Source organism: Eurosta solidaginis, chromosome 4 (assembly GCF_040869045.1).
Source record: "Eurosta solidaginis isolate ZX-2024a chromosome 4, ASM4086904v1, whole genome shotgun sequence".
Lineage (NCBI taxonomy): Eukaryota > Metazoa > Arthropoda > Insecta > Diptera > Tephritidae > Eurosta > Eurosta solidaginis.
In genome coordinates, this window is record NC_090322.1 from 117,690,171 (window position 1) to 118,266,886 (window position 576,716).

General features: G+C 39.0%; 7 protein-coding genes, 3 long non-coding RNA genes and 1 pseudogene across 28 annotated transcripts; 5 read left to right on the plus strand and 6 right to left on the minus strand.

The window, feature by feature from the left end:
* Positions 1-23,882: 23,882 nt before the first annotated feature.
* On the plus strand, positions 23,883-324,392 carry LOC137250204 (uncharacterized). 10 transcript variants are annotated; one of them, XR_010952848.1, is made up of 13 exons: positions 52,247-52,682; positions 126,204-126,494; positions 195,975-196,159; positions 204,953-205,132; positions 211,473-211,642; positions 213,996-214,606; positions 237,220-237,516; positions 259,796-259,914; positions 259,986-260,313; positions 261,473-261,574; positions 294,481-302,365; positions 319,805-320,028; positions 324,188-324,392. XR_010952848.1 is itself a non-coding variant. In XM_067782619.1 (12 exons), the coding sequence occupies exons 3-12, from the start codon at positions 126,380-126,382 to the stop codon at positions 294,996-294,998; spliced, it is 2,625 nt and encodes an 874-aa protein (XP_067638720.1). In that variant the 5' UTR covers positions 52,247-52,682; positions 52,751-52,891; positions 126,204-126,379; the 3' UTR covers positions 294,999-298,080. The 10 variants fall into 10 exon arrangements, 7 of the variants coding, with proteins under 7 accessions (XP_067638723.1, XP_067638722.1, XP_067638726.1 ...); XR_010952851.1 differs by lacking the exons at positions 294,481-302,365; positions 324,188-324,392 and adding an exon at positions 260,367-260,908 and having other exon boundaries at positions 52,243-52,682; positions 319,805-322,442; XR_010952850.1 differs by lacking the exons at positions 319,805-320,028; positions 324,188-324,392 and adding an exon at positions 260,367-260,908 and having other exon boundaries at positions 52,243-52,682; positions 294,481-294,620.
* LOC137250205 (uncharacterized) lies at positions 41,912-50,731 on the minus strand. 5 transcript variants are annotated; one of them, XR_010952855.1, is made up of 7 exons: positions 50,524-50,731; positions 49,497-50,065; positions 49,052-49,428; positions 48,814-48,981; positions 46,351-48,627; positions 44,058-44,440; positions 41,912-43,998 (listed from the first exon to the last, which is right to left on the minus strand). It is a non-coding gene; the product is annotated as an uncharacterized lncRNA (long non-coding RNA). The 5 variants fall into 5 exon arrangements; XR_010952854.1 differs by having other exon boundaries at positions 50,207-50,731; XR_010952856.1 differs by having other exon boundaries at positions 46,351-46,722; positions 47,010-48,627; positions 49,497-50,731.
* Positions 80,641-89,791, plus strand: LOC137250202 (trichohyalin-like). Of its 2 annotated transcripts, none has more exons than XM_067782616.1 (3): positions 80,641-81,064; positions 81,127-81,328; positions 82,358-89,791. In XM_067782616.1, the coding sequence occupies exon 3, from the start codon at positions 86,011-86,013 to the stop codon at positions 87,019-87,021; it is 1,011 nt and encodes a 336-aa protein (XP_067638717.1). In that variant the 5' UTR covers positions 80,641-81,064; positions 81,127-81,328; positions 82,358-86,010; the 3' UTR covers positions 87,022-89,791. The 2 variants fall into 2 exon arrangements, with proteins under 2 accessions (XP_067638717.1, XP_067638718.1); XM_067782617.1 differs by having other exon boundaries at positions 82,358-89,785.
* LOC137248141 (uncharacterized) lies at positions 160,029-160,592 on the minus strand. The gene is made up of 3 exons (XR_010952090.1): positions 160,530-160,592; positions 160,404-160,463; positions 160,029-160,335 (listed from the first exon to the last, which is right to left on the minus strand). It is a non-coding gene; the product is annotated as an uncharacterized lncRNA (long non-coding RNA).
* Positions 324,393-328,153: 3,761 nt separating the features above from the next.
* LOC137250206 (uncharacterized) lies at positions 328,154-333,769 on the plus strand. The gene is made up of 3 exons (XR_010952857.1): positions 328,154-329,011; positions 329,099-329,328; positions 332,232-333,769. It is a non-coding gene; the product is annotated as an uncharacterized lncRNA (long non-coding RNA).
* A 7,074-nt stretch (positions 333,770-340,843) lies between these two features.
* On the plus strand, positions 340,844-350,782 carry LOC137250203 (pharyngeal muscle protein 2-like). The gene is made up of 2 exons (XM_067782618.1): positions 340,844-347,643; positions 347,718-350,782. Exon 2 carries the CDS (start codon positions 347,790-347,792, stop codon positions 348,354-348,356), a length of 567 nt encoding a protein of 188 aa, XP_067638719.1. The 5' UTR covers positions 340,844-347,643; positions 347,718-347,789; the 3' UTR covers positions 348,357-350,782.
* A 62,687-nt stretch (positions 350,783-413,469) lies between these two features.
* LOC137250218 (protein transport protein Sec24C-like) lies at positions 413,470-414,722 on the minus strand. Its single transcript, XM_067782640.1, has 4 exons — positions 414,575-414,722; positions 414,285-414,514; positions 413,888-414,227; positions 413,470-413,834 (listed from the first exon to the last, which is right to left on the minus strand). Exons 1-2 carry the CDS (start codon positions 414,718-414,720, stop codon positions 414,343-414,345), a joined length of 318 nt encoding a protein of 105 aa, XP_067638741.1. The 5' UTR covers positions 414,721-414,722; the 3' UTR covers positions 413,470-413,834; positions 413,888-414,227; positions 414,285-414,342.
* A 10,614-nt stretch (positions 414,723-425,336) lies between these two features.
* LOC137248659 (T-complex protein 1 subunit eta-like) lies at positions 425,337-428,453 on the minus strand (annotated as a pseudogene).
* A 2,887-nt stretch (positions 428,454-431,340) lies between these two features.
* Positions 431,341-479,739, minus strand: LOC137250219 (T-complex protein 1 subunit eta-like). 5 transcript variants are annotated; one of them, XM_067782642.1, is made up of 11 exons: positions 479,429-479,739; positions 439,361-439,955; positions 439,070-439,296; positions 438,801-439,009; positions 438,405-438,744; positions 438,061-438,351; positions 437,822-437,995; positions 437,645-437,778; positions 433,296-433,679; positions 432,476-433,236; positions 431,341-432,092 (listed from the first exon to the last, which is right to left on the minus strand). In XM_067782642.1, exons 7-8 carry the CDS (start codon positions 437,985-437,987, stop codon positions 437,687-437,689), a joined length of 258 nt encoding a protein of 85 aa, XP_067638743.1. In that variant the 5' UTR covers positions 437,988-437,995; positions 438,061-438,351; positions 438,405-438,744; positions 438,801-439,009; positions 439,070-439,296; positions 439,361-439,955; positions 479,429-479,739; the 3' UTR covers positions 431,341-432,092; positions 432,476-433,236; positions 433,296-433,679; positions 437,645-437,686. The 5 variants fall into 5 exon arrangements, 2 of the variants coding, with proteins under 2 accessions (XP_067638743.1, XP_067638742.1); XM_067782641.1 differs by having other exon boundaries at positions 437,822-438,005; positions 479,429-479,647; XR_010952870.1 differs by lacking the exon at positions 479,429-479,739 and having other exon boundaries at positions 437,853-438,005; positions 439,361-439,943.
* On the plus strand, positions 477,659-502,885 carry Hsc70-3 (heat shock protein 70 cognate 3). Its single transcript, XM_067782638.1, has 3 exons — positions 477,659-477,816; positions 483,089-483,243; positions 500,468-502,885. The coding sequence occupies exons 2-3, from the start codon at positions 483,128-483,130 to the stop codon at positions 502,308-502,310; spliced, it is 1,959 nt and encodes a 652-aa protein (XP_067638739.1). The 5' UTR covers positions 477,659-477,816; positions 483,089-483,127; the 3' UTR covers positions 502,311-502,885.
* A 13,118-nt stretch (positions 502,886-516,003) lies between these two features.
* On the minus strand, positions 516,004-535,063 carry LOC137248660 (uncharacterized). Its single transcript, XM_067779560.1, has 4 exons — positions 535,022-535,063; positions 516,913-517,206; positions 516,817-516,860; positions 516,004-516,391 (listed from the first exon to the last, which is right to left on the minus strand). The coding sequence occupies exons 1-4, from the start codon at positions 535,061-535,063 to the stop codon at positions 516,004-516,006; spliced, it is 768 nt and encodes a 255-aa protein (XP_067635661.1).
* Positions 535,064-576,716: the final 41,653 nt, after the last annotated feature.

Consider the following 576,716-nt stretch of genomic DNA (forward strand, 5'->3'; position numbering starts at 1 on the left):
AATAAAACACAAGTTCATTAGGCGTGTATTTTGTTACCTCATTACGTTGGGAATTAATCGTCCATTGAATGTTTGGAAGCATTTTATCCCATGTTTTGGCCGTTTCGCTCATACATTTCAAAGCGTTGATAACTGTTTTATTTACGCGTTCGGCCTGTCCGTTAGCTCTCGGTGTTCGTACTGCAGTTTTGTTGTGTTGAATACCATGATTGGAAATGAATTCTTCAAATTGCCTCGAAGTGAACGCCGTACCTCGATCTGATGTTATTTTAAGTGGTTGACCAAAAATGGCCATGATTTCTTCTAGTGCTTTTACGACTGGTTCAGTTTTCGTAGTTCTGACTGCCTTTAGGATTACGTACTTACTGAATCCGCATACAACTACTAATATGTACGAAAACCCTGATTTGCTGCGTTGGAATGGACCCACATGATCAATAAAAATGTGCCTAAATGGGATCGGCAACACATCGCTTACGTGCAATTGGCTTTGCGGTTTACCTCCCGTCATTTTATTTAAGCAACACTCTTCACAAGCTGCTATGTATGATTTGACATACCTCCTCATGCGTGGAAACCAAAAATGTTTGCATAGTCGCTGTAAGGTTTTTTCTAAAGAAAAATGACCAGAGTCATCATGACATGACTTAACAACTCGCCATCTTACTGCCTTTGGTACTGCTAATTTCATTTCGCCCTTAGCTTTTCTAAATAATCGACTGTTATGCATCGTATAATCGGTTTTGATTTGCTTAATTGTAGCTTCATCTGCCGTTTCTTTCCCTGTAATTATATCGCTTATTCGTTTTAAATTTTCATCTTGGAGTTGCATTGAGTAAATCCAATCATCCATCGTATTGCCTCGGTTAAGTTTCAATACCTTTTCTGCAACAGTGTTTGTACCTTTCGATATTTCAACAGGCGCTCGACTAAGTGAGTCTGCGTGCTGCATTTTAGACCCAGGTCGATATGTACATGTAAAATCAAATTCTTGTAGTTTTAGCCACCATCTGGCAATGCGCGGCTTCAACGCTGTAGTGGACTTAGTTGTTGCAATTGCATTGCAGTCCGTTCGTACAACAAATGGAGTACCGACTAAATAAACTCGTAATCGTTCAAGCGTCTCTACGATCGCCAATACTTCTAATTCATGTGATGGATACGTAGACTCAGCTGCATTACATCGTCTGCTGTAATAGTGTACCGGCTTCCAATCCTCGCCTTCTAGCTGCAACAACACTCCAGATAGCCCTATGGAACTAGCGTCGGTGTGTACTTCGTGGCTCTTTGTTACGTCAAACAAAACTAACACCGGCTGAGTGCAAAGTGCATGTTTTAATTTTTCAAAAGCTATGGCATGTTCGTCTGTCCACACGAATGTTTGTGCTTTCTTTAGTAACGTTGTTAGCGGCATAGCGGTACTAGCATAATCTGGTATAAACTTCCTGAAAAACCCTGTTAAGCCAAGGAATCGACGGACTTCACTTACATTAGTGGGTTGAGGAAAAGCTTTAATTGATTTTGTTTTCTCTTCACCAGGCTTAATACCATCTTGGCTTACGACATGGCCTAAGAATTTAACATTTCTTGACATAAAAGTACATTTACTTGGTTTTAGCGTGAGACCAGCATTTCGTACTGCATCCAAAAACTCGGCTAGGACATCAATACCTTCACTAACATTCTTTGTTGCAATTATAACCTCATCAACGTAGCTTATAATTTTATCTCGGTTTCTCAAACCACGTACAAGTTGAATAATCATCTCCTGAAAGACCATTGGTGCATTTCGCAGTCCAAATGGCATTACATTATACTCATATAATCCCTCAGGCGTCAAAAACGCTGTGAACTTCTTGCTCTCCTCATGTAATAGAATTTGATAATATGCTGCAGTCATATCAAGGGTGGTAAAAAACGTATTACCCCCAAGCTTTGACAACTGCTCTTCTACTATTGGCATTGGGAATTATTTTTTTATGGTGACCCTAAAGTCAACGCACATTCTATCTTCCCCGTTTGACATCTTCACTATTACAACTGGAGCTGCGTAAGGTGATGAACTCTGACGAATTATATTGTGCTTAAGCAATTCGTCAATTATCGTGGAAAGTACAGGTCTTTGGATAAAAGGTACCTGGTACTGCCTACCTGTAATTGGTTTGTCGGTGCTGACAACGATTTCCATAGTTGTTGTTTTACAACGTCCAAGCTTTCCTAAATCTTCTGCAAAAGAATCATCGTATTTTTCTAGTAAATGAAGTACTTCATGCATTTCATCATTGCTTAATGATACATTAACATTAAAACCCCATGCCGTATTTTTCTGTATTTGCATATTTCCCGACTGTATAACCAGTGAACAATCTTTTCGACACAAAACATCTCGTCCAATGAACAGATCGTATGGCATAAACTCGTCGGGTACTACATGCAATTTCGTATTCAGTGTGCTTCCTTCTATAACTAATTCTACTTCAATCTCTTCTTTGCTTTCAACGCTTGCACCCCCAAATCCCTCTAACTTTCTAACACATACTTTCTTTTCCACATTGGTTGGTACTTTGGATTCGAATATGATTGATGTGTCGCTGCCAGTATCGATAAACGCCGAATACTGGTCACCATTCAGCAAGACTCTTGACATTAAAGGTGGATATAAATTTTCACTAACTACCTTTGCAACCGTTGATTTTTCATAGCGGCAAGACTTAGAATCGTGTCCCACTTTGTTACATTTTGCGCATCTTTCCTTTCTTGCAGGCTTTGGACATTTTGCTGCAATGTGTCCATACTCGTTGCAATTAAAACATTTTGTATATTTTTTTTCTGTAGTAACATTTCGTGTTACCTCGTTTACATTTCTATTACCACTATCTGTACCTTTGAACGCACAATATACATTTGCTAAACTATCAAGAGATCGCAATAAATCGTTACATGTTGATAATTTCATTGCCATAAGGGTTCGTGTTAAATTACTGTCATTTAACCCCCCAAAAATATATGTATTGATTGATTCTTCATCAACCTTACCTCGCCTACCAATATTTAACATAGCGTAATAGTATTGACTATAAGTTTCATTTGTTCGCCTCTTTCTTCGTGATAATTCCGTGTGCACTTCTGCCGTACACATTGTGAAAGGAAAATCTGTTTGAAATGCTGATACAAAAGCTGACCATCGTTGAAATACGGTTTGTGCATCGAGCCATTCTTTGGCCACCCCTTTCAACTTTGATTGAGCGGCTAACAAAATTTCTTGCTCAGACCATCCGTATGCTTCTCGTAGCTGTATAACTTTATCAACAAACTGTTTCGATGTTAAACTCCCTTTTAATGGATCAAAATCCGGTAATATTGCGATGATGTCGTGTACTGCACTTCTTTTCCATTCACGTTGCGTCATTGGGACTAACAATGGACGAACTGCTATTGGTGTACCATTAAAATCATGTTCCGATGAACTCCTTGGTATTTCAGCATGAACCTCTGTTGTGGCAGTTGAATAGTTGTCATGGCAACTTGCTTCTGCTGGAATCGTTGTGGCGTTCGACGGTGTTAACGTTTGCCTTGTCTGTACTGTCACCAAATCGTTTACAGACTTAGCTAGCCCCGCAATAATGCCACGCATTTCTTCCATTTGCTTCTGCATAGCTGTAACTTCGCTGCTTACCTCCAACTCTTCAGCATCAACTTCATCAACGCCGTACATTTCTGTCAATTTAATAATTTTTGTTGCTTTATTGCCCATTACCGTCGCACCTTGGTTTTGTAGCAATTTGTTGATTTGATCAACCTTTAAAGTGTTTAATTTGATCATTTTTCCCATATTATAGTGCAATTAACTTTTCTGCATGCAATTGTCATCCACAAATATGAAAAAAAATTGTCTTGCCTCTTTTTTTTCCAGTTCTGCCGAAATTCACTTGTAATCACGTTGGTTTTTCTTGAACGTCTCGCCGTTGTTCAGCCCGTATGGCTCACAATAATTCTCCTCCATAGAATTCCAGAACGTTCTTCAATATTGCAGCTATAAACACCACTGCCCCTTTTACGTTGCTCTTAAGCCGTTTCCAAAAACACAAAACAAAATAAATCTACTCTTGCTGTTGTCTTATGTTTTTTTTTTTTTTTTTTTGTTGCTGCGTTCTCGTCGTTTTATTTGTATCGAAGTCGTTGCAAACACACAAACTACCCTTCTGCTTGTGTTCTTACATTCGCTACTTCGATTGTTGATTTGTTTGCGTTTACCTTTTGTTTTGTACGTATGCAAAGTCACTTGCCGTTGTAACTTTTCGTATGTAACTGTTGCAAATGATCTCTTAAATATGTTAAGAGACGTTTGAAGCAATTTTGTTTGCTCTTTTTCTTTTTAAACTTATTCGTTCATTCGCTTACTTGTGGTATTTCCCCTCGCTTGTATCGCTGATTGAAAATTCAATTCGTATGTAGGAATGGATGTAAAATATGTTCATATCACTTCTGAGATGTCAGGAATGTCCAAATGGATTAAAATGAATAGTCTCACCACGTTTATAAAAGTAATACATGTATTTGTTTATTTAATTAACAAAAGGTTTAGGTTAAATTATAATTCAAATGTTAAGGAAATTGATTGTACCACGAACTGACTACCGTTCTGCTTCACAGTCAACCAGCGAATGCCCTCAATGCTCTCACAAGCAAACTGTCGGTGACAGGTGTTTTTGCATAAAACTGCAAACGGTCAAAAATTAGCGCACAAAAGTTTACTAGGCAACTTTGTCTAGTGAGAGAGCGATCAGCTGACACGTTCATACGGAAAAAATCAAAATTGTTTTGATTTCTACGTTCCGGGCTACGTACGTACGGGCGTTGCACGTCGGTGAGTTTTCGATTACATTGCACACTCATAAGATAGGTCGTGTCAGCTGACACATTTTTTCTACGTACGTTCGTGAGCAACCACGGCTTCACTCACCAATCACAAAAGAAGATTTGGCAATCCGCATGTAAACATTAGATCACCTTTCAGGCCGCGGCACAATGAAATTTTTTATATAGATGCGTTTAACACAAGCTTATGAATTCCAGTAACATCGCCGCAATCAACCAAGAAGTTGCGTTTATAAATATGAAGGAACTTCAGACTTTGGCAATTGAAGTTTATTTCGCCTTGCCCATTCACATACAAAATTTCGCGAAGAACTGTTATAAACATTCTCCCTATAAAACAAAAACACTTGCTGCCATATTTTGTGTCGTATACATTTGTTAAATTGCAGGTTTTAATTACGAAAAATGTTAGAAAAGTTACCAACGAGTGGGAAAAATAATAATGTGCCAGCACCCTCAGCCGTAGCAAATGTCAAATTCTTCTTCTTATGCTTACAACAAAATTTGAAAGTTGGCTACTTTTTCGTGTCAGATGGCACCAGTGTCGTTCAATCTACCGTTCTCCATAAAAAACGTCCAATCTACCCATAATGCATAAGATTGAGCTAAACGCATCTATATGCAAAGCTTATGTGACAGGGCTTTTAGATGCCATTTGATATACGTATATTTGGTGTTACTTGTAAAAGTTTTAATTAAATAATCATACTAGTAATGCTTTGTGCAGTGTTTGGATGTAAAAACAACAAGAAAACCAGTGAAAAATGGAAATTTTTCATTTTCCGAAGGACGCAGTAGTGCGTAAGAAAAGGCTCCCATTCCAGTAAAAATGTTACTCGTCTTCAAGAAAAGTACTTAGAGAGTCTTTTTCTATTATTTAAAAAAAATTACTTAATAACTTAATTACATTCATTTAAATAAATAGTCTCATTATATAATTTCTATTTAATGTCAATATTTTTGTCGTATATATCTTATAGGGTTCAAACACTATGGCGCATAGTCATAGTCAATATAAAGTAGGTTTTAAATTTAGTTGGAGCTTTTTTGACAGATAGCTTGTAGAAAATTATGTCAAAGCTGCATGTAAATTTAAAACGTATTTTATTTTGGCTATGACTACCCGGATTACGTGTTCCATTTTCTTCATGTTGGAGTACTCTAACAATACTCCTTTGCAATGCGTTTGCGGACCACCATCAGCCGATCATTGCTCGTTTTTTAACGACCGTGATCACGACACGATGACGATCGAACAAAGTTGCCAAAAGTAAAATATTGCATACAAATAACTGATAATAAAATTTTACTATGGCAACTCTGATAAAATGCAACCGCGCACTGGTATTATGTACACATACTATAGTATAGAGAAATATTAGTTTCTTTATTCACGCAAATGCTAAATAACATAAGAATATTCGTAGTATAAAATATAAAAGTTGTATTGCCCCTCTTCATTTACTTTCATTTTCAATTAAATTCACTCCGATAATTCTTTCCGACACAATTCCTCTTTAGTACTTTGGCATATGATCCTCTGTGGGTGCTCCATGGAGTACTACAGTGAAAGTACTTTGGAAAGTACTCTCACGTATGTACTCTATGGAATACTCACAAACAAAGCGAGAGTGGGATCACCTACTCCTCTCCTAGGACATCGCAATGTTCCATGGACACACTTCCCGCCGTATAACTTCGTTGTTTTCGATCAAAACTTTTTGTTGGGGATCGTAAGACGGCCCATACATGACACAAAAGTCATGCGCAAACATAAAACGACGGAATTTGTGCAAATGATAATTTTGACATACACGGCTCAAAAACACTGCATTCATTTTTAAAGTAACGCAACAAATGAAACATGTGTTTTAATTGTATAAAAAAGGCACTAATTGTATAAAAAATTACTATTTACTTTCCACAGTGCTGGTAATTCACGGTATAAGTCGAAAAACTCGCACCAGAAGCGTTCATTTTCCATTGTATTTATAAAATATATATTTTAATTGCAGGACCAACTCAACTCATTGCAGCACTGCGCAATGTTCATTTTTCAACTAGCGCAACAAATGAAACATGTGTTCTAATTGCATAAAAAATTATTATGTATTATTAAATTTGTGTAAATTCCTGTTACAAGCTAGAGATGGTCCTTACGCCTTCGATATTAACATTTTTAAGCAATAATTTCTGATGTTATATTATCAGGAACCTGTCAGGTCGTGGGTCGTCCCCGCGTTGGGCTTCACTCACACCTTGGCCCGCTCGGATGTATAGAGCCTCATATGTTAGGGTGGAGTACGCTGTTAAAACAGCAATATTGAAATAAATTTTTTTTTTGCTCGTTCAAAATATATGAACAAAAAAACCGAAAAGTTACCAGCGGGTCGCCTAGGTGACTTGCTTGTGTATTTCTGACAAAGTTTAATTGCACCAGTAGTTAGGAGCAAGCCCACCAGATCTGATACAATAACCCAACGGTGGCATAGACACCAAACATGAGGGTGATCTAGTTGCATCGACATTTTACAACACAAAATTTTATTTTAGATTTCTTTTTCTTTTCAGTTTGTTTTATAGAGAGTTTTAGTTTCAGAAATATGGCTACAAATGTGGAAGCCAAAACAGAGATTTTTGAGTTTTGTTGTTCCATAAGTAGTAGATTTTGTGACCACAACTACATCGCGAATGGTAGGTGTTGTGAAGCATAAAATAGTTTTTTGGAATTGTTTCGTTTATTTAGTTATCAGTGAGGATTCACATGCCAACCCACACAGGAACGAACAACTATGCTCCAGAACCCTGAGCCTCCTCATGTAGTCAGGCCATCCGAACACCCGCCAACTCATAACATTCTAAATTATTAAATTTTCTTTATACTTTTTATATCGGAGATAATTTTGGTATTGGTTTTTTGGAGTCAGTTTTTTACAAAGGTTTGAGTTTTTTGGTGTACGTGTTACGTTAATACGTCATCATAAGTTTATGAACATTCATTTAGCATAGGGGTTAACCTACAGGTATACTATATTCACACCTCTTCATCAATACAAATATTTTTTTATCGATATATATATATATATTTTGTAGAATTTTTTTTTTTTGTTGATTTCGTATGAAGCGCTAATACAGGGGTGCGTGTTCGTAGACACTCAAGGTTTATAGCATTTAACACACATATATTTCGCTTTGTCGTATATTCTCCTTTTTGAGATTACATCGAGATTACGTGGCTACCTGATATTTTGTTTTACATGAATATTGTTTTTATACCAATAGATATATATTTTTTTTATAAGATTCATTACCTATAGGATTGAACATACACATATACAGATGCCCTCTTTTATAGTTTTTTTTCTATATATAAATATTTGTTTTTTTTTAATACATATTCAATTTTTTTTTATATTACACGGTTTGCAAACATACGCGAGCGAAGTTGCGAATAGTCATTTCAGAGGGAATTTAACGTGCATCTACTGTCCTTAGATCGTATATTTTTTTCTTTTTTTGATACATCCAAATTTTTTTCTCTATTTTATTACTGAAATAATTGGATTTTTTTTTACTACGAGTGATACAGTGGTGTGCGCTAGCCGAGATAAAATTTTTGTAGGATCTAATATACATACATACATACGCAGTCATCTCGACTTATATACATGGTCTTTACACTTGCTTTATTACCAAAAAAAAATTTTTTTTTGATTAATACGTGTTATACATATAATTTCGCATAGGGTATAACCCGCACATACATATATTTTATATTGATTTAAATTTTCTTTTATATAAATTTTCTTTTGATTTTTTTTAAAAGCGCTAGTACGTAAAGGCGTGTCTGTAGACACGCAAGGCTCATAGGATTAAACACACATTTCGGGTTTTATACTATAATTTTCTCTTTTAGGGTTACATAAGGATTTTACATACATATATACATTTACAGTGTGTCTTTTTGGTGCCTCGTATACAAAGATTTTTTTTAAGTCCAAATTTTTTTTTGAATCATTCGTATGAATCACTCGCCACCGGCCCATAATACACGAGCAAGAACAAAGATAGCCAACATGCCAGCAGAAGACGCAAATAAGCAAGTGAATGAGAGTGATCCCGCATTCATCGATCTTTCAGATAGGTTCGTAGGTACGAAAAATAAAGGGGATGAAAATGTAGGCGGTAGTGGGCAAGGCGCACCACGGGGTATTATGCAAGCAATTACAACTAGTACTGGGACAGTGCCCAAACAATATGGTCAAGCCCAGGTTACCCAATCGGTACTCATCCGGCCACCGTCTTTACCCTTTCCGCGCCCCCCTCCGGGTCACAATTTCACGACTAATGTCGTGGCCAGTAGGCCTATAACACCAAACATACGCGAAGAAGTAACCCCAATAATAAAAAGTATGATGGCAGAAACTCAACAAGCCCTTTTAGTCGAAATGCGTGCAGGCATGCAGGCGATGTTTGAAACTGTACGCAGTTCCAGTGTCGAAGTGGGAGCTGGCCGTCAGACAAATAGGCCACGAATACAGTATAAAAAAAGGAGGCATAACATTAGCAGCGAGTCAGCAGAATCGAGGCGTTCGATACCTGAAAACGAAAGAGTTAATGAAAACGTCAACAACAATCGTAATGCACATAATAATATTCCTGTTAGGTCGGCGGTAGGTCCGTTACCGGCGTTCAATAATCGGGCGAATCAGCGTCCAATCCTAGGCCCTGCAGCACCGGACCATCGTTCTTCCTCACAAAGATCACCACCTGAGCCTCAAGACAGAGCTGGTACCTACCGAGCTGAACTGAATATAGAAAAGTGGGGGATCAGTTACCAGGGTCACCGCGATTCCATGACCATAGAGGACTTTTTATTCAGGGTGGAGTATGTGAAAGAGCAGTATGGGTGTTCGTGGGCTGAGATCATTAGAGACTTTCATCGGCTGCTGAGTGGAGAGGCCCGTGAATGGTACTGGTTGTACATCCGAACGAATCGCAACCTAGACTGGCCAAGTTTACAATTCGCGTTACAACGGCAGTTCGGATCTCAGCTAACGGATTTCGATCTAATGAGAGAGATCACGGAACGCAAACAAAAACCCGGAGAGACGATTGATGATTTTTTTCACGCTGTCGGCATACTGCGTTCGCGTCTAAGGAACCCCATACCTGAATACGAAATGGTTCGGCTCGTCAAAGGGAACTTGCGGGAATCGTTGGCCAAATTAGTATACCCCATTGCAGTTTACTCCATAGAGCAACTCCGTATGGAGTGTAAGGAAGTTGAAAGGTGTTTTCCTCGTAGGGATCGAGTTCCTCAAGGTGGATTCGTGCCTCGTTCATACCAAGTGAACGAAATAGTTGATACATCGCCGGAAGAGCAGGAGCCCCCGGAGATGAGGGTCAAGTCTCCGTGGAGGAGCTCCGCTATCAGCGCGTTACCAAACACCCATCATCTCGCGACCAAGCAAATCCTAAAAACCTGTTGTGTTGGAATTGCGGTGCCGAAGGACATGCATTCACCGATTGCATGTCACTTCAGAGGCGCATATTTTGTTTTAAGTGTGGGAAGGCGGACGTCATCACGCCGAAGTGTCCAACATGTAGCCTATCGGGAAACGCGAAACGGAACGCGATGACAGCGGGGGTATCGCGCTCCACACAATTCCCGCTAGAGTAGACGCGTCGACTAACACAGTAGATAAAGACCTCGTGAGAGGGGACGATCAGCAGATATCACGGATAAAACCAAAACTAACAAATTGTACTATGAATAACAAAACAAATAACCCGGCTAGACTGTCCCTTGAAGAACGTATGAGGAGGTACAAAGAAGCCCGCGAAAGAATCTTTGCAGACGGCGTGTTACTAGGTCGTCGCAGGGTGTCACGCAAGATACTGAAGGCAAGGGATCGATTTCGAAACCGGAAGATGCTACGTCGAGCAGTTGTTGCCACTGTTAAAAGGGCAGACCGAGATGACCCACGGGTGTACGCGGACATCGAAATAAACGGTGTCCAAAAACGAGGGCTACTGGACACAGGTGCATCTGTTAGTCTATTAGGTAGAGGATGCCGTGAGTTAGTCGAGGAGTTAGGGGTACCTATCGAACGTTTCATTTCGAAGGTTACAACTGCAGGTGGTGGCGCACATACGGTATTAGGAAAGATAACTATACCTGTCAAATACAAAGATTTAGAGAATAAAATAACGTTTTACTTATGTCCATACCTGGAACAAAACATTTATCTCGGGATAGATTTCTGGCGCGTTTTCCAATTGGCCCCGAATGTCATAGATGTAAATGAAATCGATTTGTCCAAGTTAGAGCAGCAGATGGTGACGGCGGAAGACAGGAATGAACGGCGTGTGCTTCATGACCTCACGGCTGAACAACAACAGCGCTTAAATCAGGTCGTCGAAAGTTTCAAAACGTTTGAAAAGGATGGTTTAGGTCGTACACCGCTGGAAAAACACTCCATTAAACTCGTGGAAGATGCAGTCCCTGTGAAAGATCGCCATTACCCACTATCACCTGCCATGCAATCTATAGTTTACACAGAAATAGACAAAATGTTAGAATTGGGGGTAATTGAAGAAAGTGAGAGCCCGTGGAGTAATCGGACCACTATAGTACGTAAACCCGGTAAAAATAGATTTTGTTTAGATGCCCGAAAATTAAAGGATTTGACCATTAAAGACGCTTATCCGCTGCAGAATATAGAAGGCATAATTAGCCGCATAGATGATACCCATTTTATTAGTAGCGTGGATCTCAAGTTCGCCTTTTGGCAGATAGAACTGGAAGACAAGTGTAAACCATACACCGCTTTCACAGTCCCGGGGCGTCCCTTATATCAGTTCGTGGTCATGCCGTTCGGGCTATGCAATGCGGCGCAACGGTTATGTCGATTGATGGATCGAGTCATACCACAGAGATTGAAGGCAAATGTCTTTATATACTTGGACGATTTACTTATAATCGCTCCCGATTTTGACTCGCATCTGCATACGTTGCAAGAAGTTGCCATGTGTCTTAGAGAAGCAGGATTAACAATAGGATTAAAAAAGTCAAAGTTTTGTTTCAAGGAGTTGCCTTATCTAGGATACATTGTGGGCGGGGGCATGCTAAAAACCGATCCCGAAAAGGTAAAAGCAATCGTGAACATCCCGGTACCGAAAACCATGAAGCAAGTTCGGAGCTTCCTAGGAACAGCCGGTTGGTACAGACGGTTCATTAAAGATTTTGCGGCGATAGCGGCCCCGTTGACCGATGCCCTTAAGAAGACGAACAAATTCGAGATGACACCTCAAGCAGTCGAGGCGTTCAATAAATTGAAAAGGGCACTTACCTGTGCGCCTGTCCTAAGACACCCGGATTTTACTAAACGTTTCTGGGTTCAATGTGACGCCTCTGATTATGGCATAGGAGCGGTGTTATTTCAAAAAAATCACGATGATTCCGAAAACCCTATTGCTTATTTCTCTCAGAAACTAAACGATTCCCAACGCAAATATAGCACTACCGAGAAGGAATGCCTCGCGGCTGTGATGGCGGTGCAAAAGTTTCGCCCATATATTGAGCTGATGGCGTTCACAGTGGTGACAGATCACGCCAGTCTTAAGTGGCTCATGTCGCTAAAAGATCTGAGTGGTAGGTTAGCGAGATGGTCTTTGCACCTTCAAGCATTTAATTTCGAAATAGAGCACCGGAAGGGCTCTGAAAATGTGGTTGCAGATACACTGTCACGGTGCATCGAGGAGTTAGCTCAATCATCGATAGCGGGAATGGATACGGTAGAGTTTGAGTCGGAGGAATATTTAGATTTGATAGGCACGATACAAAATAATGCTGAACGGCTGCCGGACCTGAAAGTCGAAGACGGGTTTGTTTTCAAAAAAATGATTGCAAAAGATGTAGAACTGGAGGAAAACGAATGGAAGTTGTGGGTGCCGGCGGCATTGACATCGACCTTAATAGAGAATGCGCACTGTTGCGAAACTGCTGCGCACGGTGGTATGGCAAAAACTTTGCATCGCTTGCGACGTTTATATTACTGGCCAAACATGGTAGTACAAGTCCGAAACTACATCCGCGACTGTCAGATTTGTAAGGAAAGCAAGCCCTGTAACGCTATTTTGAAACCTGGTATAGGATCGGAGGTAGTTACCGAACGCCCCTTTCAGAAAATTTATATAGACTTTTTAGGCAAATACCCTAGGTCCAAACGAGGCAACGCCTATATCTTTGTAGTTGTGGATCATTTTTCCAAGTTCACATTTTTAAAGTCAATGCGTGAGGCTACAGCCACCAATGTCGTGAAGTTCCTCACCGAGGAAATCTTTCATAAGTTTGGGGTACCGGAAATAATACACTCAGATAATGGGCAGCAGTTTACCTCTAAACATTTTGCCAAAATGATAGAAACGTACTGCGTTAAACACTTGAAAACCGCGTTTTACTCGCCACAATCAAATGCCGCTGAGCGGGTCAACCAATCGGTCTTGGCTGCTATCCGCTCATATTTAAAAACAGACCAGAGGGATTGGGATTTATATTTGCCAGAGATTGAGTGCGCGTTGCGCAGCGCCATACACTCCGCAACGGGTGTGTCGCCATATTTCGCCTTATTCGGCATGAACATGTTCACCAGCGGTGCAGACTATAAGCTGGCTCGGAAACTAAGTTCCCTCAATGACAACGAATTACTGTTGCTGAACGACAGCGACAGAATAAGATTAATGAGAGAGAAAATTAAAGAAAATTTACACGAAACCTATGAGACAAACGCGGCTCGGTACAACAAAAGAACCCGTGAAGTGCGCTTTGTACCCGGACAAGAAATATATAAGCGCAACTTCGTATTAAGCGATTTTAATAAAAATATAAACGCGAAGTTTTGCAAAAAGTTTATCAAGTGCAGAGTAACGCGAGCGTTAGGTAAAAACATGTACCTGTTGGAAACGTTGTCGGGAAGAAGCTTAGGTGCATGGCATGCCAAGGACCTCAAACAATAGTCCTCCTTCATTCAATCACTATCTCTCCGGCGGCGAGGGTCAAGTCGTCCGGAGAGCCACAACCGATCCATTATGTCAGCCAACCTGAAAGAAAGATAAACAAAATATCCATAAAGTAACTCGCTTATATGGCAGTTTTATATATAATAATACTTCCCGTAAATCTGTCTCCGGCGATGAGGGTCAAGTCGTCCGGAGAGGTCCAATATCCAGTATATACACAAATGCCCGGCATAGCTCGCGAAGCAGGAGACAGTGTCAGGTCGTGGGTCGTCCCCGCGTTGGGCTTCACTCACACCTTGGCCCGCTCGGATGTATAGAGCCTCATATGTTAGGGTGGAGTACGCTGTTAAAACAGCAATATTGAAATAAATTTTTTTTTGCTCGTTCAAAATATATGAACAAAAAAACCGAAAAGTTACCAGCGGGTCGCCCTCCTAAACCAGGGGTGGTATCCACAGTATGTTTGCGCGAAACACTTTTCTACGTTAGCAGCCTTCGGCCGCGCTTATAAACAGTACCCTGGGTGGGTCCAACATCGGTTTGGAGACCAAAACTATATCCACGCAAAACACTTATGTTGACAGTTTTTTTGTTGGGTACCCAACATAACAACAATCACATGAAAATCACCAACTTCCACTGCAAATATCTCCGGACAGAGATACAATTTTTATTTTTTTCGCCTTCGTGGCCGTGTTCTCGAGATTAATACGCGTCGTGGAAACCTCTCTCGATATTTTTTTTAGTAGCACATCAGCATTTTAACATAATGAAAATTATAGAAATCGTGTTTACCAAAAATGTAAACACGAGAAACGTCAAATGAAAATGTCCCAAAAAAACACCATTGTGAACTCACGTAAATTCACAATGACGAAAAAAGCTTTGTTGGTAAGGTTGCCGGATGGGTGTGCATGATATGTTGAGAATAAGGACAGGGATAGATATAGGGTGGTTATGATTGCAATAGACAAAAGAAAGACCGTGGGAAACGGCATAAGGAAACGGTTCTTTTCAGCGGTTCGGATAGTATAAAAGGGGGTAACTGAAGGTGAACAAGAGGAAAGTAAAATATAGCAGCATATCGGGCTAAAGTGGCTTATAAAAAGAAAAAAAAACATTTGTGATTTTTGCGTGTGATAAAGTTTTAAAATTCCCTGTGCGCGAAGATCCAGAAAGGATCAGGTTAGTGCCGATAGCAATAATTTTTAAGTTTTGATAAGGCAAATTGCCTTCAATAAAAAAAAAGCGGTTTCGGTCGATAATTTTTAAAGAAAAAGGACGACGCTGCATCCAACCATCAGGACAGGATTTCCTTGCTGCATAAGGAGGTGGAATATTTGTTTACCTGGTGAGTGTTTAAATTATGAAGATTTTTTTTTTTATCATATAGACTTTCGCGCCGTTTGGGGTTCACGCGACCTCAATTTCGACTTCGGTCACCAGCCTCTTCCTGGGTGAAGATTCCCACTCAATCATTGTTTTTTTTTTTGCGTAATCCCAAATTCTAAAAATTACTATCTTTTTGCTTTTTTTTTTATTAAAATACTAAATTGTTGTGGATACTCATTTTATATTGCGAGTAGGTATGAGGGCAATATAATATGAATGTATGTGTGACATAAGGCGCGTGAACGCCAAATCGGTTTTGGGAGCCTTAATGAAAGAATTTAATTGGCGCTAATTGAGATTTCATTCTCGTAGTTGGAACCGGAGGTGGCCAGTGAAGCCTTTTTAAAGCGCCAGGGAATCACACTTTTTGCGAATCAAATTTTTTGCGAATCACATTTTTTGCGAATCACAATTTTTACAAATCACGAATGTCTACCAATTCGATATCAATTTTTTACAAATTCAACAATTTCCTACAAATTCGATAGCATTGGCTACATATTCAATCTCCAATTTATCAGATCCATACAACATTTTCATCAAGTAAATCGTAATTGCATCTCATCACTTTTTTTGGTATTGCAATTTCATCACCAATAAATCCTTTCATTGCATCTCGGAAAGCTGCGTCCAATTGGATTTGTTTATTCACCTAGCCATTTACCCTAACGTTGGAGCGACCTACCTCATTATAGCATTCAGCAAAAAAGTTCACCATAATGTAATTTGTACAAAAGCTTTTTATGGTAGATAGAAATTAACAAACGAGTCAGGGTAGTCTAAGAATTGTTTTTTTTATCCCAAATTTTAAACTGTATGAAATATGAATTTTACATTGATGTGCATGGACATATATCCAAGTCACTATAAATCTTTTCCGTTTTAGTCTTAAACGTAGTATTCGATTAAGCCAAAATTTATAAAATTGTAAGGCGTCTATGAGTCACAAAATATACCAGAACGATTAATTAAGCTGTTTTTTTTGTCTTACCTTTTTTTTTGCAGGGGGTATGAACCCTGCACCAATGTGCTCCCCAATCCCCACATAAAAGAGCTCTTTTAGGCAGGCATTAGGGTGTGTTTAAAACTACTTTTTTTATATAACCCCACTTGAGTAGATAAGAGTTTGGTGATTTTGGCGACAGAAAGACCCAGAAATATATTTGAACATTTGTCATACAGTTTTTTTTTATACGGAATTCAGGTGCGCATTTTGATTCTTTTTAGGTTGATAATATTTATAGGCCTGTTTACGCGTGCATAAATACTGTTTGTAATACGTTTATTTTTACTTTTATATGTTTGCATAAGGATATACATTTTTTTTTTGCGAAGAAGGAACCCATATGTGTTAAATTAAAATTTACATATATGTATATATATAAATTAAGGTGTTTGAAGAAAAATATTATTGAATATAAACGAAGCTTGATTTTTTGTATAAGATTTTATTTCATATCGTGTATAGATTTTAAGATTATGTTTATTAAAAATGCGTTATTGAAGTGAAAAGAGAAGTAATATGGCTGGCTAATTTCTTTTGGGGCGGGATGTAAGGATGGAATGATGAGGAGGTAAGTAGGAGTATGGAGCATGGCTTTAGGGTGACCGCAGAGTAGGTTGCACGATGCGAGCGGTCCAAGGTTGGGTGGGATTCCTGTTGTGCGGTGGGTAAGTGAATCCGAAGAGGTGAACGGAAGTAAGTAAATATATGTGTGCGTCCGGTTCCAAGATGGCGGGTTGAGAACCACGGCCTGCCAAACGTACTGAGCTAGCTAGGGCCACCATCTGGAACCAAAGCAACGTGTACGTGACAAACCACAGGTAAACTGTGTAAGATTCACCACACACGAAGAAAAAAGCATGTGCAATATTTGCAGACATGCGTAAATATCAAAATCGTTTTGATTTTAGCGCAGTTCTCTGCGCAAATAGCATAACCAGTGCACACACCGGGCAAATACTTGCGCAAATTGGTAATTGGCACAAGGATACTTGAGCCGTGCAATTGGCGTATAAGTGACGCCTGTTTGTATTTTGTATGCCTAAATTTTGACAAAATATCTGTTAAAGTTTGTGATGTAGTGAAAGTGTCCTACAAGAATTTCGGTACGTTCCGCTGCTTTCCACTGAAGTTCGCGCTGTAACAGAAGCCTTATAATCTCACCCTGTTTCCTTCTTGGTGCAACCCTGTTGTCTATGGTGAATGGACAACAGGTGTTGAAGCAAGTTGGAAACGGGGAGGTCGGAAAAAAAGAAAAGGCGGCTATCACTATTAATTTGGCAGATACTTGGCGTGGACGAAAAACTTAAAAAAAAAGGAAAGAAACTAAATCTAAGTGTACATATAAAAACTAAGTGCTACTACTTAAAAATACTATTATACTACAGTAAATAAAACTAAAACTAAATTTAATGAAATAAAACTAAAACTAAGAAAAATTCGTGTTCATTGTTTTTGGAGTTTGGAGGAGTGCGTGCGCTAGTAGGGTGCGCGCAGAAAAGTTTTTATAAGTTCCGGAAAAATGGAACTTCACGAGTGGCACTCAACGAGGCCACGTTCACATGGCGACCGTGAGCAAGGTAGGTGGTGCGGAATTTTTCTATAAAACCGTGTTAAGTGGCAGTGGGTAAACGAAAGAAAAAACCAAAATTATAATAAAATAAACCTAAAACTACGACTAAAATAAACGGAAATAATGCAAAATCTTTTAAAATAATTAAAATTCTAAAACTTGCAATTAAATACAGCGGAAATAATACAACTAACTAAAACTTACAAATAAAAAGAAACAGAGGTAATATAATCTCTGAAAAAAATAGAAAAATTTCGGAAATCGTAACGGCATATAAACCCACGCCACAGAGTACCTATTCGCCATTTTGCATCCACCGCCACCACCAGCGAACATCAACGGCAGCAACAATGCCAGCACAAGCGAACATAAGCGGCATGCATCAACACCAAGAAAGCAAAAGCAGCAGCAGGATTAACCCCAGCAGTGATGCAGAAGTAGCAGCAGAAAAATAAGTATACACATATATATGTATGTATGAAATAAAATTCTTTTGTTTAACACATATACGTATGTATACCAAACATAATAATTCCATTAAATACGGTGCTTTCGCATTGCATACCATATACTTACAGATTTTTTTTTCTTTCAATTACAACGCACAGTGTTTCGTGTAGAACAAGCTAGCTGGACAAAATTATTTTATGAGATTTCCGTTTCATATGCAGTCATTTATTACAACTACGTAATTTTTTTCAGCCATATTTTAATTTTTTTATTTTTTTCCAAAATTTTACTGCATATGCATACATTTGCTTATTTCATATACAGTAACTCATGTGAATAAGTGACATAGGTCCAAAAAAATTTAAAGGACTTAAGAATATTACTTTATTGTACTTAAATTGAATGGACTACAAATCTCAATACTTTAAAAAAATTAAAATTTTTTATGAAAAAAATTGCTGATTTTATAATATCAGTACTATGCACTAAGATTTTATGAACTGCAACAGGCATATTAAACCATGGATAGAGATCTATATATAGTTTTTTAGTCTCCACCGCAAATTTTTCAAATCTTTGGGTATTTATATTGTACACAGATGCTAATGCGCGAAGGAGAGTGTCGAATCTTTTGATGAGCATTACATCCAATCCCGTATTCTCAGCACTAGCCTCAGAATTTTCGAACAACCTACGAGCAGTGTTGCCGTCATCGGTATTGCCGAAACCTGGTTTTGGTTTATCTACTATCAATCCAAGTACACTTTTAAATTTATTCTGGATTTCGTTGGAACGTAGCTTTACACTCTCTTTATCTGCCTCATTCATAAGCTGCCATTTTTTTACTTCGAAGCGATAACTTATGTGAAGCAAGCATTCAAAACATCTTATCCATGCATGGAGAGTAGACAAACCAAAACCAAGATTATCTAGGTTAGGCGTAAAGTCCCGTAACTCATTATTCATATCTTTTGGAGTGGCACCACAAATGTACCACTTTTGTGCGGAAGAAGTTTCAGTCAAAGCATTGCAAACGTTTCTGTCAATCATTGTAAGAAGCATATTGTGATTTACGGAAACTTTGTATTCTTCGAGCATGTACTTTGTTGGCAACAACGCACTTATATCCTCTAAAACTTTGTTCGTTTCAAAAAGAATAAAATCTTTTGTTTCTTTAGAAAAAACAAATTTAATTGGTAGAAGAAGGTCGAGGATTCTGCAATGTTACCTTTTTCATCCTGCAATTGAAGAGGAACGAAAAGAAAATATAAACAAAAACTCATCAGTGTCGGAACTGCATGTAAACTTTTGGTCCAAGCCCGACCATCTCGGGAACGATTTGGTTTGAACACACGCGACCTTCCAGGCCGTCCTCCCACCCCCTAGATCCACGAGAAGTTCGGGGTCGCCAGAGCCTCGGCTGTGTTAATGAAACAGGATTCGCCGCGGGTGGGTGAGGTTAACAATTGGGTTGGAGAAGCTACATATATATGAAAGTGTTGCGCTACACAACCCCTTGAATCGATTTGGTATTTTAGTCGCCTCTTACGACAGGCATACCTACCGTGGGTATATTTTAACCCCTTAACCCGCGGGGATGTGTTACTTTGCTCGCTTGAATCCTTGATGGGCACAGAGTGGTACGTAGATGGCACGTTGATTTGCCAGGCTAATTTCAGTTGGAACGTGCACTCACATATCAATTAAACGACTTAGTTATTTCAAGACCGCACGAATTGTGGTCTTCGACACGCGATGTTGTGGCACGCACTTTTCTTGCCTAATGTAATGAATTTCGTTTACATTTGCGGATTCTAGCTCCGCAATGCACCCAAAGAAGTGTCTGTGGAAACATTTGCACCTGGTCTTCGACAGCGTAAGACAATGGCATAGATAATGATCTATACTTTCTATCTTTTCCTCGGCCCTGCAGCTGCGGCAGAAGTCATTTGTTTGCAGGCCCAAAGGAGCCCCATGGGAAGTTAGAATACCCACTAATGGGCTAATAGAGAGGCGATTCAGAAATACGGCCGATTGCGAATGGCAGATCGAGCGGCGGCACTGCGCCATCTGACATGAAAAAATAGCCATCTTCCAATTTTTGTTGCAAACAAAGCATAAGAAGAAGAATTTGACATTTGATTTGACTAAGGGGTCTTTCACACTTTGCAGGTGAAATTATTTTTCCCACTTGTTGGTACCTTTCTAAAATTTTTCACAGTAAAAAGCTACAATTTAACAAATGACTAGAACACAAAATATGTTAGCAAGTATTGTTCTTGTTCTAGAATGTTTATAACAGTGCTTCGCGAAATGTTGTATGTGAATGGGCAAGGCGAAATAGACCTTAATTGCTCCTTTATGTTTACAAACGCAACATCTTAGTTGATTCTGGCGATGTTACGGGAATGCATAAGATTGCGTTGAACGTATCTATATGAAAAACTTCATTGTGGCTCGGCCATTACGCTACGCAAAACACATGTGTCACTCACAAATCACAAAAGAAGATTTGGCAATCCGCATGTAAACATTAGATCACCTTTCAGGCCGCGGCACAATGAAATTTTTTATATAGATGCGTTTAACACAAGCTTATGAATTCCAGTAACATCGCCGCAATCAACCAAGATGTTGCGTTTATAAATATGAAGGAACTTCAGACTTTGGCAATTGAAGTTTATTTCGCCTTGCCCATTCACATACAAAATTTCGCGAAGAACTGTTATAAACATTCTCCCTATAAAACAAAAACACTTGCTGCCATATTTTGTGTCGTATACATTTGTTAAATTGCAGGTTTTAATTACGAAAAATGTTAGAAAAGTTACCAACGAGTGGGAAAAATAATAATGTGCCAGCACCCTCAGCCGTAGCAAATGTCAAATTCTTCTTCTTATGCTTTGCTTACAACAAAATTTGAAAGTTGGCTACTTTTTCGTGTCAGATGGCACCAGTGTCGTTCAATCTACCGTTCTCCATAAAAAACGTCCAATCTACCCATAATGCATAAGATTGAGCTAAACGCATCTATATGCAAAGCTTATGTGACAGGGCTTTTAGCCGCCATTTGATATAGGTATATTTGGTGTTACTTGTAAAAGTTTTAATTAAATAATCATACTAATAATGCTTTGTGCAGTGTTTGGATGTAAAAACAACAAGAAAACCAGTGAAAAATGGAGATTTTTCATTTTCCGAAGGATGCAGTAGTGCGTAAGAAAAGGCTCCCATTCCAGTAAAAATGTTACTCGTCTTCAAGAAAAGTACTTAGAGAGTCTTTTTCTATTTTTTAAAAAAATAACTAAATAACTTAATTACATTCATTTAAATAAATAGTCTCATTATATAATTTCTATTTAATGTCAATATTTTTGTCGTATATATCTTATAGGGTTCAAACACTATGGAGCATAGTCATAGTCAATATAAAGTAGGTTTTAAATTTAGTTGGAGCTTTTTTGACAGATAGCTTGTAGAAAATTATGTCAAAGCTGCATGTAAATTTAAAACGTATTTTATTTTGGCTATGACTACCCGGATTACGTGTTCCATTTTCTTCATGTTGGAGTACCTAACAATACTCCTTTGCAATGCGTTTGCGGACCACCATCAGCCGATCATTGCTCGTTTTTTAACGACCGTGATCACGACACGATGACGATCGAACAAAGTTACCAAAAGTAAAATATTGCATACAAATAACTGATAATAAAATTTTACTATGGCAACTCTGATAAAATGCAACCGCGCACTGGTATTATGTACACATACTAAAAAAAAAAAAATGTAAGGCGCGATAACCTCCGAAGAGGTCTAAGGCCGAGCTTCTCTTCCAATTTGCGTCGTGCTCCTCTTGATTTTTCCCTACAAATTGGCCGGACGGGACCTACATGTTTTATGCCGACTCCGAACGGCATCTGCAAGGCAGATGAGTTTTCACTGAGAGCTTTTCATGGCAGAAATACAATCGGAGCGCTTGCCAGACACTGCCGAGGGGCGACCCCGCTTAGAAAAATTTTCTTCTAATTGAAAAATCTTATTTCTAAAATTTTGATGTTGCTTTGCCCGGGAGTTGAACCCAGGGCATACGGTGTGATAGGCGGAGCACGCTACCATCACACCACGGTGGCCGCCACATACACATACTATAGTATAGAGAAATATTAGTTTCTTTATTCACGCAAATGCTTAATAACATAAGAATATTCGTAGTATAAAATATAAAAGTTGTATTGCCCCTCTTCATTTACTTTCTTTTTCAATTAAATTCACTCCGATAATTCTTTCCGACACAATTCCTCTTTAGTACTTTGGCATATGATCCTCTGTGGGTGCTCCATGGAGTACTACAGGGAAAGTACTTTGGAAAGTACTCTCACGTATGTACTCTATGGAATACTCACAAACAAAGCGAGAGTGGGATAACCTGCTCCTCTCCTAGGACATCGCAATGTTAATTGGAGCACATTTTTTGTATGAATACATATTAGTTTTGGAACACTCCTATACTCCTAAAGGGTATTCCTTACACTATTTATGGAGTACTCGCGGTATGCGTCTGACTCACCAATAATTTTTGATGTATTGAGAATATGTATGTATAAGTTCCATGGACACTCTTCCCGCCGTATAACTTCGTTGTTTTCGATCAAAACTTTTTGTTGGGGATCGTAAGACGGCCCATACATGACACAAAAGTCATGCGCAAACATAAAACGACGGAATTTGTGCAAATGATAATTTTGACATACACGGCTCAAAAACACTGCGCAATATTCATTTTTAAAGTAGCGCAACAAATGAAACATGTGTTTTAATTGTATAAAAAAGGCACTAATTGTATAAAAAATTACTATTTACTTTCCACAGTGCTGGTAATTCACGGTATAAGTCGGAAAACTCGCACCAGAAGCGTTCATTTTCCATTGTATTTATAAAATATATATTTTAATTGCAGGACCAACTCAACTCATTGCAGAACTGCGCAATGTTCATTTTTCAACTAGCGCAACAAATGAAACATGTGTTCTAATTGCATAAAAAATTATTATGTATTATTAAATTTGTGTAAATTCCTGTTACAAGCTAGAGATGGTCCTTACGCCTTCGATATTAACATTTTTAAGCAATAATTTCTGATGTTATATTATCAGGAACCACAGGTAAACTGTGTAAGATTCACCACACACGAAGAAAAAAGCATGTGCAATATTTGCAGACATGCGTAAATATCAAAATCGTTTTAATTTTAGCGCAGTTCTCTGCGCAAATAGCACAACCAGTGCACACACCGGGCAAATACTTGTGCAAATTAGTAATTGGCACAAGGATACTTGAGCCGTGTAATTGGCGTATAAGTGACGCCTGTTTGTATTTTGTATGCCTAAATTTTGACAAAATATCTGTTATTAAAGTTTGTGATGTAGTGAAAGTGTCCTACAAGAATTTCGGTACGTTCCGCTGCTTTCCCCTGAAGTTCGCGCTGTAACAAAAGCCTGTTTCCTTCTTGGTGCAACCCTGTTGTCTATGGTGAATGGACAACAGGTGTTGAAACAAGTTGGAAACGGGGAGGTCGGAAAAAAAGAAAAGGCGGCTATCACTATTAATTTGGCAGATACTTGGCGTGGACGAAAAACTTAAAAAAAAAGGAAAGAAACTAAATCTAAGTGTACATATAAAAACTAAGTGCTACTACTTAAAAATACTATTATACTACAGTAAATAAAACTAAAACTAAATTTAATGAAATAAAACTAAAACTAAGAAAAATTCGTGTTCATTGTTTTTGGAGTTTGGAGGAGTGCGTGCGCTAGTAGGGTGCGCACAGAAAAGTTTTTATAAGTTCCGGAAAAATGGAACTTCACGAGTGGCACTCAAGGAGGCCACGTTCACATGGCGACCGTGAGCAAGGTAGGTGGTGGTGCGGAATTTTTCTATAAAACCGTGTTAAATGGCAGTGGGTTAACCAAAGGAAAAACCAAAATTATAATAAAATAAACCTAAAACTACGACTAAAATAAACGGAAATAATGCAAAATCTTTTAAAATAATTAAAATTCTAACACTTGCAATTAAATACAGCGGAAATAATACAACTAACTAAAACCTACAAATAATAAGAAACAGAAATAATATAAAGAACTTTTACATAATAAAAATATACTAAAACTTACAAATAAAAAGAAACAGAGGTAATATAATCTCTGAAAAAATAGAAAAATTTCGGAAATCGTAACGGCATATAAACCCACGCCACAGAGTACCTATTCGCCATTTTGCATCCACCGCCACCACCAGCGAACATCAACGGCAGCAACAATGCCAGCACAAGCGAACATAAGCGGCATGCATCAACACCAAGAAAGCAAAAGCAGCAGCAGGATTAACCCCAGCAGTGATGCAGAAGTAGCAGCAGAAAAATAAGTATACACATATATATGTATGTATGAAATAAAATTTTTTTGTTTAACACATATACGTATGTATACCAAACATAATATTTCCATTAAATACGGTGCTTTCGCTTTGCATACCATATACTTACAGATTTTTTTTTGCTTTCAATTACAACGCACAGTGTTTCGTGTAGAACAAGCTAGCTGGACAAAATTATTTTATGAGATTTCCGTTTCATATGCAGTCATTTATTACAACTACGTAATTTTTTTCAGCCATATTTTAATTTTTTTATTTTTTTCCAAAATTTTACTGCATATGCATACATTTGCTTATTTCATATACAGTAACTCATGTGAATAAGTGACATAGGTCCAAAAAAATTTAAAGGACTTAAGAATATTACTTTATTGTACTTAAATTGAATGGACTACAAATCTCAATACTCTAAAAAAATTAAAATTTTTTATGAAAAAAATTGCGGATTTTATAATATCAGTACTATGCACTAAGATTTTATGAACTGTAACAGGCATATTAAACCATGGAGAGAGATCTATATATAGCTTTTTAGTCTCCACCGCAAATTTTTCAAATCTTTGGGTATTTATATTGTACACAGATGCTAATGCGCGAAGGAGAGTGTCGAATCTTTTGATGAGCGTTACATCCAATCCCGTATTCTCAGCACTAGCCTCAGAATTTTCGAACAACCTACGAGCAGTGTTGCCGTCATCGGTATTGCCGAAACCTGGTTTTGGTTTATCTACTATCTATCCAAGTACACTTTTAAATTTATTCTGGATTTCGTTGGAACGTAGCTTTACACTCTCTTTATCTGCCTCATTCATAAGCTCCCATTTTTTTACTTCGAAGCGATAACTTATGTGAAGCAAGCATTCAAAACATCTTATCCATGCATGGAGAGTAGACAAACCAAAACCAAGATTATCTAGGTTAGGCGTAAAGTCCCGTAACTCATTATTCATATCTTTTGGAGTGGCACCACAAATGTAACACTTTTGTGCGGAAGAAGTTTCAGTCAAAGCATTGCAAACGTTTCTGTCAATCACTGCAAGAAGCATATTGTGATTTACGGAAACTTTGCATTCTTCGAGCATGTACTTTGTTGTCAACAACGCACTTATATCCTCTAAAACTTTGTTCGTTTCAAAAAGAATAAAATCTTTTGTTTCTTTAGAAAAAATAAATTTAATTGGTAGAAGAAGGTCGAGGATTCTGCCAAACAATGTTACCTTTTTCATCCTGTAATTGAAGAGGAACGAAAGAAAATATAAACAAAAACTCATCAGTGTCGGAACTGCATGTAAACTTTTGCTTATATGTGCTATGGCCAGAGCTTCCATCGCAACCCCACTTGCTGATTAAATTATACGTCAAGTTTGTAGGTAATAAACTAACAAAAACTTCTTGATTTGCTAAAACTAAACGCTCAGCAGTTTTATCTAATACGGACTGAACTTTAATTTCCGCACGTGTTTCACCCACATCAATTTCATTTGGATAGCATTCTGCCTTAGCTTTTCTTAGACTATAAAATGATGGATAAACCTTATGACCTGCCTTGATGCTCCACTTCCAAGTCGTTTTGTACCCATGAGTCGTCGACTTGCTATCAACATAGTATGCTAAAGCTTCTACATTGCTCAATTATCTTGCATCTGGCTCACATGTCATCTTTTTGCCGGATATTTGAGTGGTTCCCTGTGATTTTTTTATAATGTTAGCAACATTTCTGTTGCCGGACATACGCGTTGATACTTCTGCCGCATAAAGTAACTCACCAGGACTTCTAGATTGCAAGAGGTCATCCACTCGACGCCGTTTGGTTTTTTCACTGCAGCTAACAAAGTCCTTCTTTCGTTTTCCGGGGTCGGAGTTACCTGAAGAAGTGGTTGCTTGGTCTGATGGTAACTTTGAATCCACCGTTATTGTAAATGTGAAGTCTGGACTCGAAAGCCACTCCGAGTTTTTATTCAAAAATCGCTCCTTATGTCTTCCAGAAGTGTTCCACTTTTGATCCAGCTTCGACGAATATGCCGATATTTGTAAGCTTAAACTTTTTATCGAATACTCGCTGCTTCGCTTAAATCGTACTTAAGTACAACAAAACTCAATAATTCTTAATATCTGGTTTCCTTCGAATGTTGAACCCAAATGTCAAAAAACTCCGTTCTTGGTACGGTTATAACTAAACTGCTTTGTGTTGTTGATTTTCCGACAGGGTGAATAGCTGATGATTGTTGTGCTGCCATCTTAAGTGTCGTTGATCGTTCTGATTTGTTATCAGTTGTGCAGTATTTATATAACATTCAGGTATTGGCGTAGATGCTACCAAATGGGGTTGTTTTGTGTATCGTTCCTGTGTGGTTATACCTGCATTAGGATTGTTTTGTATGTACCTGTTTTTATGCCTTGGTGACTGGTGCGGTAGGTTGTGACAGGTTGAAGTCAGTGATCTTCGCCTTTTTGCTTTTGGTGTGCTCTGGTTGACCTTGCGCGTTTATTTTTGTGTGTTTTATGGCTACGTGTTTGTTCCCTGTACCTGGGAATTGGTTTTACCATTTGTAGATCAGCTTTAAAGGTTCAAATATCTCGTCGGAGCTGGTACGAACATACATCCTATTTTATATGTGGAGATAACAAAATCTACAAAAAAAAAAATGTAAAATAGATGTGCAAAGAATTCGCAATGGTTTTTTCTTTCTACTATTAGAGAATACTTCCGACTATAACATATGTAAAATTTAGCCCGGATGTCCGCGGATGTATGTAACTTTTTTGTTCCTAAAGTTAAAAATATAGAGAAAAAATACCCTTTCTTATTAATAACGGAATGTTAAATATATTGAAAATACTCTAATTGCGAAAGAATTACTATTAAAAAATTTTACTTACCTTCGGGCTTAGAATGCATCAAAAAAATTATATAAAAGTGTTCACTTAAAAGAAATATGAAGCTTAATACTCAACAAGAATTTTGCAAATTAATCAATGCATTTTACGGTCACTCCTGCCTTCTTACTTCAATTACTCAATATATATGAGCAAAAATATCAAAAAAAAGCAGAAATCCCGTTATTTTGTTTGCTTTCTTTCATTTCTCATTACACTTTTCTTGGAATAAGAACTTTGTTTTTGTCCAGCTAGCTTGTTCTACACGAAACACTGTGCAACGGTCCGAACATTTTAAACTTAAATTGAATTTTGAATTTTTCAAATTTTTCAATCAAAAAATTTTCTACTAAAATTTACAAAAAAAAAAAAAATACAAAAAAAATATATTCAAAAATATACAAAAAAAAATTCAAAAATACAAAAAAAATTCAAAAAAGAAAATGAAATTGGTCATATATAAAATTTATATTTTCCAAAAAAAAAAAAAAATATGCATTGATTCATAACAAAATACAACATTACATACAACGTCTATTTTGCAACATTATAAATTTTTATAAAGTGGGTAGGTATATACATATACATTGATACACTTTGTGGAAATTTAATTACTTTTGAATACATTCAATACTTTTAAAACACTTTAAAAATTTACTACATTAAAAACTTTATTAAATTCTTACTACATTCTATACCTTGAAAATACTTTAAAATACAAAAAAAAACAAAAAAATGGTAAAACAAAATAAAATTTAATACAAAAAAATATATACAAAAAAAAAACATTTTGCTGTTAGACGGTGCGGCCGACACGTTAAATTATGAAAATTTAATAAATTTTTACAATTACATACTGAACATTTTGCTGTGAAACGGTGCGGCCGACACGTTAAATAAATAAAACACATTTTTGATGAAAACGGTGCCTCCGTAAAACCTTAAAATTTAATTATATTTTTTTTTGCGCAACGATGCGGCCGTAACGTTAAATAATATTGTAATAAATACTATATTGCAACAAACATATCACGTTTAAAATTAATATTGTCTTGGAAAATTGAAAAAAAAAAATAGATCAGTCTTCTCTCGTGTATACCGCATATGGTAGCACATCCGGAACAAAACAAAATTTTTCAAAGCCAAAACTTAATTGACGGTTCATCCGGAATACAATTCAATCCACTTTCAAGCAATTCTAACTTCAAATAACCCTAACAAATTTATGCCAAAATTCAATACACAGTTCAAGTAAAGCGGTTTCAAATTAGATTATAAAATCATTTAGAATTTCTCATGGTTCAATTATGTACAGGTTGGCTCATCTCATCAGCTGATTTTATTTATGTCATTGCATGGTCGAAGGGATTGTCAAAAGGAGATAGCAAACTCAAAATGAAACCAACACATTGGCAACATTTTACTTACACATACAAAAACTGATAAGTTTATGTTTCCATTCCATACCATTCGCACCAACACCAATCCACAGATTTTGACAATTTGAACAGACATATTTTGTTGCTTTACAGATGAGCCAACCTGTATATAGTTGAACCATGGAATTTCTCTTCCATTAAAATTATTTCACATTCATAACACAAACTTGCCACTTTCTCTAATTCAACTTAGGTGATAAAACCATTCCAAATTCCCTTTCAATTCAAATTTGTTCAAATTCATGTCTCAAATCTGCAGCAACAGTTCAATTTAGGTTAATACAATTTAGGTTACAAAACCATTTGAAATCTCTCTTCCATTCAAATTTGTTCATATTCACAACTCAAACAATTTAGGTTATAAAACCATTCCAAATTCCTTTTTCATTCAAATTCGTTCATATTCATACCTCAAACTTGCAACATTTTCACAATTCGATTTAGATTATAAAATCATTTCAACCTTTTTTTCATTCAAATTTGTTAATATCCAAGCATACAAAGCTGCAAGTGTAAGAGTTTTACTTCTGCTAATGTCAAATTTCGAAACAAAGTTCAAAGAAATGAGAGAAAATATCTTTAAAATTAAAAAACGCGTTTTACATACAGGTAGTTCTTTACCGACAAGGCAAGAGAAGTTAGATGAATATAAAAATTCTTTAATTGAGGCATATAATAACATTTTAGTAGAGGTAAATGGTCATTTTGAAAACCGACCTAGGCCAATTGCTGTGAATAAAAGTTTATCACGTTGTAGGGAAGAATTAATTAATTGTTTTACAAAACTCAACTGCACAGCTAAAGTACCAACTAACTACAGCGACTTAGTCCAAGATAATATTTTTGTATCATATACTGATCGGGAAGAAAAAGAATCCTTCGACGCATACAAAATCGATTCTGAGGAAGAAGAAGAATTCTCTGACTCATCAGAGCCGGAAACACTCGACAGTCGTATCGGTGAACGAAGTTGTTCTTAACTCATACTGAAAATATTTCATTACAAGAAAACTTCTGTGGTTTCGATAATCCAGTCGTTAAATCAAACAATTCTTTAGGGCTTTTAACAACTTTTTCAAATTCCAACTAATCTCGTACTAATTTTCTAGAACCAACAATAATGGCTACACCAGAGCAAAAGAGACAGTTTATTGGGTCGTGGGCGCCCTTATTCAGGGAAAACTATAACGGTGACCCCTTAGCGCTAGACTCCTTCATAGATAAAATTGAACTAGTGGAAGGCAGTATAGATCTTATGCCAACTTTCATTTTATTGGTAAAATCGAAGCTCGAAGGGAAAGCAAGAGAAGCAATTCCGACAAATATAACATCTATCCAAGAAATTAAAGATGCGCTTAAAAGTCGAATAAAGCCAGACAATTCAGAAGTCGTTGGAGGGAAAATAGCTTCACTAAAAGTTACAAACAATAATTTAACCGAGTTTGCTAAACGAGTAGAGGAATTATCTGATGATTTAGAGAGGTCTCTAATTATCGAGGGCATATCAAAAGCCAAAGCGCACGAGATGGCAGTCGAACAGTCAGTAAACGTTTGTAGGCTAAATTCGCGCTCAGACTTAGTCAAAGCAATTCTGGCACCAACCTCTTTTAGTGACGCAAAAGACGTCGTAGCAAAAATGATAGTCGAACAAAACAATCAGGCTACAGAAAGACAGGTATTAGCTTTTCGATCAAGGTTTAACAATCAAAATAATTTTCGCAATAACAATAGAGGCAATAACTACTACAACAACAATAATAGATACAACAACAATAGCAATTTCAATAGGTTTAATAACAATAACAATTTCAATAGGTACAACAACAATAACAACGGTAGATACAACAACAAAAATCAAAATAGGCAAAACAACAATTATAGTCAAAGTAACGACAATCGAGGCAATGGTAAATCCCGTAACACTAGCAACAGTCAAAATAGGTTAGAAAACAGAACCAATACTAACGCCGGAAGTTGAAATACGAGAAATAATGCAAACGTTCGCTCTTTAAACTTGGACGCCCCTCAGCAGCGAACACTAAGGGACGAGGAGATAAGTGAATAAATACTAAAAATGTTTTCTGTCTGAATTTAAATTACTTAGATTTTATCGAAATTTATATAACCGGATCTAACAAATTACGTACATTTTTACTAGATACACAAGCTGATATTTCGCTGATTAAAATTTCAAGCTTCAATAAGCAAATTCCAATTAATTCTGACGATATAGTTAATATCACTGGTGTAACATCAAACTCAGTTCCTACTTTGGGTAAAATAAACATAGACCTAAATTTTTCTAATAATCTAGTCGAACATAGCTTACATGTGGTAGACGATAACTTCAATATTCCATCAGACGGTATACTGGGCAAAGATTTTCTTCATTATAACAAATGTGTAATAAATTATTCAAATTGTAGCATCTCATTCTGGGCAAATAAAGAAAAAGTCATTATGCCAATCCTACACGGAACAGAAAGAGATATGTATATTATACCACCATGAGGCGAAGTTTTTCGAATTTTCGACTTAGGTCACTCAACAACTCCACTTATCGTTGAATCTCAAGAAATACAAAAAGGCGTATTTACCGCAAGATGCATTACAAATTCCAATAACCCAGTCATAAAATTAATAAATACCACAAGTGATGTACAATTCGTACACAAAAATTCTATTAAAGCAGAAAACTTCTCAAATTATCACGTCTATGTAATCGACAAAACTAAGTCAGATGAGAAGCGAATTAACGAAATAACTTCGATTTTAAATAATCAAATTCCAAAAGATGCACCATCTGAACTTTTAGATCTATGCATACAATATGCTGACATATTCGAGCTTGACAACGATAAAATGACGTTGAATAATTTTTATGAGCAGAAATTGCGGGTAACTGACAACGAACCAGTGTATATAAAGAACTACCGTCTACCCTATTCGCAGCGGGAAGAAATTAACAAACAAGTTACAAAATTATTAGAAAATGATTTAATCGAAGAAAGCTATTCGAACTACAACAGTCTTATCCTAGTTCCTAAAAAGAAAATAAATGTCAAAAAAGCATACAGAATGTGCCTTCATTTTCGCGCAGTTAACAAGAAACTAATAGCGAACAAATTCCCATTAGCACGAATCGATGATATTTTAGACAATCTTGGCAGAGCCAAATTTTTCTCAACCTTAGACCTTTTTTCGGGATTTCACCAAATACCATTACACGTAGATTCACGCGATATAACTTCATTTTCTACTGATCGCGGAGCGTATCGATGGAAGGTGTTGCCATTTGGTTTGAACATTGCACCAAACTCGTTTTCTGGGATTATGACCATCGCATTTACAGGAATACCACCTAACGTAGCTTTTCTTTATGTAGATGACATTATAGTCATCGGCTGTAGCGAATCCCATCACATTAAAAAATTGTCTAAAGTATTCAATACTTGTAGATCATTCAACCTTAAACTCAATCCAAATAAATGTAATTTTCTAAGACCAGAAGTAACATTCCTAGGACACAAATGCTCAACTGAAGGTCTGTCACCAGACGAATCTAAAATAGGAATTCGTAACTATACTAAGCCAACAGACAAAGACGCTGTAAGACGGTTTGTAGCTTTTGCCAACTACTACAGACGCTTTATTCCAAATTTTGCATCTCTGGCAACACCTCTGAATAGACTGAATAGAAAAAGAGTAGAATTTAAATGGGACGAGACATATGATAAAGCTTTTGATGTACTAAGAGCATCCCTAATGTCACCAAAGATATTACAATACCCAGATTTTTCCAAACAGTTTACCATTACAGTAGACGCTTCTAAGACGGGATGTGGGGCAATACTCAGCCAAGAACATCAAGGCAGCGATTTACCTATATGTTATGCGTCAAAATCTTTTAACGATGCAGAACAAAAGAAAGCCAACATTGAGTTGGAACTATTAGCCATTTACTTTGCCATTAAACAATTAAGACCATACGTTTATGGAAATCACTTTATTGTAAAATCAGATCACAGGCCTTTAGTCTATTTATTTACTATGAAAGACCCATCTTCAAAACTTTCTAGAATTAGACTTGAGTTGGCAGAATACAATTTCACAATAGAGTACATAAAGGGGAAATCCAATGTAGGAGCTGATGCACTTTCTCGTATAACAATTGGCGAAATAAAAGAATCAACCAAAATATATTTGCAGTTCAGACTAAGGCTATGAGTAAGACAAATGTAGTTCTTTTGAAAATATAGACTTATGTAAAAATATACTAACATTAAACGTTTATGATAAATTCACTCATAACTTTTCAAAAAAAATTCCTCGTATTAGATCAGAAATATTTCATGATAAAAACAGTAAACAATTTTTAAGAATGTACGCGCATATAAAGCATAAAAGAACAATTTTACTTGATTTTGAATTTTCCAACGAAATAAAGAATTTCGATACTTTACTTTCGAGGCTAGAAAAAGAAGCCGGAAAACTTAATATTAAGGAAATAGAATGGCCAAAAAACGATTTAAGTTTCAAATACATTACAATTCCAAATTTTAAAGAAAGAGGAAATAAGCTTTTACAATTTTTAAAAATTATTTTAATGGATCCAATTGAAACAATCACTGATCAGGAACAAAAATCAAAATTATTAGCAATTTATCACAATGATCCCACCACAGGAGGTCACTGTGGAACGAAAAAACTATATGCCAAATTACGAAACAAATTTTACTGGAAAAGCATGACAAAAGACATAGCTAGTTATGTTAGGAAATACGAAAAATGTCTTTTGAACAAAGTCAAAATAGGAAATAAAGAAGAACTCGTTCTAACTCCTACTCCTAATAAACTTTTCGATATTGTTGTAATTGACACAATAGGCCCATTGCCAGAATCGAGATATGGTAATAAGTTCACACTTACCATAATTTGCGATCTGACAAAATACTTAGTTACAATAGCAATACCGGATAAAAGTGCAAAAACCATCGCGTCAGCACTATTTGAAGGCTTTATTTTAATATACGGTGCTATGAAATCTATTAAATCGGATTTAGGCGCTGAATTTAAAAATGAAATTTTTGCAAATTTAACCAGTTTATTAAATATTGATCACAACTTTTCTACACCATATCATCACGAAATCATAAGAAATGTCGAAAAAACCATAGTCTTCAATGAGTACATACGTGCGTACTTAAATGATTCCTTTGCTGATTGGGATACATATTCTAAATATTTTACGTTTTGGCATAACACAACGCCAAATACGTTATTCGATAATAAACTTACTCTTTTTGAACTAGTTTTAGGTAAAAAGGCCATTGTGCCATCTGAATTGAAGAACGAAACAATCGAACCCATTTATAATATCGAAAATTATTCAAAATAAGTAAAGTACCGAATGCAAAAATGTCACGCCTTGGCTAAAGAGTTTGTAGAAAAACACAAAATAAGAAATAAAGATGCATACGACAAAAATGCACACCAATAGTAATAAACATAAACGATATGGTTTTAATTCAAAAAGAACCACGTGAAAAACATATATCAGGGCCCATATTTATTAACAAATATAGACGGTGTAAATGTAACCAATTTTGATAATGAAAACAAAAAATATAAAACGGTACATAAAAACCGCATAAAAGGAGTACCTAGATAAATAAAATCGGATGTACCCAATTTCATTTTGAGATAGTCAAACATTTTTTTTTTTATTATTTCATTACGCTAATAAGGCAAATTTAAATCAAAATTTATCATACTTTAAAACATTGCTCAATTTAAGTAAAAGCAAATTTAAATAAAAATATGTCAAACCGTGAAAACAATACATAATGTAAGCAAAATAAACAAATAGAAAATGTACGTATAAGTTAATACACAAAACCTATTAAAATTAATTTGAATTACAAACAAACAAATTTTTTTTTACAAGTTATTAATATTTATACATGTAAATAGGTAGGCTTACGATAAATGAATAAATAAGCATAATAAATGTAAATACCATTAAATCCAATTAAATTAAGTAAGTTAACTTACACAAAAAAAAAAACCCAAAAATATGTAAACTACTACTATTCATATATGTAAATATGTAGGTTAAAATATAAATAAATGTAATTAAATCAACTAAGATAACTTAGATATACCGGCACCAAAGTCCAAATTTTTACCATTTTGTTCATTTTTCATTCACCACCCAAAAAAGTTGAAGCCAACAAACCTGATCAACTTGTCGACTTCAACCTTTTTTCGAAAAGGGGGATGGTGTAACAGCAGCCTTATAATCTCACCCTGTTTGCCACTTGGAATGAAAATGAAAAATTATGTAGCGAAATAGAAACAATAGTGAAAGATAAAGGCAGCGTGACGCAACAGAAAAAATCATATGCAAATGCATTGAAAATGAGTGATAATATGCATACAAAGAGGGACGTGCCGGAATTTAAGAAACGCACTCCTATCATTGTGAAGCCGAAAACAAAACAAACTAGTGAAAAAACAAAAAAAGATTTAAACAATAAAATTAACCCTAAAGAGCTAAAAATCACAGATATCAAAGCAGGCCAAAATGGTGTTATGGTGATTGATAGAATAAATGAAAGTGAAAGAGATAATCAAAGAAATGATGGACAAAAACATAAGTGATGAATATTTATAACTGGTTTGCACTCTGAAAAAAATAATTATGAATTATAGAGTGTATAAGGAACCAAAACAAATGCCTAGAGCAGGGCGAAATAAAAATTACTAAACAATACAATGTCAAAACAGACAACAAAAACTACTATAATGCAATTGTAGAGGTGGATGAAGATATGTTTACCAACATTATGCAGTTAGATAAACTAAACGTAGGATGGGAAAGATGCAGGTTTTACGATGGTGTTAATGTGACAACATGTTTCAAATGTAAAGGATACAACCATAAAACGACCGATTGTAAAAGTGAAGAGGTGTGCAGCAAATGTTTGGGTAAACATAAAACCACGGAGTGTAACGAAACGCCTATAAACAAGTGTATAAATTGCATAAAGGCCAATGAAAAATTAAACTTAGGGCTAGATGTAAATCACTTGTGTAATAGCCGACAATGTCCGGTTTATTTAAAGCACTTAAGTGCAAAAAAGCATAGGCTTGGATATTAGCAACTAACGCACTACTCAGAAGTTACAGATCAACTTGAGGATTATATTCCCGCAAAAGTTAATCGAAAAAGCAAGTCTGCCAAAGCTGATAACAATATATTAAAATGTATTTACCTAAACATTAATAGTATAGTTTCGAATAAAAGTGAATTGGAAGTGACGGCGGAAGTTCTCAAGCCGGCAATCATATTATGCTCTGAAACGTGTACAACAAAAGATATTGAAGATAATGAATTAGAAATAGCATCTTTTAATATGATAAGATGTGATTCCCACAGTAGGCATACTGGCGGAGTACTAATATATGTACATAGAGAAATAAATTTTAATATAATACATAATGGTAGTGTAAACATGAATTTGTGGTGCATTACAATAAAATTGAAAAAACTTGGAAAAAACTGGCAAATAGGGGTGCTCTACCACTCGCTCAGCACAAGTGATGCAACCTTCCTAGACTATTTAAATAAAATATTAATTTATAAATATGAAAAAGTTAACCACAATATACTAGTTGGTGATTTTAATATCAACATGAATCACATATCAACATACAGTACAAAACTGAATGAAATATTTTCCGTGATTGGTATGGTTCAAAAAGTGGATTTTAATACACGAATAACGGATACAACTGAATCTAAAATTGATCTCATATATTCAAATTCTGAAGAAATAAAGTGTAAATCTTTGCAAGCATACATAATTTCTGATCATGAAACAACAATGTTCAATGTTCAAATATCTAAATCATATAAGATGAGAGTGATTAAGAAAATAATTGCTTGGGATAAATATAGTAATGACAGTTTATTAAACCTACTTAGGTACTTTAATTTTACTTTCAATGAAAATTTTTTAATAGATGATAAAGTTGAACTAGTGAACCACATTTTAACGCAAGCGATGGAAAATTTAACCTATGAAAAAGAAGTACATATAAAACTAATGAATAAGTGATACGATAGAGAACTTGCACAAATAAATAAACATAAATTTTATTTGTATACATGTGCTATACAGTCAGGACTGTGGGAAGAATACAAAAATATTATTAAAATGTATAAAAACCTAGTTAAAATAAAGAAAATGAAATACATGGAATTCATGAAATAAAGTTATAATGAATGAAAACAACGCCAAAGATATGTGGAAGTACCTTAAATCGACGGTCTGCTTGGCGCGGGATAACGATGGTATTAATAAAGCGGTCATCATCATCATCATCACCATCCTCCTCAACTCCTATTGGAGCATAGGGCCTCGACCACCGACTTAAATCTTATTCTGTTAGGTGCAGTTCTTGTGATGTCATTCCACGTATATCTTGCGTCTTCGAGTTCTTTATCCACAGTTCTGCGCCAAGTTTTCGCAGGTGCACCAGGTCGTCGGCTTCCTTGTGGATTCCATCGCAATGCTTGTCTGGCTATATTTACTGGAGGTCTTCTGAGAGTGTGACCAATCCACGACCATTTACCCTTGTTTATTTCTGTGGCAGCCTTAGGTTGATTTGTTCTAGACCATAAGTCGTCATTTGAAATTCGTTCCGGCCATCGAATTTTCAGGATTCGGTGCAGACATTTATTAATAAAAACTTGTAGAATTGAAGTTGAGCTTTTCCACGTCTCCCAAGCATAAAACAGTACTGATTTAACATTCGAATTAAACAGTCGAAGCTTCGTTTTTAAAGATATTTGGCTGGACCTCCACACGTTTGCCAGTTGCCCAAAAACCATTCTTGCTTTGTTTATGCGAGACTGAACGTCCTCATCTGCACCGCTCTTATTTAAGACAATACTACCAAGATAAACAACGGACTCTACGCCTTCGATTTCATTTTCGTCAACCGTAAGCATCAACGGCCTTGATGAAATACTATAGTCGCATCTTATGACTTTGGTTTTCGCTGTATTGATGCTTAGTCCGGCCTCCTTTGCATGTGTGTTGACAGCTTCTAAATTGTTTTGAAGGTCAGTACTTCTGTGGCTTAGCAGACAGACATCGTCTGCATATTCTAAATCCCCTAGCTGAGTGAAAGGGGTCCACTGTACACCGTGTCCACCATTTTCTGCATTCCTCATAATCTCGTCTAATGCCAAGATAAACAAGAGCGGCGAGAGTATGCATCCCTGTCGCACCCCGCTTTTAATTTCGAAGGGTTCTGAGAGGCACCCATCGTGACTGACCCGGCACTTAAATTCGGCATACATTGCCTTTATAATGTTGATTATTTTATTGGGCATCCCTCGTTTTCGTAGTATTTCCCAAATATATTTCCTGTCGAGACTATCAAAACCCTTTTTAAAGTCGATAAAAAGTAAATAAGCTGATGTTCTGTACTCACAGCATTGTTCAACAATGATTCGGACGGTATTTATTAGATCAACACAGGATCGGTTTTGTCTAAAGCCAAACTGATTTTCTCTTAGAGTTCCGTGCACCGCCTCTTGAATTCGGGACAGTAAGATCGTGGAGAACACTTTGCTAGGAATCGAGAGTAAGGTGATACCTCTGTAGTTGTTACAATCAGAGGTATCTCCCTTTTTTGCGACTTTTACAAGTATGCCTTCATTCCACTGACGAGGGTAGGATTCTTCTTCCCATACCTGACGGAAGATTGGAAGTAAGGTTTCAGCTGCGGTATCAGGATCTGCTATGAGGTATTCAGCATATATGTCATCAGTTCCTGGGGCCTTGCCCTTTTTTAAGGACTTGATTGATGAAATTATTTCATTTTTCGTAGGGGGCGCGCTGTTTACCCCATTGAAGTGGGGTTGGTTGTTGTAGTTTGCAGCAATAGTGTTGGAATTTAAGGTCGCTTCACCTACGGGATTATTTAATACTTTCTTGAAGTGTTCCACCCATACACTCATTTGTTGTTCGCTTTCAGTAATAGGATTTCCGTTTAAGTCTTTTACTGGTTTTTGACCACTCCTGTATTTTCCGGTGAGTTCCCTACTAATCTCATAGAGTTCCCTCATATTATTTAATCTGGCTGCCGCTTCAGCTCGACTTGCTAATGTGTCAGCCCATTCTCTCTTGTCTTTTCTAGCATACTTCTTAATTAGATTGCATTTTTCTTTATACCTTGCGGATAACTGCCTTACTACCTCCGTGTCATTGTTGTTCGTCCGTCACCAGACCGTTTTCACAACAAAATTCTATAAGCCTACTACCATTGTCATTCCGGGTACCAGGGCTGTGTTTACCCATGTATATATCTAGACCATCATTGTCAGATCCAACTTTAGCATTAAAGTCGCCCACAATAACACATATGTCCCCTTGATTAACGTGTGAATTTACGCAGCTGTTGAGCGTATCGAAAAATTCGTTTTTGATTTCGTCATTTTGGCTTTCTGTTGGTCCATAAACATTGATGATGACTAGTTTCCTTGCTCTAGTGCGGAGTTTAAGTATAATAATTCTGGGGCTTATCGGCACCCATTCAATGATACTTTTTGCTATTGTACTTGTTATTAAAAAACCTACGCCGCTGGTGTGACTCTCTCCTTCATTTCGGCCCGAGTATAGGAACGTTATTCCTTGGTCATTTATTCGGCCATATCCTGTCCATCTGCACTCTTGTATGGCTAATATGTCTATTTTGGATGCTGCATTTCCCTCCGTAGCTGTTCATGCTTACCACTCTCATAGAGAGTTCGTACATTCCATGTACATATTTGTGTTTTATGCTTCATGCCGATTCTGTGATGTTGGTTACTTTCAGGAATATGATCTTGGTCGGTAGTTTCAGTTTCATTCATCCTAATATTAAAGCGTGAATTTGGCACCTCCACATCCGATGTGCCAGCTGCCGAAGCAGAGGGATTGTGTCGCAAATGCTGGTTACCCCGTGGAGAATAGTTTCCGTTATCGTTTTGATCCAAGCTAGAATATTATTTAAATTTCAATCAGCGAGTGATGAGTTCACAGATTGCTCGAAGCAGGCCGCTCCTTACATGGAGAACAGACGCCCACCTGCCGGCTACTCGGCTCCCAAAGAGGCGACAGGATTTTTTTTTTTTTTTTTTTTTTTTTTTTTTTTTGTACTTTGGTTTATTAACGAAGTGTCCTTCTGTGTGGTCCGCGGGAGATATTTGATTTCTCTCCTACCACCCATATCTGGGAGGTATTCCCCTATCCGCCACCTGGGGACGCGCCCTCTAGGGATTTCAGGCTCCCCCCGAAGGCGGTAATCGATGGTATATTGGTAGAAGATGAACTTGCCTTGGCAAATGGCCTTAACAAATTTTTTATATATAGTGTGATAGAAATAAATAGCAATATAGAATATTTCGATATAGCACTCAGTGGTAGTCAATTAAGTTTCCTAAATTTCTGAATTCTGAATTTAAGTTTCCTAAAATAACCACTGATGAAGTTATAAAAATCCTGCAAGAGTTTAAATACACAATAGGCGACAGGAACATTCTGTCGGATGGCGTAATGAAGGACTCTATAGTGTATACAGGGTTTTCCTATGCCCAAATAATTAATAGCAGTTTGGAAGATGGTATTATTCCAGAAAAGTGGAAAATGTCAACGGTGATTCCAGTTGAAAAAATTAAAAAGACAATACAGCCAGAAGAGCTTAGACCCATAAACACCATACCAAGTGACGCTAAAATCCTTGAAATTTATGTTAAGAATCAATTGGTAATATATCTATACTCAAACAAAATACTTGTCAATCAACAGTCGGATTTTAGGAAAAAACATTCGTGTGAAATAGCTCTTAACTTTGTGATATCGGAGTGGATAGATGATCTAAATAATAAGAAGGTGGTGGTTGCTGTCTTTCTTGAACTTAAAAGAGCCTTCGAAACGGTAGATAGGGAAATCCTTATCAAGAAACTTCAACATATTGGTATTAAAGACATAGAGCTTGCTTGGTTCCGCAGTTATTTAAAACATAGGAAACAGCGAACAGTTATAAAAACAGGCTCGGTCCTAGCACCAATATTGTTCCGAATATATGTAAATGATATAGTTAATGCGATACAAGACCGTGATATCAAACTATATGCGGATGATGCATTACTTATGATCAGTGATAATAATATTACTACTGCTGTATTAAAAATACAAAATGATCTCAACAACTTATACACATGGCTATGTGCGAATAGGCTAAATCTTAATATAAACAAAACCAAATATATGGTCATAAATATTAATGATGAGAACTTTAGTGCAATGAAATCTTAGTTTTTAAGGCAAAATTATATGAATTTTGTAAAACTCTACCTATAAGACTATTTGTATCTTGAATTAGGCTTTAAGCCGTAATAACCCTGCAAAAACGCTCCACGTCATTTTACTAGTCATTTTACGGTCATTGTGACTTTCTGCAGCGGTTATATTCATAGTCACGTTTGCATGGGCGTGATGAACTTTTGTGACCAAATTTTCCGTTTCGTTCCTATTAATGTGATCGTGCATTCCGCTCCCACTTATAGGATGTGAGCATAGCACTGTTCTGCTCACACACGGCACAATGCTCGTCAAATGGCGGTCATTTCTTTAGTCATTTCACTCAACATTTTCGAGCCTTTTGACAATAAAGTTTACTGCGGTTTTACCATTTATATAACCGCCATATTGCATGAATTTTACCTGCAGATTTACTTTACCTGGAGCAGCCATATGAATAAAATATGAACAAAAAAAATTGAATTTTCAATATTTATTATTTATATTATATGTACATGAAATTGGAACTTATATTAATACAGTTCATATAAAAAAGAAGTAAGTACTTTAATAATAAATAAACTCGCTTAATTGGTTTTTGTTTTCCAATTGAAATCTTTTCTAAGCGAGCCGAAAATTATTTTAAGCTTTAGAAAAAACTCCAATTATTTCAATAATCTACAACTTAAAGCTCAGTAGAAATTCAGATTAGGTTTACTCTTTTTTCGGATCAAGAATATTCAAAGGTGTCGTGGAATCCGATTGATGTCGTAATTGATGAACTTAAGAATGTACGTCTAGTAATTGAGTCAGACTTATTATTGTTCTAAATCTAATCATTCAAGCACTAATACTGCAACCCTTAGCAGGAGTATTGATTGGTTTCAAATCTAATTCCGACAGCAATCGTATTACGACATCCCTTATTATATATGCACATGAAATTGCAACTTAAATTAATACAGTTGATATACATAAAAGTAATTATTTTAATAGTAAATAAACTCGCCTTATTGGTTTTTGTTTTCCAATTGAAATCTTTTCCAAGCGAACAGAAAATAATTTTGAGCTTTAGAAAAAACTCCAATTATTTGAATCAATTTAAAACTTAAAGCTAAGTAGAAATTCAGATTAAATTTACTCTTTTTTTCAGATCAAGAATATTAAAAGGTGTCGTGGAATCCGATTGCTGTCGTAATTGAATTTGAAAGTAATAAAGTAAAGTATGAACTTGAAAATGTAGGACTAGTGATTGAGTCAGACTTATTATTGTTCTAATCTAATCATTCAAGCAATAATTCTGCAACCCTTAGCAGGAGTATTGATTCGTTTCAAATCTAATTCCGACAGCAATCGTATTACGACATCCCTTATTATATATTTACATGAAATTGTAACTTAAATTAATAAGTTGATATAAAGAAAAGTAATTATTTTAATAACAAATAAACTCGCATTATTGGTTTTTGTTTTCCAATTGAAATCTTTTCCAAGCGTACAGAAAATAATTTTAAGCTTTAGAAAAAACTCCAATTATTTGAATCAATTTAAAACTTAAAGCTAAGTAGAAATGCAGATTAGATTTACTCTTTTTTTTCAGATCGAGAATATTCAAAGGTGTCGTGGAATCCGATTGCTGTCGTAATTGAATTTGAAAGTAATAAAGTAAAGTATGAACTTAAAAATGTAGGACTAGTGATTGAGTCAGACTTATTACTGTTCCAAATCTAATCAATCAAGCAATAATTCTGCAACCCTTAGCAGGAGTATTGATTGGTTTCAAGTCTAATTCCAACAGCAATCGTACACGACATTCTTTGTTATATATGTACATGAAATTGTAACTTAAATTAATACAGTTCATATAAAGAAAAGTAAGTATTTTAATAATAAATAAACTCGCCTTATTTTCCAATTGAAATCTTTTCCAAGCGAACAGAAAATAATTTTAAGCTTTAGAAAAAACTCCAATTATTTGAAAAATCTACAACTTAAAGCTTAGTAGAAATTCAGATTAGGTTTACTCTTTTTTCAGATCAAGAATATTCAAAGGTGTCATGGAATCCGATTGCTGTCGTAATTGATGAACTTAAAAATGTACGACTAGTAATTGAGTCAGACTTATTATTGTTCTAAATCTAATCATTCAAGCAATAATTCTTCAACCCATAGCAGGAGTATTGATTGGTTTCAAATCTAATTCCGACAGCAATCGTATCACATCCCTTATTATATATGTACATGAAATTGCAACTTAAATTAATACTGTTGATATAAAGAAAAGTAAGTACTTTAATAATAAATAAACTCTCTTAATTGGGTTCAATTGAAATCTTTTCCTGTGCAAGCACATCGCTAACCTGTGTTGGCAAAAGATATGATTATACTGTCTTCGATAGATAGTCGGACGAGCCGCTACTCGGCGATGTAGAGATGACCGTTGTGTCGGTGGCAGCAGTTACAACAGCAGTTTCTAACTTGCACCATCCGTACAGTGTGATGAATGCTTCACTGCCTTTTCCAATTGCTTGGCGCCAGCAATTTTTGCTGTTTGTAAAGCTTTAGCTGTAATGCAAATATATAGATGGGTTAAAGTGGTTTTCGTATGTTATTCAACAACTCACCCTATACCATCATCACAGCCTCCTCATCGATTGTGAATATGTGTACTGTTTCAGTATTCAGACCCAGTTCGTTTGGTGCAATATTTTCGATTTGATGAATATGTATACTATCCGTTAGGCAGACAATTAGGTGCAATCGATTCATTCATATACTGTGGGTATTTGAGCCGTAGACGCAATGGCAGATATTTTGATTCTTTTTGAAGTGTAACATTTGTAAACAGTTGGGTTTCTCTGCTGTCACCATCACCACTAGAGAGCTATTGAAGAAACGCTCGACCAAGATTTGTTGCGATTTACGCGCATATATTTTTTCCACCTTGTCACAGTTATTGATGGAGAAAATGCGAAAGCCATATTTACCATCCAATACCGAAATAGAACTGTAGAGGAAGAAACATTTTATAAAATTTAATAAAATCAATAAATGATAGTTGTGTTAATATGGGTAAAGTATCGTATGTTAAAGTATAGCGAAGTTTGAATAGGTCTCATTCTTCATTCTTAGAAACATGTACGAAGGTACCTCGTAAGATATTAAAAATCCTCAGCGCTTTTTTGCAATAACTTAAAAAAAACTCATATTCATCAAATTTCTGTTTAACTTCTACGTATCAATAGCTACCTTTACCACCAGAAAGAGTCACTATTGCTTCTACACCTATGCTATTGTTTCCTACACCGATGAGCTTTGTAATAAAATAAACAGCTATCTCCCCAATCTCTCCAGTTTTGTCGCCTCGCGAAACCTGATATTGTAACCAACCAAATCATCGGTGATCTTATTTAAAACATGGCCGCGCCAAATGTCGACCATATGACATTACCCTACCGACTGTCTTACACCTTAAAATTTTTGGTGTGACTTTCATCAGGATCTACATTTTGGTGAGCACGCAGCCGCAATTGTTCCGAGAATTCAGAGCCGTACCAAAATCCTCAAATCCCTCGCTGGCAGTACCTGGGGAAAGGATAAAGAAACGCTCATGACTACACACAAAGCAATTAGCCAGCCGATTAAGTGCTATGCGTCACCCATATGTTCGCCAAGCCTAAAAATCCCACTGGAAGAAGCTACAGGCCTGCCAAAATACTGCTCTCAGAATTGCCACGGGCTGTTTTTTATGTCCCCAGAATACCATCTGCATAATGAGGCGAGAATACTCCCCATCAGGGAGAGAAATGAGATGCTGACCAAACAGTTCCTGTTGAATACCCAGAAACCTGAGCATCCCAACAGACACCTGATTGGTCAACCAGCACCGCCTAGGAGCCTAAGGAGTCATCTCCGTAAGCATTTTGAGGAAATACGGCTCCTGAGAACCCAGTCGTATGAAGCGAAAAAACACAAGCAGGTCCTTGGTGAACTCCATAAACAAGCGTCGGACCTTTATGCAAGAATTGCCCGGTGAATCCAGTACTCAAAGAAAAGTATCCAAACCTCGCAGAAGAGGAACGCATACTCCCCAGAGAAAAGCGAGTCACTCTAGCTCAACTTCGTTCTGGATACTGTAACAGGTTAAACTCTTACCTATCCAGAATCAACCCCGACATACAAAATGTATGTCCAGCTTGCAATGTGTCCCCACATAACACCAACCATCTCTTTAATTGTAATGTGGAACCCCTTTCATTGTGGTCCCTCTGCCGAAACAGCAAGTTTCCTTGGACTCCCGTTAGAGGATATTGATGATAATTTCTGATCGGTCGCACCTATTGGATGGGGCGAAGCACTGCTACAATAACAACGTGTGAAAGATGGTTGCATCATTCGTTTGTTGCTCCCTGTTGCTTTGCTTATATTTTTTTTCTCAATTTTAAACAAATTCGCAACAATAACTAAACTTTTAATTTGTTAACAAAAATAGAAATGCGCAACAAAATTTCAATTGGAAAATCAGCTGACTTCGAAGATTCGAAATTCCTATTCCCCAATTATTGTTATCTCTAGGAGAAAAGAATTGGAGGAATTTTTCTGCGGTGCTATTAAGGCAATGACCTTTTTTTTTAGCTCGAATAGGATATATGGGGACTTTTAATTTTAATATTTTTATGGTAAACTAAAGGTCCTCACTAAAGTTTGTCTTTGTAGTAATTTTTGTTATTTTAATTGTCGAAATTAGCCGTTCTAATATTAAAATCGCCACTCTCAATACAAATCAAAAAACAAGTATGAAAAGTTGTTAACGTTACAGTGCTTATGGATTCATTTTAAGAGTGCATTAAAAGAAAAAAAGTTTTGTTAAGCACATTTTTAAAAAGGAAAGGAAAGGTCGGTAAAAATGAGACTTACCATATATTCATATCGGCTGCTGAGTGGAATATCACCAAATCTCGGCTGCCGTTTCAAAAACTTCCTTTCTCAGAATTCGTTTGAAGAACGCCCTATCTTAGAATTTGTTTCATAAACACTCCAGCTATTGTCAAAATGTGTTATATTTGAGCTCAGATCGGTCATTTTTGAAGCCAAATCTGAGTTAGGGCATTCTTCAACCGAATTCTGTGATCGGGCTTTTCTAATATACGGGGTTATTCAAATGTTTTCTGAGACAGGTGCTTTTCGAAACGGCTTGCGCGTGCTTCTAGCAAAGTTTGTAGATCCTCCTCTAAATCCAAGCTAAAGCGTTGGCAAGATACCGGCTCTTTAGCAGGCGTTGTAGCCTTTCTAAATGTGTTCGTGAATCGAGAAAAAAATGTTGAAGATATTGTTTGTATTAATTTTTAATAATAGGTATATATTACCATGCTAAAGTGATTTATCTTTTTAAAAGTAAAGTAATAAAGTTCTACAAGCTAGTAGCTACTTTTTAGTCAAAGATTTGGAAAAATTTCAAATTCTTATATAGTAAGCTAATTTACTCTACAGTATTTAAAACATCCATCTCCATGCTCACTCGAATGGCTCATCATAAACAAGCATACAATTTTAATGATATATTTATAAGCATTTACCGTTGCATGACAAGTAATTTCTTGACTTTTGCACGCCAAGCTTTATTTGCTTGAAATTTTTCCAATCCAGACATTTGTATTCAGGAAAATTGAAAAAGAGCAACAAACATCCAAGTTATATTTTGTTGAACCACAGCAGACAAGGCGCGGTAATCTTCCAGGGTTTTCGTTACGAAATATCTTTTCCAGATAAGCTTATACCACTTCCCTACAAGAAACGCTGATAGTTTTACTAATACACTCACACTTTTAATTGACAATGCTGATCCTGCGATGACGTAAACATTGATACTCAAATTTATGTATGTTCCTTTGTTCGCTCACGCGTGTCCGCATGTTCCCAACGACAGCCTATAATCATGAAAAAGGACTGAAGCTGGGAAGGCTTCGGACACCTGGTACAGAACAAAAGAACATACAGCAGATACCATAATGCATGTGAGACAGATACATAATTCTTAACGGAATTTTATGTATGCGAGAACAGATTATCCGATTTAATCATGTTGTCACTACTGACTGTCATATGACAATCAAATGATTATCACGGTTGTTTTGTTATTTTTTAAATTCCGCCATTTTCAACCGACGAAAACCATATAAAAAATAAGTTTAAAAAATTAAAAAGAGAGCATTTCAAAGCTCCATGCTAAAAGAAAAAAAATTCGAAAATAATATTAAAAAATACCAAAAGCTGGCGGAATGTATGGGGCGCACTCAAAAAATTGATACGCGAAAAATAATAGTGGTTAGTGGTGATTCATTTTTAAATGTGTTTCCGCATGAGGAAAGCGCTCTTCTGTTGTTTTGTTATTTTCTGAATTTAAATTGAACATTTTGAACTCGAATTCTTATAAAACTATTTATTTTAAACAAATAAGAAACACGTATGCTTTTATCACGTAAAAAATTAAAAACGTAATGAAATAAAGTAAATAAAAAGCAAAAAGCATTGTTTCATTTTTGGCGGAATATAACAATGGTCATTTATGATAGTATAACAGTCAAACCTGATATCTACAGTAAACTATCATTTATGACACTTTTTGATAGTTAGAGTGAGCAGTACGGCTATATACTTCATCAGTAGGCCATTTAGTGTATAAGAAGGAGACAAAAACTCACACGTACACAGTTGTTTACATCACATTTGCGCAAGTCCCCTTAAGTTTGTGATAGAAAGTTTGTATGAGGCGCTGATCGTTAGGTTGACATTGCTGACAATCAGATGATAGTCATATGATAGTCAGTGTTCTTGTAGGGTTGAGCACGCTACGTTGTGTTATTATTTTATCCAATAGTTTCTTAATTGTTGCCCCATCATTTGAAATTGTGGCCTTACCACTGGAATCAACAATATGCTTGTCCATATTACGTGAACCCAATGTAGTGCGTACAGCGTCCACAACTGAATGCGAGGTATTGATGTTGGATATGATGAATATTTTTTACATAAAAACTCATGTACCCAATACAAGTTCAGGCATACCGCCGATAACACACCTTTTAAACGACGTTGTGTGTCCAAATCACTTAGCGGTTTTTCTTCTATGATTTGTAGCAATTCTTCAACAAACGTTGGATTATGTATGGGATGCGACCAAAGTGGACCGCCCATCTATATTTGGGAATATAAGAAACAATTTGGTGTGAACAATTGGTGCCAGTTAACCCTCTGAAAAAGCGACTGACGCGCCTTTTTGAACGGACATAACCGTTTAAACGGTTAATCACCAATTAAGTAAGAAGGAAATAATTTGATTTATTCGAGTTTAAATACTTAAGTGGGATAGTTGAAACTTACATGATGTTTATCACCGCAATGCGCACAATTTGTATTAACATTTGGTCCTGTTGGTATACCGAATTTTACTTCCGCATTGCCTTTATTGAGATCTTGCTTTTTACAATACCCATAGGCTGTAGTGTATAGGTATCACAACCAGTGCATTGAAATACCATTCATTGTTTGCTGTGTTGATAATATAAAGATATGGTAAGTAATTGGATTGTGGTAAAAGGCCAAAATGCTGTATACCAACCTCATGCTATATTTACACTTCGCTTGACTACTATGCATACGCACAAATACGCGTATATAAAAATTGGCAGAAATGCTCAAAAGTGGCTCAATATATTTTCCATAACGATTAGAGTGCGTTTCAATGCAATGCAATAGTATACGCAATCCCATCTCATGGCAGCATTTTATACGCAAAGGCACAGAACTATATTTGGCATTGCAGGCTTCAGGCGTATTGCCTGCCAGACAGCCATATCATTCGCAGTTACAAGTAATAAACCCCCACTCGTCAGTGATTGTATATCCCCATCCAGAAAGCGATTCGGACAACCATAAGGATCTAGGTCTATAACATCGAAACGCTTCTCATATGAAGTTGAAAGGTACATGAGAGTCCTATTGCGAATTTTATTATTGATTATTACAGTTAAATCACTAGCTATTGATTCGTATATCAAACCTACATTGCATCCCCTTCGCTTGGCACAATTAAATGTTCCACTCCATTGTGTCGCATATTTACGCTAATGGAATCTACTGCCACCTTAGATAGATCATTTGCAACAATTTCACGCACGCCTGCTACTTCTTTTGCATAACTTATGCTACGTAAACCTGTTGCAGCAAGCGCTTCCAATATTCGCAGTCCATCGTCGTATTTTACACCACCAGCCGTGTATGGTTTCTTGTCATTAGCATTGCTTGCTTTCCTTTGTATTTTGTGGATTTTTATGCGCCGCCGCTTCCCGCTCTCTTATCAACCGCTTTGAGTATACATTAAGTACTGAAATACTTAAATCACGATTAAATTCTTGTACTGGATTGTAGAATACGGCCCCGCCGGCAATAATTTCTGTAGTGCTTTCTTTGATCACACGTGCTTTGTCGTTCGTAGCGATCTGTTAATTCATAAAATTTAGGGCGATTTTGTTAATTTTGGCTTTAAACTGCTGTGCATCCAAGTTTTTGTTATCAGCTGTTCGGTGGTGGCATACGCTGGCTGCTGCTTTCGTTGAACAGTGAATCGTGGAAACTGTTTCAACAGAGGAAATATTTAAGCATTACAGATGCACAACACTGTTTTTTTATAAATCAACGATGATAGCCAGCCTTGGGAGATTGTTGCTGCTGCTATCGTGGCCTTGCATTACCCGGTTGCTGTTGTGGTATATACCTTGGTATAACTGGATGTGGCGTCATTGCCCCACCTGGTCCAGTTGATGCGGACCACGAACAACAACCACCACGACCTACACTGTTTGGGTTCACTTTTCTGCTGCAAACACACCTCCGTCACAATAATTAATGGAGACCATGGAGGGGTATCTCAACAAGAGAGGCTATTTTATTGCACACATAGCCGTTTTTTTACACCGAATTTTCTAATCTTTTTTTTTCAATTTTGGATAATAAATCTTAATGGTAACAAGAATTTTTTTCTTGTATGTATGTGGAAATCAAAATTTACTATTCTGCATTAGAATTGCTCACGATTATTTATACTATGCAATTACATATTTCACTTTCTTTCTTTATAAACATGCACACATTGATATGAGTTTTTTTTTGCTAAAACACACTTTAGTAGACCAAAAAATATTAAAGAATGCGTATATTAATTTCTGCAAAATGTAAATCACACAAATTGAAAAAATTTTCCACTTTTCTGCAGAATTAGAAATGGCAGATTTTTTGCACGCAAAAATTACGTATTTTGCTATCCCTATGAAAATAATAGGTGCGAGAGAGCACGATACATTGTGGGAAAGCAAAATTTGTCAGCATGCTATTTCATTTGCACAATGTTTCATTCCAAATCGTCACCCCTGTCAAAAATTCGTGTGGCTGTGTGCGTTTTTGGTCACACGATTTTTGCAGGGAAATAAATAGCTAACTAACTAACTTGGTGCAACCCTGTTGTCTATGGTGAATGGACATCAGGTGTTGAAACAAGTTGGAAACGGGGAGGTCGGCAAAAAAAGAAAAGGCGGCCATCACTATTAATTTGGAAGATACTTGGCGTGGACGAAAAACTTAAAAAAAAAGGACAGAAGCTAAATCTAAGTGTACATATAAAAACTAAGCGCTACTACTTAAAAATACTATTATACTACAGTAAATAAAACTAAATCTAATTAAATAAAAATAAGTAAAATTCGTGTTCATTGTTTTTGGAGTTTGGAGGAGTGCGTGCGCTATTGGGTGCGCGCAGAAAAGTTTTTATAAGTTCCGGAAAAATGGAACTTCACGAGTGACACTCAAGGAGGCCACGTCCACAGCGCATACCATATCTTTGTATTCTAACGTTATTGATTGATGTACCTTTAGTTTGGACATAAAACCCAAAACATAAGTGCAGAATTGCTGCCTATTGAGATTTAACAAACACTCGTTTACTCTACGCAAAACACATGTGTCGTGCTAAGAAGACGCTGCATGACTTTTTGGGTAACAAAAAACGTTAGCAATCACCAACAAGCACAAATAAAATGCCAAATAAATAAGTATCCTAACGTCTCAGTTGTTTTACTTATTCAAATTCAAAACTTTAGGTCCAAAACATTTTTTTTAATTATAAAATTGATTTTGGATAAATAAATTTAATATTTAGTGTGATTGAAATGTAAACAATGTTTATAGCACTTGAAAATTATTTTATATTCTTCAAACTATTCTATGACACAAGTCGTTGCTTAGAGCTGTCAGGTAATTATAACTGCACTTGTGTTTACAAAGCAATCAAGCAGCAGCGCTACAAGCAAAATTGCTGTACATGTAATTTGGGTGTAAGGCAAAATAAAAATATTCCTTTGACTAACGTATATCATGCTGCATGGTTCAACTATATACAGGTTGGTTCATCTGTAAAGCAACAAAATATGTCTGTTCAAATTGTCAAAATCTGTGTATTGGTGTTGGTGCGAATGGTATGGAATGGAAACATAAAACTTAGCAGTTTTTGTATGTGTAAGTAAAATGTTGCCAATGTGTTGGTTTCATTTTGAGTTTGCCATCTCCTTTTGACAATCCCTTCGACCATGCAATGACATAAATAAAATCAGCTGATGAGATGAGCCAACCTGTACATAATTGAACCATGTCATGCTGTCTACCCGAAAGTGTTCTTTTAGGCTCTTTAATTATTGCCTTTAACACACTGGCACCAAACACACATTTTTGGTCTGGCAGCATCGAACCTAAAAATATTAGTATGATAAATGCCAAACAAAAGTATCGCAACGCAAAGTAAAAAATATCAACAAAAACAACTTGCGAGATATTTTATATGATGGCGAATGTGTAATAAATTCTTTTGATTGTGTGAGATAATAATTTATTTAGTGAATATGCGATTAAGAAAATGTGCGCACATGATATACGCGTGTTGTAAATCGTTCTTAATTAAAATCGATTAGATTTGCGTTCATATGTGAAAAGTGACCATAAACACAAAAAGTGAAATGATTAAATCTGCATAAGTAAAAGTAAATATACATGAAAGTTTTTACTAACAGCACAAGCACAGGTTACCATTAATGGTTTTTATATCGCGTTAATACAAAAGTTTCGGATCCATAAAGGTGAAATTGATATGTTTCTCTATTTGGTTACTTGCTCATAGTGATACGCATTTCGCGATTGCATATAGGGTATGTATAAATTTGGCTTAGTCATAAATTGATTATAATGTTTTTATCAGCACGTTTTATATAATTAGAATGAAAGAAATATGTACATCTCAAAACATCAAAACTCACACTTACTGTACAGCCTCAGGTCCACTTTGTCCTGGAGTACGGAGTTAAAGTAAATTAATGCAGGGTGGTGGCAGTGCCCCCCTAGGCAAATATAAAAACAGGTAACGTTTTACAAAACGGTTCACCACCTAACTTTTATCAAATGTATCAAAAGACACGATTCGCCCTTCTGTTTTAGAATCCGAAAGCGGAAATTAAAACTGTCATTTCTGTCAAAAGATATAAGCAAATAATCGCTTCAAATTTTCATGTGGTTGTTGTATTTTGTCAGATTTCTTGTACACACACACACACTAATGCAGAAAGGTGTTTTGCAAGCATTTAATTTTGATCCCCAAACCGGTGTTGGACCCACCCAGGGTTATTTTTTAAATCGCTGCCGAAGGGTGTTCTATGGATCGAGTCCCATATTTCGGAAATCCTCGGAGCCCTTTTATAATTTTTTGTAAATAGCTTTCGGCAGAAATAAATTTCATTTCCTTTCGGAGTCTAATAACGGAGGTCGAAACTCGTTCTTTGATACCACCTTTGATAAAGATTAGATGGTGCACCGTCTTGTAATACTACTGCAGCCCAAAACACATTATTATATAAGGGCCTTAACATATTTAATTCGTTACCTGATTATATCAAAGGAGAGAATAATATTATGAATTTTAAACGGCTATGTATAGATCTTATTCGAGGCTAAAATACTATTTATTACTTTTTATTACTTAATATACATATATATATATGTTGTTGTTGTTGTTGTTGTAGCAATGCTCGCCCCACCTAATAGCCGCGACCGATCACAAATTGTCATCAATATCCTCTAACGGGAGTCCAAGGAAACTTGCCGTTTCAACAGGGGTGGACCATAAGGAAAGGGGTGTTAGAGGCGTTGGTTCCACATTACAATTAAAGAGATGGTTGGTGTCATGTGGGGACACATTGCAAGCGGGGCATACATTTTGTATGTCGGGGTTGATTCTGGATAGGTAAGAGTTTAACCTGTTACAGTATCCAGAACGAAGTTGAGCAAGAGTGACACGCGTTTCCCTGGGGAGTATGCGTTCCTCTTCCGCGAGTTCTGGATATTTTTCTTCAAGTACTGGATTCACCGGGCAATTCCCGACATAAAGGTCCGACGCCTGTCTATGGAGTTCACCAAGGACCTGCTTGTGTTTTTTCGCTTCATACGGCTGGGTTCTCAGGTGCCGTATTTCCTCAAAATGCTTACGGAGATGACTCCTTAGGCCCCTAGGCGGTGCTGGTTCGTCAATCAGATGTCTGTTGGGATGCCCAGGTTTCTGGGTATTCAACAGAAACTGTTTGGTCAGCATCTCATTTCTCTCCCTGATGGGGAGTATTCTCGCCTCATTATGCAGATGGTGTTCTGGGGACATAAGAAGACAGCCCGTGGCGATTCTGAGAGCAGTATTTTGGCAGGCCTGTAGTTTCTTCCAGTGGGTAGTTTTTAGGCTTGGCGACCATATGGGTGACGCGTAACACGTAATCGGCTGGCTAATTGCTTTGTATGTGGTCATGAGCGTTTCTTTATCTTTTCCCCAGGTACTGCCAGAAAGGGATTTGAGGATTTTATTACGGCTCTGAATTCTCGGAACAATTGCGGTTGCGTGCGCACCAAAATGTAGATCCTGATCAAACGTCACTCCCAAGATCTTGGGGTGTAGGACAGTCGGTAGCGTAGTGCCATCGACGTGGATGTTCAATATGGTCGACATTTGGGGCGTCCATGTTGTAAATAAGGTCGCGGAAGATTTAGTCGGTGACAATGCCAGGTTTCGCGAGGCGAAAAAACTGGAGAGATCAGGGAGATAGCCGTTTATTTTATTGCATAGCTCATCGATCTCTGGGCCTGGGCCTGTGGCGATTATTGTGCAGTCATCGGCGTAGGAAACGATTGTGACTCCTTCCGGTGGTGAAGGTAGCTTAGATATGTAGAAATTAAACAAAAGTGGGGATAGGACACCACCCTGTGGCACCCCTTGTTTAATTCTCCTTGGTTTTGATGTTTCGTTTCTGAATTGCACCGATGCCTGCCGACCACCCAGATAATTTGCGGTCCACCTTTTAAGACATGAGGGAAGGGTAGACCCTTCCAGGTCTTGCAGTAATGAGCCATGGTTGACCGTATCAAAGGCTTTTGATAGGTCTAGCGCTACGAGTACTGTTCTATGGTGGGGGTATTGATTCAAACCGCAATTTATCTGGGTGCTAAGGACATTTAGCGCGGAGGTAGTGCTATAAAGTTTTCTGAAGCCATGCTGATGAGGGGCTAGCTGCAAATGTGCTTGGAAATAAGGGAGCAAAATGGCTTCAAGCGTCTTTGCCACTGGCGATAGGAGAGATATCGGACGATATGACTCACCTACGTTAGCTGGTTTCCCAGGCTTTAGTAGCGGGACCACCTTGGCCATTTTCCATTTCTCGGGTATGGCAAAGGTGGAGAGAGACAGGTTGAAGACATGCGCTAAATATTTGAAACCCTCTTTCCCTAGGTTTTTAAGCATCGGCATGGCTATGCCGTCTGGGCCCACTGCTTTGGATGGTTTAGCGCGACCAATGGCGTCCTCAACCTCTCTAGCGGTGATGGTGATTGGTGACGCGCTGAATTTGTGTTTATGTGCGTGTCTATTGGCTCTCTGTCTATCTTTGTCGACCGTAGGATGCATTATATATTGTCGGCAGAAAGCGCTCGCGCATTTTTCCGCATCCGACAGCACCTTATCGCCAAAGGCGATGGAAACTTTGTCTTTGTGCTTAGTCGGATTCTATAGGGACTTTACGGTGGACCAAAGTTTACCTACACCGGTAGAGAGGTTACAACCTCTTAGGTGCTCTTCCCATTTCGCCCGCTTGTGTTCGTCCACAAGCAATCTGATGCGTTGGTTTATATCCCTTATTTGGGGGTCGCCTGGATCAAGCTGTCTTATAAGGTCGCGTTCCCTCGCTAAGCTCGCGGCCTCCGCCGGGAAGTGGGGCCGGATTTCGGGAATTATCCCGGCGGGAATGAAATGTGCCGAGGCGGATTCAATGACCTTACGGAAGGCACGCTCCCCTTGGCGGGCATCAGTCGGGATAGGGAGGGCAGCAAAGCTGCTGTCTGTTGCAGATTTATATTCTTCCCACTTTCCTTTTTTGAAGTTTATGAAAGTGCGTTTTTCGGTGACGATGAAGTCGGCGGTACGCTCGAACGAAATAAGTATGGGCAGGTGGTCGGATGCCAATGTTACCATCGGCTGCCAGTTGATGCAGTTTACGAGTTCTGCGCTCACGATTGAGATATCTGGCGAGCTATGACAGCTTCCTACCATATGTGTGGGGGCGTCTCCGTTTATTGTGCAGAACGTCGTTTCTTCTATTTGATCCGCCAACATCTCACCCCTACTGTCCGCCCGTAAGTTTGAATGCCATAGGTCGTGATGGGCATTGAAATCGCCTAAGATAATGCGATTGTTGCCAGTGAGTAAGGCCTCGATTTTAGGGTGGTGTCCACTGGGGCAACAGGTGACAGGAGGGATGTAGATGTTGATGATTTCTAGATTTGCATCGCCTGACCGGACAGATAGGCCTTGACGTTCTAAGACATTGTCCCTGCGGTCGATGCCAGGATCAAATATATGATATTGCACAGAGTGGTGTATAATAAACGCGAGGCCGCCTCCATTTCCGCTCTCGCGGTCCTTCCTGTGGACATTATACCCAGAGCAGGTCTGCAATGCAGATCTTGCTGTGAGTTTAGTCTCTTGAATCGCAGCAATGCGGATGTTGTGCCGCTTCATGAAATCGACTATCTCCGTAATCTTCCCAGTTAGTCCATTAGAGTTTAACTGCAGAATTCTGAAGTGCATGAGGGGTGACGCCGCCACTCTAGGGGTAAGTGACGGGTGACTACGCCTAGGTTGTGGAAGGCCAGGACGCAATAGCTGTTGTGGCCTTGGGAATGGGCGCCGTTGGGCAAGCATTGGGGTACCCAGATGATTTGGGTTTGCGACCTGGCAACATGGCGCGATGAAACCCGTCGAGGGGTTGCCGTCGCGGACACCAGAACATCTAGGAAAGTGGCACCACCCAAGGCAGGAGCTGCATTGAGCGGATGTCGCAAACCTATATATTCTGTGCTGGCAGACGGTGCAAACGGAGGGAGGGACTAAGAGTCTGTTTCCCTGACCTGCACGATTGCTGCCAGAAAAGAGGGGGGGGGGGGGAGAAGAAGACGGGGTAGGGGCTGATGCTCAGCATTGCTACCAGCTCTACTACGAAGGTAGTAGTTATGAGTGGTATCAGCTGTTTGAGTTGTTGGCGCCGTGGGGCGCGAGCAGCAGCGGGTACTTGTTGTGGCTTGCTGAGCAGCGAGGCTGCTGGAAGGTAGTGGAGGGGCACTTAGGCGTAGACTACGGGACGCCCTTGGGCGTGAGCAGCAAGGAGCCACAAAAGATTTATAAAAGTTACGTGGACGTCGGGTTTTGGGATCAAGCCCAGAACAACCTGTCCGATGCAACCATCCCTTGCACCAGACACACTGAACAGAGTATGACCGTCCAAAAAGATTCTTTTCTGGCAAATGCAGCAAAACCATTTCTCAGGACCGGGGTCAGGAGACGGACCCGGATTGGGTTCGATACCTTCCCGGAGTAAGAGAATATGTAGCAGGCCTGCTGCAAGGAGCTGCTGGGAGGATGACAATTTGTGGGAGGGACGAAACAAATTAAATGGGGTCACACTGAAATGACAGTCCTTGGTCGGGAAAAATTCCGAGTCGCTCCGGTACATAGAACCGACTGCCTTGGGAAGCGAATATATATATCATACACGTCTGTGAATTGAAAATGAATTTGTGATATTTAAAACTTATTGTGAAATCAAAAAATATGTAAACATATTAATAATAAATATCAATATATCTATCTATCTATCATATTTATCTACCATTTTACAAATACTTTTTTTGCTGTTATGTAATACAGCGATGATTTAATCATTTAAAAGAGGTTAATTGTTTACTTTAGCTCACCACTGCTAAAACTCATCCAAAAATAAGGGAGACGGGTAAAAAGACGGACTTTATACCCAGGAGCACGAAACCGAAACCGGAAACTGAAATGCGCATAAACACATCGTTTCGGAACGGTCCGAGGTCGTTTTTTGGTTTTTTTTTGTAATTATGTTTTGACAGATATGAATTGTAATCCCGCTTTCGGATTCGTGATCCTGGGTCCAAAGCGCGTCTTTGATATCTCTTCTGATATTTTTGGACGAGCTTTAGCAGTTGTGAGCTATTTTCTAAGCCCCTAATCCGCTGGCGAATAGGGGCTACTTATTAGACTTGCGTTGCATCAACGGATCCATTCTTCTTATTCTAAACTCAAACATATCAAGTTATGTAAGTAGAATCAATAAACTGAGCAACGTAGATACTGGAAAAATTCCAAAACATATTTATTTATTTATTATCTACCGGACATAGTCCTCACAGATATGTAACAACTTAGACAAAAATTATCGAAATAGAAAAATATATGGTAACAATTTATAATTACTATGACATTATAACAAAAAAGTTTGTAAAAAATTCGTTACGGCTTAAATAAACATATATGTACAAACATTTATATATTAATAGAAATACTGGAACATATTAATTGAAAAGAAAGTAATCAATAACATCAGCTTTAAAATGTTCTTTACATGAGTTAAAATCGGCATGATTGCAAACAGAGTTACATAAGGAGATCATTCTGTGAATAGGTTCATTATTTGCAAAATTCGTTCTACGCGTTTGAACGAGAAAATGTATTGTCCCTTAGACACCTTTCAGGTGCATAGAAGGGGAGAAGACAAAGTAGTTCCGGAGAATCGATTTTGTTGTCGTAAATGTCTTTGATAAAGAAAATACCACAACTTTTCATTCGAATATTAAGGCACTGAATATTTAAAATTCTACATCTTAGTTCATAAGATGGCATCGATTCAGAACATCCCCAAGATTTTCATACATCCGCTGTTTACTATTTTGATTTTTTTTTTAATATTCGCATGTATAAATTCACAGTGGCTGCTACAATCGCAAACATGTTGTAGGCTGTTTTTTTTTTTTTTTTTTTGATTTCGAATGCAAAACTCATTGCGGGCATATTGTACTAGCAATATAGCAGTATTACATACATATGTGGCAATATGCCATTCTACAAAAATGTTTGAAAAAACTTTTGAACCATGATGCAATTACAAGGCGAATGACGTTGGCAGCTCCTCTTTCTAATCCGCCATGTTGTTGTTGTTGTTGTTGTAGCAATGCTCGCCCCACCTAATAGCCGCGACCGATCACAAATTGTCATCAATATCCTCTAACGGGAGTCCAAGGAAACTTGCCATTTCAACAGGGGTGGACCATAAGGAAAGGGGTGTTAGAGGCGTTGGTTCCACATTACAATTAAAGAGATGGTTGGTGTCATGTGGGGACACATTGCAAGCGGGGCATACATTTTGTATGTCGGGGTTGATTCTGGATAGGTAAGAGTTTAACCTGTTACAGTATCCAGAACGAAGTTGAGCAAGAGTGACACGCGTTTGCCTGGGGAGTATGCGTTCCTCTTCCGCGAGTTCTGGATATTTTTCTTCAAGTACTGGATTCACCGGGCAATACCCAACATAAAAGTCCGACGCCTGTCTATGGAGTTCACCAAGGACCTGCTTGTGTTTTTTCGCTTCATACGGCTGGGTTCTCAGGTGCCGTATTTCCTCAAAATGCTTACGGAGATGACTCCTTAGGCCCCTAGGCGGTGCTGGTTCGTCAATCAGATGTCTGTTGGGATGCCCAGGTTTCTGGGTATTCAACAGAAACTGTTTGGTCAGCATCTCATTTCTCTCCCTGATGGGGAGTATTCTCCCCTCATTATGCAGATGGTGTTCTGGGGACATAAGAAGACAGCCCGTGGCGATTCTGAGAGCAGTATTTTGGCAGGCCTGTAGTTTCTTCCAGTGGGTAGTTTTTAGGCTTGGCGACCATATGGGTGACGCGTAGCACGTAATCGGCTGGCTAATTGCTTTGTATGTGGTCATGAGCGTTTCTTTATCTTTTCCCCAGGTACTGCCAGCAAGGGATTTGAGGATTTTATTACGGCTCTGAATTCTCGGAACAATTGCGGTTGCGTGCGCAACAAAATGTAGATCCTGATCAAACGTCACACCCAAGATCTTGGGGTGTAGGACAGTCGGTAGCGTAGTGCCATCGACGTGGATGTTCAATATGGTCGACATTTGGGGCGTCCATGTTGTAAATAAGGTCGCGGAAGATTTAGTCGGTGACAATGCCAGGTTTCGCGAGGCGAAAAAACTGGAGAGATCAGGGAGATAGCCGTTTATTTTATTGCATAGCTCATCGATCTCTGGGCCTGGGCCTGTGGCCATTATTGTGCAGTCATCGGCGGAGGAAACGATTGTGACTCCTTCCGGTGGTGAAGGTAGCATAGATATGTAGAAATTAAACAAAAGTGGGGATAGGACACCACCCTGTGGCACCCCTTGTTTAATTCTCCTTGGTTTTGATGTTTCGTTTCTGAATTGCACCGATGCCTGCCGACCACCCAGATAATTTGCGGTCCACCTTTTAAGACATGAGGGAAGGGTAGACCCTTCCAGGTCTTGCAGTAATGAGCCATGGTTGACCGTATCAAAGGCTTTTGATAGGTCTAGCGCTACGGGTACTGTTCTATGGTGGGGGTATTGATTCAAACCGCAATTTATATGGGTGCTAATGACATTTAGCGCGGAGGTAGTGCTATAAAGTTTTCTGAAGCCATGCTGATGAGGGGCTAGCTGCAAATGTGCTTGGAAATAAGGGAGCAAAATGGCTTCAAGCGTCTTTGCCACTGGCGATAGGAGAGATATCGGACGATATGACTCACCTACGTTAGCTGGTTTCCCAGGCTTTAGTAGCGGGACCACCTTGGCCATTTTCCATTTCTCGGGTATGGCAAAGGTGGAGAGAAACAGGTTGAAGACATGCGCTTAATATTTGAAACCCTCTTTCCCTAGGTTTTTAAGCATCGGCATGGCAATGCCGTCTGGGCCCACTGCTTTGGATGGTTTAGCGCGACCAATGGCGTCCTCAACCTCTCTAGCGGTGATGGTGATTGGTGACGCGCTGAATTTGTGTTTATGTGCGTGTCTATTGGCTCTCCGTCTATCTTTGTCGACCGTAGGATGCATTATATATTGTCGGCAGAAAGCGCTCGCGCATTTTTCCGCATCCGACAGCACCTTATCGCCAAAGGCGATGGAAACTTTGTCTTTGTGCTTAGTCGGATTCGATAGGGACTTTACGGTGGACCAAAGTTTACGTACACCGGTAGAGAGGTTACAACCTCTTAGGTGCTCTTCCCATTTCGCCCGCTTGTGTTCGTCCACAAGCAATCTGATGCGTTGGTTTATATCCCTTATTTGGGGGTCGCCTGGGTCAAGCTGTCTTATAAGGTCGCGTTCCCTCGCTAAGCTCGCGGCCTCCGCCGGGAAGTGGGCCGGATTTCGGGAATTCTCCCGGCGGGAATGAAATGTGCCGAGGCGGATTCAATGACCTTACGGAAGGCACGCTCCCCTTGGCGGGCATCAGTCGGGATAGGGAGGGCAGCAAAGCTGCTGTCTGTTGCAGATTTATATTCTTCCCACTTTCCTTTTTTGAAGTTTATGAAAGTGCGTTTTTCGGTGACGATGAAGTCGGCGGTACGCTCGAACGAAATAAGTATGGGCAGGTGGTCGGATGCCAATGCTACCATCGGCTGCCAGTTGACGCAGTTTACGAGTTCTGCGCTCACGATTGAGATATCTGGCGAGCTATGACAGCTTCCTACCATACGTGTGGGGGCGTCTCCGTTTATTGTGCAGAACGTCGTTTCTTCTATTTGATCCGCCAACATCTCACCCCTACTGTCCGCCCGCAAGTTTGAATGCCATAGGTCGTGATGGGCATTGAAATCGCCTAAGATAATGCGATTGTTGCCAGTGAGTAAGGCCTCGATTTTAGGGCGGTATCCACTGGGGCAACAGGTGACAGGAGGGATGTAGATGTTGATGATTTCTAGATTTGCATCGCCTGACCGGACAGATAGGCCTTGACGTTCTAAGACATTGTCCCTGCGGTCGATGCCAGGATCAAATATATGATATTGCACAGAGTGGTGTATAATAAACGCGAGGCCGCCTCCATTTCCGCTCTCGCGGTCCTTCCTGTGGACATTATACCCAGAGCAGGTCTGCAATGTTGATCTTGCTGTGAGTTTAGTCTCTTGAATCGCAGCAATGCGGATGTTGTGCCGCTTCATGAAATCGACTATCTCCGTAATCTTCCCAGTTAGTCCATTACAGTTTAACTGCAGAATTCTGAAGTGCATGAGGGGTGACGCCGCCACTTTAGGGGTAAGTGACGGGTGACTACGCCTAGGTTGTGGAAGGCCAGGACGCAATTGCTGTTGTGGCCTTGGCACTGGGCGCCCTTGGGCAAGCATTGGGGTACCCGGATGATTTGGGTTTGCGACCTGGCAACATGGCGCGATGAAACCCGTCGAGGGGTTGCCGTCGCGGAGACCAGAACATCTAGGAAAGTGGCACCACCCAAGGCAGGAGCTGCATTGAGCGGATGTCGCAAACCTATATATTCTGTGCTGGCAGACGGTGCAAACGGAGGGAGGGACTAAGAGTCTGTTTCCCTGACTTGAACGATTGCTGCCAGAAAAGAGGGGGAGAAGAAGACGGGGCAGGGGCTGATGCTCAGCATTGCTACCAGCTCTACTATGAAGGTAGTAGTTATGAGTGGTATCAGCTGTTTGAGTTGTTGGCGCCGTGGGGCGCGAGCAGCAGCGGGTACTTGTTGTGGCTTGCTGAGCAGCGAGGCTGCTGGAAGGTAGTGGAGGGGCACTTAGGCGTAGACTACGGGACGCCCTTGGGCGTGAGCAGCAAGGAGCCACAAAAGATTTATAAAAGTTACGTGGACGTCGGGTTTTGGGATCAAGCCCAGAACAACCTGTCCGATGCAACCATCCCTTGCACCAGACACACTGAACAGAGTATGACCGTCCAAAAAGATTCTTTTCTGGCAAATGCAGCAAAACCATTTCTCAGGACCGGGGTCAGGAGACGGACCCGGATTGGGTTCGATACCTTCCCGGAGTAAGAGAATATGTAGCAGGCCTGCTGCAAGGAGCTGCTGGGAGGATGACAATTTGTGGGAGGGACGAAACAAATTAAATGGGGTCACACTGAAATGACAGTCCTTGGTCGGGAAAAATTCCGAGTCGCTCCGGTACATAGAACCGACTGCCTTGGGAAGCGAATATATATATCATACACGTCTGTGAATTGAAAATGAATTTGTGATATTTAAAACTTATTGTGAAATCAAAAAATATGTAAACATATTAATAATAAATATCAATATATCTATCTATCTATCATATTTATCTACCATTTTACAAATACTTTTTTTGCTGTTATGTAATACAGCGATGATTTAATCATTTAAAAGAGGTTAATTGTTTACTTTAGCTCACCACTGCTAAAACTCATCCAAAAATAAGGGAGACGGGTAAAAAGACGGACTTTATACCCAGGAGCACGAAACCGAAACCGGAAACTGAAATGCGCATAAACACATCGTTTCGGAACGGTCCGAGGTCGTTTTTTGGTTTTTTTTTTGTAATTATGTTTTGACAGATATGAATTGTAATCCCGCTTTCGGATTCGTGATCCTGGGTCCAAAGCGCGTCTTTGATATCTCTTCTGATATTTTTGGACGAGCTTTAGCAGTTGTGAGCTATTTTCTAAGCCCCTAATCCGCTGGCGAATAGGGGCTACTTATTAGACTTGCGTTGCATCAACGGATCCATTCTTCTTATTCTAAACTCAAACATATCAAGTTATGTAAGTAGAATCAATAAACTGAGCAACGTAGATACTGGAAAAATTCCAAAACATATTTATTTATTTATTATCTACCGGACATAGTCCTCACAGATATGTAACAACTTAGACAAAAATTATCGAAATAGAAAAATATATGGTAACAATTTATAATTACTATGACATTATAACAAAAAAGTTTGTAAAAAATTCGTTACGGCTTAAATAAACATATATGTACAAACATTTATATATTAATAGAAATACTGGAACATATTAATTGAAAAGAAAGTAATCAATAACATCAGCTTTAAAATGTTCTTTACATGAGTTAAAATCGGCATGATTGCAAACAGAGTTACATAAGGAGATCATTCTGTGAATAGGTTCATTATTTGCAAAATTCGTTCTACGCGTTTGAACGAGAAAATGTATTGTCCCTTAGACACCTTTCAGGTGCATAGAAGGGGAGAAGACAAAGTAGTTCCGGAGAATCGATTTTGTTGTCGTAAATGTCTTTGATAAAGAAAATACCACAACTTTTCATTCGAATATTAAGGCACTGAATATTTAAAATTCTACATCTTAGTTCATAAGATGGCATCGATTCAGAACATCCCCCAAGATTTTCATACATCCGCTGTTTACTATTTTGATTTTTTTTTTAATATTCGCATGTATAAATTCACAGTGGCTGCTACAATCGCAAACATGTTGTAGGCTGTTTTTTTTTTTTTTTTTGATTTCGAATGCAAAACTCATTGCGGGCATATTGTACTAGCAATATAGCAGTATTACATACATATGTGGCAATATGCCATTCTACAAAAATGTTTGAAAAAACTTTTGAACCATGATGCAATTACAAGGCGAATGACGTTGGCAGCTCCTCTTTCTAATCCGCCATGTTGTTGTTGTTGTTGTTGTAGCAATGCTCGCCCCACCTAATAGCCGCGACCGATCACAAATTGTCATCAATATCCTCTAACGGGAGTCCAAGGAAACTTGCCATTTCAACAGGGGTGGACCATAAGGAAAGGGGTGTTAGAGGCGTTGGTTCCACATTACAATTAAAGAGATGGTTGGTGTCATGTGGGGACACATTGCAAGCGGGGCATACATTTTGTATGTCGGGGTTGATTCTGGATAGGTAAGAGTTTAACCTGTTACAGTATCCAGAACGAAGTTGAGCAAGAGTGACACGCGTTTGCCTGGGGAGTATGCGTTCCTCTTCCGCGAGTTCTGGATATTTTTCTTCAAGTACTGGATTCACCGGGCAATACCCAACATAAAAGTCCGACGCCTGTCTATGGAGTTCACCAAGGACCTGCTTGTGTTTTTTCGCTTCATACGGCTGGGTTCTCAGGTGCCGTATTTCCTCAAAATGCTTACGGAGATGACTCCTTAGGCCCCTAGGCGGTGCTGGTTCGTCAATCAGATGTCTGTTGGGATGCCCAGGTTTCTGGGTATTCAACAGAAACTGTTTGGTCAGCATCTCATTTCTCTCCCTGATGGGGAGTATTCTCCCCTCATTATGCAGATGGTGTTCTGGGGACATAAGAAGACAGCCCGTGGCGATTCTGAGAGCAGTATTTTGGCAGGCCTGTAGTTTCTTCCAGTGGGTAGTTTTTAGGCTTGGCGACCATATGGGTGACGCGTAGCACGTAATCGGCTGGCTAATTGCTTTGTATGTGGTCATGAGCGTTTCTTTATCTTTTCCCCAGGTACTGCCAGCAAGGGATTTGAGGATTTTATTACGGCTCTGAATTCTCGGAACAATTGCGGTTGCGTGCGCAACAAAATGTAGATCCTGATCAAACGTCACACCCAAGATCTTGGGGTGTAGGACAGTCGGTAGCGTAGTGCCATCGACGTGGATGTTCAATATGGTCGACATTTGGGGCGTCCATGTTGTAAATAAGGTCGCGGAAGATTTAGTCGGTGACAATGCCAGGTTTCGCGAGGCGAAAAAACTGGAGAGATCAGGGAGATAGCCGTTTATTTTATTGCATAGCTCATCGATCTCTGGGCCTGGGCCTGTGGCCATTATTGTGCAGTCATCGGCGGAGGAAACGATTGTGACTCCTTCCGGTGGTGAAGGTAGCATAGATATGTAGAAATTAAACAAAAGTGGGGATAGGACACCACCCTGTGGCACCCCTTGTTTAATTCTCCTTGGTTTTGATGTTTCGTTTCTGAATTGCACCGATGCCTGCCGACCACCCAGATAATTTGCGGTCCACCTTTTAAGACATGAGGGAAGGGTAGACCCTTCCAGGTCTTGCAGTAATGAGCCATGGTTGACCGTATCAAAGGCTTTTGATAGGTCTAGCGCTACGGGTACTGTTCTATGGTGGGGGTATTGATTCAAACCGCAATTTATATGGGTGCTAATGACATTTAGCGCGGAGGTAGTGCTATAAAGTTTTCTGAAGCCATGCTGATGAGGGGCTAGCTGCAAATGTGCTTGGAAATAAGGGAGCAAAATGGCTTCAAGCGTCTTTGCCACTGGCGATAGGAGAGATATCGGACGATGTGACTCACCTACGTTAGCTGGTTTCCCAGGCTTTAGTAGCGGGACCACCTTGGCCATTTTCCATTTCTCGGGTATGGCAAAGGTGGAGAGAAACAGGTTGAAGACATGCGCTAAATATTTGAAACCCTCTTTCCCTAGGTTTTTAAGCATCGGCATGGCAATGCCGTCTGGGCCCACTGCTTTGGATGGTTTAGCGCGACCAATGGCGTCCTCAACCTCTCTAGCGGTGATGGTGATTGGTGACGCGCTGAATTTGTGTTTATGTGCGTGTCTATTGGCTCTCCGTCTATCTTTGTCGACCGTAGGATGCATTATATATTGTCGGCAGAAAGCGCTCGCGCATTTTTCCGCATCCGACAGCACCTTATCGCCAAAGGCGATGGAAACTTTGTCTTTGTGCTTAGTCGGATTCGATAGGGACTTTACGGTGGACCAAAGTTTACCTACACCGGTAGAGAGGTTACAACCTCTTAGGTGCTCTTCCCATTTCGCCCGCTTGTGTTCGTCCACAAGCAATCTGATGCGTTGGTTTATATCCCTTATTTGGGGGTCGCCTGGGTCAAGCTGTCTTATAAGGTCGCGTTCCCTCGCTAAGCTCGCGGCCTCCGCCGGGAAGTGGGCCGGATTTCGGGAATTCTCCCGGCGGGAATGAAATGTGCCGAGGCGGATTCAATGACCTTACGGAAGGCACGCTCCCCTTGGCGGGCATCAGTCGGGATAGGGAGGGCAGCAAAGCTGCTGTCTGTTGCAGATTTATATTCTTCCCACTTTCCTTTTTTGAAGTTTATGAAAGTGCGTTTTTCGGTGACGATGAAGTCGGCGGTACGCTCGAACGAAATAAGTATGGGCAGGTGGTCGGATGCCAATGCTACCATCGGCTGCCAGTTGACGCAGTTTACGAGTTCTGCGCTCACGATTGAGATATCTGGCGAGCTATGACAGCTTCCTACCATACGTGTGGGGGCGTCTCCGTTTATTGTGCAGAACGTCGTTTCTTCTATTTGATCCGCCAACATCTCACCCCTACTGTCCGCCCGCAAGTTTGAATGCCATAGGTCGTGATGGGCATTGAAATCGCCTAAGATAATGCGATTGTTGCCAGTGAGTAAGGCCTCGATTTTAGGGCGGTATCCACTGGGGCAACAGGTGACAGGAGGGATGTAGATGTTGATGATTTCTAGATTTGCATCGCCTGACCGGACAGATAGGCCTTGACGTTCTAAGACATTGTCCCTGCGGTCGATGCCAGGATCAAATATATGATATTGCACAGAGTGGTGTATAATAAACGCGAGGCCGCCTCCATTTCCGCTCTCGCGGTCCTTCCTGTGGACATTATACCCAGAGCAGGTCTGCAATGTTGATCTTGCTGTGAGTTTAGTCTCTTGAATCGCAGCAATGCGGATGTTGTGCCGCTTCATGAAATCGACTATCTCCGTAATCTTCCCAGTTAGTCCATTACAGTTTAACTGCAGAATTCTGAAGTGCATGAGGGGTGACGCCGCCACTTTAGGGGTAAGTGACGGGTGACTACGCCTAGGTTGTGGAAGGCCAGGACGCAATTGCTGTTGTGGCCTTGGCACTGGGCGCCCTTGGGCAAGCATTGGGGTACCCGGATGATTTGGGTTTGCGACCTGGCAACATGGCGCGATGAAACCCGTCGAGGGGTTGCCGTCGCGGAGACCAGAACATCTAGGAAAGTGGCACCACCCAAGGCAGGAGCTGCATTGAGCGGATGTCGCAAACCTATATATTCTGTGCTGGCAGACGGTGCAAACGGAGGGAGGGACTAAGAGTCTGTTTCCCTGACTTGAACGATTGCTGCCAGAAAAGAGGGGGAGAAGAAGACGGGGCAGGGGCTGATGCTCAGCATTGCTACCAGCTCTACTATGAAGGTAGTAGTTATGAGTGGTATCAGCTGTTTGAGTTGTTGGCGCCGTGGGGCGCGAGCAGCAGCGGGTACTTGTTGTGGCTTGCTGAGCAGCGAGGCTGCTGGAAGGTAGTGGAGGGGCACTTAGGCGTAGACTACGGGACGCCCTTGGGCGTGAGCAGCAAGGAGCCACAAAAGATTTATAAAAGTTAGGTGGACGTCGGGTTTTGGGATCAAGCCCAGAACAACCTGTCCGATGCAACCATCCCTTGCACGAGACACACTGAACAGAGTATGACCGTCCTAAAAAGATTCTTTTCTAGCAAATGCAGCAAAACCATTTCTCAGGACCGGGGTCAGGAGACGGACCCGGATTGGGTTCGATACCTTCCCGGAGTAAGAGAATATGTAGCAGTCCTGCTGCAAGGAGCTGCTGGGAGGATGACAATTTGTGGGAGGGACGAAACAAATTAAATGGGGTCACACTGAAATGACAGTCCTTGGTCGGGAAAAATCCCGAGTCGCTCCGGTACATAGAACCGACTGCCTCTTCCGCCATCTTCCACTCCCCCTCTGAAACTCAATTTACCTCTTTGTTAAACTACTTTTTCACACAGAAGAAAGTTGTAGAAAAAACCATACAAATTAATAAGTATGCAACGGCATCACTTTTTTCCCCAACTCTGTTTTGTGTTGACTTTTCTTTCAATCAAATTGGTGACAATTCACATAAAAATAATTTTGAAATCTGAATATTATCCACGCAAAATGAAGATAATTTGTTTAAAATAATAACCATAATGAACATCTAAATTCTTTTACCCTTTCCAGGTACTTTTTTCCTGGTTTTTGGCGTTCCGAGTGTTTTCCAAAAGCATTTCTTCCGCCCGTCGCAACATGGTCGACGTGGTTGGACGAAATACAGGATAATGACTTTGCTAATGTTTCGAAAGTTTGGAAAATTGATTAGCCTCTAAAGCACATCACTATACTGATAGTCAGTGTACCCGTAGGGGATTCTACGGTGAATGAAGTTTCATACTTGTGTGCGTTCTTTCTTACTGAATCTCGGATCGGGTTGTAAAAGGTACCCCATAAAATGCAGCAGTCACACGATTCGATGTTCTCACGCTGTTACAGGAGCCAGCTTCCCGAATAATTTGGTTAATGCCTGGTAACCGCATAATAGGATAGCCGGAATTATCTGATATTTGTTTGTACTCTGCAGTAACTCATGCTCCGATCATGAAAAAGGCCTTAAGCAATTTTCAAAACCACATGCACACATATTTTGTGTGATCTTCGGGCATAGGGATTTTTGGCTACTCGAGTAATATCCAGGTAACCGGATTCCCGCTACCTGAGTACCCGGGTATCTCATTACTCAGGTAAAATCACCAGCGCTACCTCCCATCAGGCTTTTAAAAAACTATAAGGGCACATTGGAATTTCAATCGTCAGCGCATGCTTAGTCAACTGTGTTAACTGGCTACCGATCCACACTTTGGCAACGAACCCTTTTCCCTCACTGCGTCTACATACAAAACGAGCTCTCGGGCTCTTAAAAACGCCCGAGGTAGCGAAAGTAATTTCAGCAGGGTAGCTGCTTTTACTACACCTAGCTAAGTACATATGTATATCAAATATAATAACAGATATTATCACTTATTATCTCAAAGGCTGCAGCCTTAGGCAGATAGTGTGGCCGTCTTAATTCAGGATTCAAGATCCTTATTGAGAAACCTTGTCTCAAGGAATCTACTAAGTCTGATGAATTTTTTTAGAAATTTACTCGAAGGGCTGGTAGAGCTATTTTCTAGAGACAATCTCCTTAAAAAAACTGTTTGAAGTCTTTCTACAGGGTCCCGATGATTGGTTTCCCTGGACTTCATTAATTACTCTCGAAAAACATTCAATTTCGTCACCATTAGTGTATTTATCGCATTGATACAAAAAAGTACTTTATTCAATACTATTTCACAAAACGTCCTTTTTTCTTCCCCTTCTCTCATAATTCGTATTGTGTGGGAATTTTCAAAAAGAGCTGTCACTACATAGACCACCTTGTCGTTATTACATCATGATTGAACATTGTGAATTCATACAAGTTAAAAATCTTTATATTCCTCAATTGCCATACCTACCTGTCAAATAATTGCTGACAGAGAACGGCTGTCGCGAATGGCCAGAGAATGGAAGAAACTTTTGTTTTTTGCTCGCGGTTAAGAAATTGAAGTACAATGAATTGCTCATTTGTGTTTCAAACCAACTTTTGTTTCAAATGTTTCCACAGAAAATTAGACTGCAAATTAATATGAATTTTTAAAATGGTGTTAATAGATAAAATATGATCAGCCAGTTAAGCAAACATTTTAAAATATGTAAATAACGCAATGTCCTCAAAAATTTTTGAAGAAAACTATTGAGCAAATGATTTAAGTAATCTAACAGTGATTTAACAGGTGATCCAGGCCATTAACTACTGTGAACGTTTTTTGTATTGCATTCCCAATGCTATTGAACAAATGATTGAAATAATCGAACGGCGATTTAACAGGTGATGCAGGCTGTTTATTAATGTGAATGTTTTTTTTTTTCAAACATTTGCCGCTTTTATGCAGGGCCGTAAAGAGAAAATCCGGGCCCGGGACTAAACAACTTACGGCCCCTTATAAAAAATCCACTAATACGTTTAATTTCAATTAATGACGTCTCATTCATGAATCATTATTGATGGATTACATCAAAAAAAAATGTTTGCCACATCAACTAATTGATTTTTGGACTAAGAGCTGACAATAAAATTAACACAGAATATTTACTATTTATACTATTTTATTGTAATGTAGAAATAAAATTCTCTTTTAACAGCCACATATTGTTTCAAATTTGTTATTATTGTTTTCTAGTTATTTGGTAACATTTTAATCATTTCTGGTAAATTTAATGATGATTATAAATTTTAATTATTCAATATAGAAAGTTCGGATATCAAAGAGTGGCTTTACTTGCTTTTTTCGCGGCAACATTTTTATAATAATATTGTAACGATTTTACTTGCAAATCCTCTTATTTGCAATCCTCTGCTAAGTTCGAATCACTAAACTGTTGAATAAATAACTCCAATTTGTAATAATGCAAAATGGCCTTTATTAAAGTACTTCACAATAACACTCAAACTGTGCAACGAATAGCTTGCTTAATAACCAAACTGATTGATAGCTCAAATGAAACTCTACTATTCAAAATAATACTGCTCTTGCTCGCTAGATAGCGTCTTAGTCGAAACTGCTTGACAACTCAAATCAAACTGAAATCCAGCGCCTCTACAATTGCCGCCTTTTATACTCTTTGATTTCAACCTTCGCATCTTCTAAGCGCTTCCAGAATCTACTAGTCCAGTAGCTCTCAAACTTCTCAGCTGTAACTACAATTGCACAATTTTATAGTTTTTCTCAGTGCATACTTATAGGAGTATCTCAGATATATGCATGTGTTTGTGCATTGACTCTCCGCTGCTCGTATACGTACGTGGTACATATATGTAGACGCAGTTATTGTTTCATTTATGTAGATACATAATGATTGAATTATTGATGTGCATTCACGTCACTGCTTAGCATCGGCTTAGAGACGATAGCATCGCTCAGTGCTGCTAACATTCGTTACACTGCCCTCCACCTAAGTCTGATCGTCCCGATCAGACAAATCTCTCGATCTAAACGCTGCTAGCATCGCCAAATGTACCACTCTTCTATTTCGTGATTTCCTAAGTGCTTGTATGCGGTAGATGACATCACTGATCGTCTTCACAACTCTGTACGGGCCTTCCCAACTGCACCGATATTTGGATGGAACACCTTTCCGCCGGTGAGGGTTGTATAGCTGTTCAAGCAACCTTGAACATTTTTTCTTATTTACAAGATAATATTAGTTAACAGATTTTTAAATACAGTCCACTATTAGAAACTATATTTTAGCGATTGAGCGACCTATTTAAACAAAGATAAGACAATCACGCACAAACACATGTATATAGATATGTAGCAAATGAACCTCTGTAAATATGAACTACTTACACAAACAAAGATAAGATAATGCATACGAGGTCGCTCATATCAACAAAACAAATATATGTAAATAAATATAGTTAAAGATAAGACATTCACACACACACACATGTAAATGAACCTTTGTAAATATTTATGTATACAAAAACAAATTATAAGAAAGCTAGGATAAGACAAGTGTATATAAAGTAAGATAATTTGTAAATAAATCAGAATTCTTTGAACTCTCAAACCAAGCACTTCTTATTTTAATACAAACTGCTTCCCCCACCAGAGGTAAGGGGCATTTGTTTAAGATTTGAGAACGCATTAGCTTCTCATTAAAAACATTGTTTTGCTTCTTTAAAGTATACTTTGGTTCCCCCCACCAGCGGTAAGGGCCAAAAAATTACTTTTGGTATATGGCAATTTACGACTGCCTTATATTTGAGACCCTTACAAAATCTCAAGGAAGCTACTCATCATTCAATAGCAGTACCAAATCTCCCTCCCGGAAACCTTCCGAATTATTTTCCTTGTCGTGCCTGTGTTCCATCTTACTACTCATTACTCTGGATCGTCCTCTCGCACTCTGTTGCTTGGCCAATGAAGAACTACTTTGTAGAGCTTGTTCTTGACGGATTGGCTTCACATACTCAGTATCGTTCCGACGTTTCCCAACAGAAGTGCGCGCTGGCTTGAAACCATCCTTGCATTCTTTCTGAAAAATTCTTTCAGTCGTTTTAGTGCATTCATTAGGTTTTGTCGATGCCGGTCTTTTTCTCGCAAGTACTTTTAATTTCGCTTTATTTGGCACATTCGATCCATCAACCTTTCCTTTTGACTTTCGCGGCCTTTGTCGAGTCTTCTCCAACAGTACTCGCTTACTGCTGAACCCTTTTTCCAAACTGAAGTTAAGTGGCACATCTTGGTTCTCATAATGCATCACCCTTCTCTGCATATCGATCTTGATGTCATGGTCAACCAAGAAATCCACTCCCAATATAACTTCATCAACAATCTCCGCCACAACGAATTTGTGTACAACCATGACCTTCCCAATTAAGACTTCACAGATCACTTCTCCCCGGACTTGGTTATACTCGCCAGTGACCGTACGCAACCTCGCTCCAGGTAACGGTTTTACTCTCCTGTTGACCAAGTCAGATCGGATCAAGGAATGAGATGCGCCCGTATCTACAGTCAGTACACGCTCCTTGCCATCCACATTACCTCTGACGGTAAGACTGCTTGATTTCCTTCCAATTTGCGACACAGATATCACAGGACATTCAATAGCCGGGGCAAGTTTTCGTTCTTTACATCCGACACGCTCTTGGTCATTTGCTCCAGCTTTGCGTTTACGGCCACCCCCATTGTTGGAACTATTAGGACCAAGATCGCAATGACGTGCAATGTGACCGGACTTCACGCATTTGAAGCATTTGATAACTTTTTCACTCCGCTTTTGCGATCCTTTCAGCGCCTCCAATATTGCGTCTACCCACTCTGGCCTTTCTACTTCCGCACGGCGTGCTTTGAAAACTGGCTTACACAGAAGCGACGCTGTTTCCTGAATCAGAGCTTGCGATGCCGTTTCAGTAAATGTTAGTTTTGGATTCGCATATGTAGCCCGCTTCGTTTCCACATCTCGTATGCCATTTATGAAACTCTGGATTTTTACCCTTTCAGTGTATTCCACGGGTGCGTCCGCATTTGCAAGATGAGCCAATCTTTCAATATCTGAAGCAAACTCCTGCAATGTCTCATTTGCTTTTTGGTAGCGGTTTTGTAACTCAATTTGGAATATCTGTTTTCTATGCTCGCTTCCATAACGTCGTTCTGCAGCAGCCATCAATGCTTCATAATTGTTCCGCTCTCCTTCGGGAATCGTCTGTAGGATTTCCGCAGCTGGCCCCTTCAATGCCACGAACAGTGTAGCAACTTTATCTTCCGCATTCCAGTTGTTCACTGCTGCGGTCTTCTCAAACTGTAGCTTGAAGACCTGGAAAGGAACAGAACCGTCAAAAGATGGAGTTTTCACCTTCGTATTACTCGCTGAAACTGTTGGGCGATTTATTTGCAACTCCTGTATACGACCTTTCAAAGCTTCTATCTCGGCATCCATTTTGTCTTCGAGCTGTACAATTTTTGTATTCTGTGCTTCTAACTGAGAAGACATTTGTGCCACCTGCAATGATAAGCGCTCCTCTTGTGCTTCCATCTTGGATGTAATCTGTGTCGACATTTCTGAAATACGCGTTTCTTGTGCTTCAATCTTCGATGTTATTTCTGACGACATTTCTGCAATACGTGTCTTCTGTTCTTCCATCTTGGATGCCAGTTGAGATGTTATATCTGTCTTTTGCGATTCCAGTTGAGATGACATTTGTGACGACATTTCTGAAATACGCGTTTCTTGTGCTTCGATCTTTGACGTTATTCGTGTCTCTTGGGATTCTATCTTGGATGTTATACGGTTCTCCTGCGATTCCAGTTGGGATGCCACTGTTGATGTTTGTGCAGATATTGCAGCCAAAATCATGTTCAAGTATGTACTCGTAACTGTCTGCGATGTTTCGTTTTTCTCTTAAATTTTTGTTGTTGTCTCGTCTCCATCAGGATAAAAGACATACTCGTCCACATCAATTCCTTGCGACTCCATTACCTCTCGTAGCCGTGCTTGAAGTTCGATCTTATTGCCGGTTGTATTCAATCCACGGTTCTCCAACTCCTTTTTCAGTTGCTGGATCTTCAATTCACTGAACTTTGCCATGTCCTTGTTGTCCTCTGGAATTTATTCAACAATTCCTCTTCTGACACCAATTGTAACGATTTTACTTGCAAATCCTCTTATTTGCAATTCTCTGCTAAGTTCGAATCACTAAACTGTTGAATAAATAACTCCAATTTGTAATAATGCAAAATGGCCTTTATTAAAGTACTTCACAATAACACTCAAACTGTGCAACGAATAGCTTGCTTAATAACCAAACTGATTGATAGCTCAAATGAAACTCTACTATTCAAAATAATACTGCTCTTGCTCGCTAGATAGCGTCTTAGTCGAAACTGCTTGACAACTCAAATCAAACTGAATTCCAGCGCCTCTACAATTGCCGCCTTTTATACTCTTTGATTTCAACCTTCGCATCTTCTAGGCGCTTCGAGAATCTACTAGTCCAGTAGCTCTCAAACTTCTCAGCTGTAACTACAATTGCACAATTTTATAGTTTTTCTCATTGCATACTTATAGGAGTATTTCAGATATATGCATGTGTTTGTGCATTGACTCTCCGCTGCTCGTATACGTACATGGTACATATATGTAGACGCAGTTATTGTTTCGTTTATGTAGATACTTAATGATTGAATTATTGATGTGCATTCACGTCACTGCTTAGCATCGGCTTAGAGACGATAGCATCGCTCAGTACTGCTAACATTCGTTACAATATCAAAATTTAACTGTCTTGCCAAAACGGAATCAACACAAAGCGTGGCAAGTTCTGAAACTCGCTCTTGAGATGAACACGATCTATGAAAGTTGTTGATTATTGAAAGGACGCTGAAGGAACATTCTGCACTAGCTACAGTGACAGGTATAGTGCAAAAGATACGTAAAGCAACACAAATGTTGGGGAATGTTGTGTACAGATTTTGAACATACATATGTAGATGGCATTTAGCAATTCCAATTGTGGCAGACCTTTACCAAATTTGCTTCGTATTGAAACACAATTGAATTATTTTGCATCTAAGCTTTGAGAAATGTCCGACTTGTATTTTTCGACAAATTTTGCTGAGCTCGCCCGAACCGTAGTTTCATCCATGTCTTGAAATTGTCACAAAAAGGAAAACGTCTTTCTAATTTCTCATAGCTACAAATCGTTCAGTAATGCCAGTGATTACCTAATCAACGATCACCAGGAATGTATTGTTTTTAAAATCAGACTGAATCATCCGTAATCATCTCATTTAAATTATCTTCAGAACGTCTTTTGGGTTTGCTCTTTCGAATGTCCGGAAACTTTGGCGAAATGTTCCATTCAATAGCAACTGTTTTGCATTCGTTTAAAGTTGTTTCCCATTGGTTCCTGATCAACTTCAAATCAGCTAATAAGGCATCTAGATGTCGGACCTCAACATCTATGGAGCGTCTCTAGCTTGGAGGACAACGTTTCTTTCATTAGTGGTAGTCAGTATTTTGAACCAAATTGAGGACAGCAAGATACATTCGAACTTGTTGATGTATGTACTTGAGAATGCCGTTAACATCTCCGTATACTTGTGCAGTCAAGTTTAGCTTAAGTAATGCGTTTAGTGCTTGTGTTAATCCTGGAACATGGTTTGCGAATGGTCTGATTGCCTCCATTCTAGCCGACCACCTAGAATCTGAGACTATGAAGAAAGCTCGGTACATTTTTTTTTAGGATGTCCCATCGTTGTGGAGTGCTGCTGAGAATAGTAAAACATTTTTGTACAACTCCGAAGAAAGTAATTGCAGCCGTACAACATTCTGCAGCATCAACACCACATAAATTGAGACTTTGAGATGCACAAGGCGAGTAATCACGATTCGAGTTTTTGTCGAGAATGTGAAGTAGTGCTCCGTTGTAAGCTCCTTTCATATTGACACCGTTATCGTACCCTTGTGCACGACAATCTTTTAATGGGATTTCATGTTTACCTAGAGTATGGCAAATTAGATCAGCGATTTTCTGACCAGTTTTTTGGTTACAATTCACGAAAGTCAAAAACCGTTCTTGAATTGTAAAATTTGTTGCTTTCGAATTGAAATGGAGCTAGCGCAAAATGAACGTAGTTAACGTGACTAGCATCAGGCATAGTATCAATGATAATAGCAAAATACTTGGCTTTCTTGCCTTGATCTAATGCAGTTTCTCTCTCGTGTTTTGCACAAATTTCTATAAACTCGTTCTGAATGTCTGGGGAAAGATAGTGAACTTGTAAACATTTGTGCTGCTGTTGTGAAATCCTAACTTTCTCCAAATGATCTCTAAGTATCGGATCATATTGGCTTATGAGATCTTAGATGCCCAAAAAATTATCATCGTTTCGTTCACCAAGATATATACTTTCGTCTTTGAAAGCTAGGCCTCTTTCACCCAAAAATAAAATAGTGTCCAAAATTCTAAATAAAATTTCTTTCCACTTTTGAGTTTCATTGAATAGCTGGTCATTGATAGGTGTATCAATTGTGGCCTGCTTTTGAATTAGATTTTGTAAAGATCGCCATTGAATATAACATTTAATGTAATATTGAGTATTTTCGTGTGCTGGCAGTTTATCGTATAGCTTCTTCCATACCTCGAATTTCGAATATCCGCCAGGACAACAAATTTTAGGTCAATTTAAAGTATTGGTGCTTAACAGATGACATGGTAGGCAATAAAAAGCATTGCTACTGGCACTCCACACCAACCAGTCACGCTCCCCTTTCTCTCCATTTGGCAAGATTCTGTTTAACAACGAGGAAAAGCCTCGTCATGACAATCACGTGGAAAAATAGCAGAACACTTTTGATGACCTCGACGAATTATTTCGTTGACTTCTTCAGATTGCAAAACCTCATTGTTCACGGTACCGATATCGAAGTCGTTTAAATAATGTGGACTTTGATACAGAGTTGGTGGTATTGTTCGAAGACTTTTTAAAGATGAACCTTCATCAGTGTCACCACGAAAACTTTACGATTTGGGATTCATGTAAACTTACATTTTTGTTTGATGTTTTTATTGTCTCCTTAGGCCCAGGCAAAAATTATTATCAACATTCGTTGCTTTTAAAATTCGGCTTAAAATTTGCACATTGAGCAACTAAATACTCTCCTGAATTAAAAAAAATGCCTTAGTACCTCTAAATCATGGGCCCCTGGGAAACCCCGGGCCCGGGGGAACGCACCCCCCCTCGTCGGTCCTCCTTGTATGAATTCACAATAAACTCAATATATTTTTTAATGAAACTGTTGAAGAATGCTATTAATCCAGAAGAATTTCGAGGTTGGCTATACATTAAGGGTCCATTTGGTTTTAATCGGAAACCAAAGAGGTTTGACACCTTTGAAATTTTGCATATAGGTTCTCAGGGAGTTTCCCACCGAGAATTAATCAGTAATTTTAAATTGTTATTAACAATTTATTAGTAAATTGTTGTTAAAGTTACTAACAACAACAGTGTTGCCAGCTCAGCAGCGATGGAAATTATTTTTGTTGTTCTCTGTTAGGATTAATAAAAGGCGGTGGTGGATTTTTTTTTTATTGCGTTCAAAAATTATGGGAAAAAAGATAAAAATGCTTCTTTTAGTGTAAATATATTTAGTTCGAAGGCGGAGGGTAAATATTATTTCCCATTCAAAAGTTATCGGTAAAAAGAGGTTTTGTAAATATGAAGTCCCGATGCAACCAGGCGATTTTGATCACATAACCGGAACGTCAGACATGTAAGATAAGCCCTATCCACTAATTGATGTTTTATATTCTGATTTACTCAAACTTCAAAAGAAGATTTGGTTTTCACTGTGAATTAAAAGCGTTACAATATTTGACTAATTAATTTAATTAAAATGTAAATTTTACTTAGATTTGTTTATATTTAACTCTAACTAGTCGTATTATTGTAAAATAAATTTATGGAAATTAATATTTTTCGACAATCATTTTATTAAATTATTGAAACTATAAAATCGCCGAAATGTATGTAAAAAATCCTCATATTCAGATTTATTCATTTTTGTTTAGAGTGGCAAGTTGTACCGGCGACGTACGGTGGGGTATTTGATCAATCTAGCTGGCCAAAATTAAAACAGCAGTTATTTTTGTTCAACAAGTGATTTTCTTACTTCATTGTTATGAAAGGAAATGTTTGACATTAAATTCACGGTGTTCCGCCCAGAATCACTATGGATTGAGCTCCCGGTTTCGGATAGACCCGGGGTCATTTTCTGGCATTACATGAGGTATGTCAATATGGGTATCAAACGAAAAGTATTTTACTCACCATTTCCACTGTGATTTTTTAGAAGGGTTGCCACCTCACCTTTTTTATATTTATCTATATATCCACTACCATCTCGGAAACAGCTTAACCGATTTGAATCAAATTTGGTACATCGACATAGTATTACATTTTAAGACTTCACCTAGGTGTTCCCACTGAGGTATTTTCACAAGGTTGCCACCTTTCACCAATAAGGGTCACAGTCTCTTACAAAATTGATCGCTACTCAAAAAATCGCGGGTATGCGCAGCCGTTTTTGTTATTAAACTTTGAAAGAAACACAAGCTTATGTATTGCCAAAAAATTACTGATATCTGTTTGTTTGCTAGGTTTTTAAAAAATTTAATAATGAAATAGTAGTATTACAAGTAGAATGACTCAGTTAAAACATGCGGTATAAAAAATCTAACATAAGAATTAAAAACACATTTACCTGTCCTAAAAGAAAATGTAACTGGATTTGATTAAGGCTTAACAACTGAACAAGAATTTAGGTTAGAAAAGTATATTCTGCCCGATTCTAAACGAAAATTCCGTGCGAGTTTTTCCCTTCTCCCCATTCCTCGTATTCTAAATAAAAATTCCTTGTGAGTTTTTTTCATTTCTCTCTTTCCTCCTATTCTGAATAATGTTCGAAAAAGCGGAAACCTGTTACGGGAGAAATGTGAGGGAGAGGGAGATTTTTCTGCCATTTCATAGGAGTTTTTTCACTTGTTAAATTAAAGGGAATGCATCGAAATAGTTAAAGGAAATTGATTCTGTTAAGAAAGAACACTCATTTGTACAAATTTGTGCTAAAATATTTATTTACATTCTACCACAATATTCTCACTGTTAATACAACAACAACAACCACAATATTCTTTATTTTAAGTCGAAAAGCATATCATAAGCAACGGAAGAGCTGTTCGTATATTTGATGCAGCCATCCAGAAATTGCGCAAGGATTTTTTAAGAAGGCTTAAATAGATTTTGGCATATGAATTTGCTTTGCAGAATGAATGCAGGCAACTCCGGCGGATTTGTGTTATCCCGCCGGTCTTCTTCTTATGCTCCTCTGTTGATGTTGCTGTGGCACCAATTCATTACTCATTTCAGTGAATACCACATGAAATGCAATAATGTGCATTGTTTATACCTTATTTCTTAATTTCAAACAAATTCGCAACAATAATTAAACTTAAATTTTTTAAACAAAATAAGACATGCGCAACGAAATTTCAATTGACAAAACAGCTGACTTCGAAAATTCGAAATTCCTATTACCCAATTATTCTTCTCCCTAGGAGAAAAGAATTGGAGGAATTTTTCCGCGGGAATAAAAAAATCCGCGAGAATATTTAGAATTGGTCTGATTGCTTTTTAATCCAAAAATACATCGAATTGCACACAATTTTCATACAACTTTAGATGTGCGCGGTTAGCTCCGTTGACGTTGCAGGTGGGTTTTGGGGTATGTATACTATTCAGTGGACATCTAGGAACGCCAGGGAGGATAATTAGAAACAATTGTAATATTTTGAAAAATCGACTTTTGGCCAGCTGATTGATCAATTACCCCACGTGCGACGTATATTATGTAAATTCAATCTTGTACCGTTTGGCACACAGCTGCCGTAAATACCGAGTAGAAAAATCGATAGTGAAATAATCGTTTCTGGCAAAAGTTTAATCGATATGAAGGTGTCCGTCACTATTGTCAAATATTCTTATTCTGCGCGTATAGGTAAGTTTTGCCGTATTATTGCAATTATTCAAGTTTTTCTTGCTTGTTCCAAAATAAATGAGTGACTTCGGACAACCACTAACAAAAAGAAAGAGGCAGCATCCTAACAAAAAGTGGACGGATAGAGATGTTCTGCAGATCATCGATTTTTTGCAGGAGGAAGAAGAAATTGAGGTTTGTTTACATTTTTTGTTCAAATGATTTGTATGCTAATTTATTTTGCTTCAACTTTTTAGCAACCCACTGCACAGATCTACTACAGACGTTTTTTAGAAAAAAGTCAGCTAGATGCGACGTGGGAATTGGTCAGGTGGAAGGTGCGCCATTTAAAAACACTTTTCAACAAAGCGAATGAGTGGCTTCTACAACAACAACAAGACCTGTGCCTGATATCTGCAGACGCAGAATTGGCGAATGAGCATGGCATACTAATCAAGGGTAAGTACCCTACTTCCTTTCTACTATCTACTTGTTGGAGTGTATTGTACATCTTTACCAAAATTTTAAATGTCTTGAACAGGGGTCGACTGCTAATACTCCTCCAAAAATATCGAGAGAGTAGTCAAAAGACAACAATAATCCAACAAAAATTGTATCTCTGTCCGGAGATATTTGCAGTTGAAGTTGGCAATTTTCATGTGGTCGTTGTAATATTGTTGTGCACTGAAAAAAATTTTGTGTACAAAGGGATTTTGCACGCATTTAATTTTGATCCGACTCCATTGATGGACCGGGCAGAGTAATTTTTTATAAGCGCGGCCAAAGGCTCAAAAATACTATGGATTTCACCCCCGGTTTCGGAGGAACCGGGGGTAATTTTTCGTTAATACCTTTTAAACGGCTTGAAATTTTTATTTTCCGCCTTCGAGTTATTAATACTGATGTTGTTGTTGTTGTGGTGATAAGGACACTCCCCGGAGGCCTTGGGGAGTGTGATCGAGTTGATGGTGCTTTGCCGGATGCAGATCCGGTACGTTCCGGTACCAAGCCCGACCATCTCGGGAACGATTTGTTATGACCACATGCGACCTTCTAGGCCATTCCGCCCTCCCACCCCGTAGATCCATGAGAAGTTCGGGGTCGCTAGAGCCTCGGCTATTAATGAAACAGGATTAACCACGAATAGGTGAGGTTGACAATTGGGTTTGGAGAAGCTATGTATTGCGCTGACAACCTGAAAGGGCTGCGCTACACAAACCCCTTGAATCCGGTATTTTAGTCGCCTCTTACGACAGGCATACCTACCGCGGGTATATTCTAACCCCCTAACCCACTGGGATATTAATACTGATGTCAAGACGCGTCGTTTGACATCTCTTCCGACATTTTTGACACGTAGTAGCAGTCGACCTGTTCTAGACTTTTACCCTTTTTGTATTATAGCTCAAACGATGTATCAATCGATGAGTTTGTAAAATTTGTATTTATATTTATATAAATGTGTGTATAACAAGAACATTTTTGCAGACAAATTGGCGAGAATGTGTCCACACTTTGAACGACTGAAATCCATTTTCGGTCAGCAATTTCAAACATATCAGGAAGCTAAAAAGGAAGTATTTATAATTGATGAAACCCAAGACACATTAGCTAGCGATGTACAAGCTAGTGATCCACCACCTAGCGACATACAAGAGAGTGACACACCAACAAGCGACCCACTTTTCACCATAAAAGAGCATTCAATTGCAACGCCAAGAGTCACATTCGATACACAAAAATCGTCCCGTCCCATAAACCAACAAACGGCTATTCAAAGAGAAAGATTGCATCTGGATCATCACAAATTCGAAAGAGAAAAAGAAATAGAACAGAGAAGATTGGCTATCGAAGAAAAAAAATTGGAAATAGATTTACACAAAGCTGAGTATGAAAAGAAGAAATATGAAAAGGATAGGCAGTTAGAAGAAAGGAAGATAGTTATTGAGGAAAAAAGACTAGAGTTAGATTTAAGAAAAGTGGAATTAGATGCAAAAATTAGGGAGAGTGAGCTGGAGTTAAAAAAACAAGAATTGGAAATGAGAGAGAGAATAGCAAAATACGAAATTGATCAAAAATATAAAGATAAGTAAACCAAGGAAAGCTTTTGTCGGCACGTAAAGCTAAACATGTACATATTCGATACATAAAGCAACACAGTGAAACTGTTTAAGCAGGATTTTATTTTAATTTGACCACATTGAACCTTCTAGGCTAGCGAAGATAACGGCAAGGCGTTTCATTGTTTTCTTATGGCGCTATCAAAACGTGTGCACGCGAACAAAGGATTGATGTAAATCCGCCTTTTGTTGCGATGTTTCGCCAGACAGAAGAGTTCAATTAATGGGCGCACCTGTTTCTTACCACACAAAGCTTGTAAAATGTAAACGGAAAAAAAGCAGGGATGCACCTTAACGTTAAGCTAATCGTTTATCAAAAAATTTCCACCGTTTCCGTTGAAACACTTCGAAATATTATCGATAAAGAAATTATCAAAATAAATTGTATCTCGTTTTTAACTGAAACGAAAAGCTTTCGTTAACGTTAAAAACGTTAACAAAAACGTGATACTTTATGTTTGAATTGTGCTGGCAATGCTATAGCAATGGTGAAGCCGTAAGGTGGCAACAACGAGCGCACATACACACACAAACTCTATGTAATTTGTTTGTGTAATTCGTTGGTGGTAATGTCAAAAATACCTTGAGAAATGTTCGTACTGTCAAAATTCATGAGAAAAGTTGCAATCAGCTTGGCTAATGCTTTCACCTTTAATGACTCCGCCATCAATCAGCTTTGCCAGCATAGTTTGAAATTAAAAATCAACATAAACGATTTGATTTCGTTTTGATATGGCAGAAAACGAAACGAAATCATTTCGTTAATTTGACGAGTCATTTCGTTTCGTTTATTAACGTTGATTATCGTAACGAAATGATATCGTTTCGTTGGTTAAGCATGCCTGAAAAAAAGTTAAGATATTGTCAAAGGAAGATTTACATCGCTTCAAGGCGAAGAAATGGCAAAGCGTATGTGTAAATCCGTTGTTGTAGTTGTTTTAGCGATAAGAACACTCCCGAAGGCCTTGGGGAGTGTTATCGATGTTGATGGTCCTTTGTCGGATGCAGATCCGGTACGTTCCGGTACCTAGCCCGACCATCTCGGGAACGATTTGTTATGACTACATGCCACCTTCTTGGCCATTTCGCCCTCCCACTCCCTAGATCCATGAGGAGTTCGCGGTCGCCAGAGCCTCGGCTGTTAATTTCATTTTCATTTCATTTATTGCAAAAAGAGTATTAGTACAATAAGATCTAAGATCTTTTATAGTACAACAAAAAGATAAATAGCAGTGATAAAAAACAAAAAAGGAATAACAGAAGGCTATGTAGGTTAAATTATCATATTAAATATAGAGGAGTAAATTACGAAAGTATCTAAAATAAACAAATAATTAAATGTAATAATAAAACAATGTTTACACTTATACATATTGATGGCGAAAACTCAAGAAGTATAATGTTTTCCACTAAAGTGCGCATAAAGAACATTTTTAATGACACAGGATTCGCCACTGATAGGTGAGCTCCTCATGGAACTTGGGGCTGAGGAGGGAGGAATGTCCTGAAGGTTTAATTTGGAATATAAATCATTCCCGAGATGGTCGGGCTAGCACCTTAATGATGCTGTGTTCTCGGAGCGTACCGGATCTGTATCCGGCAAAGGACCATCACATCGATAACACTCCCCAAAGCCTTCGGGGACAAACACAACAACAACAACGGATACTTGAGGTTGACAATTGGGTTTGGAGAAGCTATATATTGCGCTGGCAACCTGAAAGGGTTGCGCTACAAAATCCGTTGAATCTGGTATTTTAGTCGCCTCTTACGGCAGGCATACCTACCACGGGTATATTCTGACCCCCTAACCCGCTGGGGGTATGTAAATCCATCTTAAATTATGGCGCTGTGAAAGTCTCCCGCAAATAAAACGGTTTCAGTACTGCTGTAAGTGTATAAATCAACCAAAAGAGCAGGCAGAAATATGCATGTAAGAAAAGTTTAAATATAAAATATGTTTTTGCTGCAATCACATTGGTGGGTTTTCATTAAAAAATATTGTACACATTTGTCATGTTTTTGTGATTGTTGTATGAACGATAAAGACATTCCCCGGAGGTTTTGAAGGGTGTTATGGATGTTGGTGGTTTTTGCCGGATATAGATCCGGTACGTTTCGGTAACAAAGCACCACTAGCCCGACCATCACGACATTATTTTCGCTACATTACCTCAACGTGTTTATTCGGCTGTTTGCCAGTTCTTTAACATTTTAAATTGTTGGTTAAGCATCCCATTTTCCCTCTTAATATTATGTGTGTAAGTGTAAAATATAATTTAAGAACAAGCACTCTATTTATATCTTCAGAAGATATATTATTTAAAAACTGTAAAAGCATAGTATATGTACCTACGGCCGGCCGGATCCCACAATTCTGTGCGGTTCACATCTATTAGCCGCTAATTGAATATATGTCGTTTTCCCAAAAATGTGGAAGGAATCTTTTCTTATTTCGCTTCATAAAAATGGAACCAGGTCTTCCCCTATTTCCCCCATAATTGCAAGCTCGTAACATGGATGTTTTAAGGGCAAATCAACTATCATCATTTTACCACTGCCGTTTCTAATGGTTTTAGTGAAAATCTTCACACCGATGTAATTTACACCGACTTGGTTTTCAACCAGGCCTTACATGTTGGTTTTCTTTGTATCTTTGTAATCGTACACAGAAAGTAATCTTAAAAAATACGCTTTCTGAGGTCATCAATGTTTCTTCTGGTGTTCCTCATGACAGCCGTCTGTGTCCGATTTTGTTCTTGTTGTTCATTAAATATTCAAAAATCTTACTGTATGCTGACGATGTAAAACTTTTCAAGTTGTTGTTGTTGCTGTAGCAGTGCTTTTTCAAGTCATATGCGTCGGTTGAGGAACATTCCTTGCTTCAAACGGATTTAAATCACTTGGTTACCTGGTGCAATGTAAATTAGTCAGCTGTCAAAGAGTGAAGACGTGTTTTTTTACTGGTCGTATTCTTTTATTGTTTTTGCGTTTAATTTATCGTTTTGCTTGCTATAAACAATGGATGATTCCTGTGGAAAGTGCAATAAAGGTTTCGGTAGATCTGATTCTATGATTGTCCCATGTAGTGGCTATTGCAAACAGCTCTTCCATCGCGCCTGCTGTGCAGGGCCTATTGCCGAATATGACGTGAACCTGATGAAATCTAACCATAATATTCGGTACCTGTGCCCAGACTGTGCTAACGGGCCTGAAAAACTCTGTAAACTATTTGAGTCTGTGATTGCTACACAAAAAAGTGGGTTAGAAGCACTGACGACTGCCTTTGAAATTAAATTCAAAGATTTGGCCGCTCAAATTGATACTCTGAAAGCTAATATGAACATAGTGCCGTTGCATTACAACGACGAAACCAATCAACGTAATGTGACTTACAATAATGGTGCAAAAAATAGCAAAAAACACCAAAAAAGAGCAAAACAACACGAAAATAATATTAATACGGCTTTATTAGCCGCAGAAATAAATGCCCCAAAAACAGATGTAGTTAGCTCTCGTACTTTTAGTGCTAAAAGCAATCATAATATTAATTGTGATAGTTGTCGCTCTGCAGATGTCGATTTCTTGGCATTCTCGCCTTTGCCCAGTACCTCACACACTCTCCCTACTCCACATCTGGTTACCACTCCTGCTAATAAACCTGTTAACACCGATCCTAAAATTAATGCTGCTACAAATACAGACAATACTAATACTGCCGCGATCAGTAGTGCGCTGTCAATTAACCATGCTACTAATACGGTTGAATCTATTTCTGCTGCTCCGTCTGCAGGGCCTGCTGCTGTTTCTACTGACGGCTGCCCTGTCTCTCCGGCTGCGTCCCGACGAATAGACTCTGCAAACATCATTGGCATAACTGCTGCTGGCATTTTGGGCCAAGATCTTAATCATTTGGCCTCCATTTCAACACAGCCTGCTGTTTTTCAGAATGTTCGAAGAGAAGTGACGGCCGTTCCGCCTCGTAAAGTGATTTTTCCAAAACTGGACTCTCTAGAGGCGGCGGAGTTTTAATTGCCATACGCCGGCACATCAACTCGTCGCTTGTGGAGCTGAAGGATCAAGACTCGCTTTTGGACCAACTGTGTGTCTCAGTTCGCGGCATCTCTGAAATTTTTATCTGTGTGTCATACATTCCACCATCTAGTCTAGACTCACTTTATAAGTCTCATATAGATAATATTACTGATTTAGTTCGTTCTTGTGATAGTGGTAACTTTTGCATATTGGGTGACTTTAATTTACCTAATATTGAATGGTCTTACGTCGATAATAACTACTCATTAGTTCCGAACAATGTAAACACCACTTCTGAGATTTACCTTATTGACAGTTTCTCAAGTGTTAGTCTTTCTCAGATCAACGGCTTCACCAATCAACTGTCGAGAATTCTTGATCTTGTCTTTCTTAAAGATAATTTTAGCTGTACGGTCACCGAATGCCTGGAACCGTTGTCGTGCTCTGGTTTGCACCACATTCCGCTTATCCTCGAAGTAGAATTCTATAACTTCGAAAGTATTGGAACTCTGAACGAGGATCCTACTTTTTCATTTAGACGTGGAAATTATGACTGTATATATCAGGAAGTTTCTTCCGTTGATTGGGAAGCCCTGTTTTGGGGATGTGATCTTGCTCGATGCTTCAGCTTATTTAAAAACGTTGTAAATCAAATCTGCAAAAACAATATACCTCAGAAAATGAAGCGGTGTTACAGAATACCATGGTATACTAGAAAACTAAAGAGGCTTAAGAATCAGAGGAATAGGTTTTACAAAAAGGTCAAGGCCACTAAGCTAATGGCGTATAAAGAAAAATACCTGCGTTATTCCAAATCGTTCAAAGCGTTAGGCAAGAGGCTCCATGGTAACTATGTTCGTAATTTTGAATCCGACATTAAGGAAAACCCTAGGGCATTCTGGACTTATGTAAAGTCCAAAAAACGATGCTCAAGTATCCCTGCCTCAGTCATCTACAATTCTGAGCATGCTTCATCAACAGCTGAAGCGGCCAACCTTTTTTCAGCCTTCTTCTGCTCCAATTTCGTGACACCACCGGAAGACCCGCAGGAGTTGCCCACTGTGGTTGACAGTCCCATTAACTTTGGTTCGCTGACTCTATCAATTGAAGATATGGTCGATGGAATCCAGAATATTAAATCATCTACCCATACTGATATTGACGGCTTATCGTCTTATCTTTTGAAAAATTGTTTGGCTCTGGCATTTCCCCTCCTTTTAATTATCAACAAATCTTTAGAGTGCGGCGAATTTATTGATGCGTGGAAGATAACCTTCATCAGCCCTATTTTCAAGTGTGGTAGCAAGAACAATGTCGCGAATTATAGGCCCATTGCAAAATTATCATCTGTTTCAAAATTATTCGAGTACATAGTGAAACAAAAAATGTACTTTGCTGTTAAACCTCTAATCACTGAAAATCAGCATGGTTTTATGGCCGGTAGATCCACTGTAACAGACCTATCTATCTTCTCTGATTTTTGCATATCTTCTTTTAATGACCGTTGTCAAGTTGATACTGTGTACACCGACTTCTCAAAAGCATTTGATAAAGTTAGTCATTCTATCCTGATTTCTAAATTGAAGCCCACGCGTCCACTCGATGTTTTTATCATGGATTAAATCATACCTCCACCAGCGTAGCTGTGTTGTGGTTATTGACAATAACTCTTCAAACACATTCACAGCCACCTCCGGGGTGCCTCAAGGTAGCATACTTGGCCCATTACTTTTTGTAATTTTTATAAACGATATTTCCACCTGCTTCCAGCACTCTAATTTTCTATTATACGCTGATGACCTAAAGATTTTTAATACCATCGCAAACTCAGACGACGTGAGTAAAATACAATCTGATTTAGATAACGTTGCTGTTTAGTGTTGTGCCAATAACTTGCCACTAAATGTTAGCAAATGCTTTCTTGTAAGCTTTTCTAAATCACGTGGCCTCATTCCCACTTCCTACTCTCTCGATGGTACCCACCTTCTCAATAAATTCTACTATTGCTAAGGCGTATTCACTTCTGGCTTTTATTAGGCGTTCCTGCACAGACTTCACGGATCCCTACACCCTCAAGTTTTTGTTCACTGCACTAGTTCTTTCGAAGATGGAATATGCCTGTTTTATTTGGAGGCCGTATCATGAATGCCATATTGTTAGGCTTGAACGTGTGCAGAAAGCGTTTGTTCGGTACGCGCTGCGCTCGATGAACTTTTCTGAACCGATTCCATCTTATGAATCCAGGTGCTCACTTATCAAATTAGAGTCCCTGGAATGCAGAAGAACTGTCCTATCGCTCACGTTTGTTTATGATATCATTAATGGTGTAGTTGATGCACCTTGTCTCCTCAGGAGTCTCCAATTCCATATCCCTATAAGGCCTCTTCGCAATATACCGATTTTCTATACGGATTGTGCCCGAACCCTCTATGCCTCAAACGCACCTTTGCTTAGGGCTATGACCGACTTTAATCGCATCTCTGATTCTTCAGCTATTGATTTTGCTCTTTCTAAGTTTACTTTTAAAACTATACTTACTGATATCTTTTCAAACAGATAAATGTACTGGTCAATCTCGTTATAGCATGTAAGTTTTATTGTGTCTATACTCAACTTATGTACTATACTATTAAATAATTATCTAATTTTAATTCAACATTGTTATCTAGTCTGTAAGGGCTTTAAATGCCATAGACTGAAATAAAGAAATAAAGAAATATGAAATTAGAATTTAACATTACAATACGGCTCAGTTGTCTGGAACCCGCGTTTCAAGTCCATGCAGAGAGGCTCGAATCATGTTTTACTATTTGCCCTTATATAATATTCCACCTTACACTAGTCGATTAAAGCTTATCAATCTCCCACCCCCTAGATGCATGAGGAACTTGGGATCGCCAGAACCTCAACTGCTAAAGAGGATTCGCAGCTGGTTGGTGAGGCCGACAATTGGGTTGGAGAAGCTATAAATTGCGCTGACATCCCCTTGAATGCAGTTGGATTTTAGACGCCTCTTACGACAGGCATACCTGTCGCTGGTATAATCTAAGCCGCCTAGCCCGCAGGTGGGATTCGCCGGACGGTTCCAATGCCTTCGCTACTGGTGAAAGGAGTGTATCGGTCGATATAACAGGGCTTCGTTAGCTGGTTTACCATGCTTTAGTGTGGAATTATCCTTGCCATTTTCCATTGTTCGGGAATGACAAAGGACTTCACCATAGGTCCAAAGCATGTGCTAATTAGTTTATTCCTTTAACCCCAAGGTGTTTTGCCATTGGCATGGCTATTCCGTCTGGGCCTATTGATTTATAGGACTTGGCCTTTTGGATGGCGTCTTCAACCTCTGTGGGTGTGATGGTCATGGGTGACACGTCGTGTTTATGTTTATATGCCCGTCTGTTTGCCCGACGTATGGCCTTGTTTACTGAAGGATGAATTAAAAATTTTCGATAAAAGGCGCTCGCGCATTTCTTCAAATCCGATAAAGGTCTATCACCGATAGCGATGGATACTTTAACATTGTTTTGTTGGATTGGGCTTGACGGTTTACCACAGTTTACCAATACCCGCAGAGAGTTTGCTGCTCTTTAGATGCTCCTCAAATTCGGCAAGTTTGTGTTTATTTATCCGCCGCATAGTATCTAAGTTGAGATTTCTAATATAGGGGTCTCTAGGGTCGAGTTGTCTCGTCAGGTCACGTTCTCTTGCTAAGTTTGGAGCTTCAGCCGGAAAATGGGGTATGATTTCTGGTATTCCACTGGCCGGAATAAAGCGTGCCGAATCTGAAGCGATGACCTTGCGGAACGCTCGCTCGCCTTGCCGGAAATCAGTCGGCATGGGGAGAGCAGAAAGTATTCATTTGTGAAGGTTGTGTAGCCTTCCCAGTTAGCTTTTTTAAAACTAATAAAAGTCCGCTTTTAAAAGACGATAAAAAAGAAGGTCACTGTGTTGAAAGGAGTATATGCAGGTGGTTAGACGATAAAGTAAGCCCCGGCTGGCATTCGACGAAGCTTATGAGCCCAGCGCTGACGATGGAAATGTCTGACGAGGTGTGACAGTTACATGCAATTCCAGTGGGGGCATCGCCGTTTACGGTGCAGAAAATCGTATTGTCTATTGCTGTTGTTCTTGTTATTGTAGCAGTGCTTCGCCCCATTCAATAGGTGCGACCAATCACAAATTGTCAACAATGTCCTCTAAAGGGAGTCCAAGGAAACTTGCTGTTTCAACAGGGGTGGACCATAATGAGAGGGGTGTTAGAGGCGTTGGTTCCACATTACAATTGGAGAGGTGGTTGGTGTGCCCCAGCGGGTTAGGGGATCAGAATATACCCGCGGTAGGTATGCCTGTCGTAAGAGGCGACTAAAATACCAGATTCAAGGGGTTGTGTAACGCAACCCTTCAGGTTGCCAGCGCAATATATAGCTTCTCCGAACCCAATTGTCAACCTCACCTATCCGCGGCGAATCCTGTTTCACTAACAGACGAGGCTCTGGCGACCACAAGCTCCTCATGGAACTTGGGGTGGGGAGGGGGGAATGGCCTGAAGGTTTAATGTGGCCACATAAATCGTTCCCGAGATGGTCGGGCTAGCACCTTAATGGTGCTGTGGTACCGGAGCGTACCGGATCTTTATCCGGCAAAGGACCATCACATCGATAACACTGCCCAAAGCCTTCGGGGAGCAACCTTATCGCTACAACAACAACAACAACAACAGGTGGTTGGTGTCATGTGGGGACACATTGCAAGCGGGGCATACATTTTGTATGTCGGGGTTGATTCTGGATATGTAAGAGTTTAACCTGTTACAGTATCCCGAACGAAGTTGAGCCAGAGTGACGCGCGTTTCCCTGGGGGTATGCGTTCCTCTTCCGCAAGTTTTTGGTACTGTTTTTTGAGTACTGGATTCACCGGGCAATTCCTGGCATAAAGGTCCGACGCCTGTTTGTGGATATCACTGAGGACCTGCTTGTCCTTTTTTGCTTCATACGGCTGTGTTCCCAGATGCCATATTTCCTATTAATGCTTACGGAGATGACTCCTTAAGCCCCTGGGTGGTGTAGGCTCATCAATCAGATGTCTGTTGGCATGCCCAGGTCTCGGGATATTCTACAGAATCTGTTTGGTTAATTTCTCTCCCTAATGGGAAGTATTCTCGCCTCATTATGTAGATGGTGTTCTGGGGACATAAGAAGACAACCCGTGGCGGTTCTGAGGGTGGTATTTTGGCAGGCCTGTAGCTTCTTCCAGTGAGTAGTCTTTAGGCTTGGCGACCATCTCGGGGACGCGTAGCATGCAATCGGCTGGCCAATTGCTTTGTAAGTGATGATGAGCGTTGATTTATCTTTACACCAAGTGCTGTCGGCAAGAGATTTGAGGATTTTATTACGACTCTGGATTTTCGGTAAACTGCGGTTGCATGCTCTCCAAAATGTAGATCCTGATCGAACGCCACACCCAAGATTTTAGGGTGTAAGACAGTTGGTAGCGGGATGCCATCGACGTGGATGTTCAATATGGTCGACAATTGCCGCGTCCATGTTGTAAATAAGGTCGCCGATGATTTGGTCGGTGACCATGTCAGGTTCCGCGAGGCGATCAGGGAGGTAGCTGTTTATATTGTTACAAAGCTCACCGCTCTCTGGGCCTGTGCCTATGGCCATTATTGTGCAGTCATCTGCGTAGGAAACGAAGTGACTCCTTCTGGTGGTGAAGGTAGCTCTGATATGTAGATGTTCAACAAAACTGGGGATAGGACACCACCCTATGGCACCCCTTGTTTAATTCTTCTTGGTTTGGATGTTACGTTCCTGAATTGAACCGATGCTTGCCGATCAGAGAGATAATTTGCGGTCCACCTTTGAGACTTGGGGGAATGGGAGACTCTTCCAGGTCTTGCAGTAACGTGCCGTGGTTGACCGTACCAAAAGCAATTTACCTCAGTGTTAATGGCGTTTACCGCGGTGGTGGTGCTATGTAATTTTCGGAAGCCATGCTGATGATTGGCAAGTTGCAAATTTGCATTAAAATAGGGAAGCAGAATGGCTTCAAGTGTCTTGGCTACTGGCGATAGAAGAGATATCGGACGATAAGAATCTCCTATGTTAGCTGGTTTCCCAGGCTTTAATAGCGGAAACACCCTGGCCATTTTCCATTTTTCGGCGATGCCGAAGGTGGATGGGGACAAGTTGAAGACATGCGCCAGGTAATTAAATCCCTCTTTGCCTAAGTTTTTAAGCATCGGCGTGGCTATGTCGTCTGGGCCCATTGCTTTAGATGGTTTAGCATGAACGATTGCATCCTCAACCTACGGTTATGGTAATTGGGTACGCGCTGTAGTTATGCTTGTGTGCGCGTCTGTTGGCCCGCCGTCTAACTTTGTCAACCGTATATGTAATCATATTGTCGCCAAAAGCGCTCGCCCATTTTTTCGCATCCGACAGCACTTCGTCGCTAAAGACGATGGAGATTTTGTCATTGTGCTTAGTCGGATTCGGTATGGACTTTACGGTGGACCAAAGCTTACCCACACCGGCAGAGAAGTTACAATTCCTCCCATTTCGGGTGATTGTGTTCACCCACAAGCAATCTCATGAGTTGGTTTATATCCCTTATTTGAGGGTCGACGAGGTCGTGCTGTGTTATAAGGTCACGTTCTCTCGCTAAATTTACGGCCTCCGCGGGAAAATGTGGCCGGATTTCCGGAATTCTTCCGGCGAGAATAAAACTAGCCGAGCCGGATTCGATGACCTTGCGGAAAGCACGTTCCCTTTGGCGGGCATCAGTCGGGATAGGGAGTGCAGTAAAGTGATTGCTGTGCTAGCTGTCTGGTGTCGACCGGCAAGATGGAACGCCAGAGGTCGTGGTGAGCGTTTAAATCGCCAAGAATAAAACGGGTTTCGCCACACAGAAGCGCGATGATATCAGGGCGATAGCCACTTGGACAGCAGGTGGCAGGAGGGATATATTTGCTAATTTTTTCTAAGTCAACATAACCTGACCGGATGGTTATACCTTGACTTTCTAAAGTTTTGTCCCTGCGGCTGATGTTGGGTTGAAATTCACTATATTGTATGGTGTGATGGGTGGTAAAGGCAAGGCCACCACCACTACCCCTTGTGCGATCTTTCCTATGAATGTTGTAGCCACGCAAGTTCGGAGGTGCGATCTGACGGTTAGCTTTGTTTCTTGAATTGTAGCTATACGGACATTACTTTTATTCAACTATCTCCGCGATCTTTCCCGTTAACCCGTTACAATTTAGTTGCAGAATTCTGAAACGCAACGGGGGTAGGGAAATAGTCACTCTGGGAGTTAGAGATGGGTGGATACGCCTTGAAGGATTAGGCCTTGTCGAGTGTGCTGTCCGACTGCTACTGGAGTACCTGGTGTCGATGGATTGATAGTTGTGTTTTGGCAGCACGGTGTAACGAATGCGCCGTTCGGACGGTTGCCATTTATAACCCCTGACCATCTATAAAGGTGGCATCGGCCAAGGCATGAACAGCATTGAACAGATATCGCGATCATAAATATTCTTAGCTGGCATACGGAGCGCGTGGTGTAGGGGACCACAAAAGTTTTGTGGAAATTTCGGGGACGACGAACGTTGGGTTCTAACCCAGGACAACCCGAGTGCTTCAACCATATTTTACACGTGACACACTGGCAAGAGTGCGAGCGACGAGCGGGATCCTTTTCCGAAACATTCAGTACAACCAGAACCTGGGGTACCGGGGTTAGATTCAATACCTTTCCGGAGCAAGAGGGTATGAAGCAATCCAGCCGAAAGGAGCTGCTCCGAGCATGACAATTTGTGGGTGGAACGCAACAAATTAAATGAGGTTACACTGAAATGATAGTCGGGGAAAAAATAGCGAGTCGCTCCGGTACATAGACACTTTCTAACCGTTCAAAAGTTATTTGAGATAACAGGCGATTTCAAACACGGACTTTGCATCACCGAATTCACCAAGTTATTAAAACAAAAGACTTAAAGAAACTTATATAATAAATTGAAATGCTCACTTCGCATAATTTTTTCAAAAAATTAATAAAGTACAATGAATTTAAATAAAGTGTCCCAAGTCAAACATATTTTCAAATTGTCCTCAAGTTGTTAAAAAAGCAAGTTACCCGAAAAAGGTGGCGAATTTTATATCCCGATTGGCTGAAAAAATAAGCGAAATCAAAACTCTTTTAGTAGGTTCTAGTGGTTTAAATTCTCCTTTGAAATGAATCTCAGCTCATACTTAAGTTGCATATATCTTCAACACGTATGAGAAGGGTTTGAAAAATCGCTTTATTTAAAAAAAAAAATTAAAAAAAAAAATAAAAAGCTTTATTTGCTGAACTATAAAATAGGGTCTGAAATCTTAATTTAGATTTTGACACTTCATCATTCAACACCCAAGTCTCCCAGTCTGAGCTCTGTGAAGTTGGCACCTACTTGGTCGAATAATTAAAAAAACCATATCTCATTCGTTTTTCCACCGTTTGTCCATGTTTGTCCAGGAAAAATTTTCGTTTGTCCACCTTTTGTTAAAAAGTTATTTCAAAAAAAAAAAAATCCCGTGTGAAGTTGGCACCTCCATTTACGAGTAATTAAAAAAACCAAATGCCATTCACTTGTCCATCGTTTGTCCACGTTTGTCCAGGAAAAATTTTCGTTTGTCCACCTTTTGTTAAAAAGTTATAACAAAAACATTTTTTTTCGAAAAAACCCAAACAAATTTTTGTTTCGCTTTATTGTGCTAAATCGTATGTCCGTCGTTTGCCTATCGTTTGTCCATGTTTGTCCTGGAAAAATTTTCGTTTGTCCACCTTTTGTTAAAAAGTAATTTAAAAAAAAACAAAACTCGTGTGTGAAGTTGGCACCTCCATTTACGAGTAATTAAAAAAAGCAAATGCTATTCGTTTGTCCACGATTGTCCAGGAAAAATTTTCGTTTGTCCACCTTTTGTTAAAAAGTTATAACAAAAACATTTTTTTCGAAAAAACCCAAAAAAATTTTTGTTTCGCTTTATTGTGCTAAATCGTATGCCCGTCATTTGCCAATCGTTTGTCCATGTTTGTCCAGGCGAAATTTTCCTTTGTCCACCTTTTGTTAAAAGTTATTTCAAAAAAACAAAAATCGTGTGTGAAGTTGGCACCTCCATTTACGAGTAATTAAAAAAACCAAATGCCATTCGTTTGTTCATCGTTTGTCCACGTTTGTCCAGGAAAAATTTTCGTTTGTCCACCTTTTGTTAAAAAGTTATAACAAAAAAATTTTTTTCGAAAAAACCCAAAAAATTTTTTGTTTCGCTTTATTGTGCTAAATCGTATGCCCGTCGTTTGCCCATCGTTTGTCCATGTTTGTCCAGGAAACATTTTCGTTTGTCCACCTTTTGTTAAAAAGTTATTTCAAAAAAACAAAAATCGTGTGTGAAGTTGGCACCTCCATTTACAAGTAATTAAAAAAACCAAATGCCATTCGTTTGTCCACGATTGTCCATGAAAAATTTTCATTTGTCCACCTTTTGTTAAAAAGTTATTTCACGTTCACTCGTATTGTGATACAATGTTTAAATGCTTTATTTAATAAAGTTATTTTTTCAAAATATAAAAGAGGCGGACTACACTTATATGTGTATATTTAATTCATTTCTTTTTTTTTCGTATTTTCACGAGTGCAGGCACGACCGGTCAGTTTCAATGCGAGGAATTAATTGGCTTCTTTTCATTTTACAGCTAGCCCTTATCGTGAATGTGTTGTTTTGACAGGTAACCCTTATTGTAAATTATGGTTATGTTTAATAAGCATTGCTTGACTTTATGGTCACGCAACACTTGCCGTAAGGGTTACCTTACATCATCCCCCTTTGGAAAAGAAGAATTGGCCAAATTCTTCTGTCCCAAAAGCGATGTAATTAATTTTAAAAGTTTAAGACTGTTAAACTAAATTTAAATCTACATCTATGTTTGATCTTAATTAAAAATTAAATTCTAAAGTCTAGTTCTAGAGTAGGACTTAAATTTAATTTTTATAATTAGAAAACAAATTTGTTTTTGTTTTAATTCTACTGTATGAATTAAGTTCTTAATTTTTAATAATTTTTTAAATTTATTTGATTTCATTATTTTCTTTTTTTTTCAAATTTGTAAGAACAAAAAATATTCTAATTTAACAATAGAAATAAGCTTTAAATAATCTTGAGTTTAAAAATTTTATTTAGTTAATTTTTCTTATCCTATTTTTATGTACTATTTTTTTCTTTTTCGTTTCGTCATCAATTAACGTGACGTTTACACCATCAATACCTATTACGGTATAAGGACCAATATAGATACTACTATGCTTGTCGCGGGGTTCTTTTTCAAGCAATACCTTGTCAAATACTTTGACAGATATTGGTTGTGAACTTTTGTTATATCCGGTTTGATTTTTTAATTTGTGTTCTGTAACTGCTTTTTTGCTAATTCGTGAGTTTTTTGAAATCGAAATTTAACCTCTTTCGAATAGTTTTCTATGTTATAAATCGGGTCTATTTTATCGGTTTGCAGTTCCTTTGGTAAATTAGCTGCTTTGCCAAAGACTAATTCATATGGTGAGAATTTATTATCGAATACTGTGTTTGTTGTTGTGTTATGAAGAAAAGTGAAATATTTCAAGTAAACATCCCAGTCGGAAAAATTAGGATTCAGAAAAGATCTTAAATATTCATTGAAAACTCTGTGGTTTCGCTCTACTGTGCCGAGAGTTTCATGAGGGTACGCTGTGGAAAATTTGTGTTCGATTTCTAATAGTTTTGTTAACTCTGAAAAAATTTCATTTTTGTATTCGGTACCTAAATCAGTTTTGATTGTTTTCATAATGCCATATATTAGTATGAAATTTTCAAAAATAGCTGATGCAACCGTTTTTGCACTTTTATCAGGTATCGCAATCGTTACTAAGTATTTGCTGAGATCGCATATAATGGTGACAGCGAACTTGTTACCATTATCGGATTGAGGTAGGGGTCCTATAGTGTCAATTACAACAATGTCGAATGGCTTACAGGGTGTTTCGGTTAGGACTAAATTTTCTTTTGTTTTTGGCTTAACCTTATTCAAAAGACATTTTTCACAGTTTTTAACAAATTTCGCTATATCGCGCGTCATGCCTTTCCAATAATATTTGGTTCTGAGTTTTGCATAAACTTTTTTGCTACCGAAATGTCCTCCTAAAATTGGGTCGGTATGGTATATTGTTATTAATTGTTGTTTTTTGTCTTCGTCTGTCACAGTTTCTACGGTTTCGGTTAGGATGATTTCTAAATGTTTTAAAAATTTTATTCCCGGTGGTTTTCAGATCTGATATCGAAAAATATTTAAAAATATTATCATTTTTTTTCAATTCGATTATATTAATATTGCGCTTGCCAGCTTCTTTTTGGAGCTTCAAAAGTAAATCATCTAAATGTATTATTTTGTTAGCACACGCAACCTTAATTAACTCAATTTTTTTGTGTTTAAATGCGCATTTATCTCAAAATTCGTAATTTTACCACTTTTATCATAACTTATTTGGGATTTTATTCTAGGTATTTTCTTTGAAAATTTGTTTGAAAAATTATCATAAACTTGTAATTTTATGTTTTCCTTAACTTTTCCTTCTTTGACTATTTGTTGTTGCGTTAATTGTTCTTGTTTTGTCTGTGATCCTGTCTGTACTGCTAAAATTGGTTTGCCTAAATTTTTAATTTCATCTATTGTGATGCGAGAGAGTGCATCTGCTCCTACGTTCGTTTTACCTTTTATGTATTCAATAGTGAAGTTGTATTCTGCCAGTTCAAGTCTGATACGCGAAAGTTTTGAAGAGGGGTCTTTCATATTAAACAAGTAAACTAATGGACGATGATCGGACTTGACGGTAAAGTGTGTGCCATAGACGTATGGTCTGAACTGTTTTATTGCAAAAAATATAGCTAAAAGCTCTAACTCAATTATTGATTTCTTTTGTTCTGAATTATTAAATGATTTGGACGCGAAACAAATTGGTAAGTCAATGCCATCTTTATTTTGACTTAAAATGGCACCACAATCAATTTTTGAAGCGTCGACGGTAATTATAAATTCCTTTTTGAAGTCTGGGTATTGGAGAATTTGAGGAGAAATTAAAGATTTTCGAAGTTTTTCAAATGCTGTATCACATGACTCATCCCATTTAAATTCTACTCTTTTCTGCTAAGTTTATTTAAAGGTGCTGCTATTGAAGCAAAATTTGGTATAAACCTTCGGTAGTAATTGGCGAATGCCACAAATTGTCTTACTGCATCTTTATCGCAAGGTTTCGGATATTTCTTTATTGCAATTATTTTGGAATAGTCTGGAAGTAGACCTTTTGACGAACATTTGTGTCCTAGGAAAGTTACTTCTGAACGCATGAAGTTGCATTTTTCGGGATTTAAACGCAAATTAAATTTTTTGCATGTTTGAAAGACTTGTTCTAAATTTTTAAGATGGTGAGCTTCGCTACACCCAATGACTATAAGATCATCGACATATAAAAAGGCTTGGTTTGGAGAAATTCCTGAAAAGGCAATTGACATCATTCTTGAGAATGAATTCGGAGCTACGTTTAAACCGAATGGTAAAACTTTCCATCGAAAAGCACCACGATCAGTGCATAGCGTGTGTGTGTAGACCGGTGGGAGCAACTACCGAATTTGGAACAGCATCATACTTGTGGCGAAGCGGCATGTCTGCAGCGTGTGCAATGGTAAGGGTAAAAGAAGAGATGACCACGATGGTCTTCTTACAATATGGTCACTCCATAATAGCTTCCTATGCAGAATGACTCCCAAATACTTGACTTGATCGCTAAACGCTAAGAACGTACCCCCAATTCTTGTCGGTGTAAGATTTGGTACTTTGTACCTCCTTGTGAAGAGAACAAGCTCGGTTTTATCCGGGTTTACTTCCAAACCTGTGGCGGGTTGTACTCCTGGAGCAGCTCCAGGATGTCAATTGGGTCCGTTGGCGTCACTGGAACCCAGGCTCTACCCCTTGGTCGTGAGGGGATATCACGCGCCGCTACTACTTTGAGGCGCGCGCCCGGATATACCACCCCTATCAGCGTGACGGCGGCGCTATAGAGGTTGACCGACCTGGCGTCGTCACAGGCAATTAGCTTGACATTGCCCTGGAACCACCCTGCATCGGTGTAAGATGGCGGTGGACCAGGGTTGTCTTTTTAACATTAACGGCCACCGTAGCGAGCGCGGCCTCGATCAACTTCCACTGTTGTTTCGGGATCCTGCCATTTTCGCTGCTCTCGTCTATAATTGGCAAATTTCAGCGAAAGACTGCGTCCAGCCTCCCTGCGTCTTGGCCCTTTTCGGTGCCGTGGGGTTGGATTCATCCATGGACCGCTGGCGTTTCGAGGTTTCATCACTCTCGACTAAAACTTTTAAAATTACTGGAACTAAAAAATTAAAAATAAATAATAGTTAAAAAAAAACTAAAAAAACAGGCTTTTATAGCAAACCGAACTAAAAAATAGAAAATAATTTTCAATTAAAAAGAGTTTATATAACAGTAGTAGGAGGTCAAACAATCGTTATTAGTTAATCACCTCAAACTAAAATTATAATAAAATTTAAGTTATTAACAGAATAATTTAATTCACAGTAAAAAGCGTGAGGTGCTTGATATTGAATGTTACAATCATTCTATGTCAACTATCTGAGAGGAAAGATATGAAATGTGGTCAAATGCACCCCACGATTTTTACTCTGAATTAAATTATTCTGTTAATAACTTAAATTTTATTATAATTTTATTTTGAGGTGATTACTATAAACGATTGTTTGACCTTCTACTACTGTTATATAAACTCTTTAATTGAAAATTATTTTCTATTTTTTAGTTCGGTTTGCTATAAAAGCGTGTTTTTTTAGTTTTTTTAAACTATTATTTATTACCCAAATCATACCTACACTGGTTATAGAAATAATAGTTCATTTTCATACAAAAGCAACCGTAACGGTAACAATAGTCAGCGATATCGATATGACAATAGAAATAGAAATCAAAATAGTAACAACAGTAATACGCGTTCAAATTCAAATTCAAACTCAAATAATAGTAACAATGGAAGCAACAATTCAAGATCGTCAAACGGTAGAGGTAGAAACGCAAACGTACGCGCTTTAAACGCGAGTGCCCCTCAGGAGCGAACACTGAGAGAAGACGAACTAAGCGAGTAAGCGAATTTCCTTCACCAGTAGGCATATACTGTTTAAATTTAAATTATTCAGATTTCATAGAATTACAACTTAACGGGTCACAAAAATTTGGTTCTTTCTTAGTAGACACTCAAGCAGAAATTTCTTTAATAAAAATATCATGTCTAGACAGTAATATTTCATTAAATACAAACGACATTATCAACATTACCGGTGTCACTTCAAATTCAGTTTCGACTTTAGGTAAAATTACCGTAAATTTAAATTATTCAAACTTCTCTTAAACATACTTTACATGTAGTAAATAAAGACTTTAATATTCCATCCGATGGCATATTGGGTAAAGATTTTCTGAAAATTAACAAATTCATTATTAATTATGAAAGAGACAGAATTTCCTTTTGGGTAGGTAATGAAAAAGTCGCGGTACCAATCCTACATGGAACAGAAAGCGACAGTTGTATCATTCCTCCCAGATGTGAAATATTCAGACTTTTTGATTTAGGAGATTCACCCGAGCCACTTTTCGTGGACTCGCAGGAAATTGAAAAGGGCGTTTTCACAGCTATGTGCATTGTAAATTCCGGTAACCCAATAATTAAAGTCATAAACACCACGGATGATGTCAAGTATGTGAAAAGAAACAGTATTCGGACAGAAAAACTTTCAAACTACAATGTTTATACAATTAACAAGACAAAAGCAGAAGACAAACGTACAAAAAAACTGACTTCAATTTTAAAAAATCAAACACCTCAACATGCTCATAGTAAATTAATTGACCTTTGCATAGATTATGCAGACATTTTCGCTCTTGACACGGACAAAATGACTTTAAAGAACTTCTACGAGCAAAAACTAAGATTGACAGACAACGAGCCGGTGTATGTTAAAAACTATCGATTGCCATACTCTCAACGCGAAGAAATAAATTGCCAAGTAAATAAACTGTTAGACAACGATTTGATTGAACCCAGTTATCTAATTACAATAGTCATTTGATTGTAGTCCCAAAGAAAGATACTAAGGGTCAAAAAGCTTATCGTATGTGCGTAGATTTTCGCGCAGTAAACAAAAAACACATTTCTGATAAATTTCCACTAGCTGGAGTTGACGATATTTTAGATAATCTCGGTAGAGCAAAATATTTTTCCACATTAGATCTTTTTTCTGGATTTCATCAAATCCCCTTGCATCCTGACTCACGTGACATTACGTCTTTCAGCACTGACCGAGGTGCATTTAGATGGAAAGTTCTTCCATTCGGCTTAAATATAGCACCAAACTCATTCTCACGAATGATGACAATAGCTTTTTCGGGTATACCATCCAATGTCGCATTTTTATACGTCGACGATATTATCGTCATAGGTTGTAGTGAAGCACACCATATTAAAAATCTTTCAAAAGTATTCAATACTTGTAGGTCTTTCAATCTCAAACTTAACCCAAATAAATGCAACTTTTTACGACCAGAAGTTACATTTTTAGGTCATAAATGTTCAGCCAAAGGTTTGTTGCCAGACGACTCCAAAATAAACGCAATTAAAAAGTATACAAGGCCAACTGATAAAGACGCGGTACGACGATTCGACGCGTTTGCAAACTATTAAAGAAAGTTTTTTCCAAATTTTGCGTCTCTGGCAGCGCCTCTAAGCCGATTAAGTAGAAAAAGAGTTGAATTCGTTTGGGATGTCGAGTGCGAAAGGGCATTTTTATCTTTGAACCAAAATTCACCAAAATTACTTCAATACCCAGATTTTACAAAACAATTCATTATTACCGTTGATGCTTCAACAACTGGATGTGGCGCTATTTTGAGTCAAGAACAACAAGGCAGTGACTTACCAATTTGTTTCGCTTCTAAAGCATTTAATAGAGCCGAACAGAAAAAAGCAATAATAGAATTGGAACTTTTAGCTATTTACTTTGCAATCAAGCAATTTCGACCATACGTTTATGGCACATATTTTATTGTAACAGATCAGAGACCTCTAGTATACCTTTTCAATATGAAAGACCCATCTTCAAAACTTTCAAGAATTAGGCTAGAATTAGCAGAATACAACTTTACTATAGTTTATATAAAGGGCAAATCAAACATTGGCGCTGATGCACTATCGCGCATTACAGTCGATGAGATTAAAGAATCGAACAAACAAATTTTAGCAGTTCAGACAAGATCAATGACAAAACGGCAAACCGATGTAAACGTTCTTAAGAAAACAGACAAAAACGACGAAAAACAACTTACTTTACACGTTTATGACAAATTTTCATTTAATTATTCGAAAAAATAAGAACCACAATTTTTTATGACGATAAAAGTCAAATTTCTAAAATGCATATAAGCGCATATGTGCGACGTAAAAAGATCGAACTACTTAATATAGAGATTGGTAACGAAATAACAAACTTAGGAGAGTTACTTTCGAAGTTACAAACAGTAGCTAACAATCACCATATTAACAAAGTTGAATGGCCAAAACATGATCTATTTTTCTAATATTGTACAATTTTAAATTTAAAACAATGCGGAAATAAAATTTTAAAAACGTTAGAAATACTATTTACAGACCCAGTAGAAACTATAACAGACGACAATACAAAAATCAAAATCATGAGAATTTATCATAATGACCCTATATCGGGCGGTCACTGCGGTGTAAAAAGCTTTACGCAAAAATTTGCACTAAATACTTTTGGAAAAACATGACTCGTGACATTGCTAAATTCGTCAAAAATTGTCAAAAATGTTTAGTAAACAAAGTCAAACCAAAAAACAAAGAAAATTTAGTACTGACTCCAACGCCGAGTAAACCATTTGATATAGTTATTATTGATACAATCGGACCTTTACCACAATCGAGTTACGGTAACAAGTTCGCAGTTACCATCATATGCGATTTAACGAAATCCATCAGGTCAGATTTAGGTACCGAATATAAGAATGAAATTCTTGCACAACTTATGAAACTTTTGAATATCAAACATGACTTTTCAACAGCGTATCATCACCAAACAGTTGGCTCAATAGAACGTAACCATAGAGTATTTAACGAATACCTACGGGCATATCTTAACGAAATCTTCTCTGATTGGGATACATATTTAAAGTATTTTACTTTCTTACACAATACAACATCCAATACTGTTTTCGACAACAAATTCACTCCATTTGAACTAACATTTGGTAGGAAGCCAGTGTTACCAAATGAACTAAAGAAAGAAACCATTTATCCAATATATAATGTAGAGAACTACGCAAAGGAAGTGAAGTACCGTATGGAAAAATCCCATGTAGAAAAATCGTATGTAGTTAAACAAATGGATGGTGTAAATTTTACAATTTATAACAGAAAAAGTAAAAAATCAAAAATAATCCATAAAAACCGTGTACAAAAAGTAACATAGACCATTTTTCATCCGTACACTAAACGGTACAAACAAATTCTATTTTATTAACTTTCAAAAAAACAATCCAAATTATATAATTATAAGTTTTACACTTTCTTATTATTATCATAAGCATATATTTGCACAACATACAAAATAATTATTATTAAAAAAAAAACAAAGACTATATTATAGTTTATAATACGTAAAACTTTACAACAAAAATTTTAACTAATAGTACAAAATACATTAAAAAAAAAAAAAAATGAACTGAATTTTGTATCAAAATTGTATACATAATCTGTATATACAATATATTATATTATCATATAACTAATATTTGAATGGTGCAATGCAATGCAAAAAAAATATCTTTCAATAGCATTGTATAAATAGATTTGTTGTTGTTGTTGTTGTAGCAATGCTCGCCCCACCTAATAGCCGCGACCGATCACAAATTGTCATCAATATCCTCTAACGGGAGTCCAAGGAAACTTGCCCTTTCAACAGGGGTGGACCATAAGGAAAGGGGTGTTAGAGGCGTTGGTTCCACATTACAATTGAAGAGATGGTTGGTGTCATGTGGGGACACGTTGCAAGCGGGGCATACATTTTGTATGTCGGGGTTGATTCTGGATAGGTAAGAGTTTAACCTGTTACAGTATCCAAAACAAAGTTGAGCAAGAGTGACACGCGTTTCCCTGGGGAGTATGCGTTCCTCTTCCGCAAGTTTTGGATAATTTTCGTTAAGCACTGGATTCACCGGGCAATTCCCGGCATAAAGGTCCGACGCCTGTTTATGGAGTTCACCAAGCACCTACTTGTGTTTTTTCACTTCATACGGCTGGGTTCTCAGGTGCCGTATTTCCTCAAAATGCTTACGGAGATGACTCCTTAAGCCCCTAGGCGGTGCTGGTTCATCAATCAGATGTCTGTTGGGATGCCCAGGTTTCTGGGTATTCAACAGGAACTGTTTGGTCAGCATCTCATTTCTCTCCCTGATGGGGAGTATTCTCACCTCATTATGCAGATGGTGTTCTGGGGACATAAGAAGACAGCCCGTGGCGATTCTGAGAGCAGTATTTTGGCAGGCCTGTAGTTTCTTCCAGTGGGTGATTCTTAGGCTTGGCGACCATATGGGTGACGCGTAGCACGTAATCGGCTGGCTAATTGCTTTGTATGTAGTCATGAGCGTTTCTTCATCTTTTCCCCAAGTACTGCCAGCGAGGGATTTGAGGATTTTGTTACGGCTCTGAACTCTCGGAACAATTGCGGCTGCGTGCTCGCCAAAATTTAGACCCTGATCAAACGTCACACCCAAGATTTTGGGGTGTAGGACAGTCGGTAGCATAGTGCCATCGACGTGGATGTTCAAAATAGTCGACATTTGGGGCGTCCATGTTGTAAATAAGGTCGCGGAAGATTTAGTCGGTGATAATGCCAGGTTTCGCGAGGCGAAAAAACTGGAGAGATCAGGGAGGTAGCCGTTTATTTTATTGCATAGCGCATCGATCTTTGGGCCTGGGCCTGTGGCCATTATTGTGCAGTCATCGGCGTAGGAAACGATTGTGACTCCTTCCGGTGGTGAAGGTAGCTTAGATATGTAGAAATTAAACAAAAGTGGGGATAGGACACCACCCTGTGGCACCCCTTGTTTAATTCTCCTTGGTTTTGATGCTTCGTTTCTAAATTGCACCGATGCCTGCCGACCACCCAGATAATTTGCGGTCCACCTTTTAAGACATGGGGGAAGGGTAGTCCCTTCCAGGTCCTGCAGTAACGAGCCATGGTTGACCGTATCGAAAGCTTTTGATAGGTTTAGCGCTACGAGTATTGTTCTATGGTGGGGGTATTGATTTAAACCGCAATTTATCTGGGTGCTAATGGCATTTAGCGCGGTGGAGTGCTATGGAGTTTTCTGAAGCCATGCTGATGAGGGGCTAGCTGCAAATTTGCTTATAAATAAGGGAGCAAAATGGCTTCAAGCGTCTTTGCCACTGGCGATAGGAGAGATATCGGACGATACGACTCACCTATGTTAGCTGGTTTCCCAGGCTTTAGTAGCGGGACCACCTTGGCCATTTTCCATTTCTCAGGTATGACAAAGGTGGAAAGAGACAGAATGAAGACATGCGCTAAATATTTGAAACCCTCTTTCCCTAGGCTTTTAAGCATCGGCATGGCTATGCCGTCTGGGCCCACTGCTTTGGATGGTTTAGCACGACCAATGGCGTCCTCAACCTCTCTAGCGGTGATGGTGATTGGTGACGCGCTGAATTTGTGTTTATGTGCGTGTCTATTGGCTCCCGTCTATCTTTGTCGACCGTAGGATGCATTATATATTGTCGGCAGAAAGCGCTCGCGCATTTTTTCGCGTCCGACAGCACTTTGTCGCCAAAGGCGATGGAAACTTTGTCTTTGTGCTTAGTCGGATTCGATAGGGACTTTACGGTGGACCAAATGACCTTACGGAAGGCACGCTCCCCTTGGTGGGTCGGGATAGGGAGGGCAGCAAAGCGGCTGTCTGTAAAGGATTTATATTCTTCCCACTTTCCTTTTTTGAAGTTTATGAAAGTGCGTTTTTGAGTGACGATGAAGTCGGCGGTACGCTCAAGCGAAATAAGTATGGGCAGGTGGTCGGATGCCAATGTTACCATCGGCTGCCAGTTGACGCAGTTTACGAGTTCTGCGCTCACGATTGAGATATCTGGCGAGCTGTGACAGCTTCCTACCATACGTGTGGGGGCGTCTCCGTTTATTGTGCAGAACGTCGTTTCTTCTATTTGATCCGCGAACATCTCACCCCTACTGTCCGCCCGCAAGTTTGAATGCCATAGATCATGATGGGCATTGAAATCACCTAAGATAATGCGATTGTTGCCAGTGAGTAAGGCCCTGATATTAGGGCGGTATCCACTGGGGCAACAGGTGGCAGGAGGGATGTAGATGTTGATGATTTCTAGGTTTGCATCGCCTGACCGGACAGATAGGCCTTGACGTTCTAAGACATTCTCCCTGCGGTCGATGCCAGGAACAAATATATAATATTGCACAGAGTGGTGTATGATAAACGCGAGACCGCCTCCATTTCCGCTCTCGCGGTCTTTCCAGTGGACGTTATACCCAGAGCAGGTCTGCAATGCAGATCTTGCTGTGATTTTAGTCTCTTGAATCGCAGCAATGCGGATGTTGTGCCGCTTCATGAAATCGACTATCTCCGTAATCTTCCCAGTTAGTCCATTGCAGTTTAACTGCAGGATTCTGAAGTGCATAAGGGGAGACGTCGCCACTCTGGGGGTAAGTGACGGGTGACTACGCCTGGGTTGTGGAAGGCCAGGACGCAATTGCTGTTGTGGCCCTCGGACTGGGCGTCTTTGGGCAAGCATTGGGGTACCAGGATGATTTGGGTTTGCGACCTGGCAACATGGCGCGATGAAACCCGTCGGGGGGTTGCCGTCGCGGAGACCAGAACATCTGGGAAAGTGGCACCACCCAAGGCAGGAGCTGCATTGGGCAGATGTCGCAAACCTATATATTCTGTGCTGGCAGACGGTGCAAACGGAGGTAGGGACTAAGAGTCTGTTTCCCTGACCTGCACGATTGCTGCCGGAAAAGAGGGGGGGAGAAGACGGGGGCAGGGGCTGATGCTCAGCATTGCTACCAACTCTACTACGAAGGTAGTAGTTATGAGTGGTATCAGCTGTTTGAGTTGTTGGCGCCGTGGGGCGCGAGCAGCAGCGGGTACTTGTTGTGGCTTGCTGAGCAGCGGGGCTGCTGGAAGGTAGTGGGGGGCGCTAAGGCGAAGACTACAGGACGCCCTTGGGCGTGAACAGCAAGGAGCCACAAAAGATTTATAAAAGTTACGTGGACGTCGGGTTTTGGGATCAAGCCCAGAACAACCTGTCCGATGCAACCATCCCTTGCACGAGACACACTGAACAGAGTATGACCGTCCTAAAAAGATTCTTTTCCGGCAGATGCAGCAAAACCATTTCTCAGGACCGGGGTCAGGAGACGGACCCTGGTGCAAGGAGCTGCTGGGAGGATGACAATTTGTGGGAGGGACGAAACAAATTAGATGGGGTCACACTGAAATGACAGTCCTTGGTCGGGAAAAATCCCGAGTCGCTCCGGTACATAGAACCGACTGCCTTGGGAAGCGCATTAATTAGCATTAATTAAAACTCTTTTTACATATTAAATAAGTTCAATAGCATTGTATAAACAAATTGAATACCACAAGTTAAAACTATTTTACATATTAAATAAGCTCAATTGCATTGTACAAATAAATGTACTTATTATTAATTAAAACATAAGCTGATGTATGCTTGAGTTCACCAATGTAACATAATTCACATCAAACAATGTCTGGTAAGAAGAAGCCAGCAAAATTGATCACCCTGCTGACTTCTTCTTGCCAAAGGAGGGTGATGTAACGACGCCTTAAACTCAATCACACCACATCAAAAATACATCAGCTGATGAGATGCTAATTGACCGAACTCGCTCGCACGGGCGAATGCAACCTGGCGCGAGCGTGGCTCGGCCATTATAAACTTACAGCTGAAAGGAGTAAGAACATTTTGTGAATGGTGAAATTATAAATTATATTTAATAAAAGTTGGAAAATAAACCAAATAATAAAAGTAAAGAAAAATTGTATCAAGTTGCGCTTGACCAACATAAAATTGTAAAAAGGATATTTCAACATTTGTGCCTATTGGAGAACAGAAGCTCACGGCAATCTGTAAGTGTGGATGGTACAATCGCAGCAATGCGGATGTTGTGCCGCTTCATGAAATCGACTATCTCCGTGATCTTCCCAGTTAATCCATTACAGTTTAACTGCAGAATTCTTAAGTGCATAGGGGGAGACGTCGTCACTCTGGGAGTAAGTGACGGGTGACTACGCCTGGATTGTGGAAGGCCAGGGCGCGACTGCTGTTGTGGCCCTGGGACTGGACGTTCTTGGGTAAGCATTGGGGTACCCGGTGTATTTGGATATGCGGCCTGGCAACATGGCTCAATGAAACCCGACGGGGGGTTGCCGTCGCGGAGACCAGAACATCTAGGAAAGTGTCACCGTCCATGGCAGCAGCTGCATTGGGCGGATGTCGCAAACATATATATTCCGTGCTGGCAAACGGTGCAGAGGGAGGTAGGGATTAATAGTATGTTCCCTGACCTACACAATTGCTGCCGGAAAAGAGGGGGAGAAGACGGGGGCAGGGGCTGATGCTCGGCATTGCTCCCGACTCTACTACGGAGATTGTAGGTATGAGTGGGAGCAGCCGTGTCAGTCGGTGGCGCCATGGGGCGCGAGCAGCAGCGGGTACTTTTCATGGCTTGCTGAGCAGCGGGGCTGCTGGAAGGTAGCGGGGAGGGGGGGGGGGGCGGCGGCGCTAAGGCTCAAACTACGGGACGTCCTAGGGCGTGAACAGCAAGGAGCCGCAAAAGATTTATAGAAGTTACGTGGACGTCTGGTTTTGGGATCTAGCCCAGAACAACCTGTCCGATGCAACCATCCCTTACACGAGACACACTGACAAGAGTATGACCGTCCTAAAAAGATTACTTTCCGGCAGATGCAGCAAAACCATTTCTCAGGACCGGGGTCAGGAGACGGACCCGGATTGGGTTCGATACCTTCCCGGAGCAAGAGAATATGGAGCAGTCCCGCTGCAAGGAGCTGCTGGGAGGATGACAATTTGTGGGAGGGACGCAACAAATTAAATGGGGTTACACTGAAATGGCAGTCCTTGGTCGGGAAAAATCCCGAGTCGCTCCGGTACATAGAACCGACGGCCTTGGGAAGCGTTTTTTTTTTGTTTTTTTTTGATGTAGCTCGGAAGCATAGCGCGAAAAAAACATCCGTCAGAAAGTTTTCGGAGTTACACTTAGAGCTTCGAGGAAAGTGATGTCGCCGAAGGTATCAGTTCGAAGTCCCAGTCCTACAGCTTCTGTGCTGGCATATGTTAAAAGTGCCAGGATGCGTGGTAGCGACTGGTGGTCGGGATTGCTACTGTTCGCACTTTGGGAATTGTAGCTCCTAGAAATAGCCGAAAAACTGAAGGCGCCCTTTGGCGCGATCAACAATAGGCCAGCATTGACGCTATCGTTAAAACTGTGCCACGAGAGTCATAATTATTAGTAGATAATTGATAGCAGCCGTAAGTCGCCTTTGTGCGTGACCAGCATGGAACCACAAATGATTTAAAGAAATCGTGCCGACGACGAGTATTAGAGTTAGCCCAGAACATCTCCTTCCGTGAAACTACGCTACAAAAGTGTGACCATTTTAAGTATTTCTCCCTCTCTCCGCAAGGAGCTACTCCCGAAATTTTTTGATCGATCCGCAAGATTTTGAGGCAAAAACCGCGGATCTTTCCGATATGGCCGAAACGTCGATTTCCTTAAATACATATAAATAAAACATTTCCCAATATTATTTTTTTAAATTTTCGCTTTACAAGCCTCATAGATACTCATCCGCAAGTTAATGATCCGCAATAATTGATCATCAAACATACCATTCACGTCAGCAGTATGTTTCCATATTCATTAGTTGTGGATAATGTGATACTCTGAAGTCCAGCCATTAAATTCAGAGGTTTACGCCGATCACTTTTTCGGCGCGCTGGCCACGCCGCCGCTGCCGGTATATAATAGAGCCTACGCCGCCGCCGTTTAAGTGACCGGCGCAAACCTCTACTGTGACAACCGGGGAGAGTATATATCACACACATAGACGGCAATAAAGCATATGGCCTGACATAACCCTACCAACCATGAGTGGATAAAAACTTGATATTTGATAGGATATGGTGAAATAGGATATTTCGTGTACGTGTGAGCTGTCAGTCTGCAACTACTGCATACTTTTAGGTGCAAATGACAGCTTTGAACGTCAATGTGCAGTGTTGCCAGACCGTCCTTTAAAAAACCGTTTTTCTAATAACCAAAAATCCCACATGCTCGAAAAATGCTCCAAATTTTTAATTTACTTTTTATGTACAAAAAAAATCCCAACAAAATGTTCCATACTTTTTATTAATTTTTTTTAATTTATAAATTTTATATAATTTACATCTATATATATAAAAAGAAGTGTACATTTTAATTGTCACTCCATAACTCGAAAACGGATAGAAAGATTGCCATGAAATTTTTAGGAAAGATACAGGAAGGAGAGATGATGGTTAGTTGATTTTGAAATCCCAAATCGGTTTTGCCATTCTTGAGTTATAATTTTTTTTTAGAAAAAATTCAAAATTTGAAAAAATAAAATAAAATGAGGCTTATGGACTCCGAAACTACCACGCCGATTTTATTCAAATTTTCAGGATGACTTAGTAGGAACCCGGAGAGTATTTGTGAAACGTTTTTTTTTTCTGGTAGTGGACCAGGGACCGATTTATCCTAAACTATCGTATATATGGCTCGATTTGCCTGAAATTTGGTGTGTAGGTAGCGTTATATCTAGAATAAAATGTCGGATAATTTTTCTTCCGGGAAGTGGACCAGGATACATATTGGTGACTAGGGTCTCGAGATATAGGACAAAAAGTGGACCCGGGCACCCCTAGAATGTGTTTATACAATATGGATATCAGATGATAGCTGTTGATAAGTGCTTTCGTACAGGGTAGTTTTCATACCTATTGGTGACTAGGGTCTCGAGATATAGGCCAACACGTGGATCAGGGTAACACTAGGGTGCGTTTTTACATTATGGATATCAAATTGAAGCCGTTGATGTGTGTTTTACTACAGATAATTTTTTATACCGCTGGGTGTCTTGGGTCTCGAGATATAGGCCAAAACGTGGACCCGGATACCCCGAGACAATGTTTATACAATAAGGATATCAAATGAAAACTGTTGATGAGTGCTTTACTACAGGGTAGTTTTCATACCTATTGGTGACTAGGGTCTCGAGATATAGGCCAAAACATGGACCCGGATACCCCTAGAATGTGTATGTATTTTGGATATCAAATGAAAGCTGTTGCTGAGAGCTTTTAAGTAATTTTCATTGTGATATTCGATTTAGTCGCATCAACCTGGCAAAACTGATAAATATGCATGCGAAGCCGAAATAAAGACATGAATTAATAATACCCACATACCTATTTACATACGTCCTATTCGATTTGCCTGAAATTTGTTATATAAATTTGCCTATATAAGTATTTACGATGCTTTTTTCCGGGAAGTAGGCCAGATACGGACTGGGACTGGGATTAAGACTGGGACTGAGACTGAGACTCGGAGTGGGACTGGGACTGAGAATCGGAATGGGACTGGAACAAAATACATACCACCCTCTGGGACTGGCAATAAGATATGAAGGAGAATGAGAAAAACTTGAGAGAAGAGAAAAGAGAGGAGGAGACTGAGAAAGAGATAGAATGAGACGAAGATGGAGATAGATGAAGCGAAAAAAACCGAGGGAGGAGTGAATACAAAGATTAGGAAAAAGTGTAGAGGGGCGAGGGCAGAGTTAGAAGGAAAAAGCTTATTAAAATGTATGCAGATATACCAAATTTAGGGCAGAACAACGTCTGCCGGGTCTGCTAGTTTTTAATAAAAAAAAGTAAATACAATAACAGTAGAATAAAATGAACTAAAATTGAAAACAATAAACAAAATTACATAAAATAAAATAAATAAAGTAAAATTAAACAAAACAAAATAAAGAAAAGAAAATTTAATTGAAGTAAATAAATGAAAAAATACAGCAGTTTCTTGATTTTACGAACATTCAAAATGTTTACATTGAATAATTTATAGTACGAAAAAACGTGCATCGACAGTACTTGGTTGTACGAACAACTAACAAATTTTGTGTTTTGTATCATAAAAAATTTTAATTGAAGAGCCAAGAGTTCAACATACAGACGGTATTGAAAGTTTTGGCACGTGCATTCGGTGGGCCAAGCAAAACAGTGTTGAGGCTTCAGATTTGGTTGTTTTGACGGAGCTTCAAAAAGCTGAAATATTTCTGTCAAACAATCAATGGTTAATCAATTTCAAAAACATTTTAAACATTAAATACTGTCTTACTGAATTAAGCACATGAAATGAATTTTTTCTTTTTGTTCTTTTTTTTTCATTTGTTATTTGAGTAAAAGAAGTTTTAAGAAACACGTGTACTTTCTCTGGTTATTTTAGCTATTTTAATAATAATATATGAAAAATGTTATGGTACTCGATTTTACGAACAAACCCTTCGTAAAATCAAGAAACTGCTGTAAAATAAAATGAAATAAAATAAAGTAAAAAAATAAGTTGGAATGAAACTAAAGAAAATGAAATGGAATAAAATTAAAGTGATTTCGATTCGGTCAGCCACGAGCTATTGTGCTGGAAACTCCGTCACTTCTTTGCCTTTTCTGATAGTTCCATTAAAGTCATGGCTAGTTACCTCCAAGGTAGGGAACAAAAGGTCAGAGGAGAGAAAGCTTCGTCAGAATTCAAATCCATTAAAGCAGGTGTTCCTCAGGGATCAATTCTTGGTCCTCTATTATTTAGTATGTTTGTCAATGATGTGTTTTCCGTGTGTAAGTATGTTAACGTCCACGCATATGCTGATGATATTCAGTTGTACCTTTCTAATCGTGTTGGCCTCGTTGAAGACTTATGCTTCAAAGTAAACTGTGATCTGTCTGCTGTTTTCTGTTGGGCTAAAAACAATGCTTTATGTCTTAACGCTGCAAAATCGTACGTTATGCCGAATAATAATAAAGTTATAAAATAAATTATGCCTTAAACACGGTGTCATTACTTCAAGAATGTGTATATAATGAGTATACATAAATGAGTTTGTTTAAATTTTTTTGTATTATAAACTTTTTTGAAAATACATTTTTAAAAAATATACATAGATATATCTTGTGAAATTTTAGCTGACACGTTTATAATATGATGTTATTTCCTAGGATGTAAATAATGATGATTTATTATGTATTCAAATTGGTTTTTGTAATCAGTTACAACTTGTAATAAATATTGTTTTTCTTGTTCGTCATTTGTAAGTATTCTGTTATATTCTTCCACTAGCAGACCCGGCAGACATTGTTCTGCCCCAAATTTGGTCAATCTGCATATATGTATTTTAATAAGCTTTTTCCATCTAACTCTGCCCTCCCCCCTCTTCACTTTTTCTTAATCCTTTTATTCACTCCTCCCTCCGTCTTTTTCCCTTCATCTATCTCTATCTTCGTCTCACTCTATCTCTTTCTGAGTATCCTTCTCCTTCCTTCTTTTTTCTCCTCTCAAGTTCTTCTCATTCTTCTTCATCCCTTATTGCCAGTCCCAGAGGATGGTATCTATTTTGTTCCACTCCCATTCCGAGTCCTAGTCCCACTCCGAGTCTCAGTCCCAGTCCTAGTTCTAATCCCAGTCCCAGTCCGTCTCTGGCCTACTTCCCGGAAAAAGGGATCGTATATACTAATATAGGCAAATTTATATACCAAATTTCAGGCAAATCGAATAGTACGTATGTAAATAGGTATGTGGGTATTATTAATTCATGTCTTTATTTCGGCTTCGCATGCTTATTTATCAGTATTGCCAGGTTGATGCGACTAAATCGAATATCACAATGAAAATTACTTTAAAGCTCTCAGAAACAGCTTTCATTTGATATCCATATTGTATAAACTCTGTCTAGGGGTACCCGGGTCCACGTATTGGCCTATATCTCGAGACCCTAGTCACCCAGGGGTACGAAAAATTCCCCGTATCAAAGTACTCATAAACAGCTTCCATTTGATAGCCATATTGTACAAACATATCCCAGGATTATCTTAGCATAAAAAAGATATTGAAGAATTAAATTTCCTTAGTGCACAAATATTAGCATATACATGCAAAAATACCAAAAAATAAAACTTCTGTTTAAGGATTTTAAGGAAATGTTAAATATTTTTAACGAAAGTGTATTTTTCAAGAGATGTTTGCATTCTTAACCATTTATGTTGCATTAACTTGGCAACAACGCATAAATATGTATGTACCAGTGAGCTGCAATTATTCATGTTTTAAGGTTATTAGTGGACTAACCAAAAAATTAGTATTTGTGTGTACACAAACAAAGAATATCAAGCACTTATATCAGAGCCGGCCAAAAGTTGAACATTGTACAATCTGAGTTCGTATATTCACACAGACACTAACAATGTGCGATCACGATCGTTTGCTTTCGCTGGTCACTCACTAAAATCAACAGTGAATGCAAAAGGAAAAGTCCATGCTACTTTTTGGGCACATAATAAAAACAATATGCTGCAATGTTAAAGTGACTTTTAATACGTTTTAGTTAGTATTATTAAGTTCCTTTGAACATACATATTAATATTGACAATTTAAATATTAATAATTAATAATAATTAATTAATTACTAATAAATATTGACAATTTAATATAAGTAACTTTTTATACGCTCTACTTAGTTTTATTAATTTTTATACAATTTTTTTTTATTGAATAACTTTATGTTTTGAAAATGTATATTTCTATCTTTACATTTATTTTATTTTATAGTTCTTTCTTGATGAAAAAGTGATTTTTTAAGTAAATTTTGCAATGAAGAAACACCATACCTTCTTTTATAAAAAAGTTTTATCTGGCTAGATCGACCTCCGCGTTCTTAGTTATATGAATATAAGTAAGTATTGTTAGGATTAGCTTGAAATCAATAACCAGAGTCCTTTTTAATTTCGAACTTCACAGTCCACATTTTCTTTTAGCACACTGTTGCGATTTGTCACTCAATTTTTACACACACTTATGCAATTGTTTTAGTATTTGTGTGACCGGCTCTGACTTATATCCACTAAAACACATTTACATAGTCATGCTTCGTAAAATGAATAACCGCTCATAAGCCACGAAGCAGTTCAGTACTCAATTGTCTTATTGAGCAAGAAAGTCAACTGTGTTATACGAAAACACTAATTTGAATCAGTATGACTAACTGTACAATAAAATGAATATAGCCATATCAGTCTTCTGACGCTAGCAACACAACGATGTACACGAAACTAAACTTAATACAGCGCTAAAGAAAAACCGATAATAAACGAAGTATACAGTGTATTACACACGAAACCAACATGCTACTGAGTTAAAGCGACTATGATTTCAGTTTATACTCAACAATGTCATATATGTAAGGGACATATGTGTTGCGGGGCACTCGTATGTATTTTCTATTTTATGTGCTAGTCACTCATAGTATTTGTCTGTACTTGACTAAGTACACATTTAGACACACATTTTTGGCTCATGACTAAGTGCACTAATTTTATTAGTACTCAAAGCAGATCTCTGGTATGTACATACATATGTCAAGCTGATAGGATATGAAAATACATACATACATTCATACATATAAATTTACTCCCGAAGTTAAATAACGCAGCGAATGCTACATACATATGTGTCGCCTCACTCAAAAGCAATTTGCGCGCACAGGTGACACCGAACAACCACACACGGATTTTTTGGTAAACATGTTACTTTGGTTTAAACAGTTTGGCTGATATAAGAAAGGAATCAAGTATTTTTTTATATATATATATATATATATATAGATAAGTTTTACTCCCCATTCTGCTGTGTCGTTAACTACTTTTATATTTATAGCAGTATCCTTAGCTTGTTTTATCTGTATCCCCCAGTATAGTGGATATACCTCCAGAAATTTAGATGATATCCCAAACCGACCAAAAAAATCAATTGTATTTCCTGTTACAAAATCGTGTAGTTCTTTTTCTATTAATTTATTGATTTCACTTGGCCTCAAGTGTAACCTCTTTAACTTTCCTGTTTCCTTGTCGCAGTTGTCTATGCTTTTGATTTTTTCCACAATCTTTTCTTCATGGTACAAGAGACGTCATCATCGAACAATGCCAATGCAATACATTCTTCAGACAGGTACCATAGGTTACAAAACTTTTTTATTGCAATTTTATTAATAAAAGATAACTCTTGAAGAGGTGCTCTATGAGGATTGGTACAGTTAAACCAAAGCTTAATATAGAATTGCATAATAAACGCGCATATACTTGATATCGAATTCTCTTCATACTCCGTTAGTTTAAAATGTTCACGAAATAAATAGATGTTTAAGCAATACAATGCCTTAGACATCCACCGAGCATGGTGAGTGGGTCCTGGTGCACGAAACTTTATGCCATCACTTGCTCCTAGACATATAGACGTTAATTCCAATAATTCCCCATAGTCATCTCTTACTATTTTCTTTTTCAACTCTTCCTTAGAGAAATTTAGAATAGTATTTTTGCTATCGCTTAAAAGTAATTTCAATTCGTTATTTTGTAGCAAATCTTTAAAACTATTTTCCGATGATTTTCCAATATTCTTGAAATCGCCGAAATAACTGGACGTCCTTACTAGTATTTACTGGAAAATAACTCTGAGCAAAACTTCATAAATATGATGACGACAAGGCAGATACAAAAGTTTTCTCTCAAGTTTTTTTTTCTAATACCGTTGCAACTCCTTTTATAACGCCTGTGTTAACCGATGTCGTATCAAAACAATAGGCCACAATATCATCCTTCAGATCCCATTCAAATAACAGTTAATACAACATATCAGCTATTTCCGAGCCTGTAACAGCATATATTTTTGGAGCTCCTATTAACTGTTCGCCATTCCTGTAAGTCACAACAACTGGAAGTCGTTCCACCTTTTCACGACCTGTTATTTCTGGAAGTAGTTTTCCATCCCAATGCAAAGTGCCGCAATTTATCTATTTAAAAAAACTACAATTCAAAATTTGTTCATTCAAGAGCAGTATACATAGTTTTAATAAGATAACGTCAAAGAATTTTTTTAGTTGTTTGCAATTTGAAAATATATATTTTCATTTCTTTATACTTTTGTTTTTAATTTCTTTCTTGTTGCAAGAACAAGTTGCAGTGCAGGCTTAAATTTGTTGTGGTATCAGGCATTTCGAAAGAAAATTTGTAAAAAAAATATATGTTTATACTTTTCTAAATAAATAAACTTCAAGTTTGTGTATAAAAAAGTTTATTTGAGCGTTTTTTACCCGAATACCACGATTCACTCATCAACACATTTGCACAGACTTAATTTACTTTTCATATTTTTTTGTCGAAAGCAATATATATGTATTTTGCCCTGTAACTCTGTTATTGATCGACCGATTTTGTATTACGGTATGGAAAAGCAGTACATTTTCGTGGGGTTTAGAAATATGGAAGCCTGAAACACCTAATTGTAAAAATTCGTAATTTTTCAGGATTTCAAGCCCTTTGCGCTACCTCTAAATCTTTTTTGATTGGCCTAAAACTTTGCATATATTCGTTTTAGAGCTATTCGCATACTTTTAGGGGGTGAGATCAAGATTCCAAATACTTTTTTTTCACTCCATACACTGAAGGGCCACCCTAATATACATACATACATACATAAGTACCTATGTACATGACATGATTTGGAGGTCCAATTTACTACTTCTGTAATCGCATACAATTTGGAGGCATCAAAAATTGCAGCTCCCAGTGTAAGGTACACGGCTATTTATTTTAGAATTTTTTTTTATAATTATAATCCACATACTTTTAGCGCGTATGAATTTTTGAAAATACCCCACAAAAGTGGGTGGGGTGGTGTTAATATTTTTCAGAAAAATATGAGCTTGTGTTGGAATTCGAGATGAAAATGCAAAAAGCGGTTAGCGTTGGTTGGCAGGGAAACTACAGATATACATGTATATAGCTAAATAACCAAGCATGAGATACAATCAGTTTGATTTTAACTCGCTATACGTGAAGAACGCGAGTATTATAATTGTGAGGTACTACTAAGTACCCAAGTAGTGTAAATAAAGAACATCTTGCCCAGTGTTGCCATTTTGGTGCTTTTGGAGCCAGATCTAGCCCTTTTTTTTCGTTTAGCTCCAAAAATTCCGGTTTAGCTCCTAGCTCTTTTTTTGTCCCTTTTTACAATGTTTGCCTCTTTTTGGCTCCAAATCTGTGAAATTTGTAATGTGTTTTATGTGTGTCGAAGTTTTATTTTATTTGTTTCGTTATGTATGAAGTTGCAACTCAACTGATACCAAAAAATTTAATCGATAAACTGTGTCATGAGGTTGTACATTTACTTTTCCAGCTTTAACTTCAGATTATAATAAATTTTTGTCTCTCGTACCTTATTTTCACTATACCTTTGAAGAATATATACGAATTAAAAGAGATTATAAATGTATAGACGAATTTATTGAAAGAAAGATACCTAAATATGTCCCGACTTCATAATTAAATTGATAGAACAATTACGGCAACGCTTGTCACAAAATATAGAAACGCTTAGCAAAATAGACATCTTTTCCGTTGAAAACACATTGAGAATTGTGAAACCTCAATTGTTTTCATATTTCACAACAAGTATAGCACCGACGAAATAACTAGGTTAGAAATGCAGTGGAAGAATATCTATATCCAAAATTGGAAAAATGTGACTTCAACTTTAAGTTTTTGGTTAAAGAGTTTAAGAATGCGTTAAATGAAAACCCTTTCCAAGAGCTTGTCGATTTTGTGCTTACATTTCTTTTGCTGCCAATAAGTAATGCTGAAGTTGAAAGAACGTTTTCTGACAATAAGAAGTGGTCTTAAACGGCTGAATAAATGCTGTCATGACTTTGAAATAAACAACGATCTCTTAAAATTAATGAAACAAAAAATATTTATGAATGTAGCAATAATAATAATTCATCTTCTGAGGACGAAATCATAGATTTTGAAGTCTAGGGCCCTTCAAACATATCTCGTCCCAACATAAACTTAAATATCATTTTCATTTTTCATTTCATTTCATTTATTAATCATTTTCTTAATGCTATGTACATATTTTAAATTTCCATATTGTATTCAACACATTAACTATAACATAGCTTAAGAAAGGTAGATGGCAATTATTATTTTAAGAATTAAAATAGTACTAATGCCATTTTCAATAATTATATACTGTTTTTGTTTTTGTGTGGGGTGTACATTAAATATTTACTAATACTAAAAAATTTTATTAAAAAAGAACTTCAGGTAAAATTATTTTTATATTTTTAATTTTTTATAATATCGCCCTCAGCAGGGATTCCAGTTCATAATGATTATGTCCAAGCAGATACAGTTTAACTGTTTTTTGAAAGAAGTTAAAATTTCTAATAACCTGTACAGTGTTAGGAAGGGAGTTGAGGAACTTGCGCGACGTGTAAATATAAAAGCTTCTAAAGTGTGATGTTCTAGAATACGGAATTTGTACAGTTGGAAGTATATTCCTACGTAAGTTATAGACTTCTGAGGGAAAGCTTTCCAAGTAACCTGAACGAATAAAGAAAATACTCATGACTTTATATAAATACAAATGACGGCACGGTAGTATATCCAGTCTCCTAAAAAGCGGCATAGAGTGTGATCTATATTTTGCACTACAGATACGTCTAATAATTCCCTTTTGAATCGTTACAAGTGGTGACAGTTTATTTGCCGAGGCGCCACCCCAGCAGCTGATACCATATTGAAGTTTAGATTGAAATATGCCGTAGTAAACAGTTTTTAAAGTAGATACAGTGCAACACTTTTTGAGACGATAGAACTGCCTAGTAGTATAGAGAAAATACTGTTTCAATGTATGGATGTGCGCAGACCAATTCACACGATTGTCAATTATTATACCAAAATATTTAAAATTATCAACAACATCAACTCTGAAACAGTTGTCGCTGCATTGAATATTGCAATCGAAAGAACTTATCGCAACATTCTGAGTGCACTCCATATGGTGTAAGTTAAAACGGAGGCATTCTTCGGCATGAAATATAATATCACAGCTAGGTAGTTCTTTGGCAACATGGCTAAAATACATAAGTTTCGTTTTATTACTAACAAGTAGTTTCTGTGAAGCAAACCAAGCTCTCAGCAAATGCAAATCAAAGTTAATGTCACATATTAATTCAAGTTCACTAGTTGTACTGTACGCAATGGCCAGATCATCTGCAAACGCAGTTGTTTTGCCCTTAAATGGCAGGGAAAATATTTAATTGATGTATATTAGGAACAATATTGGACCAAGAACAGAACCTTGGGGTACTCCCAGATTTACAAACAGTGGGCTACTGTAACTGCTATCTACTTTTACTCTTTGTATTCTGTTAGAAAGATAGGATTTAAACCAGTTATGAATAAAGCTTCGGAAGCCTGCATGGTGTATTTTATCCAAGAGAATATCTTTATCGACCATGTCAAAGGCTTTTGTTATATCAACAAATAGGCCGGCGCAGTTTCTTTTACCGTCTAGAGCTCTGTAAATATTTGTGCAGAAACTCAGCAGAGCGTCTTCTGTTGATAAGCCGGAACGAAATCCAAACTGCATAGGACTGAAAAAGTTTGAATTGTCTAGAAAGTTTAAAATTCTTTTTTTGACTGCTTTTTCAAATACTTTCGATAAAGCTGAGAGTAGCGATATGGGTCTATAGTTGTTTGCATCCCTCTTGTCCCCATTTTTGAAAATCGGAATAACAACAGCGCTTTTAAGGATATCAGGAAAAATCCCTTGAGTAATACTGGCATTGAATAAGTATTTCAATATATCAACTATATTAAGAGATATTCTCTTGAGTAGTATATTTGAAATACCATCCTCACCACACGAACTCGAGTTTTGCAGTGTGCTAATAATTTTAGTAATTTCAAAGCTTGAAATGGTTTTAAAAAAGAAGCTATTTTGAGCACAACTATACGAGGTAGGAGACTGACAATCACAGCTGCGTGAACTTAGATTACCAATCGTGGTAAAGTGTTGGTTAAATTTGCCAGCTACTTCTACAGTGTCTCAAATTAGCTGATTTTCAGTACGCAATACAACTGGCTCATCACCCTTAATGCAGTTTTTATTTAGAATAGTGTTGACCACTCCCCATTCTTTTCTTGAGTTGCCAAGTACTGATTCAAGTTTTTTACGAAAAAAGTTATCGCGTATCGAATTTATTTCCTTGTTGGCCTGTTTACTAATTTTATTGTATCGGCACCGAAGCCTTGCATTACCGGGACGCTTAGCACACCTTTTCCTTAATTTATTTTTAAGCTTTATTTTATTTAACAGATCCCGAGTGATCCAAGGTTTAAGTCTAATATTTTTCTTTGAAATGCTTAAAGTATAAGTGCAACTGTTAATATGAGCTTTTAACGTTTTTATGAAAACGTCATAAGCTAGCGATATATCATTTTCAGCGTATACGGTAGCCCAACTTTCAAAACGTAGCTTTAAGTTCAACTTGGTAAAGTTAACTTTAGTTAGGGATTTACGAGTACCCTTAAGATTTGGTTTGCTTAACGCAATTCTTTTTATCTGTAAACCGGTCATCGTGTGATCGGTCACTTGTAAGTCCATATTAAAACAAGAACAGTCTCTGCATAGCATTGCAACGACTTTGAGATCAGAACATATTTCCCAATCATGCTCTTCATATTTGATAAATTTGAGTAGTTTTTGCGTTTCCTCGTAGGTTTCCTTTGTATTTACTGCATGTACGATCGGGATAGAAGGCTTTTTGTTACAAATATGCAATAATACAGCCTTCAAACTCAGTTTATGGCTGTCTATGAACAATCGCCACTCTTTTGAATCATATGTTTGACCAAACTCTTTGAATAAACCAGGAATGTCGTTGCAGTAGCATGTACTCTCTTTCTTGGTATAGTGTTTGGAAAATGGTTCGTGACGAGTTCTACAATATATCACCTTAACATCGGATGACACAAATTTAAATTGATGCATACGAGAAGTGTGGATCTCGGCCTTTTCCTTGGTCAGTTCCAAATCTCTTATCCAATCATTAAGTTGTGCTTGTGACAAAAAGTTTCTCTCGTTTCCCATGCGAAATTCAGTACAACTTGATTCCCCGCACTCAGATATTACTGTTGACAATGGAACTGGATCCGCAACTGCCATTGAATGTAGTACTGGTAATGTCACTGTAGGTACGCTGGCATAGGTTACTCTTCTTGATCTTCCAACGCCAAGTACTTTTGTTTGACAAATATAACACTCTATTGAATGGCAAGTAGGTTCTCTCCATATCATTGGTGTATCAAATTTTATTTGTTGTCCTGATTCCGACTGAATCAATTCTACTCGACACGATGTACACAAAGTGTTCGGTGTCCATGGTTTTTCAGCATTTTTAGGCTCAATGCCAAAATACTTGGAGTATAAAGTTTTGATATGATCTGAGAACACTCGCCGTCGCCTTATGATAGTATATTGGCCACACATGAAACAGAACATATCTGGATCGTTATTACACTCAAATTCTCGCGTCCTTTTACTCATTTTATTTTTTTTAATAAATCACGGCTTTGAAATATGACTTATGAACTGAACTATCTCCGGCGAGCCTTGCAGATGTTATGAAGTTTCAAGGCGCATTAACTCATATTTATACTCGGAATAAGAATAAAATTAAAAAAATCAAATCTTACCTAGACAGAAAGGTTCCTTTTTATACGAAGCCGGGAAAAGAAAATACTACTTGCTTTATATGTAGGCTTTACAAATTTTCTGTGTCTTATAATTTTGAAAATCTACCTGCATACTTACCCATAAGTGACGGAAATACATGTTTATAACTACATGCCTACAGCAGGTTTCGAACCCAACCACTCTTCCTTTCGATGCAACCACTCTACCTACTATAAAACAATTGGAGTATTAAAAGTACTATTTGATTTATTTAAAGAAAAAGTATTATCTTTGTTATGGTGTTATTCGTTTATTCGGATAATATCCCATTTGCACTTTATACCTTTAATATATGTATGTATACATTAGGGCGGATCGATTTAAAAATCGCTCATTGCTCTGTGAAAGTCGTATTCTAGGGATCAAAATAAGAAACTTTGCCGAAGGAACCATACCTCTAAAACGAATTCTGATGTCCTCCCTTTGGGTCGAACTTTTGGGTACGGGCAATTTCAATTCTACCTGCTGTGTCTTGTGGTGGCTTAAAAAAACAACACAAGCAATTTTACGATCTGCAATTGTGTCACAGTGATACCTTCATTTTTTAAAACGGTTGAATAAAAAACCCACACAACTATGTTTACGACATGCAAATACATCACAGTGATACCTTGGTTTTAAAAGGGAGTTGTAAAAACGCTAATTTCTAATAATTTTTTTAATTTCTTTTCTATTACTAAGTTAAATTCATTTTTTCATTTACATATGTTCTGACTAAATAAATTTCTAAAGAGAAAAATAAACTCCAAAAAGAAAAAACATAGGCATTTCAAAGTGGGATTTTTCAAAATTTGCCCCTACGACCCAAAGGGGGGACATCAGAATTCGTTTTAGAGGTATGGTTCCTTCGGCAAAGTTTCTTATTTTGATCCCTAGAATATGATTTTCACCGAGCAATGGGCGATTTTTTTGCCTCCCCACAAATCGACCCGGCCTAGTATACATACATTGAAGTTGTGCAACCTGGGTATTTTTATTTGATCGCGTATAACTTACATAGTTTTGCATCGATTTTCTTCGCTGATAGCCTATCTTTTTTCTAATTAAACAAAGCTTTACGTATAGAAAAAATATCTGGAAAAAAGTTGTGGTTTTGGAATGCTGCCCTCGCAAAGAGTAATTTTTTTCATATTTTTTCACAAAAAAAAACAAAAATCTGAAATGATAAGCTAATATCTCGAAAACTATCTGGTTGAGCAAAAAACAATGTATGATGCATTTATAGCAAATGTGTAAACTTTTTTGCAATTGCTTGACCCGTTCGCGAGATATACGTAATTAAAGGGAGCCATCTTTTTGGTTTTTTCGAATAACGGTAAATTGCAAATATCTCAAAAACGGTACCATAGAATCAAAAATGAACTCAATTTTCGAAATCAGGGGGTGATTTTACATACGAATTTCATAACGGCGTTTCTGGTAAAGAGAAAAAGTTGAAATTCGTGGTCCAGTGTAATCAATGATATTTCACTTATCAAGTTCTATTGTAAGAGGAAATGGGGAGATATTTTTCTTTTAAACGGGCGGTGCTACGTCTTATGTAGAAAAGTAATTTATCTGAAATGAAATGTACAATTGAAGCTCACGCTGAGTATATAATGTTCGGTTACACGCGAACTGAGGCACCTTTACTTGTTTTCCAATAGGAATGTTCTCTCCAGACTGAAAATAGTTGAACTGGGTACCTGGCAACTTTCTTAGGTCCATTTTAAAAGACGACTTGTCGTCCATAATAACACAAATATTTTTGCTTGCCAATTTTTTCTCATAGAGCTTACGTGCAGGAAAATAATCAAGAACAAGCAATCAGCTGTTGGGATAACAACACCTGGTACTGAATCCGCCTTCACCAGACGTCTATTTTGCGGCATCATAAAATCTCGAAATATGAAAATTTTGATTTGTATTTGTTAACAATAAAACGTCCTATATGATGATACGATTAAAATGTTAATCTAATTCATAATTATTTTATATTTATCTTTGCAGTAATTGGTGATGTATGATCAATAATAACCAAAAAAAATTTACAATTACCGAGATGATGAAATAAGGAAAATTTTACGGGGATAAAAAAGTGTTGGTGCCCAAAAAACAAACAACAAAGCCCAGCTGTGCATCAGTCCTGATAGGTTTTCCGGTACAAGGGCGATAAAACTAACATAATGCGGGTGGTTGCGATGGTCAGCGGAGGAAAGGACAGCTGCTATAACATGATGCAGTGTGTCGCTGAAGGACACGAAATTGTCGCTCTTGCAAACCTGCATCCGAAAGATCGAGGTGAGTGTTTTAAGTTTTTCAATGCTTTTTTTATTCACATTTCGATTAAACAACGTAAACGCATTTTTTTAACTCGGGATAAAAAACAAAATAATGGCATCGTAGCAAGCACCAATGTGTGTTACGTCAATAACATTAATTCTAAACTGTGAGACGATTTTCTATTCAGTACCACTACACAAGTTGTCCCAATTCTCAATAATTTATGGGCTGATTCTGTATAGACCGCACATCAAGAAATTAATTGAAGTATGCAATTCTGTGTTTGAAATGCGTCATATAATTTTTTTTATAATACGCAATTATCAACTAAAAATTAAAATAAATAAAAATGAACAATTTTTGGCCAAAGTGCCGTTTTAATAATAAATGGTTAAATTGCGATATACACGAAAGCTTGCTTATTGGTTTTATAATTTAGATTTTTTAAAAAACCACCAAATTGCGTGATACGATAGCAAGACACATTATTTAAATTTTTTAAATAATAAAGTGGTCCTTTAACAGTCGCTGGCCGGCCCCCGATTTCCTGAAAATCTCAGAAAGTATCTCTACTTTAGAATTTGGGAGCAAACTTCAACTTTCAACTTGACATACTTTGAGTATCGAGTTTTTTTGATTCGATACTATTGAGTACCTGATACTTTAAGAGCGATATAGGTACCCTATCGATACTTTGCATGCGATATCGTGTCCCGACTAAGCTGTCCGTTAGAAAAAAAGCTCGCTTTGTGGGAAGGAATATAATAAATACTAGTCTAAAAATAAACTGTGCGAAATTTTACTCGACTTGGATAACTTTTAAAACTACCATGTTACATTTGACAATTTTCAAAACCATATGCATTCAGTGCGGAAGTATATCATAGCACTAAAATAATTGAAAAAAAAATTAGGTAAACGGTTTTATTGAAAACAATACTTACGTGAAGTAATAATAATACTAAAAGCTACAAAATAATTAGGTAGGCCCTAAGTACTAGTTGTGGTTGTAGCAGTACTTCGCCCCACCTAATAGCTGCGACCGATCACAAATTGTCATCAATATCCTCTAACGGGAGTTCAAGGAAACTTGCTGTTTCAACAGGGGTGGACCATAATGAAAGGGGTGTTAGAGGCGTTGGTTCCACATTACAATTAAAGAGATGGTTGGTGTCATGTGGGGACACAATGCAAGCGGGGCATACATTTTGTATGTCGGGGTTGATTCTGGATAGGTAAGAGTATAGCCTGTTATAGTATCCAGAACGAAGATGAGCTATGTAGTATAAACAGCCAACAATTTCAATGCCAAATGAGTAAACCAGTTAATGTGCTACCCTGTAACAAAAAGAGTCTAAATTTTAATCAACACAAAAGGGGCATTTGCTAATTGTTGCTGACAGCGCAATTCACACGATTTAATACAGATGTGTGTACAACGCACGACTAAACCAAATTTGCATTTAGGCAAATTTGCTGACATTGCATTTCCCACAGACGTCACAACTCAACACAAATATGTAGGTACATATTTGTGTCGATTTGTATGTAGGTATGTAAGTATGTATATTTAAAGTAAATATGTATGTAAAAATATGTTTAAAATAATTTAGTATAAATAAGCTAACAATATTTTAATAAAGATTCATTCACTCATTCACACTTACACCTCACAAACACTCTATTCACTTTCCACCTTTTATATGGCGATCCTGCCTTTGATACTGCCGGCTGATTTTTCAGCCTAAGTTCATTACTGGCAAGGATACGCCTTTTATATGGCGATCCTGCCTTGATTATACTGGCTGATTATGCAGCCTAATTCATTGATAAGGATAATACTGGCTGATTATTCAGCCTAAGCGATACATATATATTTACACATACTTCACATATCATACAACAGTAACAACAAAAAAAAAAAATCGACAGTGCTAAGCGGTACTCCAAATTGCCAAACATTTTTCCGAGTGCAGCTGCGGCAAGCGAAGTGGAATAATTTTTGCTAGATAATTGGGAAGAAATTAACGAATACCCTGAAGAAAAAGGTAAAAATACTACAAGGGCAACAAATCTCAAAACAGCAGCGAGAAATCGACAGTGCTAGGCGGTGCTCCAAATTGCCAAACATTTTACCAAGTGGAGCCGCGGCAAGCGCAGTGGAATAATATTTGCCGGATAATTGGGAAGAAATTAAAGAAAGCCGGCATCACAAATACACAGCAAAAAATAAAAAGGACAAAATTCAACAAAGGCAGCAAATATCTATTATAATAATTAACAATAATAAATATTTTTAAGTAGGTAACAATAACAATATTCCGGCAACCTAACGGCTGCCTATTGACAAGCAAAAATTATATTTTTGCTGTAAAAAATTTTTTTTCTCTCCTAATTATTGAATTATGTTCCCAGAAGAGGACATACAAAATCAAAGTCAATTTGACCAAATTTTTGATAAATTAGTTAGATTAAATTTAAATTTGCAAGGAGGTGAAAACAAAACAATCGAGGAGTACAAAAGAGAAATAGGATTAAAAAAATTGAGGAACGTAAAGTCCCAAAGCCGGTAAAATTGGAAAGAAGAAGAGGAGGAAAACAGCAAAGCTATACGAAACAAGCAATGAAGGCTAATTTCGGGTGTAACCGAACATTACATACTCAGTTGAGAGCTATGGAGACAAAATAAGGGAAAATCACAATGTAGGAAAATGAACCTAGGGTAACCCTGGAATATGTTTATATGGCATGTGTATCAAATGGAAGGTATTAAAGAGTATTTTAAGAGGGAGTGGGCCATAGTTCTATAAGTGGACGCCATTTAAGGATATCGCAATAAAGGTGGACCAGGGCTGACTCTAGAATTTGTTTGTACGATATGGGTATCAAATGAAAGGTGTTAATGAGTATTTTAAAATGGAGTGGGCCTTAGTTCTATAGGTGCACACCTTTTCGGGATATATCCATAAAGGTGAACCAGGGGTGACTCTAGAATTTATTGTACGATATGGGTATCAAATGAAAGGTGTTAATGAGTATTTTAAAAGGGAGTGGCCCTTAGATCTATAGGTGGATTCCTTTTCGAGATATCGCCAAAATGGTGGACCAGGGGTGACTCTAGAATTTTTTTGTACGATATGGTATTTTAAAAGGGAGTGGGCCTTAGTTCTATAGGTGGACAACTTTTCGGGATATATCCATAAAAGTGAACCAGGGGTGACTCTAGAATTGATTGTACGATATGGGTATCAAATGAAAGGTGTTAATGAGTATTTTAAAAGGGAGTGGGCCTCAGTTCTATAGGTGGACGCCTTTTCGAGATATCGCCATAAAGGTGGACCAGGGGTGACTTTAGAATTTTTTTGTACGATATGGTATTTTAAAAGGGAGTGGACCTTAGTTCTATTGGTGGACGCCTTTTCGAGATTTCGCCATAAAGGTGGACCAGGGGTGACTCTAGAATTTGTTTCTACGATATGGGTATCAAATGAAAGGTGTTAATGAGTATTTTAAAAGGTAGTGGGTCTTAGTTCTATAGGTGGACGCCTTTTCGAGATATCGCCATAAAGGTGGACCAGGGGTGACTCTAGAATTTGTTTGTACGATATGGGTATCAAATGAAAGGTGTTAGTGAGTGTTTTAAAAGGGAGTGGGCCTTAGTTCTATTGGTGGACGCCTTTTCGAGATATCGCCATAAAGGTGGACCAGGGGTGACTCTAGAATTTGTTTCTACGATGTGGGTGTCAAACGAAAGGTGTTAATGAGTATTTAAAAGGGAGTGGGCATAAGTTCTATAGGTGGACGCCTTTTCGAGATATGTTATAAAGGTGAACCAGGGTTGACTCTAGAATGCGTTTGTACAATATGGGTATCAAACGAAAGGTGATAATGAGTATTTTAAAAGGGAGTGGGCTTTAGTTCTATAGGTGGACGCCTTTTCGAGATATCGCCATAAAGGTGGACCAGGGGTGACTCTAGAATTTGTTTGTACGATATGGGTATCAAATGAAAGGTTCTAATGAGTATTTTAAAAGGGAATGGGCCTTAGTTCTATAGGTGGACGCCTTTTCGAGATATCGCCATAATGGTGGACCAGGGGTGACTGTAGAATTTTTTTGTACGATATGGGTAACAAATGAAAGGTGTTAACGAGTGTTTTAAAAGGGAGTGGGCCTAAGTTCTATTGGTGGACGCCTTTTCGATATATCGCCATAAAGGTGGACCAGGGGTGACTCTAGAATTTGTTTGTACGATATGGGTATCAAACGAAAGGTGTTAATGAGTATTTTAAAAGGGAGTGGGCCTTAGATCTATTGGTGGACGCCTTTTCGATATATCGCCATAAAGGTGGACCAGGGGTGACTCTAGAATTTTTTTGTACGATATGGGTAACAAATGAAAGGTGTTAATGAGTATTTTAAAAGGTAGTGGGTCTTAGTTCTATTGGTGGACGCCTTTTCGAAATATCGCCACAAAGGTGGACCAGGGGTGACTCTAGAATTTGTTTCTACGATATGGGTATCAAACGAAAGGTGTTAATGAGTATTTTAAAAGGGAGTGGGCCTTAGATCTATAGGTGGAGGCCTTTTCGAGATATCGTTATAAAGGTGGACCAGGGGTGACTCTAGAATTTGTTTGTACGATATGGGTATCAAATGAAAGGTGTTAATGAGTATTTTAAAAGGTAGTGGGCCTTAGTTCTATTGGTGGACGCCTTTTCGAAATATCGCCATAAAGGTGGACCAGGGGTGACTCTAGAATTTGTTTCTACGATATGGGTATCAAACGAAAGGTGTTAATGAGCATTTTAAAAGGGAGTGGGCCTTAGATCTATAGGTGGACGCCTTTTCGAGATATCGTTATAAAGGTGGACCAGGGTTGACTCTATAATGTGTTTGTACGATATGGGTATGAAATTAATGGTGTTAATGAGTTGTATATGTAAAGGCGTTTTCGAGATATCGACCAAAATGTGGACCAGGGTGACCCAGAACATCATCTGTCGCGTACCGCTAATTTATTTATATATGTAATACCACGGACAGTATTCCTGCCAAGATTCCAAGGGCTTTTGATTTCGCCCTGCAAAACTTTTGCATTTTCTTCTACTTAATATGATAGCTGTCACACCCATTTTAAAAAGTTTTTTTCTAAAGTTATATTTTGCGTCAATAAACCAATCCAATTACCACGTTTCATCCCTTTTTTCGTATTTGGTATAGATTTATGGAATTTTTTTCATTTTACGTAATTTTCGATATCGAAAAAGTGGGCGTGGTCATAGTCGGATTTCGCTCATTTTTTATACCAATACAAAGTGAGTTCGGATAAGTACGTGAACTGTGTTTAGTAAAGATATATCGATTTTTGCTCAATTTATCGTGTTAACGGCCGAGCAGAAGGACAGACGATAAACTCTGTATAAAAACTGGCCTGGCTTCAACCGATTTCGCCTTTTTTCACGGAAAATAGTTATCGTCCTAGAATCTAAAGCCCCTACCAAATTTCACAAGGATTGGTACATTTTTGTTCGATTTATGGCATTAAAAGTATCCTAGACAAATTAAATGAAAAAGGGCGGAGCCACGCCCATTTTGAAACTTTCTTTTATTTTTGTATTTTGTTGCACCGTTTCATTACTGGAGTTGAATGTTGACATAATTTACTTATATACTGTAAAGGTATTAAATTTTTTATTAAAATTCACTTTAAAAAATTTTTTTTTTTAAAGTGGGCGTGGTCGTTCCCCGATTTTGCTAATTTTTATTAAGCATATATATAGTAATAGGAGTAACGTTCCTGCCAAATTTCATCATGATATCTTCAACGACTGCCAAATTACAGCTTGCAAAACTTTTAAATTACATTATTTTAAAAGTGGGCGGTGCCACGCCCCTTGTCCAAAATTTTACTAATTTTCTATTCTGCGTCATAATTTCAACTCACATACCAAGTTTCATCGCTTTATCCGTCTTTGGTAATGAATTATGGCAGTTTTTGGGTTTTTCGAAATTTTCGATATCGAAAAAGTGGGCGTGGTTATAGTCCGATATCGTTCATTTTAAATAGCGATCTGAGATGAGTGCCCAGGAACCTACATACCAAATTTCATCAAGATACCTCCAAATTTACTCAAGTTATCGTGTTAACGGACGGACGGACGGACGGACATGGCTCAATTAAATTTTTTTTCGATACTGATGATTTTGATATATGGAAGTTTATATCTATCTCGATTCCTTTATACCTGTACAACCAACCGTTATCCAATCAAAGTTAATATACTCTGTGAGCTCTGCTCAACTGAGTATAAAAATAAACTTGAGTACAAGTAGGGAAGAAAAAATTAACTTACAGAAGGTAATAAAGAAGTTAAGGAATATAAAAGCAATAAGAAGCATCAAATAATAGTAAAAGAGGACATAAAAAACCAAGGCCAGTAATATAAACATTAGGGTGTCGAAAAAAAAATATAAAATAAAATTTTGTAAAACTATTGATTTTAAATTATTGAAAGACCTAGGAAGATTAAAACTTATGTAAAAGGCCCACTTGAGGACCTTAAAAATGAAATTGAAATTGTAGATGAGGAAAAAACTCTAGTATGGTTGAAAAATTATTGGAAACTTATTGATATGCCTGGGGAACCAACAATATGGAATGTAAGGAACCCATTTGCAACAACACCTGTGGAGTTATATAAGTCGGAAGTCAAATTTTTAGGAAGAACAGACTAATATACTGACAAAACATTAATAAAGAAAAAAAAAAATGTTTCTTCATATTTTTTTTACGATGGGAGGCCAATAATCAAAAATAGAAAAACCAACAGCAAACGTTGTAAACTCAGTCCAAGTAGTAGACCATACTGAGGCACTAGATACTATTAAGGTCATGCTTCTAACTATCTGTGTAGCTAGTTGCATTAATTTGTTTCTGAAGCGTTACTCAACCCATAACAAATTGCTAAAAAAGCGATATGCCAGCCACGCCGACGGTTTAGATAAGGTTTAACAAACTTTTTTATCTATCATCCCCAATGGGCAAATGGGAAGATATCGTTAAACTACTCATAGAAGAAAAAACGATAGGAGAAAAATCTTACAAATGTATTAATAAAAAGGCAAGTAGTATGGAAATACCAGTTCTAGCTCAATTTTGTATGGAAAAAATGGTGCAAGGAAAATGGTGTGTGTCCTGGCTAAACTCACCACAGACCGATCTATACACCGCTAGGTGTCGCATCCGTTCTTCCGGTTTGTGTTCTGGCTGAGCTCACCTAGAACTGGTATTTCCATACTACTAAGGCAGAAACAGTAGTAAAGCATCTCAAAATAATAGTTGAAGCATTTAACCAAATAGGAAAAAAAATACAACAGTTAAATGGTAAACTAGACGACAATCGAAAAGGCCAAGCATATCGAATTTTTACCAGCGTTAGAGACAAGTTGGTGTCCTCACTTACAAGATATGATATAGAATTCATAGTACCAACGAGATTCAAAAAAGAAATAGAAATAGACTAGCACATTCCTGCTGGAGTCATCCTCCGATTTAGAAGAGGAACCAAAAGTAGAACAAAAAGAAGAACAAAAGCTAGAACAAAAAGAAATTTTAATAGAGACATTAAACTACCAAACAAGAAAAGACAAAATGGCACAAACCACAGTCGAATTTTTAAAAACGGCTTCGTCAATTCTGCCTGAGTTTGATGGTAAGCCTGAAAACTTACATGGTTTCTTAGACGCACTAGATATCTTAGAACAAATTAGGGATACTCATGAGACCATAGCAGTCTCCATGATAAAAACTAAGCTCAAGGGAACAGCTAGAAACCTTTTGAGCACTGAAAATTCAATACTAGCAATAAAGCAAAAATTGAGTTCAGCAATTAAAGGTGAATCTGTAGAAGTTTTGACGGCAAAACTCTTAAACTTCCAACAGCGCAGTAAAACAGCTAACCAGTACACTGCCGAAATCGAAAAATTAACAAAATCGTTGGAGGGTGCTTACATATCTGACGGTCTTGCACCTGATTTGGCAACCAAATATGCCACACAATCAGCTGTAAAGGCTATATGTAAGAACTCGGCTAACGAAAGAGTTAAATTGATAATGCAAGCAGGAACTTTCACATCTATGAACGGGGCTATACCAAAATTTACGAATAGCTGTACTGAAGCCACGGGTAACTCAATTACAGTGTTACGCCTGACGCGCTCACAAGGTAATTACCGAGGTAACTTCCGAAGAAGCTACCAAAAAAATAATTATCGAGGTAACCAAAACCGAAGATATTATAGTAATTCTAACAGGTATAATAATAATAATAGTAATAGAATAATTGGCGGCCACCGTGGTGTGATGGTAGCGTGATCCGCCTATCACGCCGTATGCCCTGGGTTCAACTCCCGGGCAAAGCAACATCAAAATTTTAGAAATAAGGTTTTTCAATTAGAAGAAAAATTTTCTAAGCGGGGTCGCCCCTCGGCAGTGTTTGGCAAGCGCTCCGGGTGTATTTCTGCCATGAAAAGCTCTCAGTGAAAACTCATCTGCCTTGCAGATGCCGTTCGGAGTCGGCATAAAACATGTAGGTCCCGTCCGGCCAATTTGTAGGGAAAATCAAGAGGAGCACGACACAAATTGGAAGAGAAGCTCGGCCTTAGATCTCTTCGGAGGTTATCGCGCCTTACATTTATTTATTTTTTTTAATAGACAAAATAATAATTTCCCAAGACGCAATTTTGGAGGCCAGTCAAGATCATCTATTCAGAGTAACACGAGCAATCTCCGTAATATAAACCAACAGGAAAACCAGCAAACTCCACTCCAACAGTAAACTCCAACGGTAATAAAGTATGTACATTCAACTTGCATTTAAACAGCTACATATCTTCCAATACCACTCTAAATAAGTCAACTTCAACGTCCTGATAGATACAGGAGCGGATATCTCAATAATAAAGAAGGGTCAAATTGACAGTAATGTCACGATAAATAACTCACAAATCACAGATTTAAAAGGTATTGGCCGGGGCATAACAAGCACACTTGAAACTGTAAAATCAGATGTAACAGATGATAGTCTTTTAATACGACACAAATTTCACATAGTAGAAAATGATTTCCCTATCCCTTGTGATGGAATTTTGGGACTCGACTTCATTAAAAAATATAATTACATTTTAGATTATAATAAAAATGGGGACGACCTAATACTACGACCATACGATTACCCAGAAGATATAGTAATACAAATGACAAATAAACCAACAATCAATAGCATTACAACACCCGCAAGATCCGAAGTAATTAGACAGGTTCATGTCAATAGTTACAATTAGGAACTATTAGTACCTCATCAAGAATTGACTGATGGCATTTTTGTAGCCAACACGATAGTAAACTCAAATCAAGCTTTAATAAGAATAATAAATACAACAGATAAACATGCAATCATTCAAGATTATGACATCAAAACAGAAAGTTTAGAGAATTATGTAATAATTGAAAATACACCTCACTGTAAAGCTAATAATAAAGAAAAGTTAGAAAGATTGAATAAAAATTTCCCGCCATGCGCTAGTAAATCACTCAACACATTATGCTCAGAATTCGTTGATATATTTTCATTCGAAACAGAACCAATCACGACCATCAATTTTTACAAACAAAAGTTGCATATGAAAGATAACACTCCTGTGTATATTAAAAATTATAGACTACCTGAAGCACATAAGAATGAAATAAATAAACAAGTAAATAAACTAATTCAAGATGATATTGTGGAACCATCAACCTCAGAGTACAACAGCCCTATTTTATTGGTACCTAAAAAGTCCCTTCCGAGCAAACAAGAAAAAAGGTGGAGATTAGTTGTTGATTTCAGACAAATAAATAAAAAATTAACAGCTGATAAATTCCCTTTGCCTAGTGTTTGAGCGACTGTCGTAGTCGCCAACAACCAACCCTTTTATTTTAAGAATATTGGACTTATAAACAATTTTGAATTATACGCTTCAATATGTATTATTGCACATGTTCTATTGAATTTAAACATATTTTGAATTTAAGCGTATATTTATGAATTAGTTAGAATACGTATAATTCTTAACCGTAATACTCATGTTAAACTCGGATTATCACTCATAAAATTGTAAAATGAACGCTTGAGCATATTTCGCCCCTCTGGCAACCACAACCATTGGTTTACAAAAATATGCACATATCGTTAGCTTAATGAGAAAATGTGCTAAGTCAACTTTTATATATGAGTGTTTATTTAATTAATGAAATAAGTTAATTGTTACATTTTAAAGTTAATGCGTCAAAGTATATCAACTGAAAGATAAAAAAGTAATAAAGAAGAAGATAAAGAATGTTCTGGCAAAACAGTTGCCAGATCTAATATACATATATTATAAATGGCAAAGTTTGGATGTGAAGATGTTTGGATGTTTGCCCAGACGTTTGTCTTTGTGACTCAATCACGCAAGAGAACGGCTGGACCGATTTGGATGAAATTTTGCACACATATAGCCAATAGTCTAGAAGGATCTACTAGCTATATATTTTTCAAAAGGGGGGAGGTCCCCGCCCCCTAGGAACAGTTATAATTTAATTATTATATTTTTTAGTCTTTGCGACTGAATCACGCCAGAACGGCTACACGGATTTTGATGAAATTTGGAACACAGACAGTAGTCTACTAGCGAAATTTTTTTCGAACATGGAAAGAGGGGTGGGGGTCCCACGACCCCTTCGAGCAATTACTTTTTAATAATTTTTACAGATTATAACTTTACGTATACTGGCCTTCACCAATATCACAGACTCAAGGGGTCAAATAAGTCGAGGGCTTACAAAGTGAGCAGTGACACCCTCCGTCTCCCTCCCCCCTTCTCTCCACCTCTGGTGTAAAATCTATAAATTATTATAACTCAAAATAAATTTTCTCCAAAATCAAGAGTTTTTGGTATCTGGCACATACAGATCGAGATCTAAACAATTTTGGAAAAACGATCAGTGGTCCTCTCCTTCTCCCCCCGCCATCCGCCCTCCTTCAATTGTTTTTATTAGCACGCTTTTATTAGCTTTACCTGTATGTTTCTTTGCAACTCTTCATTCGCTCCAACGCGCCTGCTGCCTTATTAAAATGGTTCTACAATTAGCTTCGCCTTATTTGTAATCCCGTTGGGGTCATATTGAGACCCTTCCGGGAAAATTTTTGGATGGTTTTCGGGATCCCGCCGGGGTCATTTCGGGACTTTTTCGGTACTATTTCGGGATCATTATGGGACCCTTCCGGGATCATTTCTGTATAGTTTTCGGGATCCGTCCGGGATCCCGTCGGGGTTATTTTCGGGACTACTCCGGGATCATTTCGGGACTATTTCGCAATAATTTAGGGACCTTTCCGGCATCATTTGGGGTCCCTTCCGGCATCATTTCTGGATGGTTTTCGGGATTCGTCCGGGATCATTTCGGGACTATTAGGGGATCATTTGAAGACCTTTCCGGCATCATTTCTGCATAGTTTACGGGATCCGTCGGGGATCATTTCGGGACTATTAGGGGATCATTTGAAGACCTTTCCGGCATCATTTCTGGATAGGGTCCGGGATCCGTCGGGGATCTCGATGGGGTCATTTCGGGATTTTTTCTCGACTAAAACGGTATCATTTGGGACACCCTTTCGGCATCATTTCTGGATGATTTTCGGGATCCGTCAGGGTCATTTCGGGACTTTTTCTCGATTAATAGGGGAATATTTGGGGATCCTTTCGGCATCATTTCTGGATGGTTTTCGGGATCCGCCCAGGATCATTTCGGGGCTATAAGGGATCATTTGAAGACCTTTCCGGCATCATTTCTGCATATTTTCCGGGATCCGTCGGGGATATCGACGGGGTCACTTCGGGACTATTTCGGCATCATTTCTGCATAGTTTCCGGGGTTCGTCCGAGATCCTGTAGGAGTCATTTAGGGACTTTTTCTCGGCTAATACGGGATCATTTTGGACACCCTTTCGGCATCATTTCTGGATGGTTTTCGGAATCCGTCCGGGATACCGTCGGGGTCATTTCGGGACTTTTTCTCGACTAATACGGGATTATTTGGGGACCCTTTCGGCATCATTTCGGGATGGTTTTCGGGATCCGTCCGGGATCCCGTCAGGGTCATTTCGGGACTATTAGTGGATCGTTTTAGGACCTTTCCGGCATCATTTCTGGATAGTTTACGGGATCCGTCCGGGATCACGTCGCGATCATTTCAGGTCTTTTTCGGGATCATTTGGGGTATTTTCCTGCATCATTTGTAGATGGTTTTCGGTATCCGTCCGGGATCCCGTCGGGGTTATTTCGGGATCATTTGCGGTCCCTTCCGGCATCATTTCTGGATGGTTTTCGGAATTCGTCCGGGACCCGTCGGGGTCATATTAGGAATTTTTCGGGATCATTTGGGGCACCTTCCTGCATCATTTCTAGATGGTTTTCGGGATCCCGTCTGGGTCATTTCGGGACTTTTTCGGGATCATTTTGGGTATTTTTCGGCATCATATCTAGGTGGTTTTCGGGATGCGTCCTGGATCCCGTCGAGGTTATTTCGGGACTTTTTCACGACTAATTCGTGATCATTTGGAGACCCTTTCTGCATAATTTCTGTATGGTTTTCGGGATCCGTTCGGAATCCCAGCAGGGTAATTTCGGGACTATTAGGGGATCATTTGGGCACCTTTCCGGCATCATTTCTGGATTGTTTTCGGGATCCGTCCGGTATCCCGTCAGGGCAATTTCGGGACTATTAAGAGATCATTGGAGGACGTTTCCGGCATCATTTCTGGATAGTTTTCGGGATTCCGTCCGTGATCCCGTCAGGGTAATTTCGGGACTTTTTCGGGACTATTTCGGAATCATTTTGGGACCCCTCCGGGATAATTTCTGGATGATTTTCGGGATCTGTCCGGGATTCCGTCGGAACTTTTCGGGACTATTTCAGGATAATTTGGCGACCCTTCAGAGATCAATTCTGGATGGTTTTCGGGATCCGTCCGGGATCCCGTCAGTGTCATTTCGGGACTTTTTCGGGACCATTTCGGAATCAGTTTGGGACCCCTCCTTGATAATTTCTGCATGATTTTCGGGATCTGTCCGGGATCCCGTCGGAGTTATTTCGGGACTATTTTGGGATAATTTCTGAATGAATTTTGGGATTCCTCCGTGATACCGTCGGAGTTATTTCGGGACTTTTCCGGGATCATTTAGGGATCCCTCCAGATTCATGGATGGTTTTCGCGATCCCGTCAGGGTCAAATCGGGACTATTTCGACATCATTTGGAGACACTTCCGTCATTATTTCGGGATCCATACGGAATCCCGTCAGCGTACTTTCCGAACTTTTTCAGGGCTATATCGGGTTCCGTCAAAAACATTTTAGGACTTTTTTGGGAGTATTTTGGGATCATTTGAGGATAGATACTTCAGGGATAATTTCTGGATGATTTTCGGGATTCCTGCAGGATCCCGTCATGATTATTTTGGGTCCCCTCCGGGATAATTTCTGGATCCTTTTCGGGATCTGTCCGGAATCCCGTCGGAGTTATTTCGGGACTATTTCGGGGCTTTTTGTGGATTATTTCGGGATCATTTTGAGACCCTTCCAGGATAATTTCTGTATGAGTTACGGGATCTGTCCGGGATTCCGTCGGAGTTTTTTCTGGACTCTCCGGACTATTTCGCAATCATTTGCGGACCCTTCAGAGATCAATTCTAGATGGTTTTCTGGATCCCGTCAGGATCATTTCACGAATTTTTCGGAATTTTTCGGAACTATTTCGGAATCATTTTGGGGTCCTATGTAATTTCGGGACTATTAGGGGATCATTTGGGGACCTTTCCGGCATCATTTCTGGATTGTTTTCGGGATCCGTCCGGTATCCCGTCAGGGTAATTTCGGGACTATTAAGAGATCATTTGAGGACGTTTCCGGTATCATTTCTGGATAGTTTTCGGGATTCCGTCCGTGATCCCGTCAGGGTAATTTCGGGACTTTTTTGGGAGTATTTCGGGATCATTTGAGGATAGATACTTCAGAGTTAATTTCTGGATGATTTTCGGGATCTGTCCAGGAATTTTATTATCATCTTGGGACCCTTCCGGGATCATTTTAGGTCTCTTCGCAACCGGTAGTTCTGCACACATGCCTTTTAAATTATGAGCTTTTATGGCCGTGGATTTGCTGGCTAATTATTCGTAATTAAAATTCGGTATATTTTATCTTCAATCTATCACAGCTTTTTCGTTCTATTTTTGAGTTTTTTTAAATAAATCGTGTAAACGAACTGTTATAACTATAATTACACTTTTTGTAATATTTTAACCAACTAAATACCCGAAAAAGCAACACTATTTTGATCTAAAAAATTCTCTTTGGTTTTAACTAATTGTAGTTTCTATGAGTAGTAATTCTTTCACCCCTCTCATATCAGTTAATTTAATTTAAAAACAAAATGTATTTTTTTTTTTCGAAAAACTGTATTGTACTATTCATGAAAGCGTGTCTTTCAGCTTATCTTCTAATTTAGTTCTTTTTTTTTTACTAAATTACAAAAATAAAATATATTAGACAAAAATAATTTTTAAACAGATAAATTGATAAGCAGGCTAACGTGAAAGCACATATATTTTATTTTCTCCTTGCGGACGGGGCCGCGGGTAAAGGCTAGTCTAATCTAATCTAATATATATTATAAATGGCAAAGTTTGGATGTGAAGATGTTTGGATGTTTGTCCAGACGTTTGTCTTTGTGACTCAATCACGCAAGAACGGCTGGACCGATTTGGATGAAATTTTGCACACATATAGCCAATAGTCTAGAAGGATCTACTAGCTATATATTTTTCAAAAGGGGGGAGGTACTATTTCGGGATCATTATGGGACCCTTCCGGGATCATTTCTGTATAGTTTTCGGGATCCGTCCGGGATCCCGTCGGGGTTATTTTCGGATATTTTCGGGACTACTCCGGGATCATTTCGGGACTATTTCGCAATCATTTAGGGACATTTCCGGCATCATTTCTGGATAGGTTTCGGGATCCGTTCGGCATCCCGTCGGGGTATTTTTGGGATCATTTGCGTACCTTTGAGAGATAAATTCTTGATCGCTTCCGGGATCATTACGGGAATTTTTCGGGGTCATTTTGGATCCCTTCCGCCATTATTTCTGGATGGTTTTCGGGATCCGTCCGGGATCCCGTCGGGGTAATTTCGGGACTTTTTCCGGATCATTTGGGGTCCCTTCCGGCATCATTTCTGGATGGTTTTCGGGATTCGTCCGGGATCATTTCGGGACTATTAGGGGATCATTTGAAGACCTTTCCGGCATCATTTCTGCATAGTTTACGGGATCCGTCGGGGATCATTTCGGGACTATTAGGGGATCATTTGAAGACCTTTTCGGCATCATTTCTGGATAGCGTCCGGGATCCGTCGGGGATCTCGATGGTGTCATTTCGGGACTTTTTCTCGACTAAAACGGTATCATTTGGGACACCCTTTCGGCATCATTTCTGGATGGTTTTCGGGATCCATCCGGGATCCCGTCAGGGTCATTTCGGGACTTTTTCTCGATTAATAGGGGAATATTTGGGGATCCTTTCGGCATCATTTCTGGATGGTTTTCGGTATCCGTCCAGGATAATTTCGGGGCTATTAGGGGATCATTTGAAGACCTTTCCGGCATCATTTCTGCATATTCTCGGGATCCGTCAGGGATATCAACGGGGTCATTTCGGGACTATTTCGGCATCATTTCTGCATAGTTTCCGAGATCCGTCGGGGATCTCGACGGGTCATTTCGGAACTATTTCGGAATCATTTGGGGTACCTACCGGGATCACATCTGGATGGTTTTTGGATTATTTCGGACTTTTTCGGGATCATTTGGGGTCCCTTCCGGCACCATTTCTGGATTGGTTTTCCCTCGGGGTCATTTTGGGACTTTTTCGAGATCATTTGGGTCCCTTCCGGCATATTTCTGGATGGTTTTTGTGGAGTATCCCACAAACACGAACTGTTACTCTTATGTTCACACGAACTGTTACTCGTATGTTCTCTTTAATAGATGTAAGCGATTCACTCTGTGACTTATGTATAACAATGAATTGAATTAATAAACCAGTCTTGAATTAGAACTTGTGTACATAACATGGTGGCAGCGGTCGGTTTTTAACTTACGCAAATACAAAAACGCGGTTTAACTAGCAAAATTCAAGTCCAGTGGAACACTAAATTACAAAGTATTTTATCATGACGGGTCCCGCTGAATCCCACACAGCACCTGCAATGGGAAACAGCAGCTTTACAGTGCGTTCTCCAGACCCTTTTACATTTAGTAATCCGGCGGAATGGCCCAGATGGCAGCGACGGTTCGAGAGATTTAGAATCGCCTCTAAACTCGAGAAAGCTTCAGAAAAGGAGCAAATAAACACGCTAATATATTTAATGGGGGACCAGGCGGATAATATTTTCTTATCCTTTCCCTTATCGCAAGCAAATAAGGAAAAATATGCGGAGGTAATGAAAGCCTTCACAAATCATTTTGTCGTCAAAACGAATGTCATATATGAGCGGGCAAAATTTAACCTTCGGAGCCAACTGGAAGGCGAACTTATCGAAGACTTCATCACGGATTTATACATACTTTCCGAAAACTGTAACTATGGTACATTACGCGATGAAATGATTAGAGACAAAATTGTTGTTGGGGTACGCGACCGCCGATTGTCCGAAAAATTACAACTAGTGACCGATTTGACATTGGAAAAAGCAATCACCGAAGTAAGGCAGCATCAAGCAGTAAGAAAGCAGCAGGTAGATCTCACCAACTCTTCTATACATAAAATCAGCGCAGAGGCAAACACACAAAAAAACAGAAGCACAGGCAAGAACATGGGTGGTAAAAAGGGGCAAAGCAAATGCATTTGGTGCGGTTCTCAGTATGTACACGTGAATCAGAACAATTGTCCAGCGAAGGGTAAGAGGTGCAACAAATGTAAAAAAATGAATCACTTTGCAAGCGTATGCAAATCAAGCGAAGCAAAAAGTAAGCCGAGAGTCAACCAACTAAACACCTCACTTCACGAGCCACCTTCAGGAAAAACGGAATTTTTAGGAATGCTCTCAGTAAATAACATAAACGAATGCCACTCTTGGCAAGTAAAAATATACGTAAACCAAGGTAATATTAATTTTATGATAGACACCGGGTCGCCGATTGATGCGATTTCATACGAAACGTATGGAAATACTTTTTCAAATACAAAGCTATACAAATCTGACAAAGCTATTTCGGGACCGGACGGAAAATCATTAGTAGTAAAGGGAATGTTTCAGGCAGATATGAAATTTCAGCAAAATGAAATAAAAAGCAACATTTATGTAATCGAAGGTCTGCAGAAACATTTGCTTAGCTTGAGTACGGGTATGAGGTTAGGGTTGATTACAAAAAATACCATATCATACATAGGCGGCGAAGATCGTACGCAAATAAAAACACAAAAATCATCAGTTGACATCAATAAAGAATTTCCATCACTTTTCAATGCGCTTGGTTGCTTAAAAGACTTCCAATGTAACATCAAATTGAAAAATGATGCTAAGCCCTTTCAAATATTTACGGCACGGAGAGTACCGGTAGCCCTACGCAATGTTTTGAAGTCCAAGCTAGACGAAATGGTTAAGATGGGGGTAATAAAAGAAGTGGACGAGCCCACACCCTGGTGTTCCCCTATGGTAATTACTACAAAAAGTAATGGTGATATTCGCCTATGCGTTGATTTAACTAAGCTAAACGCATCCGTTGAAAGGGAAATACACCCGATGCCGGTGGCCGATCACACTCTGGCACAATTAGCAGGAGCAAAACTTTTCTCAAAATTAGACGCTAATTCGGGATTTTGGCAAGTAAAGTTAAACGAGGCATCCCAATTATTGACAACATTTTTAACACCGTTTGGTAGGTACTGTTTTTTGAGAATGCCTTTTGGTATTACCTCGGCACCCGAGATTTATCAAAAGCGGATGCAGTATATACTGCGCGACATTAAGGGGGCAGTCTGCCAAATGGACGACATATTGGTGTTTGGCTCGGATGCCAAATCACATGATGATATTCTACGTAAAGTTCTAAGAAAATTACAAGAGAATGGCGCTACATTAAACAGGGACAAGTGCGAAATTGGTACTAGTTCCCTAAGGTTTCTAGGTCACGTTGTCGATGCCAGCGGAATCCGGCCAAACAGTTCACGAATAGCGGCCATCGAAAACTATCCAACCCCAACCACAGTAACAGAATTGAAAAGGTTTTTGGGAATGGTAAACTTCCTTGGTAAGTTCATTCCATTATTGTCAGACTGGACACAAGCGCTCAATGAGTTACTTCGAAGTACAACAGAATTCCGATGGGGTCACAGCCAAGAAACATCTTTTCGGCAGTTGAAAAAGATGCTCACCAAATCACCGGTGCTCAAGCTTTACGATCCAACACACAAAACCATTATTTCAACAGATGCGTCGTCATACGGCCTAGGTGCGGTTTTGCTACAAATAGACGAAGGGGACGTTATGCGTCCGGTAGCGTACGCGTCAAGGTCGCTCTCGCCGGCAGAACGAGGCTATGCACAGATAGAGAAAGAGGCGTTGGCGATCACCTGGGCTGCAGTCGTAAAGTTTCCAGAACTACTCACTGGAATACAGTTCAGCATAGAGACCGACCACAAGCCGTTGATACCGATTTTTACTTCGAAAAATCTGGACGAACTTACACCAAGACTACAAAGATTCAGAATGCGGATGATGAAATACCAATATGAAATCTATTACACTGCAGGGAAATTCCTAGTTGCGGCGGATGCACTGTCACGTCATCCAGTCGAAGAAGAGATAGCAGCAGACGAGGGCTGTCTTGAAGAAGACGCAAGGACATATGTCAACAATGTTGTTGCCAGTTTGCCCATGACCCAAGGCAAATTAAATATTTATGAATACTCTCAAAAGGAAGATGCTGTTTTACAAAAAGTAGTGAAGTATTGTTTAGAGGGTTGGCCGGACCGATACCGAATTGAATCACAGGTCCGTCCATATTATAACGAGAAACAAAGTTTATCACTGAATAATAATCTGCTTATGCATGGCTGTCGCGTGGTAGTTCCGGCGGGGCTTCGTCAGGAAGTCTTAGAAAAGATACACGCGGGCCACTTGGGAATCGTAAAATGTAAGACAAGGGCCCAACAATCGGTGTGGTGGCCAGGCTGTGGAAAAGATATCGAAAACCACATAAAGAAATGCTCTATCTGCATACAAAATACCATACCGCGACATGAAAGCTTGATGGGCACCGCAACACCGGAGCGTCCTTGGCAAATGGTAGGGACTGATTTATTTTTTCACAATTCTAACAGCTATTTAATAGTCAGTGACTATTTCTCGCGATACCCAGAAATAGCCAAACTTGAGAATCAAACCACAAGCTGCGTCATAAATCATCTTAAATCAATTTTTTGTAGACATGGCATATCAGAGATAGTCCGATCCGATAACGGACCACAGTTCCAGCATATTAATCAATCAGCTTTTGCGATGTTTGCCAAACAATGGGGATTTCAACATATAACTTCGTCACCACGATATCCGCAAAGCAACGGCTTCATAGAGTCTTCGGTGAAAACCGTAAAGTCACTGTTGAAGAAGAATAAGGACCCATATTTAGCGCTGATGGAATATCGAGCAACGCCATTAGCAAACGGCTTTTCACCGGCAGAGATGTTAATGGGTAGGAAAATTCGCACCACTTTACCCATTATTCAGCAACAATTGGTGCCAAACTATAACCTTGACAAGCAGATAAAAAATGAGAGGGAGCTAAAGAGCAAGCAAGCTAATAACTATGACAAAAGACACACTGTTACCCAGCGAGAACAATTTGAAGTGGGAGATGTAGTGTGGATTCGTGATTTATGCTCGTGGGGTCGCATTAAACAGTGTGCAGGAACACCTCGCTCATACATCGTTAGCACAAGCAACGGAGACTTTCGCAGAAACTCGTTCCATCTTGTGTCCGCTAGACGCAAAGACGTTCCATATGAACCTGGGGAGGTAAGAGAGATTCCAATGAAAAGTACCAAGAGTGCTGCTGAAGTTTCGGAAACCGAAAATCTCAGCTCCAATGAATCAGATGCACCTACGACGACATCTCCACGCACCATACCGAGATATGTAACTACTACGAAATCTGGTCGCATAATTAAGCATCCCGACAGATATCAGATCTAAGCAAATATATTATGATAATAACTTTAATTGAATTAATAACGTAATATGTAAGCAGAGATAGCCAAAGCTTTATCCATCCATAATCAAATATTTTAAACGATGTGCACTATTTTATATTGTAATATTTCAGGTGTTTTTCCTTAAAGGGGGAGATGTGGAGTATCCCACAAACACGAACTGTTACTCTTATGTTCACACGAACTGTTACTCGTATGTTCTCTTTAATAGATGTAAGCGATTCACTCTGTGACTTATGTATAACAATGAATTGAATTAATAAACCAGTCTTGAATTAGAACTTGTGTACATAACAGTTTTCGGAATCCGTCCGGGATCCCGTCGGGGTAATTTCGGGACTTTTTCTCGACTAATACGGGATTATTTGGGGACCCTTTCGGCATCATTTCGGGATGGTTTTCGGGATCCGTCCGGGATCCCGTCAGGGTCATTTCGGGACTATTAGTGGATCATTTTAGGACCTTTCCGGCATCATTTCTGGATAGTTTACGGGATCCGTCCGGGATCCCGTCGCGATCATTTCAGGTCTTATTCGGGATCATTTGGGGTATTTTCCGGCATCATTTCTAGATGGTTTTCGGTATCCGTCCGGGATCCCGTCGGGGTTATTTCGGGATCATTTGCGGTCCCTTCCGGCATCATTTCTGGATGTTTTCGGAATTCGTCCGGGACCCGTCGGGGCCATTTTAGGACTTTTTCGGGATCATTTGGGGCACCTTCCTGCATCATTTCTAGATGGTTTTCGGGATCCCGTCTGGGTAATTTCGGGACTTTTTCGGGATCATTTTGGGTATTTTTCGGCATCATTTCTAGATGGTTTTCGGGATGCGTCCTGGATCCCGTCGGGGTTATTTCGGGACTTTTTCTCGACTAATTCGTGATCATTTGGAGACCCTTTCTGCATAATTTCTGTATGGTTTTCGGGATCCGTTCGGAATCCCAGCAGGGTAATTTCGGGATTATTAGGGGATCATTTGGGGACCTTTCCGGCATCATTTCTGGATTGTTTTCAGGATCCATCCGGTATCCCGTCAGGGTAATTTCGGGACTATTAAGAGATCATTTGAGGACGTTTCCGGCATCATTTCTGGATAATTTTCGGGATTCCGTCCGTGATCCCGTCAGGGTAATTTCGGGACTTTTTCGGGACTATTTCGGAATCATTTTGGGACCCCTCCGGGATAATTTCTGGATGATTTTCGGGATCTGTCCGGGATTCCGTCGGAGCTTTTCTGGACTATTCCGGACTATTTCAGGATAATTCGGGACTATTTCGACATCATTTGGAGGCACTTCCGGCATTATTTCGGGATCCATACGGAATCCCGTCAGCGTACTTTCGGAACTTTTTCAGGGCTATATCGGGTTCCGTCAAAAACATTTTAGGACGTTTTTGGGAGTATTTCGGAATCATTTGAGGATAGATACTTCAGGGATAATTTCTGGATGATTTTCGGGATTCCTGCAGGATCCCGTCAGGATCAGTTTGGGACCCCTCCGGGATAATTTCTGGATCCCCTTCGGGATCTGTCCGGAATCCCGTCGGAGTTATTTCGGGACTATTTCGGATTTTTTCTGGATTATTTCGGGATCATTTTGAGACCCTTCCGGGATAATTTCTGTATGAGTTACGGGATCTGTCCGGGATTCCGTCGGAGTTTTTTCTGGACTCTTTCCGGACTATTTCGCAATCATTTGCGGACCCTTCAGAGATCAATTCTAGATGGTTTTCTGGATCCCGTCAGGGTCATTTCACGAATTTTTCGGGACTATTTCGGAATCATTTTGGGGTCCTATGTAATTTCGGGACTATTAGGGGATCATTTGGGGACCTTTCCGGCATCATTTCTGGATTGTATTCGGGATCCGTCCGGTATCCCGTCAGGGTAATTTCGGGACTTTTTTGGGAGTATTTCGGGATCATTTGAGGATAGATACTTCAGGGTTAATTTCTGGATGATTTTCGGGATCTGTCCAGGAATTTTATTATCATCTTGGGACCCTTCCGGGATCATTTTAGGTCTCTTCGCAACCGGTAGTTCTGCACACTTGCCTTTTTAAATAATGAGCTTTTATGGCCGTGGATTTGCTGCTAATTATTCGTAATTAAAATTCGGTATATTTTATCTTCAATCTATCACAGCTTTTTCGTTCTATTTTTGAGTTTTTTAAATAAATCGTGTAACGAACTGTTATAACTATAATTGACTTTTTGTAATATTTTAACCAACTAAATACCCGAAAAAGCAACACTATTTTGATCTAAAAAATTCTCTTTGGTTTTAACTAATTGTAGTTTCTATGAGTAGTAATTCTTTCACCCCTCTCATATCAGTTAATTTAATTTAAAAACAAAATGTATTTTTTTTTTGTTCGAAAAAACTGTATTGTACTATTCATGAAAGCGTGTTTTTCAGCTTATCTTCTAATTTAGTTCTTTTTTTTTACTAAATTACAAAAATAAAATATATTAGACAAAAATAATTTTTAAACAGATAAATTGATAAGCAGGCTAACGTGAAAGCACATATATTTTATTTTCTCCTTGCGGACGGGGCCGCGGGTAAAGGCTAGTGTATATATAAATAATTTATTGTCGTGGCGCTGCCGTCTCGTTTCATACATAACATTTTTCCCTCCTCTACAAGGGCTAAGGTGAGTATCCGACAGGTGCCCTTCTCTGCCTGGTTGATCGCCGTGGAATTTGAGGTATCCTACTTGTTTCGGGTGTTGTATGCGGTGTAGATGTAGGATTTTTCCCTATTGTACTATTGGCCGAAGCAAAGCCTTCAAAATCTTCCGATCCCCACAATTCGTTTTGCGCGGTTTCCACCGGTCGCGTTATTGCTTCAGTGCTATCTACTTCAGCTGATGCCTCGGTTTCATCAGTGTTGTCTTCGGTTGACAGCCTCGCCTTGTAATAATCAACTTCCCGAGCTGTTTTATCAGGTCCAACCGGGGCTTTGCGTATTTGGTCCACATGCCGTTTTACCCTTTTCCCATTGAAGAGTATTTCATAGTGCAGATCACCTAGACGTGCGTTTATGGTTCCCCTGAGCCACTTACAAATTCGTGGATTTCCAGACAAAAAGTAAACATTTTGATTTGGTTCAAATTCTCTAATAGTTTTCTTGGACTTTACGTATTGCTTCTCTTCTACCTTCTTTGAAATTTCCTCTGGTCGAATCAGATTCAACCTTGTGCGCAACTGTCGCCCCATAAATAGTAGTGCTGGCGATGACCCTGTGGGTGCATGCATTGCGTTTTTGTATTGCCTCAAAAATTCATTCAAATTTGTCTTTAATGAACTACTCGTAGTACCCATCGCTTTCAATGCTTTCTTGACTGTTTGTGTGCTACGTTCTGCTTGTCCGTTAGTTGCTGGGTGATACGGCGCTGAATATTTGTGATATTTAACACCAACTGCTGTCAGAAAGTTGTTAAATTCTGCAGAAGTGAAATTTGTTCCATTATCAGAAACGACAGTTAGCGGCACGCCGTAAGCCGCAAACACTTCGTCCTACAACGCAATTGTCGCCGTTGCTGTTATAGATTGAGTAACTCTCACTTCTAATCACTTACTGTATGCGTACGAGATTACCAGCACCATCGCTCCCTCGAAAGGTCCCGCATAGTCGATATGAATACGTTCCCATGGTCCCTTGGGGTATTCCCAATGATGCTCCTCACTTTTTGCCGGTTTGTTTGGTTGTATTGCACATGCATCACATTGGTTCGCAATATTCTCGATATCATTGTCTATGCCCGGCCAGTATATGAATGAGCGAGCAATCCCTTTCATCTTAACAATTCCTAAATGCCCCGTGTGTAAATTGTCAAGCAGTTTGTTTCGATATTTTGGTGGAATAACAACACGATGTTTGAACGTCAAACATCCGGAGGACAACTTATAATTGACTTCTGGGGATTTGTATCCTGCCCTTTTCAAGCACTGGCCACTTTCCAGTAGTTTAATTATTTTACCCATTCGTTCCTCTTTTCTGGACTCTCTTGCTATGTGTTCTGAACTTAGTGGTAATTGGTTGATTTGGCGAATCATGTAGTGGTCGAACTCATCATATTCGTCTAGATTCGTCATGGCTGTCTGCTGCAACTGCTTAATTTGTAATGATTTCGGTGGCCGAAAGTGGGCGCGTGAAGGATAGTCGGCATTCGCGTTCGCCTTTGAGTTCTTGTACACTACCTCGAAATCAAATCTGCTTAAAAAGTCTGCGTAGTTCGAGCTCTGTGAAGTTGGCACCTACTTGGTCGAATAATTAAAAAAACCATATCTCATTCGTTTGTCCACCGTTTGTCCATGTTTGTCCAGGAAAAATTTTCGTTTGTCCACCTTTTGTTAAAAAGTTATTTCAAAAAAAAAAAATCGCGTGTGAAGTTGGCACCTCCATTTGCGAGTATTTAAAAAAACTAAATGCCATTCGTTTGTCCATCGTTTGTCCACGTTTGTCCAGGAAAAATTTTCGTTTGTCCACCTTTTGTTAAAAAGTTATTTCAAAAAAAAAAAATCCCGTGTGAAGTTGGCACCTCCATTTACGAGTAATTAAAAAAACCAAATGCCATTCGTTTGTCCATCGTTTGTCGACGTTTGCCCAGGAAAAATTTTCGTTTGTCCACCTTTTGTTAAAAAGTTATAACAAAAACATTTTTTTTCGAAAAAACCCAAAAAATTTTTCGTTTCGCTTTATTATGCTAAATCGTATGTCCGTCGTTTGCCCATCGTTTGTCCATGTTTGTCCAGGAAACATTTTCGTTTGTCCACCTTTTGTTAAAAAGTTATTTCAAAAAAACAAAAATCGTGTGTGAAGTTGGCACATCCATCTACGAGTAATTAAAAAAAACAAATGCCATTCGTTTGTCCATCGTTGTCCACGTTTGTCCAGGAAAAATTTTCGTTTGTCCACCTTTTGTTAAAAAGTTATTTCAAAAAAACAAGAATCGTGTGTGAAATTGGCACCTTCATTTACGAGAAATTTAAAAAACCAAATGCCATACGTTTGTCCATCGTTTGTCCACGTTTGTCCAGGAAAAATTTTCGTTTGTCCAACTTTTGTTAAAAAGTTATAACAAAAACATTTTTTTTTTTGAAAAAACCCAAAAAATTTTTCGTTTCGCTTTATTATGCTAAATCGTATGTCCGTCGTTTGCCCATCGTTTGTCCATGTTTGTCCAGGAAACATTTTCGTTTGTCCACCTTTTGTTAAAAAGTTATTTAAAAAAAACAAAAATCGTGTGTGAAGTTGGCACCTCCATCTACGAGTAATTAAAAAAAACAAATGCCATTCGTTTGTCCATCGTTGTCCACGTTTGTCCAAAAATTTTTCGTTTGTCCACCTTTTGTTAAAAAGTTATAACAAAAATATGCCTATAACAAAAATATTCTTTACAGCGTAGGTAAATGCAAAACTCTAATTCTACGAATCTTCAAATGACTTGCGCGCAGGATTTCTGATCTATTGAGAGCTCACCAGATACAATCCGTCACGACTTACGCCATTTTCCACATCACAACGTAACATTTCAGCCATAAGTCATTTTGGCAAAGAATATTTCCATTGATCTCTAGTGAAAGTTGTATTGTGGTGCTACCTCCATTAAACAAAATTTTACAGTTCAACGAAAATACAATTTTTTTAAACTACACGGAAAGTTTTAAATTGTACATAAAATTTACGGTGTTAGCATGAGCCAATAACGTTTGCACGATCACGTATCGAAAAGCAATTTCACTCATACGATAAATATAAATCTGCCAAAAAAAATCGTAAAAATTATAATAAGTTATAGATCTTATGAGTACAGGTAGCCACCATTTCACATATTTTCCTAATCCGATTAACCAATTCAGTGCTATTGCGATTTAAAAAAATTATTTGAGTCATGGATCATACAACACGATACTGGCCTAGCTTTACATTGTATATCTTGTTTCTTTTTTTTTTTTTTTTTGATCTTAGCACTTTTCTTCAAATTTATAGGGATCTTTACCATAAAACACGAAGGCTTGGTTGCATTTAGGAAATGTTTCGTTTTGATGTGGACCTCAAAATGTATGTTATATGGAATAATGTTTTATATTTCCAAACTTCATTTACATTGGTTTTACCACGTATTGACACATATTGTTATAGAAAAAAATCGCCATAAATTTAGCTGAAGTATTTATTAGTGAAAATTGTTAATAAATCAATTAAAACTCTGGAGAGTGGATGTGTATTTGTATATTATTTTCATAACGAAAGTACGAAAAAAATTAAATTTGTTTGCGTTTTCTCAAAAAATAAAATAAATTTTGAGTTACATACATCACATGGACAATAATTAACAACAAATTAGTTCTAAATAATTTTTTTTATTTTTGATGACATACTTTTAATGAGTATGAGTTAGAGGTTTACGCTGATCACTTTTTTGGCGGCGGCGTAGGATCCACAGGGTATACCGGCGGCGAAGCTTGCGATTTTGAGGTGAAAGATGTTAATGGTTATATGCTCAGACCAAACTGTTTTTTCCCGGCCTTATACTTTAAGAGTCGTTTTGTGTCTCAATTTCCACCACGCACGTGCTGTCAGTGGAAAATGGCGTACGTCGTGACGGATTGTATCTGGTGAGCTCTCAATAGATTAGAAATCCTGCGCGCAAGTCATTTGAAGATTCGTGGAATTAGAGTTTTGCATTTACCTACGCTGCAAAGAATATTTTTGTTATAGGCATATTTTTGTTATAACTTTTTAACAAAAGGTGGACAAACGAAAATTTTTCCTGGACAAACGTGGACAAACGATGGACAAACGAATGGCATTTCGTTTTTTTAATTACTCGTAAATGGAGGTGCCAACTTCACACACGATTCTTGTTTTTTTGAATTAACTTTTTAACAAAAGGTGGACAAACGAAAATGTCTCCTGGACAAACATGGACAAACGATGGGCAAACGACGGACATACGATTTAGCACAATAAAGCGAAACAAAAATTTTTTTGGGTTTTTTCGAAAAAAAATGTTTTTGTTATAACTTTTTAACAAAAGGTGGACAAACGAAAATTTTTCCTGGACAAACGTGGACAAACGAATGGCATTTCGTTTTTTTAATTACTCGTAAATGGAGGTGCCAACTTCACACACGATTCTTGTTTTTTTGAATTAACTTTTTAACAAAAGGTGGACAAACGAAAATGTCTCCTGGACAAACATGGACAAACGATGGGCAAACGACGGACATACGATTTAGCACAATAAAGCGAAACAAAAATTTTTTTGGGTTTTTTCGAAAAAAAATGTTTTTGTTATAACTTTTTAACAAAAGGTGGACAAACGAAAATTTTTCCTGGACAAACGTGGACAAACGATGGACAAACGAATGGCATTTGGTTTTTTTAATTACTCGTAAATCGAGGTGCCAACTTCACACGGGATTTTTTTTTTTTTTGAAATAACTTTTTAACAAAAGGTGGACAAACGAAAATTTTTCCTGGACAAACGTGGACAAACGATGGACAAACGAATGGCATTTAGTTTTTTTAAATACTCGCAAATGGAGGTGCCAACTTCACACACGATTTTTTTTTTTTTAAATAACTTTTTGACAAAAGGTGGACAAACGAAAATTTTTCCTGGACAAACGTGGACAAACGGTGGACAAACGAATGAGATATGGTTTTTTTAATTATTCGACCAAGTAGGTGCCAACTTCACAGAGCTCGTAGTTCGGCATTCTACTTATGCATAATACTGGAAGGGATTTGTCAGGTTGTAATATTTGTGACAATGGCTTATGATCGGTGATTAGTGTCCAATGACGCGCGTATAAATGTTTGAAAAATTTCTGAACCGCCCACACAATTGCCAATGCCTCTTTGTCAATCTTTGAATAGCGTTGTTCTGTGGCATTCAATGTTCGACTTGCGTATGCAATTGGTCGTTCGGTCCCATTCTTTCAACGGTGTGAAAGCACGGCTCCTAGTCCTGTTGTACTCGTGTCTGTTGCCAGTAGTACAGGTAGTGTTGGGTCGTATGGCATCAACACTTGAGGTGAAACCAACGTATCTTTCAATAGGGCAAACGCTGCGTTTGCCTCCTTAGTTCAGTAAAATTTCTCTCTTTTCAGCATATCCCGCAATGGTCGTGCACTTGTGGCCAAATCTGGAATAAATGCGCTATAATACGTGGTTTTTCCTAAAAACAGCTGTAACTCTTCGAAAGTCGTTGGCTTGGGAGCGTTTAGTACCGCTTCAATGTGTTTTTCGGATTTAAGTACGCCCTGTTCGTCGATGCGGCGGCCAAGGAACTCCACCGATGTCGTTTCCAAAACTATCAGTAGCTGCACGAAATTTTCAGCAAACACCAAGATATCATCAAAAAAATTTAAAACATTTGGGACTCCCTGTAACACAGTCTCCATTTTTCTTTGCCAGATAGCTGGAATATTTGCTGCTCCATATACCGTACGAGTAGGTCGTATTAACCCATGCGTCACTGTATTTAATGTCAATACATGCGCAAACTCATCGTCAATTGTTAAATGCGTATATGCATCTGTTATATCTAAGTGACAAAATATTATAGCGTTTTTCATTTTATTAAACAAATCTTCTGCTTTTGGAATCGGGTGTTCGTCGATGATAATTTTTGGATTGACAGTGGGCTTATAATTACCGGTAATGCGAATACCCTCATTTTTTTGCTACTACGTGTGTTGTTGAGGCCCATTCTGAATGCTCCACTCTCTTGTAAAAACCTGACTGAATTTTACGATCTATTTCCTGGGCATACTCCTCTCTCATCGCCATCGGTACATTGCGCGCTCACGCGAAAACTGGTGTTGCTCCAGCTTTGAGCTTTATTTTTGCAGGTGGCCCACTCAACTTCCCAGCTGTCGTACTGAAGATGTCCTCAAAACGTGTAATGAGTTGTTGCAGTCGCGTTTGTTGGTTTATTGATTTGCATTCTTTTCTAAGGTGCTGCCCCCCACATCCGTAACAATTGGACCCTTTCTCTTTTTTCTTACGCATCGGTTTTTTGCCACTCGGGTTTTTTAACTGGTGCGTATCCCAGCTCGCTTGTTTGTATCACCTCTGTGCACTTTAGGTCTGTTGTGGCGTTTTGTGTTAATTCGATTGTATGCGCAATTTCGTATGCTTCAGCAAAATTTTTTGGTTTCTTTGCAATAACTTCATTACAAATAACTCGTGATTCTACGCCATACAACAATTGCTCTAGTAGCATTCTATCTAAGAATTCTCCATACTCACAGTTTAAAGCCGCTTCTCTTAACCGAAGTGCGAACTTGCAAATCGGCTCTCCCTTTTCTTGTTTCTTTTGCCGGAACTTGATACCTTCTGCATACTTATTCCTACAGCCATCAAAATGGCGAATCAAGATATTTTTTATTTCGCTGTAGTTGAGCGAGTCTGGTGTTTTTGGGCTAACAAGAATTTTTAGCGCTGTACTAAGCTTTGCCCCCATGTGTACACGTACGAAATTGTGCTGTTCCGCTTCTGGAATCTTGCTCAACTGTAATGCCCAATCTACTCGTGTGAAATAATCCTGTACTGAGGATTTATCTTCTGATGTGTATTCCGTAATACTAAACTGTGGCGGTTTGGGTGACACCGAACGATTTACGTTTGTATTTGCCGCAGCATTCTGTGCAGCCTCCTCCACAGCTCCTCGGATTGCTCCTGCTAGCGCATCCAACACTGTTTTTAAATCCTCCGGTGTAAGGCTCATTTTTAAAATACACTTCTGACACCACTTTTATATATGAGTGTTTATTTAATTAATGAAATAAGTTAATTGTTACATTTTAAAGTTAATGCGTCAAAGTATATCAATTGAAAGATAAAAAAGTAATAAAGAAGAAGATAAAGAATGTTCTGGCAACACAGTTGTTTCATACATAACATCAACTTTTACGAATTTTACAGGAGACGAAAAAAACTGAATAATTTTTGCAATACCCTGCTTTTTTTCAAAACTGTGAATGAGGATACCTTAATTGCAATGCTTTTGGGTGTAGAAGCTTTGAAAAAGATAAATAAAAATCATGTATGCCAACCCAGCACCTATTTTATGACTTAGCACAATTCCACTCAAAACAAATTTTTTCTCCTGACTTAGCACTTTTTACTCAATATGTTTTCCCATCACTCCTCCCCTTAATGATTGAAATATAACACTAAAGCTATATATTTGACAAAAAATATTATTTGCTTGTCAACCTATGTCTAACGGTTCTGATCTGGACTCTTTTGCCGGTTGGTGCCCAGACAATAACTTATTTTTAAATTCAAACAAATGCTGTGTTGTGTCTTATTCCAAAAAGACAACTGCCACATACTAAATGCTAAATCTCCTAATCGTTGTCAAGAGAGTAAACACTTGGGTGTAATTTTTGACTGCAAACTCTCTTTTTCTAGTCACATTGACTTCATTGTTTCAAAATTTGTTGCAATGGTTGGATTCAGTAGACATAACACCAGTGACTTTAAGGACCCTATGACGTTGAAACCACCACTACCATGAATTATGAAAATTTCAAAATGTGATATCTCAGCGAAAGAAAATTATATTTGAGCAAACTCAACGCCATTTGAAAGAAGAAGACTTGTACTTGAAGATGCCATCCTTTAATTTTGGTGAAAGAAAACATAACCTCAAATATGGGCAAAAACGGTGTATCTCAAAAACCAGAGCTGATAGAGCAAGGCCAGATTTGGATTCAGCGCATCAACAACCTTAGGAAATATAAAGTTTGGTTTCTGGGTCTGAATAATCAACATCATCATCATTTATTTAAGAGTTCGTTATTAGTACAGCAAGATAACAGAATCATTTATCGTACAACACGAAATTATTACAAGTCAAGTGAATCGTATTCATTTATAAATATACATACATAAAATTAATTTAACAAATTTTAAACAGAATAAATAGCTTAAGTATAAAAAGCATAGAAAAAGGAAGGTAAGAAGTCAGTAGAGGATAGGTTGCATTATGCTGATAGTTGGTTTATGTGTTATTAGAGGAAAAACTATAAAGAACACGTATATAGTTTTTTTGGTTTAAAGAGTTTCTCACAGTAGACGGAATTGAGTTCCAGAGACGTATGGTGCTGACGAAGAACAGCCTAGCCTATGCCACATAATTAAAACTGGGTATATTCAGAGTACATGACCTGGTGGACCTATTAAACGCAAGTTTGTCATACAAGTATGGGGGAGACTTCGTTAAGATTAGTCTGAATAAAAATATGCAACTCCTTGCCCTTTGATACTCAGTTATGTGGCAACCTAATAGACGAGATCTCCATGAAGATACATGGTCAAATTTGTGCAAGCCATACACATACCGAGTGACGTGGTTGAAAGCAACCTCCATTTTATGGGCAGAGCTCGAGTGTAATGCATTGTATACCAACTCTGAGTATGTTATGATTGGCATAATGAGCTGTATGGCTAGCTTTCTCCTAATTTCAAAGGGAGTGTAGGGCGCGGACTGCCTCAGATTACGCAAAGTGCCATAAACTTTACCCATCACGGCGTTAATTTGGTCCCTGCCATTAAGACTGGAATTAATCACTATACCAAGATTCTTTACTTTATCGACGGTCTTCACGTTAGAGTTGCCAAGAATTATTGCAGGTATTTGAAGGCTCGATATGTTTTTCTTAGCAATAGGTAACATGTATGATTTTGAAACATTGAGACATAGGCCCTTGTCGTTCGCCCAACATAATATGGATGACAAATCACATATATCAGTAAACTCACTAGACAAATACAACTGAATATCGTCAGCGTACGCATGCACATTAACAAATTTACACACATTAAACACATCGTTTATAAAGAAACTAAATAGCAAAGGACCAAGTGTAGACCCTGTTAATTCCTTTGGCTGCGATACATCAGCACCGTTGTTCACGAATTGTGACCGGCCGAATAGGTAACTTTTTATCAAGTTGTGAGCGTTTTTACCGAATCTAAAGTATCGTTGCAACTTGTAACATAACAATGAGTGGTCGAATGCCTTGGAAAAGTCGAGTAAGCATAGAAGCGTTAGTTGGCCTTTGTCAAAGGGCACACGTATGTCATCCAAAATTTTTATTAGGGCAGTTGAGCAGCTATGTCCAGCTCTGAATCCGGACTGACATGGAGATAATAAGTTATGTTTAAGCACGTGTGTGCTCCGCTAGTAAACCTTCAAATGCTTTAGACAAAATTGGTAAAATTGCCTTCCTATTTTTAGGATGAGGTAGAACCTTGGCCACTTTCCATACATTCGGAAAGCATGAGGTTGTAATAGAGTGGTTGATGATATGAGTTATTGTCCCTATTATGAACGGAAGAATAATTTTCAAAAATTTGATAGGGATTTCATCCACTCCTATAGCCTTGGTTTTAATTTTGAGGATGCACCTTATGACATCAACTTCTGTCACCGCAGAGAACTCAAGCCTCTCCCCAGGTACATAATACATGCAATTCACAGGACTTAAACTACACATAGGACCACTAAGAAATGCATTATTAAGGACATCTGAATTCAAGGAGCATTCGGAAATGGCCTTACCACAAACACGCAAACTTTTTAAATTTTGCCACAAAACACTGGGTGGAAGATCTGAACCCAAACGTGACGAGTAGAACTTGCACTTTTCCATTTTAATAATCTTTGTGGCTGTATTTCGCGTATATTTATAAAAGTCCCAGTCTGATTCCCACCTTTTCTTTTTCCAAATGGAAAAGGCCTTATTCCTCGTTTTAATTGCATCTATCACTTTCCTATTAAACCAGGGGCATGTTAAGGACTTAACCTCTCGAGTGCGCATGGGGACATGATTCTCAAGTGCATCAGTTATTTTGTTGTTAAGAAACTCCAGCTTCTCATTTACGGTTGGAAGACGCCAACATTCACACCAATCGACACTAGACAAGTGGGAGAAAAGAGCGTTTTGGTCAAGTGAGCGGTAGTCTATATGTAGAGTAAAGTAGGCAAATATGGACCACCAATCTTTTCTTGGTAAACAATTCACCAAATACATGAGATAATACAATGAAAATAATTTTATGGACTTTAAAAAACAATTCATTTTTATTTTTTATTGCAATAGCATAAATCCAAACTCAAAAAATATAAAAAAAATGTAAAAAGTTAAAAATACCCAGAAAGGCGAAAAAAAAAATTAGGGGGTAATATGGACCAGGTAGTTCATATTAGCCGCAGTGTTTACTGTGTACACATGTCGCATATAAATAGATCTTGTTCACAACCAGCACATTCTTCATGGCTCCAATTGTTGCAAGAGACGCATTGAACCCATATCTCACCAGATCGATCTTCCGAATAAAAAGTAGAGCAATATAGGCATTTCGCATCCTCTTTCTCAGCGGCGTTTGCAAATTCTAAAAATTCGTCAGATTCGTCCCGGACGCTATAACTATCATCCAAATCCGAAGAGGATGATGAATTTGTCTTCTTCCTTTTTCCTGAAAAGAAATAAGAAGAAGACGATATTATAAATACTAAATCAAAACCTTTACTTTAATAACTTTACCTGGGCATTTTTCTCTTGCGGAGTTCATTGTTTTCATAACTGATTTGGAAGTGCTGGATTCTTGAATGAAAATAGAAAACGAATGTTTTACAAATTTCATCAAAATTTTTGCTTAAGCAGTCTTACCTGCGAACTTTTCTTTTGCAAAATTAAATTTTTTAATATTTTTCTTGGAGGTGCTGGGCTTATGAGAATGACTATCTTGAGGTTTTTTGGTTTCTCTTAGAGGTTTGCTTTCAGCTGCTTTTTCCAACGAAATTTGTAGTGATTTCTTATACGGAGAAGACGTTAATAACGTCGACTTTCCTGTTGGTCTGCACGATTAGAACGCTTCGTTTTTTTTTATAGGAACCGGAGATATTTCCATCGGTGTTATTACCCGAGACGTGGTTTCTGATTCTGATACTGTGCTTTCGTTATTCAGTATTTCTTCGGGTGCTTCGCAAGCGCTTTCACAAATTCGAGGAGGAGAATGTGGTTCTTCCTCATCGGCAGCTAAAAACTCATCATCACGAAATATATGCCTGTTCAGGGGAAATATACCGGTGGTGCGAAATCCTTTGATTGCGATTTCCCCACTCTGAACTCGCATATACGCCTTTCCATATAGGTCTGCCATATCGAAGTGCGTCAAAGCTCTGCAATTCGAACGCATCCAAACACGTATTTCCGAAAGATATCTTTTAAGAGACCCCATGAAAGTTTTATCTAGAGGCTGTATTTTGTGGCTTGAGTGAGGAGGGATGGATACGATAGATACGTGGTTTTCTCTAGCCAAATCAAGAATCTCAATATTTCTTGTATGACTTGAATGACCATCTAAGACGAGCAATATTGGTGAAGCAGCTGATGGTTTGACATGTGTTATGAAGTGCTTAAACCATATTGTAAAAATATATGTTTGCACCCAGCCGGACGGATGACATTCGTATATTGATCCTGGCGGCGTTCCTTTTAATAACAAGTCTGAGCGCTTCTTGCGTGGAAATATAAATAGTGGGGGAACAAATATTCCACTTGCAATCATACAAACAATAGTTGTGATCGTAGATCCCCTCTCTGCAGATGTTAGGCTTCCAATCTGCCTTTTACCCTTCCTTGACAATACTTGGGGTAATTTTGACGGGACGACGATTATGCCTGTTTCATCAACGTTAAAAACATTGTTGGCTGAATAAATAAAATTATCCTTTTCAAGAATATCAAAAAAGGTATTCACATTATCTTTTGTGAAGCCTCGTGCTCTTGCCAAAGAAGTTCCCGTTGGAGAGCGGAACGCTAAATTTGGGTTCCTCTTTAAAAAACCGTGCAGCCAATCTTTACCCGCAAGCTGATTTTCTTTTGAAAATGGGTGCATAATATTATTTTTTTCAGCCAGTTGATAGGCTAAGTACTTAACATCCATTCTGCTTAGTCCAAATAATTTCGATTCCATCGTCAGAACGTAATCCACCAGCATCTTTTCAAAATGTTCTGGAAAAACTGGCTTACGCCCTAGTTTTGTATTTACGACTTCTTCGATTTCGGAATCTTCATTTAACACTAGCCTTATTAAAGTTGACTTAGGAACATTGTGCAATTTAGCTGCTTTTAAATAACCACAGGTATTAGATCGTACCGCTTTAATCGCTTTTTTCATGTCCTCGGTGTTCCAGTTTTTACGCTTTCCAGGAGCCATATCCTACATTAATAAAATCTTAATGAACTCAAGGATAATAGAGCGAAAAGAGCAAGAATTTTTTCTGCGGGTTATATGGACCACTAGTCCATATTAGCCCCTATAGTGGTAGTCCATATTACCCACAACACGTGCTGTCGAAATAACTGGGTTTAATTCGAACGCTAACGATGTTTAATAAACTATAGCCATTTAAAGTTAGCAAAACATATTTATTAAACGCATGTTATTCGTCCATTTGTTCGTTGCACTTAAATAAAAACGCAAATTCCACTTACTGACATATAATTATCAGCAAACACTATTTCACAAAAAATACTTTTACTCGAATACCCGCACTTGCTGAACGACAAATTCAAACTGAGGAAACTAGCGCGAATAGACAAAGAAATTAAACGAAAATAACGGAGGATGTGACGTCTGAATTTCAAGATAACTGGGTGGACCATATTACCCGCGTGGTCCATATTACCCCCCTTTACTCTAGTTCCTATGCTAGGTTGGTCAAATTTGAGGTCAAGTGAACAAAATATAAGATCATGGTTTGAAATAAACTATAACTGGTCAAATTTTAGGACAATTGTAGGGTCAGCGATAATAAAATAGTCCAACAGGCTAGGACTACAGTTATGGCATATCTAGTAGGTACACTTGTGTTAACAACAGAGAGACCTGCTCCAGCTACGTTATCAAGGAGCCTAACACTGGAACACGCGCGAACAAGAAGGTTGACATTTAGATCTCCACATATAATCAAATAATTATAGTCGACTACGTATGAATCCAAAGACGAAAATAGTGCGTCAAGGTTCATCGACTTGTGGGGATTGTACACACATGAGACAAACATTTTAACAGAATTACTATACAATTCGACAAACAAATACTCTACCCCTGTACCCTCAGACATCTTTATACATTTCATTTTGATACTATTTTTGCAATATATCGCAACGCCTCCACCTTTTTTATCCTTTCTGTCATTTCAGATTAGGCTATAGCCATCGATGGTAGCGTGAATGTCATCCAACTCTGGCGTAAACCAAGTTTCTGAAACACAGATTACATCCACAGCAGAAGATTCAAACACATACCTGGCGTAATCCATCTTTTCATTGCATAGACTTCTAGCATTGAAGTGAACAATGTTCAATCCCGTTTGTTGTTTACACAGCAAGTTTACCATCGCAAGGCTGTTATCGACAGCACCACTTACGCCTCTGCTAGGAGACATAAACAAAAAACAGACAACCCAAAACAACTATAACAATGAATCTCAAAACATAGATATTGAGTATCCCACTTAAACTGACCATGCCAGTACTTGATATTAAATGTCGAAGCTTAAGAAGAGAATAGGAGAAAGGAAAGGAAGAGCATAAAAATAAACTTATAAAATAAATAATTTTAGTTGAATTTTGTCGGCCTGTGTTCCTCAAACCTCTACAGCAGCGAAGCAAGGTCCAAAACCGATAACTATAGAAGAATATCGGCGGCGGAACAAGCGGAACAAGAAAGAAGAGCCTAGAATACCTGCCCGGTTAAAAGAAAAAGACAAAAATGGGAAGCAAACAATTTCATTTCATTATACAATTTTCATGTAAATAAAATATAAATATATAATAAAAGATATTTTTTTTGTTCAAAAAACTGTTATCGACAACGTTTTTAGAGCACATTTTTGGGCCGGGTAGGATATACATATGACAATTTTTTTAGTAGGTCATGAAAAAAACCTTAAAATCAAAGTCGAAAAAAGTCAAAAAAATGAAATTTCGCAGGCTCGAAAATTAGTTTTTTGGGTATGCGTAACGACCCGGGAACGCTAGCCGTTCCAAAAAGAGGATTAGGAGAAACAGTGGCTGAATTTTGCACTAAGTGCTTATCAACTGGGAACATTCTGGAGGATTCTGTCTAAATTCTGTCTAAATTGCTTAGCGCTATCGCACGCCACAGATGAATGCAGCTCGCATGATCGCTGCCGAACTTGCGGCTTACGACATCACTCTCTCTCTGCATCGACGGGATGCAACCCCGAGCATCCCACGTCATACCCAGACACCCCGGCCTGTTCGCTAAGTAGTACCACCTCAGGTACCCTCTGCGCCCACCGTGCCACCTCGTTCTCGCCCAGTTCCCTCTCGGTCTCGTCCAGCTATCGTCGCACCACCGTCGGCGTCTACTGCCGCCCGACGCACCGTTCGGTGCACTGCTCAAGGGCTGCAGACTGCGAATTTCAGGGGAAAGGTGTCAGACCTCCTCGTACGCGATGCTTTACGGACACTTCAAGAGCTGCAAGAGGCTCTAGCCGCTGAACGCGCCTAGGGCGGGGACGATGTTTGAGCGACTGTCGTAGTAGCCAACAACCAACCCTTTTATTTTAAGAATATTGGATTCATAAACAATTTTGAATTATTATACGCTTCAATATGTATTATTGCACATGTTCTATTGAATTTAAACATATTTTGAATTTAAACGTATATTTATGAATTAGTTAGAATACCTATAATTCTTAACCGTAATACTCACGTTAAACTCGGATTATCACTCATAAAATTGTAAAATGAACGCTTGAGCATATTTCGCCCCTCTGGCAACCCCAACCATTGGTTGAAAAAACATATGCACATATGTATATACAATGTTTTGACATTTCATTATTATTCGAAATTTTCTCATCGTGGTGTGCAACCAATTCTTATGAAATTGTCTTTAAAATTGAAAAAAAAAACCCCTCCTTAAATTAAGGAAGTTAGTTTTGTAACATTTACAAAGTGCGAATCTTTATTTATCTCGGTTCGGAGTCTTTATAAAGGAATCTCGTTTCCACGGTCAATAGTGCCAAATCCAGTGCGATTATCGGCTAATCTTTTCGCGATTCATTTACCACTTTAACGTAATCCTTGCCCAATCCCCTGCTGACCAAACTAACCTCTCCAGTGTACATCAAAAGAGCCATTCGCCACCAGCAAATCACCATCACCATCGTGTCCAGCAACCACCGTACAACCAACTGCAGGATTCTTCCATCCCTCAAACAGTGCACAGCACCACCGCCATCACCGCCACTTCAAAGCGCCATCACCGCCGTATATAACCCCCTAGACACCTAGAATAGATGATATTCTGGATCAATTAGGAAGAGCGAAATATTTCTCATGCCTAGATTTAATGTCAGGATTTCACCAAATAGAACTAAGCCCAGAGTCAAGGGATATCACATCCTTTACAGCGGAAAACGGTACTTATCGTTTCAAAAGATTGCCTTATGACCTCAAAGTAGCTCCAAACTCATTCCAGAGGATGATGACATTGGAATTCGCAGGTCTGAAACCATCACAAGCATTTTTATACACGGACGACTTAGTCGTATTAGGCTGTTCCGAAAAATATATGATACAAAATTTAGGAAATGTCTTTTCAACTTGCAGAAAATATAATTTTAAATAACATCCCGATAAATGTTTATTCTTCAATCAAGAAGTTACTTATCTGGGACATAAATACACAAGTACTGGAATTTTACCAGACCCAAATAAATTTAAAATTATTCAAAATTACCCAACTCCCAGAAATGCCGATGAGGCAAAAAGATTTGTCGCATTTTGTCATTATTATAGAAGATTCATACCAAATTTCGCGGAATACGCCAGGATTCTAACAAGGCTTAGTAAGAAAAATGTAATTTTCAATTGGACAGACGACTGCGAGAAATCTTTTAGCTATCTAAAAAATGCATTAATTAGTCCAAATATCCTACAATATCCCAATTTTGATAGAGAGTTCTTTATTACAACTGACACAAGTAGTTATGCTTGCGGTGCTGTGCTAAGCCAAGAGTATGAAGGAAAGCAATTACCCATTGCCTACGCCTCATGATCATTTACAAAAGGCAAAATAAGTAAAGCCACGATCGAAAAAATTGGCGGCCATACATTGAGCCATTATATATTTTAGACCATATGTTTATGGCAGAAAATTCACAGTGAAAACGGATCATCGACCTTTAACATATTTATTCTCAATTTTTGTTGTTATATCGGCCTACTGATTTTAAGATCGCGGGTTCGAATCGAGCTCAAGGCCTAACAATAATTGTTTATCATTATTATTGTTATGATAAATTTTTTCTTAATTGAAAAAATTTTTTAATTAGAATAGAAGAAAGAAAAAATTTAGACAACTGCCAAAGCTCGTTGTATAGATCCATTTCGGGAACTGCTAAATTCCTTCATCGGCAACGTTTAGGCGCCGCTGCTATAACCATTCAGCCATCACAGCGGTTTTTTGTTTGTCTTCATTAATCCTACTTCTTTTCTGGTTCGTGCCAATTGATATTCACAACACTGCGACATCTGTTGCAGAATGGATGTGAAAATTGGACTTGTTTGATGGCAATGCCGCCATAGTGTCGTATTTTATTGACACTTTTTCCCCGTGCTCTGGGATGTATTAACAATTTTTGTTGTTATATCGGCCTACTGATTTTAAGATCGCGGGTTCGAATCAAGCTCAAGGCCTAACAATAATTGTTTATCATTATTATTGTTATGATAAATTTTTTCTTAATTGAAAAAATTTTTAAATTAGAATAGAAGAAAGAAAAAATTTAGACAACTGCCAAAGCTCGTTGTATAGATCCATTTCGGGAACTGCTAAATTCCTTCATCGGCAACGTTTAGGCGCCGCTGCTATAACCATTCAGCCATCACAGCGGTTTTTTGTTTGTCTTCATTAATCCTACTTCTTTTCTGGTTCGTGCCAATTGATATTCACAACACTGCGACATCTGTTGCAGAATGGATGTGAAAATTGGACTTGTTTGATGGCAATGCCGCCATAGTGTCATATTTTATTGACACTTTTTCCCCGTGCTCTGGGATGTATTAACAATTTTTGTTGTTATATCGGCCTACTGATTTTAAGATCGCGGGTTCGAATCGAGCTCAAGGCCTAACAATAATTGTTTAGCATTATTATTGTTATGATAAATTTTTTCTTAATTGAAAAAATTTTTAAATTAGAATAGAAGAAAGAAAAAATTTAGACAACTGCCAAAGCTCGTTGTATAGATCCATTTCGGGAACTGCTAAATTCCTTCATCGGCAACGTTTAGGCGCCGCTGCTATAACCATTCAGCCATCACAGCGGTTTTTTGTTTGTCTTCATTAATCCTACTTCTTTTCTGGTTCGTGCCAATTGATATTCACAACACTGCGGCATCTGTTGCAGAATGGATGTGAAAATTGGACTTGTTTGATGGCAATGCCGCCATAGTGTCATATTTTATTGACACTTTTTCCCCGTGCTCTGGGATGTATTAACAATTTTTGTTGTTATATCGGCCTACTGATTTTAAGATCGCGGGTTCGAATCGAGCTCAAGGCCTAACAATAATTGTTTATCATTATTATTGTTATGATAAATTTTTTCTTAATTGAAAAAATTTTTAAATTAGAATAGAAGAAAGAAAAAAGACAAACAAAAAACCGCTGTGATGGCTGAATGGTTATAGCAGCGGCGCCTAAACGTTGCCGATGAAGGAATTTAGCAGTTCCCGAAATGGATCTATACAACGAGCTTTGGCAGTTGTCTAAATTTTTTCTTTCTTCTATTCTAATTTAAAAATTTTTTCAATTAAGAAAAAATTTATCATAACAATAATAATGATAAACAATTATTGTTAGGCCTTGAGCTCGATTCGAACCCGCGATCTTAAAATCAGTAGGCCGATATAACAACAAAAATTGTTAATACATCCCAGAGCACGGGGAAAAAGTGTCAATAAAATATGACACTATGGCGGCATTGCCATCAAACAAGTCCAATTTTCACATCCATTCTGCAACAGATGTCGCAGTGTTGTGAATATCAATTGGCACGAACCAGAAAAGAAGTAGGATTAATGAAGACAAACAAAAAACCGCTGTGATGGCTGAATGGCTATAGCAGCGGGCCTAAACGTTGCCGATGAAGGAATTTAGCAGTTCCCGAAATGGATCTATACAACGAGCTTTGGCAGTTGTCTAAATTTTTTCTTTCTTCTATTCTAATTTAAAAATTTTTTCAATTAAGAAAAAATTTATCATAACAATAAAGATAAACAATTATTGTTAGGCCTTGAGCTCGATTCGAACCCGCGATCTTAAAATCAGTAGGCCGATATAACAACAAAAATTGTTAATACATCCCAGATCACGGGGAAAAAGTGTCAATAAAATATGACACTATGGCGGCATTGCCATCAAACAAGTCCAATTTTCACATCCATTCTGCAACAGATGTCGCAGTGTTGTGAATATCAATTGGCACGAACCAGAAAAGAAGTAGGATTAATGAAGACAAACAAAAAACCGCTGTGATGGCTGAATGGTTATAGCAGCGGCGCCTAAACGTTGCCGATGAAGGAATTTAGCAGTTCCCGAAATGGATCTATACAACGAGCTTTGGCAGTTGTCTAAATTTTTTCTTTCTTCTATTCTAATTTAAAAATTTTTTCAATTAAGAAAAAATTTATCATAACAATAATAATGATAAACAATTATTGTTAGGCCTTGAGCTCGATTCGAACCCGCGATATTTATTCTCAATGAAAAACCCTTCATCTAAATTAACTAGAATTAGATTAGATTTGGAAGAGTATGACTTTGGAGTGGAGTACACAGCCGGGAAAGAAAATTACGTGGCAGACGCTCTGTCACGAATAGATATCAATGATTTGAAAGAAATGTCAGTACAGGCATGTAAAATAATGAAAGTCACGACAAGATGAAAACTAAAAAGAATTCCAGTAATAACAGTAATAGAAATAAAGAGAAGAAAAGTCACAAAGAGAACCCTATAGTATACGAAGCGCTTAATAAATGTGAAGTAGAAAGACTAGTCCAGCTCGTTATCGATCCTCCGAAATTATATTTCAAAAAAGGAAAGAAAATTTGTAGTGAAATAAATGTAGAGAATCAAATTGTTGAGGCGAAGATTGACTTAGGCCAATTCTTTACCAGTCTTATGGAAAAACCCGGCAATTTGGGAATTAAGAAAATACAGTTGTCCTTAGGAGACAAATTGTTTAATTATATTCGAGTAGACACATTTAAAGAAATAGGTACCAAAATTCCCAAAATTTAACAATTGCATTAACTCCGGAGGTTGTGCATGTGACGGAAAATGATAAAATTAAAAAGATTCTTCAAAAATATCACGATGATCCTGTTAATGGTGGCCACCCAGGAATCAATCGTACAACTAATAAAATAAGACAAAAATATTACTGGAAAAATATGAAAAAGGATATAAGAAAATATATAAATAAATGCGTAAATTGTAATAAAAATAAAATTAATAAAAATTTAAAAGAACCAATGATTTTGACTGAAACACCACCGAAGGTGTTCGAAATAGTACAAATAGATACAATTGGACCTTTACCGAGATCATTAAATGGAAATGAATACGCTGTCAGTCGGATATGTGGTTTTTCCTATACAGAGCAAACATGCACAAACAGTAGCCAGAGCTATATTCGTAAATTTCATCTTAATTTATGGAAGTATGAAAACAATAATAACGGATACGGGATCTGAATATAAAAATAGCTTCTTTGGGGAACTTGTAAGCTTCTCAATATTAAGCACACAAAATCTACGCCTTATCACCACCAAACTTTAGGCACTGTTGAACGTAGCCATAGAACTTTCAATGAATATCATAGATATACATTAACAAAGGTGATTGGGATGAGTATCTTAAATATTTTGCATATTGTTACAATACAACCCCATCTACAGTCCATTGTTATTGCCCATTCGAATTGATCTTGATAAAATACCCCAGACTTACGAATTTTTACAAGAAAATACGGTAAGCCCATTATACAATTATGAGGCTTACGATAAAGAAATTAAATATAGGTTACAAATAGCACAGGATAGAGCCTTTAAATTAGTAAAGGAAGCTAAAGAAAAACAAAAGATAAGTGATGATAAAAATATTCAATATAAGGAAATAACTATAGGAGATCTAGTGTTAGTAAAAAAGGAAGCAGGTCATAAGTTAGATAGAAGATATAAAGGGCCCTATAAGGTAGAAAATATCGATAAAAATAATAATTTTACTCTGGAAAATATCGATAATAAAAATAATTACACTTTAATCCCGTCTGGAATAGGAAATAATGATAAGCAAAAATTTCCCAGTAACACACAAAATAGCATTATCATAAACAATAAGAAAATAATAATACACAAAAATAGACTTAAATTAATAGAATAAGTAAATTTTCAACCTATAAACATAAAATACAAAATATAGAACTAATTTATATTTAATTAAATAAAAATAGAATGCTCATGCATTCGCCAAATGCATATGAAAAAAGGGAGATGTAGTATAAACAGCCAACAATTTCAATGCCAAATGAGTAAACCAGTTAACGTGCTACCCTGTAACAAAAAGAGTCTAAATTTTAATCAACACAAAAGGGGCATTTGCTAATTGTTGCTGACAGCGAAATTCACACGATTTAATACAGATGTGTTACAACGCACGACTACACCAAATTTGCATTTAGGCAAATTTGCCGACATTGCATTTCCCACAGACGTCACAACTCAACACAAATATGTAGGTACACTGTTGTTGATGAGTGCTATAATACTGAGTGACTAGAGTCTCGAGATATAGGCAAAAACATGGATCCGGATACCCCTAGAATGTGTGTGTATTATGGATATCAAATGAAAGTTTTTGCTGAGAGCTCTAAAGTTCATTGTGATATTCGATTTAGTCGCATCGACCTGGCAAAACTGATAAATATGCATGCGAAGCCGAAATAAAGACAAGAATTAATAATACCCACATACCTATTTACATACGTCCTCTTCGATTTGCCTGAAATTTCGTTTATACAATACGGATATCAAATGAAAGCTGTTGATGGGTGCTATAGTACAGGATAATTTTCATACAACTGGGAGGCTAGGGTCTCGATATATAGCCCAAAACGTGGACAAAACGTGGACCCGGGTACCCCTAGAATGTGTTTATACAATATGGATGTCAAATGAAAACTGTTGATGAGTGCTATAGTACAGGATAATTTTCATACAACTGGGAGGCTAGGGTCTCGAGATATAGCCCAAAACGTGGACCCGGGTACCCCTAGAATGTGTTTATACAATATGGATATCAAATGAAAACTGTTGATGAGTGCTATAATACAGAGTAAGTTTTACACCGCTGAGTGACTAGAGTCTCGAGATATAGGCAAAAACATGGATCCGGATACCCCTAGAATGTGTGTGTATTATGGATATCAAATGAAAGCTTTTGCTGAGAGCTCTAAAGTTCATTGTGATATTCGATTTAGTCGCATCGACCTGGCAAAACTGATAAATATGCATGCGAAGCCAAAATAAAGACAAGAATTAATAATACCCACATACCTATTTACATACGTCCTCTTCGATTTGCCTGAAATTTCGTATATAAATTTGCCTATATTAGTATTTACGTTGATTTTTTTCGAGAAGAGACGGACTGGGACTGGGAATAGGACTAGGACTGGGACTGAGACTCGGAATGGGACTGGAACAAAATACATACCACCCTCTGGGACTGGCAATAAGAGATGAAGAAGAAGGAGAAAAACTTGAGAGAAGAGAAAAGAGAAAAGAGAGAAGGAGACTAAGAAAGAGATAGAATGAGACGAAGATGGAGATGAAGCGAAAAAGGCGGAGGGAGGAGTGAACAAAAAGATTAGGAAAAAGTGTAGAGAGGTAGGGCAGAGTTAGACGGAAAAAGCGTGTTAAAATATATGCAGATAGGCCAAATTTAGGGCAGAACAACGTCTGCCGGGTCTGCTAGTTTAGTATAAATAAGCTAACAATATTTTAATAAAGATTCATTCACTCATTTACACTTACACCTCACACACACTCTATTCATGTTCCACCTTTTATAGCTACTGTTTTGGGTACTGTTCTTTGAGTACTGGATTCACCGGGCAATTCCTGGCATTAAGGTCCGACGCCTGTTTGTGGAGTTCACTGAGGACCTGCTTGTATTTTTTTGATTCATACGGCTGAGTTATCAGGTGCCGTGTTTCCTCATAATGCTTATGGAGATCACTCCTTAAGCCCCTAGGCGGTGTTGGCTCATCAATCAGATGTCTGTTGGGATGCCCAGGTTTCTGGGTATTCAACAGGAACTGTTTAGTTAGCATCTCATTTCTCTCCCTGATGGGGAGTATTCTCGCCTCATTGTGTAGATGCTGTTCTGGGGACATAAGAAGACAGCCCGTGGCGGTTCTGAGAGCAGTATTTTGGCAGGCCTGCAGCTTCTTCCAGTGAGTAGTTTTTAGGCTTGGTGACCATATAGGCGACGCGTAGCATGCAATTGGCGGGCCAATTGCTTTGTATATGGTAATGAGCGTTTCTTTGTCTTTTCCCCAAGTACTGCCAGCATGGGATTTGAGGATTTTATTACGGCTCTGGATTTTCGGTACAATTGCGGGTGCATGCTCACCAAAATGTATGAATGCATTGAACGCACCTATATAAAAAAGTTCATTGTGACGCGGCAATTAGCTGATGTCAATTCAATTTGGGAGCAAGATGATCGCAACTGTGAAGCATTTTGTTTACCGAGAAAACCTCTTGTGATTGAATCATGGAATTAAATAATGTGGCAAATATTTTTACGTAGCTAATCACCACCCAGAGCTTTAACTGTTAAGATTTACCTGCACTATCTCCACTATAGTTTTATTTGACGTTTTATTTTTTCGTATTGAAAAAACTATAATGTGGGCACGTGTACAGTTTTAGCTTTTTCATATGTTCTACATAGCAAATACACATTTGAATATTCTATATTGATACATTCCTTTATTTTACTCACGTTTGGCAATAAACCTTTACTATGGTAGACACCTTTTCGTTGGTGTGAGGGCTTAGCCGAACTCCATAGTGCCTGATTATGAGGCGAAGCGGTTTGGGACTGACATCTACACCGTTTCGCCTCATAGGAGGGTGGCGCTATGTCGGTGACCGTGCCTATTGGACGATTTGCAGCCAGGGGATATATTCGGCTGTATTCGTACGGAGCTTCCCGATACCGGGCCACCTCGGGAAGTAGTGATGGCCTTACCACAGCAAGAACGCTGCTGTGGCGGGAGGTTATTTCCCCTTATTTAATACTGGACCGCTGAACCCGCCTTGGCGGGCAGGTGGTCGTACGACCAAGATGAACGGCTCAATATCTAATTGTAATACGGACGATGAAAAGGGGAGGACTGATTCGCAAGCCAAGGACGACGAAAACGCATTAAGCGATGCGTCGGACTCGAGACAAAATAAGACAATTAGGCCTAAAGCTGTAGGACATATGGTCCCCAATAGCGAGGTACCAACTACCTCGAAAGCTGCAAGTCAGAGGGCGGACGTGAAAAGTGGCGAATTGCCAACCAAGGAAGTAGGAGATAAGCCAAAGTGTGAAGATGATAGCGTGCGACACATTCGCGAGCTTGCGGTGGCTGGAGGTAGTGGTTCCAAACCTTCAAAGGCAAGGAACGAAGGCGTGGTTTGAGGTGGTGGATAAAGCGCAAATCCCCACGGTACCAAAATTTAAGCATGGATACCATGCGTGATGAAGTCGGAGGATACGCTGCAACTTCTGCAGAATCAGAATCCGAATATACCGACACAGGATTGGAAGGTACTTACTCTATCTCGGCCTACGGAGGAAGGTCAGTTCTACATCTTCCAAATAAAGGAGCAATGGGAGGATATATTGTATAGGCAGCTTGACAAAATGTTATGAGGTGCAGGCAAAATTTACATGCGACTCAGGAAAAAAGTCCCGAGGATAACAATCCCAACACGATAGAAGTGAGGGAAGTTAAAAAGGACCTCAAAAGCCTTAGAGAAAACGGACAGGTGGAGGACGCGGGCGTCTCCACGAAGGTGTTAGAAGAGGACCAACAGCCAAATGGTGCTGCGAGTCGCACAGAGGACGCTTCCCAAGGCAGTCGGTTCTATGTACGGGAGCGACTTGGGATTTTTCCCGACCAAGGGCTGTCATTTCAGTGTAATGTCATTTAATTTGTTGCGTCCTTGGTCGCACCTCTTGGATGGGGCGAAGCACTGCTACAACAACAACAGTCGCACAGAGGAACACCCAGCACAGCATTTACGACCCGATAAAATAAGTCCCTCGGATAATAATCGTAATTTGCAAGAAGTGGGAGAGGCTGAACAGGGCCTCGAAAACCTTAAACCAAAAGGGCAAGGGGGGACGAAGATGTCACGACGAAGGTGCTGGAGGGGGAAAAACAGTCCAATGGTGCTGCGAGTCTACAGATAAACCTCCAACACAGTAAAGTCGTCTAGCGAACTCCTCTTAACCCTGGAGGAGGGTTCGTTTCACGTGGCGCTGGTCCAGGAGCCGTGGCTCTCCACGGGAGGGAAGGTTTCTGGGCTCAGCGTACGCAGATTTGGCGTTTACTACGCGCAAACGGAAAGGAGGGTGTGATCTGCAGTCATGGTAAGGAAACAGCTGCATTCATACATATATGCTGCGTAATTACACTACTGAGGACCTCGCGGTGGTGGCCGTTGAGCAGGCATTTATCCTGGCATCCTGCTACATGGCCCATACTTCGAAGATTCCACCGATGGAGTACAAGAGGCTAGTACAGGACGAAGGGCGCAAAGTGCGGTTAGTCATAGGCGCGGATGTAAATGCACATCGCAATGCTTGGGGAGTAGAATATACGAATGAGAGAGGCGAATCTCTATTTTAGACCATCATTCTCCGGCTATGCGTATATCAGCTTCCATCCCCCTAAAGAGGGTAGAGAAAGGAGGATCCTTTAGAAACCCTAGGTCAACGAACTGGACAAAATTCCAGAAACAACACTGGGATAACCCAAAGAGGTTGCCAATATGGCGGAACTGGAAGAGTCCAATGATTTCCTAACAAGGACGCTTATCAGTGCGTATAATAGAACCTGCCCTCTAAGACGATTCAGAGGAAAAGCAAAGCCGCCATGGCGGAGCAATCGGCTGAGTCTTCTAAGAAGACAGGTAAAGAAAAGCTTAAGCTAGCAAAGACCGCGGAAAGCGAAGCGTGCCGGGACAAGTATAGGGATCTATTGAGGATCTACAAGCGTGAAATTTCCAGAGCGAAGGGAATCTCATGGTCAAATTTCTGTGCGGACATAGAGTGCTCCAGTGAAACAGCAGGTTTGAAAAAAGTCCTAGCAAGGGGTAACATAGTCCAGGGACTTGTAAAGAAAGAACTGGGCATGGGGAATGGTCACGTAATAGTGAGCACGCCCTTGAGGTGCTTTTCGATACACATTTCCCATCGAGAGATGATCCAGAAGAGCCAGCAGACAGCACCCACACTTAGATCACGGAGCGGGTAGTGCCGGGCCTGGTGACCTATACGAAGATCGAATGGACGGTGAAGACGTTCTCTAAGTTTAAATCGCCGGGCCCAGATGGTATATTCCCGGCCATGCTACAAGAAGAGCGATCGAGGAATGGCTTAAAATAATATTCGATGGGTGCACCAGACTGAATCATGTACCACACTCTTGGAGAACTGCTCGTGTAGCTTTCCTACAAAATGCGGGAGAGATCGGGCACATGTATCCAAAGACTACAGACCCATTAGCTTAACATCATTTCTGTTCAATAACTTTGAGAGGCTGATAGATGTGTACATAACCCTCTCCAGAACACAACATGCGTACACCAAAGGCAAGTCGGTAAGAACTGCACTGCATAGGGTGGTATTAACATAGTGAAAGCCTTGGAATAATTGAAGTATGCTTTGGGAGTCTTCTTAGACATTGCCGAGGCTTCCAACAATGTTTCTAAATGGGGGATCATGGATGGTATTCTAATTATATTAAAGTGCATCTAGCCATAACCATATAGGGCCACGAAATCAGTGGACAGGGGTACGCCGCAGGGCGGGGTACTATTACCTCTACTGTGGACGCTGGTCTTCATCCAACTGCTCAGGCGGTTCGATGAGGGACCCGTAAAACTTTCGGCTTACGCAGATGACGTTGCAGTAGTCATAAGTTGAAAGTGCCTTCCAACGCTTCCAACAATTACTCTTTTATGGATCGGGCGCTTCGGGATATTCATACTTGGGCATCTATTGTCGGGTTGACAGCCAACGCAGAGAAGAAGGATATGGTCTTGTTTACTAAGAGGTACAAGGTCCCAAATTGAACCAGGCCTAAGTAAGCAGGGGTGACCATACAGGAGAAACCTTGCACAAAATATATTGAAATCAATATAGAAAGTAAGTTGTCGTGGAGGCTCTACGTGGAAGAGATGGTGAAGAAGGCCTCGGCGGCACTTTATGCATATAAAAGTATTCTGGGGTGTACGTGGGGTTTATCGTCCTCCCTTTCTTATTGGGTATTTACAGCGATTGTAAACCCTATCCTATACTATGGAGTTGTTGTTTGGTGGAAAGTCACACAAAAAAGAACCTACTTCAAAAAATAGAGGGGATATGCAGGCTATCAATGCTGAGCATTACGGGAGCCCTGAAAACAACCCCGACGGCTGCACTGTATGCCATTCTGCACATTCCACCTGTATACCTGGTAGCAAAGAACATGGCTTTAACAACTGCAACGAGACTCAGTGCCTCGGGGCAGCTGAGCGCGGATCATACGGCCACAGTAGTATAGCGTGATAAATTACAGGATAAACATACTACCTGATTCCCTATCTGCGCTTGGAGGAGGCTACAATAGAGGTGGATGGTTGGCGCAAGGGTGCTCCAATGGCGGACGAGACGATACATGTTTACACAGATGGTTCCAAAGTAGTGGAAGGAGTAGGGTCTGCTGTATACTGTGCTGATCCGGAAATAAACAGATCCTACAAGCTGCCAGATCACTGTAGCGTTTTTCAAGCGGAAGCGTAATCAAAGCAGTAGAAACACTGGAAGAGAATAGCTTAAACTGCAGCCCTGTTGACTTTTTTATTGACAGCAAAGCAGCAATTAAGGCAATAATCTCACAAAGCACAGCATCTAAAAGTGTGTTAGAGTGTAAGCAATCCCTGGAAAGAATCGAGACGGGAAAAGCATACATCTTTACTGGGTCCCAGGGCATATGGGAATAGATCGGAATTAAAAAGTGGATTGTTTAGGCCAGCAGGCTAACCCCAAAGGAAAATCAAGGGCCGGCCACCCTACTGCAATTTGATACAAAACCGCTTATTTGTTACAGCCGTTAGCACTTACACTAAAAGAAAAATTGACGTTTCGTTAAGTTACCCCGCCAAAGGCCTGTTAGCTTTGGGGGTAAACGGAATGCGTGGAAAGGAAACTCGTTCACTTGGATTAAAGCCGCAGCCGTATACGCACGCCAGCTCAAGTTTTCATGGTCCATCAGCGCCAGTAAAGGAATCAGAGATACAGTCCACTAACAAAAGCGATACAATTTATCAAATCCATTACTAGCAAAGCACAAATATAAGCGTTGACTACAAAGCCATTCCGGACACCAGCAACGGAATTTGTACAGCGTCAGAATTCATCACATCAATATTAAAAGCGTTTGGTTAAAAGGTATGTGCTCAAATTAAAAGTGACACAAAGAAAAAAGTGGTTAAGTTTTTTTTTCATATAAATCACACGCGGTGATAAAAAATTTGCTAAAAAAAGTGACACAAGAGAAAAGTGTAAAAAATTGTTTGTTCATATTAATCACATGCGGTGATTAAAAAATTACTGAATAAACAGTGGTATTACAAAGCCTTTTGTCTATCCAATACTCTCCCCCACCCGTGGTAAGAGGTATTGGACACAGCCTAAGGCTAGCAGTCAGTGGCTTGAAACTTCCCTTGAAAACGTTGCACTGCACTGCACTTTCGGTTCTTGTAACATTCGCGGTTATAAATTATTACAAAAATTTTGAGCTTATTCGTGACAAAAAGGTGCTTGTCCAAAATTTCTATAACACCACTTTGGTCGTTATCTGAATATTTAGAAAAAATCGCTATCACAGTGCTTTCTGCTCGTTTAAAAATTTAAACGTGCACACACACACGTTTTATTGCAAAAGACCATTTATTGGCTATAGCTACAAGCGTTAATTTTGTGGCAAGCAAATTTTCCTTGGACACTTAGCACCAGCAATATACATTTTATTAGAACAGACATAACCTCACTCCTCATATTGCACACCGGTCACACATGCAGGCTCACTGTTTTGTCAATTTAAGTATAATATCTTCTTTTTTTAAAAAACAATATAAATTGGGTTTGAGTCGTTCAATCCTCACATTTATATTCGATTTTTTTCACTGTATCTTTATATCACATATTTATTATATTATATCACACACGTATATAATTATTTTTCATAAAATCTGGTATTCAGTGGCGAAGAGCTGAAAATAACACTTTATTGCATATATATACATATATATTTGGTTATAATAAATTTTAAAAGATCATAAAGAGGTGATTCCAAAATTTTTCTTTTGCGTGAAAATTTGTTTTTGAGTGGTGGTGTTAGGTTACTGAAACCCTTCCCTTTGCTTCTGAGCATCAAACTTAAATTTTCTAATTAGGCCCTGCATAATAGCTATTCTCTGTTAAATATCAAACGATATGGAGAAATTCATTAAAGCAGCTGATGAGGTGGCACAGTTTGAGGCTGAGTTCAACAACAGACCTCAAGCTGAACACACAAAATATACTCTAGCCATTCACCAAGAAGAGTTAAAAAATAATTGGAGAAAGGCAAAGCTAGCTTATGAGGATCTCTTGTACTCTGAACCGGCAGAGAAAAAGGTGTTAGCGCAGGCCAAACCGAAATACTAGGCGACGTATTCCGTATATGTACGCGGCAGTTCAACCATGGCTGAATTAATAGCAAAACTACATAAAGGCGATAAGGAGGGAGAAGATACACCTGACCCGGAACACAGCATGCGACTACCTCCGTGCGATACGGATGTATTCAAAGGTGACTACCTCTCCTGGCCAACGTTCCGTGACATGTTCACGGCAATATACATACGAAATAAGCGCCTCACCCCAGTTGAGAAGTTATTTCACCTCAACCAAAAAACTCAGGGTGAGGCAAGGGATATAGTTAAAAAATGCCCCCTTACAAATGATGGGTTTGACACAGCGTGGAAGAATTTAGGGGAAAGATATGAGAATAAACAAATTCTCGTCAATACCCAATTAAAAATATTATTCAATCTTGAAAGCGTAGAAAGTGAGTGTGGCACCGCGATTAAAACACTTCAGCGGGAAATAAATAACTGCATCTCAGCTCTAAAAGCTCATCAAATTGAGATAGGCAATTGGGATGCGATATTCACATATCTATGCTCCACCAAACTACACGAAAGCACGCTAGCTTTATGGGAACAGACCATAGAGAATAAAACTGAAATATCAAAATGGGAAGATATGGATAAATTTTTATCGAATAGGTTCCAGACCTTGGAAACAGTCTCGGGATTAACAGGTAGCAAAAGTACCAAAGCTCCCAAACAACCACCACCCAAACATAATAATGATTCGCCTCAAAAGAAAGTGGGCGCCTACCAAGCAAATGTAGCTAGAAACACTTGCAGATGCTGTAAGAAAAATAACCACAAGCTGTCACAATGCCAAAGCTTCCAACGGCTCTCTGTCGTAGACAGAGTGGCGTTTATAAAAGACAGTAGGGGGTGTCTGAATTGCCTCTCAGGGAAACACACAGTATCCAAATGTACGTGCTCCTTTAATTGTAGCATTTGCCATCTAAGGCATCATACACTCCTGCATATTCAACAAAATGCGGGCACGAGTGCAAGACCAACCACAACCCAACAAACACAGTTAGATCAAATACCATCTACTTTGGCACAGGCTCAGGCCCAACGTCAGTTTGCCACGGCAAATAATCAACCAACCAACTTCAATTCCTGTTTCGCGAATACAAGCAAAGGGGTTCTATTAGGTACTGCGCAAGTCAATATTTTTTATGATAATGAAAATTTATCGGCCCCCGCCCTAATAGACTCCGGATCAGAGTGCTCGTTCATTTCGGAGCGACTTAAAAGAAGAATAAATTTGCCCTGTCGGAAGCTATATGCACAAGTGTCAGGGATAAACAACACGGTGTCAGCCCAAGTGAAGGAGGCATGCTTCATTCAGGTGCGGTCATCAATAAACCCGAATGTACGCATACACACTACAGCATTGGTTTTAGCCCAGCTAACCGGCAATCTGCCAACCTGTCAAATTGACCCCATGACATACCAAGTTTTCCCGGACTTGGTGCTAGCAGATCGGAGGTTCTTTGTAAATGAACAAGTAGATCTTATTCTGGGTGGGGATATTTACGCACAGATAATGCTAGGCGGTATACGAAAAAATGTTTTAGGCACCCTCCTTGCGCAGGAAACAGTATTTGGCTGGATATTAACTGGCCAAACGGAAACGGCCAGCCCAGCCGGCAGGTGTGTGTCGTTTTTTAATGAGGTATCGCTGGACAAACAAATAGCGTCATTTTGGGAGCTGGAGGAGTTGTATCAAAAAACCACCAAAAGAAATGAGGATGGCAAATATATCGTGTCTTTGCCTTTTAAGCAGGATTTTAAAAAGGGTATCTCATTAGGACCGTCGCTAAAGAGCGCGTGCTCACAATTTTTCAGAAATGAAACCCGGTTAGCGAAAAATCCCGAATTGCAGACGGAATATAACCGAGTCGTATCAGAATATGAAACATTAGCTCATATGGCACGAGTAGAAGAGCATGTTCCGGCAGATACATGCGACACCTATTTTTTACCCCATCACGCAGTAATTAAGGAAGAAAGCACCACCACTAAAGTGAGAGTTGTTTTTAACGCCTCCTGTCCCACTGCTAATGGAATAAGTTTAAATGATGTCCTTCATTCAGGCCCAGTCCTTCAGAGTGATCTAACAATTCTCATACTCCGTTGGAGATTGTTCCGATACGTATTCAACAGTGACATCGAAAAGATGTACCGGCAGATACTGCTAGAGCCCAGGGACACCAGGTATCAACGCATCGTCTTCAGGTCATCCACCAGCGAACACATCGGCATATACGAATTGAAGACGGTGACCTTCGGAGTAAACTGCGCGCCCTACCTGGCCATAAGGACCCTTCTTCAACTAGCAGAGGACGTAGAGGAAACCTATCCCATCGCATCGGACATCCTACGACAGTTTATGTATGTCGACGACGTTTTAGCGGGCGGACACACCATCGCCACCGCCACCAAGGCACGGGACGAAATCCAAGCGGCATTACACTCAGCCGGCTTTTCCCTCAGGAAGTGGACATCAAATTGCGATCAACTACTGGAAGGTATTCCAAGATCGCACTTATTAAATGAAAACTTTTTAAACTTTGAGGATGCTAGCATGGTTAAAGCCTTAGGGATCAGGTGGAATGCCCACTCTGACTATTTCTATTTTTCTACGAAACCCGTAGACAACCAAGTCGTGTTCACAAAGAGAACAATATTGTCTGCTATAGCAAAATTATTTGATCCGCTAGGTTGGCTAGGACCATTCATTATTACCTCGAAAATCATAATGCAAGGTATTTGGTTGGAAGGCACGGGCTGGGACGAAGCCGTATCTCCCGCTATATTAGACAGATGGCATGATTTTTTAGAAAGCTACCGACATATTGAAAGCATTCGTATACCCCGTTGGGTACAGTTTTCCCCGGCAGCGATCAGCGAACTACATGGCTTTTGCGACGCTTCCGAGAAAGCATACGCAGCCGCAATATATGTACCTGAGGGTACAAATCGAGAACCATGTGTTCGTAAATCTGCTCTTCGCAAAAATCCGAGTAGCCCCGGTCAAGACTATATCTCTACCCCGCCTTGAACTATGTGGTGCGGTTCTGCTAGCAGAAATAGTAGAGTCAGTCGCAAAAAACCTCAATTTTAACATTTCTACAACCTATCTGTGGACGGATTCGACAATCGTCCTGGCATGGGTTCGCAAACCCCCATGCTCGTGGTCCACTTTCGTTGCCCATAGGGTGACAAAAATAATTGACAAAGTAGGGAAAGAAAACTGGCTTCATGTCGACTCGGCATCAAACCCGGCAGATCTCGCAAGTAGAGGTATACCCGCTGAATATCTTATCAACAAAGCCCTGTGGTGGGAGGGCCCTTCTTGGCTTTATGAAGATAGCTCAAATTGGCCTACCCAAGAAACAGAATATACCACCACGTCAGAAGAAAAGCGGGTCCAGGTACACTCGTCAATAGTAGACACAGACTCTGATATCCTAACAAGATTTTCTGACCTCTCGAGAGCTTTGAAAGTACTATCCTACGTCTGGAGATTCTTTCAAAGAACTAATCCAAAAACAAGAGCCTCAGTTCAGGCGAATTCTTGCTCAATTTCGTCGAGCGAAATAAAAGCAACGACCTAACGTCTGATTGTTATCTACAAAAAGAGGCATTATGGGGAGGAGTATTCAGCTTTAAAATCTAAAAAACTTATAGGAGCAAAGAGCGAGGTACTACCACTGAACCCATTCTTAGATGAAAGGGGGGTTATGAGGGCAGGCGGCCGCCTCGAAGCTTCCGAAGATATCCCGTACAACGAGCGACATCCAGTCATTTTGCCGTATAATTGCCAGTTGTCGCGTCTTATTGTAAAGTTTACCCATAGGATCTCATTCCATGGTGAAAACCAACTTATGCTACGCCTCATCCGTACGCAGTATTGGATACCACGGGTCAAGAACATGATAAAATCGACAATCCACAATTGCAAGGAATGCACGATTTACCGAAAACGTGTTCAAACCCAGCTAATGGGAATTTTACCCAAGGAGAGAACTACGTACTCACGGGCATTCACAAACACAGGAGTTGATTTTGCGGGACCCTTCGATATAAAGAACTTTCGAGGGCGAGGTTGTAGAGTGTCGAAGGGGTATGTGTGCTTGTTCGTTTGCTTTGCAACGAAAGCGATTCACCTGGAACCCACCTCCGACCTCAGCACCCAGTCTTTTTTAGCAGCATTTGCGAGGTTCGTTTCGCGAAGAGGCTGCCCTAGTAAGATGTTTTCCGACAATGGCACGAATTTTGTCGGGGCTTCGAGAGCACTTAAAGCGGAAATGAGGGAATTCCTACAAAATGCCCGCGATAACACCCTATCCAAGTATTCCCATCAATCCTTATCGTGGCACTTCATTCCCGCATCAGCTCCTCACATGGGGGGACTGTGGGAGGCGGGAGTGAAAAGTTTTAAAAGCCACTTCACAAAAATCGCTTCAAGTTGCAAATTCACCTTTGAGGAATTTGCGACTTTGCTATGCAGGATCGAAGCCTGCCTCAACTCCCGACCATTGAGCCCTGCGTCAAACAATGCATCAGACCTGGAGCCGCTAACCCCAGGTCACTTTCTGGTAGGAGGACATCTCTTATCTCCACCAGAACCTGACGCCAGCGAAAACTCTGCCTCAATCATAAATCGATGGCAAAAGTTAAAATCCCTACATCACTCCTTCTGCAAGAGGTGGAAATCGGAATACCTCTCTGAACTGCAGAAAAGAAACAAATGGAGATTTCCCAAAACGAACCTAAAAATCGGGGACTTGGTCGTAATAAAGGAGAATAATTTGTCTCCAAATGAATGGAGACTCGGACGGGTGGCCAAATTACACCCAGGACCTGACGATCGCGTCAGAGTGGTCGATATAATGACGATGAAAGGCCAGATAACCCGACCCTTGGTAAAACTCATCATCTTGCCCTACCAACGCGATGAGGCAGAAGAATCTGCTGCATCCAATTAAAACCCTTGCCGATAGTATTCCACTTCACGAAATCCCAAAGCAATGTTTCCACACCGTGAACATAGGCAATCTAGTGAAATTTGAATCGAGTAATTTCACACCACTTTGTTTCAGAACACATGTAGATTGTATATTAACGCATGTTGTTTACAACACATCTCCAAAACCAGCATGCCTTTTACCGAATGGAATCCTCATCTGCCTTTTAACAAGATTTAAGCAGTCCCACAACAAAATTTACCGAATTATGGAACATACAAAAATGTTCGCCAAAGGAAGTGTCAATGTATTGCCAAATTTTAAAACCATTTTAAATATATGTGAAATCGATACTCTACGCTGGACAAAGTAACATTGCTCTTAAGCGGGATGGGACTTTTCTTACATATGTAAATGAATTCCATAATTTTTTAGAAGAGTATATGACTAGGTACATAACAAACTCAGCAGCTAGAATGGATAAAAGTGACCAATATTTCGATTGCGTGTGCCGGACTTGTATGAATGAAGTAAACGGATCCTCGTATGACAATGATGTTAAACCGCAAAAACAGTGGCAATATATATTTGATGAGATTGAGGAATGTGGATCTATGCGAATAGTTGAATTGATATCCAATACAATACCACAAATTTGCATGCAGCTAAGTGGCGAGCTGCCGAAGAAAATTTGTTTTGAATACTGCAGCAACTACTAAGCGCATATCACTTCCAGCAAATGGGTGTACAATCCGAAAAACAGATCCGTGAATTGCTTACTGAAAAACGGACTAGTTTAAATATTTTGACGATGGTGGAGCCAGCAATTAAGGTCGAAACAGAAACAAACAAAGAAGGTGCAAATCCAGAGAACAATTTTAACACAGATAGCATGCATACCATGCATAATTTACATCATACAATTCAACAACCACATCGTGCAGCTACAGAGCCTGGAGTTGAACTAGAAAAAGTACAAGTAAATTCTGCTTTACATTTAGGAAGCATAGACAAATTACTGGAAGATAAAAATTCCGAAGGCGAGCCAAGCGAATTTATTAAAAACGAGCCAATTGAAGGTGATCAGCCCACCATTGAATATAGCGACCATGACGCAATGCATTCAACAATCTGTATGGAAAAAGATAATGAATTATCTGTAGAACCCGAGGAGCTACAAATACCCATGAGCAACTGGAGGTGCGTCGTCGTGGTCACGATGGAGATAAGCCTTATAAATGTTCCGCCTGCTCGCGAAATTGTTCTTGTAAAGAAACTTTGTTGATACACAGAAAAAGTCATGAAAGGTTCAAACGACAACCATGTGATATTTGTGGAAAGACTTTTTACAAAAATAATTTGAAAGCACATAAACTAGTTCATAATCATGAAAAGAAGCCTCATATCTACGTAGTCATATGCTTTGTCACTCGGATGAAAAACCTTTTAAATGCAAATACTGCGAACGGGCGTATACTTTAAAAACTCGACTGGCCTACTCTGTCTACGACTATCATTTACATACTCAGCTGGGAGATAAATGTTCATAGATGTGAGTTATGTTCGTTAGCTTTTCCTACAATTTCGGAGCTACGTTTACACCAAACTATGCATAAAGACGAAGACCTGGAAACGCGTGAGCGTAATATCAAAGCCTTAAGGCAAGAAGAGGCTAAAATAAAGAATCAATTGGCGATGAAAGCAGCGAGACCCAAAACAACTCACGAAGGAATTAAACAATACGAGTGCGAAAGTTGTGGTAAAAGATTTCAACGAAAATTTGATTTGAATAAACATAAAATAATTCACAGTGAAGTAAAGCCGTTTAAATGCGACTTTTGTGAAATGCGCTTTGCAAATATATATAACCAAAGACGACATATGCGCCTCCATACTGGTGACAAGCCATTACGGCGATATTTGATGCCTTCACGACGCCAACCAATTTGTCCAATAACTTGTGAAGTTATTTGCATTTGCTCTTCTTTTGTAGCTGATTCTATACCTTGTTGTGTGATAAATGGTTTCAATGTGCCTGAATCGGTGTTCTGCGGGTAACCGAAATCGAGCATCTCATCGAGCAGCTCATATATAAGAACAAAATTATTCTTGATATCCTCCTCGGATATTTTACCAAAGTATGATTGCATTACTTCAATGATTTTCAATAGGAATTCGAACCCCATCGCAGCATTGACATTTTGTTTTGTGACTGCAGCCAACCAAATATTTGCGCGCTTTATGTAGAAAAAGCTAGGTCTTGCAATAGTTGTGACTGGGGACCGTACTTGCTGCCTTGACACGGAAGACATCCACAGCATTACGGCCAATATCGTCGCGATATACGTGACTAATTAACACTTCTCCTTTGTGATTGTACACAAATAAGCCACCAATCATTTTTAAAACAAATTTAATCTATTTTATTCAATTCAAATACTTTTATTTCTTATCAACACCCAATTAAAATAATCTGATAAAATTTTCACTTTTCTGCGAATATCGATCAACCCCCCCTTTTTTCAGCCTGTTTGACAACCTGGTTTGCAGACACAATGATTACATTCTCAAGTGCCATGTTCTGGACCAGAACACAAGAAGTTCCTATGACGTTCACATGAGAAACTATCACATTCACAGAATTTACCCGAAATAATTCATCAGGAATCTTGACGTTTCTCACATTCGCATACATTGATTATTACATTTGGATGAATGTGCCTCATAACCAATAGCACCAGGGCGTTCACATGGACATGAACACAGTATGTGTGAATGGAAAATTAAACTTTCATTCACTATTCTGCCTTAACTACATATGTATAATTTTGGATCGAATTTTGGAATTTGCTTGGTTGGTTTGGGTGTAACAAGCGTGCCAGCTTTCCAGCCCATTCCAAATTATGATTGTAGGAAAATTCTTGTGTCCGGCACAAAATGGGAACGTATGGTTGCCAAACTACCCACTGCCAGCTAAAGTATCAATTAATATTTGTTGTAGTATCAGCAAATTGCGACAAATTGAATACTTTGTAGCAGTTGTTTGACGCACTGGCTCCGACAGCAAATACATGGCCAAATAGATCACCATTCGAAGCAGGTATACGTATGCTACCACCAATGTCAGTACCCAAACCGAATGCGGTACATCAGGCGCTGCCTCACCACCAGACGCGCCACGATCGGAACGTTTATGATCATCGGGATATGTAGTTGCCCTATTAACCTATTACGCATCTCATCATCATTTGATGTTGCGCACCACTTTCTTTCATCAAACGGATACATTCTGCATCCGGCAAGCTACACTCCTTTGGGCAACATTACACCATGAAGTGGACAATGAGAAACACATTGCCATTGTCAGGAGACTGGCATTTCAAAATAGCAACAAAACGTCTATGGAAACCGCGTAAACATGCGGCGAAACCATCTACACCACGTAGCCCTAGCACACCTAATTCATCACGGCCACATACTCCATATACACCAGTGCCGCTTTACTGCGTTTCTTTGTTTCGTGTATCTTTACCCAACTATTATAATATACCAGCTAGAGGTGTCCCTTTATTATGCATTTTTGTTTCCCAACCCTGCACTTGAGACGTAGTATTGCGACTGAATGCTATCTTTCGGCGTTCTTGCTCGATAAAGCGAGAATTTGCCTGAATTTTATCTAATAATTGCTTTAATTTTCGTGAATAATTACCATTTCGACACTCCTTAAGATATCTCTTCAGTGCCAATACTGTTGGAACAATTAAATCGCTGAAAGCTAAAGATGATGATTCATGTGCCAAGTATTCTAAAATTAGGCTGCATACATGTTCAGTCGTCGATGGCATTAACGGGCAATTTTGTGTGACCATACGGTTGGCTATCCTATTATTGCTTCCGATAATTTGTATGCGGCAGAAAACCTGAAATTGAAAAGAAAAGAGGAAAAAATTCATTAATAGTAATAATAATTTAATACATTTACGACACTTACCGCTCTGCTACCGTACAACCATTGTACAGGTTTACAAGTATGATATGTATGAGAGGGAAACAATTTCTTTCCCTTTCTAACACACGGCAGTTTGACATTTCGGTCAGTGTCAAACTAGCGTGGAACATGAGTTTTGACACTGAACGAAGTGTCAAAATTACCGGTGTTGCTTCGTCGAAAGCGACACAGGGAAGCAAAAAAGGGATCGGAATATCAGATATGGGTTGCTGTGATGGTAAATTTTTTTGAACGAATTTAGTAGGAAATTTTAAGTGCACCCATATGGGTCCTTCAGAAAATTATAAAAAAGTCTTCAATTGGGGTATCTGAGGACGCATAGTTATTCCAGTATTAAGAATAGAAACACAGGAGTTAAGTTTTTCTACCCGTTCAAAAGTTCTCCGCGAAAAACAGTTTGAAACCGAGGTCGACTGCAATAACCCGTCCAAAGAAGCGGAAAGAAAAATGAAAAGACGCGTTTTGTCCTGTTATCAATAGTCCAAAGGCGGAAAAGTATTCGAATTATTGGAAGCGAGGCAAAAATGCGTCTATTAATACCTCCCCGACGGTTTTGGTCGTGTTTTGGCAATCGTCCCCGGTAATAAAGTATCACAATTTGTTAATTATAATTATCCAAAACATATGGATTTTAAAGAGAGATGTAATTAAGTGCTCCTTTGAAAATAAATAAGGATATTTCTTTGTAATTTTGCAATAAAAATTTTACACAGTTTTCGTTAGCGGCTACTACACTTTTCTTGGACCTAAGAAGTACAACAGTGCCAAATAGCATCCACACAAAAAACTAACAAGAACAAGCATTTTATCAGGTGAGCGTGGCTGTGTATGTGCGCGCTGCTACATATCCTACTTGTAGACCTGTACTATGCGTACAACCTCGTGGAATTTTTCATTATGACATTTCTCATTCAGGAAATGCCTTTAATAACTAAAAAACAAACAGTGATGCCAACACCCATGGCCGCAATTAATGAGCACTTGACTCACCCTGCACCATTTTAGCCCAAAAAGCCAAATGTACCAAAAATTCCGGTAGATCGTTAATAGCAAATAAGACGTTTCTATTCAATGAAATACCAATTCAGAACTTAGACCAACTCGTTTACGAGTGAATGTATGAGGTGAACAATTAGTACAAGGGAAGGGGTGATAACCGATCTAGCCACCAGTGAAATAACCCTGCAAAAACGCTCTCGTCATTCCACGTCATTTGACTAGTCATTTTACAGTCATAGGTTATATTCATAGTCACATTTGCATGGGCGTGGGTAAGTTTTGTGACCAAATTTTTTGTAGGGAATGTCCACACAATAATCCAGCAAAGTTTTGCACCTTGTTGGTGGGAGCCCAGGGTGGTTTATAGTAAACATCACCACAATTTATAGCGAGTTACTGCAATTTAAAATACATTAGGGGACACAAAGATAACCCCAAATCTTGAACCTTGTTTCTAGATTTTGTATACCTAAATTTGTATACCTGTTTATAAACTTATATACCTGTTTTTTAATTTTGTATACCAAAGTTCTAAATTTGTATACCGGGTTCCGAAAAATTTTATAAGTCAAAGTTTTGAGGTAATCTCGTCACTCAGCCACAACCAGATATTTTTTTTTTGAAAAATAATCAATACATATATAATATGACTTAATGAGTCTAATTGCAGGCATCATGACCCGCTACGGCCAATTGCGCAAGGCATATGAGAAAAAAACCAGCTACTTCAAGGTCCCATGCCATTTGTGTTCGGCTAGGCATCCGATCCGTCTATGCCCAGTCTACCGTTCAAAGACGCCTGAGGAACGGATGCGCGAAGCTCTTTTGGGCAATTATTGCGGCAATTGCCTCTCAATGGCGCATCGCACGGCTGGTTGCACAAGCAACGGGAGATGTCGGCGATGTGGCGAGAAACACCACACCACCCTTCACGAGGATGAGCATACCAAAGCCTCACGTGAGCCGTACAAGCCATGGAGCGTACTGGTAGAGGAGGAAGAACGCGATAACCTTGAAGGGGCGTTGTCACTCTACGCCTCCGATATTGAGACGGAGGAGATCGACCGAGGAACCCCCAAATAAGGGATATAAACCAATGCATCAGATTGCTTGTGGACGAACACAAGCGGGCGAAATGGGAAGAGCACCTAAGAGGTTGTAACCTCTCTACCGGTGTAGGTAAACTTTGGTCCACCGTAATGTCCCTATCGAATCCGACTAAGCACAAAGACAAAGTTTCCATCGCCTTTGGTGATAAGGTGCTGTCGGATGCGAAAAAATGCGCGAGAGCTTTCTGCCGGCAATATATAATGCATCCTACGGTTGACAAAGATAGACGGAGAGCCAATAGACACGCACATAAACACAAATTCAGCGCGTCACCAGTCGCCATTACCGCTAGAGAGGTTGAGGACGCCATTGGTCGCGCTAAACCATCCAAAGCAGTGGGCCCAGACGGCAGAGCCATGCCGATGCTTAAAAACCTAGGGAAAGAGGGTTTCAAATATTTAGCGCATGTCTTCAACCTGTCTCTTTCCACCTTTGTCATACCCGAGAAATGGAAAATGGCCAAGGTGGTCCCGCTACTAAAGCCTGGGAAACCAGCTAACATAGGTGAGTCATATCGTCCGATATCTCTCCTATCGCCAGTGGCAAAGACGCTTGAAGCCATTTTGCTCCCTTATTTCCAAGCACATTTGCAGCTAGCCCCTCATCAGCATGGCTTCAGAAAACTCCATAGCACTACCTCCGCGCTAAATGTCATTAGCACCCAGATAAATTGCGGTTTGAATCAATACCCCCACCATAGAACAGTACTCGTAGCGCTATCAAAAGCCTTTGATACGGTCAACCATGGCTCGTTACTGCAAGACCTGCAAGGGTCTACCCTTCCCCCATGTCTTAAAAGGTGGACCGCAAATGATCTGGGTGGTCGGCAGGCATCGGTGCAATTCAGAAACGAAACATCAAAACCAAGGAGAATTAAACAGGGGGTGCCACAGGGTGGTGTCCTATCCCCACTTTTGTTTAATTTCTACATATCTAAGCTACCTTCACCACCGGAAGGAGTCACAATCGTTTCCTACGCCGATGACTGCACAATAATGGCCACAGGCCCAGGCCCAGAGATCGATGAGCTATGCAATAAAATAAACGGCTATCTCCCTGATCTCTCCAGTTTTTTCGCCTCGCGAAACCTGGCATTGTCACCGACTAAATTATTTACAACATGGACGCCCCAAATGTCGACCATATTGAACATCCACGTCGATGGCACTACGCTACCGACTGTCCTACACCCCAAAATCTTGGGTGTGACGTTTGATCAGGATCTACATTTTGATGCGCACGCAACCGCAATTGTTCCGAGAATTCAGAGCCGTAATAAAATCCTCAAAGCCCTTGCTGGCAGTACCTGGGGAAAAGATAAAGAAACGCTCATGACCACATACAAAGCAATTAGCCAGCCGATTACGTGCTACGCGTCACCCATATGGTCGCCAAGCCTAAAAACTACCCACTGGAAGAAACTACAGGCCTGCCAAAATACTGCTCTCAGAATCGCCACGGGCTGTCTTCTTATGTCCCCAGAACACCATCTGCATAATGAGGCGAGAATACTCCCCATCAGGGAGAGAAATGAGATGCTGACCAAACAGTTTCTGTTGAATACCCAGAAACATGGGCATCCCAACAGACATCTGATTGACGAACCAGCACCGCCTAGGGGCCTAAGGAGTCATCTCCGTAAGCATTTTGAGGAAAAACGGCACCTGAGAACCCAGCCGTATGAAGTGAAAAAACACAAGCAGGTCCTTGGTGAACTCCATAGACAGGCGTCGGACCTTTATGTCGGGAATTGCCCGGTGAATCCAGTACTTGAAGAAAAATATCCAGAACTCGAGGAAGAGGAACGCATACTCCCCAGGGAAACGCGTGTCACTCTTGCTCAACTTCGTTCTGGATACTGTAACAGGTTAAACTCTTACCTATCCAGAATCAATCCCGACATACAAAATGTATGCCCCGCTTGCAATGTGTCCCCACATGACACCAACCATCTCTTTAATTGTAATGTGGAACCAACGCCTCTAACACCCCTTTCCTTATGGTCCACCCCTGTTGAAACGGCAAGTTTCCTTGGACTCCCGTTAGAGGATATTGATGACAATTTGTGATCGGTCGAGGCTATTAGGTGGGGCGAGCATTGCTACAACAACAACAACAACAACCGAGGAACCAGGAAGAGGGACATCTATTCCCAACCAGCCAGCATGGCCAAAGAGAGATCGCAACCACTGCCCTTCCGACTCTCCGAGAGATCGGAAACACTGCCCTTCCGACTCTCAGGGGGATCGGAACCACGGCTCTTCCGACCCCTGCTACAACATGAGCGCCAACAGTCAACCAGAACCCCTCACCGTCGCCACCGACAACGACAACGCCCCCAGATGGCTAACAATAACACAAATCGCCGTCACGAAGCCATCGCGACCATCCTGCCTCGCTCTACGTCGACGTGACGCAGCTAACGTTCCGCAGTGGACGTACAGGGCTGGGACCGGTACTGCGGCCCATGATCTCGCTTTCGCCGACCGCTATCGTCAAAATTGAATCTGGAGGACGACTTCACCTGGTGCGAGCACTAATCGATGTTTGTTCGCCGTCAACTGTTATATCGGCCGACTTGGTCCGGGATCTGCGACTGGACGAAACTCGAGTGGGTAGCCAGACAGGCTGTGTGGTGTGTTTACGGGGGAAGCACGGCGAAAACAAACGCATTGCGACCCATGCCGTCGTCACACCACATTTCCACCGAGTGGCGCCTAGTCGCAGCCATCGCGACTGTGTACACGCACATATATCTCGCCGATCCAAAATTTTATGTCGCGTCGCCAGTTCGCCTAATTCTCGGGGCAGACGTATATGCCGACATCATGCTCAACCAAGTGCTGCCAGCGCCATTCGGTCCACTCTTGGCGCAAAGCACAATCTTCGGATTTGTGCTCTCTGGAGTATCCCGCGCCTAAAATGTCGTAGATATACATAAATATCCAACAAAAAAAGAATTAATTTTGAATTTGAATTTAAATTATGAATTTTGTAATAAAGAATGTTTTGTACTGTTGAACTCATGCGTACAGTCTGTCCATCCACAAATCTCTTATCTTTTTCCCTCTAGATGTTGTCTACTCCAGCAGCATGGCAAGGCGAGGTTGCGTACCGCAAGGGGGCCGGCATGTTTAGGCCAGCAGGCTAACCCCAAAGGAAAATCAAGGGCCGGCCACCCTACTGCAATTTGATACAAAACCGCTTATTTGTTACAGCCGTTAGCACTTACACTAAAAGAAAAATTGACGTTTCGTTTCCGCCAAAGGCCTGTTAGCTTTGGGGGTAAACGGAATGCGTGGAAAGGGAACTCGTTCACTTGGATTAAAGCCGCAGCCGTATACGCACGCGGTACGTAAGTTTTTTGTTTATACCACAAGTTTTTCCAAAACCATAAAAAAGGTCACTCCAGCGATCATCACCGCCAGAACACAGAGTCCCCGAATAAATTAAAGGTAACATTTTAGCAATTGCATGCTTGCTCCTTTAAACTCTCTTTCTGTGATTTTCCACTGCATATTTGTGAAATAAAGTCTATTGAAATTTTAATATTAATCACCGCCTTTTCTTCCTAACTGCCATCGAGAGAAACTAGCCTGGAACCCGCCAGCTCAAGTTTTCACGGATGAACTAGCTAAAAAGGGAGTATCCCTTCAAGCTTACTCCGTAGACGTTCCAATTAGATTGGGTGAGATTAAGAGAAGGCGAGAGGTGCACATGATCGACCAAGCGAAAAAGGCATGGACCCAAGCGCGGGGCTATAAAGTGTTGAAGATTATGTGTAGGTTTTACAACTTTAGACTAACAAAGTTGCTTTTATCATTAAAAAGAGAGGACTGTAGACTCATTACGGGTATTCTGACTGGACACTGCCTTCAGGTGTCACATACCTTTAAAGTAGGCTCGGTGAGTGATGGCAGATGCAGGATGTGGGGGTTGGAGGAGGAATCGATTGAGCACGTTTTGTGCTCGTCCTCTGCGCTTGCCCGGCTAGGACTCCAGCTATCAGGAGTGATACAGATGTCAGCTCGAGAAGCAGCAATTGGCATAGGTCCTAGAAGGCTTCTAGTATATGCCAAGAGGACAGAGTTATTTTATAATAGGGTTTTTCAGCTTGGTCGTTAAATAAAGTTCTGGTAACACTACGGACTCATTCAGTCTATGTGAGGTCCTCATGGACCGGCCAGTTCAACCTGGCAACAAAAATAGAAACTTGAATATCTTCAAGAAACTTCTGTCATACATGAATTAAAAACCTGTTTCTACCTTAAAATATTTTCCTATCAAAAAATTGTATGACATATGAGTTGTAGGTTGTCATATCGGAAATATTTTAATGATTGAAGATTTAGCTTAAATTTTCTGCGTTTCGAGATTTATTTTTGTATGATAGGAGTAATAGCATATCTCCACCTAGAGTTTTAACTGGGAAGATTTAATAAATCTCAAATTTTAACCTGCACTGTCTCCACTGTAGCTTTATTTGACGTTTCATTTTTTCGTATTGAAAATTTATAAAGTGGGGCCACGTGCACACTTTCAACTTTTGTGAAGTTTTTCAGCCACTAGAAAAATTTTACATTTTCAATTAAACACATAGCAAAACATATCTAAATATTCCATCTTGGTACATTTTATTATTTTACTCACATTTGGTCATACAAATTTTAACTTAAAAAACTCAAAAAACATTTGTCATACATGAATTTAAAAACTGCTCCAACCTTTAAATATTTTCCTATCAAAAAATTACATGACATATGAATTGTAGGCTGCCATACCTGAAATATTTGTAATGATTGAAGATTTAATGGAGATTTAACTTAAATCTTCTGCGCTTCGAAATTTACTTTTATATGATAAAACGTGTAAGATTTAACACTAAGTCGTTTCAGATGGCTAAATCTCGAATAAAGCTTTATGCTATAAAATTAAATATAATAAAAAAATGTATCATCCAAGTTTTAATTTTTAAACAGTTTGATTTAGTTGTGAACGAATTTTGTAATTAAAATATAAGTAACTTCCCGATAAGCTACAAGCTTGAAACTTGGAATATAGTCAGAACCCAATGACAATGCAATAATAAGGAATATTTCAAAAAATCGTATTTGTGGTCCGATTTAGTCCATATTTGGAACACATAATACATGCATGAATAGAAAGCGACCTAAGATGTCCGATTTGGCTCATATTTGGTTCCGGTAGAAGTGACATCAAAATATTTTAGAGTTCGAGGAGGGACAAGCATACGTGGCGCAGAGTCGAGTAAAGTCTTTGGAAGGATTATGTATTGAGGACTTAGATTGTAACAAATTGTCAGGAAATAGTCCTTGTAATAATGAGTCACTAAATGAACTAAAAGAATGAGAAATAATAGGCAATAAAATAAAGACTAAATACTTGAAAATAAAATAAATATAAACAAATTTTTAAGTTAAACGGTTTTATTGAAAACAATACTTACATTAAGCAATAATAATACCAGGGCTAGAAAATAATTAGGTAGGTCCTAGGTACTAGTCATCACACTCTTCATCAATCTATTGCGTTAATCAGACAATTAAATAAAAGCGTTGGACGCTTCAAATTTCTATTGATAGTCATAAGTAAGACCAACTGAACCTTAATCAGCTTATGCTACGCCTCACATTTTTAGAAATTTCACGCGTCGAACGCTTTTATTTAATATTCTGATCAACGCCTTAGATTGATGAAGAGTGTGATGACTAGTACCTAGGACCTACCTAATTAGTTGTATTATTATTACTTCATGTAAGTATTGTTTTCAATAAAACCGTTTAGCTAAAATTTTTTTTTTTAATTTTTTTATATACCCATTTAAATAACTTGTTTCCTCATATAACGATTACGTAGAGTTATTGTTGGATTTTGTTCTGAACTCTTCCATGAGCCTGCGCAAAGTAAATATGTCCTTTTTAATTGCAGATGAACTCGATAGCTTTATGTACCAAACTGTTGGACACATGGGAATTGAAATTTTGGCCGAAGCGATGGGTTTGCCACTGTATCGGCAAGAAACTAAGGGCAAAAGCAAACAGACTGGAAAACATTATGTGCCCACGGATGATGATGAAGTAGAGGATTTATATAGTCTCTTGGAGCTGTGTAAGGTTAGTATCATGTACTTAAACGATACGGGGAATTCTCTACAAAGTGTCATATTCTCGCCTTGCTTGTCTATTATCGATCAATGGTAACAGTAATGGTCAATATATTTTATTGATCGGTGTTCCAATCACAAACAGTAATGTAGAGCTCATTTGATTTCAGACCCCAGAGTAATGTACATTTTTTCTATGTTTTATTTTTTCTTTTGTTATTGTCATTCGCATGGTGGAATAACCGGGTGAAGTAAGACGTCAGTTGTCTTGCTCTAAATTATATTTGTTTTGTCATTCGGCTATCTGAAAAGTGTTTACCAATGTTGTCCCGTCAAAGTGTTGTTTTATTTTTTTGGCCTTTTCAGGATTAAAATACGCAATTTTTAGTACTATATACATGACGGCAATTCTCTAAGTATAGGAAGCGTAGTAAACGTATAAAATATTCCACGTCTTCTAGACCAAATATGCAACACTCAAAGAACGCACCATTTACAAAAGTAATATCTTTTCGATGTGATCCTGCATTTGCAAAAAAATGCATATAAAATATTTTTTATATATGGAGTAGGATGGGTCGAAAAACAATTTTTTTTTTTCGGAACGCTTTAGTAGTAGGATAAAAATTTGGAGTCCCTTCAAGTTATGCCGAAAAACGTGAAAAAGAAGCATGTTTTTTTTAATTCAGAAAAATCTGAGGATTGATAGAAATTAATTTTTTTAAAAATTTGACGTGGTACAGACATTTCCACGAGTCTGCCTGCAAAAATTCAGCTCGATTGGATTACGGAAAAAAGGTTAAAAATCAATCCAAAGTCTTTCACACAGGCAGACAGACGGACACTACGAGCTTTATACTTTATACATAAAAAAAAAATTCTGACGTGTACATGAAAATCGTCGATACACGTGTATTTTTATTTTTTCTCCCCTTCCCAAAAAAGTATATTTGGTTCATAGGACGGACTAAAGCTCGTTTTTGTAACGCAATGTAATCAGCAACAAAACTTTTTGTGTAATGCTATAGGCATAACGGAGCTTTTTATTGCTTGGCATTGGTTCTCGTCATTCAAGCAATGCTACTGGAATTCTAAATTACATCTGCAGTAGTTTTGCCTGCAGCGCTGCTGTTTGATTCTTTTGTAAACACACGTGCAGCTATATTTACCTGGCAGCTCCATGCATCGACTTATGTCAATTCGCATTATGTTTTTTAAACACACTTAATATTCATTTTGTTAGTGCAAATTCAACTTTAAAATACAAAAAAAAATTTGTTGAATATAAATTTTTTATTTTAATTTGGTAAAACAACTGACGCAAATATTTGCTTATTAAACATTTTGTTAAGTTTTTGAAAGCTTTTGAAAGGAAGAGAGAGCAAGAAGTGGCTTTCCAAACATAGAAAGACCGTTTGTACACTGCTCCAATGTTTGCATATCCGATTCCAGGAGCAAAGTTTGTTCTAGATACAGACGCGAATGGATATGCTATAGGAGGGGTTTTGTCACAACTTGTCGGGGGATAGGACAAGGTAGTTGCCTACTACAGCCGATCAATCGGGAAACCAGAGAGGAACTATTGCTTTGCACGGACACAGCTGTTGGCATTGGAAGAGTGCATTAAACATTTTCACCTCTACCTCTACGGGCAGCGATTCCGCGTCAGGAGAGATCACGCAGCGCTGAAATAGCTCCTACAGCTCCATAATCCAAGAGGTCAATTGGCAGTGTGTATTGAGCGACTACAAAACTATGACTTCCATTGAGCTGAGCATCGAAAAGGTAATACCCATGGGAATGCTGATGCAATGTCACGAAGACCATGTAATTTGGAATGCCAACATTGTTTGAAAGCCGAGGCTAAAGAAGACATAATAGATGTCCGTCTAATGACAACAACGTGTACGGATGAATGTTACACAGAACTAGAGGTTTACGCCGATAACTTTATCGGCGGCGCGCCGGCGCATGCCGGTGTTCTTACTGTTACTTTACTTCTATTTAAAAAAATAATATTTAGGAAAGGTTTTGTTTATATGTATGTATTTAGGGAAATCAACGTGTTGGCCATTTCGAAAAGATCCGGGGTTTTTGAATCAAAATCTCGCGGACCGTTCAAAAATTTTCAGGAGTAGCTCCTTGCGAAGGGATTGTCCCTCGTTCGCATGCTCCAGAGAGGTTTCGAACCTAACCCCGGTCTTTGGAATTGGTACTACTGCGTCTGCTGAAAATAAATAGAGATACATAAAATAGTCACACCTTTGCCTGTATATCTCGTGCAAAGCGTAGTTTCATCTAGGGTTAACTCCTAATAATCGTCGTGAACACAATTTCTTTAAATCATTTGTCGCTCCTTGGCGGTCACGCATAAAGGCGACTTAGGGTTGCTATTAATGGTCTATTAATACTCATGACTATCGTGGCACAGGGCGCCTCCAGTTTTTTCGGCTGTTTTTAAGAGCTACAATTTCCGATGTGCGAACAGTAGGAATCCCTACTACCCGTCGCTACCACGCCTCCTAAGCCTCACACCATATGCCAGTACAGAAGCTATAGGACTGCGACTTCGAACTCATACCTTCGTCGACGTCACTTTCCTAGAAGCTCTAGGTGTAGCTGCGAAGACTTTCCAACGGATGATTTTGTCGCGTTATGCTGCCGAGCTACACCTAGAAACGTTAGGGAGTGACTATTCGGCAAAAGATGCCACCCTCGAAATCATAAGCTGTCTAAGTGGATGTCATGTGGATGGATACAATTTTTAAAATGTAGACCAAAGATTGCAGATGTTTGTGTTCACAACATTGATTTCAATAGTCTTCGTTAAATCAAATTTAGAATGAAAGTCGACGGATTTTAAGTTTAAAGTTGTTAACTACTGTTTTCCGGCCTTACGATATAGGAGTTCATTATGGATGACCGCGTAGCTTCAGTTTCAAAATGATATTTAAGAATGAAAGTCAACCGATTTTAAGTTGAAAGATATTAACTGCTGTTTTCCGGCCTTATGATATAAGAGCTCATTATGGATGACCGCGTTTTCAAATTAGTTCGACTGTCCACTACGTTAGGGTAGTAGCACACACGTCATTAGTTCCACTGTCTTGGGAAAGCTTTTGCTTCACCACTTTGAGTGTTCTTGCGAAGGACAAAGCTTACCTGGTAGATATATGTGCCTACGTATTCACAATTGTAAAAGGAGCCGTAACGTGTAGGTGATATTTAAACTTGGTTGATAGGCTATAATCAATATGATTCACTCCAAGGGACTAGTTTTGGATAGGGCTGCCAACTTTAGGAAATTTCAAGTGTCAGTATGAAAATCAAAATTAACATTTCAGACGCTATTGTATAGTTTCGCAAATAAACAACAGATGTTTGTATGCAAGACTTAGTGATTTTTTTAAGTATATATGTATATCCTCAAATTAAGTTGCGTCCCTCTCACAAATTTGCTAGCGCGGAAACAAATACATGCTGGCGGTTATGGATTATTTCAGCAAATGGCCAGAGGTATCCAATCCCAAATCAGGAAACGGAAATAGTAACAGAAGCGTTTACAAACAATTGGGTTGCAAGGTATACCAATGGTGTTACATTCTGAGGAATTTGGAATCAGCTGTATTCCAAGAAATGCGTAAGACATTGAACATTCAGAAAACTCGAACAACTGCATTGCATCCTCGGCTGATGGTATGGTGGAACGATTCAATAGAACCTTGGAGGAGCACTTATGGAAAGTAGTGGACAAGTCTCATAAGGAGGTGGATACATACATATCCTTATTGTTAATGGCTTATCGATCGGTAGTTAATGAGACAACGGGCCAAACTCCCGCGAAGGTAAGAACGATGTTGTTCACCGCATACAAACCATTGTCAAACCACAAACATAATGCAAGTTGTTCATTTGGAAGGGCTGGCAGCATTATATCGGGAAAATTTTTCTGATCGGAGCGAATATTAGCAATTTCGTTACATCACTATGCCGCCGGCAAATAAATTGTGTGCAATAATAACAACAAAGTAAGCAATCACACTTGTATAAAAAGCAGCTAAGAGCGAAAAAGAAAGATAAAACAGGCACACATATGAACATGTACACAGCAATAAACAGTGCATATTACTCAGCGATCCGTGTAGATGCATAGAAGGCAACAGTGAGAGCGCTAAAGGGCTCAGACGTTATTGCACATATCTTTAAACAACAGCTAAAACCGCAGAAGTTATTACTCATACATATACACGCATATAACTAGAAGACAAACGTAAATACAGCAATAAGAAATAAATAAGCAACTGCTCGAGAACGCTGTTCGTGAAAAGTCTATACCCTAGAAGAAATTGTCGAACGAGGCAACTGAGTGCATAGAAGCAGCGCAAGCTAAGGGTTAATAAATCACGTTTGATTTTAACACGCCATAAGCGAAATACACGAGTAACTTAATTGTGAAGTACTACTACCACAGTAATTTTGTAAATAAAGGATATTTTGAGATTCAAAAGATAAAAGAATGTGCAGAGTAATCAAGAATTTCCTGAAATTTGCTACAGTACGAAAATTTTGCCGTTCTTGTTGTAGGAATGACAAAACAAAAGTCTTGGCTAGCGCTACCCAAGGGATAATCCCTGGTTGCATGTGACGTGAGTACAAAAAACTTGTTTTTAAAAAGACCTGTTTCAATTTCTTTTTGGAATAAATTACATACATACATATGTATATAATACAATCGTCAAATGTATGAACGTATTGCTTTGTCACTTCTTTTTTTATGGAAGCCAACACCGAAGATACCCATATGATGAATCTCTGTAATTAAATCCAGTATGGTTCCATCAGTATTCACCTAATACGTTTATGCGAAAATCACTTTTTTCTGGGACAACATTGGTGAAAAACTTTGAAATAGCCGAATGGCAGAACAAAGAAGAGTTTAGAGCAAGACAATTGACGATTTACTCCACCATGTGCAAAAACTGGAAAAATGTTTACGAAAAACACAAAAAAACAATTTGTAAAAATTTGTGCTGGCAGAAAAGCAAGACCAATTTGATCCCAACAAAGAGTGTTGGGCACATTTTCGTCGTGCTTTCACTGAGACAAAGTGGAAAAAGAACTAATAAAATGAAAACAAAAATGCGTCCGAACAAAAACGATGAATCAGGCTTTAGGGTAGGCCGATGTGTATATATGTATTTGAGGTCGGCGGCGGCTTGAGCGGCGTGCCGGCGTACGCCGATGTTCTTACTTTAAAAAGCTTGATTTTTCTATTTAAAAAAATAATATTTAGAAAAGGATTTGTTTGTATGTATTTAAGGAAATCAACGTGTTGGCCATTTCGGAAAGATACAGGAGTTTTGCCTCAAGATCTCGCACACCCTTCAAAAATTTTCAGGAGTAGCTCCTTGCGGAGGGATTGGCTCTCCTTCGCTTACTCCAGAGAGGCTTCGAAACTAACCCCGGTATTTGGAACTTGGTACTGCTGCGTCTACTGAGAAGAAATAGAGATACATAAAATAGTCACACTTTTGTCTGTATATCTCGTGCAAAGCGTAATTTCACCTAGGCTTAACTCCTAATAATCGTCGCGAACACAATTTCTTTAAATCATTTGTGGCTCCTTGGCGGTCACGCACAAAGGCGCTATGGTCTATTAATACTCATGACTCTCGTGGCACCTCCAGTTTTTTCGGCTGTTTTTAAGAGCTACAATTCCCGATGTGCGAACAGTAGCAATCGCGACCACCAGTCGCTACCACGCCTCCTGACCCTCACACCATATGCCAGCACAGAAGCTATAGGACTGCGACTTCGAACTCATACCTTCGTCGACGTCACTTTCCTAGAAGCTCTAGGTGTAGCTCCGAAGACTTTCCAACGGATGCTTTCGTCGTGCTATGCTACCGAGCTACACCTTGAAACATTAGGGAGTGACTATTCGGCCAAGGATTCCGCCCTTGAAATCATAAGCAATGTTAAGTGGATATCATTGCGTAATGGGTGAAAATTGTATAATCCTCGGCGCATCTACATAATTAAAATTTTACAAGGACCCTGGATACTTTTTTTAAATGTAGACCAAAGTTAACAGACGTTTGTGTTCACAACATTGATTTCAATAGTCTTCCTTAAATCAAAATGATATTTAAGAATGAAAGTCAACCGATTTTAAGTTGAAAGATATTAACTGCTGTTTTCCGGCCTTATGATATAAGAGCTCATTATGGATGACGCGTTTTCAAATTAGTTCGACTGTCCACTACGTTAGGGTAGTAGCACACACGTCATTAGTTCCACTGTCTCGGGAAAGCTTTTGCTTCACCACTTTGAGTGTTTTTGCGAAGGACAAAGCCTCACCTGGTGAATATATGTGCCTACATATTCACATTTGTAAAAGGAGCCGTAACGTGTAGGTGAGATTTAAACTTGGTTGATAGGCTATAATCAGTGTGATTCACTCCAAGGGACTAGTTTTGGATAGGGCCGCCAACTTTAGGAAATGTCAAACCGGGAGACTTGGGTGTTGAAGGATGAATTGTGAAAATCAAAATTAACAGTTCAGACGCTATTGTATAGTTTCGCCAATAAACAACAGATGTTTGAATGTAAGCCCAAGTGATTTTTCAAACCCTTCTCATACGTACATATATCCTCAACTTAAGTATGAAATAAGAAACATTTCAAAGGAGTGTTTATACCCCCATAACCTACTAAAGGATTTTGCATCACTGATTTCGCTTATTCTTTCAGCCAATCGCGATATAAAATTGTTTATAAAATTGGCAACTTTTTGGGTAATTTGATATTTTGGGGATAAAGTTTACAACAACTAAGGCATGACGTGTCTGAATGCGTTTGTAACACTTCAACCATCGTAGGAGTACAGGTTCAAATCCCACTCCCGGGAGAAAAGGCTTTGAAGAGATTTACAAGATATAATCGAAGCAGCTGTCGCCTTGTCCGTCCTGATGTCACGTTGTTTAAATTTTTCCCAAAATTATTAAATAAATTATAAATTAAAAATTGCTGCAAATAAATGTTTTCATACATTTAAAATCAATGAGGGCAACCCCCGCTTAATTCACACAAATACACAGCCTTGGGTCATTTTATTTGAATTCATCGTTCATTATTAATTTTTTAAAAAAATATATACAAAGTGAGCATATAAATCTATATATATAAAAAGAAGTGTACATTTTGATTGTCACTCTATAACTCGAGAACGGATAGAAAGATTGCCATGAAATTTTTAGGAAAGATACAGGAAGGAGAGATGATGGTTAGTTGATTTTGAAATCCCAAATCGGTTTAGCCATTCTTGAGTTAAGATTTTTTTTTAGAAAAAATTCAAAATTTGAAAAAAAAATAAAATGAGGCTTATGGACTTCGAAACTACCACGCCGATTTTATTCAAATTTTCAGGATGACTTAGTAGGAACCCGGAGAGTGTTTGTGAAAAGTTTTTTTTTCGGGAAGTGGACCAAGGACCGATTTATTCTAAACTATCGTATATATGGCTCGATTTGCCTGAAATTTAGTATGTAGGTAGCGTTATATCTAGAATAAATTGTCGGATAATTTTTCTTCCGGGAAGTGGACCAGGATACATATTGCTGACTAGGGTCTCGAGATATAGGACAAAAAGTGGACCCGGGCACCCCTAGAATGTGTTTATACAATATGGTTATCAGATGAAAGCTGTTGATGAGTGCTTTCGTACAGGGTAGTTTTCATACCTACTGGTGACTAGGGTCTCGAGATATAGGCCAAAACATGGACCCGGATACCCCTACAATGTGTATGTATTTTTGATATCAAATGAAAGCTGTTGCTGAGAGCTTTTAAGTAATTTTCATTGTGATATTCGATTTAGCCGCATCAACCTGGCAAAACTGATAAATATGCATGCGAAGCCGAAATAAAGACATGAATTAATAATACCGACATACCTATTTACATACGTCCTATTCGATTTGCCTGAAATTTGTTATATAAATTTGCATATATTAGTATTTACGATGCTTTTTTTCGGAAAGTAGACCAGAGACGGACTGGGACTGGGATTAGGACTGGGACTGGGACTCAGACTCGGAGTGGGACTGGGACTGAGAATCGGAATGGGACTGGAACAAAATACATACCACCCTCTGGGACTGGCAATAAGATATGAAGAAGAATGAGAAAAACTTGAGAGAAGAGAAAAAAGAGAAGGATACTGAGAAAGAGATAGAATGAGACGAAGGTGGAGATAGATGAAGCGAAAAAAACCGAGGGAGGAGTGAATACAAAGATTAGGAAAAAGTGTAGAGGGGCGAGGGCAGAGTTAGAAGGAAAAAGCTTAATAAAATGTATGCAGATATACCAAATTTAGGGCAGAACAACGTCTGCCGGGTCTGCTAGTTTATTATATATGTAACTTTTCTTTTAGTGATTTGTTTTAATAACTTGGTGAATTGGGTGATGCAAAAGTGTTAAGCTGACATCGAAAACGCCTGTTTTTTTAAATAACTTTTGAACAGTTAGAAAGAGTTAAATTTCGCAATTAGTTTCTTATAACTGGCAGTGATGCGCATCCGTTGATACCACTTTCGACCATATCCGACCAATTTTCCTCATGAACAATAAATGGCCTAAACAGTCTTAAACGAGTAGAAAATATAGTAACGCGCCGGACGCGGCCGCCGCCGCGCCGATATTTTTGACATTCGGCGGCGGCGTGCGAAAATCGACCAAAATCGGCGGCGTATATCTCTAAAATGTATGTGAAATTTTATACAAAACTATTTAATATTTTTAGAATGAATTGAAAGTTGAAGCAGTTGCCGTTGGAGCAATTCTTTCCGACTACCAGAGAGTTCGTGTAGAAAATGTGTGCAGTCGTCTTAATTTGGTATCACTGGCATATCTATGGAGAAGAGACCAAAGCGAATTGTTGCAGGAGATGATTGATTGCCAAGTTCACGCCATTATAATAAAGGTAGTTATATATGTATATTTTGGTGTTTTTACTAATCTAATGCGAATTTTTAAAATTATTTATTCAGGGGGAGAGATAAAATCAGGGGCGTAACTGTTATAAGAGAAACGAATAAGAGGTGTAACGTAGCGTTACAATAACATAACCAGCAGGTGAGCCAGCGGGAGTGGTTGTCTTTTTAAAGACAAAAGTGCTACTCCGGCTGGCTAGCTGAGTGGAAGGGGCCCTGCCATGGCGCGGGTCACCCTCCACCTGGACGGCGCGAGTGGTCTCTTCGGACTATCTCCCTCCGTCGTCCACCTAGGTGTTAGGGGGCACGACGCCCTAATGACTAAACCGCCACTCCCCCGCAGCTCGGACTGAGCGGAAGGGGGCGCGGGTCGCCCTTCACCTGGGCTGGACGGCTAGAGTGTTGTCTTCGGACTATCTCCCTCCGTCGCCCACCCAGGTGTCGAGTGGCGCGACGCCGAACGACCAAGCGACCCCTCCCCCCTCAGCTCTTGTATAATAAGCTGGCCGGAGCGGGTTTAACCACTCCCACTATCGAGCTGGCGAGAAGAGGGTGCAGCCGTGGCGCGGGTCATCCCCCTACGCCCGGACTACGAGAGTGGTGTCTTCGGACTATCTCCCTCCGTCGCCCTGGCCTGGCAGGGGATGGCTCGCCGCCCGAACGACCGCTCGACCCCCTCTCCACAGCTCTGGGTTCGGCCGTGGGCCGATGCGTGTGCACAGGGGCTACCGCTGTGCCGTTAAGGTGCACTTCCCCTCCGCGCACGGATCGATCCACGGTGTACCGGCTGGTACAGCCCCGCCCCCCTTACGCACCTTCTATTAGCGTGCAAGTAGGGAGGCGGGGGTGTCCAGTGGTGAAACCAGCACTAACCCGAGTCCTTGCAGTCTCTTCGCCAGGTGACCGACCCCGCGGACTACCGATCCTGCCGAAGACTACCGATCAATCCGATCCCGCCGAAACCGTCAACCGACCCCGCCCGGAACGAGCCGCCGCTGTCCAGGTAAACACCGTCGCCAGCCTACTTCCCCTCTCACCACGGCCCTGGTACGCGCTCCGTAGCCCACCGCCGCTGCCGTCGCATCGTCGCCCCGCTAGTGCCGCCGCTGCTTCCATCCCGCCGGTGCTACGCCGACCGTTGGCCGTCCGCCATACTACCGCCGTGCCCATCCCGCCTTGCTGGTGCCGCCGCTGCCACACCAACCACTGGCCGGTCGCCGTCCTATCGCCATTCAGCCGCCGCTTCTACGACGACCGTTCGCCATCCTACCGCCGTTAAGCCGCTGCTACGACGACCGTTGGCCGTTCGCCACCCTACCGCCGTTAAGCCGCTGCATCCGTCACGCCGCTGCTACGACGACCGTTGGCCGTCTGCCATACTACCGCCGTCAAGCCGCTGCTACAACGACCGTTGGCCGCTTGCCATCCTACCGCCGTTAAGCCGCTGCTTCTATCCCGCCGCTGCTTCCGTACCGCCGTACCAGCCCGTCCGTTACCCAACCGTTCAACCGCCCTACCGAACCTCCTCTATCCCTACGACCGTTAGCCGCCGCTCCGCCCCCTCGCCATCTTGCGACGGAAAGCTGCTGCCCGCCTAATATCTCCAGTCGTGAGTGCGTGTGTTCGTAACACATAAATATTGTGTATTTATTCAGTAGGGGTTTGTGGGACCTTTACTCGAATCTGGATTGACTGAGCGTTACCCCAGCCTTAGACAAAACCCACCTCATAAATGGCGCCCGAGCAGGGACCCTCCTCCGCAGATGACCGTGGAAAAACAAATACAACAACCACCAACACTGCCGGGGCGGGTTCGACGAACACACCATCAGAAACAACAAACACACCGGTTCCTGAAGGCACGCTGCTGAACACCGACTTGCTCAATTGGATCTACCTACTAAAGAGGGAGAGGCTGATAGAGGCGGTAGGCCGTTCGAACCATTTGGAGCGTACAATGAACCTGTTGATATTTTCTGCAGAGCATTTAGCTACTTCCTTAAGTTCCGGTAGTATAAAACTGCCCATAATTAGAAACCTAGTGTGTGCTAGACCTGCGCATTCACGAAGGGAGTGCGCGACTGTTCCCTTGCTGCCCTCCTCGCCGCAGCTCCTCAGTAACCAAAAACTCCAAAGATTTCATTTTATTTATTAGCAATTAAACAATGTATATACTTCCAGCTTATACCAAGACCTCAAGAATTCCTTAATTTTAAAAAAATAAAGACAGCTAAGTTCTTGAGAGGTCTTAATATTTTCATAGCTAATGTATAAGTTCACTTCTTATTTTTTAAAGTTCATTAGGCATTTTTTTCTGATTTAGTCATCCGAGAGAGAAGGTGAGAGGTAAAAACTTCTTAAAAGTTATGCAGATATACTAAAGGCAGGGCAGAACAACGTTTGCCGGGTCTGCGAGCATAGAATATAAATAAATTAAATACAAGAGGCAGAAAAAGTTGGTGTTGCTATTAACGACGGCAAAACAGTGTAGCTATTGTATGGACTGAATCGGCACATTCAGCCATGCCACTGATGGCGGATATAAATTTTCATTGCCATTATTAACAGCAAAAACAACATGCATATTGCATACAAACTGAGAGACTGCTCAGATTGGAGTTTGCGAGTAAAATCTGGGTACTTGATTTATGTAGCATAAACAAACAAGACGCCTATTACTCAGAAACTCGAGTCAACTTAGTGGAGGTGTCCCTCTTCCTCTGCTTCCAAACTGCCGTGTCGACTGAAATACTTTATTGGCGGAAGCGTGCTCGTCCATTCGCATAACATGCCCTAGCCAGCGAAGACTTTGGGTTTTTATTCTTTGGACTATCCTTATAGCTTCGTAAAGGAAATACAGCTTATCATTATACATACCTCCTTCGATACTCCCTAAATCTTCCGGAGCACTTTTCTGTCGAACACTCCAAGAGCCATCTCGGCTGCTTTCTGGCTCAACCACTTAACTCTTTTTTTTTATGGCAAGTGAAACAAAAACAGTTCTTACATTTAGTGAAAACTCAAGTACACCTGATACAATACATTAGCGACAACCTCGTATGTAAAACTTTAAATTTTATGAACACAGCAACCCCGTAAATAACGCACTATCAATGCATTTCTTCCACTGGAGACCACTATCAACCCAGTTCCTTTTAAAGTGCCGTTAGGTTTTATTTAATAAATATTTTTTTCGTGTATTGAAGACGTATTAAAAAATGATATCTAAAAAAGAGTTTCACAATCATTCGATCAATGCAAAACACCATTCTCAAGTAAGTACCTACATGTCTAAAGATTTTCCGATCATTAATTCTTTAGATGAAAAGTTATAACCCCTGCTTCACGTTTTAGGTTCGCAATGTGTTGGAAAAACCTGCAGAATTTCAAAATGCAGAGAAAAGTCAAAATTTAGAGAAGGTGCTTGATGAGAAAACGGGAAACTTCATTTTGGTTGAAACCTCTGAATGGCCTATCAATTTTAGTAACAAAAAGTTAGATGATCGAACCGGACTTTTTGTTGATATCGATTCGAGCGTTGAGATCACTTCTCCTGACACCTCAACCGATTTTTCAAGTTGCGTTGAGGTTAATTCTCTTGAAGAGTCAAGCAGTTGTTCATATTATCCATCCAAGCATATACTAGACGAAACATCAGGGTTGCTGTCACATACTAAGACAGGGCAAAGAAATAGAGGACAATGGAATAGAGAAAAACTAAAAAAGCGAGGGAACAAGGAAAAAGTTATTTCAGTTTAGAGAGAATATACGTCCATCAAACAGGTTTACAAACAATTTGAAAGCTTCATTAATGCGAATCACATTTCGGATTCTGAAAAAGCTGGTTATAAGTAATTTCTAAAAGTTGTTCATGAAATGAATATCGGATTTTATAAACCAAAAAAAGACCAATGCAAAATATGTTATCCTTATAAAAATAAGCATATTGATGAGTGAACTTTTCAAACACATTTGAGATCAAAAGATCGAACTCGAAAAGAAAAAGAAGAAAATAAAAAAGAGCAATTAAAGGAGAAATTCATTGCTTCACGTTGGATGTTCAGGCTGTTCAAATGATCCCATTATAGTTTCAGGAGCCCAATACTTTAAACAGAAGTTAACGTGCCACCAGTTCACAATTTATAATTTAAAAGATTCGAAAATAGTTTGCTACGTATGGCACGAAGGTGAAGGTGGAATGGATTCTAACGTTTTTACGTCTTGTATATTACATTTTTTAGAAACTGAAGTAACTGAAAACCATATTCCTATAAGCATGTTTAGTGATGGCTGTGGTGCACAAAATAGAAACGTAACTTTATCAAATGTATTAATACATTTTGCAAAGAAGTATAAGTATGCCAGAAATACCTGGCCGTTGGTCACACTCAAATGGAATGCGACTCCGTTCATGCTAATATCGAAAAAAGAAAAATAAAAAATTATTTGTGCCAAGCACATAAAGGAAGCACGAACGAGCCATGGGCCTTATAGGGTTCATATGTTGGACATACATTTTTTTTAAATATTCTGATTAAAATTTTTACAAATCTATCCGACCAGGACTAAAATCAGGCGACCCTTGCGTCACAGATATTAAATGTTTAAAGCATACCTCATTTGGAAGTTTTTATAAACTTGATTATGATGATGACTGGGTAAAATTACCACAACGAATGAAAATCGAAAAAGTTCCAACCTAAATAAAAAGCCTTTATGAGCAACCATTGAAGCTGCCTTTAAAAAAGTTCCGTGATTTACAAAGTTTTAAGGCGTTTATTCCAAGTGAATATCACTCTTTTTACGATCAATTATGCCACGACTCTTCATGAACATTCGTTTTGCATTTTATAAAAAATATTCAATTCATACTATACGTATCGAATGTATAAGTTATGTTATGAAAGCTATTTATTTTTATTTTTGTCGTTTTAAAAAAACTTTTATTTTCGTACATACTTTTAACCGAGTCACGTAATATTACAAGAATTTGTTGTGTAACATTCCAAAAAATATAAAAGCTGAAACCAAGTACATCCGTGTATATTTTTAAGTTTTGCAAAAACATGAAAATCGTAAGTACATACTAAATAATAAAAACGTTACATCTTTGAAATATTTCAGTTTTTTTTAATAATGAAGGTCAAAAGGCTCTATTTTACATTTGTAAATATTCTAATAATCAAATAAATTAATCTATAAACAAAAAATTAGTTTTTTGCTTACCCTGAAAACTTGACATTTTGCCATTACGTGGTTGAGACAGAAACCAGTCTATCTCATCTTCTCTCAACACCGTTCATCATTCCGAGCCACACAATCAGGGCAGGTATGATGAGCCACTTGTAGAGCATGATTTTTGTTCGTTTGAGAGGACTTTACTTTTCAATTGCCTACTTAGTCCAAAGCAGCACTTGTTGGCAAAAGTTGTTCTCCGTTTGATTTCTAAGCTGATATTGTTTTTGATGTTAATGCTGGTTTCCAAATAGTCGAAGTTCTTAACAGTCTCGAATCTATATCCGTCAACAGTGACGTGGCTGCCAAGGCGTGAATGTGCCAATTCTTTCTTGGATCACAGCAAATACTTCGTCTTATCCTTATTTACGCAAGACCAACTCTTGCTTCTTTATCTAATTCAGAGAAGGCCGAACTCACAGCGCATTTTTCAAGCCCAATAATATGAATATCATGAGCATACGCCATTAATTGTACGCTCTTATAATAGATTGTATCTTCTCCAGCATTATGTTAGAGAAATCACAAGAAAGGGTGTCACAGCTGGTGGTGTTGCTCAATGCCATTTGGCAGAGCCTTATTAACTTTGCAGAGAACTTAAATTCAGACATACCAGCAAACAAGCAACTTCTTTTGGCACTGTCAAAGGCTGCTTTGAAGTCGACAAAAAGATGGTGAGTGTCGATTCTTTTATCGTGAGTCTTCTCCAGGATCTGGCGCATCGTGAAGAACTGATCGACAGTAGATTTACCAGGTCTGAAGCCGCTCTGATAAGGTGCAATCGGTTTGTTGACTGTAGGCTTCAGACTTTAGCACAGTACGCTACATATAATCTTATACGCGATATTAAGCAGGCTGATTCCTTTGGTAATTGGCGCGGTTGCCTTTCTTATGGATTGGGCAGTGCGCACTTAAATTCCAATCTGGGGGCATGCGCTATTCCGTCATTACCTTCCGCCCTGTGATTTTTTTTTGCTGGAATATTGTCATTCTCACTTCGTCAAAGACGGTCTGGCACTAATGTACATATATACATCTATTTCATACACACATTCAAACATACGTTTACTATTGACATTCCTTTTAATATTACAGGTAGCTGCATTAGGTTTAGTTCCTGATCGTCACTTAGGTAAATCGTTGCGCGAGATACAACCACATTTAATCAAAATGCGTGATAAGTATGGCTTAAATGTTTGTGGAGAAGGTGGTGAATATGAAACGTTCACATTAGACTGTCTCCTATTCAAACAGCGGATTGTGGTGTGCGTATAACATTTTTATTGTACTTATATTAACTCAATATATCTTTCATGATCCTATCGGACCATAGCATATATCCCCCATACAACGGATTTTTCAGAAAATAGAATATTTGTCATATCTTCCTCAGTTTATCAGATTGAAGCTTCAAACTTCACCATATGCTTTCGTATATTGCACATATTGTTGTCTGAAAAAATGGATGAGATCGGTCGTATATATAGCATATATCCCCACAACCGATTGTTCAGATAAGAAGCTTTTCGTAATTTCTTAACTATTCTAACAGCTAGAGGCTTCAAATTTCACCAAATGCTTACGTATATAGCATATATTGTTGTCTGAAAAAATTATAGAAATCGGTCGTATATATAGTATATATCCCATACGATTGTTCAGATGAAACTTTTCGTAATTTCAACAGCTAGAAGCTTCAAATTTCACATGTCTGTCTGTTTGAACGCAAACTAGTTTTTTATTTTGCAAATTAGCGAGTTTGTTTATTTTTTTTACTAGAGTTCGCCCAGTGGTTGAAATTCAACCACATAAGCAGTTAAAATAATATATACAATTTTTATTGTTCATACTTAACGATATTTACCTTACTAAGAGGAACATTCGATGGGTAATATAATGAATAAGTAAGCTCAAAATAGGGAAATTTAAATTGCTCTGGCAGGAAGGGTATGATTTAAGCAATCTGCTTCTCGTAAGCAAAAGGTAGGAAAAGGAAAGGTAAGGGAAGGAAACGAAAGGAAAGGAAGGAAAATCAATGGAAAGGAAATGTAAATAAAAGAAATGAAAGAAAAGAAAAGTAGAGGAATGGAAAGGAAAGGAAGGAATATGAATGGAAGAGAAATGAAAGTAAAAGAAAGGAAATAGAAAGAAAGTTAAAAGAAAGTAAAGGAAGGGAAAATAAAGAAAAGGAAAGGAAAGGAAAGAAAATGAAAGGAAAGGAAAGGAAAGAAAACAAAGAAAACGAAAATAAAAGAATAGAATGGAAAAGAAAGGAAAGCAAAGGAAAGAAAAGAAATAGAAGGAAAGGAAAGGAAAGGAAAAGAAAGCGAAGGACAGGAAAGCAAAGGCTGTTTGGACTTAATGCAAATACAATAATTAAAATCAAAAATTTTAACATATTAATTAAGAAATATTTTACTTACCTTGTGTAAACAAAATTATGACAGTTTTTTTTTAATTAAATTTTACTAATAAGACTTATAGCTTATGTAAATCCACGTTTTATTTAATGTACTATTTACAGAGAGATAAAAGATGTTTTCACTTTGGCACACGTATCGGTAAACTAATTAAATAAGTTAATCTGAAGTGAAAGAAAGCCAAAACCCCCTTTTGGTGATAACAGTATAAATGTGTGAAAAAATAGCAACAAAAATACAGTAATTTTTCGAATATCGAGAAAACATACAAAACCAAAAACAAAGACTACATTCGTACGCCGTGATTCTCTTGGAAATGATTTCGCTTCACTCATTCTCAATATAGAGTATACAAAAACAATACTAACCCCTACTGTGATTATTTTTACCATCAATAAATTAGCATGCTTACTTTGTTTTATTTTTGTAAACACTTGATGCATGATCAGCTATGTCTTTTTGTTTCATTTTTATTGTTGTTTAATTTTTCCCTACAAAGCAACTCCTCGGCCATGCTCACGATTCAGCTTAGTACACAAAAAGCAAGTACCCACACACACACAGCGTGTCTATAGTATGAATAAGTGCATGTGTAGTGGTGTGACTTTTATGTTAAATTTTTCATATTAAAATGATTTTTCAAATTTTTTTTATTTATGGATAACACTGCACCTCAAAATTTCCTATCAATACATATACAATTTGTATACCTTAGAATTATAGTTTAGCAGATAACGGTTCCAATTTTTTTCATCTTGTCTATTTATATATAAGATTTTTTTACAAATTGGCGGGATTGAATTTTCCTTCAGAAGCTTTAGAAAAAAGAAATACACTCGAAGTAGTGCCAACCCACTTTCGAGGGGCGACCCTGCTTGGAATTCTTTCACTCAGGTATATTGAGGTTGCTTTTCTCGAGACTGGAAGACCATGCCGAACTACTTACAACGAGCGACCATGTTTTAGAATAATTGTGTAAAGTATTTTGATGTGAGCTGTCCCGTCATTGAAGTTGGAATCCCACTATTAGTTAGGCCAGCACACTACCTCTACACCGCGGGACAAATTTAATTTAATTTAATTATAGTTCATCATGAAAGGTTTCACGCCTTCGGCACAGCCGAAGACTGCCACGTCCTTACTTGTATTCCAATTGTCAAATGTTTAAAAATTATAAATTTTTATTTATTTATTTCAGTGAAGATGTACAAACTATAATAAGTTCGGCAGATCCCATATGTCCCGTTGGGTATATTAACTTCACCAAACTTTCTTTGCAACCAAAGGAGGCAAATCAGTGCTGTGATGTTTTTGTTAAAAAATCGTTGGACTACATAAGTGACCTAAATGAATCTACATACAGTGACCTCAGTGACCCCGATCTCAGTGAAACTGAGCTAGAATTAATAGAGAAAGAAACGCGGTTACGCGAATCCCTTAGTCAAAATGAATTAATTATATCGCGAAGCAATTCATTTGGTCGTCATGTAACAACATCTTCTTCGCCCATACCGATTGTTACAAAAAGTGCTAGTGTAGACGAACCTAAATCGCCGTCATCATTGCTCTCTTCGGCAGCGCTGTGTGGTGCATCATTGCATGCTGCATCACACAGTTTCGATGTACAACGTCCGTTAGGTAGCAGTACGGCTGCAGTACATGGTTCCCTATCGCTAGAAGCTACTACTGGTATTTTAGTTACACAACCACCGAGTCCGATTAAATTTGAACGTGAATTCCGTGCACTCAAAAATCAGCCAATGGCGGCCTGTAATCAAAAGGGTTGGATGTGGGTTGCTGGTATACAGGGTAAAACGCTTAACATATGAAGACGATGATGAATGGATGAACGTAATATGGCACATTTTTATACCCAGCGATTAGTTGTACACAAGGGTGTTATAACTTTATCTGGATAACGGTAGTGCGTGATGGCATAAAGGCATTGAGATAGATATACACCTCTTTATATTAAAATTTTCAGCCATACTCCGGACGGACGGACACAATAACTTCATGAAAATTAACAAAATCGAATGGCGACCACGCCCACTTAAAAAAAAATTGATATCGAAAGTTCGAAAGTTGGGAAAAAGACGATAATTTATTACCAAAGATAGATAAATTGATGAAACGTGAGTTGACTTTATGACCAAAATAAGAAATTACGAAAAGTTTTGCAAAATGTGCTTGGCACTGTAAATCAAAAGCCAATGAAGTTATCTTGTATAAATTTAATTGCTCTTACTATATACACCTAGGCAAACATACAAAATCTGTTGGCCACTACGCCCACCTTAAAAAAATATGTATTCATAGTCGATTAGTATCAAACAATTCAACACTTTTGCGGTTTCGGTTGTAAGCCGTCCGTCTGTTAACACGATAGCGAGTGGATTAACTTAACGCAAAATAAAAATTCAGTAAAATTTTTGACAATGGCCGTGAAAATGGTCCTGCTCGCTCCTTTTCATTAATCGCTTCACAAAAGATTTAATATCAAAGTGAAACAAAAAAAGACTGAATATGACGAGACTTCGTAAGAACATTGTTTCTATGACATTAACTAGCTAGTGTGTTCCAGCTACGACATGTTCGTGACATTTCTCTTTAAATATATACTTAATCTGCATATATATATATATATGAGAGCACATATCTTAATATATAAAAACACGTGTCACAACATTTTCAGCCGCGATGGACTCCTAAACTACTAAACCGATTTTGAATTTGTTTTGCACCCCGTGTGTAGTTTGATCTAACTTGAGACATAGGATAGGTTATATCTCAGTTTATAGTCGCAATATTATTTTATTGCAACTTTTTTTATTTGTTTATACGTAATAATAAAATGTTACGTATACGCAGTGGTATACCTCTTTTCAGTTGGTATGGATATGTTTGTGCACGTGCTTATTTAACTTTACATACATATAATATATATGGGGTATTCCATCCCATTTCGACCAATTTTGAACCCGACCCCTTTAGAATTGGCTGAAAGTTTTTCTTCTTTTTCTAGCTTACGAAAGACGTTTTTCAGAATTTTTTCAAATTTTTTCATCCAACTCAAAAAAAGTTATGAATTTAAAAAAAAAACACCGTTTTTGTTTTCAAAATGCTATAACTTTTTCAAAAATTGACCGTTTGCGATCTTTTTTATTTTTAAATTAGTTAATTTTTCAGTTTTTCGAGATTTTTCGAATTTCGCCATTTTATTTTTTCTCATAAAAAACTTCAATCAATTCTGCAATGATCCCCACTAATCCCGGAGTGGGCCGATTTTTTTTAATATTTTTTTTTTATTTAATTGAAAAAAAAAATTTTTCAAAAATAAAATTTTTTTTTTATCAATTTTATTTATATAACAAAAAAATGTAAGAAAATGATTTTAAGTATTCTTTTCTTTATGTTTGTTACATTATTTTAAGAAAACTTACATGTTTACTGTGTCAGTCATTAATCCTGGTTATTTTAATCGTAGATTACCATAATATATAAAGAAAAAAATACTTAAAAATCATTTTCTTACATTTTTTTGTTATATAAATAAAATTAATAAAAAAAAAATGTTTATTTTTGAAAATTTTTTTTTCAATTAAATAAAAAAAATAAAAAAAAATCGGCCCATTCCGGGATTAGTGCGGATCATTGCAGAATTGATTGAAGTTTTTTATGAGAAAAAAAAAATTGCGAAATTCGAAAAATCTCGAAAAACTGAAAAGTTAAAAAAAAACTTTAAAAATTTTTTTTATTTTTTCCGAAAAGTACATTTAAAAACAAATTAAAAAAAAAAGATCCCAAACGGTCAATTTTTGAAAAAGTTATAGCATTTTGAAAACAAAAACGGTATTTTTTTTAAATTCATAACTTTTTTTGAGTTGGATGAAAAAATTTGAAAAAATTCTGAAAAACGTCTTTCGTAAGCTAGAAAAAGAAGAAAACTTTCAGCCAATTCTAAAGGGGTCGGGTTCAAAATTGGTCGAAATGGGATGGAATACCCCATATATACATGATGCAATTACAAGGTGACTGACGTTGGCAGCTTTTCTTCCTAATCCGCCCACTCTGAAACTCAATTTGCCTCTTTGCGAAACTACTTTTTCATCCAGAGGAAAAATTGTAGTAAAAACCATTCAAATCACCTTTCCTAGAAAAGTATGCAAAGACATCACTTTTTTCTCCAATTCTATTTTGAGTTGACTTTTCTATAACTCAAATGCGTAAAATTTTTTATATTAAACGAAATTGTTTGAATTTTAATATTTCCGTCGAAAATAATGGCAAGATGTTTTTTAATAATAATTCTAATACATGTTTTAACTATTTTATGTTTCTGCTTAACTGCTGTTCCAGGATGCACGTTTTGCAGCTCAATAGCAAGGGCTGACTTTGGCTCTGACGAGACACTGACCCGTTTTGATATTGATTCTCGAATCCTGCGCATATCAAAAAGAATTAAAGCATGTGCCTTCCGCGTGTCGCGACATGGTCGATCTGGCTGCGTTGTTTTATATGTCTGATGTTTGGCGGCGTAGATGAACACAACATTGAAGAACAATTTACACATTTCACCTTATTATAGCGAAACATTCAAATAGAGCCATGAATCACACTATCTGAACCAGAACAATTTCTTTCATGCACACTGCAATAAACATCGCATGATGCTGCTTCCATCGCATCCTTCAATAATTCTTTAATTCAGTACAAATGTGTTTTCATGTTGTTGTTGTTGTAGCGATAAGGTTGTTCCCCGAAGGCTTTGGGGAGTGTTATCGATGTGATGGTCCTTTGCCGGATACAGATCCGGTACGCTCCGGTACCACAGCAACATTAAGGTGCTAGCCCGACCATCTCGGGAACGATTTATGTGGCCACATTAAACCTTCAGGCCATCCCCTCCCTCCCCACCCCCAAGTTCCATGAGGAGCTTGGGGTCGCCAGAGCCTCGTCTGTTAGGGAAACAGGATTCGCCGCGGATAGGTGAGGTTGACAATTGAGTTTGGAGAAGCTATATATTGCGCTGGCAAACTGAAGCGTTGCACTACACAGCCCCTTGAATCTGGTATTTTAGTCGCCTCTTACGACAGGCATACCTACCGCGGGTATATTCTGATCCCCTAACCCGCTGGGGTTGTGTTTTCATGTAGCAGTTGCCTATGCACCTCAAAACTCGCTCTGCATGAAAAAGTGTTAAAGCTCATACAGGTCATCACTATACCTCTTTCGATGTTGCTGTAGCGATAAGGACACTCCCCGAAGGCCTTGGGGAGTGTTATCGAGTTGATGGTCCTTTGCCGGTTGCAGATCCTGTACGTGAGATTGACAATTAAGTTTGGAGAAGCTTGAAAGGGTTGCGCTACAAACCCCTTGAATCTATTTGGTATTTTAGTCGCCTCATACGACAGGCATACCTACCGCGGGTATATTCTAACCCCCTAAGCCGCTGGATTATCCTTCGATACTCCCCGTCGGCATCACGTGCCCGACCATAAATCTTCCGGGAAACTTCTCTCAAAACTCCAAGAGCCATCTTCTCTCGACACCGTCAATGATTCCCGAGCCATAGAGCACGACAGGCATGATGAGTGACTTGTACAGAGTGATTTTTGTTCGTCGGGATGGGATTGTACTTTTCAGTTGCCTACTCAGTTCAAAGTAGCACTTGTTTGCCTAAGGCATTTTCCGATTGATTTCTAATCTGACATTGTTTTTTCTGTTAATGCTGGTTTCAAAATAGACGAAATCCTTTAGTGTAGAAATTATACCCGTCAACAGTGCCGTGGCTGACAAGGTGCAAATGCGCCGATTCTTTCTTGGGTGACAGCAAGTACTTCGTATTGTCTTCATTTACCGCGATAACCAATCCGTTAAGTAAAAAAAGAAAAATATTGTTTCTAAAGTACTTTGAGCTGGCTTCCACAATTTCGTTATGGTAAACAAGCCTATATATGGCGGCAGTCGCAGTGACCTATATTCACTTTTTATTTTTATAAACAAACTAGCAGACCCGGCAGACGTTGTTCTGCCCTAAATTTTGTCTATCTGCATACATTTTAATAAGCTTTTTCCACCTAATTCTGCCCTCGCCCCTCTACACTTTTTCCTAATCTTTATATTCGCTCCTCCCTCCGTATTTTTCGCTTCATCTATCTCCATCTGCGTCTCATTCTATCTCTTTCTCAGTCTCCTCCTCTCTTTTCTCCTCTCTCAAGTTTTTCTCATTCTTCTTCATATCTTATTGCCAGTCCCAGAGGATGTGTTTTGTTCCAGTCCCATTCCGAGTCTCAGTCCCAGTCCCACTCCGAGTCTCAGTCTCAGTCCCAGTCCTAATCCCAGTCGCAGTCCGTCTCTGGTCTACTTCCCGGAAAAAAGCATCGTAAATACTACTATAGGCAAATTTATATACCAATTTCAGGCAAATCGAATAGGACGTATGTAAATAGGTATGTGGGAATTATTAATTCATGTCTTTATTTCGGCTTCGCATACATATTTATCAGTTTTGCTAGGTTGATGCGACTAAATTGAATATCACAATGAAAATTACTTTAAAGCTCTCAGCAACAGCTTTCATTTGATATCCATAATACACACACATCCTAGGGGTATCGGAGTCCATGTTTTGGCCTATATTTCGAGACCCTAGTCACTCAGCGGTGTAAAACTTACTCTGTACTAAAGCACACATCAACAGCTTCAATTTGATACCCATAATGTAAAAACACAGTCTAGGTGTATCCGGGTCCATGTTTTGGCCTATATCTCTAGACCCTAGTCACCCAGCGATGTAAAACTTACTCTGTACTAAAGCATGCAGCAACAGCTTCAATTTAATACCCATAATGTAAAAACACATTCTAGGTGTATCCGGGTCCACGTTTTGGCCTATATCTCGAGACCCTAGTCACCCAGCGGCATAAAATTTACTCTTAATTAAAGCGCACATCAACAGCTTCAATTTGATATCCATAATATAAAAACACTATCTAGTGTTACCCTGATCCACGTTTTGGCCTATATCTCCAGACCCTGTGCGTCGATCCTGAATTTTCTTTGCTATAAACCTCACGGAGACCGAGACCCTTCCAACGAATGCAAAACCGTGGAAATCTGCTCGTGCGTTCTGGAGTTATAGCGTCAGGAAGGAAAACCGAACTTATTTTTATATTATAGATGACAAGATATTAGTTTCGTTGCTATTTTGGATTAAGTGCTTTGCTATAAAAAAGTACTCGATTTAATACTGTTTCACAAAGCGGCCTCTTCTGTTCTTCCCCTTTCTCTCCTCATTCGTATTAATTGGGAGCTTTCAAAATGAGCTGTCACTATATAGACCACCTTGTCGTTATTACATCATGATATATATATATATATATAGCACATCACCAGGGCCGGCGAGAGGGGCCCGGGGTTTCTAAGGGGGCCCGCGATTTGAGGTACTAAGACATTTTTTTTAATTCAGGATAGTCTTTAGTTGTTCTATGTGCAATTTTTAAGCCGAATTTCAAAAGCAACGAATATCTGCATTTCGTTTTAATATTGTAGTGTGAAAAATAAAATCTATATATGTTAAACTGACTCTGAGTGGGACTGGGACTGGGACTGGAATAAAATACATACCACCCTCTGGGACAGGCAATAAGGGATGCAGAAGAATGAGAAGGAATTGAGAGAAGATAAAAGAGAGAAGGAGATTGAGAAAGAGATAGAATGAGACGAAGATTGAGATAGATGAAGCGAAAATTACGGAGGGAGGAGTGAATAAAAGGCTTAGGAAAAAGTGAAGAGGGAGGGGGGGGGGGGGGGGGGGAGGTCAGAGTCAGACGAAAAAAGCTTATTAAAATGTATGCAGATAGGCCAAATTTAGGGCAGGACAACGTCTTCCGGCTCTTCTAGTTGGGTATATAATGTTCGATTCCGCCCGAACTTAAAACTTCCTTAGGTTGGGTTGAACTGGCCAGTCCCTGAGGACCTCACATAGACTGAATGAGCTCGTAGTGTTACCAAAAGTTTAACGGCCAAACTGAAAAATCTCATAAAACAAATAGCTCCGTCCATCTATTCCAGGTATCCAATAAATATGTGTACTTCTCCTTATCCCAATTATTTGTAGGGATTACTAACTAGCACACATTTAGATGTCGTGTTATGCAAAATTACTACCTTAATTGCTGCTTGGCTGTAAATATAAAAGTTTACGCGGCTGGAGCTCAAGCTGTTTTCCTCCAGGGTTTCTACAGCTTTGGTTAAGGCTACTAATTCCGTCTGAAAAACGCTAAAGTGATCTGGCAGCTTGTAGTATATGTTTATTTCCGGATCAGCACAGTATTCCGCAGACCCTAGGTCTTCCGCTACTTTGGAGCCATCGGTGTACACGTGATCGCCTCATCCACCATTCGGGCACCCTTGCGCCAACCATCCACCTCTATTGTAGATCTAAGAGTACTTTCGAAGCGCATATATGTAGTCAGCTAGTCTGTTCGTCCTGTAATTTATGACGCTATACTACCATGACCGTATGGTCTGCGCTTAGGCTGCCCGAGGCACTGAGCATTGTTGCAGTTGTTAGCGCTATGTTCTCTGCTACCAGGTCTACAGGTGGAATGTGCAGAATGGCATACAGTGCAGCCATCAGGGTTGTTTTCAGGCCTCCCATAATGCTCAGCATTGATAGCCTGCATACCCCCTCTATTTTTTTTAAGTAGGTTCTTTTTTGTGTTGCTTTCCACCAAACAAGAACCCCGTAGTATAGGATAGGGTTTACAATCGCTGTAAATACCCAAAGAGAAAAATAGGGCAATAAACCCCAAGTACAACTCAGAATTGCCCGATCCATGAAAGAGCTAATCGTTGGAAGGCACTTTCCACTTATGACAATTGCAACATCATCTGCTTAAGCCTTAAGTTTGACGGGTCCCTCATCGAACCGTCTGAGTAGTTGGTTGAGGTGATAACACATGTCCACTGATTTCGTGGTCTCATACAATCCCCATTGTAACGTAATGTTCCTGCAATTCGACATGCCGCCGATCCATCTGGATATGGCTGGACGTACTTCAATGTAGTTAAGACCATCCATGATCGCCCGTTTAGAGACATTGTCGAAAGCCCCGGCAATGACGAAAAAGACTCCTAAGGCATATTTCTTATATTCCAGCGCTTTATCTATGTTTATACCACCCTATGCAGTGGAGTGTCTACCGAATTGCCTTTGGTTTACCCATGTTGTGTTGTGGAGAGCAGTTTTTCATCCACGTTGGACTTTATGTACACATTTATCAGCCTCTCAAAGGTTTTGAGCAGAAATGATGTTAAGCTGATGGGCATCTAGTCTTTGTGATACATATGACCGGTTATCCCCGCTTTTGATTCAGTCTTCTGAAACCATCGAATATAATTTCAATTCCCTCCACTACCGCTATGCTTGAAATTTATTGCAAGGCTGGAAATATACCATCTGGGTCCGGCGAATTAACCTTAGATAAAGTCTTCACCGCCCATTCGATTATGGTATGAGTCACCAATCCCGGCACATCCCGCTCCCTGATCGAGTGCAACTGCTGTCTACTGACTCTTCTGAATCATCTTCCGGGGGAAAATGTGTGTCGAAAGCAGCTCAAAGAACTCCTCACTGTTACGTGACCAGCCCCCTCCTCTTTCTTTATTAGTCCCTGGACTATGTCTCCCCTTGCTATGACTTTCCTCAACCGCGTTTTTTCGCCGCAGCACTCGATGTCCGCACTCACAAATTGTCATCAAAGTCCTCTAACGGGAGTCCAAGGAAACTGGGAGTTTCAAAAGGGGCGGACCATAGGGAGATTAAGTGTTAGAAGCGTAGGTTCCACTTTACAATTGAAAAGATGATTGGTGTCATGTGGGGACACAACGCATTACGTATATCAGGGTTGATTCTGGACGAGTAAGAGTTTCACCTGTTACAGTATCCAGAACGAAGTTGGGCCAGAGCGACTCGTATCTCCCTTGGTAGTGTGCTTTCTTCTGCAAGATTAGGATATTGTTTATTAACAACAGGGTTCACCGGGCGCGTCTTGCCAAAGGCGTTTACAGATTCTGTGTGAATTTTGCCTACGGCCTCCTTATGATTGTCTGGATCAAACGGCTGTTGGCAGTTTCCGGATCTCATCATATTGCTTATAGAGACTTTCGCTTAACCCCCGTGGAGGCGGCGACAGATCAAACAGTTTTTTGCTAGGATGTCCTAGTTTAGCAAAAACTGTCTGTTCAGCATTTTGTTGTGCGCTTTAATGTTGAGCTCTTTGGCCTCACTATGTAGAAAGTGTTCAGGGGTCATAAGGAGACATCCCGTGGCAGTTCTGATTGCGGCATTTTCACATGCCTGCAGCCTGGCAGTTGTTCAAGACCAGGTTACCAAACTAGTGACGCGAGCATATGAGAGACCAGCCATTTGCTTTGTACGTGGTTAGCAAAATTTCTTTATATTTTCCCCCGGTGCTGTCGTTAAGGATTTTTGAGGATTTTGTTGCGGTTGTTGAAGGTCAGAGTATTATCGAACGTTACCCCTAAGATCTCTGTGTACGTGGTTAGCAACATTTCTTTATATTTTCCCCAGGTGCTGTCGTTAAGGATTTTTGAGGATTTTGTTGCGGTTGTTGAAGGTCAGAGTATTATCGAACGTTACCCCTAAGATCTCTGTGTGACTGACTGTCGGTAGCGTAACACCGTCGATGGGAAGATTGCGGTTTGTTTTATAAACTAATTCGTTTATTTTGAAAGGCCACATCCCGTTGCCATAATCGTACAGTCGTCGGCATACGAAATGATTGTAACTCCTGGTGGGGAAGGGAGCTTTGATATGTAGAAATTGATCACAAGCGGGGATAGAACACCACCCTGTGGTTCCCTTTTTAATTCTCCTAGGCTTTGAGGTTTCGTTCCTAAATTGAACCGACGCTTGCCGACCATTCACATAATTCGCAGTCCATCTTTTCAGACAAGGCATAAGGGGTGAGCATTATATGTCTTGGAGTAGCGTTCTGTGGTTGAATGTGTCAAAAGCTTTTGACAGGTCGAGTGCCATGAGCACAATTAAGGTACTAGCCCGACCATCTCGGGAATGATTAGTATGCCCTCATGAAATCTTCTGGGCCATACCACCCTCCCACCCTCTAGACCCATGAGGAACTTGGGGTCGCCAGAACCCCGGCTGCTAAAGACACAGGATTCTCCACAGGTAGGTGAGGTTGACAATTGGGTTGGAGAAGCTAGAAATTGCGCTAGCAACCCCTTGAATCAATTTGGTATTTTAGTCGCCTCTTGCGACAGGCATACCAGCCGCGGTCATATTCTAAGCCCCCTTACCCGCTGGGAGAATTCGCCGGGAAATGAGAGAGCAGGACGGTCTCCAATGTCTTCGCTATTGGCGAAAGGAGTGATATCGGTCGATATGACTCGCCTTCTTTAGCGGGTTTACCAGGCTTTAGTAGTGGAATGATCCTTGCCATTTTCCATTGTTTGGGAATAACAAAGGACGACAAAGAAATCGACAGGTTTAAAACATGTGTGGTGTTTTAGCATTGGCATGGCTATTCCGTCTGGGCCTATTGATTTAGAGAACTTAGCCTCTTAGATGGCTTCTTCAACCTCTGTAAGGGTCGAGTTGTCTCGCCAGGTCACATTTTCTAGCTAAGTTTGCAGCTTCATAGGGTATGATGTCTGATATTCTGCCGGCCAGAATAAAGTGTGCAGAAGCTGAGCGATGGTACTTGGCGGATATAGATCCGGTACGTTCCGGCAGCAAAGCACCATTAAGGTACTAGCCCAACCATCTGTTTCACTAACAGAAGAGGCTCTGGCGACCCCAAGCTCCTCATGGAACTTGGGGGTGGAGAGGGAGGGAATGGCCTGAAGGTTTAATGTGGCCACATAAATCGTTCCCGAGATGGTCGGGCCAGCACCTTAATGGTGCTGTGGTACAGGAGCGTACCGGATCTGTATCCAGCAAAGGACCATCACATCGATAAAACTCCCCAAAGCCTTCGGGGAGCAACCTTATCGCAACAACAACAACAACAACAACCAGCCGCCCATTGCGTTCTTCTTCCTTTACTAGTCTCTTGCACTCCACCGGTGGTGCCTCCGCAGTATGGGCCATTATAGCAGGATGCCAGGATAAATGCCTGCTTATTGTTCTGATCGGCGGCCACCACTGCGAGGTCATCAGTAGTGTATTTAGGTAACATATATGAATGCAGCGGTTTACTTACCATAACTGCGGCTTGTTTTTGTTGTAGCAGTGCTTCGCCCCATCCGATAAGTACGACCACTCACAAATTGTCATCAATATAAACTCGTGATGTTGTCGCACATTATCATTTTCACACATACAGCTTTGGGCCTACATGTGTTGTCTATGCGGCTGCCCTACCTCGCGGCCCTGAGACTGGTTTCTTTCTGTCTCTTGAAAGCAGGCTTGTCGCCTTCCGCCGAACGTTGCTTCTTGAGCTGCCTTCTATCTGCTTCTCTCGCCTCACGGGCTCATTCCAAGCGCTCGTTCTCCTGTTTTGTTGGAACGACCACTGCTCCAAAACTTTGGGCAATTCTTAGTGCTGCACGGTACTGCGGCGAGCTCTCTTACTTCGTTTGCTCCGTACCCTTGTCCACTACTTCTCCATTTGCTTTTCCAAGACGGAACTCATTGATTCTTTACTACTCTCGCTCCCCGAATCCGAAGCATCGCGGTTTTGTCTTACGTGGCTTGCGACTCAATCTATCCTTTCTCATCTTCCATATTGAAATACGATATTGAGTCGTTCATCTTGGTCGTACGACCACCTGCCCGACAAGGCAGGCTAAGCGGTCCACAGCAGCACCCCTTACTGTGGTAAAGCCATCGATATTTTCCGAAGTGACCCAGTATCGGGAAAGCTCCGTTGGAATACAGCCGAATATATCCCGTTCTGGTCGGCCTCCTATGAGGCGAAACGGCGTAGATGCCAGCCCTAAATAGCTCAACCTCCTAGAAAGTTCGGCTTATCCTTCACAACAACGACAAGGTGCCTACCCTAGCGAGGGCTAGACGTCCTTAGTTTTATATTTGCTCTTCATGCATTAATGACTTATACAAATTTCCTAGGGAGTTGTTCATTAAATTCGGTACACTTTTTTCACAGAGTTACGGAGTAATAGTCTAGGCGAAATGGGCAAGAGATCAAAAGGTGGAGAAACAGCATCGATAATGTAGCTGTAAGGAAAGGCCGGGGTTGCTACTTCCATACACCTTTTAATTTTTTTGCCCATCCCTTTTCTCTGCCTAACTCTCCACCTCTGTCCATCGATCTCACTCTCCCAATACCTTCACTCTCAACCTTACCTTTACTCTCACCAAAAGCAAATAGCTACCTACGTATATAACAAATTTGAAGAAAATCGCATCATAAACAAATCGGATGGTTCATTGTGGCCATAATAAATAACCGCTTAAAAAATAATAAGCGAATTTCTGAAGAACATCAAGTCTGTTATGAATGTTTGATGTGGTGATTTTTTGTTAAGGCTATTAATCCATTGAAAGTGGGCGTGGCAGTAAACCTTTTATTACTTGATTGACTTTTGAACGTTTAATGCTTACTATTAGGAGAACTCGCCTGGACCAAAATAAGCGTTAGAAGGTTTTTGATAGTACCCACCATATGCAGATCATTCGCATGTTGTTTATAGATTTGAACATATTTTTTATCCTACACTCTCTCCCCTATCAAAAACTGGCTTACCTGGCAGACGTTGCCCTGCTCCATATTTGAAAACTGGATTTCCCTTCTTATTACCGTCCTTTCCTTTTCTCTACTCACTTCTCATTCTAATTCTCTCTCTCTCCCAAACCCATTCCTACTTCAACTCCCACTCTTACTCATTCTTCAACTTCCAGCGTCTACCTCTTTCACCTCAATAACCTAATATAAAGAATTTTTATATCAAATTTCGCATGACTCCCTTAGATAATTGTCTACATAGATTTGGCGAATCTAAATTTTTGTTTCACTTCTATTCCGACTTTCATTCCCAATTTCGCTTACATCATCACTCCCATTTTCACTCTTTCTAACTCTCTCACCTTAATACCCTTATATACATATGCCAAATATAGCGAATTTAAAATTTTTGTTTGTTATTCCCACTCATTAACACCTCCACTTTCACTCTTGCTCCTACTTAGACTGCCATTTGTACTCCCTCGAGCTCTACCACCTAATTTTTTTGATATTTGCAATTTCTATACCAAATATTGAATATCTGTTTCCAATAATACGAAGATAAAGCGAATTTATATGAATGTTTGTCAAGATCGGTTCAGTACTTTGAACGCCCATAGGTCACACATATTTATTATACATCTCATGAAAATGAAATAGTATATTAAGTGTGTCGCGAATCTCAAAATTGTATGTCCTTAAAGGGAAAGAGATAGGCCCACAAATAAGTATACCGAAATGATCAAGATGAAGAGCTGAGTTGATTTAGCCATGTCCGTCTGTCTGTTTAAATCAAGCTATTCCCTCAATTTTTGAGATATCCCTATAAAATTTGGTGAGCGCTTATATTTAGGTTTCCGACCGGCCGGATCGGACCACTATAGCATATATCCCCCATACAATTTTTTGTCATATCTTCCTCAATTTATCAGATTGAAGCTTCAAACTTCACCATATGATTTCGTATATTGCACATATTGTTGTCTGAAAAAAATTATAGAAATCGGTCGTATATACAGCATATATCCCCCACAACCCATTGTTCAGATAGGAAGCTTTTCGTAATTTCTGCTGGATTCTAACTGGTAGGGGCTTCAAATTTCACCAAAGCTGATATGAATTGAAAATACATCCATCGTACAAATGTACTCCCGAGGTTAAATAACGCTGGCTTTTTTCACCATTCGCTTCAACATGTATGTATGTGAAGCCGTCCCATTCAAAGCAAGTTTGCTCGCACAGTTCATAGCGAACAAACACACGCACTGCGTTTTTTGGGGGAAAAGGGTTACTTTGGGTTTAACAATTTTTGCTCATACTAGAAAGGAATATTTTTTTTTATGCAAAGCGAAGGAAAATATTTTAAAGTTTTGCTAAAAAGAATTGAATTTATAGCTATGTAAACAAAAATTTCACGATTTTGTACAATTTGCCACGCCCCTATAACATATGCCCTCAAATTATATTGAAAATGTTCATCTCACGAAGCTAAGCTTTCAAATGCAAAAAATAATTTTAAAATCGGAGCATTCTGTGTGAAGTGATGGTCGTACAACGATATTTAGCGACTTTATTTTATAAGATCTATATCTACATTACACCATAAGCTCGAGTTTACGGAGTATTTTGTGTTAACCCTACGATTTAAATTTGCTAAGAAGCAACAAAGTTAGTGGATGTCAATTCAAAATCGATGGCCTTAATTGAGGAGTTTGGTGCAAAGGTGCTATGGCATTTTTGTTGTTGCAGTATTTGAAATATTTCCATAAGATATAAGGGGAATGCAGGATTTTGGGCAAATGGTTTAGCATCTTTGCATTTGCAAACACTATACCCTAACAAAATATATGATATATAACACCTGCTAGTCATTGCAAATACGCAACATCGAAAACTGAAAGTTTTTCAACTCTGAAAAGCAATTGAACAACTGTCAATACAAAATAAAATGTAAAAAGAAAAATTTCAAATAAAAAAAGTTGTTTACGATTTGTAGCTTACATTAGCTAGAGCAATATTTACATCAAATGCACTAAACTCTGAACTATCTTATAGTTTATGTCATATATCGTTAGCTTAATGTGAAAATGTGCTAAGTCAACTTTTACGAATTTTACAGGTGACGAAAAAAATGAATAATTTTTTAAATAACCTTTTTTTCAAAACTGTAAATGTGGATACCTTAGTTGTATTACTTTTGACTGTAGAAGCATTGAAAAAGATAAATAAAAACCATGTATGCTAATCCAGCAGCTATTTTATGACTTAGCACAATTTCCGCACTCAAAGTAAATTTTTTCTCCTGACTTAGCTCTTTTTACTCTATATGTTTCCCCATCACTGCTATACTATACTAATACTATTTATTTGTCAAACTATTTCTAACGGTTCTGATCTGGACTCTTTTGCCGGATGGGGCGCAGACAATAATTTATTTTTAAATTCAAACAAATGCTGTGTTGTCTCTTATTCTATAAAGACAACTGCCACATACTTTATCTACAAACTAAATGCTAAATCTCTTAATCGTTGTCAAGAGAGTAGAGACTTGGGTGTTATTTTGACTCCAAACTCTTTTTCTAGTCATATTGGCTTCGTTGTTTCAAAATTTGTTGCAATGGTTTTGGTTCAGTAGACACCAGTGACTTTAAGGACCCTAGGGCGTTGAAGGCACTTTATATATCCTTGGTCAGAAGTGGTCTTGAATATTGCTCAATAATATGAATCCTTTCTATAAATCTAACTCCTATAAAATTGAGAAAGTTAAAAAAATGTATACAAAAATTGCTTTACGTATGCTTCAGACGGCCCCATCATATACCAGCAGGCACAAATTGCTTGGTCTTCAGGCTTTGCATGACAGAAGAACTTTTATCTCACTATGCTTGCCTATAATGTAATAAACTTTAGCAAGAATTGCTCTGATTTATCTAATTTGTTCATTCCATATATTCCACTGCGTGATCTTCGGTATAACAAATTATTTATCGAAATAACTCATAAAACGAATTATGCTATGAATGAACCTATAACTAAGACTATACATATAGCAAATCGATTCAATAGTGTTATTAATTTTAATAACAGCTTATATAAGTTTAAACTTGAATTGTTTTCTATTTTTAACTAGCCTGTAAGAAAGCATGTAGTTATCGACATGTAAGAATTGAAGTAGATTATGGCCAAACACCAAAGGCATGTCTCAATTGGATGAATCCAAATTCAAGGGGTTGCCAACGCAATATATAGCTTCTCCATCCAATTTTCAACCTCACCTACCCGTGGAGAATCCTGTTTCATCGACAGCCGAGGGTCTGGCGACCCCACGTTCCTCATGGGACTAGAGGGTGGAGAGGGCGGGATGGCCTAGAAGGTTTAATGTGGTCAAATAAATCGTTCCTGAGATGGTCGGGCTAGTACCTTAATAGTGCTTTGTTACCGGAACGTACCGGATCCATATCCGGCAAAGGACCATCAACATCGGTAACACTCGCCAAAGTCTTCTGGGAGTGCCTTTATCGTTAATACAACAACAATAACAAATGTCACCTTAGTTTGAGCTACATTTTATTTCATTTTACTTTTGAACTGTGGCATCTCTAAATATTTGACATTTTGCTTTATATGTTTCTTTTCACTATGGATATGAATTGCTTTTACATTTTTATTAACCACAGTCAGTCTTGTATAAACCATTGTACAGGTCTACAAGTAGGATATGTAGCAGCACGCACATACATAGCCACGCTCACCTGATAAAATGCTTGTTCTTGTTCGTTTTTTTTGTGGATGCTATTTGGCACTGTTGTACTTCTTAGGACCAAACAAAGTTTAGTAGCTGCTATCGAAAACTGCTTAAAATTTTTTTTTCTTATATTACAAAGAAATATACTTATTTACTTTCAAACGAGAACTTAATTACATCTCTCTTTTATAACCATATATTTTGGACAATTTTAATTAACAAATTGTGATACTTTTTTACGGGGACGATTGCTAAAACACGACCAAAACCGTCGGGGGAGGTATTAATAGACGCGTTTTTGCCTCGCTTCCAATAATTCGAATACTTCTTCTCTTCGGACTATTGACAACAAGACAAAACGCGTCTATTCATTTTTCTTTCCGCTTTTTTGGACGGGTTATTGCAGTCGACCTCGGTTTCAAACTGTTTTTCGCGGAGAACTTTTGAACGGGTAGAAAAACTTAACTCCCGTGTTTGTATTCTTAATACTGAAATAACTACGCGTCCTCAGATACCCCAATTGAAGACTTTTTTATAATTTTCTGAAGGACCCACATGGGTGCACTTAAAATTTCCTACTAAATTCGTTAAAAGAAATTTACCATCACAGCAACCCATATCTGATATTCCGATCCCTTTTTTGCTTCCCTGTGTCGCTTTCGACGAAGCAACCCCGGTAATTTTGACACTTCGTTCAGTGTCAAAACTCATGTTGACACTGACCGAAGTGTAAACGTAGTGACTGAGCCAGGAGCGCACGAGGACACTGAGGTGATGAAATTGCGCAGCGAGGTAAGTGGGCTTCAACGTACAATGGAAGCGTTATCTCGTCAATTTCAAGCAGTGTTAGACGCTACGACGCTGGTAAGTCACACGACGGCGTTGCAGAGTATAGCTCCAGAAAGTTCTTTTACACATTCGCAGAATTTAATTCGCCAACGCAAGCGCAAGCATGTGCACAAACACATAATTTTGTGGCACAAAACGAAAATCCACCCTTACCGTACATGAGTGGAGCATCAAATACATATAGTTTGTCTGTATGTACAGCAAGTACCATTGGAGATACGAACTTCACAACGACAGTTACAACAACAAACGCTGCTCTGTCGCCGACAGCATCGTCGCCACGGTTAGACAGTTTTCAACATGGTTCGAACGTTGAAAATATTCAAATAATTCGTGGTGAAATAACAAATGGCAGAGGAGGAATAAATGATAATGGCAGATAGGAATATCGAAGAAGTATTGTTCGCGAAATAATTAACATTTTACCAGACTTTTATCCATGTAAAGAAGATATGACATCTGTGCAATTTGTGGAACGCGTTGAACAATTAAAATACGCTTATCATTGGGATGACAGTGTATTACTTTTTGCAATATAAAGTAAATTTAAAGGTGTTGTGAAATTGTGGATCGATTCACAGCCTGTATTTAGACAGTGGCAACAATTTGTTAATTCGTTCTTAAATGATTTTCCGTGCAGAGTGAATAGTGCAGACATTCACATACAACTTATGAACACACGTATGAACAAAACAGAATCGGTAACTGAATTTTATTTTAAAATGTTAGCTCTAGGACGTCGGGGAAACCTAGAAGATAATGCGGTATATAATCAATGGTTTAAGTGATGATGGCTTACGGAAGACACTAACAGCCACGCATTTTGTTAAGTTTTCTGATTTGTTGGAAGCTTTGAATAATACGGTCATGAGTGCGAGAAGAGATTATTCCACGAAGGCGTCGACATTTAATTTAACCAATCATTATTATTCTAGTTCGAGCAAAAGAGATATGAATGTAAATGTGAAAGATGGCCCATTATGTTATAATTGTGGTAATCGAGGACATATTTCACGAAAACGTCAGCAACCGCGAAAGAAATTACAATGTGGAAATTGTGCCGAGGTCACTCATGAAACAAAGAATTGCCCTAAACGAAATCAATCGCGAGTCAATGCAATAGCAGACGATAGTGAAATGGCTGAAAGTGTGAGTAACCATGAAGAGAAAATTAATGCAATTAAAGACAGTGTGCAACCCAAACAAAATTTGACTAAAATTATTTCAATAAGCGGTGTTGAGTGTGAAGCTTTGATTGACTCAGGCAGTTGCAAATCTCTTGTTCGACGCAGTATTGCTGAAAAGTGTCAACACACAGAAATGTCATGCGATAACAATAGTAAGAATAAAATAATGCTATGCGATAAAACGTTACATGGTTTTGCCGGGGATGAGTTTCAGTGTCGTGAATTAATAAATGCATCAGTTTAGATTGATAACAAAAATTTTGAATCTGAACTTTTAATTATTGACAATGAACTAATGGCGTATGATGCCATAATCGGGACAGATATTTTATCTAAAAGTCGTGTTGTTATTGAGAATGGACAATGTTATATCGGGACAGTTGATGAAAATAAAATTAATGTAAATAATAAACTTTTAGTTGAGGAACAGTTAGAGTTAAAAAGAGTTTTGAATAAGTACTCAAATTGTTTTGGGGAAGAATTGCGAGAAATTGGTAAATGTAGTGTATCTAAAATGAAAATTTCATTGACTTCATCCAAACCGGTAGTGCGTAACCCATATCCAATACCTATTCCAAAACAGGAAATAGTAGAAAATATCATTAGTGAGCTACTCAGTTTAAATATTATTCGTCCATCTAGTTCGATGTATGCATCTCCAATAGTGCTGGTGCCTAAAGCTAATGGGGAGCACGGACTTTGTGTTGACTACAGGGAGCTGAATGCAATCACACAAAAACAGCCATGGCCTATGCCAACAGTCGAGGGGACATTATCCATTTTGGCAGGTAAGAAGTATTTTACCACTTTAGACATGATGTCTGGGTACTACCAGATCGAGATTGATGAAGAGTCAAAGGGTTTGACAGCATTTATAACACATAACGGGCATTATGAGTTTAACCGAATGCCATTTGGGTTGCGTAATGCACCGAGCACATTCCAGAAAATGATGATGCATCTTATCGAGCCTATTAAATCGAAGGCTGTGAGCTACGTTGATGAGGTCATCATTGCGTCGGACACATTTGAAGAAGGCATTCAGAACCTTGGAAGAGTTTTTGGATATTATTCGTCGAGAGGGTTTAACGCTTCGATTGTCAAAATGCGCGTTCATGCAGAACAGCGTAACATTCTTAGGTCATGAATTAAATGAGATGGGTATAACCCCAGGTCGCGTTAAAACTTCTGCAATACAGAACTATCCTATGCCTACAAATGCTACGGAGATTCGACGATTTCTAGGGCTTACCGGATTTTTCCGGAAATTTGTTCCAAACTATGCGCAAATTGCTGCACCGTTAACGCATTTAACTAAGAAAACCGTTTTGTTTGAATGGTCAAATGAATGCCAACAGGCGTACGACCAGATAGGTGATTTATTGACACGAGAACCTATTTTGGGAATTTTTGATGGGTCGAAAAATCATCAGATACATACTGATGCTAGTAGTATTGGTATTGCAGCTATGTTGTTACAAGAAGAAGATAAAGATCTGAAACCAATTGCCTATTATAGTCGGCAGTGCAATGAAGCTGAACGTAAGTATCATGGGTATGAGCTAGAAGTATTAGCTTTAGTCGAAGGTTGCCAACGGTTCCGTATGTATGTCCTGGGTAAGCCATTCACTGTTGTCACTGATTGCAGTGCTACTGTAACTTTGAAGTCCAAAAAGCCCATGATTCCACAAGTAGCTCGATGGTTATTAAAACTACTTGAATATGATTATACAGTTACACATCGTCCAGGAAAGCTTATGAATCACGTCGATGCATTGAGTCGAGCTCCGGTTGAAGCTCCAAGTCAGTCCGCAGACGTTTCCTCATGTATTATGTCAGTTGATATGGCACTAGAAGACTGGATCTTAACTATGCAGAAACAAGATCCACATTTGAATGACATTGTGAATGTTCTCACTAAGCAGACCGAGTCAAAGCAGCGAAAGATGTACGAGAAGAAATTGTATAAGATGAGCGAAAATAAGTTATTGTTGGTGATCCCTAGTGGCATGCGTTGGAGAGTTGTCAAGCTATGTCATGACGACGTTGGTCACCCTGGAATTGATGGAACCATTAAGCGTATATCGCAGCAGTTTTGGTTCCCACGAAGCCGTAATTTTGTGAAAGGATATCTAAAGGGGTGTATAGAATGTTGTTTTACACGTGAGCCTGCGAAAAAAGAATGCCAATTGTATGGTATGGAGGTACCCAAGCTGCCATTTGAAGTATTACACATGGACCACTTGGGGCCATTTATAAAGAGTCGACGTGGGAATGAGCACATTCTTGCCATTGTTGATGCATTGACCCGATATACGATAATTGTAGGAACATCGTTTACATTATCAATGTTTCATGATTTCTGTAAAAACAATGAGATTGAGCACATTAAAGTGGCTGTTAGAACACCTAGATCAAATGGACTCGCCGAACGGGTTAATCAATCAATACTGGCATTCCTCAAGAGTACCACTGCAAATCCCAAGGGTTGGGATGAGAATTTGCGCCGTCTTCAATGGACAATTAACACCCATGTGAATGCAACAACAAAATACTCAGCAATTGATTTAGTCTTCGATTTCCCTCTACGTGATATTAGTGGTAATAAAATCCTTGCGACTCTACACAACGATCACATTAATCTGGATGAACTGACTATGAGCCAACGACGGTCAAACGCTATTGACAATATCGAGTCAGCACGTCTTGCTTGGAAACGACGGTTTAACGCGAAGCACAAAGAACTTCATAAATATAACGAGGGTGACTTGGTTTTGATCGAAAGTGCCATTCCAAGTACGGGGGAGTCTCGAAAACTAGAACACAAATATCGTGGGCCGTATGTTGTCGACAAGGTTCTTCGATTTGATCGCTATGTTATCAAGGATGTCGATGGTGCACAACTTAAACAACGTCGATTTAGCACCGTCATGAGTAGTGATAAGCTCAAACCATGGTGCGTACTTTTACCTGAACTTGATGATATACCAGATACCGAAGATGATACCAACATTAAACCAGATCAAACTCCAGACGAGTTTCCGTCAGGAAGGGCCGAGCTGTCACCTTAGTTTGAGCTACATTTTATTTCATTTTACTTTTGCACTGTGGCATCTCTAAATATTTGACATTTTGCTTTATATGTTTCTTTTCGCTATGGATATGAATTGCTTTTACATTTTTATTAACCACAGTCAGTCTTGTATAAACCATGAAGAAATAAAGACTATATATTTAATCTACATAAATTTATTCGGAACATCCTGACACAAAGCATTTACTTTTAGACGGAATGAATTAAATAAATAAATAAAATGCGCGCACAAAGAAATGACCAGTAATTCAGATTGATATTATTGACAGGTTGACCTAGCACATTCTTTTTAACAGCTGACGACTTAGCAAATTTACACATCATTGCCCACAGCAATTAAAAATGAAAAATAAAAATATTTTTTTTTTTTTTGTGATCGATGTATTTTGAATTCAGTTTTAAAACTGCATTAAAATACAATTTTTCAAAAAAGTGACTTAGCACATTTTCACATTAAGCTAACGATATAATCCTTCCAATGTACATATATGTTTACTAAATCAATTTTTCAAAGTTTTCGCCAATGATGACGAAATAAATTGGAGATAGATGATACCTTTTGTCATATAGAAGCAATAGTACGTTAATGAGATTTCTATGTGTGCCACCTCCCAGAAAAAAAGGAATATATAACAAATCATAGCTTCTATGAGGTGGCACACTGTACGGGATAATGAGTAACTTTAAAGTTTTTTTGAAAAATGAAGCAAAAAACCAGCATAGAGCTTTACATTTTTTGATCTCACTAAGGCCCGGTTTTACAAGTTCAACTCAGTTTGTCAGTTAAACTACGCTTAACCTTCTGCAGTTTTTCAGTCTACTTTAACTGACGTTTAAGCTGAGCTTAAGCGGGTTAAACTCTAGTTAACCTATCAGTTATTTGGGTTCGTTCAAAATGGCGTCGAATATACCAAACAAACATTTCGGCTTGAGTACCATTAGAGCTCATGTTAATACCTAGACATACTTCTAAAATCTCCAGAGTTCTTTCGAAACAGTGGCTCAACTCGAGGATCATAGCATACTTAGCAAAAGAGGGAATTTTTTATAAAACAAAAAAAGCTATTACTTAAGTTGAAAAAATTTAATTCCCAAGTTGTGGTTCTCTAACTTGACTCGAATGCAAGATTCCAATACTACAGTATTTTCACGAAAATAAAATATAAAATATGTATAATTTATTTTTCGTTAATTACGTTTCATTACTGCTGTCAACCAGGTGTTTATTTCTCACTGTTTATTTATTTATAAGTGGAGGAATGTGTTGAATGTTCATTTGAGAACTGTACATTGCTCAACAACTTTCAAAGGTCGGAAAATAATTTAGGAATGACGTCTTAAAGAAGGTTTCGACGTTGGAGATTCGATAATTATACATTTTACAAAATTTCTCAAAGGTTGGATAGTGATTGGAGAATGAAGCTGGATATCAACTAGAGAACTATCTGCTTTAAGAATAATTAAATAATGATGTTGGATATCTCCCAAACTAGATATATTTCGCTGGAGAATTTTTTTTTTCATGTTTGTTTGGTAAACAAAATCCAGCTGTTGCCGTATCTACAAATTATCTAGATAATAAAAAACCAATGTTGCCGCAGAAAATATCCTACCCCAAAGGCGGCCTTAAACTGTGACTGAAAAAACTGAACTGTGATCTCAAAGCATTAAATGTGAAAATCTAATATTTTATCGTTTTTTTTTACCCTTTACACCTTCGCAGCCATATTACGAAATATTTTCTTTATCCATGATTGTCTTCAAATTTGTTTATGTCATGTCTAGATAATAAATAACTTTCGTATCAGGATGTGCTCCAACTTTAGAAAAGGGTATGCAGCTGGCAATGAAGACTTTGATTGACTTAGCTGCCGACCACAATTATGAAATAACTGACTACTGTTATGTAACACTTTATATAAGTTCGATGGCAGAATACCCGTTAATAAATCATATTTATGGGCAAACAATAAATTTTCATAATCCACCAACTCGGGTCTGCGTTGAATGTCCTCTACCAGAAGATTGCCATGTGATATTGGAAGCGATAGCATTTCGAACACCAATGCGCCGCTGTCCAACGATTTCCACCAATGAATTAGATGGTAAGTATATATTATGTATACCTATGTATAGTGCCTTTAATTTTCAAAATTGTATCATGTGGAGATTGAAACACAAAAAAAAAAAAAAAATAATGACCACGCCTTAATGTAATCTCTATATATTTTCTGAAATCTACAAACACATTGAACATTTTTGAAATTACAATAAACGAAATTGAAAATTAAATAATGAATACCTACATATCATTAGTTCTCAAAATCCCTAACCATCAAATTTTTCGAAACTGCTTTTTCGCAGTTAAAATGCACCCCCAGGAAAAATTTAAAAATTTTAGAACCAATAACGAGGGAGTTATGCCACTTCTAAAAATCAATTTCTGCATGTAGTTGTGAGGTTCCATGTTGGAACCTCTGAAAAATTGTCCTTGTGCGCTTTGCACTAATGTTGGTCGATCCCGTGATTTTTGAGGAACAATGTTATGTTAATGTGATTGTGACCTCTCAGTCACAGCGGCTTTTAACCGTGACTGTGACTGAAAATAAAACAAATACCACGCTAACAGGAATCAGTTTTGGTGATTCTATACGACAGCACGACACTGCTAATATGCGTCCAAAATTATCGAGAGAGGTGTCAAAAGTCGCGTATTGACCCCGACAATAATAATCCGAAGGCGGAAAATAAAAATTTTGGGTTTGTCAAATTCAAGGTTTGGCGGCCATCGTGGTGTGATGGTAGAGTGCTCCGCCTACCACACCGTATGCCCTGGGTTCACACCCCGGGCAAAGCAACATCAAATTTTTAAAAATAAGGTTTTTCAATTAGAAGAAAATTTGTCTTAGCGGGTCGCCCCTCGGCATTGTTTGGCAAGCGCTCCGGGTGTATTTCTGCTATGAAAAGCTCTCAGTGAAAACTCATCTGCCTTGCAGATGCCGTTCGGAGTCGGCATAAAACATGTAGGTCCCGTCCGGCCAATTTGTAGCGAAAATCAAGAGGAGCACGACGCAATTTGGCAGGGAAGCTTGGCCTTAGATCTCTGCGGAGGTTATCGCGCCTTACATTTATTTATTTTTATTAGCAGTGTCCTGCTCTCATATAGAATTACCTCAGTTTTATATTTTTCCCTGCGGATTGTTTTGCGAATAATAAACTCTACGTTATTTTTTGGGACATCTACTGTTATTTAATCGCAGCTTAGGTAACTTGCTCATTGTATTGGTTCATAGCATAGAAGCGATTTGTTCCTGTGATGAGAGCTATGTTTGAGTCTGTGATTGGTTACGGGAGATAAATGCTGTCAAAGGCAATCAGTCACGAATATTCTTCGTAAGCTGTCGCTGAAGTATACTGTGATATTTCAGTAGCTGTGGAAAAATCACAGGTACACGGATATTTGCCAACTCTACTTTGCACGCGCAACGCACTCCACCCCAAACACTAATTGCCACACACAGTATTTTTAGTTTAGTTTTAGTTCTTTATTTATGTTGGTTTATAGTATAACAAATGTTTTATAATTTGCTTTACACTTAGTTTAGTTTGTAGGATTAGATTAATTATTTTAGTTTTTAATAACTTTACTTCTGCTTGTGTGTGCATCGCCAAGTCCAAAATTTTAATAATGATGGCGGTGAAACATGAAAATGCCGAAGCCGCTCTTGCCAATCGTCCTTTTCATGTTTCACCCCACACATGTATCTTATTCTTTCTTACATGCTAAGCCACAATAGCAGAGCATATATTGGCATGTGTTTTATTCTTTCTGTTTATGCTATTCACAATTAAATATGTCATTGTGAGCAACGATGTTGCCAGATGGTTTATAAAAGATGATTTGGGGTATTCTATCCTTACATCACCCTTTTTGGGGAAAAAGAAGAATTGACAAAGTGATCAGTTTTGTCACATTCTTCTTGCCCATAAACTTGTAAAAATTGTTGCGAACAAACGAATATATTTACATTAGGGTGCACCTCCCGTTTTGAATTCGTTGGTTCGGAACCATTTTTGCTACTGATTATTACAAATGAACTTACGAGGTAAAATACTCAAATTTTATTTACATTTATGTTAGTTCACTGGTAGGAACTAGAAAGTTATTGGTAGGAATATTAATTACATTTTAAATTAGTAAAATACTTTGTATGTTCTTTGTTTTTTGAATTTTCTTTTGTAAATATTTACATTATATATATTCAACTTAAGTTTTGTCGAAGTTTTACAGTTTTAATCTTTGCTGCTTTTGAAATATGTTGTTTTTTTTTGTTTATAACTTAAGAAATACAATTTTGTTATAAGTTATGAACAATTTTTATGAAATAGGTATTTTTTGAATATGCAAAATTTTGTGCTATTTTTTTTTTTTTTTTTGTTTTACCAGGTTTTGAGTCTTCGTGGCTGCTTAAATGCTAGTACTAAAAAAAATTTTTGGATTTTTTTTCAATCAACTTTACGGTTTATTCAAAGTATTAGAGTAATGTTAATTTACTTTACTTAGGCGATTTTTATGTACTACTTTTGCTTTGTTTTTAACTTCATCGAAAATAGTTACATTAGGTTCATTAATTTTAGTTATAATAAACGGACTTTGATAAATATTTTCGTGTTTATGATGTGGTTTTTTCTGTAAAAGTAATTTATCTCCGATTTTAACAACTAATGGACGAGCCGTTTTATCATATAGATTTTTGCTTTGTAACTTATTTTTATTTATTAGGTTTTGTTAACTTCTTTGGCATAGTTTTCGACATTATAGATTGGGTCAATTTTTTCTTTACTTAATTCATTAGGCAAAGTTGCCTTTTTCCCAAAGACTAACTCGAAAGGCAAAAATTGATTGTCAAAAACTGTGCTACTCTTAGTATTATGTAGGAAAGTAAAGTATTTTAAATAAACATCCCAATCAGAAAAAGTATCTTTCAAATATGCACTTAAGTATTCATTAAAAACTCTATGATTACGTTCAATTGTACCAACAGTTTCGTGATGGTATGCAGTTGAAAAATTATGTTTAATATTTAAAAGTTTAGTTAATTCTTCGAATAATTCATTTTTAAATTCTGTACCTAAATCTGATTTTATGGCATTCATTGTGCCGTGTGTTAAAATGAATCCTTCAAAAATTGCTGAAGCAATTGTTTTTGCTGATTTGTGTGGCACAGCGACTGTTACCAGGTATTTAGTCATGTCGCAAATAATGGTAAGTGCGAACTTGTTACCATATTTGGACTCAAGTATATATATATTGTGTCAATTACTAGCATATTGAATGGTTTACAAGGAGTTGGTGTTAAAACAAGTTTTTCTTTTGTTTTAGGTTTAATCTTGTTTAAAAGACAATTAGTACAACTTTTGATATATTTCGATATATCACGAGTCATATCTTTCCAATAAAATTTGGTTCGTAATTTTGCGTAAAGTTTTTTTCATTCCGCAATGTCCACCAGGAATTGGATCGTTATGGTAAATTTTCATTAGCTTTAATTTTGTATCTTCATCTGTTACTGTCTCCACTGGAAATTTGTAATAGTATAATGTTCGAACAAAATATCGTTTTTAGGCCATTCGATCTGCTTAATTTTGCGTTTGCCGGCTTCTGATTCAAGCCTCGAAAGTAATTTCTCTAAAGTCATTATTTCGTTAACAAGCTCAAAACTAAGTAACTCTAGTTTCTTATGTTTAATATGCGCAAAAATTCTTAAACTTGTTGTTTTATTATTTTTATCGTGCGTAATTTCAGATCTTATCCGTGGAACTTTTTTCGAAAAATTAAATGAAAATTTGTCGTAAACGTGTAAAGTAAGTTGTTTTTCGTCGTGTTTGTCAGTTTTCCTATGTAAATTTTTGTCTTTTGCCTGTTTTGTCATTGCCCTTGTCTGCACTGCCAAAATTTGTTTGTTAGCTTCTTTAATCTCATCCATTGTAATGCGCGATAGTGCATCAGCGCCAACGTTTGATTTACCCTTTATATAAACTATAGTAAAGTTGTATTCTGCTAATTCTAGCCTAATTCTCGAAAGTTTTGAAGAGGGTCTTTCATATTAAAAAAGGTATACTAGAGGTCTATGGTCTGACTTTACGATGAAATTTGTGCCATAAACATATGGTCGAAATTGCTTTATTGCGAAATAGATAGCTAAGAGCTCCACTTCTATAATTGTTTTTTCTGCTCTGCTTTATTAAATGCTTTAGAAGCGAAACAAATTGGTAAATCACTACCTTGCTGTTCTTGACTTAAAATAGCGCCACATCCAGTTGTGGAAGCATCAACCGTAATAATAAATTGTTTTGTAAAATCTGGATATTGAAGTAATTTTGGTGAAAGTAATGCTGCTTTCAAAGATAAAAATGCCTTTTCGCACTCTACATCCCATACAAATTCAACTCTTTCTGCTCAATCGATTTAGAGGCGCTGCCAGAGACGCAAAATTAGGTATAAACCGTCTGTAATAGTTTGCAAATGCGAGGAATCGTCGTACCGCGTCTTTATCAGTTGGTTTTGTATACTGTTTAATTGCGTTTGTTTTGGAGTCGTCTGGCAACAAACCTTTGGCTGAACATTTGTGACATTTGTGAAAAAGCTTGAGATTGAATAGATCTTTCAAGTATTGAAAACTTTTGAAAGATTTTTAATATGGTGTGCTTCACTACAACCTATGACGATAATATCGTCGACGTATAAAAATGCGACATTGGGTGGTATACCCGAAAAAGCTATTGTCATCATTCGTGAGAATGAATTTGATGCTATATTTAAACCGAATGCAAGCACCTTCCATTTAAATGCACCTCTGTCAGTGCTGAAAGACGTAATGTCACGTGAGTCAGGATGCAAGGGGATTTGATGAAATCCTGAAAAAAGATCTAATTTCGGAAAAACCTTTGCTCTACCGAGATTATCTAAAATATCGTCAACTCTAGCTAGTGGAAATTTATCAGCAATGAGTTTTTTGTTTACTGCGCGAAAATCTACGCACATACGATAAGCTTTTTGACCATTAGTACCTTTTTTGGGACTACAATCAAAGGACTATTGTAATTGGAGTAACTCGGTTCAATCAAATCGTTGTCTAACAGTTTATTTACTTGGCGATTTATTTCTTCGCGTTAAGAGTATGGCAATCGATAGTTTTTAACATATACCGGCTCCTTGTCTGTCAATCTTAATTTTTGCTCGTAGAAGTTGTTTAAAGTCATTTTGTCCGTGTCAAGAGCGAAAATATCGGCATAATTGTACAGTGCGTTTTACACACGGTCCAATTTCCTTACAAACTCACAAGGAATATAAATATTTTTCTTGCTTAATTGCCTACCCCTGTTTGGTTCAATACTTATTGAACACCTTTAGAAGACTCACAATCACGAACTCATCATAACAGCCAACCAGCTGATTAGCGAGAGATAGTTTTTGGTATCTGACAGAAGATAGCTTGGTTGGCGGGTTTTTTCCGGTTTTTTTTTTTCTTTCTATCTCGAGCGGTTGAACATGGAACATCAAAAAAAGAAGAAACTAAAATCGTCGGCGGCTAAAAATCATCAAGTTGCTGTAAATTTTATAAATTGCAACCTCATTTATCTCGGCGCGATCCCACGGTGCAAACAATTTTCACTCAATTCTTTCTGTCTGGAGCTGCTGAAGAGGATGAAGGTAGGCTTGGCACGAAAAATTTGAATCGAGTCCGTTGAATTGCCTCACCATATTGCCGCAATCGAAATTGCACGTGGAAATTAACAAATTGCATCTTCATCTTATTATTTCGGCACGATCCCACGCCACAGCTGCTTTTACTCAAACATTTGCTTTTTATTTGGTGCTGTAAGTTGAACTTGCCCAAGGAAACATATAAATTGCCTCATCATTTAATGATTCCGGCAAAACCGCTCAGCGCATTCATTCTTGGCTCGATTATTTCCCTCGTGAGTGTGCTGTTAACGTGAGCCCGCATTCAAAATCACATAAATTGCACAATCATTCAAGGATCCATATACGACCACATTGCGCAAGTTGTACTACGACCAATATTCTATAAACCCAAAAGGTAGCTAATGCGAATGAATCTACTATATTACACTTGTAAGTAGAACAAACGAAAAAGTATGTATTACATTCCATCCACATTTTAAGAACCATTATATTGTAAAATAAAAAGCGCCAAATCCCAATATTCGTATGTAATTCGTAAATATCGGCCATTATAAGTACAAAGTAGAAGTCCCAGTAGGATTCCAAAAAAAATTATGAGTCGTCTAGCCTGAATATTTCGATGTAATCCAAATGCAATAATTTAATACCGACAAAGATTCGATCATTATAAGTGAAAAGTAGAAATCCTCGATAGGATTCTAATAATATAAGGCGACTAATACATATTGTATTGTGACTGGTTCAAATGAAGAGAAAATAAATTATGCATAAATGTAAAAAATGTAAATTATAAATGTAGGAGACAGGAAAATTTGTGAAGTAATTATAAATAAAAATGACTAGGAGCTAGACTTCCCTCAATGACCACATTTTATACATACACCTTAGCTGATATTTGCACGCTTGAATTTATATCAGCACTTTTCCATATGGTTTAGTAATCAAACCAATTCGCATCTACAAGCACTGACTAGGGGTTGACACTAAAAATTAAATTTGAAAGAAAGACCAGATAATGCAGATCAACGCCAATACTACGGATGCGGGGGAGGCTTTCTACGCTGCGTTGGACACGGCATCGTTGACATAAAATGCAAGTTCCATTTGGATGATAATTTACTTTCTTTTTTTTGCATAGTTAAGTATTGTTGAAAGATTTACTAAGGCTGAGGTTTGGTCTTTCTCTTTTAAAATATATGCATGAACATATGTATGCCTATACCTAACAACCAAAGTAAAGTAAAATAAGTTTTTCATAGATTTACAAAAATAGTTATTAAGCTTACAAAAAGAGTATTGAAGAAAACCAAAATGTATTTAGTATCGAAAGCGTTTAGACGTCGCTTATTTTATAAACATACTTAAAGTTATTTCCCAAAACAAGTAACAGAAATATATGCATATGTACGAGTATACAACCCAATACTCAGCTTTCATTTGTTGCACCTCGGTTTCTATTGTTCTGTCTTTTGAGAAGATCACCCTGCCATATATTTGGAGGCAGAATTAGAAATTAAATACCTCTTCTTTTAGTTTTACATCATTGTAAGAATATACAAGCGTTTCACTATCCATTAATAAATAAGGTTTTCTTATTTGGGCAACCGCAACTAAACGAAGAAACCATGTAATAACTATGTATGTACACATATTGAGGTAGGTCAGTAGTTCCATTTAGCTTACCCCCAAACAAAATAGTTAGTCATACTTGACATAAATTTAACGCTTACTACATAATTTAATAGATGTTATAAATGAATATTGAATCATAGATATAGAAAGATAAAAACGTGTTAATGTATTCTTAAATACCTAAGTGTGAGCAACTAACACAATAAGTACAAATGTGAATTGTATTGAATAAAATTAACTATGGAAATTTAATTTGGAGAATGATGGTCTGATTCCTGAGGAAATGTGTGTGGTAACTAATGGGGCTTCATCACCAGCTGAAAGCCATGGAAGGGAGGGCAGAGGGAAGCCGTCCAATATTCATTACGCTGCGAAGGTAAGGTGTTATCTGGGGGTGGATTAAGAGATGAGTGAAAGTACCAGTGAAAGTGTAATTTTTAGGATTGTAGTAATGTGTGCAAGAATAATTTATCTTGTTGCCTTGTTGACGAGGGTGTGCCTTACTCCCAGCTGTGTTTGGAAACTCACGCTGTTGAAGCTCCGGGATTAAGCCAGTGCACACGCCATAGTTATGGGTAGTAGAAGGGCACTCCCAAATGAGGAAGAAGGTGTTAACGTCAAGGGGTTCATAACATAATCTATGCAAAGTCTATTAATTTACTTGGAGCATGTTGAGGTATTTGATTTTTTAAAATCGAAATTAGTTTTTTGTACGTTTGTCTACTGTTTCTGTCTTGTTAATTGTATACACATTATAATTTGAAAGTTTTTCTTTCCGAATACTGTTTCTTTTCGCATACTTGACATTATCCGTGGTGTTTAAGACTTTAATTATTTGGTTACTGGAATTAACAATGCACCTAGCTGCGAAAACGCCTTTTTAAATTTCCTGCGAGTCCACGAAAAGTGGATCGGGTGAATCTCCTAAAGCAAAAAGTCTGAATATTTCACATCTGAGAGGAATGATACAACTGTCGCTTTCTGTTCCGTGCAGGATTGGTATCGCGACTTTTTCATTATCTACCCAAAAGGAAATACTATTTCTTTCATAATTAATAACGCATTTGTTAATTTTCAGGAAATCTTTACCCAGTATAGGATAGGTTAGGTGGTAGCTGCCCTGATAAGGATAGCTCACTTGGACAACACGAAGGTCCGATGTGATACCACATATCCAAAAAATAACGGTGACTTAGATCTAGCTACTTAGAGAATCGTTGGGTAGCAACAATAAAGCTCCGAATGATACCGATCTCAACTTTGGATATATCCTCGGGAGATCCAAGTGTGTCGCGACCGAAGTACTTTCGCCTAGTTCTGGCAAAAGCTGGACAATCAAGCATAAAGTGATTTGGTGATTCCACCTCATCATCCTCCATACAGCTGCAGCAGGATGGAGTTTCCAGTATATTGAGACGTACCGCATGGATACCCATGGGACAGTGCCCTGTCAAAACCCCAATGACCATTGATAGGTGAGCCTTAGTGAACCCAATTATTTCAGCAGACCTCCTGCCATCCACTTTTGGCCAGAAAGATCTTGCTACCCTGCAATACGTGGTATCCGCCCAACGTTTGCTGAGCTGATTCGAGGCCCAGCTATGGAGGAGCAATCCACAGGTGGCCAGCGGGATCCCGAAATCCCTACAGCCATCTTCATCCGGTTCAGTCGTACCGATGCGGGCTAAGAGATCCGCTTGACAGTTACCCGGGATATCACTATGGCCCGGGACCCAGATAATCTTAATTGTAAAATAATTCGATGCAATCGCAAGCGAGGTCAGGCACTCCCAGACCACCCTCGATCGCACTGTAGTTGAGCTCAAGGCCTTGATAGCCGCTTGGCTATCAGAGTAGATGTTAAATTCCCTAACCGTGGTAGCACTGGATAGCATTCCATCCACCGCATCCTTAATCGCAGCAATTTCCACTTGGAATACACTGCATTGATCAGCCAACTTAAACTTACGGCTTAAATTTAGCTCTTGACAAAAGACCCCCCCACCATCCAGCTTTGACCCATCCGTGAACAAGTTAACCGGTCCCATGCCCCAGATAATTCCTCTTCCCCAATCCTCTCTCTCTGGAATAACTGGGGTGAAGGTTGTATAGGGAGCAGTTATCGGCATACAGTAGTCCGTTCTGTCCGGGATGAAGTCGAAACTGGTAAGAAGGCTAGAGTGTCCGCGGTCAGAAAGTCTATATCCCATATCACGAAGCCTGACCAACGACCTTGCCGCGGCCGCCTTTCCCGCAATATCTACTGGGTATATGTTCAGCATGACGTTCAGTGCCAAGGTAGGTGTTGTTCTGAGAGCGCCACTGATACCGATCAGCGCCGTCCGCTGCACTGACACTAACATTTTGGAGGTGCTCGCCGTGTCCAGTGCTTTCCACCAGACCAGCACCCCATATAGCAGAATCGGTTTGACCACCATCTCATAAAGCCAGTGTACTATTCTTGGCGAGAGCCCCATCTCTTCCCGAAAGCTCCTCTGCAGCAGTACAAGGCAATGGCGGCCTTCCTGGCCCGATCTTCCACATTGGGTCTCCAGGACAGTTTCTTGTCCAAAACAATCCCCAAATATTTAACCCTATCAGAAAGTACCAACGGTACCCCTCCAATCGAGGGAGTTCTGAAATCGGGCATCTTATATCTCCTTGTGAAAAGGACCAATTCCGTTTTTCCCGGGTTGACCGCCAATCCACATGATTCAGCCCACCTAGCCACAGTATCCAGGTAGCCCTGCAGAACATCGCGCAGGGTGCCCAGAAATTTGCCTCTGACTAAGATAGCGAGGTCATCTGCATAGGCAACCACCCGACAACCATTGGCTTCCAGCTCCACAAGAAGCTCGTTGACTACCACAACCCAGAGGAGAGGAGATAGGACACCCCCCTGTGGCGTGCCCCTGCACACCTTCCTCTTAATTATGGCCCCTCCCCACTCCGCTGCAACAATTCTGCCGCATAGAAGTTTGCTAATAAATTCAACCAGAGCCGCCTCGACTCCTAAACCCACCAGAGCTCTTTCGATTGCCCCCGGTAAGACATTGTTAAAAGCTCCCTCGATGTCTAGAAAGGCACCCAGAGCATACTCTTTGTGTTCTAGGGACCCCTCTATTTGCTTTACAATCGAATGGAGAGCCGTTTCGGTCGATCTGCCCTTGCAGTACGCATGCTGTGAAGAGAGTAACCCCCGATGTATCCTTTCCCGTAGGTACAGGTCAATCAACCGCTCAAACGTCTTAAGAAGAAACGACGAGAGACTGATTGGCCTGAAATCCTTAGGTGATACATGAGAGCTTCTGCCGGCCTTCGGAATGAAAATAACCCTAACCGTGTGCCAAGACTTCGGGATATAGTTACGCCTGAGGCAGTTAGTATATATGATGGCCAACCAGCGGCAGGAAATCCCCAAAGACCTTTGAAGCTGCGCAGGAATGATTCCATCCGGTCCCGGAGATTTATAGGGCTGAACGACCCTATAGCCCAGGTTATTTGACCCAGTATGCAATCGGATGGAATATTAAAGGCTTCATTTATTACATGTAAAGTATGTTTAATAGAAAAGTTTGAAAATTTTAAATTTACTGTAATTTTACCTAAAGTGAAAACTGAATTAGAAGTGACACCGGTAATGTTAATAATGTCGTTTGTATTTAAGGAAATATTATTGTCTATGCATGATATTTTTATTATAGAAATGGCTTGAGTGTCTACTAAAAAAAAAACAAAATTTTTGTGACTCGTTAAGTTGTAATTCTATGAAATCTGAGTAATTTAAACAATAGATGCCTATCGGTGAGGGAAATTCGCTTACTCGCTTAGTTCGTCCTCCCCCAGTGTTCGCTCCTGAGGGGCACTCGCGTTTAAAGCGTGGACGTTTGCGTTTCTACCTCTACCGTTTGACGATCTAGAATTGTTACGTCTATTGTTACTATTATTTGAATTAGAATTTGTATCTGTTTCTGTTATCATATCGATATCGCTGACTATTGTTACCGTTACGGTGGCTGTTGTATGAGAATGAGATATTATTTCTATAAACAGTATAGCTGCGGTTTGGGTAAAAGCCACGATAACTACGACGTGAATTTCTGAATGTGTTCTTGCCACGTGATCGAAAAGCTAAAACCTGACGCTCTGTTACTTCGTTGTTTTGTTCTACAATTAATTTCGCTACTACGTCTTTCGGATCAGTAAATGCCGTTGAGGCTAAAATGGTTTTGACTAAATTGGATTTTGCGTTTAAACGACACACGTTAACAGTTTGTTCGACTGCCATTTCATGAGCTTTCGCTTGAGTGATCCCTTCAATAATAAGAGACCGCTCAAGTGAGTCAGCTAAATCTTCAACTTTTTTGGCAAAATCTGTATAATTGTTATTGTTAACGTGCAACGCTGCAATTTTTCCTGCTACAACTTTCGAGTTGTCTGGTTTGATCCTACTACGTAGAGCTACTTTAATTTCATTATCTGAAGTTACTTGTCTTGGTATTGCTTCACGGGCTTTACCCTCTAGTTTTGATTTTAAAAATGCTATAATGGTATTAGTTAGATCTTCAGGAGCGAACTGTTCAAGTAATTCAATTTTGTCTATAAAAGTTTCAAGTGCTAGAGGATCACCGCTGTAGTTTTCTCTAATAGAATTAGCACATGTGTTAATGAATGTTTTCTTTTCCTCAAGTGTTGCCATGATTTGATAGTTAAGATCTGAAGCTGAATTAGAAGAAGGTGAGGCAAAGTTTATACTAATTGGATCGTTAAGATCTGGGTTTACGTTAGAAGAAGGGGTAACTAAGTTTCCACTATTTGAGTCGTTAAGATCTGATTTTAAAGTAGAAGGAGTTAAAGTTAATTTTGCGCTATTTGAATCGTTGAGATTTGAAGTTAAATTAGAAGTTAAATTTTTACTAGAAGAATCCTCGAAGCTTCGGTCACCTGGCGTGGCTCCAGCCTCACGGTCGCCATGTGAGGTTCCAACCTCTGAAAAATTATCCTTGTGCGCTTTGCACGCGCAACGCACTCCACTCCAAACACTAATTGCCACGCACAGTATTTTTAGTTTAGTTTTAGTTCTTTATTTATGTTAGTTTTTAGTATAACAAATATTTTATAATTTGCTTTACACTTAGTTTAGTTTGTAGGGTTAGATTATTATAGCTTTTAAAACTTTACTTCTGCTTGTGTGTGCGTTGCCAAGTCCAAAATTTTAATAATGATGGCGGTGAAACATGAAAATGCCGAAGCCGCTCTTGCCAATCGTCATTTTCATGTTTCACCCCACACATGTATCTTATTATTTCTTACAGGCTAAGCCACAATAGCTGAGCATATATTGGCATGTGTTTTATTCTTTCTGTTTATGCTATTCACAATTAAATATGTCATTGTGAGCAACGATGTTGCCAGATGGTTTATAAAAGATTTGGGGTATTCTACCCTTACATAGTGAACGTGAAAAAAATGTTTTTGCTTCTGTATAATTTAAAATTTGTTGAATAGGCCCATGTGAATTAAGCTAACGATATACAAACTCAAAAAATTCAGCTCTCCTTTTATTCCTCTCTCTTACCCTACAAAACCACTCCATGCGATTTTACTCCACTACCCCTCTAACACTCTCTTGCTTGTCTTTTATTTCCCTCTCACAATCTCACTCCGTGTTTCCATTTTAGCTTTTTTCAAGCTAGATTTGGCTTTTTCTTCTCCGTTTAGCTTGAAAAGTTGCGATTTAGCTTCCAGCTTTTTTCAGCTATTTTTAGAAATTTTTTAGCTCTTTTTAGCTTTTTTCAAAATTTTAGAAAATCTGTGTTAACAGTTTTATGTAGATTCAATTTTGAGAACATTGAATGAATTTGAGCTAGATTTAAACAATTTGAGGCGTAATATCTTTACTAAGGCAACATCAACCTAATATCATTTTTGTTACTGTTTCATCTTCTTCGAAACCGCTTCCACATGTAGACAAAAGAGTTACGCACTGATCGCTTCCCAAGGCTGTCGGTTCTATGTACCGGAGGGACTCGGGATTTTTCCCGACCAAGGACTATCATTTCAGTGTAACCCCTTTTAATTTGTTGCTCCATATTCTCTTGATCCGGGAAGATATCGAACCCAATCCGGGTCCGTCTCCTGACCCCGGTCCTGAGAAATGGTTTTGCTGCATCTGCCGGAAAATAATCTTTTTAGGACGGTCATTCTCTTGTCAGTGTGTCTCGTGTAAGGGATGGTTGCATCGGACAGGTTGTTCTGGGCTAGATCCCAAAACCAGACGTCCACGTAACTAGGACGTCCCATAGTCTGCGCCTTAGCCCCCCCCCCCCCCCCCCCTCCACCTACCTTCCAGCAGCCCCGCTGCTGAGCAAGCCACAACAACTACCCGCTGCTGCTCGCGCCCTACGGCGCCACCAACTCACACGGCTGCTCCCACTCATACCTACAATTTCCGTAGTAGAGTCGGGAGAAATGCCGAGCATCAGCCCGTGCCCCCGTCTTCCCCCCCCCCCCCCCCCCTCTTTTCCGGCAACAATTGTGTAGGTCAGGGAAAAAGACTCTTAGTCCCGACCTCCCTTTGCACCGTTTGCCAGCACAGAATATATATGTTTGCGATATCCGCTCAATGCAGCTCCTGTCATGGACGGTGCCAATTTCCTAGATGTTCTGGTCTCCGCGACGGCAACGCCCCGACGAGTTTCATTGCGCCATGTTGCCAGGCCGCATACCCAAATACACCGGGTACCACAATGCTTACCCAAGGATGTCCAGTCCCAGGGCCAGAACAGCAGTCGCGTCCTAGCTTTCCACAACCCAGGCGTAGTCACCCGTCAATTACTCCCAGAGTGACGACGTCTCCCCCTATGCACTTCAGAATTCTGCAGTTAAACTGTAATGGATTAACTGGGAAGATCACGGAGATAGTCGATTTCATGAAGCGGCACAACATCCGCATTGCTGCTACTCAAGAGACTAAACTCAAAGCAAGATCTGCACTGCAGACCTGTTCTGGGTATAATGTCCACAGAAAAGATCGCGAGAGCGGAAATGGAGGCGGCCTGGCGTTTATCATACACCACTCTGTGCAATATCATATATTTGATCCCGACATCGACCACAGGGACCGTGTCTTAGAACGTCAAGGCTTATCTGTCCGGTCAGGCGATGCAAACCTAGAAATCATCCACATCTACATCCCTCCTGCCACCTGTTGCCCCAGTGGATACCGCCCTAATATCAGCGCCTTACTCACTGGCAACAATCGCATTATCTTAGGCGATTTCAATGCCCATCACGATATATGGCATTCAAACTTGCGGGTGGACAGTAGGGGTGAGATGTTGGCGGATCAAATAGAAGAAACGACGTTCTGCACAATAAACGGAGACGCCCCCACACGTATGGTAGGAAGCTGTCACAGTTCGCCGGATATTTCAATCGTGACCGCAGAACTCGTAAACTGCGTCAACTGGCAGCCGATGGTAACATTGGCATCCGACCACCTGCCTATACTTATTTCGCTTAAGCGTACCGCCGACTTCATCGTCACAGAAAAACGCACTTTCATTAACTTTAAAAAAGGAAAGTGGGACGAATACAAATCCTTTACAGACAACCGCTTTGCTGCCCTCCCTATCCCGACTGATGTCCGCTAAGGGGAGCGTGCTTTCCACAAGGTCATTGAATCCGCCTCGGCTCGTTTCATTCCCGCCGGTAGAATTCCCGAAATTCGGCCCCACTTCCCGGCGGAGGCCGCAAGTTTAGGGAGATAATGTGACCTTATAAGACAGCTCGATCCCGGCGACCCCCAAATAAAGGATATAAACCAACGCATCAGATTGCTTGTGGATGAACCTAAGCGGTTGTAACCTCTCGCCGGTGTAGGTAAACTTTGGTCCACCGTAAAGTCCCTATCGAATCCGTCTAGGCACAATGACAAAGTTTCCATCGCCTTTGGCGATAAAGTGCTGTCGGATGCGAAAAAATGCGCGAGCGCTTTCTACCGACAATATATAATGCATTCTACGGTCGACAAAGATAGACGGAGGGCCAACAGACACGCACATAAACATAAATTCAGCGCGTCACCAATCACCATCACCGCTAAAGAGGTTGAGGACGCCATTGGTCGTGCTAAACCATCCAAAGCAGTGGGCCCAGACGACATAGCCATGCCGATGCTTAAAAGCCTAGGGAAAGAGGGTTTCAAATATTTAGCGCATGTCTTCAACCTTCTCTTTCCACCTTTGTCATACCTGAGAAATGGAAAATGGCCAAGGTGGTCCCGCTACTAAAGCCTGGGAAACCAGCTAACATAGGAGAGTCATATCGCCCGATATCTCTCCTATCGCCAGTAGCCAAGACGCTTGAAGCCATTTTGCTCCCCTACTTCAAAGCAAATTAGCAGCTAGCCTGTCATCAGCATGGCTTCAGAAAACTCCATAGCACCACCACTGCGCTAGATGCCATCAGCACCCAGATAAATTGCGGTTTAAATCAAAACCCCCACCATAGAACAGTACTCGTTGCGCTAGACCTATCAAAAGCTTTTGATACGGTCAACCATGCCACGTTACTGCAAGACCTGGAAGGGTCTACCCTTCCCCCATGTATTAAAAGGTGGCCGCAAATTATATGGGTGGTCGGCAGGCATCGGTGCAATTTAGAAATGAAACATCAAAACCAAGAAGAATTAAACAAGGGGTGCCACAGGGTGGTGTCCTATCCCCACTATTGTTTAATTTCTACATATCTAAGCTACCTTCGCCACCAGAAGGAGTTATTATCGTTTCCTACGCCGATGACTGCACAATAATGGCCACAGGCCCAGGCCCACAGATCGATGAACTTTGGAACAGAATAAACGGCTACCTCCCTGATCTCTCCAGTTTTTCCGCCTCGCGAAACCTGGCATTATCACCGTCTAAATCCTCCGCGACCTTATTAAAACATGGACGTCCCAAATGTTGACCATTTTGAACATCCAGGTCGATGGCACTACGCTACCGACTGTCCTACACCCCAAAATCTTGGGTGTGACGTTTGATCAGGATCTACATTTTGGTGAGCACGCAGCCGCAATTGTACCGAAAATCCAGAGCCGGAATAAAATCCTCAAATCCCTTGCTGGTAGTACTTGGGGAAAAGACAAAGAAACGCTCATTACCACATACAAAGCAACTGGCCAGCCGATTGCATGCTACGCGTCCCCTATATGGTCGCCAAGACTAAAAATTACCCACTGGAAGAAGCTACAGGCCTGCCAGAATACACCATCTACACAATGAGGGGAGAATACTCCCCATCAGGGAGAGAAATAAATGAGATGCTAACCAAACAGTTCCTGTTGAATACCCAGAAACCTGGGCATCCCAACAGACATCTGATTGATGAGCCAACACCGCCGAGGGACTTAAGGAGTCATCTCCGTGAGCATTTTGAGAAAATACGGCACCTGAGAACTCAGTCGTATGAATCAAAAAAACACAAGCAGGTCCTTGGTGAACTCCACAAACAGGCAATGGACCTTTATGCCAGGAACTGCCCGGTGAATCCAGTACTCAAACAACGGTACCCAAAACTTGCGGAAGAGGAACCCATACTCCCCAGGGAAACGCGAGTCACTCTGGCTCAACTTCGTTCTGGATACTATAACAGGTTAAACTCTTACCTATCCAGAATCAACCCCGACATACAAAATGTATGCCCCGCTTGCAATGTGTCCCCACATGACACCAACCATCTTTTTAATTGTAATGTGGAACCAACGCCTCGAACACCCCTTTCATTATGGCCCACCCCTGTTGAAACAGCAAGTTTCCTTGGACTCCCGTTAGAGGATATTGATGACAATTTGTGATCGGTCGCAACTATTAGGTGGGGCGAAGCACTGCTACAACAACAACAACAACACCAGCTATGCACTGATACATACATATATGCTGCGTAAAACGACACGGACTCGAGCCGTTGCATGTACATCCACACGATTAGGATAACTCCTTGTTTTTCTGTACTCATTTCAACAGGTATAATATTTATTTGAAAGATAAGGTTGTATGTACGGCTTATAGCTCATATAAATTAAAACTTACGTAAGGAATTATTATAAGCCATAAGGTATAATATAACAACTTTATTATAAGGCTTATGGACCAACAACTATAAGGCCTTATTAAAAGACTCTATTTGCTGTATTAGGACATTTTATATAAGGCTTATATATAGCCCTCCCAAAATCAGGTTTAAATAAGCTATTGTAATAACGAGGTAGAATAAGGATTAGTACACCATAGTAGTACCTTATTATAAGTTTTATTGCAGATATTAAATTGCTTGGACGTATAATGAGACACCATCTGACTTCAAATTAATTTTTTCATAGTCTTAATAACCTATTTCGAACTTTATTTAACAGGGGGTCACTGTTGTTGTTGTTGTTGTAGCAGTGCTTCGCCCCACCTAATAGGTGCGACCGATCACGAATTGTCATCAATATCCTCTAACGGGAGTCCAAGGAAACTTGCTGTTTTAACAGGGGTGGACCATAATGAAAGGGGTGTTCGAGGCGTTGGTTCCACATTACAATTAAAAAGATGGTTGGTGTCATGTGGGGACACATTGCAAGCGGGGCATACATTTTGTATGTCGGGGTTGATTCTGGATATGTAAGAGTTTAACCTGTTACAGTATCAACGAAGTTGAGCTAGAGTGACTCACGTTTCTCTGGGGAGTATGCATTCCTCTTCCGCAAGTTTTGGGTACTGTTCTTTGAGTACTGGATTCACCGGGCAATTCCTGGCATAGAGGTCCGACGCCTGTTTGTGAAGTTCACTGAGGATCTGCCTGTGTGTTTTTTGCGTCATACGGCTGCGTTCTCAGGTGCCGTATTTCCTCACAATGCTTACGGAGATGACTCCTTAAGCCCCTAGGCGGCGTTGGCCCATCAATCAGATGTCTGTTGGGATGCCCAGGTTTCTGGGTATACAACAGGAACTGTTTGGTTAGCATCTCATTTCTCTCCCTGATGGGGAGTATTCTCGCCTTATTATGTAGATGGTGTTCTGTGGACATAAGAAGACAGCCCGTGGCGGTTCTGAGAGCAGTATTTTGGCAGGCCTGTAGCTTCTTCCAGTGAGTAGTTTTTAGGCTTGGCGACCATATAGGGGCACGTAGCATGCAATGGGCTGGCCAATTGCTTTGTATGTGAGAATGAGGTCACTCATCGGCAGTGGTTCGGCCAGCCCAGAAAGTGTCATGAAAATATTCCCACCAAAAATTCATTTGCCAGATATCGTTTGGAGTCGGTGTACCAAAAACTTGAAAAAGAGGTTCTCAGACAGTTTGGAATGTAGAGTTTACATCTTTCATGGGTTCTTTAAAAGGGCAAAAAGTAGATTTCCTTATTGAAAATAGTTTTATCGACGTTCTTATTTTGCAAATAAAAAATTATTTATCTCAAACATATTACGAAAACTTATAGACTATAGTGGAGTTTTATTCATCATGTATCCCTTTTAAATTAAAACACGGATAGCATCTGCTAACTTTTTTTTTATTTTTTATGAAATTGGAGTAAAAATGAATTTAAATTTTTTATTCTCTTATGTCTTTTATAAAGATGCCTTTTTTAGCTTTTTATTTTTGGCAATGTAGCCTGTTTTCTGAAAAAGATCTGGCAACACTGCTCCGTACCCTCTACTCTTCTCTCTGCAGCTCTCTCAACCTAAGTCACTCATATAGAGAACTTCTTTGCCAAATATTTCACTTCTCGCCAATTAGTTTCGAGATATGACTGGGCGCGTGGCACCGAACACTTTCAAACCCTACTATATCAAATTATGTGTCGAGCGATCTCGGGAGTGGGGTTTGGACCCACACTTCTGCAATGGGTTTTCTGTTGATTTGGGGCTCTTCAATATTTTCCACCATCAAAGCTCTGTTTGATATTTTTGTTCTTATTTTTTGTTCCCCCTTTTTTAATTCCGTCTAATTCGAGTATTTATGTTGCATTTTGGTAACATCAAAAATTTAGAAAACTGTTTTTTTTTCAACTAGAAGGTTTTTCTAATCGTGGTCGCCCCTCGGAAGTGATTGGACAAACACTCCCGAGTGTATTTGCCATGAAAAGCTTCTCAGTGAAAATTCATCTGCCTTACAGATGTCGTTCGGAGTCAGCATAAAACACGCCCGTCCCACCAATTTGGGGGGAAAATTTAAATGAGCACGACGTCAAGAATTTTTTTATTTTGCATTTTCTCGAAGTCTTTCAAGCATGCAATTTTATTTGTTTAAGCCTTCAAGGGCAATACCGGTATTGAAAGTTTTTTGAAGCGCTGCCGACGCCGAAGTAAGCAACCACTTCTTCAGACAAATTATTTCAATGGAACCTTCGGGTTCCACAATCTTTCTATTAACACCTTTAATGTGTATAACAAAGAAGGACGTTTCTCTATCGTTTCCTTTACCATCTCCCCAAACAGCGTAGCGCACATCCGTGTTCATTACAAACCGACATATGTGTCCTTCATAATTTACTTGCCTCTTAAACTTTTTTCCACCTTATGAGTGATATAGCTGCAGTATGTCAGGTGTAGAAGCTTTTACTTATTCCAATAGGTCCTCAGTACTGAAACTAGACAAGTGCAGATATTTCATTAACGATATTCTGCACCACTTATTACTTGTTGTAGAAAAGACTATTAAATGCATGTGGTTAATTTTGCCGATTTCTTCAAATCCAATTTTGTGGTTGATTCTGAATAAATGATAACGAGCCGGACCCGTTCACATCTTGCGCAACCAATATAAAAGTCTCATCAAATATCAAGAGAAATCAGCTGTTCTATCAATCAATTAAAACTTACAGCTTGCGCTTCCATCTAGCGTATGATAGCAACTGCCAGTAATGCAGTGCAAATATTCACAATAGTGCCATAGTACAAATATATTTCTTTGTGTGCTAACAATCGTTTAATTTTAACAAATTATTTTAATAAAATATAGCTAAACAAAAGCACTACGACCAAAATTGCCCAAAGCCCGAATCTCCATCTTTACAACCAGCACTTAACTTATAGATTTGGATTCCAAATAAGAGCGAAAAAGGGACCCGTACATAAAAACAGCAATTAGAAATAATATATATGATGATTTGATGTTGATGTGTATGATGTTTTGTCCTCTTTTTTATTTAAAAATGCACCAGTTCTCTGTGCGTTGCGCTCTGTCGTATTTTCAATATCTCGTTATCTATCATTGTTCGATGAAAATTGGAACTGTCACTCCAATCTTTAAGTCGAGAAATCAAAACGAGGTCACAAACTATAGGCAATATCTAAACTAAAGACAAGTTAGCATTTTGTATAAAAGGGATAACCGATCCCTGCCAACATGGTTTTGTTGCAGGTCGTTCAACTGTTATAAATATTGCTGTTGTTTCACAGTTCTGTGGTTCTGCTTTTAAGGTCGGGTATCAAGGTGATATCATATACACAGATTTCTCCAAAGCCTTTGATACAGTTTCTCACAAATTACATCTATTGAAAATATGGATTTCCATTCAACATTTCTGTATTCGCTGAAAGCATACCTGTCAAATAGAACGTTTTTTGTTGAAATTGAAAATATGAAGTCATATGAGTTTTACCAACATCCGAAGTGCCGCAAGGTACCATCCTTGGCCCGATCCTTTTTTAAACTTCATCAATGACTTTGGTTTATGCCTAAAACATTCAAAATAACTACTTTATGCAGATGAGTTAAAACTGTATATAAGGATAACATGCCCATCAGATAACATTGATCTTGCAGGATGATTTAAATTCTCTTAATACCTGGGCTTTTCATAATAATCTGCGATTTAATATAAGTAAATGTTGCAATACGTTTTCTAAATCTATGAGTTCGCTTTCGGCAACAAGTATAGCTCTTGCCTCTGTATAAATTTTGGGAAATTCCTGATTATTTTGCAGCTTCTGTTAAAGTTCGGATCGCTGAACTGTCGAATAAATAACACAAATATTCAGTATGGCAAAATCGTCATCATTTACAACTCTACTGCGACAGTAGTACTTCATAATTACAATGCTCACGTACTTCAGTAATAGCGTGATAAAATCAAAATGATTGACTCTTCCTCAGCTTGCGCTCCTTTTATACTCTCTGTTGCCTCATTCGCCTTCTTCTATTAGGGTCTAGACTTTTCACTAATAGTCTACTAGAACAGCTGCTTATTTATTTCTCTTTTATGTATCTGGTATTTACATTTGGCTTCTAATTATATGCGTGTGGATGCGTGAGTAATAACATCTGCTCTTAGGTGATAACTACAAGTGTATATGTGAAATAATCTCTTCGCTGTTTGCATATATGTATGTGTTGCTGCTTGCTTAGATGTTTACATGTACATATGTGTAGTTGCTTACTTTGCTGTTGTTGTGCTTTTATTAACTAGCAACACAGTGACGCATCGATGTTGCTAACATTCAATTGAAAGTGTTCAACGCAAATTCATTAGATAATCTTCAACCTCTCTATTTTGATAATCCGTTGCCTCCCTATATTGCTAGGTGCATGCTCATCGACATTTTGCCGCACGAAGTCAGACGTTCTGTTCAAAACTTAATGTTTATCGTCGACATTATCACTGGTGTATTTGACTGCCTAGCTCTTCTTGGACAAATATGTTTAGATGTTCCCAATAGAACTCTCCGCTCTTATAATATATTTTACATTGAAGTTCGGAGATCTAATTATCTTACTTTTGCACCACTGTTTAGAGGGCTTAAAGAGTTTAATCGGATCTCTAGAAGTCTGGATCTTGACTTTACTATGTCAAGACCCTTGTTTAACTACCGAGCAAATACAACCGTTCCGTGAACTCGTTGTTAATTAGTTTTAAGTTAATTTATAATAATAATATAAATCTACATAGTCAATAAGGTCTGTTGCCATTGACTGAATAAAGATATAAATATGAATATTTGTATGTACACATGGAAGTCATATGTCATTTTACGTTTATATCGGCTTTGTTGCAGGTTCCATCGATGACCATAACATTAGCAATGATTTGCCTAAGCAACGTCAAACAATGCATGTGCAAGGTATTTCCCATTGGGCGCCAGCAAATATTGGAACTTATAGTCAGTCGACGAGAGTAATATCAAATTAATTAAAACTATATATTCAAACATTTATCTATGCATGTATGTGTAAAATGCATTTCAGATCGATGAAATTACATATATTTCTGGTCAAATCGGACTTGTTCCTGGAAGTATGACAATAATTGAAGGAGGTATACGTCCTCAATGTAAGCTAGCTTTGCGGCACGTTAGTCGAATAGCAAAAGCTATGAACGCCCAAGGGCAATTACGCGATGTAGTTCATGGTATTTGTTTCCTTACTCATCCAGCCTTTATAACAGAGGCACGCCGTCAATGGGAGCGACGTACAGCGAATGCAATAATGGATTATATTGTTGTACCAACTTTACCTCGTGACGCATTAGTGGAGTGGCAAGTTTGGGCACATACGCACAATGACCAATTCGAGTGTAAGTACAAAAGAAGAAACCTACACAGAGAAAGCTCAAATTCCTTTTTTTAGCTGCGGTTAACCATCTACACGATTTTGACGTTCTCGCAACAAAGCGCGCTGTGGTGCCAACAGCCAAGCGGCTTAGAGGGTTAGAATATACCCGCGCTAGGTATGCCTGTCGTAAGAGGCGACTAAAATACAAAATAGATTCATCTATCCGTGGCGAATCCTGTTTTATTAACAGCCGAGGCTCTGGCGACCCCGAACTCCTCATGGATCTAGGGGGTGGGAGGGCGGTATGGGCTAGAAGGTCGCAGGTGGTCATAACAAATCGTTCCCGAGATGGTCGGGCTTGGTGCCGGAACGTACCGGATCTACATCCGGCAAAGGATCATCAACATCGATACCACTCCCCAAGGCCTTCGGGTAGTGTCCTTATCGCTGCAACAACAACAACATGCCAATTGAAAATACAATGGAGAACCAAGTTATGCTCCACCTACTCTTTCCAATGCAAACCGCGATCGCCATACCCCATGCTGTCACCGGCCGGTATTGCGGTTTTATCGACAAATAGGCGAAAAGGTGGCTCGTGTCGTTTTCTTCTCAAGGTTCGTATCTTGGTTTTCACATGCTCAACGGATGTGGGCAGTCCTTTAATATAAGTGCTGGTACTAGACTAAATGGCGGGTCTGTACATTTTGGTTGGCTCTTACGGCCCCTTTACCGCACGGACCTTATAAAACATTCTCTCTCTTTTAAAATTATATAGATGCACAGAATACCGAGTAAAAGTACTACTGGAATATCATTTTTCTAGTTATTTCATAGCCCAAGCGCCACCTAAAGCCGTAGATGAACACTATCTTCCTAAAAAAATTCTAGCCATTCGGCCTCAATTTGTTTTCGAATTAAATACCGACTACTTCACGAAATTTTTATTGTAATAGTTTATTTTTTCTTATTCGTCCAAAATATATTTTTGTCTTCCTGTTTTAGTTTTTTTAGTTGTTGTTAGTTCTGTTAGGTATGTTTTTTTAACTGGCGTTGAAAGTGTTTTTGTTGCAAATAATTTAACAGCACAACTTCCGGAAGAATAAGATAAAAATTCGAAGGAATCGCCACTTACTTAGTTTGTATGTTTCTTATGTTTTTTATTTATTTATTGCAATCAGACGAAGAAACTGGATGCTCCGTAAGCGATTACACAATATCAATACGACGCCGCTGGAACTACGAAAATAATTGTGCTGCAATTGTCTGCTATGTATCTACGGGTAAGATTAAAACATGTATTAAGCAGTTGCGGTCAAAATAATAAATGTGCTCTCAATATATCTAGGTTTTTTTTAAACCTAATAGTTAGCTAAGCTCGCTACTGGGTATATTTAATTTTAATGGTTTCCTACGCTATTAGCTATCAACACTTGAGTTCCAATAAGCAATTATAATAATTGAATTATTCAATTATTATTTTTGTTTAGGAAAAACTGAAAAGAAGGAAACATTTACTGGCATATTGCGATGGTACCATTTCGAAAACCGCCATGTAATCATCATCACCGAGATTCAAGCCGCGAATTACATAAAATTATATAGGGCTTTGCATTGATGGCTGATATTAAATATATTGCTTTTTTCAGGAGCTATGAGCAAAAAAATGCACATTCTGCAGTGGTTCTTCTATTTTTCATATTTTGTTGCAGATGAGAAATTTATAATTTTTCTAGCTTGGTTTAAAATGATAATAATGTAATTATTTTATAGCCTTTACAAGTTGTTTTCAGACTTATAGTAAACAATCGGGTGTACCGGCGGCCGCCGGGGTGTGGTGGTAGCGTACTCCGCCTACTGCACTGAAGTTCTTGGGTTCACAAAGCAACATCAAAAATTTTAGAAACATTTTTTTTTTCAGTCAGAAGAGAGTTTTTCTAAGCCGGGTCGCTCCTCGGCGGTGATTTGGCAAGCACTCCGATTGTAATTCAGCCATGAAAAGTTTCTCAGTGAAAACTCATCTGCCTTGCAGATGCCATTCGGAGTCGGCATACAAAATGTAGGCCCCTTTCCGCCTATTTGTAGGAAAAGCTAAAAGGAGCACAACGAAAATTGGAAGAGAAGCTCGGCTTAAAATCTCTTCGGAGATTATCGCGCCTTACATATGTTTATTTTATCGGCATACATATGCCTGAAGTGCTACCCATGGCGAAAACGTACAGGTGGCGGCCGGAAATCAGCTCATTGGTCCTTTTTTAATATGATTTGACACCTAAACTACCGGCGCAGTACGATTTTGACATTAGTCCATCGAATTCAAAGAACATAGTCCATGGACTTTGTATATATGCTTGCATGTATGTCGCCCTGCTGCCCTGCTAGAGCAGTGGTCACCAAAATTGAAATTTTGACTGTGTTAGTAAGACTTAAGTCATCGTAGTAGTAGTGGTTTAATAGTTGATAAAAAAAGCAATGAGGTAGGACGTATGCACGCATCTCTGTTAGCACTTAAAAAATAATGCGTCAAATTGCCATAAAAATACTACTTTATTGTTTGAGTCTAACGAAAAACTTAAACAAAATAAATGGTGGATATTAAACCATTCTGTGCATGAACGTTTGATTGCAAAATATTTTTTTGGAATGTGCAAATAGCAATAGCCTCCTTCGATGTTGCTACTCTGCTCGTTTAGCATAGACGAATGGATTTGCAACTCTTTGTTTCGAGAGAGCGCTGTCAAAATGCACATTTTTATAACATTTGTCAATGATGTCACTCCATACAAAAATTAATAGATCTGAATATGGGGATTTTCTTTAAACTTATTTTACAATAGTACGACTAGTTAGAGTTAAATATAAACAAATCTAAGTAAAATTTACATTTTCATTAAATTACTGAGTCAAATATTGTAACGCATTTAACTCACAGTGAAGACCATATATTCTTTTGAAATTTCAGTAAATCGGACCTATGATATAATCGTTAACGTCATTTAATGGATAGGGCTTATCCTACATGTCTGACGTTCCAGGTTCTGTGATCAAAATGGACTGGTTGCATCGGGACTTCATATTTGCAAAACATGTTTTTAGTGATAACTTTTGAATGGGAAATAATATTTACCCTCAGCCTTCGAACTAATAATATTTATACTAAAACAAGTATTTTTTATTCTTTTCCCATAATTTTTGAACGCATTTCTACATTTGTAGGTCAAACTAAAGTTTACCGAAATTTTTGGCCCGTTTTTCATTTTAGCTGGCACATTTTTTGTTCTGGCAGCCGCTTCAGCTGGCGCGAGGGATTTATCTGTGATTGTTGCCAGCTCAAATTTGAGATAAATCCCTCGTGAGAGCGCAAAAAATGAGAGTGCGTATCAAGTAATCTTTGTTGTTTAGCAATAACTAAACGAAAGAGAATAATAATATGTGTGTGTGAAGTCAGCGCGAATAATTATTTCACTAGCTGACGATCACTGGCGGCCACCGTGGTGTGATGGTAGCGTGCTCCGCCTATCACACCGTATGCCCTGGGTTCAACTCCCGGGCAAAGCAACATCAAAATTTTAGAAATAAGATTTTTCAATTAGAAGAAATTTTTTCTAAGCGGGGTCGCCCCTCGACAGTGTCTGGCAAGCGCTCCGATTGTATTTCTGCCATGAAAAGCTCTCAGTGAAAACTCATCTGCCTTGCAGATGCCGTTCGGAGTCGGCATAAAACATGTAGGTCCCGTCCGGCCAATTTGTAGGGAAAAATCAAGAGGAGCACGACGCAAATTGGAAGAGAAGCTCGGCCTTAGATCTCTTCGGAGGTTATCGCGCCTTACATTTATTTTTTTATTTTAGCTGACGATCACTGATCTAGATTAATATCAGGATCACAACGCTATGGTTTCATTTGCATGTTAAATTTTCATCGGCATATGGATCGGAACTCAGGTATTGTGCGCGTGGAGAACTAGCATTCGTTCCTTATTGGCGGGAAATATATTTCGTTTGAGGGAAATACATGGCTCAATCGTATGGTTGGCTCTTCGCAGCGACTGATTTTATTTTTTTCATTGTACTGGCGTAGGGATTGTCAAAAGGAGCTGGCAAATGTAAAATGTAACCAACACATTGACAATCATTTACTGCATTTACTAACATATAGGTACCTCTACATTAGCATCAAAGCACTTTTAGCAAACCCAGAATATACCTTTAACTTATAGCAAAGCAAGTTGTAGTGTTTTTCGCGTAGGAATTTTCAACCAGCTTCTCACACAATTAACAACCAAAACTTTGAAAGTGTTAATGTTTTTGTAGACTTGGGAGTTACAATGAACTGCAAACTTAGCTTCAACTCCCATATAAGTGCCACTGTCAATAGAGCTAAAGGTGTTTTATCATTTGTGAAAAGGTGGTCAAAAGAGTTTAGCGACCCCTACGTTACAAAAACCCTCCTCTTGGTTAGACCGATATTAGAGTATGGCTCAATAGTCTGGAATCCGAGTTTTCAAGTCAATACAAAAACAGTTTTTACTATTTGTCTTAAGGAATTTTCAATAGGACTCTTTATTTAAATTAATCCATAAAAACTTATCAATCTTCAAACTCTTGCTATTCGAAGGGAAATGCTTGGCGTAATATTTATGACAAAACTACTGAATGGATCGATTTCAAACCCATTTCTTCTGTACGAAGTGAGCTTTTGTGTTACCTGTCGAAACACGAGACACTACAAACCTCTTCTTTTAAAACAATGTAGAACGAATTTCGAACTTGACGAACCTTTCCGGTGTTTGTGCCAAGATTATAACTCTCACTCAAACACATTTGATATGTCGGACACCCGTTTTTCTATAAATAAGACTGTTCTTATCTCTCTTAACCGTTAATGCTGTATATGTTTGTTTCTATTCTATTAATTTAAGTTTTACCCTCAGTTGATGCAATTTCTTCTGTAGTTGAGCAGTTTTAAATCTCGACGCTTTACAAACCACTGCCCATCAATGACTCGGCCAAAAACAAAAAATAAAAAAAAATTTGTAAATAAAAAAATAATTAGTTAGCTTCGTGTCTTTGGGCCACTTGAGGGCAGTGCGCTACCACTACGTCCAATTATTATTATTATTATTAAGGTTATACTATGGTAAAGCAATCCTTATTCAACCTCGTTATTATAACAGCTTATGTAAGCCTGATTTTGGGTGGGCTATATATAAGCCTTATATAAAAGTTCCTAATAGTTACAGCGAGTAGTTTCTTTTAATAAGGCCTTATGTAAGTAACCCTTATTTTTATTGGTCCATAAGCCTTATAATAAAGTTGGTATATTCTACGGCGGCCACCGTGGTGTGATGGTAGCGTGCTCCTCCTACCACACCTTATGCCCTGGGTTCACACTCAAAATATAAGAAATAAGGTTTTTCAATTAGAATAAAATTGGCTGTGTTTGGCAAGCGCTCCGGGTGTATTTCTGCCATAAAAAGCTCTCAGTGAAAACTCATCTGCCTTGCAGATGCCGTTCGGAGTCGGCATAAAACATGTAGGTCCCGTCCGGCCAATTTTTAGGGAAAATCAAGAGGAGCACGACGCAAATTGGAAGAGAAGATCGGCCTTAGATCTCTTCGGAGGTTATCGCGCCTTACATTTATTTATTTTTTTTATGTTCTACCTTATGGCTTGTAATAATTCCTTACTTAAGTTTTACTTTATGTGAGCTATAAGCCTTACGCACAACGGTATTTTTTAAATAAATATTATGTCTGTTGACATAAGGTTGATGTTGCCTTAAGTAATATAGGTACTACGCCTCGATTTCTGCCTACCATAACGCCAACATTATCTGTTCCTTAGCCCCTCACATTTTTTAAATCTATCCCAAATTCATTCAATGTTCTTAAAATTGAATCTTCAAAAAACCGTTTATCTAGATTTTCTAAAATTTTGAAAAAAGCTGAAAAGAGCTAAACAATTTCTAAAAAAAAGTTGCGATTTAGCTTTAAGCTTTTAAACTAAACCGAGAAAAAAAGCTAAATCTGGCTTGAAAAAAGCTAAAATGGCAACACTGGTTGAAATGGTTATGCCTATTTTTATCAGGTGATTACGACCGGCATCGGGCGATCAAAGTCGGTGGCTGTGTAAGCGTACCCTAAAGCTAGATCGGCACGGTGAAAGCAGATTATAACTCGATATATGCGAATTGATTCGCTCTGCTAGCAATCTTTCAAAAACTTTCAGTTAGATTTGATTGAATTTTGAGAATGCTTTTAACCAGGTGAGATCAGTTACCATAGAAAACTCGAATGGATTTCCAGATCAACAAAACGAAGAATTTGGAACTAAGACACGATAATCAACTGGAACTTTGCACAAACGCATCATTGAGAAAGTTTGCATTCAAAGAACAAACTGGACCCTTACTTCCATAAATTCTAAAATTAAATTGCGCCATAGAGACGTAGCAGGTAATGTCGGATTTAACCATGAGGAAAAGAACTTACATTTTGCGTTTCTAATGATCATATTAGCCGTGTTTCGTGCAGTTTCATAAACCCACCAGGCTACTTCAATTTTAACCCTTCTCCACAATGTTTAGCCTTATTGCATGCCTCATATATGTAATACTCCTATATTGCTACGTCAGGCTAAGTACGCTCACAAACATCAGAGTGACGATATTTTGCTGTTTACAGGTTTTTGTTTTTGTATTCAATAATCGAATGTACCTAAATTTCAATTTTTTCCTATCACACTTATACCGTTTTCACAGAGAAACTTAATCGAATCACAATTTTGTTTAATGAGATAATTAAGTTTCCCTTTTCATACAGGGCCTTTTGCTTCATTAAGCGAACATCTATGTATACATAAGCAGCCCCAAAAAATATTTCGTTTTTACAAAAAATAGGTAAAATGGAAAGCAGTCGTTTCCTTCTCAACTATAAATACAACCAAAATAAAATGCATGCGTAACTACCCATAGATGTTGCACCTAACCAAATATGTGCATATTTTCGAAAAAGCCATATTATCTTTTGCAGCAAATGCAGAGAAAATTAAATTTTGAATTTTTTCGTATTTTTCGTAAATTATTGGAAATAATTGATTTTTGATTGTCATTTGTTACATTGACAATAAAAATCGAAGCACCAAACAAAGTCAACTGGATTCTTCACTGGATTAGGCATTCAATAAAGCTATAATGAGATAATTAAGAATTTGTATTTTGTACGGAAGATTGATTTCAATTATGGCTTCAATGTAGAAAACTTTACTAATTATTTCATTAAGCCTCTGTGTGAAATAGGCGTTATGCTGCTACAATCACAAAAATTTTATAGGCTGTCTTGTTTTGATTTCGAATTCAAAACTCACTGCGAGCATTTTCTATTAGCATATACATATACATGCCAGTATTTACTTGTACTACAAAAGTACTAAATTTTTATTGTTAAATGTTTCGTACAAATTTCAAAATTGAGTTTTTTGCAAAATTTTGTCTATAATCTTTTGGGGAATACAAAGTTACGTTTATGTTTATGCTTAAAAAATTCTGGTAGCGGCTTGCATAGTTATTATATTTCTAAACGTATAGTAAAATCTACTCCGATCGTAGTAGAATTCAAAGTATGATAGACAACCCTCTAAATTATGCATGCCGAACTTGTCAGAATAAGGGAAAACGTCAACGGAATGAGAACACCTGAATATTAATTTCATCATGCATAGTGTACATATTACATATATGGCGTGCCTTAATTGCAGAAATAACGTGATCGTTATACCTGGGACAGGAACTATTTATAACATTACTAGAGCGAGTCGGAATATGTTCGTTATAGACATCTAGAAATTTGCTGTTGAGAACTCAAGCAACCAGGCACCAACATTCACTAAAATTAATACAGGACAAATCGGAAAACAAGGCATCGTAGTCAAGATAACGATAATCTCTGAATGTAAAGGAACTATTCGTGTGAAAGCGGTCAAGTTTCATGTCTTGTTCTGTGAAACGATGAAGTGAACAAAATTTTTCTTACATTTGATTAAATTTTTTTTTGAAAAATTTTTTTTTTCATTTCATCTTCACAGAACAATGGTCTTTTAAAAATGTATCTGGTTCAATGCCGTCAATATTTTTGGATCACGATATTTGTTGAATGTTTATCATGAAATATTGATGGATCGAGATTCTGATTACATAATATCTAGAAATTTTGAAATCCATTAATATGGATCGCTGCATTGACAATATTTATTCTAAGTTCAGCTCCTTAGCGATCCATCAGTATTTGGTAAAATAAAGACGAAAAGTCGTATTTCATTACGTTTTATGTAATCTGCGACCAATTGACAATAGAAACATTATTAATAAAATTACTACAGAAAAGCATAATTTTGAAGAATCAATATTTATTGTAAGTTCAGCACCTGCACGCGATTCATCAGTTCAATACCCTGGAAAAATTGTTGGATTACGTGTTCCATTTGCTTCATGTTGGAGTACTCCAACAATACTCCTTTGCATTGCGTTTGCGGACCAACATCAGCCGATCATTGCTCGTTTTTTAACGACCGTGATCACGACACGACGATCGAACAGAGTTGCCAAAAGTAAAATATTGCATGCAAATAACTGATAATAAAATTTTACTATGACAACTCTGATAAAATGCAACCGCGCACTGGTTTTATGTATACATACTATAGAAGAGAGAAATATTAGTTTCTTTATTCACGCAAATGCTAAATAACATAAGAATATTTGTAGTATAAAATATAAAAGTTGTATTGCCCCTCTTCATTTACTTTCATTTTAAATTAAATTCACTCCGATAATTCTTTCCGACACAATTCCTCTAGTACTTTGGCATATGATCCTCTGTGGGTGCTCCATGGAGTACTACAGTGAAAGTACTTTGGAAAGTACTCTCACGTATGTACTCTATGGAATACTCACAAACAAAGCGAGAGTGGGATCACCTACTCCTCTCCTAGGACATCGCAATGTTAATTGGAGCACATTTTTTGTATGAATACAGATTAGTTTTGGAATACTCCTATACTCCTAAAGGAGTATTCCTTACACTATGTATGGAGTACTCGCGTTTTTTGAAGGGTATATGTTTATGAGCTGAGCTCCAATGAAGCCTGATCCAGATCCAGATAAAAATTTAACATACAAATCCAACAACAACGTCATGATCCTGATATTTATCTTGATCAATTTCGGATCCCTATGGCGGCTCTGTTCATTTTGTGTTTTGTAGTAGATTTTTGACCGCCCATCCTTTTTACTTGGTTGAATTACAGACATATGCACAACTAAACACTCCGCCAAAAGTATGCATTTCATAAAATTTGGACAAACAATTTGTAAAATACTTCTGGAGTCATAACTGACACGTTTGCCTGTGGTATTATCCCGTACGGAAAATTAAAAATATTTTTACAAAAAACTAGAAAAGGTTGCCTAGTCCATTGTGGATAAGTACAAGTGTGTGTTCACTTAGTTGTGACAGGCACTCGTCTAAGTTGTCATAACCATGGTTGCCACTTTGTGCCAAAAATGGTCCTCTCCAACCCCATTTGGTCCGCTGCGCAGTTGTCGGTCCCATAGGCCAAAAATAAAAAATCGAAGTGAAAAGTTTGTCACCAAATGTGTCGTTAGTATCTCTTATTAGAACAGCCTTTTAAAAGGTATATTTGTTTTTGTTGTATTCGAACTGTACTCTATCTAAGAATAGCTTCAAAAGTGAGATTATGGTATTAGTTGGTTTTTGCAGTGTGAGCAAGTTAAAAATAAAGTGCAAGTTTAAGCTATTTAAAAATACATAAAATATCATTATGAAGTAAATAGAAATGAATATTGAAGTCAAAGGTATTTACTTCATTTTGAAATAATGTTAGTGTTTTTAGCTTTTTGTGTTTTTTTTTTTTTTTTGTTTTTGTTATTTAAAATTTCACCAGTGCTTTTATTAGTGTTTATTTGTACAAATATTTCAATTTCAGCTAAAGTTTTAGTTGGGTTCCTCACCGATCCTCTCTCGTTTTCGTGACAAAATATTTCGATCGGTTATCAAAGACTTTTCGTAATAGATTTTAGTCACTATTAGAGTTTAAAAAAAAAGTTGGTGCAAATGCAGAAATTTGACGGAGCTTACCACTGATGAGGCCATTCTTGAATTGAAAACTAAATTAAAGTATGAGACTAACTTGTTTTTATAATTTAAAATTAATTTATGTTAAAGTTATTTTGGGAAGCAATATATTAGCTGTGTTTTTTTTCACATCTATATACGTTTACGCTTAAACTTTATATGGACTGCTAAGCGACAAACTTTAAATACACCTCTGAAATTTCTGCGCATAAAATTAGTACTACTAAATTTCAATGCGCATTATACTTTGATGGAACTGAAATATGTGTCTATGTTTCACCCTCTGCACTAATTCTATGTATTCTATGCGTGTCCACTATTTATCACAACGGATTCAGCTATATGTTATACACAGAAATACAACAGAGGGTTGTGTCTCCGCTTTTCGGTACACCCTGTGCTGTAGCTAGTTGTTTTGCCATTGCCGCTAGATGGGTCTCCCAAGCATTATCTAAGCGAGGATAGGCGTTTCTTTCACGTGCAAACGAAACGTATACGCGTGTAAAAGAAAACACGGCTATTGTAACGAATTTCGGGGAATTCCAATTATTGTGCACCTTCTGCTAACGTTCGTATCGCTGAACTGTCGAATAAATAACTCCAATATTCAGTATTGCAATATGGTCTTTATTTTGTCTACTTTGGGAGTAGAACAATTATACTTCAACATCAGGCGTGTCCGGCGCGCCGAAAAAGTGATCGGCGTAAACCTCTGAATTGAATGGCTGGACTTCAGAGTATCACATTGTCAACAACTAATGAATAAACATGCTGCTGTCTGCTGACGTCAATGGTATGTTTGACGATCTGGAACAACATCATTAACTTGCGGATGAGTATCTAGGAGCATAAACAAATGAGCCAATATCCCGCATTCCGGAATTGTTGTATTTGTAATCGAATTTGGAAAAAAAGTTTGGTGACGTAGCGTTTTTGAAGTTTTTCGTTTTATTACATTTCTCTCATATTTCGCCACCAGTGTTCGGAGTATTTAAAACTGTTACCTGAGAAAACGACTACGCCGGAGTAAAAATTAAATTTTCGGAGTATATTTTTTTTTCCTTTTTGAAAGCGGGCGAATATCTAGCATCAAATTGATTTGGTGGCTTGACAAACCCTTCGATTGTGTTTTTACCATGAAATATTTCTCAGCAAAATAGTTATCTGCCTTATCAGGTGCACATAGAGTCGGTTTCAAGACCGGACAGATTCCTGTAGGAACGGTAATGGCGACATGATAACTGACGTACAGAGTGTGGGGGAAGACGAACCCGATACCCCGATCGCCGATGATCTAAAATACGCTCCGACATCCGACTATGGTGAAGTGAGAATAGCAATATCACGGCTAAAAATCACAAGGTGCCAAGTAATGACGGGATACCCGCCGGGCTGTTTAAACATGGAGGCTAAGAGTTGGTATAAAATAAAGAAGCATAAAAGTGGGTCTTTCAGTAAATGTGGACAAGCCGAAGTACTTGCTGTCATCGTGGCCTTTGTAGTCACGTCACTGTTGACGGATGTAAATTCGAGACTGTGAAGAATTTCGTCTATTTGGGAAGCAGCATTAAAAGCAAAACCAATGTCGGCCTAGAAATCGAATGGAGAATAACTTCTGCCAACAAGTGCTTCTTTAGGCAATTGAAAAGTAAAGTCCTTTCACGACGAACAAAATTCGTGCTCTACAAGTCACCCATCATACCTGTCCTGATGTATTGCTCGGAATCATGGAAGGTGTCGATAGAAGATGAGATGGCTCTTGGAGTATTGGAGAGAAAGGTTCTCCGGAAGATTTATAATCCTAAGCTTCGCTAGCTAGGTCATGTTATGTGGATGAACTAATACGCTCCGGCAGCTTGTAAATAGAGGAAGGAGAAGATCTTCACTGACTTAGGAAAGACAGTTGGAGGAAGATTTGACCTCGCTTGGTGCTCCCAATTGTTATCGCAAAACAGGGTTAGCTGACCTTACTGACTCAACGTACATCATTTTTATATAAAACTTCAAGAAGTGCTGTACGTTGAATTTTGGCAGGATTTACAGATCGCTTCCGGACACATTTTTTGCTTACACTTTATTCCTTCTATTATCCTTCTATTCATTGAGTAAAATGTGAACAAACATGTCTTAAGACACGAACAACGAATTCACGGCATTTCATCCAATCGTTACTTATAAACAATCAGCTTTTCCTACGTATTAGTAGTATAATATCCCTGCAAAAATCGCGAGTACTCCATGCATGCATGTATGGAGTACTCGCTATGGACCAACCGACTGCTCCAAAATTAACCACAATTCATACAAAAAATATGGTCCAATTAACATTGCGATGTCCTAGGACTGGACCATATGCTCCAGCTCCGCATTACATCAGAGTAATCCATGGAGTACGCACAGTCCAATAAACATCGTGCAGTGATTACAATCGTTAAAAACGAGCAATGATCGGCAATGTTCGTGTAGAAACATGAGTTGGTCCATTGCTGCATTACAGTGGAGTATAATAGTAAGTACTCCAGTGGACCACATGATCCAACGATTTTTGCAGGGATTTAGGTAGTGATACTATTTAGTTTTTAACTCGACCCAAATAAACCTTTGAGATAAAAAATGTAGTAGGAGGTAAGAGCGGAGCAAAATACTGCGATTGGAATAAAGTCTGAACACTGCGTTAGCAATGAAACATGTTGTCAAAAGCGTGACGTCACGCCGATAAAATTTATTTCCCAGCTAACTATGCTTTTTTTGCTCTCTCATTTTTTAATGCGAGATCTGTTTGTTAGTTCATGATCTAGGAGGTTTGTTAAGCGAAAATTTAAAAAAATAATATTTGGAAAGGTTTTGTTTATATATATTATATGGCGGCCGCCGTTGTGTGATGGTAGCGTGCTCCGCCATCCACACCGAAGATCCTCGATTCACGCCCCGGGAAAAGCACCATCAAAATTTTAGAAACAAGTTTTTTCAATTAGAAGAAAATGTTTCTAATCGGGGTCGCCCCTCGGCAGTGTTTTGCAAGCACTCCGAGTGTATTTCTGCCATGAAAAGCTCTCAGTGAAAACTCTTCTGCCTTGCAGATGTCGCTCGCAGTCGGCACAAAACGAGTAGGAAAAATTGAAAGGGAGCACGACGGAAATTGGCAGAGAAGCTCGGCCCAAAATCTCTTCGGATGTTATCGCGTCTTACATTCATTTTATTTATTTTTTATATGCATTTAAGGCAATCGATGTTTCGGCCATTTCGGAAAGGTCCGCGGTTTTTGCCTCAAAATCTTGCGAATCGTTCATAAAGTTTCGGGATTACCTCCTTGCGCAGAGGTAGAAATACTTAAAATGGTAACACTTTTGTAGCGCAGATTCAGTGAAGGAGATGTTCTGGGCTAACACTAATACCCGTCGTCGGCATGATTTCTTTAAATCATTTGTGGTTCCATGATGGTCACGCACAAAGGCGACTAACGGTTGCTATCAATTATCCACTAATAGTCATGACTCTCGTGGCACAGTTTTAATGATTAGCATCAATGCTGGCTTATTGTTGATCGCGCCAAAGAGTGCCTTCAGTTTGTTTGGCAGTTTCTAAGAGCTACAATTCCCGACATGCGAGCAGTAGCAATCCCAACCACCAGTCGCTACCACGCATCCTGGCCCTTATACCATATGCCAGCACAGAAGCTATAGGACTGCGACTTCGAACTCATACCTTCGTCGACGTCACTTTCCTAGAAGCTCTAAGTGTATCTCCGAAGACTTTCTGACGGATGTTTTTGTCGCGCTATGCTTCCAAGCTACACCAAAAGACACCTTGAAATATTAGGAAGTAAATATTCTGCCAAAGATGCCGCCCTCGACATCATAAGCAGTCTAAGTGGATATCATTGCGTAACTCATGGGTGAGAATCGTATAATCCTTGGCTCATCTATATAATTTAAACTTACAAGGACCGTGGATAAAAGTTTAAAATGTAGACCAACATTTGCGGACGTTTGTGTTCGATAAATTTACTTCAATAGTCTTCGTTTCCATAAGAGCCTTCAGTTTTCAGACTAGCTTGACTATCCCCTACGTTAGGCTAGTAGAACACCCGGTCATTTGGTCGACTGTCTTGAGAAAGCTTTTGCTTCACCACTTTGAGTGTTCTTGCGAAGGACGAAAGCCTAACCTGGTTAAAAAATGTGCCTACATATTCACATTTGTAACAGGAGCCGTCACGTGTTGGTCATATTTAAACATGTTGATAGGGCCGCCAACTTTAGGAAATGTCAAACCGGGAGACTTGGGTGTTGACTGATGAAGTGTGAAAATCAAAATTAAGATTTCAGACTCTATTTTAGATTTAAATTAATAATTTGATAATTTTGATTGAGCTTTAGGCCAGATTATTGAATAAAACTTCTTTTTTTAGTAGTATTCAAAATATATTCATTTGTTCGATATTTCGACTTCAATTTGAAGTCATCATCAAGAATCTACGAAAAGAAAACAATTAACATTTTTAAACATACATTTCCGTAGCAAAAATACAACTTACACATATGGATATGTATGATCGACTAAACAGAAATTATGACAACATAATTTTAGTAGAAACAAAAGAGCGAAAAATATAAATAAAGATAAATCAAAAACTCCCGCGAATATAAACAATTTCATGTACCGCAAGTGTAAACAAAAATGATATGTATACAATAAAAATGTGTCAACAAAAGTTAAAAATATATATATATGTATGTATGTACGTATTTAATGTATGCTATGCTCTCAGCATTGCTAGAGTTATTGTTCCAGCTTAAGTTTAGTGAGTGAGCCTAACTGACAGCAGCGTGATGTTGTTGTTTTAAGACCAAATTTCTGTAGGTTTGTGCACAGTGGTCTACATCTGATTTAAAATTCATTTTTATATTATTAGGGGTGTTCAAAATGTATAAGGTTTCTAAAATGAAGCGCTTATTATAATGTTTTTGATGTTCCAGAATGGTTACGTCTTCAAAAGCTGGATAGCGTCACCATTCTGGAACATGAAAAACATTAAAATAAGCGCTTCATTTTAGAACGTTTTCAAAAGCTGGATAGCGTCACCATTCTGGAACATGAAAAACTACAGAAATTTGGTCTTAAAACAACAACATCACGCTGCTGTCAGTTAAGCTCACTCACTAAACTTAAGCTGGAACAATAACTCTAGCAATGCTGAGAGCATAACATGGTTCAATTATGTACAGGTTGGCTCATCTCATCAGCTGATTTTATTTATGTCATTGCATGGTCGAAGGGATTGTCAAAAGGAGATGGCAAACTCAAAATGAAACCAACACATTGGCAACATTTTACTTACACATACAAAAACTGCTAAGTGTTATGTTTCCATTCCATACCATTCGCACCAACACTAATACACAGATTTTGGCAATTTGAACAGACATATTTTGTTGCTTTACAGATGAGCCAACCTGTATATAGTTGAACCATGGAGCATAACATACATTAAATACGTACATACATATATATATATATATTTTTAACTTTTGTTGACACATTTTTATTGTATACATATCATTTTTGTTTACACTTGCGGTACATGAAATTGTTTACATTCGCGGGAGTTTTTGATTTATATTATTTATATTTTTCGCTCTTTTGTTTCTACTAAAATTATGTTGTCATAATTCTGTTTAGTCGATCATACATATCCATATGTGTAAGTCGTATTTTTGCTACGGAAATGTATGTTTAAAAATGTTAATTGTTTTCTTTTCGTAGATTCTTGATGATGACTTCAGATTGAAGTCGAAATATCGAACAAATAAATATATTTTGAATACTACTAAAAAAAGAAGTTTTATTCAATAATCTGGCCTAAAGCTCAATCAAAATTATCAAATTATTTTAAACAAATAAAGTGATTTTTCAAACCCTTTTCATACGTGTTGAAGATATATGCAACTAAAGTGTGAGCTGAGAATCCTTTCAAAGGAGAATTTAAATCACTGGAGCCTACTAAAGGAGTTTGCATCACTGATTTCGCGTATTCTTTCAGCCAATCGGGATATAAAATTCGGCACCTTTTTCGGGTAACATGCTTTTTTAGCAACTCGAGGACAATTTGAAAATATCTTCGACATTTTGGGGCATTTTATTTAAATTCATTGTTCTTTATTAATTTTTTGAAAAAATTATGCGAAGTGAGCATTTAAATTTATTATATAACTTTTCTTTAAGTTTTTTGTTTTAATAACTTTGTAAATTCGGTGATGCGAAATCCGGCATTGAAAGCGCCTGTTTTCTCACAGAACTTTTGAACGGTTAGAATATGTTAAATTTCTCAATTGGACTTTTATGACTGGCAGTGATGCGCATCCCTTAATACTCCATTCGACCATATCGGACCAATTTCCGAGATGAACAATAAATGGCCTCGACAGTCTGAAAAAACTACTAAATATAGTAACGCGCCGCGCCGATTTTTTTGACATTCGGCGGCGGCGTGCGAAAAACGACGGGAATCGGCGGCGTATATCTCTAATATACATGTATATCTGCAGTCCACGCCTCTCCCATAGCCATATGCGTGTGTATGTGTGAGTAACTACTCTTCGTCGCCTTCTACATAAGAGCGGCTGCTTTATTATTGTTGTGCATTTATTTAGTAGCTGCTTAGTGATGCTAATATTCGTCATAATATCGACAAAAATACCCTTAAAAATTTTTTTTTAATTTTTGGGATGTCGGTATTTAAATTTCTCTTACCAGTCCAAAGAAAATTAAGGTTTAAGGTGTTTAGCCAAGCTAGATTTGTACTAGGGATTAATTTTACTCGTTGGCTCACTCTGGAAAGTGTCTTCTAGCATACACCTCACGCGATGCGGCTATAATTTCTGTCTTTGTTGCTGGAAGTTCTCTAAAAGAAATTTATATGGAAAAAGTGTACACTTCAAAACGCGCACTCACTGAATCTAGGCCATAGATTGGAAAATTTAATCGTAATGATGTATTGGTAAACGGAAGAGTAAAGAATTAAGTTTATGTATTATTAAAAAGAATTGGAACACCCAGGTATTAGAAACGATTTCTTTTTTTACTTTTAGGACTGATTTTATTATTAAATTGATGCAACCGAGCTCTGGAGAAATTTAGTATAAACATAAGATTTTTGTGTCAATAAAACGCAACAACGTGTTTCCTCTAACGTTTTTTCTTTAAAATATATGTTTATATAAGGCTATTTGTTAAACGAAAGTATGTGTGCAATTCTACTTTACCAAAGCAGTCTAATCCTAGTGTAGAAACGCAATACCTATTAATACACTTTATTTTGGTTTGTGCGACCTTTTGATATTTTTAGCATATGTGACCTGGAATCATGAAAGGGACCTATTGTGCGGAAACAAGTTTTCGAGAAAAACGCGTTTAAAGTTTTTGTTTAACTTGACTCTGTGTAGGCGCCGGTCGTTGTGAACGAATTTTGTAATTAAAATTTAAGTAACTTCCCGATAAGCTACAAACTTGAAACTTGGAATATAGTTCAGAACCCGATGACAATGCAATAATAAGAAAAAAATCTCCGATAGGTGGCGCATGGATCGAAATATTTCAAAAAATCGTATTTGTGGTCCGATTTGGCTTTAAATGCGATTTGTGAAACTGCGATTTGTTCAATTGGAAAGAGGTTTAATTTCCTATAAGAATCACTCAAAAAGTGAACAATGGTATTTTCGCACAATAGGTCCCTTTCATGATTCCAGGTCACGTATATATAATTAGGCAATTCAGAAATTCTTCCAATCGTTTCATCAAAATTTTTTGTAGAAAACTATGAAAATGACCTGAAATTAAAGATTTCACAACGAATTCGACTCGTTTTTGAATTTGCGAATTACAAATTAATAATACAAACCAATTAAATAATACAAGACTTTGGTCCAATTCTTTGGGACTTGGTCCTTTTTTTCGATGACTTTTGGTCCCAAATGAAAACATGGTGTGGCAGCCGTGGTCATAACGGGAAAATCTGGGTTTCCATTGTTGTTTCGGTTTTAAACGGTCAATCGGGGTTCTGCGCAGGAACGTAAAAGATTGAAAGAGGGTTTATGTAGTCACGAAAGTGTTGCTGTGTTCTGCAACATTAGCCGTGTTTCTTTTTAAGGGTCAATTAATGGTGACTTATTACCATATAACCATAACCAGATACAACAGCTGATCGAACCTACTTTATGGAAATCAATGCAATCGATTAATGGTGCCATACCATAACGCTAACGCCATTACCATACCATAGCCAACCAATTGGTTTTTGGTTTCTCGCCATATCCATAACCTAAAAATATTTATGTTGGTGAATTTAATAACTTTTTGTGGATTTTATTCATTATTCTGGATATGTTACGACTAAGAGCATTATTTTTTGTGTAATATGTTTGTACTTTTTAGCGTTTTCTTCATTTTTATGAAATTTTCGGGATTTTTAGGTTAAGGCACCATTAATCGATTACATTGGAGATGATTATGAATATGGGTATAGTTACGACTATGGCGTTAGGGTTAAGGAAGTTTAATTGGCCCTTGACACGCGCATACGTTTGCGCTTAAAAAAATATTTATCCTCACTTAGATAACGCTTAGGAGACCCATCTAGCGGCAGTGGTTAAATAACTAGCTACACAGGGTTTACCGCAAAGTGGAAACACAATCATCTGATGGCCATAGTTTATAACATAAACCTGAATCAGTTGCGATGAATTGTGGACACGCACCATTTTAAGAGATGATACATAGAATTAGTGTAGAGGTGAAACATAGACACCTATTTCAGTTGAATCTGAGTATAATTCGTATTCAAATTTAGTAGTACTAATTTTATGCGCGGCAATTTCAAAAGAGTAGATAAATTTTGACGCTTAGCAGTCCATATATAGTTTAAGCGTAAACGTCTATAGATGTAAACAAAAAAAACAGCTATTAATTTTTAATTTCTAACATGAGGTTACTTCTCTAAATCTACAAAGCATAGAAGACGTAGTTTTTCGAATTGTTGCTAAAAGCTTTTTAAATGCAACAACAAAGTATATCGGTAAAATATTTTCTGGGATTTCTACAATTACTATCCCCCAGTCTATTATATTTGTGTAATACAAGAATGTGGAAACAGCATATTTAAATAAAAAAAAAACCAATATTTATTTGCGGGGGACTTTCACAGCGCCATAAATTAAAGCGGATTTATATATACGCTTTGCTCGTGTTGCTTCGATCTGACGCTTTGGCAGGCCATAATATTACAATGGGACTTCCTGCCATTTTCTTCGCTTTGAAGCGACCAACGGGTTGTAAAAGCCTCCTTCGATAATTTCTCAACTCCAGATATATGTGCGGCCATAAATTGAACGCATCTGTCTGGCGAAGCATCGCAACAAAAGGCGGATTTGCATACCCGTTTTGGTTGCGTGCCTACGCTTTGACAATGCCATACGAAAAGAAACGCCTTATCTTAGCTTTGAAGCGCTTAAAGCGTTTATGTAAATTTGCCCTTATACATTTGATTTATTAAACACTACATAATTTTGTTAAACTATCAAATGCAACTCAGCTTAAAGTAGTCTTACGTACCCAAAATGCAACTCTAGACCTGAGATTTGCATCAGGGGAGCGAGGCCATAAACAAATCAGCCAAGATCCCGCATTCCGGAATTGTTGTATTTGTAATCGAATTTGAAAAAAAAAATTTGATGACGTAGCGCTTTTGAAGTTTTCGATTTATTACATTTTTCTCATATTTCGCTACCAGTGTTCGGAGTATTTAAAACTGTTACCTGAGTAAACGACTACGGCGGAGTAAAAATAAAATTTTCGGAGTATATTTTTTTTTTTCCTTTTTGAAAGTGGGCGAACAACTAACATCAAATTGATTTGGTGGCTTGCCAATCTCTTTGATTGTGTTTTCGTCATGAAAAGTTTCTCAGCAAAAAAGTTATCTGCCTTATCAGATGCACATGGAGTTTGCCTAAAACGTGTAGGGTTACCAAATAATGCTCCCATTAGCACACAACATTCTGGAAGAAAAGTGGGCTCTATCGATATTTATCGCGAAAAATATTATTATTATTTTCGGTTTATCATACATTTTTCATACTCTTTTAATGACAGAAGTTTTCAAGACCGGGGAAGATTTCTGTAGGAATGACAATGGCGACCTGGTAACTGACGTACAGAGTGTGGGGGAAGACGAATCCGATACCCCGATTGCCGATGATGAAAAACACGCTCCGGCATTCAACTTTGGCGAAGTGATAATGGCAATATTATGGCTAAAAAATCACAAGGTGCCAAGTTATGACGGGATACCCGCCGGGCTGTTCAAACATGGAGGCGAAGAGTTGGTATAAGAGAAAGAAGCAAAAAAATTGGGTCTTGCAGTAAATGTGGACAAGACGAAATACTTGATGTCATCGTGGCCTTTGTAGCCACGTCAATGTTGACGCATATAAATTGGAGACTGTGAAGGATTTCGTCTATTTGGGAAGCAGCATTAAAAGCAGAAACAATGTCGGCCTAGAAATCAAACGGAGAATAACTCTTGCCAACAAGTGCTTCTTTAAGCAATTGAAGAGAAAAGTCCTGTCTCGACGAACAGAATTCTCGCTCTACAAGTCACTCATAACTGTCCTGATGTATGGCTCAGAATCATGGAAGGTGTCGAGAGAAGATGATATGGCTCTTGGAGTATTCGATAGAAAAGTTCTCCGGAGGATTTATTGTCCTATCCGTGATGTCGACGGCGAGTATCGAAGGAGGTATAATGATGAGCTATATGAGCTTTTCGCAGATATGACGATAGTGCATCGAATAAAAACAGAAAGCTTCGCTAGCTAGGTCATGTTGTGCGGATGAACGGATACGCTCCAACAGTTTGTTAACAGAGGAAAGAGAAGACCTTCACTGAGTTTGGAGAGACAGTTGGAGGAAACTTTGACCTCGCTTGGTACTCGCAATTGGCGACTGTTATCGCAAAACAGGTTTAGCTGACCTCACTGACTCAACGTACTTCATTTTTATATAAAACTTTAAGAAGAGCAGTATGTTGAATTTAGACAGGATTTACAGATCGCTTCCGGACCCATTTTTTGCTTGCATTTTACTCCCTCTATTCTGATTCCATACGAAAAATGTGAACAAACATGTCTTAAGACACGAACAATCATTCCGTCCAATCGTCATTTGTAAAGAATCAGCTTTTCATACGTACATATGCATTGAAAACTACAACCAAAAGGTATTAGGTAGTAATACTATTTAGTTTTCAACTCGACCCAAATAAACCTTTAAGATAAAAAATGTAGTAGGAGGTAAGAGCGGAGCAAAATACTCCGAATGGAACAAAGTCTGAACACTGCGTCAGCAATAAAACATGTTGTCAAAAGCGTGACATCACGCCCAGAAATTTATTTCCCAGCCAAATATGATTTTTTTGCTCTCATTTTTTAATGCGGGATCTGTTTATTGATTCATGTAGCGAGGCTGTTTGTAATTTTGACGTTTATCGCTTAGTTGACACGCTTAGTATGGTACACTATGGCTTAGTCCACCGATGGGCAAAACGACTCGTATGAGCCTTTTGCTCATACGGGCACGCTTTGCACATTTAAGTGCTAGGCGAGGGACGATCAAGTGCAGGTATGAGGGGCGAAGAACACAGGAATAGAATAATATACAAACATAAAATTAGAAAACTGGTAGCCGTAAATTAAACACACATGCAACACATGCTCCAACAATTTTTGCAGTGTGGATTTAACGATATATGTATGTGGTGGTGCATTAGTACTACTACTTTAAAAATACTTTTTTAATTACTTGTATGTATATATTGCAAAATGAAACGGCTTGCATATAATTAAATGTATGTGAAGGCGAAATGAATGTCAATAATGCGCTGCTTAACATAAAGTCGACCTCAGTCTACGGTTATTCCGTTTTTCGTATTTCTTGCCAAAAAATGTATGTTTTTGTTTTCGTACTATTGCAACATAGTTTGGGAATTGGTTTGCGAGGTTTATACTGTTTTCACACAGAAACTTAATGATCTCATTTCACCTTCTAATGAAATCGTAAATTTTTTGCTTTCACACAGAAGTAACTATCGATTAGTATCATGGTTCAACTATATACAGGTTGGCTCATCTGTAAAGCAACAAAATATGTCTGTTCAAATTGTCAAAATCTGTGTATTGGTGTTGGTGCGAATGGTATGGAATGGAAACATAAAACTTAGCAGTTTTTGTATGTGTAAGTAAAATGTTGCCAATGTGTTGGTTTCATTTTGAGTTTGCCATCTCCTTTTGACAATCCCTTCGACCATGCAATGACATAAATAAAATCAGCTGATGAGATGAGCCAACCTGTACATAATTGAACCATGATTAGTATGAACGATACAAGGTGGCAGCATGGTGACATACCTACATACATAAATAATAATTTCATGTACTTTGTTTTTGTAAATTCGATGGACAAATGTCAAAATCGTACTGCGCCGGAAGTTGATGTATCAAATCAAATAAAAAAAGGTTATAATCAGCTGTTCGATGCGGCCACCTTGTATCGTTCCGCCATGCAGACAATGACATTTACTTTGACAAATGACATTTTTAAGCACTGAACACACCAAAAACTAAGAAACTGAACGCTCCCAACAGAGTTGCATTGTGCTTTTGACTTCATTAGGCATTCGATTAGCTACTAATGAAATAATTATAGATTCGAATTTTGTAGGGAAGATTGAGCTCAATAAGCGTCTTAATGTAGAAAACTGCCTTTATTATTCAATAAGCCGTCTGTGTGAAAACAGCATGAGAGAGAATATTTTCATTTCAGTTGTTTAGTGTTTCCGCAATAATGTTGGCCGATCCCGCGATTTTTGCGGAACAATGTTATCTGTGATTGTGACCTCTCAGTCACAGCGGCTTTTAACCGTGACTGTGACTGAAAAAAAAACAAATACCTCGCCAACAGGAATCAGTTTTGGTGATTCTATACGACAGCATGACACTGCAAATACGCGTCCAAAAATATCAAGAGAGGTGTCAAACGACGCGTATTGACCTCGACAACTGTTATGAACAGATCTCAAATACCCTGCAACGTTATGCTACATGGCAACATCACCATTTGTATCACTTTGATGTCACACGGCAACACCGCAGTTTTGTCTTCTCTAAGCTGTCAGCTGTTAGCATTGAAGCTGAAAAATTTAAACTTGATAAAAGACCGACAGAAAACAGCCCAAGCAGAAGTGGAAACTGCGGTGAGTTTATTAATATTTATTATAATACATTAACTAATTGTAATTGTCACATTTACATATAATCAGAAATAAACGCATTTTAAATGGAGATGTATTTCAACCGCTTCTGCAAAGAATTCGCAACAATTTTTATTTCGCATTTTCGCTAGCAGTGAACTCCTGCGCACATGTACAGAATTCATCATACACCCGTTCGCCGTAGTCCACGGCTCCAGATAGGAGCAAGCAACCAGATAGATATGCAAAGTACAGCCTTTTTGTCAACAACCACTTGCAACTCTCCGGCAAGTACAAGCGTGACCGCCGCCATCGACATTTTGCCGTCGAATCCGTCACTGCCTTGCACTTGGTCGCCCGTTGCAAGCGAAGTAATCGCCATCGACCCACTGCCATCGAACTTGTCCTCCACTGCAACTATACCAGCCGTCACGAATATTCTGCCAATAATCTGTGCCTCCCCATTCGTATATGCCCGCTGCGGCGTATGACATGCCGACATATGTCCACAAGCCAGAGGCCCTCGTCAATGTTCCTCCGATAAATACATCAAACATCGCATCTCGCGTCGAATATAGGCAGCAAAACAGTCGCCTCACAACCGCAGCTCATTACAGGAGCTCTGCCACCCGACCCATATGGTCCGTCACATATACCAGACAATCATACAGTTGCCGCCTTACAACTACAAGTTAATGAACTACAAAAACAACTTATGGGAATGAGGGACAGTCCAACGACAGTGCCGCTGCCGCATTACGCACCAACTCAGACGTTCCCTGGTCACAACATGATGATGCTAACTCCCAGGCAAGAACGTGACCCGCCGGAGTTCGGCGGACAACCTGAAGACTGGCCTGTATTTTATACTGCATATAACGAGTCTACCGCTGCATATGGGTACTCGAATTTCGAGAATAACCAAAGGTTGAATAAGAGCTTGAAAGGCGCAGCACGAGAGGCCGTAAAGGCGCTATTGATACAGCCGAGTAACGTCAATGCCGCAGTCAGCTCCGCCAGGTAAAGGAAACTCACTGTATACCAGAGGGAGCAATGAAAGAATTGCTCCAGTTTGCTACGTTTACAAATAACCTGGTAGTGTTCCTTCAATCTATGGGCGACGAAAGACATTTATCAAATCCGACATTGCTCGAGGAGCTGACGTCGAAACTTCCTCTTACGAAACGCTTGGAATGGGCCCGCCATGCCGTAACGCCACGATCGTTAGTTTCAATATGTGGTTGACTGTCCAACTACGTGCAACTAGTCATGGAATCTGAAAGACAGGACGTTAAGCGTCGCCCAGTGTTACATGCTGCAGCCAACGAGTACGACGGAGAACAGCGACGGGATAGATGCCCAATTTTCCAAGACGAGCATCATGCATCAGAGTGCCGACGTTTTAAAGATGCCACCATTTCGGAGAGGTGGAATAAAGCCAAAGAGTTTCGGTTATGTTTCGGTTTTTTGAAAGTTGGTCACGCTACACGGGAATGTCAACATCGTCAAGTATGTTCGATCGACAACTGCAAACGCACTCATCATCGACTACTACATAGCGCTGAGCCTCCTCGTCGAACGCAAAGCACGACCGAAAGAGATATCACGGCTCCGACTCCGAGCCCATCAGATACAAAGGCGACCAATAACACAGTGCTGAACTGTTCTTCTACGACTAATCTCAATATATTGTTTCGAGAGCTGCCAGTGACATTACATGGACCCGGGAAAAGCGTCAACACATGCGTTACTGGACGAGGGGTCATCGATAACGCTAATGGAGAACTCACTAATGGAAGAGCTGGGCGTCAATGTCCATCGTCGAGATGTGGACATTCAATGGTTTGGCGGAAAGGCCGCCAGGCAAACGGTCGCAGTAGCGAACGTCGAGATCAGCGGACTGGGAATTAGAAGACGTCACATGCTCCATAACGTTTATGGAATCTCCAACCTCATGCTGCCCACCCAGACCTTACGCGAGAGCGACATTCCCGACGTCGCACGATACAGAAATAAACTACCGATGAAACCATACACGAACGCTGTACCCACCGTGTTGATCGGACTGGATCATGGTCATCTGGGTTTGCCCACGCGTTCAACAAATCCCAACAAACAAGCACCCTGAACTGGGTTGGGTCGTATTCGGACCAGTAGAAGCCGCGGGCAGAGGTCGAATATGTCTGAATGCTAGACCTATCGCAGATACACAAATACAGGAGATAGTGTCGGAGTACTTTTCCACTGAGTCATTCGGAGTAGCGCCGCTGCCACTTGTCGAGAGCTCTGATGATATACGTGCTCTCCGCATTCTCGAAGAGACAACGTCGAAAGTTGGTGAACGCTTTCAAACGGGCTTGCTGTGGAGATCAGAACAGATAGAAATGCCGGAAAGTTACGACATGGCATTACAACGCTTAATTGGCATCGAACGAAAAATGAGAAAAACCCAGAATTTGCTACGGCATATAAAAATATAATACAGAGCTACGTCATTAAAAATTATGCACGCAAACTATCGCCACAAGAAGCCTCACAGTCGAGTCAAAGAACGTGGTATCTACCACATTTCGCTGTGTATAATCCCCGTAAACCAGGAAAGATCAGACTGGTCTTCGATGCTACCGCAAAAGTTAATGGAGTTTCGTTAAACTCCTGCCTTTTAAAGGTTCCTCAACAGGGTCGACCGCTGGTGTCAGTGTTATCTCACTTTCGGGAAGGCGTGGTGGGAGTCTGCGCAGATATTAAGGAAATATTTCATCAGATCGTCATTCGTTCCGAAAATAGGTGCGCTCAAAGATTCCTCTGGCGGGAAGGACAGTCCGATACAACCCCAGGCATCTATGAAATGTCAGCGATAATCTTCGGAGCAGCCTGCTCCCCTAGTTCCGCCCACTATGTCAAAAACATCAATGCTTTGAGTCATATTGAGAAAGACGCTCGTGCAATCGATGCCATCACCGACTATCATTATGTTGACGATTTCGTCGATAGCTTCCAGATAGTGTCGAAGTAATACGCATTTCGGAACAGGTCAGGGACATACATAAAGATGCTGGCTTCGAGCTTCACAAATTCGTGTCTAACTCCCGTGAGGTCGTTGAATACCTCGATGGAAGCTACAATGAGCTGCCCATCCAATGTAAGGACGGTCTAGGATCAGAAAAGGTACTCGGAATGATGTGGCAACCGTCAAGCGATGAATTCACGTATAGCTTAAAATTTCATGGCGTTGATGCGTCCGTCGTGGAAGGCCGTCGTCCTCCAACAAAACGAGAACTACTAAGTATAACGATGTCCATATTTGATCCACTGGGATTCTTATGCGATTTCACTGTCACAGCTAAATGGATGTTGCGACAACTCTGGAAGAAGAAACTCGGCTGGGATGAACCTATCCCAAGCGACGTCAACGCTATATGGAATTTGTTTAGGCAGCAGTTGTCCAGCGTCGTCTTATGTAGAATTCCACGTCATTACTTTGTGGGAGGCTCCATGCAAACTCTTCAGCTCCACATATTCGTCGACGCTAGCGAAAAGGCATTTGCAGCAGTTGCATACTGGAGGGCTCAGACTACGCTAAACGATAGAATCATTTCCCTTGTGTCAGCCAAATCACGCAGTGCTCCTCTGAAGCAGCTTTCGATCCCTCGACTAGAGTTACAGGCTGCGGTGCTGGGCACCCGTCTGATGTTAACAATCGTCAAAAACCATACCTTCCATATTGAACGGTGCGTCTTCTTGAGTGACTCATCTACGGTCATAAAATGGGTAAATAATGAGCAACGGCGATACAAACCCTCCGTAGCACACAGAGTCGCCGAGATATTGGATTCTACTAGACCGTCAGACTGGAGATGGGTGCCGACAAGCGAAAACGTTGCGGACGAAGGCACTCGCTTGAACACGGAAACTGACTTCAGCCCTTCATCCAGGTGACTTACCGGACCGAGCTTCCTATCCAAAGAGGAGCACAAGTGGCCGCAATTTCACGATTTGAACCCTTCCGAGGATAAAGAAGAACTTCCACCAAGAGTAATGATGGTAATCAACACGACCGCAGTACTCGACTTCGCAAAATTTTCCTCTTTTACGAAGCTCAAGAGAGTCATGGCTTGGATCATTCGCTTCATAAATCAATGCAAGCCCAATACTGGAGAGACAACGCATCCGAAAAAATACGGTCTTGCTGTGAAAGAGTTGAATTCAGCTGAGCGTTTGATTTGTCGACAAGTTCAGCGGTTAGCGTTCGCCAATGAAATTCATCTACTAAGTAAGGAAGACGTGCCCCCAAGATGCAGCGAACTATTTTCGCTCTCTCCGTACCTCGACGATGATGGAATACTCCGCGTTCGTGGTCGGATAACGCTGGAAGCTGGATACCTCATGAAATTAAGCGCCCAATAATTTTGCCAAGTGGGCACATACTGACAAGACTCATAGTCACCAACGAACATGAGAAAATGATGCATCAAAACAGCGAAGCCACGATATGCCAAATACGTCAAAGGTTCTGGATACCTCGACTACGAAGAGTTCTCCGAAACGTAATCGCTTCTTGGCACTTGTGCAAGATAAGGAATGCAAAGCCGGTGCAGCCAATAATGGGACCTCTACCGGAAGATCGACTTACACCATTCGTCAGACCATTCACCTTTACGGGAATGGATTATTTTGGGCCAATAAATGTGACTATAGGACGACGCGTGGAAAAGAGATGGATACCGCTTTTCACGTGCCTTACAATACGCGCCATTCATCTCGAGGTGGCGCATGACCTGTCCACTGATGCATGCATCCTGGCCATGCGTAACTTCATGAACCGTAGGGGCGTGCCCAAGAGAATCCGATCCGACAACGGAAAGAACTTCGTGGGGGTGGCCAACGACGTGAAGCGTTTTTCTGATGTCTTTGACTGTGAAGCGATTCAGTCTGAGCTGTCTTCAAAAAGCGTAGAGTGGATATTCAACTGTCCGGCCAATCCATCCGATGGAGGAGTCTGGGAGAGAATGGTCCAGTGCGTAAAGCGAGTGTTGCATCATACGATGAAGGAGGTTGCCCCAAGAGAGTTCACATTGCAAAGTCTTATAGTCGAGGCAGAAAATATAGTAAATTCTCGCCTACTCACACATCTTCCCATAGACCCAGACCAAAAGGAGCCGCTAACGCCGAATCACCCCCTGCTTGGAAGTGTCAATACAGCTTAAACGGGTGGAGCAGATGAACCGGAAGTAAAGCTGTGTGCCATACGTAGGCAATGGAGGATCGCCAGAGAACTAAGAAAATGATTCTGGAAAAGATGGGTTTCCGAGTACCTTTCAACTCTTACTCGTCGTACGAAGTGGTGTAATCCCATGAGAAGTGTACAGAAGGGCGACCTAGTCTTTATATGCGACTCGAACGCGCCTAGAAAGGACTGGCGCCGTGGCCGTGTGGAGGAGGTATTTACTGGAGCAGATGGTGAAGTGAGACGAGCAACCGTACGCACAACTGTAGGATTGACACAAAGGCCCGCATCTAAGTTGGCAATTCTTGACATATCTAGTAGTGAATCATAGTGGATTCACGGGGTCGGGGATGTTATGAACAGATCTCAAATACCCTGCAACGTTATGCTACATGGCAACATCACCATTTGTATCACTTTGATGTCACACGGCAATACCACAGTTTTGTCTTCTCTAAGCTGTTAGCATTGAAGCTGAAAAATTTAAACTTGATAAAAAACCGACAGAAAACAGCCCAAGCAGAAGTGGAAACTGTGGTGAGTTTATTAATATTTATTATAATACATTAACTAATTGTAATTGTCACATTTACATATAATCAGAAATAAACGCATTTTAAATGGAGTTGTATTTCAACCGCTTCTCCAAAGAATTCGCAACAACAACAATAATCTGAAGGCGAAAAATAAAAATGGTAATCCTTTACTTTAGGTCACAACTGCTAAAACTCGACCAAACGACGGGTTTTGGTCCCAGGACCACGAATCCGAAAGCGGAAATTCAAAAAAATATTTCTGTCAAAAGATATTTCCAAAAAACCGAAAAATGGCACGGAGCGCTCCGAAACCGGGGGTGGGATCCATAGTATTTTTGTGTAGAACACCTTTCTGCGTTGGCGGCCTTCGGCCGCGTTTATAAAAAATTACCCTGGGTGGGTCCAACACCGCAAAACACTTTTGCTCACAGTTTTTCTTGAGGGTACCACAAAATCATCAAAATTACAACAACCACATGAAAATTTTCAATTTTGTTTGCAAATATCTCCGAAACAAAATAATTTTTTTAATTTTCGTGTTCGGATTCGTGATTCTGGGTCCAAAGCGCGCCTTTTGACACCTTTCCCGATATTTTTGGAGGAAGTTTAGCAGTAAAGTAAAGAATTACCATAAAAATGTTGGTTATGTCGAGAGATATTTGCGAAAGAAATTGAAAATTTGCATGTGGTTGTTGTAATGTTGTGATACCCACAAAAAAAAATTTTATTTTCCTCCTTCGGATTATTGTTGTCGAGGCCAAAACGCGTCTTTTGACACCTCTAGATATTTTTGGACACGTATAAGCAGTGTCATGCTGTCATATAGAATTACCTCAGTTTTATATTTTTCTCTGCGGATTGTGTTGCGAATAATAAACACTGCGGAATTTTTTGAGACATCTACTGTTATTCAGTCGCAGCCTAAGTAACGCTCATTGTATTGGTTCATAACATAGAAGCGATTTGTTCCTGTGATGAGAGCTATGTTTGATTCTGTTATTGGTAACTGCAAATAAATGCTGTCACAGGCAAACAGTCACGAATATTCCTTGTAAGCTGTCGCTGAAGTGTACTATGATATTTCAGTAGCTGTGACAAAATCACAGGTACACGGATATTTTCCAACTCTATTCCGCAACCTTCTTGCGATGAATATCGTTTGGGACGAAGCGCACGATATTTCCAATGTATATTTTTACTCCCCTAACACCCCAAAACGCACAAACGTCTCACCTAGCACTCGCTGGCACTGAAACTGATTTAGGAGTCGAAAATAGGCCCATCCCTGGCTTAGTCGATCGAAAACTTGCTCCCGATGCATAGTTTTTCTGCACAGAATACTTTCTTTTGCAAATGTATTTAGGTGCGTATGGACAACAAAACGTACAATTGTTTTTTGCACATAGCACATAGCTCCTAACCGTAGTAAAGTCTTTAACATCAGCCTTTGGACGATTGATATTAGGTTCAAAACACGTCCTTTTTACCTCTCGTGACATTTTTTAGCGTGTTTGAACTGTCAGCCCTGGTTTTAAGTAATATTATTCTAGTTTTTCTTAAGTGCAAAATCTCAAATAATTTTTTTATAGAAAAAATGTCGCATTTGTGGCATGGTTTAAAGAACGTCATAATAATAGTAGTTATTAGCTGGATAATTTTATTTGAATTTTAAACTTAACCCTTTCGGGACTACTGGGATAATACATCCCAGTAAGTTTCAAACGTCTGTATTTTATTTTCTATGTACGCTAATGGTTAAGGAAAAACTCCCAAGAACAGATTTAGGTATCATTTATGAGTTGTAAACAAAAATATAACGATACATTTTTGCGTTTTGATGTCACATTTCACGGAATCGCGCACTACCATCAAATTTTATCAGTTTGGCTTCGTTTTTTCGCAAAATTAGTCGCAATAAACGTGTTATCAGATATTTCGTATTTTATTTATGATAAAAAGACTTTAATAAGTGATATCAATTGATTTGAATCAAATTTTTAATAAAGAAGGGTAATTTAAAATAGAGTTTATGAAGGTGGGATACATAATCCCAATAAGCTTTTTATGTGGGATTATTTGTCCCAATACTCTTTTTACCTGGGATTATTTGTCCCAATATATAGCGTATAATGTGTGAGGAATCAGACTTGCGTAGTGATTTTGAGGAATCAGGAAGCGATTACTTGCTAGACAGTAGCGACGCAGAAACTGAAGATGCTTCAGAAATTGAGGACTGTGTTAATGTGACCCAAGAGAATGTTGAGGTAAACGCTTTAGTTTCGCAAATAGAAAATGATGATAATCTTGATACGGTCGCTGGACTTTCTGGAGCAAATAACGAAACTATTTTAGCTGCCCAGTGGTTAAATGTTTTTTCTGATGACAACCAGAGCTTTATTAATCCAAAGAATGAATTTCCTTCTGAGCGAGACTGTAAAATTCTAATAGCCATAGCTCCAGATGATAGCGAGTTCAAAGTATTTTCCAAAATATTTCCATACAGCTTGTGTGTTAGAATTGCGGAATGCACTAATACAGCTTTGAATCACCGAGCTCAGTCAAAAAGAAATTTAAGGGACCCCAAAGAAATTCTGGTATTTCTTGGAGTTACCTTTATAATGCATTACAACAAGTTACGGTGCCTATTGGAGTAAAAATCTATCGCTTAGAAACTCTGTTATGAAAAATTTTATGTCTCGAGATCGATTTTTGCTGTTATCATCGAAGCTTTATTACAATGATTGTGATAAGCCCGATGACGTGTCAAAGGATTATTACATTTCTAATGTTTTGCAATGTCTAAAGCATACCTTTCCAGCTGCTAGAAGTGAATGTGCATTCCAATGAAACCGATAAAACGGAGAATAAAGTTGTGGATGCGGTGTGACTCAAGGAAGCAAATACTATGCCGAGCGAACCTATTACTCTTGCAGAAAAAGTCGTTCTTAAATTGGTATCTTCTGTTCGTGAAAAGGATGTTTGTTTAGTATTTGATAGATTTTTCACATCTATAAAATTATTAACTAGCCAGAGGAGAAAGTCAATTTCAAGTTAATTCCAGAGGCATTTTGGCAGACCGCTGGATGGATTCAAAAGAAGTCCCATTAATTTCAAACTGTCACACGGCATCTCTTGAAGACATTCAGAGAAAGCAAAAGGATGGATCCAAAAAGAAAATGTTATGCCCAAAAAGTATTAGCGACTATAACAAAATCATGGATGGCGTGGATCTTACTGATAAAAAGACAGCCGTTTATGATTTCAACCGCAAGTCTCAAAAGTGGTAGAAAAAAGTTTTCTATAAGCATCTAATGGCAAAGGTCACAAATGTTTGGATAGTGAAAATAAAAGGCAAAAGTTACCCCTGAAAGACTTTCTGGTCCCACTTGCTGAACAAATGATTTCGGAAGGAAGTAAAAGACGCTCATTATTTCCCCGTCGACAGGGAGGTAGACCATCCAAACGTTCAAGAACTGATTGCCTCAATATTGGAGACCATATGCCAGTGGAACAAGAAAAGCGTTGTCGTTGCGTACGCTGCACCTCGCTTGAAATCGAAACTCGAACAAAAATGGTTTGCTCAGGCTGTAACAACGCGCTCTGCTACAAATGTTTTGGACCCTTTCATAAATAAGTTATTAATTATATTATATTAAACCATTTTCAAAATAAAATACATTAAATTATTCTGTCAATACAGCTTATTCTCAATTTCTTTTTTGAACTTTTAAAGCCAATTAAAAAATTACTGGGATTATATATCCCACATAAAATGCTTATTGGGATCTCATATCCCACCCAAAATGCCTATTGGGATTATATGTCCCAGGATAAAAGGACGATTTTGGGATTTTCTAGTACGCATAACATAATTTTTTATCCCAATGAATAGGTGTGAGTATATTTTTTCGTTCAGCCTATTCCCATTTACCGAATAAAACTCCGTCCCGAAAGGGTTAAATTCCAGGGGCGATTTGGGAAAAACATTGTAAATAACAGGTATCCTAATATGTGTACACATGAGTTGAATACTATCAACTCTCATAGAACTGATCCACATCGTTCCAATGAGATTTAATCATGATCCAGACCTGGGCGGCTCATTGTCAATACGGATCACTCATTGTGCGTGTAATGGCGAAACTCCATAGGCACGCGCACATGAGCGCTTGCGTAGGCGTTTCTAAACGCTTTCGTGCGAACAAACCTACCACCTCCATAGTACGCATTTACCTGCGTTTGATAGGTCGAAACTGCGCGCGGTTGCATTTGGTAAATTTTTAATTATAATGAAATATAAGCAAAAAATTTATATAAGTATATTTGCTTAAGAAATAAATAGTCACACAAATACTTACAAAGTTGCAGAAATTCACCACAGATTAATACTGTTTACTTAAATGAAGTAAATAACAAGACGTTGCTATTAAAACAGCTTGGAGTTTGCTGATACACGCATGTAAAAGCATGAAAGTGGAAAAAACTTTGTGCGAAAACACGCGTGGCTATGAAATCCGTCCCGTAAGAATATATGTATAATCAATGCTATGCCCGATTTATCAGTGCGAGTTTAAACTCCAGTAAAGTTGACTAAAGTTTAACCATCCCACTTCGGCCGCTTAAGCTAAGATGAGCAGCACAATTTTATGTTATCGAACAACGTGGCAAGGTTAAACTCTGGTTAACTTTAACTAGATTTAAAACTCTCACTGAAAAACAAACTGGGCATTAGTCTTCCAAGTGCTAGCGAATCAAGTTTTAAAGTTTACTGTTTTCGAAAAACCCATGTCTTTTAACTTTCACCTTTTTTGATGGTAAAAAAGTGTGGTTTCCTTTTATGCTGGTTAGTGAACCCATTGACTTAAAATTGCAAAAAGTGCGCATTCATTATTTTGGCAAATAGTCGCCTATATGTGAATTCAATTCGTAGCAGTAATGTTTTTTTTTTTTTATAAAAACAAATCATTTACTCAATATAGGTTTGGCATCATCCACCACTCAGCTGACTCAATTGAGCGAGGATATATTAAACAATCATTGTCGACTTGCACAGAATCTTAGAGCTGAACATCTTGACGAAATACTTACATATACCGTTAATCGTTTAATCAAAGACTATCCCATTGCAAAAAGAATGTCAGACTCGACACAATCAATCACAACTAATTCAAATGAAATTAATATCGTTCGCGAAACAGATAGTGGCGCTTCACTTCCAACTGCAACTTTAAATGATAACCAAAACAACATCAACGGCAGAGAAACCAGTACAAATGTTGGTGGAAACAATTCAACTGCCTATTGCATACCGGCAATTCATCTCAAAGTATTCTATCAAGTAACTGCTGCACCGTCCGTAGAATTACTGTTGAATGCATTATATGCTTTCCGTCTTAAATGTCAGGATACAACCAATATTGTGTTTACAGTTTTGCCAGCTTGTAGTTTACATAACTTTAGTACATTTCTGTCTGTGTGTGGGGTGCGCCATGAATAACTACGTAATACATAAAATTACCTTTGTAATTTACAAAAGAGTCATAACTTTAAATTTTTCAAAATCGGTTTTTCCCATAAACCAATTCACAGTACACATCTCTAACTGCCCCTTAAATTTCGTTGTCATTATTTTCTTCTTTAGCTGGAAAATTACCGTTATGCCAGTTTTGGTGTTGATTGCATCGCTTGCGCTGTATCGCATAAAGCGTATTATTTTAAATTCTGATTATCTGGTTGCAAAAAAGTTTTAACTTTGTTGTGTATTAATTAAAAGTGTCTTTTTATACGAAAGAGTGAGTAAATTTGCTTGTATTATTGTGAAATGTGCCTTTTTTGATGAAATAATTGTGAATGTACGAGTGGTAAGATTTCTTAGAAATAGTCATAATTCAAAATTGCTATATATTTTGTACGTTAACAAATAATTACAACAAAATTTCGTCAATTCATTTTATAATGAAGGTCTCCTTCTTTGTAAAACTAGATTTCAGTATAACATTACAGACGTTTTCACATAAACCGTTTTTCTTCTCTCCTGAACATTTACATTTTTCAAGTTGTGACTCTTTTGTAGTTAGTGTGCGATATGTATGTATGTATGTCCTGTATGTAAAGTTTGTCTACATGACATCAACCATGTTTTATCTACACACATACACACTCAGGTGCGAAATTTGGTTTAAATTATATTGTTGAAAGTAGCACAAATCGTTTACTTAAAATAAAAACTAGGCATATATTATTTAGCAAATGTTACAGTGCATTACAACATTTGGCAAATTGTACATATGTATGTATATGCGATCCAGATAACTTTAACTACAGCCATGTAAATTACACCGCAGGTAAAATCCAGCATTTTGAAATGACATAAAAAAATTAACTTAATTTTTGGTCGTAGAATACGGTTTTATATTTTGGGGCCAAACCGTAACATCCATAATCGTATGGGTCCTCACGTAAAAGCATTGTTTTCGGATTATAACATGGATTACTATTCGATCTTCGACTGTTCAATAGTTCTCAGACTTCCAAGCTGTTGCTTTATATTTACGACCTTGGACCTATATAAAATTAATACAAATAGTTCAGTGGCGGATTTAGGATTGTACTTCCGGCGGTTACTTTATTATTTTATGTCGTATATTTCATTGTAACATGATGTGGGCAGGGTGCATTTATCTTGATTTTTACCAATGGCCAAAAAGGCAAAACGTTCTCCAGAAAAAAATTTCTATTATGCAACAAGTAAGGAAGTCTAAGTTCGGTTGAAACCGAACACTACATACCCAGCTGTACGCTTGAAATGCTGTTGTTGTTTGTTTTGTGTGCTTAATAGTGTTTCAAGACTGCGCAATAATACATATACATATGGTTCTATTCTGAACTAATTTTTCTTCGAGTTATGGCTCTCGAAACTTAGAAAATTGCTTAGTCATAAAAGGGGCCGTGCCATGCCCATTTTTTAAATTTGAAGTTTTCCTATTTATTGTTATAAATCCACTTGGGAAATGAATTATAAATATATAGCTTATTTTATTCGTCCACGACCCTTTTAAAAATCTTTTATATAAAAGTGGGCGTGGTCCTTAACCGACTCCGTTAATTTTTCTTCAAAGCATTCCTTATAGTAAAGGCAACTTCTCTACGAAAGGTTTAACGATTTTTGATTTATGATTAATAATATTTGTAATATTGATTTTATCACAAGTGGGCGGTGCCACGCCCATTTAAAAATTTTTTTCAAATTGTTTCAAAAGTCCCAATATAAGTCCACACGTAAAATTTCAACATTCTAGTGTAGCGATAAGGACATTCCCCGAAGGCCTTGGGGAGTGTTATCGATGTTGATGGTCCTTTGCCGGATGCAGATCCGGTACGTTGCGGTAACAAGCACAATAAAAGTACCAGCCCGACCATCTCGGGAAACGATTTGTTATAACCACATGAAACCTTCTAGGCCATACCGCCCTCCCACCCCCTTGATCCATCAGGAGTTCGGGGTCACCAGAGCAGCGGCTGTTAATGAAACAGGATTCGCCACGGGTAGGTGAGGTTGACAATTGGGTTGGATAAGCTATATAATGCGCTGGCAACCCCTTGAGAGAGTTGCGCCACACAAGAAACCACGCATCAGTAAACATCAATTAAATAGATGCAACATTGATACTGAGAGCGTCGAAGATTATTATAGAATCGCATTCTATATTCCATTCCTTGATGCATTCATAACTCATATCAAGAGCCGTTACATGAAACACCAAGTAATTTTCGAAAATTTCGGTGGTTTGTTCCCCAAAAATGAATACGACGCTGAAAACTGCAATAAACTGCATGCATTTTATGAAAATGTTGTGAATTGTTCCTTGAACTCCATATTGAATATCCATATTGATAAACCAATTTCTGTAAACGAAGTAATAGAAGAGTTTTTCAAAAAAACCTAGGCGATTGTTGGGAAATAGTTATAGGAAACATTAGTTTATACTGTATGTGTTTAAAGCTTAAATATACAGCCATATTTTACTGGCCGATTTTGGCTACGAACCAATTTTCATGTCATAAAAAAGGTACGAAAAATACCCCACATCTACACCATCTTCTTCAATTTTGTAATTATCAAGCTTGAGATGCCCATTTTACAAGCTGAAGCAAATTTAAACCAAAAACCCCCGTAAATCCGCCACTGAAATAGTTTAAAATTACTGTTAGAAAAAAAGTAGAACACAAAAAACTTACCTTTTTAACACATTTTCTTTGTAAATTCATTCAAGTGGCGAATATTTGAAAAAAAGGTTCACAATAGTAAACAGTCTGGATCACCTGTTAATTCGGTGTTCGATAACTTAAATTATTTGCTCAATAGTGTTTTTCAAACATTTTTGTAGACGACTGGTACGTTGCGCTACTCACATATTTTAAAATGTTTGCTTAACTAGATGCTCACATTTTCTCTATTAACTAGATTTTAAAAATCAATGTAAATTTGTATTCTCATTTTCTGTGTAATCATTTGAAAGACAAGTTGGCTTGAAACATGAATGGGCACTTACATTTATTAACCGCTAGTAAAAAACAAACCTTTCTTCCATTCTCTGGCCATTTGACAGGTAGGTATGGCAAAGGAGGAATAAAATGATTTTTCTCTTGTATGAATTCACAATGCAAATTTCTTTCAATTTGATATAGCGTCGACAACAAACTACTATTCGATTCAAAATTAGATCATTGTGGATTAGGACAACCGTGTTGACTTCATTGTGACAGGCACTCGGTAAAGTTGGCATAATGGGAAAATCTGGTTACCATTGTTGTTTCGGTTTAAAACAGTCAATCAGCGTTCAGTACAGGGAGGTAAAAGCATTGTTTACCATATAGTTTGGCAACTTAAATTGGCGTTATGTTGCGAATAGAGTGGTAGGCAGTAAAAGAAGGCGGTCGAATGGAGTGGAATGAATAACAGCAGGAAGAGCAGGATCGTATTACATTAATATACCTTCAAGCTTTGCATCAATATTAGAAATAAAAGTAGAAAAAATAACTAATTACTTGAATGCAGACCTGTTAAATAATGATTACTAATGGTAATGATTAGCCGTTCCATTGATTATTTTCTTGAAACGCCATTTAATGATTGCTTGCCATTATTTTCTATTTTTAATGATTACTTTTCAATTGATTAAAAAAATAATCAGAAAAAAATCAGAAATAATCAAAAATCAGAAAAAATCAAAATAATCAAAAGTAATTATTATTACTGATTTTCTTTTTTTTTTTTTGATTTTGTTTAATTTTTATTGATTATTTTTCCGCTTTGTTGAAAGAAAAAATTTCGTTTGTTGTATGCACGGAATAATTCTACATACAAGTACATTTTAGGATGCAATAGTAAATCGTAAGCGCTCATCGAGGCGAATATATGGGTCTACCACGTTATCCCCAAAATCAAAATCCCCAAAACAAATTTCCCCAAATCAAAATCCCCAAACTCATAATCCCCAACACAAAATCCCCATTTTATGTGTGAAATAAATTCAAATTAGGTTTAAAATCGCCGCGACCAAAAAAGGGTAATAATCCATACCAACTTTCTGCATAAGTGGCCTTCGGCCGCGCTTATAAAAAGTAACCCTGGGCTACGCCATTCCAAGTCCGGGTGTGTGGTATAACCGTGGCTACCGCCTAGCGACTAGCAGTCCTATATACGGATAAGTAAAAATATGTATTGCCAAAACGTGAATATATAGTTATACATACATACATAAATATGAATGAAAGAGGAAAGAGATATTGCTATTTTTTACACGGTCATGATGTTTATCATAGCACTGGGATTTTGTGTTTGGGGATTTTGATTTTGGGGATTTTGAATTTGGGGATTATGTCCCTACAAGAAACGCTGATAGTTTTACTAATACACTCACACTTGTAATTGACAATGCTGATCCTGCGATGACGTAAACATTGATACTCAAATTTATGTATGTTCCTTTGATCGCTCACGCATGTCCGCATGCTCCCAACGACAGCCTATAATCATGAAAAAGGACTCAAACTGGGAAAGCTTCGGACACCTGGTACAGAACAAAAGAACATACAGCAGATACCATTATGCATGTGGACAGATACATAATTCTCAACGGAATTTTATGTATGCGAGAACAGTTTATCCGATTTAATCATGTTGTCACTACTGACTGTCATATGACAATCAAATGATTATCACGGTTGTTTTTTTATTTTTAAAATTCCGCCATTTTCAACCATGCTAAAAGAAAAAAAATCGAAAATAATATTAAAAAATACCAAAAGCTGTCGGAATGTATCAAAAAATTGATACGCGAAAAATAATAGTGGTTAGTGGTGATTAATTTTTAAATGTGTTTCCGCATGAGGAAAGCGCTATTCTGTTGTTTTGTTATTTTCTGAATTTAAATTGAACATTCTGAAGTCGAATTCTTATAAAACTATTTATTTTAAACAAATAAGAATCGCGTATGCTTTTATCACGTACAAAATTAAAAACGTAATGAAATAAAGTAAATAAAAAGCAAAAAGCATTGTTTCATTTTTGGCGGAATATAACAATGGTCATTTATGATAGTATAACAGTCAAACCTGATATCTACAGTAAACTATCATTTATGACACTTTTTGATAGTTATAGTGTCAGCACTGATCCAGGAAAAGGAATGAGAGTGAGCAGTACGGCTATATACTACTGATTAAGGCCATGTTGGTGTATAAGAAGGAGACATAAACACACGCGTACACAGTTGTTTACATCACATTTGCGCAAGTCCCCTTAAGTTTGTGATAGAAAGTTTGTATAAGGCGCTGATCGTTAGGTTGACATTGCTGACAATCAGATGATAGTCATATGATAGTCAGTATTCTTGTAGGGGTGTTTGGGTATTTTCTTTTTGGGGGGATTTTGTGTTTGGGTATTTTTTTTGGGGGATTTCGTGGCACTCCCGAATATATACATGCAACATATAGGGCGAATAGTATATAAGCGTTGATTCAAACATATTCTCAGATAAATATATACACATGCGCATTATTACATTCATTATATAAAATAATAATGGTTTCATCCTTAAGTCAAGCTAATTTTGTTTTGTATCTAAAATTAATATATCCGCTATTTTGGATTAAGCTATGGCTATGCACTGACTGTTTTGTAATCAAAGTTTATCATATTCACCCCTATTCTGCATTTCGATTACGTTCCCGTTCTACGCTCCGCTTCAATCGAAGTTTGGTATTCTGCATTACAACGGAATTGTAAAGAGAAGAGGAAGAGCAAATGATTTTTCGAAATCAGCTGTTGGTACGGAATGTGTGAACATTGGAACAAAATAAATTAAAGAAAATTTGTAAAAAAAATACTGAAAAACGTTTATATTTTATTATCCACGCCATTTTGTACAAAAAAAAAGCAATAGAATATATTGCCGCAGTGTTATATTTTTCGAGTGAAGTGCCTTCATAATTGTAAGTGTGTTTTTGTCGTTCTTTTGGCCAATTCCCTGCCGTGGCCACCAAGTTTTTTTAAAACGGATTCCTGCACGAATATAGTTGACATTTTCTGAATTTTAAGGATGCTAATTTCATTGCACTGCCCTAAAATACTTTATGAAGATTTATTTATTCTTTCCGCAAGGATTGTTTACGTTTTCGCTTCACCTTCCTCTACTCCGGCAGCTTGCTTTGGCATATATCTGGACCCAACGAACAGACACAAATAATAGCTGTCTATTATAATGGAATCAATGGTCGCGGCATTATTTATGGATTTGGAAAGCTACGCATACGAAAATTACCAGGCGAGGATGGAAAGGCAAATATTGCGAGATTTGTGTAATCCATTTGAGATGAGTGACGAATTGTAAGAAATTGAACTTAAAAGTGGTATAGTTTAATGACTTATTTTCTTATTTAGGTTCATAAAAAACTTTCGACTTAACAAGGATGCTTTCAAGTATGTGTTAGATACTTTTGCGGCGCAAATACGTCCAAGGATTTCGACATCGACATGTTGTTTTTGACCTGGAAACATATAAAAAACAATCATCATCAAGCCTTCTACGTTTCTTAACAAGTTTTACTTACATTTTTGTTAAAATTCTGTTATAAATTAATAAAAAAATAAAAAGAAAATATTTTTCCGCCAACTAATTTGCAACTTAGAAAAACGGAACTACGATCGAAATGCAGAATACAAAAAATCGAACGATTCGAAGTTGGATCGAAAGAGATTGGAACACAGAATACCAAAATTGCCAAATCGAAAAAATTCCAATCCAAGTCGAAATGCAGAATTGGGCTGATTGTTCGCTTTCTTTTAGTAATATTGGTTTCATATCATCGCCACTATGTGAGTGTTCTTCGTCCTATTTAGAGAGCTTTATCATATTGTCACGGATATTAACATCACTAAGTTATACCATCTCTAAGGCGATGCCAAGGCCACGATAAGCAGTATTTACGTCAATAATCAAATCATGTATACACATATATAAGGCAGCCGAAAGATGTCACACACAGATGCATTTACTTATACGCCTATGTATGCGCGAGAGACTGTAAACTACAAACATTCACATCAATAATTCAATCATTATGTATCTACATAAACGAATAAATAATTGCGTCTACACAGATGTACGTATACGAGCAGCGGAGCGGCAATGCACAAACACATGCATATATCTTATCTGAGTTGTCACAAGAGAGAGCAATAATTTGTACACGTAGTTGTGGCTGGCGATTTTGTAGCCGAAACTAACTAGTAACTTCTGGAAATCGAAGAGCCTAGAAGTATGCAGCGTAAACTATAAAAGCGGGGCAGGCGAGTAAGAAGTAATTCAGTTTGATTTGAGTTGTCAAGCAGTTTGATTAAGACGATATCTAGCGAGCAATAGCAGTGTTATTTTGAATAGTAGAGTTTCATTGAGCTATTAATCAGTGTGGTTATAAAATTCCGTTTAGAATTATGTATCTGTCTCACATGCATTATGGTATCTGCTGTATGTTCTTTTGTTCTGTACCAGGTGTCCGAAGCCTTCCCAGTTTCAGTCCTTTTTCATGATTATAGGCTGTCGTTGGGAACATGCGGACATGCGTCATAGTGTACAAGTACAAGTGTGTTGACTTATCTGTCAAGCATTCTGACAGGCACTGGCTGGATTCGGAATGACAGCGAATTCAAAATGGATACTATTACCGAATGCGCCGAATGATTGAAAAATTGAAAAAGTCGATACGATTGGTAGTCAAAAATGTTGTCGTTGAGACCAAAAATGCGACTCTAGACCTGAGATTTCCATCAGGTGAGCGAGGCTGTTTGTAGTTTTGACGTTTATCGCTTAGTGAACACACTTGTATAGGTACACTATGACATGCGTGAGCGAACAAAGGAACATACATAAATTTGAGTATCAATGTTTACGTCATCGCTGGATCAGCATTGTCAATTACAAGTGTGAGTGTATTAGTAAAACTATCAGCGTTTCTTGTAGGGTAGTAAGGTTTATAATGGGTAAAAGAATGAAATTATATCAAAACGGTTGCTATCATTGTGAATGAAACTAACGGCTGAATTCTGTAATTCAGTCTCATCTCAAGTCTCTAAATTTGAGATTTTCCTTTAGAGACAATCTTTGTGACTTGAGATGATTTCGGTATTCAGTAAACGAAAGTCACAAAAACAATTCACCATATCAACGAAATTCACCAAAAAGACAATTTACTCATACATTGAACAAATAATATAGCATTGCATTTTGTCAACATAACGCTAGGTGGCATTGTGGCTGAGCTTGCTAAGGCGCCGTTCACAATTTTTATAGAAAATCCCAAAGTGTGTCGGTTCGAATCTCAGCCGCGCCACATTAGAGTTGGATGTTTTTTTAAGTATTTCCTGTTTTTTTAATTTTTATATGCTTATTTTAATTTGAGCAATAAAAAAAAATATATTTAAAGAGTTTTTCGCAAATAATTTTCATACTTTTTCTGAAAATTTCACGTTTGTGATCTGCCCCGGCCCAGCTCACAAATTAGTGATTGCTTTTGTGAGGCTGGAGACGCGAGACAGCTTACAGAATGGCAAATTGTCTCAAAAGTGATTTTCACCCCAAATAGTCTCTAATAGTGACTAGAGACGGCTTACTGAATTCAGCTGTAAGTGTGATATCTTATCTGTCAACTGCATGACAGGATCATAGTGTACCTATACAAGTGTGTCAGCTAAGCGATAAACGTCAAAACTACAAACAGCCTCGCTCACCTGATGCAAATCTCAGGTCTAGAGTTGCATTTTTGGTACGCAAGAGTACTTCAAGCTGAGTTGCATTTGATAGTTTAATAAAACTTTGTAGTATTTACAGATGAAATAGTTGCATATATTTCCGCGGAAATAAGAATACTAGAAGATTTGTAGCCTGCAACAATGCGGAAACATACGGAAAGCAAAATTTATTCAAATTAGAGTCAAAATGTAAAGCGCCACACGTGTAACATGGAAACATTTCACTTCTAAGGCTGTTTACACAAATGCATTAGGGCAAAATTATATAAACGCTTTGGTCGCTTCAAAGCAAAGACAACGTACGGTGTTTCATTGTTTTTCGTCTGGCGTTGTCAAAGCGTAGGCACGCAACCAAAGCATTTATGTAAATTTTTCGATACTTCGCCCGGCAGGTGAATTAATGAATGCAACACAACCAAAGCGTCTGTGTAAATCCGCCTTAATTTGTGTAGCTGTAAAAGTCTCCTGCAAATAAAATAGTGCTGTTAGGGCAAACAAATCAAACTCCTATATGACACTACTTTATTTTCTATGTATTTTTCTTGTATTTTCTCTTATATTTTTTTTTCGAGGGAACCAATAAGGTTTCAGTACTGGTATAAGTGTGTGAACTATATTTAAAAAAAAACTAACGAAATACAAGAAAAATGCAACGTAGTTCATTAAAAACAAACAAGCCAGTTTGTATTTCGATAGGGTTTTTTGACATTATGCTGTTTTTATTTATTTTTTCTGACAAATGAAAATTTTGTTTTTAGTTTCAAAATTTTGTGCATAAAAATACCACTAAATTCAAAGTGTAAATTGTGTGTGCAAATGAGTTTTCAATAAGTGTACATTTTTCAGTTTTTCATAGTTAATGAATTGACCTCCAGATTCTTGTGTTACACAGATATAGTGAACTTGGGTACAGAAATTCAAATTAAAAAGTTTTTCACAATAATTTGAAAAAACTACGTTTTCTCTGCTTTTTACACTTAAAGGAGTAACCCTCCACAATAAATTAAAATATTAATGAAAATCAATAACTCTGAACTGAACTTTTTTCGCCATGATATAAAATTAAAATGCTGTGGAACAGGAGCAACACTTTTGTGAGTACATAAACCCTGTTTCAATCTTTTACGTCTCTACAATAAACCCTAGTTGACCGTTTTCAACCGAAAAAACAATGGCAACCCAGATTTTCCCGTTATGCTCACTTAAGCGAGTGCCTGTCAGAAAGAAGTCAACACATTTGTACTTGTACACTATGGACAGGATGTTCAATATGGCTACTTTTTAGCGTTTTGACAGGGTGTTCAATATGGCGGCGCCTATCTTCAGCGGGTGATAGAAAGAGATACAGAATGAGACAGCGATAGACAATTACAAATCAGGTGATCCAATCACTTTGGAATTTTGACGTCTATGCAGAAGATATCACACTTAGTTTCATTCACAATGGTTGCTAAGTTGCACTTAATTTAAATTTTATGTCGTGACGAAAATTGCTTAGTTCAGAATTAGCGATTTTCGCTGCAAGGTAGTGAACGGCCAACGGTCGTCGTAGCAGCGGAACGATCAGCACGGCGGTGTGGAAACAGTGGCGGGGTCAGCACGGCAGCTGATCTGCGGTAGGGTAGTGGACGGCCAACGGTCGTCGTAGCACCGGTGGGATCAATACAGCGGTATGGTAGCAGTGGCGGCACCAGATGGGCTGCGATGCAGCAGTGAGCTACGGAGCGCGTACCCCTTTCAAGGGTAGTTGTCGACGGTATCGGACGTGTCAGTGACCTGCAAAAGACTGTAAGGATTCTGTTAGTGCTGGTTCTACCGCTGGACACCCCCGCCTCCAGCCGAACACCGTGGATCGATCCGTAGGCGGAGGGGAAGTGCACCTTAAAGGTACAGCGTAAGCCCCTTGTGCGAACGCATCGGTTCATGGCCGAAGCCAGAGCCGTGGAGAGGGGGTCGTGTGGGCATACGGGCTGCAGGCCAACCCTCACCTAGCCAAGACGAGGGGGGGGGGGGGCGAAAAGTAGCCCGAAGACACCCGCCTCATCGCCCAGGCAATTCGAGGTGTGACTCGCGCCGCAACCGCACCCCCTTCTCCCCAGCTAGCCAGTGGGAGCGGTTACATTTTCCCTAGTGCATCCGCTCCGGCCAGCTTACCAAAAGTACTGGCTTCGTCGCTCGACATCATCGCCTCCAGGAAATGCACGCTACTTCGTAGGTGTCGGTGTGGAGACGGCGTTGTACCAGTTCGAGAAAGTATGCCGGTCCTGGTGAGTGGGGCAGGGGTGTATTCCGAATAGCACAACAGTCCCCCCTACTCAAACGGACCGACTTACGGTCGAAGCCAGAGCTGAGGGGAAAGGGTTATCTGGTCATTAAGGCGTCGGGCCGCTCAACACCTAGGCGGACGACAGGGGGCAAAGTAGCCAGAAAGCATCCACGCCGTCGTCCTTACCTAAGTGAAGGGTGACCCGCGCTATGACAGCGCCCCTTCCACTCAGCTAGCTAGCAGGAGTAGTAACATTGTAAACCTTACCAAGTAGCGCAACTAACAGCTGATCGCTCAAAATTAGCACACACACAAACATCACTAATAGCCAAGTTACTCAAGTTAAATTTTTAAACATACATAAACTGCGATAGATTTGGAAAATATAGCATTTAGGACACCTTATTTGCAGTAAAAATTTGCTTATAATCAGGTATTTAGTTATTTTTTCAACATTTATCTTCAATATTGATTCAAAGATTGAAGGTATATTAATGCAATGCAACTCTGCTCTTCCTGCTGTTCTTCATTCTACTCCATTCGACTGCCTTCTTTTGCCTCCTTCCACTCTATTCGCAACATAACCTCAAATTAAACTATATAGTAAACATTGAGTTCCCTTCAAAAAACGCGAGTACTCCATAAATAATGTAAGGAATATTCCTTTGGGAGTATAGGAGTATTCCAAAACTAAACTGTATTCATACAAAAAATGTGCTCCAATTAACATTGCGATGTCCTAGGAGAGGAGTAGGTGATCCCACTCTCGCTTTGTTTGTGAGTATTCCATAGAGTACATACGTGAGAGTACTTTCCAAAGTACTTTCACTGTAGTACTCCATGGAGCACCCACAGAGGATCATATGCCAAAGTACTAAAGAGGAATTGTGTCGGAAAGAATTATCGAAGTGAATTTAATTTAAAATGAAAGTAAATGAAGAGGGGAAATACAACTTTTATATTTTATACTACGAATATCCTTATGTTATTTAGCATTTGCGTGAATAAAGAAACTAATATTTCTCTATACATACTTTAGTATATATACATAAAACCAGTGCGCTGTTGCATTTTATCAGAGTTGCCGAAGTAAAATTTTATTATTATTTATTTGCATGTAATATTTTACTTTTGGCAACTCTGTTCGATCGTCATCGTGTCGTGATCACTGTCGTTAAAAAACGAGCAATGACGCTTTGCAAAGGAGTATTGTTAGAGTACTCCAACCACAGATGATTGTGGAGCGTTGCAACATTCCACTTTTGACAGCTGAGATAAATTGTAGGTATACGTATAGGTTAACGCAACATGTATAATTAACAGCCTTTTGCGGACGACAACGCAGATACTTCACCAAGTGATCTAATTTCGTAATTTCTTATAAATTTTTTGCGTTTTTTATTGTATGTGGATATACATATGTATGTAAATAAACATTTTGGTCGCATCAAAGTGAAAAAGGGGCTAGCCGTTCATTGTTTTCTTATGGCGGTGCCAGCGCAACAAAGCAAAGCAACGCAATCGAAATATATTATTTCATATTTTTTCACTTATCTACCACAAAATATTTCTACAAAACTTTGCCTTTTTTATAAATTTTAATAAGTTTTTATCACCTTACTTGCTGATTTTTTGAAAATAATGAAACCGAACGGATTTCTTGGAGTTTTTTTTTTTTTTTGGGTAGTTTAGGCAACTCTATAGCCATCTGATGTTCAAGACCCATTCTTGGTAACGAACGAACTTTTGTTTACAATCGAATGAACTTCAAGACCCATTCCTGGAAACGAATTGAGAGAGAATAAAAGTTTCGTATCATGTCATCAGCAATGATGACATGATATGAAACTTCTCGCTCTCTGAGAGCGCGTGAAAATGTGCATTTTTTATAACATTGACCATAGATGCCATCATCCTCAAAATCAAATTTGGGCATTTCGGCATAACTTTGGGGTATTTTACATGGTAAAGGTTTAATTTATGATTTTCACCGAAAACTTACTCAAGATTGTCAAATGGGATATCAAAAAACTCGAATTTTTTCAGAATCACAAATACAAAAAAAAAGCTTATTTTACCCGTTAAAAATTTTTCCGTGACAACACGTGAAATTTAATTTTTTGATAGCTAAGATAAAATGTACTTATCTCTTTTCGTGCGTTAATATAACAGCTCATTTAATTTTGTTATTTCTTGTACCTTTTTTACAAATTTTTGATCCGCTTATGTAGTTGAATACACTTGAAATGAAAAATAATGAAAACGCACCGATTTTCTTGGAATTTTTTTTGCGCGGTTTACGCAACTCTGATCTTCAAGACCCATTCTTGGAAACGAATGAAGTTTGTTTACAATCGAATGAACCAATGTTTACAATTGAATGAACTTTAAGACCCATTCCTGGAAACGAATTGAGAGAGAATGAATATTTCGTATCATGTCATCATTGGTCATCAGTGACTCCAACATGAAGAAAATGGAACACGTAATCCAACAATTTTTGCAGGGTAGTAATTATATCTTTAAAAAATATCCAATCCCGCTGGCTCACCTGCGAGAACTAAAATGCCATATAAATATAGCAAATACTCTTCTTTTATACGGCATACATTATAAAAAATTTAAGAAATGAACCGCAACTTTTGCACTTCTTTAAGTTGTCATTTACTGCCGATCGTCATATGATGGTTGTGCCTTGTTGCTGTAACTGCCTGCTATTACCCTACAAGACAGAGGTAACTAGTTCACCCACACATTCAAAGCGTTTTTCGATCTCCACTAACACATCAACGTGTCTTGCTGTCATCGAAATGACAGCGTCATCTTAATACGACAATTTATTAATTATTCCGGGAAACATTTTAAAACGATGAAAACCTATAATTGTGGTAATTAAACTAAAAACCTAAAAAAAGTGCTTGTGCTACGGGCTTTTAGGTGTGACGTGTGTTAGCTGTTTAGGCACTTCTAAATTAACCTGGCGCATTAACTAGAGGCAGCCAAGTCCTTATGCCACCAATTGTAATTGGAAGATTCGATTTCCAAAACCAAAAAAGGTAACGTTTTCAAGACAGTGCACAACCTAAACAAAGGTGGTATCAAAAGACGCGTGTCGAGATCCGTTTTTAGAATCTGAAAGTTGTATAGAATCGACGGGATTGCCTAGAAGCTTTCAGGTGGTCATACTAAATCGCTCCCGGGGAGTGTCCTTATCGCTACAACCAAAGCAACATTATTTGCTCTGCTTTTCATTCATACGTATGTTTATTTTTAAATAATAATAAAAAATGTTATATTCTAATATATATCATCTCTGCCGGGGTGCGATTCAGCTCAGGATATGCCAAAACAACAAGAAACCTACAATTAAATGCAGATTCACGTGTCATTTGCCAAGGATTTACCGGTAAACAATGTACTTTCCACAACCAACATGCTTTGGAATACGGTACAAAATTGGTTGGATGTATTTTCCCAAAAAAGGGTGGAACTACGCATCTTGGTTTGCCAGTATTTGCTTCGGTAATTTATATTGATTTGTATTGATTAAAAATTGCAATAGTAGATAATGTAAAGTGAATTAAAATTGAATAGTAGCCGAAACAAAAAATGCAACTGATCCGCATGCAACTGTTGTTTATGTGCCGCCACCGGGAGCTGCTGCTGGTATCATAGCAGTATTACAAGCACGACATTTCTTTGATTGGTTGCAAAATCGAAATTGTGCCCTAACATGATATGGTTCCCTGATATCTCCAGTTTTTTCGCCTTGCGAAACCTGGCATTGTCACCGACTAAATCTTCCGCGACCTTATTTACAACATGGACGCCCCAAATGTCGACCATATTGAACATCCACGTCGATGGCACTACGCTACCGATTGTCCTACACCCCAAAATCTTGGGTGTGACGTTTGATCAGGATCTACATTTTGGTGCGCACGCAACCGCAATTGTTCCGAGAATTCAGAGCCGTAATAAAATCCTCAAATCCCTTGCTGGCAGTACCTGGGGAAAAGATAAAGAAACGCTCATGACCACATACAAAGCAATTAGCCAGCCGATTACGTGCTACGCGTCACCCATATGGTCGCCAAGCCTAAAAACTACCCACTGGAAGAAACTACAGGCCTGCCAAAATACTGCTCTCAGAATCGCCACGGGCTGTCTTCTTATATCCCCAGAACACCATCTGCATAATGATGCGAGAATACTCCCCATCAGGGAGAGAAATGAGATGCTGACCAAACAGTTTCTCTTGAATATCCAGAAACCTGGGCATCCCAACAGACATCTGATTGACGAATCAGCACCGCCTAGGGGCCTAAGGAGTCATCTCCGTAAGCATTTTGAGGAAATACGGCACCTGAGAACCCAGCCGTATGAAGCGAAAAAACACAAGCAGGTCCTTGGTGAACTCCATAGACAGGCGTCGGACCTTTATGTCGGGAATTGCCCGGTGAATCCAGTACATGAAGAAAAATATCCAGAACTCGCGGAAGAGGAACGCATACTCCCCAGGGAAACGCGTGTCACTCTTGCTCAACTTCGTTCTGGATACTGTAACAGGTTAAACTCTTACCTATCCAGAATCAACCCCGACATACAAAATGTATGCCCCGCCATACATACAAAATGTATGACACCAACCATCTCTTTAATTGTAATGTGGAACCAACGCCTCTAACACCCCTTTCCTTATGGTCCACCCCTGTTGAAACGGCAAGTTTCCTTGGACTCCCGTTAGAGGATATTGATGACAATTTGTGATCGGTCGCGGCTATTAGGTGGGGCGAACATTGCTACAACAACAACAACATGATATGGTTCGCGTTAAGCACGCTATGTTAAAGCAAAATAAATCTCGTCTAGTCAGGCCCGATTGTCCAGGATCATCGCACCAGAAAGGGTAAGTAAATTGCCTACCATATTAAATATATAAACAACATGTATGAATTTGTTAGTGATAATATGTCATGATTTTGTTGATAATCAACTGAAGAAGGCAAATACCAAAGAGTTCGAAGTTCATGTAAATACCAATTGATTTCTTTAAATAGCGTTTGGAGAACAAAACCCATATGTATGTATGCATACAACTGCATAAAACTGGGATTAATTAATTATGATCAGTAGATTTATAGGATTTTTATTATTTCCGTCGCCGTTGCCATTACATTGCGTTAAGAGAGGACATCAACACCTTACCCACAACCAGTTAAAATTTTAGTAAATTTTGCTCTTTTCATTACTGATTCAAAACGTGGGAAGTTATATATGTAGCATTCCATGGAGAATGGTAAATTTTAGCAGACTTTCGCATTGCGGTCATTATTAATATTCAATCCCTAGAAGGTTCACTGTAGTCATATCAATAGGTCCGGAGATGGTCGGGTTAGTACCTCAATGGTGCTTGTTATCGGAACGTAGATAGATAATTTATTGAGGATTGTACAGTGACTTGCACATCTCCACAGCACCTAGCCGACTTATTTGATGAACCCTAGCAGAGTTCTTGGCTTGAGGGATTAAATGTGGGAATGCACTGGCCATGGTGAGCCCATAAACTTAGCCCTACGTTTTGAGATTGCTTCGTATTCTTGGAGGATATGGTCTGCCGTCTGCTGATCGATCACATTCGATAGTATGCCCACTTTCTGCATACGGCTGCTCAGTCTATAATGCCCTGTAAGAATAGCTCTTGGGATTATCGGTTATCTTTCGATAGGTCTATTATTGCCCTGTAGCAACTTGTGCTATAACTTCCTAACAGTAACTTAGATTGTCTCAAACCTGGCGTATTGCTCCACTGTTCTTCTCTCTTCCCCCCCCCCCCCCCCCTCCCCCCTTCTCCTAATAAATGCCCCTGTGAGCCAACTGACAGGAACGGCTCGGGATCGATGGGTCATGCAGTTCCTGCCTCTCTTTCCGGGTTGTCCGCCTGCTCTTGTTGTAGCAGTGTTTCGCCCCATCCAAGGAAACAAAGTTTCAACAGGGGTGCACCACAATGAGAGGAGTGTTAGAGGCGTTGATTCCACAATACAGCTAAAGAGATGGTTGGTGTCATGTCGGGGTTGATTCTGGATAGGTAAGAGTTTAACCTGTTACAGTATCCAGATCGAAGTTTGGCTAGAGTGACTCCCGTTTCCTTAGGGAGAGTGCGTTCCTACACTGCTAGTTTTTTTCTTTGAGTACAGGATTCACCGGGCAATTCCTGGCATAGAGGTCCGACGCCTGTTTGTGGAGTTCACTCAGGACCTGCTTGTGTTTTTCAGCTTCATACGGCTGTGTTCTCAGGTGCCGTATTTTCACATAATGTAATGAGGGCGTGAACAACAAGAAGCCACAAAAGATTTGTAAAAGTTACGAGGTCGTCGTCCCTTGCACGTGACACACTGACAAGAGTATGACCGTCCTAAAAAGATTCTTTTCCGGCAAACGCAGCAAAACCATTTCTCATGACTGGGGTCAGGAGAAGGACACGGATTGGGTTCGATACCTTCCCGGTGGAGGAGAGTATAGCGCAGACCCGCTGCATGGATCTGCTGGGAGGATGATAATTTGTGGGAGGGACGCAACAAACTAAACACTAGAGTCCGCCTGCTCATTACCCTGTACTCCCCTGTGGCCTGGGACCCAGTGCAACAGTACTACGTTGTGCACCCAAGGACCAGTGCTGACTTTATTTCGAACGCCACAATTGCCTTTAGTGGGGCCTGACTGTCTGACTGAGTATGGCAATTGTTTCATTGGAGTATCAGCGCTGAAGGTTCAGCTTAGCGCACCAACATATGGCGAACACTTCCGCTTGAAAGCTGCTCGTATGTGCTTTTAGAGGTACTGATATTTTGGCTCTGGGTCCGGAGACTCTGGCTTCAATCCCCTCTGGCGTCTTCGAACCAGGGCCGTAGAGAGAAAATCTGGGCCCCTATAAAAAATCCACTAATACATTTGATTAACGTGAATTAATGACGTTTCATTCATAAATCATTATTGGTGGATTACATCAAACAAATTTTTTGCCACATCAACCAAATGATTTTTGGCTAAGAGCTGACAATAAAATTAACACAGAATATTTACTATTTGTTTTATTTTATTGTAACGTAGAAATAAAATTCTCTTTTAACAGCCACATATTATTTCAAATAATCTTTTCTAGTTATTTGGTAACATTTTCATACATTTCTGATAAATTTAATGATGATTATAAATTTTAATTAATCAATATAGAATGTTCGGATATCAAAGAGTGGCTTTACTTGCTTTTTTCGCTGCAAAATTTTTTATGATAATATCAAAATTTAACTGTCTTGCCAAAACGGATGCAACACAAAGCGTGGCAAGTCCTAAAACTCGCTCTTTAGATGAACACGATCTATGAAAGTCTTTCATTCTTGAAAGGACGCTGAAGTAACGTTCTGCACTAGATACAGTGACAGGTAGAGTGCAAAAGGTACGTAAACCAATACAAATGTTGGGGGAAAATTGTATACATATTTTGAAAATAGACGGCATTTAGCAATTCCAATGATGACAGACCTTTATCAAAATTTGCTTCGTAAATGTGTTTCAAGTGAACTATTTCACATTCTAAGCTTTGAGAAATATCCGACTTGTATTTTTCGACAAATTTTGCTGCGCTAGCCTGAACCGTAGTTTCATCCATGTCTTAAATTGCCACAAAAAGAAAACTTTTCGTTCAAATTTCTCATAGCTGCAAATCGTTCAGTAATGCCAGTGATTACAGAATCAACGATCACCAAGAATGTATTGTTTTTGAAACAATGTCCGGAAACTTTGGCGAGATGTTCAATTGAATAGCAACTGTTTTGCATTCGTTTAAAATTGTTTCCCATTGGTTCCTGATCAACTTCAAATCAGCTAATAAGGCATCTAGATGTCGGACCTCAACATCTGTGGTGGGGTCTCTCGCTTGGAGGACCACGCTTCTTTCATTAATGGTAGGGTTTTGAACCAAATTGAGGGCAGCAAGATACATTCGAACTTGTTGATGTACTTGAGAATGCCGGTAACATCGCCGTATGCTTGCGCAGTCAAATTTGGCTTTTGGCTGAAAGACTGAAGAGAGCTAGGTACATTTTTTTTGAGGATGACAACTCGTTGTGGAGTGCTGCCGAAAAAAATAATTGCAGCCGTACAACATTCTGCAGCATCAACACCACTTAAATTGATAGCGTTTTCTTTTCTGAAATAAATTGTTGCCTAAGTAAATGGTAATACTCTACCCCATCGGGTTAGGGGGTCAGAATATACCCGTGGTAGGTATGCCTGTCGTATGCGTAAGAGGGGACTAAAATATCAGATTCCAGGGGCTGTGTAGCGCAACCCTGCAGGTTGCCAGCGCAATATATAGCTTCCCCAAACCTAATTGTCAACCTCACCTATCCGCGGCGAATCCTGTTTCAATAACAGACGAGGCTCTGGCGACCCCAAGCTCCTCATGGAACTTGGGATGGGGAGGGGGATGGCCTGAAGGTTTAATGTGGTCACATAAATCGTTCCCGAGATGGTCGGGCTAGCACCTTAATGGTGCTGTGGTACCGGAGCGTACCGAATCTGTATCCGGCAAAGGACCATCACATCGATAATACTCCTCAAAGCCTTTGGGGAGCAACCTTATCGCTACAACAACAACAACAACAATAGAGTTACTCCTACCCCAGAAAATGGTCAACATTTATAGTGCATACAAAGAACATTTCAACTCACCAAATTCACTCATATTAACAGAGTATATGTGGAACTTAAGAGCGAATTGAGAGTTTCACAAAGTTGCACTGCCACACCGCCATTTTATACAGGGTAAAAGTGTAACGCTTTTGCGTTGCGAGCAGGCAAGGATTTTCACAAAAGAACGAAATACGCCGTAAAGGCGTTGCCTGTTTTTTAGAATAGAACAACAACGCTTGCGTAACACTTTATCCAGAAAAGAAAACGCTATGAACGTAGTCAACGTGACTAGCATCAAGCATAGCATCAACGACAATAGCAAAATACTTAGCTTTTTTGCCTTGATCTAATATAGTTTCCTCACATGCTTTGCACAAATTTCTATAAACTCGTTCTGAATGTCTGGGGAAAGATAGTGAACTTGTAAACGTTTGTGCTGCTATTGTGAAATCCTAACTTTCTAATGATCTCTAAGTATCGGATCATAATGGCTTATGAGATCTTAGATGCCCAAAAAATGTCCATCCTTTCGCTTTTTGAAAAAAAAAAATAGCGTCAAAAATTCTATATAAAATTTTTTTCCACTTTTGAGTTTCAGTGATTAGCTGTTCATTGATAAGTGTATCAATTGTAGCCTCCTTTCGAATTAGGTTTTGTAAACATCGCCATTGAATATAACATTTAATGTGATCTTCAGTATTTTCGTGTGATGGCAGTTTAGCGTATAGCTTCTTCCAAACCTGGAATTTCGAATATTCGCCAGGACAACAAATTTTAGGTCGATTTAAAGTATTGGTGCTTAACAGACGACATGGTAGGCAATAAAAAGCATTGCTACTGGCACTCCACACCAACCAGTGACGCTCCACTTTCTCTCCATTTGGCAAGATTCTGTTTAATAACGAGGTAGGAAATGCCTCGTCATGACAATCACGTGGAAAAATAACAAGGCACTTTTGATGACCTCGACGAATTATTTCGTTGACTTCTTCAGATCGCAAAAACTCATTATTCACGGTACCGATATCGAAGTCGTTTAAATAATCTAGACTTTGATACATAGTTGGTGGTATTGTTGGAAGCCTTTTTGAAGATGAACCTTCATCAGTGTTACCACGAAAACTTTACGATTTCGGATTCGTGTAAACATATATTTTTGTTTGATGTTTTTTATTGTCTCCTCACTGTTCGAGGGACCAGGTAAAAAATCATTATCAATATTCGTTGCTTTTGAAATTCGGCTTAAAATTTCCACATGGAACAACTAAAGACTCTCCTGAATTAAAAAAAATGTCTTAGTACCTCTAAATCGCGGGCCCCCCGAGAAATACCGGGCCCCCTGAGCAATATCGTGCCCTGCGCTTGCCAGGCTAAGGCTCCAGCTATTAGGAGTGATAAAGCTGTCAGATCTAGAAGCAGCAAGTGGCTTAAGTCCTAGGAAGCTTCTAGTATTTGTCAAGAGGACGGAGTTTTTTTATAACATAGGTCCTGGTTCTTGATAGGGTTTTCAGCTTGGTCGTTAAAACAAACTTCTGGTAACACTACGGACTCATTCAGTCTATGTGAGATCCTCATGAACCGGCCACTTCAACCTAACCTATATTTTGTGTTTTGGTTTTTACTTTAGAATCTACCGGTTAAGTAAGCGATGTCAGCTAACTAAGCGCCTTCAAATGTAGATCCATAAGGAACATGAGGTCGCCAGAGCCTCGGCTGTTAAAGAAACAGGATTCGCCACGGGTAGGTGACGTTGACAATTGGGTTGGAGAGGCTATATATTGCGCTGGCAACCCATTGAAAGGATTGCGCTACAAAACCCCTTGTGACAATTTGGTATTTTAGTCGCCTCTTACGACAGGCATAGCTACCACGGGTATACTCTAAGCCCACTAACCCGCTGGAGCCATGAGAAGCGTGAGTGCACTTTGGGTGTCGCAAGGCAAGTTCCGTCGTGCCTGGTGTTTTTGGGTGAGCGGCCAGGCAAGGCAGCAGGGTACACATGCACCATTCAGGATGATACCCTCGCTGAGCCCAGAAAATCTGGGAAAATTAGATGTACTGCTCAGATCCAGCAAACGAGTATGTTCTGTACTGGCATATGATAAACTTGCAGACAACCAAACGTTTACTTTCCTGTCCAAAAGGGAATTGGTGCTCGGCACTGCTGCTAAAGAAGAATAGACGTAGTCATATCAATTCGTTCCCGGGTTACTCGGGGAAAGCAGTTTTAGCAGTACTTCGCCCGTATCAATTTGCACATCCATTCAAAGAACTTCGCATAATGGATTAAACAGTCATCTGCATTTATTCGTTTTTGTTTTTGTAGCACGCCTAATTTACTATCTATTACCCCAACATCTATCAATTACTTACTTACTTACTTAATTGGCGCTTAACCGTCTAAACGGTTATGGCCGTCCAACAAGGCGCCAATTGGTCACACCAAGGGAGTTTAAATCGTTTTCCACCTGGTCCTTCCAACGGAGTGGGGGCCGCCCTCTACCTCTGCTTCCATAGGCGGGTTCCGATAGAAACACTTTCTTGGCCGGAGCATCATCTTTCATTCGCATAACATGGCCTAGCCAGCGCAGCCGCTGCGTTTTAATTCGCTGGACTATGTTGATGTCTGCGTATAGCTCGTACAGCTCATCATTAAATCTTCTTCGGTACTCGCCATCGCCAATGCGTAGAGGTCCATAAATCTTTCGAAGAACTTTTCTCTCGAACACTCCCAAAGCCGCTTCATCTGCTGTTGTCATGGTCCATGCTTCTGCCCCATATAGCAGGACGGGTACGATAAGTGACTTGTAGAGTATGATTTTCGTTCGCCGAGAGAGGACTTTACTTTTCAATTGCCTACCTAATCCAAAGTAGCATTTATTGGCAAGATTGATTCTTCGCTGGATTTCAGTGCTGATGTTGTTGCTAATGTTGATGCTGGTTCCCAAATAAACGAAGTCTTTTACTATTTCGAAATTATGGCTGCCAACAGTAGCGTGGTTGCCAAGGCGCATATGCGCTGACTCTTTGCTCGATGACAGCAGGTACTTCGTTTTGTCCTCATTCACCATCAAACCCATCTTTACCGCTTTTTTTTCCAGCTTGGAATAAGCAGAACTAACAGCGCGGGTGTTTAGGCCGATGATATCAATGTCATCAGCATATGCCAGTAATTGCACGCTTTTATAGTATATTGTTCCAGTGCGGTTAAGTTCTGCAGCTAGTATAATTTTCTCCAGCATCAAATTAAAGAAATCGCACGATAGGGGGTCACCCTGTCTGAAACCTCGTTTAGTTTCGAACGGCTCGGAGAGGTCCTTCCCAATTCTGACTGAGCTGATGGTGTTGCTCAACGTCATTTTGCACAGCCGTATAAGTTTTGCAGGGAAACCAAATTCAGACATAGCGGCGTATAGGCAGCTCCTTTTCGTGCTGTCGAAGGCGGCTTTAAAGTCGACGAAGAGGTGATGTGTGTCGATTCTCTTTTCACGGGTTTTTTCCAAGATTTGGCGCATTGTGAAAATCTGGTCGATGGTAGATTTACCAGGTCTGAAGCCGCACTGATAAGGTCCAATCAGCCGGTTCACGGTGGGCTTCAATCTTTCGCACAATACACTTGAAAGGACCTTATATGCGATATTAAGAAGGCTGATTCCACGATAGTTGGTGCATTTTGCAGTATCCCCCTTCTTGTGGACTGGGCAAAGAACACTTAGATTCCAACCGTCGGGCATGCTTTCGTCCGCCCATATTTTGCTAAGAAGCTGCTGCATGCGCCTTACCAACTCCTCGCCGCCGAACTTGAATAGCTCCGCAGGCAATCCATCAGCGCCCACGGCCTTGTTGTTTTTCAATTTGGTTATTGCTATTCTAACTTCGTCATAATCGGGCGGGGGGACATATATTCCATCATCATCGATTGCGGGATCGGGTTCTTCATCTCTGCGCGGTGAATTGCTGCCTCCATTTAGGAGAGCAGAGAAGTGTTCCCTCCATAATCTAAGCACTCTCTGGACATCAGTTACAAGGTCGCCGTTTTCATTCCTACAGGAGTTTGCCCCGGTCTTAAAACCTTCCGTCTGTCGCCGTATTTTTTGGTAGAATTTTCGGGCGTTATTCCTGGTGGCTAGCAGCTCAAGCTCCTCGCACTCACGCCTTTCTGCTTCTGCTTTTTTCTTCCTGAAAAGGCGTCTCGCTTCCCTTTTCAACTCACGATAGCGTTCACACACTCCTCTTGTCGCGCTCGCTTTTAACGTAGCCCTGTAGGCAGCGTCTTTTCTTTCGGTTGCAACGCGGCATTCTTCATCATACCAGTTGTTTTTTCGTGGCCGCCGGTAACCAATTTTTTCCTCGGCGGCAGTATGAAGTGCTTTGGAGATATGCTCCCACTGCTCCTGTATTCCTTCAGGATGAGTTGTGCCCTCAGAGAGCAGGTGTGAGAGTCGAGTTGCGAAATCATTGGTAGTCTGTTGTGATTGAAGCTTTTCGACGTCTAGCTTTCCTTGTGTTTTTTGTTCCTTGTTTTTAGCCGCGTTGAGGCGGGTGCGTATTTTGGCTGCAACGAGATAATGGTCCGAATCGATGTTAGGTCCTCGGATCGTTCGCACATCTAAAACACTGGAGGCATGCCGTCCGTCTATCACAACGTGGTCGATCTGATTGCGAGTATTTCGATCAGGAGACAGCCATGTAGCTTGATGTATCTTTTTATGTATGAACCTCGTGCTTGATATGACCATGTTTCGAGCACCGGCAAAGTCAATCAGCCTCAGTCCGTTAGGAGAAGTTTCATTGTGTAGGCTGAACTTTCCGACTGCAGGGCCATCTATCAATTATCCCTTGTTATAATCTTCGGGTACCCCCGCTACCGGAAGATGCCTTGGCATGGTGGAGGTTCACTTGAATTTACTTTACAGGTCCTGATTCTGGTTATCTGAAATCCCCTTGAGTATCTTGTATTTATTAAGCACTTCCGGTTATAATAAAAACTTGTTATCTATCCTTACTGATATTCGTTTCTCTTTCATTCTAGGTAATTCGATTTGACGATGTGGGCATAGCAATATTCCAGCTGTGGATGTAAGAAGAACGTACATTTGCTCAAACTACAAGAAAACTGCGACAGCTGTCCCTCGGCCTTTTTAGTATCACATATAAGGCCCTACCACGCATATTATGGGAAAGGGTCAAGTTCAAAGGCTCAACATCACCTGCAAATCGACTTCGATAGCACGAAATGGGGCTGCATATATTCCGGTATTATATCTACAACATATAATACCGGAATAATATCTACAACACTCATATTCATGCAAACTGATACTAACAACACCACCCGCTTCCCAAGGCAGTCGGTTCTATGTACCGGAGCGACTCGGGATTTTTCCCGACCAAGGACTGTCATTTCAGTGTGACCCCATTTAATTTGTTTCGTCCCTCCCACAAATTGTCATCCTCCCAGCAGCTCCTTGCAGCAGGACTGCTACATATTCTCTTGCTCCGGGAAGGTATCGAACCCAATCCGGGTCCGTCTCTTGACCCCGGTCATGAGAAATGGTTTTGCTGCATCTGCCAGAAAAGAATCTTTTTAGGACGGTCATACTCTGTTCAGTGTGTCTCGTGCAAGGGATGGTTGCATCGGACAGGTTGTTCTGGGCTTGATCCCAAAACCCGACGTCCACGTAACTTTTATAAATCTTTTGTGGCTCCTTGCTGCTCACGCCCAAGGGCGTCCCGTAGTCTACGCCTAAGGGTATCCCCACTACCTTCCAGCAGCTTCGCTGCTCAGCAAGCCACAACAAGTACCCGCTGCTGCTCGCGCCCCACGGCGCCAACAACTCAAACAGCTGATACCACTCATAACTACTACCTTCGTAGTAGAGCTGGTAGCAATGCTGAGCATCAGCCCCTGCCCCCGTCTTCTTCTCCCCCCTCTTTTCTGGCAGCAATCGTGCAGGTCAGGGAAACAGACTCTTAGTCCCTGCCTCCGTTTGCACCGTCTGCCAGCACAGAATATATAGGTTTGCGACATCCGCTCAATGCAGCTCCTGCCTTGGGTGGTGCCACTTTCCTAGATGTTCTGGTCTCCGCGACGGCACCCCCTCGACGGGTTTCATCGCGCCATGTTGCCAGGTCGCAAACCCAAATCATCCGGGTACCCCAATGCTTGCCCAAGGGCGCCCAGTCCCAAGGCCACAACAGCAATTGCGTCCTGGCCTTCCACAACCTAGGCGTAGTCACCCCTCACTTACCCCTAGAGTGGCGGCGTCACCCCTCATGCACTTCAGAATTCTGCAGTTCAACTGTAATGGACTAACTGGGAAGATTACGGAGATGGTCGATTTCATGAAGCGGCACAACATCCGCATTGCTGCGATTCAAGAGACTAAACTCACAGCAAGATCTGCATTGCAGACCTGCTCTGGTTATAATGTCCACAGGAAAGACCGCGAGAGCGGAAATGGAGGCGGCCTCGCGTTTATCATACACCACTCTGTGCAATATCATATATTTGATCCTGGCATCGACCGCAGTGACAATGCCTTAGAACGTCAAGGCCTATCTGTCCGGTCAGGCGATGCAAATCTAGAAATCATCAACATCTACATCCCTCCTGTCACCTGTTGCCCCAGTGGATACCGCCCTAATATCGAGGCCTTACTCACTGGCAACAATCGCATTATCTTAGGCGATTTCAATGCCCATCACGACCTATGGCATTCAAGCTTGCGGGTGGACAGTAGGGGTGAGATGTTGGCGGATCAATTAGACGAAACGACGTTCTGCACAATAAACGGAGACGCCCCCACACGTATGGTAGGAAGCTGTCATAGCTCGCCAGATATCTCAATCGTAAGCGCAGAACTCGTAAACTGCGTCAACTGGCAGCCGATGGTAACATTGGCATCCGACCACCTGCCCATACTTATTTCGTTCGAGCGTACCGCCGACTTCATCGTCACCGAAAAACGCACTTTCATAAACTTCAAAAAAGGAAAGTGGGAAGAATATAAATCTGCAACAGACAGCAGCTTTGCTGCCCTCCCTATCCCGACTGATGCTCGCCAAGGGGAGCGTGCCTTCCGTAAGGTCATTGAATCCGCCTCGGCACATTTCATTCCCGCCGGGAGAATTCCCGAAATCCGGCCCCACTTCCCGGCGGAGGCCGCGAGCTTAGCGAGGGAACGCGACCTTATAAGACAGCTTGATCCAGGCGACCCCCAAATAAGGGATATAAACCAACGCATCAGATTGCTTGTGGACGAACACAAGCGGGCGAAATGGGAAGAGCACCTAAGAGGTTGTAACCTCTCTACCGGTGTAGGTAAACTTTGGTCCACCGTAAAGTCCCTATCGAATCCGACTAAGCACAAAGACAAAGTTTCCATCGCCTTTGGCGATAAGGTGCTGTCGGATGCGAAAAAATGCGCAAGCGCTTTCTGCCGACAATATATAATGCATCCTACGGTCGACAAAGATAGACGGAGAGCCAATAGACACGCACATAAACACAAACTCAGCGCGTCACCAATTACCATCACCGCTAGAGAGGTTGAGGACGCCATTGGTCGCGCTAAACCATCCAAAGCAGTGGGCCCAGACGGCATAGCCATGCCGATGCTTAAAAACCTAGGGAAAGAGGGTTTCAAATATTTAGCGCATGTCTTCAACCTGTCTCTTTCCACCTTTGTCATACCTGAGAAATGGAAAATGGCCAAGGTGGTCCCGCTACTAAAGCCTGGGAAACCAGCTAACGTAGGTGAGTCATATCGTCCGATATCTCTCCTATCGCCAGTGGCAAAGACGCTTGAAGCCATTTTGCTCCCTTATTTCCAAGCACATTTGCAGCTAGCCCCTCATCAGCATGGCTTCAGAAAACTCCATAGCACTACCTCCGCGCTAAATGTCATTAGCACCCAGATAAATTGCGGTTTGAATCAATATCCCCACCATAGAACAGTACTCGTAGCGTTAGACCTATCAAAAGCTTTTGATACGGTCAACCATGGCTCGTTACTGCAAGACCTGGAAGGGTCCACCCTTCCCCCATGTCTTAAAAGGTGGACCGCAAATTATCTGGGTGGTCGGCAGGCATCGGTGCAATTCAGAAACGAAACATCAAAACAAAGGAGAATTAAACAAGGGGTGCCACAGGGTGGTGTCCTATCCCCGCTTTTGTTTAATTTCTACATATCTAAGCTGCCTTCACCACCGGAAGGAGTCACAATCGTTTCCTACGCCGATGACTGCACAATAATGGCCACAGGCCCAGGCCCAAAGATCGATGAGCTATGCAATAAAATAAACGGCTATCTCCCTGATCTCTCCAGTTTTTTCGCCTCGCGAAACCTGGCATTGTCACCGACTAAATCTTCCGCGACCTTGTTTACAACATGGACGCCCCAAATGTCGACCATATTGAACATCCACGTCGATGGCACTACGCTACCGACTGTCCTACACCCCAAAATCTTGGGTGTGACGTTTGATCAGGATCTACATTTTGGTGCGCACGCAACCGCAATTGTTCCAAGAATTCAGAGTCGTAATAAAATCCTCAAATCCCTTGCTGGCAGTACCTGGGGAAAAGATAAAGAAACGCTCTTGACTACATACAAAGCAATTAGCCAGCCGATTACGTGCTACGCGTCACCCATATGGTCGCCAAGCCTAAAAACCACCCATTGGAAGAAACTACAGGCCTGCCAAAATACTGCTCTCAGAATCGCCACGGGCTGTCTTCTTATGTCCCCAGAACACCATCTGCATAATGAGGCGAGAATACTCCCCATCAGGGAGAGAAATGAGATGCTGACCAAACAGTTTCTGTTGAATACCCAGAAACCTGGGCATCCCAACAGACATCTGATTGACGAACCAGCACCGCCTAGGGGCCTAAGGAGTCATCTCCGTAAGCATTTTGAGGAAATACGGCACCTTAGAACCCAGCCGTATGAAGCGGAAAAACACAAGCAGGTCCTTGGTGAACTCCATAGACAGGCGTCGGACCTTTATGTCGGGAATTGCCCGGTGAATCCAGTACTTGAAGAAAAATATCCAGAACTCGCAGAGGAGGAACGCATACTCCCCAGGGAAACGCGTGTCACTCTTGCTCAACTTCGTTCTGGATACTGTAACAGGTTAAACTCTTACCTATCCAGAATCAACCCCGACATACAAAATGTATGCCCTGCTTGCAACGTGTCCCCACATGACACCAACCATCTCTTTAATTGTAATGTGGAACCAACGCCTCTAACACCCCTTTCCTTATGGTCCACCCCTGTTGAAACGGCAAGTTTCCTTGGACTCCCGTTAGAGGATATTGATGACAATTTGTGATCGGTCGCGGCTATTAGGTGGGGCGAGCATTGCTACAACAACAACAACAACAACAACAACACCACCCGCGCAGGAAAAATTGAGCACCATCAGTGTGAGCTTCGAAACTCCAAATGTTTTCAGAAAGGGCACGACTACGAATGAGTTTATGTCTTTACATATGTAGTTTGTACATATAAATATGCACATATGTAAGGTTTACTAGAAAATTAAGGAAATTATTTGTAAAAACCAATGTATACATAATTTATTCATAATTAAATATTATTTAAACAAAAGGGACGCGTTTCATTCATATAAAAACCGAATTGACAGAAGGTAACCGGTACGGGTAACCGATAGGCCAGTTACCCGTGTTGTTGTTGTTGCATATGTTTTGGTTAGCGATAACGAAAACATAAAAAAAAAAATAAATGTAAGGCGCGATAACCTCCGAAGAGATCTAAGGCCGATAACGAAAACATACCTAATGAAATAACTTAAAAATGTAAATAACATCGAGCGAGAAGGAATGTTGAAAACACAATAGGTAAGAGCGAGAAAGCGAGTCACACGTACACTATTTTGAGAGAGCGCATGCGTTACCTTTTTCATGACAGCAATGTAAAAGTCATTAAGACGATAATTGGTGACCAAGTTATTGGTAACGATTAAGTAATCGATTAGGTAACGGGTACCTGTCTTGTAGGGTATAGCTGCTATATTTTCCTGTGCTATATAAAGCATAGTTGCATGCGCAAGTATGAAAGGAGGTACAGTCAGAGAGAATTTAAAAATAGAGATGTTGAAGGAACGAAAATAGTGTGAAGCAAGCTTCACAAAACTCTAGTACATCGATGGGCAAAACGGCTCGTATGAGCCTTTTGTGCATACGGGCACGCTTTGCACATTAAGTGCTAGATGAAGGACGATCAAGTGCAGGTATGTGGGGCGAACAGTGCACGGACTTTTAAAAAGAAAATGTTGGTAGACAAGAAATTAAAATAGTGGTAGAAGTTGGTAAAAATAGCTACAGTTTATATTTGTACAAAAAAATTCATATTTTAATGTAAAACAAATAAAGCACATGTCACGGAAATAACACTTTTAAAAAAACATGTAAGTAAAACAAAAAAATACATTTAAATTTGTGTATACATACACTTATGGACAAAGTAATAGGTATAAACAGCTTTGGTTCTCTATCATTACAAGATTTTACAAATGAAAACAAATTTTGTGTGGTAATATTTATAACTTTAGTTACTTATACTAAATATATGAAAACAATTATAATTCATCCATTTACAAGAAAACTGTGTCATAATTAAACAATTTCGTTGGTCAAAATAATAGGTGTATGAAACTTTTCTTAGAAATCTAAGTACACCATTGAAATATAATTCCTTACTCCACTGTTTTCTTAATCACCGGTATCTCCTCCATGCTTTGTATAACTTTGCCTATTCTATTGGTCATGGCTTTGAATAATTTTTGGCAGGTTTCCAATGGAGTGCTATCCCATCCCGATCTTTCGCCTTCTGCCGAAATAATTATCTTGTTTTGTAATGAAAAGGACGCCAATCTTTTCCTAAGGCCACTCCACAAGTTCTCAATCGCGTTTAGGTCAGAGGATTGACCTGGCCATTGCTTACATGTGACAATTCCATTTCTGAACAACTCAGATACCAACCGGAAAGTATATTATATTATATATAAATATTACCACACATTTGCTTTCATTTGCAAAATCTTGTAATGATAGAGAACCAAAGCTGTTTACACCTATTATTTTGTCCACGAGTGTAGCTTATGCATATATGATACTTGTTTGCTGTATTTCGAGCTTGAAATACTGACGAAATTTTACCGAAACGTCTAATTACAACAACATTTTTCCAATGTACCAAGAATACTGCCACAAAATAACCGACTTTGGTATTTACTTAAACCTTTTTTTATTTTCGTTTAAAATTGTTCACAAAAAACTGATGAAAATAGCACAGGGAAATATTTGCGTGCTCATTTACCACATTTATTTCATCATATATGTAATACTCCTATATTGCTACAAAAAGCTACATAGGTACATTCCCAAACATCAGAGTGCCGATATATTGCTGTTTAAACGTTTTTGTTTTTGTATTCAATAATCGAATGTACCTAAATTTAATTTTTTTCTTGTCACACTTATGCTGCTACAATCACAAAAATTTTATAGGCTATCTTGTTTTGATTTGGAATTCAAAACATGGTGCGAGCATTCTCTATTAGCAATATAGGAGTATTACATATATGTATTTCATAAACAAATTTATTTCTTGTTCCAATTCGTACACAAACTTTTCAAAATAAAAACCGAAATAAATGTAATCTTCGTTTGAAATAGCAATGGCAAAATTATTATATACCTAATGATCGCAGTATTTGGTTTCAATGCGAATATGTATATTGAACTCCTGCGAAGACAGTCACCTTGTAGCGGTGCAGGGGCTTACGCCGATCGCATTCGATACTAATTGGTCAGATGGGAGCGGGGCAACCGCCTCACCTGACAGATGTGGTCGAATGCGATCGGTAACCAGGAACTGTCACCTCCTAATCCAGGGTGTTATGCGTCACCGTGCCCATTGGACTGGTTTGCAGCCAGGAGGTCCACAACACCGGCTGTATTATAACGGCGCCTCCCCAACACCGGGCCACCTTGGGGAGTAACCATGGCCTTACCGCGTCAAGGGGCTCTGCCGCGGCGGACCAACCCAGTTCCCCAAACTAAAGCAGAGACAACAACGCTTGCCATGTCAAGCAAGTTGTCGTAAGAAAAAGATGATGGACAACAACAACAAAAAAACCAACAACAACAATAACAAAAAAGCACAACAAAAAAAAACGGGATCCAGGAAGAGCAGCGGGCAGAGAAGCAGCAGGCCACGCACGTACTCCAGGCAATTCCTGGAAAGCCTCACGAGAGAGGAGGCAATGCTCTTCGTAGAGCATCAGAGGGACGAATCTCCCTCCACTAGCACTGGAGTATACAGGGAACCGGCTCTCAAAACCGCGAACCCCAAGGGCAGCACCAAAACCCAAGGAGAGCAGCGCGGGCCCGAAGAGCACTCCAACCAGGAAGCAGAGAAACCCGCGATCCCCAGTGGACCCCCATCCACTGGTGAGCAGCGCGGGCAAGTCAAACAAGGTGAGCAGAAGGCGGCGGCAGGAAACAAACCCGCGATCCATGGAGGGCCCAGTACCTCCATTGCGCAGCGCGGGCCGAAAGAGAAAACAAAAGAGTTAACTGCAAGAGAGCGAGAAAAGCTGACAAAGAGAGGCTACGACGGTGCATCCAAGCACGAAAACCACCACCCTAGCAGTCCCTCTAGAGGGACGAGTAAGTCTAGGCGTTCACCGTCGGAGCATGACTCCAGTAGCAGCTCACAGAGCACCTATGAAAGGTCCCAGGAAGGGAAAAATACAGAGCGGAACCCGGAGGAGTGGAAGCGGCCTAACAGAAGGCACAACAGAGGCAGATACTTCCACCACGGGGCAGTCCAGGAGCGCTGGATGACAAGAGACGCTTTGGACTAAGTGGGGCTGGGGTAAAAAGATACCTCCGATATCTAGAGGAAGGCCTGTCGCCCAGGGAGGCAAGAGCCAGGGCAGATGAGCGCAGGCATGAGCTAGACCACGGGCAGAGAAAAGCCAATGCTCAAAGTGGAAGCAAAGAAGGAAGGAGAGCACAGCCAGCGGCAGCTGACCAGCATGCGCCCGCTCCCGCTGAAAAGCGCAGGATCGGGCAAATTACGCCGGAGGAAACTCCGAGCTCAAAAAGGCAACGGGCCCACGCTCCCAGGAACACTGCACCCACGGGCAGGGAGATTCAAGCCAGGGCGACTGGGGTACCTGCTGGGATGGCACCAAGGCAGCAGAGCTATTCGGAAGCCCTTAGGGGTATCCGAATAGCTGTTCTGCCCAGTAACTACCCGGCGGAGGCCCTAAGTCAAGAAGACCTGACGAATCTCCAAGAGCTCATAATGGACGGAGTGTTCAGGGGATGTGGGCATGCCCTAGTTTTTTGCGGGGTATACTTCCGAGCAGGGCTGCTCCTCGTGGACTGCGAGGACGAAAAAACAGTTAAGTGGCTCGTTGAAGTAATACCGACGCTGGAGGGGTGGACAGGGCCACAATTATGCACGAGACGCGGGGATGAAATACCGCCAACGCATAATGTGACTATGTTCCTCCCCAGAAGTGCGGAACGCCCAAAAGAGTTTGCGTTACGGCTCCTCGCCAACCAAAATGAGGGCCTCAGGACGCAGAGATGGCGCGTCATTAATTGTAGCGCAGAGGAAACAAGCCTACGTCTCGACGTAGGCATAGACGAGGAATCGTATCAAATCATACGCAGGAACGGGCTCAAGCTGCACTATAGGTACGGCCTGGTCCTAGTGAGACCCTGGAGGCAGAGGCAACCAGGGAATAGTGAGCAGCCGGAAGACAAGGCGGAGGCAGAGGGCACCGACAGAGGCGAGCTGTCGGACGAAAACATGACGGACGCGAGCACCGATACCATCAGGGCTCGCGAGACCACAAACCCTCCCACCGCAGCAAGCAAGGACAAAATCCTGCAGCCTGGGGATGAAAAAGAAATCCCCACCACACAAGAGCTCATCGAGGGCCTCGACCTCCAGGAGCTGGAGCTGAATAGGCGGGACGAAAGCGAGAGCGGATTGTCGGATGAAGATGATCCGATGAGGCCGGCCGGGCCAAAATGACCGGCATAAGCATAAAAGTAGCCCAGATCAACCTCCATCACGCCATTGCAGCCTCGGCTGTACTGGTGAGGAGGTTCGCCTCGGATGATCTGGGCATCGCCCTCATACAAGAACCTTGGGCTTACAAGGGACAGGTGAGGGGCCTTAATGTAAGTAATAACAAAGTGATCTCTCACAGCAGAGACCAAGATCATGTGTAATGCTTAAGTCAAACATTAACTATTTTTGCATTACAGAATTTTTAAGCCGGGATCTGGTGGCGGTGCAGATCGAGGCAAAGGTGAATGGAGACAACACCAGCATTGTGCTGGCCGCAGCCTACTTCCCGGGGGCGACAGCACAGTCCCTCCAGTTAACGTGCAGAAGCTAGTGGAGCACTGCAGAAGAGCGAAACTTCCGTTGATCATAGGAAGCGATGCTAACTCCCACAACACGGAGTGGGGCAGCAATGATACCAACCAAAGGGGTGAGTGTTTACTAGAATATATAGTCAGCAACGATTTGAATATATATAACGTCGGGAGCAAACCGACGTTTGTCACGAGAGCCAGGGCAGAGGTCCTAGATATAACACTTGGCAACAACCTGACTGAGAATATGATCTCGAAATGGAGAGTCTCAGAAGAACCCTCCCTATCGGATCATAGGATCATAAGGTTTGAGCTGGGTGCTGTATCGGGGCAATACAGCCCTAAAAGAAATCCCAGGAAAACAGACTGGGGCAGCTACAAAAGTATCATAGAGGCTAACGCGGATAGTCTCAGAAATAAGAGCAGAAGCACTAACTGTACTGAGTTAGAGGGCAGGGTAGATAGGGCAAATCAGATAATGATAGATGCCTACAACTCCAGTTGCCGAGTCTCCCTAGTTAAGGGTAAGAAGGCAACCCCCTGGTGGTCGCATGACCTGACACTACTAAGGAAGAAAACTCTTTAACGGTGCAAGAAGAACCGGCAACTGGGAGGAATACACTCAAAATCTAACAAAGTACAATAAAGAGATAAGGAAAGCTAAGAGGGAAAGTTTCAGAAATTTCTGCGAGGGAATTTCTAGCACACCTGCAGCGGCAAGGCTCCACAAGGCCCTAGCCAAAGAGCAGAGGGAGATTAACTTAGCGATTAGGCTTCCAGACGGTACCTATACCGGAACGGTGGAGGAGCGAGCGAGGGCCCTGCTACACACGCATTTTCCGGGTGCCTCTCCGCAAGTACCGGAACCTGTGTTCCCCAGAGTGAAACCAACCCCATCAGACTGGCAACTGGCCAACTCCCTCTTCAGTGAGGCCAGAGTCAGATGGGCAGTGGAATCCTTTGAGAAATACAAATCTCCGGGGGTGGATGGCATCTACCCGGTGCTAATGCAGCAAGGGACACAGATCATCCCACATCTGGCCAGGATCATGAGAGATAGTCTGGCACTGGGATACATACCCATGATGTGGAGAAGAGCAAAAGTGGTTTTCATACCAAAAGTAGGAAAAAAGGACTATTCGCAGGCAAAGTCCTTCAGACCAATAAGTCTAACTTCCTTTGTCTTGAAGGCAATGGAAAAGATATTGGACCAAGAAATCAGGTCGAACGCCCTCAAGAGCTGGCCCTTACATCATAGCCAGCATGCGTACAGAGCGGGTAGGTCCACGGACACAGCTCTGTACCAATTAACATCTGAAATACAGAGGGCATTGGAAACAGAGGAAACAGTGATTTGCGCTTTCCTTGACATTGAGGGTGCCTTTGACAACACATCTCATGAAAGCGTAAACATAGCACTGCAGAGAAGAGGAATTCAGATGCCTATCCAGAGATGGATTGACAATCTACTCCGCACAAGAATCGCTGAAGTCCATGTAGGTAACAGCGCAGTTAAGGTTAATACCACGAGGGGGTGCCCTCAAGGAGGTATTCTATCACCCCTTCTGTGGAGCCTAGTAGTGGACGAACTCCTGCAAAAGCTATCTGACAATGGCATAAGATGCCAGGGATACGCTGACGACATCGTCATAATTGCAAGGGGTAAGTTCGAGGGTACGCTCTGTGACATAATACAGAGAGCACTGAATATTACGAAGGGATGGTGTGCCAGTGTGGGGCTGAACATCAACCCATCTAAAACGACCATCATCCCTTTCACCAGAAGAAGGGCCCTACCGGCCCTGAGAGCAATTACAATAAATGGCGTGGCACTAGAACAGGGAACCGCGGTGAAATACTTGGGGGTCACTTTTGACACCAAGCTCCTATGGAAACAGCACTTCGACTCCATGCGAGCTAAGGCTACGAGGTCCATCATGATATGCAAACGTCTAGCAGGCAAATCATGGGGCTGTAGCCCGCATGTGCTAAGATGGATGTATACCATGATAGTAAAACCTATGATAAAATACGGTTCGATAGCCTGGGCATCGAAAACAACTCGGGTGACGACGAGGCAAGCGCTGTCAAAACTTCAGCGATGGCATGTGTATGCATCACGGGAGCTATGCGCACATGCCCTACAGCAGCGCTGGAGGCTATCCTTGATCTGACCCCGCTGCATATATCAATAAAGCAGTCAGCCAAGAGAACCCTCCTGAATATTGCTAAGGAGGGCTCGGGCATAGGTAAAGTTATATCGTCCCGAAACATGGAGGAATTGAGAGAGAAGATCCCAATCTCTCAACTCCCGAGGGATGATATCCTCAGGCAGATAGTCTATGAGAGAAGGTACAAAGTAGAATTGGGAGACAAGGGTACGTGGAAGGAAAGCAGAATTGTGTACATTCATCAGCTAAATAAAATAGTATGGTACACAGATGGCTCGAAGACGCCAGAGGGGATTGGATCTGGAGTCTTTGGACCCAGAGCCAAGATATCAACGCCTCTGGGAGCACACCCGAGCATTTTTCAAGCGGAAGTGTTCGCTATAAGCCAGTGTGCTGACCTGAACCTTCAGCGCGAATACTCCAACGAAACAATTGCCATACTCAGTGACAGTCAGACGGCCTCAAGGCGATCTCGGCGTCTGAAATAAAATCAGCACTAGTACTTGAGTGCGTTGAAAAGCTAAATCGACTAGGAGCACACAACAAACTGTTGTTGGCCTGGGTTCCTGGCCACCGGGGAGTGGAGGGCAATGAGCAAGCGGACATCCTGGCAAAGGAGGCAGCAATGACACGACCTATTGGTCCTGAGCCGTTCCTGCCAGTAGGCCCGCAGGAAATCAGAGGGCATCTACTATTAGAAGAAAGGGATAAGAGGGAAGAACACTGGCGCAATATGCCAGGCTTGAGGCAATCTAAGTTACTGCTGGGGTGCTACAACACAACTCGATATAGAGCATTAATGGTTCTGTCGAAAGATAACCTGAGGATCCTAACAGCTGATCTTACAGGGCACTGCAGACTGAACAGCCACATGCAGAAGCTGGGCATCCTATCGAACAACACATGCCGATTTTGTGATCGATCAGCGGAGACGGCGGAACATATACTCCTGGAATGTGACGCAATCTCAAGACGTAGGGCTAAGTTTTTGGGCTCACCATGGCCAGAGCACTCTCACATCAAATCCCTCAAGCCAGGTGAACTGCTAGGGTTCATCAGAGAAGTCGGCTTGGATGAGGTGCTGTGAAGCAGTTGAGGGCACAATAGACCAATGGTCGCAGTGCGATCCTCAATTAATTATCTATCTATCTATGTATATTGAAATGTTGGTACATTCTTGGGCTTTGGTGGTAGAAGTGGTAGAAAATGAAAATGGGCTAAAAGGTTGGTATATCTACCAATAAAGTGGTAAAGTCCGTGCACTGGGGGCGAAGAACACAGGAAGAGAATAATATACAAACACACATAAGATTGATAAAGAGAGAGTATTTGGCGTTATACATATGTGGAAAATAGAGCTGCCACCGCTCTTATTATGTTCAAATTATTAAGCGTTTTAGGATAAAATAGCCTTTATTTACCGACGGCTTCGCTCGCACTAAAGGCCACAAATATGTAATGTCGCTTTTGTGTTTGACAACTCGAACTGAATTTTCAGTTGTAATTTTAAAATTTCCTTTATGTTTCAAATCATAAACAAAGCAAGTTTTAATTAGAAAAATGGTCGCCGTAAATTAAACACACATGCAACATATGCTCCAACAATTTTTGCAGTGTGGATTTAACGATATATGTATGTGAGCTGAAGAAATTTGAAAATTCTCTATAATTCGAAATTTATAAATGAAAGCAGTTATGTTTATAATAAAACTGGTAAAATTAGTCGTTGTTTATGCGATTGGTACCTTTTTTATTTGTAAACTGATACATTTCTTTCTAGGCTCACGGCAACACTGCCAACAAGTCTGAAAAGGGTTGCGTTTTCCCACGATTGTATACGAAACGTGCATTAGTACGTTTTTCTACTACTACTTCCTCTAATGCTACTATTTTAAAAATCCTTTTTTAAATACTTTTATGTATATATTGCAAAATGAATCGGCTTGCATATAATTAAATGTATGTGAAAGCGAAATGAATGTCAATAATGCGCTGCTTAACATAAAGTCGACTTCAGTCTATGGTTATTCCGTTTTTCGTATTTCTTGCCAAAAAATATATGTTTTTGCTTTCGTACTATTGCAACACAGTTTGGGAATTGGTTTTCGAGGTTGAGAGAGAATATTTTCATTTCAGTTCTTTAGTGTTTCCGCAGCCATTGTTACTATATAGTTTGGCAGCTTATTTTGAGGTTATGTAGCGAATATAGTGGAAGGCAGTGGCCTGGGCAGTCGAATGACATATAATGAATTGGTGTTCGGAGTTTTTCAAAGTTAAAAAAAAAAATTATAAAAGCTTTAATATAAATAAAAATATTATTTTAATAACAACAAAAAAGCCTTATATTTTCTATATACATAAATTCGTAAGGATTATCTCACTTTAAAATTTGAGCTAAATAATCTAAAGTTTTTTTTTGAAACTGAGTCGAGAACTGTACGTGTGAATGTGCAAATTTTCACCGATCAGCTGTTAGTTGCGCTACTTGGTAAAATTTACAACATTGTTTACTATATAGTTTGGCAGCTTAAGTAGAGGTTATGTTGTGAATAGAGTGGAAGGCAGTGGACTAGGCAGTCGAATGTCATATAATGAAGGAATGGTGTTCGGAGTTTTTTCAAAGTTAAAAAAAAAAATGTTAAAAGTTTTAATATAAATAAAACTATTGTTTTAATAACAACAAAAACGCTTTATATATTCTATATACATAAATTCGTAAGGATTATCTCACTTTAAAAATTGAGTTAAATAATCTAAAGTTTTTTTTTGAAATTGAGTCGAGAACTGTGCGTGTGAATGTGCGAATTTTCACCGATCAGCTGTTAGTTGCGCTACTTGGTAAAATTTACAATGATATACAATGTCCGCAACCTTCTTGCGATGAATATCGTTTGAGAAAAAGCGTACGATATTTCCAATGTATTTGTTTACTCCCCTTACACCCCAAAACACACAAACGTCTCACCTAGCACTCGCTGACACTGAAACTGATTTAGGAGCCGAAAATAGGTCCATCCCTGCTCTAGTAGGTCACATTCACCACTCACCACAGCAGAATGTGTTAAACTACCACTATCTGTATTTTTTATTTAACAATTATGTACAAATAATTATTCAGCCAATCTGTTCAGAATTTTAACCATATGGTCACATTGTTGTTGCATTTGCATGTTAAATCTCTATCCGTATCTGGTTCACGTTTCATTAAAACACGAGGGTAGATGCGCAGAACGAAGCAATTTTGAACACGTTCACAATCTTCTGTGGGTTATTTGTGAGATAGCGCAAAAGCAAAGAGGATATTTTAAAATAATCACCCCCATGGCGGAATGATACAAGGTGGCAGCATGGTGATATACCCACAAACAAATAAAAATTGCATGTACTTTGCTTTTGTAAATTCGATGGACAAATGTCAAAATCGTACTGCGCCGGAATTTGATGTATCAAATCAAATAAAAAAAGTTTATAATCAGCTGTCCCATGCTGCCACCATGTATCATTGCGCCATGATCACCGCTATTATGATTGTCAATGTCCAAAAATCACAAAAGAAGATCACGCAATGCGCATGTAAACATTCGATCAGCTGTTTTGATAACGTATGAATTAACCCTTTTCATTTATCCGCGCTTTTATATTGTTACGAATATTAGCAAAACTAAGGGGTGCTGCTATCTCTAAGCCGATGCTAAGCAGTGACGTGAATTCACATCAATAATTCAATCATTATGTATCTACATAAACGAAACAATAATTGCGTCTACACATATGTGCCATGTACGTATACGAGCAGCGGAGAATCAATGCACAAATGCAAGCATATATCTGAGATACTCCAGAAAGTATGCAATGAGAGAAGCTATAAATCGTGCAATTGTAGTTACAGCTGAGAAGTTTGAGAGCTGATGGACTAGTAGGTTCTGGAAGCGCCTAGAAGATGCGAACGTTGAAATCAGAGAGTATAAAAGGCAACAAATGTAGAGGCGCTGGAATTCACTTTGAGTTGAGCTATCAAACATGTTACGGTCTGCTGCTACGGTCTATGGCTGCGATCCACTTAGGAGCGAGTTCACGGGAACACGCCTAGCGGTGTGGCGAAGGTTGCGATAAATAAAAATATCGAAAAGAGAAAAAGATAGACCGGCCATCACTAGAAAAAATTTTTCTTTTAGCATGAGGTTCCGGCCGTGGAAAAAGTGATCCAGCTCTCAATTTGCGACAAAATAAAACAAATACCCAAAAAAACACGGACAACAACGGCCGCGGTCCCCTTTGCGTAAAGGCTTAAACGCATTGCAGCTGCAACGTGAAGTTACGTAATTTAACGACCCAGGAATATTCGCACTCGAATTCGCAACAATTGAACAAGCAGCCGTTTGCAAGGACGAAAGCCCAGTAGCAGGCATAAACGCAGAACAAAAATTCACACAAAATGCTCAGATTGCAAAGTTAACACGCTTTTGCCACTTCTCCCACAACGTTTGTGCATAACTTAAACTTTCTTACGTCATTCTTGAGTTTCTGATTTCTTCCTGTGCTCCTATTAACTGCACGCTGCTTGCCGTTCAACGGAGACCCACATACTATCGAAACTCCCGTATTGAACAGTCTGGAATCTTCCATTTTTTTTTGCAATTTCCTGCGGACCATCACAATACAGGGTCAAGCGAATTACGAGAAGACTCGTAAACCAACACCTCCGCCTCCAGGGCCAGCAGTACGCGGCAGCGTAATACAACGGAAGCCGAATTTAGCGCCGAATCATTTCGAAGTTTCATTGCCACCAGGTACACTTGATCACCTCAGACCAAAGCGCAACCACCAACAACAGTGCCAACACCCACCTGCAACGACCACGACAACGGCAGAGCAATACGAAGGGCCTGCAACCTGACTTGGGTGAGTTCGTTCCAAACGAAAGTAATATTAATTACCAAACTAAACGCTTGCTCTTAGGCACAATAAATTAATTTTTAGATGATTACACTTTTTTCGGTAATACATTTATACTTAGAGTGTTTATAAGTTGTAACTAAACATTTAAATATGAATTTTAGTATTTAAGGAGTGGTGTTTTTTTTTTACTTTTAACACGCGCTCACAGTAACATTAACTTGTAGTTTCACTACATTAGGAATTGGTTTATATAGATGTATATAAAAGTAGTACATACATATAAAATTGTTGCACATTGTGGCGCGCGTTAACGCATTTAGGATGCTACAGTCTTAACTCTACTAGAGCACAGTTCCAGTTGATTTATTTATTTACATACATTTGTTTTGCGTTTTCTTACTGCTAAATATTGTTGTTAAATTTGCCGAAAAGAAAAAAAGTTAGTAAATATGCTAAATCTTAATACATTTTCACATTTCTAAAGCTTTCAAATATGAATTTTGTTCCGAATTCCCATTTCGGAAAGATTTGAAAGAATTTCAACTAATTTTGGAAATGTTTAAAAGAATTTCAACTAATTTTAGAAATGTTTAAAAGAATTTCAACACATTTTGGAAAATGTTCGAATGCAGTTTATTGTAGCACATGCAAATGAAAATTTTAATCAGCTTGGAAACCTGCTGATATGAGAAAAGTATACTTAACTTAATTGAACACAATCTAATTAGATAATCGTAAATTAGGAAGTAGAAAACTAAAGTTGCAGATAGGTCGGAAATGAGAAAAGCAAAATTATTTAAGTTAATAAATTTAAACTGAAAGGAGGGAAAATAACTAGAAACTTAAGTTTAAAATAGTTTAAAATAAGGCAGGTCTGACTATGTTAAACAAAGCCAAGGGTAGAGATAATTTTAATTAAAACTACCCTCACTTAACTGGATAAGAACGAAAGAAGGGGAGAATGAATTGAAATAAGGAGGAAATTTTTAATTAATAAGCAAAACTAGGGAAAGAGAAGAAAGGAACTTAAATTTAAATTCTTTTCTGGTATCAGTAGTTTTGCATTCGCTAGTTAGCGTGAACATCAAATATGGCTTTTTATTTCTTTTGAGCCTTTGGCATATTTATACTTACCAGCAATTTGGATGGAAAAAGGTCAATTTTATTGAATTATTTTGAGGTTTTATTTTGAGTTTTTTATTGTTTAATAGGAACGTGTAGACAAAAATGTAAAATCACCGGTTAGGGTAACTTATAAACAATGGAAAATGTTTCAATATTTTGTATTTTTATTGTTCCTATATCCTAGTAATGACGTGTGAATAAATTTTGTAATAAAATGGGAATGCTGACGTCACCATTTATTTAGAAGGCACTTAGGGAACCAGGTAAGGGGCCACCGAAATTTAGGTGCGTCGGTGGCCATGGTTATTTGAGGGTGGGACAAGCACCGGGCGTCGCAACAACACCCGCGGCGCCCCTATGCATATTCGGCCCTTTTATTTGTATTTTTAATTTTCAGCTTTTTTTTTTATTTCCGATTTTCAGCGTTGGTAACCGGCCATGTCCGGTTCGGTAAATTTTTTTTTGCGGTTATTTGAATTTGAATTTAAATTTTTGAATGTTTAACGGTTTGTCCGTGGCATCCGGTTCGGCCGGATGTCGTTTTAATTGGTATTGATAAGCGTTTTGAGTCGGTCTCTGCGCTTCTGTTAGGTTTTTTTTGAATTTGACAGCTGCTCGCTTTGATAGGCATGATATGACTTTTTTTCTGCTTATGGCGCAGGAACAGTAAGGTTGGCAAGGACCCGCCCCAGCCGACAATGACTAGCCACTGTGCACCAACACATCATGCCGACCGCCTTCCTTACTGCTCCCTTGTAAATGCGCTTCCATAACAGATGGCGCCCAACGTGGCGCCTGAGGCGCTGGCCGCGGGGGTCAGTCGGGTCAACCTGTGAAGTTGACCATCCCACCAGTCCGAGTGAGCAGCCACAGCAGCTGCCACCTACGTTGCGGTGGGATGGTTAGACGGATCAGGTTGTCCGGGCTGGTCGTCGGGGGCAGTGGCCGAAGGAGCCATGTGACTTAACGTCAGTTATCGGGACTTTTGTATTCACCCGATGAGGCAGTGCTGCACGCACTTAAGTTTTCTTGTAGATTTTGGGGTTTTTTTTTGTTACCGGAATGTTGTCCGCAGTCGGCGTTGGAATAATTTTGTCCGCTAACTTGGGTTTTTTTATTTGTAAAATAGTTTTTTTTAGTTTATTTGCCGAATTTTGTGTCGTCAGTGTGAGTGCGTGTATGTATGTGGAAAAAGAACCCCGGCTCATCCCACGCCCCAGGTGGTAGTTTAGAATACCACCTGGACTGTGGAGGGTTGAGCTGGGATTCAGAGTGGCACTCCTTCCTGTCCCGCCAGACTGGGGGAGCGGTTCCGAAACCGCTCCACCCATTGCGGCGGAGGCAGGAGGGGTGTCCAGTGAGAATGGACGGGCGGCCTCAACACCCCCAACCAGTCCCAGGGGCAAGCCCCCTGGAGACTGCCCCTGCGTTACGGCTGGGCTTGTTGAGACCGACCCGTGTGTGCCTGGAGTGACCCTAGTGACCCCAACCAGTCTCGGAGGGGGGCCTTAAGACCCCCTCGCACTGCGGTTGGGAGCACTAGGGACAAGTATGAACGGATTTATGTAATTTTTTTTTGTTTTGCCTGTATCCCGAGTGCCTTCGGAAGGGGATGTCAGCATTCCCATGAGTTATTAAGACATATTTAACTGAAAATTTTTTTTTGCGGTTTTTGACTATCAAGCAGAAATAGAGAAATAGCAGTAATTATTCGCGCTCAATTTTTTTTTCATATAATTTTTTTTTTTTAAGCGCCTTACGGGCATAAGTTTTTTTGCTTGACCAATTTTTTTTTCCCCCCTGAACATGTCGCGCGACCAGTCATTCGGGCATCCGGGCCGGAATACTCCGTTTGGGAGTGCAGGGAATCCCCGGAGAAACCAGAACCGGGGCGGTAGTATAAATAGAGGGGCCTTCTCTCAGGCCAGGCGTCCCTTGGTGGTGCACACCCCAGTGGGCGGACAATACGGAGACCCCGCGTTATTAAACGTGGGCTCGGACCTGAATGGCCCTCGCGAAAAACTGGACATACCCGTAAGCACCAGTCAGGTGAACGTGCACGATATCTCGGGGCTAATGCCCAATGCGGCGATCTACGCACCCGAAGGAGCTGGTGCCTTACCCCCAAACCAGGACATAGGAAATTTCGGAGACGCTACAAGCGATCGGATCTTAGGAATGCGGGACGAAGCCAACCGTGGAGGCTCGTGGGTGGACGTGCTACACCAACTGTTTCAGGCTTCGCAGGAGGAAATGCGGAGAGAGATGGGCTCAATTAGAGCCAACATGGCCCAGCTCAACGCCGCTCTCGAATCCACGCAGCAAGCAAACCAGCAACACAGGAACGCAAGTAGGATGGACCATAACCCATTGCCATCGGGAGTACCGCCAATGTACCCGACTCCAAGCAACATAGCAGTCAAACCGCAGGAGTGGAAAATCGCGTTCGACGGCACTGGCAGCGTAGCCGATTTTCTATTTAAACTAAACACCTTGTGTGAGCGCACACAATGCCCGGATGAACAAATAATGGCCAGTTTCCACTTGTTCCTTTCTGGACGAGCCGAAGAAAGGTACTGGCTATTTACCAAACAAAACCCAAATGCGACTTATGCCTTTTTGTGCTACTCGTTAAAAAGAGAGTTTGGCACTTTGAAAACGGACCACGAGATCATGATGGAGATCTCCATGCGGAAGCAAAAGGCAAGTGAGTGTTATGACGTGTTTCACGCGGACATAATCTCCTTGAACGCGCGCTTAAGGGAGCCAATGTCAGAGCTTCTACTGATTGACATAATAAAAAGGAACGTCAACAGTAGCCTTAAGCTAATGCTTTTTAATGCGGACGTAAGGAACCTCCATGATCTACGCGATGTAGCACGCAGAGGTGAACAAGTGCTGAAAGAGAGCAAGCTGCTGGGAGCCATTTACCCAGGACGGCATGTAAGCGAGGCACGCGTGACAACCCCGGACATGACGATGGAAGGCGAGAACGGCGAGATAGATCCGCAGATAGAGGCGCTGGAATATAGACGCAGCAGAAGACCAGACTACTCGGGAATTCAATGCTGGAATTGCCAAGGAATGGGCCACTCCTATATATATTGCGAGGAACCCATTAGGAATACATTTTGCTTTAAATGTGGGTATAAGGGTGTATTTACTCCCAAATGCCCTAGGGACCATCGCAGGCAGGGAAACCAGTACCCGGGCGAGAAGGCGGGGGAACCTCGTTCGGCTTCATAGCTCCCACATCAGCCAGTGCTCGAGGCGTCGTCCCGTGCGCTGAATCAGAGGGCAAATCTCTGCATGGAGGTGGTGAGCTTCCGAGGTGCAGTAGTACCCTGGCAGAAGAGCCCGCAAAAGTAATAATAACTTACCCTGACAGTACAGACAGTTCTGAAGCCGAGAGTCAAACGTCTTCATCCGTGAAGAGCGAGCCGATTAGAATTCTGCGACGCCAGCATAGGGATGTCGCTTGCCAAACGCAACTTTCACCAGACCTAGAAGAAAGGGAACTTAGGTACGAACACATAAGACATACCATTTTTGAACACTACCCGGTATCGGAAAATATTTTGAAGTGTAGGAAGAGATACCACAAGAGAGTACAGGAGCGTAGACTGCTGCAAGCCACCACGTTAACGCTTACAGAGGACGAAAGACCTTTAGTAAAGGCTAGAGTTAAAAATAGTTTTCTTGTAGGGTTGTTGGACTCGGGAGCCAACGTCTCCATCTTAGGGAAAAATGGATTAGAATTCCTAAAGGATAATGGCTTCGAATATCAGCCCTTACATGCGTTCGTATATACCGCGGGCGGCAACAAGCAAAAAATTTTAGGCTCAGTATCTCTGCCGGTCACTTTTAAAAATACCACAAAGATTATCCGTTTTTACCTTGTTCCCTCATTGCTCCAAGAAGCATACTTCGGGGTAGATTTTTGGAGAGCATTTGCGTTAGCTCCCGAAATATTCCCAAGCGTAGAGTGTTTAGAGGTTAGACTTGAGAAGGAAGAAGAACTTAACCTGCACGAATTGTCGCCAACGCAAAAATTAGAATTGCAAAAGGTCATCGAGACGTTTCCTTCGTACGAAAAATTAGGCCTAGGGAAAACGAAATTAGTGGAGCATCACATCGACACCGGTGATGCTGTACCTATAAAAAGCAAACACTTCCCTCTTTCGCCACCGAGGCAAGCCGAAGCTTTTAGAGAACTAGACAGGTTACTCGAATTAGGAGTTATAGAAGAATCCAACTCCCCGTGGTGTAGTCCTGTAGTACTGGTCCGGAAACCAGGCAAAGTCAGGCTGTGCATAGATTCGAGAAAGGTCAACACGGTGACTAAGAAGGATTCGTACCCCCTACCTCATATCAACGGCTTATTGAGCAGACTCAAGGACACGCATTTTATTAGTGGCATTGATCTGAAAGACGCGTTCTTCCAGATCAAATTGACAGAGTCCTCTAAGGAAAAAACAGCATTTGCAGTTCCGGGGAGGCCTCTGTACCACTTCAGGGTGATGCCATTTGGTCTGTGCAATGGACCGCAGACCATGAGTAGGCTGATGGACAAGGCAATCCCTTCGCGGCTGCGAGAGAACGTCTTTGTCTACCTGGACGATCTGATGGTGTGTAGTACTAACTTTGAAGACCACCTGGAATTGCTAGCGGAAGTGGCCAAATGTTTGAGAGACGCAGGTCTGACAATAAACGTGGAAAAAAGTAAATTTTGTCAGAAGGAAATACGCTATTTAGGGTACCTGATAGGCGGCGGGTGTCTGAAAGTGGATCCGGGAAAAGTAGAAGCAATACAAAACTTCCCGATCCCTAAATCCCCTCGGCAAGTGCGTAGGTTTGTGGGCATGGCGAATTGGTACCGAGCGTTTATTACCAATTTTGCTGACTTGGCAGGTCCCTTGACCGACTGTCTCCGCAAGTCAGCAGGCCCGTTCAAGCTTACTCCTGAAGCTATAGAGGCATTCGAAAAACTAAAAGTAGCCTTGAGTTCGGCGCCTGTCTTGGCCCAACCAGACTTTTCCAAAGAGTTTGTAATACAATGCGACGCTTCCAAAATAGGTGTTGGCGGAGTGTTGTTCCAGGTCGATGATGAGGGCGCTGAGCATCCAATCGCGTTCGTATCGAAAAAGCTGAATAATGCTCAACGCAATTATACAGTAACCGAGCTGGAATGTCTTGCAGCCATAATTAGCGTGAAGCGTTTCCGACCATATGTCGAAGGATTACCTTTTCGGATTATTACGGACCACTCCAGTCTCAAGTGGTTGATGACACAAAAAGACTTGAGCGGGAGGTTGGCGAGATGGTCACTCTTACTGCAAAGATACGATTTTAAAATGGAACATCGTAAGGGCACCCTGAATGTAGTACCAGACGCGCTGTCGCGTTTTGACGTTGACGAGTTAACTTTCACTACCACACCCGGAGAAATAGACTTAGTCTCTCCCGAATTTACCAGCAATGAGTATTTAGACTTAATTCGAGGAATCACTTCCGGATTTACGAGTGGTGGACGGTGTAATTTTCAAAAGAGTTAAGTTTCGTAAGGGGATGGAAGGGGAAGAAGACTCGCTGTGGCGTTTATGGTTGCCAAAAGGGCTGACTGAGGAAGCAGTGAGATTAGCACATGACGCTAACCGAAGTTACCATGGCGGATGGCAGAAAACCTTAGAACGTGTTAAGCAGAAGTACTTCTGGCCGCAGCAGGCTAAGGACGTCAGGGACTACGTCCAGCCTTGTGACACCTGCAAAACGGTAAAACCCACCAATCAGCAGTCGAGACCACCTATAGGGAGTACCTTTGAATCCGAAAGGCCATTTCAGCGGTTGTATTGCGACTTTCTAGGGCCGTATCCGAGATCTAAACGGCGAAATCAATTTCTTTTCATAGTACTAGACCATTTTTCAAAATACGTTTGGCTAAAGCCCATGCAGAGAGCTACCACTGTTAACGTTATAAATTACTTCGCGTCAGAAATTTTTCCGGCTGTAGGGGTCCCTGAGTTTATTCACAGTGACAATGGTAAACAGTTTGTCTCGAAGGAAATTAACCAATTTTTAGTAAATTACGGGGTGACGCACGTGAGGACGGGGCTATATTCTCCCCAAGCGAACGCATCCGAACGCGTCAATAGAGAAATTGTTTCTAAGATTAGGATTTTCCTGAAGGATAAACCTGACCACACTAATTGGGATAAGCATATACCCGACATTTTATCAGTTTTGAGAAGTGATTTTCATACGGCGATTCAGTGTTCTCCATACTTTGCATTATATGGCCAAAACATGGTCCAGCATGCCTCAACGTACAACATTTTAGGGAAACTCGGCAGCCTTCGAGAAGACCAGGTTACGGTAGTAAGCCGAGCTGACAAGTTGACTAATATTCGTGAGCAGATCCGCAGAAATTTAGATCAGGCCAAAGATAGGGGAGTAACCACCTATAACAAGCGCTCTAGACACGTCAACTATAAGGAAGGTCAGGAAGTTTTTCGGAGATACTTTGCCTTAAGTAATTTTAAACAGGGCATTAATGCCAAATTCCTACCCAAATACCTGAAGTGTCGCGTGCTTCGAAAAATAGGCAACGCATTGTATGATCTCGAGGACCTAAACGGGAAATTGATAGGTCGCTTTCACGCTTCGGACATTCGTCCACAATGAACCAGCAAACGTCTCCTTGCTAAATTACAATTTGATTTTTTTTTATATATACCCACCAATTGGACCTTTTTTTTGTCTGGGCGTTTTGGCGGTCGGGGACATCTCGCCCAGTATTCTCCCCGAGCACTGACCTCATAGGATGTTCACACGCGTACTCACCGAGGACCGTGAACACCCTAACAGTCCCCGCGTAAGGCGGACTAGCCTTTCGGAGTTTGGACGAGTTCTCCATAACAAAATGTCTATACTTTTTTTTTGTCTTGCCTTTGTGGGGGCGATAACCACTAAAACCTTTCGGAGTTTGGACGAGTTCTCCATAACAAAATGTCTATACTTTTTTTTTGTCTTGCCTTTGTGGGGGCGATAACCACTAAAACCTTTCGGAGTTTTGACGAGTTCTCCATAACAAATGTCTAATTGCCGCAAAGCCCTTCTAAACTAGGAAACAGAATTAATTCCCAAATTTGACTTAACTTTTTTGATGGACCTATGTTGCCCGGCTAGCTTCGTAGTAGGACTTTGAGACTCTTATCTCAGGGGTGAGTCGTGCCCCACGTTGCTTGTCGTCGAAGATCCCTGGCAGTAGCTTCCCACAGATGACCCGGTTTCCTGTTCGCTTCATCGTCAGGTCTCCAAAGCGAAGCCGGTTTGTTACGGTCTGCTGCTACGGTCTATGGCTGCGATCCACTTAGGAGCGAATTCACGGGAACACGCCTAGCGGTGTGGCGAAGGTTGCGATAAATAAAAATATCGAAAAGAGAAAAAGATAGACCGGCCATCACTAGAAAAAATTTTTCTTTTAGCATGAGGTTCCGGCCGTGGAAAAAGTGATCCAGCTCTCAATTTGCGACAAAATAAAACAAATACCCAAAAAACACGGACAACAACGGCCGCGGTCCCCTTTGCGTAAAGGCTTAAACGCATTGCAGCTGCAACGTGAAGTTACGTAATTTAACGACCCAGGAATATTCGCACTCGAATTCGCAACAATTGAACAAATAGGAAATATTGAACATTGGAAGCACAAGAACATCTGTACAAGCAGCCGTTTGCAAGGACGAAAGCCCAGTAGCAGGCATAAACGCAGAACAAAAATTCACACAAAATGCTCAGATTGCAAAGCTAAACACGCTTTTGCCACTTCTCCCACAACGTTTGTGCATAACTTAAACTTTCTTACGTCATTCTTGAGTTTCTGATTTCTTCCTGTGCTCCTATTAACTGCACGCTGCTTGCCGTTCAACGGAGACCCACATACTATCGAAACTCCCGTATTGAACAGTCTGGAATCTTCCATTTTTTTTTTGCAATTTCCTGCGGACCATCACAATACAGGGTCAAGCGAATTACGAGAAGACTCGTAAACCAACACCTCCGCCTCCAGGGCCAGCAGTACGCGGCAGCGTAATACAACGGAAGCCGAATTTAGCGCCGAATCATTTCGAAGTTTCATTGCCACCAGGTACACTTGATCACCTCAGACCAAAGCGCAACCACCAACAACAGTGCCAACACCCACCTGCAACGACCACGACAACGGCAGAGCAATACGAAGGGCCTGCAACCTGACTTGGGTGAGTTCGTTCCAAACGAAAGTAATATTAATTACCAAACTAAACGCTTGCTCTTAGGCACAATAAATTAATTTTTAGATGATTACACTTTTTTCGGTAATACATTTATACTTAGAGTGTTTATAAGTTGTAACTAAACATTTAAATATGAATTTTAGTATTTAAGGAGTGGTGTTTTTTTTTTACTTTTAACACGCGCTCACAGTAACATTAACTTGTAGTTTCACTACATTAGGAATTGGTTTATATAGGTGTATATAAAAGTAGTACATACATATAAAATTGTTGCACATTGTGGCGCGCGTTAACGCATTTAGGATGCTACAGTCTTAACTCTACTAGAGCACAGTTCCAGTTGATTTATTTATTTACATACATTTGTTTTGCGTTTTCTTACTGCTAAATATTGTTGTTAAATTTGCCGAAAAGAAAAAAAGTTAGTAAATATGCTAAATCTTAGTACATTTTCACATTTCTAAAGCTTTCAAATATGAATTTTGTTCCGAATTCCCATTTCGGAAAGATTTGAAAGAATTTCAACTAATTTTGGAAATGTTTAAAAGAATTTCAACTAATTTTAGAAATGTTTAAAAGAATTTCAACACATTTTGGAAAATGTTCGAATGCAGTTTATTGTAGCACATGCAAATGAAAATTTTAATCAGCTTGGAAACCTGCTGATATGAGAAAAGTATACTTAACTTAATTGAACACAATCTAATTAGATAATCGTAAATTAGGAAGTAGAAAACTAAAGTTGCAGATAGGTCGGAAATGAGAAAAGCAAAATTATTTAAGTTAATAAATTTAAACTGAAAGGAGGGAAAATAACTAGAAACTTAAGTTTAAAATAGTTTAAAATAAGGCAGGTCTGACTATGTTAAACAAAGCCAAGGGTAGAGATAATTTTAATTAAAACTACCCTCACTTAACTGGATAAGAACGAAAGAAGGGGAGAATGAATTGAAATAAGGAGGAAATTTTTAATTAATAAGCAAAACTAGGGAAAGAGAAGAAAGGAACTTAAATTTAAATTCTTTTCTGGTATCAGTAGTTTTGCATTCGCTAGTTAGCGTGAACATCAAATATGGCTTTTTACTTCTTTTGAGCCTTTGGCATATTTATACTTACCAGCAATTTGGATGGAAAAAGGTCAATTTTATTGAATTATTTTGAGGTTTTATTTTGAGGTTTTTATTGTTTAATAGGAACGTGTAGACAAAAATGTAAAATCACCGGTTAGGGTAACTTATAAACAAATGGAAAATGTTTCAATATTTTGTATTTTTATTGTTCCTATATCCTAGTAATGACGTGTGAATAAATTTTGTAATAAAATGGGAATGCTGACGTCACCATTTATTTAGAAGGCACTTAGGGAACCAGGTAAGGGGCCACCGAAATTTAGGTGCGTCGGTGGCCATGGTTATTTGAGGGTGGGACAAGCACCGGGCGTCGCAACAACACCCGCGGCGCCCCTATGTATATTCGGCCCTTTTATTTGTATTTTTAATTTTCAGCTTTTTTTTTTATTTCCGATTTTCAGCGTTGGTAACCGGCCATGTCCGGTTCGGTAAATTTTTTTTTGCGGTTATTTGAATTTGAATTTAAATTTTTGAATGTTTAACGGTTTGTCCGTGGCATCCGGTTCGGCCGGATGTCGTTTTAATTGGTATTGATAAGCGTTTTGAGTCGGTCTCTGCGCTTCTGTTAGGTTTTTTTTGAATTTGACAGCTGCTCGCTTTGATAGGCATGATATGACTTATTTCTGCTTATGGCGCAGGAACAGTAAGGTTGGCAAGGACCCGCCCCAGCCGACAATGACTAGCCACTGTGCACCAACACATCATGCCGACCGCCTTCCTTACTGCTCCCTTGTAAATGCGCTTCCATAACAAGCAGTTATTGGTTAAGCACGCAATAGTAGAGTTTCATTTGAGCTATCAATCAGTTTGGTTATTAAGCAAGCTAGTTGCAAAGTGTAAGTGTTATTGTGAAGTACTTTAATAAAGGCTATTTTTCCATTATTCAATATTGGAGTTATTTATTCAACAGTTTAGTGATTCGAACTTAGCAGAAGGGCAAATAAGAGGAATTGTTGAATAAATTTCAGAGGACAACAAGGACATGGCAAAGTTCAGTGAATTGAAGATCCAGCAACTGAAGAAGGAGTTGGAGAGCCGTGGATTGAATACAACCGGCATTAAACTCGAACTTCAGGCACGACTACGAGAGGCAATGGAAGCAGAAGGAATTAACGTGGAAGAGTATGTCTTTCATCTTGATGTCGACGAGACAACAAAAATTGAAGAGAAAAACGAAACATCGCAGACAGTTACGAGCACAGACTTGAACATGATATTGGCTGCAATATCTGCTCAAACATCGACAGTAACATCCAAGATGGAAGCACAAGAGACGCGTATTTCAGAAATGTCGACACAGATTACATCCAAGATGGAAACTCAACTGGAAGAACAGAAGACATATATGGCATCCAAGATGGAATCACAGGAGACACGTATTGCAGAAATGTCATCTGAAATAACAGCGAAGATTGAAGCACAAGAGGCACGAATATCCGAAATGTCGGCGCAAATTTCAGCACAGATATCATCGCAGATCTCTGATCAACTGGAAGAGCAAGAGGGACGTATTTCCTCGAAGTTGGAGGCGCAAGATACAAAAATTTGACAGTTTGATGACAAAATCGAGGCCGAGGTGGATGCTTTGAGAGGACGTATCGAGCAGGTGCAACTAAATCGCCCAGCAGTTTCAACGAGTAATCCAAAGGTAAAAACACCATCCTTTAACGGTTCTGTTCCTTTCCAGGTCTTTAAGCTACAATTTGAGAAGACCGCAACAGTGAACAACTGGAATGCTGAAGATAAAGTTGCTGCACTCTTCGTAGCATTGAAAGGGCCAGCTGCCGAAATCTTACAGACTATTCCAGAGTACGGATGGAACAGCTATGAAGCATTGATGGCCGCTGTCGAGAGACGTTATGGAAGCGAGCCTAGAAAACAGATATTCCAAATTGAGTTGCAAAACCGTCACCAAAGAGCGAATGAGACTTTGCAGGAGATTTGCCTCGGATGTTGAAAGATTGGCACATTTGGCAAATGCGGACGCACCCGTGGAGTACACCGAGAGGGTAAAAATCCAGAGTTTTATAAATGGCATACGGGACGTAGAAACGAGCGACATATGCAAACCCAAAACCCATATTCGCAGAAACGGTATCCCATGCACTGACTCATGAAACAGCGTCGCTTCTGTGTAAGCCAGTTTTCAAAGCACGCCGTGTGGAAGTAGAAAGGCCAGAGTGGGTAGACGCAATATTGGAGGCGCTGAAAGGATCGCAAAAGCGGATTGAAAAAGTTATCAAATGTTTCAAATGCGGGAAGCCCGGTCACATTGCACGTCATTGCGATCTTGGTCCTAATAGTTCCAACAATGTGGGTGGCCGTAAACGCAAAGGTGGAGGAGATGAGCAAGAGCGAGTAAGAGGTTGAGATCGAGAGCTAGATCCAGCTATTGAATGTCCTGTGATATCTGTGTCGCAAATTTGTAGAAAATCGAGCAGTCTTACCGTCAGAGGGAATGTGGATGGTAAAGAACATGTACTGACTGTAGATTCGGGCGCATCTCATTCCTTGATTCGATCTGATTTGGTCTACAGGAGAGTAAAGTCATTACCTGGAGCGAGGTTGCGTACGGTCACTGGCGAGTATAACCAAGTCCGGGGAGAAGTGATCTGGGAAGTCTTAATTGGGAAGGTCATGGTTTTACACAAATTCGTAGTGGCGGAGATCGTTGATGAAGTCATATTGGGAGTGGACTTCTTGGTTGACCATGACATCAAGATCGATATGCAGAGAAGGGTGATGCGTTATGAGAACCAGGATATACCACTTAACTTCAAGTTGGAGAAAGGGTTCAGTAGTAATCGAGTAATGGTGGAGAAGACACGACAAAGGCCACGAAAGTCAAAAGAAAAGGTTGATGGGTCGAATGGGCCAAATAAAGCGAAATTAAAAGTACCTGCGAGAGAAACACTGGTATTGAAAAACCCTAATGGACGCACTAAAACGACTGAAAGAATTTTTCAGAAAGAATGCAAGGGTGGTTTCAAGCCAGCGCGCACTACTGTTGTGAAACGTCCAGACGATAATGATGATGCAAAGTCAATCCGTCAAGTGCAAGCTCTGCGAAGAATTTCATTGGCCAAACAACAGAGTGCGAGGGAATGATCAAGAATAATGAGTAGTAAGATGAAACGCAGTTACAATGAGAACAAAAATTCGGAAGGATTCTTGGAGGGAGATTTGGTACTGTTAAACAACCCTCACCGGCGGAAAGGTGTTCCAGCCAAATTTCGGTGCAGTTGGGAAGGCCCGTACAAGGTTGTGAAGAAGATCAGTGATACCATCTACCGCATACAAAGCATTGGGAAACCACGGAGTAGAAGAGTGGTACATTTGGAGATGCTAGCGGCGTTTAGATCGGGAAATTTGTCTGATCAGGACAATCAGACTTAGGTGGAGGGCAGTGTTACGAATATTAGCAAAACTAAGGGGTGCTGCTATCTCTAAACCGATGCTAAGCAGTGACGTGAATTCACATCAATAATTCAATCATTATGTATCTACATAAACGAAACAATAATTGCGTCTACACATATGATGAATTTCATATCAAATCCAATATGCGTTGAACCCGACCCCCTCAGAATTTGATGAAATTTTGCATGGGGTTACATCTTACCCACCCAAACACAACCTCATTTTTAGAAATTGCATTTTCGAAAAATTGTGGGCGTGGCAGGGTATCGAAATATCCGAAAATATTAGAAAAATGACGATAATAGGTACTTTTAAAGTGTGATTACTACGGAATGGCTTTACCGATTTCAAAGATCTTCATACTATTAGAAAGGTATTGAAATAAGCTGAAAAAACACTTCAAAGATCAAGCGATTTTGAAAAATAAAATTTTATTTTAGAAAGGTCTATTTAAAATATATATCATATCTGAAAACTAAAATGGGTTTTTTTTTTAATTTTTTTAAGTAAATGCATCTCTTGGTTACTTTCTCATATTTGGATATCACGCCTAAATTAATCAACCAATTTGAAAAATTTGTATACCGTTAGAAAGGTATTAAAATCACCTTCGAAAACATATACTGTAAAGATTCTATATTACACTGAAAGAAAAAAAAAATTTTTAATTTTTTTCTAATTTTTTTTTTCAAACTGGGAAAACACTTCAAAGACCAAACGATTAAAAAAAAAAATTTTTTTTAGAAAGGTAGATTTAATATACATAACATATCTGAAAACTAGAAGGGTGTTTTTTTTTTCTTTTTTTTTAATTTATTTAAGTAAATGCATCTCTTGGTTACTTTCTGATATTTTGATATCACGCGTAAACTAATCAACCGATTTCAAAAATTTTTATACCGTTAGAAAGGTATTAAAATCACCTTTGAAAACATATACTGTAAAGATTCTATATTACACTGAAAAAAAATTTCTTTTAAATTTTTTTCTACATTTTTTTTTCAAACACTTCAAAGACCAAGCGATTTAAAAAAATTTTTTTTAGAAAGGTCGATTTAATATAAAAACTAGAATGGTGTTTTTTTTTTCTTTTAAAAAAATTTATAAGTAAAACCATCTCTTGTTAACTTTTTTTTTTATTTTGCTATTATTGTGTGACAAAAATGGTACCTAGCTATACTTTGGAAGTTATACAGATACAGATACTATGACTAAGTATTCTAATAGATTCGAACAAGAATCGTATTATCAAAGTTTTCAGACACGCACAATAAATAGACATACACTTGATAAAGTTAATTTTTTATTTTTATTTATTTAGATTTAATATACAACTTTGCGCAGCTCATACTGCTGACTTTCGGAATATTTGCTTACTTACTAGTTTGTTCAGGTAAACTACGCCTGTCCATGCTAGAGCGTTTGACGTCCGAAAACTTTGCTAATTTTTATCAATTCGTAAGATAAATTATGCCCAAAAATGTCTTTAATTTCCTTAGATGTCATGGTGTTTGGTAATAGACATAATATTTTTTGCTTATCCAAATTATTTGAGCAGTTTTCGATTTGATATTACATGTTCTCCAAAATTTTAAACACGCTATTGGCTGTGAAGTATAATTGTGATGTACTCCCAAAGTAATCTAAATAAAGACCAGTTTATAATACTAAATATTGGAATGATTTATTCAACAGTTTGGCGATTCGAACGTTAGTAGAAGCTTTCAAATAAGCGGAATCACTACTGTTGTGAAACGTCAGAAAGATTACTGATTATGCGAAGCCAATCTGTTAAGCCCAAATTCTTCAAAGTAGTCCGGTGGCCAAACAACAAAGTGTGAGGCAACGAACTAGGATAATGTGTAATACAAATCATATGTAGTCATCAGCCGAAGTAGTTACTCACACATACACACGTATATGGCTACAAACTACAAATATACATGTATATGGCTGGTAACAAAGCATGAAGTTCGCGAAATTACTAGACCTTAGGATAAATGGGTGAACGAAGAAACCGAGAGTATAAAATCAGCGCAAGCTGAGTAATAAGTAATCAGTTTGATTTAAACACTCTATTGGTTGTAAAGTACTCCCAAAGTAATCTAAATAAAGACCAGTTTGCAATACTAAATATTGGAGTGATTTATTCAACAGTTTAGCGATTCGAACGTTAGCAGAAGGTTTCAAATAAGCGGAATCCCCCTAAAATCTCAACATTCAGTTGATTGTAACAGGACTAATAGTAGATAATAATCCTGTATTAAGCTCCTAAATGCTTCACTGAATGGTTGCACACATATGTAGTATGATGAAAAGGGCAACTTTTTTGTATTCCCTTTCCCCACGTTCTCGTGTAGATATTCTGTAACATGATATAGCAAATGGATTGAATAAATGTACAATTCTATTAAGACTTAAATTTTATCATCAAAACAAATATTCATCATCTACAATGTCTGCCTCTAATTCAGCAACTTTATAATTATTGCGCTTCTCCAAATACTTTCGACGTGAATGGACGTGCAACTGTGGCATAATTTTGTCTCCATCTTCATGATCAAGCTTTATGCCCCTATTACCATTTACAACTCAACTTAGTTGGGTTGTAATTAAAACAACTCAACTTTAAGACAACTCAACCCCTGTTTGGTATTACGAATTACAACTTATTTTAGTTAAAGTTGAATTGATGTTGCCAACTTCAGAAAGTGATTATTTGACAGATAAATGAACAGCTGATCAATTTGTGGAGGAAATTTAAGCATTTGCAAAAGTGTTTTGTTATTAAAGGCAAAACGGATATTATATGAAATCTATTTTATAATGGCGAAAATGTTGGCGATTGATATGTCGCGAATACGAAAAACATTCGCGTGATCATTCCAATCCCTTGGAACTACCAAGCACCAAGTAAGAAAATGTTTAAGTGACAAATGATAAGCTTCAAATGAAGTTATTTTGCAGATTTGAAAGAAAGCATTTTGCTCACTACTAAACACAATTAAGGACCATTCCGCAAACGCGTTCGAGAGAAGGCTTTACCCCTATTTTAAAATTATGCGACACACTAGGGTTCCCAGACCGAAAATGTCGAAAGGGGGACAGATAATAACGATTTGGGGGTACAACAGCTAGAAAAAGGGGTATATTTCGGGGGACTAATAAAATTTATTATATTGAAAAAAATCATTGATTTATTCACTCATACAACAAAAACAATATAGAAATAAAATTCTATGAGCTCAAACAAAGTTACACTCTATACATAAAAACACATATGTTTATATTCAGCCCTTAATATGGCACAAAAATATTTTCATATCAAAATCCTATTTCAATTCCACAAAAAATGTACATACATTCATTTTGTATATCAGTTCATTCTATTAGTGATGACAACACATCGTTAAATTCGATTTTTACATCCGCCCGTAGTATACAAACGTAAGCAAGAAGTGAACGTTTGCGGGCTAAAATGGGGGACCTACGCTACCTTCCGTAGCAAGGGGACAAAAAGTCAAAATGGGGGATGATATATAAATTTGTACAAAATTGTTGATTATTGTTTGTTTAAAAAAGATTTAACTACCAGATTTAAATTTTTTGTGCACCATCTAACTCTTATCAAAGGTGGTATCAAAAAACGTGTTTCGATCTCCGTTTTTAGGATTCGAAAGCGGAAATAAAAAATTTAATTCTGTCAAAAAATATTTACAAAAACCCACAAAATGGCCCCGAGAGGGTTTGAAATATGAGACCCGATCCATAGTTTTTTTGCACAGAACATCTCTCTGCGTTGGCGGCCTTCGGCCGCGATTTGTAAAAATACCTCTGGGTAGGTCCAACGCCTTTCTGCATTAGTGTGTACAAAAAATCTGGCAAAATACAACAACCACATAAAAATTTGAACCGAAGTGATATGACAGAAATTAAATTTTTAATTTTTTTTTCGGATTTTAAAACCGGAGGTCGAAACGTGTCTTTTGACACCAACTTTTAAAATGTTTGTTAAAAATTAGGTGGTGAACCCTCTTCTAAAACGTTACCTTTTTTCAAAACAACTGTAAAATTTTATGAGACAACTGCTAGTAATCAGTTGTAAGATTTTGACGTATTTGACAACTACACTAACACAAGTTTTTAAACGGTAATGCCACTAGACAACTCAACCGAATTTTTTTTTGACAGGTTGAGTTGTAATCTGCAATACCAAATTGCGAAATTTCAACCCAACCAGAGTTGAGTTGTAAACGATAATAGGGGTATTAATCGTTTTGCGGCCTCTTCGATAGCTTTACGACTACAGCTGGATTCCAATACTTTCCTGGTTTTACACTCATTTCGCTTCTTCAATCTGAACTCGTGAATGCGCAATCTGCGTAGGTGATTTGTGAAAGACATTTACACAAAACATGCTCTTATATTTTGTATGAACAACTATAGAACAGCATATCAGCTGTTCTCTCAAGGGTCAACTATGACGTAGATGCGCAGAACGAAGCAATTTTGAACTCGTGGATGCGCATTCTGGGTAGGTGATTTGTGGCATGTTTACATTTAAAATTTTATTTTTCATACATTTTTTTCACAATAGATACAATGCAAATAACACAGCAGCATTATATTAGGGGGACTCATGAAAGCATATAAACTTGTAAGGTGTAAAATTATATCCATTTACACACGCTGTTATATGAATGCACCTAGAAATACTCTTGATAAACTTGATTGTTTATCAGCTGTATTATTGCCAAACAAAAATTGTTTGATTGTTATACAAACGAGCACAGACTTGAAGATGATTTTGGCTGCAATATCTGCTCAAACATTGACAATGGCATCTAAACTGGAATCACAGGAGACAAGTATAACATCCAAGATTGAAGCCCAGGAAAGACAAATGTCATCTCAACTGGAAGAACAGAAAACATATATGGAATCTCAACTGGAATCGCAGGAGGCACGCATAACAGTACAACTCGAAGCGCAAGAGGCGCGTATATCATCAAAACTCGAAGCGCGTATGGACGAGAAAATAACGCAGTTTGAGGAAAAAATCGAAGCCGAGGTGGATGCTTTGAGAGGTCGTATACAGGAGTTGCAATTAAATCGCCCAGCTGTTTCAGCAAGCAATCCAAAGGTAAACACACCATCCTTTGACGGTTCTGTTCTTTTCCAGGTCTTTAAGCCACAGTTTGAGAAGACCGCAGCAGTAAACAACAAGAATGCTGAAGATAAAGTTGCAGCTCTATTCGTAGCATTGAAGGGGCCAGCAGCCGAAATCCTACAGACAATTCCCGAAGGAGAGCGGAACAACTATGAAGCATTGACGGCCTCTGTCGAGAGACGTTACGGAAGCGAGCATAGGAAACAGATATATCAAATTGAGTTGCAAAATCGCTACCAAAAAGCGAATGAGACTTTGCAGGAGTTTGCGTCGGATGTCGAAAGACTGGCACATCTAGCAAATGCGGACGCATCCGTGGAATACACCGACAGGGTAAAAATCCAGAGCTTCATAAATGGCATACGAGATGTGGAAACGAAACGAGCTACATATGCGAATCCAAAACTAACATTTGCTGAAACGGTATCGCATGGAATGATTCAGGAAACAGCCTCACTTTTGAGTAAGCCAGCGTACAAAGCTCATCGCGTGGAAGTGGAAAGGCCAGACTGGGTAGACACAATTTTGGAAGCACTGAAGGGGTCACAACAGAAAAATGCCGGAGTTATGAAATGTTTCAAGTGCGGCAACGCAGGTCGCATTCCACGTCATTGCAGCACCGGTTCTAATAGTTCCAACAATGTGGGTGGCCGTAAACGCAGAGCTAAAGGAGATGAGCAAATCTCCAAATTTACTCAATCGTTAAGCTAAAGCGAGTCAGCCGCAAGGGGCACCAGCAGGCTCCCGCAATTGAATGCCCCATAATCTCTGTCTCACAAATTGGAAGAAGGTCAAACAATCTTACTGTCGGAGGACATGTGGATGGAAAGGAACGTTTACTGACTGTAGATATGGGTGCATTTCATTCCATCATTCGAGCGGATTTAGTCAACAAGAAGATAAGACCATTGCATGGAGCAAGATTGCGTACAGCCACTGGAGAAGACACCACGGTTCTAAGAGAAGTATCACGTCACGGTAATACACACTTTATAGTGGCGGAGATTGTTGATGAAATCATAATTGGAGTGGACTTCTTAATCGACGAAGGCATCAAGATCGACATGCAAAGCAAGACGACGCGATATAAGAACATGGATGTGGCCCTTAGTTTCGGCTACGAGAGAGGCTACAGCAGTAAACGAGTGCTGGTGGAAGAGAGTCAGCAAATACTACCAAAATCCGAAGCAATGATCTAGGCAAAGGTTGATGGAGATTGTGGGACAAACAAATTGTGGGTTGTCGAAGCAGCAAACAAATCAACACCGAACATACTTGTAGGAAAAACCCTGGCTATGACAAAACAAGATGGACGTCGTCACCACTCAAACTAACCAAAGGAGCTATTTTGGGAAGTTGCAAATAGGCTGAAGTAGTTATTAACTGTGAACAGCTCCTACGTTGCATCTAGTAATACTGATCTTTCAAATAACATCACGGCATGGACGGAGGGGCTAGAGGAAGCCTATCAGAGTAAGGCAAAACAACTACTCCTAAAGTACGCAAACATATTTGACCAGGATGGCTCCAAACCAGGCCGCACCAACGTTGTGAAACATCAAATTGACTCTGGAGATGCGAGGCCGATCCGTCAAGCTCCACGTAGTGTTCCACTGGCGAAGCGGGAAGTTGTGAGTCAAATCATACAAGAAATGAGCGACAGCGGCGTCATCGAACCATCAGCTAGTCCATGGAGCTCACCGGTAGTACTTTTGAAGAAGAACGATGGGAAAATGAGGTTTTGCGTGGACTACCGCAAGTTGAACGACGTCACGAAAAAGGTTAGCTGCCTATTGCCAAGAATTGACCATACTCTGGACTCACTATCTGGTACGAAATGGTTTTCCACACTGGACTTGAAAAGCGGCTACTGGCAAGTTTAGGTGAAGGAGGAAGATAAAGAGAAAACAGCCTTCAGTGTCGGTGATGGTCTTTGGCAATTTGCAGTGATGCCTTTTGGACTTTGTAATGCACCAGCTACTTTTGAGAGACTTATGGACCAGGTACTGAAAGGACTACATTGGAAAACATCTTAAGAACCTGGAGGAAGTTTTCCAGAGAATAGCTGGCGCTGGTCTGAAACTAAGTCCCAAAAAGTATTCGCTGTTTAAAAAGGAAATTAATTATTACCGCCGATATGTACCAAACTTTTCCAGCGTAGCCCATAGCCTCCATGAGGTTACAAGAAAAAATAAAGCTTTTGAATGGAAGAAAGAGCAAGAAGTGGCTTTCCAAACATTGAAGGAGCGTTTGTGCACTGCCCCAATGTTGGATTATCCGATTCCAGGAGCAACATTTATTCTAGATACAGATGCGAGTGGATATGCTATAGGAGGCGTTTTAGCACAACTGGTCGATGGACAGTTGCATATTACAGCCGTTCGATTGGAAAACCAGAGAGGAACTATTGCGTTACACGGAGAGATCTGTTGGCATTGGTAGAGTGCATTAAACATTTTCACAAATACCTCTACGGCCAGCGATTCCGCGTCAGGACCGATCACGCAGCGTTGAAATGGCTTCTGCAGTTCCGTAATCCGGAAAGGCAATTGGCACGGTGAATCGAGCGACTACAAAGCCATTGAGCATCGAAAAGGTAGTACCCATGGAAATGCTGATGCAATGTCACGAAGACCATGTAGTTTGGAATGCAAGCACTGTTCAAAGGCCGAGGCTAAAGAAGACATTATAGATGTCCGGCTAATGTTTATAACGTGTACGGATGAATGGGACAAGGAACAACTAAGAAAGTGTCAGCTAGAAGATACAGATCTGTCACATGTTATGCAAGGGCTCGAACGAAACGAAGACCAAACAGAGAGGAGATGTCAGCAGAGAGTCCCATTGCGAAGTCATATTGGGCACAGTGGAACAGTTTAGAATTGATATCCGGTTGTATGCATCGAGTACGGGAGAGTGACGATGGTCAATGCAAGAAGAAACTGATAGTTGTTCCCAGAAAGAGGATTTCTGACGTGCTCAGCGAGCTGCATAATGGCCAAAGCGGAGGTCATCTTGGAATCACGAAGACGCTCGAGAAAATTAAGCAGAGATTTTATTGGGTTGTTTGCCGTCAGTCGGTCACCGAATGGATTGCCAACTGCGAGGTTTGCAACAGAGCGAAAGGGCCCAAAACACGAAGGTATGGCCAGATGAAGCAGTATATTTCAGGTGCACCATTTGAAAGGATCGCCATGGATGTCGCAGGTCCATTTCCTACTAGCAAACGCGGAGACAAATACCTACTGGTGGTTATGGATTATTTCAGTAAATGGCCAGAGGTATACCCAATCCCAAACCAAGAAACGGAAACAGTAGCAGAAGTGGTTACAAACGGGGCGCTAAGGCGCAGACTACGGGACGCCCCTGGGCGTGAACAGCAAGGAGCCACAAAAGATTTATAAAAGTTACGAGGACGTCTGGTTTTTGGGTCTAGCCCAGAACAACCTGTCCGATGCAACCATCCCTTGCACGTGACACACTGATAAGAGTGTGACCGTCCTAAAAAGATTCCGGCAAACGCAGCAAAACCATTTCTCAGGACTGGTGTCAGGTGAAGGACCTGAAATGTGTTCGATACCTTCCCGGAGCAGGATCTGCTGGGAGGATGAAAATTTGTGGGAGAAAAATCCCGAGTCGCTCCGGTACTGGAACTGGCTGCCTTGTAATGTGGAACCAACGCCTCTAACAACCCTCTCACTATGGTTCACCCCTGTTGACTCTCGTTAGGGGATATTGATGAAAATTTGTGATCGGTCGCACCTACTGAATGGGGCGATGCACTGCTACAAAAACAACACCAACGTCTTGAATATCATTGTGGATTCATTCAAAATAAGCCACTGCACTTGTTTTCATTAGGTTAAATCTAATGCTTGAAACACAATGCCCTGACGCCGCGAAATAAACGCGACGAACTTCGTGTTGTCAAAAATAGAATCCCCGTAATTACATGAAGGTGAACACAATGAAAGCGAAGAGCGAAATTTACGCGACGTCATTTTTTCGACGATATATTTATTTCTATCGTCGCCGCCGGGCGATGACAACAAACATCCCAAGGGTTGCTGCTGTTCAATTTTTTTAAGTTTAAAAAAAGAAAACATAATATCCAAAACACGTTCAAAAAAATTGGAAGGGACGTGTTTCGGTATCATTATTAATAAACCGCCAACTATTGATTAATATTATTGAAAACTAAAAAGTAATTAGCACAAACATTTGCTAAATTTTAGTTTTTTTCAATCAATGTTTTCAACCAACCGGCGTACGTGCGCATTCAAAAATTTAAGCTTCTGCAAGCTTATTTAAACGTACGAACGTGCGCCGTATATATGTAAACTGTATTTTTTAAATTAAAGGGTTATACTAGTAATGTTCGCCCTCTGGATTTAGATTCCTGATAACCAAATGTGTTTTACGATACAGCTCTTAACATATTGGGCGTGTTTTAGCAGTCAAGTGCTAAAGCAAAGAATTAAAAAAGTTTTAATTGTTTTCATCTTTATTTCTAAATAATGGCCACTCTGAATAAAGAGCGTCAATTTCGCCCGGCATTATTGTGTTTTAAGTAGACGAAATGATGTACCGTAGTACAAGGTCTCAAAACATTTTTCCTAATTTTTATTTTTTTTATTTACAGCAGAATTTAGATTTTTTTGTTCACATACATATTTTTATTTTGCCACCACTGCCCTTACTTCAAAACACTAAGTAACACAGCCCATGTCAAAAACATATGTTTTTCGAACCGATTTATCTACTTATCTGATCACCAAATGTTGCAACAACGAGCTGTCAGGCATAGGAGTAAGTTGAGGGTGTCGTATTTGCGAAGTGTGGCATGCAAATGCGTAGTTTTGTTTTCTTTTCTTCTTTTTTTATTTCTGTGTGAATATCCCCAGTGTGCAAAAATAATTATCGTGTTTTACCATTGACTGGGGCGAGCAGTGCTGTGCAGTGATCGCGTTATCGAATCCACAAAGCTGAAGCTCCGGGCCTAAACGCCAGTGCACATGCCGTGGTCGTTGTACCTTGCCACAAGCACTGCAGCTCTTTCGTCCTTGAATGTGCCTGATGCACAGTCAGTCAATGATGATCATAACAGATAAAATGGCGCCCAACGTAGGGCTAGCCCGATAGAGGAAAGCAACTTTTGTGTGCTTTTGTTAACTATTGGCTCCGCATACATGATTCACTCCTTGAATTAAATAGTCGGTCTGCTTTTGAAATTTTTTTTATTAGATTAACATTTTATAAATTTTTGAATTTTTTTTGTTTTGATTGTTGTTGTGTTCAAACAGTTTTGTATGGATGCGAAGAATTTTCGCTGGAATTAACCATCCTATAGGCTAGATGCCTTGAGATGCGTACCGTGTTAAGACTTCGTATTTAGGGAACTATTTAAGCATGCCACTTCTTTTGGTTTTGTTGCAAAAAAACGTTATACGCTTTTTGGAAATTTTTGTCATTAAGGTTGAATGCCAATTGATTTACCAGGTGTTCACGTTTGCTACAATCCAATAGAAAATATATACAAGTTTTCAAATAGTAAGTACATCTCAAACAATGGGTTTGAGATGCCAGCTCAATTCAATACCTTTTTTTTTAATTTTCGTTTTGTATTTGGGAAAGACTGAATATTTCGGAAATTGTGATTGTACATCAAATAAATCACAACCGATATTTCTTTCTCAAAATGTTGCATGCCACAACAAGTATGACATTATGCCGTTACTTACATCTTTGTGCCACATTACCACTACAGAGACTCCCATGGTCTCAAACTAAGCTTATTTTTTATGATTTTTTGTTTTTTTGATAAAGAACTTTTTTTGCGTTGATTACCAAGCGAAAAAGCTTCTAATATTTTTGGTGATTTTTTTTTTTTTGGTTTTCTTAAAAACAATTTTTTTTGCGTTAAACTACTGTTTTTAACACTGCGTTAAAGGGTCATATCTTTTTTTTTTGCGAGTGCAAATATACATATACCTTTTTTTTAACTTTTTTTTGGGAACATGCCATTGCGTCACAGCGACGAACACGCTCCTTTGCAGGCTGAATATTTGCTATGTAGGAAGGCTTTTACGAATAGGGATAACATACTAACTACCGCGTGTGACCACCGCTTCCACAGAAATTGCCTATGGCCGTGGCTTAAGAACAATTATTCTTGTCCACTTTGTAGAGCTCCTTGCCGCATTAGGGAGTTTAATCAGAATATATATAACCCTAGATTATTGAAGACTATGTCTCAGGGCAACGCAGGTAATACCAGTGGAAGTGGGAACATACAAAAATCCAATAGGGAACAACAACAAGAGCTGCAACAAGGAGCAGCAAAAGGTAGTAGCTTGTCAGCTGAAGGAGCGCATGGAGGTGACGTACCACCGGCAAATGATGATGAAGCTTGTATCAGAAACATGGTTTCAGCAATTGTGTCGGCGAGGTCAGCAGCGTTTTTAGAATGGTTAAATATTAACGCTACAAAAGCAGTCCCTGTAGGCAATGACATAAGCCAATCAGCTAATTTGTTCACAACTCAACACCCACCAAATAGGTCTTCTCCAGTGTGGCCTAGAGATATACCCCCATTGCCAAATAATACCAATACAAATTTTCAAAACCAGATTGACCAAATACGGCTAAGTGATGTCGACCGTGCCGTACATGGGTAGAATAGCCTAATAAATTTCAAGTTGGGACGTAAAGCTTGACGGTACGCCCCGATAGTTAGCTAGTCTTTATCGAGAATAGACGTGTTAGTTATCGATACGCTTAACGGCAATTTTAACCTTTTGTGTGAACACATACAAAGCCTTTTTATTAATGAAGCCAAAGACTGGTACTGGTGATACCGTAGATCTGTCGAACGTGTTACCTGGTCAGCTCTTTGCCAAGCGTTAAGAACAAATTTTCAACAACATATTAATGTTACTTGAAATTTTAAAACATAATTTGCGACCACGTCTTCAGCAATAGCTTCTTTTTGTACCAATTAATTCTGTAGCAGAGTTGCGCCGACTCTGTCAAAGGTGAGAGTCTTGCTAACGAAATTGCTAAGACCACACCCTTTTCTCAAACAAACAGCTCTCGACCATTATCAAGAAGGCAAGTGAATGAAGCCTACATTGACTTAGACCTAGATGAGGAAGCAATAGCGCAAAGCGAATTTGCTCAAGTAGGAGCTGTTTCTCAACCAGCTACCAAATTAAAACCTGCTTGCTGGAACTGCAACAAAGAGGGGCATATGTACTACGATTGCCTTGAGGAGCGCACGGTGTTTTGCTACGGCTGTGGCACACAAAGCACGTATCGTCCAAAATGCCCAAATTGTAGTCCGGGCAACTGCAAAGCGAGCGAGGAATCTCAACAGATCCCTCGCAACGACAGCAAACGCTAGACAGCAATAAAACAAACATATATACACAACATCAAACCAGCCTAGCGTCAAGTACACGCAGTGGTGACCCTAAGATTTTTACAACTCCGCTAAGAAAAGAAATTATTCCATACGAAGAACGGTTGAAAAGATATAATGAAGCTAGAAATAGAATATTTAGTACCGATGATGTTACTTCCGAAAGTCCGAAGCGTTCTACTATTCGTATGAGAGACTTTTGGAGAAAAGTAAGAGCAAACAAAAGAAATTTAAAGAAAGTCATCTGTACGTTGCAGCAGAAAGAAAATGATTTAAGGCCATATGCGAAGGTTAGGCTTTTGGAAAGTGACCACCTAGGCTTATTAGACAGCGGAGCGCAAGTGTCTTGCTTAGGAGGTTTGCTTGCAAAGGAGGTTTCCAAACAGCCATTGCGAAAGCATAAAATTCCCATTTGTACAGCTGATAGCAAATGTCAAGTTGTTTCGGTACAATAGGATCAATAAATATCGTCTGCATAAAATAATTAAATTACTGTGTTTAAAAACACTATATATTAATAAAACACGAGACAGGCAAGTAGCATTAAATTTTAGTGCTGTGAATTGTGATATACACTTGAAGCGTCATTTGGCAGTGTCATTAACAAACTTAAAACAATAAATTTGAAATTTTACTTTCTGACACACGTACGTACACCATTATGTAATAATAAAGGTGATTTCAACAATATAACCTCACTTTTTCGGCAGCTCTAAATACCAGTCTTTACGTGCATTTCTAAAGTATTAAATTTGGATTGCTTAATTTTTCATACAAATTCTTCAAATAAATTAGTTTTCTGCAAAATTATATAGTTATAATATTTCTAAACGTATAGTAAAATCTACTACGATCGTAGTAAAACTTAAAGGCAGTTCTGTTCATTGTAAACTTTACCAAGTAGCGCAACTAACAGCTGATCGCTGAAAATTTGCACACACACACACAAACATCACTAATGGCCATATTACGGAAATCTTAGGAAAATTGAAGTTAAATTTTTAAACAGACATAAAATGTTATAATTTTGGAATATATAGCATCTAGGACACCTTAATTGCAGTAATTGAAAGAAAATGTTTGCTTATACTCAAGTATTTAATTATTTTTTCTAAATTTATCTTTAATATTGATGCAATGATTGATCCAATGCAACTCTGGTCTTCCTACTGTTCTTCATTCCACCCCATTCGAGTGCCTATTTTCACGGCCTGCGAGTGCCTTCCACTCTATTCGCAACATAACCTCGAATTAAGCTGCCAAACTATATAGTAAACAATGGTTCTGTATGATAGACAACCCTCTAAATTATGCATGTCGAACTTATCAGAATAAGGGAAAACATCAACGGGATGAGAACACCTGAATATTAATTTCATCATGTACATACACTATTTAAACATTATTATTGCGCCAAAATTTAAACGAAGGACGACAAAGATAATTGGCAAAACACCACTCATTTTCCCCAGTGAACAGGGTTGCCAGTCAACTGACATATATTAAGAGGTGCCCAGGTGTATCGAGAAATCCAAATTTTCTTTCAATTTGCATTCGTCACGTCCAATTGTTATTATGCCTTACACTGCTCCTCCTGCTGTCCCGAAACGTCGCTTGAGCTCTATCACACCGAAGACTCCGAAAATTGATGAGGGTACAGTTGTCACCCTAACAGCTGTATATAATACACTGAAGGAAGTAGAGTCGAAGGTACACCAAAAGACTGATCAGTTACGGGTATTAATCGAGAGTGTCTCTCAGAGAATTGGTGAGGTAGAAGCGAAGATCACAAAACGGATCGAAGCGGAAATTTCATCGCTTTCTGCTGCTGTTGGTGAATCATCGGAGCATATATTGCAGCTAAATGAGAAGATGGTAAAGTCTGAGGCAGAAGTCGAACGATTATAGGTGGATCTTGCAAAAACCTTAGAGAATAGATCGACTCCTGACATTTCTGCTGACGCTGTCGCCTTCGGCGTTCCGTTCAAGGAAGGAGAAAACCTTAAAAGCATCTTCAACCTTGTTTGTCTGTCCATTGACTTCCAGTCTCCACAAATTACAGACATTTTTCGAACTAAGCCCCCGCGAGCTGGAGTCAATGCGGCAATCATCATTAAATTTCCTTCAACGCTGGATAGGAATCGTACTCTCCGAGCTTTTGGCGACTGCCGTAGGCGTACGAAATCCGTCGTTACGTTGGCATCTCTTGGAACACAGGGTAATTTTAATCTTCATGAGAGCCTCCCTAGGGAAAAGCGCATTCTTCTCCAAGCAGCGATTAAATTACGGCGAGAGGGGAAGCTGCAGGCCGCCTTCAGTTTTCGTGGCTGTGTTTATATCAGGCAAGTAGCGACAAAGCCATGCAGCCCACAAAGATCTCATGTGAAGAGGATCTGGGGCAGTTTTGCTAGTCCTAAGCTTATATATTTGTTTGTTTTTTTGTATTCTATTTATTTTTATTTTGTGTTGTGTGAAGATAGCGCAAATTTTCTGTTCGTATTTGTTTTTACGGTATTTGTGTTTTCAAGTTTCTTTAGCCCCTACTTCTCTCCTTTTGGTATTTGGAAACAATAGATATTCGAATAGCATTGAAGACAATAGCCTTGCTATGCTAAACATATTATGCAAACGCCAAAAAGGGTTTAATATTTTTCATTTCAATGCGCGTAGCCTGAACATCGAAAAAATGGATATTATTAGAGCTGTGTTCGAACCGTCGTGTGTTGACGTTATTTGCGTATCCGAGACCTGGTTTAGATCTCAAGTCAAGGACGCCCAATTTGACATAAAGAACTACGTACTGTATAGGATGGATAGGAAGGATAAAAAGGGTGGTGGTGTAGCTATATATTGTAGAATGTATCTTAGAAGTCGGTAAATATCAGGTATATCTGATAGCGGTACTGAGCATTTGTTAGTTGAAGTGTCTGGTCCATTGTCCAAAGTTCTTTTATCGTGTGTTTATAATCCTCATAAATGTTGTAGTGTTAAGAAATACTTTACAATGTTGTCCTCAGTCGCTGTTGATTTTACTGATATTATTATATATGGAGATTTTAATGTAAAACTTTTATGTAGTGACGTATATAGCAGCCGCCTGTTAGACGATGTTTCCGGTGTTGGTCTTGGTGTAGTTAACATGTCTGTTCCCACAAGGTTCGGACAAAATTGCTGTCCTAGTCTTCTCGATTATTACATTGTGTCTGATGTGTCAATTGTTCTAAAGTTTGATCAAATGTCGTTTGTCTCAGACCATGACCTAATTTTCTGTTCGTTTGATATTAAGTTTAATGAGGTTGTTGGTTTGTTGAGGTCTAAGCTCGGTACATGAAAAACTAAGATTTTTTAACGGTATCCTGGGATATCTCAATACGGCTCATGTTCCGGTACGTGCCTATAAGGGTAAACCATTTTGCCCTTGGTTGAACAGATCAGTTCGAGCAATGATCATCAAGCGTAATAAAAGATACTCCGTTTGGAAAAGGAACCGCAACGAAACCAATTGGCGTGAATACAAGCTTGTCCGGAACGAGACCACTGCTATTATAAAGCGAGAGAAGTGTAAATATTTTAGTAAAATGTTGGACACATATTGCCGAATCATGTTTTGTGGCGTAATTTAAAAAATCTTCGTGTACATGTAAGTGACAGTTCTGATTGTTCCCTCTGCCCCGACCTCCTAAATAATGCATTTGTTTGCCGCGTCTCCCCGTCTTGTGTTAGTACTAGTACCCCCACCTATACTTCCTCTGTCGTGCCTGTGTGTCGAATCTTTGAGTTTAAAACTGTGTCGGAATATGATGTGGTATTTACAATATAAAATCGAATGCAATTGAGGAGGAAAACATACCAATTAAGTTTGTGAAATTGATTGCACCTTACATTTTGCCAACCCTCACCCATATCCTGAATCACAGTATCACAACTTCATGGTGCTGGAAAGCTGCCACGGTTCGATCCATCGCCAAAATTAAGTCTGCATGTTGTCCCAGTGATTTTCGGCCAATAAGCATCTTGCCTGCTCTCTCAAAAGTCTTAGAGATATTGCTGTCCGAACAAATGCTCGGCCATATTAAAAACTTTGCCCTCTTGTCCCCATATCAGTCAGGCTTCAAAACTAGGCACAGTTGTTCCACGGCTATATTAAAATTTTTAGATGACATTAGGGGATCCTTCGACAAAAATCAACTGACTTTACGATGCTTACTTGACTTTTCAAAAGTGTTTGACTCGGTGAATTATGACTTGCTTTGTATGAAGCTAAACAACTACTTTGGTTTTAAGGATTCCACAACGCGTCTCATGCGGAGCTATCTGACGGATCCCAGCGGGTCAAAATAGGCTCCGAAGCGTCTAGTCTAAAACCGTTACTCACTAGGGTACAGCAAGGATGTATTTTGGGGCCGCTACTATTCAGTATTTTTATTAACGATATTTTCTATGTATGCCAGCATGTACACATGCATGCTTATGCTGACGATATACAGCTATATCCATCCGGGAATCATGAGGACACAGATGATATATGCTCGAGGTTGAATAGGGACCTAACATACATTTCTCAATGGGCGATGACAAATGAACTATGGCTAAATAGTGATAAATCGTATGTGCTGCCTATAGCTAAAAAGCGAATAGATTTTCAAATATACCACTTGTATACATTGCCGACAAAAGCCTAAAACTAGTACCCAAAGTAACCAAACTTGGTTTCATTATCAATACAACTTTGACTTGCAACGACCATGTGAACTCTGTTGTTAGTAAGGTGTATAGTGTTCTGAGGAACCTGAGGATGTCTGCAAGCTTTACCCCCGCTAACATTAGGAGAAAGCGTGCCATACAAATAATTATACCGATAATTTGCTACTCTGAGCTAGTGTACAGCAAGTTGAGTTCCCAGTCTGCACACAAATTTGATGTAGCATTCAACCATGGCACCCGTTAGGTGTTCGGATTAAGTAGGTTTGACCACATATCTGGTTGGAGATCGCGTTTGTTGGGCTGTGAAATTTCTAATTACCTGAAAGCCAGAAACTGTATTTTCCTCTATCGACTTATTAGTTATAAAGAGCCAAGCTATTTATATGATAAGTTAGTTTTCCCCAGATCTGCCCGAATCAACGATTTAATAGTGCCAACTTATAACTGTTTAACTTCAGCCCGGCTATTCTTTGTCAATGCTATTCGTACATGTAACTCTTTTCCAGCACCTATTAGAAGTAGTGTTAATAAAAGCAACTTTAAAAATGTTATTTATACTTATTTCAGTTAACGTAAATATGTATATCTGAGTTTTCGGTATCTACAATTACTAGTCAATGTGAATGAGCTTTCTCACTGTGTTATTCTCAAAGTGAAATAATTTATTTATTTATATATTAACTACAGATGCTAGTTTTAAATAAAATTTTCCTAATACATTTTTTATTTATAAATTTGAGTTTGTTATTAAGTTCGACATAGTTCGACTTATTTTATTATTATAAGAGTTATTCATCTTGGTTGTACTATAAAAGATCCTAGATCTTATTGTACTAATATCTTGTCAATAAATAAATGAAATGAAATGAAATGAAATAGACATTAGTGTCCAATATACAGAAAAAATAGAAATTATAACTTTTTTGTTGTGCCAAGTATGTCCCAAGATTTGATATTGGGAATCATGATTCAATCACAAGAGGTTTGCTCGACAGACACATTTTTTGACAATTGCAGCCATTTTGCTCCCAAATGAAATTGACATCCGTTAACTGTGTTGTTTCTTTGCGAATTTTCAAAAAATATTAGTAGTAGAAATAGGAAGCAATCAGTTTACAAATACCCGAAAAGTACTTAACTGCATAATTCCTTAGAACATTTATTTTAATTTTATGATGAATTTATTAACTATGCCATGATCTATTAGTGTGGCTGAACATAGGTTTTATGAAAAGTACGGACACCACGGAATCGTACACTTTCGTAATTAACATACGAAACCTAAACTAATTCAAAATTCATCGTTCAACGTCAAAACCTCGACTATTAAATCGATTCGACAACAATAATCCTAAGGCGGAAGAGAAAAATTGTATCTCTGTTCGGAGATATTTGCAGTTGAAGTTGGCAAGTTTCATGTGGTTGTTGTAATGTTTTTGTGCACTGAAACAATTTTGTGTACAAAGGGATTTTGCACGCATTTAATTTTGATCCCACCTTATTGGTGACCGGCCAGGGTAATTTTTTATAAGCTCGGCTGAAGGCCGCAAACGCAATCCGGGGTCATTTTTCGGGTTTTCGTCAATATCTTTTGAACGAGCTAAAATTTTAATTAAAAGTCGACATTTTTAGAATTTGGAGAATCCGTTTATATTTGGAATATTATGCATATTCGGACCTTGTGAGGTAATATCAAATAAATATTCTAAATTAACGGTTTATGCGCAACGCTTCCATGAATACTCAACGGAAAAGAGCTTTCCGAAATTTCAGAATAAAAAGGTGAATACTCCCTGTGTAGCAGGACTGCACAAAAGCTTAACTCTTCTGCCAAAGTCAATATAAAGTTCTAAGACAATAAGCCATTTTATTTTATTTTTGTTTTTGTCAGTTCATTGCGGCTGCTGAGTAGCGCATCACACCATGTCGACTGCTTGTTCAAAATCGTGCTATCTCAAAATATTTTTCAAAAATTTCCCAATTCAGGATTTGTCATAAAACCGCCCTATTTTAGAGTTAGATTGAAGAACGCTTCATCTTAGAATGATTTTCATTAACTCCCTCTTATTGCAAAATGCATTGAACTTATGCTCATATAGGGAGTTTTTGAAACAAATTTTGGGATAAAATTCTAGCGTACGGCATTCTTCAAACAATTTCTGAAAGAATGACCAAACCAACATAACTATCAATTCACGAAATATTTGTAGAAAATGAATTATTTCCCCAAAAACTTTTGGCATTTACAAATTTATTATCATTACAAATATACTACCAAAGATACTTGTCTACTACAATTTCACTGAAGGGGATTGAATTATTCCCCGTTTTCCTTACTTCGTAAAAGCAACCCGTCCAGATTTTTTAATTTGGGAGTGACAATGATCTGTCATCATTGAAGAACAAACCTCTAGAAATTGAATCATGGTGCCGAAGATTATTTCGGAAATTTCACTTGATGAAAATTACTTACTTACTTACTTAATTGGCGCTTAACCGTCTAAACGGTTATGACCGTCCAACAAGGCGCGCCAGTCGCTCCTTCGCTCCGCCAACCGGCGCCAATTGGTCACACCAAGGGAGTTTAAATCGTTTTCCCCCTGGTCCTTCCAACGGAGTGGGGGCCGCCCTCTACCTCTGCTTCCATAGGCGGGTTCCGATAGAAACACTTTCTTGGCCGGAGCATCATCTTTCATTCGCATAACATGGCCTAGCCAGCGCAGCCGCTGCGTTTTAATTCGCTGGACTATGTTGATGTCTGCGTATAGCTCGTACAGCTCATCATTAAATCTTCTTCGGTACTCGCCATCGCCAACGCGTAGAGGTCCATAAATCTTTCAAAGAACTTTTCTCTTGAACACTCCCAAAGCCGCTTCATCTGCTGTTGTCATGGTCCATGCTTCTGCCCCATATAGCAGGACGGGTACGATAAGTGACTTGTAGAGTATGATTTTCGTTCGCCGAGAGAGAACTTTACTTTTCAATTGCCTACCTAATCCAAAGTAGCATTTATTGACAAGATTGATTCTTCGCTGGATTTCAGTGCTGATGTTGTTGCTAGTGTTGATGCTGGTTCCCAAATAAACGAAGTCTTTTACTATTTCGAAATTATGGCTGCCAACAGTAGCGTGGTTGCCAAGGCGCATATGCGCTGACTCTTTGCTCGATGACAGCAGGCACTTCGTTTTGTCCTCATTCACCATCAAACCCATCTTTACCGCTTCTTTTTCCAGTTTGGAGTAAGCAGAACTAACAGCGCGGGTGTTTAGGCCGATGATATCAATGTCATCAGCATATGCCAGTAATTGCACGCTTTTATAGTATATTGTTCCAGTGCGGTTAAGTTCTGCAGCTAGTATAATTTTCTCCATCATCAAATTAAAGAAATCGCACGATAGGGGGTCACCCTGTCTGAAACCTCGTTTAGGTTCGAACGGCTCGGAGAGGTCCTTCGCAATTCTGACTGAGCTGATAGTGTTGCTCAACGTCATTTTGCACAGCCGTATAAGTTTTGCGGGGAAACCAAATTCAAACATAGCGGCATATAGGCAGCTCCTTTTCGTGCTGTCGAAGGCGGCTTTAAAGTCGACGAAGAGGTGGTGCGTGTCGATTCTCTTTTCACGGGTTTTTTCCAAGATTTGGCGCATTGTGAAAATCTGGTCGATGGTAGATTTACCAGGTCTGAAGCCGCACTGATAAGGTCCAATCAGCCGGTCCACGGTGGGTTTCAATCTTTCGCACAATACACTTGAAAGAATCTTATATGCGATATTAAGAAGGCTGATTCCACGATAGTTGGTGCATTTTGCAGTATCCCCCTTCTTGTGGACTGGGCAAAGAACAACCGTCGGGCATGCTTTCGTCCGCCCATATTTTGCTAAGAAGCTGCTGCATGCGCCTTACCAACTCCTCGCCGCCGAACTTGAATAGCTCCGCAGGCAATCCATCAGCGCCCACGGCCTTGTTGTTTTTCAATCTGGTTATTGCTATTCTAACTTCGTCATATTCGGGCGGGGGGACATATATTCCATCATCATCGATTGCGGGATCGGGTTCTTCATCTCTGCGCGGTGAATTGCTGCCTCCATTTAGGAGAGCAGAGAAGTATTCCCTCCATAATCTAAGCACTCTTTGGACATCAGTTACAAGGTCGCCGTTTTCATTCCTGCAGGAGTTTGCCCCGGTCTTAAAACCTTCCGTCTGTCGCCGTATTTTTTGGTAGAATTTTCGGACGTTATTCCTGGTGGCTAGCAGCTCAAGCTCCTCGCACTCACGCCTTTCTGCTTCTGCTTTTTTCTTCCTGAAAAGGCGTCTCGCTTCCCTTTTCAACTCACGATAGCGCCCACACACTCCTCTTGTCGCGCTCGCTTTTAACGTAGCCCTGTAGGCAGCGTCTTTTCTTTCGGTTGCAACGCGGTATTCTTCATCGTACCAGTTGCTTTTTCGTGGCCGCCGGTAACCCATTTTTTCCTCGGCGGCAGTACCAAGTGCTTTGGAGATATGCTCCCACTGCTCCTGTATTCCTTCAGGATGAGTTGTGCTCTCAGAGAGCCGAGAGTGAGAGTCGAGTTGCGAAATCATTGGCAGTCTGTTGTGATTGAAGCTTTTCGAGGTCTAGCTTTCCTTGGGTTTTTTGTTCCTTGATTTTAGCCGCGTTGATGAAAATTATAATGACGAAAACTCGCTTCCGTTGAATGTTGAGCAACAGCATCAGTTAAGTTTAGTTAAAAATAGATTTCCAAGCTTCGAAAGTAAGGCTTAGGAAAAACTTCTTTATTGGAGTACGAGATCCAGCTCGAACCCAATGTCCGTCCGATAAAGCAGCGTTATTTCCCAATTTCACCAGCTATCGAGAAACTCGTACATGCCGAAATTGATGAAATGATAAAGTTAGGTGTAATCGAGGAAGCTCCAAATAGTCCATGGTCCAGTCCGGTTAGTGAAGAAGCCATGTAAAGTCCGTCTGTGTCTTGATCCAAGAAAAGTAAATAGCGTTACCGTGAAGGACGTTTACCCCCTTCCTCATATTGATGGGATTCTTAGCAGAATACCCAAGGCAAAATTTATAAAGTTCACTAGACTTAAGGCGTGCCTTTTGGCAAATTCCCCTAGCCGAACAATCCCGAGATTATACCTGTTTCACCATACCTAATCGTCCGCTTTACCGATACCGTGTCATGCCTTTCGGTCTTTGTAACGACCCGCAAGCACTTTGTCGCTTGATGGATCGCGTAATTCCACCCAATTTAAGAGATCAAGTTTTCGTCTATTTAGACGATTTATTAATTGTGTCAGAAGATTTTGACACACATATGTCCATCCTTGCTGAAGTTGCTCTACATTTAAGGAAAGCGGGGTTGACCATAAACGTCAACAAAAGTAAATTTTGCATAAGGGAAGTGAAATATCTGGGGTATATTGTGGGCAACGGGACTATTCGTACCGACCCCGAAAAGATTTCGGCTGTTACGCAATATCCGGTACCAACAAACGTCAAGCAAGTTAGATGGTTTTTGGGAATGCCGGGTTGGTATCGCCGATTTGTGGATAACTTTGCTGCAGTGACAACCCCGCTTACTAACTTATTAAAGAAGCCCAAAAGTTTTGAATGGAACGACGACGCCCAACTAGCTTTCGAAACACTGAAAAAAAACTTGTACAGCACCAGGACTGGCTAGTCCAGACTACACAAAACCTTTTATCATACAATGTGAAGCAAGAAAGTTAGGAGTTGGTGCGGTGTTGGTCCAAAGGATGTCGACAATGTTGAGGTTCCAATATCTTATTTTTCGCAAAAGTTAAAAAAAGCGCAAAGTAACTATAGCGTAACAGAGCTCGAGTATTTAGCAGCTCTGTTAAGTTTAAAGAAATTTACTATAGTTACTGACCACGCTAGCTTGCAGTGGCTTATGCGACAAACCGATTTATCCAGCCAATTAGCACGTTGGTCTCTGAAATTGCAAGGTTTTAAGTTTAACATCGAACACAACGAAGATTATCAAAAGTTGATAAGTAATGTCCGTGAAAATGATAGCCGTTTGCCTGATATACAGGTAATCGACAACTTGGTTTATAAAAGAACCGAACACCCCGATGGAGATCCTGAAAGGGAATCATTTAATTGGAAGCTTTGGATTCCCACATCTCTAGTTCGGCATCAAATATACAAAGAGCTCTTCCGTTGGTTATGATATACTTTTCGACTTAAAATAAAGAATATTGTGGTTGTTGTTCTATTAACAGTGAGAATATTGTGGTAGAATGTACATTCATATTTTAGCACAAATTTGTACAAATAAGTTTTCTTTCTTAAAAGAACTAATTTGATTTTGATGCATTCCCTTTAATTTAACAAGTGAAAAAGCTCATATGAAATGGCAGAGAAATCTCCCTCACATTCATAATACCTACTTTTCTCCCATAACCGGTTTCCGCTTTTTCGAACATTGTTCAGAATAGGAGGAAACGGAGAAGTGAAAAAACTCACAAGGAATTTTAATTTAGAATACGAGGAATGGGAGAAGGGAAAAAACTCGCACGGAATTTTCGTTTAGAATTGGGCTGAATATGTTTCCCCATCACCCTTTAATGATTGAAATATAACACTACAACTATATATTTCACAAAAAATACTATTTATTTGTCAAACTATTTCTAACGGTTCTGATCTGGACTCTTTTGTCGGATGGTGCGCAGACAATAATTTATATTTAAATTCAAACAAATGCTGCGTTGTGTCTTATTCCAAAAAGACAACTGCCACATACTTTATCTACAAACTAAATACTAAATCTTTTAATCGTTGTCAAGAGAGTAAAGACTTGAGTGTATTTTTTAACTCCAAACACTCTTTTCCTAGTACCATTGCTTTCGTTGTTTCAAAATTTGTTGCAATGGTTGGGTTCAGTAGATGTAACATCAGTGACTTTAGGGACCCTATGACGTTTAAAGCGCTTTATATCTCCTTGGTCAGTAGTCGTCTTGAATAATGCTCAATAATATGGAATCCTTTCTATGAATATAACTCCTATAAAATTCAGAGAGTTCAAAATTTTTTTACAAAAATTGCTTTACGTATGCTTCACTGGCCAGACGGCCTGCCATCATATACCAGCAGGTGCTTGCCTATAACGTAATAAACGTTAGCACGAATTGCTCTGATTTATCTAATTTGAGCATTCCATATATTGCAATGCGTGATCTTCGGCATAATAGATTATTTATCTAAATAACTAATAAAACGAATTATGCTATGAATGACCTATAACTAGGACTATACATCTAGCAAATCGATTCAGTAGTGTTCTTAATTTTAATAACAGCTTATATAAGTTTAAGCTGTAATTGTTTTCTATTTTTAACTAGTCTGTAAAAAAGCATGTAGTTATCGACATATAAGAATTGAAGTAGATTATGTTCAGCGCAAAGAATTTATTAAACACCAAAGCTATGTCTCGATTGGGTGAATCCAATTTCAAGGTGTTGTGTAGGCAACCCTCTCAAGGGGTTCCCAGCGTAATATATAGCGTCTCCAACCCAATTTCCAACTTCAACTACCCGTGGCGAATTCTGTTTCATTGACAGCCGAGGTTCTGGCGACCCCAAGTTCCTCATGGAACTAGGGGGTGGGGAGGACGGGATGGCCTAGAAGGTTTAATGTGGTCATATAAATCGTTTCCGAGATGGTCGGACAAGTACCTTAATAGTGCTTTGTTACCAGAACGTACCGGATCTATATGCGGCAAAGGACCATCAACATCGGCCCAAAGCCTTCGGGGAGTGTCTTTATCGTTAATACAACAACAAAAACAAAACACGTACTTTTAGACTTAATGAGTTAAATAAGTAAATAAAATGCGCGCACAAAGAAACGACTAGTAATTCAGATTGATATTATTGACTGGTTGACGACTTAGTACATTTACACATCATTGCAAACAGCACGTAAAAATTAAAAATTCAAATATTTTTTTCTTGTGATCGATGTATTTTGATTTCAGTTTTAAAACTGCATTAAAATACAATTTTAATTTTTCAAAAAAAGTGACAGCACATTTTCACATTAAGCTAACGATATTATTTTGTTAACAATTTTTTTTCTTTATTGCACATTTATACAATAAGGTACATTTACATGCATTTGTAACGAATTTACCGAAATTCCTCTTCTTTGCAACCTTCTACTAACGTTCGAATGACTAAACTGTTGAATAAATAACTCCACTATTCAATAATGTAAGATGGCCTTTATTCTTTACAGTAACACTACTACTTTTCGACAGATAGCGTGCTTAACTCAAACTCCTTTACCTCCTTTTATACTCTGTAATGTCTCCTTCGCATACTTCTAGGCGCTTCTATTTCTAGAATTTACTCGTTCACCAGCTATAACTACAGATGCACGTGTATATATATGTGAGTGATACTTGCACAAATTGTTGCATACTTTTGTGAGCATCTCAGATAAGATATATGTATGTGTCTGTGCGTTTTCTCTCCGCTGCGTGTACGTACATATGTGTAGACATAATGGTTGATTCGTTTATGTAAATACAAGTGACTGCTTGCTTTATTGTTGTTGTGGCTTTATTTACTAAGTATCAGATTAGTGATGTGAGTATCACTTAGTGTCACTAATATTCGTCACACTGCCCTCCCCCTAAGTCTGATCGTCCAGATCAGACAAATCTCTCGATCTAACCGCTGCTAGCCTCTCCAAATTAACCACCCTTCTATTTCGTGGTATACGGTAGATGACATCACTGATCCTCTTTACAACTCTGCGCGGGCCTTCCCAACTGCACCAAGATTTGGATGGAACACCTTTCCGCCGGTGAGGGTTGTATAGCAGTACCCAATCTCCCTCTAAGAAACCTTCCGAATTATTGTTCTTGTCGTACCTGTGTTTCATCCTACTACTCATTATCCTGGACCGTTACCTCACACTCTGTTTTTTAGCCAATGAACTACTTCGCAAAGCTTGCGCTTGACGGATTGGCTTCGCATAATCAGATCCGTTCCGACATCTCACAACAGTAGTGCGCCCTGGCTTGAAACTACCCTCGCATTCATTCTGGGAAATTCTTTCCTTCGTTTTTGTGTGGCCATTTGGTTTTGTCAATGCCAGTGTTTCTCTCGCAGGTACTTTTGATTTCGCTTTATTTGGCCCATTCTATCCATCAACCTTTACCTTTGACTCGTGGTCTTTTTCGAGTCTTCTCCACCAGCACTCGCTTACTGCTGAACCCTTGCTCAAAACTGAAGTTAAGTGGCTCGTCTTAAACTGCATAATCCTTCTCAGCATATCGATCCTGATGTCATAGTCAACTAAGAAATCCACTCCCAATATGACTTCATCAACGATCTCTGCCGTTAAGACTACTCGATTTTCTTCCAATTTGCGAGACAGATATCACAGGACATTCAACAGCTGGAGCTAGCTCTGGATTTTTACATCTGACACGCTCTTGCTCATCTCCTCCCGCTTTGCGTTTACGGCCGCCCAAGTTGGAACTACCAGGACCGGTGCTGCAATAACTTGCAATGTGACTTGGGTTACCGCACTTCAAACACTTCATAACTCCGGCATTTTTCTGTTGTAACCCCTTCAGTGCTTCCAAGATTTTATCTACGCAGTCTGGCCTTTCCACTTCCACGCGATGAGCTTTGTACGCTGGCTTAATCAAAAGTGAGGCTGTTTCCTGAGTCAGTGCATGCGTACCGTTTCAGCAAGTATTAGTTTTGGATTCACATATGTAGCTCGTTTCGCTTCCACATCTCGTATGCCATTTATGAAGCTCTGGATTTTTACCCTTTCGGTGTATTTCACGGGTGCGTCCGCATTTGCCAAATGAGCCAACCTTTCAACATCCGACGCAAACTCCTGCAAAGTCTCATTCGCTTTTTGGTAGCGATTTTGCAACTCAATTTGATATATATGTTTCCTATGCTCGCTTGCGTCACGTCTCTCGACAGCAGCCATCAATGCTTCATAACTGTTCCTTTCGTACTCTGGAATAGTCTGTAAGATTTCAGCTGTAGGCCCTTTCAATGCCACGAAGAGTGCAGCAACTTTATCTTCCGCATTACAGTTGTTCACTACAGCGGTCTTCTCAAACTGTAGTTTAAAGACCTGGAAAGGAACAGAACCGTCAAAAGATGGAGTTTTTATCTTCGGATTGCTCGCTGGAACAGCTTTAGTTGTAACTGTTGCATAAGACCTTTCAACGCTTCTATCTCGGGATCAATTTTGTCCTCGTGTTGTAAAATTTTTGCATCCTGCTCTTCCAGTTTCGTAAAGAGCTGCCATGATATCTGTTCCGAAATTTGTGTCGACATTCCAGATATAAGTGCTCTTGCGCTTCCAGTTGAGATGACATATATGTCTTCTGTTCTTCCAATTGAGATGACATTTGCGACGCCATGTCTGAAATGCGTGCCTCCTGTGACTCCAGCTGAGATGACATTTTCGATGTTTGTCTAGATATTGTGCTCGTCACTGTCTGCGGTGTTTCCTTTTTTCTTCCATTTTTGTTGTTGGCTCTTCCACATCAGGATAAAAGACATACTCGTCAGCATTGGTTCCTTCAAATACCATACCTACTTTTAGTCGTCTTTGTAGCTGGGATTTATTGCCAGTAGTAGCCAATCCACGGACTTCCATCTCCTCCTTCAGTTGCTGGATCGTCAATTCACTCAACTTTGCCATGTCCAAGTTGTATTCCCAATCTTCGGGATTTATTCAACAATTCCTCTTCTGACACCAATTGTAACGAATTTACTGAAACTCCTCTTATTTTCAACCTTCTACTAACGTTCGAATCACTAAACTGTTGAATAAGTAACTCCACTATTCAATAAGGCAAAATGGCCTTTATTCAAGTCTTTACAATAACACTACTACTTCTCGACAGATAGCGTCCCTAAATCAAACTCATTCTGATTCTCAACTTTAGCTCCTTTTATACTCTGTAATGTTTCGTTCGCATACTTCTAGGCGCTTCTATTTCTAGAATTTACTCGTTCACCAGCTATAACTACAGATGCGCGTGTATATGTGAGTGATACTTGCACAAATTATTGCATACTTTTGTGAGCATCTCAGATAAGATATAAACATGTGTTTGTGCGTTTTCTCTCCGCTGCGTGTACGGACATATGTGTAGACATAATGATTGATTCGTTTATGTAAATACAAGTGACTGCTTGCTTTATTGTTGTTGTGGCTTTATTTACTTAGTATCAGATTAGTGATGTGAGTATCACTTAGTGTCACCAATATTCGTCACAATATATTGGATTTAGTCGTCTTTTCAACTTAATTTTTTTTTGTTGATAATACTTTTTTTTGTATATGCGTACATAAAGGCACACATACACATTTACAGACCTACGTATATCAAAATTATTTTTGTTGAATTCCAAGATATAAATTTAGGATTCGCGTAAGGACTAATAATAGTTCTACCATATCATTTCTTTTTTATACTTTTTTTATACTTAATTTATAATAATTTTCTTGGATTATGAATCAAAATAAATCTCACAAACTAAGAGTAGGTTAACTAAACCAGAGAATTTAAACACAATGAGAAGGCGTTTTTTTGGCATCCACTGCTTGCGATCCATTTGCATGTGACACGTCTTGCACTTCACCACTATTCCCCAAATTCATGTTAACTTAACAGGGTGCAAGACGTAACAGAAAATTCTCTTAACGATTTTCTCTGTTCGCCTGTTACCAAAAAATTCTCTGATCAGAGCAAGTATATTGCAAATTTAATTCTCTGATTTTTTGTAAATAAATTATGATGGTTGGAATTGTTTCATTGTAAATTGACTTGCCCCATTAAGTAAGGTCTTAGGAGACAATTATTCAATAGCATGTTTGGTGCAGATGTAAAGCACTTGCATCAATTTATTTTTATTTTTTTCAACTTGTGGTTCAAATGCCGCTCGTTGTTTTATTATTTATTTATTGTTCCCATCTCATTACCACGAATTAGCAAAGGTGCCCATTTTTCCCAAAACAGCCGATTTTACCAGGCCATCAGAAAAAGGGAACAACATATCTGCTCGAATAATATTACCACAAATTCCCCACCTTCAACTACATGGCGCGGCCCTAGGCGGTGGAAATTGTCCCTGCTGATTTAACTTTTTACAATATACAACATAGTTGTCAAATTATTAGTGTAATTTTTTTATCATACACAAGCTCCTGAGCTTCATACGGGAGTGCTTTTTCTTGGCACTTTCATAAGAAATTCAAGCATTTTCACGATTCGAAATTATATGTGAGGGCATATGGGAGTGCTAAAATTTGTATACCGTTCATGAAAATGAAATGGTATATTAATTTCGTCACGAAACCCAAAATTGTAAGTCCTCAAAGGAAAATAGATAGACCCACCATTAAGTATACCGAAATAATCAGGATGAAGAGCTGAGTTGATTGAGCCATGTCCGTCCGTCCGTCCGTTAACACGATAACTTGAGTAAATTTTGAGGTATCGTGATGAAATTTCGTATGTAGGTTCCTGATATCTCGAAAAGGCGTCCACCTACAGAACTAAGGCCCACTCCCTTTTAAAATACTCATTAACCCCTTTCAGTTGATACCCATATCGTAAAAACAAATTCTATGGTCACCCCTGGCCCACCTTTATGGCGATATCTCGAAACGGCGTCCACCTATGGAACTAAGGATCACTCCCTTTTAAAATACTCATTAACACCTTTCATTTGATACCCATATCGTAAAAACAAATTCTAGGGTCACCCCTGGCCCACCTTTATGGCGATATCTCGAAACGGCGTCCACCTATGGAACTAAGGATCACTCCCTTTTAAAATACTCATTAACACCTTTCATTTGATACCCATATCGTACAAACAAATTCTAGAGTCAACCCTGATCCACCTTTATGGAGATATCTCGAAAAGGCGTCCACCTATGGAACTAAGGATCACTCCCTTTTAAAATACTCTTTAATACCTTCCATTTGATACACATGTCATACAAACACATTCCAGTGTTACCCTCGGTTCATTTTCCTACATGATTATTTTCCGATATGTTGTCACCATAGCTCTCAACTGAGTATGTAATTTTCGGTTACTCCCGAACTTAACCTTCCTTACTTGTTTATTTTATATTTATCTTTAAAAAAAATTTTATTTTATTTTTTAAAAATCGTTTAGGTATGTACATCTGTTCAATATATATTTCTTATCTTATAAATCCGATTATTTGGAGATTACGAACGGGATAATATTATTGTTCAGCCCCATTCATGAAAGGTTGAAGTCTTCGGCACGGCCGCAGACAGTCCTGTCCTTACTTGTTTTTTTTTTTTTTATATTCAAAGTGTGAATTTGAATCTGTGCCTAGGATTCAGGGCAAAACAAAAACAAAAGTGATACAAGTGTATAGGGGTTGAGCAGCTCCGATGTAAAGAAATATTTTGACAAGTATAAAATACATTATTCAGTCAACAAATATAGTCAAAAAAGATTCAGAAAGCTGAATTAAAAATTATTATAAATTGTCGATCTCCTAAAGTAAACACATTTGATTCAAATATGATTCCAAAATGTGGTTGAAAAAATATATTCAGTCTTTGATCATCTAAAGTATTCATATTTGATTATTTCTTTTGTTCAATTGTATGGTAACTCATTATTTTGTCAGAAAGAGTAATCAAATTATATTGATATGTAGGGAAATTGAAAATTTAATCACCTAAATGGTGAGTGGGTATTAACAAACCTAGATTGGTATATATGTACACACATATATTCCTAAACTAAAGATCAGCCTACACCCCCATTTCCCACCCACTTCATTGATACCAATATATCCATGCATAAGCTAACAAATGTTTGTACATTCACATGTTCAAATAAAATACAAACTGTTTCAATCAACCACTTCCAACAAAAATTATTCTTACGCACAAGCATATGTACAAATCTATGTTCATATGTAAGCTAAGAAATATTTTTATATTCGAATGTTGACAAAGAAAACAAAATTCACTTCAACCATCCAACCATACGCACAAGCACACATACATATTTACATATGTATGCTCATGTTTTGTATGTAAATCACAAAATCCTGAAAACTAGCTTCCTCTTGATTTTTCATTCATAAATGCTTCTTCTTAAGTTGTCCAAATTGATGATAGAATTTTGCAATTCGGCAACATGGCATTTGATAAAATCGTCAAAAGACAAATGTTTGCGATTTTATAAATTCCAACTTCGATGCATATTGGGGGTATTCATTATGACGAGCATAACTACTTTCATAACCCCGCACTTTTCCTTTGAAATAATACCAAACTATTTATAAGCCTGTATGAAAGTACTAATATGGTAGTAAAAAATGCAAATAAACATGCACAGATATTGCCTAGTAAATGTCCACTAACATATTAGCAATATAATCTAAAAATTTCCATCCATTGTTCATATAAATTATTGCAAATAATTTTCTCATATCCTGAATTGCCGAGTTGTCACAGCTTATGGACATTTTTATTTGCTATTTGAAACCCCCTATCATATTCTGCCGAAAAATTGTTCGCGCAGTCACGCAGCCAAATTTGCAGCAACTGTGTTGCAGTTGCTACATAAGAGTGGTGTTTTACCCGTTTCTGGCCCGAATTCGCACTGTGACGTCATACTGTATATGCTGACTTGTTTATCACATGTCAGTACAAAGTAAGAATTTTACATTATTTTCATAGATAAAAATTAATATATTGGAGCGGCGAAATAAATTAAAGTAATTTTGCGAAGAAATATAACATTATTTCGCAAAAGAGCAATAAATTCGTTTATTTTAATTTTATAATAAATTCCCCTTTTAGCTGTGAGTTGTTAAAGGTGTAAACGGCAACACTTTTAACCACCGAGGACACATAATTTGGCTCGTTCCTATTGTATTTCGTCGGCTAATTGCTACGAGCATTGATATTTACATATACATGGCCGTATACGCGGATTGCCATAATTGATTTGGTCGCTTCATAACGCGGAAAGCGACAAGTTGTTTTATTAATAACTTAAGACACTGCCACAGCATCAAAGCGACCAAGCTTTTTATACATGTCTGCCTTTAATTGGAGTATTATTGAATATGTATATATGTATGTACATTTGAACCAGGGATGCACCTTAACGTTAAGCTAATCGTTTATCAAAAAATTTCCACCGTTTCCGTTGAAACACTTCGAAATATTATCGATAAAGAAATTACCAAGATAAATTGTATCTCGTTTTAAACCGAAACGAAAAGCTTTCGTTAACGTTAAAAACGTTAACAAAAACATGATACTTTATGTTTGAATTGTGCTGGCAATGCTATAGCCATGGTGAAGCCGTAAGGTGGTAACAACGAGCGCACATACACACACAAATTCCATATAATTTGTTTGTGTAATTCGTTGGTGGTAATGTCAAAAACACTCTGAGAAATGTTCGTACTGTCAAAATTCATGAGAAAAGTTGCAATCAGCTTGGCTAATGCTTTCACCTTTAATGACTCCGCCATCAATCAGCTTTGCCAGCATAGTTTGAAATTAATAATCAACATAAACGATTTGATTCCGTTTTGATACGGCAGAAAACGAAACAAAATCATTTCGTTAATTTCACGTTCTTAACGTTAATAAACGAAACGAAATGACTTTGTTTCGTTTATTAACGTTAATTATCGTAACGAAATGATATCGGTTCGTTGGTTAAGCATGCCTGATTTGAACTTTTTTGCTTTGGTTTGTATTTTCATACATATATATTCAATGATACAATGCTCAACATCTGATCAACAGGCACATGTCTTTTGTGTATTGTTGGTCTTATTTACATATTTAAGGGTTGATTTGAGGCAGGTCAAATCTATTTAAGTTTGACTTGGCTTAGTAAACCTGCCTTTGAAAATATTCAAGTACATAGGTACTTACATCATTGTACTGAATAACACATATAAAATGCTTTAGGAAATTTCTTTATAGGTACCTCCCCTCCCACCCATAGTCCAAATAATAACTAAATATTTTTTTATTTATTCAATTGTTATCAAATATTTTATTTATTTCAATTTTTCAATTTATTAATAATTCATACTTCATGGTTAATATGCATACATTTTATGCAAATTAACGTTTTATAAATATGCAATGGATTTCGTGTGCACAGAAATTCCAAGTGTGCAAATGCCGTCGGCAAAACACTATTTGCATGCATATTTCAATTTGCATACATTTTCCTAACATAAGCAAAATTTCTGCAATTTGCTGCAACATAAAACAAGCAAATATATTGCTATTATTATATTAATTAAGTTCAAATTCATATTAAATCATAAAACAAGCAAATATATTGCTACAAGTAATAAAATTTAAATTTAATTAATCCTACTAAATACCTATATTCCCACAAAGAAATCATATTAAGAGAAAATCCAGAGAATTTATACACCAGCTGAAACTGTTGACAGATAATTTTCTGCTGTTAACTGGTTAACATTGAAATTTGATTGTGTGTCGTGAAGTGCAAGACGTGTTCACATGCAAAAAAGTTGGAATCTAGCAAAAACGCCTTCTCATTGTGTTTAAATTCTCTGTAATTACCTTATTACCTGGTGTAGCGAATTCGGCTTTATAGCTACGAAATGAGCTTTTTGGTTGACCTCGTATTTTAAAACGCGTGTTTATTACTCGGCTGCTTCTTTTTTAAGTGATTTTCCCCTTCGGTAATCGTCGCTCGCTACGAGACTTTAGTGCTGCCAAGTTATACATACGCTCGTCCACTTTGTGTGGAGCTGCCAGATTATTTAGTACATTTTGTATAAAATACTTAAAGGAGACACATACTTCTCTATTTTCGTAATCTACTACAGCTCGGACAACCTGACTTTCATGATCGACCCGATCATATAATACAAAATAAATGCTTACTACTAGCTACTAGGTTGTACCGTCTTTAGTCTCATTTTCTGTACCGCCCTTTTTCTCTTTGCTCTTCCAATTTTTTATGTTACATGCTTCTATAATACCATCGTAGGGTATTTGGGTAATTCGACCATTTTCAATATCCCTTATCACGTAACGGTCATTCGGGAGTTTTTTATGAACCACATATGGTCCCTTAAATTTGGGCAAAATTTTCTTGTTGACAACAACTGTGGTGTCGATATTTTTTATCACTACAAAGTCCCCTTTTATGAAGGCGCTCACTCCTGGCTTTTTTTGTTCACTGCGGCTTAAGTTGTAATCCTGAAGTTTTTCTATATTCTTTTTGGGAATATCACGTAACGCGTCCAAATCCCTCCGCTCCAGGTCTGAATTGTATTCGTCTAGGTATTCTGTAAGTTTATCAACAATTTCACCTCTTTGATTCACACCAAATAACGCTTCGCTTGGTGTTATGCCAGTAGATTTATTTACGGAATTATTTAGTGCGAATTCTATTTTGACTAGTTGTTTAACGCAGTCAGCGTGCGAAACAGGGTCACTCAGCTTTGCTAGCATGCTTATAAGACTTCGGTTTACTCTCTCTACCTGTCCATTTGCTTGAAGGGAATGGGTGGTTACCTTTATATGCGTAATGTTTTTGTTTTCAATGTATTCTTCAAAATCTTTCGACGTAAAACAGCTACCTCTGTCTGTAATGCACCTGAGGGGCCTACTATAGTACTCAAAATATTTGCTAAGCGCGGAAGTAACTTCTTTAGTGCTAGTAGTCAATACTGGGTATAATTTGACGTATTTCGTAAAAGCATCAATTATAACTAGGATATGTTTTCGCTTCGACTGTAAGGATGGAAGTGGGCCTAAGTGATCTAGGTGTATTGTGTGGAAAGGCTTAGGGTGTTTTGGAATGTTGTGTAATCTTTTGGCATTCGGCCTATTGGGCGTGGAGTACATAATGCATTTAATGCAATTTTGCTTAAATTTGTTGATTTTGTTTCTCATATCTGGAAACCAATAATTCGCTTTTAATTTTTTGTAACACTTTTCTACACCCTGGTGTCCTAGCTGCTCATGGGCATTTCTAATAATTTCGCTTTCAAGCTCACTTGGGCCATAAAGTCTAGGAAGTCTAGGTTTTCACTGTTTATCATTGCAATTAAGTTCTCGCAGTCGAGATCGTTTCTGATAAGCGCGTCAACGTGTGGCATTTTTGTGCCTGCCCTATGGTATATTGAGTAATTAAAATTTTCCAATTCCAACGCCCATCTTGCTATTCGACTGTTTATTGATTTTTTGTTGAGAGTAGGTGTTAAGGAGTTACAATCGGTTAATATTTTGAATTGTATTCCCTCAAAGTATACTCTAAATCGGCGTAACGCATAAATTATAGCTAGTGTTTCTAACTCAAAACTGTGGTATCTACTTTCCACTTCAGAAGTTCTTTTTGGAAAGTATGCAATGGGATGTAATTTTCCGTCCTCCTGTTTTTTCAAAATAATTGCACCAAAACCATGTGTGCTTGCATCACAGTGTAGCTCTATTTCTTTCCCGTGGCTATATATTGCTAAAACTGGACTTGATACTAGCTTTTCTTTTAGAGTTTGAAAGGCTTGCTATACATTCGTTAGTAAAATTGTATTCTGTTTTTCTGAAGTAAATCGTATAATGGACGTGCTACTATAATTGAGAACGATTTAACAAACTTTCTAAATAATCCAACAAATGATTGTAGTTCCCGGTAATTTTTTGGAGTCGGATAGCTCGTTACTCCTTTAATGTGCGACTCAGATGGTCGTATACAACTTTTTGATACCTGATAGCCTAAGTATTCTATTTCTTGGTATGCAAATTTGCATTTTCTCAATTTTATCTGAAGGCCATAGTTTGCTAAAGTGTCTAACACTTTTCTAACTAAGTTATAGTGGTCATCTAAAGTTTTGTTTCCAATAATAATATCATCCATATACACCATAATTTCATTTCTTTCAATGAAGTCTTTTAAAATTTTCGTGATAAATCTTTGAAAAATTGCTGGTCCATTTTTTAATCCAAATGGTATTCTTAGAAACTCATATTGGCCATTTGGAACTACAAATGAAGTGTACCTTATTGACTTTTCCTCCATCTTTATTTGAAAAAATCCTGATTTTAGATCTAATAGTGTGAGTATTTTGTTATCACCGAGGTACTCTAAGCAATCTTCTATTAATGGGAGTGGATAATTATCTCTAACAATAGATTCGTTCAAACTTCTATAGTCAATGCACATTCTTGTTTCACCTGACTTTTTCTTTGGGAGTACAATAGGGGATGCGTAAGGAGAGTCACTGGACCTTATAATCTGTTTCTGAAGTAATTCCTCTATAATACGATTCACGTCACTTTTTTCGGCAAACGAAAGTCGTCTCGGAGAACAGAAGGTTGGAGTATTTGTCGTAAGTAGGATTTTGGCCTCGTAGTCTATATTCGGAAGATGATCACTTTGTTTTTGAACGTAAGAATTTTTTATCATAAGCCTGAAGTTTTCTGCCCAAACTGAAGGTAACTTTTATTGAATCGCTTCTTTTGTCTCATTTTAAATATTACAAATTTCTTTGAATTTAATGTCTGTGCTCAAAGATGTTTTATCTGAGCGAAATTCTATGCTATTGTTATTACTATTTCCAATTGAAATGAGTTGAAACTGTTTTACGAATTCAGATGTTTCATATTTATTCAAGTTATTCATTTCATTTTTTCATATACAAGAAAATATTAAGAAGATTAAGAAAATCCTTCCCAATAATAATGGGAATGGCATATCGTTATCAAAAAGTAAAAAGATTTTCAATATTCTTATGATATTGCGGAATTTAATTAAAACAAAAATGCGTCCTCGCGGCTTTATCATGGATCGTCCAATACTTCTAAATTGTGAAACCCTTGGCTCAGCTATATTAAGATTACGGAACCCGGAATGCATGAATGTTGTATGAAACTACATGGGCTGCCAGTACCGAGCAAAGAGAAAAATCTCACAAATTTAGGGGGTTTCTTTTGGTTAAGACTAAAAGCGACACTTACCATTTCTCTAAAGTGAACAGCACTCTGATCGTCATCTTCCTCCACTGCTCCACCGTCCTTAAAGGGCAATCTTTGTATTGGTATGCTGTTTCACCACACTCGAAGCAGGAGCCTGGATACCGTTTTTTCTCTTTGCAGTCCTTTGTAAAATGCCCGTATTGGGAACAATTATAGCACCTTATTGGGGATTCGATTGGTTTTAAGGTATCCCGATTTCTTCCGCTGTTGCCTATGAGTCATTGAGGCAATAGCTTCTTGAGTTTGTCTAAAGTTGCCACGCCACTGAATAACAAAATGCTTGTAGTTTTGTCTTTCAAGCCGTCGATGATAAGTTCCACTAGCTCGTGCTCTTTGATAGGGGCTGATTGTGCAAGCTCTTGCATTGATAAAACGTAATGCATCAAGCTTTCAGTTTTTCGCCAAGCGCGATTTTCCAGTTGATGAAAAATATCTTTGACACTTAGGCGTTTTTTGAATTCGTTAATCAATTTATTTTTAAGTTCGAGCCACGAATTTGTATTTGTAATGCGTACAAAAATTTGCGCACTACCCTTAAGTAGTCATTTAGCTAGTAGCATTTTTGCTTCATCGTGACACGCGTATATACTCATAGCGATTTCAAACTCTGCCAACCACTTTTCGATTTCTAATTTATCATCGCCGCTAAAACTTGGAAGAGTATTATGCGACTTTAATCGAAAAATTAAAAGAAGTAGATCCTGATGCCACAAAGGATACAGTTATAAAAAAAAATAAGTAGTTTGCGGGCGCAATTGCTGTCAAAAATTTTAAGCCTTCAAAGCTATTGCCACTAGCTAGAAAGCGCAAAGTTAAAGCAAGGCGGTGATGAGGGGGAATCGCTTCTCTCATTATTGTATCCCGTTTCGCTATGAGTGGCAAAATTTTTTTGTAAAAGTTGGTCAAATGTTGCCTTGCTCATACGAACGTAATTTTTAAAATCATTTTGTGACGTGAATTCCAGTTCTTTAATAAGCTCACTTTGTCCACGAACTGCTCGTTTTTTAAACCATTCTTTGCACCAAATTCTTTTTTTGCGATCTTCTCTCTTTTTTTTTACGATTAATTGCCACAGCGAGCAATATTGCTGCAGCACAATTGTTGTCCGTATTCATCGCTGTCTGAAAGAGAACTAATGTTCGGCCAAAAGTTCGTATGGTGTATGGCCAAAGCTGCGAACAAGATTACGGAATGTTCGCAGAAATGTTCGTGTCGTGTATTTGGCGCTTTAGCGGCAACAATAATCGATTGCATTGATTCTCATAAGGTTGGTCGAATCAGCTGTTAAAAGGTTACCGATACGGTTACCGATAAACCACCAATGTTTCCAGCTTTACGAGACTTTAGTGCTGCCAAGTTATACATACGCTCGTCCACTTTGTGTGGAGATGCCAGATTATTTAGTACATTTTGTATAAAATACTTAAAGGAGACACATACTTCTCTATTTTCTTAATCTACTACAATATCAAGTGTAGTTTTCCTTATTACTTGAATTTTTTTTGATACATAATTTTTAAATTTTATACATCCGTATATATTAACGTAAAAACATATTTACATACATGTGTATAACTATTTGATTTTTGAATTGCCATATACAATTAATGTTCAAGGGAGACTAACTAAAGTTCAACCATATAATTTTTTTATTTAACTGTTTTTTTGGTTAGTGATTTTCTTCGTTTTAAAAATCAAAGTAAATTCCATTAATTAAGTTTAGGTTAACTAAACTAAGAAACGAATTGTATAATGGATTGAATTTATTTTAAATAATAATAATTCATAATGGGTAACTAATTTGTTTGATTTGGTTTGAGACACCGGAGTTAGTGGTAATGTATTGGGGCCTCAACAACATCAATGAGGCCAAAGCTAGGGTGGGTACAGAGGCAGCCACCTGATGTTGCAACAACGAGCTGCCAGGCATAGGGGTAAGTTGAGGGTGTCGTATTAGTGAAGTGTGGCATGCAAATGCATAGGTTTGTTTTCTTTTCTTCTTTTTTTTTATTTCTGTGTGAATATCCCCAGTGTGCAAAAATAATTACCGTGCGGAGAGCAGTGCTGTGCAGTGATCGCGTTATCGAATCCACGAAGCTGAAGCTCCGGCCTATCCGCCAGTGCAGACTCCGTGGTCGTGGCACCTTGCCACAAGCACTGCAGCTCTTTCGTCCTTGAATGTGCCTGTTGCACACTCAGTCAATGAAGATCATAACAATGCCTGGCGTAATTTGAAAATGTCATAGCCCGACGCGGCGTATCAATTAATTTTATATTACAGAGATGACGAGGATAAAAAAGATGATAGAGATTCCGACGGTGAGGATCCAGAAAAGAAGAAATTTCAAAGCAAATTGGACGGCGCCATTGTAATTGAAAAACCGTATGTAAAATGGTCTGATGTACCTGACAGAAAACAAAATATTTGGTACAATTGCAAGGTGTTGGCAATGATACGGATGCATTCTTGTATTGGATGCTACCAATATACCATGGGTCTTGGATTCAGCTATACGACGACGTTTCGAAAAGCGTATCTATATTCCATTGCCAGCGGCACATGCACGACTGGTAATGTTTAAAATAAATCTGGGAAATACTACACATATGCTGACTGAGCCTGATCTTAAAGAGTTGGCAATGAAAACAAATGGCTGCGTATACATATAAATGTTAATTAATGATTATAGTGAATGTAGTTAAAAATTGTACATTCAACATTATAGTTACTCCGGCGCTGATATATCGATTGTTGTTCGTGATGCTCTCATGGAAACAGTACGAAAAGTGCAAACCGCCATACATTTTAAGGTTGGTGTTAATTTTTTTAAGTAATACGAGGAACACGCCGAACTGTACATAAATTACCGCAACAGATGCCTAGACCGAAGACAAAACTGAAAGTCGACAATAACTTAAACTGAAACAGAACATAACACTGGCCTTAGACTTAAACCCAAACATCTTCTAAATAAAAAGCTAGACCAAATCGAAACTGATAATAGACCGGTTAATAAAACGAACACGGAAACCTAGTGTGAACGAAGCTCCGAAATTGTTCCCAAAATAATATCGTATTGGCTTTCCCTATTTGGTTTTATTCTTCCCCGCGTGTTCTACGACTATTTAACTATTTATGGAACAACTCAATTTAATATTTTTGTTATAGTGCGTAACCGGTCCATCACCATTAAATAAGGAGCAAATAGTTGACGATTTATTGGTTCCCTGTTCGCCTGGCGATGGGGGTGCAGTTGAAATGTCTTGAATGGATGTACCGGGTATCTGGCAGTGTACAACAAGCACCACCTGATTCTATTTATTGTAGCTACTCAGTAACCTTTCGTCTGTCGCTGACATTTTGTGGATTTTTTGGTAAATATTTCGGGCATTATTCCTGGTGGCTAGCAGCTCGAGTTCCTCACACTCACGCCTTTCTGTCTCTGTTTTTTCTTCCAGAACCATGTATCGGCCTATCCGAATAGAAAGGTCGACACTCAAAAGTTTCGTTGAGGAGAACGTATCTCAGACACTATCTTAATAACGCCGTATCAGAGCGCCGTATCGTTACTAAAGTCGTATCTCATTAGACCTTTTAAAAAGGTCGTAACTAACTGAAAAAATGATTTCTTTGTCAAAAAGGCTGGGAATTTAACTTAATTTATTTCCTTTACACAATTCGTTACCTACAAAAAAAAAAAAAAAAAAAATACTAAAACCGAATCAACCATCACAAAACCTACGAGGTGTCTTTATCGCTAATCCAAATTTAAAGTTATCTGCTGCAGCAATATAGCTCAAAGCAATTGAATCTATTTTTTATGTTATTAATAAAGTACGTACTTACTTCTTTTTTATTTAACTGCATTGATTTAAGTTGCAATTTCATACACATATGATGCTCCTAGATGCAAAACCAGATTTATCCATTATAAGTGAAACTTATAAAAGCACAAAAAAGCTGAAATTTTTAAAATTTTCTATTAATTTTCAATAAAGGTTTTTAAAATCTGATTTTTGTTAGTATTATATTTTAGTGTTGGATAGTCGACGCAGTATTGTCGCAATTTAAATATTAATTAAAAAATTTTAAATATCTGGTTTTGCATCTAGGCGCCTCATATATAATAATCTTTATTTGGAAAAAAATTACTAAATCGAATGTATAGAAATTTATTCAAATAATATATTATTATAAATAAATAGTATATATTATGCTTTAAATAAGTGTTTATATATAAATATGTATATAAAATTATAAATAAATATTGGAAGTTAAATGTTTTTGATTGTTTTTTATTCATGTGGCTGCTCCAGGTAAAATATATCGGCAGGTAAAATTCAAGTAATACGGCGGTTATAGAAATGGCAGTAAAATTTCTTGTCAAAAGGCAAAGAGGATAAATATAATAAGAGCCGTCACTCGTTATTTTTTAACCATTTACTCGATGTAAACTGTGAGGTAGTCGCTACTTTTGTTTTATGAGGGACATTTTTGAATTGCCATCCATTTATCCATGCGGTGTTGTCACTTTATGCAAACGTGTTTTTTGGAAAGAGAATTAAATAATTAATTAAATACAGTCGGAGAAATAAACACAACTACCCCGTGAAAATGTATAGAAGGCATTTATAAATATCTCGCCCAAAAAAAAAGTAGCGACTACCTCATAGTTTACATCGAGTAAATGCCTAAAAAATAACGAGTGACGGCTCTTATTATATTTATCCTCTTTGCAAAAGGCTAGAAAATGTAAAGTGAAATGGTCGAAGAAATGACGGTAATTGACGAGCATTGTGACGTGTGTGAGCAGAACAGTGCTATGCTCACATCCTATAAGTGGGAGCGGAATGCACGATCACATTAATAGGAACGAAACAGAAAATTTGGTCATAAAACCTAATCACGCCCATGCAAATGTGACTGAATATAACCGCTGCAAAAAGTCATAATGACTGCAAAAGGACTTCACCTTTTCCAACAGTACTTTAGAAAGCAAAGAGGATAAATATAATAAGAGCCGTCACTCGTTATTTTTTAGGCATTTACTCGATGTAAACTATGAGGTAGTCGCTACTTTTTTTTGGGCGAGATGTTTATAAATGCCTTCTATACATTTTCACGGGGTATTTGTGTTTATTTCTCCGACTGTATTTAATTAATTATTTAATTCTCTTTCCAAAAAACACGTTTGCATAAAGTGACAACACCGCATGGATAAATGGATGGCAATTCAAAAATCTCCCTCATAAAACAAAAGTAGCGACTACCTCACAGTTTACATCGAGTAAATGGTTAAAAAATAACGAGTGACGGCTCTTATTATATTTATCCTCTTTGTAGAAAGTATCAAATTGATTTTTGAAAGCATCAGTTCGATTTTAGAAAGCATCAATTCAATATTAGAATGCATCATTTGAACTTTAGCATAGTCAAATGTACTTTAGAAAACATAAATTAGATTACAGAAAGCATGAAATGTACTTTAGATTAGTCAAACGTACTTTAGAAAGCCTCAAATGTACTTTCCCTTCAAAAAACGAAAAAAGGAGTGTTCCAAAACTAATCTGTATTCATACAAAAAATGTGCTCCAATTAACATTGCGATGTCCTAGGAGAGGATTAGGTGTTCCCACTCTCGCTTTGTTTGTGAGTATTCCATAGAGTACGTACGTGAGAGTACTTTCCAAAGTACTTTCACTGTAGTACTCCGTGGAGAACCCACAGAGGATCATATGCCAAAGTACTAAAGAGGAATTGTGTCGGAAAGAATTATCGGAGTGAATTTAATTTAAAATTAAAGTAAATGAAGAGGGGCAATACAACTTTTATATTTTATTCACGCATTTGCGTGAATACAGAAACTAATATTTCTCTATACTATAGTATGTATACATAAAACCAGTGCGCGGTTGCATTTTATCAGAGTTGCCATAGTAAAATTTTATTATCAGTTATTTGTATGCAATATTTTACTTTTGGCAACTCTGTTCGATCGTCATCGTGTCGTGATCACGGTCGGTAAAAAACGAGCAATGATCAGTTGATGGTGGTCCGCACACGCATTGCAAAGGAGTATTGTTAGAGTACTCCAACATGAAGAAAATGGAAGGTTAGGATTATAAAGTGCCAAATATACTTTCGACGACATCAAATTTACTTTAGAAAATATTTCTATTGTAGCAAAATTGGTATAATCAAGTAACTTTTGCAAATAGTTTATCTTATAAAAAAAATATTCATAAAGTTTGCGTTGTTTACGTGTACGCATTAAAAATACAGGTTCAGGATAAATACTCATTCTTCTTGTATCCATGAAATGTCGTGTATTGATAAGGTTCCCTGCAAAAATTGTTGGATTACGTGTTCCATTTTCTTCATGTTGGAGTACTCTAACAATACTCCTTTGCAATGCGTTTGCGGACTACCATCAGCCGATCATTGCTCGTTTTTTAACGACCGTGATCACGACACGATGACGATCGAATAGAGTTGCCAAAAGTAAAATATTGCATACAAATATCTGATAATAAAATTTTACTATGACAACTCTGATAAAATGCAACCGCGCACTGGTTTTATGTATACATACTATAGTATAGAGAAATATTAGTTTCTTTATTCACGCAAGTGCTAAATAACATAAGAATATTCGTGGTAAAAAATATAAAAGTTGTATTGCCCCTCTTCATTTACTTTCATTTTAAGTTAAATTCACTCCGATAATTCTTTCCGACACAATTCCTCTTTAGTACTTGGCATATGATCCTCTGTGGGTGCTCCATTGAGTACTACAGTGAAATTACTTTGGAAAGTACTCTCACGTATGTACTCTATTGAATACTCACAAACAAAGCGAGAGTGGGATCACCTACTCCTCTCCTAGGACATTGCAATGTAAAGCTGGAGTCATTGGTGCCGTTTGTCGTATCGCTGTAGTCGTATCCCTAACGTAATCAGCTGTTTATCGTTACGACGGTAAACCAAAACCCAATTGGTTGGCTACGATACGGTTACGACCTTAGCGGCACCAATAATCGATTGCATTGATTCTCATAAGATTGGTCGAATCAGCTGTTATAAGGTTACCGATACGGTTACCGATAAAGCACCAATGTCTCCAGCTTTAATTGGAGCAGATTTTTTGTATGAATACAGATTCGTTTTGGAACACTCCTATACTCCTAAAGGAGTATTCCTTACACTATTTATGGGGTACTCGCGTTTTTTGAAGGGTTTTGCAGGGTACATAAAACCAGTGCGCGGTTGCATTTTATCAGAGTACCCATAGTAAAATTCTATTATCAGTTACCTATTTGTATGCAATATTTTACTTTTGGCAACTCTGTTCAATCGTCATCGTGTCGTGATCACGGTCGTTAAAAACGAGCAATGATCGGCTGATGGTGGTCCGCAAACGCATTGCAAAGGAGTTTTCTTAGGTACTCCAACATGAAGAAAATGGAACACGTAATCCAACAATTTTTGCAGGGCAGTTATTTGTATGCAATATTTTACTTTTGGCAACTCTGTTCGATCGTCATCGTGTCGTGATCACGGTCGATAAAAAACGAGCAATGATCGGCTGATGGTGGTCCACAAACGCATTGCAAAGGAGTATTGTTAGAGTACTCCAACATGAAGAAAATGGAAGGTTAGGGTTATAAAGTGCCAAATATACTTTCGACAACATCAAATTTACTTTAGAAAATATTTCTATTGTAGCAAAATTGGTATAATCAAGTAACTTTTGCAAATAGTTTATCTTATAAAAAAAATATTCATAAAGTTTGCGTTGTTTACGTGTACGCATTAAAAATGCAGGTTCAGGACAAATACTCATTCTTCCTTGTATCCATGAAACGTCGTGTATTGATAAGGTTCCCTGCAAAAATTGTTGGATTACGTGTTCCATTTTCTTCATGTTGGAGTACTCTAACAATACTCCTTTGCAATGCGTTTGTAGACCACCATCAGCCAATCATTGCTCGTTTTTTAACGACCGTGATCACAACACGATGACGATCGAACACAGTTGCCAAAAGTAAAATATTGCATACAAATAAGTGATGATAAAATTTTACTATGGCAACTCTGATAAAATGGAACAGCGCCCTGCCCTTCAAAAAACGCGAGTACTCTATAAATAATATAAGGAATACTCCTTTGGGAGTATAGGACTGCTCCAAATCTAATCTCTATTCATACAAAAAATGTGCTCCAATTAACATTGCGATGTCCTAGGAGAGGAGTAGGTGATCCCATTCTCGCTTTGTTTGTGAGTATTCCATAGAGTACATACGTGAGAGTACTTTCCAAAGTACTTTCACTGTAGTACTCCATGGAGCACCCACAGATGATCATATTACTTACTTACTTAATTGGCGCTTAACCGTCTAAACGGTTATGGCCGTCCAACAAGGCGCGCCAGTCGCTCCTTCGCTCCGCCAACCGGCGCCAATTGGTCACACCAAGGGAGTTTAAATCGTTTTCCACCTGGTCATTCCAACGGAGTGGGGGCCGCCCTCTACCTCTGCTTCCATAGGCGGGTTCCGATAGAAACACTTTCTTGGCCGGAGCATCATCTTTCATTCGCATAACATGGCCTAGCCGGCGCAGCCGCTGCGTTTTAATTCGCTGGACTATGTTGATGTCTGCGTGTAGCTCGTACAGCTCATCATTAAATCTTCTTCGGTACTCGCCATCGCCAACGCGAAGAGGTCCATAAATCTTTCGAAGAACTTTTCTCTTGAACACTTCCAAAGCCGCTTCATCTGCTGTTGTCATGGTCCATGCTTCTGCCCCATATAGCAGGACGGTGACTTGTAGAGTATGATTTTCGTTCGCCGAGAGAGGACTTTACTTTTCAATTGCCTACCTAGTCCAAAGTAGCATTTATTGGCAAGATTGATTCTTCGCTGGATTTCAGTGCTGATGTTGTTGCTAGTGTTGATGCTGGTTCCCAAATAAACGAAGTCTTTTACTATTTCGCAATTATGGCTGCCACCAGTAGCGTGGTTTCCAAGGCGCATATGCGCTGACTCTTTGCTCGATGACAGCAGGTACTTCGTTTTGTCCTCATTCACCATCAAACCCATCTTTACCGCTTCTTTTTCCAGTTTGGAGTAAGCAGAACTAACAGCGCGGGTGTTTAGGCCGATGATATCAATGTCATCAGCATATGCCAGTAATTGTACGCTTTTATAGCATATTGTTCCAGTGCGGTTAAGTTCTGCAGCTAGTATAATTTTCTCCAGCATCAAATTAAAGAAATCGCATGATAGGGGGTCACCCTGTCTGAAACCTTGTTTAGTTTCGAACGGCTCGGAGAGGTCCTTCCCAATTCTGACTGAGCTGATGGTGTTGCTCAACGTCATTTTGCACAGCCGTATAAGTTTTGCAGGGAAACCAAATTCAGACATAGCGGCGTATAGGCAGCTCCTTTTCGTGCTGTCGAAGGCGGCTTTAAAGTCGACGAAGAGGTGATGTGTGTCGATTCTCTTTTCACGGGTTTTTTCCAAGATTTGGCGCATTGTGAAAATCTGGTCGATGGTAGATTTACCAGGTCTGAAGCCGCACTGATAAGGTCCAATCAGCCGGTTCACGGTGGGTTTCAATCTTTCGCACAATACACTTGAAAGGACCTTATATGCGATATTAAGAAGGCTGATTCCACGATAGTTGGTGCATTTTGCAGTATCCCCCTTCTTGTGGACTGGGCAAAGAACACTTAGATTCCAACCGTCGGGCATGCTTTCGTCCGCCCATATTTTGCTAAGAAGCTGCTGCATGCGCCTTACCAACTCCTCGCCGCCGAACTTGAATAGCTCCGCAGGCAATCCATCAGCGCCCACGGCCTTGTTGTTTTTCAATTTGGTTATTGCTATTTTAACTTCGTCATAATCGGGCGGGGGGACATATATTCCATCATCATCGATTGCGGGATCGGGTTCTTCATCTCTGCGCGGTGAATTGCTGCCTCCATTTAGGAGAGCAGAGAAGTGTTCCCTCCATAATCTAAGCACTCTCTGGACATCAGTTACAAGGTCGCCGTTTTCATTCCTACAGGAGTTTGCCCCGGTCTTAAAACCTTCCGTCTGTCGCCGTATTTTTTGGTAGAATTTTCGGGCGTTATTCCTGGTGGCTAGCAGCTCAAGCTCCTCGCACTCACGCCTTTCTGCTTCTTTCTTCCTGAAAAGGCGTCTCGCTTCCCTTTTCAAATCACGATAGCGTTCATACTGCTCTTGTCGCGCTCGCTTTTAACGTAGCCCTGTAGGCAGCGTCTTTTCTTTCGGTTGCAACGCTGCATTCTTCATCATACCAGTTGTTTTTTCGTGGCCGCCGGTAACCAATTTTTTCCTCGGCGGCAGTACGAAGTGCTTTGGAGATATGCTGCCACTACTCCTGTATTCCTTCAGGATGAGTTGTGCCCTCAGAGAGCAGGTGTGAAGGTCGAGTTGCGAAATTATTGGCAGTCTGTTGTGATTGAAGCTTTTCGACGTCTAGCTTTCCTTGTGTTTTTTGTTCCTTGTTTTTAGCCGCGTTGAGGCGGGTGCGTATACAACTTTTATATTTTATACTACGAATATTCTTATGTTATTTAGCATTTGCGTGAATAAAGAAACTAATATTTCTCTATACATATTTTAGTATGTATACATAAAACCAGTGCGCTGTTGCATTTTATCAGAGTTGCCAAAGTAAAATTTTATTATTAGCTATTTGCATGCAATATTTTACTTTTGGCAACTCTGCTCGATCGTCATCGTGTCGTGATCACTGTCGTTAAAAAACGAGCAATGATCGGCTGATGGTGGTCCGCAAACGCATTGCAAAGGAGTATTGTTAGAGTACTCAAACATGAAGAAAATGGAACACGTAATCCAACAATTTTTGCAGGGTGGTTTTATGTATACATACTATAGTATAGAGAAATATTAGTTTCTTTATTCACGCAAATGCTAAATAACATAGGAATATTCGTAGTATAAAATATAAAAGTTGTATTGCCCCTCTTCATTTACTTTCATTTTAAATTCCGACAACACAATTCCTATTTAGTACTTTGGCATATGATCCTCTGTGGGTGCTCCATGGAGTACTACAGTGAAAGTACTTTGGAAAGTTCTCTCACGTATGTACTCTATGGAATACTCGCAAACAAAGCGAGAGTGGGATCACCTACTCCTCTCCTAGGACATCGCAATGTTAATTGGAGCACATTTTTTGTATGAATACAGATTAGATTTGGAGCAGTCCTATACTCCCAAAGGAGTATTCCTTACATTATTTATAGAGTACTCGCGTTTTTTGAAGGGTATAAAGACTATAGTATAGAGAAATATTAGTTTCTTTATTCACGCAAATGCTAAATAACATAAGAATATTCGTAGTATAAAATATAAAACTTGTATTGCCCCTCTTCATTTACTTTCATTTTAAATTAAATTCACTCCGATAATTCTTTCCGAACCGATTCCTCTTTAGTACTTTGGCATATGATGTTGTTGTTGTTGTAGCAATTCTTCGCCCCACCTAACAGCCGCGACCGATCACAAATTATCAATATCCTCTAACGGGAGTCCAAGGAAGCTTGCCGTTTCAACAGGGGTGGACCATAAGGAAAGGGGTGTTAGAGGCGTTGGTTCCACATTACAATTAAAGAGATGGTTGCATTGCAAGAGGGGCATACATTTTGTATGTCGGGGTTGATTCTGGATAGGTAAGAGTTTAACCTGTTACAGTATCCAGAACGAAGTTGAGCAAGAGTGACACGCGTTTCCCTGGGGAGTATTCGTTCCTCTTTCGCGAGTTTTGGATACTTTTCTTTAAGTACTGGATTCACCGGGCAATTCCCGGCATAAAGGTCCGATGCCTGTTTATGGAGTTCACCAAGGACCTGCTTGTGTTTTTTCGCTTCATACGGTTGGGTTCTCAGGTGCCTCAAAATGCTTACGGAGATGACTCCTTAAGCCACTAGGCGGTGCTGGTTCATCAATCAGATGTCTGTTGGGATGCTGAGGTTTCTGGGTATTCAACAGGAACTGTTTGGTCAGCATCTCACTTCTCTCCCTGATGGGGAGTATTCGCGATTCTGAGAGCAGTATTTTGGCAGGCCTGTAGTTTCTTCCAGTGGGTAGTTTTTAGGCTTGGCGACCATAAGGGGTGACCCGTAGCACGTAATCGGCTGGCTAATTGCTTTGTATGTGGCCATGAGCATTTCTTTATCCTTTCCCCAGGTACTGCCTGCGAGGGATTTGAAGATTTTGTTACGGCTCTGAATTCTCGGAACAATTGCGGCTGCGTGCTCACCAAAATGTAGATCCTGATCAAACGTCACACCCAAGATTTTCGGGTGTAGGACAGTCGGTAGCGTAGTGCCATCGACGTGGATGTTCAAAATGGTCGACATTTGGGACGTCCATGTTGTAAATAAGGTCGCGGAAGATTTAGTCGGTGATAATGCCAGGTTTCGCGAGGCAAAAAAACTGGAGAGATCAGGGAGGTAGCCGTTTATTTTATTGCATAGCGCATCGATCTTTGGGCCTGGGCCTGTGGCCATTACTGTGCAGTCATCGGCGTAGGAAAGGATTGTCACTCCTTCCGGTGGTGAAGGTAGCTTAGATATGTAGAAATTAAACAAAAGTGGGGATAGGACACCACCCTGTGGCACCCCTTGTTTAATTCTCCTTGGTTTTGATGTTTCGTTTCTAAATTGCACCGATGCTTGCCGACCAGCCAGATAATTTGCGGTCCACCTTTTAAGACATGGGGGAAGGGTAGACCCTTCCAGGTCTTGCAGTAACGAGCCGTGGTTGACCGTATCAAAAGCTTTTGATAGGTCTAGAGCTACGAGTACTGTTCTGTGGTGGGGGTATTGATTTAAACCGCAATTTATCTGGGTGCTAATGGCATTTAGCGCGGTGGTAGTGCTATGGAGTTTTCTGAAGCCATGCTGATGAGAGGCTAGCTGCAAATTTGCTTGGAAATAAGGGAGCAAAATGGCTTCAAGCGTCTTTGCTACTGGCGATAGGAGAGATATCGGACGATACGACTCACCTATGTTAGCTGCTTTCCCAGGCTTTAGTAGCGGGACCACCTTGGCCATTTTCCATTTCTTAGGTATGACAAAGGTAGAAAGAGACAGGTTGAAGACATGCGCTAAATATTTGAAACCCTCTTTCCCTAGGCTTTTAAGCATCGGCATGGCTATGCCGTCTGGGCCCACTGCTTTAGATGGTTTAGCGCGACCAATGACGTCCTCAACATCTTTAGCGGTGATGGTGATTGGTGACGCGCTGAATTTGTGTTTATGTGCGTGTCTATTGGCTCTCCGTCTATCTTTGTCGACCGTAGGATGCATTATATATTGTCGGCAGAAAGCGCTCGCGCATTTTTTCGCATCCGACAGCACTTTGTCGCCAAAGGCGATGGAAACTTTGTCTTTGTGCTTAGTCGGATTCGATAGGGACTTTACGGTGGACCAAAGTTTACCCACACCGGTAGAGAGGTTACAACCTCTTAGGTGCTCCTCCCATTTCGCCCGCTTGTGTTCGTCCACAAGCAATCTGATGCGTTGGTTTATATCCCTTATTTGGGGGTCGCCTGGATCAAGCTGTCTTATAAGGTCACGTTCTCTCGCTAAGTTTGCGGCCTCCGCCGGGAAGTGGGCCGGATTTCGGGAATTCTCCCGGCGAGAATGAAACGTGCCGAGGCGGATTCAATGACCTTACGGAAGGCACGCTCCCCTTGGCGGGCATCAGTCCCACTTTCCTTTTTTGAAGTTTATGAAATTGCGTTTTTCGGTGACGATGAAGTCGGCGGTACGCTCGAGCGAAATAATTATGGGCAGGTGGTCGGATTCCAATGTTACCATCCGCTGCCAGTTGACGCAGTTTACGAGTTCTGCGCTCACGATTGAGATATCTGGCGAACTGTGACAGCTTCCTACCATACATGTGGGGGCGTCTCCGTTTATTGTGCAGAACGTCGTTTCTTCTATTTGATCCGCCAACATCTCACCCCTACTGTCCGCCCGCAAGTTTGAATGCTATAGATCGTGATGGGCATTGAAATGGCCTAAGATAATGCGATTGTTGCCAGTGAGTAAGGTTCTGATATTAGAGCGGTATCCACTGGGCAACAGGTGGCAGGAGGGATGTAGATGTTGATGATTTCTAGGTTTGCATCGCCTGACCGGACAGATAGGCTTTGACGTTCTAAGACATTGTCACTGCGGTCGATGCCAGGATAAAATATATAATATTGCACAGATTGGTGTATGATAAACGCGAAGCCGCCCCTATTTCCGCTCTCGCGGTCTTTCCTGTGGACATTATACCCAGAGCAGGTCTGCAATGCAGATCTTGCTGTGAGTTTAGTCTCTTGAATCGCAGCAATGCGGATGTTGTGCCGCTTCATGAAATCGACTATCTCCGTAATCTTCCCAGTTAGTGCATTACAGTTTAACTGCAGAATTCTGAAGTGCATAAGGGGAGACGCCGCTATTCTGGGGGTAAGTGACGGGTGACTACGCCTGGGTTGTGGAAGGCCAGGACGCAATTGCTGTTGTGGCCCTGGGACTGGGCGTCCGTGGGCAAGCATTGGGGTACCCGGATGATTTGGGTTTGCGACCTGGCAACATGGCGATGAAACCCGTCGGTGGGTTGCCGTCGCGGAGACCAGAACATCTAGGAAAGTGGCACTACCCAAGGCAGGAGCTGCATTGGGCGGATGTCGCAAACCTATATATTCTGTACTGGCAAACGGTGCAAACGGAGGTAGGGACTGAGAGTCTGTTTCCCTGACCTGCACGATTGCTGCCGGAAAAGAGGGGGGAGAAGACGGGGGCATGGGCTGATGCTCAGCATTGCTACCGACTCTACTACGAAGGTAGTAGTTATGAGTGGTAGCAGCTGTTTGAGTTGTTGGCGCGTGGGGAGTACTACAGTGGAATTACTTTGGAAAGTACTCTCACGTATGTACTCTATGGAATACTCACAAACAAAGCGAGAGTGCGATCACCTACTCCTCTCCTAGGACATCGCAATGTTAATTGGAGCACATTTTTTGTATGAATACAGATTAGTTTGGAATACTCCTATACTCCTAAAGGAGTATTCCTTACACTATTTATAGAGTACTCGCGTTTTTTGAAGGGATTGCGCATTGCGCATGTAAGCAGAAGATCAGCTGTTTTTAATGGGCAATTTTTACGTCATTTTCCTTTAGCTCTTGTTTTTTCTCTCTTTCTTTCATTCGCTGAAGCAGTCAAGTGTGACGTAGTTGCGGAGAACGAAGCAATTTTGAACTCGTGAATGCGCAATCTTCTGAGTGTGATTTGTGGAATTTCTTGCTAAAGGAAATTCGCCAATCACTGATATATTTGGATAGCAATATAGCTATCACTATAGCGATTTTTCATTCGCGGCGATGCAGTCACTGATAGTGAAATATTGTTCCATCACTAATCCTTATACTTTTGACCATTGTTTATTTAAAATTTGTTCGGTTGTTATTTGATGTTTACGCCCCGATTCTAGCGTAGTAACAACATTCTTCACCACGGTAACGAAATCATGTGGAAACTTTTACACCCTTTTGGTATTCTATCCGCGAAAGTAGCCGGATAATTTTTTACCCACAAAAGTAGGTGGTTACATCGAAATAACCACACAACAGCTGTTGTTTAGAAAAAGACAAAACTGAAAAATAAAGAATTGTAAGCGCAAATAAGTAAAGATAATAGTAAAAAAGTGTTGCCTCTTGCTATATATTATATATTTGTTTACATTATGTACTTTCACAGAATAAATTACAATATAGCTATGTAAAATCTACATATATACACATCGTCTCATTTATTCGTTAACCTCGTATCTACGAGTGACACATTTGCGGTAAAGCCATGGCGGTACCATACAAGGTGGCAGCATGGTGACATACCTACAAACATAAATAAAAATTCCTTGTACTCTGTTTTTGTAAATTCGATGGACGAATGTCAAAATCGTACTGCGCCGGAAGTTGATGTATCAAATCAAATAAAAAAGTTTATATTCAGCTGTCGCATGCTGCCACTTTGTATCGTTCCGCCATGGGTAAAGCGAAGAAAACCAACTTTTAAATTTCACCACAGACATTGGTAAGTTTTTCGGTGATGACAGCGTTACCACTTTGGCCAGAATCGCGGATAAAAGAACTGGTAACGATATTCGGTTACATAATGTTCTGGGTACTATTTTACCGGTAACCCTCAGAATCGGGCGTAACGCTGTCATCACCGAAAAACTCACCAGTGTCTGTGGAGAAATTTGAAAGGTAGTTTCCTTTGCTTCCACGGTTGCCACTTTGGTCCATTTGGACCAAAAATGGTCCCTTCCAACCCCATTTGGTCCGCTGGTCCCTTATCTTCAATTTTGGTCCGTTTTAGGCAGTAGCCACGATTAGTACTTTTCTTTCTTTTTCACTCAGGTAAAAATTCACAATATTGCCCAAAAATTCGCCACACTTTCGTTAGCCATCATATAATTTTGAATTTACTTCAATGGAACTCTCACCATAAAAAATTGCTCAGTCAATAAAATGTGCCAGAACAATAAAAATTAACCTAGGATATAATTTATGCCAGGCATTAAAAAGAAAAGTGTTGGCAAACACATTGTCGTTAATTGTTGACCGACATTGTAACCGACTAATCAAAAAAAACTCTTGTTTTTAATAATAACCGTGTTTTTTTTACACGCGTATACGTTTCGTTTGCGCGTGAAAAAAACCCCTAACCTCGCTTAGATAATGCTTAGGAGACCCATCTAGCGGCAGTGGTTAAATAACTAACATAACAGCACAGAGTGTACCGAAAAGCGGAGACACAACCCTCTGATGGCCATAGGGTATAACATATAGCTGAATCAGTTGCGATGAATTGTGGACACTTATAGAATACATATAATTAGTGTAGAGGGCGAAAATATTTCAGTTACATCTGAGTACAATGCGTATTGAAATTTAGTAGGACAAATTTTATGCGCAGCAATTTCAGAGGTGTATTTAAAGTTTGTCCCTTAGCAGTTCATATAAAGTTTAAGCGTAAACGTATATAGAAGTAAAAAAAACACAGCTAATATTAATAACGGCTAGATGTTTCGATCCGTTATACAACACTATGTAAAATATATGAAAATAAAAATTACTTCTCGCCTAGCATAGCTTATAGCGAGCACTCTGTCGTGAGCCTAATACTTTCAAAACTTATACAAAGAAATTCTATGCATTACTTCTCGTTTGGCACGTTGATATTTAAATCTTTCTCACCCAGCTCAATGAGTTTAAGGAATTCCAGGACTATTGTGGTGTTAAGCCATGCAAGATAATTGAAAACTAAGTATCTTGGCAAAAGAAATAGTTTAACTCGAAGACAGAAGGAAGCAAATGCAAAAGAGATTTGACTTCGGAAGAAATGTTTTGGGACCAAAACTCACACTTACTGAATCTAGGCTCTGATATGAAGTTTAAACGTTAAGGGAAAAGGTAAGCATCTATAAAAATAGCACTAACAAAATTACCGAGTTTCATTTATGATTTACTGAGTTTTCCACATACATAGTTCGGCAACACCAGAATGCAAATTTTGAACCGTTTCTTACAAAAACCTAACTGCATTATACATTTTATTTCATTGTAATGAACAACGTAATGCTAGAACCAAGTGCTTTGCGACAAAAACTAGGTTCGCAACGTTTGGTTGGTGAAAGACATAGACTTATTCTATGTCAAAATATAGTACCATTTTTGGTTGCATGCACATATATTTGTTTGTTCAGCTTGAATTAAAGGAAAGTCTTCACTATGTTTAGTAGAATTTTATATGGAAACATTCAAAAATTTTCATTTTGTACTAATAAAATAAAACAAAAATTTGGTTCTTTTTTTCGATGAATTTTGGTCCCAAATGAAAACATGGTGTGGCAACCGTGTTCGCTTTACCGAAAATGTCTCACGTGTAGATACGAGGTTAACGAATAAACGGGACGATGTGTATATGCATATTATGCATGATAATTTTCTACATAGGTATATTGTAATTTATTCTGTGAAAGTACATAATTTAAACAAATATGTATAGCAAGAGGCAACATTTTTTTACTATTATCTTTACTTATTTGCGCTTAAAATTCTTTATTTTTCAGTTTTGCCTTTTTCTAAACAACAGCTGTTGTGTGGTTATTTCAATGTAACCATCTACTTTTGTGGGTAAAAAATTATCCGGCTACTTTCGCGCGTAGAATAACAAAAGGGTGTAAAAGTTGCCACATGATTTCGTTACCGTGGTGAAGAATATTGTTACCACACTAGAATAGCGGAAATGAAAAATTGTATCTCTGTCCGGAGATATTTGCAGTTGAAGTTGGCGATTTCCATGTGGTTGTTGTTGTGTTCGTACCCCCAAAAAAAATTGTGCATCACCGTGGCGGTATCCACGGTTATACCACACACCCGGACTTGGCATGGCGTAGCCCAGGGTTATTTTATACAAGCGCGGCCGAAGGCCGCCAACTCAGAAAGGTGTTCTGCGCAAAAATACTATGGATCCGACCCCCGGTTTCGGAGGTACCCGCGGGTCTTTTTTCGGTTTTTCTATAATATCTTTTGAACGAGTTAATATTTTTATTTTACGCCTTCGGATTATTAATACTGATGACAATACGCGTCGTTTGATACCTCTCTCGATATTTTTGGTAGCGTATTAGCAGTCGACCCCTCAACTAGACTATTACCGAAATTAGAGATTTTCATGTGGTTTTTGTAATGTTGTGGTACCCACAAAAAAAATTGTAAACATAAGTGTTTTTCGCGGATATAGTTTTGGTCTCCAAACCGGTGTTGGACCCACCCAGGGTAATTCTTTATAAGCGCGGCCGAAGGCCCGCAACGCAGAAAGGTATTCTGCGCAAAAATACTATGGATACCACCCCCGGTTTCGGAGGGATCCGCGGGTAATTTTTCGGTTTTTCGTTAATATATTTGGTAATAGTCTAGTTGAGGGGTCGACTGCTAATACGCTACCAAAAATATCGAGAGGTGTCAAAAAACGCGTACCTATTAATCTCGAGAACAATAATCCGATGGCGGAAAAGAAAAATTGTATCTCTGTCCGGAGATATTTGCAGTTGAAGTTGGCGATTTACACGTGGTTGTTGTTGTGTTTTTACCCACAAAAAAAATTGTGCATCACCGTGGCGGTAGCCGCGGTTATACCACACGCCCGGACTTGGCATAGCGTAGCGCTGGGTTATTTTTTATAAGCGCTGCCGAAGGCCGCTAACGCAGAAAGGCGTTCTGCGCAAAAATATTATGGATCCCACCCCCCGTTTCGGAGGTACCCGCGGGTCTTTTTTCGGTTTTTCGTTAATATCTTTTGAACGAGTTAAAATTTTTATTTTCCGCCTTCGGATTATTAATACTGATGTCCAGACGCGTCGTTTGACACCTCTCTCGATATTTTGGTAGCGTATTAGCAGTCCACCCCTCAACTAAACTATTACCATATCTTTTGAATGACTTAAAATTTTTATTTTCCTCCTTCGGATTATTCACTCCCATTTCGGTTGTCAATAGGAGAAAATTAGTGTCGACGCTCATGAATTTGTATCGGCGTTGTCAACTTCAATAACTATTGACGGGTGTTGACGCTTTTTTGGTATTGACTAAAACAATGTTGAAGTTGTGTTGACATGACGCGACACAAAATTTGTCGACACAGTTTTGGTGACGACAAGCGCGGCAATAAAGAATTCAGCTATTTAAAGTTCAAAAAATAAGCTTTTTTATGCTCTTTATTTATTAATTTTTTATTCAATTTCAGAAAATAGTCAAAATAACCAGCAACAGTCAGTTTAATGGAATCGTGGTTGTTGTTGTTGTTGTAGCAATGCTCGTGGTAATGTTCTAGAGCAGCGGTGGACTGCTAAAATACTTCCAAAAATCTCAGGACAGGTATCAAAAGACACGTATTGATCTCGATTTTAATAATCCGAAGGAGGAAAATAAAAATGTTATTTCCGTTAGGAAATATTTGCAAAAAAAAAACAGTTGCAAGCTTTCAAGTGGTTAATGAATATTCAAGGATTTTTTATTTCCGCCTTCGGATTATTAATACCGAGGTCAATTCGGGTATTTTGATACCCCTCCCGAATACGATTAAGTTTTCCATTAGTACTCCACGCTCTGGGAGGTAGACGAGTCGCTAATGGTGTACTAAAGAGAAATGCAATCATCTATAATATTCAAACAAATTCCTTGTGTGTATTTTGCCCGGAATGCTTAATTGTGCACTAATAGGTTTCAACAATTATTTAGATCCACAAATTGTCCACTAAACAAAAAATTAAGTCAATACAAATTGTAAATAAACAACTGTCAAAAATATAGGGATCGTGTTTTAATCGATATCACGTCGACATCAATACATAAGAAACAAAGATAGAAAAACAAGAGCTAAAGGAAAATTACGTAAAAATTGCCCGTAAAAAACAGCTGAACTAATGTTTACATGCGCAATGGGCCACCTTCTATAATTCCATCATCATACATTGCCCTGCAAAAACGCTCCACGTCATTTGACTAGTCGTTTTACGGTCATTGTGACTTTTCCCAGCGGTTATATTCATAGTCATATTTGCATGGGAGTGCTTAGGTTTTGAGACCAAATTTTCCGTTTCGTTCCTATTAACAGAGAATTTAAACACAATGAGAAGGCGTTTTTGCTAGATTCCAACTTTTTTGCATGTGAACACGTCTTGCACTTCACCACACACAATCAAATTTCAATGTTAACCAGTTAACAGCAGAAAATTCTCTGTCAACAGTTTCAGCTGGTGTATAAATTCTCTGGATTTTCTCTTAATATGATTTCTTTGTGGGAATATAGGTATTTAGTAGGATTAATTAAATTTAAATTTTATTACTTGTAGCAATATATTTGCTTGTTTTATGATTTAATATGAATTTCAACTTAATTAATATAATAATAGCAATATATTTGCTTGTTTTATGTTGCAGCAAATTGCAGAAATTTTGCTTATGTTAGGAAAATGTATGCAAATTGAAATATGCATGCAAATAGTGTTTTGCCGACGGCATTTGCACACTTGGAATTTCTGTGCACACGAAATCCATAGCATATTTATAAAACGTTAATTTGCATAAAATGTATGCATATTAACCATGAAGTATGAATTATTAATAAATTGAAAAATTGAAATAAATAAAATATTTGATAACAATTGAATAAATAAAAAAATATTTAGTTATTATTTGGACTATGGGTGGGAGGGGAGGTACCTATAAAGAAATTTCCTAAAGCATTTTATATGTGTTATTCAGTACAATGATGTAAGTACCTATGTACTTGAATATTTTCAAAGGCAGGTTTACTAAGCCAAGTCAAACTTAAATAGATTTGACCTGCCTCAAATCAACCCTTAAATATGTAAATAAGACCAACAATACACAAAATACATGTGCCTGTTGATCAGATGTTGAGCATTGTATCATTGAATATATATGTATGAAAATACAAACCAAAGCAAAAAAGTTTAATGTACATACATATATACATATTCAATAATACTCCAATTAAAGGCAGACATGTATAAAAGCTTGGTCGCTTTGATGCTGTGGCAGTGTCTTAAGTTATTCAGCCCTATTCGGCATTTCGACTTGGATTGGAATTTTTTCGATTTGGCAATTTTGGTATTCTGTGTTCCAATCTCTTTCGATCCAACTTCGAATCGTTCGATTATTTGTATTCTGCATTTCGATCGTAGTTCCGTTTTTCTAAGTTGTAAATTAGTTGGCGGAAAAATATTTTCTTTTTATTTTTTTATTAATTTATAACAGAATTTTAACAAAAATGTAAGTAAAACTTGTTAAGAAACGTAGAAGGCTTGATGATGATTGTTTTTTATATGTTTCCAGGTCAAAAACAACATGTCGATGTCCAAGTCCTTGGACGTATTTGCCCCGCAAAAGTATCTAACACATACTTGAAAGCATCCTTGTTAATTCGAAAGTTTTTTTTTGAACCTAAATAAGAAAATAAGTCTTTAAACTTTACCACTTTTAAGTTCAATTTCTTACAATTCGTTACTCATCTCAAATGGATTACACAAATCTCGCAATATTTGCCTTTCCATTCTCGCCTGGCAATTTTCGTATGCGTTGCTTTCCAACTCCATAAATAATGCTGCGGCTACTGATTCCATTATAATGGACAGCTATAATTTGTGTCTGTTCGTTGGGTCCAGTTATATGCCAAAGCAAGCTGCCGGCGTAGAGGAAGGTGAAGCGAAAACGTAAACAATCCTTGCGGAAAGAATAAATAAACCTTTATAAAGTACTTTAGGCCAGTGCAATGAAATTAGCATCCTTAAAATTCAGAAAATGTCAACTATATTCGTGCAGGAATCCGTTTTAACAAACTCGGTGGCCACGGCAGGGAATTGGCCAAAAGAACGACAAAACACACTTACAACTATGAAAGCACTTCACTCAAAAAAATATAACACTGCGGCAATATATTATATTGCTTTTTTTTGTACAAAATGGCGTGGGTAATAAAATATAAACGTTTTTCAGTGTTTTTTAAAAATTTTCTTTAATTTATTTTGTTCCAATGTTTAAACATTCCGTACCAACAGCTGATTTCGAAAAATTATTTGCTCTTCCTCTTCTCTTTATGATTCCGTCGTAATGCAGAATACCAAACTTCGATTAAAGCGGAGCGTAGAACGGGAACGTAATCGAAATGCAGAATAGGGGTGATTAATAAAACAACTTGTCGCTTTCCGCGTTATGAAGCGACCAAATCAATTATGGCAATCCGCGTATACGGCCATGTATATGTAAATATCAATGCTCGAGCCAAATTATGTGTCCTCGGTGGTTAAAAGTGTTGCCGTTTACACCTTTAACAACTCACAGCTAAAAGGGGAATTTATTATAAAATTAAAATAAACGAATTTATTGCTCTTTTGCGAAATAATGTTATATTTCTTCGCAAAATTACTTTAATTTATTTCGCCGCTCCCATATATTAATTTTTATCTATGAAAATAATGTAAAACTCTTACTTTGTACTGACATGTGATAAACAAGTCAGCATATACAGTATGACGTCACAGTGCGAATTCGGGCCAGAAACGGGTAAAACACCACTATTATGTAGCAACTGCAACACAGTTGCTGCAAATTTGGCTGCGTGACTGCGCGAACAATTTTTCGGCAGAATATGATAGGGGGTTTCAAATAGCAAATAAAAATGTCCATAAGCTGTGACAACTCGGCAATTCAGGATATGAGAAAATTATTTGCAATAATTTATATGAACAATGGATGGAAATTTTTAGATTATATTGCTAATATGTTAGTGGACATTTACTAGGCAATATCTGTGCATGTTTATTTGCATTTTTTACTACCATATTAGTACTTTCATACAGGCTTATAAATAGTTTGGTATTATTTCAAAGGAAAAGTGCGGGGTTATGAAAGTAGTTATGCTCGTCATAATGAATACCCCCAATATGCATCGAAGTTGGAATTTATAAAATCGCAAACATTTGTCTTTTGACGATTTTATCAAATGCCATGTTGCCGAATTGCAAAATTCTATCATCAATTTGGACAACTTAAGAAGAAGCATTTATGAATGAAAAATCAAGAGGAAGCTAGTTTTCAGGATTTTGTGATTTACATACAAAACATGAGCATACATATGTAAATATGTATGTGTGCTTGTGCGTATGGTTGGATGGTTGAAGTGAATTTTGTTTTCTTTGTCAACATTCGAATATAAAAATATTTCTTAGCTTACATATGAACATAGATTTGTACATATGCTTGTGCGTAAGAATAATTTTTGTTGGAAGTGGTTGATTGAAACAGTTTGTATTTTATTTGAACATGTGAATGTACAAACATTTGTTAGCTTATGCATGGATATATTGGTATCAATGAAGTGGGTGGGAAATGGGGGTGTAGGCTGATCTTTAGTTTAGGAATATATGTGTGTACATATATACCAATCTAGGTTTGTTAATACCCACTCACCATTTAGGTGATTAAATTTTCAATTTCCCTACATATCAATATAATTTGATTACTCTTTCTGACAAAATAATGAGTTACCATACAATTGAACAAAAGAAATAATCAAATATGAATACTTTAGATGATCAAAGACTGAATATATTTTTTCAACCACATTTTGGAATCATATTTGAATCAAATGTGTTTACTTTAGGAGATCGACAATTTATAATAATTTTTAATTCAGCTTTCTGAATCTTTTTTGACTATATTTGTTGACTGAATAATGTATTTTATACTTGTCAAAATATTTCTTTACATCGGAGCTGCTCAACCCCTATACACTTGTATCACTTTTGTTTTTGTTTTGCCCTGAATCATAGGCACAGATTCAAATTCACACTTTGAATATAAAAAAAAAAAAAACAAGTAAGGACAGGACTGCCGAAGACTTCAACCTTTCATGAATGGGGCTGAACAATAATATTATCCCGTTCGTAATCTCCAAATAATCGGATTTATAAGATAAGAAATATATATTGAACAGATGTACATACCTAAACGATTTTTAAAAAATAAAATAAAATTTTTTTTAAAGATAAATATAAAATAAACAAGTAAGGAAGGTTAAGTTCGGGAGTAACCGAACATTACATACTCAGTTGAGAGCTATGGTGACAACATATCGGAAAATAATCATGTAGGAAAATGAACCGAGGGTAACCCTGGAATGTGTTTGTATGACATGTGTATCAAATGGAAGGTATTAAAGAGTATTTTAAAAGGGAGTGATCCTTAGTTCCATAGGTGGACGCCTTTTCGAGATATCGCCATAAAGGTGGATCAGGGTTGACTCTAGAATTTGTTTGTAAGATATGGGTATCAAATGAAAGGTGTTAATGAGTATTTTAAAAGGGAGTGATCCTTAGTTCCATAGGTGGACGCCGTTTCGAGATATCGCCATAAATGTGGGCCAGGGGTTACCCTAGAATTTGTTTTTACGATATGGGTATCAAATGAAAGGGGTTAATGAGTATTTTAAAAGGGAGTGGGCCTTAGTTCTGTAGGTGGACGCCTTTTCGAGATATCAGGAACCTACATACGAAATTTCATCAAGATACCTCAAAATTTACTCAAGTTATCGTGTTAACGGACGGACGGACGGACATGGCTCAATCAACTCAGCTCTTCATCCTGTTTATTTCGGTATACTTAATGGTGGGTCTATCTATTTTCCTTTGAGGACTTACAATTTTGGGTTTCGTGACGAAATTAATATACCATTTCATTTTCATGAAAGGTATACAAATTTTAGCACTCCCATATGCCCTCACATATAATTTCGAATCGTGAAAATGCTTGAATATCTTATGAAAGTGCCAAGAAAAAGCACTCCCGTATGAAGCTCAGGAGCTTGTGTATGATAAAAAAATTACACTAATAATTTGACAAATATGTTGTATATTGTAAAAAGTTAAATCAGCAGGGACAATTTCCACCGCCTAGGGCCGCGCCATGTAGTTGAAGGTGGGGAATTTGTGGTAATATTATTCGAGCAGATATGTTGTTCCCTTTTTCTGACGGCCTGGTAAAATCGGCTGTTTTGGGAAAAATGGGCACCTTTCCTAATTCGTGGTAATGAGATAGGAGCAATAAATAAATAATAAAACAACGAGCGGCATTTGAACCACAAGTTGAAAAAAATAAAAATAACTTGATGCAAGTGCTTTACATCTGCACCAAACATGCTATTGAATAATTGTCTCCTAAGACCTTACTTAATGGGGCAAGTCAATTTACAATGAAACAATTCCAACCATCATAATTTATTTACAAAAAATTAGAGAATTAAATTTGCAATATACTTGCTCTGATCAGAGAATTTTTTGGTAACGGGCGAACAGAGAAAATCGTTAAGAGAATTTTCTGTTACGTCTTGCACCCTGTTAAGTTAACATGAATTTGGGGAATAGTGGTGAAATGCAAGACGTGTCACATGCAAATGGATCGTAAGCAGTGGATGCCAAAAAAAATGCCTTCTCATTGTGTTTAAATTCTCTGATGATACGTGCATGCACGCCTTCCTCAATATCTGGCTTAACTTGTTTTAAGATTTCACATGCTTAAAATACTACTGAAGTGGTGCCATCGCCGACCTGATAAGAGAAACATTTTTATTCCACACATTCTAATATAACAAAAAACTTACCTCAGCATTTTGAAATTTGGCGATGTCTACTAGAGTTTTACGGCTGGATTCACAATATCCAATAGTTTCATAATGGTTGCCCCAATGATTGAAATTGTGGCCTTACCACTGGAATCAACAATATGCTTGTCCGTACTACGTGAACCCAATGTAGTGCGTACAGTGCCACAATTGAATGCGAGGCATTGATGTTGGATATGAGTTGAGGTTTACCATGAGAGCTATCGGTACCCAAGTATTTTTTACACAAATACTCATGTACCCAATACAAGTTCAGGACGTTCATATTTATCGACACGCTGTCCGGTATGGCCCAAATGTTGGAAATATGCAGTTGAGACTGTTGAGAAAAAATATGGATCAATGAACACAAGTAAAAGTGAAAGATTTTTTTTACCATCTCTTGTTACTTTACACATTAGACATTGGAAACGACGACCAGCATCTACAAGTTGCTATTGAGCCTTGCAACGATTACATCTAATTGCACCCAATTCACCAAAATTTACAATGGGTGGCTCATATTCACCCTCAACCGTGCGTGCCATTGGTGAGACGGTAAGTGTAATGGACAAAGCTGTTGTTTTTAATAAATCAGCTGTTGCAGGTATGTAATACAAAGACGACCTGCAAAGAAGAAAGATCAATGTAATTGCCAAACAAAACATTAATTTCGATTATCGATACCTAATGTAACGTGGCGAGGAGTTACCCTGATCTTCTACCACATATTTTGTGGTCACCAATGGTGGTAATAAACCCTGTTCATTAGTAATAAAAGCACCACCAGCGCTATTTTGATTTTCAATGATAACGCATATCGGATTTGGCATCTGATCGGTATCTAAACGGCGTTGGGCTTGATCATACTGGTGCGGCTGTTGATATTTACCAGTAACAGGTGCAGGTGGCTTCTAAAGAAAATAACACAAAAATAATCATCAGCAAATTTGTAAGTTATTAGTTGTATTAGCATACATTATAACCAGGACGTCCGGTCGTCCGGGTATTGGGGGTTGGGTGGTTGACTGAGCATTGGCGTCTGCCCAGGTTGTTTTGGTGGCATCATTTGACCCATGTAACAACGTGGTGCACCTGGTTGTTGTAGAGGATAACCTGGATGTTGAGGTTGTGGTGGATAGCCCGGATTTTGTGGCATTGGTAGATAGCCAGCCTGGGGAGGTTGTTGCTGCTGCTATCGTGGCATTGCATAACCCGGTTGCTGTTGTAGTATATACCTTGGTATAACTCCATAACTGGATGTTGTGTCATTCCCCCCCCTGGTCCAGTTGATGCGGGCGGCATACCTGGAGGACCATGTTTCTCATGGCCACCAAATGGCTGGTGCATATGGTGTTGAGGTGGCATTTGACTGGATTGTGACTGCATTAGACCAGACTGTCGTGGCATTGGACACGATTGCGGTGGCATTTGCTATTCACCTGTGTGCTGGTATGGAGCTGCAACACCGCCTGCACTGGATGTTGGTGGTGTAGCTGAAACTGGTGGTTGACCAGTCTAGAAAAATAACAAAATTTATTAAACACAAAGTATAAGGCAAGCCAGGTATATTTGCCCTATTTATAGTCATCTGATTGGAACCACCAGGTAAAGCTTTCCCTGGCGGTGTCGTTGCTGGAGGCGATGGCGAATCCATGGAAGTTAGCGCATTGGCTTGAGGCGGCGGCTTAGCTGTTTCACCATATTGACCAGCTATAAAGTTATTGTTCGGTTGTTGTTGTTGCTTGTTGTTTTAATTGTATTTAATTTAATGCTCCAAAATTAGCACAGGCCTGCAGCTAAATTCGCGGAAAATGGCGGACTCGCTGAAAATTTTTTTCCACACAAAAATGATATATTTGACAATACCTATGAATATAGTAGGTGTGAGAGAACACGATACATTGTGGCAAAGCTAAATTTGCCAACATGCTATTTCATTTGGAGAATTTTTCATTCCAAATCGTCACCCCTGTCAAAAATTCGTGTGGCTGTGTGCGTTTTTGGTCACACGATTTTTGCAGGGTGCCTTAGTAAATACCAATTATGCATTGACTTGACATTGATGTTGATACGACGTGATGTCGACGACGATACGATGTGATGGTTGACGTTGACAACCGTAATAGGGGTAAATATAAATACGAGCCGTACCCGTGCGCATCTTGCGCAACAAATATAAAAATCTCGTATCAAATATCAACAGAAATCAGCTATTCTTACATTCGCTGCCATCACAATAGTGCCATAGTAAAATAGACATCAATTAAAAGATAGCCGGTCAATTATGTATTTAACAGCAGTATAAATTGGCTTTTTGACCATTATTTGCTTAGTGCAAAGTTAAATTAATAGATATCTTTGTGAGCTCACATTCGTTTATTTTTAACAAATTATTTTAACAAGATATAATTAAACAAAGGCACTACGACTAATACTGCCCAAAACTCGCTAATAGCATGAATCCCCACCTCTACAACCAAAACTTTTTTATAGATTTGGTTTCCAAATAAGAGCGAAAAAGGGACTTGTACATAAAAAACGACAATTAGAAATAATATATAAGATAATTTAAAAAAACTGAAAACACACTTATTTGGTGCCGTTTTAGTATCTAAAATCCACTTAGATATTTGATATTGATAGCACCTTAGCACAGAGGTTCGTGTCTCCGCTATTAAGCACAACTAGTATTAGGAGTGTTCCATTGAGTTATCGAGCTCTTGCTCACGATCAAATCTCAGTGGAACGATCTGGATAAACTTAAAGAGAGCTCCCTGCAAAAATTGTTGGATTACGTGTTCCATTTTCTTCATGATGGAGTACTCTAACAATACTCCTTTGCAAAGCGTTTGCGGACCACCATCAGCCGATCATTGCCCGTTTTTTAACGACCGTGATCACAGCACGATGACGATCGAACAGAGTTGCCAAAAGTAAAATATTGCATACAAATAACTGATAATAAAATTTTACTATGGCAACTCTGATACAGCGCACTGGTTTTATTTATACATACTATAGTATAGAGAAATATTAGTTGCTTTATTCACGCAAATGCTAAATAACATAAGAATATTCGTAGTATAAAATATAAAAGTTGTATTGCCCCTCTTCATTTACTTTCATTTTAAATTAAATTCACTTCGATAACTCTTTCCGACACAATTCCTCTTTAGTATTTTGGCATATGATCCTCTGTGTGTGCTCCATGGAGTACTACAGTGAAAGTAATTTGGAAAGTACTCTCACGTATGTACTCTATGGAATACTCACAAACAAAGCGAGAGTGGGACTACCTACTCCTCTCCTAGGACATCGCAATGTTAATTGGAGCACATTTTTTGTATGAATACAGATTAATTTTGGAACACTCCTTTTTTTCTTTTTTTGAAGAGAAAGTACATTTGAGGCTTTCTAAAGTACGTTTGACTAATCTAAAGTACATTTCATGCTTTCTGTAATCTAATTTATGTTTTCTAAAGTACATTTGACTATGCTAAAGTTCAAATGATGCATTCTAATATTGAATTGATGCTTTCCAAAATCGAACTGATGCTTTAAAAATCAATTTGATATTTTCTAAAAGGTGAAGTCCTTTTGCGGTCATTGTGACTTTTTGCAGCGGTTATATTCAGTCACATTTGCATGGGCGTGATTAGGTTTTATGACCAAATTTTCTGTTTCGTTCCTATTAATGTGATCGTGCATTCCGCTCCCACTTATAGAATGTGAGCATAGCACTGTTCTGCTCACACGCGTCACAATCCTCGTCAATTACCGTCATTTCTTCGACCATTTCACTTTACATTCTCTAGCTTTTTGACAAGAAATTTTTCTGCATTTCTATAACCGCCGTATTACTTGAATTTTACCTGCCGATATATTTTACCTGGAGCAGCCACATGAATAAAAAACATTTAATTTCTAATATTTATTTATAATTTTATATACATATTTATATATAAACACTTATTTAAAGCATAATATATACTATTTATTTATAATAATATATTATTTGAATAAATTTCTATACATTAGATTTAGTCATTTTTTTTTCCAAATAAAGATTATTATATATGAGGCGCCTAGATGCAAAACCAGATATTTAATATTTTTTAATTAATATTTAAATTGCGACAATACTGCGTCGACTAGCCAACACTAAAATAAAATACTAACAAAAATCAGATTTTAAAAACCTTTATTGAAAATTAATACAAAATTTTAAAAATTTCAGCTTTTTTGTGCTTTTCTAAGTTTCACTTATAATGGATAAATCTGGTTTTGCATCTAGGAGCCTCATATGTGCATGTGTGACCAAAAACGCACACAGCCACACGAATTTTTGACAGGGTTGACGACTTGGAATGAAAAATTCTCCAAATGAAATAGCATATTGACAAATTTAGCTTTGCCACAATGTATCGTGCTCTCTCGCACCTACTATATTCATAGGTATTGTGAAATATGTCATTTTTGTGTGGAAAAAATTTTCAGCGAGTCCGCCATTTTCCGCGAATTGAGCTGCAGGCCTGTGCTAATTTTGGAGCATTAAATTAAATTAAAATAACTTAGCGATGTTGGATGTAAGTGTTTGGAAAGTGAATTTAGTATATATTTATGTTTGTAGTTGTACAATATTACAAATTCTAATGTTTTTCCAGAAAACTATTGTTGCACTTCGTGTACGTCTCCAACAAATGGAATCAACAACACAATACGCATCGTTGCCTGGAAATCGAGCACAAATGGAGAACCTCAACAGGCCAGGTTATCCTCTACAACAACTAGGTGCACCGGGTGGTTACATGAGTCAAATGATGCCACCAACACAACCTGGACAGGCGCCGATGCCCAGTCAACCACCCAAGCCGGGTTAACCCCCAATACCCGGACACGTCCGGACGTCCTGGTTATAATGTATGCTAATACTACTAATATATTTAAAAATTTGCTGATGATTATTTTTGTGTTATTTTCCTTAACAACCACCTGCACCTGTTACTGGTAAATATCAACAGCCGCAAGAGTATGATCAAGCCCAAGGCCGTTTAGATCCCGATCAGATGCCAAATCCGATAATAAAATAGCGCTGGTGGTGCTTTTATTACTAATGAATAGGGTTTATTACCACCATTGGTGACCACAAAATATGTGGTAGAAGATCAGGGTAACTCCTCGCCACGTTACGTTAGTATCGATATCCGAAATTAATGTTTTGTTTGTCAATTACATTGATCTTTCTTCTTTGCAGGTCCTCTTTGTATTGCATACATGCAACAGCTGATTTATTCAAAACAACAGCTTTGTCCATTACACTTACCGTCTAACCAATGGCACGAACGGTTGAGGGTGAATATGAGCCACTCATTGTAAATTTTGGTGAATTGGGTCCAATCAGATGTAATCGTTGCAAGGCTCATATGCAATTTGTAGATGCTGGTCGTCGTTACCAGTGTCTTATGTGTAAAGTAACAACAGATGGTAAAAAAAAATCTTTCACTTTTAATTGTTTTCATTGATCCATATTTTTTCTCAACAGTGCCAACTGTATGTTTGCAACATTTGGGCCACTCTGTTCGATCGTCATCGTGTCGTGATCACGGTCGTTAAAAAACGAGCAATGATCGGCTGATTGTGGTCCGCAAACGCATTGCAAAGGAGTATTGTTAGAGTACACCAACATGAAGAAAATGGAAGACGTAATCCAACAATTTTTGCAGGGGAGGTACCAGCAAAACCAACAGTTGTTTATTGTTGGAAATAAACACCTGGTTGATTGCAGTAATGAAAATATAAATTATATATTTTATATTTATTTTCGTGAAAATACTGTAGTATGGAATCTTACATTCGAGTTCAGTTAGAGAACCTTAAGTTGGGAATTACATTTTTTCAACTTGAGTAATAGCTTTTTTTTTTTTTTGCTGAGTACGCTATGATTCTCGAGTTGATCCACTGTTTCGAAACAACTTTCGAGATTTTAGAAGTATGCCTACCCTTAAAAAAACGCGAGTAGGTACTCTATAAATAATGTAAGGAATACTCCTTTGGGAGTATAGGACTGCTCCAAATCTAATCTGTATTCATACAAAAAATGTGCTCCAATTAACATTGCGATGTCCTAGGAGAGGAGTAGGTAATCCCACTCTCGCTTTGTTTGTGAGTATTCCATAGAGTACATACTTGAGAGTACTTTCCAAATTACTTTCACTGTAGTACCCCATGGAGCACCCACAGAGGATCATATGCCAAAGTAATAAAGAGGAATTGTGTCGGAAAGAATTATCGAAGTGAATTTAATTTAAAATGAAAGTAAATGAAGAGGGGCAATACAACTTTTATATTTTATACTACGAATATTCTTATGTTATTTAGCATTTGCGTGAATAAAGCAACTAATATTTCTCTATACTATAGTATAAATAAAACTAGTGCGCTGTATCAGAGTTTCCATAGTAAAATTTTATTATCAGTTATTTGTATGCAATATTTTACTTTTGGCAACTCTGTTCGATCGTCATCGTGCTGTGATCACGGTCGTTAAAAAACGAGCAATGATCGGCTGATGGTGGTGCGCAAACGCTTTGCAAAGGAGTATTGTTAGAGTACTTCATCATGAAGAAAATGGAACACGTAATCCAACAACTTTTGCAGGGAGCTCTCGTTAAGTTGATCCAGATCGTTCCAGTGAGATTATATCGTGAGCAAGAGCTCGATAACTCAATGGAACACTCCTAATACTAGTTGTGCTTAATAGCGGAGACACGAACCTCTGTGATGCATTGACGTGACATTGATGTTGATACGACGTGATGTCGACGATGATACGAAGTGATGGTTGACGTTGACAACCGTAATAGGGGTGAATATAAATACGAGCCGTACCCGTGCGCATCTTGCGCAACAAATATAAAAATCTCGTATCAAATATCAACAGAAATCAGCCATTCTTACATGCGCTGCCATCTGGCGAATGTTAGCAACTGCCGGTAATGCAGTGTTAGTTCTAATCAAATATTCACAATAGTGCCATAGTAAAATAGATATCAATTAAAAGATAGCCGGTCAATTATGTATTAAACAGCAGTATAAATAGGCTTTGTGACCATTATTTGCTTAGTGCAAAGTTAAATTAATAGATATCTTTGTGAGCTCACAATCGTTTATTTTTAACAAATTATTTTAACAAGATATAATTAAACAAAGGCACTACGACTAATAATGCCCAAAACTCGCTAATAGCACGAATCCCCACCTCTACAAACAAACCTTTTTTATAGATTTGGTTTCCAAATAAGAGCGAAAAAGGGACTTATACATAAAAAACGGCAATTAGAAATAATATATAAGATAGTTTAAAAAAACTAAAAACACACTAATTTGGTGCCGTTTTAGTATCTACAATCCACTTAGATATTTGATATTGATAGCACCTTAGCACAGAGGTTCGTGTCTCCGCTATTAAGCACAACTAGTATTAGGAGTGTTCCATTGAGTTATCGAGCTCTTGCTCACGATCAAATCTTACTGGAACGATCTGGATCAACTTAAAGAGAGCTCCCTGCAAAAATTGTTGGATTACGTGTTCCATTTTCTTCATGATGGAGTACTCTAACAATACTCCTTTGCAAAGCGTTTGCGGACCACCATCAGCCGATCATTGCTCGTTTTTTAACGACCGTGATCACAGCACGATGACGATCGAACAGAGTTGCCAAAAGTAAAATATTGCATACAAATAACTGATAATAAAATTTTACTATGGCAACTCTGATACAGCGCACTGGTTTTATTTATACATACTATAGTATAGAGAAATATTAGTTGCTTTATTCACGCAAATGCTAAATAACATAAGAATATTCGTAGTATAAAATATAAAAGTTGTATTGCCCCTCTTCATTTACTTTCATTTTAAATTAAATTCACTTCGATAATTATTTCCGACACAATTCCTCTTTAGTATTTTGGCATATGATCCTCTGTGGGTGCTCCATGGAGTACTACAGTGAAAGTAATTTGGAAAGTACTCTCACGTATGTACTCTATGGAATACTCAGAAACAAAGCGAGAGTGGGACTACCTACTCCTCTCCTAGGACATCGCAATGTTCATTGGAACACATTTTTTGTATGAATACAGATTAGATTTGGAGCAGTCCTATACTCCCAAAGGAGTATTCCTTACATTATTTATAGAGTACCTATTCGCGTTTTTTTAAGGGTAGGCATACTTCTAAAATCTCGAAAGTTGTTTCGAAACAGTGGATCAACTCGAGAATCATAGCGTACTCAACAAAAAAAAAAAAGCTATTACTCAAGTTGAAAAAATGTAATTCCCAACTTAAGGTTCTCTAACTGGACTCGAATGTAAGATTCCATACTACAGTATTTTCACGAAAATAAATATAAAATATATAATTTATATTTTCATTACTGCAATCAACCAGGTGTTTATTTCCAACAATAAACAACTGTTGGTTTTGCTGGTACCTCCCCTGCAAAAATTGTTGGATTACGTCTTCCATTTTCTTCATGTTGGTGTACTCTAACAATACTCCTTTGCAATGCGTTTGCGGACCACAATCAGCCGATCATTGCTCGTTTTTTAACGACCGTGATCACGACACGATGACGATCGAACAGAGAGTAAAATATTGCATACAAATAACTAATAATAAAATTTTACTATGGCAACTCTGATAAAAAGCAACCGCGCACTGGCTTTATTTATACATACTATAGTATAGAGAAATATTAGTTGCTTTATTCACGCAAATGCTAAATAACATAAGAATATTCGTAGTAAAAAATATAAAAGTTGTAATGCCCCTCTTCATTTACTTTCATTTTAAATTAAATTCACTCCGATAATTCTTTCCGACACAATTCCTCTTTAGTACTTTGGCATATTATCCTCTGTGGGTGCTCCATGGAGTACTACAGTGAAAGTACTTTGGAAAGTACTCTCACGTATTACTCTATGGAATACTCACAAACAAAGCGAGAGTGGGATCACCTACTCCTCTCCTAGGACATCGCAATGTTAATTGGAGCACATTTTTTGTATGAATACAGATTAGTTTTGGAATACTCCTATACTCCCAAAGGAGTATTCATTACATTATTTATGGAGTACTCGCGTTTTTTGAAGGGTCCTTGGAGATTTTAATCACGTTCCAATGACGCGTGAACCAGATACGGATAGAAATTTAACATGCAAATGCAACAACAACTTTGTGATCCTGACATTTATCTGGTTCAATTTCTGATCCGTATAGCACCCTGAAAAAACGCTCCACGTCATTTTCCTAGTCATTTTACGGTCATTGTGACTTTTCCCAGCGATTATATTCATAGTCACATTTGCATGGGCGTGATTAGGTTTTGTGACCAAATTTTCCGTTTCATTCCTATTAATGTGATCGTGCATTCCGCTCCCACCTATAGGATGTGAGCATAGTACTGTGCTGCTCACACACGTCACAATGCTCGTCAAATGGCGGTCATATTCTCCGTCATTTCACTCTACATTTTCGAGTCATTTTACTGCGGGTTTACCATTTATATAACCTCCATATAACATGAATTTTACCTGCAGATTTACCTTACCTGGAGCAGCCATATTAATAAAATATGAACCAAAAAAATTGAATTTTCAATATTTATTATTTTCAATATTATTATATATGTACATGAAATTGGAACTTATATTAATACAGTTCATATAAAAAAGAAGTAAGTACTTTAATATTAAATAAACTCGCTTAATTGGTTTTTGTTTTCCAATTGAAATCTTTTCTAAGCGAGCAGAAAATAATTTTAAGCTTTAGGAAAAACTCCAATTATTTGAATAATCTACAACTTAAAGCTTAGTAGAAATTCAGATTAGGTTTACTCTTTTTTCAGATCAAGAATATTCAAAGGTGTACGACTATTAATTGAGTCAGACTTATTATTGTTCTAAATCTAATCATTCAAGCAATAATTCTGCAACCCTTAGCAGGAGCATTGATTGATTTCAAATCTAATTCCGACAGCAATCGTATCACGACATCCCTTGTTATATATGCACATGAAATTGCAACTTAAATTAATACAGTTGATATAAAAAAAGTAAGTACTTTAATAATAAATAAAATCTCTTAATTGGTTTTTGTTTTCCAATTGAAATTTTTTTTGCTGTGCAAGCACATCGCTAACCTGTGTTGGCAAAATATATGATTATACTGTCTTCGATAGATATTCGGACGAGCCGCTACTCGGCGAAGTAGAGATGACCGTTGTGTCGGTGGCAGCAGTTACAACAGCAGTTTCTAACTTTGCACCATTCGTACAGTGTGATGAATGCTTCACTGCCTTTTCCAATTGCTTGGCGCCAGCAATTTTTGCTGTTTGTAAAGCTTTAGCTGTAATGCAAATATATAGATGGGTTAAAGTGGTTTTCGTATGTTATTCAACAACTCACCCTATACCATCATCACAGACTTCTCATTGATTTAGAATATGTGTACTGTTTCAGTATTCAGACCCAGTTCGTTGATGGATATGTATACTATCCGTTAGGCAGACAATTGGGTGCGTCCGATTCATTCATATAATGTGGGTATTTGAGCCGTAGACGCAGATATTTTGATTCTTTTTGAAGTGTAACAGTTGTAGACAGTTGGGTTTCTCTGCTGGCACCATCACCACTAGAGAGCTATTGAAGAAACGCTCGACCAAGATAATATGTTGCGATTTACGCGCATAGATTTCTTCCACCTTGTCACAGTTATTGATGGAGAAAATGCGAAAGCCATATTTACCATCCAATACGGAAATGGAACTGTAGAGGAAGAAACATTTTATAAAATTTAATAAAATCAAAAAATGATAGTTGTGTTAAAATGGGGTAAAGTATTGTATGTTAAGTATAGCGAAGTTTGAATAGGTCTCATTCTTTATTCTTAGAAACATATACGAAGGTACCTCGTAAGATATTAAAATCCTCAACGCTTTTTATGCAATAACTTAAAAAAAACTCATATTCATCAAATTTCTGTTTAACTTCTACATTTCAATAGCTACATTTACCACCAAAAGGAGTCACTATTGCTTCTACATCTATGCAATTGTTTCCTACATCGATGAGCTTTGTAATAAAATAAACAGCTATCTCCCCAATATCTCCCTCACTAGGGTAGGCACCTCGTCGTTGGTGTGAGGGCTTAGCCGATCTCCATAGCGCCCGACTATGAGGCGGAGCTGTTTAGGACTGGCATCTACACCATTTTGCCTCATAGGAGGGCGGCGGGATGTCGGTGACCAAGAACTGCCAACCCCCTAATCCTGGGTGTTATGCGGACCGTGCCTATTGGATAATTTGTAGCCAGGGGATAAATTCGGCTGTATTCGAACGGAGCCTTCCCGATACCGGACCACCTCGGGAAGTATTGACGGCCTTACCACAGTAAGGGGCGCTGCTGTGACTGACGGTTCTTTTCCGTGTATAATACTGGACCGCTGAGCCCGCCTTGTCGGGCTGGTGGTCGTACGACCAATATGAACGACTCTTTACCAATTTGTAATAAGGAAGATGATAAGAGGACTGAGTCGCAAGCCAAGGACGACGAATACGCATTAAGCGATGCGTCGGACTCGGCGAGCGAGAGTAGTGCTGATTCAATGAACTCCGTGTTGGAAAAGCACACAAATGAGTAGAAGAGTGGAGAAGGGTACGGAGCAGGGGAAGTAAAAGAGATCCCTCGAAGTACCGTGCAGCACTAAGAATTGTCCAACGCCTGGGAGCAGTGGTCGACCCAACAGAAGTGGAGAGCGAGCGCTTGAAATGGGCCCATGAGGCGGTAGAAGTAGGTCGAAGGCAGTTCAAAGGTTTGCTGCTAGAAACCTTCGGTTCTGCAACCGGTAAGAGGAAGAAGCGTCGAATCGTAGAATGAAGAGGCAACGTTCGGCGGAAGGCGACAAGCCTGCTTTCAAGAGGCAGAAAGGACCCAGTCCCGAAGCCGCGAGGCAGGGCAGTCGCATAGACAAGACAAGTAGGCCCAAAGCTGTAAGACAGATGGGCCCCAACAGCGAGGTAGCAACTACCTCGAAGGCTGCGAGTCAGAGCGAAGTTCCAACTACGGAAGTAGGAGATAAGCCAAAGGGAGATAACGCTAAGACTCCGACTTTCTCGGAGGTGCACGTCGGCTTTTCCCGAGAAGATGAGTGATTCGATGGGTGCATAAGACTGAATCATGTACCGCACTCTTGGAGAACTGCTCGTGTAGCTTTCCTACCAAAGGCGGGGAAGATCGGTCACGTGTATCCCAAAGATTATAGACCCAATAGCTTAACATAATTTCTGCTCAAAACCTTTGAGAGGCTGATAGATGTGTACATAAAGTCCAAGCTGCTCTCCACAACAACCCAGGTGTACACCCAAGGCAAGTCAGTAGACACCGCATTGCATAGGAAGGTAATAAGCATAGAAAAAGCCCTGGTATATAAGGAATATGCTCTAGAAGTCTTCTTAAACATTGCCGGGGCTTTCAACAGTGTTTCTAAATGGGCGATTACGGATGGTCTTAATTACGTTAAAGTACATCCAGCCTTACCCAGATGGATCGACTGCATGTTAAACTGCAGTAAGATTACATCGCAATGGGGATTGTACGCGGCCACGAAATTATAGGACAGGGGCACTCCGCAGGGAGGGGTGCTATCACCTCTGCTGTGGACGCTGGTCATTAACCAACTGCTCAGGGGATTCTACGAGGGACCAGAAAAACTTACGGTTTACGCAGATGACGTTGCATATGGTCTTGTTTACAAAGAGGTACAAAGTCCATAAGTTAGGAGGGGCGACCCTACGGGAGAAACCGTGCACAAAATATCTAGGAATCATCCGCGACAGTAAGCTGTCATGGAAGCTCAACGTGGAGGAGAGGGTGAGGAAGGCTTCAACGGCACTTTATGCATGTAAAAGAATGCAAAAGAACCGGCATATCCGATCAGAAGGCACTCGAAGACGATGCCTCAAAACTAACAACCAAAATCAATAATTATCATTTCACTGACACAAATTTTATAGTTTTTTTCTTCGGGAGTTGGACACAATCTTTTCAATATATTACTTAACAATTTAAAGGCTTCATTCTGTATTGCCAACGATAGCTCAGACGAACGATTCGCCTCCAAACGATTTCGTCTAACAATGGTATTCTCTATCATTTTTGTTCGGTCTTTACGTTTCTAACTAACAGGAAGGCAAAAGTAATTGTCAAGTGATAAGTTGCCATCGTTTAACATAGTGCAAATACACTAGCGATTCGTCTCTGATCCGCAACAAAAGTTCGTTTCGTAATAGAGAATGAGGCCCTAAGATTAGACATTTTTTCAATTTGTATTTTGACTTACCAGCAACAACAGAATCATGTTTATTTGTATGCCGCACAATCATTATAGCATCATGTAACAAAGCTCAGTTTCTTCCAAAAATTTTTCGGCACCGCCACGTAAAATCAATGTACATATTCTAGCATTAACGCAACCTTTAAATAATTATAAACTATGAAAATAAAATCAATGTCAAACCCACTATCAATCCTTGGAAAACGTTGAAACGTTCACCACCAACTTGACGTTCTTTAAAGTAATCACATTGAACCAAAACACTTGAATTAATATCATTAGCTGTAGTCATAACAGCACCACCACAAGCTTTCATTGTACGTTTCAAATCTTCTTCTGGTACACGAACAGCACAGAACATATCACAGTCTGCAAAATAGTGTGTACTAATATCACCAATTGGTAGTTTAGATAACACAACATTGACGCCTTACTTAGCTAGTTCATTGTACAGAATACGCCATTCAGCATCAACAATTTTCTGACAACACGTACTTTTCAGAATTATCACGCTCAGCCTTGAATTCCAAAACTATATTTAATAATGATATTTTACATCTTTTGTATGACGTTGGGTCCATCAAAGGAAAGTACAGCGTCCACAACAATTTTAGAAAATAAATCTTTTTGTTGATGTATAAGTTTGGAGGACATTGCTGTGGCAGCGTGTTTTCCAAAAAACGTTGTTGTTGTTCCTTTGATTGGCGCTTCGACATGTACAGCCAGGTCATATTTTGGTCATGCATAATTATAATGCTTTACGTATAGCTTTAATGATGATACGTGCATGCACGTCTTCCTCAACATATGGTTTAACTTGTTTTAAGATTTCACCTGCTTAAAGTACCACTGAAGTGGTGCCATCGCCCACCTGATAAGAGAAACATTTTTATTCTACACATTCTAATATAACAAAAAACTTACCTCAGCATCTTGAGATTTGGCGATGTCGATTAGAGTTTTACGGCTGGATGCAAAATATCCAATAGTTTCATAATGGTTTCACCATCATTTGAAATTGTGGCCTTACCACTGGAATCAACAATATGCTTGTCCATACTGCGTGGACCCAATGTAGTGCGTACAGCGTCCATAATTAATTGCGAGACATTGATGTTGGATATGAATTGAGGTTTACCTTGAGAGCTATCGGTACCACACATTTTTTTCACAAAAATTCATATGTACCCAATACAAGTTCAGGACGTTCATATTTATCGACACACCATCCGGTGTGGCCCAAATGTTGCAAATATACAGTTGGCACTGTTGAGAAAAAATATGGATCAATGAAAACAAGTAAAAGTGAAAGATTTTTTTTACCATCTGTTGTTACTTTACACATAAGACATTGGTAACGACGACCAGCATCTACAAATTTCATATGAGCCTTGCAACGATTACATCTAATTGGACCCAATTCATCAAAATTTACAATTAGTGGCTCATATTCACCCTCAACCGTTAGTGTCATTGGTTAGACGGTAAGTGTAATGGACAAAGCTGTTGTTTTGAATAAATCAGCTGTTTTATGTATGCAATACAAAGAGGACCTGCAAAGAAGAAAGATCAATGTAATTGCCAAACAAAACATTAATTTCGAATATCGATACTAACGTAACGTGGCGAGGAGTTACCCTGATCTTCTACCACATATTTTGTGGTCACCAATGGTGGTAATAAACCCTATTCATTAGTAATAAAAGCACCACCAGCGCTATTTTATTATCAGATTTGGCATCTGATCGGGATCTAAACGGCCTTGGGCTTGATCATACTGTTGCGGCTGTTGATATTTACCAGTAACAGGTGCAGGTGGTTGTTAAGGAAAATAACACAAAAATAATCATCAGCAAATTTTTAAATATATTAGTTGTATTAGCATAGATTATAACCAGGACGTCCGGACGTGTCCGGGTATTGGGGGTTAACCCGGCTTGGGTGGTTGACTGGGCATCGGCGCCTGTCCAGGTTGTGTTGGTGGCAACATTTGACTCATGTAACCACCCGGTGCACCTAGTTGTTGTAGAGGATAACCTGGCCTGTTGAGGTTCTCCATTTGTGCTCGATTTCCAGGCAACGATGCGTATTGTGTTGTTGATTCCATTTGTTGGAGACGTACACGAAGTGCAACAATAGTTTTCTGGAAAAACATTAGAATTTGTAATATTGTACAACTACAAACATAAATACATACTAAATTCACTTTCCAAACACTTACATCCAACATCGCTAAGTTATTTTAATTTATTTAAATACTCCAAAATTAGCACAGGCCTGCAGCTCAATTCGCGGAAAATGGTGGACTCGCTGAAAATTTTTTCCACACAAAAATGACATATTTCACAATACCTATGAATATAGTAGGTGCGAGAGAGCACGATACATTGTGGAAAAGCTAAATTTTTCAATCAACCCTATTCTGCATTTCGACTTGGATTGGAATTTTTTCGATTTGGCAATTTTGGTATTCTGTGTTCCAATCTCTTTCGATCCAACTTCGAATCGTTCGATTTTTTGTATTCTGCATTTCGATCGTAGTTCCGTTTTTCTAAGTTGCAAATTAGTTGGCGGAAAAATATTTTCTTTTTATTTTTTTAATTAATTTATAACAGAATTTTAACAAAAATGTAAGTAAAACTTGTTAAGAAACGTAGAAGGCTTGATGATGATTGTTTTTTATATGTTTCCAGGTCAAAAACAACATGTCGATGTCGAAGTCCTTGGACGTATTTGCCCCGCAAAAGTATCTAACACATACTTGAAAGCATCCTTGTTGAGTCGAGAGTTTTTTTTGAACCTAAATAAGAGAATAAGTCTTTAAACTTTACCACTTTTAAGTTCAATTTCTTACAATTCGTCACTCATCTCAAATGGATTACACAAATGTCGCAATATTTGCCTTTCCATTCTCGTCTGGCCATTTTCGTATGCGTTGCTTTCCAACTCCACAAATATGCCGCGGCTATTGATTCCATTATAATAGACAGCTATAATTTGTGTCTGTTCGTTGGGTCCAGTTATATGCCAAAGCAAGCTGCCGGCGTAGAGGAAGGTGAAGCGAAAACGTAAACAATCCTTGCGGAAGGAATAAATAAACCTTTATAAAGTATTTTAGGCCAGTGCAATGAAATTAGCATCCTTAAAATTCAGAAAATGTCAACTATATTCGTGCAGGAATCCGTTTTAACAAAAGTTGGTGGCCACGGCAGGGAATTGGCCAAAAGAACGACAAAAACACACTTACAATTATGAAAGCACTTCACTCAAAAAAATATAACACTGCGGCAATATATTCTATTGCTTTTTTTTGTACAAAATGGCGTGGATAATAAAATATAAACGTTTTTCAGTGTTTTTTACAAATTTGCTTTAATTTATTTTGTTCCAATGTTCACACATTCCGTACCAACAGATGATTTCGAAAAATCATTTGCTCTTCCTCTTCTCTTTACGATTCCGTCGTAATGCAGAATACCAAACTTCGATTAAAGCGGAGCGGAGAACGGGAACGTAATCGAAATGCAGAATAGGGGTGAATATGCTATTTCATTTGGAGAATTTTTCATTCCAATTCGTCAACCCTGTCAAAAATTCATGTGGCTGTGTGCGTTTTTGGTCATACGATTTTTGCAGGGCAGCTACCCTGCAAAATAGCTCCACGTCATTTGACTAGTCATTGTGCGGTCACGCCCCTTATTAAATTTTGGTCACGTTTGTTCAGGCGTCGGTAACTTGTTTACACTTTTTTCCCATTTCGTACCTATTTATGTGATTGTGCATTCCGCTCCCACTTATAGGATGTGAGCATAGCACTGCTCTGCTTACACACGTCACAATGCGCGTCAAAAGGCGGTCAAATTTTCGGTTTTTTTCTCTACATTTTCGAGTCATTTGACAATCAATTTTACTGCGGTTTTACCGTTTATATAACCGCCATATAACTTGAATTTTACCTGCCGATTTACTTTACCTGTAGCAGCTACGAGAATAAAATATGAACCAAAAAAATTTAATTTTCAATATTTATTTTTAATTATAATAACCAAACATAACATATAATATAAACATTTATTTAAAACATATCATTAGATTTAGTCAATTTTTGCCAAATAAAGAATATATGAGGGGCCTAGATGCAAAACCAGATATTAAAAAAATTTAAAATAATATTTAAATTGCGACAATATTGCATCGCCTAGCAACATTCTAAAAACCCGTATTGAAAATTCATAACAATTTACAAAATTTCAGCTTTTTTGTGCTTTTCTAAGTTTTACATATCATGGATTCATCTGGTTTTGCATCTTGGAGCCTCATATATTCATGAAATTGCAACTTAAATTAATACATTTAATATAAAAAGGAAGTAAGTGCTTTAATAATAACATAAAAATATATTAATTGCTTTGCTATATTGCTGCTGCAGCTAACTTTACATTTGGATAATTCAGAAGTGTGTTATATTCATGTATAATTTGAGTTGTTTACATGGTTTCGAATACAAAATTTGATTATTTGAATCAATTTAAGTCTACAACTTAAAGCTAAGTAGAAATTCAGATTAGATTTACTCTTGTTTTCAAATCAAGAATAATATTCAAAGGTGTCGTGGAATCGGATTGCTGTCGTAATTGAATTTGAAAGTAATAAAGTAAAATATGAATTAAAAAATGTAGGACTAGTAATTGAGTCAGACTTATTATTGTTCTAAATCTAATCATTCAAGCAATAATTCTGAAACCCTAGCAGGAGTATTGATTGGTTTCAAATCTAATTCCAACAGCAATCGTATCACGACATACCTTATTATATAAAAAAAAAAAAAAAATGTAAGGCGCGATAACCTCCGAAGAGATCTAAGGCCGAGCTTCTCTTCCAATTTGCGTTGTGATCCTCTTGATTTTCCCTACAAATTGGCCGGACGGGCCTACATGTTTTATGCCGACTCCGAACGGCATCTGCAAGGCAGATGAGTTTTCACTGAGAGCTTTTCATGGCAGAAATACACCCGGAGGCTTGCCAAACACTGCCGAGGGGCGACCCGCTTAGAAAAATTGTCTTCTAATTTAAAAACCTTATTTCTAAAATTTTGATGTTGCTTTGCCCGGGGTTCGAACCCAGGGCATACGGTGTGGTAGGCGGAGCACGCTAACATCACACCACGGTGGCCGCCGCTTGGTTATACCTTATTATATATGTACATGAAATTGTAACTTAATTTAATACAGTTGATAAAAAAGAAAAGTAAGAATTTTAATAATAAATAAACTCGGCTTATTGGTTTTTATTTTCCAATTGAAATCTTTTCCAAGCGAACAGAAAATAATTTTAAGCTTCAGAAAAAACTCCAATTATTTAAATAATTTACAACTTAAAGCTTAGTAGAAATTCAGATTAGGTTTACTCTTTTTTCAGATCAAGAATATTCAGAGGTGTCGTGGAATCCGATTGCTGTCGTAATTGATGAACTTAAAAATGTACGACTTGTAATTAAGTCAGACTTATTATTGTTCTAAATCCAATTATTCAAGAAATAATTCTGCAACCCTTAGCAGGAGTATTGATTGGTTTCAAATCTAATTCCGACAGCAATCGTATCACATCCCTTATTATATATGTACGTGATAATGCAACTTAAATTAATACTGTTGATATAAAGAAAAGTAAATACTTTAATAATAAATAAACTCTCTTAATTGGTTTTTGTTTTCCAATTGAAATGTTTTCCTGTGCAAGCACATCGCTAACCTGTGTTGACAAAAGATATGATTATACTGTCTTCGATAGATAGTCGGACGAGCCGCTAGAGTAGAGATGACCGTTGTGTCGGTGGCAATGTTACAACAGCAGTTTCTAACTTTACACCATCCGTACAGTGTGATGAATGCTTCACTGCCTTTTCCAATTGCTTGGCGCCAGCAATTTTTGCTGTTTGTAAAGCTTTAGCTGTAATGCAAATATATAGATGGGTTAAAGTGGTTTTCGTATGTTATTCAACAACTCACCCTATACCATCATCACAGCCTCCTCATCGATTGTGAATATGTGTACTGTTTCAGTATTCAGACCCAGTTCGTTTGGTGCAATATTTTCGATTTGATGAATATGTATACTATCCGTTAGGCAGACAATTAGGTGCAATCGATTCATTCATATACTGTGGGTATTTGAGCCGTAGACGCAATGGCAGATATTTTGATTCTTTTTGAAGTGTAACATTTGTAAACAGTTGGGTTTTCTGCTGGCACCATCACCACTAGAGAGCTATTGAAGAAACGCTCGACCAAGATAATATGTGAGATTTACACGCATAGATTTCTTCCACCTTTTCACAGTTATTGATGGAGAAAATGCGAAAGCCATATTTACCATCCAATACCGAAATAGAACTGTAGAAGAAGAAACATTTTATAAAATTTAATAAAATCAAAAAATGATAGTTGTGCTAAAATGGGGTAACGTATTGTATGTTAAAGTATAGCGAAGTCTCAGCGGCTTTGTCCTGGTGAAAATTGAATTTGAATAGGTTTTATTCTTCATTCTTAGAAACATGTACGAAGGTACCTGGTAAGATATTAAAAATCCTCAACGCTTTTTTTGCTATAACTTAAAAAAACTCATATTCAAACTTCTGCTTAACTTCTACATATCAATAGCTACCTTTACCACCAGGAGTCACTATTGCTTCTACGCCTATGCTATTGTTTCCTACATCGATGAGCTTTGTAATAACATAAACAGCTATCTCCACAATCTCTCCAGTTTTGTCGCCTCGCGAAACCTGATATTGTCACCAACCACCTCTTACACCCTAAAATTTTGGGTGTGACTTTTGATCAGGACCTGCATCTTGGAGAGCATGCACTAGCAATTGTAACGAAAATAGTCGTTGGTGTGAGGGCTTAGCCGATCTCCATAGCGCCCGACTATGAGGAGGAGCTGTTTAGGACTGGCATCTACGCCGTTTCGCCTCATAGGAGGGCGGCGGGATGTCGGTGACCAAGAACTGCCAACCCCCTAATCCAGGGTGTTATGCGGACCGTGCTTATTGGACGATTTGTAGCCAGGGGATAAATTCGGCTGTATTCGAACGGAGCCTTCCCGATACCGGACCACCTCGGGAAGTATTGATGGCCTTACCACAGTAAGGGGCGCTGCTGTGGCTGACGGTTCTTTCCCCGTATATAATACTGGACCGCTGAGCCCGCCTTTTCGGGCTGGTGGTCGTACGACCAAGATGAACGACTCATTAGTGCTGATTCAATAAACTCCGTGTTGGAGAAGCACACAAATGAAAAAGAGTAGAAGAGTGGAGAAGGGTACGGAGCAAAGAGCACTCTCGAAGTACCGTGCAGTACTAAGAATTGTACAATGCTTGGGAGCAGTGGTGGACCCAACAGAAGAGGATATCGAGCGCTTGGCATGGGCTCATGAGGCGGTAGAAGTAGGTCGAAGGCAGTTCAAAAGGTTTGCTGCGAGAAACCCTCGGTACTGCAACCGGTATGAGGAGGAAGAAGCGTCGAATGGCAGAATGAAAAGGCAACGTTCGGCGGAAGGCGACAAGCCTGCTTTCAAGAGGCAGAAAGGGCCCAGTCCCAGAGCCGCGACCCAGGGCAGTCCCATAGACAAGACAAGTAGGCCCAAAGCTGTAAGACAGATGGGCCCCAATAGCGAGGTAGCAACTACCTCGAAGATTGCGAGTCAGAGGGAAGTTCCAACTATGGAAGTAGGAGATAAGCCAAAGGAAGATAACGCTAAGACTCCGACTTTCTCGAAGGTGCTAAAGGGAGCTAAGACTCGGGCTTTCTCGGAGGTGCGAAAGGGAAATAACACTAAGACGCCGGCTTTCCCGAGAAGATAAGTGATGTAGCAAAGCAGTCACTGACTGTGGCGCTGGTTGATCGTAGCAATCCTTTCGAACAGATGACTAGTGAAAGGTGGAGATCTGTAGAAAAGGAGCTTATTAGCTTAATGCTTAAGATGATGCGGGAATAACCAAGTAAGCTCCTTCCAACCTTTGATTCGGGGGATGGTATAACGGTATGAAGATGATAGCCTGCGACAACATCGCGAGCTTGCGGTGGCTGGAGGAAGTGGTTCCAAACCTCCAAAGGCAGGGCACGAACGCGCGTTTTGAGATGGTGGATAAAGCGCAAATCCCCAACGTACCAAAAGTTAAGATATGGATACCATGCGTGATGAAGTCGGAGGATACACTGCGACTTTTGCAGAATCAGAATCCGAACATACCGACACAGGATTGGAAGGTACTTACTGTATCTCGGCCTACAGAGGAAGGTCAGTTATACATCTTCCAAATAAACAAGCAGGCGGAGGATATATTGTACGCGCAGCTTAAAAAATGTCCTTAGGTACAGGCAAAATTTATATGCGACTCAGGAAAAGAAGTCGCGGGTATTAAAGTCCTAACACGCTAGACGTGGGCGAAGTCGAAAAGGACCTCAAAAGCATAAGGTAAAAAAGACAGGTGGAGGTAGCCCACGTCACCCCGAATGTATTAGAAGGGGACCAACAGCCAGATGGTGCTGTGAGTCGCACAGAGGAACACCCGGCACAACAGGTACAAGAGGCTGAAGGGGGCTTCGAACACTCTAAACCAAAAGGGTTAGGTGAGGACGACGACGTCACGATGAAGGTGCTGGAGGGGGACAAGCAGCCCATTGGTGCTGCGAGTCCTACAGATAAACCTCCAACACAGTAAAGTGGCGTCGAGCGAACTCCTCCTCCTAACGCGCTGATACAGGAGCCGTGGCTTCCATCGGGAGGAAAGGTTTCTGGACTTAGCGCGCGCGGATTTGGCGTTTACTATGCGCAAACGGAAGGACGGGTGCGAGCTGTAGTAATGGTAAGGAAACAACTGCATTCATATATGCTGCCTAATTACACTACTGAGGACCTCGTAGTGGTGGTGAAATCGCCGGGCTCAGATGGTACATGTCCGGCCATGCTACAAGTTTCAAGTAGGGCGGTGGTGGGATGGCTTAAAATAATATTCGATGGGTGCATAAACTAAATCATGTACCGCACTCTTGGAGAACTGCTCGTGTAGCTTTCCTACCAAAGGCGGGGAAGATCGGTCACGTGTATCCCAAAGATTATAGACCCAATAGCTTAACATCATTTCTGCTCAAAACCTTTGAGAGGCTGATAGATGTGTACATAAAGTCCAACGTGGATGAAAGCTGCTCTCCACAACACAACAGGCGTACACCAAAGGCAAGTCAGTAGACACCGCATTGCATAGGGTGGTAATAAGCATAGAAAAAGCCCTGGAATATAAGGAATATGCTCTAGAAGTCTTCTTAAGCATTGCCGGGGCTTTCTAAATGGGCGATTATTGATGATCTTAATTACGTAAAAGTACATCCAGCCTTACCCAGATGGATCGACTGCATGTTAAACTGCAGTAAGGTTACATCGCAATGGGGATTGTACGTGGCCACGAAATTAGTGGACAGGGGCACTCCGCAGGGAGGGGTGCTATCACCTCTGCTGTGGACGCTGGTCATTAACCAACTGCTTAGAGGATCCTACGAGGGACCAGAAAAACTTACGGTTTACGCAGATGACGTTGCATGTGGTCTTGTTTACAAAGAGGTACAAGGTCCCTAATTGGACCAGGCCTAAGTTAGGAGGGGCGACCCTACGGGAGAAACCTTGCACAAAATATCTAGGAATGATCCTAGACAGTAAGCTGTCATGGAAGCTCAACGTGGAGGAGAGGGTGAGGAAGGCTTCAACGGAACTTTATGCATGTAAAAGAATGCAAAAGAACCGGCATATACGCTCAGAAGGAACTCGATGACGATGCCTCAAAACTAACAACCAGAAGCAATAATTATCATTTCACTGACACAAATTTTATAGTTTTTTTTTCGGGATTTGGACACAATGTTGTTGTTGTTTTTGTAGCGATAAGGTTGCTCCCCGAAGGCTTTGGGGAGTGTTATCGATGTGATGGTCCTTCCGCCGGATACAGATCCGGTACGCTCCGGTAACACAGCACCATTAAAGTGCTAGCCCGACCATCTCGGGAACGATTTATGTGGCCACATTAAACCTTCAGGCCATCCCTCCCTACCTACCCACCTCAGACGAACGATTCGCCTCCAAACGATTTCGTCTAGCAATGGTATTCTCTATCATTTTCGTTCGGTCTTTACCTTTCTAACTAACAGGAAGGCAAAAGTAATTGTCAAGTGATAAGTTGCCATTGTTTAACATAGTGCAAATACACTAGCGATTCGACTCTGATCCGCATCGAAAGTTCGTTTCGTAATAGAGAATGAGGCCCTAAGATTAGACATTTTTTTCAATTTGTATTTTGACTTACCAGCAACAACAGAATCATGTTTAATTGTACGCCGCACAAGCATTATAGCAGAATGTAACGAAGCTCAGTTTCTTCCAAAAATTGTTTAACACTGCCACGTAAAATCAATGTACTTGTTCTAGCATTAACGCAACCTTTAAATAATTATAAACTATAAAAATGAAATTAATGTCAAACCTTGGAAAATGTTGAAACGTTCACCACCAACCTGACGTTCTTCAAAGTAATCACATTGACCCAAAACACTTGAATTAATATCATTAGCTGTAGTCATAACAGCACCACCACAAGCTTTCATTCTACGTTTCCAATCTTCTTCTGGTACATGAACAGCACAGAACATATCACGATCTGCAAAATACTGTGTAGCAACATCACCAATTGGTAATTTAGAAAACACAACATTGGCGCCTTACTTAGCTAGTTTATTCTACAGAATACGCCATTCAGCATCAACAATTTTCTGATACTCTTGGCCATTGGAGGACATTGCTGTGGCAGATCATTTTTCCAATAAAGCACTTTGTTGCTCCTTTGATTGGCGCTTCGACATGTACAGCCATTTCATATTTTAGCATGCATAATTGTAATGCTTTACGTATAGCTTTAATGATGATACGTGCATGCACGCCTTCCTCAACATCTGGCTTAACTTGTTTTAAGATTTCACATGCTTAAAATACTACTGAAGTGGTGCCATCGCCGACCTGATAAGAGAAACATTTTTATTCTACACATTCTAATATAACAAAAAACTTACCTCAGCATTTCGAAATTTGGCGATGTCTACTAGAGTTTTATGGCTGGATTCACAATATCCAATAGTTTCATAATGCTTGCCCCAATGATTGAAATTGTGGCCTTACCACTGGAATCAACAATATGCTTGTCCGTACTACGTGAACCCAATGTAGTGCGTACAGTGCCACAATTGAATGCGAGGCATTGATGTTGGATATGAGTTGAGGTTTACCATGAGAGCTATCGGTACCCAAGTATTTTTTACACAAATACTCATGTACCCAATACAAGTTCAGGACGTTCATATTTATCGACACGCTGTCCGGTATGGCCCAAATGTTGGAAATATGCAGTTGGCACTGTTGAGAAAAATATGGATCAATGAACACAAGTAAAAGTGAAAGATTTTTTTTACCATCTCTTGTTACTTTACACATTAGATATTGGAAACGACGACCAGCATCTACAAGTTGCTATTGAGCCTTGCAACGATTACATCTAATTGCACCCAATTCACCAAAATTTACAATGGGTGGCTCATATTCACCCTCAACCGTGCGTGCCATTGGTGAGACGGTAAGTGTAATGGACAAAGCTGTTGCAGGTATGTAATACAAAGACGACCTGCAAAGAAGAAAGATCTATGTAATTGCCAAACAAAACATTAATTTCGATTATCGATACCTAACGTAACGTGGCGAGGAGTTACCCTGATCTTCTACCACATATTTTGTGGTCACCAATGGTGGTAATAAACCCTGTTCATTAGTAATAAAAGCACCACCAGCGCTATTTTGATTTTCAATGATAACGCTTATCGGATTTGGCATCTGATCGGGATCTAAACGGCGTTGGGCTTGATCATACTGTTGCGGCTGTTGATATTTACCAGTAACAGGTGCAGGTGGTTGCTAAAGAAAATAACACAAAAATAATCATCACCAAATTTGTAAATTATTAGTTTTATTAGCATACATTATAACCAGGTTGTCCGGACGTGTCCGGGTATTGGGGGTTGACCCGGCTTGGGTGGTTGACTGAGCATTGGCGTCTGTCCAGGTTGTGTTGGTGGCATCATAAAAGCCATCAATAACAAGTGCCAAGAATATATCCGCGGCATACCTGCCGACCAAAATGATTCAAGAGGTTATGATTGCCAACATCACCTACCCGTGGCGAATCCTGTACCTAACAATTTGGTGTGAACAATTGGTGCCAGTTAACCCTCTGAAATAATCGGCGCAATTGTACGCCATTGTGTTGCATTAATTTGGCAAAATGCAAAAAGTTTTCATCCTCCTCCCGTGACCATTCTGTCTTCTTTATGCTAGGATCAAGCCATTTGTACCAGCGTGCCTTACATTGCTTGGCGGTGCAGCAGTGATGCAATACGTGACCACTGGTTTTTGCCATATTTCATTACAGCTGCTTTGAGGATTTCATCCTGAAAGTTATCAATTTAGTTAATAAACGGCCAAGAGTAACCAGTCGCGTCAAATGCTTGCCCGACGGTCGGTGACGTCCACGGATGCAAAGGATGCACCTAGTGCAACCGGAGCTAACAAAAAAGCTAAAATAGAAAAAAATGAAAATGTAACTGGGTTCTTCGAGCTTAGTAGTGAGGATTTGGTGAAATATAAAGGTGAGGATTCCATGTGCAAGGCAATGTTCAAAATCAATGAAAAATTGAGTGTTGCATCCATCAAATCAAATGAAAATTCTAATGTTAATTTCAACATGGCTCAAGCCATGGATATAGAATTGAAGTTTGGGGATGATGAAAGCAAAAAAGGCGCCAAAAGCGCCAAAAATGGCGGGAAAGAAGAAAGCAACAATAATAGTGTGACATTAGGCAATGCTAGTGGTAGTGTAGAAATGGAAGGAAATGAAACAGACACAGCTAAGGGCACGAACCCAAACATAAGTACAGTTACAACCACAAATATAGGTAATGCACAAAACAGTGCAAGACAAAAATATGAGGACAGACCGTTAATACAATACCCTCAAAATTTCCAAGGTGAAATTTTTGTGCTAGTAGACTCTTCGTCACATGCCACATTGAAAAATGAAAAAATGACAAATAGTCTCACACTATTCAGTCAAATAAGAGACATGCGTATAAAAGACATTGACCACATCCAAGCCATTGGAAGAACGTTATATAAAATTATCTTTAAAAGTACATATCATGCTAATAACTTTGTTATAGACCAACGTGTTATCCAAAGAGACTTGAAACCATTCATTCCAAGAACTGCCTTGGAAATATATGGAATTGTAAAAGGAGTCCCACTCTGCTTCTCAGATGATGATGTTGCCAAAGAAGCAATCACGACTATACCTATAGTGTCGGTGAAACGCTTTACACGAAAAGACCCCAACACTGACAAGTATATTTCGACTATGACTTTAAAAATTGGGTTTTCAGGAAATAACATTCCTACCCACATTATATACAACTATGCAAAGCTAAATGTTGAGTTTTTCATCCCTCCCCTCAGACAATGTGAAAATTGTGGCAGAATTGGTCACACAAATATGTCGTGTAAAACGAAGACACGTTGCTTAACATGTGGTAAAGCTGAATGTCAAAATCCAAAATGTGTATCTAACACCTGCATTCTATGCAATAATCAAGGCCACTCAGCCAGAGATAGGAATATATGCCCACAGTGGGAAAAAGAAGCAAAGATTGCCCGCGTCAGGGCTGTCAAGAAGCTAACAAGAACGGAGGCACTGGATTTGTACTACCCACGTGGTGGTAACAGATTTGAAATGCTTGAAGTTGAGGAAACAGATTTCCGTGCGTTGGAAAATGAATATTCAAACATTTTTGATAAAGACACTGAAATAAATAGAAATTTCACCAAAAAACAATATAGCCATGTGGCCAAAAAGGGCAATGAAAGATACATGACCCCACCTTCCAGAGAATCTCCTTCCAAAATAGTTAGACAAAAAAATCCAATTAATCCTGTATTCAACTCTCCTGAATACCAAAAAGGATTAGTATCCCAATTTGAAAAGGTCATAAATCAATTAATTAAAATCTCCCAAAAAATATCTCTAGAACATAACAACTCCAACGCTCCCCTCAAAGGCCAATTTGAAGCAATAATTGCTCAAAAAGATACTCTCCATATTCAACAATCAAATCCCTTCAAAAATCATGAAAATAATGCAATATAATTGTCAATCATTAAAAGCTAATATAAACACAATAGAATTTTACCTAAACAAATACAATTTTGACTTCGCTTGCTTAAGCGAAGTATTCTTATCCAGAAACACATCTCATAGAAAAATACTCAATTTTAATTTATGTAAAAAACATAGGAATGATGGCTATGGTGGCGTAGGCATAGCTGTCAAACGAGAAATCAAATTCCACAAAATTTATTTCAATAGTGAATATGATGTTTTAATTATACAAACAAAAAACTTAAGTCCAAACATAATAATTTGCAGCATATATTTCCCTTCAAATATAAATACCAGTAACTTCACTGGTGAAATTTCCAGAATTTTAAATTTTTTAGAACGATACAACAATGTTTTTTTAATTGGTGATTTTAATGCAAGATCCACTGCTTGGGGTGACACATGTGAGTCAAATAAGGGAAAACACTTAAATCATCTCATACAACAATCCAACTTTACCAATATAAATGATGGCACCTACACATTTAAAAGAGACATCCGTACAAACAACGGATCAGTACTCGACTTATGTTTCGTCAATAACAATTTCATATACAAATTTTCTGTAGATCAAACCAGAATTGGAGGAAACCATCACTTTCCTATTACAATAGAAACTAACAACATTAGCACATACATCACTAAATTCATTTCCAAAAAAAAACTCATCAAGTCACTAAATGAACTTGAATGCGACTCGTCTCTAGGTGTTTTTGAAGAAAAAATCAAAGATGAAATCAAAGATACTACATATGTTGTTAAGAATAACCGAATCCCCAAATCTTGGTGGAATGAGGAAATAAACAAATCATACAGACTTCTTATTGTGGCATTCAAGAAGGCCAAACTCATCCCCAATCCCGAAAATTTTGAAAATTTAATTACAACCAAAAAACAATGGAAAAAAGATGTGAAAAGGGCAAAAAAAAAACAATTTTAATAATAAAATTGAATAATTAGATCTGAGTAAAGGCAAAGGTGCATGGAAATTTGTAATGGCCCTTAGAGGAGACTTCAGTCAAAATATCTCTCAAACATGGTGTGATAACTACAATAAAGATTTCTTGAATATGTTGAACGAACAAGTGCCAAGTAACTCTTTAAGACTTGCAATAAACACCGAAGTGGAACCAAACCTTGATTTAGCTTTCACATTTGAAGAAATCCAACTAGTTTTGGCCAATAAAAAAAGGACTCTGCTGCCGGTATTGACGGCATATCATACAATATGATCAAAGCGTTACCAGAGCTGACACTAAACAATTTAAAAACAATACTAAATGACCTTTTCTTATCAAATCAAATTCCTGACCATTGGAGAGCAATTAAAGTAGTTCCGATTCCAAAAAAAAGATGCTGATCTAAGTCAATATCAAAATTTCAGACCGATTTCCTTAATACCTGTACTCTTAAAAATTATTAACTCATGTATAAAAAACAGATTATACAACTTTCTAGAAACCAACAATTGCCTTCCCAAAAATTCCTTTGCTTACAGGAAAAACAAATCATGCTCTGTATGTCTAAATTACATCCTACACAATTTCAGTGTATCAAAAAATGAGAAAAAACACGTAATTCTCTGCTCCACCGACATATCCAACGCATACAACTGCGTCGACATAAGCGCTCTTAAAGATATGCTTTTTGAACTACAAATTGATCAGCTATACATTGAATGGATAATAAACTTCCTAGCCCTCAGAACTCTTAACATAGGCAAGGAGGTCATTAATATTTACAATGGAATTCCCCAAGGTAGCTGTTTATCTCCCATACTATTTAACATTTATACATCCAAACTTCATGATACTTCTAATACCAACACTCAAATATATCAATTCGCAGACGATTTTTTCTTTGTTGCTTCTGGTGAAACCATAGATGCCGCCAAGATAAATCTACAATATACCTTAAACCGGTTTGCAGACAAGTGCTCTGAACTGAACCTAAGCTTCAATTCAAGCAAAACAAAAATTATGCACCTAAATAGAGGCCCGCTAAAAGATATTCAAATTAGTGTTCACAACCAAACACTCCCACAAGTTCAAAACTTAAACATTTTGGGAAGAATCAGAAACAGTTCCCTCACAATCAAAGATCATTACGATTCTGTAATTAAAAAAAACAGACAACAACATTAACTTTTTCAAATATCTCACCAATATTAAATCAGGGCTACATCCACAAAAAGCTTTAAATATATATAAAACGTTAATTAGATCAAAAATAGAATACTGTGGTACCACGGCATCCAACAGCCCTAATGCAAATACCAAGAAAATAATAACTTTGCAAAATAAATTTCTAAGAAGGTGTTTAGGAGCCACCCCTTCCACAGCCATTCCCTTGCTTTATGCAATTCCAAATGAACTTCCTGCCTCTGAACGTGCAACGTGGTTGACAGCTAAAGAGCTGGTGAAAATCTTTGCATATGATGATCCTATCAAATATTCCATTTGTAATAATGCTAGTCTCAATTCTAGCTACTCAAAAACCTACAATCGTTTCTCGGCGATTCTTGACAGCCTTGACGTGGTGAATCCCCATGTACTGTGTCCTCTTTCTGACCTGGTGGTCCTAGATAAATTGTTTTCTGGAAAGAAAGCAAATATGACAAGTGAAAGTGTTCAGGCCAATTTCTCAAGCATTCTAAATGACTACAAAGCCAATCTTTTTCACATAATGTTCACCGATACATCTCTTTCACACAATACGACTGGATGTGGCATATATAACCATTCCTCGAATCTAGAACATAGCTTTAATTTTAATTTTAAATCCTCATCTATTTTTGGTGAATTGATGGCTATACAAGAAGCCATCAACATAGCCATAAATAACAAATGTGATAAACTGGTGATATTTACGAACAGTTTGGGTTCGTGCCAAGCACTCCTAAACCCAAAAGCAACCAATAGCATTGTATATAATATTCATCAAGACATCATGAGTTATAATTTTAGACAGATCCACATTGTCTGGATACCTAGCCATAAAGGTATCCCAGGCAACGAAAAAGCTGATGAAATAGCCAAAAAAGCAACGATTAATAGTCCGAATAAAAGTTTTAAACTTACAATTGACGAATCTCTCAAGCTAATAAAAACTAATATTCATGATGACTGGTATGAAGAATTTTTAAATTATGCGAGTGATAAACCCAACTTATTCGCAACAACATACCCCATTAGAAAAAACAAAACTTGGTTCAAAAATATAGATATACCTACTACAGAAATTAAAACAATAAATAGAATCCTCACCGGTCATACCTATGACAAGCAATACTTACAAAAAATAAAGGCAATCAACTCAACACGGTGTCGCTGTTGTCAAACAGACAGCTACTATCACCAAACCTTCCTATGCAGAAACCTAAATGATATAAGATCTGAATTCAATTTATTTAACAACAACTTCAGTTTTGAAGATATTTTTAGTGGTAACAACACAACCAAGATTACTCAACTTGCCTCATTTTCAAAAAAAGTACAAGTTAAATTCTAAAATCTGTGATTAAAAATTACAAGAGCAATATACACTTTTTCTATACTCTTCTCATTTTTAATTATATTATTTTAATATAAAACTTCAATATACCAATATCGACAATTATATGTATATGTACATACAAAACTTTCATTTAAACGAACATGCCAAAATGGGCATTCATACGTATCCACTGATCTCATTCGCGATACAGTATAAATTCGAAGCACTTAAAAGTCAACATATGTGCTTTCGCTTTAAGGCAAAAACCAAACCAATAAAACAGATATAAAAAATGCAACCCTACTTAGTACATGAAAGCTATCGTTCAACATACAATCTTTGTAATTTCGTTACGAAGGCAAAGCAATCATTGTAAAGATTCATCCTTGCAAAACTAAACCAACCTCTACAAAGAAAACAACAAACGGAAAACAGGAACAAGCTGAAGACAACAACAAGCTGAAGAAAAAACAATCCGATATATAACCTGGCGTTATGGACTAACGTCCGTGCCATTCATTCAACCAAACCCAAAAAAAAAAAAAAAAAAAACTAACACCAAACAACTTTTAAATTATAAGTTTGCGCACTTTAAAATATATATATTTGTGATCTGGAGAACTCCCTCTTAATTTTAAATCTTTCCGGAGATATTCAACTTAAAACTCTCAAAATTTAAAAAATTTTCCATCACCAAATGTTTTGCTGTCTCTGCTGAATTAGAAATGGCGGATTTTTTGCACGCAAAAATTACGTATTTTGCTATCCCTATAAAAGAAAATAGGTGCGAGAGAGCACGATACATTGTGGGAAAGCTAAATTTGTCAACATGCTATTTCATTTGGACAATTTTTCATTCCAAATCGTCACCCCTGTCAAAAATTCGTGTGGCTGTGTGCGTTTTTGGTCACGCGATTTTTGCAGGGTATGTTCGTTTCGTTTTCTGTAGTCGATTTTTTGTCAGCTAACCACTTTGGCTCATCTCTACAGCAACAACATATCTTTGTTCAGATTGTCAAAATCAGCGTACTGGTTTTAGACGAATGTAATGGAATGAAAACATAAAACTTAGCAGTTTTTGTGTGTAGTAAGAAAATGTTATCAATTGTGACGTTCCAATGAAACGTGATCCAGATACGGATAGAGAGTTAACATGCGAATGCAACAACAATGTGACCAATATGGATCAATTTGTTGTTGCATTTGCATGTTAAATTTCCATCCGTATCTGGATCACGTTTTATTGGAACACGAGGAATGTGTTGGTTTCATTCTGCTATCTCCTTCTGACAATCCCGACTCCAGTGAAATGAAAAAAATAAAATCAGCTGGTGAGGCAGGCGGAGCACGCTGTGAGGTTCCATTTCGGAACCACTGAAAAATGATGTGCGCTTTGCACACCCAACACCAAACACGTATTTTTATTTAGTTTCTTTTTACTTTATTTAAGATAGTTTAATAATTGTAGTACAATAAATGCTTTTAGTTTACTTTTGCACTTATTTTAGTTTTACTTCAGGTTGTACTTTTTAATTTTTATTCCAATTAAAAGTTTAATTTTGTTTAGCAAACGTTTTTCTTTCTTGTCCACATTTTTATTGATGGCCGGTCTTTTTCTGCCGAGCCGAATTGCTTTGTTTCCAAGTTGTTCCAACGCCTGTTGTCCGTTCACAGGAGACAACGGGTGTTGCAGCAATTTGGAAGCAGGGTGACATTTTTATTATTTGTTAGGCTCCTGTGACATCATCCCCCTTTGGGAAAAAAAGGTTGAAGTCGACAAGTTGATCAAGTTTGTCGGCTTCAACTTTTTTTTGGTGGTATGAGTTTTAAATAATACCTTTCGAATGTCAAATTGAAAACGAAAAAAAAAATCTGGACTCTTGTGGCAGATATACTTAAGTTAACTTAGTTAATATAATTAATTACATTTGTATTTTAAGCTTCATATTTACGTATATGAATATTTGTAGTTTTTGTTTGTGTTTTTTTTTTTTTTGTAAGTTAGCTTAGTTAATTCAATTAATTACATTGGTGTTAGTTTATTTAAATATAAGGTAACTATTTTACTCTATTAAAATTTTATTAGTGCAATGTTTTGTTTTTGTATTTTCGTATGCACAATATTTCTTCTTGTTTTAGGTTAGTTATTTCATTTTTGTACAATTGTCTTCTTATTTTAGGTATTGTGTGTTAAATATTTTGTTCTTACACAAAAAAATTTAATTTAAAAATATGATTTTTTTTTTTAGTTTAAATATGATTGGTTTTTCTACGGTAATATAAAATGTCACTTTACTTTTATAAGTCTATTTTTGTGTACTTCTTTTTCTTTTTTTGTGTTTTATCAAAAATAGTTACATTAGGTTCGTTAATTTTGGTTATAGTAAACGGACCTTGATTTCTGTAAATGTACTTTATCTCCGATTTTGACAATTAACGGACGAGCCGTTTTATCATAAAGATTTTTACTTTGTAACTTATTCTTATTTATTAGGTTTTGTGCAATTTTTGTGCTTTCTGCATTCTAAATTTATCTTCATTAGTATAGTTTTCGACATTATAAATTGGGTCAATTTTTTCTTTTGTTAACTCATTAGGCAAAGTTGCTTTTTCCCAAAAACTAACTCGAAAGGCGAAAATTGATTGTTGTCAAAAACTGTGCTACTCGTAGTATTGTGTAGGAAAGTAAAGTGCTTTAAATAAACATCCCAATCAGAAAAAGTATCTTTCAAATATGCACGTAAGTATTCATTTAAAACTTTGATTACGTTCAATTATTAAAAAATTATGTTTAATATGTAAAACTTTAGTTAATTCTTCGAATAATTCATTTTTAAATTCTATACCTAAATCTGATTTTATGGCATTCATTGTGCCGTATGTTAAAATGAATCCTTCAAAAAGTGCAGATGCAATTGTTTTTGCTGATTTGTCTGGCACAGCGACTGTTACCTGGTATTTAGTCATGTCGCAAATCATGGTAAGTGCGAACTTGTTACCATATTTGGACTCAGGTAGGGGTCCTATTGTGTCAATTACTAGTATATCGAATGGTTTACAAGGAGTTGGTGTTAAAACAAGTTTTTCTTTTGTTTTAGGTTTAACCTTGTTTAAAAGACAATCTTTACAACTTTTGATATATTTCGATATATCACGAGTCATATATTTCCAATAAAATTTTGTTCGTAGTTTTGCGTATAATTTTTTCATACCACAATTTCCACCAGAAATGGGGTCGTTATGGTAAATTTTCATTAGCTTTAATTTTGTATCCCCATCTGTTACTGTCTCCACTGGATCTGTTAGTATGATTTCTAATGATTTTAAAATCTTATTTTTAATATCTTTGATATTTGTAATATTATAAGGTTTGAATAAAATATCATTTTTAGGCCATTCAATCTGCTTAATTTTGCGTTTGCCGGCTTCTGATTCAAGCCTCGAAAGTAATTTCTATAAAGTCATAATTTCGTTAACAAGCTCAAAACTAAGTAACTCGAGTTTTTTATGTTTAATATGCGCAAAAATTCTTAAACTTGTTGTTTTATTATTTTTATCGTACGTAATTTCAGATCTTATTCGTGGAATCTTTTTTGAAAAATTAAATTAAAATTTGTCGTAAACGTGTAAAGTAAGTTGTTTTTCGTTGTTTTTGTCTGTTTTCCTAGGAAGGTTATTGTCGTTTTGCCGTTTTGTCATTGATCTTGTCTGTACTGCTAAAATGTGTTTGTTAGCTTCTTTAATCTCATCCATTGTAATGCGCGATATTGCATCAGCGCCAACGTTTGATTTACCCTTTGTATAAACTATAGTAAAGTTGTATTCTGCTAATTCTAGCCTAATTCTCGAAAATTCTGAAGAGGGGTATCTCATATTGAAAAGGTATACTAGAGGTCTATGATCTGACTTTACAATGAAATGGGTACCATACACATATGGTCAAAATTGCTTGATTGCAAAGTAAATAGCTAAGAGTTCCAATTCTATAATTCGGTTTTTCTGCTTTCGGTTTCACTGCCTTGCTGTCCTTCACTTAAAATAGCGCCACATCCAGTTAGGGAAGCATTAACGGTAATAGTGAATTGTTTAGTAAAATCTGGATATTGAAGTAATTTTGGTGAAAGTAGTGCTGCTTTCAAAGATAAAAATGCTCTTTCGCACTCAACATCCCATACAAATTCAATTCTTTTTCTGCTTAGTTGGTTTAGAGGCGCTGCAAGAGACGCAAAATTAGGTATAAACCGTCTGCAATAGTTTGCAAACGCGACGAATCCTCGTACCGCGTCTTTGTCAGTCGGTTTTGTATACTTTTTAATTGCGTTTATTTTGGAGTCGTCTGGCAACATACCTTTGGCTGAACATTTGTGACCTAAAAATGTAACTTCCGGTCGTAAAAAGTTGTATTTATTTGGGTTAAGCTTGAAATTGAAAGACCTACAAGTATTGAAAACTTTAGAAAGATTTTTAATATGGTGTGCTTCACTATAACCTATAACGATAATATCGTCGACGTACAAAAATGCGACGTTGGGTGGTATACCCGAAAAAGCTATTGTCATCATTCGTGAGAATGAATTTGGTGCTATATTTAAACCGAATGGAAGCACTTTCCATCTAAATGCACCTCGTTCAGTGCTGAAAGAAGTAATGTCACGTAAGTTAGGATGCAAGGGGATTCGATGAAATCCCGAAAAAAGGTCTAATGTCGAAAAATACTTTGCTATACCGAGATTATCTAAAATATCGTCAACTCTAGCTAGTGGAAATTTATCAGCAATGAGTTTTTTGTTTACTGCGCGAAAATCTACGCACATACGATAAGCTTTTTGACTATTAGTATCCTTCTTTGGGACTACATTCAAAGGACTATTGTAATTGAAGTAACTGGGTTCACTCAAATCGTTTTCTAACAGTTTATTTACTTGGCGATTTATCTCTTCGCGTTGAGAGTATGGTAATCGATAGTTTTTAACATATACCGGCTCATTGTCTGTCAGTCTTAATTATTGCTCGCAGAAGTTGTTTAAGCGTCAAGAGCGAAAATGTCGGCATAATCTATGCAAAGGTCAATTAATTTGCGTTTCGCTTGACCGTTTGTGGCTGAGTGATAAGGGGCCGTAGTTTTATGGTATTTGACGCCTACTTGGCTTAAGAATTCTTTGAACTCCGCAGACTTGAAATTCGTTCCGTTGTCAGAAACGAGTACTTCCGGGATCCCATACGCAGCAAATACGTCATCCAGCAGGCCAATTGTAGCGGTTGAGGTCATTATTTTGGTAGTCTTGACTTCGAGCCACTTGGAGTAAGCGTCGGTGATAATGAGCAGCATCATACCTTCGACAGGTCCTGCGTAGTCGATGTAAATTCGTTCCCATAGGCCTTTTGGGTACTCCCAATGATGGTTGGTGATCTTCGGTGGTTTATTCGCATTTTTTGCGCAACATTCGCATGATTTAGTCGAATTTTCGATGTCTTTATCGAACCTGGCCAGTATATAAAAGAAAGTGCGATGCTTTTCATTTGAACAACACCCAGGCGTGCCTTGTGTAATTCTTGAAGTAATAACTTTCGAAGTTTCATAGGAATAACGACTCGATGCTCGAATGTAAGACAACCACATGATACTTGGTACTGGCATTCTGGGGCTTTGTATCCCGCTCTGGTGAGGCATTGACCTTTTTCTATTATTTGAAGTATTTTTCGCAAACTTTGATCCCTACGGGTTTCTTGGGCGATAAGTGGAGCTGTAACTGGTAGTTGGCTAATCTGCCGTATCATAAAATTATCCAATTCATCACCACATACCGTGCTGTGTTGCCGTAGCTTATTTGTTGAACCCGGTAAGCGGGAGAGGTAATCTGCATTACCATTTTCCTTAGATTTTTTTATAGAGACATCGAAGTTAAAGTTGCTCAGGAAATCAGCGTAGTTTGCCATTCGGGATATACATAATACCGGCAGGGATTTCGTTGGATGTAATATCTGAGCCAGCGGTTTATTGTCTGTTATCAATGTAAAATGTCTCGCATATAAGTATTTGAAAAACTTTTGCACGGCCCATACAATTGCAAGTGCCTCTTTGTCAATTTGGGAGTAGCGTTGTTCTGTTTGACTCATGGTACGACTCGCGTATGCATTTGGTCGTTCCGTGTTGTTGTCAAGCGGTGCGACAACACAGCACCTAAGCCTGTTTTACTCGCATCCGTTGCTAATACTAGTGGGAGTGTTGTTTCATACGGCATTAGCACTTGTGGTGAAACCAAAATTTGCTTTATGCTCTTATACGCCGATTCGGCGGCCCGTGGCCAATAAAATTTCCCTTTTTTGATAATATCACGTAATGGTCTTTCTAGTGTTGCTAAGTTCGGTACAAAATTAGAATAATATGTTGCCTTACCTAGGAATAGTTGTAGTTGCTCGATTGTTGTGGGTCTCGGTGCATGTAGTATAGCGTCGATATGCTTGGTTGATTTGTGTATGCCTTGGGCATCGATCCTGTGCCCTAAGAACTCGATTGCAGATGCAGCAAATACACATTTGGATTTATTTAATTTGAACCCGAGATTTGTGAGTTTCTCTAACGTCCGATCCAACGTTGTTCATTGATATTTTTGGCGTATATGATGATATCGTCGAAAAAATTTCTAACGTTTGGTATATCTTGTAATGTCGTTTCCATCGTGCCAAATTGCAGATATGTTAGCAGCACCATAAACTGCACGTGTTGGGCGAATGAGCGTTCAGTGTTAGTACATGGGCAAACTCTTGATCGATTCGTAGGTGTGAGTAGGCGTCGGTCACATCCAAATGAGCAAATACTGTGGCGCCCCTCATTTGGTTAAAAATGTTTCCTGCTTTGGGGATTGGATACTCATCAATTATCATCTGCGGATTGACAGTTGGCTTGTAATTCCCAGTTATACGTATTCCACCATTTTTCTTTGTAACTACATGTGTAGTAGATGCCCACTCAGAATACTCGGCCCGTTCGTAGAAACCAGCAGCGATTTTTGCGTCAATTTCCTTAGCATATGCATCTCGTAATGCGAATGGAACTTCTCTCGCTCGTGCAAATACGGGTTTAGCATCTGGTTTAAGGTGCACCTTTGCTGCAGGGCCCCTAAACGTTCCTGCTACCGAACCAAAGGCGGCCTCCCAATGTCTCAAAATCTGTTGCAAACGTAGTCTCTCATTTCCAGCGAGGTTAGCTGTTTGCACTGAAACTGTTTTTATTGAACTATTTTTTTGAAATGATGTGTCTGTTGTTGTATCTGATGCGAACATTTCAGTGAAATTTATTTCATGTACGAAATGTGAAATCCACTCTCGTCCACACAACGTCTCGAAATTACCCTCAACAACATATATATTTAGTTTGCGTGTGGTTTTCCCGTATGTTATGTTACCAACTGCACGTCCAATGCAATTAACTTTATGTCCCGTGTAACTTGAAAACTTGCGATCCGTTGGCTTCAACCTTGCTGTCAGCTTCAACTTGCGGAATAATTTCGTGTTTATTATGCTGCAGTGACCCCCCGTATCTAACTCCAACTGTATTTGCTTTCCGTCAATTAGCATTGTAATCATTTTTCTACCGAAAGTATTCATAGCATTGACGCTACCCTCTTGACGTAAAATTTGTACTGGTTCACATTCATTTGTCTCTTCGAGTTCAGATATCTGTTTACCACTCGAGCGGCATACTTTGCTTATGTGGCCCGTTTTTCCGCATGTAAAACATTTGGCATTTTTGAATTTGCATTCTTTGCGTAAGTGTTGATCTCCACATCCAAAGCAAGTTCCGGTTAGTGAAGAGTTTGTATTCTTGTTAGGATTCTTTTTAATAGAAGTCAGTCCCACTTTGTGTGTCGGTTCTGTTTCCAGTCCTTCAGTCGCGTTTACCATACCCGTGGCTCGTTGGGTCAGTTCTTTTGAATATGCAATGTCATACGCCTCTGAGAAATGTTTCGGTTGTTTTGTGATAATTTCGTCACAGATACTGCGTGACTCCATACCGAAAAGCATTTGCTCTGTAAGCATCCTATCTAGGAACGCGCCATAATCGCAAAAAATTGCTGCTTGCTTCAATCGTACTGTGTACGTGGATATCGATTCTCCTGCTTCCTGCTTTAATTTGCGGAATTTGAAGCTTTCAGCGTATATATTTCTTTTGCCGTCGAAATGTTTAATTAGCACCTCTTTAATTTCGTTGTATGGTAATTCTTCAGGTTGCTTTGGACTTATTAAAATGCGAAGTGCTGTATTCAGTTCCGTGCCCATGTGTACTGGGGCATAGTTTGGGTACTCCGTCGTTGGAATTTTACTTAATTGCAGTGCCCACTCAAAACGAGTGAAATACTCGTGTACTGTTGCCCCTTCGCCGCTTTTGAAGCCAGTCATTGCAAATGGCGGTACTCGTGGGGATAAAGAATTTGTTGCAGCAGCTGCTCTAGCCTGTTGGGAAGCTTGTTCCACCGCTCCACGAATCGCTGCCGTCAGCGCATTCATAATTGTGGTTAGTTGCTGGTTGTCGACACTCGTAGTGCCCACTTCTGACACCAATCTTATGTTCTAGAAGTCTTTATTGTGAGAATTATATAATTAATGTGACTACTAGATATGATCTAGATTTATCGATAATAAAGTTGGGTAACAGAGTTACCGAAATCTTATAATTACTTAACCCTACATAACAAGAAGAATCTTCGAAGCCTGGGAAAACTGTTGACAAAGATAATCTATTTTCCTGGTTGTTTGACTTTCTCGGTCGAATATGAAATTAAACTTTCGTAGCTTGAGTCTGACTTATCGTTTTTGCACTTGCTTCCTATTTCTAAGGTTGTACATATGTAGTTATCAGAATAGCAAAAAGAATTCAGTTCAAATTGTTATGAAATGAATGAAGTACCTGTTTTAATGTCTGAATTTATATTTGAAGCTGAAATGTTGAAAAAGAAAGAGAAAAAAAAAATTTTAGTAAAAGGGAACTGATTTACAGGTGAATAGCCGCTAAAGAAATATTTAACAATTTATTGGGAGAATTAATTGAAACTGCAGTATACTTGTATGGAAAATCTCAAAATGTGGTAATCTGTTCAAAAATCCATTTATATTCACGGACGCACCGCTTTGTTCCAAAAAATTCGTATATTTTCACCGACACACCGCTTTGTTAAAAAAAATCTCAATTTGCTTTTCACCGAATCACCGTTTATATCAAAAAATCTTAATTGGGTTTTCACGGAACCACCGATATATCAAAAATCCAACGCATATATTAAAAAAAATTTAACTGGTTTTTAACGGAACCACCGCATATATTAAAAATTTTAATTGGGTTTTAACGGAACCACCGCATATATCAAAAATTTTATCAATTTTATAGGGTACCTGCATGGTGGAATGACCAGGTGAAGTAAGCCGTCAATTGTCTCGCTCTAAATTCTTCTTTGTTCTGTCATTCGGCTATCTGAAAAATTTTCACCAATGTTGTCACCGAAAAAGTGTTGTTTTTTTGTATTTTTCAGGACTAAATAGTGTGGTTTTAGTACTTTTTTTCACATAAACCCCAGTAGGTGAATATCGATGGACTTTTACTGGATTTAACTACAGAGATTCGCCATATGGGTATCTTTGGTGTTGGCTTCCATAAGTAAGGCTGCGCTTAACTATTACGTTTATATTATTGATGTTTCCATTATATATGTTGTGAGGTTGGAGATGTATGCGCCAGCCAAAGTGTTATTCACATACGGTGGCCATAGGAAGTGGGCTTTGATTGTGTTAGTGTTCAAAAAAAAGTTTAACATTGATGTAGAGAGCGTACGCTAACAGCGGATGAGCATTTTCGGATAAGTTACCTGATTTCGCTAACGCTAACTTCGAGCGAATCGTGGGAACGGTTGGTAACAGAAAGATAACAGCGGGATTGGCACTGTGGATGAGAATGTCTCAAATTGTACCGAAGAAGTGAGATGAATAGTTTTGAGAAAAATGAGAAAATAACGGCGAGAAGCATTGAAGTAGGGTTCGATCTAATGAGTTGGTATAGGATATAAAATTATACTAACAATAGTATAGGAAATAGTTCGAAAACAATTTTTTTGGAAGGGAAAATAGTTCGTAAATAATTTTTTTTAGAAACTAGCGGGATCGCGGTAGAAACCTAGCTTAGAATAATTAAATTTGAGGAAGGCTAAGACAGTTTATGACGGATATCAAAACCAGCCAGACGCGCGCGCCGAGAAAAATTAAAGAAATAGTAAAATAGTTATTTTTACTGAAAAAAAAACCGTAATTAAAGTAAACTTAATTTCTTAAATAAGAAAACGAAATAAAAGAGGAAAAATTAACTCTTAAACGATTTGAAAAAAAAAAGATTTATGAAAAAGTTTCTGAAAAAATAGGTTTTGAATAAACTTAAGCTTGAGATGTTTGTAAATTGTCGAGCTCGAGGCCATACAATATTAAATAACAAACAAATAAAATTGTTTATTTGTATATGTTATATATTGTCGTTTTTTATTTATCGATATTTCGACTTCAATTAGAAGTCATCTTCAGGAATCGTTGGATGTACCATCGACGTCGATCTGGTACATCCAACGATTCCTGAAGATGACTTCTAATTGAAGTCGAAATATCGATAAATAAAAAACGACAATATATAACATATACAAATAAACAGTTTTATTTGTTTGTTATTTAATATTGTATGGCCTCGAGCTCGACAATTTACAAACATTTTTACAAACTAAAGGCCAAAAAACCAACAAAAGAATTAATTATTAAATTAAAATATATATATGAATTAGATTTTTTTTCTTGTTTAGAAAAATACAAAACAAAAACGTTTTAATGAATTTCTGGAAAAAAAAATTTACTTTAAATTTAGTCGCTAGAGAAAAGAACATTTTTTTTCATCCCTCGAGTGAGCGAGGGCAAAAGAGTGCGAGCAAAAGAAAAAAAAAAAGAAAGAGTAAGCAAATGGCGTTTCCATTGTGGTGAAAAAAAAGGTTAAAAATAATCAGAAAACTAAAATGTTGAAAAAGGTTTTGGAAAAAAAGGGGAAATGAAAAATTTTAATATGTGGTAAAACATAAAAAAAAGGTTAATTAAAGCAGAGCGAAAAAAAAATAATAGAATTTTCGAATGCGAATTAATTAGTGATGAATGATAGAAAGTGTTGTGATTTTTGTGTTTTTAGTTTCTAGTTTAGCTAGCTGCCATCACCCCCATCAACTGGCCAGAGGAAGGAGGAGAACATGGTAAGTCAATTTTCAAAAAAAAAAAATTATTCATTTCACTTTTTGTATTCGCACCAACTCTGGGGGAAAAAGCGCTCTTAAAGAAAGCACATTATTTAACATTTCTTTAATGGTATTGATTGTTAGGCCTATTTCGCGATAATAACCATTTTTTTTTGCCATAAGAGACCAGTTTTGGGGCATGTGGCGACATAGCCAGGAGTTTTGTGGCAAGGTTTTAATGTTACCACTACAACATGAGCCTTTTCGAAAAATTCGCTCAATCTAATATGTAGTAAAAGACATTTCGAACCATCTTTTGAGTAATCCTCACTGCTTGTTTTTACTTTTTGTATTGGCTTACTCTCACCCACTAACACCATAGAACTTTGACTTTTGAGAGAAGCTTAGAAGTTGGAGAACCATAATTCTAATGTAGAGAAAAGTTGCGGTCTTTCGGTCTCGCTAACTCGCTCACTGGCTCACTTTTCTAATTTGCGTTAGTATGTTAACGGAGTGTATCGAATACCGGGCGACCTTCGATGCTATTAAGCCTTACCCGGACATCGCGGATCTCTGTCCGGGTGGACCTTTCCCCTTCTCCGCTACTCGTGGGATTTTAAGTATGGAGGAAAAATTTTCAAAAATTGGTAAGGAGGGCGACTCTCCAAATAAGAAGTCGTTAGGAGCTTGCTCCGCAAAGGCTACGGCTCAGCCGGTCCTAAAATTAGCTGAGAGAACTCCTCAGAGGTTCGCTGCTGCAGCGGCAGATAGGCAGGAAAGGGCCGAGAGTTTATCCGGTTCGAGCAGTCCGATGGCCAGTACCTCTCATGGAGGGGGTACTGACCGGGAGGCCATCAGTGCCACTACCGCCCCTCCCTTGGGCCCCACCAGCAAACCCTCCACCCAGCGACAAACGTCTGGTGGGTCAACTGCTGGGGGAGAGGGGGGTCGGCTATAGGGCCAAGGGCCAATCTAGGCAGGAAAGGACTGAGGGAAAATCCAGCCAGGGTATTCCAAAGGCCGGTACCTCTCGGGGAGGGGCCACCGACCGGGAGGCCCTTGGGGCGGCTGCCGCCCATCTCGTAGCCACCAGCACGGCTGCCACTCAGCGTAAAGCTTCTGGCGGTTTGGCTGCTGGGGGCTCCAGGGGTGTGGGGCCGGCTCTAGGGTCAAGGGAGTCAAAAAGCCCAGTCATCAGGACAAGCGCTGGGCTGCCCGGATCCTGAGTAGGAATGCCTCCTCGCCGATAAGGGAGGGGGAAGTTTCCGCGGAGGACTGGGCGAAGGCTCAGCGCGATCTTGCTTGGGCGAAGCAGATGTTGCCGGAGTTCAGGCCGGACTTGGTCGACAGCGATGAAGCCTCGAAGCGCCAGTGGTCTATGGATGAATCCAACCCTACGGCGCCGAAAAGGGCCAAGATGCAGGGAGGCTGGACTCGGTCTTTCGCCGAAATAGCCAAGGATCGGCAGATCGTTGGTGTTATGGACGAGAGCAGCGAAGATGGCAGGATCCCGAAACAGCAGTGGAAGTGGATTGAGGCAGCGCTCGCTACTGTGGCCGTTAAGGTCAAAAAAGATAACCCTGGTCCGCCGCCTTCTTATACTGATGCGGGGTGGTTCCAGGGCAATATAAAACTAATTGCGTGTGACGACGCCAGGTCGGCGAAGCTTTATAAAGCCGCCGTTTCGCTGATAGGGGAGGTGTATCCGGGCGCGCGCCTCAAGGTAGTGGAGGCGTGTGATATCCCCTCACGACCAAGGGCGAGAGCATGGGTTCCAGTGACGCCAACGGACCCGCTGATATCCTGGAACTGCTACAGGAGTACAACCCGGGTCTACCGACCCAAAACTGGAAGGTGGTTAACGTGGAGAAGACTGAACGGGCCACGATGCAGATAGTCCTGCTGCTCGACAGCGCAAGTGTCGCAGCGTTGAAAAGGCAGGATTCCAGGGTAAGCTACGGCTTCAAAAATATAAGCCTTAAGGTTTATAAGGCTGATTTTGAAGCCTTGGTAAACCTTGCATCTCGTACGAAGGTGGCTGAACTCCCCCCAGTGAAGACGAGATGGAGGTAGACGAGGGCGAAGAAGCTGGTGGCTATGCTTCGTCAGGTTCGAGCGGAAGCTTGGCTCTCGGAGGGTTGTACTCTGAGGGTCAGCTTCTGGAGGATGGCGATTGCGACGCTCACGGAGGAGAGCACAAACAAGCAGTGATCCGGGTCCTCCAAATAAACCTGCATCACTGCAAAGCAGCATCAGCTGCACTCCTACGGCACCTGTCTTTAGGTGCGGTAGACATCGTTCTAGTCCAGGAGCCGTGGATCGCTGGCAATAGGATCTGTGGCCTGCGGACACCAACGTATAAGCTTTATAACGCTCAGAAAAAGGGTAAGCCTCGCACATGTATATTGGCTAAGTCTACTCTTAATGTTTTTCTTCTACCCAATTATAGCGATGGGGATTTGACAGCGGTCAGCGTCGAGGTGCTAGGGAGGAGCTTTAAACTTGCCTCCTTCTACCTAGCGCACGATCACCAAGGCTAATTACCACCGTATAATTTCAAGGAGTTCGTGAGAGCGGCAAATCCACGAAACGATTTTATCCTATTCGTAGGCGACGCCAATGCTCATCACGCCCAGTGGGGCAGCAGAGATACAAATGACCGAGGTGAGTCTCTATTCAACTATCTGTTAGGCACTAATCTGAGTATATGTAATAGGGGAAATGATCCCACTTTCATTACGAGGAACCGCGAAGAGGTCCTTGACATAACACTGGTCACAGACTCTTTCAGTGAACTGATCGTTTCATGGAGGGTTCTAAAGGAGCACTCCTTTTCTGACCATAGATATATAAGTTTTTCTATATCGCAGGCGCACGCAAGTCCTAAGTATATACAAAATATTAGACGAACTAACTGGGGCTACTATAAAAAGATTATAGGTAAAAAGCTATCTGAGGAGGTACGAGCCCCAGAAAGCGAGGAGGAGCTGGACGTGTTTGTAAATAATTTCAGTCAAAATTGCAGGAATGCTTTAGATATGGCTTGCCCGGCTAAAAAGGTTTTGGAAACTCACAAACCACCATGGTGATCGTCTGATCTTGATAAACTTAGGAAGTCATGTAGGGCGGCCTTCAATAAAGCAAAGCATGATGGACATGAATCCTCATGGGCTGCTTACAAAGCGAAGATAAATATATATAAAAAAGCAATCCGGAATGGAAAGCGATCCTCCTGGAGGGATTTCTGCGGCAGGATTGAATCCGCATCCGCGGCCTCTCGGTTAAGGAAGGTGCTATCGAAATCTTCAACTCAGCTAAGTTACGTCCAAAAGCCGGATGGGCACTGGACGAACTCCAGCGCTGAAACCATAAACTTGCTAATGGATACACACTTCCCAGCAAGTACGGGCGTGTCTTCAAGTATTGTCAGCGGAGGGTCACCTAATGATCAGCTGATAAGCGAAATCACAGATGATAAAAGGATAGATTGGGCTTTACAGACCTTCAAGCCCTATAAATCGCCGGGGCCGGATGGAATTTGTTCGGCTCAGCTCCAGTATACTGCCGAACTTATAAAGCCCTGGATTAAAGGGATGTTTATAGGTTGTCTTAGGCTCAATTACGTACCAGTATCGTGGAGGGAAGTCAACGTGGTCTTTATCCCCAAGGCAGGGAAACCCTCCCACTCTAAACCAAATGATTATGAGCCTATAAGCTTCTCTTCTTTTCTGCTTAAAGCGCTCGAAAGACTTCTAGAGGACCACATCAGGAGGAGGATTGAACCGTGGCTCCTTTCGCAAGCACAGCATGCCTATACTAAGGGCAGGTCAACTGACACGGCCTTGCACTCACTGGTATCTGCTATCGAAAGGTCACTAGACCCCAAGGAATACACATTGGTGGCATTTCTAGATATAGCGGGTGCCTTCAACAACGTTCTCCCGGAGGTCATCACCTCGGCGCTGACCGATCTGGGGGTGGACGCGTGCCTGGTGGAGTTTATATAAAATCTGCTTACGCGCAGGCAGATTAAAACTGAGCTAGGTGGATGCGTGATCCGCAGACCGGTCGGCAGAGGCACTCCGCAGGGAGGTGTTCTCTCTCCGCTACTTTGGGTGGTTACCGTCAACCAACTACTCCGCCTCATGGAATCGGAAGGTCACCAAGTGATCGCGTATGCAGATGACATCTGCGTCACCATGCGGGGGGGAATTTCCGCAAACTTTTTGCAACCTAATGGAAGGGGCACTATCCAAAATCTCGCACTGGGCCACAGCCACAGGCTTGGAAGTCAACCCGGATAAAACTGAGCTTGTCCTCTTCACGAGGAGGTATAAGGTACCAAATCTAACACCGCCAAGAATTGGGGGTACGTTTTTGGCGTTTAGCGATCGAGTCAAGTATTTGGGAATAATTCTGGATAGGAAGCTATTATGGAGTGACCATATAGTGGAGCGATGCAAGAAGGCAGCAGCAGCGCTGTTCACCTGCAAGAGGGCAATTGGCACCTCCTGGGGATTCTCCCTCAAGGTGACATACTGGATTTATACAGCCATTGTGCGCCCGATTCTTCTTTATGGTGCCTTGGTCTGGTGGCCTGCACTAGCTAAAACTACCTATCTTAAGACGCTTCAAAAGGTGCAACGGAGATCGGAGCTCTGCATCACCGGGGCTCTCGGCTCCACTCCATCTGAAGCACTCAACACAATGCTATACCTTCCACCTCTTGACCTGGTGGCGAAGGAAAAAGCGGTCATCACCGCTCTACGCATAAGGGAAACAGGTCTCTGGTCAAATGGATCTAGTGGAACGCAACAATCCTGGGCACGAGCGCCCCAGTCCCAATACCGGTGCGCACTGACTACTGCACGCCAAATAACGTCTTCGTTAAAAATTATAGTATATATATACCATCGCGACAGGACTGGAATACCAGACAACATACGGTACCGGGTGCCATCAACATATTCACGGATGGTTCTAAGCTTGACGGGAAGGTGGGAGCAGGCCTCTTTTCGCCGGATCTAGGTCTAGAGATCTCTTTTCGCCTACCAGATTACTGTAGTGTTTACCAAACGGAAATGCTGGCGATACACAGGGCTGTGAACCATCTAGGGTCTATGCCTATGGATGGTAAACGGGTGTTTATTTTCTCAGACAGCCAGGCCGCCTTAAAGGCCCTGGACTCATTCTTTGACAACGAAAAGTCGGTCACTGAATGCCGCAGATCTCTTAACGAGATGGCTCAGCACTTCAGTATCAGCCTTATATGGATACCTGGGCACAGGGATATCGAAGGCAATTGCAGGGCAGACGAGCTGGCCAGAAGAGGAACCATCGACGATATCCTTCCGGGAAATGATTCGGTAGGCATACCCATGGCCACTTTCAGGCTTCGTGTGAACACAAGCACTATAAGAATCGCAAATGGACTATGGTCAGCCATATCATAGTGTGAGACATTCAGGCAAACCTGGCACTCATATGACAAGGGGCGCACAGAAGCGCTTCTGATTTTAAACAAATCAGCTCTATGGTCCCTGATAAGGGTTTTAACAGGGCATTGCTTAATAGGCACGCACGGTGCTAGAATGGGGGTAACGACCTTCGACTATTGTCGCAGCTGCAGATGTACAGAAGAGGAAGAGAGCGTCCAGCACCTTCTCTGTCACTGTCCAGCGCTTAGTAGGCGTAGGATGGCTATCCTTGGTAAACCTTTTCTACATGACCTCGCTGAGTTCTCTTGCTATGAAGTAAAGGCTCTGGCAAAATATATAATTTCCACGAGGTGGTTTGACCCGCTTTAGGCAGGGTAGGGGTCCTCTTTTGAGACCGTATAGGGTATTACAATGGGCCCATTGGTGGCCTAAGTAGTGAGCTGTTACCATAGTGTTCAGCTCAGCCCTTGCAACCTAACCTAACCTAACCTAAGAGAGGAATGTTATGTTCAAGAGATCTATTGCCCAGGAGAAAAATTATGTGAATAAAAAAATTGTTAAATTACATGACAAGCCTTTAGTAATTTTGAGAGAAGCCCGAACGCGAACTTATGTGAAAATGTGCTGTTAATAAAAGAATGTTAAATTACCTGAAAAACATTTAGTAATTTTGAGAGAAGTTCGAACGCGAACTTATGTGAAGATGCGCTGTTAATAAAAAAATGCTAACAATTTTTGCTTGCTGGGTTGGAGCTGTTTTGGTCGATATGTATAAAGAAAAAACCAAGAGTTTTTACTTTTCTCTTCTATGCATTTCGACGCATCCGCGTCATCATCAGGAAGTCTATTTTATTTTCAAACAAACAACATGAAAATACAAAAGGAATCATTATTTTCAATAAACATTACAAATTCAACATTAAAACAATAACTCACAATAATTTAATTAGTTGTACAAACACAATAATATCACAGGTTCAGGACAATCGATACATTAATTTTTCTTATTTTCTATTTTTGTTTTTATCATTTTTTATTATTGCTGTATAAGCGCTATTTGTATTGTCAATGTCTTCTTTAAAATTCATGACATTCGTTATATGTTGTTCGATGCGGAGACTTTGCAGCATTGTTTACTATATAGTTTGGCAGCTTAAGTAGAGGTTATGTTGCGAATAGAGTGGAAGGCAGTGGACTAGGCAGTCGAATGTCATATAATGAAGGAATGGTGTTCGGAGATTTTTCAAAGTTAAAAAAAAAAAATGATAAAAGCTTTAATATAAATAAAACTATTGTTTTAATAACAAAAACGCCATATATATTCTGTATACATAAATTTGTAAGGATTATCCCACTTTAAAATTTGAATTAAATAATCTAAAGTTTTGTTTTGAAACTGAGTCGTGAACTGTGCGTGTGAATGTGCGAATTTTCACCGATCAGCTGTTATTTGCGCTACTTGGTAAAATTTACAATGCTTTCCAGTGTCATCCTCCTTTTGCATCTTCTCTCAACATCTAAAATTCTTGCGTTCCCAAAATCAGCTGTATGGTCATTGTCAGTCAGGTGTTGAGAAAGCGCGGTATTTGTTTTTCTGTTTTTTGCGTCCATTTCATGTTCGTGTATTCTCGTTCTCAATGCTCTTTTCGTTGTGCCAATGTAACATTTATTGCAGGCTTGTTGTTGTTAAAGTTGCATTGAATTTTATACACTACATTGCATTGTTGTCCCTTGTCTATTTTGTCTTTTGTTTTTGCAAAGAAACGATTAAGTGTATTGTGTGGTTTGTGAGCAAATGTTATGATGTCTTTTTTCATAATTCTCCTGAGCGATTGATTACTTGTTAGTCCGGGTATGTAGGTAACTCCAATATAAGTTTTGTTTGTGTTTGCTTCTGTTTGTCCATTTGATGAATTAGGGTGGTCCATTTCTTGTGTCGTATTAATTATAAGCTTTTCTATTAGAGTATTCGGGTAGCTATTTCTGAAGAGAATATTTTTTATTTTCTTCTTGTTTTCTTCTATGAAATCGCCGTCACTTAGAAGGTGTATTTTCCTTATTAGACTCGTTACTGTGTTAATTTTCTGCTTCCATGGATGATTGGAGTGATAATTGATATTTCTTCCTGATGCCATCGACTTTGCATACCAGTTGAACGTTAAGTTTTGGTTTTTTCGGTGTATTTCTACGTCTAGGAAGGCAATTTTGTTGTTCTGCTCTAATTCTTTAGTAAATTGTATCTTGGTATGCTGTGCATTAAATACTGTTAGTATGTCTTCCACGTCTTTAGCTTTAACAATTGCGAATATGTCATCTACATATTTGGTTATGTATTTGACATATATGTCTTTGCTTTTTAATTCAGCGAGGCTGTCGTCCAATATTTTGTCCAGAATGATATTTGCAATGGTTGGAGATAGCGGGTTGCCCATTGGCATTCCGTAGATTTGTTGGTATATGGTGTTGTTATATGAAAAATAATTGTTGTCACGTAAGCAGAAATCGAGTATCGTCTGGAACTGTTTTTTGTCTATTTGTGTATGTGTCTCCAATTTTTCCCATTTTCGCATAATAGTGCGTATTGCTAAATGTATGGGTATATTCGTAAAAAGAGATACGACGTCGAATGAAATGAGAATTTCGTCGTCTTGAATTGTGAAATTGTTGATTTTTTCTTTAAGTTGAAGTGAACTTTTTATATTAAGATCTTCGGATATAATATTTTCTAAAATGCTTCCAACAAATTTTGATAATTTGTAACATGGTACATTAATAGATGAGCAAATCGGTCTAAGTGGTGCGTGTGGTTTGTGAATTTTCGGAAGTCCGTAAAGTCTTGGAGCATTAGCAGCCGCGGATGTCAGCTGAAATTTTTGTTTTGCGGCGAGTCTCCTTTGTTTGTAAAGATTATTTATAATTGTGTTATTCTTCCTCATCAGTTTTTGTGTGGGATCATTCCTAATTGTTTTGTATGTGTTTTTGTCGTTTAGCAAGCAACTCTTTCATTTTTAGTTCGTATTCATTTTTGTACATCATAACTGTCTTGTTGCCTTTGTCTGCATTTGTTATTATGATCTCGTTTCTGTGTTGGTTAAGGAATCTTTTGGTGTCTGTCGATGTTTCCAGTATAAACTTGTCCTTAGTGCAGTTTCTAATTTTTTGCTGAAAAGTATTGATTTTTGCCGCAATGTCACTCCTTACAGTATCTTTTTCCCTCTCGTCCTCAAAACTTTGTACGCATTGTTCCAACAATTTTTGTTTTTATATCGGCCTACTGATTTGTAAGATCGCGGGTTCGAATCGAGCTCAAGGCCTAACAATAATTTTTTATCATTATTATTGTTATGATAAATTTTTTCTTAATTGAAAATTTTTTTAAATTAGAATAGAAGAAAGAAAAAATTTAGACAACTGCCAAAGCTCGTTGTATAGATCCATTTCGGGAACTGCTAAATATTCCTTCATCGGCAACGTATAAGCGCCGCTGCTATAACCATTCAGCCATCACAGCGGTTTTTTGTTTGTCTTCATTAATCCTACTTCTATTCTGGTTCGTGCCAATTGATATTCACAGCACTGCGACATCTGTTGCAGAATGGATGTGAAAATATGATTAATGAAGACAAACAAAAAACCGCTGTGATGGCTGAATGGTTATAGCAGCGGCGCCTAAACGTTGCCGATGAAGGAATTTAGCAGTTCCCGAAATGGATCTATACAACGAGCTTTGGCAGCTGTCTAAATTTTTTCTTTCTTCTACTTTAATTTAAAAATTTTTTCAATTAAGAAAAAAATTATCATAACAATAATAATGATAAAAAATTATTGTTAGGCCTTGAGCTCGGTTCCAAAAAAAATTTAAACAGGTCTTTGTTAAAACAAACTATTTGTATTCAATTCATATCCAACAAGGATTTTCGCCTGTGCAACGCTACTGTAGACTTTCGAGAAATGTTTTTGTCAATCATTCATCAAGAACACCAAAACTGTCGTATTACGCCTTATTTTTGTAAAAACTTCGCTAAAACAATGTTATATAATTTGAATTGATAAATTTTTAAATTAGAAATTGAAAAATTTGAAGAAATTGTAAATTTGTAAAAATGAGTTGAAAAATTTGAGAAAAATAAAAATTGTAGATTTGAAAATGTTGATATTTATAAAATGGTTTTGAAAATTTTAAAAATTGTTGAAAACTGAGGAAGTATTAGTGATTAAGTTTAGAATTTGAACGCACGCACCGTTTTAGTAAAAAAATCCAAGTGTTTTATATAAACGAACGCACCGTTGTTATCAAAAAAAAATGTATCGTAGTTAATGCGGATATTTAATAGAAATTGTAATTTTTAGTATACATATATGTAATAAAACTTGTAGGCAAAAAATAAATTTTTATTAAAACATACATATATTAGTACCTATAGTATACTTATGTTGCCGCTTGTGTTAATGCTGTGGCTGCTGCTATGATGGTTTCCGCTGTTGCTGCTAGCTTTCGCTGCCGACGGTGTTTGCTGCTGCTGAGCTTCGCTGTTGATGGTGTTCGCTACTGCTGAGCTTCGCTGCTGAGGGTGTTAGTTGCTGCTGACGGTGGTACAGTATCTAATACCGTTACCTGAGTGGCGTGGATTTTTTAGGTGCCCGTTATGAATATTAGTAACATAATTTATAGCAAACTTCGATCTATAATCATTATATATGTATGGCATATGATCGCCATTATTCGTATTTTCCCACATTAGTTAAATGTTTTTCAGCTTTTTAAGCCAAAATTTTAAACAGCCGCTGCAGGATCAAGCACAATACCTTCACACCACATTTTCCACAATACCACACTGTTATACCACCGTCAAAAACCGGTTGCCTGACTAGGCTCCAGCCTCACGGTCGCCATGTGAGGTTCCATTTCGGAACCTCTGAAAAATGATGTGCGCTTTGCACACCCAACACCAAACACGTATTTTTATTTAGTTTATTTTTACTTTAATTAAGATAGTTTAATAATTGTAGTACAATAAATGCTTTTAGTTTACTTTTGCACTTATTTTAGTTTTACTTCAGTTTGTACTTTTTATTTTTTATTCCAATTAAAAGTTTAGTTCTGTTTAGCACACGTGTTTCATTCTTGTCCAGATTTTTAATGATGGCGGGTCTTTTTTTGCCGAGCCGAATTGCTCTGTTTCCAAGTTTTTTCAACACCTGTGGTCCGTTCACAGTAGACAACGGTTAATGCAGCAATTTGGAAACAGGGTGACATATTTGTTATTTGTTAGGCTGCTATTACAATGCTACCATCACACCACGGTGGCCGCCACTGTTAAAAATAGAGTTTTAATTTTGTATTTTTCAACCACTATTGGAAGGTATACTTTTGTAAACCACTAAGTAATGTTAATTGAAAAATGATTTCTTAAATTTTTTTTTCAAAAAAATGAACATTTGTTGTTTTGGCTTTGCAAAATTTAACATATATAGTATTTCGTTAAAACAAAAATGGCACATTCGTTACTTTGGAATTGTGCCGACGATATATAAAAGCAAAATAACGGAAAGAGTGAACAACTTGAAGAAAATGTAAGGAAAATAAATAGTTTGTTTATGTGCGAAACTATTTAAATGTTAATAATTCTATCAGTATTTTCAAGTGTTGTGTACATTTCTTCTTCTTATTTTCAACAAAACAGATGTTTTATATTAGTGCTACCAGCTCTCATTAAGGTGATCCAGATAGTTTCAATGAGATTTGATCGTGAGTCAGAGCTCGATAACTCAATGGAACGGTCCTGCTGGTAGGTTAACTAGATTGTAACCCTGTCAGATTGGCCGCTTAAGCTCAGCTTAAACTTCAGTTAGAGTAGACTGAAGAACTGCAGAATAAGTTTAAGCGTGGTTTAACTGACAAACTGAGTTGAACTTGTACTGAAAAACCAGGCCTTATTAAACACACATAACCTTTGAAAATTTTAGAATATATAGCATTTAGGTGACTTTTTTTGTAGTAATTAAGAGAACATCATTGTTTATATTTAGTTATTTAGCTTTTTTTTAATTTTAACTGTAATATTGATAGAAGGATTGTAGGTATAGGTCGCATGAACACTGCATTCTATGAATTGTATCTTGGTCTTAATCATGTGGTACGCAAATAATCTGAACCCCTGGAAGAGCATACAAACTTTTTAATTTCTGTACCCGGTGAAAATGACGGTCTATCTGGTGTATTGATTTGTTCAGAATATCATTTTCCTATACCACGTCGGCGTAATGATTTAGATCATTGTTTACTATATAGTTTGGCAGCTTAAATTGAGGTTATGTTGCGAATAGATTGGAAGGCACTCGAGTTCAGTGAAAGAAGGCACTCGAATGGAGTGGAATGAAGAACAGTAGGAAGAGCAGAGTTGCATTGGATTAATATACCTTCAATCATTGTATCAATATTAAAGATAAATTTAGAAAAAATTATTAAATAATAAAGATTTCCGTAATATGGCCATTAGTTATGTTTGTGCGTGTGTGCTAATTTTGAGCGATCAGCTGTTAGTTGCGCTACTTGGTAAAGTTTACAATCATTGTGAATGAAAACTAAGTGTGATATCTTCTGCATAGACGTCAAAATTCTAAAGTGATTGGATCACCTGGTTTGTAATTGACTATCGCTGTCTCATTCTGTATTTCTTTCTATCACCCGCTGAAGATAGGCGCCGCCATATTGAACACCCTGTAAAAACGCTAAAAAGAAGCCATATTGAACATCCTGTCAGGCAGTTGACGGATAAGATATCACACTTACAGCCTGATTCTAATGTGGTAACAACTTTCTTCACCACGGCAACTTTCTTCATGTGGTAACTTTTGTATCCTTTTGGTATTCTGCCCACGAAAGTAGCCGGTTAATTGTTTACCCACTAAAATAGGTGGTAACATCGATGTAACCAAACAAAAGCTGTTGTTTAGAAAAAGGTAATACTGAAAAATAAAGAATTGTGAGCGCAAATAAGTAAACATAGTAGTAAAAAAGTGTTGCCTCTTGCTATGCATATTTGTTTCCATGTACTTTCACAGTATATATTACAATATAGCTATGTAAAAACGTACGCATGTATGCACATGTGTATATACACATCGTCGCGTTTATTCGTTATCATCGTATCTACGAGTGACACATTTTCGGTAAAGCCATGGCGGAACCATACACGGTGGCAGCATGGTGACATACCTACAAACATAAATAAAAATTCCATGTACTTCGTTTTTGTAAATTCGATGGACAAATATCAAAATCGTACTGCGCCGGAAGTTGATGTATCAAATTAAATAAGAAAAAGTTTATATTCAGCTGTCCCATGCTACCACCTTGTATCGTTCCGCCATGGGTAAAGCGAAGAAAACCAACTTTTAAATTTCACCACAGACACTGGTGAGTTTTTTGGTGATGACAGCGTTACCACTTTCGCCAGAATCGCGAATACAACAACTGGTAACGATTTTCGGTTACATAATGTTCTGGGTACTATTTTACAGGTAACGCTAAGAATCGGGCCGTTAGTCATCATTCACAATGTTTACAATGATCTAATCATTGTAAACTTTACCAAGTAGCGCAACTAACAGCTGATCGCTCAAAATTTGCACACACACACAAACATCACTAATGGCCATATTACGGAAATCTTAGGCAAATTGAAGGTAAATTTTTAAGCAGACATAAAATGTAATAATTTGTATACTGTTCTTCATTCCACACCATTCGAGTGTCTCTTTCACTGAATTCGAGTTTCCTCCACTCTATTCGCAACATAACCTCAATTTAAGTTGCCAATATATATAGTAAACAATGATTTAGTTGATCCCGATTGTGGCATGATCTTTATATGCTCAGCAACACATCGCACCAAGAGCATGTATTTCTTTTTGGTACAAACTGAGCAGGGTGATATATTTAAGGCACAAGGCACACTTAAATATTGTGGTACTAGGTAGCACTAAATTGTATTCTGCAACTGCAAGGAAAAGCGCTGTAAAATATGTATGTCTTAAATAAAGCAAATCTAAAATCTATAAGCATTGAAAATTTGTCGATTTGTAAAATCGGATTGCAAATTGTTGAGTCCAAAGTGTAGATTCATTAAATCATTTCAAAACCGGTGAACGGATTTGGATGCAATTTTGCAATTTGACAGACGGATATAAAGTAGTCTCTGTGATCTTCAGGGCAGAAGTACACTCTGCTTTCTTTTGGCAATAAAATGAGATAAGTAAAAATACTCTGCTTTCTTTTGTGGGTTGGGGCGGTGGATGGTGGGAAGGTGTGTGTGGTTGTGGTGGTGTTTGATGTTTGGTCAATGGAGAGGAGAGAGGGGGGGGGGGGGGGAGGGTGTGCGTGTGGGTAGAAAATTCTTATTACCTCCTCCTCGAAACACAAGAATTATGTTAAATTACTCTGCCAAACGCCAAACTCAAGAATTCTGTCCAATTCCTCTGCCAAACACAAGAATTCTGTTCCTCTTGCAAAACAGAATAATCAAACTACAAATCTGCAAAACCAGAAAATCAAACTGAATGAGCACAAATCATACACAGAAGATTTTGCATTCACGAGTTCAAAATTGCTTCGTTCTGCGCGTCTACGTCACACTTGACTGCTTCAGCGAATGAAAGAAAGAGAGAAAAAAATAAGAAAAAGGAAAATGACGTAAAAATTGCTCATAAAAGACAGCTGTACTAATGTTTACATGCGCAATGCGCCACCATCTATAATTCCAAATTCCATCATGGTGAATGAGGTTTTCATATAGCCAAATATCTACAGATTTGGTAGCAGTCCGACGATAGCTGGTATCACGGTTGCCACTTTTCGTCCATTTGGACCAAAAATGGTCACTTTCAACTCCATTTGCAGAGCTGTAAAAAGATTGAATCAATTGAGTGTGCATTCTCTCAGCATTCTTTTAAAAAATTGTGATTTATTGGTTGCATATTACAAATCTCCATTCCTGAATGGCTCAAAATACCTTAACTCAAATCTAAAGTGTGTGTGTTATTGAATGGTAAAATATAATTCAATATAGAGTGGGAATGTAGGAACCATTCCCAATCTTTAAGCATATATGACACTACTTTATTTTGTCTTGGATTCCAAGCTAAAAAAAAACTGACGAAACTTTATCGGAACTTCAAAACACAAAAACAATTTCTATCATGAAAAAGCGAGACCACTATTCCCCCAAAATTAGTGAGTTTGACATTTTTTTGTTTATGTTTTACATTTTATTTTTAAATTAACTCTTTTAGCAATGAAAACAATGCAAATAACACGCGAAAATTATTTTGGTCCCTAATGGTTCCCTTTTTTCACAAGAAAGTTGATTTTAATTGTGTTTTTATGCGCCTAATTCTCAAACTAAAAGCAAAATTTTCATGTGTCAGAAAAAAATAAAGAAAAAACAGCCGAATGTCAAAAAAACCTATCGAAATACAAACTGGCTCGTTTGTTTTTAATGAACTAGATTGTATTTTCCTTGTATTTTGTTAGTTTTTTGAAATATAGTTTACACACTTACACCAGTACTGAAGCCGTATTAGGAGGGAGTGCGACAAAAAATTTAAGATAAAATACAAGAAAAAATACACGAATATAAATTAGTGTCATATAGGTATTAATGAATGTAAAATTAAAATGAATGCACACTTTTTTCCATTCAGTACTAAATACTTTTTCCCTAGGGTTCTTTTTTTGTATACTTTCATTCCCATCAGATATGTTAAACAAATTTAGGAGTTGGGTGCAAAAAAAGGCGTAAAATTTATCAATAGAAATAATAGCCGCTTCTAATTATTCAAGTGGTTTAATATTTAAGAATGCATGAGCTTAACACCGGCTTATAAAAATTGAATATTCAATCGTTATATTATTAAGAAAAATTTACTGGCATACTGCGATTTTAACATTTCGAAAACCGCCACATAATCACCATCAGTCTATTTCGAATGTTTTCAACGGCTTCACTGATATTCGAACCGCGAATCACACGGTGAAACTGCAGTTGCCTTAAATCATCGAAATGTGCCAGTAAATGTTTCTTTCTTTTCAGTTTCTCTTTAAACTTCGCAAAGACAATCTATTGCTTTCGTGCTATATGTCAAAATGGTTCTATATGTCCTACTTATTTTGCTGTTGTAGTAAAATGGATATTGTAAATGAACACATTGTGCATTGACCAAATAGAGTAAATTGTGGATATTTTTTTACTGATAATATAACAAAAAACAGATACTTGAGTTTAAGTCATTTAAATTTAAATACATCAAAGTACATAAGCCTATCAGCGATTTCGTTGGAGCTTCCTAATTCCGAGAATTTCGATAAATATATGTCTAATGCCATGGCATCGCCCTACAGGGATTTAGGCTCTTTCTATTCACCTGAGCCACCTTTCCAGTTTTCCTTCATATGTGCCACGAAAAAAAGATGTTTCATTGGGAGAAACTCTTTAGAGGTTATTAAGCTGCAGCTGATGTTATGACAGTGTTCGACGGAATATAAATATAGGACCCGAGTGATTGAGAAGCACCATTAGTCTCTCTGCCTTTTTGCATGGCATTTGTAGGTTGAATTGTATCTTACTTGAGCAGATTTGTATTCAAAGTTAATTTTCTTTGCTATCAACAAAGCTACAACTACCTATAGAGCCTACTGTTATTACAAACTATTGTGTTTAGAAGAATATTTTTCTTAGAAAATAGAGAAAAATAGTATATTGCTGTTGCAATTTGGAAACTCACAAACCATTATCTTATACAGTATTTGACCACAAAACCGCTAGGAAGAATATATGATGGAACTTAAGAGCTTTTATAATATATATCTTTCAATTGTTTAATCAACAATTGAGGGCGTTCAAATGTAGATTAGTACTTTTTCCTGCAAACCTTTTATATGCCACATTGGCAACACTCATTTAGAACGATGACAATTTTCGGAACAGGGATGTTGAAATATTTGTCATTTGCTTTTTTTATTATTAAATTTTTAGAACAATTTTAATAAAAATGCTTTATCAATTTCCTTTTTTTACGTTATTACCATTTAAATAACGAAAAAACTGGTTATCACTGTCAATAACTAAATTTTTGTGTTGATATTTTGAAGTGGCTTTAATTAAATGCAACCATGTGAAATTTGAGCGGGTTTTGTGCTTGTACGACATTTTTCATAATTGATTGGTACTAGCAAAGGCTGCATTCATTTGAATGCTTATTCTGTGATGAAAAATGTTTGTGTTTCATTCAATTACTTCATTCTTTCTTCGGAGAGTTCAAGAGTGCATTCTTTTTTTCCCACTACTGAATGAAGAATGGGTTGACTTTTAAGCCACATTCCTTAACAAGGAATGAAAGAATGAAGAAACAGCATTCTTAAATCAATGATTTAAAATTTCAAATGATTGCACCCTTTTACAGCTCTGTCCATTTGGTCCTTTGGTCCCTTTTTTTAAATGTTGGTCCTTTTTAGGCAGTAGCCATGATTTTGGTACTTTTCTTTCTTTTTCACTGAGATTAAAATTTGGCGTGGTGTGATGGTAGCGTGCTCCGCCTACCATCCGGGCAAACCAACATCAAAATTTTAGAAATAAGGTTTTTCAATTAGAAGAAAATTTTTCTAAGCGGGGTCGCCCCTCGGCAGTGTTTGGCAAGCGCTCCGGGTGTATTTCTGCACTGAAAAGTTCTCAGTGAAAACTCATCTACCTTGCAGATGCCGTTCGGAGTCGGCATAAAACATGTAGGTCCCGTCCGGCTAATTTGTAGGGAAAATCAAGAGGAGCACGACGCAAATTGGAAGAGAAGCTCGGCCTTAGATCTCTTCGGAGGTTATCGTGCCTTACATTTTTATTTTTTGAAATTCATAACTCTGCCTACAACATTTGGAACACTTTCAATAACCCACATAAAATTTTCAATTGACTTATGTATATGGAAATCTTACCACAAAAATTGCTCAATCAATAAAATGTAGCAGACCAATGACATTTCATAGGAGATATTTTAGGCGAAGCATTAATAAGAAAAGTGATGGATCTAAGGACAAACACATTACAAGGACTTATCGGAAAAAAATTCTTGTTTTAGTATCCAAATATTTCGATCGGTTATCAAACACTTTTCGCGATAGGTCTTTTCACTAGTTGAGCTAAGAAAATTTTTCTCAAATGCACGTGTGCATCTAAGAAATTTGGCAGGGCTTTCCACTGATGGAGCCATTACGATGGCCTTCGAGTTAAAATTTGAATTGAAAATTAAGTAAAATAATGAAACTAATTGGTTTTATATTTGGTAACACTTTCAAAATTTTTGAGAAAGAAATACTATGTAAAAATTGGAGGAGTATTGTGGTGTTCCAGGAGTATTGTTGTTAAGGCACGCCGAAAAATTGAAAACTGAGTAGCTTGGCATAAGAAATATTTTAACTGTAAGTAAGGCAGGAATACATCTTTAAAGCGGTAACTTTATAAATGAATAACGAATCGCGATTGAACAAATTTACTTTTATATTCAGATTTTGATGGAAATGTAAAAAGGATTTGGTTTCGAAAGAAGTGTTTTGTGTTTTATTCTCGTAGGTGCAGAACCCCATAAACTTCAAAAACAACTGTGTTAACTAATTTCTACTACTTAAATGTTATCAGGTTCCATTACCCTGCAAAATTGTTGGATTACGTTCCTTCAAAAAACGCGAGTACTCTATAAATAATGTAAGGAATACTCCTTTGGGAGTATAGGACTGCTCAAATCTAATCTGTATTCATACAAAAAATGTGCTCCAATTAACATTGCGATGTCCTAGGAGAGGAGTAGGTGATCCCACTCTCGCTTTGTTTGTGAGTATTCCATAGAGTACATACGTGAGAGTACTTCCCAAAGTACTTTCACTGTTGTACTCCATGAAGCACCCACAGAGGATCATATGCCAAAGTACTAAAGAGGAATTGTGTCAGAAAGAATTATCGAAGTGAATTAAATTTAAAATAAAAGTAAATGAAGAGGGGCAATATAACTTTTATATTTTGTACTACGAATATTCTTATGTTATTTAGCTTTTGCATGAAAAAAGAAACTAATATAATACGCATACGCATACGTGAATAAAGAAACTAAGGCCCCCATTATGAGCATTATTCGATCTTCGCTGGCTATCGAACATCGAAAATCGAATTTGAAATTGGTATTACGACAACTCATCTCCGTCGAAATTTTCGATGTGTATCTAATTTTCAAGCGAACAGAAATTTGTTGTCGATGCTGTATCGAATAGAAAAAGAATTGTTTAAAATGTTAGTTTTTTGTATTTATGTTCTTCTTTTTTACTACCTACTAGTAATTTTAAACTATTTGAAATAATTGTATATAGATTCAAGGTCGTGAGTACAAAACAACAGCTTGAAAGACTGGTTTCAATTATGGAACAAAATCCCCATATAGCAAAGGAACTTTCACATTATAGAAATGCAACTTTGCTTAATGCAGCTCAGCCTCCTCGTAATTCAATTTTATCCATCTTTCACAAATAAAATTTTCCAAGACATTCAACACCTCTGATAGTACCACAGACACAGTCGGCTGGGCAAGTCCGATTGCATTTTCGTTTTCAACGCTGAGTTGGTAGGATCCCTGAGCACAAAATCGGAGAACTGTTGCCAAAATTAAAAAATATTAGGAATAGACTTGGCTCTTGTGCATTGCTGCAGCAGTTCATCTGTACTGGACAATAAGTCCATGAACGCTTCTTTGGACAGTCTGAAATTTTGAATAAATCTATAACAAAACTTATAATTTCAACGATTTATCAACTTATTTAGAAAGCTACACTTACGTGGTGGAATTCATTTCCAAAGCATCTCCCCCGTCTTCTACTTCTGGCTAGCTCCAGTAAGCTTTCCTCTTCATCTGACGAATCATCAAACCACAATTCCGTTGTAGTCATACTTTTATTTTTAATATTTGCATTTAATAACTAGTTCTGCTTTTGTTTATTTATTTTATTTTATTTGAGAGAGTATTGGAAATGTGCTATTGTGAACTTTTGAATTTATCGAAATTCACAATAACGCTTGCCTTCATCGAACGCGCGTCGTAATACCGAATGAAAATTCGTTCGATCAGCTCTTTCGCCCACAGTCGAAGATCGAATTTGTCTCATAATAGGGGCCTAATATAATATGTATACATAAAACCAGAGTACTCCAACATGAAGAAAATGGAACACGTAATCCAACAATTTTTGCAGGGGTGTTCCATTTTCTTCATGTTGGAGTACTCTAACAATACTCCTTTGCAATGCGTTTGCGGACCACCATCACGCGATCATTGCTCGTTTTTAACGACCGTGATCACGACACGATGACGATCGAACAGAGTTTCCAAAAGTAAAATATTGCATACAAATAACTGATAATAAAATTTTACTATGGCAACTGTGATAAAATGCAACCGCGCACTGGTTTTATGTATACATACTATAGTATAGAGAAATATTAGTTTCTTTATTCACGCAAATGCTAAATAACATAAGAATATTCGTAGTATAAAATATAAAAGTTGTATTGCCCCTCTTCATTTACTTTCATTTTTAATTAAATTCACTCCGATAATTCTTTCCGACACAATTCCTATTTAGTACTTTGGCATATGATCCTCTGTGGGTGCTCCATGGATTACTACAGTGAAGGTACTTTGGAAAGTACTCCCACGTATGTACTCTATGGAGTAATCGCAAACAAAGCGAGAGTGGGATCATCTAATCCTCTCCTAGGACATCGCAATGTTAATTGGAGCACATTTTTTGTATGAATACAGATTAGTTTTGGAACACTCCTATACTCCAAAAGGAATATTCCTTACATTATTTATAGAGTACTCGCGTTTTTTGAAGGGTATTGCACAGTTGAAACTTCTAAGACGTTTGATTTTTGTCTGAATCCTGGGACTAGATTCAGTAAATGTGAGTTTTTCAAAAATCACACTTACTAATTCTAGGCTTTGGTATGAAATTTCAAAATTCAGAGGAAAAGGATGGCACGATTTATGATTTACTGAGGTTGCTCATAGCTCGGCTACACCAAAACGCAAATTTTTGAGCCTCTTATTACTTAAACCTAACTGCGCTATACATTTTACTTCTTTCCAGTTAACAACATAATGCTGGAACTAAGAGCTTTGTCAGCAAAACTACATTCAAAACGTATAGCGTATAGGTTAGTGAAGGCATAGACTTATCCTAGAAATTTGAAAATATAATACCTAAAAGTAGTATGTTTGTTTGTGGAGTTTGAATTACGGCTCCTATTCGCTAAGTTTATTAAAATTTTGTATAGGAAACCATGGAAACATCCTGAAATTTTATATTTAACAACGACTAAGCCACATTTGTAAATTGCTTGTATCACAATCAAATAAAACAAAAATTTGGTCCTTTCTTCTGAGATTTGGTCCTTTTTTCAATTAATTTTGGTTTCAAATGAAAACATGGTGTGGTAACCGTGGCTGGTATGTTCACGATGTCTACAGAAAGTTCTGTTTCATTTTTGCCATGGCGGAACTATAAAAGGTGATAGCTCGGTGACTGCCGATTTGTACCTTTTTAATTTCATTTGATTTATCAACTTTCGGCACAGTACGATTTTGACACTAGTCCATCGATTTACAAAAACAAAGTACATAGAACTTTTATTTATGTGTGTGGATATGTCAACATTATGCTACCGTGTATGGTTCCCCCATGATTTCTGCAGATACTTATTATTCTCGCACTCTCCAAACGTGGGCCAATCAGAATTCAACAAAACTGACAGAAACGTATCCAATAGGCAAACACCACGACAAGATTTCAGGGGTAAAAATAGTCGACAACGCTGAGAGAGCAATCAGTTGAATTTCATACATCAGAAAATAAAGAGTAATTTTTAATACAAGTCGAGGAAAACCATATTAAATATAAAGTGTTCCACTTAGGACAAGATAACTTGTTTCATAGTGAATGGTATAAAATGTAAGTATATTTGGAAGTTAAATATTTTGTGATTTCAGTTATACGTGTGTCAATTAAATGAAAAAGTTGATGAGCTCTGAAGAGGATACCCGTAGTGGAAATTCTGTTTTGTAAGGAAGAAATACTGCAAAAGAAAAAGGATATACCCCATAGCGGAACGATACAAGGTGGCAGCATGGTGACATACCTACAAACATATATAAACGTTTCGTGTATTTTGTTTTTGTAAATTCGATGGACAAATGTCAAAATCGTACTACGCCGAAAGTTGATGTATCAAATCAAATAAAAAAAGCTTAAAATCAGTTGTCCCATGCTGCCGCCTTGTATCGTTGCGCCATGATATACCCTTAACACAAAGTTTTGCCCTAATCTTCACGCAATTCCATACATAAATTAAAAAAATCTCGAAACTTCTCAATAAAAATGTATATGCACATGCGGCATATACACACACACACAGAGAAGGTGACATCCATATGAAGAGTTAGAGAAAGTGAGGTGTTGCCAACCATATAGTGAAGTGTGCTGCCAAACGTTTTTGGCATTGTATGCAAAACACCACATTTTCCAATTAAGAAATATCGAGCCGTTTATTCGTTGAAAACGTAACTACACCTTTTGAGAAATTCGGAGATTTATGAGAAAAAAATAAAGGCAAGGTGATCAGTTTGTGAAAATAAATATCGATTTAAATTTCTTCATTTACCACGTATCCACATTCCTTGCATGCAATAGGCAAGTTAAGTAAAATTATAGAACAGGCTCGACTGCTAATACCCGTCCAAAAATATCGAGAGAGGTGTGAAAACGCGTATTGACCTCGACAACAATAATCCGAAGGCGGAATATAAAAATTATATCTGTTTAGAGATATTGCAGTTGAAGTTGGCAATTTTCATGTGGTTGTTGTAATGGTGTGCACTGAAAAAGATTACGTGTACAAAGGGATTATGCACGCAGTTTCCGTTTTTTTTTTTGTTTGTTTTAAAACCTCGATATTTTTGAAGGCGTATTAGCAGTCGACCCCTGTTTTAGACTTTTACCAATTTTGATATATATATGCATATCCCAACTTTTAAGCGAAAATGCAAATGAAAAGTTCTTAAAACGCAGGTCGAGACGCGTCTTTTGATATCACCTTTGATAATCTTTGGTAAAAATTAGGTGGTGCACCGTCTTGTAAAGCGATACCAAAATTATTCGTTAAATGTTAGTATAAAGCTTCTGGAAAAACCTTTCCAGCAATCTTCTAGAATATATGTGACTGCTTCAGCTATCACATGAGCCTTTCTACATGCAAGCGCAATATATAGTACATATATAAATATATAAAGGCAACAAGCCCAAGACTTGAGAGCGATTATTTTATTCTTACACGTCATGCTGTACCACGTCATACCAAGAAGAGCGCAGCACTAAGAGCTTCGTAATAATACAACAAATTTACAAGCACACGTCTGTGGCATCTACATTGTTTGGCTTATTTGCAGTGAACGTTTGCTTCATTTAGCCATTAATTTTATTTCAATGACGTAGACAAAAACTTTCTCCAATAAAAAGGTCTCCAAGTAGGATATGTAGCAGCACGCACATACACAGTCACGCTCACCTGATAAAGTGCAGTAGCTGCTAACGAAAACTGCGAGAAATTTTTAATGTAAAATTACAAAGAAATATCCTTATTTACTTTCAAACGAGCACTTAATTACATCTCTTTAAAATCCATATGTTTTTGACAATTTTAATTAACAAATTGTGATACTTTATTACCGGGACGATTGCTAAAACACGGCCAAAACCGTCGGGGGAGTTATTAATAGACGCATTTTTGCTTCGTTCGAAGTGTCAAACTGCAGTGTGTTGGAAAGAGAAAGGAATTGTTTCCTTCTCATACATATCATACTTGCAAACCTGTATTATGCTCCATAGAGTTGTGCTTTTTCGTTCATTTCAGAGATTCGAATCTTTCGTTCTTTTTCTGATGAACGAACAAGTTGTTCTTTTTGTTCATTTGTTATTTTTTTTTTTCAAGCAAATTTGTTCACTGCTGCTCTGCGGAAAAAGCCACCAAGTATAGATTGGGGTGTGTATGCAGCAATGCTTTGTGTAGGTATATTTAAATGTGTTATGAATAAATAAGTTAATATATATATGTATAATTAACTTTAAAAAAAAAGTTACATTTTTCGGAAGATCCAGGAAATTGAAAGAGTACAGACACAAATTGTAAATATGAACTTTTCCAAGTTTTACATTTATTAAACTTATTAATTAGTTTCTTACAAAACATGTTTTTCATAAATAGTCCATACATATATTAGGGGGACTCATTTAACCGTATAAATCCTTATAAAGTGTGTAAACGTATAAATTTATCTAGTTTACGCACGAGCTGTCAAATTTTGTATGAAAAATCATTTACACAATTTGTATAAATTTACGCGCACATTTCATTGTGTAAACGCGGTAAACTCAAAGGAATGCAACCTTGCAGACATTACAGCCGGCATTTTCATCAGAAATCTCCAACATCATCATTTTTAATTTGTATAACAATCAAAAATTTTTTTTTGGCAATAATACAGCTGAAAAACAATCAAGTTTATCAAGAGTATTACTAGGTGCGTTCATATAACCGCGTGTGTAAATGGATATAATTTTACACCTTATAAGTTTATATGCTATCATGAGTCCCCCTATTGTTGTAGCAGTGCCACACACAAAGATGACCACACATATCTTTAGTGTATGTGGCATAATCGACATTCGTGCTCACTGTGAATATCTGCCTATGTATGTATGAATTTACGTATGTATGTTCGCGAACGAGATGAGAGAAAGAATAACATTAGATAAAACGAGTTAAAGAACAAATAGAACCGAAATTGAAGATCTAGTTCACTTGTTCAGTTGAGAGCCCCGTTAAAGAACAAATAGGTCCGAAATCGAAGATCTAGTTCACTTGTTCAGTTGAGAGACCCGGTCAATTGAACAAGTTCAGACAAAGAGACTAAATACAATAAGAGCCGTCACTCGTTATTTTGTGGCGAGTATCTCGCTGGAAATTGAAAAAATTGATGCCGAATGTTTTCTGAGGGACATTTTTAATTGTCTCGCATTTATCCATGCCGTGTAGGCCCCTTGTGCAACCAAAGAGGATAAATACAATAAGAGCCGTCACTCGTTATTTTTTTGGCATTTACTCGATGTATACTGAGAGGTAGTCGCTACTTTTTTTTTGGGCGAGATGTTTATAAATGTCTTCTATACATTTTCGTGGGATATTTGTGTTTATTTTTCGACTGTATTTAATTAATTTATTTAATTCTCTTTCCAAAAATCACAGTTGCGCAAGGGGCATGGATAAATGCGAGACAATTAAAAATGTCCCTCTCAGAAAACATTCGGCATCAATCTTTTCAATTTCCAGCAAGATACTCGCCACAAAATAACGAGTGACGGCTCTTATTGTATTTATCCTCTTATTGTATTTATCCTTTTTGGAAAGAGAATTAAATAAATTAATTAAATACAGTCGAAAAATAAGCACAAATACCCCACGAAAATGTATAGAAGACATTTATAAACATCTCGCCCAAAAAAAAAGTAGTGACTACCTCTCAGTATACATCGAGTAAATGCTAAAAAAATAACGAGTGACGGCTCTTATTGTATTTAAGCTGGAGTCATTGGTGCCGTATGTCGTATCGCTGTATCCGTATCTCTAACGTAATCAGCTGTTTATCGTTACGACGGTAAACCAAAACCCAATTGGTTGGCTACGATACGGTTACGACCTTAGCGGCACCAATAATCGATTGCATTGATTCTCATAAGATTGGTAGAATCAGCTGTTATAAGGTTACCGATATTGCACCAATGTCTCCAGCTTTATCCTCTTTGGTTCAGAACGAAACGAACCAACTCTAATGCTCCAATAGGTATTAGTTTGATCTGGCGATCACATGCAGCATTTCTCAGTAAATATTGTTGAAACAATGCAAAATCTCGATTCCTTCATTTTTAATACAGAAATGTACTTGTACTTATTTGAAATGCCGTGAATTTGGGGTATGTTTCCTTCGTTCAACCACTCAAGTTCAAACATCTCTTTTTAGCTTGTGCATTTTATCTCGCTTGTGTATGCCAACATGTTATTAGCTATCATCCGGTGGCAAAGTCCTGAGTCAGATAAATAATTTTGCATGTAAATGCAAGAACAACGATTTGAGCCAGATAAATCCAGATAGAAGTCTGGTTCAATTTGTGAGCCGAATAATTTGTTAATTACTTCTTTTTAGGTTGACAACGCGGCCGTTAATATACCTACTTTTTCAAAAATAGATGTCGCTGCTTAGCCTTTCGTCGTATAAGTTAAATGAAAAACAGTGGCGACATCTGCCGTATCACATCTCACGTCTGTGAAAATTTCACGACATCTGCTTCTCAAGTCTCTCAATGATCCAGAGCATTCCCGTGAGAATTGAGCGTGAGCCGGAGCTGTAAAACTCACTGAAAGACGGCAATTGTAACCGGCCATAGATGAATAAAGCCGAAGTCATTGGTGCCGTATGTCGTATCGCTGTATCCGTATCGCTAATGTAATCAGCTGTTTATCGTTACGACGGTAAACCAAAACCCAATTGGTTCGCTACGATTACGGTTAGCGGCACCAATAATCGATTGCATTGCTTCTCATAAGGTTGGTCGAATCAGCTGTTATAAGGTTACCGATACGGTTACCGATAAAGCACCAATGTCTCCAGCTTAACCCTCTGCACACTGAAATTCTGTTGGAAAGTGTACACGTATAAATTTTTTTAGTAAACAGTACATTAATAATAGTTTCAGCTCTGTGAGGCATAATTCCATAGGTCTCTAATAGGAACGGCCGATGTTTGAGAGCGTTTGGAATTTGGTGGTGCCAAATTTATCTGAATTTTGTTGTTGTATATTGTACACGTAGCATCTAAATTCTGATTGCTCATTTTCAGTCTTTATTTATGGTGCAGAGAGAAGGTTGGTTCCAAAGATGAGTTCGTTCTTTGCTTTTCTATAGCTTTATGTATTGAAAATTTAGGCACTGTTTTGTACTAGTTTAGAGTGCTTTTTACAGATGAGTGTATTGAACTTACCTTTTTTCGGTAGCAATTATAAATATTAAAAATTAAAAGATGTTCAATTGGCACATTTTATTTTCCACGAAACATATTTTGTTTTAATCAACCATGTGCTCTTGATAACATTTATCTGTTGTTTTTATTTACAGTGACTTTTTTTATAGTACCAACAAGAAGAAACATTCAAAATGAAGGTTTGCCTTTTATTATTGGCCGTTGTAGCTTTTGTGAGTCTCTCACATTGTGAAGAGGAAAAGGATCTTGGAACAGTAATTGGTATTGATTTGGGCACAACATACTCGTGGTAAGTTAAAGCATACTGTATGCCTAGCTTTCTTTATACTCAGCTGAGCAGAGCTCACAGAGTATATTAACTTTGTTCGCATAACCGTAATCCGTAACGGCATAAACTAATCGAGATAGATATAGACTTCTATATACAGACCAATTCTAAATATTCTCGCGGAATTTTGTTCTCGCGGAATTTTTTTATTCCCGCGGAAAAATTCCTCCAATTCTGTTCTCCTAGGGAGAACAATAATTGGGGAATAGGAATTTCGAATTTTCGAAGTCAGCTGTTTTGTCAATTGAAATTTCGTTGCACATTACTTATTTTGTTTAAAAAATTGAAAAGTTTAATTATTGTTGCAAATTTGTTGGAAATTAAGAAATAAAATATAAACATTGCACAGTATTTATTGCATTTCATGTGGTATTCACTGAAATGAGTAATGAATTGGTGCCACAGCAACATCAACAGCGGAACATAAGCAGAAGACGGCCGCATAACACAAATCTGCCGGAGTTGCCTGCTTTCATTCAGCAAAGCAATTTTCTGGCGGCCAAGTGGAGTTGAATTCGTCCTTCATCATATGCCAAAATCTATTTAAGCCTTATTAAAAAATCCTTGCGCAATTTCTGGATGGCTGCATCAAATTTGTATACCAAGAGCTCTCCCGTTGCTTATGATATACTTTTCAACTTAAAATAAAGAATATTGTGGTTGTAGTTGTTGTTGTATTAGAAGTGAGAATATTGTGGTAGAATATAAATACATCTTTTAGCACAAATTTGTACAAATAAGTGTTCTTTCTTAAAATAACCAATTTCCTTTAACTATTTTGATGCATTCCCATTAATTTAACAAGTGAAAAAACTCCTATGAAATGGCAGAGAAATCTCCCTCTCCCTCACATTCATAATAAATACCTACTTTTCTCCCATAACCGGTTTCCGCTTTTTCGAACATTGTTCAGAATAGGAGGAAAGGGAGAAGTGAAAAAACTCACAAGGAATTTTTATTTAGAATACGAGGAATGGGAGAAGGGAGAAAACTCGCACGGAATTTTCGTTTAGAATTGGGCTGATATTAAAATGATCTGGGCGAAAAAAGAAATTCATTTAGCCATGTCCTACCGTCCGTCCATAAAAACGATAACTTGAGTAAATTTTGAGGTATCTTGATAAAATTTGGTATGTAGGTTCCTGGGCACTCATCCCAGATCGCTAAATTTTGGACAATGGGCGTAGCACCGCCCACTTAAAAGAAGGTATTTTCAAAGTTTTGCAAGCTGTAATTTGGCAATCGTTGAAGATATCATGATGAAATTCGGCAGGAACGTCACTCCTATTACTGTATGTGTGCTAAGTAAAAATTAGCAAAATCGGATTGCGAACACGCCCTCTTAAAAAAAAAAATGTGTTTTAAAGTCAAATTTTAACAAAAAAATTAATATATTTACAGTATTGTTTTTGTTTTTATCGGCCTATTGATAAATCATTCAAGGTTCGAATCGAGCTCAAGGCCAGAACAATAATTTTTTTCTAATGATAATTATTGTTATTTTTAATTTTTCTAATTGACAATAAACAAAAATCCAGCATTATCAGTGATTTGCACCAGATGGCGCAACACTGAATAAATATAGTTGGTAAAAAGGAATAGAAGTAGCAAATTTGCCAGTCAAACAAACCACCGCTGTATAGCTAAATGGTTAGCGCAGCATGCCTAAAGCGTACTGATGAAGGCTTAGCACCCTTCGAAATGTATCTATCTGCGCAGCTATGGCAGGTTGTCTGTAAAATTTTCTACTTTTCCAAAAACAAAATACAATTTTTCAAATTTAGAAAAATTAAAAAATAACAATAATTATCATTAGAAAAAAATTATTGTTCTGGCCTTGAGCTCGATTATTTACAGTATATAAGCAAATTATGTCAACATTCAACTCCAGTAATGATATGGTGCAACAAAATACCAAAATAAAAGAAAATTTCAAAATGGGCGTGGTTCCGCCCTTTTTCATTTAATTCGTCTAGAATACTTTTAATGCCATAATTCGAACAAAAATTTACCAATCCTTGTGAAATTTGATAGGGGATTAGCTTTTATAACGTTAACTGTTTTACTGTGAAAATGGGCGAAATCGGTTGAAGCCACGCCCAGTTTTTATACACAGTCGTCCGTCTGTTCTTCCGCTCGGCCGTTAACACGATACTTTAACAAAAATCGATATATCTTTACTAAACTTAGTTCACGTAGTTATCTGAAGTCACTTCATCTTGGTATAAGACTTTTGGCCTGTAGACTTTTGGCCTGTAGGATCCTTTTTCGGCACCAAAATTAAAGGACTGTTATAATTAGAAAAGCTGGGTTCTATTAAATCATTTCGCATTAAATTTTCGACTTGTTTATTAATTTCTTCACGTTGTGTATATGGTAAACGATAATTTTTTATATAGACTGGATTTTTATCAGTTAAACGTAAAAGTTGTTCGTAAAAATTATTTAAAGTCATACGATCAGTTTTTAAAGCGAATACATCGGCATATTTTAAGCATAAATCTAGTAATTGTTTTTGAGCATAACCCGGCATTTGATTTTTCAAAATTTTCGTTAATTCCTCTAAGCGTTTTTGATCTTTTGAAGTTTCACTGATTTTGTAGACATTATAGTTGGTGATATCTTCCGTTACGATATTGCAATTGTTGACATGTTTTACTTGGTCAGTAATATTTAAAATTTTTATAACTGGATTAATTGTGTCAACAATGCACTTTGCCGTAAAAACACCATTACAGATTTCTTGCGAGTCACAAAAACAGGATTATCGCATTTTGGTAATTTAAATAACCGATAAACTTCACATCTCGGAGGAATAACTAAAGAATCGGTACTTGTGCCGTGTAAAATTGGTATATTTGCGTTATCTAATCCGGTATTAATAGTTATGCTATCGCTTGCGTAATTAATAATGCATTTATTTAATTTTAAAAAGTCTTTGCCGAGTATTCCGTCTGAAGGTATATTGAAATCGTCGTTAACTACATGTAAAGTATGCGGTATTAAAAATTTATATGCAATTAAGTTGGTTTTTAAGGTTCCTAAAGTTGAAATTGTTTCAGGCGTTACGCCTGTTATGTTGGTTATTTCGTTAGTATTAAAGTTACAATTTTGAGATAAACTTGAAATTTTGATTAAAGAAATATCTGCTTGAGAATCTACTAGAAAAGTACATGGTTTGTAGGAATCGCTACATTGAAGTTCAATAAAATCTGAATAATTAAGGTTCAAGCAGTAGATGGATTTTAATATTTTTGAAGAAGATTCGTTTAATTGTCTAAATCGTGATCCCGATCCCCCAGTGTTCGCTCCTGAGGGTCGTTCACGTTTAAAGCGCGTACATTGGCATTACTTCGCGAATTTGAACGTCTATTATTATTAGCATTATTGTTACTACTACTAGGCTGATTGTTTCTATTAGTGCTATATCTGTCATTATTACCTCTATTAGAATTATTGTACCCGTAATTATTATTGTTGTAATTATTTCTATTGTTATTGTTGAATCTTGCATTTGGATTGTTGTACCTATTATTGAAATTATTACCTCTATAATTTCCTCGAAAACTACTTTGCCAATTACCACGAGTACGGAATGCTAGTACTTGTCTTTCTTTAACTTCATTATTACGTTCAACAATCATTTTTGCAACTACGTCTTTTGAATCACTGAAGGTAGTTGAAGCTAGGATGGATTTGACCAATTCTGAACGAGTGTTCAACCTGCACACATTCACTGTTTGCTCTACGGCCATTTCATGTGCCTTGGCTTGTGTCATACCTTCAATAATCAAAGAACGTTCCAATGCGTCGGATAGTTCTTCAACGCGCTTAGCAAAGTCTGAGTAGTTATTATTGATGACATGTAAAGACGCGATTTTATCAGAAACAACTTTCGAGTTGTCGGGTTTTATTCTAAATCTCAAGGCAGTCTTTATGTCATCGACTGAATTTATTACGGTTGGTAATGCTTCGTGTGCTTTTCCCTCAAGTTTGGATTTCAAAAATGCAATAAAAGTACTATTTAAATTTTCATCTAAGAAGACTTCAATTAATTTTATTTTGTCGATAAAAGATTCTAATGCCAGTGGATCGCCGCTGTAGTTGTCCCTAATAATTGAGGCGCAACTGGTAATGAACACCTTTTTCTGTTCTGAGGTTGCCATGATTGAAATATTGTTATTCGATTGTAAATCTGAAGAATTATTTGTTGAAGGCAAATTAGAAGAATTTGAAGTAGAGTGAGAATTGGAAAAATCAGTTCCTGACTGAAAATTGGAAGTGCTAATTAGTAGGTTGTCTGAATTATTAGACGAATTTGCTGAAGGCTGAATATTTATAATAATAGTTACTGACTGAAAATTTGAATTATTATTTTCTGCGATATCTGAGTCATTAAATCCTAAAAAATCTTCTTGACGAGCTAGTGAACACCTTCCTTTAGAGCTTGATTTATCGTTGGAATTGCCCTCAGAATCGGACATGTGTTTAAAACAGGGTAATTTTATTGAAAATTATTTTAAAAGAAAAAATTTTGTAAATCAGGTAAATATTTTGTAAATATTATTTGAAAATCCGGTTAATATTTGTCGCGTTTGGTATGAATTTTATAAAATGGTAAGTCTGGTTAAGAAAATTATATAATTTGTTTTTTTGAAAACAAAGGAACATCCGGTCTACGGATTTTCTCTAAATTATAGGCTAGAGAAATGCCTACCCCCCTTCCGTGCCGAACTTAGTCGGACTTACCGACTGTCCCCCACTAAGTTAGCCCCGCTAGCTAACCAATGGACAGGCTGTCCTAAAAAGGACACTTGGTCTGTGGTTTCTCGCCCCCCAGAATGGGCTTTGCAAAAGGAAATAGGCAAGCGTGTTCCGGTTTTACTTATTTTATGAAAAAACCGAAACAGGCTGGTATATTTTTTTTTCGGACTTGGAAAAAAATATAAAAAAACCGCACTTGTTTCCACAAGCCTAACCAAGGGGTTTTTTTTTTTTTTGTATCGCGAACGGACCGCTTCATATCAAAAACCTTATCTTTTATCACGGACGCACCGCTTCTTATCAAAAATCCTCTATTATATTGCGGACGCCCCGCTATTAATAAAATTTCCAAACTGTAAATTTTTACAGCAAGCGAAACGCTTATTTAAAAATTTAAATCAATGAAAATATTTTAATTTTCCATATTAAATTCACGTGGTTTATATATAAGGCAAAAATTTCATTTAATGGCATATCCTAAATAGAGGGGAGTTCAGGATTTTGTGCAAATGGTCTAGCAAATGGTAAACCCAGAGTTAATGTTTTTTGTTTTTTTTTTGTTGTTTGTTATTGTTTTTAAAAGAATTGCTTACAATTCATAGATTGTTATTAAATGCAAAAGATTCTGAACTGCCTTAATATATTTAAAATTAAAAAATTTAATTTTTTTTTTTTTTTTTTCAAATAAATAAATTCAATATAAAGTTAATTATTTTTAATAAAATATTTTTAAATTTTGAGGTTAATTTTTATTGATATTTAAATTCGAAAGGTAAAGTGATAAATAGGTATATATCGTGTACCTATATTATACGTATAATTTCGGAAAGAATTGATTGCAATATAAAAATTTATCGATTAGAAAATATTAGAAAAATTATTCAGAAAAATTTGTCGATGAGAAAAACATTAGCAAAAAATATATTTTTTTGAAAAATCTATTTTAGAAAAAATTTTGTTTTTCATATAAGTGATAAAAGATATGAAAGGTTACATACATATATTTGCTGCTGTCGGTCTGGTACTGCCTTTAGTTGATGCTGCGCTGCTGCCGCCTTTCTGGAAATGCGTTTGTCGATGTTTAAGTGTTTGTGGCGTTACTTCATTCGCCGTTATAATGTATATGTATCAAATTTTTGGCGTTTGTGCCGTTAATTAAGTGGAGTGATGCCGTTATGCAATTGGCTTGGTGGCTAGTACAGCTGGTTTCAAAAGTTCATCGGTTTTGTTAAAAATGTTGATTTATTTATTATTTCTTTCTTTAGTCAGTTTTTCAAATATTTTGTTTAGTTGCTTCTATTATCTCTGATTCCTCTTAAAATTGATTTTGGCTTTGTTTCAGTCCATTTTGTAGTCTTTGCTGGTTTTTCAAAATTGATGTACAAATTGTTACCCTTTTTTTTTCTGATTTTGATTTTATTATGTGCAAAATAATAAGCACCAGCCACTGCCAATTCATGGTCACTTACACCTTAGGTAGACCTTTTGCATTTATTTTCCTTCTATTTAGTCGTTTTTCTGATGTTTTCATTTTTGTAGATTATTTTCCAAGTTCATGTATTTTATTTTTCTTAGTTTTCATATATAGCTTTGAAAAAACAAGTATTTGGTACTTAACCAATATTTTTGTGGCTTCTTTTCCTTTTTTGTAGGTTTTTTTTTTTTTTATAGTTTTTTTATAGTTTTGTAGTTTTTTTGTGAAGTATTAAATGTTTTACTTTTTTTGTAGATAGTTTTAAATTGTTGTATTTTTTGTAAATTTTCCAGTTTTTGTATTTTTTGTAACTTTTTTTTTGATTTTATACTTTTTTTTTTTTGTAGATGTGGTTTTAAATTTTTTGCATTTTTTTTTTTGTAATTTTTGATTTTATAAATTTGTAGAAATTTTTGTTAATTTTTTTTTTTTTTAATTCGAACTTTCACACCTGGTGGGAGGTTTGCCTCCTATCGGCCACTCGCCGCATTTGCAGGGCTTCGGCCCACGGTCGCCATATAAGAACTTTAGTTGCATCACCGGCATTTTGGATTTGGCCGGGCGAACTCACCCTCACGCTGGGGCGATACCACACTCCCACTCACACTAGTTACCTTTTTGTTTCCTTTTTATTTAATTTAAATGTACAGACACCTTTTCTTTTAGTTCTTACTATTTTAGGTTACACACGCACAACTTTTCTTTTAGCCTAGTTACACACTGAACTTTTAGTTTTACTTCTTCATCAGTTGCACACAGCTTTTCCTTAGTTTATGGTTTATCGCAACTTTTAAATTCTTCTTATTTTTAGTTGTAGACAATTTTCTTTTAATTTAAGTTCACCGCAAACTTTTCTTTTATTACTTTTTAGTTCGCGCACTTGCGTCTGTATCCCCGGCTCAATTCAAACTGCCAAACTGTAGAAAAAATGCTGACGCTTCAAAAGCAACTTTGCCGGTATGCAAAAGCGCATAACGGGAAAATCTTATGATACGATGGCGTGATAGAGTCGACTAACGGAGGATTCAGCCAATCAGAATTCTCCGTCATTCGACTCTCTCACCCAGTAATGCCAAGTGCATACATGCATGGTTGCATCTTTTTATTTATTAGAGGGGGGGGGTTGCCAGATTTAAATGCAGTAACCCAATTTGACACTACAAATTGCCGAAATCCAACTATGACCACGCCTACTTTTTCGATAGCAAAAATTACGAAAAATGAAAAAAATGCCATAATTCTATACCAAATACGAAAAAAGAGATGAAACATGGTAATTGGATTGGTTTATTGACACAAAATATAACTTTAGAAAAACTTTGTGAAATGGGTGTGACACCTACCATATTAAGTACAAGAAAATAAAAAAGTTCTGCAGGGCGAAATCAAACGCCCTTAGAATCTTGGTATTACATATATAAATAAATTAGCGGTACCCGGAAGATGATGTTCTGGGTCACCCTGGCCCACATTTAGGTCGATATGTCGAAAACGCCTTCACATATACAACTAAGGACCACTCCCTTTTTAAAACCCTCATTAATACCTTTAGTTTGGTACCAATATCGTATAAACACATTCTAGAGTCACCCCTGGTCCACCTTTATGACGATATGTCGAGAAGGCGTCCACCTATAGTACTAAGGCCCACTCCCTTTTAAAATACTCATTAATACCTTTCATTTGATACCCATATCGTACAACACACATTCTAGAGTCACCCCTGGTCCACCTTTATGGCGATGTCTGAAAAAGGCGTCCACCTATAGATCTAAGGCCCACTACGTTTTAAATACTATTAACACCATATGGGTACAAACACGTTCTAGATTCACCCCTGGTCCACCTTTATGGCGATATCTCCAAAAGGCGTCCACCTACAACACACATTCTAGAGTCACCTCTGGTCCACCTTTATGGCGATATCCTGAAATGGCGTCCACCTATAGAACTATGGCTCACTCCCTTTTAAAATACTCTTTAATACCTTCCATTTGAAACCCCTGTCATACAAACACATTCCAGGGTTACCCTGGGGCAGGTTGCTCTGGGCTAGACCCCTAAACCAGACGTCCACGTAACTTCTATAAATCGTTTGTGGCTCCTTGCTGTTCACGTCCTAGGACGTTCCGTAGTCTGCGCCTAAGCGCGCCCCCCTACCTTCCAAGAGCCCCGCTGCTCAGCAAGCCACAACAAGTACCCGCTATTGCTCGCGCCCCACGGCGCCACCAACTCACACGGCTGCTCCCACTCATACCTACAATCTCCGTAGTAGAGTCGGGAGAAATGCCGAGCATCAGCCCCTGCCCCCGTCTTCTTCGCCCCTCTTTTCAGGCAACAATTGTGTAGGTCAGGGAAACAGACTCTTAGTCCCTACCTCCCTATGCACCGTTTGCCAGCACAGAATATATACGTTTGCGACATCCGCCCAATGCAGCTCCTGCCATGGACGGTGCCACTTTTCTAGATGTTCTGGTCTCCGCGACGGCAACCCCCCGACGGGTTTCATTACGCCATGTTGCCAGGCCGCATACCCAAATACACCGGGTACCCCAATGCCTACCCAAGGACGTCGAGTCCCAGGGCCTCAACCGCAATTGCGTTCTGGCTTTCCACAACCCAGGCGTAGTCACCCGTCACTTACTTCCAGAGTGACGACGTCTCCCCCTATGCACTTCTGAATTCTGCAGTTAAAGTGTAATGGATTAACTCACAGCAAGATCTGCATTGCAGACTTGTTCTGGGTATAATGTCCACAGAAAAGATCGCGAGAGCGGAAATGGAGGCGGCCTCGCGTTTATCATACACCACACTGTGCAATATCATATATTTGATCCCGACATCGACCGCAGGGACAGTGTCTTAGAACGTCAAGGATTATCTCTCCGGTCGGGCGATGCAAATCTAGAAATCATCAACATTCACATCCCTCCTGTCACCTTTTGCCCCAGTTGATACCGCCCTGATATCAGTGGCGTACTCACTGGAAACAATCTCATTATCTTAGGCGATTTCAATGCCCATCACGATTTATGGCATTAAAACTTGCGGGTGGACAGTGGGGGTGAGATGTTATTGGATCAAATAGAAGAAACGACGTTCTGCACTATAAACGGAGACGCCCCCACACGTATGGTAGGAAGCTGTCAGAGTTCGCCGGATATTTCAATCGTGAGCGCAGAACTCGTAAACTGCGTCAACTGGTAGCCGATGGTAACATTGGCATCCGACCACCTGCCTATACTTACCCACTTTCATTAACTTTAAAAAAGGAAAGTGGGACCAATACAAATCCTTTACAGCCAACCGCTTCGATGCCCTCCCTATCCCAACTGATGCCCGCCAAGGGGAGCGTGCTTTCCGCAAGGTCATTGAATCCGCCTCGGATCGTTTTATTCCCGCCGGTAGAATTCCCGAAATTCGGCCCACTTCCCGGCAGAGGCCGCAAGTTTAGCGAGAGAACGTGACCTTATAAGGCAGCTCGATCCCGGCGACCCCCAAATCAGGCATATAAATCAACGAATCAGATTGCTTGTGGATGAACACAAGCGGGCGAAATGAGAGGAACACCTAAGCGGTTGTAACCTCTCTGCCGGTGTAGGTAAACTTTGATCCACTGTAAAGCCCCTATCGAATCCGTCCTTTAAAAGCCAAGGGAAAGAGGGTTTCAAATATTTAGCACATGTCTTCAACCAATCTCTTTCCACCTTTGTCATACCCGAAAAATGGAAAATGGCCAAGGTGGCCCCGCTACTAGAGCCTGGGAAACCAGTTAACATAGGAGAGTCATATCGCCCGATATCTCTCCTATCACCAGTAGCCAAGACGCTTGAAGCTATTTGGGGTCTACCCTTCCCCCATGTCTTAAAAGGTGGACCGCAAATTATCTGGGTGGTCGGCAGGCATCGGTGCAATTCAGAAACGAAATACCAAAGCCAGAAAGAATTAAACAAGAGGTGCCTCAGGGTGGTGTCCCATCCCTATGTTTATTTTTTTACATATCAAAACTACCTTCGCCACCCGCTTCCCAAGGCAGTCGGTTCTATGTACCGGAGCGACTCGGGATTTTTCCCGACCAAGGACTGTCATTTCAGTGTGACCCCATTTAATTTGTTTCGTCCCTCCCACAAATTGTCATCCTCCCAGCAGCTCCTTGCAGCAGGACTGCTACATATTCTCCTACTCCGGGAAGGTATCGAACCCAATCCGGGTCCGTCTCCTGACCCCGGTCCTGAGAAATGGTTTTGCTGCATTTGCCAGAAAAGAATCTTTTTAGGACGGTCATACTCTGTTCAGTGTGTCTCGTGCAAGGGATGGTTGCATCGGACAGGTTGTTCTGGGCTTGATCCCAAAACCCGACGTCCACGTAACTTTTATAAATCTTTTGTGGCTCCTTGCTGCTCACGCCCAAGGGCGTCCCGTAGTCTACGCCTAAGCGCCCCCCCCCCCCCCCCCCACTACCTTCCAGCAGCCTCGCTGCTCAGCAAGCCACAACAAGTACCCGCTGCTGCTCGCGCCCCACGGCGCCAACAACTCTAACAGCTGATACCACTCATAACTACTACCTTCGTAGTAGAGCTGGTAGCAATGCTGAGCATCAGCCCCTGCCCCCGTCTTCTTCTCCCCCCCCCCCCCCCCCCCCCCTCTTTTCTGGCAGCAATCGTGCAGGTCAGGGAAACAGACTCTTAGTCCCTACCTCCGTTTGCACCGTCTGCCAGCACAGAATATATAGGTTTGCGACTTCCGCTCAATGCAGTTCCTGCCTTGGGTGGTGCCACTTTCCTAGATGTTCTGGTCTCCGCGACGGCAACCCCTCGACGGGTTTCATCGCGCCATGTTGCCAGGTCGCAAACCCAAATCATCCTGGTACCCCAATGCTTGCCCAAGGGAGCCCAGTCCCAAGGCCACAACAGCAATTGCGTCCTGGCCTTCCACAACCTAGGCGTAGTCACCCGTCACTTACCCCTAGAGTGGCGGCGTCACCCCTCATGCACTTCAGAATTCTGCAGTTAAACTGTAATGGACTAACTGGGAAGATTACGGAGATAGTCGATTTCATGAAGCGGCACAACATCCGCATTGCTGCGATTCAAGAGACTAAACTCACAGCAAGATCTGCATTGCAGAACTGCTCTGGGTATAATGTCCACAGGAAAGACCGCGAGAGCGGAAATGGAGGCGGCCTCGCGTTTATTATACACCACTTTGTGCAATATTATATATTTGATCCTGGCATCGACCGCAGGGACAATGTCTTAGAACGTCAAGGCCTATCTGTCCGGTCAGGCGATGCAAATCTAGAAATCATCAACATCTACATCCCTCCTGTCACCTGTTGCCCCAGTGGATACCGCCCTAATATCGAGGCCTTACTCACTGGCAACAATCGCATTACCTTAGGCGATTTCAATGCCCATCACGACCTATGGCATTCAAACTTGCGGGCGGACAGTAGGGGTGAGATGTTGGCGGATCAAATAGAAGAAACGACGTTCTGCACAATAAACGGAGACGCCCCCACACGTATGGTAGGAAGCTGTCATAGCTCGCCAGATATCTCAATCGTGAGCGCAGAACTCGTAAACTGCGTCAACTGGCAGCCGATGATAACATTGGCATCCGACCACCTGCCCATACTTATTTCGTTCGAGCGTACCGCCGACTTCATCGTCACCGAAAAACGCAATTTCATAAACTTCAAAAAAGGAAAGTGGGAAGAATATAAATCTGCAACAGACAGCAGCTTTGCTGCCCTCCCTATCCCGACTGATGCCCGCCAAGGGGAGCGTGCCTTCCGTAAGGTCATTGAATCCGCCTCGGCACATTTCATTCCCGCCGGGAGAATTCCCGAAATCCGGCCCACTTCCCGGCGGAGGCCGCGAGCTTAGCGAGGGAACGCGACCTTATAAGACAGCTTGATCCAGGCGACCCCCAAATAAGGGATATAAACCAACGCATCAGATTGCTTGTGGACGAACACAAGCGGGCGAAATGGGAAGAGCACCTAAGAGGTTGTAACCTCTCTACCGGTGTAGGTAAACTTTGGTCCACCGTAAAGTCCCTATCGAATCCGAATAAGCACAAAGACAAAGTTTCCATCGCCTTTGGCGATGTGCTGTCGGATGCGAAAAAATGTGCGAGCGCTTTCTGCCGACAATGTATAATGCATCCTACGGTCGACAAAGATAGACGGAGAGCCAATAGACACGCACATAAACACAAATTCAGCGCGTCACCAATCACCATCACCGGTAGAGAGGTTGAGGACGCCATTGGTCGCGCTAAACCATCCAAAGCAGTGGGCCCAGACGGCATAGACGTGCCGATGCTTAAAAACCTAGGGAAAGAGGGTTTCAAATATTTAGCGCATGTCTTCAACCTGTCTCTTTCCACCTTTGTCATACCCGAGAAATGGAAAATGGCCAAGGTGGTCCCGCTACTAAAGCCTGGGAAACCAGCTGACGTAGGTGAGTCATATCGTCCGATATCTCTCCTATCGCCAGTGGCAAAGACGCTTGAAGCCATTTTGCTCCCTAATTTTCAAGCACATTTGCAGCTAGCCCCTCATCAGCATGGCTTCAGAAAACTCCATAGCACTACCTCCGCGCTAAATGTTATTGGCACCCAAATAAATTGCGGTTTGAATCAATACCCCCACCATAGAACAGTACTCGTAGCGCTAGACCTATCAAAAGCCTTTGATACGGTCAACCATGGCTCGTTACTGCAAGACCTGGAAGGGTCTACCCTTCCCCCATGTCTTAAAAGGTGGACCGTAAATTATCTGGGTGGTCGGCAGGCATCGGTGCAATTCAGAAACGAAACATCAAAACCAAGGAGAATTAAACAAAGGGTGCCACAGGGTGGTGTCCTATCCCCACTTTTGTTTAATTTCTACATATCTAAGCTACCTTCACCACCGGAAGGAGTCACAATCGTTTCCTACGCCGATGACTGCACAATAATGGCCACAGGCCCAGGCCCAGAGATCGATGAGCTATGCAATAAAATAAACGGCTATCTCCCTGATCTCTCCAGTTTTTTCGCCTCGCGAAACCTGGTATTGTCACCGACTAAATCTTCCGCGACCTTATTTACAACATGGACGCCCCAAATGTCGACCATATTGAACATCCACGTCGATGGCACTACGCTACCGACTGTCCTACACCCCAAAATCTTGGGTGTGACGGTTGATCAGGATCTACATTTTGGTGCGCACGCAACCGCAATTGTTCCGAGAATTCAGAGCCGTAATAAAATCCTCAAATCCCTTGCTGGCAGTACCTGGGGAAAAGATAAAGAAACGCTCATGACCACGTACAAAGCAATTAGCCAGCCGATTACGTGCTACGCGTCACCCATATGGTCGCCAAGCCTAAAAACTACCCACTGGAAGAAACTACAGGCCTGCCAAAATACTGCTATCAGAATCGCCACGGGCTGTCTTCTTATGTCCCCAGAACACCATCTGCATAATGAGGCGAGAATACTCCCCATCAGGGAGAGAAATGAGATGCTGACCAAACAGTTTCTGTTGAATACCCAGAAACCTGGGCATCCCAACAGACATCTGATTGACGAACCATCACCGCCTAGGGGCCTAAGGAGTCATCTCCGTAAGCATTTTGAGGAAATACGGCACCTGAGAACACAGCCGTATGAAGCGAAAAAACACAATCAGGTCCTTGGTGAACTCCATAGACAGGTGTCGGACCTCTATGTCGGGAATTGCCCGGTGAATCCAGTACTTGAAGAAAAATATCCAGAACTCGCGGAAGAGGAACGCATACTCCCCAGGGAAACGCGTGTCCCTCTTGCTCAACTTCGTTCTGGATACTGTAACAGGTTAAACTCTTACCTATCCAGAATCAACCCCGACATACAAAATGTATGCCCCGCTTGCAATGTGTCCCCACATGACACCAACCATCTCTTTAATTGTAATGTGGAACCAACGCCTCTAACACCCCTTTCCTTATGGTCCACCCCTGTTGAAACGGCAAGTTTCCTTGGACTCCCGTTAGAGGATATTGATGACAATTTGTGATCGGTCGCGGCTATTAGGTGGGGCGAGCATTGCTACAACAACAACAACAACCTTCGCCACCAGAAGGAGTTACTATCGTTTCTTACGCCGATGACGGTACAATAATGGCCACAGGCCCGGGCCCAAAGATCGATGAGCTTTGCAACAGAATAAACTGCTACCTCCCTGATCTCTCCAGTTTTTTCGCCTCGCGAAACCTGGTATTATCACCGACTAAATCATACGCGACCTTATTTACAACTTGGACGTCCCAAATGTCGACCATTTTGAACATCCACGTCGATGGCACTACGCTACCGACTGTCCTACACCCCAAAATCTTGGGTGCGACGTTTGATCAGGATCTACATTTTGCTGAGCACGCAGCCGCAATTGTTCCGAAAGTCCAGAGCCGTAATAAAATCCTCAAATCCCTTGCTGGCAGTACTTGGGAAAAGACAAAGAAACGCTCATTACCACATACCACATACAAAGCAAAACTTGCGGAAGAGGAACGCATACTCCCCAGGGAAACGCGAGTCACTCTGGCCCAACTTCGTTCTGGATACTGTAACAGGTTAAACTCTTACATATCCAGAATCAACCCCGACATACAAAATGTATGCCCCGCTTGCAACGTGTCCCCACATGACACCAACCATCTCTTTAATTGTAATGTGGAACCAACGCCTCTAACACCCCTTTCATTATGTTGTTGTTGTTGTTGTTGTTGTTGTTGTTGTTGTTGTTGTTGTTGTTGTTGTTGTTGTTGTTGTAGCGATTAGGTTACTCCCCGAAGGCTTTGGGGAGTGTTATCGATGTGATGGTCCTTTGTCGGATACAGATCCGATACGCTCCGGTAACACAGCACCATTAAGGTGCTGGCCCGACCATCTCGGGAACGATTTATACGGCCACATTAAACCTTCAGGCCGTCCCGCTGCTGAGTATCCCTCAGCTGAGTATGTAATGTTCGGTTACACCTGTTTTTGTCTACAAAAGTGTATACTCATAAAACAAGTTTATATATACTTCTCGAATTTTCAAATTTGGGTAGATTGGTTTGCATAGTTTCTGTTACTCAATTCATGACATTTTTAACACGCTTATATTAGCTTCACTTGTATGTTTATGTTAGTAACTCTCTAGGCTAGTCGCGCAAAGAGACCCATCTGTCTGTAATTATTGAAGAAGGCAGTGGATGAATAACTCACTACAAAACGAGTTGTGCTTAATAGCGGTGACACGAACTTCTGTGCTACGGCGTGTTGTTTAGTTTTTTAACCTCTATTTATGTTGTTATCTTAAATGACACTGTGACACCAAAAAAAGCCTGGAAAGTGATGTCCTTTTTAACACACACTAGGCGCGCAAATGAGAGTTAGACCCATCTAGCGGCAATTATTGAAGAATAACGGAGCACGAACCTCTGTGCTATCAACATCAAATACCTAAGTGGGTTGTAGTTACTAAATCGGCACCATATATTTATTTACAAGATTTCTCCGTACACCCCCAAAATTATGAGTTGCAGCTAAAAAATTGAGGCTTCATACCTTTGGGACACATATTTGAGTCAGCATGATATAATTTCAATATTTTTTTCTCATATTCAAAATCCAGTTTTAATGTAATTTGGGCTTTGTACAGTATTTTTATAAAATATTGCGTACAGATAGAACCACAATTGACAAAACCCGAAAAAATGTGCAAAATTTGTTTATTGGTAAATCCGTATCGCATTCACGTTTTCCTAGTTGTTGTTGTTGTTGTTGTAGCGATTAGGCTACTCCCCGAAGGCCTTGGGGAGTGCTATCGATGTGATGGTCTTTTGTCGGATACAGATCCGATACGCTCCGGTAACACAGCACCATTAAGGTGCTGGCCCGACCATCTCGGGAACGATTTATATGGCCACATTAAACCTTCAGGCCATCCCTCCCTCCCCACCCCCAAGTTCCATGAGGAGCTTGGGGTCGCCGGAGCCTCGTCTGTTAGTGAAACGGGATTCACCACTCGAAGGTGAGGTTGACAATTGGGTTGGAGAAGCTATATATTGCGCTACACAACCCCTTGAATCCCACGTTTTCCTAGTAAACATATATTACGTTAAAAGGCCTAAATTTCTTCTAATAAGATACGAAAAAAAACAAATAAAAATCGGTGATGACCAACAAATTTATAGACACGTAAGCACCCGAAGGTACGACAATACCGGGTTACTATGTAGACGTAAAGACTTTCCAGGTATTTCACTTTCACCTTTTTTGTTGTTGTTGTAGCAGTGCTTCGTCCCATCCAATAGGTGCGACCGATCACAAATTGTCATCAATGTCCTCTAACGGTAGTCCAAGGAAACTAGCTGTTACAACAGGGGGGGACCATAATGAGAGGGGATTCAAGGGGTTGTGTAGCGCAATATATAGCTTCTCCAACCCAATTGTCAACCTCACCTTCGAGCGGCGAATCCCGTTTCACTAACAGACGAGGCTCTGGCGACCCCAAGCTCCTCATGGAACTTGGGGGTGGGGAGGGAGGGATGGCCTGCAGGTTCAATGTGGCCATATAAATCGTTCCCGAGATGGTCGGGCCAGCACCTTAATGGTGCTGTGTTACCGGAGCGTATCGGATCTGTATCCGACAAAGGACCATCACATCGATAAAACTCCCCAAAGCCTTCGGGGAGTAACCTAATCGCTACAACAACAACAACCATAATGAGAGGGGTGTTAGAGGCGTTGGTTCCACAATAAAGTTAAAGTGATGGTTGGTGTCATGTAACACCGTGTTATCTAAAGGAAATTAATTGATGCGATTTGCCAAAAATGGTATATAAATTTTATATATAACAGTTGTTTATATTATACATACATTTTTATACTGTACTTTAACTTTATTTGGTTGTTTTTTGTTTTCAGTGTTGGTGTCTTCAAGAATGGTCGAGTAGAAATTATTGCCAATGATCAAGGTAATCGAATCACGCCATCGTATGTCGCATTTACGCCTGACGGCGAACGTCTTATTGGTGACGCTGCTAAGAATCAGTTGACTACAAATCCAGAGAACACAGTCTTCGATGCAAAACGACTCATTGGACGTGAATGGTCAGATGTAAACGTGCAACATGATATAAAATTCTTCCCTTTCAAAGTTGTTGAGAAGAACTCAAAGCCACACATCAGTGTAGCAACATCTCAAGGTAATAAAGTATTCGCACCTGAAGAAATTTCTGCTATGGTTTTGGGTAAAATGAAGGAAACAGCTGAAGCTTATCTTGGCAAAAAGGTCACTCATGCCGTTGTTACTGTGCCAGCATATTTCAACGACGCGCAACGTCAAGCTACCAAGGATGCTGGCGTCATTGCTGGTCTGAATGTGATGCGCATTATTAACGAACCCACAGCAGCAGCTATTGCATATGGTTTGGATAAGAAAGAAGGAGAGAAAAATGTTTTGGTTTTCGATTTGGGTGGTGGAACTTTCGATGTCTCACTTCTGACGATCGACAATGGTGTGTTTGAAGTCGTTGCCACTAATGGTGATACTCACTTGGGTGGTGAGGATTTCGATCAACGTGTTATGGATCACTTCATCAAGTTGTACAAAAAGAAGAAAGGCAAGGATATTCGTAAAGATAATCGCGCTGTTCAAAAATTGCGTCGTGAAGTTGAGAAAGCAAAACGTGCTTTATCTGGGTCTCATCAAGTGCGTATTGAAATTGAATCGTTCTTTGAAGGTGAAGATTTCTCCGAAACATTAACTCGTGCCAAATTTGAAGAATTAAATATGGACTTATTCCGCTCAACTTTGAAGCCAGTTACAAAGGTTTTAGAGGATGCCGATATGAACAAAAAAGACGTACATGAAATAGTTTTAGTCGGTGGATCTACTCGTATACCTAAGGTGCAACAACTTGTTAAAGACTTCTTTGGTGGTAAGGAACCATCTCGTGGGATTAACCCTGATGAAGCTGTTGCTTACGGCGCTGCTGTACAAGCCGGTGTACTTTCTGGAGAACAAGATACTGATGCTATTGTTTTACTTGATGTGAATCCCTTGACTATGGGTATTGAAACTGTGGGTGGAGTGATGACGAAGCTGATTCCACGCAATACAGTTATCCCAACGAAGAAATCTCAAATCTTCTCTACTGCTTCTGACAATCAGCACACAGTTACTATTCAAGTTTATGAAGGTGAACGTCCAATGACCAAAGATAACCATTTGCTTGGTAAATTCGATCTGACTGGTATTCCACCAGCGCCACGTGGTATTCCACAAATTGAAGTGTCTTTTGAAATCGACGCAAATGGAATTCTACAAGTGAGTGCTGAAGACAAGGGAACTGGCAATAAGGAAAAGATCGTTATCACAAACGATCAGAATCGTCTCACACCTGAGGATATTGATCGTATGATTCGTGATGCCGAAAAGTTCGCTGACGAAGACAAAAAACTTAAGGAAAGAGTGGAAACTCGCAACGAGCTGGAGTCATATGCTTACAGTTTAAAGAATCAAATTGGTGACAAAGATAAATTAGGTGGCAAGCTGGGTGGTGATGAAAAGGTTAAGGTAGAAAGTGCCATCGATGATACTATTAAATGGATGGAGCAAAACACTGATGCTGATCCAGAAGAATATAAAAAACAAAAGAAGGAGTTGGAGGCTATTGTCCAGCCCATTATTGCCAAACTATACCAGGGAACTGATGGAGTACCACCAACCGAAGCAGCTGATGATGATGCGAAGGATGAGCTGTAAAGAGGGAGAAAAGATAATTTATTAGATCATAATATGCTTACTATTAATTTTCATTAAGTTTTTAAAACTGATATAGAAAAAATGCAGACTGATACACTCTTAAACAAAATAAGTTTAATAAATTTAAATATTATTATATGAGAAAAAAGGAGCGTTCAGCCAAACTACTACAGAATATAATTATCTTATCTTTAACTTCTAGCCCACTTACCTTATTACTTTTCACTGTACAGAAAGGCATTTATTCACTTTTTATACTATTCAAAGCAGTAGTTATTTATTTATTAATATTTTTATTTAATTATTTGTAAAAAGTTCTTGGAATATGTTTCGCATTCCATATAGGTCTGTCCAAAATACAAAATGAACTTTTTTAGTCGATATGAAAAATGAAACACATGTACAAGATGTAAACTCTTTCAATTGTAAATTTCTCATTCACATCAATGAATTTGTATCGCATGAATTAGGTATTTAACTTTTTATTATATTTGAGGAAGAGCGAAATTCTTCGATTTTACGAAGAGTAAAGACATAAAACTTAATAAAAAAACAAAAAAAAAATTAAGAACTAACGCTTCTATATGTTTTTTAATACTTAAATTTGAAATTTTTACGAATATCTGATTTTTTTCATATCTGCATACAATTGACCTTACTATATTTGAGCGTTTTTTGTTTGATTACTCTAGCCTTAACCTTTGATGAGAAATTTGATTTGAGAAAATTTTCTTCAATCTCCCCCATAGTACGTAGGGAGTGAACAGAGTGGCATTGGATTTTATCGGTAAATATGTAAGATTGCGCGAGGAGAAAAAACCAGAGAGACGGAGGAGCCTCATTCAATGGGCACGCCCACTGTTGTTGTTGTTGTAGCAATGCTCGCCCCACCTAATAGTCCCGACCGATCACAAATTGTCATCAATATCCTCTAACGGGAGTCCAAGGAAACTTGCCGTTTCAACATGGACCATAAGGAAAGGGGTGTTAGAGGCGTTGGTTCCACATTACAATTAAAGAGATGGTTGGTGTCATGTGGGGACACATTGCAAGCGGGGCATACATTTTGTATGTCGGGGTTGATTCTGGATAGGTAAGAGTTTAACCTGTTACAGTATCCAGAACGAAGTTGAGCAAGAGTGACACGCGTTTCCCTGGGGAGTACGCGTTCCTCTTCCGCAAGTTTTGCTTTGTATGTGGTATATGGTAATGAGCGTTTCTTTGTCTTTTCCCAAGTATTGCCAGCAAGGGATTTGAGGATTTTATTACGGCTCTGGTTTTTCGGAACAATTGCGGCTGCGTGCTCAGCAAAATGTAGATACTGATCAAACGTCACACCCCAGAATTTGGGGTGTAGGACAGTCGGTAGCGTAGTGCCATCGACGTGGATGTTCAAAATGGTCGACATTTGGGACGTCCAAGTTGTAAATAAGGTCGCGGATGATTTAGTCGGTGATAATGCCAGGTTTCGTGAGGCGAAAAAACTGGAGAGATCAGGGAGGTAGCCGTTTATTTTCTGGCATAGCGCATCGATCTTTTGGGCCTGGGCCTGTGGCCATTATTGTGCAGTCATCGGCGTAGGAGACGATTGTGACTCCTTCCGGTGGTGAAGGTACCTTAGATATGTAGAAATTAAACAAAAGTGGGGATAGGACACCACCCTGTGGCGCCCCTTGTTTAATTCTCCTTGGTTTTGATGTTTCGTTTCTAAATTGCACCGATGCCTGCCGACCACCCAGATAATTTGCGGTCCACCTTTTAAGACATGGGGGAAGGGTAGACCCTTCCAGGTCTTGCAGTAACGAGCCATGGTTGACCGTATCAAAAGCTTTTGATAGGTCTAGCGCTACGAGTACTGTTTTATGGTGGGGGTATTGATTTAAACCGCAATTTATCTGGGTGCTAATGGCATTTAGCGCGGTGGTAGTGCTATGGAGTTTTCTGAAGCCATGCTGATGAGGGGCTAGCTGCAAATTTGCTTGGAAATAAGGGAGCAAAATGGCTTCAAGCGTCTTTGCCACTGGCGATAGGAGAGATATCGGACGATACGACTCACCTATGTTAGCTGATTTCCCAGGCTTTAGTAGCGGGACCACCTTGGCCATTTTCCATTTCTCGGGTATGACAAAGGTGGAAAGAGACAGGTTGAAGACATGCGCTAAATATTTGAAACCCTCTTTCCCTAGGCTTTTAAGCATCGGCATGGCTATGCCGTCTGGGCCCACTGCTTTGGATGGTTTAGCACGACCAATGGCGTCCTCAACCTCTTTAGCGGTGATGGTGATTGGTGACGCGCTGAATTTGTGTTTTATGTGCGTGTCTATTGGCCCTACGTCTATCTTTGTCGACCGTAGAATGCATTATATATTGTCGGCAGAATGCGCTCGCCCATTTTTTCGCATCCGACAGCGCTTTGTCGCCAAAGGCGATGGAAACTTTGTCTTTGTGCTTAGTCGGATTCGATAGGGACTTTACGGTGGACCAAAGTTTACCCACACCGGTAGAGAGGTTACAACCCCTTAGGTGCTCCTCCAATTTCGCCCGCTTGTGTTCATCCACAAGCAATCTGATGCGTTGGTTTATATCCCTTATTTGGGGGTCGCCTGGATCAAGCTGTCTTATAAGGTCACGTTCGCTAAGTTTGCGGCCTCCGCCGGGAGGTGGGGCCGGATTTCGGCAATTCTCCCGGCGGGAATGAAACGTGCCGAGGCGGATTCAATGACCTTACGGAAGGCACGCTCCTCTTGGCGGGCATCAATCGGGATAGGTAGGGCAGCAAAGCGGTTGTCTGTAAAGGATTTATATTTTTCCCACTTTCCTTTTTTGAAGTTTATGAAAGTGATTTTTTCAGTGACGATGAAGTCGGCGTTACGCTCGAGCGAAATAAGTATGGGCAGGTGGTCGGATGCCAATGTTACCATCGGCTGCCAGTTGACGCAGTTTACGAGTTCTGCGCTCACGATTGAGATATCTGGCGAGCTGTGACAGCTTCCTGCCATACGTGCGTCTCCGTTTATTGTGCAGAACGTCGTTTCTTCTATTTGATCCGGCAGCATCTCACCCCTATTGTTCGCCCGCAAGTTTGAATGCCATAGATCGTGATGGGCATTGAAATCGCCTAAGATGATGCGATTGTTGCCAGTGAGTAAGGCTCTGATATTAGGGCGGTATCCACTGGGGCAACAGGTGGCAGGAGTGATGTAGATGTTGATGATTTCTAGGTTTGAATCGCCTGACCGGACAGATAAGCCTTGACGTTCTAAGACATTGTCCCTGCGGTCGATGCCAGGATCAAATATATAATATTGCACAGAGTGGTGTATGATAAACGCGAGGCCGCCTCCATTTCCGCTCTCGCGGTCTTTCCTGTGGACATTATACCCAGAGCAGGTCTGCAATGCAGATCTTGCTGTGAGTTTAGTCTCTTGAATCGCAGCAATGCGGATGTTTTGCCGCAGTTCCCAGTTAGTCTATTAAAGTTTAACTGCAGAATTCTGAAGTGCATAAGGGGAGACGCCGCCACTCTGGGGGTAAGTGACGGGTGACTACGCCTGGGTTGTGGAAGGCCAGGACGCAATTGCTGTTGTGGCCCTGGGACTGGGCGTCCTTGGGCAAGCATTGGGGTACCCGGATGATTTGGGTTTGCGACCTGGCAACATGGCGCGATAAAACCCGTCGGGGGGTTGCCGTCGCGGAGACCAGAACATCTAGGAAAGTGGCACCACCCAAGGCAGGAGCTGCATTGGGCGGATGTCGCAAACCTATACTGTGCTGGCAGACGGTGAAAACGAAGGTAGGGACTAAGAGTCTGTTTCCCTGACCTGCACGATTGCTGCCGGAAAAGAGGGGGGAGAAGACGGGGGCAGGGGCTGATGCTCAGCATTGCTACCAACTCTACTGCGAAGGTAGTAGTTATGAGTGGTATCAGCTGTTTGAGTTGGCGCCGTGGGGCGCGAGCTGCAGCGGGTACTTGTTGTGGCTTGCTGAGCAGCGGGGCTGCTGGAAGGTAGTGGGGGGGCGCTTAGGCGTGGACTACGGGACGCCCTTGGGCGTGAACAGCAAGGAGCCACAAAAGATTTATAAAAGTTACGTGGACGTCGGGTTTTGGGATCAAGCCCACAACAACCTGTCCGATGCAACCATGCCTTGCATGAGACACACTGAACAGAGTATGACCGTCCTAAAAAGATTCTTTTCCGGCAGATGCAGCAAAACCATTTCTCAGGACCGGGGTCAGGAGACGGACCCGGATTGGATTCGATGCCTTCCCGGAGTAAGAGAGTATGGAGCAGTCCTGCTGCAAGGAGCTGCTGGGAGGATGACAATTTGTGGGAGGAACGAAACAAATTAAATGGGGTCACACTGAAATGACAGTCCTTGGTCGGGAAAAATCCCGAGTCGCTCCAGTACATAGAACCGACTGCCTTGGGAAGCGCGGGCACACCCACTCACAAATTGTCATGAAAGCCCTCTAACGGGAGTCCAGGGACACTGGCAGTTTCAACAGTGGCGGACCATAGGGAGATTAGTGTTAGAGGCGTAGGTTCCACATTACAATTGAAAAGTTGGTTGGTGTCATGTGGGGATACATCGCATGCAGGGCATACATTACGTATGTCGGGGTTGATTCTTGACAAGTAAGAGTTTAACCTGTCATAGTATCCAGAACGAAGTTGGGCCGGGGTTCACCGGGCGCGTCCTGGCTTACCGATTCCGTGCGGATTTGGCTTAGGGCCTACTTATGCTTGTTCTGGATCAAAAGGTTGCGTTGGCAGGTGCCGCATCTCGTCATAGTGCCTATGGAGATGTGCCCTAACCCCTTTAGCAGAAAGTTCCTGTTCACTATTTCATTGTGCTCTTTAATGTTGAGCTCTTTGGCCTCACAATGTAGGTGGTGTTCGGGGGTCATAAGGAGACATCCGGTACCAGTTCTGATTGCAGCATTTTGACAGGCCTGCAGCCTTTTCCAGTATGTTTTTTGAAGAAATACCCAAAACTAACAGGAGGAACGCACTCTCCCTAGAGAAACGCGCGTCGCTCTAGCTCCACTTCGATCTGGATACAGGTTAAACTCTTACCTATCCCGAAGCAACCCCGACGTACAAAATGTATGTCCTGCTTACAATGTGTCCCCACATGACACCCTCCATCTCTTCAACTGTATTGTGAAACCAGCACCTTTTACCACCCCTCTCATTATGGTCCACCCCTGTTGAAACTGGGCTGGATGCCCAATAACGCAATCCATCGTATAATGTTTTTTCAGGATTCGTAACATTGCTACGATGGATTGCAAGATTGGGCTGTTTGTTTTAAATATTTTTCGCGTTTCGTAAATTTTCTCCGTTGGCAAGAACTTATAGAAAATTTCAAATAAACATCAAAGTTTACGTTCCGAGGGAATTCAGTGATGCCACTGTACGAATTTCGAATTTATTTATTTACTTTCGGAGACGTACGGAAACACGGTCGAATTGCATGATAGAAATTTCGTAACTTTCCCGAAAAAACAGTCTACAATGGATTGCGGGATTGGGCTGATCAAGTTTCCTTGGACTCTCGTTAGAGGACATTGACGACAATTTGTGATTGGTCGCACCTATTTGATGGGGCGAAGCGCTGCTTCAACAACAACAACTACTACTGAACGCTTCCCAAGACAGCCGGCTCTATGTACCGGAGTGACTAGGGATTTTTCCCGACCAAGGGCTGGCATTTCAGTGTAACCCCATTTAACTTGTTGCGTCCCTCCCACAAATTGTCATCCTTCCAGCAGCTCCTTGCAGCGGGACTGCGCCATACTCCTGCTCCGGCAAGGTATCGAACCCAATGAGAAATGGTTTTGCTGCGTTTGTCGGAAAATTATCTTTTTAGGACGGCCATACTCTTGTCAGTGTGTCACCTGCAAGGGATGGTTGCATCGGACATGTTGTTCTGGTTCATGTTGTTGTTGTAGCGATAAGGTTGCTCCCCGAAGGCTGTGGGGAGTGTTATCGATGTGATGGTCCTTTGCCGGATACAGATCCGATACGCTCCGGTAACACATCTCCATTAAGGTGCTAGCCCGAACATCTCGGGAACGATTTATATGGCCACATTAGACCTTAAGGCCATCCCTCCCTCCCCACCCCCAAGTTCCATGAGGATCTTGGGGTCGCCAGAGCCTCGTCTGTTAGTGAAACGGGTTTCGCCGTTCGAATATGAGGTTGACAATTGGGTTTGGATAAGCTATATATTACGTTGGTAACCTGAAAGGGTTGCGCTACACAACCCCTTGAATCTGGTATTTTAGTCTTATTGCTATTCCTTTATTCTTCCCACGGTGTCATTACATAATGCTTGGAGCGGATCAAGTTTCTTGGCCACTGCTACTTCGACACTATCATCTGCATAGCCGACATTTTCCGTGCCTCCGGGAAGGTTGATTTGTAGCAAACCGTCACACATCGCATTCCATAGCGTCGGAACTAGAACAGATCCTTGAGGGACATCGTCCCTGATGTTTAGATTTCTTGATTCTTCATCCGCATTAAAAAGGAGTACTCTGTCGCATAAATAGCTCCCAATTATTCTGAGCAGGTAAGCAGGTGTGCCAAAGTTTCGTAACGCTGTCATTATCTGCATCCAGTTAGCGGTGTTAAAAGCATTTCTAATATCCAAAGAGCTTCATTTTACTTTGGCCTCCGGTTATGGCTCCGCGAGCTATATTGAAAACTGTTTGTATTGCATCTTTCGTGCATCTCGATTTTTCAAATCTAAACTGACTATTTGACAAGCCACCTGTGCTTTCCATGGTCTGCAGCAGACGCTCACTAATTATACGTTTGGGAATCTTTCCGTATAGACCTTATCGGCACTCCATCCGGTTCTAGAGACTTACTATCCGCAACTCTTTGTGTTGCATCCAGTAACTCTTGCTCTGTTTTCTTGGATTTCCATACCTTCGATGTCCTCACTCTGATAAGCTCAGTAATCTTCGATTTTTCTCATTAGTATCGGGCATGTGGGCAAGGATCAAGATCGGCACTATCCATCAGTCCCTTGAAGCACGCTCGCCTGCTCTTTTTATAGCATTTTTAAGCGCCGTTCTTTGGGCTATGTAGGTGTTGTGTAGCTCATCATATCGTGGCGACGAGCGTGCCCTCTGTGCCCTTGTTGTTGTTGTAGTAAGGACACTCCCCGAAGGCCTTGGGAGTGTTATCGATGTCGATGGTCCTTTGTCGGATGCAGATCCGATACGTCCCGGTGCCAAACCCGACCATCTCGGGAGCGATTTCTTAGGACCACATGCGACCTTCTAGGCCATACCGCCCTTCCACCCCCTAGATCCATGAGGAGTTCGGGGTCGCCAGAGCCTCGGCTGTTAATGAAATAGGATTCGCCACGAATAGGTGAGGTTGACAATTGGGTTTGGAGAAGCTATATTTTGCGATTGAAATGGTTGTTCTACATAATCCCTTGAATCTATTTGGTATTTTATTCGCCTCTTACGACAGGCATACCTACCTACCGAGGGTATATTTTAACCCCCTAACCCGCTGGGCCCACTATGCCCTTCGCCGTGCCTTGTGGCATTTTCTACGCTCCTCTGCTTTTTCCTCCTCTCACCAAATTACCGGAGTCCGATTTTCTTTTGCGCGACTTCTGGGCATGGCAGCATCACGCGCCATACTTAATGAAATATCCGACAGATCTTCCGCATGTGTCCTTCGCATTATGGCATCATTCCATACAACATCAAATGCTTCTGGTTCAAAAAGGTGTTGTTTCCATCTTCTTCTCTGCAGCTGGTTGGAAGCTTGGTACTTGGTGATGTTTCCACTAACTCTAGGCCTATAGCTTTGTGGTCGATGTTTTTGTAGACGTAGCAAAATGGTCCATTTGCTCGTCTCGCTATTTCGGTACTAGCAAACGTGAGACCTTTAACGGAGCGTCTATTGCCAGTGTATGATGTATATTTACCTGGCTCATTTAGAAGTTCTAGCCTCAGGGTGTGAGGATTTCGAGAAGAACTCTGCCTCTATCGTTAGTTCTACTACTACCCCATATAGTTGGCCATGCATTGAAGTCTCTACATATTATAAGCGCGTGTTTACCCTGTGCTTCTATGGTCACCCCAAGAATCATGTTCTCAAACTCTGTGCTAGTCATGCTCGGAGGTGCATAGCAACTAAAAACGTATATTCCTTTTATTTTTGCACAAGTGAATCCAGCCACTGTCGGTGCCTCTTTTTCCTGCGGAAGAAGTTATCCTAGTATCCGAATTGAGGCTTTCCCAGCCGAGTTTGTGAGCCAGCCTTGCTTATGATTATTTCTGTACGGCTCTGAGAGTACCGCTATATTAAATCCTCCTTCAAACATTCACCCTTATTGTCATTGTCGGCGTCGACATCGTCGTCGTATTTCAGTCGACGTCACATCGTATCGACGTCGTCGTCACTTCGACACCAAATCGGTATTGGCTAAAGCTGGAGACATTGGTGCTTTATCGGTAACCGTATCGGTAACCTAATAACAGCTGATTCGACCAATCTTATGAGAATCAATGCAATCGATTATTGGTGCCGCTAAGGTCGTAACCGTATCGTAGCCTACCAATTGGGTTTTGGTTTACCGTCGTAACGATAAACAGCTGATTACGTTAGGGATACGGATACAGCAATACGACATACGGGACCAATGACTCCAGCTTAAGCTTGTTGAGACGACGACGACAATTTATCGATAAAACGAAAGGAAAATATACCATCTCTGTCAATTCTGGATCAGCTGTTCGATTTTTTTTACTATTTCTGTATCTTTTTTCGCGATTTGAGATTTGTTTAAATATTTCTTTTCAAGATTTTACAAAAATGTTTTATTATGAGCTCTAGTGACGAAAATAATAAAGAGGAGCTTAGACTCAATAGAAAAAAAAATCAGAAATAACTTCGATTTTTTCTAGCCCAGCTACAAGAACCACGAATTATTGCGCACTCGTTATTTTCATTTTGAATATCTAAAAAAACAATGCATATTACATATATGTATATTCAATTAATTAAAAAAGAAATGTTTAACTTACAAATTTTCCTTCTGTCGTCAGTAAAAACAGCGTCGACACAAATGGCGTCGTGTGAGGGCGACGACGACAGCAAATTTGCTGTATACTGTTTTCACACAGACGGCTTATTGAATAATAAAGGCAGTTTTCTACATTAAGACGCTTATTGAGCTCAATCTTTACAAAATTCGAATCTATTATTATTTCATTAGTAGCTAATCGAATGCCTAATGAAGTCAAAAGCACAATGCAACTCTGTTGGCAGCGTTCCGCTTTCGTTTCCGCTTCTTAGTTTTCAAAGCAAATGTCATTGTCTGCATGGCGGAACGATACAAGGTGGCCGCATCGAACAGCTGATTATAACCTTTTTTATTTGATTTGATACATCAACTACCGGCGCAGTACGATTTTGACATTTGTCCATCGAATTTGCAAGTACATGGAATTTTTTTTGTTTGTAGGTATGTCACCATGCTTCCACCTTGTATCGTTCCGCCATGATTGTCTGTCTCATCCTTCATACTAATCGAGCAGTTACTTCTGTGTGAAAGCAAACAATTTACGATTTCATTAGCAGGTGAAATGAGATCATTAAGTTTCTGTGTGAAAACAGTATTAATGTAGAAAATTGCCTTTATTATTCAATAAGCCGTCTGTGTGAAATTAGTATTAGCCAATTCCAAACATGTGTCGATAGTCGTCAATAGTTATCGAAAACGACAACGGCAATACCGAATTTAAAACGTCGTCGTGAGTCATCGTCGTTCAGTGACGACGACGCCAATGACAATAAGGGTGATTGTTTTGGATAAGAGGTCTTAGGCCGCTTCACAGTGGTTTAAATTAAGTTGCAACAATCTCATAGTGCTATCTGGTTGCTTCCTTACCGGCATCTAAAACTGCTTGCCGAATGTTCTCCCCCCCCCTCCCCACATAACGCAGATTTCGGTACGTTGGATCTAGGGGTAGGAGGGCGGGATGCCCTAGGTTCGTTCCCGAGATGGTCGGCCAAGTACGAACTTGGGGTCGCCAGAGCCTTGGCTGTTAAAGAAACGGAATTCGCCACGGGTAGGTGAGGTTGACAATTGGGTTGGAGAAGCTATATATTGCTCTGGCAATCCCTTGAAAGGATTACGCTACACAACCCCTTGAATCCATTTGGTATTTCAGTCGCCCCTTTTGTCAGGAATACATTTATTTATTTATTTATTAGTCTACAAATTTAACAATTAATCAGACTAAATATAATTACGGATCACAGAATAAATTACAGAAGCATACATAGTGAGCAGAATTATATTATAAAATATATATATACATTAACCTGGGTCGATTTTTATGGACGAAAGTTAACCTATGTATATCGCGCCATCGATTTTTCGATCGGATTTGGGCTCAGGAAAAAAAGTTCCACTACGCATACCCAAAAAATAATTTTTAAGCCTGCAAAAAAAATCGATTTTTCGACCAAAATTCTTCTAAATCTCCATAAAAGAAATTTTTTTTTTTCAAAAAACTGCATTTGCCAATTGACACGAAAAAAAATACATAAAAAATGATTTGGAGCCTTGAAAATGAAAAAATGCATAAAAAATCGAAAAAATCGTTGAAATTTTGCAGGCTCAAAAATTATTTTTTTGGGTATGCGTAGTGGAACTTTTTTTCCTGAGCCCAAATCCTATCGAAAAATTGATGGTGCGATATAGGTTAATAAATCGACCCAGTCTAATATATGTACATATTTATTAACCGATATAGCGCCATCGATTTTTCGATAGGATTTGGGCTCAGGAAAAAAAGTTCCACTACGCATACCCAAAAAAATAATTTTCGAGCCTGCGAAAAAAATGACGAAGAGTAAATTTTTCGACCAAAACACTCCCCAAAATCCAAAAAATACTTTTTTTTTTAAGAAACTGTTATCGCCAACGTTTTTACAACAGTTTAAAAAAAAATATTTTTTTGGGTTTTGGGGTGTTTTGGTCGAAAAATTTACCCTTTCGCCATTTTTTTTCGCAGACGAAAATTATTTTTTTGGGTATGCGTAGTTGAACATTTTTTCCTTAGCCCAAATCCTATCGAAAAATCGTTGGCGCGATATTGGTTAACTTTCGTCCATACAAATCAACCCAGGTCGGGATGGACTGTGATGCCGAGCAACGGAATTGATTATTAGTGCTGTCGGAACGGATGTGATTTTGAGCAGTTTTATCCAAAGCGCGCTTGATACCTACGCTTCTCGCTGCGCTTACCAAGGCAGTCGGTTCTATGTACCGGAGCGACTCAGGATTTTTCCCGACCAAGGACTGTCATTTCAGTGTAACCCCACTTAATTTGTTGCGTCCCTCCCGTAGTCTACATCTCCCCCGCTGCACTTCAGAATTCTGCAGTTAAACTGTAATGGATTAACTAGGAAGATCACGGAGATAGTCGATTTCATGAAGAGGCACAACATCCGAATCGCTGCGATTCAAGAGACTAAACTCACAGGAAGATCTGCTCTGTAGACCTTTTCTGGGTATAATTTCCACAGAAAAGATCGCGAGAGTGGAAATGGAGGCGCTCTCGCGTTTATCATACACCACTTAGTGCAATCTCATATATTTGATCACGACATCGGCCGCAGGGACAGTGTCTTAGAACGTCACGGCTTATCTGTCCGGTCAGGCAATGTAAACCTAGAAATTATGAACATCTACATCCCTCCTGCCACCTGTTGCCCCAGTGGATACCGCCCTGATTGCTGTATCTTAGCCGATTTCAATGCCCATAACGATCTATGGCATTCAAACCTGCAGGCGCACAGCAGGGGTGAGATGCGAGTATTAAAGTTACATAGGTACCTGTTTCTGAAGACCCAACCCCACGGTGTAACTTAAACACTGATCAATATCCGTTGATCGGCAGCCCAACATGTTGGTACCAATCGGCTGAATTGGGAGTTCAAGTCAACCAGCGTTGGTATGGCCGGGGAGGACTATCTAACCCCGCCATTCCATTTCGGGTTAATGGCACCCGGTTGCACGGCAAGTCCACCGCGAGTACCGTGCTTGTCTCAGTATCCCTTCTTTCGTTGATTTTGTTATCTCAATATCTGATTAACATTTTACTCGTAATCAACATGAGATATGTATTTTTTAGCAATTTTCTTTTTGCCCAGCCGTAGCAACAATGTATGATACATTGTTAACAGAGATCTGCATTTGCTTAGACATTGCTTAAGGCAGCACCTCCCTCCTACGCTATGCACCATCTTGTTATGATCCAAAACGCCCGTTCGCTGCGAACCAACTACCCATGCCATATATCAGTGCAAGTGTCTTTCCGGCACGAATAACTACTTAAATGTTCCATAGAGTGAGAGCGTCATATAATTCCTTTTTTAATAAAACTATCTGTTGTCTTGGCAACTGACAGTGATGCTCACAATTACTTACGACTAGAGATGGCAAAAAAATAAAAATAATCGATTAATTAATCATATGATTAATTGCAAAATTAAAATAATTGATTGCAATTAATAAGAATTAATCGATTAATTGCCGATTTATAAAATATATTGATAAAAGAATTGAGACCTCTGTTTAAAAAAGCTACGACAATGCATTAAAATAATTAAAAACAATTTACTTGAAAAAATTCTTTAATTTTTATTTAGCCAAGTTTGTAGAAATAATAGTTTTGACATCCGTTTAGTTGTTAGTCGGTTTCTTTTTAATCTTGCGGTGGATCCAGCCTTGGAAAACTACCGTTCCGCAGGCACTGATGTTCCAATCAAGTGGCAATAATTTTTAGTGACTTCATAGAGCTTGGGATAAACTGTTTTCATGTCATCCCAAGCATCTACTACGTTCGATTTAAGTGGAAAAACTTGCGAGTTTAAATAAAAAGTGAGCTCGTCTTGAGGTTGCACATCGTCACATGCTCTCTTTTTTTTGTGCGGGAGAGTTTTGTGTGGAGCCCATAAGTCAAAATGATGTTCTGATTCCAGCGATGACTCACTTGCTGTTTCCATATTGACATCTTTTTCGGTTATTTCAGCACGAATGTATCTTAATACCGACCCCAAAGCCACCGGATCCTTAAAATTAACCCTTTCAAATCTTGGATCCAAGATAGTGGATGCAGCTAAGAGGAAAGACTGTTCTATGGTCGCAAATCTTTTATCAAATTGCTTTAAAATTTCTTGTTTCAGTTTTTGTGCTGCTGGTTGACATGGGTGAATTTTCGAAATTTGTTCATGACCGCAATGAACTAGAGGTATTATATGGATGAGAGTTCCATGTCGTTCGCCACTTATCTGCACTGTCATGGCATCTAAAGGTCTTAAAATTGTACATATTTCCATTAGTTCATCCTTTTCTCTTGACGTTATCATGGGCGGAGAATCCGGGTAATTTAACAAAATTTGGCTGACGTAGGCGCTAAGTTTCATGAACCGCTCTATCATATAATACGTGGAATTCCAGCGCGTATTTACATCTAGTAAAAGTTTCAAAAATTTACCCTCTGGTACGCCAGCGGTTGCTTGCACCTTTCGTATGTCGTCATTGGCTTTAACGCTGCGTTTGAACCATTTCACAATTGTTTTGCATTTTAAAATAATGCCTTGTACAGCATAAATATCTAATGAATTCGAACAAACCAAATTCAGCGTATGGGCGAAACATGGAATAAGACGTTTTTTCCGAATTTTTCATAGATTGCACTGACAATATTTCTTGCATTGTCTGTGACAACAGCCTTAACGTTATCTTCCTCAGTAGAAACATTTTTCATTGCATCGGACAAAATATCAGATATATGAGAAGCTGTATGGGACTCACTCAATTGATACACACAAATTGTTCCATTAAATGGCTTTGTTTCAAGCATCCCATGAACGGTTATTCTCAACATGCTTTTCGTGTCTATATTAGTCCATATATCAGTGGTCAGGGGTACACAATGCAGATTTGAAAGCAATGACACACATTTTTTTTCCTCTTCATACAGTTTATCAATTTCAGCCTTTATCGTGTTCCTTGTTGGGACTTTAGGGGGACTCATGTAACCGTATAAATGCCTTATAAAGTGTGTAAACGTATAAATTTATCTAGTGCGTAAACGAGCTGTCAAATTTTGTATGAAAAATCATTTACACAATTTGTATAAATTTACGCGCACATTTCATTGTGTAAACGCGATAAACTCAAAGGAATGCAACCTTGCAGACATTACAGCCATCATTTTCATCAGAAATCTCCAACATCAGCAAGTAATGGCGTTTTAGTTTTGATTTTTCACTTAATCTTGGTATTTTTTAATTTGTATAACAATCAAAAAATTTTTTTGGAAATAATACAGCTGAAAAACAATCAAGTTTATCAAGAGTATTATTAGGTGCGTTCATATAACCGCGTGTGTAAATGGATATAATTTTACACCTTATAAGTTTATATGCTATCATGAGTCCCCCTTTTGTAAAGTGGGAAATTTTGCTTCATAAAGTCTAATAAAGCCAGCACCTTTAATAAAAGTTAAATTTCTTAGAATAAAATAATAGAATAATTAATGAACACAAAACCTACCTTCGACAAAGGTAAACGGCAAATTATCTTTGACGATCATGTGCATGATTCCATGTGTAATTTTTGTTCCAGAGGAATAGCTTTGAGTGTTGGTAAATGCTTTTAAAATTAATGGTTGACTGGCGGTGCTACTCAACTGACTTGGCCGGCTACTTGGCTGACTGGCGCTACTACTTGGCATTTCATCTGTGCTACCTTCGCATTCATTTGTCATATCGACTACAGTATCCACTCTATTTTCATCAATGTTTTCTCTGTCATCCTCGTTTGTTTTGGAATCATGCTATAAAATAATGCATTATGCACCCATTCTTTGAAGGAAATTAACTAATTTATCTTATAAATAAATAAAAATAAATGCAAGGCGCGATAACCACCGAAGAGATCTAAGGCCGAGCTTCTCTTCCAATTTGCGTCGTGCTCCTCTTGATTTTCCCTACAAATTAGCCGGACGGGACCTACATGTTTTATGCCGACTCCGAACGGCATCTGCAAGGCAGATGAGTTTTCACTGAGAGCTTTTCATGGCAGAAATACACCCGGAGCGCTTGCCAAACACTGCCGAGTTGCTTTGCCCGGGGTTTGAACCCAGGGCATACCGTGTGGTAGGCGGAGCAAGCTACCATCACACCACGGTGGTATGGTATGGGGTTGTATGTTGTCTGCTGGGGTCGTAGAACTCGGTATTTATAGAAAATACAATGGATAAGTATGCCTACTTGAGTATACTAAAAGAAAATTTGGCAAAGAGCGCGTGAAAACTAGGCATAGAATCCGATTATTACTTTCAGCACGACAACGTCCCCAATCATACTGCCGAAATTGTTCGATTGTGGATCTTATATAACACTCCCCACACAACTTAAAAACAACCCACAATCACCGGACTTAAATCACCTAGAACATCTATGGGATCATCTTGACAGAAAGATCAGAGGATGCCATATAATATCTAAAACCATACTAAAGGAATTTATAAAGGAAGAATTGGGAAAAATCGGTCCTGATGTTTCAAAAAAATTGGTACACTCAATGCCTAATGGGCTTCAAGAAGCCGTAAAGTCCAAATGAAGACAAACCAAATATCAGAAACTAGTATATTTCATCATTTTTATTAATTAATTCAAGGTGACGAACACTTTTGTCCACATAATTTAGTACCTATTTTACTTAAATTGTATTTATTTAAAATATTGCAGCGTTTAGAGCTTTTCAGTACTATAACAAAGCTAATACATTGTAATAACTAATAAGATTTGAATTAAAAATATTTCCATAAATTTAGAGGCTTGGCATATTATTAAAGAGCACATACGTTAAATGACGAACACTTTTGTCTATATGTGTATGTACCTAGATATGACTTCAACATCCCGTACCATATCGTATTTTAAGATGTTCACGATCATAGCTGATGCCTGGATGTTGTAGTCGCAGGTGTATATAAGTCTAGTTTGTTTGCGAGTGACCTTCAAATAACTCAGTTCCGCATGCTTTCTTCCCCTGAAGATATAAGATTATCATGTAGTATCTTATTTTGTATGAGATATGAAGAATAAATGCATGATAATCGTATTCGAAAATCATTCAAAAATCTCAACCAAAACGATTAAAATATGATCAGAAAATGACTGGGAAAAGCAGCCAAATATTACTTTAAAACAATTAAAGCTCAATTTTATAATGATATCAAAAATGAACAAAAAGCGTTTTGAAATATGAATCATAAATGATTATTCAAGAATAATCACATTTAAGGTACATTTTTCTCCCGACGATACATTAATTTTCAAGCAGAAAATGCTTTTAAATTTGAACGTTTTTAATCATATTGGGGTATGATATTTGAATATTTTTTGATACAAATTTTCAAAAAATGCTGGCTGGGTAGTCCACTTTCACTCAAGACACATCTCATTAGTCACAGGTACTTGTGCGTTCAGGATCATGTTGCAACTGAATTGCCAACTAAACGTTTCTCATTCAGTTTTATCTGCAACTTCGATCTGCATTATTTGCTACTTTTATACATGCCCACGTATTTCTCATAATTATTTGCTACTGTGGTTTACAACTCCAATAAACTCGTTATTGTATAATCTTCCTCTATTATTTCTCTCCAATTACGCTCCGTTTATCCACAATTTAGGGCTGTGGTCAACCTTTTCAACCATAGACCTGTGTTGGAAGGCTTTCCCGCCCCAGCAATATCTTCGCAAAGCAGGCCACCCACTGCTGTCATCTGACAACGTCAAATCGTGCCACAGTTTTGGATGAGGCCGTCCGTTCTGCGAACGCCTCCTATTCGCAACGCAGTCTAAAGCAGCTTCAAACATCTCAAAAGACAAGATGAGCACCGGCCCACTCGTACAATTATCGATTGTTTTCAGCTGACGATAGACATACGTTTCTCCAATCATGCTCCGTTTCTGCTTCCAATTGTCACAATTATGGGATGTGACCAACTCCTTCGCCTGCACCTCAGGGTCAGCTTTTCAATGAAATTGAGTATACTGAGATAAGCAAGAGACCGAATTCCCTTGGGTCTTTGGACCCCAAGGGAAAACTAGTCTACTCAGAGCGTGTCATAAAGTGAACTCTTTTCTGAAACCACAGCCACCGCGATGCTCCCACAAGGGGCCATCCCAGGACAGGAAGGTGAGACCTGAATATAATGCAATATATTCAGATCACAACTGGCTTTTCCTGTTCCCGTGGTGGCACTTTTTATAAGGACCATGCAGGGTCCCGCAGGGTGATACGCCGCGTCCACTCTGATCCCTTTCGAGTAAAGTCACCTTATTCATGGATTGGTTAGCCATGGTATTTTGGTCGCCTTTTATACCGGTATACCTACCGTGGGCATATTCCAACCCCTAACCCACAGGGGGAAGCAGGGGTGAGATGTTGGCGGATCAAATAGAAGAAACGACGTTCTACACAATAAACGGAGACGCACCACTCGTATGGTAGGAAGCTGTCACAGTTCGCAAGATGTATCAATCGTGAGCGCTGGACTTGCAAACTGCGTCAACTGGTAGCCGATGGTAACTTTTGCATCCGACGACCTACCTATACTTATTTCTCTCGAGCGTATCGCCGACTACATCATCACAGAAAAAAGCACTTTCATAAACTTTAAAAAAGGAAAGTGGGATGAGTACAAATCCTTTACAGACAGCCGCTTTGCTGCCCTCCCTATCCCGACTGATGCTCGCCAAGGGGAGCGTGCTTTCCGCAAGTTCATTGAATCCGCCTCGGCTCGCTTTATCCCCGCCGGAAGAATTCCTGAAATTCGGCCTCACTTTCCGGCAGAGGCCGCAAATTTAGTGAGAGAACGTGACCTTATAAGACAGCTAGATCCCGGCGACCCCCAAACAAGGGATATAAACTAACGCATGAGATTGCTTGTAGATGAACACAAGTAGTTGTAACCTCTCTGCCGGTGTGAGTAAGCTTTGGTCCACCGTAAAGTCCCTATTGAATCCGTCTAAGCACAACTACAAAATTTCCATCGCCTTTGGCGATAAAGTGCTGTCGGATGCGAAGAAAGCGCCAGCGCTTTTTGCCGACAATATATAATGCATTCTACGGTTGACAAAGTTAGACGGAGGGCCAACAGACGCGCACATAAACAGCGCGTCCCCAATTACCATCACCGCCAAAAAGGTTGAGGATGCCATCGGTCATGCTAAACCATCTAAAGCAGTGACCTAGACGGCATAGCCATGCCGATGCATAAAAGCTTAGCAAAAGGGGGTTTCAAATATTTAGCACATGTCTTCAACCTGTCCCTTTCCACCTTTGTTATTCCCGAAAAATTGAAAATGGCCAAGGTGGTCCCGCTACTAAAGCCTCGGAAACCAGCTAACATAGGAGATTCATATCGCCCGATATGTCTCCTACCGCCAGTAGCCAAGACACTTGAAGCCAGTTTCGCATATTTCACAGCAAATTTGCAGGTAGCCTGTCATCAGCATGGCATTAGAAAACCTCATAGCACAACCACCGCGCTAAATGCCATTAGCACCCAGATAAATTGGGCTTTAAATCAAAACCCCCACCATAGAACAGTACTCGTTGCGCTAAACCTATCAAAAGCTTTGTATACGGCCAACCATGGCACGTTACTGCAAGACCTAGAAGGGTCTACTCTTCCCCCAAGTCTTAAAAGGTGGACCGCAAATTATCTGGGTGGACGTAAAGCATCGGTGCAATTCAGGAATGTAACATTCAAACCAAGAACAATTAAACAAGGGGTGCCACAAGGTGGTGTCCTCTCTCTCTGATTTGTAGCAAAATAAATGGCTATCGCCCTGATCTCTCCAGTTTCTTCGCCTCGCGAAACCTCACATTGTCACGCCTAAATCATCGGCCACCTTATTTACAACATGGACGCTCCAAATGTCGACCATATTGAACATTCACGTCGATGGCACCACGCTACCGACTGTCCTACACCCCAATTTCTTGGGAAGATCAGGATTTTGGAGAGAATGCAGCCGTAATTGTGCCGAAAATCCAGAGCCGTAACAAAATCCTCAAATCTCTTGCTGGCAGCACTTGGGGTAAAGATAAAGAAACGCTCATTACCATTTACAAAGCAATTGGCCAGCCGATTGCATTCTACGCGTCCCCGATACGGTCACCAAGCCTAAAAACTACTCACTGGAAGAAGCTACAGGCCCGCCAAAATACTGCTCTCAGAACCGCAACGGGTCGTTTTCTTATGTCCCCAGAATACTCCGCATTAGGGAGAGAAATGAAATGCTAACCAAACAGTTCCTGTTGAATACCCAGAAACCTGGGCATCCCAACAGACATCTGATTGATGAGCCAACACCGCCCAGGGGTTTAAGGAGTCATCTCCGTAAGCATTATGAGGAAATGCGGCACCTGAGAACACAGCCGTTTGAAGGCAAAAAACACAAGCAGGTCCTCAGTGAACTCCACAAACAGGTGTCTGACATTTATGCCGGTGAATCCTGTACTCAAAGAGCAATGCCCAAAACTTGCAGAAGAGAAACGCACACTCTCTAGGGAAACGCCAGTCACTCTAGCTCCACTTCAATCTGGATACTGTAACCTTACCTATCCAGAATCAACGCCGACATACAAAACATATTGTCACGGATATTAGCATCCCTAAGCTATACCATCACTAAGGCGATGCTAAGCGATGTTCACATCAATAATTCAATCTTTATGTATCTACATAAACGAATAAATAATTGCGTCTACACATATGTACGTATACGAGCAGCGGAGCGGCAATGCACAAACACATGCATATATCTTATCTGAGTTGTCACAAGAGTGAGCAATAATTTGTGCACGTAGTTGTGGCTGGCGATTTTGTAGCCGAAACAACTAGTAAGTTCTGGAAATCGAAGAGCCTAGAAGTATGCAGCGTAAGCTATAAAAGCGGCGCCAGCGAGTAAGAAGTAATTCAGTTTGATTCAGGCATGCTTAACGAACGAAACGATATCATTTCGTTACGATAATCAACGCTAATAAACGAAACGAAGTCACTTCGTTTCGTTTATTAACGTTAAGATCGTCAAATTAACGTTAATTTGTCGTTCTTAACGTTAATAAACGAAACGTTTCGTTTATTAACGTTGATTATCGTAACGAAATGATATCGTTTCGTTCGTTAAGCATGCCTGGTTTGATTTGAATTGTCAAGCAGTTACGAGTAAGACGATATCTAGCGAGCAATAGCACTATTATTTTGAAAGTCAGTTTCCTTTAAGATATCAGTTTGGTTATTAAGCTATTCGTTGCACAGTTTGAGTGTTATTGTGAAGTATTTTAATAAAGGCAATTTTTCCGTTATTCAATATTGGAGTTATTTATTCAACAGTTTAGCGATACGATCCTAGCAAAAGGGCAAATAAGAGGATTTGCAAGTAAAAATCGTTACAATTGGTGTCAGAAGAGGAATTGTTGAATAAATTCCGAAGATTGGGAATACAACTTGGGCATGGCAAAGTTCAGTGAATTGAAGATCCAGCAACTGAAAAAGGAGTTGGAGAACCGTGGATTAAATACAACCGGCAATAAGATCGAACTTCAAGCACGGCTACGAGAGGTAATGGAGTCGCAAGGAATTGATGTGGACGAGTTTGTCTTTTATCCTGATGGGGACGAAACAACAACAAAAATTGAAGAGAAAAACGAAACATCGCAGACGGTTACCAGCACAGACTTGAACATGATATTGGCTGCAATAACTGCTCAAACATTGACAGTAACATCCAAGATGGAAGCGCAAGAGGCACGTATAACAGAAATGTCATCACAAATATCCACCAACATGTCATCTCAGCTGGAATCGCAGGAGACACGCATAACATCCAAGATTGAAGCACAAGAAACGCGTATGTCAGAAATGTCGACACAGATTACATCGAAGATTGAAGCACAAGAAACGCGTATGGCAGAAATGTCGACACAGATTACATCAAAGATGGAGACACAACTGAAAGCACAAAAGGCACGCATAACAGTACAACTCGAAGCACAAGAGGCGCGTATATCATCAAAACTCGAAGCACGTATGGACGAGAAAATAACGCAGTTTGAGGAAAAAATCGAAGGCGAGGTGGATGCTTTGAGAGGTCGTATACAAGAGTTGCAATTAAACCGCCCAGCTGTTTCAGCAAGCAATACAAAGGTAAAAACACCATCCTTTGACGGTTCTGTTCCTTTCCAGGTCTTTAAGCTACAGTTTGAGAAGACCGCAGCAGTGAACAACTGGAATGCGGAAGATAAAGTTGCTGCACTATTCGTGGCATTGAAGGGGCCAGCAGCGGAAATTCTACAGACGATTCCCGAAGGAGAGCGGAACAATTATGAAGCATTGATGGCTGCTGTAGAACGACGTTATGGAAGCGAGCATAGGAAACAGATATTCCAAATTGAGTTGCAAAACCGCTACCAAAAAGCAAATGAGACATTGCAGGAGTTTGCTTCAGATATTGAAAGATTGGCTCATCTTGCAAATGCGGACGCACCCGTGGAATACACTGAAAGGGTAAAAATCCAGAGTTTCATAAATGGCAGACGGGACGTGGAAACGAAGCGAGCTACATACGCGAACCCAAAGCCAACATTCGCAGAAACGGTGTCACAAGCTCTGATTCAGGAAACGGCGTCGCTTCTGTGTAAGCCAGTTTTCAAAGCACGCCGTGTGGAAGTAGAAAGGCCAGAGTGGGTAGACGCAATATTGGAGGCACTGAAAGGATCGCAAAAGCGAAGTGAAAAAATTATCAAATGCTTCAAATGCGGGAAGTCAGGTCACATAGCACGTCATTGCGATCTTGGCCTTAATAGTTCCAACAATGTGGGTGGCCGTAAACGCAAAGCTGGAGGAGATGAGCAAGAGCGAGTAAGAGGTAGAGAGCTAGATCCAGCTATTGAATGCCCTGTGATATCTGTGTCGCAAATTGGAAGGAAATCAAGCAGTCTTACCGTCAGAGGGAATGTGGATGGCAAAGAACGAGTACTGACTGTAGATACGGGCGCATCTCATTCCTTGATCCGATCTGACTTGGTCAACAGGAGAGTAAAATCGTTCCCTGGAGCAAAGTTGCGTACGGTCACTGGCGACTATAACCAAGTTCAGGGAGAAGTGATATGTGAAGTATTGATTGGGAAGGTCATGGTTCTACACAAATTTGTTGTGGCGGAGATTGTTGATGAAGTTATATTGGGAGTGGATTTCTTGGTTGACCATGACATCAAGATCGATATGCAGAGAAGGGTGATGTGTTATGAGAACCAAGATGTGCCACTTAACTTTAGTTTGGAAAAAGGGTTCAGCAGTAATCGGGTACTGGTGGAGAAGACTCGACGAAGGTCACGAAATTCAAAGGTAAAGGTTGATGGAACAAATGGGCCAAACAAATCAAAACCGAAGGTACCTGTGAGAGAAACACTGGCATTGAAAAGCCCTAACGGACGTACTGAAACGAAGAAAGAATGCAAGGGTGGTTTCAAGCCAAGGCACACTACTGTTGTGAAGCGTCGGAACGATACTGATTATGCAAAGGAAATCCGTCCAGCGCAAGCTCTGCGAAGTAGTTCTTCATTGGTCAAGCAACAGAGTGCGAGGGAACGATCCAGGATAATGAGTAGTAAGATGAAACACAGGTACGACAAGGAAAATAATTCGAAAGGTTTCTTGGCGGGAGATTTGGTACTGTTATACAACCCTCACCGGCGGAAAGGTGTTCCATCCAAATTTCGGTGCAGTTGGGAAGGCCCGTACAAGGTTGTGAAGAAGATCAGTGATACCATCTACCGCATACGAAGCATTGAGAAACCACGGAGTAGAAGAGTGGTACATTTGGCGATGCTAGCAGCGTTTAGATCGAGAGATTTGTCTGATCGGGACGATCAGACTTAGGTGGAGGGCAGTGTCACAGATATTAGCATCCCTAAGCTATACCATCACTAAGGCGATGCTAAGCGATGTTCACATCAATAATTCAATCTTTATGTATCTACATAAACGAATAAATAATTGCGTCTACACATATGTACGTATACGAGCAGCGGAGCGGCAATGCACAAACACATGCATATATCTTATCTGAGTTGTCACAAGAGTGAGCAATAATTTGTGCACGTAGTTGTGGCTGGCGATTTTGTAGCCGAAACAACTAGTAAGTTCTGGAAATCGAAGAGCCTAGAAGTATGCAGCGTAAACTATAAAAGCGGCGCCAGCGAGTAAGAAGTAATTCAGTTTGATTTGAATTGTCAAGCAGTTACGAGTAAGACGATATCTAGCGAGCAATAGCACTATTATTTTGAAAGTCAGTTTCCTTTAAGATATCAGTTTGGTTATTAAGCTATTCGTTGCACAGTTTGAGTGTTATTGTGAAGTATTTTAATAAAGGCCATTTTTCCGTTATTCAATATTGGAGTTATTTATTCAACAGTTTAGCGATACGATCCTAGCAAAAGGGCAAATAAGAGGATTTGCAAGTAAAAATCGTTACAATATGTCCTGGTTGTAAAGTATCCCCACATGACACCAACCATCTCTTCAACTGTATTGTGGAACCAACGCCCCTAACACCTCTCTCATTATGGTCCACCCCTGTTGAAACAGCAAGTTTCCTTCGACTCCCGTTAGAGGATATTGATGACAATTTGTGATCGGTCGCACCTTTTGGACGGGGCGAAGCACTGCTACAACAACAACAGATGAGTGAAGGCGCGATTGTTGCTGGAGTACATTGGGTCGATGAGTTGGTACTTGTGTTTTGGCAGCACGGTGCAACGAATGCACCGGTCGGACGGTTGCTATTTCTAAGCCCAGAGCATCTATGAAGGTGGCCTCGGCCAAAGCGTGTACTGCATTGGTCGCGATCGTAAATATTCTTAGCTGGCATACGAAGCACACGGTGTGGGGAACTAGAGGTTCATGACTCCTTCATACGCGAGTGCGTGTATCGGAAAAGGAGGGGAGGGGCGGGGGTAAAAGCTGGTGCTCGGCATTGCTACTGCCCAAGGTACGTAGATTGTAGAGATGGATTGCCCGTTACACACTGGTAAGGGTATGACCGTCTGAGATAAATCCCATTCCGACATATGCTACGGAACCACAGCCTGGGACCGGGGATTGGTTCAATACCTTCCCGGGGAGGAGGGTATGGAGCAGTTCAGCTGCAAGGAGCTGCTCCGAGGATGATAATTTGTGGGAGGGACGCAACAAATTAAATGGGGTTACACTGAAATGACAGCCCTTGGTCGGGGAAAAATCCCGAGTCGCTCCGGTACATAGAACCGGCTGCCTTGGGAAGCGCTGAATTCGTCTCGCCCCTTCTCTGGCACACATACTCGCGTAAGGAGTCATCAACTCCTATTCCCCCGCTCCACGTGCTCCGTATGCCAGCTAAGAATATTTATGGTGGCGACATCAGTCCAATGCAGTTCATGACTAGATGTTCCGGACCTTCGAACTTGCGATCTCGACAACATCAATAAAAACGATCGTACAAGGGGTAATGGTACAGGCCTCGCCTTTATCACCCATCTGCACTGTATGATGCAGTTTATTTCAACCTAACATCAGTCGCAGGGACAAAACCTTATAAAGTCAAATCATAACCATCCATATTGTATAAATTTATTAAGCCTTTTTAGCATAATGTAATAATGCCAGCTGTTCTATGTAGTGACAGCTCATTTTGAAAACTCCCTTAAAATACGAATGATGAAAGAAAGGGAAAACACAAGAGACCGTTTTCTAAATTGTATTAAATCTACCTAGAATTCTGTTTTAGCAAAGCACTTAATCCAAAATGGTAACGAAAGTTATATTTTCTAATTTGTTTAAAAAAAATAAAATGTGAATATACATACATAGGTCAAAGCGACTGCCGTGGTATGTATTGTGACGAATATTTGCATCATTAAGCCGCTACTAAATAAATTCACAACAACAATAAAACAGCCACTCTTATGTAGAAGGCGACGAAGAGATATCTCACGCAAACAAATATGTAGCCATCACCCAGCCAGCATTTTTTGAAAATTTTGATCAAAAAATATTTGAATATCATACCCCAAGATGATTAAAAACGTTCAAATTTAAAAGCATTTTCTGTTCCAAAATTTGTTATGGAATCGCATCTTCGGTGGAAGCAGTAAGGAAGGCGGTCGGCATGATGTGGTGGTGCACAGTGGCTAGTCATTGTCGGCTGGGGCGGGTCCTTGCCAACCTTACTGTTCCTGCGCCATAAACAGAAAAAAGTTCCTATCATGCCTATTCAAAAAAAAACTCAGCTGTCAGATTCAAAAAAAAAACTGACAGAAGCGCAGAGACCGACTCAAAACGCTTATAAATTCAGACGAGAACAACATCCGGCCCAACCGGATGTCACGGACAGACCGTTAAACATTCAAATTTAAAAATTCAAAAAAAAAGAAAACTTCGAAAAGTTAAACGCAAAAAAAAAATAACCGAACCGGACATGACCGGTTACTACTCTAAAATAAAAAAAAAAAACTGCTGAAAAATTAAAAGAAAACAAAAAGGAAAATGAACCAAGAGGGCCGAATATATATAGGGGCGCCGCGGGTGTTGTTGCGACGCCCGGTGCTTTGCCCACCCTCAAAAACCGTGGCCATCGACGCACCTAGTTCTCGTTGGCCCCTTACCTGAATTCCCTACGTGCCTTCTAAATAAATGGCGACGCCAGGATTCCCATTTTAAATACTAATTTATTTACAATTCATTTCTATTAACGTATGTAAGCAACAAAAAAAATAAGATAATGCAGGTTTCTTAACCAGGGCTACAGCATTGTTGAACTACGAATAGCTAATTACACTATGAAAATGTAGGTAAGTGTGTGTAGTGCATAAGTGAGAGAAAAAAAAATGATCCAACAGATCACACTTTATTGGGCCGAAGTCGAAACGAAATCTAATATGAATACTTAAGTCTGACTAAGCTCGTTCTGTTGGGGGTTCTTTTCTTTTCTCTTACTTTTGCTCGTAATATTTTAAATTATACAATTATTTATGTCTCCTCTTTTTTTTTGATAATCGTTATAAACGCTATGTGTGAGAAAAATATGTAATTAAATGTACTTATGTATTGTAAATATACTAACTACAAAGTAAGAATTTGGTCGAATACCCTTTTTTTCATTCACAAAACATATTTTAGGGCTATAAAGATTGGATAAAAATTCTGATAATTGGGGCTCTCTTACAAAATTATTATGTTGTTGTAGTAGAACTTATTTTTGAGTGTCACAAAATATCAATTTGGTATAATGGCATAGTACGATGAGAATAATATGTAATATGTGCTAAGAAAATTTGTTATAAAAGCAATAAAGATCAAATTGTGATAGTACTACGTATTATATGCACGTATATTATTTTCTTCTGGTTGTTCGAACGATATTGCTAGCAATATTGATTCATATGAATATATAGATATATATATATATATATATTGTATTTGTATGATATAAGAAAAAAAGTTTAAATCTTTTAGCCAATTCGTGCATAATCGACCAATGGCTGCGGTCGCAAATTTTTTTTTCTAGCAATTTATGGTTGAGCTCCAAAAATGGATCAGTAAAACGTTTCACGTGATGAAGACGGCTTATTATGAATAAAATTTATAGAGCTAACTTCAATCATTTTAAAGCAACAAAATATATTATTAAAATGATATAAAAAATGTATGCCCTTTCTTGTAAAGCTAACAATTCGAATATTCAATAATACAATTTGACGAAAAAAATCGACCCTTGTTAAATGGTTTAACCGGGCTGTATAAAACTCTCTAGGTACTGCTTAGAAGTTTCTTTAACTACCCTGCAAAAACGCTCTCGTCATTCCACGTCATTTGACTAGCTATTATACAGTCATAGGTTATATTCCTAGTCACATTTGCATGGGCGTGGGTAAGTTTTATGACCAAATTTTTTTGTAGGGTAATTATTTTGAAGTTCATACATGGCTGGTACTTACATGGCCTACATAGTACGTACCGTGGGCCTCTGCCGGCGTGGTTACTGCTGATGTTGTTGCTGCTGGTGAAGTTGTCGCTGTTGTTGGTTATGGCGAGCGGTCTTGGGCGCGCTGTGTTGGTACTGTTGGTGGTTGTTGCGCTCTGGTCCGAGGTGATCAAGTGAACCTGGTGGCAATAAAACTTCGTGTTGACCTTTACGATCTGGATGACTTGGTGCTAACTTTGGCGTTCGTTGTATTACGCTGCAGTGTACTGCTGGCCCTGGAGGCGGAGGTGGTGTTGGACGCTTATCCAAAGGTGGTGGTGTACGTCGTAAACGTAGAGAAAGGAATTTATCTTCGGATACCAAGGGTTTCTCATCAACAATTTGTTTAGTGCCGTCCGAATCCGAATCGGAATCACTAGAACTTTCCTCGCTAGGTATGACTGTGAAACGCCGACCTACTACTTCAACTGGATATTCCTTACGTTGAGCTTGTGTCCACACAACACAACCGTTGTAAGGTTTATTACCACCCAAAATAGACGAGTAAAAACGAGGTTTGTCGGAATGAACTAGTCCCTTTTGTTATTTTGGTAGTTGGGTGAAGGAATCGGCCTGCAATTCCTCGTTGCGGTCTTGTGGTTCTTCACAATACTCTCCTGAATATGTGCACAGCACGGCGAGGGTGTTTTGCGATGAGTTGAATATAGTCGGGGATGTGCAGTTGATGTAAGCAATAGTGTTAATGAAGCAGGAGCTGTGCTTGACGCCTTTGTCTCTTTGGTTTATAAAATTTTCCGATTAACTGCGCAAAAGAAAAGCCAACTCTTGCTTTTTCCCGGCCGGAAAAACGTGCTATCTTTTTGCTTTTCTTTTTCTAAATTTTCCCACGTCTTCTTCGTTTTACTTGCGGCCGGAAACCCATGGCAATTTTCGCTAGTGATCGCCAGTCTTTTCTTTCTTCTTTTTCGATACTTTTGTATCGCAACTTTCGCCCCATCCCCAGTCGCTAGGTGTGTTCGCACGAAAACGCTCCCAAGTGGACCGTAACCGTAGACCATAACAGCAGACCGTAACAAACCTGCTTCGCTTTGAAGACCTGACGATGAAGCGAACAGGAAACCGTATCCGCTGTGGGAAGCCACTGCCAGGGGCCTCCGATGCCAATCAACGTGGGGCACGACTCACCCCTGAGATAAGAGTCTCAAAGTCCTACTAGGAAGCTAGCCGGGCAACATAGGTCTATCAAAAAAAAAAGGTTAAGTCAAGTTGGGAATTAATTCTGTTTCCTAGTTTGAAAGGGCTTTGCGGCAATTAGACATTTGTTATGGAGAACTCGTCAAAACTCCGAAAGATGATTTCTAGTGGTTATCGCCCCCACAGAAAGGCAAAACAAAAAAAAAGGTGTAGACATTTTGATATGGAGAACTCGTCCAAACTCCGAAAGGCTAGTGGTTATCGCCCCCACAGAAGGCCAAAAAAAAATATTTGGGTAGACATTTTGGTAAAGGAGAACTCGTCCAAACTCCGAAAGGCTAGTGGTTATCGCCCCCACAGAAGGCCAAACAAAAATATTTGGGTAGTCAATGGGACGCTGACATCCCATTCCCCGAAGGCACTCGGGCTAGAAAAAAAGAAAAAAAAAACACAAACCCATTCATTCTTGTCCCTAGTGCTCCCAACCCCAACGCATAAGGGGGTCTTAAGGACCGGCCTCTGGGACTGGTTGGGGCCACTAGGGTCAATTTCCTACACACTCAGGTTGGTCCTAACCCACCCAGCCGCAACGCAGAGGCGGTCTCCAAGGACGCGCTAGTGGGACTGGTTGGGGGTGTTGAGGCCTCCCATCATTCACCCTGGACACCCCTCCTGCCTCCACCGCTATGGGTGGAGTGGCTTCAGTGCCCGCTCCCCAGACTGGTGGGACAGGTAAGGGTGCCGCTTGGGATCCCAGCTCAACCCGTCACAATCCAGGTGGTATTCGGTGGTACCACCTGAGACGTGGCTGAGCTGGGGTCCTACCATTCGCTCACACACTCACACTAACATCACAAATTCGGCTAAAGAACAAAAAAAACTAAAAAAAAATTGTACAAAAAAAAACCCAATTTAGCGGACAAAATATTTCCAAGCCGACCAACGGACCACATTCCGGGAAAATAAAAACCCCCAAATCTACAAAAAAAACTAAGTGCGTTCAGCACTGCCTCACCGGGTGAATATAAAAATCCGGATAACTTGACGTAAAGTCCGTGGATCCCTCAGCTACCGGAGACGATGATCACTCCGGACACCCTGATCCGTCTAACCATCCCACCGCAACGTAGGTGGCAGCTCCTGTGGCTGCTCACTCGGACTGGTGGGATGTTGAACTTCACAAGTTGACCTGGAGTGACCCTCGCACCCGGCGCCTCAGGAACCACGTTGGGCGCCATCTGTTATGGCGCCCTCAGCAACTGTCATCGATGATCATTCTGGACAACTTGATCCGTCCAACCATCCCACCGCAACGCAGGTGGCTGCGGGTCCTTGCCAACCTTACTGTTCCTGCGCCATAAACAGAAAAAAGTTCCTATCATGCCTATTTAAAAAAAACTCAGCTGTCAGATTAAAAAAAAAACTGACAGAAGCGCAGAGACCGACTCAAAACGCTTATAAATTCAGACTAGAACAACATCCGGCCGAACCGGATGTCACGGACAGACCGTTAAACATTCAAATTTAAAAACTCAAAAAAAAAAGAAAACTTCGAAAAGTTAAACGCAAAAAAAAAAATAACCGAACCGGACATGACCGGTTACTACTCTAAAATCAAAAAGCAAAAAAAAACTGCTGAAAAATTAAAAGAAAACAAAAAGGAAAATGAACCAAGAGGGCCGAATATATATAGGGGGCGCCGCGGGTGTTGTTGCGACGCCCGGTGCTTTGCCCACCCTCAAAAACCATGGCCATCGACGCACCTAATTCTCGATGGCCCCTTACCTGAATTCCCTACGTGCCTTCTAAATAAATGGCGACGCCAGCATTCCCATTTTAAATACTAATTTATTTACAATTCATTTCTATTAACGTATGTAAGCAACAAAAAAATAAGATAATGCAGGTTTCTTAACCAGGGCTACAGCATTGTTGAACTACGAATAGCTAATTACACTATGAAAATGTAGGAAAGTGTGTGTAGTGCATAAGTGGGAGAAAAAAAAATGATCCAAAAGATCACACTTTATTGGGCCGAAATCGAAACGAAATCTAATATGAATACTTAAGTCTGACTATGCTCGTTCTGTTGGGGGTTCTTTTCTTTTCTCTTACTTTTGCTCGTAATATTTTAAATTATACAATTATTTATGTCTCCTCTTTTTTTTGATAATCGTTATAAACGCTATGTGTGAGAAAAATATGTAATTAAATGTACTTATGTATTGTAAATATACTAACTACAAAGTAAGAATTTGGTCGAATACCCTTTTTTGTTCATTCACAAAACATAGTTTAGGGCTATAAAGTTTGGATACAAATTCTGATAATTGGGGCTCTCTTACAAAATTATTATGTTGTTGTAGTAGAACTTATTTTTGAGTGTCACAAAATATCAATTTGGTATAATGGCATAGTACGATGAGAATAATATGTAATATGTGCTACGAAAATTTGTTATAAAAGCAATAAAGATCAAATTGTGATAGTACTACGTATTATATGCACGTATATTATTTTCTTCTGGTTGTTCGAACGATATTGCTAGCAATATTGATTCATATGAATATATATATATATATATATATATTGTATTTGTATGATATAAGAAAAAAAGTTTAAATCTTTTAGCCAACTCGTGCATAATCGACCAATGGCTGCGGTCGCAAATTTTTTTTTCTAGCAATTTATGGTTGAGCTCCAAAAATGGATCGCTAAAACGTTTCACGTGATGAAGACGGCTTATTATGAATAAAATTTATTGAGCTAACTTCAATCATTTTAAATCAACAAAATATATTATTAAAATGATATAAAAAATGTTTGCCCTTTGTTGTAAAGCTAACAATTCGAGTATTCAATAATACAATTTGACGAAAAAAATCGACCCTTGTTAAATGGTTTAACCGGGCTGTATAATACTCTCTAGGTACTGCTTAGAAGTTTCTTTAACTACCCTGCAAAAACGCTCTCGTCATTCCACGTCATTTGACTAGCTATTATACAGTCATAGGTTATATTCCTAGTCACATTTGAGTGGGCGTGGGTAAGTTTTATGACCAATTTTTTTTGTAGGGTAATTATTTTGAAGTTCATACATGCCTGGTACTTACATGGCCGCCAAAGTACGTACCGTGGGCCTCTGCCGGCGTGGTTACTGGTGATGTTGTTGTTGCTGGTGAAGTTGTCGCTGTTGTTGGTTATGGCGCGCGGTCTTGGGCGCGCTGTGTTGGTACTGTTGGTGGTTGTTGCGCTCTGGTCCGAGGTGATCAAGTGAACCTGGTGGCAATAAAACTTCGTGTTGACCTTTACGATCTGGATGACTCTCACTAGGTGTGACTGTAAAACGTCGACCTACTACAACTGGATATTCTTTACGTTGAGCTTGTGTCCACACAACACAACCGTTGTAAGGTTTATTACCACCCAAAATAGACGAGTAAAAACGAGGTTTGTCGGAATGAACTGGTCCCGTTTGTTATTTTGGTAGTTGGGTGAAGGAATCGGCCTGCAATTCCTCGTTGCGGTCTTGTGGTTCTTCACAATACTCTCTTGAATATGTGCACAGCACGGCGAAGGTGTTTTGCGATGAGTTGAATATAGTCGGGGATGTGCAGTTGATGTAAGCAATAGTGTTAATGCAGCAGGAGCTGTGCTTGACGCCTTTGCCTCTTTGGTTTATAAAATTTTCCGATTAACTGCGCAAAAGAAAAGCCAACTCTTGCTTTTTCCCGGCCGGAAAAACGTGCTATCTTTTTGCTTTTCTTTTTCTAAATTTTTCCACGTCTTCTTCGCTTTACTTGCGGCCGGAAACTCATGGCAATTTTCGCTAGTGATCGCCAGTCTTTTCTTTCTTCTTTTTCGATACTTTTGTATCGCAACTTTCGCCCCATCCCCAGTCGCTAGGTGTGTTCGCACGAAAACGCTCCCAAGTGGACCGTAACCGTAGACCATAACAGCAGACCGTAACAAATTAATGTATCGTCGGGAGAAAAATGTACCTTAAATGTGATTATTCTTGAATAATCATTTATGATTCCTATTTCGAAACGCTTTTTATTCATATTTGATATCATTGTAAAATTGAGCTTTAATTGTTTTAAAGTAATATTTGACTGCTTTTCACAGTCATTTTCTGATCATATTTCAATCGTTTTGGTTGAGATTTTTGAATGTGATTATTCTTCATATCTCATTCAAAATAAGATACTACATAATAATTTTATTTCATCAGGGGAATAAAGCATGAGGAAATGAGCTATACGAACCACTAACTCGCAAACAAACTTGATTGATATACACCTGCGACTACAACATCAAACATCAGCTATTATCGTCTACATCTTAAAATACGGATACGACACGGGATGTTGAAGCCGTCTCCAGGTATGTCAAGATAGTTTCACTTACCTGGGGTTCAGATAGCTCACAACCTTTGTATTGTCCAACCATTATGTATTTTCTGGGAAGGTGGAGAAATCGTTGGGAAATCTTTGGTCACATTTACATTATTTACATCTTGAAGAATATTTTTTGTAAAAATAATAAAATTTTTAAATATTTTTTCTTAGCTTCATGATTGAAAAGATATATGTATGTAAAAAAAACAAGATTTTTAATGAAAAGTAAAATATAAACACGTATAAAATTCATTATTCAGTCAACAAATATATTCATAAAAGATTCAAAAAGCTGAATTAAAAATGATTATAAATTTTTGATCACCTAAACCAAACACATTTGATTCAAAAGTGATTCCAAAACGTGATTGAAAAACTATATTCAGTTTTTGTTCATCGAAAGGTAAGCCTATTTGAATATTCTTTTTGTTGATTTTTATGAGATATTAAAACTTAATCATCAAAGGACTTCAAAATTGATTCCAAAAAGTGATCGAAAATTGATTTTCAGTTTTTGATCATCAAAGGCATGATACAAAAAATGGAGGTAGTTTCATTTAGTGTGACGTTAGCCACTTGACTTTTGCGGGGACAATGACAATTTCACCAAAAACAAGCTATCATATGGAAAAATTATACGCATTTTACTAATTTTGATGGATTTCATATTAACGAATACGAATAAATTACTTTCATAGTTATTTTATATAAAAAAGAAAAAAAAAAAAAAAAAATAGCCTATACGAAATATTAGCCTAGAAAAGAAGGTTCTTAATAAGTTTTTCGAGCTCCCGAAAATTGTTGTGGTGGAAGAAACATGGATCGAAGAATGCAATGCAAGGGAATATAGCCCTCTTAAGTGTCCGTACGTTTGCTCAGAACATTTTGACAAAACATGCACGTTTGTCAATTACTTGCTCAAAGGAGGTCCAAATAAACCGACACCGCAATTTCTTGATAAATTGGCTACAAGTCCACATTTTTTATCTTTTATTTATTGTATAATTCAAATGTTGCGCTTTAGGAGGGAATTGTTAAACCATTTTCTATGGAGAACATTACCCTGCAGCTTTGCAGGTTAGCCTCTAGTTATGCGAGTGTTATTGCCCGTTGTGCCAGGGGCAGACCTGCCTATACGCAATCTGTGCCCTTTTAGGATTGACATAGATGTGTAGACTTCGGAGGTACACTTTTTCTCAACATGCCTTGAGAAATATCCACTGTAGGGGCATGATAATAGCGCCATGCTAGAACAACAGGATTTTTCGTGTATTTTTTCCTGTCTAGGGATCAAGCTGCCATAAAGATATGAGTCATTATCCATTATTTTTCAATAAAATTGCATGTTTTACTGTATTCTCAATCGATATGTATGCACATAAATCGTGCTAAAGCATACTATTATTCTCTCAGATGACCATTGCGTTTTCATCCTAAAGGAAATTTCCATCCCGAAAAACCACAATTTCGCCATAAACAGTAACGGTATGGCAACGCTTCTGGTAAAACAATAACCATAATGAAACTTCAAAAATCCCCAAATACGTCAAAAAATTTTGTGTGGAACTACCTTCTTTTTTGTATCATGATCAAAAGTGTTCATATTTGATTATTTCTTTTGTTCAATTATATGAATATTGGAGTGCTTTATTCAATAGTTTAGCGATTCGAACGTTAGCAGAATTTGCATAAATATCAGAAATTCCCTAAATTGGTGTCAGAAGAGGAATTGTTGAATAAATTCCGAAGATTTCGGGGAGAGCAAGGACATGGCCAAGTTGAGAGATTTAAAAATTCAGCAATTGGTAAAGGAGATGGAAGCCCGTGGATTAAATACTACTGGCAATAAATGCGAGCTACAAACACGACTACGAGAGGCAATGGAATCGGAAGGAATTAATGTTGAAGAGTATGTCTTTCATGTTGATAGCGACGAGACAACAACAAAAATGGAGGAGGAAAACGAAACACCGCAGACATGGCGAACAGAGACTTGAGTATGATATTGGCTGCAATATCTGCACAAACAAAGCATTGTCATCCCAACTGGAATCGCAGGAGACACGTATATAATCACAATTGGAAGAACAGAAGACATATATGGCATCTCAACTGGAAGCGCAAGAGGCACGTATATCTAAGATGTCGGCACAAATTTCGAAACAGGTATCATCGCAGCTCTTTGCAAAACTGGAAGAGCAGGATGCAAAAATTTTACACCTCAAGGACAAAATTGATGCAGATTGAAGCGTTAAAAGGTATGGAGCAGTTACAATTAAACCACCCAGCTGTTCCAGGGAGCAATCCGAAGGTAAAAACTCCATCTTTTGACGGCTCTGTTCCTTTCCAGGTATTCAAGCTTCAATTTGGAAAGACATCAGCAGTTAACAACTGGAATTCTGATATAAAGTTGCTGCACTGTTCGTGGCATTGAAAGGGCCTGCAGCTGAAATCTTACAGATTATTCCAGAGTACGAACGGAACAGCTATGAAGCATTGATGGCCACTGTCGAGAGACGTTGCGGAAGCAAGCATAGGAAACAGATATACCAAATTGAGTTGCAAAACCGCTACCAAAAAGCGAATGAGACTTTGCAGGAGTTTGCGTCGGATGTCGAAAAGCTGGCCCATCTATTAAATGCGGACGCACCCGTGGAATACACCGCGAGGGTAAAAATTCAGAGCTTTATAAATGGCATACGGGACGTGGAAACATATGCGAATCCAAAATCAACGTTTGCTGAAACGGTATCACATGCACTGATTTCGGAAACAGCATCGCTTCTGTGTAAGCCAACTTTCAAAGCACACCGTGTGGAAGACAATATTGAAGACACTGAAAGAATCGCAAAAGCGGAGTGAAAGAGTTATCAAAGTTATGCTTCAAATGCGGGAAGCCAGGTCACATTGCACGTCATTACGGTATTGGTCTTAGTGGTTCCAACAGCACGGGTGGTCTTAAGTACAAAGCTGGAGGATATTGGCAAGAGTGAGCCATATGCAAGTATCGAGAGCTAGCTCCAGCTATTGAATGTCCCGTTATCTCTGTGTCGCAAATAGGAGGGAAATCGAGCAGTCTTACCGTAAGGAATTGTGGATTGCAAGGAGCTTTTACTGACTGCAAATACGGTCGCATCTCATTCCTTAATCCGATCTGATTTGGACAACAGGAGAGTAAAGCTGTTACATGGAGCAAGATTGCGTACGGCCAGTGGCGAGTATAGCCACGTCCAGGGAGAAGAGGTATGTGAAGTCTTAATTGGGAAGGTCACGGTTCTACACAAATTCGTTGTGGCAGAGATCGTTGATGAAGTCATATTGGGAGTGGATTTCTTAGTTGACTATGGCATCAGGATCGATATGCAGAGAAAGATTATGCGATAAATGAACAAGGATATACCACTAAAATTCAGTTTGGAGAAAGGGTTCAGCAGTAAGCGAGTGCTGGTGGAGGAGACTCGACAAAGACCACAAAAGTCAAAGGCAGTAGACCGGACAAAGATTGGTGAAATGAATGGAACACAAATCAATACCGAATGTATCTGCGGGAAGAACAGTGGCATTGACAAACTCAAATGGACGCACTAAAACGAAGGAAAGAATTTTCCAGAAAGAATGCAAGGGTGTTTTCAAGCCTGGGCGCACTACTGTTGTGAAACGTTAGAACGATATTGATTATGCTAAGCCAGTCCATCAAGCTCAAGCTCTTCGAAGTAGTCCACTGGCCAAACAACAGAGTGTGAGGCAACGAACAAGGATAATGAGTAGTAAGATGAAACACAGGTACGACAAGAAAAACAATTCCGAAGCTATCTTGGAGGGAGATTTGGTACTATTATACAACCCTCACCGGCGGAAAGGTGTTCCATCCAAATTTCGGTACATTTGTGAAGGCCCTTACAAAGTTGTGAACCGGATCAGTGATGTCGACTAACGCACCAATTGGGAAACCAAATAATAATAAACTAAATAAGCACAACAACGACAAAAAAGCAAGCAGCCACACTTATGTACATGTACACATTGAAGCATTAAAGCAAGCAGCCACACTTATGTACAAGGCAACGAAGAATATTCCACACATATAACCAGGAGCCCGAAGCGAAGAGATTATTTCACATACACATATGTAGTCAGCAGATAAGAGCAGAAACTGTTACGCATATATACACACGCACATAGCTAGAAGAAAAACGTAAACTACAGATATATATGTATATAGATAAATAGCCAAGTATGAGATACAACTGTTCCAGAAGGCATGTTCGTGAAAAGTCAAGACCTTAGGAAAAATAGGTGAACGAGGCTGAGGGTATAAAAGTAGCGCGGTGGAAGCGATAATGAATAAGTTTGATTTAAACACGCTATTAGTGAAGTATAATTGTGAAGTATTTCTCCCAAAGTAGTCTAAATAAAGACAATTTTGCAATACTGAATAATGGAGTTATTTATTCGACAGTTCAGCGATTCGAACGTTAGCAGAAGGTGCATAATTGTCAGGAACTCCCCCAAAATTCGTTACAATATTCATATTTAAAATATAGTTAAAAGAGATAAATTGACCATCCAGTTAAGCAAACATTTTAGAATATGTAAGTAATGGAATGTACCAATCGCCTACAACAATTTTTGAAAAACTCTATTAAGCAAATGGTTTAAGTAAACGAACAGCGTTTTAACTGGTGATCCAGACTGTTTACTATTGTGAACGATTTTTTTTTTTCAAACATTTGCCACTTGTATGAACTCACAATGCTTATTAGCAAGACTGATTCACCGTTTCTTTTCACTGCTTATATTGGTTCCCCAATAGACGAGGACCTACACAAGTACATCGTCTGACCCTCATTCAGTGCATGACCCACTTTTCTCCTCCTTATCTAAATTAATTAGTGATATTTTTTTCATTCAGAGACTATTCAAGTGAATGCAGTTATAGCGCAGAAATATACCTCTTGCCCTGTGGGTTAACGGGTTAGAATATACCCGCGGTAGGTATGCCTGTCGTAAGAGACCACTAAAATACCGGATTCAAGGGGTTTGTGTAGCGCAGCCCTTTCAGGTTGCCAGCGCAACCTCACCTATCCGTGGCGAATCCTGTTTCATTAAGAGCCGAGGCTCTGGCGACCCCGAACTCCTCATGGATCTAGGGGGTGTGGGGGGGGGATGGCCTAGAAGGTCGCATGTGGTCATAACAAATCGCTCCCGAGATGTTCGGGCTTGGTACCGGAACGTACCGGATCTGCATCCGGCAAAGGACCATGAACTCGATAACTCTCCCCAAGGCCTTCGGGGAGTGTTCTTATCGCTACAACAACAACACAACATACCTCCGTATGGAGATATTATAAAACTTGGAAGAAAGTCTTGCAGATCCTTACGCGAAGCTAGTATACGTAAAGTCTTTGAGGACGTCGGTGAAGAAATTTTTAGCCTAGGACCAAGTTCAGAAACTACTGTAGTTCAAATATGCACTTCTTTGCAATAGGGATTTTCAAAGAAAAGGAGTTATTAAGGAGTATTTCCATAAAAAAGGAGTTAAAATAAACAAATATGCTACAATTTATTGTTCTCTAAAAATCTGTATCTATTTCAAAGCTCACAAAGGGTTAATGTGCTTGCTTAAAATTTTTCGAAGAACTCCTACAAAAACAAAATAGTTCAGTTGTCAGATTTGTCTTAGTTTCAAACGAGTTTTTATTTTAAATTTGTATATAGAAAAATAGACTACATATTACTACTTATTTTAAAAATTAAGTTAATAGGGTAATTAGTTAATAGTAATTTATCAGGTGATCCAGGCTGTTTGCTATTTTGAACGTTTTTTTTTTCAAACATTGGCCACTTGTAGGAATTCACAATGCTTTAGAATTTCATTCAAATCGACTTTCAGCACCGTAAATATGAAAATTACATTTAATAAATACCAAAACTGAACCGTAACTGCATAAACAAATGAGCCATGATCCCGCATTCCGGAATTGTTGTATTAGTAATCGAATTTTAAAAAAAAGTTTGATGACGTAGCGCTTTTGAAGTTTTTCGATTTATTACATTTCTCTCATATTTCGCTACCAGTGTTCGGAGTATTTAAAACTGTTACCTGAGTAACAATACAAAAATACAATTTTCGGAGTATATTTTTTTTTCCTTTTTGAAAGCGGGCGAACAACCAACAACCAATTGATTTGGTGTCTTGGCAATCCCTTCATTGTTTTATCCATGTAATCTTTCTCGGCAAAAAAGTTATCTGCCTTATCAGATGCACATGGAGTCGGCCTAAAACGTGTAGGATGACCAAATAATGCTCCCATTAGCACACCGCATTCTGGAAGAAAAGTGGGCTCTATCTCCCCGGATATTTATCGCAAAAAATATTATTATTTTCGGGTTATCATACATATTTCATGTTCTTTTAATGACAGAAGGCAACAAGACCGGGCCAGATTCCTGTAGGAATGATAATGTTGACCTGACGTACAGAGCGTAAGGGAAGACGAAGCCGATACCCCGATTGCCGATGATGAAAAACACGGCATCCAACTTTGGCGAAGTGAGAATGGCAATATCACGGCTAAGAAATCTCAAGGTGCCAAGTAATGACGGGATACCCGCCGGGCTGCTCCAACATGGAAGCGAAGAGTTGCTATAAGATACAGAAGCAAAAAAAGTGGGGCTTGTAGTAAATGTGGACAAGACGAAGTACTTGCTGTTATCGTGGCCTTTGTAGCCACGTCACTCTTGACTGATATAAATTCGGGACTGTGAAGGATTTCGTCTATTTGGGAAGCCAACAAGTGCTTCTTTAAGCAATTGAAAAGTAAATTCCTGTCAAGTCACTCATTATAACTGTCCTGATGGATGGCTCGGAATCATGGAAGGTGACTAGAGAAGATGAGATGGCTCTTGGAGTATTCGAGAGAAAAGTTTTCAGGAAGATTTATTGTCCTATTCGTGATGTCGACGGCGAGTAATGAAGGAGGTATAATGATGAGCTTTTCGCAGATATGACGATAGTGCAGCGAATAAAAACAGAGAGCTTCGCTAGCTAGGTCATGTTATGCGGATGGACGAATACACTCCGGCCAAGAAAGAAAGTTACCGCGGTTTTTAAACAGAGGAAAGAAAAGACCTCCACTGAGTTGGGAGAGACAGTTCGAGTTAGATTTGATCTCGCTTGGTGCTCACAATTGGCGACTGTTATCGCTGCCCTTACTGACTTCTTGAAGTTTTATATAAAAATGGAGTACGTTGATTTTTATATAAAACTTCAAGAAGTGCTGTATGTTGAATTTTGGCAGGATTTTCAGATTACGTTCGGACAAATTTTTTGCTTACATTTTACTTCTTCAATTCTCATTCCGTACGAAAAAAAACCGCAAGCAAAATGTGAACAAACATGTCTTAAGACACGAACAATGTGTTACGGTCTGCTGTTATGGTCTACGGTTACGGTCCACTTGGGAGCGTTTTCGTGCGAACACATCTAGCGACTGGTGATGGGGCGAAAGTTGCGATACAAAAGTATCGAAAAACAAGAAAGAAAGACCGGCGATCACTAGCGAAAAAATGCCATGAGTTTCCGGCCATGGAAAGTGGAAGAACGTGAAAATTTTTGAGAAACGAAGAAAACCAAGTTATCCATGTGTTTCCGGGCTTAAAACAAACAAAAAACTAAAGAAAAAAATTAAATTATACAGAGAAAAGCGGCATTCACCGAAAAAGGGAAGAGAAGCGACACATAAAGGCGACAGCAGTGAAAAACCACCAATACGGAATGGTAAAAGTGCTCCTACTAATTGCACACTGCTTGCCGTTTAACTGAGCCCCACATGCTTATCAACCAACTACCCGGTCAGAACATTGGCAAAATAATTTTTGTGAATACTTTTTTTTCGCCTTCTAATTGTGGCGAAGCTTTTAGCTGGTATCAAACCGTTTGGAATCTTCCGCCTTTTGTTGCAATTTCCTGCGGAACAAAAAGGACATTTAAGAAACATTTAACGAATCTTGCTGATAATCGACAAGTCCGAATTCAAATAACCATGGTTATAATAGTACCAGCACAAGCGAAATTGCTGGAAGACTCTTAAACCAAGACCTCCGCCTCCAGGGCCAGCAGTACGCTGCAGCGTAATACAACGAACGCCAAATTAGCACCAAATCATCCAGGTCGTAAAAGTCAACACATAGTTTTATTGCCACCAGGTTCACTCGATCACCTCGGACCAGAGCGCAACAACCACCAACAGTACCAACACAGCGCGCCCAAGACCGCGCACCACAACCAACAACAGCGCCAACTTCACCAGCAAAATCAACATCACCAGTAACCACGCCGGCAGAGGCCCACGGTACGTACTCTGGCGGCCATGTAAGCATCAGCCATGCATAAACTTAAAAATAATTACCCTACAAAAAAATTTGGTCATACAACTTACCCACGCCCATGCAAATGTGACTATGAAAATAACCTATGACTGTAAAATGCCTAGTCAAATGACGTGGAATGACGAGAGCGTTTTTGCAGGGTAGTTAAAGAAACTTCTAAGTAATACTTAGAGGGTTTTATACAGTCCGGTTGAACTATTTAACAAGGGTCAATTTTTTTGTCAAATTGTATTATTGAATACTCGAAATTGTTAGCTATACAACAAGGGGCATACATTTTTTTTCATTTTAATGATATTTTTTTCTTGCTTTAAAATGATTGAAGTTAGCTCCATTGTAAATTTTACCAAGTAACGCAACTAACAGCTGATCGGTGAAAATTCGCACATTCACACACACAGTTCTCGACTCAGTTTCAAAACAAAATTTTAGATTATTTAATTCAAATTTTAAAGTGAGATAATCCTTACAAATTTATGTATACAGAATATATATGGCGTTTTTGTTGTTATTAAAACAATAGTTTTATTTATATTAAAGCTTTTATCATTTTTTTTTTAACTTTGAAAAATCTCCGAACACCATTCCTTCATTATATGACATTCGACTGCCTAGTCCACTGCCTTCCACTCTATTCGCAACATAACCTCTACTTAAGCTGCCAAACTATATAGTAAACAATGGTTAGCTCGATAATTTTTTAGTCATAAAAAAAGCGGTTTGTATCCTTTGAAAAGTTTTAGCGTTCCATTTTTGGAGCTCAACCATAAATTTAAAGAAAAAAAATTTTTTTGCGACAGCAGCCATTCGTCGATTATGCACGAATTGGCTAAAAGGATTTCAACCTTTTTTTTCTACATCATACAAATACAATATATGCATATATATATATATATGTACATATGAATCACTATTGCTTGCAATATCTTTCGAACAACAAGACGAAAATAATATACGTGCACGTAATACATATTGCTATCGCAATTTCATCTTTATTGCTTTTGTAACCAATTTTCTTAGTACATATTACATATTAGTATCATTATACTGTGCGCATTATACAAAATTGATATTTTGTTATACTCAAAATTAAGTTCTACTACAACCACATAATAATTTTGTAAGAGAGCCCCAATTATCGAAATTTGTTTCCAAACTTTATAGCCTTAAAATATGTTTTGTGAATGGATAAACAAAAATTCAACCAAATTCTTACCTTGTAGGTAGTATATTTACTATACATAGGTACATTTAATTACATAGTTTTCTCACACATAGCGTTTATAACGATTATCGAAAAAAAAGAACATAAATAATTGCATAATTTTAAATATTACGAGCAAAAGTAAGAGAAAAGAAAAGAACCCCCAACAGAACAAGGTCAGCCAGTCATAAGTATTCATATTAGATTTCGTTTCGATTTCGGCCCAATAAAGTGTGAACTGTTGGATAATTTTTTTTTCTCTCACTTCACACACTACACACACTTACATATACATTTTCATAGTGTAAATAGCTATTCGTAGTTCAACAATGCTGTAGCCCTGGTTAAGAAACCTGCACTATCTTATTTTTTTTTTGTTGCATACATACGTTAATATGAATTGTCAATAAATTGTGTATTCTAAATTGGGAATGCTGACAGTCTTTCTGATTTAGAAGGCACTAGGTAAATCAGGTAAGGGGCCACCGAAAATTTAGGTGCGTCGGTGGCCATGAATTTTGAGGGTGGACAAAGCACCGGGCGTCGCAACAACACCCGCGGCGCCCCCTATGTATATTCGGCCCTTTTCTGTTTTCATTTTAATTTTCAGCTGAAGAAATGCATTGTTTATCTTTAACAGCTGTTTCTCGCAATTTTGTTTTTGGGTCATAAGCCACATTTTCATAGGCCGGGTAATATATAATGAAAACTTCAACCAAAAGATATTAGGTAGTAATACTATTCAGTTTTCAACTCGACCCAAATAAACTTTTAAGATAAAAAATGTAGTAGGAGGTAAGAGCGGAGCAAAATACTCCGATTGGAATAAAGTCTGAATACTGAGTTAGCAATAAACCATGTTGTCAAAAGCGTGACGTCACGCCAAGAACTTTTATTTCCCAGTTTCATACTTATGTACATTCTTTATAAGGTTACAACCTTCTATAATTTTTAGCCCCGCAGGTTATCCCATCTTGTCTGCGGTGCTTACTGGTTAATCTTGGATGGGGCTGTGAGACGTGCCTCATATGATGTAGCAGTATCGACGATTCAATGCCCGACATGGCAAACTGCCATGTTCTTATTGGAGCCGGCTGCCTCAGTAATTTTGGTAATGCCCGGTTAACCCGGTAATTGGATAGCCGGGTATTATCTGACCTTTCTTCTCTGAAATAAACATTAAATCATGAGTATAGTCATAATCATGATACAAAAATGGAGGTAGTTTCATTTAGTGTGACGTTAGCCACTTGACTTTTGCGGGGACAATGACAATTTCACCAAAAGCAAGCTACGAATTTTTACTAATTTTGATGGATTTCATATTAACGAATAGGGCTAAATTACTTTCATATTTATTTTAAATAAAAAAGAAAAAAAAAATAGCCTATACGAAATATTAGCCTAGAAAAGAAGGCTCTTAGCAAGTTTTTCGAGCTCCCGAAAATTGTTGTGGTGGAAGAAACATTGATCGAAGAATGCAATGCAAGGGAATATAGCCCTCTTAAGTGTTCGTACTTTTGCTTAGAACATTTTGACAAAACATGCACGTTTGTCAATTACTTGCTCAAAGGAGGTCCAAATAAACCGACACCGCAATTTCTTGATAAATTGGCTAAAAGTCCACATTTTTTATGTTTTATTTATTGTATAATTCAAACGTTGCGGTTTAGGAGGGAATTGTTAAACTATTTTTAATGGAGAACATTACCCTGCAGATTTGCAGGCTAGCCACTAGTTATGCGAGTGTTTTTGCCCGTTGTATCAGTGGCACACCCGCCTATACGCACTCTGTGCCCTTTTAGGATTGACATAGATGTACAGACTTCGGAGGTACACTTTTTCTCAACATGCCTTGAGAAATATCCACTGTAGGGGCATGATAATAGCGCCTGCTAGAACAACAGGATTTTTCGTGTATTTTTTTCTGTCTAGGGATCAAGCTGCCATAAAGATATGAGTCATTATCCATTATTTTTCAATAAAATTGCATGTTTTACTGTATTCTCATTACATTACATTCACATTACCATTGTGTTTTTATCCTAAAGGAAATTTCCATTCGAAAAACCACAATTTCGCCTTAAACAGTAACGGTATGGCAACGCTTCTGGTAAAACAACAACCATAATGAAACTTCAAAAATCCACAAATACGTCAAAAAAATTTTACCTTCTTTTTTGTATCATGATCAAAAGTGCTCATATTTGATTTCTTTTTTTCAATTATATGAATATCGGAGTGATTTATTCAACAGTTTAGCGATTCGAACGTTAGCAGAATTTGCATAAATATCAGAAATTCCCTAAGTTCGTTACAATTGGTGTCAGAAGAGGAATTGTTGAATAAATTCCGAAGATTTCGAGGACAACAAGGACATGGCCAAGTTGAGATAATTAAAAATTCAGCAATTGAAAAAGGAGTGTGAAACCCGTGGATTAAATTCTATTGGCAATAAATGCGAGCTACAAACACGACTACGAGAGGCAATGGAATCGGAAGGAATTAATGTTGTAGAGTATGTCTTTCATGTTGATAGCGACGAGACAACAAAAATGGAGGAGAAAAACGAAACACCGCAGACATGGCGAACAGAGACTTGAGTATGATATTGGCTGCAATATCTGCACAAACATCGCAAATGTTATCCCAACTGGAATCCCAGGAGACACGTATATAATCACAATTGGAAGAACAGAAGACATATTTGGCATCTCAACTGGACGCGCAAGAGGCACGTATATCTATGATGTCGGCGCAAATTTCGAAACAGGTATCATCGCAGCTCTTTGCGAAACTGGAAGAGCAGGATGCAAAAATTTTACACCTCGAGGACAAAATTGATGCAGATTGAAGCGTTAAAAGGTATGGAGCAGTTACAACTAAACCGCCCAGCTGTTCCAGGGAGCAATCCGAAGGTAAAAACTCCATCTTTTGACGGCTCTGTTCCTTTCCAGGCATTCAAGCTTCAATTTGGAAAGACGTCAGCAGTTAACAACTGGAATGCTGATATAAAGTTGCTGCACTGTTCGTGGTATTGAAAGGGCCTGCAGCTGAAATCTTACAGAATATTCCAGAGTACGAACGGAACAGCTATGAAGCATTGATGGCCGCTGTCGAGAGACCTTATGGAAGCGAGCATAGGAAACAGATATACCAAATTGAGTTGCAAAACCGCTACCAAAAGGCGAATGAGACTTTGCAGGAGTTTGCGTCGGATGTGGAAAGGCTGGCCCATCTAGCAAATGCGGACGCACCCGTGGAATAAACCGAGAGGGCAAAAATTGAGAGCTTTATAAATGGCATACGGGACGTGGAAACGAAACGAGCCACATATGTGAATCCAAAACCAACGTTTGCTGAAACGGTATCACATGCACTGATTTCGGAAACAGCATCGCTTCTGTGTAAGCCAACTTTCAAAGCACACCGTGTGGAAGACAATATTGAAGACACTGAAAGGATCGCATAAACGGAGTGAAAGAGTTATCAAAGTTATGCTTCAAATGCGGGAAGCCAGGTCACATTGCACGTCATTATGGTATTGGTCCTAGTGGTTCCAACAGCATGGGTGGTCTTAAGTACAAAGCTGGAGGATATTGGCAAGAGTGAGCCATATGCAAGTATCAAGAGCAAGCTCCAGCTATTGAATATCCCGTTATCTCTGTGTCACAAATCGGAGGGAAATCGAGCAGTCTTACCGTAAGAGGAAATGTGGATTGCAAGGAGCTTTTACTGACTGTAAATACGGTCGCATCTCATTCCTTAATCCGATCTGATTTGGAAAACAGGAGAGTAAAGCTGTTACATGGAGGAAGATTGCGTACGGCCACTGGCGAGTATAGCCACGTCCAGGGAGAAGAGGTATGTGAAGTCTTAATTGGGAAAGTCACGGTTCTACACAAATGCGTTGTGGCAGAGATCGTTGATGAAGTCATATTGGGAGTGGATTTCTTAGTTGACTATGGCATCAGGATCGATATGCAGAGAAGGATTATGCGATATAAGAACAAGGATATACCACTAAACTTCAGTTTGGAGAAAGGGTTCAGCAGTAAGCGAGTGCTGATGGAGGAGACTCGACAAAGACCACAAAAGTCAAAGACAGTAGACCGGACAAAGATTGGTGGAATGAATGGAACACAAATCAATGCCGAATGTACCTGCGGGAAGAACACTGGCATTCACAAACTCAAATGGACGCACTAAAACGAAGGAAAGAATTTTCCAGAAAGAATGCAAGGGTGTTTTCAAGCCAGGGCGCACTACTGTTGTGAAACGTTAGAACGATACTGATTATTCTAAGCCAGTCCATCAAGCTCAAGCTCTTCGAAGTAGTCCATTGGCCAAACAACAGAGTGTGAGGCAACAAACAAGGATAATGAGTAGTAAGATGAAACACAGGTACGACAAGAACAACAATTCCGAAGCTATCTTGGAGGGAGATTTGGTACTATTATACAACCCTCACCGGCGGAAAGGGGTTCCATCGAAATTTCGGTGCATTTGGGAAGGCCCGTACAAAGTTGTGAAGCGGATCAGTGATGTCGACTAACGCACCAATTGGGAAACCAAATAATAATAAACTATAAACTAAATAAGCACAACAACAACAAAAAAGCAAGCAGCACACTTATGTACATGTACACATTGAAGCATTAAAGCAAGCAGCCACACTTATGTACAAGGCAACGAAGAATATTCCACACATATAACCAGGAGCCCGAAGCGAAGAGATTATTTCACATACACATATGTAGTCAGCAGATAAGATCAGAAACTGTTACTCATACATACACACGCATATAGCTAGAAGAAAAACGTAAACTACAGATGTACATGTATATAGCTAAATAGGCAAGTATGAGAAACAACTGTTCCAGAAGGCATGTTCGTGAAAAGTCAAGACCTTAGGAAAAATAGGTGAACGAGGCTGAGGGTATAAAAGTAGCGCGGTGGAAGCGATAATGAGTAAGCTTAATTTAAACACGCTATTAGTGAAGTATTACTCCCAAAGTAGTCTATATAAAGACCATTTTGCAATACTGAATATTGGAGTTATTTATTGGACAGTTCAACGATTCGAACGTTAGCAGAGGGTGCATAATTGTCAGGAACTCCCTATATCAATATTTTATCAATAATAATGATAAAAAAATTATTGTTAGGCCTTGAGCTCGATTCGAACCCGCGATCTTAAAATCAGTAGGCCGATATAACAACAAAAATCATTTTTAAAAATTTTCCCAATTCAGGATTTGTCACAAAACCTATATTAAAGTTAGATTGAAGAACGATTCATCTAACAATGCTTTTCATTAACTACCTCTTATGACAAAATAAAAATAAAAAATAAATGTAAGGCGCGATAACCTCCGAAGAGATCTAAGGCCGAGCTTCTCTTCCAATTTGCGTCGTGCTCCTCTTGATTTTTCCCTTCAAATTGGCCGGACGGGACCTACATGTTTTATGCCGACTCCGAACGGCATCTGCAAGGCAGATGAGTTTTCACTGAGAGCTTTTCATGGCAGAAATACAATCGGAGCGCTTGCCAGACACTGCCGAGGGGCGACCCCGCTTAGAAAAATTTTCTTCTAATTGAAAAATCTTATTTCTAAAATTTTTTGATGTTGCTTTGCCCGGGAGTTGAACCCAGGGCATACGGTGTGATAGGCGGAGCACGCTACCATCACACCACGGTGGCCGCCATGACCGCTTATGACAAAATGCATTAAACTTATGCTCATTTAGGGAGTTTTGGAAACAAATTTTGAGATAGTGCATTTTTGAATAAAATTCTAACGGACGGCATTCTTCAAACAATTTCTGAAAGAAGGACCAAACCAATATTACACGAAATATTTAAAAACTTTTGGCATTTACAAATTTATTATCACTACTAATATACTACCAAAGATACTTTTCTACTACAATTTCACTGAAGGTGTTTGAATTATGCCTCGTTTTCCTTACTTCGTAAGAGCAACCCGTCCAGATTTTTCAATTTGGGAGTGTCAAAGATCTGTCATCATTGAAGAACAAACCTCTAGTAATTGAATCATGATCCAGACTGTTTACTATTGTGAACGATTTTTTTCAAACATTCGCCACTTGTATGAATTGACAATGCGTCTCTTTTCACTGCTTATATTGGTTCCCAAATAGACGCAGACCTACACAATTACATCGTCTGACCCTCATTCAGTGCATGACCCACTTTTCTCTCCTCCTTATCTAAATTAATTAGTCATATTTTTTCATTCAGAGACTTCAAGTGAATGCAGTTATAGCGCAGAAATATACCTCTTGCCCAGTGGATTAGGGGATTAGTATATACCCGCGGTAGGTATGCCTGTCGTAAGAGACGACTAAAATACCGGATTCAAGGGGTTTGTGTAGCGCAGCCCTTTCAGGTTGCCAGCGCAATACATAGCTTCTCCAAACCCAATTGCCAACCTCACCTATCCGTGGCGAATCCTGTTTCATTAAGAGCCGAGGCTCTGGCGACCCCGAACTCCACATGGATCTAGGGGGTGGAGGCGGAATGGCCTAGAAGGTAGCATGTGGTCATAACAAATCGCTCCCGAGATGGTCGGGCTTGGTACCGGAACGTACCGGATCTGCATCCGGCAAAGGACCATGAACTCGATAACTCTCCCCAAGGCCTTCGGGGAGTGTTCTTATCGCTACAGCAACAACAACAACAACATCATACCTCCGTATGGAGATATTACAAAACTTGGAAGAAATTCTTGCAGATCCTTACGCGCAGCAAGTATACGTAGTCTTTGAGGACGTCGCACAGTGGCGCCTCTGCCGTTAAAGCATGGCAAAAATCAAAAAAACCATGAAAAAGTACGCTAAATCTAATACATGTTTCTAATAGAGAATTTTCCAGGGATCAAGAATATACAACTGTTTTTTCACAGAAAATTATAGCTTGCCAGGTAGAGCCGCTCAAAGTTGACCAATTTTCAACATTGGGAAAAATTTGAAATTTTTCTTCTTTTTCGTTGTATTTAAAATGATTTTGTGAGTAAATAAGGTGACCGGTTGTCGTTTTGTTGTACAGCAATTAAAGATAATTTAATTTAGGATTGAAACAAAAAAAATTTTTTTTCTTTTTTTGGTAAAAGTTGGCGGATATACCTGTTTTTCGAAATGCTTATTTTTAGGCCCTTTTTAAAACTTTGATGAAAAAAAAAAATGTTAAAATATGTGCTCCGTCAAATTAACAGTAGTTATTTGTGAAATATTCAGTTATCTAAATTCAAAAGGTCTACCTGCGTCCAGCTACAACTTCACTTTTTACATCAAATAAAGTTAAACAACCTTGGGCATAAATACGCGCCTGAGCAGGTATATATAATTCAGTACGGCCGTAAGGTCGTTTTTGTTATTGGAACTTGTTAACAACTTAAATTTTTTTAGTTACGAATTATATACCTGAAATTTATTTTAATAATTTGAGTAGGTATATAAAGCTATCCATCATACAATGCACATTATTATTCGTCTTTTGGAGATTAAGGAACTAAGTATTCTGTTTACTTAAATAAAGTGAATAGTATTTTTAAATATAGTTCACAGTTTAATATTTAGTCAGATACACTCGAAGCCAATTCTAATATGTACCTAGAAAACTCGAAACTATTTGCTGTGTTTAAATCTGCAAAGTCAAGACGGGACTTCGTTGAGGCTATTATGAGAGAATTAGCGAGTGAAACCAGCATTAAAGAAAAGGAAGGCCTGGAAGAAAAAATTGGTTTAAAATACATTATGATAGAACGAAAATGGAAGGACGCCTATCGTAACAATTCAAAAATTTCTAAGTAAGCATGAAAAGTGGCTAGCTGACAAAACTTTTTTGGACGAAGAAACGCCTAACACGTCAACCAATCCAACTAGAGGGAGACCAACAAAACGCATAGAAGAGGAAGCTGTCTGATACTACAAAAGCTATGGCCACGACTCATCTTTCAGAAGCAGTGGCTATTAAATATAAAAAAGACGAAGAAAACGTGAAGTCTCATATAACAGAAGCAGTTGCGGTCCAGTGCGACTGATGAGGATCAAAAACAGCATTCCCACACCACCAAATGCGCTACCTAGGAAATTACACTCCCGAAGAAGCTTTGGCGCTGTTTATAGATCTCGGTTTAACGAAGAAAAAATATATTATATTGCGTAAGCCATTATTGCAACGTAATGCCGATATTTTACCTGGATATAAAAAAATTACTCAAGCCAAGAAAGAAGCAGTTCCTCTAATTCCCAAAATAACCGAAATATCAGCTGAAATTGAGCTACCAAACCTAATGGATCATACGTCTACACGACTCCTTCAAAGTTTTACTGAAGAAAAGTTGAAATCACTGCCAAAGGAGCTGGCATTGATAACTAAGTGGGGCTGTGATGGATCATCAGTACATAGCGCATATAAACAAAGAATAAATGTAGACGATGAAACAATTACAGATAGTAATATGTTTATGGCTTCTATTGTTCCATTACGACTAAAAGATGAAGCTTCAGAATATTGGAAAAATCCACGTCCGTCATCAACTATATTGTGCCGCCCGATATTATTTAAATACCAGAAGGAGTCTTCGGAACTCATAAATGCTACATTGAGTGATATAAAAAATCAAATTGCCAAATTAGAACCAACAATAATTGAAATTGAAGAAGGGAATGAAATTACAATAAAGCATGATTTTCTTCTAACAATGGTCGATGGAAAAGTTTTGAACTTAATAACAAATACGACATCTACAATGAAATGTCCAATTTGTAAGAGGAGCCAAAAGGACTTTGAAAATCTTGATGATTCAATAACTGACGAAATAAATTATGAGTATGGAATATCTCCTTTGCATGCTAGGATAAGATGTGTGGAATTTGTTTTGAAGCTGGCTTATACACTACCACAACAAGGAGAAGTTTTCGACGACAATACTACATGTAAGGAGAAACAAAACAGGAGAAAAAAAATAAGTCAGGATAAATTCTATAAAGAGATTGGCCTTAGAGTTGACTGTCCAAAGTATGGATACGGAAATACAAATGATGCTAACTCCTCAAGAAGATTTTTTGAAAACGATGAAGTGACTGCTCGCATAACAGGAGTTCATAGAGATATTGTGAAAAAATTGGGAGTAATTTTAAATATTTTAAACTGCCATGAATCAGTTAATGGACCCAAATTTGGAGAATATGCATCTAAAACTACAGAGTTGCTGCATCAAAAATATCCAGAGAAGAAACTTACACCAACGGTACATAAAATTTTAGCACATGGAAAAGATTTAATAGAGTACCAGTGCTTACCATTAGGAGAATTGTCTGAAGAAGCTCAAGAATCTAAGAACAAGGACAACAAAAGATATAGATGTATTAACACCTGCAAAGTATCAAGAGTTAGACAAAACGAAGACCTTTTCAACATGTTAACTATCTCTTCTGATCCAGTCATATCATCTATGAGGTATGTATGAACACAAAAGATGCGTATAGCTCAGAAATGGTTGCTTTGTTAGATATATGTCCCAGTGACGATGACTATGTTAAGATAAAATAAGTTTCTCACTTCTCATCACAACAATGAAAAAGAGATTTACCAATCAATTTTGTTACTTTATTGAAAAATAAGATATCTATGTACAAGTTAATTTTTTATTTCAAATAAAAGAATTAATTAATTTGGTAATTTATAAATATATACTTTTCGTTATTGCATTTCTCTAAAGTTTATCAAATTTATTTTAAAGCTTAGGCATTTCGCCTTCAAACGAGTATTAAATTTTTATAGAAATCAATACGTCTATCGAGTTTGGTACAAATTGGTAAAGCGGTTACTAAGATCAAACTTTTTAGCATAAATGGGCAGTGCCACTCCCCTTTTCCAAAATTCGTTGGCTATTTATTCTTTAGCTCAAATAAAATTTCATTGAGCCACTTTCAATAACTTTAGTTATTAATAAAATACATATTTGGCTTGTAAATTAAAAAAAAAACATGTAAAATTTTACGATGAATTTTGAAGCACCTTGTTATTGTGGCACCAAAAGCGGACGCTATCTTATCAAAACCATTAGTTTATCTTACTTAATGCTTAAATACGTCATTATAAAACAAATTTCATTATATTTTTTTTTATTTTTTACTAAAAACATTTTGTTGAAGCACCCTGTATCTGTGACATTCTGAGCTTTCACACAACAAAACTTCAAATAATTAGCTTTCATTTGCATTCAAAATTTTTAAAATATCTTCATTAGTTCAAAAGTCCTGATTTTTGCAAAGAAAAAACTCAAAGGCGCCACTGTGCGTCGGTGAAGAAATGTTTGGCCTAGGGCCAAGTTCAGAAACTACTGTAGTCCAAATATGCACTTCTTTGCAATAGGGATTTTCAAAAAAAAAAAGGAGTTATTAAGGAGTATTTCCATAAAAAAGAGTTAAAATAAACAAATATGCTACAATTTATTGTTCTCTAAAAATCTGTATCTATTTCAAAGCTCACAAAGGGTTAATGTGCTTGCTTAAAATTTTTCGAAGTAAGAACTCCTACAAAAACAAAATAGTTCAGTTGTGAGATTTGTCTTAGTTTCAAACCATGGTTCAACTATATACAGGTTGGCTCATCTGTAAAGCAAAAAAATATGTCTGTTCAAATCGTCAAAATCTGTGTATTGGTGTTGGTGCGAATGGTATGGAATGGAAACATAAAACTTAGCAGTTTTTATATGTGTAAGTAAAATGTTGCCAATGTGTTGGTTTCATTTTGAATTTGCCATCTCCTTTTGACAATCCCTTCGACCATGCAATGACATAAACAAAATCAGCTGATGAGATGAGCCAACCTGTACATAATTGAACCATGGTTTCAAACGATCTTTTATTTTAAATTTGTATATAGAAAAACAGACTACATATTACTACTCATTTTAAAAATTAAGTTAATAGGGTAATTAGTTAATAGTAGTTTATCAGGTGATCCAGGCTGTTTGCTATTGTGAACGTTTTTTTGCAAACATTGGCCACTTGTAGGAATTCACAATGCTTTAGAATTTCATTCAAATCGACTTTCAGCACCGTAAATATGAAAATTACATTTAATAAATACCAAAACTGAACTGTAACTGTATCAGAAGCGGATCACAAACAATCCATTTACAATAAAGGTTGACTTAAACCAATGTTTTCCTTAGTCTGATCAAAATGGTAATGTGTAGATTGAATTAAGGTTAAGTTTATCCATCATTCCACCTCCTGCCTGCCTGCCATCATTTCTATGTATCTGAATATAGTCAATCTTTATTTTATAATTTTAGTCCTGTTTCAGGTCCAGATACGCCTGATCCCCCAAGGTGTTAGTGTTATTTTCCTCCTCGTCCTTCTGTTCAGTCCGCTGTAGCCAAAGTAAAAGTCACACGTACAGAGACACAATCAAAATTAACGAGAATTATCGAAAGGGAAAAGAAATTAAAAGAAAAAAAAAAGAAAATTTATACAGTATAATCATAATCATGATACAAAAAATGGAGGTAGTTTCATTTAGTGTGACGTTAGCCACTTGACTTTTGCGGGGACAATGACAATTTCACCAAAAGCAAGCTATCATATGGAAAAATGTTACGAATTTTATTATTTTGATGGATTTCATATTAACGATACGACTAAATTACTTTCAGTTATTTTAAATAAAAAAGAAAAAAAAATTTGCCTATACGAAATATTAGCCTAGAAAATAAAGTTCTTAATATGTTTTTCGAGCTCCCGAAAATTGTTGTGGTGGAAGAAACATGGATCGAAGAATGCAATGCAAGGGAATATAGCCCTCTTAAGTGTCCGTACGTTTGCTCAGAACATTTTGACAAAACATGCACGTTTGTCAAGTGCTTGCTCAAAGAAGGTCCAAATAAACTGACACCGCAATTTCTTGACGCACTCTGTGCCCTTTTAGGATTGAAATAGATGTGCAAACTTCGGAGGTACACTTTTTCTCAACATGATAATAGCGCTATGCTAGAACAACAGGATTTTTCGTGTATTTTTTTCTGTCTAGGGATCAAGCTGCCATAAAGATATGAGTCATTATCCATTATTTTTCAATAAAATTGCATGTTTTACTGTATTCTCAATCGATATGTATGCACATAAACCGTGCTAAAGCATATTATTATTATCTCACATTACCATTGTGTTTTTATCTTAAACGAAATTTCCATCCCGAAAACTCACAATTTCGCCTTAAACAGTAACGGCATGGCAACGCTTCTGGTAAAACAACAACCATTATGAAACTTGAAAAATCCCCAAATACGTCAAAAAATTTTGAGTGGAACTACCTTCTTTTTTGTATCATGGTCATAACAAAAATTAATTATTTTAACTTAACAGATAGCATTATAGAAAAAACGCAAAAAATTAAAATTTAAAAGTAAATGAGACATACATACATACTATATGATTGCCTATACATTTTTACATGTTTGTATCCCCGTAACTTATTACTTTAACATGAGTTTGAAATGTAACTGTGATTTGATATGTACACTTGAAAATGATTCAATGGAACAATTACTACCAGAATTTCATTAATATGAAAATCGTACATCGAGCAAATGCTGGTCGCATGTGTATATAATTGCCCAAAAGCCAAGACGACTTAGAAATTTTGACAACTGTAGGTTTTTGGCTTCCAAAGAAGATTTCTGTCATTGTAAATTCTTGTCATTCCTTCATTGGTGTACCTACCTGCCAAATATTCTGTTCGGTTTCATAAACACAGTTATGTGGTTTTAAAAAAATTTAGCTGAAAAAATTTCATAATTTTAATTTTCTTTTTCATAAAAATTAAGAAAATAAGACTATGAACTGTATGTAGACTTTGTATGGAGGTGCGAAATTACATTAGTTTATTCGACGATCTTTGATAGTTTTTCGCTATTGTTTATGATTTTAAGCATCTACTAAATAAAAAAAATATTTTAAACTTTAAATAAATAACATAATATCAAAAAAATAAAATTATTTTATTACTGTATGCGTTTTTTTAATGTATACACTCGCATTGTATTTGTGCGGTACAATATTACAAAAAACTGATTGAAACCAGTGGTGCCATTTTGGTGGTTTTGGAGCCAGATCTAGTCCTTTTTTTTACCGTTTAGCTGCCTCTTTAAAATGTTTGCCCCTTTTTGGCTCCAAATCTATTTCGGTAATACGTATTGTGAAATTTGTACTGGCGCATAGTCAAAGTCAAAATAAAATAAGATTTCAAATTTAATTGCAGCTTTTTGACATAATTTTCTATGAGCTAACTGTCAAAAAAGCTGCAATTAAATTTAAATCCTATTTTATTTTGACTATGACCATGGTACAATAACCAGGTAAAAGCATCAGAGTTGCATTTTACATGTTTTTTCATTCGAAGGTGGTCATAAAATGTCAAACTTTGTTTATGTTTACATTTTTTGTTTATTTACTTTTGATGTGAAAATTTATTAGGTAATTCTTTACTTTAGCTCACAACTACTAAAACTCGTCCAAAAATATCGGGAGAGGTATCAAAAGACGCGCTTTGGACCCAGCACCACGAATCCGAAAACGGAAATTGAAAATTTTATTTCTTTCCAGATATATTTACAAAGTAAAAATTTTCATGTGGCTGTTGTAATTTTGATGGTGTTGTGTACCCACAAAAAAAACTGTGGGTAAAAGTGTTTAGCGCGGATATAGATTTGGTCTCTCATGGTAATTTTTTATAAGCGCGGCCGAAGGCCACCAACGCAGAAAGGTGTTCTGCGCAAAATTACCATGGATCCCACCCCCGGTTTCGGAGGTACCCGCGGGTCTTTTTTCGGTTTTTCGGTAATATCTTTTGAACGAATTAAAATTTTTAATTTCCGCCTTCGGATTATTAATACTGACCACTAATCAAGACGCGTCGTTTGACACCTCTCTAGATATTTTTGGTAGCGTATTAGCAGTCGACCCCTCAACTAGACTATTACCTGCGCAAAAATACTATGGATTCCACCCCGGTTTCGGAGCGTTCCGGTGCCATTTTTCAGTTTTTTGGGAATATTTTTTGACAGAAATAAAATTTTTAATTTTCGCTTTCGGATTCGTCCTCCTGAGTCCAAAACACATTTTTTTGACAACTCTCCCGATATTTTTGCACGAGTTTTTGCAGTTGTGAGCTAAAGTAAAGAATTACCCCGCAAGATAAAGGAAGAGGAAAAATTGGGAAAAAGCTTGTGGCGTTAGCTTCCCTAAAATGGCTTAATTTTTTCGCTCCATTTTCAGGCCTGTGACCTTATTGTGGGAGCTCATTTGATGCCCAAATCCACTCCATTGCTATATTTACCGTCTTTGATGTAAATATTATTTCCCGAATGTTGTAAGATAAAAAATATAATATAATTTTATGTATGACTTAGCAGTGCTAATCAAGAGTTTGTAAAAAACGGAAGTTGTCTCATCGTACCCAACGGTCATTCCTACAGTTGTCTACCAAAATATCGGACAATACTTTCGCCGCTACAACGTAAAGGAAGGACGAAGGATAAATAATAAAGTCCCTTCTACATATTCGCTTTTTTTTAAGTGATACCGTTGGAGCGAAAGGTCAATACTTCGCACGGAAGAGCTGCAGCACACAAACGGATATGCATGATGTACCACGAATAAGCCGTGAAACCCAGACGCAGTAACCTCCCCTAGTTTCAGGGCCACCATTAGTTTACAAAGAGCGAAAATATGCTATACAAGTATATACAAGTATATATACTAGTCAAAAAAGAGAAAAAAAAAATTCTAAACAATTATACCTACCTATTATCAGGGCCCCAAACGGTTTGCAAAGACAAAATATTGCTAGACAATTATGTTTTACATGCTATAGATTTACTTTTGGATTATTTATATCATCCATATGATGACAAGAAAAAAACTGGCGTATAACCGATACTGGAGTTGTAAACGGAAATATTCCAAGCCGAACTTTTACCGTAGCAGGTACCGATTCCAGATCCAACCTAAAGCCGAATTTGCTACAAAAGCCTCCTGGCTAGAGCCAGAAGGAAAACCCGGAACCGTAATTGAAGTCAGTACTACAACCGAACTAGTATCCAAAAATTAAACCGAAAGCGAAATCGGTTCCGAACAGAGGAGCCAAAAGAAAAATTGGATCAAAACAACCATGCAATGGCGCTGAACCCGAAAGTTCTGTGGCATAGCGACTCATTTGAAAAATTTTCAACACACCCGTGCTTTTTTTAATTAAAAAAGATTACATCTAAAGACATGGAGTACATATCCTTCAAAGAAATCTGCACCTCGAATACCGACACGACGAGTTTCCAACGTTAAACGTTATTATGTATATATGTATCTTCGATATTTATTAGGTTACTAAATTACTTAATTTTTACTTTACAAAATACATGAAACTTTAAAATAAATCAGTACTTATTCATGAACATACTATTAACTCAGCATTTTATATACAATCTCATCCCAAATTTTCAACATCTCTTGGAGACAGCAACGTTAGCATTCATACATATATGTATTGAAAATAAGGTCCACTACAAAAAACATTTAGCAATAGCATTTCCCAATATAATTTCAATACTACAAAATAACGACCTTAGGCAGATAAAGTAGAAACAATATAATTCCTAAAAAGTTGTATCTCACTTTACATTAAACTGCTTTGGAATATAAATACATACACTAAAAGATACATACAATACAAAGCGCTCCCTTATTTATATATCATAAACAAAATTAATGTTGCGACCATTGGGTATTTTTCAAATCAATTGGTTCTAGCACCATCTCCCATAATGGAGACATTTCACGTAAACGTTCGACATGTTTGATGCAGGTATCGGTAATATAATCAACCTCTTCAATGGTGGTAAAACCAATACCAAATCTATAAAAATTTAACAATAAATTACTTTCAAATTAACTAAACAATTCAGTACGGTAAACTCGTATACCTTATTGAACTATGTGCCAAATCCTCATCAGTTCCAATCGCACGTAGGTTCCAGTGATGCAGAAGTACATGCTGAGGCACTAGACAACGCCACATCATTTAAGGCCATAAGTAATGATAAATTTAATAAACCACTATACCTTTGCTCTGGATCACCATAACATATACCATGTGATAATCTTGAAGTGATGCGATCATATAAACGTTTCGACAGAAAATCTCTAAATTTCTTATCATATTCCATTTCTTTGAGTGCAAGATAACATGCAGCACCAAACCAAATAACAATAATCCGAAGGCGGACCGAAAAAACCGAAAAATTACCCCGGAGTGCTTCGAGTCCGGGGTGGGACCCATAGTATTTTTGCGCTGGCGGCCTTCGGCCGCGCTTATAAAAAATTAATCTGGATGGGTCCAACACCGGTTTGGAGACCAAAACTATATCTGCGCAAAACACTTATGTCCACAATTTTTTTGTGGGTACGAATATCATCAACATTACAACGCGCACATGAAAATTTTCAACTTCTTTTGCAAATATCTCTTGTCCAACACAAAATAATTTACCTCCTGATTATTGTTTTCGAGGTCAATGCGCGTCTTTTAACACCTCTCTCGATATTTATGGACGCATATTATCAGTGTCATGCTGTCGTATAGAATTACCAAGAGTTGATGCGCTGGAAACGTTGAAGAAGTGATTCAGCTGCTATATGTAAATAAATAATAACAATAAATTAAATATATATCATTTAAAAATCAGCTAATTATCTTTATTTTCCATTAAAAATGCCTTTTTCCTCCAGCTTCATCAGCAAACCAACTTTTTTCTTTTTTGTTTTGGCTTTGTTGACGAAAATTACATGTGACATTTTTCTTCTTCCATCACTTTTGACAGAAGAAACTGAAAGAACGATTGACAGTTTATGTACAATTGGCAACAACAAAATACACGGGAGGGTTGCATTTTCGCTAATGCTTCTACCTGGTAATTGTACCATGACTATGACTAAGCGCCAATGGCGCATAATCATAGTCAAAATAAAGTAGGTTTTAAATTTAGTTGCAGCTTTTTTACATAATTTTCTATGAGCTATCTGTCAAAAAAGCTGTAACTAAATTTAAAACCTATTTTATTTCGACTATGAATATGCGGCAATGTGTTTTATGTGTGTCGAAGTTTTATTTTATTTGTTTCGTTATATATGATGTGGCAACTCGGTACTCAACCGATAACAAAAACTTTAATCGATAAACTATGTCATGAGGTTGTATATTTGCTTTCCAGCTTGTGCAACAGTGTCACCTTCTAAGAGTTTCGACCCTTTAACTTCAGATTATAATAAATTTTTGTCTCCCGTACCTTATTTTCATTATACATTTGAAGAATATATACGAATTGAAAAATAAGATAAATGTATAGACGAATTCATTGAAAGAAAGATATGTGATATATGTCGCGTCTTCATAAACAAATTAATAGAGCAATTAAGGAAACACTTGCCGCACAATATAGAAACGCTTAGCAAAATAGATTTCTTTTCGGTTGAAAACACATTGAGAATTGTAAAACCTTAAAGGTTTTCATATTTCACAAATGAAAAAAAAAACAAGTATAGCACTGATCAAATAACGATATTACAAATGCAGGCGAAAATATCTATCTCCAAAATTGGAAAAAAGTGACTTACACATTACGTTTTTGGTTTGATGTTAAACAGTATAATTCCAAAAGCTTGTCGATTTTGTGCTGCCACTAAGTAACGCTGAAGTTGTAAGAACGTTTCCAAACATGAGTTTGATTAAAAGCAAACACAGAAACAAAATGAGTTTAGTTATGTTGAATTCGCTTCTGACAATAAGAACTGATCTTAAACGGCTGAATAAATGCTGTCATGACTTTGAAATAAACAAAATGAACACAAAATATATTTATGAATGTAGCAATAATAATAATTCATCTTCTGAGGACGAAATCATAGATTTTGAAGTCTAAGGCCCTTCAAACATATCTCGTCCCAACATAAACTTAAATATCGCACGATACCTTACCGCAAAATGGCAAAACAAAAGTTAAAAAAAAACGTATTTTTGTTTTAAAAAATATAAAATGAACTATAAAAACAATATTATTTATGTACCTCTCTTGTATCTTATTTTTTGTTAGTTAACTGTACATTTTTTTATAACTTTGTTCAAGTTTGGGGGCTAAGATACTTGGCTTGGATATCATAAGTGGTTCCAGGCTCTGGATCAGGGACTGTTATCAGTCTTAGACCGGCCATAGTGACGAATGTCACGCGTGATTAGTTATCACGTCCTGCACAAGGTCCCCCTGCTTCTACTAATAATGGCGGATCTAGGGAGGACAACTCGATAAAACCTGCACCCCTGAGCCATTGTGCCGAGCTCAGGGGAGGGAGAGCCCTGTTAAGGGTCAAGATCGGTACACAACGGTAACGAACTGGATTGTTAGGGACTTTGATTTTGACTATGTTTAGGAATTGATGACTTTGGGCTGATAGGTGCGGTATTCTGCCACCTTAGTAGGTCGGGGTGAAACCCTATCGAAACGGCTGGTAGGCTAATGCTGCACCTGCCCACGTCCCGTTAAAACCGTGGCGGGCGTCACGGTACGTTCCGGCTCCGGCTCCGTCGCCGTTAAGTTGATGGTGTAGGTGCGGTTGAAGATTTTCGCGCTTTGCGCCCGGTCTGGCTCTGAACGCATTACTCATAAGGTAATGCGCCAACCCTCGCGTGGCCTCCCTGCGTAGCATAGATAACCACGAGACCGTTGAAGGGCGACTACACAATCGGCTCCGGATAGCGGCCTTGAGGGGGGACTTTTTACAATGGACACGACTAACACGAATCCGCCAAGGATGGGGTGCGGAGGAAGAGCGGTTTTGATGGAAATCCGTCAAACTAAGGCGGCTTCCGCAAATATAAAATATGTGTGTACCTTATTTTTATTGTTTAGTACAAACCAATTTGTTATATAAATCTAAAGCCACCCTCCACGTTCGAACAGCACTTGAGACCGATTTACTGATGTATCTATGCGTCCTTAATGAAAAATATTTTGAATTGCGTTGGATGGACGTAGTCACAAATGTCGTTCTCAACAAAAGAAAATGTTCCCAGATGTAAATGTATACATGAAACATCGATATTTGAGGCATGAATTGGAGCTGCATATGTATGTATGCCAGTATAAATGCACGTTTAGTTTCTCAGGGAGTATGCATACTGTATTACTCCCTTTGTACAACTTCTGTATGCTTATGGTTGTATCAAGGCCGAATGCATACAAAAGCACTAGAAAAACATGCAGACATCCATACGTATGTTTCATACGCACGAAAGCACTATCCCTACATTGATCAATAGGAATTTATTCCACATACATATTGTTTCGAATATTAGCAACACTAAGGGGTACGGTCATCTCTAAGCCGATGCTAAGAGTGACTTTTATGCACATCCATAAATCAATCATTATGTATCCACGTAAAGGAATCAGTCATTATGTCTACATATATGTACGTACACGCAGCGGAGAAGAGATGCACAAACACATGCAGATATCTTATCTGAGATGCTCCCAAAAGTATGCAATTGTAATTGTGGAAGTCTCACTCACAAATACACGTGCATCTCTAGTTATAATTATATGGCAGTAACTAAGTAAATTCTGGAAGCGCCTAGAAGATGCAACGAGGAAATCACACAGTATAAAAGCAGCAACCGTAGAGGCGCGGAAGCAGTTTTGATTAAGACGCTATCTGGCGAGCAATAGCAGTATTATTTATTGTGAAGTACTTTAATAAAGGCCATTTTTCCATTATTCAATATTGGAGTTATTTATTCAACTGTATAGTGATTCGAACGTTATCAGAAGATTGCAAATAAGGGGAATTGCAAGTAAATCCGTTACAAGTGGTGTTAGAAGAGGAATTGTTGAATAAATTCCGAAGATTGGGAATACAACTTGGACATGGCAAAGTTGAGTGAATTGACGATCCAGTAACTGAAGGAGTTGGAGTTCCGTGGATTGGCTACTTTTGACGATAAAACCCAGCTACAAAAACGACTAAGTGTAGCTATGGTATTTGAAGGAATCATCAATGCTGAGGAGTATGTCTTTCATTATCACAGCGACAAAACAACAACAAAAATGGAAGAAAAAAACGAAACACCGCAGACAGTGACGAGCACAATATCTGTACAAACATCGACGATGGCATCTCAGCTGGAGTCACAGGAGGTACGCATTTCAGAAATGGGTCGCAAATGTCATCTCAATTGGAAGAACAGAAGACATATATGTCATCTCAACTGGAAGCGCAAGAGGCACGTATATCTGGAATGTCGACAAAAATTTCGGAACAGGTATCATCGCAGCTCTTTGCGAAACTGGAAAAGCAGTATGCAGAAATTTCACAACTCGATGACAAAATTAATGCCGAGATAGAAGCGTTGAAAGGTCTTATGCAACAGTTACAACTAAATCGCCCAGCTGTTCCAGCGAGCAATCCGAAGGTAAAAACTCCATCTTTTGACGCCTCTGTTCCTTTCGAGGTATTCAAGCTTCAATTTGAGAAGACGTCAGCAGTGAACAACTGGAATGCTGAAGACAAAGTTGCTGCTCTATTCGTAGCATTGAAGGGGCCAGCAGCCGAAATCCTACAGACGATTCCCGAAGGAGAGCGTAACAACTATGAAGCATTGATGGCCACTGTCGAGAGACTTTATGGATGTGAGCATAGAAAACAGATATACCAAATTGAGTTGCAAAACCGTTACCAAAAAGCAAATGAGACATTACAGGAGTTTGCTTCGGATGTTGAAAGATTGGCTCATCTTGCAAATTCGGACGCACCCGTGGAATACACTGAAAGGGTAAAGATTCAGAGCTTTATTAACGGCATACGGGACGTCGAAACGAAGCGAGCCACATACGCGAACCCAAAGCCAACATTTGCTGAAACGGTATCCCATGCACTGACTCAGGAAACAGCGTCACTTTTCAGTAACCCCGCATACAAAGCTCATCGCATGGAAGTGGAAAGGCCAGATTGGGTAGACATAATTTTGGAAGCACTGAAGGGATTACAACAAAACAATGCCGGAGTTATGAAATGTTTCAAGTGCGGTAACCCAAGTCACATTGCACGTCATTGCAGCACCGGTCATGGTAGTTCCAACTTGGCTGGTCGTAAACGCAAAGCTCGAGGAGATAAACAAGAGCGAGTCAAATGTAAAAATCGAGAACTTGCCCCAACTATTGAATGTCGTGTGATACCCATCTCGCAAACTGGAAGGAAATCGAGCAGTCTTACCGTCAAAGGAAATGTGGATGGCAAGGAGCGTGTACTGACTATAGATACGGGCGCATCTCATTCCTTGATCCGATCTGATTTGGTCAACAGGGAAGTAAGGCCATTACTTGGAGCAAGATTGCGTACGATTACTGGCGAGTATAACCAAGTCCAGGGAGAAGTGGTATGTGAAGTCTTAATTGGGAAGGTCGTGGTTCTACACAAATTCGTTGTGGCAGAAATCGTTGATGAAGTCATATTGAGAGTGGATTTCCTAGTTGACTATGACATCAGGATCGATATGCAGAGAAGGATTATGCAGTATAAGAACCAGGATGTGCCACTTAACTTCAGTTTGGAAAAAGGGTTCAGCAGTAAGCGAGTGCTGGTGGAGGAGATTCGACAGAGACCACGAAAGTCAAGGAAAGTAGATCGAGCAAAGGTTGATGGAACAAATGGGCCAAACAAATCAAAACCGAAGGTACCTGTGAGAGAAACACTGGCGTTGAAAAGCCCTAACGGACGCACTAAAACGAAGGAAAGAATTTCGCAGAAAGAATGCAAGGTTGTTTCAAGCCAGGACACACTACTCTTGTGAAGCGTCGGAACGATACTGATTATGCAAAGCAAATCCGTCAAGCGCAAGCTCTACGAAGTAGTTCATTGGCCAAACAACAGAGTGTGAAGGAACGAACCAGGGTAATGAGTAGTACGATGAAACACAGGTACGATGAGAACAATAATTCGGAAGGTTTCTTGGCGGAAGATTTGGTACTGTTATACAACCCTCACCGGCGGAAAGGTGTTCCATCCAAGATTCGGTGCAGTTGGGAAGGCCCGTACAAAGTTGTGAAGAAGATCAGTGATACCATCTACCGCATACAAACCATTGGGAACCACGGAGTAGAAGAGTGGTACATTTGGAGATGCTAGCGGCGTTTAGATCGGGAGATTTGTCTGATCGGGACGATCAGACTTAGGTGGAGGGCAGTGTTACGAATATTAACAACACTAAGGCGTACTGTCATCTCTAAGCCGATACTAAGAGTGACTTTTATGCACATCCATAAATCAATCATTATGTATCTACATAAACGAATCAATCATTATGTCTACACATATGTACGTACACGCAGCGGAGAAGAGATGCACAAACACATGCAGATATTTTATCTGAGATGCTCCCAAAAGTATGCAATTGTAATTGTAGAAGTGTCGCTCCCAAATACACGCGCATATGGGAAGCTATACACGTGCATCTGTAGTTATAATTATATGGCAGTAACTAAGTAAATTCTGGTAGCGCCTAGAAGATGCAACGAGGAAATCACACAGTATAAAAGCAGCAATCGTAGGGGCGCGGAAGCAGTTTTGATTAAGACGCTATCTGGCGAGCAATAGCAGTATTATTTATTGTGAAGTACTCTAATAAAGGCCATTTTTCCATTAATCAATATTGGAGTTATTTATTCAACAGTTTAGTGATTCGAACGTTAGCAGAAGATTGCAAATAAGGGGAATTGCAAGTAAATCCGTTACAATATGTAATTACAATAACAATAGCATTGATATGATGAGAGGTGAAGCAACTTCAAGTCGTCAACTTTGATTATATGGACCATTAATACACGCACATCTCTTACCGGAACCCCACCATCTTTGAAAACTATCTTCACAACAGTTCAATGACGACAAAGAATCCCGGACTAAACGTTCGGCGGTCGTCAAAAATCCTAGATATATTCCAAGCTGTCCAATCTCTCATCAGCTATTCATATCCTGGATTTCTTTTCAAAAAGGATTGTTTCAAGTACAAGTTGCACAAAACCCATTCAAAAATTAAACAATTATAAAAAATCGTGGATGAACAAGGAATTACTTTCACTAATAAAATAGAGAAATAAAATTCACAAATTAAAGATATAATAATAATATATTTTTCGAAAACGAATTCCAAAGATACAAATTTAAAATAATAAATAAAACTATTTACGTAAAAAGTATTATGGAGAGCAGATAGAGAATAATATCGACTCAAGTAGTAAAGCTTGGAGAAATTTAAAAGAAATAATGTACGGAAAATCTCAAGATAATAATACTGATATAGTACAACTAAATTATAAGGGTAATATTATAACTGACTCAAAAGAAATAGCTGAGGCATTCAACGACTATTTTACCACCGCAGTAGCAATACGGCGGCCACCGTGGTGTGATGGTAGCGTGCTCCGCCTATCACACCGTATGCCCTGGGTTCAACTCCCGGGCAAAGCAACATCAAAATTTTAGAAATAAGATTTTTCAATTAGAAGAAAATTTTTCTAAGCGGGGTCGCCCCTCGGCAGTGTCTGGCAAGCGCTCCGATTGTATTTCTGCCATGAAAAGCTCTCAGTGAAAACTCATCTGCCTTGCAGATGCCGTTCGGAGTCGGCATAAAACATGTAGGTCCCGTCCGGCCAATTTGTAGGGAAAAATCAAGAGGAGCACGACGCAAATTGGAAGAGAAGCTCGGCCTTAGATCTCTTCGGAGGTTATCGCGCCTTACATTTATTTATTTATTTAGTAGCAATACTCCAAAATTTTCATTACATTAATGAAACTGTTACAGAAATATGCATCCCATTTCAGTTAACTTATTGTGACTCCGTTGTAATTATAAACGTCATAAATAGTTTGAATTCCAAATCAGCAAATGGAATCAACGGAATTTCGATACGATTTGTGAAAGGTATAAGGAAGCACTAGCGTAAATGACTCTTTCCTTCTAGAAAGTAACCGTGACTCCGTTGTAATTATAAACGTCATAAATAGTTTGAATTCCAAATCAGCAAATGGAATCAACGGAATTTCGATACGATTTGTGAAAGGTATAAGGAAGCACTAGCGTAAATGACTCTTTCCTTCTAGAAAGTAACCGGAAGAACTTAAAGTAGGCTTAGTAGTCCCTGTAAATAAAAATGGAAGCAAAGAGCTTTGCTCAAAGTGTAGGCCTATTACCAAACTTAGTACAATCGACAACATTTTTTAAAGTATAGTTCTAGTACAATTAAAAACATTCCTGAGGGACAACAACATAATTGATAAAAATCAATTTGGATTTGTAGAGAAATCCAATACTTTTTCGGCATGCATTAACTGCACCGAATTCATGAAAATTTAGATAGACCTGAGTAAAGCCTTTGACTCCGTAAACTTAAACATCTTGGTACAAAAGCTCCATGAACTTAAATTTGACAAAACTGCTATAAGCTTCTTCCAAAACTTTCTCCTAGATAGGAAGCAAATCGTGCAAGTAGGAAGGATCAAAAGTACATTATAAGCTGTAAAAGTAGGAGTACCGCAAGGTTCCAAACTTGCTGCAACTTCCTGGGATAATATACAAAGATAACTTTATTTCAAGAGTAGACAAATTAAAATACCTGGGTATCTGGATCGACGAAAATGTGAATAGGAATGAACAGATTCAAAAAATAAAAATGAAGGTGATACCTTTAAACTTTTTCATTTATAGAAACCGTAACAATATTCCAAAGAAGCAGCTACAATTCCTTCTTTCTCTCACATATAAATTATCTAAACCCAATTTGGAATAGATGTTCAGGAGAAAGATTAAGTGAATTACAAAGGTTACAAAATAAATTAATAAAAAATATCCTTGTACTGGGGAGTGTTTTGGTCGAAAAATGTACCCATTCGCCATTTTTTTGCGCAGGCTCGAAAATTATTTTTTTGGGTATGCGTAGTGGACCTTTTTTTTCTGAGCCCAAATCCTATCGAAAAATCGATGGCGCGATATCGGTTAACTTTCGTCCATAGAAATCGACCCAGGTTAATGTAATAATAAAAAATGCATAAATACGAATAAAATTTTCAAGGAAATAAAGAAAAATCAAAGAATCTTAAATTATATACGTGCAGACAAAATTCAGAAAAGGGTTGTATTTTAACAAACATAAGGTCATTGATACAACATGCATATTTCATGTGGTAAATCCACTCCCAATATGACTTCATCAACGATCTCTGCCACAACGAATTTATGTAGAACCATGACCTGCCCAATTAAGACTTCACATACCACTTCTCCCTGGACTTGGTTATACTCGCCAGTAATCGTACGCAATCTTGCTCCAGGTAATGGCTCTACTCCCCTGTTGACCAAATCAGATCGGATCAAGGAATGAGATGCGCCCGTATCTATAGTCAGTACACGCTCCTTGCCATCCACATTTCCTTTGACGGTAAGACTGCTCGATTTCCTTCCAGTTTGCGAGATGGGTATCACACGGCATTCAATAGTTGGGGCTAGTTCTCGATTTTTACATTTGACTCGCTCTTGTTTATCTCCTCGAGCTTTGCGTTTACGACCAGCCAAGTTGGAACTACCATGACCGGTGCTGCAATGACGTGCAATGTGACTTGGGTTACCGCACTTGAAACACTTCATAGCTCCGGCATTGTTTTGTTGTAATCCCTTCAGTGCTTCCAAAATTATGTCTACCCAATCTGGCCTTTCCACTTCCACGCGATGAGCTTTGTATGCGGGGTTACTGAAAAGTGACGCTGTTTCCTGAGTCAGTGCATGGGATACCGTTTCAGCAAATGTTGGCTTTGGGTTCGCGTATGTGGCTCGCTTCGTTTCGACGTCCCGTATGCCGTTAATAAAGCTCTGAATCTTTACCCTTTCAGTGTATTCCACGGGTGCGTCTGCATTTGCAAGATGAGCCAATCTTTCAACATCCGAAGCAAACTCCTGTAATGTCTCATTTGCTCAATGACATATCAATTTTAAAAATCGGACGTCAAATAACCAAGTTACCTTTTCGGCTGTATTTCGAAGGATCAAAAAAAAAAAAAAAAAATTTCCCAAACCCTCTCAACATAATCTTTAAATTTAGGGGCGGACATTAGCAACTTTTTTTTTGTATGGGGACCAACCCAGTCTAATATACATAAATGCTTCGCGAGAAAAGGCCTCTAACTCTTATACCGTTGATTTTACACAGCGAGCATTTATGTGCGCTAGCTTACGCATGTGGCCAATATACGGCACAATTACTGTCGACTTTAACTGCTCATATAAAATTCCCCATGAAATTTAGTAAAAGGAAAAAAATGGACAAAAGGGATTTTATTTTAGCAAACTTACCTGTGTCTGAAAAGCTGATCGTAATATAACTAAAAATAATCAGCACTCTTACTTAACAATACTGTAAAATGATTCGTTAATTTTCTTTTGTACTGTACCATGACACAATTTCAACGTAAAATATTTGTATTTCTGCAACTCAAGAAACAGATGTCATTATTTGTTGTGTTTGGCCTGTCGTTCGTAGTTTGCACAATTCTCAACAGCCTACAAACAAGTATTTAGTACCCTAGAAATTTTGCGACTTCCTTACGTATATTGAATTTCATGCCACTTTTTATTTCAGATGTGGAAAATTGGGGAATTTGTTTAAATTTTTGTTGGTAATTTCAGAAATTTATCTGGCATCACTGCTCATAATTTAAAAAGTAATAAAGATATCGATCCCCGGTTTATACCAATTTCTAGACCGAACCTTCTACGTGCCAAGCGAAAGTGCTAGACTCAAAAATTTTCAGAAAGGAATTCAATGTAAAAAATTTTGAAAGTGCTAGTTTTCGTATGGCACGCTTTGTAATATAGCGAAAAAAAAATTTTTTTCGAGTTAGGGGTTTTTTTCGCGCCTTAGAGAAATTTATGGTTCTACAATTTATATCCAGCATTTTATTTTATTGTTGAGCTGATCCAGTTTTTCTTCTTAGAGGACTTTTTTGTATGTAAATTTTTTTTTGAAAATTTTTCACTTAATGCCCGACGTTTCGCTAACGATTCTTAGCTTCTTCTGAGGTTTATCTTTTTTATTTATGCAAGGAAACAGAACAATTTTTGTATAAAATTAACAACCCTGTACACAGGCAAATTCAAAAATGTAAAAAACACTCACATAAATTGACGTAACAAATTTCTATAAAAATTATTCAATATACATATTTATATACATATATATGTGTGTATCAGTACCAGCAGGTTTTCGGTACACTTGTCATACTAATTTGTGTTTTGTGTTTTGTAAACACAAGAGGTAGATTGCAGCAATATCTTTGGTGTATTCCTTTATGTTGACAGTTTGTTCTCTTTTTTCCAATATACGAAGGCTTTCCATGGTGTATCTTATTCTTCCTCTCTTCTCAATATCTAATATTTTGGTGTTTTTTATATCTGCTTCGTGTCCACTGTTTAATATATGTTGTGATAGCGCGGTATTATCTTTCCTCTTCCTTATGTCTGCTTCATGTTCTGACAGTCGCACTCCAAGGGCTCTTTTTGTTGTTCCAATATAAACTTTGTTGCATTGTTCGTTCTCTTTACCATTACATCTTATTTCATATACTACATTGTTTTGTTCTTGCAGCTCTACCGGGCTTTTTGTTTTTGTGAAAACCGAAGACAAAGTGCAATTTGGTTTATATGCGAAAGTTATTTTGTGTTTTTTGTTGTCTAAGTCGCGATTGAATTTCTCTGTTAATTTTGGTATATATGTAACACTGAAGAATTTATTGTTATCTGTGTCTGTGTTTGTTGTGGTTTGGTTTATATGTTTATTGTTTATTGACATTGGGGTGTCCTCTATTAAGTTGTTTATAAGTTGACTCGGAAAATTATTGCGTTTTAGTATTTTATGTATTTTCTGTATGTTAGCTTCTTTGAACTTATGATGGCTAATGGTGAGTATCTTTTGTACTAAATTTCTCGCGGTATTTATTTTGTACTTAAGGGGGTGAGCAGATAGAAAATTAATTATACGACCCGATAAGATTGGTTTGGAGTACCAGTTTAGAATTATTTTGTTAGCCTCTCTGTGTACTTTTACATCCAGGAAAGGGATGCTATGATTTTCTTCCTTTTCCACCGTGAATTTTAATTTATTGTGATATTCGTTTAGTGTTTTAAGAATGATATCAACATCTGTTCGTCGTACGATTGCGAAAATGTCATCTACATATTTCACAATAAATTTGATGTATATATTGTGTACATTTTTCAGCTCTAACGTTGTATATTCTAGAAGATCGTCCATGACAATGTCCGCGATTGTTGGAGAAAGGGGGTTTCCCATTGGTATACCGTATGTTTGTGTAAATATTTTTACCTCATACATGAAATAATTATTTTCTTTTAAACAGAAATCTAAGATTTTATGAAATGTGTTCCGCGAAATATTAAGTTTTACTTGTATTGAACCAAATTTGTTCATTATTATTTTTGTAGCTAGGTATGTCGATATATTTGTGAATAACAGACAACGTCAAATGAAACTAGTATTTCATCATCATTTATATTTATATTATTGAGCCTTTCTTTTAGATCGTACGAGTTTTTTATATTGTACTTCTCTGAAGTTAAGTCGTTTAAGGCATTTACTATAAATTTGGATAAATTATAGCATGGTACGTTGAATGATGATGCTATTAGTCTTAAAGGTAGGTCTGGCCTATGGATTTTCGGCAAGCCGTACAGGCGGGGTGCTATGGCGGCGCTACTGTTCATTTTATATTTTTGTGTAGTGCTTATTATTTTGCTTCTGTGTAACTCATTTATCAGTTGGTTGTTTTTCTTCTAGAGCGTGTTTGTTGGGTCGTTTCTTAGTACTTCGTATGTATTTTTGTCCCCCAGTAGATCGTTCATTTTCCTTTTGTAGTCTGCTTTGTAGAAAACCACCGTTTTGTTCCCCTTATCCGAGGATAGAGGACACCCTAATGTCAATAAACAATAAACATATAAAACAAACCACAACAAACACAGATACAGATAACAATAAATTCTTCAGTGTTACATATATACCAAAATTAACAGAGAAATTCAATCGCGACTTAGACAACAAAAAACACAAAATAACTTTCGCATATAAACCAAATTGCACTTTGTCTTCGGTTTTCATAAAAACAAAAAGCCCGGTAGAGCTGCAAGAACAAAACAATGTAGTATATGAAATAAGATGTAATGGTAAAGAGAACGAACAATGCAACAAAGTTTATATTGGAACAACAAAACGAGCCCTTGGAGTGCGACTGTCAGAACATGAAGCAGATATAAGGAAGAGGAAAGAAAGATAATACCGCGCTATCACAACATATATTAAACAGTGGGCACGAAGCAGATATAAAAAACACCTAAATATTAGATATTGAGAAGAGAGGAAGAATAAGATACACCATGGAAAGCCTTCGTATATTGGAAAAAAGAGAACAAACTGTCAACATAAAGGAAGACACCAAAGATATTGCTGCAATCTACCTCTTGTGTTTACAAAACACAAAACACAAATTAGTATAAGTTTACCGAAAGCCTGCTGGTACTGATACACATATATATATATATATATATATATATAAATATGTATATTTAATAATTTTTATAGAAATTTGTTACGTCAATTTATGTGAGTGTTTTTTACATTTTTGAATTTGCCTGTGTAGAGGGTTGTTAATTTTATACAAAAATTTTTCTGTTTCTTTGCATAAATAAAAAAGATAAGCCCCAGAAGAAGCTAAGAATCGTTAGCGAAACGTCGGGCATTAAGTGAAAAATTTTCAAAAACCTGTTTTTTTAATTTCACTACATTATATCCAGCATATTTCTCCTTAACGCTTAAGTTTCAGCACTTCGTAAATTTATATATTAAAATTAATACCTTTAATGTATAAAGAAGTTTTTATTCAGATACTTCTTTTATGGAAAACAATTTTTTTTTTCTTACATACACCTACGTGTGTATGTAAGAAAAACAACAAATGGAAGCCCAGCGAATTATATTTGTAAGTGACATAATTAAAAGTAATTGATTCTCTTCTACATAAATAATAATAACGCTATAATTCTTAACTGACCCTGTCTTAAGAAACAACGCTTGAGATTTGAGAAGTATGCTAGTTAAAATCTTCAGCTCTAATGTGACTCTAGCCTGAACATCAGTGAACATTAGAGCCCATTTGATAGAACTCGTCTTTTGACTTCTAACAGCTTAGTTCGCAACATATTAAGATTATCTGAACTTTTTGCCATACCATACATTGTACACATCAGCCAGTCTTATTTTATGGGGCCAGGTAAATTAGTCATTAGCTGGTCAGCAGTTCGTAATTTATTCTCGGAACGAAGACGACATTAGCCAATACTTTGATACATTTTCAATGCAACTGGGGTATTCACTACTACAGCTCATTATCAACTTATCTAATTAAAAATTATGTATATCCAGTGTATTTTGTTTTTGTTAACTGTGTAAGAAATATAATAAACTGAATACTCCGAATAAAAATCGAAATTGTTCTTGTTCAAAATTCTTTCCTTTAATCAACAGGAGAAGAAAGTGTGTATATACAAAAGCGAAATAAAAGTGTGTATCATCCCTTACACCCGAAAAATTATAATGCTATAAAGAAAAAATTAACCACCCAAAAAATAGATATAAAAAACAGGCATAAGAAGTGTAGAGACTGGGTAAACGTATTCTGTAGCAATTCCATTACTCCCCTTCTGCCTCAGGATCTGGACGGCTTAAAATCTCTTGGCAGAGAGCAATATAGTCCTGTAAAATTTAGAAAAGTATTTTATTGAAAAAGTTAATATTTTATAAAACTAACAAAAATAATTTTCGTATTAAAAACATTTAACTTACATGAGGAGATCAGACAACATTGGGATACACACAGATTTTCAGATCGCTTTTAATATATACATTAGGGTGGGTGTGTTTATTTACCGATATCGCGCCATCGATTTTTCGATAGGATTTGGGCTAAGGACACTACGCATAGCCAAAAAAATAATTTTCGAGCCTGCGAAATGTCATCGATTTTTTGATGCATTTTTTTTTTTTCATTTTCAAGGCTCCAAATCATTTTTTATGTATTTTTTTCGTGTCAATTGGCGTAGTCCTAAGTGAATTCATGCGCTAAAGACGATGGTAAATGCAGTTTTTGAAAAAAAAACATTTTTTTTATGGAGATTTAGAAGAATTTTTAAAATGAAATTTCGCAGGCTCGAAAATGTAGAATGAAGATAACTCCATTCTCAATTGTCGGTCGCCATATACAATTTTACAGATAATACATTTCGTGCTAACATCTCAACTAAAAAAATTGTTAATAATTTGTATTGGTTAAAAAATTATTACAATTTTTGTGCGCACTTAAAAATTCGGGAATCCTGCGTGGAAAAAATCGGCAATATGACAGAAATCGTTAGTTGTTTATTTCGTCAGGGCATATATACGTGTGGAAGGCACTAGTCAGCGGGAACCTCTGAAGCTTTAGAGCCTGATAAGACAAACTATTTTTACCCCAGCGGGTTATGGGGCTTAGAATATACACGCGGCAGGTTTGCCTGTCGTAAGAGGCGATTGAAATACCAAATTGATTCAAGGGATTGTGAAGTGCAACCCTTTCAAGGGGTTGCCAGTGCAATATATAGCTTCTCCAACCCAATTGTCAACCTCACGTACCCGTGGCGAATCCTGCTCTTTAACAGCCGAGGCTCTGGCAACCCCAAGTTGCTCATGGATCTAGGGGGTGAGAAGGTGTTTGGCCTAGAACGTTTAATGTGGCCATTCCAAATCGTTCCCGTGATGGTCGGGCTAGTAGCTTAATGGTGCTTGTTGCCGGAACGCACCGGGTCTGCTTCCGACAAAGGACCATTAACACCGATAACATTCCCCACGGCCTTCGGAGATTGTCCTTATCGCTA

Excerpts from the sequence above, each read along its gene's own strand:
- LOC137250203 (XM_067782618.1), top strand. The coding sequence starts at position 347,790 with ATGGCAAAGTTCAGTGAATTGAAGATCCAGCAACTGAAGAAGGAGTTG.
- LOC137248660 (XM_067779560.1), bottom strand. The coding sequence starts at position 535,063 with ATGGTTGGACAATACAAAGGTTGTGAGCTATCTGAACCCCAG. Across the intron at positions 517,207-535,021 it reads GTGAGCTATCTGAACCCCAG|CATGATTCCAAAACAAACGA; the intron begins GTAAGTGAAACT and ends ATTATTTTATAG. Across the intron at positions 516,392-516,816 it reads AAGCAAAATTTCCCACTTTA|TAAAGTCCCAACAAGGAACA; the intron begins CAAAAGGGGGAC and ends CATGAGTCCCCC.
- LOC137250218 (XM_067782640.1), bottom strand. The coding sequence starts at position 414,720 with ATGCCAAATCCGATATGCGTTATCATTGAAAATCAAAATAGCGCTGGT. Across the intron at positions 414,515-414,574 it reads TCCTCGCCACGTTACATTAG|GTCGTCTTTGTATTACATAC; the intron begins GTATCGATAATC and ends TCTTCTTTGCAG.
- LOC137250202 (XM_067782616.1), top strand. The coding sequence starts at position 86,011 with ATGGATGATTCCTGTGGAAAGTGCAATAAAGGTTTCGGTAGATCTGAT.
- LOC137250219 (XM_067782642.1), bottom strand. The coding sequence starts at position 437,987 with ATGTTCTGTGCTGTTCATGTACCAGAAGAAGATTGGAAACGTAGAATG. Across the intron at positions 437,779-437,821 it reads ACGTTTCAACATTTTCCAAG|GTTGCGTTAATGCTAGAACA; the intron begins GTTTGACATTAA and ends AATTATTTAAAG.
- LOC137250204 (XM_067782622.1), top strand. The coding sequence starts at position 126,380 with ATGCGGGTGGTTGCGATGGTCAGCGGAGGAAAGGACAGCTGCTATAAC. Across the intron at positions 126,495-195,974 it reads CCTGCATCCGAAAGATCGAG|ATGAACTCGATAGCTTTATG; the intron begins GTGAGTGTTTTA and ends TTTTAATTGCAG. Across the intron at positions 237,517-259,795 it reads TTCCACCAATGAATTAGATG|GTTCCATCGATGACCATAAC; the intron begins GTAAGTATATAT and ends GCTTTGTTGCAG.
- Hsc70-3 (XM_067782638.1), top strand. The coding sequence starts at position 483,128 with ATGAAGGTTTGCCTTTTATTATTGGCCGTTGTAGCTTTTGTGAGTCTC. Across the intron at positions 483,244-500,467 it reads TTGGGCACAACATACTCGTG|TGTTGGTGTCTTCAAGAATG; the intron begins GTAAGTTAAAGC and ends TTTTGTTTTCAG.